The 576,716-nt window shown below is 36.0% G+C and overlaps 1 protein-coding gene and 1 non-coding gene across 2 annotated transcripts; one reads left to right on the forward strand and one right to left on the reverse strand.

Moving 5' to 3' along the window:
* Positions 1–26,132: 26,132 nt before the first annotated feature.
* On the reverse strand, positions 26,133–336,806 carry IQCM (IQ motif containing M). Its single transcript, XM_069493257.1, has 12 exons — positions 336,770–336,806; positions 330,210–330,292; positions 328,148–328,412; positions 283,577–283,667; positions 279,423–279,511; positions 242,069–242,175; positions 224,973–225,031; positions 196,992–197,190; positions 189,832–189,976; positions 184,660–184,794; positions 92,947–93,108; positions 26,133–26,236 (listed from the first exon to the last, which is right to left on the reverse strand). The coding sequence occupies exons 1-12, from the start codon at positions 336,804–336,806 to the stop codon at positions 26,133–26,135; spliced, it is 1,476 nt and encodes a 491-aa protein (XP_069349358.1).
* Positions 266,998–267,059, forward strand: LOC138399231 (U7 small nuclear RNA). The gene has a single exon (XR_011236122.1). It is a non-coding gene; the product is annotated as a U7 small nuclear RNA (small nuclear RNA).
* Positions 336,807–576,716: the final 239,910 nt, after the last annotated feature.

A 576,716-nucleotide genomic window follows, 5' to 3' on the forward strand; every position in this document is an offset into this window, starting at 1 on the left:
TTTTACACTACCTTAATAGCATTGGCCTTCATTTTAAGATCAATCAGGAATCATTTCAGGTTTTAAATGTGGGAACAATTTGTCAAACTTACCATTGGAAATATTACAGTGGCTTCACTGTGAAGAATGGACTGAGTGGACAGCAGAGAGACAAATTAGGATTTTGTAACAGTATTCCAGTTAAGAATAATGATGGTGTGCACTAGAACGGTGTGGGTAGAAGGGCAAAAAGATGGATTAAAAAGATATTTAGAATACACAATGGTAGTTCTGAGTAACTGGTAAATGTGGAATGAGAAAGTGAAGGAGACAACCCTCCTAACTCAGGCTAGAATAACCCTGAATTTCTGATTTAGGCAACTATGTGTATGGAGGTGCCAATCATATATTCAGAAAAGGCAGAAGGAAGAACCATTTTAGAAGGTGGAAAGATTTGGTGAGTTCAGTTTTGTATACGCTGAATCTCAAATTCTCGTGAGTTTTCTAAACAATAATATTTAACAGGCAAATAGTCTAGGGTACACGAAAAAAGAATTGATTTGAAGAATAAATTTGGGAGCTGATAGTCTAGCAAACCAGTAGAAAATGCTACCACAGAAGCCAAGAGAATTGAGTGCTTCACTCATAGTAATTATAAGAGACCTACAACTCTCTACCCAGAACAACTTTTATTTTTATGCCTGGCTATGAGTGTACACTGGGCCTCTACACACAGCAGCCCTAAAGTGTCAGAGACATAATGTCCACCAAAAAAAAAAAAAATCCATCACTGAATGACAGAAAACTAGTGGATAAGAGCTCCAGGTCACTTGTACCTTTTGGGGGGTAACTCTGAGGTGTGTTCTACACTTTCTCCTAGGGTTCCCCAGTGGAATTAAGCCCCAGTTGTCTGTGGTGATAACATGCTTGCAAAATTCACCCTTTATTCTTTCCTTCTCTGACTCACTTCATCACCTCCCTAGTTTTTTTTTCCTGGAATCACCTGCAAAATTTACTTACATTCAAATCCCTGTCTCAGGATCTGCTTCTGAAGGAACTCAGATTAAAATAGCTGGCGCAAGAATTTGTTGAGGAAGCAGTTTCTCAACACCGTACTCTGAAATTCAATCATTCATCAATCAGGTGGCAATTAAGGGCACCATTGCTGGTTGTAAGTGAGGCGGTTACAACTCCTGATGTGCTGTAGCACCTTAATTACCGAGGCTCTCATGTGTGGTGAATTTAGATGGATACAGCTAGAAGGGAATGCACTGGCTTCTGCAATACCTCCAGCCTTAAAGGATACAAAGTCTGCAGTTTATGTAAGGATTGCAAAGTAAGTTGACTGTTGTCCACCGACTTAGAATGAAACCCCAACCCCTACAAGTTTCCTATGCTAGAGCTGGGTCCTGATAGAGTTCTTGAAATCGGTACATTTGGGTGAATACACTTGAAAGGTAGAAACCTGCAGATTCCCCGAATTACTAGGCTGGCAGAATAGGATCCTCCCCTTTGCTAAAGAATGTCAGTATCCTTTTATTGGAGAGCAGGTAAATGTCTCACCTGATGCCTCAAAAGACTATGCCTGTGCTTCTGAAAATCTGCCTCTACCTCCTCTCAGTGTTTTTGAACCAATGACTATGGTTAAGGCTCAGCGTGGCCAGAAAGGAAAAATAAGAATCCCTGCTATTGGAGGAAAACAATGATCACCAAAACAGCTTTGGGATCTGGCCAGATGCATGGAAAGAACCAGGAGAACATGTTTGGGAATGGGGATGGTGGATGATGGCCCAAAGGGTACAGGAGCAAAGGTTGAATAAGGGGGAGTTAGCTAATATACGGGCACTTTCTCATGACTCTCGATTTAATGTCCAGGCAAGGTCACCTGGAGCCAGTCCTAAAAGACTGATGGGTCAATTCTTTCAAGCACAGACCAAATCATGGCAATTGAGGTGAAGATACCAGTACCGCCCTGCCAAAGTATTGAAGAAAAGGTCAAAAGGCTCAGTGGGGTGGGTGTTCTAGTGTTATCATCCAAGACAGAGATTATTGTTTCCTGCAGGAAGGCCCAAGGAATACTCCCTGTGATGGTTATATGTGTCAGCTTGACTTGGCTAATGGATGCCCAGATAGCTTAAAACATTATTTCTGGTGTGTCTGTGAGGGAATTTCATGAAAAATTAGCATGTGAATCAGTAGACTGAGTAAAGAAGATTTGCCATCAACAATGCAGGTGGGCATTATCCCATCCACCAAAGGTCTAAATAGAACAAAAATGTAGAGAAAGGGAAAATTCCCTCTCTCTGCTAGAGCTGGGACATCCATCTTCTCCTGCCCTCGGACATCTGTGCTCCTCATTCTCACACCTTTAGACTGGGACTTACAATCATCCGCTTTCTTGGGTCTTAAGTCCTCAGACTTGAACTGAATTATACCACCAATTTTTCTGGTTCTCCAGCTGGCAGATGGCAAATTATGGTACTTCTTGGCCTCCATAATTGCACAGGCCAATTCCTTAAATAAATAAATAAATATATATCTCCTATTGGTTCTATTTCTTTGGAGAACCCCAACTAATAAATTCCCTTTACTTAAATGATAAAGTAAGACTTAGTAAGGGGGGCATTGGTCACACTGAGAAATTCAATGATGTCTGTCCATTGAAGAAAGTGTATATGATATGGTTACATAACTGATCCCCATGATGTCAAAGGGGATGATGGAGTTCTGTAATAACAGAAGCCAAGAAATGCCATTTAATCATTGGAGCAAAGTGGACCATAGTTACCATAATGGGCAGAAAAAACAGAATGTTAAACAAGGGGCACTAATCAAAAGAAATCTGTAGTCATGACAAACAGACCACGGTGTTTTGAGAGGTGAGATAGGCCTTGGGAATTGCTTAACTTACATAGCCAAAAAAAAAAAAAAAAAAAAAAAAAAATCAAAGCCAGTAAGAAAAGGTTGCTATCAGCCAAAACAGAAAAGCATTAATTCTTTGCCAGTTATCAGCCATGAATGAGACCCAAAGATCACTGACTCAAGGGAAGGCTGGGTACCCTGAGGAAGAACCCTGCAATGTCAGAATAAATATATAGAGCATTTATTCTTCAGTCCTCCCCCAAAGAGACATACAGACATTTACCAGAGGAATTGTACCCAGATATTTTAAGGGTTGGTGGATAAAGGTAATGAGCTGACACTAATAACTAGAGGACTCAAAAGACCCACTTGGCTCCCTGTTAGATTCTAGTGATAAATGGAGTTAATGTACTTGATAAGTGGTTTAAGTATGGACAAACTAACAGTTTGCAGAACCCCTCACATTGGTTCCCTAATCTGAAAATTAAAAACCACAGTGGAAGGTAGGAAGAAAAAGAAAAACCCCTGAAATAACCCAGACCCAGCCAAAATCATAAAGCAGAAGCAAAAACACATCCTCGGTGGAATGTCAGAGATCAGTGCTTCCTAAAAATATTTCAAATAATGCAGAGGTAGTCGGTCCCCATCCTATTTCCATCAAATTCACCAGACTGGTGCCTTGAAAAACAAGATGAATCATGGCACATGATAGCCAAGTGCCGCAAACTTAACTAAATAGGAGCCCTAAATGTAGCTGCTGTGCAGGATGTGATTTATTTACTAGAACACATCAACACAGCCTCCAGAAATACCGTAGTACCCCCTCAGCCACAGGGGATGCCTCAAACCATGGATAATACCAAACCCTATATATACTATGTTTTTTCCTATATATATACATACCTATGATAAAGTTTGCTTTATAAATTAGGCACAGTAATAGACTATCAACAATAGCTAATAATAAAATAGAACAATTATAACAATGTACTATAATAAAAGTTATGTGAATGTGCTCTCCTTTGCATGTGCACACACTCTCTCTCAAAATATCTTAGGGTATATAATATTTTTGGACCATGGTTGACCACAGGTAACTGAAACCACGGAAAGTGAAATGGCAGACAAGGGGACTACTGTATTTCGCTGTTGACCTGCTAAATGCATTTTTCAATCTCCATCACGAAAGAGGTTCTGAAGCAGTCTGCATTCACCTGGGATGAACAGCAGTATACATTCTTCATTTTGCCTCAGGGCTAAGCTAATTCTGCTTTCTGCCACATAAAGAACAAGTTATTACACCTTGTATCACCTACAAATAAGAAAGAGGCATAGTACTTACCAGCTCACTTTGGATTTTGGAGTCAGCACATACAACATTCGGGAATGTAGCCCTGAAACATTTATCAAAGATTTAGAAGCCTGGTGATCTATATGGGTCCCAGAGAAAAAGAGGGTTCTGTGGCAGATATAGGCTACAATACAAAATTTCCTGTTATTTGGCCATAAGACATGGAAGATTCTGTTATTGGAGGGGGTATCCATGGTAGATAAAGATGCCATGTGGATTTGGTGCAAACTCTGATAGCAATATCACAATGCATTCCCCTAGATTTCTGGAGTACAGCCATGTTGTCTACTTCAAAAAGTGACCTTACCATGCTATCATGCCCAAGTGGAGTGTCCATGTAATCAGAGTTTCTCATCATGAGCTGTGTATCGCCAAACCCAACAGTTCACAAGGTGTATGGGCACAGCAGCAATTCATCAGACAATGGAAATGACATACTTTGAATGAAATTTGATCAAGTCAGAAAGCAAAAAGGAAACTACGTGAATAGATGGCCCATACCACCATGTCACCTAACTCTTTCTCTCTTAGCTCACAAATGTGGCTGTGTTGAGGATTCCCTATGATCAGCCAATTCAGGGGAAGGAACAAAACCTGGATTATTTCACAGATGAGTTGACTTGATACTTCTGTGAGATGTAAAATTGGATGGCAAATGCACTATTGAAGTAAAGCTCCACTTAGGGGTGGTGCTGAAAAACAGTGGTAAGAAACAATATTCCAGTGGGCAGAGACTGAACCAGTATACCTGGTCATATACTCTATGAATTATGGATATACTTGGACAGTAGAGAATGGCATGGCCATTTGCTTAGTCAGAGGGCCTGTAAGAAGAATGATTGGAATATTAGAGACAAGGAATTCTAAGGAAGAAGTCTGTGGCTGGACCTATGGGAATGCACACAGAATCTATAGTTCTTTGTGTTTCATAACCTCAAAGAGATTGTCTTAGTCCATTTTCTCCTGCTATAACAAAATACCACAGACTGGGTAGTTTATAAAGAAAAGTTTATTTGGCTCACAGTTCTAGAGGTTAAGAAGTCCAAGAGCATGGTGCCAGCATCTGGAAAGAACATAGCGGAAGGCATCCAATGGCGAGAATGCACACAAGAGGGAAGAAGGTGGAACTGAGCAGGAGAACAAGCAGGATGAACTTAATCTTTTTATTAGAAATCCACTCCAGCAACAACTAACCTACTCCCAAGATACTGGCATTAATCCATTCATCGAGGCAGAGCCTTCATGACATAATCACCTCTTATAGGCCCCACCTCCCAATAGTTTTCTTGGCAATTAAATTTCAACATGAGTTTTGGAGGGGACATTCAAACCATAGCAGAGACCAAGGAGTCACTTGGTAGAAGGTTGACTACATTGAATCACTTCCTTCCTGGAAGGGATTCAGAATTACTGGTGTCAATACCGTTTTGAGTATGAGTTTGTCTTTCTTGCCTTCATTGTCTTAGCCAGCACCACTATACAAAGGTTCACAAAGTGTCTTATTTTTCATCAAGGAATCCTTTGCAATGTTACCTTGGGCCAATTTTGTGATGAAAACAGTGTGATAGGGAGTACATGACAGTATGATCCTCTGTTCCTACCATTGTCATACATCCCAAAACAACGAAAAAAAATTAAAATAACCTCTTAAAGGTACAGCTAGGATGCCAGCTTAAACAAGATACCCTGCAAGGTTGGGAGCCTGTCCTTCAGGCTGTAACCTCTGTTTTGAAGCAGCTGTTATATGGCACCATGTCTTTGAAAGGTAGAACACGTGGTCTGAGAAACAAAGGATGGAGTAATTGTTATCCCATCATCATCACTCTCAGTGACCCTTTTGCAAAAATTAGGTCTGGTTCCCAGGAGGAGGATAGTATCCTTCCTCTACAGGAAACACATTAAGGGTTTTACTAAATCATTTGGGGCTTCTCATGCTAATAGAATAGCTAGTGAAGAAAGGAGTTATCACAATATCAGTAGTGTCGACTCTGATTAACATGAAGGAAAGAACTGCTACTGTATAATGTTCCCAGAGAAGTGCATATCTAGACATACCTAGAACCCAGGGGATCCGTTCACTCCTGCCCCTCTCGGTACTTCCATGTCTCCCTTTCCTGTGAACAGGGGATTGAAGCATCCATGACTGGACCCCTGGGGCTTTAACCAGGAGCTCTGACCCTTCGGTGCTAAAGGTCTGGGCTATGCCGCTGAGCAAATTACTTAGATTAGCATAAAAGCTGGCCAAGGGTAAAAGAATAAAATGAGTGGTAAAGGAGAAAATGATAAATACCAATTCAGTCTCAGGCCAACTGAAATAGGATAGAATGTAGCTTTTTCCACTAACACTCCTCTTAAAAGTCCTTTTATTAAAAATTGTGACAGCTATCACCTAGAAGAATAAGTAACAAATCTGAGTTGCCTTAATTTGACGCAAGTATGTTTGAGGGGTGCAAAAAGTTGACTGTAGCAGATGCAGTCAGTACCCATCTCTTATCCCACTGGCACACATGTATATGTACTAAGGCTGTTTACTGCAAAAACCTGACCTCTGCCTGAGGACTTTTACTGTGTCCAGCTGCGGGAGCATTTATTGCACACTCTGAGTATGGGGAACAATTATCCCAGAGTAGCAGCCTTCAATTAAGAGTGGATGGCCAGGGTGAATCCTCTTGGCAAGGGTAACTGTGGGATGTGTTGTACACTGTCACCAGATTTCCCCAGTAGTTTGGGGGACCATTTCTCCACATCATCCACTTGCTTGAACACATACCCTTTATTGGATTTCTTCCTTTCCCTGCCTCACTTCTTTATTCTCCTAGCAGTGTTTCTTGAAATTACTTCCAAAATAAATGACTTTCACTTAAATTCTTATTTTAGGGTTTGCTTTCACTCCATGGTGCTTTAGAATCAAGGAATTATTGCATGGCTTGCTCTTGTGGAGACAGTTCTGATTCAAAAGTTGTTCATGGGTAAATAAGATCTGAAAACCAGAAGGGTGCAGAGAGTACAGGCAAGCGTGAGCTTAGCAGACATGAACTGTAGAGAACTAGGGGAAGTCAATGGGACTATTCAGGTGGCATCCTGCATGATGCTTTTAAGACTAAATTACTGAGGAGTTAATAATATGAATGATCAAACGTGAAATAATTTTTCTAGCAAGAGTCATGGCACTAGAAAACACATGTGTGAATTCTAAGTTGGACTTTTCCTTGAACGCGATGGACCTTCCCAATGTCAATCACCCAGGGAAGAAAGTGATCTTAGGACAGCAGTGGAGAACTCAAAAGGAAATCCTTAGATTAGAGAGGAAAGACACCCCCTTTTTTCTCTAAATCTTAGGGATTCCAAGACATCAAGGAATGAACATGTTTAGAGCTCTTTTAGTGACCCCTGTTATATTTAGACTAGAAGCTGGTGGCGAGACATTCAGTAACGGAAATTGGGGATGATCTGGGCCTCTGGTCTCTGATCATAGCTATATCCCATATATACATATACATGTAATATCATTTTAAAATTATACATACTCTCTGTTACTATAAACCTTAGTAAATGGTTTCATATAGTATGGTCTCATTTAATTACAATGTGGGAATTAGGAAGTTTTATGAACCACCCCTGCAACAGAAGGATAGAGAAGAGGTAAGTGCCTACTTCAAACCCTCCATCAAGCTTGGAGTGCTGGTGGAATAAGCCACCCAGATGACCCCTGCAGGCAAGATGGCACAGGGCACTCTATTAAGTACACCCTGATTGTTCTGGAGCCTCCTAACTTGCCTCACTGCCTCCACCCTGGCATTCCTATACTCCATGCTCTACACAGCACCCGCAGTGATCTTCTTAAAAGTTAAGTTGGATCATGTTCCTCTTCTGCTCAATATCCTGTAATGGTACCCATGTCACATGGAGCAAAGGGTCACATTCTTACCATAGACCATCCATGAATCTGCCTCCATCCCCCAACATACACATCTCTCATGTCCTCTGATACTGTCTGTTCCCCTCTCTCATTCCACTCCAACCCTGCAGGACCCTTACTGTACCCACACATGCTAGTGTGCTTCTGCTCCAGGCCTTGGAACCAGTTGTTCCCTCTAACCAGTCTGTTCTCACCCCTAAAGTCCACAGAACTATCTTACCTTTTTCAAGTATCCTCCAATGTCACCTTTTAAATGGGGCCTACCTGGCCGCCAAGTTAGTACTGTCCTCCCATCATAATCAACCTTATGGCTATATTTTTACTATGGTCTGTAGCATATAATACTTTTGAACACTATAAAGCTTACTTTTCATTATTTTTTTAACTGTCTATCTCCTCCTACTGGGATGTAAGCTCCACAATACTAGGGAGCATTATCTTTTGCTCATTCATGTATTTCAAGTGCATAGAACTGTGGATGCCATTCAGTAAAGGGTTAATGGATATTTGGTAAATTGAAGTTGATTGGCTGCACTTTTAAATAAAAAATTATTCATTCTACTTACAGCATATTATGTTTTTAAATGCCTTAATTGCATTTATATTAATTATTATAATAAATCAATAGTCACAATATTAGATTTGGCAAAGCAGCTACAGAAAAATGAGAAATCAAGTGGACTATATAGATTTTATATTTTACATTGTTCTGATTTGATATTTTCAATGTATAGGTCTTCCTGAATGTAAGTTAGTCATGTTTGAAGATATGTTAATACTTTCAGATGACTGAGGTACTATTTAAAACACTGAACAGAAAAAGAGTAGTTTATAAAATAATCAACCACAAACTTCACCATGTTTATACCTTAAATACCTTAAAGTCATACAGAAACAATTTTATTGTTTTAACAATCATCATTTCTTATTGTGCTCTTATATAAAAACCTCATTCATAAGATTCAGTTTGTCACTTAAATTCAGGTATAAATAGATTTGACCAAATGCAAACAGAAACGTATATATGGCAATAATATCATTTCAGTTTAGTTGGATTTTCTTTAGGCCAATTATAAATGCATTTTTCTTTTTTTTTTTTTTTCACTCTGATGCTTTTGGTAATTAAATTCGTCCCACAGGAAAATAATATATTAGAAAATTGTTGTTAAGTAAAAATCATTGCTTAGGAAAGTCTACAAATAGCTTTGTGTCCCCCCAGCAAGAGTTAATTGTAAGATGAAATTTTCAAACATTTTCCTTTTTATAAATATAAAATTTGCTAATTGAAGCAGAGAATCTTTTGAGCCTTTGTTATCCCCAGTAGAGAGGCTGAAAATGCATGAGTTAATATACTGTGACTATGAAGCTTAAATACTATTAACAAGGGGGAAAATGAATATGATTCTAGGCCACCATTCATTTTTAGTAACTATATTTCCAGCTATTATTTTCCCTATTGAAAAGGTACATTAGGATCCGATGTGCTTGGCATGGTGTACAGAATGCTAATACTTTCTAATTATAGCCTATTTCCTGAAAATCAGGTAGATGCTGCAAATAAGTGTCCAACACGTCTGCACCTGGGGTGTAGCACTATAAATTCAGTATTGCTGAGAAGGCAAGTGGTCAGTGGCAGATATCACTCAACATGGCTATTTTATCTTAGTTTTGATTTTCTTTTCAATATATTCTCTGATTGAACCTTTTGAATTATTTTTCTCCCAAATTTCTTCAGATTCCGGTTTAAATACCATTTGCAAATTGAATGCATTAGAATCTTAGCTTCTCTCACCTGAAATATAAAAATCTCAATGGACATTCACAAGGAGCAAGAGCAAGGAAGTACTATCAGATCAGATGCAGCTGTGAACATGCAAATTATGAGTATGATGGTAGAAAGGAAACATGCATAGTAGAACAAGCAGAGGCTTTGGAGCCAGCCCAATTTCAATTCGAATCCTGCTTTGGGTGCTTTAAGCCACAATCGCCTCAGTTCTTATGATGGGATAATAATAAGCTAACCCATAGGATTTTTGTTATGGGTAATGAGATAGCATAACGCTTCCAGTGTAGTCTTTGCACTTGGTAAGTACTCAAGAATAGTAGCAATTGTGTGAATTATTCTAAGTTTACTCATATTTTTCTTTTAGATGATTAGATCACCCTAAAATTCATAATCTAATAGGTCAAAAACATTAAAATTATACAAAGTAAATTTATTATGGTATTGATAAAGGTCCTTGGTTAAATAAAACACTGAGGTTTCTGTTGAAATTTTTACTACACAAAAAATTTCAAGTAAGGTTTTGCAAAATATTGCAAGTACCACATGGCTACAGTAGAAAAATAATTCTGAAATCTTAGCCTCAAGGTAAAGTTGGACTGGCAGTGACAAAAGGAAGGCAGATTGTCTCACAAGAGGCTTCTCTCTCCAGGAGACATTCATTATCCCAGTGGTTTCCCCATGGTGCAACCGATGACCACTGAATTTACATGCTTAGATACAAGCTTGCTTAGTTAAATGTTTAAGATCCACAATTACTAAGGTGTAATTATGATAGGCAGTAGGGGTGTCTTTTTTTTTCTTGAAATGTCGTTTTTACACTGTTGCAGAGCAAGCAGAACTGACTCTAATGTTATATAATTTATGTAGCTGGTTTACTATACCTTTGAAAGTTTCCAAACAGTTCGGAAAGAACTCTGCAAAATCAGACATATGCCTCTACTTGGCCCCTGCATGTTATGTGTATGGCAGAAACATGATTTTATCTATCTCTCAGGGACAGAATCACATTAATCAGTTCATGTGTGAAATTGGAATGCCAATTTCTTAATTTACAATGAAAACAAAACATATAAAATTCTTGCATGTAAAACTGTATGTAAGCCAGATACATATTAGAAGTTTTCTTGGTAAGCAGAAATCTGACCACAAGTAGTTATATTAGTGGAAATATATCATAACATTCCAATGACTAACAATATGCTTGTTGATTACATTATCTCCCTCCACTTGTAGCCCCATGGCTCTGCTCTCTCTTCCTGACAAACACAGAAGAGTTCTCAATATTGCTGCCTCTGCCATCTCCCCATTCTTCCATTTCCTCTTCAACCCACTCCAACTAGGCCTCCATGCTGCCAAATTCAATGGTCAATTCTCAGGCCACACTCACTTGATCTTTCAGTGACATTTTACGTAATTGATGGCTTCCTGTTCCTTGAAACATTCCTTCACTTGTTTCCAGCCATAATGCTCCCGGGCAGGATACTCCCCTGGCATTCCAACTACTACACGTTGGTTCTCAACAATTTTTTAAACTTTTATTTTTGAAATAATTTTATACTTACAGAAAAGTTGCAGGAATAATACAAAAAATGTCTATACACTCTCTACCTAGATTCATCAAGTGCTAAGGTTTTGCTACACTTTATCATTTTTTTCTTCTCTCTCTCTCATTCATTATTTTTCCTGAACCATGTAGAGTAGATGAGAGACCTCAGGCCCCTTTACTCCTTTGCTTCTCTGGGTATTTCCTCAGAATCAGGACATTGTTCAACATAATCATAGTATTGTAACAACGATCTAATCAAAATCAGGAAATGTAACATTAATACAATACTATATCTGTTTTACATTCTTAATAGTACTTCACCAACTTTCTGAATAATATTCTTTATAGTAATTTTTTTTTTTCTGGTCAGAGATCCAATCCAGGATCATGACTGCACTTACCTGTCACACCTTCTTTAATCTGGAACTGTTCTCAGACTATGTGTTTCATGATGTTTACCTTTTAAAAAGTATAGGCCATTGTTATTTTCTGTAGAATGAGCTTTCTTCATGATTAGATTGGGTTTTGCATGTTTGGTAGGAATGCAGAAACGATACTGTGTCCTCATCAGTGAATCTTACCAGGAGGCACATAGCAGTGGCTTGTCCCATTATTGGTACTATTATCTCTGAACATTTGGTTAAACTAATGTCCTCCAAGTTTCTCCCCTTGAAGTTACTACTTTTTCTTTTGCAATTAATAAGGAATTAGTTAGCAGATATTTTGAAACTATGTATATGCCATACTTCTCATTAAATCTCCAACTTCTGGTTTTAGCATCCATCTGATGAGTCTTGCCTTCATCAACTTTTACCATCATGGTTGCAAAATGGTGATTTTGTAGCTCCAACTACATTTATTTCTGGGCTTTCTACTTGCTGTAAGGTAAAGCTTTCTCCTTACCCCCACTTACTCAATCACTTTGTATATTAGTATAGAGTCACAGATTCACATTTTACACAATCAGTTCATTCAACAGTTTTATTCAATCCAATGCTTTCACAATTTGTTTTGATGTTCTAATTGTTCAATCACTTGAGCCCTTTTTGGCTAGATCTTTTTTGTTGTTTGTTTGTTTTTTGTTAATTTCTTTACCTGTGACTATTGGAGTAATTCTGGGCAGGTTTAAATTTTAGCTACTTCTGGTTTTTTGGTTGTTGTTTGGTTGGTTTTTTTTGATAATAAGTTGATATGGGCAGTGGTTCTTAACTGGGGGTGATTTTACCCCCAGGGAATATTTGGCAATGTTTGGAGATATTTTTGGTTGTCACAAATGTGGAAGTACTACCATCTGTTAATAGTCCCATAAGTGTTTTAACAGAAGACAAAGATGATACTAAATATCCTACTGTGCATAGAACAATCCTCAACAAAGAATTATCTTACTGAAAATGTCACTTGTACTGACGCTGAGAAACCCTAATCTAGGATGACCATGATAACTCAAAAAGCCTGGATGTTAAGGACAAACATGATTTAAAGTTCATTCTCTCATTTATTAGACTTCCTGAATATAAATTATATATTCACAAAATGGGAATGACACTATGTACCTCACATAGAGTATTGTGAGGATTAAATGAGATAATATTATTTAAATAGCTTAGGCCACTTTCTGACATGACAAGCACTCCATACATATTTGCTATTGCTATTACTAGTATTGCTATCTTCTTTTTACCTCTATACCTTTTTACCTCTATCATGTATTTCTTTGAGAAATACATGATAGCCTTGTATTCTCTCAAAAAGAATTGCCTCCTCAGTCTAGGGAAAAACTGAATTTTGGTGGTTAATAGGAATATTCTTTCTTCTTTCATACCACAGCAAGTCTGCTTTGAAAATTGAGCATCTGTGATCACTTTACACTTTTTCTGATCTTTTCTGTGAACTAGCAGATTGATTTTTAAGCTTATCCTGTTGACATTTTCCATTCCTAGGAAGTAAGACATTTGTTTTGCTCTAAGCTTTGTCCCTGTGGATAACTCTACCCTGATGGCACCCATCTTTTAGGGATTTCAACAATCCCCTAAATAAACCCAAGTCCATCTGTTAAAGGACCAAAAAAGAGTCAAAAGTGTGATTAAAGGAAATTGAGACTTTGGGTCTCACCATTCCCTCTGGATTTTCTTTTTGTTTGGCTTTCATGAAACTCTAAATTTGCCACAGAACAAATACTGTTTCCTGCAGGCTGATGTGTGTATTCTCAGTGATATGAGGAACAGGGGTAAAAGGTGTCGGACGAAGGTGGTTATGACTACAGAATGTGGGAGGATGAGCTACAGTGAAGGAGAAAAGAATATTTCTGCCTAATGGATTTTTAAAACATTTTTTCACTATTATCCTTTAATGTGTGGGAAATCACATTTTCCATGTGGGAAGGTGATTTGGTGGAAAACAGATTTGGCTCAGATTTAGGCACTATTAAATTTCCCCTCTAGTTCAGATCTGGACTAACTTCATTGCCTGAGCCTCAATTAGTTCCTCCATCCATATCATAAGGACAATAATACGTTTTAGGGTGATTTTGAGCATTAAAACGACCTACCTGCAAGGACCTGGTCACGTAGCGAGTGCTCAATCTGTATTACTACTATTTTACTTTTTAAACACAGTCTGTAACTGTCTTTGGGAAGAGAAATACCTAATACACTCCAACACAGAGATGTTTTTACTTATTTTTTAAATTAAACTTTTAATTTTGAGATATCAATATAGTTATAAGAAATATATAATGAGATTCCATGTATCCTTCACCTAGTTTTACCCACAGGTAACATATTGCAAACCTATAGTATAATAGCACAACCATGATGATACTGACATTGATACAGTTAAGATGCAGAATATTTCTGTCACCACAAGGCTTTCTCATGTTGCCCTATTAAGTCACCCTCACATCCTTCCCACCTTCACCTTCTCCTTCACCTCTGGGATCCACTAATGTGTTCTTCATGTCTATCATTTCTTCAAGAATGCTACATAAATTGAATAGTACACTATGATTTATCCAGTTGTATGTAAGAATAGTTTGTTCCTTTTTATTTCTGAGTAGTGTCCCATGGCATGGATATGCCACAGTTTGTTTAATCATTCACTCTTTGGTTGTTTACAGTTTGGGGCTATTATGAATAAAGTTACTATAAACATTCCTGTACAGGTTTTTATGTGAATATATGTCTTCCTTTCTCTGGAATAAATGCCCCAGAGTGAAATTTCTGGCTAATACTGTAATTGAATGTTTCATTTTTTAAAAAAATGATTTCCTACAGTGGCTGTACCATTATACATTCTTACTAGTAATGTTTGACTGATCAAGTTTCTCCAAATCCTCACCAGCATTTGGTATTAACACTAATTTTTTTCAGCTTTAGTGAGATATAATTCACAAATAACATTTGTATATATTCAAAGTGAACATGATGCTTTGATATATGTATACATTGTGAAATAATTATCACAATCAAGCTAATTAACATATCTGTCACCTCATATGGTTATCCTTTTCGTGTGTATGCTAAATATACTTAAGAATACTTACAAATACTTAGCAAATTTCAAGTACATAGTACATTATTATTAACTATAGTCACCAGGGCGTACATTAGGTTTCCAGAACTTATTTATCTTATTTATTAAAAGTGTAAGTTTGCAACCTTTGACAAACATTTCCCCATTTTCTATCCCCCTGACCCCTGATAACCAGCCATCTACTCTCTGTTTCTATGAGTTTGACTTTTTTAAATTTCACATATTTGTGAGATTATGCAGTATTCATATTTCTATGTCTGGCTTCTTTCACTTAGCATAATGTCCTCCAGGTTTTATCCATGTTGTCATAAATTGCAGGATTTCCTTCTTTTTTATGGATGAATAATATTCTGCACCATAATTTCTTTATTTATCTATTGATGAACACTTAGATTGTTCCTGTATCTTGGCTACTGTGAATAATGCTGCAATGAACATGGGAGTGTGAGTATTTCTTCACGATAGTAACTTTATTTCCTTTAGATATATACATCTAGATACACATCTGGATCACATGGTAGTTCTATTTTCAACTTTTTGAGTAACCTACATACTGTTTTCTATAGAGGTTGTACCAATTTACATTCCCACCAATAGTGTACAAGGCTTCCCTTTTCTCTAAATACTGGCCAATATTTATTATCTTTTGACTTTTTGATAATAGTCATCTTAACAGGTGTAAGGCCAAATCCTATTACCAATATAGAGATTTTATTGAAAAGTTCTAACCACCTAAAATCTGATATCTCAAGTTCTGTTGTTTTTGTTTTTTTTTTAATTTGCTGGATTTTTTCCCTCAAAGTTCTATGACATAAAGCAAAACAAAATAACTTCTATTGTTACTTTTTAAACTAACTTTTTATATGCAAATATTTAAAAAAGAAAATGTGTCCAATCCAGAACATACCCTCTATGCTCTACTCTAGAAATAAATCTTAAGCATGCATTAAGCATACATTGTGTGTTGGAGCCCAGATAGCTCTGAGTTCATACTGTAAACTACCACTCCAAGTCAAAGCACATAGAAATAATAGAATTTTTGTGTATGTATACATGTATACATATATATGTATACACACATACGTGTGTGTGTGTGTGTGTGTGCATAATTAAGCCCTGGTTGCTCTTTAAAAAAAAAAAAGATAAAAGTCTCCATGTATCAGAAATTGAAGAGAAACTCAGAAAAAACAAGGCTGAAGCTACAGGCCTGCTGGGCTCTAGGCTCAGAAGTATGCAGAGGTCACTGGGTTGACTCTTGAGGTGTAACAGGGACTAGAGTAGGGCCATGGAGCCTGCACCTGGATTTCTGAACATGTGTGCCATCATCCTTGCTCCATATTGCAGCTAACCCACTTAGCCCTAACTTCAGTCTTTCTGAAACACTACTCTTTGTGTGCTAATGAAAAGTCTGTTGATTATCCTTCTTTTATGAAAAATTGTCTTTTATTCTGATTGTTTCCTTACATACTCAAACTCTCTCTCTCTCTCTCTCTCTCACACACACACACACACACACACGCACACACACACCCCTTTAGGAGGCATGCCCTTTCTGTCTGGGTTGGGGTGTTGTGCTATGTGAACTTGAACCCTGCTTCTTGACAACCCTCCAACCTACTGCCTGCACTAATAATCCAAAATTACAGTAAATTTACTATAAAGAACATAAAAGTGTTACATATCAAATCTAATGGGATGCTGATAAAGCACTGGTTAGGAAAAAATTTTAGACAAATGTAACGATATTAATAATTAGAGGCATTAAAATCAAATTAGTTACAGAAGTTATTAAAAGAAAAACAGATATTCAAAGCCAAACTAACGAAATGAAAAAGATAAGAGGAGACAATAATGAAATAGAAAAAATAGGTAATCACAAATTAATTTTAAAGAATGGTTTCTTTAAAAGATTAATAAAATAAACAATTCTCTATCAAGGCACTGATGTGAATGTTTTATATTACATTAATTTGTTCAATCCTCACAGCAACCCTATATAGCACATATTATTAAGAGATAGTATAGATGAACTTTAACATAGAGAGAAAAGGAGAACATGGCCATAAATAAGGTAGAGATTTAACTAATCAACCGCAAGTTCTGAAGACAACTTTTTGCCAATAAACTGAAAACTTACCAATATCAATTTCCAAAGTTAACTTAAGAAAAACAGAAATCAACAACCCAATACCTATTCTTAAAAATGGAACTGGCAGTTTAAAATCTCTCCCTCAGGAAAACCATTAGTAAGCTCAGGTAATTTTACAGGATTATTTTATTAATCATCAAATCCTACCTTATTAAATCATTTCACATAATAGAATTAGGGAGTGGGTTAACAAATTAATGTTGGGAAACTAATATTACTTTGAAAATAAGACTTAATATAGACCCAATATAGAGTTCAAGAAAATCCCAAATTATAGACAATCTCATGTAGTAACCAGTCCTAAATATAATTTTTATAAATCAAATCTATCAGTGTTAATAAGTACCTTGTAACCAAGGAGGATTTATCGCAGAAATTCAAGAATAGTTCAACCTCAGAAAATACTGCAATGCAATAAATACACTGATAAATAAAAAATTATCCACGAAAAAATATATGTAAACAGTAAAACAAACATTTCCACTGGTCATGAATAAGATAGCGTTGCCCACAATTACTCATCACTTATCATTGTCCATCTTTATATTGAAGCTCTTAGGCAAGGCAAGGTTATCAGAAAAATAAATAAATGCATAAGGATTGCTAAAGAACAAATGAAATATTAATTATGCATATAGAGCATATTGATTAATAAAGAGTACATATGATAATCTTCAAACAATTAGAACTCATAATAAAGTTCATCAAAATGGCTAATATGGGTGAAATATTTGATATTTTTATAAATGCTTTTGTAAATTTAACTTAAAAATTTAATATTGAAATAATTTTTTTGTTTTTGCAGTGGTAATATCAATATAAATTTTATGAAGAATGTGGTTATGGTAAAAACGATGTCCTTATAAAATTAAGAAATCTTTAGGGAAAAATATTCTTGGAACTGTTTGTAGTGCACACTCACTCAATTCATAATTGCACACAAACAAGCTACAGTGCTCTATCAACTGACAAAGAAGCTTGAGCTGTTAAATTTCAAACACATGTACACATAACCAGAGTTAGAATAACTATACTACAGAGCTGGCGATGAAGATGAGATTGAAAGTGAAGCAATGCTTCAGCGTAGCAGTATGCACCTTGTGCCTTCAATGTCCATAATCAATCTGATTTCAGAAATATCTTGCCTTTACAGAACTACTTTGTACATAAACTTTAGAGTCCTACAATGCATTGACTCTTTCATGCATACTCTAAATTCTGGGTTCATTTTCTTCAGAATTAATATGAAATCTTTAATAAAAATACTCAGCACATGGAGTTGTTAAAAAATGCCATCTTTTAAAGATTTTTATTAAACTGCAATTATTGGAAAACAAAACTTGGAAATAAGACAACACTGACATTTATCCATGTAAAAGCAAGAGAAGTGAGAAAATTAAACAACAGTAACTTAAACAGTTATAAGATGTAATTCTGAAATTCTATATTTCACTTTGGAGTGGGGTGACTGGTAGGAACATTACGTTATTAGAATTCTAATATCTAACTGGATAAATTATGTTCTGAAATGCAATGAAATTCAAAGTGCCTATGATTTTCCAGGCCCTAAAGTTGGTAAAACAGTCACAAAATTATAGATACATTTCACATACTTTTTCATGTAAAAATATTTGTTAAAGAATGGACTCTAACAGGAGGCTAAAAGTAAATATCTCTATAAATATTTGGGTTGAAATATTTATATGTCAATGCACACAAAAAATTTACAGTTAAGAATACCTTCCACTTAGCAGAATTTGCTTTGAGCTTACCAGGCACATATAAAAAAAGTGTTCCCTCAACTAACAATAATATAATCTACAGAGAAGATTCAGTTAAAAGTGTCACAATTTTAAATTTGTTAACCATAAAGTGCAACTTAGAAGAATACTGCAAGCAATCTTATGAAAAAAAAAATAAAAAGAATGAGACCATATTTAAGAAAAATACCAAAGACATTGTATTAAAGGGCTACAGCTAAGTATATTATTCATTAAAGTATGTGATTTAAAAATGTGAATTTATACTGTCAAGGCTCAGAACATAATACCCCAAAATATGGCACGTTGGCAATTAAGAAAGTTGTAGATTCTGACTTTCCCATGCCTTTCTGTGTGAAGCATGGTCATAAAGGAATTCTCTGACCTATCTCTCCTGAAAGTAAGTAAAAAGACCCTTATTCCAGAAGGGTCCTGCCCTATACCAAAGGGAAAGAATGCCACATAGAGAGGCCAAGAAGAATCTGAAAAAACAGGCAAATAGGCTGAGTTTCCCCCCAGTTTATTATCATTAGGTCACATCCCCTTTTGTCCAATCATGTTTCTCCAAACTATCCACTTCTTTCGATTTAGCATTAAAATATACAGTTTTACCTGGGTCTTTGGGTCTTCATTTCTGAAGGTTCTTGTGTCACATAAAACTTTGATTAAATAAATCTGTTATGACTTCCTCTTGTTAATTTGTCTTTTGTTATAGGGATGTCAGCCATGAACTTTGTGATAGGTGAGGAAAAAATATTACTTTTTTCCTCCTACAATACCAAGAATAATTATTCTGCTTATGTTATTTTTAATGTTCAATTAATCAACAAAAATATTTTTATATATTACATTAAGGCCTGTAGATATGTTATTTTTATTTAAAAAATAATTTTATTCTTAAAAACAGTTTTTGAATAGAATCATTTTATAGGTCCACCAATATAATAAAACTAGTTTCTTGGACAATAAATATATAATTTTAGTTATTTCAGTAGCATCTTTTTCTTACAATTATCACAATTTAGATGCTATACCTTTTTGATCAACCTTCTTATGACCTGCTATTGTCTATGTATTTTATGGCATTCTCTATAGGATCAAAAGCTGAAGACATCTTAATGAAATCCTTGCTAGTCTACTCTGCTTTATTAACCAGTCTGGTTTAAGTCCTCTTGATTCAAGAAGCATTTCTCAAAAACTTGTGCGAGGTTTAGGCATCTGTCATAATCTTTGCTCTTAGGAACTGTTTTTTTCATTTCCTGGTAAGTTAAAAGTTATACACATAAAACAACTGAGTGAGGCCAGTGCAAATCAGTGCAAAATAACATCATAAAGAACACAAATCAATGGGTACACACAAATTCATACTGTCAGAAGGGAAATGAAAACACTAAGGATAACTGAGTTTTCTGGGAATGGTTTAAAGGTAGTGCTAGAATTGATTGCCTAGAAGATGAGCTAAACTTTGAGCAGACAAAGAGAAAATAAATGGGAAGGAAGGGAGGATCCCATGAACAAAGTCAGCAATATGGCTTTTTTGGGTCGTCGGTAGTTTGGTCAATAAGGTGAAGGTGCCTTGCAAACAACATAGAATGCAAGCATAAAGATTTGAACTTCAGCTGAGGGTCTAGATAGTCATGACTGAGATATTACAGAACAGATTAGAGTAGGAGGGCCATACATAGCTAGATGGATTGAAGAACGGGAATATTTATAGCTGAGAAAATTCTGAGATGTAGTAAGAAGTCTAGATAGAAAGACCTGGACTAGCAGAATGAATGTGAGTGAAAAAAAAAGGAGACAAATGCAAGATGTATTCTGAAAGAAAGAGTTAGAAGGAATTTTTAAACTACCTTACATAAGAAACATGAGTTTTTAAAAAGTGTAATTCCTCTGTTTAACTGAAATCTTGCACCAACTAGCCCGGGAACCAAGATTAAACCACCATTTTCCCTATGTAAAACCTGGAATAATACACTGTATTGATACAATCCTCTAGTCACAAGAGGTTCATTTAAAATAAGTCATAAGAAACACACAAAATAAAATTTCTAGATAAAGATGTTTTCATGTTTCTATGAAATTAGCAATCAATCCCCATGACATGAGTGTTACCAGGATGCCCCTCAACAGGGTTGCACAGTATCTAAAACTCTCACCATTAATCACTCACAATGAGTTGACAGGCCTTGTTAAAATGCAAACAAGGTAATACATGAAGCCATTAGGATCCATTGACATCTTGAACCAACTTAATTGATCACATTAGCTAACCTACTTCAAGGTGCAAGGAAAAGGGAGAGGCAAGCAAGAACAACAGAAAGATTTTCTTACATGGGAAGGGAGATTATCAAAGAAGTCAGAAGGAGGCATTCAATTTATGGGTCGTATATAGCTTTGTTGTGATGTTGCCTAGTTTGGGCTTGCACTGTGTATCCTTCCTCCTTCTTATTTTCCCTTCAGGGGAGATATATAAAATAGGATAATGAAGATTGGATTGGGAATCAGAAGATCCAATGCCAATCCCAGCTAGGCACTAAATTCCTGTATGACCTCAGTTACCTTTTCTGCCTCAGCTTTTATTTTTGAAAATGAGGGCTTTAGACCGGATAAATAATGCCTACTCCAGCCACTCAATTCTATAAAATAGTTACTCACATTTTTATTTTCACAAGTTTTGTTGGTATTTTTCTTTTAGTAAAAGGGAAAAAGTTTTATTTAAAAAACTCACACCCTTATCAAGAAAATCACCTATTTAAGATTGAAGGGTTGATGATGTTTGAAAGACATGTTTTCAGACTCTTTTACAGGTTAGCCATGTATCTTGGTTTATGAGGAAAATCTATAGAACCTACATATGCATAGAGCAATATCGGTTTTCCTTATAATCATATTTCCCTCATTACAAAGTCTCAATATATGTGCCATTAGTCATATAACTATATGAGAGATTTTAGTTCCAGAGTAACTGTTATTATTTTTGAAATTGCATTAAATTTACAGATATTTTAGTCTTTAATATACATGTTGCCAAATGCAGAGATTAAATTGATAAATCTCTTCCTATTGCATCTTTTCATTTTTTGCAAATTATCAGCAATTGTCAAGCCTCAGACTTTCATAAAATTATCGTTTTGCTATCAAAACTAAAGTTACTTTTCTGATACCGTTGCTTTTTCTTATATAGAGAACTACTTACAGGAATACTATTTAGGATATCAAACATGCTTTCAGCAAAGATGAAACTACAGTTATATGCAGGGGAAAAGTGGAACTAGGATCATTTGAGACAATGTGGCATGCTAAGAGATCTGATATCTGGCATTTGTGCTTATGGAAACTCTTCATTTTGAAAAATGCATCTTAACTTTTAAATATCTTTATATTGGTAGAGTCTTTATTGCCTAGTATTATTTAATAAAGAGGAAGGGAAGGATGAAGTGAGAGAAGGAAGGCAGGAAGGAAGAAAGGAAGGAAAACATATGCATCAGGGTTCTATGTTGAAGAAGACAGGGTAAACACCAACTATGTTAATCTGAAAGATATTTATCAAAGCATATAGACAACTCCAAAAATGTTAGGATCGCAGAGCACAATTGTTTAAAACTTTCAGCAAATCTATTTAGATTTTGGTCTTTAAGTTTTATCTTTTTCTTTCCTCTCAGTTGTTTAAAAATACTAAAAGAGAGAGAGAGAGAGAAAGAGAATTTTTAATTCCTTAACCCACTGGAATAAAATGAAGAATTACTTCTGAGATGGTAAGGCAGTCTTGTTTTAGCACCATTGGATCAGCCATTCTTTCCTTGATTATTTATATAGAAAAAATTGGAGATACAATTCTATGTCCCTCACCGTTGTTCTGAAAGTATTAGTTTCTGATAACTTATCTCCCCAAACTGGATATGGATGTTCTTTTATATAAGAATGGTTCTTATCAACATATTACTGAAAATCGTTTACTTAACATAATTTTTACTTGAATAACAAAAATCAAAACCAAACAAAAATAAAACCCAGAGTTCTTTAATTTCCAGAAAGAAAAGTACATATCTGAGAATTAAAAAAGAGAAATGGGTTTCCTTTAAACTGATGCTAGATATTATCAGGATTCTTCAATTGTGCAAGGGAATTAGCACCAAAATCTTGAGGAAACTAGAAAAGACTGGATTATTTGGGTACTTTTATGATAAAATTTCAAGCCAAAATGATGGCAATCCAAATGAAGCCATTTGAAATATTTCTTGTTCCCTAAAATATTTCTATTCTTTGATGCAAAGTTAGACCACATTTCCTAGTCCCCTTAAATTTAGATGCAACCAGGTGACAATCTCTTCCCAATAAAATGTGTGTGGAAGTGATTTCTTTCAAGTTCAGATTGAAGTAGTTAAGAATTCATTATGCTTTCTCTATGTTATCTCTTTTTGTCTACTGCCTGGATACAAAGACTGCAGCAGAGGCCCTGTGAGAACAGCAAAGCTTCTAGGATGGATAAAGCCTGAATCTCTGAAAGACTACATGGAGCAGAGCTTCTGCTGACTCACACTGGACTGTAAAGTGAACAGAAAAGAAATTATTATCTTAAACCAATGGGATTTTTAAGATTGGTTTTTAAAACTGTTAAACTTACTCTGACTGATACACTTCTGTGAATATAGTGTGCTTTGGGAGAAAGTAATTAATATAAAACTGTGCTCTACCTATTAAAACTTCCATACACATTGGTGTGAAAGAACACCACAAACTCTAAAGCATTTTGCAAACATGTTATTATTATTAATAAAATACTAAAAAAAATTAATAGTTACACGGAATGCAGTATTTCTATTGTGTTTGTAATTTGGAATGGAAGTTGGGAAAAGAAATGGGTAGCCAAGGAAAAACCCCCTTAAATTTGAATTTTTCTGAGAAGTAGTCCAGGTTACAGGACTGGAGAAGTTTGGCTTTCAACAATTCTAATAGCTGCATTTATTAAGAAAAATAATAGATTTAGGAGAAAATGTAAAACATAAGACAGAGACAATTTAAAAGATGTAACAAACCTGAATCTTGACCTTGCATTGTTTCTGTTTTTTCCCTTAATGCACTTTTATTTAATTTGGCTTAGCTATTTTGAAGATTATATTACTCTACAGAGCAGTGTTTTAGAATTCAGCTGGGTCACAGGAACTTTCTCACCACTCCATTCTAATTTGCAGTTTTGCTATAATAAAAGCCCTAAATATATTGCTACTGTCTAGACGTTTTATCTGAAACAAGTGTCCTTTGTAGTCTCAGAGGACTTTTCTATTTTATTTCCAGTAAATCAAAGTCTGTGAAGAGCTTCAGTTCTTATTAAGACATACCCTTCACAGTCCAGTGATTGCCAACTGTGGCAAGCCATTGACAGTTCATTTACATATAAGTGATGACTTCCATCAGGTAGTTGGCTCAAAAACACAATGGACATTTAGAGCATATCCAATATTTCTTGTTCTTTGATGAGCACCAAGTGCCAATTTTTATATAGAAACTGACTATTGAAAAGTGAAGGCTTCTCTTCCCTGACCTTACACTGTCTTCTACAGCTCTAGAGTGAAATATTGTTGCTGAACTTAATGTAGGATCACACTTCTAAAAGACATCCAATAGCCCTACTTCAGTTTGCTAAAAATCAAGGATAGTCAAATGTAGGAAACAATCACATTTTATTAGAGGAAAAATGAACTCTTTCTGCATCTTGCCCCAAATTGTCATATTTATAACTTATTTTTCATATTTTTATAAAGTAATTTTGACATTGTTCATGTTATTTTTCTTTTGTAAATACATTTGCCATTTGAAATAGTGATTATACAACATTCATTAAGAAATCTTACATTTAAGTTTGTAAGTGACTTTCATTATAACTCCATGCTTTTGCTCCCAATTTTTTTTGGAATAGCAATGGTGGAAATCTAGCCAAAGTGTTATCCTAATAACGCTCTAAAAAAAGAGCAGGCTGATGATCTGTGACCATGCTGAGATTTAACTCGTGAGTTTTTTTCTTTTAAATTGTGCATTTTCTAGCTTTTTTCAATACACAAATAAAGAAAACAATACTTTTTCCTTTAAAGTGAAACTCTCTCAACTGCCAATAAGGAGGATATGTATAATTTAATTTCACAGATAAGCCAAACTCTACATTTTAGCTAGTAATCACTTTCTTTCTCTATCTAATATTTTGTTGCTAAAATTTTCTGATTAGGGAGCTCTATTATTTTTTTTTAGTCCATCTTGGTTCAGTCTGATGAGGCCCTGACGTAACATGATTTTTGTAGTTGGCTTTTCTAGAGATTCCATTTTAGTAACTTCCATAGGTATTATTCTTACAGTAAACTACATTGTATGAAAGTATCCTGAGAGTTGTTTGTTTTAAAACTGAAGAGTCTATGACAGAAGTAACCCAGGGTTAAGAACAGTGAAAACAATGGAACACTTGTCACGTAGTTCTCACCTCTATTTAGACCTAGCCTCTATGTCATTCTGTTCCTCCAACCACTGCACCTCACTTGTTTCTCTAATTTCATTCATAAATAAAAGGATAGACAGATGGATAAAATTAACTTCCAAATTCTTGAGAAACTGATTTTAGCAATTATGCTCTAAATCCTTTCAGTACTAAGGCAAGTAAATTCAGGAATACCATATATTGACTTGAGTTTTTCACTCTAGAGTGAGCAATGAATATGGAAAAATCATACTATCACCACACTAAAAGTTAATATAGATTAAAACAATTACTTCCAAAAAATTTAAGTGATGAAGGATATTATGGCAAACAAAGAAATTCTTTGACATTTATGATTTCAGCAAATCATCACACTATTATTTTTTTAAAGAATCAAAATCATGAATTCAACAATATTGTATACCAGAATCATGAGTTTTAGAAATAAGAATTATAAAGTTTCTTTATGGCATTTATTGGTAGTGGAAGAAAACAAATTTCAGTCCAATGAAAAGAATACTTGACATTACGTAGGTTCACTTCAGTATGATAAAACACATGTTTTTTTTTGAGGAGGAAGATCAAATGAATGGTGTTCATCTAAAGATATCTAGAAATTACAGACTAACCTGTCAAAGTCCTTCTTCATACACACAAAGATATTTTTCCTTTTTTCCTGCTGATACAGAATTAACCCATGACCAATGTTAACCTATTTCTTTGGGTAGATAGGATCAACTATTAAAGGTAACAAAAATTGTATTGAAAACATTGATCAATTTCTCATGATTTAATGTATTGTCTCATTTTCCTTTCTCTTATGGAACTGGCCACCAACTTGCCAACAACCCGGATGTTAGCTCTTTTGAGTAATGGATGTCCATTCACTATAAAACAAAACATAATTACATTAATAAATTTTCAGTTAATATAATAAAAATGTATCATGCTTTTGAAGTGCTAGAATATTACAGGAAATTAATTATGGCTGTGCTAGAACATGCAAAAGGTTTGACTTGGGCACATTTTCTGCAGATGTATTGTGTTACCTTATGTGAGGGCTGTCCAGAAAGTATCCAGTGATGTAATATAAAAAATTATGAAAATTGTGACTGGATACTTTCTAGACAGTCCTTGTATGTCATGCCAAGAGACTCAAAAACAGTTACTGTTCAATTAAAGAGTTGAGGGAAGGGATGACAGAAATTTGGTTCCACTAATGTACAGAACACAGTCAGCCCTTCATATCTGTGGGTTCCCCATCAGAGGATTTAATCAACCATGGATCAAAATTATTCAGAAAAGAAAATTCCACAAAGTTCCACAAAGTAAAACTTAGATTTTCTGTGTGCCAAGTACTACACTGAATCCATGTGACTGAAGGAATGTGTAGGCATTATATTAGGTACTATAAGAAATCTAGAGGTGATTTAAAGTATACGGAATGATATGTGCAAGTTATATGCAAATATTACACCATTTTATATAAGGGACTTAAGTATCCATGGATTTTAGTATCTGAGGGAAGTCCTGGAACCAACCCCCCATGGATACTGAGGGATGGATGACTATTCTTGAATTCAATTAAATGCAACATATCTTTGCTCAAAAGGACAATAATATTGAAACTTTTTACATTACAGTATGATTAGCTCTGATTTTGATATTTGAATCAACATAAGCTACTATTTGTATAAATTGGTTGTACTGGATCTATCTTTATGTATAAGATGACTTTCCACAAGAAATAAAAGCCATAGATTGGCCACCATTATACACAGCAATAATTTACAGATAGGGTGGTATATCTTTGCTGTTTAGGTCATATAGTTGTTATTAAACAAAAACATAACCAAGTGCCAAGAAAAAAAGTTAAAGTAATAAGAACAATCCACATTGCTAGAAGGAAATGAATGATTTGAGGCATCGTAAGAAACAGGGTATTGTTGCTGGGTTCATATATATCTGTATTATCATTAGACAAAGAGCAAGGCCAACAAAATTATATTAGGCCACATTAACAAAGGATTTGAATACATATTTCTTTAAAGAAAACATCAAAATGGAAAACAGGCATATGAAAATGTACTCAACATCATTAATAATCAGGAAAATGCAAATCAAAACCACTATGAAATATCACCTCGTATATATTAGGATAGCTATTATCAAAAAGTCTAGAGTAACAAATGCTAGCAAGGGTGGGGAGAAAAGGAAACCCCTGTATGCTGTTGGTGGGAATGTACACTGGTGCAGCCATAATGATAAACAGTTTGGAGGATCCTAAAGAAATTAAAAATAGAACTACCATGAGATGCATAATTCCTCTTTTGTGTATATACTGAAATGAAATGATATCACCATATCACGCACACCCATGTTTATTGCAGCATTATTCACAGTAGCTAAGACAGGCAAACAGCTTAAGTATCCATTGATGGAAGAATGGATTAAGAAGAGTGGTAAATATATACAATGGAATATTATTCAGCCTTTAAAAAGAGGGAAATCCTGCAATTTGTCACAACATGTATGAACCTGGAGGACATTATGGTAAGTGGAATAAGCCAGACACAGGAAGAAAAATATTGCACAATTTAACTTATATGTGGAATCTGGGGAAGAAAAGGAAAAGAGTCAAATATACTGACATAGAGAGTAAAACAGTGGTTACCAGGGATGGGGGAGGAGAGAAAATGGAGGAAGTAGCTCAGAGGTTACAAAGTAGCAGTTAGATAGAATGAATAGGTCTAGCGAGAGATCTAATATATGACATGAGGACTATAGATGATGAAATTGTACTGTATTTGGGATTCCTGCAGAAGATTTTAGCTACTCTTCAACACAAAAGCAAAATAAATGGGAACTATGTGTGATGATGGACATGTTAATTTGCTTCACTGTAGTAATCGTTTTGCTACCTGTATGTATTCCATAACATCATATTGTATACCTTAAATATATGCAAAATTAATTTTTAAAAATTAATAAATTAGGCCACACTAAGAGTATCTATAAAGTAATTAGTAGTTTTCATTGCTAGTTTGATCCTAGGGAAAGGCAACCACCAATTGGTATTTCAATCTACTACAGTTATATAAAATAAACATGAGATAAGCATGTTAGTTCTTGATGCAAGATTTTAGGATAAAATACTTTCCTATTGTAAATTTTTTCAATAATATAAAATGCCAAGCATATATTTCATCAGGCAGAAGATACTTGATATATAAGATTACTCAAAGTAGTTAAAATAGAAAGAAAAGTGAAAATAATTGTTTAAGTTCTTACATATGTGTCAGTGAATCCAGGTTTAGCACTCAATCTCAGTTTCCTTATTTTTGAAATAGGGATAATACCTATCTTGTTCAGTTGTTGAAGGGATCAAAAAATGTATGTCAAAAAATATATGTGTAATAATACTTTATTAACTCCTCAATTGTAATGAATGTACTAACACTAATGCAAGGTGTTCATAATAGAATAACCTATTAATGGGGGTGTGGTGCAGGTGTGGGAGTATATGAGAACACTGAACTTTCCATCCAATATTTCTGTAAACTAATATTTCTGCACAACCCAAATAATAATACTAAAGCTCATTAATTAAAAAAAGATATGTATCTGACAATTCAAAAGGATTCAAGATATAGTTGCTGGATTATTATCATCTACATTACGACATTATGAAATGGCCTTTTCAAAGAAATTTCACTAACAATTATATAATCTGTTACTTTGTAAACATTTTGATTAAAGGATCATTTCATTTTAGGATAGATAAAAATATAAGCACACATGATATCTTTAGCCTTTCAAAGTAAATATTCTTGACATTCATTTATGCTGTTATGGTAGAACAGATTCAGAGAACAATCCTTTCTGATTAAAATAAGTCAAATCCTGAATAAAATATTAAATGTATTTTAACTTCATTGCTAAGCTGGCAGGGAGGGAAGAAAATATAGAGGCCAAAAATAAAGTGAAATCAGTAACCTTAGTAGATATTTGAAATGCCAAAGCCAGTTTTTTGGGTCTGAAGCTTTCTGTTAAGCCCTGGATATCTGAACTTCAGCCTTGTGAGGAGAGTGGGGATAGGGATAAAACATAGAATCCGCCCAAAAGGGAGAGTCTAGCATGAGAACACAATGGGGGACTGGGGCCTGGGAGTGGGTGGAAATGAGAGAGAGAGAGAGAGAGAGAGAGAGAAAGAGAGAGAGAGAGAGAGAGAGAGAGATGGAGAGAGAGAGAGAAAGGGAGAGAGAAAGGGAGAAAGAGAGGAAGAGAGGGGACAGGGAAGGAAGGAAGGAAGGAAGGAAGGGAGGGAGGGAGGGAGGGAGGGAAGGAAAAGAGAGAGGGAAAAAAAGAAAAACCTAAAACTTCAAAGAGGGAGACAGCAAGAAAACTTTGCTGTTTCCATGTAGCTGAATAGAGAGATCATAACCCCAAAGCTAGCCCTTGGTTTGGTTGTTTCAGTTTACGTCATTTGTGTGATCCAAAAATGTCTCAAATAAATGTAAAGTTTGTTGGGCCCATAAAACAAATAAAGAACCTCTCTAGAGGAAAGAAATTTTAACCAAGGACTTTAAAATATATCATAAAAGCATATTTTATTAAACCCTAGTGTGTTACAATGTATTTTTAAGTTAAAAAATCGGGATTTTTAAAAGTTATACACATAGAAAAACATGTAAAATAGTAGGAGTGGGTATAACTATAATTTAGCTTTAGTTTTTTTGCTTATTCATATTTTCAACAGAAAATATTATTTATGTAAAAAAATAATCATAGAGATCTTCAAGTTTCTAGGTCTGAATATATGGTAGGAAATCATTTTTATTGCAGATAATTAAGAAATAATAAGAAATTAGATATTTTTGTTTATGTTTCAATCATTTAAAGAAATGGTTTTGCACTGTGAAAATATTCAAACAAAATAGATACTATGTTTAATATGCATTTTATAGGCTGGATTTTCAGAAATGGGATATTATTTTTTTATCAAATGTTCAAAGTATGCTTTTGCCCCCATGTTTTCTTTTAAACTATCTGGAAATTTTCATATTCGCAAGTCCATTTTCTTATTTTTCATGCAAATTCCCTGACCTACTCAAAGTTATATATTATTCTACAGTATTGGCTACTTCCTGTGAACACTTTAAAATGAATCCTATTTGTTTAGATTCATGCTAAGTGCTTTGGGGTGATGTAAAGGGCACTAGCTGAGACCTTTCTGGGTCTCCATTTCCTAATCAAGAAACAAATAAACAAAAAGAAAAAAAACTGTAATTATGTTATTCATGGTTATCTAGTTAATAAAAAGTGAAAGCCCTACTTAACACAGGTTCTGCCCACCAGAAGATTATCAACATAAAGCAAAATACAGTTCTATATGACAAAAAAAATAAGGATATATTTTTAGTACTCAGCTCTCTGTATTTGTGATTTAACCAACTGCAGATCTAAAATATTTGGAAAAAACGATAAAAAATAATATAACAATAAAAACACAAATAAACACAATATAGTATAACAGATATTTACATAGTGTTTACATTATATTAGGTATTATAAATAATCTAGAAATGATTTAAAGAGATGATACAAAAGGATGTGCTTAGGTTATATGCAAATACTACACCACCATTTTATATAAGGAACTTGAGAATCTCAGATTTTGATATCCACACGGGTCCTAGAACCAATCCCCTATGGATACCAAGGGACAATTGTGGTTACATTTGATGCTAATATATAGCAGAAGCCTAAGCTTGAACCTAAATTTTGCACACTTTAGGATTTCAGAAAGGGGGTATATGTCCAGAACATTGGAAGAACAAATCCTCTAGAGACCTCTTTGGAAAAAAAAGACTAACAAACCTTCTTGGGGCAAAATTCTAAATAATAAGACAAGAGTAAGCTGAGCATTTTAGTCTTGGTCCAATAAGACAGAGGCAGTAGGTAGCGTTGGGAGATTTTATGTACTCTGGGCTGCCTCTTGCTATTTTGCTCTGACTTTCCACTCTCCTATTTCTCGCCTTCCTACCCTCCAAATAGGGAGATTTGGGCTTGTAACTTTGTGAGGGAATGCCCCAATGAGAAAACGAAAATATCTGAAGAGCCACCTCCTATACATTGTCCTGGGATGCTAAGTGCCCAGGGCATCGGTGCTCTGTGATCGAGGTGACTGTGGTACATGGGTCAGGAGAGAGGCTTCTCCTTTTGGAGGCTGACCTAGGCCCATGTGGAATCACCACAGCATGGCCTGAACAGGTGCTGGTGGCAACAGCAGCAGCAAGACACCTTCACCAGGCTTCCTGAGCTTCAGAGAGACAGCAGCAGACATTGCTGCAAGGAGGCAGGGGCGGGGTGGGGTGGGGTGGTTCCCGGAATATGGAATTCTATGTTGCAGCCTAGAGTGATGTATTTATGAGCACATGTGAGATTATACAAGGATAATTCATAGAATTTACTGCAGTTATTGGGATCGTTTTTAAGGAGACCAAAGATTGTGACCATTTTTGTGACTATACATCTACCTACATATGCATATATATGTGGGTATGTAGTTTTGATATTGTTTTGAAATATTGAAAGTTTACTTCCCAATCCTCACTGCTCCTAGCCCCTGACTCTGCCATTCAGGCAATAGTATTGGCTTCCTAAAGGATGACTGAAAATAAATCACCTCATTTCTTACGCTTACCAATTTTGAAACATGGCAAAATTATTAATTAGCTAATAAATATTCTATTCCTGAGTTTTGAAATAATCAAGTCCCTTTTTTATAATCTTCAAAAATAGAAAACATATAGCTATATAATAAGCATAGCCATTTTAAATGAGTTGAATAATTTTGTGACATTCCATATATGCACTGTCTTCAAGCCAAAAAATCCAAGAACAAAGAAGGCAAGTGCATTTGAAAAAGGAGGTTTTAAAACACAAAGCAAAAACAATACTTAGAAAAATAAGGCTTCTGCTTGAAAGAGTATGGATCTCTTCAGAATGAATAGCAGTTTGGGGATCCAAAACACTAGAATCTGAAGATTTTTAGCACATGGCGCCATACAGTGAAGAAGATTGTGTGATGACATGAGAATTCTTTCTAACTTAAAGGAACTAAGAATTGGACCAGAAGACTGGTGGAGGAACAAAATAGGAGACATTGATGAGCTCTTGAGAAAGGGGCCAGGCACATATCCCTTATACCTTGCCCTGGAGGGGAAAGAAAAAAAGAAAACCTCAGTGATGGAAAGCACTTATAGTCTGTGGGAAAATCAGGGGTCCAGGGGTTTTGTTGAAGTGGGCTATAAACCTCTTAGTCTGGCCAACTAGTGCTACAGCAATAACCATGTGTAGTGTCTACATGATGGTTCTGCAACCTTACAGAACAAACTGCAGCCCAGTGTGGTGTGATAAGAGCTCCTGATATTGCCAACTTTCCCAGTGGGGCATGGGGATTCTGAGAAGGCTGGCTGACTGGAAGAGGCCTAAGGTCAGTACAAGGAGAGAACAGAGTATATTTATTCAACTATTGGGACCATAGCAGAAATTAAGAATGGATGCCAATGAATGGCTTCCAAGGTCCAGGTGGCATGATTCATGGCACAGAGAAGGCCAGCAAGGAGAGGAGATTGCATTGAGGACGTCTCTCAGTAGACAAAAGGAAATGAGAGAGCAGGCCTATTTTAAATGGGTGCTCAATCACATAGTAAGTAAGAATAGAGGATGAAATTGATGGCATATATAAATAATAAGAGCAGCATAAAAACACAAAAGTTAGAAATGTAGTTTATAGAAACTGAAATAAAAGAAATCAGTCTAATTACTAAGAAGAAAACATTTTCTATGTGCTATAATTGAGAGTGAAACCTCACATACTATACAATCTGGAAATACAAGTTTCCTCAAAAGTGATATCAACTCAGTAAAGGGCATAAGGGAAAAATGAGCTGACCTAAGTAACTTTGGAATTCAGTGTTTTGATTGCAAACTCGAGGCTAAAAAAAAATTGCAGGTGGATAGACACGGATGCATATATATAGAAATAATTGTAGATATGTTAACAAACACAGGCAGGTATTCATATATTTCCTAGATCTGCCCTCTGAGAAAGTCTGGAAGCAGTGATACCTCAGGGGCAACGAGCACAGTCAGCATCCAGATTTTGGTTTCTAAATGCCATTTTCTAGTCAAAGGAAGCACTATTCCTGGGAGAAATGGCTGGTTCTAGGGCTAGGACAGGGATGATGGAAGATGAGCCTGCAGAATTGTGTAATGCCAGAAAGTAAGGACATGCTCAAAAGACAAAACGATAGGGCATGTCAACAGGGACACAGGAGCCCACCTGAAAAAACTCCCAATCTCTAAAGCCAGAACAATTTGAGCAACAACCACAACAAAATAATGTAATACTAGATTATAATGCAAAGTATAAAAGAAATATACATGAGTAAATACTAATGTAAATAAATGATTGAATAAATGGGAAAGAAAAAAATCTTCGTTACATCTTAATTTATGTAGATGCTCGCACATCCTAAAGGAAGTTTACTTTGTATCCTCACCCTCCCCTTGAGTGTGGGCTGGACTGAGTTATGTGCCTTCAAAAACTAGATCGTGGAAAGGGAAAGTGTAACTTTATAATGGAGAAATCTGAAAAACACTACCTAGGCCAGGTGACCCTGGCTAATATCACCAGGAATAAGTCATGTTGATAGCATGTTCCTGCTGATATGATGTGATGAGAAGAGCGCTTCACCTCTGTGATATTCTTTCAAAAACCACATAACCATAATCTAACCATGAGAAAAACATCAGATACATCCAAATTGAGAGGCATTCTGCAAACTCTCTGAACAGTAATCCTCAAAACTGTCAAGGTCATGAATAAACAAGGAAACACTGAGAAACTGTCAAAGCCAAGAGGAGCCTAAGAAGACATCATGAGTAAACGCAATGTGGTGTTCAGGATAAGATACTGAAATAGAAAAGGGGCATTAGTAGGAAAACAAGTGAAATAAAGTTCAGAGTTTGGTTAATTATAATGTACTAATGCTGGTTCCTTGATTTTCACAACTGTATCACGGTTATATAAGATGGTAATAGAAGAACTGCTGAGGGAACTCTGTGCTGTCTTTGTAACTCTTCTGTAAATCTAAAATTATTCCAAAATGAAAAGTTATTTAAAAAGTGGTATCAATTTTTTTTACAAAATAGAAGGACTCACACAAGTGAACCAAACACTGAAGCAAAATACAGACATATAAAAGAAAATGTAGTTCTGATAAAAAAGGAGTGCAGACAGCATAGTAGCTAGGTGCTAAAAGCCTTTTAGACCTGCTTGTGCAAACCTGAGGTACACTTTTCAACAAATTTTAGAAACCGTAATGGCAAAATAATATGCTACTTAGGTTTTTGGAAAGGCAGAGACCTATTTCAATCCTCTTTTCCAGCTAAGTCGGTCTATTCCTCTATGATCCCACCTTCAAAACTTCCTCTAGGTACCTGTCTTCATTGAATGACTTCATCCTGCTCACTCCATTACTTGTTGCTTGCCCAGCCTTCAATAGTAGGATCAAGTTAATGTCTGCTTTGATGAATTCCCAGGCACTGGTAACTGCTTTGTCTTCTAAATTCTCTAACCTTTTTACTCTATGCCAATGTTCACCATTTTTAATGTTATACTTTTCATTGTCCTCTACAAGAGAGCGGAAAGTCCACTGGCTTAGAAAATACACAGTAGCAAAAGAAGTAAACCAAAAACAAACAGAAGAAACTACAAGAAGATTTAGGGGATGTACTTATGTCTGCAACTCATTCTGTAATGCATTTTTTTTTAAAAAAAAAATATGCTTTCATGGATAGATAGCAGGATGAACGTGTCCCCTGTGAAGTTCTTTCAAATTTACTATATGTTTAAAATTTTTCACATTAAAATGTTGGGAAAAAAGACACCAGGAGTTCAAAAACATTTGAAATAATTGTATATTTTGTCAACCACAAAACGGGATTTGAAAAACTAATAGTAACAATGAGAATAATAGCTGTCATTTAATGTACTGTATTTCTTGTTGAACTTTTACAACTCATTGGAAAGCACAGCACTATTTATACCACTCATTTTTTAAGGTCGTCTATGCTACATTAACTTGTTCTTTGCCTTTTTATATTTATGTCTTGTATCTTCAAAACACCAGCAATTTACTTCTTTATTTCACTACAGTAAGCTCTAAAAGAATGTCTTGCAGATAAGTGTTTAATAAATAATTTAATAATGTTTTTATTCATATTTTGCTTTTTTCCCATACAAGAAAAATTCATGGAAACCCATCCAAGCCAACTAGTATAGCTCTAATTCATTATTTTAAGCAGTACATAATATTACGTGATATGAATGGATCATAATATCTCTCTACTGATTAACATGTACTTTATTCCCCAGTTTTACCAACTAAAAATAATGTTAAAATAAGCATGCTTATTTACTTAGTAGTGCTCTTATTTCCATGTGATAGATTACCAAGATGGAGTGAGTATATATATTAATATTTTTAATAGATATTGCTAAGTTGTTTTCTAAAATTATGAAATTCATATTTCAACCAATAATGTGTGACAGTGCTTCTTTGCTCATGTCCCAGCCAGCAAGAGCGATTATTGTTTTATTTTGCCTTGGTTTGAGTTTGGTGAATCTCACTGTGTTTTCTCATTTACTAGTAACTTTGAGCATCTTTGCATGTATTTGACAGCCACTGGATTTTTGTTTTGTGAATGGTTTCTCTACATCTTTTGCCTAGTTTGCTATTAGATTTTCCCCTTGTTCTCAATTTTAAATAGTTCATTGTATTAAACCTCTGCCTTGGCTGGGTGCAGTGGTTCACACCTGTAATCCTAGCACTCTGGGAAGCTGAGGTGGGAGGATTGCTAGAGGTCAGGAGTTCAAGACCAGCCTGAGTAAGAGCGAGACCCTATCTCTACTAAAAATAGAAAGAAATTAGCCAGATAACTAAAAATATATAGAAAAAATTAGCCGGGCATGGTGGCACATGCCTGTAATCCCAGCTACTCAGGAGGCTGAGGCAGGAGGATCACTTGAGCCCAGGAGTTTGAGGTTCCTGTGAGCTAGGCTGACGCTACCACACTCTAGCCTGAACAACAGACCGAGACTCTGTCTCAAAAAAAAAAAACAAAAAAAAAACTCTGCCTTTTTTAATAGATTTGTTTATAATTTTTTTCATAGAAAAGTTTTGAAATTTGTATGAAACCAAAGTCTTTTATCTTCTCTTTTACATGCTTTGTTAAGAGTAGCTTTTCCTGCTCCTAAATTGAATATGTGGTTCTCTAGATTGACTTTCAGAATTTTTATTAATTAAATAATTAATTAATTTGGACTGGTTGTTGACTTTTATCAATTACTTCTTTTAGTATTATTGGTAACATCATGTGATTGTTCTCCTTAAAAGTGTTGATGTAATAAACTACGGGAATAGAATTCTTAATATGATATCATACTTATATTCCTGGCATAGAATATGCTTGGCCTTAGTATATCCTTTAATAAGTGGCTGGGCAATTTAACTTTTCTCCACATACTCAGTACTCATGATTACTAAGGCAAAGAATGCCCAACCATTTCTGCCTTGTTAGAAACCTTTGGATCCTTCAGGCTCAATTACAAGAAATCCACTCTTAGTGAGAGCTCTTCAGCCAGGTTTACATAAAAGTGGCTAGGACTGTTTCCACTACCTAGATCTCATTCTCTGCCCGGTGGCTAAGCAGTGAGGCTTCCAAGAAGAAGGTACAGGAGAGATGAAAACACAAGAGCAATTTCAGGGTTTTTAATTTTAAATTCTTCTTCATTATATTTCTTCTTTTGAAGCTTTAAAGAGGTGATTAGAAAATACAGGGTAATAAAAGCAGAAGACATTACAGTTTACATAAAAGGCACAAGTAAACTTCTCTGAGCTGATGTAGATCCTAATATTCCAGACAAATATATGAGATGAACATAAGAGGAGGCCCACCTAGAAAAGACATTTTTAAAATCTAAAAAAAAAAATGTGTACAAATGCATTTTACTCTAAATGTTCTATATAACATGGCATATTCCTTGACCTTCCTTTGTTTTGTATCTTTTCATAAAATGAAAATGGTATGGCATTATTATGATAATCCACCAGGAAATTCTCAGACACGTGCTTCATTATTCATTTTATTCTAACTACGTCAGGACAATAGCAGAGTGAAGATTCAAACTGTCGAATTGCCTCTGAGAAGAAACAATCATAAGAAAATTAAACAAGTGTTCCAATGTATGTGCATGATGGGATAGAGCAAAGAAGGTTCAAACCATTTGTGCTCATAATTTTTGAGTTCTAATTGAAATCCAATTGAACTTAATGGGATGTAGATAACAACACTTATCTAAACTTTGCAAAGCAATACCTCACCATGAAGTGATAAAAATTCTTGCGACAATTTTAGCACAGAGCTTAAAGCATGAACTTTGGAATCAGAAAGACCAGAATTCGAATACTGGCACTTCTACTTAACACTTCTGTGATCTTAGGAAAGGTGAGCTTGCATTTCTTCAACTATAAAATGAAAATAATAAAAGTACTCTAAGAGAATAGACATAAAGCATTTGATTTGGATTTGAATATATAGTAATTTCTCAATAAAATTTAATTATTATTCTCCTCTTCTTTTTGTCCTCCTCCACTCAGAGGAGCAATTGTAGTTTATCACCATCTGCCCTAGTATATACTAATCTTTATTTATTTATTGGGTTTACTGGGTTCTTGTTAAAAGAGTGTGCTTGCTATGGGAATGCCGCCTCCAGACAAGCAAACAGCCCTCTCTTCCAGTGGACCACCAGATTGTTTCCTCTAACCTTTCCCTGTGCAGACGCCATTCTGTATCTACCACTGACGTGCCTAGATTCTGCTGTGATATTTCTACTGGAATATATAATTCTTTCACACTGATTAGTTTTCAACACAACACTATCTCCTTCACCCACACAAACAGCCCAAGTTGGATTCTGAGGAATATAAATTGTTTTATTTTGTCAATTCTTAGATAAAACAGATAGATAACTCTATTTGGCATCTTCAAGAGGTCTACCAACACACAACTCAATCTTCCTGCCTTTCCGCCCCTCCCTTCTTATATGACCATGATTCTGGAAATATTATAAGACTCAGTCTGGAGGAATTTCTCAAATTTTCTTCTCTCAGACTTAGATGTTAGGCAATGACAACTTCTGAGTAAGCATATTTGTTAAGGTGAGTATATAATCCCTCACCATACGGTGTCCACATCTGTGGAAAGACTTGGAACAGGATATGTTTATAAGGTAAATATACTCACAGTTGTAAATTACCACTAGATGTCACCCTTTGTCACTGCTAAGCAAATGTGGGGTGGCTTCCTACTACCAAAGTGCTCTGCAGTCTAGGCACTTGTCCCAAGCCCAAGAAACACCAACAGTAACACTGACTCTGTTCATAACCCACTGCCAAACTGGAAACAAATAATAAACATTAATCTCCAAGGTAAGCCCAAGGCTGGCTCTGGGTGTCCTCTGATCAGGATAGGAGAACCCACTTATCTTCAGCAATGAGTACTTCACTTAATAGGTATCTGTATCCAAAGAACTGAAGCACAATTGTAGTGTTCCTCAGTCTTCAAAGGTATCCAGCTTTTCAAGCTCCATCACGAGAGGGCTCATGGAATCATTTGTTCCCTTTGATTGTGTTGGTGTCACTAGCAAGAACTCATACGAACCTCTGATTTTGTGATGAAAACCAAGATTAGTCAATACATCTTTATCATATAAAGCTCCTACACAAACATGATCCAATTCTTCCTCATTCTCCAAGATTCATTCTATCATTGCTGACAGATTATGAAAGTTAATTTTCAGGTCAAAAACCTAGCATTTTTCTCTTTCTCAAAGATTCACAGGAACTGAACAGATAAATCCATCAACAATTTCTCAGTAAGTCCATCCCAAAAACATTTTTGTGGAGCTGAGTTCATGAAAAACCCCAGTTCTAAGTCTTCTTAGACTAGATTCACACTTCTTAAAGCATTTCCCTGCTTCTAAGAATGGCCATCCCTGGGGCTTTAGTGGCATGCTCTAACCATAACCAAGTCCATTTTCTCCATTTGATACTTCTCATGAATTTCTTAAACTTTTAAAAATGTATTGTAATTAGTGTAAACTAATGAGTAAAAACACCACCAAAAAATTTGCTTAATTTCAAATTGTAAGTTCTAACACAGTTCTAAGGTAATGATAAAGGATTTTTACATATAAGAAAATGTCACATGTGTAGCCTCCTAAAAAGTCTCTTAAAATAATCTTTAGAAATCTTTTTAACAGTCAATGTTTTTACACATCCACTTGAAGCTCCCTTTAAAACCATACTCTATTTCTTTCTTTACTCACCAACGCTCCCTAATACCAAGCCCATAAATCCTTTTTTTCAGTATCTCCCACTTTAACTATTCGCGGCAGCGGTCAAAATTCTTTCTCTCTTTCGTCCAAACATCAAGATGTGTTCCCATTGTCGTGACCTTTCTCTGTTCTCTCCCTTCTCTCTCCATGCTATTAAAATGTGCACTCTCCTGAAATGCTGCTCTCACCTCACATCTCTACTTCTTTCAAGCAATGCTCTGGAAAGATATTTTTCTTCTTCTGTGATAGATTTTTTAAGTGAGAATCAGTCTACTCCCACCTCCTTGAATTCTGGAGATTGAAATTCTCCAATTTTCTAACTACTAATGTTGTAATGGTTACAATGGTTTCCTGTATAGATAAGGATATTCAGGATTAGAAAGGCTAAGTAATTATTAGAAATATTAATTATTAGAAAATAATTATTAGATTAAATTAAATATTATTTAATTTTAGAATAGATTAAATATTATCTAATAATTAAATATTAATTATTAGATAATAAATATTAATTATTAGAAATAATTAGAAAGTCCAAATAAGTGGTGGACTATGAATAAAACCCCATGTCAGCATCACCCTAGAGTTTGAATTAGAGAGGCAGCATTGCACAGTGTTTACGGAGACCAATCCTGGGCCATATTGCCTGGGTTTGAATCTTCACTCTACCGCTTACCATCTGTATGGCCTTGAAACAGACTTTCCATGCTTCAGTTTCTACATCTATAAAATGAGGATAATGACTACATTGCTACCTATAATTGTGGTGATGATCAAATGAGTTAATATTAATATATATGCAATACACACAGTATTACTATAAAATTATTTCTCATTAGCCACTATATTGCTTTTCAAATTCAAAAACATTTTTAAAACATGTAAATTTATTAGTGAAAATAACAGATGACTAGTCTCCAACTCAAGTTATAAATATGGAGACAACTTGGCTTATTTAACAAAGAAAAATTCACTGACCTATGTCAAATACTTCATTAGTTGAAGCCTTGATCAGTGTTTGAAATATGTAGCAGACACTTAATGACGATGATGATGACACCAATCATCACATGTTTGATACCATCAACACAATGATGATGATGATACCAATAACGGCTTAATATTTTTGAGACTGTGTACTAGGTGCTTATTTGACTCTTTCAACAACTCTGTGATAAGTACTTTAATCATCCCCATTCACAAATGAGGAGGAAACTAAAGCTAACAGGTAAAATAACATGCTCAAGATCAAGGCTATATTAAATGCCAAAGCTTGGGCTTTAATCCACTGGTGTCACCATAAAGCCTACAACTGACAATCAAGTCATGCTTGAATATTTCCTAAATTTTCAGGTAAATATGTTATGTTTCAATTATTTGTAAGCCTAGTTGTGTTTTGTTAGTTTATTTTTACATTGAATTTACATTTTGTTTTATAAACTAAAGTTGTACCATAAAAATACTTTTTTAATATATTTCCTAAATCTTGAAATAAAAGAAATTCTAGAAGATGTGCCTGCTAAACCTATGATCATGTAGGTATGTGCAAAATTGAATGTAGTCTTCCTAAGAACTTTGTAAGGTAGCCTCATATTAGAAGAGAAAAGGCCCCGTTTGAATATGGGGCTACCTTATAGCCCTGAAAGTTTAACAGCAAATTAAGGTCACACAGATAGTAAGTAACAGAATGGGGATTTGAATGCAGGTTTGGTTTTCTGATCACAATATAATTTCCACTAAACTGAACAGTCTTTCAAATTGAGGATTGTCTCTTAAATTTGCCAGTTATGAATTTAAATTTTTTTTTCTTAGAAACAACCTAACTTTAATAAAATCAATCTGTAATCATACTCTCAATTGTATCTCTTTTTCTTAATTTATTCTATTGTCATATTTCCCTGCTTTTGAGAGAGAAAATTAGTGGTGTTACATCCTAAAATTTTTGTTATTTGGCACCTACTATATTGGTAGTAAAGATTTTACATATAATATCCATCATATCATAACTGGATAGCACATGAATATTGTGTACTAGCCTAGATAGTTTCATGCCTGAGATAATTTATAATGCAATCTGTGTCTATAAGATATAATAAACAGAATAGGTAAGAGATGCTTCTCAGAAAAATTGCAAAAACAAAGACCTTGTGTTAAATCTTCTGAAAGAAAATTTGACTAGACTGATATTATTAAAGCAAACTCAGTAATAAAATGTAGAATGTTTTTAAAAATACCCTGGATCTTATTTTGTGTTCAACACTATTAAAATCACTTTATATGTATTGTTTTATTTACTTCTTAATCACAACCCTATATAACAAGTATCATTATAATCTCAATTTTAAACATGAGGAAACTAAGGCATAGAAATTTTAAGTAAATTTCCCACAGTCACAGGGTTAGTAACTTCCATGACTGGACTTCAAACCCAAGCAATGTAAGCGAGGTGCCTGACTCCCATATACAACAGTGACAACTGCAACAGCAACAATAACAACAATGAATCAGATGCTATATAAGCACTTTACGTGTATTTTCTCATTTAATCTTGATACCTACCCTATGAGATGTTACTATTGTAATTTTTATTGTAAGAATGAGAAAACTAAGATTCTCAGAGGTTAAATAACTTGTACAAAACCACATATTTAATGCATGGCAAGATCAGCATTTGAATCTAGCCAGTCAACAGACTGTACTTTTGCCTATTATCTGAATATGAGTTACCCACATAAAGATGTATTCAGATACATATTTATATTTTATTCAAATATTTTTACTCACGTTATGATCTTAGGTCCAAGAATTGGAATATAAAATAGTTATAAGAGCATTTATAAATATTTTCTATTCTTGAATATTGACTCTAGGGGATATTATGGATGAACTCCTTCCTTCTACCATCTTTCTAGATCTAGAATAATGAGAAATTGATAAAACTCTAATTTTGAGATGCCCTTGCAGGTAAGACTCTGGATATTAATTACCTTCTACTAATTAGCTACACTTACATAAGATTCAGAAGGCAGAAGTAAGGTGGAAACCCTCTCTCTGCCCCCCATCTATTTTTCAAAGTTCTTTCTGCAAATAGGCAAAGTCAAGAAAAAGTGCGTTTGTTCTGCTGCAGTGCTGAAAAAGCTATTATCTAGAACAAAAGCATTTGCAGCAGCAGCAGCAGCTGCAGCAATAACATCTTCTTCATTTCACATCCTGATTTTTGAATCTGCTACTGGGATCTAGAAATTCATAGCCCAATGTCAGCCACCAAGGTGGCAGCACCCTTGGTGGGTCAGCTCTTCATTGTCCTGGAGACCAAAACTGGAAACCACTCCTTCAACTCTCCAGCAATTTTTTAAAGGACTTAATTTACTGTATCCAATCCATTGCTTCTTAACATTTCTACTGTGTATTTCATTTCCTATGATGAGTCCTGACTGATACAGTATTCATTGTTTAAATTGTATTACTGCTATCTGATAGAAGTTCTTGCAGCTGATGCCTTTCAGAGACTATGGTGCCGCTGTACCTTACAGTTTTGTTTCTTCGTGCATTCTAGTCCATCTTGTTCACTCCATCCCCCACTTCCCCTGCCTGTTCACTACTCCAAAAACATTTTTGAAAAGCCCTTTGACAAACCTAACGTATCCTTTCGTTCCAGTTTAGGAATGTTAATATTATTTTGAAAGAAAAAGAAAATTCCAGAAATGGAATGTTCAGAATTTGATTAGTTCTAAGACATTTAAAACAATGATGTCCCTAATGAAAGGAAGTTTTTTGTTTGTTTGTTTTCCTCTTGTCTGGTGTATTTAAACTAGGAAATATGTCCTGATACCTAGCCCCCAACTCCTGCCAGCCTTCCACAGTCCACTCACATTTACCATTGGTGCTACATCCTTTGCTGCTGCTGTTGCTGCTTGACTCATGCCCTGAACATTTTGTTTCAAAAAAGGAATACAGGTACTGTTACCTGATACTTAACATTTGCCACAAAATATAAACCCCTTCGAGTCATGTATAAAAACCAGAGGTCAAGATCATGCCAAGTCCCTTGCCTCTGATGCACTTTCAAACATAGCCTAAGTATTGAGAATCCCTTACTTATTTATTTATTTGTATTCTTTATTAGCAAAATGTAGCCTAGAAGTAACCATTAAGGTTGTCCCAAATCCATTCAGTTAAATAGCTCGGTAACTTCATATCAAAGAATAAATATTAGTATGAGAGCACCTTGCTTAATTTGTACTCAGCTGCATACTAAAATAAATACCATACATATTTATACATGATGGTTGTTGGGAAGAATATCAGAAGGGTAAACAACATTTGGGAAAACCAACAGCCATTTGTTTCTTTGTACCTGACCAAAAATACGTTCAGCTGGTATTTGTGCTGCTACATAGATGGGCGCCTACAGGCCATCTGATATTTCTGCTTTCATCCTCTTTTCTGCAGGAGAAAGGGAGGAGGCAGAAGGATCAAGAACTATGTCTAAGTTCCCAAATGCCAAGACCAAACCAGAGAAGTCTAACAAAGAGGAAAGTCCTTTTCACCAGGAGCTGCGTTAGCTCTTATACTTTGTTTCTGGATGGCAATAGTGAAGGATTTTGTAAAAAATAAATAAATAGATAGATAAATATTAAGTAAACAATTCCCATTCTCAAATTATTTTAAACATTAGTTTGAAAGCTAGTCAAGTTAATGTACTTCTGTGGACAGAACAAGGACTTTTTGCACTTTGGGTTTCTTTCCAGGTCTTTTACAAAAATATAAATTATAATTCCCATTACTATTTTCTTGCTATTCCATGATGTTTTTTCCTGCATATTGTAATCTAATTCATTAATTCTTCCTCCCAGTTCATGTTTCTTCAAATTCAGATTGGAAGTATGGAATTTCCTTAGCAGACAGAATTCAATGCTGTAAGATTATTTTGATTTAAACTTAAATAATCATTTGATGACAAACAAATATCTATTACATTTTCACTGATAAGGCCAAGAGAGGAATTTTTGGGTGTTGTGTTTCCAATGATTTATTGAGAAAATTTTCAAACATATTAAAAACATGAAAGAATTACACAATTAAGACCACCTAGATTCTACAATTAATATTTTACTATATTTTCTTGATTATGTATCTCTTCATCTATTTATCTTATTTGGGGATTTCATAACCATTTTATAAGAGGAATCAGCTGAAAAACATTATAAATGGAATAATTTAATGGAAATATTTCCACCCCACCCTTAGTAACATTTTCATAAATTTTTGACTTTTTTTTCCTATGTAAAAACTACTATAAAAATTTGGAAAATGTATGAACTGAACCCTGAGATTATGACTCAGATCTCAATATGTTCTGCAGGTTTTCCCATGTTTTTCAATAAAGTAAGGTTTGTTGAGTAGTAGAGGAGAAAGGGTTATCATTGAGTATCAGACGAATATATAAAGCTTCTTACATGCCATCACTCTGCCCTCAATTTTTAAATAATGGGATTTTATAAAAAGACTGAATAAAAGACTCTAAAGCGATAAACTACAGAGAGATACAAGATGCTATTGCCAAAAAGCAGATAGCATTCAATTAGTTTTTTTAAGGAATTCTTATCACATCTCCTCCTAATATTAGCTTTCTCAATAAACAATAGCCTGCTGCAATATTGCCAGGGTTGCCCAGCTGAGATGACAATGTGCAGTGACAGATGATTGGGATTGTCCAAAACTGTTGATGTTATTCACAAATGGCACTCTCTGGCCCTTTAGTTTTTAAGATTATTCTATGACTCTAACATGAAACCAGATTAATATTTATGTAGTAAGAGAGATAAGAAATGCATTTTTCTGCAATAAAAAATAAACATTTTCTGGGTCCATTTCAGCAACTAACTTTAATTGAGTCTGATGTATACATAAAATTATGTGTACACAAATCTTTCTGCTTTTTAAAAAGGCTTTAAATCTCATATGTCTGTCTATTCATGACCTTAATTTAGGCTTTCAGATTGTATTGGTTTTAAATGAAGAAAAATAGGTAGTGGAAAAAAATCTCTGCAATTTAACATAATAATGCCACACTAAGTCAGTCTCTGCTTCTTAAACATGTGAAATATTTGGCCACATTAAGCTACTGGGTGAAATTGAAGTTTATAAGTATATTTTATAATCAGTTTTTTCCTACAGAATCCAGAAAATTTCTAGTTTTAAAACAAAACAAAAAATTATTAATTTAATTCATTTAACTTAGTACATTGGCCAATTTTATAGGATTGAATCAACTGACCTTCTGAAAAGAAATTAAATTTTATTTAGATGCTAGAACTAAAGTAATACATATTAAAATCTTCACATTAATGACATGATAATATTTCCAATTCAAGACATAAAGCAATTACTAGCTTATGACAAACAAAAATTTCTGAACATTACCTATGAGGTCCTAAAAAGCCTGGCCCCTTCCTATTTTCCCAGTCTCGTCTGGAATGATGTTCACAGGATTTCCAGTGGAGTCAACTCTCTAGTTTCCTCCCTTCTTAATGAGCTACTTCTCAATCTTCTAAAGATTCTGCCTCCTTCTCTCTGACCTGGAATCAAATTCTGAGCCTTGAATTATCCTCTATCTTTACCATTCATTCCCTTGCTGTACTCATCCAGTCCTGTGTCTTTAAATATCATGAATGTTTTAATGCCTATCAAGTTTATATTTCCAGTTTTAATGTCTTCCTAAGCTCCAGATTTGATGGGAAAAGGGATCCTAGAATCCACTGTGTATCAGGACAAAAAGGATACTATCGGAGATGTGCTACACTGGTAAGAGTAGATTTTATATATTTCCTCCCAATTTGCATTCAGTGACATCATGTTGGTAGCTTGAGACTGGTCATATTGGTAGTATTTAGCCCATGAAAATCAGCAAATGCTACAAATCCCCAACTGCCCCTCCAGAGTTAGCTTAGCAGCATACAACTCCTTATAATATCCAGATGAGGCCCAAGAAAATCAGGGCCAAGAAGATCATGAGTAACTAAAATGCTCTATTTTGTATGTGCATGTGAAAAGATTATTGTTTCAGCGATTTCTTAAAAATCAGCTTTTTAAATCCATCGCTTCAGTTTATTTAAAGTAGCTCTATACACACAAAGTTCCAAATCTAGATTAGCAGGTAGATTTGGTGGCTTTGGGATATTTAACGTATTTGTTCACCTGGAATTACAAGGTGATGGCAATACGTGAAGTCAGAGGAAAGAAATCTAATAATTCGGGAAAATTTTGCTCATAATTGTCTATATTAAGAATCCTATGATACTGATGCTTCTAATTTCTCTCCAATCCATATGCTTAGATCAGGGAGGAAATGCTTAACACAAGCTGGTCAATCAGATTCTGTTTCAGAAGAGGGTCAATCAGCTGTTAGCAGCCACGTTCGAAAGTCATCTTTTTACACTCTGACCTTGCTGTTGTCAAGAGCCATGTGTTATAGGGCAGAGGAAAACAGGTATCAGGAATGAGAATAATGTAAATCTTCAAGGAGAAAGAGTACCGAGAAATCCCCCTGTCTAGGAAAGAGAGGGCCAAGGGACATTCTGTAATCCGTAATCCTATGCAGCATGGCTGTGCTTCCTGCAATTGGGTTTCGTAAGCTTATACTCTGTTCTTAAATAAACATTCTTGCTCATAAGTTCTTCTCATTAATAATGCTATTTAAGATTTGGTTGAACAAGAATTATTCTCATTAATATCCAGACATGGTATCTAACTGACCTCTTGCAATCTCAGTTTAGGTGTGTAATAGTCATTTCAAAATTCACATGTCTAAAACTGAACTCCCTGAATTTCTCTCGAAGCTGCTTCATACACATTCCATCTTCTTTAGCTCAGTAAATCCATCCACCTTTTAATTGTTCAGGCTAAAACCATTAGATTTTTATTCCTTGTCTCTCACATAATTGTATCCAATCCCAAATCCAAACACTTCTCATCATCTCCATTGTCAACACCTTTTTCCAAGCCTTGATTGTCTCCTGCCTGGATTATTGTAATAGCTCATAATAGTCCCCGTTTCTGCCTTTTCCTCTCTCCTCAGTCTATTTTCTACACAGCAGCCAGAGTAAGTCATGTTACTCTTCTGATCAACACTCCATTAAGCCTCCCATTTTTCTCAGGGTAAAAGCCAAAAACCTTATAACGCCTCCCCCCGCTTTAGCTCTCCAACCTCACCTCCAACTATTCACCTCCTCATTTATTTCATTCCAACTACAAGAGCTCCCCAGCTGCTCCTGAAACACTTCAGACACTCTCCTCTCAGGTCCTTTGCTGTTCACTCTACTCAGAATTTCTCCTCAATTATCCACTTGTCTCAATTTCTGGCCTCCTTCAGGTCTTTGCTCAAAAGTCACCTTCTGAGTGCAGTTTTTCCTGACCATTGCACTTAAACTGAAGCACCACTTACCGCCAGAATTTCCGATCCCCTTTCTGCCACCTCGAATAGTATTTAGAATCATATACCATAGTATGCATTTTATTTATTTTGCCTATTTTTTTGTTTTGCTTTTATCTACTAGAATATAAACTCTTTGTTGGCAGGGATTTTTCACTTTTGAGGTAACAGCTGTATCCCATGTTTCTAGAATGGTGCCTGGCATATAGTATATGCTCAACAAAACCTTGAATAAATGAATAAGTGAATTTATATAATAAAAATACTTGTGGGGGTGCAGTTGGGAAAATGGCTGAATTACACAAACTATTTGTCTCCACTGACCTATTTCAGTGGAATATTGCCAACTCTTTACTCTGCTTTGTTCTATTTAGATTCTGCATCTGTGTAGATTTCTCTTCCAAAATTTGGGGATGTATAGTAATTTAGTCAGTGAAAGAGTTGTTTCCATGGATGCCTGGTAAACTGATTATAATGAAATTGGCACCGGGTCCTACTTTTAATATGACACCATGGCATATTATATTATAATTCTAATTTCCAACCTAAAGTTTTTCTAGCAGCAGAATAAGTACTTTCCCCAGTCATTTTTTTCCCCTACAGAACTTAGATAAAAAGCTTATGTTGTATTTGGCATCTGATCACTCATAGCAATCTTTTCAGATAAAAACACAGTGTCAGTGAGAAGAAAGAAAAAACCTTCTGCCGAACAGAAGGGAATAATCCCTTGCAAAATTATCTCTGGATGCTAATGAACCGACAATAAAGGCCCTATTATGTGATTGTTTTGAGTGATATTGTTCATATTAAGTTTCAGGGATGCCAAAGGCAGAATCGCCCCAAGGCTTGGATACATCAGTTAGAATAATGACACAGATTTAAGCTCATCAATTTTACTAATGATTAGTGCATCTAGTTTAGATCAGCAATGTAAAAACAAAAACTTGTGTTTTATTTTTAGTCTTATTTTGACATTATTGATCATATTCTTGAGCAGAAAAAAAAAAAGAATTATATTGAGGCACCAATACCATGAAACACACAAAAACCTGCCAATAAGACAACATGGGCATTAAAAGTATGCCGAGTTCCCTCACCTGTTTCAAGACTGAAATAGTAACACTAATTGTGTTTGTCTTGAATTTCTTGTGTCCCAATACCGTATGATTTCGAAGTCTGGTTAGATTGGTATTTGGTTCTATTTCCATATGTAGACACTTTAAATGATGATGTAGGTGATACAAACTGGGACAAAATGCATAGGCGATACATTTTGACTTGCTCATAAATCTAGGAAACTTAGAGAGTATCTATCTAGTCATTAAGTAATATTTGAAATCATATGTGAATAGTGAATATCTCAATGGCTCTCCAAGCACAATACAGATTCCAAGAAGCCCTAGAATTTTATACCAGCTGAATGTGACACTGTGATCAGATGGATAGCATTTTGGCATATTCAATAACCCACACTTAACACAATTCTGTTTTTTATGTGTACAATTAAAGTTATATCACAAACTGAGCAGCTGATTTCAGAAATTTTAAAATCTTCACCTATAAAATTGAGTATTAAATTTGCAAGGCTAGATCTTTTTGCTAAACTGTCTACTGAAAGGATTGGCTAAGCTCCTCTATGATTCATCTTCACATTACCCATATAACATTCTGGAGCATGTCCTTTATTAGAAATTCTTATAAAATTACAGTTTCCATGAACATGGAAATCATGTAGGACAGATGATGAAAAGTATGTATTCTAATGAAATTTGACACTTGAGAAGAACATTAGAGATCATCTTAGTTCAATTTTTTTTATTTTACAGATAAAAAAACTGAGATTCAGTAAAGCAAAATGATATGGATCCACATTAATAGTTATAATTGCATTATGTCTGACATGGATCAGAATATGCCACCACAAAACACGCTATCTTGGCATAAGAATTACTTTGAGCTGAAGGCAACCCAGAAGCAGCAGATGCAGGAAGACTTTTCTGCCCTCCCCCTTCCTACCTAGAAACAGGGCATAAATTTCCTTTCGTGAAGGTGTCCTCTCTCCTTAATCATGAAGGCTACTCTTATCACTTAAGACTATATTGACTTAAGTCTGTATAACAAAACTTACTAAACAAACCTTATTTTCCACTAGTTTCCCCATATATTTACTTTCCCACAATTTATTGTCCCCAAAAGCCCAACCCCCTTTTTCTTTGTCTAGTAACTTTTCCACAATTTATTGCCCTTTGTTAAAATGATTTATAAGCTCCTGGCTCTAACCACCTCTTTGGAGTTTTCACTTCTTTTTTGTGAATCTGTTCTCCCCTCTGTGCATGTAAAAATATTAACATTTCCTTTTTTCTGTTAATCTGTTTTTGTAAGTTTAATTCCCAAACCCCAGTTATAGAACCTAGGAAGGTGGAGGAAAAGTTTTTCCCCCTCCCAACATGACATACTTAAGTATTTGCCACTTGGATAAATAACATTAAGAATTTCCTCAGAATCAAATACTTCTAGTGTATGTTTGTAATCCAGCTCTTTGTGATTTAACTTCATCACTTGAAAAAAAAATTTATACGTTCTTAAAGTTTTTTACACTATCCACTTCACAGTACCATTCCTCTATCTACTACACGTATTGGGGTCAGGGGGAGAGATGAGGGGTTGGGTCACTATTGCCATTCATCATAAAAAGACTATTTTAGAAAGATACTTGAAGGAGCCTATGGTTTTAATGTTGTGGCACTAGCTATGTTCCAGGGCTTACTTGATAAATCTGCCTCCATATTCACACCTTTAACTGCCTACACTATTAAGGGGCTACAAAGCATCAGACACTTGCCAACAAGGAGTAAGTCATGATGCTGATCCTTAAAGGCCTTGCAATCAAGCACAAGGAGACAGCCGAAACACAAGTGAGTGCAATGAAGAGGCTACGGACACCATGGGCGCAACCTGTGCCAGAATAACAGGGAGACAAAGGCTGGAATAGACAATTGTAACACAGTATGAGTTGACAAAAATTAACAGAGAAGGTGACCCTTGAGTTCATGAAAAGGTGATTAAGAGAAAGGTGATAAATAAGATATGCCACTTTTCTGGGTGGCCGAGGCGGGTGGATCGTTTGAGCTCAAGAGTTCGAGACCAGCCTGAGCAAGAGCGAGACCCCATCTCTGCTGAAAATAGAAAGAAACTATATGGACAACTAAATATATATATATAAAATTAGCCTGGCATGGTGGTGCATGCCTGTAGTCCCAGGGACTTGGGAGGCTGAGGCAGAAGGATTGCTTGGGCCCAGGAGTTTGAGGTTGCTGTGAGCTAGGCAGACGCCATGGCACTCTAGCCCGGGCAACAAAGTGAGACTCTGTCTCAAAAAAAAAAAAAAAAAAAAAAATACCACTTTTATATAGATGAATCAATCACAAATTTATTTCCAAGACTCCTAGAAGTCAAGTCTTTACCCCCAATATACAGCTCCCTGTATCCAGCTGATTTACTTGACCAATCTATCAAGCTCCACATGTTCAATATACAACTTAAGATCTTTCTTTATGAACCTGGTCTTCCTCACTGCATATATTCCATCCCATGTCTCACATCAGAAATCTGATTTAAATTTGACTCCTTCTCTATTACTAAACCATTGTAACATTTTTGTCTGTTACTTTTACCTCTAAAATATCTTTCAAATAAATCTAAGTTTTCTAATTTTTCCCATGACTACCATAGTTCAGACTATGATCATCAACCACCTTTACTATTGCATTACTTCACCAATAAGAAGCATGTCTAGCACATACTAAATGCTCAATAAATATATTTGAATGAATAAATTATTGACTGAACTGAATTCCTTGCACCCTTTTTGCTTACTCTCTAATTCATTTTCCAGAGGGTAGTCAGAGTGATGTTTTCAGCTCTCTAATGTCATTATGCCATTCTCCTATTTAAAATCCTTCATTGGCTTCTCATCACTTTTAAAGAAAAAAAAATTAATAAGATTTAGGAGGTCCTGCATGAAGGGATTGCTTAATGCTCTATCTTGTACAAAACGAGATGAGAAATGTGAATCTGTGTGCACTTGTAATTTATTGCTACGGTATAGCATTTGCACTGTGATGTCACCTCCAGATTGAATAATGGGACACTCTGGGTGTGCTGTACTTCAGCGAATACAAGAGGGAAGAGAAGAATGGGGGGGAAGGTGGTGATCCCACAGGCACACATTTTTTTAAATAAAACTTTTAATTGTAAACATTTTCAAATACAAAATATAAAGAATATGTAACAAACTCTACATACTCATCACATAGATTGAACAATTATCAATATTTTGCTTTCTAAGTGTTTTAAATTGAAGTATTTTAGGGACAATCCTAAACCTCATGTCACTTAATTTCAGAAATTTTAGTATGCCTTTTTAAAATATGAACATTTTCTTACAAACTATAATTATCACACCTAACAAAAATAATAAGAATTCCTTTTGGTATCATTTGATACCAAAGCCATATTCAAAACTTTTCAGCTTTCTCAAAAAGTGTCTAATTTTTTTTTGTTTTTTCCCCTTTTTGAAATGAATGGCAACCTTCATACATAAAGTATACACATCAGTCTCTTTTATGATCCTTGATTTAGTTCATCATCTCCATTCATCGCCAAAGCTGTGGCCTTAGTTTACTTCACACAAAAACCCACATCAGCTCACACTTTCTTAAAATAGAGCTCTCCACTCCTGACATCCATGTCTTCTGGGTCCTGGTCATCCTTGCTCTCTGACCCTCTCAGTATCTCCTCCTGGAGGCTGTGGGGCTGCCTGGTGCTCCTCTGTCAGGTGATGTCCCCATGTGGGAACTGAGGAGACCCAGGTCCTCAGGAGAAGGTGAGGGTCACAAAAGAGAAGGAGCAGCAGCCTGTCTCTGTGGGGAGTTCTCAGTGTGTGTTGGGGGATGCGCAGTTCCTGACACCTATAGCTTGTAGTACTTAATCCTCTGCTCTTCTCTCTCATCTTTTACTTCTCCCTGGATTCCCACAATCCCAGCCAAGACACCCCCCACTGGCTCAGATACTCTCTCTTCTGGTTGCTGTGCTGGAGGCCTGAGCATTAACCAGGGTCCAGACAATATTTCGGAACCTCTGAATGCTCTTCGTTTTATCCTCACACTCTTCCTACTCCATGATTTCTCCTGGTATCTAACAGGTCACGTTGCCCACCAGAGCGCTCCCTCCCATTCTTCTCACAGTCCTACTTTTTTTTTTCTACCTCCAGTCAAAATAAAAATGTCTTTTTTACATATGGGTTACTAGAATCAGGATCTAAACAAGGTCCACACCTTGTGTTTGGTTATGTTTCCTTAATCTCTTAATCTGAAGCAGTCTTCCTCCACATCTTTTTAAAATTTCATCCCATTGACTTGAAGGAATTGGGTCAGTTGTAGTATAGAATGTCCTATATTATAGATTTTTCTGTTTGATCCCATTGTGGTCTCATTTAACTTGTTTCACCAGCAACACAAATTGTCCATAAATTGTCAGCTCAAAAGGTTTGAACAGATTCATGTTTAACATCTTCTTGTCTCTCTCCTCACCAAGAACTTTGTAAGTATGCTGTATATTCCATATATCACCACAAAGCAGGCACGTAATATCTGGTTGTCTACCTCTTAGTGCTGCTAAAATAGACGTGGGTTCAAGTAGTGTCTCAGTCCATCAGGCTACTGTAACAAAATACCTTAGACTGGGTACCTTATAAACAACAGAAATTTATTTCTCACAGTTCTGGAGGCTGGGAAGTCCAAGATCAAGGCACCAGCAGATTCGGTGTCTGGTGAGGGTCCACTCTTATTCATAGATGACACCTTCTAGCTGAGTCCTCACATGGTGGAAGAGGCCAACAAACTCCCTCAGCACTAAGCCCCCATTCATAAGGGCTCAATCCTCATGACCTAATACTTCCCAAAGGACCCCACCTCTTAATACTATCACTGTGAGGATTAGGATTTCAACATATGAATTTGGAGGGGACACAAACATTCAGACCATAGCATGTGATGACAAATGGTCTCCACTATAAAATTACCAATCAGACTTTTACCCAATAGCCTCATTCTTTGATGATCTTTGTCTGAACTAGTTTCTTGAGGGTTAAAGAAAAATGGTAATTTTTTTTTCTAATTCTATCAATTCTCACATATTTATTTGCTGGAATTTCTCTTTAAAAAAACCTTTCTCTTATCATCTAAGGCTCTTTGTTTACCCTAAAATATATTTCATGCAGAAAGCTGGATTACTTATAATTACTGTCTTTTAATTGATAATAGGAACCAGTCCTGGGTTGATTTCTTTTCTTCATAGCTTTATTGAGGTATTTCACATACCACAAATTTCACTCCTTTAAAGTGCACAGTTCAGTGGTTTATTCAGAGTTGTGCAATCCATCTTCACAGTAGAACTTTAGAACATTTTCAACACTCCCTCTCAAAAAAACCACCCATTAGCAGTCACTCTCTACTACCTTCTTTCCCCAGCCTTAGGCAACCACCAATTCAATTTCTTTCTCTATGGATTTGCCTATTCTAAACATTTCACATACATGGGATCATGTAATATGTCACTTTTTGTGACTAGCTTCTTTCACTTAGCATACCATTTTCAAGGTTAATCCATGATAAAGCATGTATCAGTATTTCATTCTTTTTATTGCTGAACAATATTTCCTTGTATGAATATACCATATTTTGTTTATCCATTCATCAGTTCAAGGACATTAAGTCATTTCCATTTAGGGACTATTATGAATAATAGTGCTATAAGATGCAAGTAGAATTGGTAAAAATTAGCAAAGAAATTGATTAAAAAACAAATGTTGAATGTATAAAACAATAAGCAGAGCAGATTTTAAAATGCTGAACAATAGTTTCCAAGTTAGGAGGCAGGATTTCAAATGAATTTCTCCATTGTCTCATTGTCATTATTGTTTTTGGTATGTCCAATGCCATTCTTGCTCAAATGTATTTAAATATAATGTCTTTTTATTTGTTTTATTTTCTTTTTGTAAGTTTTTTGGATAATTTAACACGATGATGTGTCTTGGTGGGTATCTTACTGCATTTATTTTTGTGCGTACATTGAGGGCCTATTGAATTTGCTTGTATCTTAAATGTTTGAAAATTTTTCCCTCATTTCTTTGATAATATTCTTCCCTTTATTTTTTTCTATCTTCATTTTTGAAACTGCATCATTTCAGAGTTGTACCTTATAGATTAATCTTCTAATTTTCTTATAATTTGGTTCCCATTTTCATTTGTTTTTGTATTTGTTGTGTACTTCATCCTTTTCTTTTGGAGAAATTTCTTTACCTTGCAAAAGTATTTTTTTAATGCTTACTATAACCAGTCTTTTGGTTCTCTGTTGTACTGAGCCTAACTGATTCACCTTCTTAGGTTTGCTCAGTCACACCTGCCTCTGGGCCCTTGACTACTTACTCTATGGGGAGTCCTGGCAGGTCACCTCCTATTCTCTTCACGTACAACCAGATGTCTTGATCTCCCTGGGGGAAAGGGTTAGTCTCCATGGCCTCCAGGATGTCTGCCCAATGTGTAAGTTCCTACAGGTAGATGCCTAGGTCCCATTCAACCAAATCCAATGCCACTACTTGAAAACTGACATCAAGCTCATAGAATCTTCCTTCTACAGTAGCAATTACATTGCATACTCTGAAGAGTTAATCTAAAAGATTTACTATAAATGGTTTTGTATATCTAAGCTCCTCATCTTGAGAGAGGATTAATTTGAATATTTTTAACTAGTTATTCATTAACTTTTGTCAGAAAAAGGGACTTAAATTCTTCTAGAGAATTTGCTTGATTAACCAATTACACTGCCTTGAGGTCATATTACAGACTCCAGACAAGCTTCTTTTGTTTTTTATTGGCCTGTAATTTTACTAACATGGAAAACATCTTAGAAGGAAACCCCAGCAAATAAAACCTAGGTACAGGAAAAGGAAGAACACATGTCCACAAACAGATAACTAAAGCAGCCCCACTGAAATCTCTAAGAATTTAAAAGAGGCCAATTCAAATGGGAAAGATGTCACAAAGTAAAACATATAAACATATCTATAGCTAACATTTGTTTTGATCACACGTTCCTCTCCGAAACACATGGCAACTAGGAAGAAAATCCTATTTTCATTGCCAGCAGTTAAAGGGCTAACCTGCCTTAGAATCCAAAGTATTAGGGTTGTTGTGTATGTTTTAAAACCGAGCAAGTGCCACTTTACACAAATGGTAGAGATTCACTTTTGCAGTTATGATAACTGTTTCTATTATAGAAATATCATTTGCTGAATATGGCTTTTAGGCAAAAAACCAGTATGTGAATTAATAGACTTTAGGTCTAATTAAGTGCTGCTCTTTTGAAAATGATTTACATATGGGTACACTGGATTTAATATTTTATTGAAGCACAGTTAATTTTGTATAACAAAGAATGAGAGATATAAAAGCATAAACAGAAAGGAATCCCAAGGTGTTATATATGCTTCTTTTTAACCACTGGAGAATTGTACAACCCACCTGTCATGCAGTTGTCTGTTCTTTGCCAAAGAATGAAAATGAATCTAATATTACTCTAAATAGCTCACTTCGATTAGCTACAACCATTTCTATCAGGAGACAAAAAAGTATTTGGGGAATAATAAAGTGTTATGCAAATGCTAGTTGTTATAATTAGTATTAAGACCTGTTCTCTATTCCCAGAAGGGGAAAATGACTAGATATTTTACATCTTATAAAAATCCTTATAACTCTGAAAACACTAGTACGCTATTTCTTTAACTTTCTCTCTACAAAAAAAAAAAAAACCCTCATATTTTACTTTTTCCTCATTAGTATTACTTATCGGTCTGATTTCATACTTCCTGTTGGACAACTGCCAAATTTATCATGCCTCAAATTTAAAACAAGTAGGCAATTAGCAAAAAATGAGGTGATTTTTGTTAAATTTTTATATTTTTGATATTTTTAACAGATAAAGGTCAGTATCTCATTCAAGTCAATCACTTCTCATATTTACATTTTAATTTTTTATAACTTTAAATTATGAAATTTTTAACATGTAGAAAATTGAAAGAATACTACAAGGAATACCTGCATCATCAGGTGGTCAATTTCATTCATCAATTATTAGCTTAATCAAATTGCTATATTTGTCTCCCAAATGTCTTACAATCTTTAAGTATTTATTTTAGTTTCTAGCTTATCTCTCCATTTTTTTTAAATACATGTATACATCTACTACACACATATATATGTAATAAAAGACATGTATGTATGTATATATATGTACTTATTTTACTGGCAGAAAACATCACAGAAGACATATATGTATATATGTAGTTTATTATGTGACAGGAAACACACATTATATAGTTCTGTTCAGGTAAAATTGTATCCTGATGATTTCCACATATCAGTATAGAGTTGTCATTTTCACTCTTATTTTCTTAAATTGTGGTAAGAACACTTAATATGAGGTTTACCCTCTTGACAAATTTTTAAGTGTATGATATGTTATTATTGACTATAAGTACAGTAGATCTCTAGAGCTTATTCATTGCTTGACTGAAACTTTTATGTCCATTGATTAGTAATTTTCCCCTCCCCCAGCCACCATACCACTTGTTGATTTTATTAATTTTACTTAAGTGGAGTCATACAGTATTTACCTTTCTGTGACTAGCTTATATCACTTAGCATGATATCCACCAGGTTTATTCATATTGTCATACATTGTAGAATTTCCTTCTTCTTAAAGGTGAATAATATTCTTTCTATGTATATACTATATTTTCTTTATCCATTCATCTGTTGACGGACATTTAGGTTGTTTCCACATCTTGGCTATTGTGAATAATGCTACAATAAACATAGGAATGCTAATATCTCTTAGAGATACTGATTTCAATTCTTTTGGATATATACCAGAAGTTAGATTGCTGAATCATATGGTAGTTCCATTTTTAATTTTTTAAAGAACTGCATGCTGTTTTCTATAGTTAGTATACCAATTTGCATTTCCACCAACAATGTACAAGGGTTCCAATTTCTCCACAACCTCCCTAACACCTGTCTTTTGTTTGTTTTGATAACAGCCATCCTGACAGGCATGAGGTAATATTTCATTGTGGCTTTGATTTCCATTTCCTTGATGATTAGTGACATTGAGCATTTTTTCATATACTTACTGGTAATTTTATGTATCCTTGGATAAATGACTATTCAATTCCTTAGCCCATTTTTAAATTGGGTTATTAGTTTTTCTTTTCTTTGCTTTTTTCACTGTTGCATTGTAGGCATTATTTATATACTTTGAAGATTAACCCCTTACTAGCTGTATGGTTTACAAATATTTTCTCTCATTCCATGGGATGCCTTTTCATTCTTTTAATTATTTCCTTAACTGTGCAGAACTTTTTAGCTTGATGTATTACCACTTGTTTATTTTTGTTTTTATTGCTTGTGCTTTTTGTGTCATACCCATGATAATATTGCCAAAATCAATATCACAAAGGTATCCCCCTACATTTTCTTTTAAGAGTTTATAATTTTAGTTGTTACATTTAAATGTAAGAAAAAGGTTCAATTTCATTCTTTTGCATGTGAATATCCATTTTTCTCAACACTTTTATTGAAAAGACTAGCCTTTCCCTATTATATATTTTTGGTGCTCTTGTCAAGATTAGTTGACTGTATTTGAATGTACTTATTTTTGGACTCTCTATTCTGTTCCATTTGTCCATATGTCTGTCTTTATACCAGTACCATACTGTTTTGATGCTTTGTAATACATTTTGAAACCAGAAAGTGTGATGCCTCTAGTTTTCTTTTTTCCTCAAGATTATTTAGTTATTCATGGTCTTTTGTGTCTTCATGCGAATTTACAATTGTTTTTTCTACTTGTGTGGAAAATGGCTTTGGCAGAAATTATTCCACAACATCGAGAAGGAAAGAATCCTCCCCAACACATTTTACAAAGCCAACATCACCCTAATACAAAAGCCAAGAAAGGACCCTACTACAGACCAATATCCCTTATGAATATAGATGCAAAAATTCTCAATAAAATCCTAGCAAATAGAATTCAGCTGCTCATGAAAAATATAATCCATCATGACCAAGTGGGCTTCATCCCAGAGATAGGGATGGTCCAACATATGCAAATCTATAAATGTAATTCACCACATAAATAGAAGTAAAAATAAAGACCATATGATTCTCTCAATAGATGCAGAAAAAGCATTTGACAAAATTCAGCACCCTTTGATAATAAGACTACTTAACAAAATAGGGATATATGGGACTTACTTCAAAATGATAAAAGCTATATATGACACACCCACAGCCAACATCATACTGAACAGGGAAAAACTGTAAGCATTCCCACTTAGAACTGGAAGCAGACAAGGTTGCCCTCTATCACCACTTCTATTAAACATAATGCTGGAAATCCTAGCCAGAGCAATCAGACAGAGAAGGAAATCAAGGGCATCCAAATGGGGCAGATGTGGTCAAACTATCCCTCTTTGCAGGTGATATGAAATGATCTTATATCAAGAAAACCCCAAAGATTCTGCCAAGAGACTACTGGAATTGATAAATAAGTTCAGCAAAGTCTCAGGTTACAAAATCAATGTACATAAATCAGTAGCATTCCTATACACCAACAACAGTCAAGCTGAGAATTAAATCAAAGACTCAATACTTTTCACAATAGTGTTTGCATGTTGGGGTTAACATATTAAAAATGCAACCTACTTTTGCAACCTACTTCTGCACCTACACAAATCAGTAGCATTCATGTATGCCAGAAGTCAAATCAAAGACTCAATTCCTTTAGCAATAGCAAAAAAGAAAATAAAATACCTAGGAATATATTTAATGAAGGAGGTGAAGGACCTCCATCAGGAGAACAAAGAGACACTGAAGAAGGAAATAGCACAGGATGCAAACAGATAGAAAATCATACCATACTCATGGATTGGCAGAATCAACATTGTTAAAATATCTACACTAACCAAAGTGATCTATAGATTCAGTTCAATCCCTATTAAAATACCAACATCATTTATTGCAGATCTAGAAAAATAATTCTACGCTTCATACAGAACCAGAGAAGACCCCATGTAGCAAAAGCAACCTTAAGCAAAAAGAACAAATTGGGAGGCATCAACTTATCAGACTTCAAGCTATACTACAAGGCTATAGTAACCAAAACAGCATTGTACTGGCACAAAAAGAGCCATAGACCAATGGGACAACACTGAGAATCGAGACATAAAACCATCCTTACATAGCCATCTGATTTTTGACAAAGCAGACAAAAACATACACTGGAGGAAAGAATCCCTATTCATCCAGAATGACAGGCTCTGAAGTCACACAGAACACCCTGGAACCAACTGGACTCCTGTGACTCACAGTCTGGGTTGGAGTTGAGATACATCTGTATGGGAATGCACAGAACGAAGCCTGAGGAGTTGAGGCCCCCAAGGGAGGACCGAATGTTCTGCAGTTGTAGAAGCAGTAGGTCCCCTGAGGTCTGGCTCAATGCAGTAGGATGGGAGGTCCCCTGGTTGGGCTGGGTGCCTGGTGTTCTGACCACAGGAAGCTTCCTTTTCACTGACAGCAGCAGACTCTGGACTTCATGTGTAGAAGAACTCTCCAGTTGCTCAGGAGTGTGCAGATGGCAGGCTGACCCAACCTGGAGGGTGGGTGGTATATGTATACCATGGAGTACTATTTAACCATAAAAAAACAATGGTGAACTAGCACCTCTTATATTATCATGGGTGGAGCTAGAGCCCATTCTTCAAAGTGAAGTATTACAAGAATGGAAAAACAAGCACCACATGTACTCACCATCAAATTGGTATTAACTGATCAATACTTAGGTGCTCACATGAAAGTAATACTTCTCAGGTGCCAGGCAGGTGGGAGGAGGGCACAGGGGATGGCTAAATTCATAACTAATGGGCGTGGAACACACTATCCGGGGGATGGGCACACTTGTAGCTCTGGCTTGGGCAATGCAAAAGCAATATATTAACCAAAATGTTTGTACTCCCATAATATTCTGAAATTTTTAAAAAAGGAGAAGAGAGGAGAGGAGAAGAGGGGAGAGGAGAAAAGAAAGAAAGAAAGGAAAGAAAGGAAAGAAAGAAAGAGGCCCTATTCAATAAATGGTGCTGGGAAAATTGGATAGCCACACGTAGAAGACTGAAACAGGATCTATACCTCTCGCCGCTCATAAAAATCAATACACAATGGATAACAGACTTAAACCTAAGGAATGAAACCATAAGAAATCTAGAAGAACATGTGGGAAAAACTCTTATAGACATTGGCCTAATGAAAGAATTTATGAAGAAGACTCCAAAAACAATCACAGCATCAACAAAAATAAATAAATGGGACCTGATCAAATTTAAAAGTTTCTGCACAGCCAAAGAAACTATCACAAGAGTGAGTAGATAACCTACAGAATGGGAGAAAATATTTGCATGCTATACATCCGACAAAGGGCTAATAACTAGAATCTATATAGAACTCAGGAAAATCAGCAAGAAAAAATCAAACAACCCCATCAAAGAGTAGGCAAAACAAACAAAAAAAAGTAGGCAAAACATATGAACAGAAACTTTTCAAAATTAGATAATGGCTAACAAACATATGAAAAAAATGCTCAACATATCTATTCATAAGGGAAATGCAAATCAAAACCACAATGCAATATCACTTAACTCCAGTGAGAATGGCTTTCATCAAAAAATCCCAAAACAACAAATGCTGGCGTGGATGCAGAGAGATAGGAATACTCATACACGGCTAGTGGGACTGCAAACTAGTGCAACCTCTATGGAAAGTAATGTGGAGATATCTCAAAGCACTAAAAGTAGAATTACCATTTGATCCAGCAATCCCACTACTGGGCATCTACCCTAAGGAAAAAAAGACATTATGCAATGAAGACATCTGCACTTGAATGTTTATAGCAGCACAATTCACAATTGCAAAGATGTAGAAACAACCCAAGTGCCCATCAATACATGAGTGGATTAATAAAATGTGGTATATGTATACCATGGAGTACCACTGAGCCACAAAAATCAATGGTGAACTACCATCTCTTGTACTATCCTGGATGGAGCTGAAGCCCATTCTTCAAAGTGAAGTCTCACAAAAAAGGAAAAACCAGCATCACATGTACTCACCATCAAATTGGTACTAATTTATCAACATTTACGTGCACATACAGAAGTGACATTCACTGGGTGTCAGGCAGGTGGGGGATGGAGGAGGAGATGGGTATATTCACACCTAATGGGTGTGGTATGCACTGTCTGGGGGATAGGCACGCTTGTAGCTATGACTTGGACGGTACAAAGGCAATATATGTAACCTAAATATTTGTACCCCCATAATATTCTGAAACAAAAAAAAAAACAAATAAACAAGAAAAAGAAATAGCATTGGGATTTTGATAGGGATTGTACTGAATCTGTAGATCAATTTGGGTAGCATGGACATGTTAACAATATTATGTCTTCCAATCACAGGGGTCTCTCCATTTTTTTGTGTGTGTCTTTAATTTCTTTCATGAACATTTTACAGTTTTCAGTATATAAATCTTTCATCTCCTTAGTTAAGTTTATTCCTAGGTATTTCATTCTTTTTTCTGCTATTGTTAATGGTATTGCTTTCCTAATTTACCTTTTAGATAGTTCATTGTTGCTTTCCTTTTGTGTGTGTGTGAGGGAGAGCATAATATTCCACTGTGTGGCTACACTATATTCTTGATAAACATTTGACTTATTTCCAATCTTTTGCTGTTATAAATAATGACACAGTAAATAAACTTGTGCACATGTAGTTTCATATTTATGAATCTGATAACATTCATAAATAGTCTTGGTGCTCTCTTTTCTGAGACATTTACATGGTGTATTCTTTCATCTCCTTCAGGTCTTTCTTCAGACATTATCATCTTGGTGAGGCCTTCTCATACCACCCTATTTAAAGTATGACTTCCTCCCCAGCACTTTTTACTTCTCAGTAGAATTAACATCCATGAGAGCTAAAAATAATACTTCAAATAATAGCTTCATAAATATGTATTTATTAAAAGAAGAGTGAGCAGAGGAAGAGAGACATGGAACATAGGAGGAATGAAGTGTGGGAGGGAACAAAAGATAAAGTAACAAGAAAACAAAGGAGTGAAGGAAGGAGACAAAAAGGAAGGGAGGGAGGGAGACAGAGAGAAAGAGGAAGGAACATTATACAGCTTTCCCTCAAATAGTAACAAAAATGTAAATATTAATATATAAAACACTTAAACCTAGATGAAAGACATTTGTAATTACATAAAGACACACCACCGTCTCTCTGCACTCATCCTATTCAAAAATTGGCAACTTCTAGTAATGATTAAGACCACAGGCTCTGGAGTCAGATTGTCTGGGCCTAAATCCTTCCATCTTCATCATAGACACTCTGACTGTAACTTTGGGCAGGTTGCTTAATCACTCTATGTCTAATTTTCCTCATTTGTAAGACAGAAATAATAATTTCTCTTACCCTATGTGGTTACTGTGAGTATGAATTAATAGATGCAAAGGGCTGAGCACAATGCTTAAAACATGGCAAGCTCTTAATGAATTTACAGAGAAAAACACCGTGTCCTTTTAAGGGAAAGGAACACACACACATACACATACATATACACGCATGTACAGGTAAACTTACTCCAAGTTTATTTACTACTTTAATGAAATATAATTATAGACTCTGGATTGGCTATCAAAAAGCTTCAGTAATACTTTTGTTGCTTATGATTTTTAACTTTAGAGGCTAAAACGTTCTACTAAACTCTCTGGCCTCCACTGCTTGTGATGCCACGTAACACTATTATGGCCAATGAAAGAATGAGAATGAGAGTAGGTGAGAGTCCTCAGGACTTTAGGAATAGGTTTGTTTTGAGTTTTTTGGGTTTTTTTTTTTCCTTCTTAGTACATCTTTCTGTCTAGATTGCATACCTGAGGTCTAATGGTACATGACTTATCTAAGGCAAGAAGCTTTAAGACAAAGCCTTACAAGGATGAATGAATGAAAAATAGGGACAACCTGAGTCTCTTATGGCACCATGGAGCTATTGTACTAACTCTAGATTATCTACATGCAGATTTCATGTTATACAAGACAAGTTTATAGTTTTTAAAAGCTGCCTTTCTGGGTTCCATTATTTCTAGCCAAATACATTCCTAACAAATACAGATAGAAATCAAAGTAAAAATCTTAACAGAATTTTAAAAACACTGCTTTGTTTTAAATTCCATTTTTCATAACTTGTAGTTGAGAATATCAAAGAATATTCAGAAAAAGAAATGATAGGTAGCCCTAATACTACCAGCCCCTAATACTACCAGCTCTCTGTGTATTAATATACATTATGAATCAAAAATAACTAAATTAATGTATCATTGAGTGACAAATAAATAATAGATCAATAGAGAATATTAAAGTCCCTAAATACTTAAAAGTATAACACATGATAAATTAGGCATGACCAAATTATAGAGAAAGAAAGAAGCAATCAATACTTTTTTAAAAAGTCATTAATTAGAAAAAATGAGATTTATTCACAAATCTTCTCACGTAAAGCTGTATAGACTAATTCTTATGATAGACTGTGTCTACAGAGAGAAATCAATATTCCCTGTTCTGTGCTATTGCTGCATACTTTGCTCTAGAACTTTTCACATATATTAGAAATGATGACTTGCTTGTCTTTTGTCACCGATTCCTAAAACAGTACATGTGTGCTCAATAAATGCACAATAAATAACTTAATGCATATCTACTCAGGTTTTTCTGGTTGCGCTAAATTTATATGAATAAGATAGGCCTACAACCAGTAACAGAGATATGATGATACAACCTTCCAAAAAACAGAATACAAGTAGAATGTTATAATATTCTAAAGGCAGATGCAAACAAAATATTCTGTGACGTTACAGTATTCATGTGGGGATCAACATACTATAAATCAAAATTAGAAACTGTCTAACAATGCTTTACTCAACAGATGGAACTATGTAGTTATAACATATTTCTTAGATACTAATTAGGACGTTTTCTCTATCTGGAATATCCTATGTCATATAATTGCTTTATATAAATTATGCCTTTATTTGTATGGTGCTTCATAATTTACAAAGCATTTTGACAAAAATGGTTTTATTTAATCCTTGGAACTTCTGAGTAGTAACTCCATTTCATAATTAAGGAAACCTAGGTTTTCCAGTGACATATGCCTAGTAAATGACCAGACCAGGATGCTAATCAAGGTCTTTCAACTCTATCTGATATTATTTGCATTTCAACATGGTACTTATATTTCATGACACAGAAAATGTACTAGTTTTACATTTTTCACTTATGAAATAATTTATCATGATCCTCAGATGCCATTCCTATTTGAAAACTCATCAAAAACATATCCAGTATAAGCATTTTTAAGTGAATGAAATAGTTTGATTACCTTAAATGTTTTATTTCTTGAGACTGAAATTAGTTGGTGCTCAATTCTCCTTAAGAGAGATATTTATAGATTAAAACTACCTTTCCAGACTGCTGGTTTCTTTCCAAACAAAATTTCTTATTACTTTTTTTTCCTCTGGCACAAGTTTCTGCATGTAACAGCAGGAATACAAATTATGTCCAAAGCACTTACGTAGTTGGCAGAAGTATTTTTCTCTTCTGCTATAAATTTATCAAACATTTTTCAAAACAGTAAATCCCTGAAAACAAGGGCTGAATTCCAAATAGGATCATCATAGTTACGCCATTTACAATGTTTTAGTTAAAAGAATCTTCAATTATCCATTGTAAAGATCCTAAGTTTGAGAGCAATAACAATTTGCTATGGGTCTGAACTGGCAGACTAATTTTCAGCCTCAGCAACTCCATTTTTTTTCTTGAAACTTTAGGCCAATTTTTCACTATGGGAAATGCATTGCTAATTAGTGATCAGTTCCTGCATGGGTCTTTTCACTCAACCTATGAATATGCCTGCCATTGCTGAGAGTAGCATCATCATCAAATCAGGAGCATAATGGGACAGATGGAGGAGAAAGGAAGAGCTTTGAGACGTCAGAAGACAAAATTGAGTGCGTAAGACATCATTTATAATGTCCTTATGTGTGCAAATTCAATTAGAGGTAAAATATTGATTAGGTAGTTGATGTCACAGATAATACATTATGGAAAAGCAATTAAACATTTTCAATTTTTCATTTTTTAAATATTCACAACACTAGAGCAGAATTAAGATGAGTTAGTTAGGAAGTAAATGGTGTTGATGAGTCAAGTATGGACAAACAGCCAAATGAGTATTTTTTAAATTATTAAGTATTCAGCAAGCATTTATTAAGTGGCTAATGTTTGCTAGGCACTCTGTCAAGTGAAATGGAAATAGACACCTACAGAGAGTAAGACATAATTCCTACCCTCAAAGAGCTCTCACCTCTTAAGAACAATAAATAGGTACCTGTCCTCTGAAACACCTAGCACTACTGTTCAAGTTCACTCAAGTATTTATCTGGAGTTATGGAGATATGACCAAGTATAGTGAAGCAACTCCAGCTGCCACATCTCTATAGACCCCATCAACACAGAAAACCTATCAGTATAGCAGTGTATGTACATGGCCACTATCAAACGATAGATTTATAAAGACCTCCACAGACTCTGAATATTTGACCTTTGACCTTTGCTTTCAAACTGTGCTGGAAAATATTAACCAGATGTAAAATCAGGGAAAGGTTTCTGGGCTCTTGACTATTTATTAAATAAAAGGATATCCTGAGAGTTCAAACATAAGCTTGAATAACTTTTACTAAAAACATTTAAATACACAGGAGGGAGGGATGTTATGAAAAGTTTCAATGAATGAATACAGAGGTAGAAGAGAATATGAGAAATGCACGTAGGGAAGGTGGTGTTTACTTCTTGGAGTACAAGATAAAGAAGTCTAGCAGCTGGTGAAAGCTTCAGGAAAAAAAATCAAATCAGATATGGAACAAAGAACAGCAGAATTAGTGACCAGAGACAGGAAAATGTTTGGAGTATAGAAAAGAAACAAAAGAATGTAGTCTCCAAGGGTGAGGAAAAAAAAAACTGTACAGAAAATATATATACAAATATAGGGCTTTTCATGGCAAAATTTTATGGAAAAATATGAATTAACCAGTTAATAGCAAAATGTTCTTCTGCAGAGGAAGGAGAGAAATATATTTAACAGGCAGATACAGACATCAATCTATATTTTAAATAGCAAGCAGAATTTGAATAATCTACCAAATTGAAATTATTTGCTAAAATTTCTCATTATGCAGAAGCAACCATTCAAGAAATACATAAAAGTGTTCCACTTTGAAACAGAAAAATATATTTTGGAATAAATGTGTGATGTTATTCATTTAGAAGTCTTCTATTTGGCAAATCTGCATGACCAGAGGAGGGGGGAAATAAAAGGTTATAAAAGAAAGCAAAAAAAAAGGAGACACCCTTCTAAGCAGCCAAAACAAATCTCCTAAAGTCAAACAAACAGTCCCCAGTACAATTCCTGACACATTTATTTATCATTGAATTAGTCAAAAAGGAACTTTCTACACTCTCATTCTATAGCCACTTTGCCTTTATTTTAAACACTTGTCTTGCTTTGCCATCTGTTTTCTTAGCCCACAAGATATTAGAGATGGAGATAAGTAACCTGATAAGAATAAGTAATAGCTGGCCTTTAAAGCCTAAAGAAAGGGATAAAAAATAAAATTTGAACAAACCTCAAGAAAACTCAAAATCAGTCACTAATGTTGGAATATGCCCCTGAAATAGATCTGGAGACAATAGTATGCAGGACAGAAATTATTACTTACGGTCACAAGCTTGTTTTATTCATCCATTCTTTCAATGAATATTTACTGATCATCTACCTCAGTGTTATTCAGCCCTTTTGTTATTTTTGCCTCCTAAGGAACATTTTTATACATTTTTTTCTAAGCATCCCTCATCCCTCCATTGTGATTACCACAAATTTGTAATATTACAGATATACTGTTTCACTTTTTATGTACTTTGGCCCTTTGGAGGGTCTCAATCCATTGTCATAGCTAAGATTTTTTCACCCTCTCAAGAACAAAGCCTTGCCTCCATGAAGGCAATATTATCCCTATTGAAAAGGCATGCTCTACCTTGAGCCAGGTGCCATCAGGCACTGAGATATTTGATGCTGAGCAAATTAAAGTCTCTGCCCCAAAGGAATTCATTGTCTAGGAAGGGAGATAATTAATATAGACTTGATATAGTGCAAATGCTAGGGTATAGTACTGAGCCCATAATACCGAAATCACCACCAGTCAGGGAGGTAAGAAAGGCTTCCTTGAGAAAGTGACACTCAAAGAGAGATCCAAAGGATGAGTAGGATTATCTAATAAAGAAGGGAAGGAAGAACATTCAAGGTAGAGAGAACATCAGTACAAAGGTTTTGTGGCAAGACCCTTAAGACCTGTATAGGTGGAACAATGAGAATATCAGAGAATTCAGGTAAGGAGGCAAAGAGGTTACAGGTCATAGCAAGGATTTTAGTCACTGTTCTAAGAGCAAGGTGAAAAAATAAATGACATTAAGCAGAAGCAGAATCTGAGACATGATCAGAGTCACAATAATCATACACATACAAACTGCATTATGTTCAAAGTATTCCATGAATGCCTAGAATTACGGCAACTGTAAATTTTTCAATGCTTTCCACTAAAATGACTATTTTAAAAAAATCAATTCTTTTGAAGTAGATTTCAGTTATTTAGAACATGAAATTGTAACAGTTAATTCTCAATTTAATTATTCCACATTATATTTGTAAGTTTAACACCATTTTACAGTTATGAATTATCAATTTACAATGAAGTCAGGAAAAGTAGATGTTTTTGTACTTAAAATTAAGCCAACTTATTGTGACATATGGAGTAATAAAGAGAATGAATAATGAATGTATGCAACAGATGATTATTATATCTAAAGTATGGCAAGTTGACTGGTTACAAAATACTTGATGGAGCATAAATGCTGATAAGAGGCATAAGATATGTCATCCTGAAACCCTACAAGAGCTTTCCTGAACTGATATACTATTCTATCTGAACTTAAAGGAAAACAGAACTGTAGTGTTTTCTTCTTTACCTTTAAATGACTTTTTTCCCTTTCACATTAAGAAATTCCCATTAGAAATCAGGCAATTTTAAGAAATGGCTTTAGAAGTCACTCAATCACCATTCTTTGGCAGAATAACAACAGGAGGTGAACCTTAAAGAACTCAGAAATTTATTTAAATTTAAGTTTCTATTAAGTTCTAAATATGTTTTTTATTATTATCCTTTGTATGTTCATGTTTATGCCTGTGTGTGTATATACAACATTAAATATTAGGTTATGAAAAGTAAAAAAAAAAAAATTGAGGCCTTTCCATTTTTTCCTTTTATGTTTTCAGATGATACCACAGTAGAAAAACACAACTATTCTTCTTTAACAGCAGACTGCCCCCCAATTGATACTCTCGGGCTAACCAGGAAGTACAGAATATGAAAGAAAAGGCAGGGAAGTCTAGAAGTTTATTTTTTATCCCATTTGGTAAAAACCTCACCTTGCTCAAACCTAGCTGTTCAACACTTTGTTTGTGTACACAACACAGCCTTTAACAAAATTAGTTCCTGCAGTTACTTTTATTTTCCAAACGAGGTAAAGTTGTATAAAGTGATCAACAAGTTTCCACAACCCTGCTGAGGATGGCAGAAATACTGTTCTATGTCACTCTGGAAAACAAGGACGGGCCAATTCCAGGGCCTTTGGAAACTATCCAGTGGGTGTGAAGCCAAATCAGACAATATTTCTTTATACCAAGAGTATTCACAAAAGGTCAGTCAAGATGGGGCCTTGGAAGACATTACAAATGACCCTAGGATGGGCCCAAGGAGGCATGTGTGAATGAAGAGTTGAAAGGCCTGGCAGGAGTCAGACTGTGGTCCATGCCAGTCACCCCGGGCCCAGGAATTCATGGCCCACACCAGAACGGTCTCCATTCTGACATTCTGGCACTCCCTATGGCTGCACACTGAGTCATAAGATGTGGCAAATTGTCCAGCAATTATCATTCTGGCATTTCACAAAGTAAAAATCATGGGGTTGCTTTCGTTCTATTTTGTGAAGGCCAACTGGCAAACAACAGAACAAAAGATGGCAGGAAAGTTTTTTTTCACGTTTCTTCACCAATTCTCTTTTTGAAGTCAATTAGAAATTTGTGGAGTGACATAGAGTGTAAGCATTTTTATAAATAAAAGAAAAAGCCTAGTGTGTGCAAGGGCTTGTGAACAACTCTGAATTCTGCTTAATGATCTGGGATGCTGACAATGTTCCTGTTCTTCTCTCTGGAGTTTCCTCCCCCTTTCTATGAAGATCCTCTGAAAGAAACACATATCTCAGTAGAGGAGTAGTAGCACAGAGAGGATAAGTAGTCAGTAGCGCTAGCCTGTTTTGTTGGCTTATACCTCCCCTGCTGGCTGGCCTTATTTAAGCCCCGGGCTGTGGACTGGTACAGGCCCATGGCCTGTTAGGAACTGGGCCGCACAGCAGGAGGTGAACAGTGGGCATGGGTGAGCTAGCGAAGCTTCATCTGTATGTACAGCTGCTCCCCATGGCTGGCCATCACTGCCTGAGCTCTGCCTCCCCCGACCCCACCACCATCTGTGGGAAAACCTGCCTTCCATAAAACTGGTCCCTGGTGCCAAAACCGTTGGGGACCATTGCTTAGCACACCCAGGTACTCCAAAAGCACCAGTTCTCAGAGCTAAAAGGTGCCAAACTGCTCCCATTTGTACCCTAGCACTCCCTGAAAACACGGTTTATAATACTATATATATTAATAGCAAACAATGTGGCCTGAAATTATTTAAAAAAGCTTTCCCCCTTGGAAGGAGGTTGTTCTAAAACTATATATATTTTAAAATATTTTCATACATAATATTTTTATATTATATATCAATACATGATATATATCATAATATAGGTAAGTAAAATTTATGTATGTAATATTTTAACTTTGTAATTTATAAACCACTGGTTTGTTGTGGAAAACTTGTATTTTTATACACTGGAATTCAAGACCAAGGATGTCAACAGTAGCACTGACATTGTCATGCTTTTTTTTTTTTTCCTACACAGGCAAATTGCTGGTATATCTTTGCCTTAAGAAGAGCTATTTTCAATGACATTTAGGCTAAAATCAGCAAAAAGTCAGACTTCTATCTTTATCTAATGATATCTGATACAGATGAAATTTTATGGCTTTAACTGACTATCTGAAGAAAACTATCTTCAGAACCTATTCCTAACCCCACAACAGAGTGGATTTTATTGATTTATGTCACCTCACTGTATTTTGATTTTTGTGTTAGAACTATGAATAATATCATGGTGAACAAATGAGCAAAATTCTCCTATATTGTTGTTTTAAATTCTGGAAAAAAAAAGAAATAAAGAAAATGAATAATCTTAGTGTGTTTCAAAAACTAAGAGTTGTCTTCTTGTTGCCATGGATATGGGCATCCTGTTTATAATAATGGTCTTTTCAAAGAAATTGAAGTTCATAAAAATCAACAATTATAAAGTAGTACTTCTGCAATATCCCATTAAATTTATGAAATTTATGTGTCCTCAATATTTCACTTTCAATAGAGACCTTAGTAGCAGTTTTTCCTACAATATGTTTTTCAAATGTCATTTTAAAATGATTAATATTTTAGTGCATTTTTAAACAAAATACAGATTTCTGTTCATTACAGTTCTGTTGGAGAAAACATAATTGTTTAACAGTTCAAAATATGTTTGTATTTTTACACATATTGTGGTCATGGAAAAAGGTTAAAAATCTGTCAATAAAAAAGCTAATTGTAGCTAAAATGTTTGAGTGCTCACTATGTGTCAAGCCTTCCTTTGGGAGACATATGTATTAACTAATTTGTATTTTGGGATGAAAATTTATTTGGCAGCTTTAACAGAGACTGAAATAAGTAAATCACATTTTGACTATATGGAAAAATAAAATTTATTGATCAAATATTCTACCTAGAGAAAGACAAAAAAAAAAAAAAAAGGAAAGGAATTCCTGAGACGTTTTTCACTAAAAGTTAATGTTTCTATTTTACCTTAATACTTATTTTATTGGGTTTTAAAAAAGTAGTTATGTTTACTAGGAAGAATAATAAGAATGCCTAACAGTTACTAGGTATTTTTAAATCATGTACTAAGCTGTGTTACTTAAATATCTTACATTTTCTAATCCACAAAATACCCTTTTCAAATTTTCATTTTACAGGTAAAAAAACTGGTGCTAAGGAAAGTAAGTAATATGTTCCAAGACATACAACTATGAGTGATAGAATTGGGATTGAGCCAGATTGTTCTTTTGTTCTACTCCAGAATTGAAGGTCTCAACAACTAAATCATGTGCTTTTTCATTATTACATAATTAAAGTATATAGCCTTCTTTTACAGATATCTTGATGTATATTTTACATATCTTCATGTATTTTTACATATCTATATCTTAAAACATAATATTTAGTGTGTGTATATATGTATCTTAAAACACATACAATTTAGTGCTCCATGTGTATACATATATATGTATATATATGTGTGTATATGTGTGTGTGTGAGTATGTGTGTATATGTGTGTGTGTGTATGTGTGTGTGTGTGTGTGTGTATATATATAATAAATTCTTCAACCCCCTCCACCTCAACAACCAGTCTTGGAGAACAGAAGAGGAACTTAATGGAAGTGGCCTCACGTGGATAAGATAGTCCAATAGTTATGTCTTTTGGCCCTATGTAAAAAAGAGAAAATGCAAGTCCAAGTCACTGTGGTCCTTGGAAATTCCTCAAAATTTGAAAATAAGGCTAGTGAGATTTTCTCCTATAGGGTATTTAAATTACAATAACTTTTTAATTTTTTGACCACTAACAAGCCAACCATGGATACCTATACCTCTCCTAAAGAGTATCTAATTCTTACATTTGTGTTCTAACATCTTTGAGTCAAAGTACACTGCCCAAATTTAAAGCCATGTATTTATTTGCCTCAGTGTTGGCTGCAAACAGTAATAGCATCTCTGTAATGTAATCTCACATTTCTAGTCACTTATTCAAAACTATATATTGAACACCTATGATGTGCCAGCAGTGTGCAGGTACTGTAAATGCAAAGATTAATAAGATATGGCTCCCATCTTCCATGCTGAATGTGGAATTTAGGAGGCAGATATATAGACCTAAATTATAATGTACCGTGCTAAGTGTTTTCAAAATGTCTGAACAAAGGAACTGAGAAGATATAGCGACTACAGAAATCTTAATGTTTCATACCATGGTGCATTTCAATTTAGTCAACATATGTGAAGGAGTTTCCAATCAAGAGGGAGAGCAGGGCTCTTCTGTAAGGGAGAACATGTGCTAAGGCATGTCCAGGGAAAGTTAAAAAGTTTAGAGTAGCAAGAAAGTAGGAAAGTGGCTGGTGATGGGGTAGGGAGAAAAGTATTGTGGTCAGACTATGACGGGGTTGAGTTTTGTTCTTGAAGCCAGTGGTCTCCAAAATCTTTTATCGTGCCCTTCTATTAGCATGAATCCCCCAGTATATGTATATTTATCTGTGTATAGGTGAACATATATGCACATTATAAAACACATTGGAAGTACAAATTTCAAAAGTACAAAATAAAAATGCAATAAAATAGAGGTGCTAAGATTTCCTTCTCCTACCTAATGGGTCAGTCTATGTCTATGTACCTCACTTTAGAATCTCCTTTAGGTAATGAAAATCCAGAACAGATCTGAAAACAAAGGAATGCTGCAATCAGCTTTGCTTGTCTAAAACAGACTAACTCAGGGAGAAGTGAGGAGAATGGATTGAAAGAGGAAACCTGGTAGCAAAGAGATCGAGCAGAGCCCAGAGCAATTATCCAGGAGATGGTGAGAGCCCAAGTTAAACCTGTGGCAAGGAACAGAGGTGATGGCTGATTAGATAGGGCAGGTGATGGAGTGTGAATGCCAGGACCACGCTGAGATTCTCTCTCCATCTGCCATGGCTACTCAGAACCACACATCCACAGTTCCTAAGGGTACTCTTTTTCTTCATGCTTTAGATCAAGACCTTATTAAGAAAAGATAAATGAAATAAAGAACAGTATATAAACAAAATTTAGAGTTCTATTTGGGTTGTGAATAGGTGAGTTCATTATATTAGTCTCCATATTTCTGTTTTTCAAATATTTAAAAATCAAAATATAGCTTACATGCTTATATTTTTAAATCAACTTCATTAACTAATGGAGAATTTTGATACTTATGATTACTAAACGTTAAATTCTCCTTACAGAAACTAAGCAGTTTTGTTAAATTCAGTGAAATGTTGACATGTGAGAATTTCTTACCTTAAAATGACTAAACATTTCATACATCTGCAGATAGGTGCAAAACTGCTATCAACTCCCCTCTTCTGTTACAAAATTAATGAGCGTTCAGTGAAGCCATAACAAAGAATTTTCCTCTAGGCATGTTATAAAAACATTTCTAGTTCTAGTATGAATGCGAAGTCTTGCTTGAGAACCAATGATTTAAAATATGCACATTTTTGATGATGACAAATGCCACACAAAAGAATTCTTTTGATTTTTCTCATATTTAAAACCCCTGTCCTATCTTATCTACTTCTCTCTCATAGTGAATGTTTTCCTAAGGGAGGAATAAGGAACAATTAATGATTAAATTCAGAGTATTCTCCTCATTTCATCCAACTACTTAAGGATATGGAGCTCCAATACATGTGAATATCACCAAACTACTCAGTTGATTCTACCGTACCTTCTTCATAAAAGATGATTTTGCCCAAAACTGACACCTCAAATTACCTCAGGAGTTAGGGATGAACTTGCTTTCACTATGTCAGTTTTTCTGTTATATAATAATGCTAGGGTCTGAACTTCAGTCTCTGAGTCATGCTACATTCCTTTTAGTCTGACTATAAGAGAAAGGCAGTTTTAGAAAGCTGAGATATTAGCCTATAAAGGTGCATAAAGCCATATATTCATGAAATAATCATTAATACACTCACAGTTTGTTCATTATGCTCATGATAAAAATTTAATACTTTCATTTCTCCCTTTTTAAAAACCCCCATGAGAATTATCTGTATTTTATACTTTTCAATTAAATAAGATTTGTCATTAATCTTTGTAAATAAAAATAATCCAAAATTTTAAAATATTAAAAAACTAAAGATTTTTCCTTCTAGCATCATAGTGCTATTTAAGAATTTTATTCTCCCATTTATAGAATGATTGGAAGTTTCAAATGTAAAATTTAATAAAATAGATTAAAAATATTAATGGACTCACAGGATAATAAGTCACATAGAAAAAAATTGCAAATATCAGGAAACTTTTTGTTTTGTAGATTCATGAAGGGAAATAATTTGCATAACATCTAATAAAAATATGTTTTATAATATTGACCCAATTATATGTATGTTTTCTTTTATAAGTCATAGATTTCCATAGTACTTGTATCTGGCTGAAAATAAACTCATGCTATATTACTTCTAAAAATGTCAATTATGCTGGAAAAAGAAATGGATACTTTGATTAAAATGCCAGCATGTCACATTTTCATCATATTAAAAAATGCACGCAGAGAAGGACAGCCTTGAACAGTTGAGGTTACCTAGAAAAATTACATTACAGTCATTGGTTTGTGAAGAAAGCTCAATCACCATTTCTTGCTCATCATTCTTTATAATTGATGACACCACTGTATTAAAGAGATCTACCATAAATTGTGGAATCTTGGGCAAGACATAATTCTTTAAACCTCAGTTTTCTACTGTGCAAAATGAAAGTCTATCTATTGTATCTATCCATTACTTGCCTCAGTATTATTGAAATGATCACAGTGATCAGTGTTTTATAATTCTTTGTGTAAATCACATAATTAATGCAAATATTCACAAGGAAGACAGCAGGCAACATCAGCTCCACCTTGCTGGAACATCAGATTGTTGTTACTCTGTTTTGTGGCTTCTGATTTTTCAGAACAGGCAGAGTACTTTTCCAAATTTTCCAACTTAACTGCAATGTTCATCCTACATCTCTTCATAAATGCAACCAAACCAAAACAAAAGAAGGGGGTCAGAAAAGGAAGTAATAACATTCCATTCTGGAATGTGTAAGATAGTAGTGGAAGTAGCAACAAACTCTGCGAAGATAGTTTTTCTATAAGCTCATCTATTCAAAGTCAGAGAGCCCAACAAGAGAAGTTGGTAAAAATCCCGTTTCAGTTTAGAAAAGCTGAACTGGGTAAAAGCTTGTGAGCAAAGTGAGTTTAGAATCCTCCTAATCAGATGATTGACTGAATATTACCCAGGCACAAGTGGTTAACAGTAGCCCAGATTGTCCTCCATTCAGGAATGAAGAAACAGAAAACACATTTTCTCTCTCTCTCTCTTCCAATATAGACATAAAAATAAATACTCGAGAAACAAAGAAATTCTGAAGGTTCAAAAGAATAATATATTCCCGACAAATTATCTATTTTTCTATTCAAAATAAATTTTTTTTGAAACTATGGTACATGGTCTGTATGAATTAGAAGCCCTGATTCATTTGTTTAAATAAAAGGCTATTGAGTATCTTCTACATGCCAGGCATTTTCATGTCATCGTATAAGGCAGTGTTTCTCAACCCTTGGTATACATTACAATCACCTGAGAGGTCTGAAAAAATAAAGGATGCCTGGGCTCCACCCCAGACCACATTAGTCAATGCTGTCCAGGTGATTCTACTGTGTATCCAGGGCTGAGACCTACGTGGCTAGCAGTGGAGGGTACAACTGTGAACATCTGGACAAGATCCCAGCTATCATGGAGCCATAGTTCTTGAGGTAAGAGTAGGTTCATGAACTGTGAAATAATATAATTTTAGGAGTGATGAGAGCCATGACGAAAGCACAGCAGCTTGTTCTTCTTGAGAGAGGAAATGGAGGGCCTGGGGTGGGACTCTTTTGGTGGTCGTTAGCAAGACTTCCTAGAAAAGGTGACACCTGAGCTGAGGCATAAATATCAAGAAAAAATAGGCTTGCAAAAATCTAGGAGCAGAGTTTCATAGAAGGAAGAAACAAGTAATGTATAGGTTTTAAGGTGATATCTTCATGGGGTTGAAATAAAGTATGGAGGCCCGTGAGCAGGGGGTGAATGGTGTGACAGAGATGAGAGAGAAAAGGAAGGCACAAAATCATAAAAGGCCTCTTAGGCCATGGTAAGTATCCTGAGTACACAGGAGATTTTAGGCAAAGAAATGGCATAATCTAGTTTATGGAGCTATAAACCATTCTGATTTTGTAGGAAAATAGAACGAGGTGGGCAAGAGGAAGATTATTAGGAGGGTTTAAGTGGTCTAAACTAGAGATAATGCACCTTGAGCAAGAATGGAAGTGGAGAGCAAGGTAGGTTTTGAGCACTGGAAAATGCTGATAGCTGCCAGAGCTAGGAAATGAAGTTCACGATGCTATTCTGTTTTTGTATATGTTGAAAATTTTCTGTAATAAAAAATTGTCTAAATACATAAGATAACTAGGAAATTGCTACAGGTATAGGTTTTGGGTGGAAAGATTTTGATGCAAGAATTTCATACATGTTCTAGTTTTATAAAAGGGAACAGAAAGACTTATGCAGGTATGTGGGGAGTTAAATAATTTTCAAATTATTTTAGACATACTTTAGCAAATAGATTAATCAAAACTAAATTCAGGAATGTATATAGATTTTTTTCTTATTCACTTTGGAGCCTGAACTCAAAGAATTCATTGGATTGCATGTTGTAAGAACATTTGCCACTGGCTGATTTGACTTTGTCCTACACCATTTCCCTTAGCAGTGTTCCTGCGTTTGCAGCCTTCCCTGTCTCAGGAAGTGTGTTTCTTGTACTACGCTCTTTAGCCCATGATTTAGATGGAATTTCTTGCCAGGATGATGATTACTAAGATCCTTTAAGACTTTTCCTAAAACTTGGTGGAGAGATTCCCTGGAGATATCTATCTGCATGCTTGTCTCCTGGCACATGGGTTTTGCTCTCCTTATGTCAGATCAGAACTGTGGTGCAGCTTCCATGCCAGGAGGACTTGGTGCTGTGTTGCCTGCTTGTTCTGGGGCATTTCGATTCCACTGGAACTAGTCCTAACTGAAGATATTTCTGGGTGTCATCTCACTCTGTTAGCTTAAGTCCACTGGAATTTAATTTAGCCATCTTCTAATGTGACTAAATTAGAAACAAAATTCATTATACACCACAGTGGCCACTTTTGATGGGTGCATCACAGATTGGTATACAAAACCTGCTAGACTCAAAGTCCGCAAAAGAACATTTAAAGTTGTATAACTGAGTCATTCAATTATACAGGAGAAAGACACACTTAACTGTCTCCTCTATAGTGATTTGCCCTTGTTCCAAGGTAGTGAGTACATGTTTAGATACCAAACACTGAGAAAGCATTCTCTATTTTCTTTTTATTTTTCTGAAGGCATGTTGAAGTTTGTAGAAATAGAAACTTGAAGATTGAGGGAGTTTATCAGTAGTAATTAGGGTTTGTGGGATGAGTAAGGGTCATGCAATCATTGGTTCTGTTACCCTCTAGGACTCTGAATAGCTAACTATTTATACAGTTGGATACTCTGCTGGGAGTATTATTAATTTTTTTCCCTTGAACATAAGCAGAGGAGCGTAGAGTAACAGACTCGCCATCTTCCTGAGGGAGAACTGTGATTGATGTTCTTCTGCATCTGTTAGACTCATGTCGAATGACCCAAATCACTCAATTATTTAATCAAGAAAGATTACTAAACTTTCTCATAGCTGAATAGTATCTGTCCATCATTCTCTTCCTTATCATATTCCATCCAGACATGTGAATACTCCTGGGTCAACTATGGTAAAAATCAGTACAAATAGATGTGTTTAACTTTATTAACTTATGCAGTTAGTGAAATGTCTAATAATTCATAATATAATTGAGGAAATATACACAAAAATGAACATATCATTTTTAGGAGGTAGATATTCCAAGTATTTTTAAAAATTTACTTTATATTTGCATTTTGCATTTTCTAAATTTCCCATAAGCATGTATTTTTACAGTAAAAAATTGATTTTAAAATCTGTATGTATATAATTTTTACACTCTCTGTGCTTACAATTATGTAAAAACAGAAAACAAAACATAAGAAATGGAACAAAAAAGTTAATGGTAGTTATCTCTTGGTAGCATATTTTATAGGTGATCTGAAGCACTCAGTAAATATAATTGAATAAGTTTTCTTCTTTATCCTTTTTAATTTTAAATAGCTTTTGGTAATGAGCAGACATTGCATTATTCTTAAGAAAAGAAAATTGATAAAATGTCAACATTGGTCACTGATATTGGCCCATAGGAACTAATTTCTCACCTTCCCCCCAAAAATGTTATTGATTACCACAACCTAGAAAACCAATAAAAATATTATATTTATTTACTATATACAAGGATACCATCCAAATATGTGTATAAATGTTGGCCTTGCTTTTGAAATTTGCTTGAATCTTTTATTCTGATCTACTTTTCTACAGGTCACGTTATTTTAAATTTTTGAAACCATAGACTAAGAAGTCAGAATGCCCTGGTTTCTTGTCACAACTCTACCACTTTCTAGCCATGCATTTTAGGTGTATTTCCTCTCTGTGATAGTTTCTATGAAAGTTGGCCCACTGGATTTCTATGAGGATTAAATGAGATTACTTAAAAAATTCAAGTAAATCATTTACCACAGTGCTTTGCATATAGAAATCACTCAATACATGCTAACTGTAATTATTTTTTTTCTTTTGAATAACATAGTGTCTGGAGCACAGTTCAATGTTCAGTAAACAGATGTTGATTTGCTTTGACTTTAAAGAATTGCAATTAATCTCAAACTTAAAACCAGAAACTGAAACCACACATACCAGGGTATTATTAAACAGTGAGTACATATTGAAGGACACACTTAAGTGTGTTCTACAATGTGAAAGAACTGTTTTACTCTAACATACATAGGCTGTACATTATATAGCAATTATTTTTAAAAGATAGAAATAATTCTCTTTACTTTTGCCTATACCTATGACAGTGTGTAGTGAGGCACCAGTACGTACTATAAAATTCTTTTTCCACCCATCTCTTCCATAGCTTTCATTCTGCCTTTAAATTTTACTCTTAAAATCTATAGTAGGTGCGCATTAGACAGGCTGTCAGATGAGGTTAATATACATAATTATGAATAGCATGAATATTCAATAGTGCTAAAACACTATATTCTTTGCATATTTTTTAGTTCAGGCATCCTAGGAGTCCACCTGTGTATTAGCTAGAAAGAAATCTACTCAATGTCCAATCGCTCTATGATTCCATTATGTCTCTACATTGCTGCAGGTTCCTGGTACATAGTACTATAATATACACTTCAGAAAATTGACTGAATGAATGAATATCTAAATTAATGAAGTTTTGAAACTTTCCTTCAAATAAGTTGAAATGGAATAGTTTATTTTTTGTACAGATATCTGTCAAACTTTCTCTGAATTAAAAAAAGCGGGCCATACCACCCCCCAAAAATGGACAGTATGTAACTGTGATGTGAATATGTAAAAACAGATATGTAGTAGTCATGCTCACTGAGCCCTTCCCATCCATAAATGAAACAAATATGGTTAAAATTGTTGGAGGACCTTTATTATTTTCAACATGCCACGAAGATAAATTATTTTTATAAAATTATAAGTGTTTTATACAAGCAGCTGTCAATGTATTTATTAAATAACTCCAGTATCCAGGTGTTTGCATACCAAATGAAACCTGGGAGCCTCTACATTTTTTTGTATTCATCACTATTTTCCCACAATATGTAAATAGTAAAACTAAAAAAATCATATTCATAGGTTGATTTTAAGTCTAAAATATCTATATTTATTTCTTGGTTTTTTACCCTTCAGGAAGAGGCACTGATAAAATATCTATGTTAATATAGAAATATCTATGCTCCAAATTTTAAGCCTTTAAGGAGGAAAGACAACTACGGTTTTAATCTAAGATTTACATACTTGTTTAATCTAATGGTAACTTTAAAGACATTTAAAATCGTGTATGCCCTCTAGGTAAGCTTATTTAATAGGTTAATTTATTCTAATATTATATAATCAAAACAGGATTCAGGCAAACTATATTTGAACTGAGATTAACATAATGACATACCTTTAATAGAAAGTCTTATCAGCTCTCTACAATTATCAAATGTTCTAATTTAACTGACAGTCAAACAATACAGAGGACAATTATAAAAATTCCAAATTATTGTGAAAACATTTTTACTTCATCATGCTTAAATCTTGGAGGGGAAAAGTCATCATTCTCCCCAGTGGATATTAAATGATTTTCAGCTTAAACAAAGTTTACATCTAATAAGGATCAGTTTTTGTTTTGTGTGAGGTTTCAAAATGAAGTGCTGTTTCCTACTATTTAATAAGTGTACTTGGAAAAGAACGGTGCTTAAAATAGGTATGCAAAGCAAGATGTGAGAGGCCAAAAATGCATGCTCAGAGCTTTCCAAAGAGGTTGGAAACCAACATGTCCAGAGGCAATAAGAGATTTTGCAGGGCTAGGATGCCCTGGCCCATGGTCTTTGACTCACTTCCACTCCCAAGACAGAGAAAGAGGGGGAACAGCAGTATTTCAGTTTTTGGTTCAGAAAATATTCAAAGGACAAAATAAGCTGCTGATTTTTAAGCTCGAGGAAAACAAAGAGAAAAAGAAAGACTAGTAGATAGACGGAGGGGGATGGGCATGTTGGTAGCTCTAATTCTGGCAGTGCAAAGGCAATTTATGTAATCAAAATGTTTGTATGCCCATAATACTCTGAAATTAAAAAAAAAAAAAAAGACAAGTAGGTAGACAAATGTGATATGTACTTTGTCCAGAGAAATTACATTTCACAAAAAGCCAGGATATTTTGAGGAGTGTGAGAGTATGTGTGTGTGTGGAGGGTGGAGTATGGGCCTAATGCAACCCTGAACTTGAATCATTGGCATAGTTATAATTAAGGACATGATCCTGAACAAGCCACTTAGCCTCTGAGTCCTCAGATCCTCAATTCAAATGATACTTCACTAATACCTCCTAACTGGCTCTCTGTAAAAATTAAAAGGGAGTTAAGCAAAATGACATGCAATATCCCTTCTAAGGCTTAAATATTCTATAGTTATAAATAGTTTTATAAAATACTGAAATAAATTATGCCAAAGTAATAAAAAGTGGTTATAGTAGTAGACAGTAAGATCTTGTTTATATTTTATTTTTTTGCAATTTTACAAATTTCTGCAATCTACCTTTACATTAAATTTATATATAAAAATATAAGTGTATAGGACACACATTGATCATTGTAGAGTGAAGCAGTGTTTACTCTTTAGTAAACAAGTTCACTATTTTTAATTATTATTTTAAAAGGGCTGTTTATGCCTACACTGAATGTTTTAGTTGAACAGACTCTGTTTTTAATTTTTGATTTTTATGGGTTTATAATAGTTATATATATTTATATGTGATGTTTTGATACAGACATACAATATGAATTAAGTAAATCAGGGTAATTGGAGTATGAATCACCTCAAGCATTTATCATTTCTTTGTGTTAAGAACATTCCAATTCCATTCTTTTACTTATTTTAAAGTATACCATAACTTATTATTGACTATCCACACTTTGTGATGCTATCAAATATTGTTCATTCTATCTAATTGTATTTTTGCACGCATTAACCATCCCCACTTTATCCTTTCCTCACTCCCCTTCCCATCCTCTGGTAACCATCATTCTACTCTCTGTCTTCACGAGATCAATTGTTTTAATATTTAGCTCCCAGATATAAGTGAGAACATATGCAATTTGTTTTTCTGATCTTGGCTTATTTCACTTAACATAATGTTCTCCAGTTCCATCCATGTTGTTGCAAATGGCAGGATTTCATTCTTTTTGAGGCTATATCATATTCCACTGTGTATACATACCACAATTTCTTTACCCATTTATTGTGGATGGATACTTATGTTGATTCCAAATATTGACTATTGTGAATAGCACTGCAATGAACACGGGAGAGCAGATATCTTCTTGATATATGATTTCCTTTTGTGGGGGTATATACCTAGCAGGGGATTGCTGGGTGATGGGGTAGTTCAATTTTTACTTTTTTTGAGGAACCTCCAAACTGTCTTTCATAGTGGTTGCACTGAATTACATTCCTACCAACAGTGTACAAGGGTTCCCCTTTCTCCACTGGTTATTAATCCCTTGTCAGACAGGTAATTTGCAAATATTTTCTCCCATTCTGTGAGTTGTCTTTACTTGGTTGATTGTTTCCTTTGCTGTCAGAAGCTTTTTAGGTTGATGTGATTTCATTTGTTCAATTTTGCTTTTGGGTATTACTCAAGAAATCATTGCCCAGACCAATGTCCTGAAGTGTTTCCCCAATGTTTTATTTTAGTAGTTTCATAGTTTCAGGTCTTATATTTAAGTTTTTAATCCATTTTGATTTTATTTTTGCATATGGCTAGAGATAAGGGTCTAGTTTCATTCTTTTGTATGTGGATATCCGGTTTTCCCAGCAGCATTTATTGAAGAGCCTGTCCTTTCAAGGGAACTCTCTTACTGTAAGCATAGAATAATGTTAAAGAAGCAGTGTTTGTTCTCCAAAGATGTCTGCAGCATTATTTAGACCATGGCTCGTGCCCTTCTTTCTTGCAAAGCCTTTTTTTTCCTCCCTCTCCAGATTGCTTAGCAGAGCAACAGAGCAGTCAATATGTGCTTTTTTTAATGTCCCTCATCACTTTATATCTTTTTTGTAGTTAATTAGGTATATGTATCATTTCCCCAGTCTAAACCAACACAGGAGAGGGAAAATGTTTTATTTACCTTTAAATTCTCCTGCTGTCTATCATAGAGTATTGAACATAAGACACTCGATAAATATTTGTGGACTGAATAATGCACTTATCTCACCTTGGATTTTTGCCTCCATAATGGTTAATTTATATTTTATTTATTAAATTAAAAATGTTAATGTTAAAGAACTGTGCCATACTGTATTATAGCCATATGATATTACAATAATCTTTGAAGGAACTCAGAAAGAGCAAAGTAATGTCAATATATAGTATTATGTAGTGATGGGAAAAAAGACTTTATCCTTAATTTGAAAAAACAGCTTGGTTGCTATAGTAATACTTCATATACACATTCATATAACATAAATACCTACACGTATTCATAAATACCTACTATGAGCTGAGAATTATAGTAAGGAATAAGGCTAATTAAATAAAACATGTTCTCAAAATCTTAGAGAACTTCAGAGATTTTCCAAGTAAATATTATATTTTCACATGGCTGAAATGTAGTTTTAAATATAAAACCATTTTAAGTGGTTTTGAAATATAAAATTATAAAATGGCTTCATTCGTTTCTCCTTTTTTTGAAATGCTTCCTTTTTCTTTGATATGACAATATTCTTTTCACTACAGTTTAAGCAAAATCAAAACAAGATAAAGGTAAATTTATCAACAAAGAACAATATAAAAATAGATAAAGCTTTTTGATTTTTAAATTGAAGAATATGGCATACATATGGAGGTTCAGAATAGTATTTTTCAAATCCCCAATCTTTTATAATAATTAATAAACAAGAAATGTACATCAAAATGTGTACAATGTATAGAAAAATTAGAAAATTCACCCACACTAAAACAGTAAAGTCCAGTGGACTTACACAATCCAGAGACTCAAACATGTGTATATTCTCAATTCATTTTATGTATAACATGCTGTTCTGTAGGCTTTTTTCATTAGAGTGTATTTTTCATATTTTCCTATAAGGAAATATTTAATAATACAATTTTAACTTCACATAGAATTCCATCTTATTTATGTTTCGTAATTTATTTAACTATTCCTCTATTGCTGGAAATTTACATTGTTTCAACATTTGTTTTAATTACAAAGCAGACCTCAATCTACCATACATATCAAGCAATTCAACTTTTTCTTGTAATGTTATGACTTTGCTTTTTGTGAGGACTTTCAGCATCATGGGTGGTACTCTGTATGGGTTCCATGGTGTTAGTCAAGGTTTATAGTATTGCACTAAACACAATGAAAAGTTTGCAAGAACCACGAGAAATCACTTTTTACTGGGATAAGCAATTTACTGGAGAGACCAACTGCTCACGTGGAGATGATTAGTGAAGCAGATACTTGGAACACTTGAGCTCACTGTAATACCAACAGGTGGTGGCTATGAAATTATTATACTAGTACAGTATTACCACAGTTAATTTTATGCAGTTTTGACTTAACACTGCATCTTTATGTTTGTTTACATTTCTCTTGACTGTGGATGGTGCCATGTAAAGTCAGTAAGTTTTTGTGTGTGTAAGTTTTGATAAATTTTAACTTGTTATAATAGATTAGTGCATATTTTATGGTGTTAAATGATAAAATATACTAGTTTTTACATATATTTTATGCATTCGTGACATACCTTTTTCTTACTTTTTTCAGTATTTCTAGGGTATGCAGTTTGTGAGTTTTTTCAAATTGTCACAAATCTCCAAAAAATTCTCCAATATATATATTTAAAAAATTTGTACATAAGTGGACTTATACAGTTAAAATCCATGTAGTTCAAATGTCAACTGTATATATGAAATTACTTGTGTAGGTAATTTGTATTATCTATGCATTTCATTTCAAGAAGGTAAAAAGTAAATTAAAAAATAGTTGTTACATAAAGTGCATATTCGGTCTAATAAAGTTGAGAACCACTACTCTAGGAGAAATTTCTCTTAAGCAAGAATATGCTTTCTCCAGTGTCTAAAGTAATAAGAGTAAATTGGCACTGAATTAGACTCTCACTCTTCCTTTTTTATATCCATTTTGACTGGGTAGAGGCACTTTTACACAAACTTCCAAGTTCTTTATTGTATTCTGAAAAGTTGAATATCTTACATAAAATACCATTTAACATATGAGGAGTTACTCTAATCTCTAATTTTATATATATACAAAACATTATTTTAACCTATATGTATTATAATCTCTCATTATATATATACACACACATATATTTATGACTATAAAATAGTCATAAATTATATTAAAAATATTTGAATAGAGTAAGGGCATATATTTCCAAAGAATTATTTTACTTTACTTGCCATTCTCTTAAAAAAGACTCCTATGCTAGGTTGTGCAGGACTATAAACAAACAAAAATAATTTCTTAAAATGAAGTTTCCACACTTGTAATTTTCCCATTCTCTTCCCTTTGTCTACAACATTTTCTTCTCTTCTCTACTCAGTAGCTCTAACCTATTGTGTAAAAACAAACTCATATATCATCTTCTTTATAGAATCCTCTCTTATATTGCCAGAGGTAGTCATTTTCTTTACCTAGGCTCACAATTACACTTAATTGCTTCTATTATGTCAATTAGCATGCAATATATAATTTTTTCTTTGCGTGTCTGTTTATTGAGAGTAACATTTCCCCACACTCCTAAGACCAGCCTAACAGTTCTACATCTGTGGTAACAAGTTAAAATTAGAACTTTCTTTTAAACCTATTTAAATAATCAATTATAATTCTATAGCCATGGTGACAAGTAACTCCCAGAACCAGTTTTAAACTTGTTTTATCAACCAGTGACAGCTAGCCTCAATAAACATAGTTCTGAAAGCCAACCAATGAGAGAACCTACTTTTTAAAGTTGACCAGTGAACAAAAGTCTCACTCTAATAACACATTTGGGAAAGCTAATCAACAATTCCGTCTTTCCTTAGTAAACACACTTAGAATCCTAGGTCATTTCACTACCCCTACTAAAAGCCACTAATCACTGACTTACATGCTTTATATGTTAATTTTCTCTGCTGTGTAACTAGAAGCATAAAACAACAAAAGTTTATCTCACACAGTGTCTGAGAGTTAGGAATCTTAGAGTGACTTCACTGGCTGGTCCAGGCTCAGGGTCTCTCATGAGTAGCAGTCAAGCTCTCTCTGAAGCTACAGTCATCCAAAGGATTGACCAGGCTGGAGCCTCCACTTCCACAGTGCATTACTCCCATATCCCTCAGTGCCTCACTGGCTGAAGCAGAGGGTCTCAGTTTATCATCACACGGACCTCTTGACAGGGCTGCTGGAGAGTTCTCATGACATGGCAGCTAGCTTTCCTCAGAGCAACTTATCCAAAGGAGAGCAAGGCAGAAGTCAGAAAATCTTTTCTGACCTAGCCTGAGAAGTGACATACCATCACTTCTATGAATTCTGTTGATAACACAATCCAACCCTGATACAATGTGAGGGGCAAATACACAAGAGCATGAATACCAGGGAGCACATCATTGGGGCCATCTTAGAGGTTGGCCACCATTCTTCCCCAAACCCTATATAAAATCAACAGTCTGATTTGCTCAGAGAGATTGTGCCTAACCAGCATAACTCTCCTTTACTTAAGTGGGCAGTAAATTCAGCTTTGTGTTTTCATTTCAGATATTGAGTGTTGGTGTCATCTTTTGCTATTTCTAGGTGTTCTTCCAGGATTTTTTTGAAGTTCCTCATTTGGTAGCATTCTATTTAACCTATGGACAGATACGGGTGCTCATTGAACCTACTTGAGCCAAAACTCTTGATAGTGCTTTGAATCTGGTAGAATGTGAACACTTCTAGGGCAGGGATTAAGTCTAAGTTTCCAATTTTTATTGCCAAGCACATAGTAGGCATTCAATTAATACTTGTTAAATAAATAGATGCAGAAGTTATAATGAAACATTAATCTTCTAATTTTCATTTTCAAAGTCAAGCAGTATTGAGTAGTAGACTGTTATAAGTGCCCAATGTGCAACTCGCATTTCCTTTATCTAATAGACTTGGTGCCATCTTAATGTCTTCTTCCTCAGATGCTTCCAACAGCTTTGTGAAGTTGGGTTTGGGGGGTGAGAGACATCTCTCTGATTTTACCCTTGAATTTCAAGGAAAAATGGAGCTCACATAGAACATACTTATTTCATTAAATGAGGAAGATCTAATTCATCACCCTAAAGAATTTTTAGTGACTTGAGCATAGTTGAAAAACTTTAACCAGATCTAATATGGCATTCATTTGTATCTGGCCCTTGAAGATTTCTGTAAGTATGCTGAATGTTAAAAATTTTAACCAACTTAGCCATGTAAAAATAAAACATTTTTCCTATCAGTAATTACAATTACTATGAAAACACATTCGTATCATTTGCCACTAATAACAACAACAACAAAAAAAATCAAAGGGATGTTAGAGAACATGGAATTGAAGGCTGATGGCAGTATATAGTTGAAAAAAAAAAAGGGATGATTGGCATATACCCAAACAACTTTTGCAAGTCCCGTTAGTATAAAATATATTTTTCAGTGACTACCTTGTTTATCTCAAGCAAGCAGATACTCTACAGGCAAAGCATGACATTGAACTAACCATAGTATATTTAAACTTATACAAAGTATAATAGACCATTTCCTGTACTTAAGCAGATATAAATGATATAAAATATATAGAGCTCCTTTCAAATCAGAATTTGGTTTTTCATTTTACAATAATTAATCCTACAGAATACCTCAAAGAATGGATTCAAAATTAAGCTTAGTTTTGACAAAAGTAATAAATGTCTCTATTCTAAATAAGTGAAGGAAAACCAGGACAAATCAGGATAGCAAATTTAAGAAAGCAAAATAAATTATACACATATCAAATAGTTACAAGAAAATATGACAAAATTAGATTAAAAATTATGGGTAGAAGGCCAAGTAAATGCTGGGATGTATATTTTTAAAAGTCTTTAAAAAGTATAAAAATATAAGCAGAACTAGTAGTTAAGATTATGTTCACAATAAATCAGACATGGATTAGATTATCACATCTTATTCTGAGCTCCATCACTTAAAAATATGAGAAAATTTGAAAAGTGTTCAGAGAGAAGTGCCAAAAGACATCAAGGATTAGAAGGCGGGATTTTAGAAAATACTTTAAATAGCCCACTTTAGAAAAAAGAGTCATAATAACCTATGCATAGCCTTTATTTTGTGGATAGTGAAAAAGTTTCAACTGCAATAAGGGGTATATAAGAAAAGAAAGTCTTATGTTGTAAAGCTGAAAATTCTGAGAGAAGTTGATCAAAAACAAGCCTTGACTGGCAAGGACAATTATGTCATTGCTGAGATATAGACATTGCAGAGAAAGATGAGATAGATTCTCATTTGTTTCATGTACATCAAATATTGCCTAAAGGCAGTGGAACAAACTGGCATTAAAAAGATACCTTGTACTTTTTTAATGGAAAGCAGTGATTAGGCAAAAAAAATCAGGTTCTAGTATTAATTACATAATTTAAATAACCATATGTTATAAGGGTAAGTAAAATGTATTATATGAAGTGGTGGAAATTATATATGAAAAGAAGTAGCAGAACTAGAGGTCTTTGTTCATTACTCAGATCTGAACTAATTAGAAACCTTATAGTAATACAATAATATGATTTCAGTTAAAACAGACCATTCATTTGAGAAAATAATCATTAATTTGTATTCCCTAACGATTTCCTTGAAAGATAATGGCCAACCTACCCCTTCAAGGTATCTCCGTTAGAATTCTAAGAATTATAGGGCTAAAATGTAACTTAATATAATCTACATTTTCTAGGCTGAAAATCAGCCAAGGTCACAAAAGCTTAATGAAGGAGAGGAAAAAGCTCCGCATATATGTGACAGACCAGAGGGCCGGGGGAGCAGACACCACATTAGGAAGGATAAGTGAAGACATGTTTAAAGACTAGCTTTCCGATATACCCTTTCCAAAAGTAAGTTTAATAAGACATATCCCTGGAAAAAATTTAAATACTTTTGTTTTACTTGGTCTAAGATTATAATAACCGAGAAGAAACTCTTTATATATATTAAGCAAATTAAAATTATGACTTATGCAGCAATCCAGTTACATTCAAGACACTGTGCTAGGAATTATGAGATATGAAAATATGGATATGCCAGGTATTTTTAGAGAACCTATAGTCCTAATGCTAGATAATTGGTTAGCAACCCATGCCGTTTATAGAACATTCATAACTCTATTTGCTCCTCAATTCTTGCTGATGATACATCTCTGGATCTACAGAGTGAATGAAATCAATAAACAGAAGCGCCTACATTGTGGAGTATTAATGTTGGAACACATAATAAATTCCCAAGCTATCTTCCCTAAAATGTTTATAGTTAAGGAGTTACTCAGTTTTAGAAAGCACTTCTGTAATAGACGTCTTTTACAAGGCAAATGCTACAACTCTCTTGTCAGTCAATTTAATAACAACTGGAATTCAAAAAGATGCAAGACTCTGGCCACTTAACCAAAGAAAAAGGAAAAAAAAAAAAAACAGCTTAAAATCTCAGAAGACAGAGTTCTCAAGTTACAGCATAATACCACCTGCATATTTCCTTTTTATTTGTTTTATTTCATCAAAATGTTTTCAAATGGGCTCTAAACAATAAATACAAATCTTTAGAATGATATGAGTCATGTTCTGGTAATTTCAGGTGGAAAACTGCAGAGAAAATAAACAGCAACCAGGGTCTTGAATTATCTTACAGAACTCAAAGCCTTCAACTTAAGATATTCTTTTTCATAATGTTCCTCCCTCTTCTTTCCCTATTCTTCTCCCTCTAGGGGGTCTATCCCAGAACTGAGCACTCAAATATCCCTTTATATATACCAACACAGTGAGATTACATTGAATTTATGACTCTCTTTAAATAAGTTTTAAAATGCAAGTCTTAAAATTTAAAGACAAAATATCTTCAAAAATATTGCCAAAATAAAAGTTGCACTATCTTGGTTCTTTAATATTTATGTTTACAACTTTCTTTATATAGCTTTATTGAAGTTTAAATGACAAACAATAAACAGCATATATTTAAAGTATATAATTTGGTGAATTCTGGCATGTATACATCCATGAAACCATCACCACAATGAAGATGACAAACATTTCCATCACCTTCAAGTTTTTAAAGCCAACACCTCTCACTCCCACTCCCAACTCTATCCCGAAGTAACCACAAATCAGCTTCTGTCAATATTGGTTAGTTTGCATTTTCTAGAATTTTACCTAAATGGTATCATATTGTATGTACTATTTTTGGTCTGGCTTCTTTCACTCAGCATAGTAATTATTTTGAGATTCATCCATGTTGTTATATGTATCAATAGTATCAAGGTTTTATTTAAAATATTGCTCAGTATTCTACATGGTTATATCACAATATATTTATCCATTCATCTGCAGATGGGCATTTAAGTTGTTTCTAGTTTGGGTCTTTTATAAAAAAAAGATACTATGAATATTCATGTACAAGTTTTTGAATGAACATATATTTTCTTTTCTCTTGGGTAAATTATATAGAAGTGTAATGGCTGGGTTGTATGGTAGGTGTATGTTTAACTTTTTAAGAAAGTGCCAAAATATTTTGCAAAGTGCTTTTATCATTCACATTTGCACTAACAGAATATCGGTGTTCCAGTTAGTATGACAGCAGAAGCATAAGTCACAAATGAATATGGTGGTAAACTGGATTTCATCAAAATTAAAAACTTCTGCTCTTCAAAACATGCTATTAAAAGAAAGAAAACACAAACCACAGACTGGGAGAAAATATTTGCCAAGTATATATATGTTAAGGGATTTATATCCAGAATATTTAATGGATTCTCAAAACTTAATAATAATAAACAATATAAAAATGTCCAAAAGATTTGGACACTTTTCCAAAGAAGATATGCAAATGATAAATACATGAAAAGATGCTTAATATCATTATTTACTAGAGAAATCCAGATTAAAACCACAGTGAGATATCAATACGCATGTATTAGATTGGCTAAAATCAGAAAGACTGATTATCCCAAGTGTCCATACAACTGTGGAACAAATGTAACTCTCCTATCCTCTCCTATCTCTGTCAGTGGGTAATATGAAATGGTATAACCACTTTGGAAAACAGTTTAGCCAAAAAAATACAAGCACATGTCTAAACACAGTATTTTACATGAATGTTCATAGCAGCTTGTAGTAATCCCAAAGTGAACAACCCAAATGTCCATCAACAGCTGAGTAGTAAGCACACTGTGTTTCCACTATTCTAGTGAAGAATCAAAGCATAAAATAGTCACTTTTTAAATTGCAGGCACAATACCTAGGAAGTAAAGGGAATATTCTATAGGGCCTATGCACCATCCAACATCATCTAAATGATAAATATGAATATATTTCATTATATATATTATAAAATATAAATGCTTTATTATAAAAAATAAAGTTCACTATCTTACCTATATATTTATATCCTTCTTCCCCATTTACTACAGGTCTCAGCCAAGTTGACTTAAGTTGTGTATTATTGCACACCTGGGCACCTTGAGGAGGATAGAGTGTAAATAACATTTCAATTGCATGGAACTTTTTGATTAGTTCAGAATATTTTTCTTGGCCATCTGTAAAAAAAAAAAAGGAAAAATATTTAAAATTTTAGACATTTTAGAATGTCTTAATGTTTAAGAGACAAAAATTAAAAACTATTTAACAATTTGAACACTGAATGTTATATTGAAAACATGGGTTTTTTTTAGTCAAAGCTACTCAACAAAATTATTATTGTTAATTCCTAACAAAAATTAAAGGGTACAAAATTTACTAATATTTTCAAACAGCTATCAGTTTAGAGCAGTACCATTAAAGCTGTGAGGAAAAAATTAAGATATCCAATGAACAGAATTTCATATTATACATCCCATAACTATATTTTTTTATTTTTAATTACCATTAAACAATGGAATCAGATTAATCTGACAAAAACATTGAGTAGGTGTAGAGTTCCACAAACTAGAACTACTGAAATAATTAATATTCCTAAGCTATGGTTTTTAAGAAAATATAAAAATGCATCTGCTATGACTGAATATTTTTATTTGACACTTATATAGCACATGTTATTTGCAAAGAATTGTTCCAAATGCTTTAAAATATTAATACATTTAATTTTCATAACACCTATAAGGTAGATCCTATTATTTCCTTTTACATGAAGAAACTGAGACTCAGAGAAATTAAATAAGTTGTCCAAATCTCACAGTCTATAAATTATGCAATAAGGATTCCTATATCTAAGGAACCTCTTATTTACAAATGACTCTTTGTCAACTGAACATGCCCTGCATTAACTGGTAGATGAGAAAACTGGAATTAAAAAATAATTTAAATTATAGAGTGAAAAATCTCTAATATGGCCTTTGGCCTCCACTTTGTAATTTCAGTTTTTGGTTTATAAGCCAGTGTACTAAAATTCAATGAAGCAGTCTCCTGAGCATTTAAAGTGGCTCTACATAGAAACATTTTAAAGAAAAGAAAGATACTGATGTAAATCTCCATTTATAACCCTGTTACATTTTTCCCTTCCTTTATTCTTATTTTCTTTTATTTTGTTTAATGTCATATTTTCTGGTAAAGTAAGTATAAGGCAGTATGACCTTATGATTAAGAAAGTAGATTTGTTGATGAGCAGTGTGCCAGGTATCAATCTATATTGCCTCATAGCTCTAAATCCATCCTTCATTGTCCTGCTTGTGAGACTAGAACATTTTTTTCCCTTGCCATATGGCACGATTTTAAGCATCAACTGCAGAGGGTAACGGAGAGAACTAGAGGGTAAAAGGGCTCTTCCTGGTTCTGGTGTTTCTCCTGGTAGGCTCCTGCAGTGCACAGTGGCCAGCTGGGCAGGGCACCTTCTGGCCAGTTTCTCTGGAACACCACAGGCTACCCCTCTCCTCCACCACTAGGAGCTTCCTGGAGAGTTCCATGGTGTAGCACTTCACATGAATGGGTTCCATATGAGTTCCACAGTGTGACATTGCCCTATGGACAGTTTCCCACAGAACTCCAGAAAGTGACTTCCCCATGAGCTCCACTAACGTGTCACCTCAGGGAACTCTACCATTCACTGGGCCACAGGTACACACTCTCTAAAGAGATCTGGATCCCACTGAGTGGGCTTCTTTAAAATCTGTTCTTTCCTTAGGTGCTCTGCTTCAGACCAAGGGATAGTGACTACTTCCTATATCTGCTCTTGTCAATTCTTAGAGTTATTTTTACCTCTTAGTAGACAATCATAGTTACTCCAATCCCTGTCATAGTTAATGCTTTAAATTAGACTTTTCCTGCTCAAATTACTATTTAGTTTCTGTCTCCTGAGTGGACCCTAACTGAAATAGACAGACCTGGGTTCTAATTCTTGAACCAGCATTAACAGGTTTTGAAATACAGTCGCATACCACATAAAGACATTTCAGTCAATGATGGACTGCATATACAATGGTGGTCCCATAAGATTATAATGGAGTTGAAAAGTTCTTATTGCCTAGACAATAGATGTCATTTAGTGACATCATAACCGTTGTAACATCATAGCTAACACATGAATTTCTCATGTGTTAGTGATGATGCTGGTGCAAACCTACTGTGCTGCCAGTCAGATAAAAATATAGCACACATAATTATGTATAATACATAATACTTGATAATGATTATAAATGACTATGTTACTGGTTTATGTATTGACTATATTTTTAATCAGTATTTTAGATGTATTTTTCCCACTTATTTTTTTTTAAAAAAGTTAACTGTGAAACAGTCTCAGGCAGGTCCTGCAGGGGGTATTCCAGCAGAAGGCATTGTTATCATAAGAGATGACAGCTCCATGCATGTTATTGTCCCGAAGATCTTCCAGTGGGACAAGATGTGGAGGTAGAAGACAGTGAAATTGATGATCCTGACCCTGTGTAGGCCTAGCATACTATATGTTTGTGTCTTAGTTTTTTAAAAAAAGGTTTAAAAAGTAAAAAAAAAAAAAAAAAAAATTAAATTTAAAATAGAAAAAAGCTGAGAGAATAAGGATGAAATAAAATTTTTGTACTATTGTACAATGAATTTATGTTTTAAGCTAAGTATTATTACAGGAGTCAAAAAGTTAAAATTTTGTTTAAAGTTTATAAAGTAAAAAAGTTGCAGTATACTAAGATTAATTTATTATTGAAGAAAGAAAAATATTTTTATCAGTTTAGTATAGCCTAAGTATACAGTATTTATAAAGTCTACAGTAGTGTACAGTAATGTCCTAGGCCTTCACTTTCACTCACTACTCACTCACTAACTCACAAAGAGCAACTTCCAGTCTTGCAAGCTCCACTCATGGTAAGTGCCCTATACTGGTATGCCATTTTTTTAAGTCTTTGATACTGTATTTTTACTGTACCTTTTCTATGTTTAGCTATGTTTAGATATACACATACTTGCCATTGTGTTCCAATTTCCTACACTCTTCAGTACAGTAACATGTTGTACAGGTTTGTAGCCCAGGAGCAATAGGTTACACCACAGAGCCTCAGTGTGTAGTAAGCTATGCCATCTGGGTTTGCGTAAGTGCACTCTATGATGTTCACACAACAATGAAATCACCTAACCATGCATTTTGATCCCTGTAACTATCCCTTTAGGTAAGCATCATGTGACTATATTAAACAAAACAATTTATCTCCAGGTGATAATACTGGCATCATAAGGTTATTGTTAGAATTAAATGACATAATATATATAAAAAATTCATAGCTCCATGTTTATAAGTACTGCATTATTAGTTTTCATGCAATATTATTTCAATGATAAAAACAATGAGAGACAGGAATTAATAAATATGTTATTGCATCATTTGATTATGAACATCTTAGAGAGGGAAATTTCTGCTTCTTTTTTAAAGTGAAAAGTTCAAAATTATTTCCTTTTAAAAAAACCAAAACCAAAAACTTCCTCACATGTTTAAAATATGTGAACAGATATTAAATATATCACTTACATAATTCTAAATCTCCCTTTCTCATCTGTCAGCAGAAGAAAGGAAGCTAAAACTACTGTAAAACAGTGATGAAGAGTAAATCCTGCTTAACTTCAAGAAATTGACCAGTGGAGATCCTCAGGCAGTAGATGACTTTTCTAGCTGTGAAGGAGGCTAAGGATGGAGTATAATATCACAAGGAATCATATAGCTAAACCAAATACAATCCTGAAGTTTTCCATGACACACAAAATAAGAAAACAAAATATATCAGAGCTTCTCTCTTTTAAACCATAAAGAAGGACCAGACACAGTGGCTCACGCCTGTAATCTAGCACTCTGGGAGGCTGAGGTGGGAGGATCACTGGAGGTCAGGAGTTTGAGACCAGCCTGAGCAAGAGCGAGACCCCCTCTCTACTAAAAATAGAAAGAAATTAGCTGGACAACTAAAAAATATATAGAAAAATTTAGCCAGACATGGTGGCACATGCCTGTAGTCCCAGCTACTCGGGAGGCTGAGGCAGTAGAATTGCTTGAGCCCAGGAGTTTGAGGTTGCTGTGAGCTAGGCTGAAGCCACAGTGCTCTAGCCCAGGCAACAGAGCGAGACTCTGTCTCAAAAAATAAAAAAATAAATAAATAAACCATAAAGAAGAAAAAAATGAAGAAGGAAAACCCAGAAATAATAGCATCTGTTAGTGTGAAAGCACCAAATCGCACTCAAGGCTTCTCTCCTCCCCAGTTCTTATAAATGTCGACTACTTTTAGCTTAGAAAAGATGTTTAGTAACATTATTTGACAGGATTATGCTTATTATAAATTTTAATAAAGCATTTTATTCTTCATAAAGGCAAATGTTTCAATTTCAGGCAAAATCAAATGCCTACACTAAAATCTAAGTAATGGTGAATATAGAACTGCCACTTTTTCTTACTGGCTTATCCTGATTGAAGACTAAGCAGAAACACAGGAAGTCAGTGGAGTGCTGAACTTGCAAGGACAACATGACACGGTGATAACTGTAACATTAGGCACGTTGAAAGTTTGTAGCACAGTCTTGTTAATTCCTCATTTGCCCCTGAGTAATTCAAACAGAGCCTTGGCACTCACACAAACAAGGCATCATGATTTTTTAATGGTTGCATGTTCCTTCATAATATCAAAGTTTATTACAAATAAGTATTTTTCACTTATAAAAGCATATAGCTTGTAAAACATGTTCTCTTTTTATTTTATTACATATGCCATCACAAGATAAAAGCAGGAATTTAATTTCTGTTGTTATTGATGATTTTTGCTATTTATGGAACACCTTCCTTATGATACATTACTAAGTCAATATTGCTATATTGGATTTAGATGTAGAAATACAATTCTCAGAACTGAAAAAGATAAGAGCTCTTCCTTATCTATTCCTCCCCAGGCCACATATGTAGTAAAAATCTGAAGATCTTGAATATATATGTCTAGGTCTAGTTCTGTGGCAAAAGCCCACACAGAATTTCCATAGCTCTCTATAGCTCCCACATCACCAGGTGATTGGTTACTTTATATCACTGCAAGGCAACAGCAGTGGTTGGTTAGCAGAGGCTCTAGAGCTGCACTGCTTGAGTGTGAATCTGGATCTGCCATTTACATCAAGTGACCTGAAGCAAGTTAGCTAAACACTAGCCAGCCCAGGATCATAGTAAAAATATCCACATTATAGGGTTGTTATGAGGACTAAATAGGTTAAGCTAAGCAAAGTCTTTAGAAGAACACTTAGTCTGTGGTCATTATTATTTAAATGTTAACTATTATTATGATGATGCCTTACATTCAACAGATGCTGGTACAGCCTCTACCTATCTTATATAATGACAGCAAAGTCCTGTCCCTCCTCCCCCTGCCCCATCTTGCTTGTGCTCTGGGTGGGTGGGTGGAAAAGTAGGCAGTGGTCTTGAAGCCTTGCCCTTTCTGGTCACGCCTATAGTACTTTGGATGTCCTAAGGGTCAGTGGTTCCTGTTTGATACTGACCAGCATCCTGGGGTTTCTGCCATTTTTGCAGGTTAATCACTCATGGGCTATTAAGCAGCATTGTGGTGATCTTCCTTGTTATTATTAGCAGTAACAAGGAGTAGTATATTTTGTGGAGGCTAAGACATTATAAATTTTGATGGGCCCACCATTTTACATACCACCAAGAAATATAAAGGACTAGAAATTTAATTATGATGTGCCCATTTGTAACATGTAGCCTAATTTCAGAAACATCAAAATGTGAAAATATACAACTAAGAGTTAAGAAAATACAACAAAATCAAGATGCCCAGTAGCCTAGTTGGCAATTGCACTTGACTAACAAATAGGCATCTCAAAGTCTATGTGCCAAAGCCTGTCCTGTGCCAGGGCTGCCTGTCTCAGTCAATAGCATCTATCTCCTGGTACCACCTAGAAAACTAGGAGCCCTCCTAGGACCCTCACTCCCTACTGCAACCATCCTAAACCAACTATTACCTATTTTTATTCAACCACTTTGGCCTCTGAAATAGTCTTCTTGGCCCTTTCAATCTTGTCTATAAACAGCAGCTAGAATAATATTTCAGAAATGCAAACCAACCATATATTTTCCTACTCAATGGTTTCCCAATGCACTTAAAATAAAGCTTTGGTCCTTTCCTTACTATTTCCTAAAAGGTTCTGAACATTCTGACCTCTGCCTCCTCCTCCATCTCTGTTCTAGCAGCCCTGGCTTTATTTTAGTTTCTAAATCCACCTTGCTTCCTCTTGTTTCAGAACCTTTGCATAAGATGGTCTGTCTATCTGGCATGTTCTCCTCCCAAACCCTTCCCTCCACTGCCTCATTAACTTCTTCACCGCCTTCACACCTTTCCCCAAAGTCTCCTCTGACTCCCAACAAACTAGATCAAGCCTCCACATTATATCATCTCAGAGTAATTGTTTTCTGTTTTTTTTCTCCATTGCACTTAATGAACTTTGTATTATTTACATTATTGATTATGATCTGTCTTCTTTACAAGAGTGTAAGCTCCAAGGAGTTCACAGTCCATGACTATTTGCTAACCATTGTATTGCCTACTACCTAGCCCTATGCCTGACACTTAGAAAGGGTCAATAAAAGGCTTTTTAATTAATAAATGAACATAATCAATGCTTAGTATACAGCAGGTGAGTGAAACAGGTTATACACATTAGCTAAAAATCAGAATATATTTAATTTGTTAACAATCCTATGAGTTCAATGTTACCATACATCATAGCTCCATATACTGAGGCAAAGGGAGGTTACAGAGCAGTTTCAAGCCCTCCCAGCTAGTAAGTGGTGAAGCCAGGATTTATTCCCAATTCTGCCTAACTTCAAAGCCTATTCTTTTAACCACAAGGCCACATTGTTTTAACAAAAAATGGTTTCTGGTATCATGGGACTGTTAGCAGCTTCACTGGTTACCAGTCAACTAGTAGTCTTTCCTTTTGCTATCTCCTTTCTAATCCTTTCAAATCTTTCTACAGCTGTCCCTGTAACATATAGTCTGCTGGTCAGCCCTCTGGTTTCTCTCACAAAGGCTCATATCTCTTTCTAGGAAGTTTTCTAATGTTGGTCCACAAGAATTAATTTTGTAAGGGCTACTAAAGAGTCCTCAGGTCAAACCCACTATTTATAGTCTAATTATAGCCCTCTTATTAATAGTTTGCTGAGGACGATGGGTAGTATTAATATAAAATCCCACAGTGTGACCTGCACAGCCACCTCTAGTTTTCCCCTGCCTCAGATAAGTGAGGCTCGTTATGCTTAATGTTCAGGGTAGACGGTGAGTTCCCAGAAAACTCAAAGATGTCCGTTCCCTTCCTCTCTCAAACAGGGTGCTGCATTATTGAGAGCTTATTGTCTCCCTCCTGCAGAGCCTGAATTTGAGTATTTAAGACAGTGGCCCCAGACATGTACTTCAAGAATCACAGTGATTAAAAAAATGAATAAATAAAAATTAGGAAATTGACATAAAGTTGTCAGTTTTACATACTGCTGAGTGAAAATGATAAAAAGAGACAATTTATTACCACAATTGTTCCTTTTTTCTACAGTATTGTAGAATGTTTTAACACTAAAAATGAATGAGCAAAAAAAATCTCAGATAAAAGAACAATAATTTGCATTGAACGATGGAGAACCTTGAACTTCTAGAATTTTGTGAAGTTTCAACTTCTTGCTAATTCGCCTACCCCTCCACACAAATTCCAGCACATATAATACTTAAAGAGGGCATGTGTGTAAATTATTAAGGTCAGGGCTAGTACTAAGCATATCAGGAAAACTTACGTAGCTAACAAAGCTTTATTATGGCCTTGGGTGATTAAGCCAGAATGACAGAGCCAGTCATTGAAGTCAAATATTAACAAGTATTTACAAGAATGGGTAGAGAAATAGCCTAATCCTTTATCTTTACCGAATACCAGCACCATCATGTAACTAAATTTTTCTCTAAGGTTAAACAAAAAAGTATATTTATATCCTTAATACTAAATCAAAGATCATAGGCCAAAAACAATGGCAATAAGCAATGAATATTTTCTTTCATTGTGAATCTTATACATTCATTAAAATGCTTATGTATCTCCCATAAGCTACTGGCCATTAACACGAGTTTTTCAACATGTAGTTACCATATGTGAGTTTGCATTGGTGAACAAATAATCTATAACCCACTGTAAATGACCAATTTCTAAATGTTGTACTTTTAATATCTTGTCACTGTTCAGTTAAAGCACTTTATGTTGCATTCATTTTCTTTGATTTGAAATAAGTGAATGTCATACTTTTTTGTCATGTCATTTTTATCTAAGCTTTTTTCTGTTCATTAGTAAATTTTAAAAGGAGGAATCCAATTTATCAATATGAAAAATTATGTATGTCTTGAACAAGAGAAAGTGAATCTAAAGCAGCCTCATTCTTAAATTAATGAAACTTTCTTCCATTTAATTTATTTTAAGCTGAAATATAAGGTCTTAAAGATCATTAATGGAGGAAAACATTAAGATTCAAAACTAAGGTGCAAAATGGTTAAGAAGGCAGTTAAATAATATGCCAGTGAATGATATAACCTGTAAAAATAAATGCAAGGACCACTGATCTCATATCACAAATACCAACATTACTTAAAGAAATGCAAAAATCTTCATTAACACTTGACTGAGAGTACATAACACAAAATAAGGATGTGAATTAATAAAAAAAGTTAAAAGTATAACAAATATTATCTTTAAATTCCTTCAGTTTGTGAAAATAGGCACTTATTGTAAATTTCACCAGAATGTTCAAAGGCTAAATGTATGAAAATGTTGCCCTTGATACATATATTCATAAATCCGATCAAAAACTCTATTTTAAAATAGAAAATTAGGGAATTGCAGCATTTGGTAGCTCCATAATTAAGGCACATTTATTTTAAAAGGTCCATTTCTTCAGTGGAATAAAAGTTCATAAAGAAATATCCCAACATTTTAACTTTATTTTTATGCTGTATTTCTTTTTTTTGCTTATAAGCAAATTAAATACATTTTCAAATGCTGGATATAGAAAGCTAAAAGATTTTACTCTTTTTCTGTGTTCATGGAATTTAGATAGAAAATACAGATCATATTACTAAACACAAATAAATCATGTAGCTGCCCAAACATTAAAATAATTTTGGTCAATAATTTCAATAGAATTATGAGGATTCCTTAGGAGGAATATTTTCTTTCTTCTAAAAGCGTGTGTGTGTGTGTGTGTGTGTGTGTGTGTGTACTGGAAGTAATACAACTCTTCTCTCATAAATGATTAAAGTACTATGATTAATTTTAAGAATTTCCCTTATTTTTCTCTGAAGGTACCATTCTCAAAATGGCCAGATTAAGTCCATTAACATGACTTTACTCCCAAAGACAAAAGACTAAAAACAAATGCTTCCCAGACTTTAGTTACATTTGTGAGAATAATACATTAATAATAACACAAAAAAATTCTCAAAACTTAAGAACACAGTGACAGCTTTTATTGAGCTCACCATACATAAATCATAAGATATTTCTTTTCACTTTGTTTGGAAGAGTGTTTTAATAAAAAATTTACTTCCTAGGTTAGAAGTATAAGAATTCCAATTAAGTGTAGCTACTCTTAATTGTTACATTTGGATTACCCTATCCCCTTGTTTTTCTTGCTACCAATTGCCTCCCTTCTGGTCATTTTTCTATATGTATACATATCCTGAAAAGGCAGAGTGAAATCCAATCAATCTCTAAGCTATTCATTACTAGTATCAGGTTTAAAGGTACTTTGGGGAGAGAGTTGAACTAAACTATACAGTTCAATATTTTAAGTATTATTTTCCTATATTATTTAAATTCCTTAGGAAAAACTGTAGTAATTTTCAGTTGACTAAAACAGGCATAGCTGTATACCTTTATTCAACATTGGTGTCAGTCTGGCACATATGCAAAACGTGCATATATAGTTAATAAAAAAATTTACCTTCCCTTTCATGTGTTTAGGACTCTTTCTAGATTCAACAGGCAAAAGTAATATACTATTTCATACAATAAAAATGAACCCCAAATAAATGGGTATCTTCCCTAATGGATTTTTTCAAGTAAATACCATTTCTTAAATTTTATATAGTAATTTTTTAAACAATAAATGCTATCTTTCAGAACTGAACCATTCTTTAACCTTTTAGACTTCATGTAACAGACTTAGATTTCTCAATAATAGTAAAGAGGTATATAATTTGAGGACTCTTTATTGATTCTAGTAAAGTTAAGATTACTCTACTTTCTGAAACAAGGCTGGGTACAGGCCAATTAATAAGTGGGAGAATTTACTTATTTAACCAAGTCCAATATCCTGGCTCTGATTTATTAATATTTACAGGTATCCATAGGTAATAATGTCCCTAGTTAAAGGTGACACAGTAAAAATTTCTCTCTTCCTCTCCCATTGTACCAAGAAAAATCATTTTCAATCAAAAATATAAATGCATCTTTATTGAAACATGAGAATTCCCACAACTTCCAATAACTTTGAAGAATATATAACAGAAACAATAGAATTCAGACCTAAATAAGACAGAATATCTAGAGCAGACACAAATTTGGTATGAGTGAAGCCCTGGGTATAATTTACCCTGATGCACAATTCCTCTCGATCTATGACCTGTGTCTCTGTACCTTTTCGTTCAAGCTGGCAGTGTTCTACTGGTATAAAATTCTCAAAATCGTGTGGTCCCATGTACACCATGAGAATTCACTTCATCAGACAAGAGGCTTCTACACAAATCTTTCCTGGATAATCCCAATGCTGTGCTTTGAATGTTTTTTCCCTCCAAAACTCATGTTGAAATTTGGTTGCCATTGTGGTGGTGTTGGGTGGTGGGACCTTTGAGAAGTGATTGAGTCATGAGGGTTGTACCCTTATGGGTAGGATTAATGCTGCCCTTTTGTCTCTTTGCCCTTCTGGCTTCCACCACGTGATTATGCAGCAAGAAGGCCCTCACCAGTTGCCAGCTCCTTGATCTTGGATTTCCCAGCCTTCAAAACATGAGAAAATAAATTTCTGTCCATTATAAATTATCTAGTCTCAGATATTCTGTTACAGCAGCACAAAGTAGACTAAGACACCCATCCCTATTTCTTGCTTCTGCTTTGATGACAAAGGAGACTTATGAGTCACACATTTATTCTCTTCAGAGAGACTTTACATGACTAAATTTTCTGATTTTTGATCTTTCCAAGGTATCAGCAAAAGGTCGTCCAGCCACACTCTCGGGTTTCCCTCTACAGCATGCTTTCCTGACAGCGAATCCCCATTTTGGCATCTTTCACAATCTGGGTGGATTGAGAATTTCCCAAATCATCTAGTCCTCAGTTTTTTTGTCATTGTTGTCGTTCAACAGTTCTCTCAAATGCAGTTCTTCTCTTGCATTTTACTACAAGGGGCAAAAAGAAAGCAGGCTGCACTTTCAACTCTTTGCTTGAAAATCTCCTCAGCTGAATGTCCAAGGTCATAGTTTACAAATTCTACTTCTATATAACTGTAGGACATAATTCCACTAATTAAGATTTCTGCCACTATATAACAAGAATTTCCTCTCCTCCAGTTTCTAATTGCATGTTTTTCACTTCCTTCTAAGCCCTCACTTGCAGTACCTTTAACTTCCATACTTCTACTATCAGTCTGTTTATGATTTAGATATTCTCTAAGGTGATTTAGGTCTTCCCTACCATGGTCCTCACTTCCTTCTGAGTTCTTATTATCAGAGTCATTAACATCCATAATTCTACTAATGATCTGTCCAAGACAATCTAGGCTTTAGGCTTTTCTACCAGGCTCCTTAATATTCTAGCTTCCAAGCATTGCCCATATTTTTAGATAATATATATCAGTCAGTGTTCAACTGATGTAGAGGCAGAATTAATAGGATTTTCCAAAACAACATTGAATAAAAAAAGAAAAGTACCTATAAAGTTCTGACAGAATTATGTAATCCACGAGTTTTATATGAGACTAAGTAGAAAGATACCAGAAAACATCACATGAATGTTCCTATCTCTCTTCATCCACACCAACATTTATTGTTTTGGGACTTTTTGATAAAGGCCATTCTCACTGGAGATAAGTGATATCTCATTGGGGTTTTGAATTGCATTTCCCTGATGATCAGAGATGTTGAGCATTTTTCATATATAGCACCTCTTGTATTTTCCTGGGTAGAGTTGGAACCCATTCTACTAAGTGAAGTATCCCAAGAATGGAAAAATAAGCACCACATGTACTCACCATCAAATTGGTTTCAATGATGAAAAACCAAGTGCACATAGAGGAATAACATTTACTGGGTGTCAGACAGATGGCGGGGGGATGGGTATACACATACATAATGAGTGCGATGTGCACTGTCTGCGGGATCTACATGCTTGAAGCTCTGACTGGGGGGGGGCAAGGGCAATGTGCGTAACCTAAACATTTGTACCCCCATAATAAGCTGAAATTAAAAAAAAGATGCCAGAAAACATTCGCAGAAAATATAGCATCCACAAGCTCTTCTTGAAATACAAAATATTGTATTTTGCTAAAATAGAGCCAATAAAATTGAATCAAAATAAAGAACTAAAAATGAAGCCACAGCAGGGAGGGAGGCAAGAAGGAACTGGTGAGCACTGAACCTGTTTAAATATATAGAACTACAATGTCAAACAACTGTAAGACCTGTAGAAAAAGTCTAAATGTTATAAACCTTGAAATATTTTTTAAAATCATAAGATATTTTAAAACACAGAGATGTTTGGGAGCAGAGGTAAAAGGAAATTTAAATGTGATAATTTTCTCATTTTATTAGTAGGATGTCAAAAGACCAAAAATAATACAGAATAATCCATAATAATGCTAAATCCCCAACATGTAACATAATATTTTACCCACACATATTGCTGCCTTTAACAATTCAGAGGTTTATCAATGAAAAGCGGAAAGGCTACACATGTATATATTTATATTGTCTTCCTCCATTATCCAGATGGATTAAAGACATTTGGGAAGAAATATTTGTTTCTTTAATTCTTATGGCATGCTTTTTCTATAAATATATAAATAGCACACTTTTTTCTATAATATATAAATTTATCATTTTAAGCTATTTTTAGATCTAAGAAAATACTTATCAATCAGGTTATCTAACAATCTGCATTTGGGAGAAAAATAAAGTTTGAGTGATATATTTCTAACTTTGAGACAAGGTAAACAGCAACATTCCACTGTTTCATGCATACTGTTTCTTGGAAATATAAGACAACTTGGGTTATTTCCCTTTGGGTTTTTTCTAAAAGAGCAAGATTAATTGCTTGAATAAAGATTGCTTTACATAATTTATAAATGTGTATGCAGTCCACTGTGCTGTATTTAATTTCTTTCACAGAATAACAAGCTTAAAGGATAAAGAAAATTAGAGACCTGCTATCTCTCTACTTTAATGGGGATTTAAAGAAGATTTTATGAAAAATTATATGAAAACTAAAGAAAAACAGATTAGCAGCCACTAAGATAAAATGGATTGGAAGAAATAATAAACAGATTTTTTTTTAGTGGTCCATGGCAAATTGACAGGAGATATTAGTTAAATTGATAACAAATATGAGCCTAACATACTGTATTATTTTGAGGAAATAGGGAAAAAGTTCATATAATATGGTCCAGAAAATGCATTGAGATAATCTTCAGAACCAAATAAAGAAGAAAGGAGAGATTAATTTGACTACAGCAAAACAACCACTGTTTATTAAGTGACCGCCTTTTCCTTCAATGCCCATTTCATTTTGGGTTAGAAATATCCTTTATAGAATCATATCTAAAATGATATGTAATACACTGTGATTTGATCCTAGTTATGATGTTCATTGTTTACCTTTAACCCTTAATCATAATCCAGAGACATTTTGCTGAAAACTAGCTCCTCCCTGTGAACAACATAACCAGTGCTCAGGCCTTCAGAGGCACTTTTCTGCACATCAATGCGGTCTTCTTTGTTCAAAATTAGAATTAACTAAATATAAGTGGCTGAAAAAAATAGTGGCTAAATGGTCAGCAAGGCTGTTAGGTAGGGTAAATCTGGATTCCTGCAAAGACTCATGTGTGCTGTATCTGTGTTTACCTTTGTATATTTATGTACATCTCTCAGTTTTAGACATCAATTATGTACATAGTTATTTCTAACATATATTATCTCAGTTTTAGATATCGATTATGTACATAGTTATTTCTAATATAAATTATGGTTTTAAGTTTGATAAGGTATACAACTTAAAAATTAATATTGAAGTCAATATAATAAACCAGCCACCTGGTAGTTAAATATATGATCCTAATAAAAGGAAATGATAAGATCAAATATACAGCCTCACGTTCTGATCAAAATGATAACTTTCAGAGACCTAATTCAATATTATAGTTCTGTTAAATGTTGCCAGTGCTTAGGGTAATTGTTATCATCATTGGGCAGTAACACAAAAGGTTTCATGAGTTCAGCATTTTTATCAGTACTGTCACACTATGCATCCCTTTCATAACAGGCTAACAGCTGTTTCTCTGACGATTTACCCTAAAATCTAGAATCTTGATTCAGATTCTTAACGGAAGGCTTATGTTTCAAGGAGCATCAACATGTTTTACTTAGTATTGCAATTGGAAATAAAAAGAGAATATCATTTTTTCCCTGAGAAATACAGCTGCCCATTCATTTATGTTGTCATATGATCTGCTACTGATCTGGTTAAAAAAAAAAGTTTTCCCCTGTAGTTACTCCCATAAGCTTTAAATCAGTATTACAAACTAAAGAATAGTCTCTATTTATTCCTCACTAGTGTTAGGAATGTAAGCATTTTTTACTCAAAAATGTTGACATTGTTTTATCTACCTTTCACAGAAATCACCAAGGACTAAGAACAAATACGTGAGAATTATTATATTCTTACATGTAATGTTTTGGATAAAATTATCATGTTACTGACTTAAAATACTAAAAATATAGTTTAAAACTTTTATTAATTATCCTGAAAATTTAGGAATGAGCTATTCACACTCTCTTATTTGGTGACTCTGATGAACCCTGATATATTTGTAAGAAAGCTGTCTTCAAAAAGGAATTCATTTGTGTGCAATGAAACAGAATGGATTCTTTGTGGCAAGCTAACTGGCCCATAAAATAATTGAATCCATGATTCTAGGTCTTTTCAATATGCTTCGTTCAAAAGAGCTAGCTGGCTCAAATATAAATAATACTTAAACTTTTAAACAATAATAGAAAACTATGTCAATTATATGTTTATTTCTAAAAAGAGATTTCATATGCAAAATGTAATTTTACTGAACTGGCACAGGCATGGGATAAAACTTGAGAAATTGTTAGCAAACTGAAATTTACAATTTTTTCATAGCATCAAGATCTTAATTTTAATTATGTCTGGAAGTGGTTGAAGGAAATAATGGGTCCTACATTTACTCATTTATTAACTATATAGTTGGATATATAATCCATGTTAAAATTCAAATTAAATACATTATGCATATTTAAAAATTATACATATAAATATATTTCAATGAAGCATTCATTTTAGTAGAACATTTCATAAAGCAATTTAGGACAAAGTATACTGTTTTAGATTCCTTCAAAATAAAGTCAAGATAATCAGAATCAGAATTATAAACCTTGAATACGGTTTATGTTTCACATTTATTAGAGTGAAATTCAAATGTTGCCATGAAATAAGTTCCCAAAACAAAATGTTAACTCATGATGTTGAAACAGCAAAAATCTTAATTCATGCATTTATTTGTTGTGTAATAATTATGTGATAGACACTGTGTTAGATAATAGGAATAAAGAGAGAGCAAAGTGCCCTTTTCTTTCATGGAGCTGATGGTCTATTGGGATATGAGGTAAACAGATGGTGAAGAAGTAAATGAACAAATATAGAAAAATTATTACTCATGTAACAAATGAAAAGGACATAGTGATGTGAGAAAAATAATATAGTGGATGGAAGGAGAAGAATGAACAACTTTAGCTAGCTTTATAAGAAACTGCACTCATAGAAATTGAAAGCACAATAGTATTTTTAGGGATACAAATATCAAATACCAATAAGGTAAAACTCACAATCTCTGGTATCCAAAAAAAATTGCCAGGCATGCAAAGGAAAAAAATTAATCAATCTAAACAGAACCACAAATGACACAGATGACTGAATTAGGAAACACTGACATTAAAATGGTTATTATAACCATATTCCATATGTTCAAGAACAGGAAAGATTAAACACATTAAGTAAAGATGTGAGTAAAATAATAAAGATTAAAATCAAACATCTACAAATGAAAAATACTGTATCTGAGAAGAAAAATACACTTGATGGGATCAATGGCAGATTATACACTGAATAGGAAAGATGAGTGAAATTGAAGACATAGCAATAGAAACTATGCAAAGTTAAACAAGGAAAGAATACTGTAAAGGTATAAACAGAGTATCAGTGAGCTATGGAAGCAATATCAAGCAGCCTGTGTGTTCCCTAAAGAAACGAGTGGAGTAGGGACATAACAGAATATTTGAAGAAATGATGATCCAACCCAAATTTAATAAAAATGAAAAACTCTCAAGTTCAACAAACCCTTATTATAAGAAACATGAATAAAACTACAGCAAGATATTTCATAATCAAACTGTATAAAACTGGTAATAAAGAAATAATCCTTAAAGCATCCACAGAAAAAAGATACATTACATACAGAGGAATAAAGATAAGGATGAGAAACAATGAGATTTAAACACTTCTCTTGAAATAATTGATAGAATAAATAGACAGAAAACCAGTGAGGATACAGAAGAATTGAATAACACCATCAACAACTTAAATAAATTGACATTGATAAAACATTTCAACCAACAACACTATAGCACATTCTTTTCAAATGCACATAGAACACTTTCCATAACATATTAAATTTTAAATTAAAAAGTCTCAATAAATTCAAAGGATTCAAGTCATATTCAATATATTCTAGGACTAAAATTGAATTAAGTGAAAAATAAAAAAAAGTTCTCTGGAAAATTTCCGAATCTTTAGAAAATATATAACATACTTCTAGATAACTCTTGGGTCAAAAGGGAAATTAGAGAAGTATTTTGAATTAAATGATAATGAAAACATAAAATACTCACATTTGTGGGCTGTCACTAAAGCAGTACTTTGAAATCTATAGTGCCAAATTCCTATACTAGAAAAGAAATATTTCTCAAATCAAAGCTCCAAGCTCTTGCCTTAAAACTCTAGAAAAAGAAGCAAATGAAACCCAAAAAATACAGAAAAAAGAAAAAATACAGATCAGGCAGAAAATAGTGAAATACAAAACAGAAAAGCAAGAGAGAAAATCAATGAAATAAGAGTTGATTCTTTAAGATCCATAAAATTGATAAAATTTTAGCCAAAAAAAGAGAAAAAAACTTCCAATATCAAGAATGAGAAAGGTGACATCACTACAGCACCTACAGATACTAAAATGACAGAAGAATATTACAAGCAACTTTATATCACCAATTTTGATAAAATTGAAAAAACTATTTGAAAGACACAAATTATCAAAGTTTACTCAAGAAGAAATAAGATTTTATCTATAAAAGAAATTGAATCTGTGATTAAACACTTTCTCTCTCTTTCTCTCTCTCTCTCTTTCTCTCTCTCTCTCTCTCACACACACACACAAATACCGTGCTCTGATAGCTTCAGTGATGAATTTTACCTAATATTTAACAGAAAAACTATATGGAATATCCTAAAGATATTTAAATAGGAAGAACTAATTGATCAACACTTATGTGCATATATGGAAGTAAAACTCAAGGGGAATCAAGTAGGTGGGAAGGGGGAGGACAGGATGGGTAAACTCACACCTAAGGGGTGCAATGCACAGTAACTGAGTGAAGGGCATACTTATAACTTTTACTCAAACTGTACAAAAGCAAATTATGTAACCAAAACATGTTTACCTCCATAATATTCTGAAATTAAAAAAAAAAATGCTTCCCAATTCATTACATGACTCAGAATTTTCCTAATATAAAGACAAGGCAAAAACATTATAAGAGACTTACAGAAAAATATCCCTCAAGAACAAAGATGAAAAAATTCTTAAAATTTTAGCAATTGGGATTCAGCAATATACAAAAAGGATAACGTATCATAAGTAAGTGAGGCTTATTCCAGAGATTCTGGTTTAGTTTAACAACTAGCCTTAAGACGTTAGAAAAAAGAGCAACTGATTGAAAAATTAGTCCATTAAATTCTCAACATTATATAATCATGTATCATCTCAATAGATGCAGAAAAAGCATTTAATAAAATCTGATAGCTTTTTCTGGTAAAAATTCTCAACAAAGTAGGAATAGAAGGAAACTTCCTTAACCTGATAAATGGCATCTACAAAAACCCAACAGCTAACATCATATTTAATGGTGAAAAAATTACATGTTTTCACTTTAGAATCAGTAACAGAGAATGTATACATTCTAACCACTTCTTTTCACCACAGTGGTGGTTTTAGCTAGTGCCATGAGGTCAGAAAGAGAAATTAAAGGCATCTATCTTAGAAAGGAAGCAATAAAACTGTATTTATTCACAGACTACATGTTTGTTGTGCATAAAATCCTATGGAATCTACAAAAGCTACTGGAACTAATAAGTGAGTTTAGCCAGATTGCAGATTACAAAATAAATAGCCAGATTGAAGATTACAAAATAAATATTTTAAAAATCAATTTTGTTTTTACATACATGCAACAAAAAATCAGAAATATTAAAAACTTTCATCATAGTATATTTAACACATAAGGATAAATCAGATAAAAATATACAAGACTTAAATAGTGAAAGCTATAAACATTACTGAGAGAAATTAAGGCAAATCTTTAAAAATGGAGATGTATACCATATTCATATATCAAGATATTCAATAATGTTAAGATGTCAGTTCTCCCCAAACTGATCTATAGATTCAATGCAATTCCAGTCACAACTCTAGCAGTCTTTTATTTTTGGTAGAAATTGATAAGATGATTTAAAATTCATATGAAAATGCAAAGTATTAGAATAGCCAAAACAATTTTGAAAAAGAATAACATTGAAAAATTTACACTACCTGATGTTAAAGTTTATTACAGAGCTACAGTAATTAATATAGTGTGGTATTCATGTAAAGTACACAAATAGATCAACAGAATAAAGAGTCCAGAAACAGACCCAGATATCTATGCTCGAATTGATACTTGACAAAGTTTTAAAGATGATTCAGCGTAGAAAAGACAGTCCTTCAACAAATGTCAAAACTTACTAAATTGTACACTTTTTTGAGGAATGATTGGCATATGAAAAGCTGGACATATGTAATGTATACATATTGACGAGTGAGGGCATAAATGTATACACCCATGAAATCCTATCATCAAGGCTATAAACATATCCATTGCCTCCCAAAACTTCCTCCTGTATTCTTTACCTTTTTGTCCATTTATTATTTATTTGTATATATTTCATGGGGTAAAAGTGGAATTTTGCTACATTGATATATTTCATTGTGGTGAAGTCAGGGCCTTCAGTGTATACATCACAGAAGCAACACACGTTGTATCCACCAAGCAACTCCCCATCAACCATGCTCCTCCCACCTGCAAGTTTCCATTGTCCATCATTCCACTCTGTGCTTGTGTGTCCATTTTTCACTCCCGCTTATAACTGAGAACATGCAGTATTTGTCTTTCTGTGTCTGAATTCTTTATTATTATTTTGTTTCATTTCAAAATGTATATTTAAAGATTTATAGTTTATTACTGTCAATTAGGCTTCAATAAATCTGCTAAACAAATGAAGTGGAATATTCCCTAGAAAAGTTTGACTTGAAGAAAGACATTAGAAACTACGTTCTAAAAGAGAAACGATGGGTAGAAAAGGTTTACACAAACAGATAATAGGATGTATTGAATTGGGAGTAAAAGACTGCTGTGGCTGGGTAATAGTGATTGCAGGAAGGGATTAATGATCACATTGGAAAAATAAGCAAGACCTAGATAACATCTAGCCTTGTAGACCATAGTTAATATTTGTTACAAATAAAATGGGAGGCCATACCAGGGTTTTATTCTGGATAGTGTTATGACTGAATTTAAATATTTAATGGACCACTCTGGTTCCTTTGGGCTGAAGAGCAATAATGGAAGGATGGAGATTGACAAACTGGCTTTTTTCATTAGTCCAAGCAGGAAACAATGTGCTTTGTAAACAGGAGGCAGAAAAAGGAAATCCAAAAATGACATTAAGAAAGGTATTTCATTTAAAATATCATAGAAAAGAAGAAGGTAATCAGAAATAAGGTTGATAAAAGAGTGCAAGACTTACACACTAAAAACTGTAAAAGAATTAATTTGGACCCCTACCTCATACCGTACACAAAAATTAATTTAAAATGGATGACAGATACATAATGAGTGAGATCTGCACTGTCTAGGGGATGGACACGCTTGAAGCTCTGATTCGGGGGCAGGTGGAAGGGCAATATATGTAACCTAAACTTTTGTACCCTCATAATATGCTGAAATTAAAAAAAGTCAAAAGAAATGGGTAAAATGAAAAAAATAATAAAGGTATTCATAATGAAAAAAAAATGGATGATAGACCTAAGTGTAAGAGCTTAAAGCTATAAAATACCTAGAAGAAAACACTAGAGTAAATTTTCAAAACCTTGGGTTAGGCAATGGTTTCTTAGATATAACACCAAAAGCACAGTGACAAAACATGAAAAATAGATACATTGCACTTCAATAAAATAAAAAACTTTGGCTTTAAAAGACACCATCAAGGAAATGAAAAGGAGAAAATGTTTGCAAATCTTATTTGTGATAATGGACTTGTATATGGAATATATAAAGAACTCTTATAATTCAACAAATAATCAAATTTTAAAATGGGCAAATGATTTGAATAGCCATTTTTCCAAAGAAGATCTACACATAGCCAGTAGCACATGAATAGATACTGAACAGTAATAGTCATCAGGGAAATGTAAACCAAAAGCACAATGAGATAACACTTCCCAGCTACTAGAATGGCAAGAATACAACAGGTGACAGAATACAACAGGTGACAAGAAAGATTATGGAAAAGTTAGAATCCTAATTCGTTGTTGATGAGATTGTAAAATGGTGCAACCACTTCGTAAAACAGTTTGGCAGAGTGGGGGATGGGGAGTGACGGCTAATGAGTATAAGGTTTCTTTTTGGGATGATGAAAATGTCCTAAAATTAGATTATGGTGATGGTTACACAACTTCATGAATATCCTATCATTGATACAATGATACAGACAGTCCCAATTTACAGTGGTTCAACATATGATATTTTTGACTTTATGATGGTGTGAAATTGATACACATCCAGTAGATTCCCCAGCTTATGATGGGTTATGCCCAGGCAGCCCAACTTAAGATGGGTTTGTCAGGATGTGGCTCCACTGTAAGCCAAACATCATCTGTACCTTTTAAGAACATGAACTTTATAATATGTAAGTTATTAATATATTTCAATAAAGCTTTTAATAAAAACTGGAATGGAGAAAAAGAAAAAATAATTTCAAGTACAATACAGATATTATAGGAAAAACCAGGATTTGATAATGGATTGTATGTGGGAGTTAAGAGGTAAAGAAGAATCAAATGTAACTCTTGGCAAGATTAACACATTAAGTGAAATTGTCAAGAGGTAAATTTAATATACTAGTCAAAAACTGAAGAAAGGTCTGGGATGTAATTATAAGTTTTTTCCCTCTTTCTCTCTCTATATATATTTATATATTTGTGTGTTTAAATATACATATAAAACAATTATCCATAAATTAGTCATCTAAATGAGATATATGTAGATTTCTTGGCCTGGAATCCTCTTTACCACTATCTTCGAGTTACAGTGCCAACTTGACTAGAGAACAGAGATCATACCTAGCCTGCTCTACTTTGTATCTTTAATGTCAAATTTAATCCTGGAATTTAATTCATATTTGTTAGTCGTCTTAATGAAAAAAATGACAATAGATTTATTAGAGGTGTAGGGGAGAAAAGCTTTTTTTTCTCACCTATCACTAGGTTCATAGCTGAGATCCCTATAACAAAGGACAGATTAACAAGAGACAAGCATACAAATACATTTAATGTAAGTTTTACATGACATGAGAGCCTTCAGAAATGAAGACCCAAAGAAAGAAGGAAATCTGGCCATTTTTATGCTTTAGTTTTATGTAGAGTAGACAGTCATGCAGAAATATGATTGGACCAAAGGGGTATGATCTAATGGTAATAAACTTGGGGAAGGGTACCTAGCAAAACCTATTCAGTTTCCTCTCTGTGTCTCAGTGTCTTCAGAGATAGGGACATTCCTTTCCTCAGGCTATAGGTATCCCTCATCCAAAATTCTTGGGACTAGAAGTGTTTCAAATTTCTGATTTGTTTGGGTCTTAGAATATTTCCATATATATAATGAGCTATCTTGGGAATGGGACCCAAGCCTAAACATGAAATTCATTTATTTTGCATATACATTTTATACACATAGGCTGAAGGTAATTTTAAACAACGTTTTTAATAATTTTGTGCCTGAAACAAAGTTTAGACTGTGTTTTGACTGCAACCCATCACGTAAGGTCAGATGTGGGATTCTCTGCTTATGGTGTCATGTTGGCACTCAAAAAGTTTCAGATTTTGGAGAATTTTGGATTTTCTATAGTAATCATTCTCCTTTTTGGTAATGAAGAAAGAAATCTGCAAGCATTTTAAGAGGAAGAATGAAACATCAGTTTATTTTGGCTTGTTACTTTACTCCCTTTTCCCTACGTATACAAGTCACGGTCAGTTTAGGAAACATAAATTAAGCTCTTCCCTATGCACACCACCATAAGCAATCCTAGAAAAGAAGGGAAGAGTCCAAGACGAACATATCATGAAGCAACATAAAATAGATTAGAGAGGTAGATTTTACACAAACAACTAACACAAAAGTCAAACTTTGTAAGTACCACAGGAGAATATTTATAAAATCTCACTGGAAAAACAAAAATGGAAGTGTTTGAAAAATGCTTAATTTTGTAGTTTAAAGTGCTTAGTAATTCAGGTACTGTGCTAATCACTTAAATGATCTTAACCTGAAAAATAATGTGTTTTTATTACATTAAAATTAGACCAAAAAAGAACGTAAAAGAAACTTCCCTGAGCAGTAAACAGTGTATTATGTTTAGCAAATAATTTTGAATACATGAACAAAATAAGTTCAGGAAAAAAGAGATGATGAAACTTTAGATTTATTTAAAAACATACATACATACATATATATACACACACACATATATATACACACACATACATATATATACACACGCACACATATATACACACACACACCTAGTAAGTAAACTTAGAGGCCAAGAATAATGAAAGTCAATAAGAAATGAATGAAAATATTGAGAACATTTAAGCTCTAAAGTATAAGATTATTCTCTAATCCTCTTAGTGTTTTCTTACTTTTCTTAAATGCCAATCTTTTAAAATTAAGTAACCCTGTGGTGTGGTAGGTTTTAATTTATTAATAACTAGTTTATGAGACAGAAAAACAACATAGGAGTTAATTTTCTTATGGAAAAGATTAGAAGAAAGACATTCAAATTATTTTATCTAATGTTTTCCTTACAGACAAATTAGTTTGGTGTCTTAAACATTTTGAAAACTAATTCAGAATTTAATATTTTAGTAGAAAAATCTTTTCTCCATTGGTATGAAATAAAAAAATGTAATAATTGATTTATAGGTTGTAAGCACAGAAATCCAACATATAAAAACTACTTAGATCCCATTATCCTCTGTAAAATACTAGGTTTCAGGATTATGCCTTACCACAGATTAAATAGTTTATCTTTTGGGTGCCCTAGGCAGCCATCCAGTCTAGTAAATGGCAAATGTAAGTCATAACAATAAAGCTAGATGGAGGGTTTCTGTTGTTATTTTTTTCAGCACCACTAGATTATAGTGCAGTGGGAGTGTGAATCCCTGCCTAATGCCATTGAAATGTTCCCATATGTTTCATACAGTGGCTTTGACTATGCTGAAACAAAAAGTTCTAAGTACCTCAAAAACATTATACTCCCTATTTTAAAGGACTATGGTCCTTTATATTCAAGATGAATATAAAAGATTTGTTGCTTCTCTTCTTTCAGTGAGATAAAACACACACACACACACACACACACACACACACACGGGATGAAAACAAGGACACTCTGCATTGAGGTTCTTATCACACAGCCTCCCCTGAAGGTCAGACGCATCATTCTCAGGCACTGACCCCTTTCTTGCCAGTGCTTGGCCCTTAGCGTGTATTCAATAAATGTTGGCTGCTGAATTAACTTAAAAGAGAACCATAAAGAAGTAATTGCAAAAACAAAATAAAAACACCTCTCCCCCAAATTGCTCAAAACTTTTTTACTGTGGTAGAATACACATAACATAAAACTTACCATTTTAACCATTTTTAATGCACAGTTTAGTAGTAAGTTTTTAATGTATAGTTTGGTACAACATTTATAATGTTGTACAAGCATCACCACTATCAATCTCCAGAACTCTTTTCATCTTGTAAAACTCAAATTTTATGCCCATTGAACATTCCCTCTTCCCCAGTCCCTGGCAACCACCATTCTATTTTTTGCCTCTATGACTCTGACTATTCTAAGTACCTCATACAGTATTTGTCTTTTTGTGACTGGCTTATTTCACTTAGCATAATGTCCTCAAGGTTCATCTGTGTTGTAGCATATGTCAGAATTAATTCTTCTTTGAGGATAAATAATACTCTGTTGTATGTATACACCACATTTTGCTTATCATTCATCCATCAGTGGATGCTTGGTTGCTTCTACATTTTAGCTAATGTGAATAATGCAGCTGTGAACATGGGCTGTACAAATATCTCTTCAAGACCATGCTTTCAATTCTTTTGAGTATGCACCCAGAAGTAAAATTGCTGGATCCTATGATGTATTTCTAATCTTATTATTTGAGAAAACCCATAGTGGCTATACCATTTATATTCTCACTAACAATGCACGAGGGTTCCATTTTCTCCACATCCTCACCAATACTTGCTATCTTCTGTGGTTTTTGGATAGTAGCCATTCTAATGGGTATGAGGTGGTGTCTCACTTTAGGTTTGATGTGAATTTCCCTAAAGATTTGTGATGTTAAACATCTTTCCATGTGTTTCTTAGCCATTTGTGCATCTGCATTACAGAAATGTCTATTCCAGTCCTTTGCCCATTTTTGAATTAGGTTGTCTGTTTTTGTGTAGTTGAGTTTTAGGAGTTCTCTGTATATTTAGGATATGAATTCCTTATAAGATATACGACTTTAAAATATTTTCTTCCATTCTGTGAGTTTACTTTTTACTCTCCCATTTTTTTAAAAAATTCACAATATAATCTTAACTTGGTTTCAAGGTTTTAGAAAGGAATAGGGTCATAAATAATTTATTTTTAGCTGTATAAAATGTCTACTCTAGAGTTACCAAATAAATGTTTGAATTACCCTGAGTAACATAATTATATTGCTTCAGGTTAAAAAGATCTCTAGAATTGAAGACGGAATTTTCTTTTTGGTACCAGATAGAGTATCATGTAAGAGGATCAATAGTAATATACTGAAAGAATGAAGAAAGGAAAAAAAATAAAAACAAAGGAAGGCAGGAAGGAAGAAGGCAAGAAGGGGAAGCAGAATCAAATGACTGAATGTATACGTTAAGCAGTGGACACAGAAAGCTGTAATACTTTTTATACCTCCCTTTGCCATGTAGACCAAAAAGTACTGAGAATCACTGGAAAATCTTTATTTCTAGTGGAATAAAGTGCCTGCTTTAGAAAAATAATCAGGTATTGATTTTCAAAAATCCCACTGGATCCCTCAACATACTAGTGTTACAGTGTTACACACTTGCAGTATTTTCTCTGTTAAAAAAAATCAATGTCAAAACATGTTATTAAGGTGGTATTTCTACTCCAAATAGGTAAAGGGTGACATGGAATGCTATTGCTCATGGTAAGGTAACAGCTAATGACCACATTTACCATACTATGACATCAATAATTATTTCTCCTTGATAGGAATTAAAAAAACACCCATTATGCTGATGAACATCTGTCTCTGTTTACATCAGCCTAGATTCGAAAATGTCAAGGAAAAGACACGTAAGTAAATATATTACCTTCGATTTTATAGTCAATGTTGAAACTGATTTTTAAAAAGGAAGAAAGATTCTAGTATGGCAAGTTTCTCATCAATGGCAACATGAAGCTCATAAAACCAAAGGGAAAATTTACATATATCCATCCTGAAGCTATACCTGGCAGTGTGAATCATTTTCAAGACAAGGAATTTCCATTAGAGAAGACTAGATTTTATCAAAACTTGGATTAGTCTCAATAGAAATGTCTTGCATCATCCTATGAGGCTGCTTATTACACTGTCAAGGAAAAGAAGTGATACATGACTGAAGATTGAAAAGACTTAGGAGAAACCGTATGCCCAGAATATAAATGGTCAAAACAGTTTGTGGCATGGATAGAAGAAGATAAATATGAGTTCCCTTAGAACTACTTGAAGAAATGCAAATATAAGCTAGAAGAAAGATATAGAAGCCCAAGAACTGGGCAGAAGCAAACTTCTATTCCTCAAGAGCCTTCTTTTGTAAGAAAGTATTAAAAAAATGTAAAACTAAAGATCCTACCCTATACAAATCAGGTGTATCTACAGGCTTTATTATCTATTAGGTATATATTATCACCTCTCTAAGCAAATTGTACCTAAAGGGTTTTATATGTAATATCTATTAAGCAATCTATGAATTATTGGAGATCTCGTTAATGTTAATCATCTCTATCTGTGCTTCCCAACTGTAGATCATGACTTACCACGTCTGGGGTGAAGCCTGAGATTCTACATTTCTAACATGAGCCCAAGTGACATCAGTGTTGCTGATATCAATGCACACTGAATGGAAAGGTTTTCATGGGCTGGTTGGTCAATGCAGGGGAAGGGTCTTTTTCAGGGATAGACCAAAAGCAGAATAACGACACTTCTTCAGAAAGAAATGACTGTGTCCAAATAATAATAAATAACAGTACAGAATGCAGGCCACTCCACTGCTTTAGTGTCCACATGCTTCCTTCACCATCTAAACACATAGGAGGACAAGGACGGAGCGTTAGAGGGACAGATGCAAATGAAAAACTACTTGTCCTTTTCTATCTCTACAATAGCACCTACCACCTACATTCAGTATGCTGAAGTCAATAATTTTCAATAAAGCAACAGGAGTGTTTCCTACTGTTTGAATTTCTGTCTTTCCCTCTTTATCTTGCATGTGTCTTTTTCTCCTTTTTCCACTTGGAGCCCATTAGTTATCATGGAAACAATGACTCTGGTGAGAAAGAGGAATAAAGACATACGTATTTTCAGCTGAGGCAAAGTGCCACAAATTGCATTCAATTCTCAGAGCGAGTTTACACCACAGTTGGAGAGCAGCAAAATTAAATCAGAAATTAGACTGCTGAATTATTCTGGATTCAACTCTAGAAGGCAGGCTGCTAGTCTCTGCAGGAGAACATATGAATCAGAGCTGCAGAGAATGATTAGGCAATGAACAACACACTGGGAGAAAATGGATTTGTAGGAGGAAGGAATAAATAAAAGTTCTCCATCCCTTTTCTACAAATTTCAAATATCCCCTTGGTGTGAGGTGTTGGAATTACTGTATTGAAAAAGCTGTTAGCAGAATTTAGAAAAACAGCATGCTTTCCATCCTTTAGGGAACAGCCTCTGGTTTGGAAAAATAAAAAAAAAAAAAAAGACACCCACATTACATAAGAATTTCATTTATACACATGGGGAATGTGAAGACTACTAAACTGGAGGTGACCAATGAAAATCTGAACCCGATTTGTTAAATCATGAAGACAAATGATGATCAGACAGAGCACTTTAAAATGAACTGCCATAAACAACAAGAGTACAGCTTACTGCTGCTATTAACCATAATTGGGTTTTGGAAGGAAACAGAAGCCGAATGCAATATAGGTAATTAAAAAACAAGCTTTTGTTAACACTAGCAATCAAGGGGTTGTGATTTTAGAGACTTTCAGTGTATTATAGTGCCCTGAAACTAGTCTATTTTTAAACAGGTAGTGTGTTTCTCTTGCCTGAAGTATAATCTTAGCTAACAGACAGGTCGTTTTCTATTCAAACTATTTACTATCCATTTAGGGCAAAGATGAACATTTTCAGAATACAGAATTACCATGGAAACCATATTCTTAATCCCTGAGGAATGGGGAATAATTGGTTATGAAATCGTGATGGCTAAGTTACAAGTCCCTAAATAGTGCATTATTGTAACTACTATCTCAACACTAAGCATATGGGTTTTTATTTTGTTTCCCTTTAAAATGAACTCATTGTTCTTCACAAGATGCCTATAACATTTTGATGAGGTAACTTAACGCAAATATGGTATTTTAAAATATGATAGCTAAGAATCAAAATTAAAATCATAATGAATATAAAAGAATGATTACAATTGTCATACCAGATGTTCGACATTTATAGAGAAATAACATAGAGTTAGCTTTAAAAAAACGTTCAGAAGTAAAACATGAAAATAATACCAGGAGACCCAACAATAGTAGGACCTTTTTAGAAAGTTTCTAATCATGCTACTTAGAAAGAAAACTTGAATCTCAAAGGGGTAGCTCTTCAGTAAGAAATCAGAGTAAACTGCATATTTCTTCCCAGGTTGGGCACAAAGGTAGAATTATAAAGCTTTGTGGTATTCATCTTTTTCCTCTTTTATTGCATATGTAATACTGCTATCAGCTAACTGGAATGAACTATTGATCTCAGACTGTTTATACCTACCATCTCACAGAAAGGCCACAACCCTACCTGAGGGTTGTGCTTTGCACCACATTCTTAATTAGCGGGAGCTTAATTGCTCTTAATAATAGCCTTATTCTGAGATTATAATCTAATGCTACTATCTGGGTTCTAGGCTAGGTCTTCTTAAATAAAATTCAATCTCCATCTTAAATTCACTCCAAATCCAAGACCTATCCTTCCTGTCCCCCAAACTAAATTCTTGACAGAGTATCTTATGTACTTCTAGCCCCATCTAGGATTAGAATCTATCTTGCTTTGATTGTGCCAGAGCTTGCTGGACTAGGCATCCAACCCCTAAAGCTTCTTTCTTGCCACATTTGTCTGATTTTGCTGTCTTGAACATCTGACTATTGTTTGCTGTTATTGTCCTCAGACACTATGCTTTGTTTACTTTTGGCAAACCGCTAAGCCTTTCTTACGCAGACTTAACTTGCCCAATTGTATCTCCAACTATTGTTTTTAATGGGACCTTTTGAGATTGCCTTGCCTGACCTAGCGATTTATATCATCTCTAGGTTCCAGAGCTCCATGATCAGTGTTACTCAATAGGACTTTCTGAAATTATGGAAATGTTCTGTATCTGTGCTGCTCAATTCGGTAGTCACTAGCAACATGGGGCTCTTAGGTACATGGAATGTGGTCAGTGTGACTAAGGAACTAAATTTTTAAAATTTTGATTAATTGGACAGCACATATCTAGATCCTCCCCTAACCTCTTGGTAGCTTACAAATGAAAATCCTGCTGTAAAGTTAAATAGGGATGGTTATGAAGTCTGGATGTAGAATGTGTACATAGAGATAACAAACAGAAGTAAACCATGCATATTCTTGTTTCTGCCTTCCACCCATTTTCTTTATATCTAGGATACTAATCAGCCTTTACAAGTGCCCAAACTATTGATAACAGAATTGATAACGTATTCAAGATGATATGTGAAGGAGAAAGGATGTTTAGATGCTAGTTTTGTATAAGATACTTTCTCATATGTTGTTGGATATACATAAGATAAATTTCAACGAAAAGCAGACTTGACGGGTACAGTTTATATAAATAATATGCAAGCTTTTAAATGGTCCTTAAGATCCATATAAGCCCCTGGGGCGTAGTCACTAAATAGTGTTTCTTGATATAATGGGATATTAGGAGTGGAGGGACAAAACCGGTCCCAGATGAATACAAAAAAGCAGATATGCCACATTTTAAGTATAGAAAGCTACAAGGCATGGAGACTATCTCCCCACAGGCTTGCTGGGAGATGCATACTGTGGAACCAGTTCTAACTGCCCTCAATGCTCACCCTACTACACAACCACCACAACTACTGGGTGCCTTTGAGGAGTGGTGACTGCAGGAAAATTATTCCTCCTCCTCACCTCCTTGTGGGACTCTCTCCTAAGTCAAATGAGAAAGATTTTGAAGAATTGGTTGTAAACAATGGGGGTTTCTACAAGAAGGAAAAATTGTCTTCTTGGTTCCTAGTTGACCATCTATTAGCCACTGTGTTTACTGACCTGCCTCTGTACTAATGGAGCAGAGGGAAGAAAAAAACAGTGAAGGAAGATGAAACATGTCATGGTACAGAGCTATAAGGTGGCAAAGGGAGGGCTTCCCTCATGTCACCAGATTCCATGAGATCGGGGCGGGGCGGGGGGGAGGGGGAGTAGACCTTAGTTACAACCAGAGAAGTACATATTGAAATAGTTGAAGTGTAGTTTTGCTCATTAAATTTTCAAAAAACAAACTGATTGATAACATTGAATAAACTGGAACTAAAACCCAGGCTGACTCAATACATCTTTTTCAGCATCACAAATGATTCTTCTGCGCATCAACAATGTTATGTGGCTGTGAACAATGCTAATATGCACACTTCTATATCAGCTAGGATGCATTTTTACCCTCATTTCTTTATTTGTCTAGCACCCTCCACTAGGCTGCAAGCCACTTGAGTAGAAGAAGTATGTTGTATATCTCATAGAGTCCAAGAGCCTTGCTTCATGCTTGGCTAATACCTGAGGTTTAATAATAATGTTCAATTAATGGAGCTTAGTTACATTAACAGAAGTATAATAATCTGATCAAGGGAGATGCCTGTTCTGTTCTTTTTTTGCATAGAGAAGGCCACATGTGAAACGATCTACTCAATTCTATGCGTTATACTTTTTATGGAATTTTTATCAAGAGAAATATGACAAAAAGAAGACTCCTGGGATTAGCATGGACTGTATGTTGGACAAAAGGTAGAGATACATACTTTCAAGAAGAGCGAAAATGCAAAGAGCCTTGCTAGCTGTCTATAACTGTTAGCCAGTGTGCCAGTGGAAAGATAGGAGAGATCTGTCCCTTTAACTCCAGAAAGTAGAATTAGGAGAAAAAAATGTAAATTTCAAAGAGAGAATTTTCACTGAATGTAATAACATATTGTCTTAGTCTATTCAGGCTGCTATAATAAATACCTCAGACTGGGTAACTTATAAACAAGAGAATTTATTACTCAGAATTCATTATTCTGGAGGTTGAAAAGTCCAAGATCAAGGCTCCAGCAGATTATGTGTCTGGTAAGGGCCTATTGCTCAAAGATAGTGACTTCTTAATGTGTCCTCACATGGCAGAAGGGACAAAAAGGCTCCCTTAAGCTTCTTTTATAGGGGTACTAATCCCATTCATGAGGGTAGGGTGGGGCCCTCATGACCTAATCACCTTCCAAAGGTCTCACCTCTTAATACCATCACCGTGGGGGGTTAGGTTTCAACGTGTGAATTTTGAGGGGACATATACATTCAGATCACAGCACATATTATTTAATAATTAGTGGAGTCTAAAAGTGAAAACATTCTGTAACAGGCAGTAATAGTGTGCTTTCACTGGATATGTGGCCAGCTACTTTTCAGGAATATTGCTAGGAGAATAGATGCCCACGAAAATCCCTGTCAAAGCTGAGATGCTATGATGTTAAATTTAGGATAATATCCCAAATTGAGTAAGTTAGAGTATTGAGTGGGTGGTGTTTGTCAGGACGAACAAGCTGCAATGTTGTTTTAGGGTCCTGTGACTAGCTCTAGTTCCTCAGGAGAAGCATTCTAATGCTCAGGTGGTTGGTGGGGCCCTGGAACATCTAGGAGTGTCCTTATTCTCCACCTCAGCAGGGGCGGGTGGGAGGCTGAAGCTGGGTGTGGCTGGCTTGGGTGGGCCTGCCCTTGTGAACAAGTTAGTTCTAAAGCCATTAGGTGAAACTGAGCATGGTAGACATCTGCACCAGGTAGGGAGAGCCTCAGTGCACTGGTCTGGCCTGGGGTGATGGAGTGCAATGAATGAGCAGAATAAGGAAGGGGTCCCCAAAAGGGGCAGCAAGTGCAGTGTGTTAGATCACAAGTGGAGTGAGGAAGGCAGCCACATGCAAGGAGCCCAAAACAGGGGCCCAAGAGATTGTACCAAAGCTTGGTATTAAACAGTGTGCTGCATGCCTAGACCTTCAGTGAAAACTGCCACAGACGAAACAAGATAATACCCAGAAAAATAAAGTATGAACAAATATGTAGATAATATATAAGGTACAAACAGCAACTCATCTGCAATTAAAAGCCATGTCAGATATTAAAAGATGATCTTTATATGATTACTCACATGTAAAAGTCTTCTGTTCAAACATCATAAGCATTGTTAATATGCCATCAGTAGATCTGCCTTTAATCATTGTGATTTAACAATTGTGTATTTTTATTTTTTTTTTTTTTTTTTTTTTTTCTTTTTTTTTTTTTTTTTATTTTACAGAATCAAAGAGTCTAACAGTATATCTTATTAGATACAGTATGTCCTCATAATGTATACATTATTTCTTGTACAATGATATGAAATAATATGGGAAATATTCATGATAAATTATTAAGTGAACAGTGCAAGTTAAAAACAATAGTTTCATATTTTTTTCCCCACCCCCCCTTTCCCGAGTCAGCACCTTCAAATGTTACCACTCCCCAAACGGTGCGCAATGCACTCATTGTGTAGGCATACCCCCATCCCCTCCCCCACCCCAATTGTGTATTTTTAAAAAGATATTTGGATAAACAAAATGTTTTAAAAATATTTTATCATGATTTGATTATTTTAATACATAAAACTCTTTATAAGAAATTGTGGGTATTGTTATGTCATTAAGTATTTTTATGCCTGAATTGGCATGTGAAAAATATCTACTATGAACAAAAGCATTCAAAAATAAATATATTTGTCTTACAAATATTTACCAATGATTCAGTACTATAAGGAATATTCTGATTTTAAAGCAGGCATAACAACAAGTTATACTAAGATATGCAAACTAATTTCAAGATGATAAAAATCTTCTCTCTAAAATCTTCTCTCTGAAAACACTGTTCATTTTCCAAAAATATATTTGGGATAGACTAAGAATTTGAAACAACCAAATATTGAAACTTCTTGGTTTTTTTCATATAAATTTCATTTCAAGTCAAGAAAATAAATACATTATGAAAAGTTAATGGTATTTTTTTCAGATATATCCTGGCCATGATAACAAACTTCGTGATGCTGTTTTTGAGACTGTAGACATAGACTACAGACTACAATAAAAAAGTATAAAGAAGATGACAACTTTCTCCTTAGAAACTAAAAAGAGACAGGTATGACCCAAAAGAGGTCTATTCTCAACTTTAATTTGGAGTGTGTTTTTCAATGAAGTAAATTCTAGGGAAAAAAACCAGCAGAGACAGAGTAGGTAGACTAAGATAATTTCTAAGAAGAGGAAAGGTAATAGCAGATACTTTATCTCAAAAGGTAATATCAGCTGATAATAAATGTGAAAACTTGAAAACGTGAGTAGCCTTTTGTACAGGCAGATCTTTTGATGACATGAACGGCCATATAAAAACAGATCAGTAATTAAAATATTTTCACTAAAACTATAGATCAACAAATTCTAGTGATTTATAATGAATGGCCCAAGATCCCATCTAGCTAAAAGACTTCTGTGATCAAGCCCTCTTCAAATACATTTGGAATGGAGATCTAATTGAATGTTCTATTTAGAGGCTGCGCTATTGAAATAGGCTTTTATCAACATCAAATAGGCATAGTAATAAAATTCAACAACCAAGGAAGCAATGGAATGGAATTAAACAAAGGAAAACATACACCCACAAAGGTGAACTTAGCGTTGGAGGGCTTCAACTGCATTTTTTTTTTAATTCTGAATTAAACACAAAATGTCCAGCATAGTCTTCCCAGCAAGTACATTATTTGTTTGAAGCCAGAACGCTATTTCAATGCATTCTGATTCCTTATTTTGTTACATAATAATATGCTTAAAAAGCAACACATTGTGAGCTTGGGAACTGTTAGGCATTTATTTACCATGGTGGGTTAATCTCATTCAGTGAGGTATAGAAACTCAATAATGAGTGCTACAGTATATAAGCTAATTGCTAGGATAAAACCAAATGAATAATTACTTAACTCCAGAATGAGGCCTGCGGGAATTTTTCTTTAATAAAGGTTTAATTCACCAGTGATAATGAATGCAATCTCACATACTACTGAATAACACCATTAGCATAATGGCTATGATACAAAAACTATAATTAGAACTAAACAGAAACGTTAATTACAACCACCAAGGTACTGAATGAAATACTCTTGTTTAAGAAATTGACCTGCTTTGCTGTCATGCTTTATGGGCCCAATGATGTCTCTATAATTAAATACATATATATAAATATATATATGCATATCTATAAACATACATTAGAATACAGTCTTTATCATTCTATTGAAATCCTCCCAAGTATAATAAATATATTAATGAGAAATTTTCTAGAATTTGAAATACAAGCTAAACATAAAAATGACTAAAACTTTTCTTTTTATTGTAGTTAAATACAAACATCAATATTTGTGTTTAAAAAAATCCAATATTAGAGAGAGTAGGTGTCTCCAATTTTGCATTTTATTGGTACTAGCTCTATGAACACTAGAAGCAGTTACTGAAAATGAACAGATTAATGAAGTGTGAAATATTACTATAAGTTGGAAAATAAGTTGCATGATCAATGAAAAAGTTAAAGTACTAAATTAATGGTTCTGAAAAGACTCAATTACGATTCTTAAAACTCTTTGAGTTTCAATTATGAGACACAGAAATATGTATACAATATTTAACTGTACACAAAATAGATTTATGTACACAGATACATGTGTTGATAAGCATTTTGAAAACAAGTGTCACACTCTTTTAAACATCAAAAACAATAACTATAACAACATCTATTATACAATATCAATGGAATATGCTTAAACATATTTTCAAAAAAATAAAGCCTTAAACCTCAAATATGGTTTATTGCCAACTCTAATGGTATTGAATTTTCATAATAAAAGAATATTTTTAAGGTAGAATTTCTTTACTAGAAAATAAAAAACATCCTATGATCCAAAACACTTAAGACTAGAAAAATGTTCTATAATAGAAGCATATTCATATTTTATCCCTGACTACTCTTTATCCTTTTACTCCATTATTCAGTTTTGACTGAAGAAATATATTTCCCACTATTTTTCTATCAATCTCCTCCCTCCATTGCAAAGCATTTATAGTTTAACACAATTTTTAAGGACTCATAACATCTCCTATAATGTACCTGGAAAGTGCCTCTCTTCTCACTATCAGCAATCCCATGAAAACTATATTCTTTAATGAAAAATTACCTCATCATAATGAATATTAGAGACACACTTATCCTTCATAGTACTTATTACAATCTTCTGTGATCTGAATGATTACTTAACCCAAGTGGACTGCTAACCATAGCATCCACACTGACTGTAGCCCATGAGGAAACAGAAGGGAAACAGACACTAGGAGGAAGAATTAGCTCAGATGTATCCTTTCCTATGCTGCTCTCATATCCTCTTATGGCTAATAAAGTGTATGAGTAGAACTGATTGTTTGTAAGTTTCTCTTTTGCCATCTATCATCCTGTGGAACTGTGCCCAAAACAATTCCTAAACCTAAATTACCAGCTTTGACTTTTGAACTCCAAACTCATCTTGGAGTGTTTAATAAATTATATAACTCCTTTGTTAATTGACCAATAAAAATTATACATATTTATTGTATAAAACATGTTGTTTTGAAATATGTATATACTGTAGAATGGCTAAATTTAGATAATTATCATATGTATTACCTCACATACTTATCTTTTTTTTTTGTGGTAAGAACACTTAAAATCTACTCTCTTAGCAATTTTCAAGAATATAATACATTTTTATTAACTACGGTCACCACATTGTTCAGTAGATCTCCTGAACTTATTCCTCTTATGTAAATAAAATTGTGTATCCTTTAACCAACATCTCCAACCCCACCCCCCCAGCCCCTGGCAACCATCATTCTACTATCTATTTCTACCAGTTCAACTTTTTCACATTTCACATTGAGGTAAGATCATGTGGTATTTGTTTTTCTCTGCCGAGCTTATTTCACTCGACATAATGTTCTCCAGGTCCATCCATGTTGTCAAAAATGACAAGATTTTCTTCTTCTTTTATAAGGAAGAACAGTATTCCATTATGTGTGTGGATATATTAATATATCACATTTTCTTTATCCATTCATCCAGTGATGGACACTTAAGATTGAGTCCATATCTTGGCTATTATGAACAGTGCTGCAGTGACCATGGAGTGCAGGTATCTCTTCCACACACTGATTTTATTTCCTTTGGCTATATACTCAGAAGTGGGATTGCTGGATCATATGGTAGTTCTATTTTTAATTTTTTGAGGAACCTTTACGGTGCTTTCAATAATGGCTGTACTAATTTACATTCCCACCAATAGTTTGCAAGCATTCCCTTTTGTCTACATCCTTTCCCACACTTACTATCTTTAGTTTTTTTATAGTAGCCATTCTATCATTGTGGTTTTAATTTGCATTTATCTGCTGATTAGTGATTTTGAGCATTTTTTCATATACCTGTTGGTCATTTGTATGTCTTATTTTGAAAAATATCTATTCAAATCCTTTGCCCACTTTTTAATCAGGTTAGTTGTTTTCTTACCGAATTGACTTTCTTATACATTTTGGATATTAACCTCTTATCAGATGTATAATTGGCAAATATTTTCTCCCATTCTGTAGGCTATCTCTTTACAGTGACTATAACTCTTAAATAGGTCTCTGACCAAAGAAAGTGTCACATATCAGGGAAGGTCATCATCTTTCACAATTGCGGATGGGTTACTGAATATAGAGTGGAAAGCGAGGAAAAGATTGTGATCTAGAAAATTAGGTGTGTCAAATCAACTCTGGCACCAACGGGATGAACAATCACCCTCATTTCTTAGACACATATCTAATTGCCTTTTGGGCATCTCCAACACAATCATCTACAAACCCCTGATTGGTATTAAGTCTTCCTCCTCTTACATTTTCTACCTCAGTCAATGGAAAAACTATCAACTCAACTATTGTAGAATACTGTAAGAGACATTTTGTGGTTGTAACATTAGTGATTGCCATAAGGCCCACTCAAACATCTTGCAAGGCCTATACTACCTGTCACTTAGCAGTATCATGCAATGTGGCCTGGGAATTTCCAACCCTGGCCCAGGATGACTAAGCCTATATGAAAATGGGACCTAAAAGCTCTGGGTGCCCTAGAGACAAGGCCACTTGAGCACAGATGCAACTTTCATGAACCTTAAAATAAAGCTTGCCCTACAAGAATAGCTTAAACTCCCTTTATAAAAGAAACACCTGGTAACTGACCCAGACTTAATACAGGCATAAAAAAGAGGGGAGAATTCCACAAACTCTGAGAATGGTCTCCAGACAGAAACTTTCCTGATGGGCAATCACCTGGTTCCTGACCATACCTGGCCCATGCCACTGGCCTGCTCCTGATGCCCACCTTGTAAGAGTGGTGCCAGAATAAACTGCCTCAGTATTACACGGTGTAGAAGACTCATCAGTGACATGAATCGGACCTACAGGGAAAATTCACCCCTGGGGAAGCTATTAATAGTGAACTAGGACCACTCAAGAGCCCCAAAAGCAACAACCACCCAAGCTGAAAATCCAGAAATTTTTCTCTACACCCTTATATTTAATTGTATAACAACCTTTAAATAATTTTAAAACTTCTGTTTTTCTTGCCATTCTCAATTCTCTTTTTTTTTTCTCATTGAAAAGGAGGGGAAATAAAGGAGAAAATGATTTTCCTACAACAAAACTTAAATGAGCTTTAATTTTCCTTGAATTGAAAGAACTATTTTTAGATCAATTAAAAGACAAAACTAGGATTTTTCAAATAATATTTTAATCTGGACAGCATAATTTTAAAGTTCTTGGAAAATGTGTCACCAACTGACTATCACAAATGTTAATTAAATACTATTAGTTCATCTAACCGGTATAGAAATGCCTGTTATCACATATTAACAACCCAAAATATATTTGTTGAAAATCCCTCTATGTGGTTTGAGAGCGATCTCATGCTTCTCACATTAAGCAGCCCTGAGACTTGCCTGTCTTTCTAAAGGAAGAGAAGGAGGAGGGATCCTAATGGCTCCCAGCAATCAGTCCTTTTACCCTTGGGTGACCTCTGCAGTTTGAGAATGCGTGCATAATCTGTGAAAGATTCACCTTGGTATGGACCTTGAACCATTCTGCAAACACACAGAAAAATAAATTAAGTTAATTCAAGTGCTGTTGCTGCTGCTAACATTGTCCTTCACTGAGGAGAAAGAAAAAAGAAGGTGGGTGCGAGTGACGGGGAGAACTATAGGGAAGGAATTTGGAAATGGGACAAAAATCTACATTCTGCCAAGAGTTTGCTGGCATATAAATTTCTGAAAAGCAGAATCATAATCAAACACAAACCATCTATTTTGTGGGATAAAAATTAGCAACCATGGTTGAAGCATGTGGCTCTATCCAGATACAAAGCTTTTCTTCGTTTTTGTTTTTTTAAAGTTTGTTTTTTGCACTTTCCAGTTCATAATATATAAAAACTCCTGTCCAAACAGAGCTTGATACTACACCCACAATAAGATTCAGCCTCCTCTGTATTTTTAATTAACTCAGGCCCAGCAGTCGTTTTTAACAGCTAACATTTTATGTGAGTTACAGTATGCACACTGCTGAGACATAAATGCAAAGTAATCACTTTAATAAGTAGATATAAACATTTACAACAATTGCAACAAGTCTCTGCAACAAATAGGGACTATAAAGAAAAATAACCAGCAGCAAGCCAGGAAATAAGTCTCAATACAACTGCATGAGTATGAATGTCATTCAAAGCTCTGATCTTTTGTTGCCTTTAGTAATTTCAATACCCCAAAGTCCCTAATGAGCCTTTACTTTCAATGCCAAAAAATGAGAACCCTGATTAGAAAACAAAAACAAAAACTAAGACTTCAATTTTCATGTTTGTGTCCAAGATACCAGCTGAGAACTTAGGGCACTAGGGTGACTACATTATTTCCATAACAGAAAGAAACTACAATGCCTCACTCCAGAACCAAACAGGGCAAGCCTTCAGCACTCCACCTGCAAACAACAAGCCTTAAGATGAGAAGAAGCTTGACAGGCGTGAAGAGTAGAGAGAATGCCAATGGAGCTGGAGCCCAGTGAGGCAGGGAAAGAAGATGAGATCGGAGAGGCAGACAGCAACCACCATGTGGTAGGTCAGCACAAGAGGAACAGATGTTATTCTAAGTGTAATGAAGTCATGGGAGAGTGTCAAGCAAGGTAGTATCATGATGTGACTTAAGTATCTTAAAGATTACTTTGGCTGCTGGTTAAAGAATGGATTGTTTGGGGCCAGAATGAAAACAAGGAAAGTACCCAGGGTCTATTGTAGTAGAAGGTATGGTCTTCAGGGGTGGGACTGAAGGTAATGGCAGAAAGGATGGACAGATGAAGGAAGGTATTAGAGGAGAAAGTAAGGAAAAGGTAGAGTTAAAGGAGAGTTCCAGGTTGAGACTTGGGCATATGAGAGAATAATGGTGCCATTCACAGAGACAGGGAAAAGGGAAGAATAAAAGTTTATATAGAATTCAACAATTTTTAGGTTTCTGATCTCTACCAGGCACTCTCTACTATATACTGTGGATATTGTCATTGCTTCTTAACAGCTTATAATCTACTGTGACACAGAGCCACAAATACAGAAGCAATCATTTGGGAAAAAATAGCTAACACATAAAATATATTAAGTGTAAGCTAAGGACCAGCCTAAGAATCTCACCTAACCTCACACAAGGCCATGTTACAAGTGAGAAAACTGGGGTCCAGAGAAGTACAGTGACAAGCCCAAGGCCACCAGCTGATAAATGTTAGAGCCAGGATTTTTTTAAACCCTGAGGCAGTCTGGCTCCAAAGTCTATGACCTTTACTATACCATAGAACTTTCAAAACACATGTACATGTGGGCACATGCACACAACACACTGAAAGTTTTATGGTAAAGGTGCAATAGAATAAACATTAATTTCAATTCTAAGCATCTGGGAATGTGGAAAAGTCACTCTGAGGAGGGCAGTGTAGAATGAACCTTGATGGCTGGGCAAGCCTTTTTACAAAAAGGGAGAACAGGATTAAATTGCCAGGCAAAATCATTAGTATAAGTAAAAAATGGGTAGAATAAAGGCCCCTTGGTTATAAAATCCAAGGGAAGCTTGAGAGATTACTTCTCCTCAGATATAATTTTGCCTAAGTCATGATTTGCCAAAAAAAACTGATACCAAAAATAAATATCTACTCTAAGTTGGTAAAGCAGTTTGTCTGATTTATTCCAATAATGATGAGAATTTGACAGCTCATTACTTACATGATCCCCGAGTATCGAGTGTTCCACCATTTCAGAGGAGGAGGATATATTTAGCTACATAAGATTAAACAAATAGAGCAGGTTCATGATATCCTGCAACTGGGCAGTTTCCATATATATTGTACAGGGAACTAGAAACATCTTTGAGAAATGGCCAACAAAGTCTTCTCTAAAAGAAAAGTCAGACTGGGGAGGGTGCAGACAAAGGGAAACAGTGGGGTGAGAGGGGAATCCTGGCAAATTCTAGCCCCAGCAATAACAATTATCTAGCCTAACCCAACATGGTTCTCACTTAGTATGAGTCAGGCATTATGAGTTATAAGAATCCTGCAAGGAGGGGTCTCTGTGGTAGGTAAAATAATGGTATCTCAAAGATATCCACATCTTAATCTCCAAGATCCGTGAATATGTCACCTTAGATGGCAAAAAGAGACTTTGCAGATGTGACTTAGTGAAGGATTTTGAGATTGGAAAATTATCCTGGATTTATAAGAGGTAGGCAGGAGAGTCAGAATCAGAGAAGGAGATGCAAAGATGAAATCGGAGATCAGAGAGGAAGAGATTTGAAGCTGGCTTCGAAGAAGGAGGAAGGGACCACAGGCCAAAAAAATGCAGGCAGCCCCTAGAAGCATGAAAAAGCAAGGAAACAGATTCTTCCCTAGAACCTCCAAAGGAAGGCAGCCCTGTTGATGCCTTGATTTTAGGACCTCTGACCCCCAGAACTTCAATATAATAAATGTGTGTCATTTTAAGTGACTTTGTAGTAATTTGTTATAATGGCAATAAGAAACTAATAAAATCTGTAAATTCTCTAACTTGTTTTATTATTTTTTTATTATTGCTATTTGTTCAATATTCATTCACTTTTTTTATTCATCAAATAGCTCTCTCATGCCTCAAGGCTTGCCAAGACTTCTTTTGGTGCTTAAAAAATCATGGCAAAGAAGACAAGGTACTTGCTCCTGAAGTGCTTTCTGTCTAGTAGAGGGAACAAAAACAAGTAAGTGTACTAACGTCTTTTAAGTGATGGGGTGCTATGACAGTGGAAGGGGTGGGCAGAGAGGGAGGGGTCAGTGCTGCTCAGGGAGGAGAAGGAAGTGCTCACAAGGGCTTCATGGAGTTCCTTCCTCTGTCTCACCTTTTTTTCTTTTTTGTGAGAGTAACTACAAAATTCTGAGTTGAAAATAACTATGAAATCATACCAGAGAGTTGCAAAAATAAGGGTCAAGAAAGTGTACCCCATTCCCCATTCAATCTTTCAGAGAATGGAATGCTAAGGGACAAAACTAAGCGTGATAGCAGCTACCACCGAACTTTCTGGGAAGAGGCAGAGAAACCTCAAGGAGGGCCTGAGACTGCGAAGGCCTCTCAGGCCAAATGATTAGAAATCCAGGGGCATGCAAATATTTTCTCCCATTCTGTAGGTTGTCTGTTAGCTCTAATGATAGTCTCCTTGGCTGTGCAGAAGCTTTTTAATTTGATCAGGTCCCATTTAATTATTTTTGTTGTTACTTTGGGGGTCTTCTTCATAAATTCTTTCCCTAGCCCAATGTCTATAAGAGTTTTTCCAACATTTTCTTCTAGAATTCTTATGGTTTCATGTCTTAGGTTTAAGTTTGTTATCCATCGTCAGTTGATTTCTTTGAGAGGTGAGAGGTGCAGATCCTGTTTCAGTCTTCTACATGTGGCTATCCAATTTTCCTAGCACCATTTATTTGCATGCTACCCATCCAATAAAGGGCTGATAACTAAAATCTATATAGAACTGAGAAAAATCCACAAGGAAAAAAAATCAAACAACCCCATTAAAAAGTGGACAAAGGACATGAACAAAAACTTTTCAAAAGAAGATAGACTAATGCCAACAAACATATGAAAAAATTGCTCAACATCTCTAATCATCAGGGAAATGCGAATCAAAACCACATTGAGATATCACTGAACTCCAGTGAGAATGGCTTTTATCAAAAAGTCCCAAAACAACAAATGCTGGCGTGGATGCAGAGAGATAGGAACACTCATACATTGTTGGTGGGAACTGCAAATGAATAAAACCTCTATGTAAAGTAATATGGAGATATCTCAAAGAAGTAAAAGTAGAACTACTATTTGATCCAGAAATCCCATTACTTGGTATTTACCCAAAGGAAAAAAAGACATTGTATAATAAAGACATCTGCACTTGAATATTTACAGCAGTACAATTCACAATTGCAAAGATGTGGAAACAACCCAAGTGCCTATCAATACATGAGTGTATTAATAAAATGTGGGGTGTATATATATGTATACACACACACATACACACACACACACAGCATGGAGTACTAATCAGCCATAAAAAACAATGGTGAACTAACACCTCTTGTATTATCCTGGATGGAGCTGGAGCCCATTCTACTAAGTATCACAAAAATAGAAAAACAAGTACCACATATATTCACCATTAAATTGGTACTAATTGATCAACACTTATGTGCACATATGGAAATAACATTCATCAGGTGTTGGGCAGGTGGGAGGAGGGTGGGTGGAGGGTAAATTCACACCTAATGAGTGTGATGCGCACTGTCTAGGGGATGGGCACTGTTGTAGCTCTGACTCGGGCAGTGAAAAGACAATTTATGTAACAGTGTTTGTACCCCCGTAATATTCTGAAATTAAAAAAGAAGCTAGAGGGCTTTCAGGCACAGCACACCCAGCAAAATTAATCATTTCTTCTCTAGAATGCTAGATACTAGAGGGAAATGTCATATGTTCTTTAAAGTTTATGAAAGTAAAAACAACATTGAAATTTTATTTCACTTTAAACAAAAAAAGCAACTACAAAAAAACCTATACATACATATTTCTACAAATTGCAACTTTGTATGTTCTGATTTGTAATTTTGCTTTTAATTTTTTCCTTTTCAGTTCACAAGTCTGTATGTTATGCTATTTCCACATGATAGTGAATGATTTTTGTTCTATCACCAAATTATCATTAATGACCCAAAGTTGAATACCATAGATGCAATAAAACACCACATTCTAAAGACAACCACACACACGTTCTTGGAAAAGTTCCTAGGAGAAGTTAGAACTGGCCCTGTCACCATTACCCTATTCGCCCTCTAGGTCCACCCTGTTCAGACAGAACACTAGCAACGTAAAGTAGTCTATCTGGAGCAGTGAGGGAGTCATCTAGGAGGAAAGCAACTTGTTTTTCTCCTCCTTTCCCCACAAAGGAAGGTAGAAGTATGCTTCTCCCACACAAAACCAAGTGATTACCTATAAAAACTGGATGAGGTTGCAACAAAGAGAAACCAACATTTTATCTCTGCCTATGCAGTAGACTTGCTCTGTGACTCCTGGACCAAAGGAGAAAGAATTGAGGGAAGTGGTAGGAGGAGAGGCAGGAGTCGATGGTGGGACCTGCCACCACTTCCACTATAGTGTGGCAAGGATTTCATGTTTCTGGCACATTATGTTTACTGTGGAAAGCAGCCAGGCTTGGGCTGCCTTGCAGATATTTCAACCAAGAAGACTGCCTTCTGGATACCAGGATCCCAGCAGCCCTGCTACAGCAGACTCTGAGCTGTACCATCAGCCAGGGCAGAAACTAAGAAGAAGCCATGCTGGACCTATCTCCACTACGAGGAAACTGCAGCAGGGAGGCCCTCCTAGGGTGCACAGAAGGACACACGCAGCTCATAGAGAGCAGTCAAGTAAAAAATATCTTCATGAATTTTCTCTAGTCCTCCCACCACTTCTCCCCACCCCAGCCCCATGCTCCGACTAGAAGGGGAAGCAGAAGAAGAAGAGGGCACAGCTGGGGATATGAAAAAAGCACAGACCATGCCCACTCCCCTTAGGATTCCAGCCAGGGCCCACCTGGCTGGGTCAGAAAGGGATGGGGTATGTGGAAGAAACAGAATTGAAGCTATGCACTGGAATGTACACATTGGATTTTTTTTAAAATAAGTGGGAGGACAAGAAAGCCACAGATCTGTCTAAGAAATTGTTAAGAGACTGAGAGGGGGCCTATTTGAAAGTGGTGAATGAAGAAATAAACAAAAATAGATGTTCTCCACCAAGTTCAAACTGTTAAATAACTAGTGTTTACCAGCATATTTGGGTATTTTGAGAACAATTTTACAAGTGAGATCTGGCTAGAAATAAGGTTTGAGACTATAGTTTAAGCCCTCTTAAAACAAGCAGAGAAAGCACATATTCAATCTTCCCAAAGTCCCTGAAACACTGACACAATTTCTGGCTCCTAGAAAGCAGAATGAAGGTGGGAGGATGTTATGCAGAGAATAGGAAATGTTAGGTGCAAATGCTTAAGTGAATATCATATATTACTCTAAGTTAAAAATATACACACATGCATATACCTGTTCCTTTTTCTACAAACAAAAATACAATCACCACAGTTTTATTTAGCTCTTTTAATATTCTCAAGAAAACAGTATTTTTTCACCAAAATGTTAGGGAAAAAATAATTTGCCTTAGGAAAGGAGGATGTAAACATAATAACTCTAATTTGGAAAGATACTGAACCTGTATTTATTGGCTAATCAAATATATTGTAAAACCAGAAAGACACAGCAATATTTAAAATCTAGTTGATTACCTTTTGGAGGCAGATGACTAACAGCTTACCTTAGCAAAGTAAACAATTGCTACCAGAGAATTTTTTTAAAAGAGACAGTTCTTATTTATTATCTAAGATAACAGCTATATACCCCACAGGCAAGAAATGAAAGTTCTTAAAGATATAATTTTAAAAAAAAAAATCAAACAAACTTTATGCTACAGTAATGTTATGCTAATTTAAGTGGTGGCTTGGAAATAAATTCAATATGTCTACTTTCCATAATCCACAGTAATGTGGAAAGGAAATGTAGATTAACCAAAATAGTGGACAGAAAGTCAGTTGTATTTGTTTTACTTTAGAATGTAATTTTTATGTCCAATATTTGCCAGGGAAATAAAAAAAAAAAAGCCTTAGAAATTGCCTCAAAACTATGCAAGTACTTCCATCTGACCCTTCTTGCTCAACAATTTCCTATAACTCACTCTGTCCTAAGAACACATGGTTCTCTTTCCCAGCTGACCCAAGGCAACAGCCTAAGCTTAGTCTACCTTTCAACCCTCTTTAGGGAAAAGTAGTTTAAATGAACAACCAATTAATAAGCTCCTAATTTGTCCAAATACAATTTGGCTAAGGAATTTTGTTTCAACAATCTTTCTTTTAGTATTTGAAAGGTAAAAAATTTGAGATAATAAGGAATGATTAAATGAGAAAAATCAAAACTTATCAATAAAAGCAGATATCCCTGCAGAGTGAGTGATTTACATTTTTCTCTTCAACAAGTTGGTATGATTATTTATAATTTAAGACAGCAAAGTGCCAAATGACTTGAGGGCTTAAGTTAGTATCTTTTAGATAACAAACTTTCTTTCTGTGTTCACCTAGGAAGGAGTAAAAACAATCTTCTCTGAGACATAGTGAATTGAAGTTCAATATAACTCAGAAGAAATTAAAAGAACATTTAAGTATATAAAGAAAAGTTCAAATATTTAGACCCAGATGACTGAATCAGAAATGGCTGAAGGCATTACTACCTTGAATTAACTTCTAGAAGCCATTCAAATTTGAAAAGATACCAAAAGACTGAGGTAGGCAAAAGGTGCCTTATTCTTTTTAAGTTTGGGTTCCATAAACCATAGAAATGTTGATATCAATCTAAAAAGAAAATTCTAGGACAGGTTTTTAAACAGATGGGTTGTATATATTTAGAGAGGAAAGGGTGGAAATCAGTCTAACCAGGGTCAGTAAGAAAATTCAAATCAAATCAATATTTGTTTCTTGTTTTGGATACTGTTTCTCTATTAGAAGAGTAGATGAATAGCCCAGACATACAAAGCCCAATTTCTTTAACATATTCAATAAAATCGCATGACATTATAGGCTACAATGTGGAAAGATGCAGAACAATGAAATGATAGCAACTCAGAATGCTATGCTATTCTATGCCACTGGGTTCTTTTCTTTGACAATTGTTTTCAGTGACCTGAAAGAAGACACAGAAGTCGTGATTCTCTACTTTTGGAAGACAAAAATCTGTGTAGATATATTTAGCATAAAATACTTAAAGATCTTTCACTTTCATACTTGAGTTTTTCCATATGCTATTACTTTTCTCTTCAATGACTCTCCCCTGTCCTCCCTGATTTGTCCAACAGAAAAGCTCCTGTGTTTCCAACAAATCTCGATTTGACTTGCAGTTATGTCCTCTTAGATGCCTCCCCTAAAGAACTGCAAAAATATTTTTCCTACACCTGAATGACTGAACTAATCACATTGCATGTCCTTGATGTTAAGTCATCTCGACTGTGACTATCTTGAAGAAAGTATTTTTTTAAAATTCGTCTTCATATCCCAAGTGTTTGAAACATAATAGATATTCAGTGTTTGGTGAATAAAAACACCTTTCATGGAATTCCTATCATAAATTGCAGAAGAAACTGCAGCCATCCAGATAATAGAAAAGAAAATTCTAGGTAATATTAAAAGGCCCATCCATTGTTCCAGGTTCCTACAGAAATGAGCCATACAATGAAAAAAAAAATCAGTAAAAATGAGGGGAACTCTGATTAACAACGAGAAATATCACCAACGTGACATTTTTTAGTAAATTATACCAAAAATAGTGCTGATCATATTGAACAAGAAATGAGAGATGACTCCCAAATTCCCCTGCTGAGAAACCTCAGAATCAACTAGAAGAAGAAAAAACCAGGCAGAAATCCAGGAACACTACCTAATTCTGGAGAATAAACACCAGAGTCCTGGTCAGCACATGACCAATATGCCATTTAGACATCTGTTGGCTGCTTGGAAGTCAATGGCCCTGGGAGACTGCACGTGGGCTGCAGTCATCAGCGGATGAACAGAGCAGCGGCAGTATCAGGAAGGTTGACCCTGGTTTGAGACGGAGTGCCAAAAGAAGACACAGCATCTGAAAGCTGGCTCCCAACATATGTTTCATTAATAAAGAAGAAAATTTTCTATAAGGAAGTTCCCCTGCTTGCACTCCTATAATTTTATGGCTCATTTCTGTAGGAATCTGGAACAATGGATGGGCCTTTTATGTCACCTGGACTTTTCTATTATCTAGATGGCTGTAGTTTCTTCTGCAATTTATGATAGGAATTTCTTCCTTCATCTTACCGTGCTAGATCACTGATTATGTAAATTTATATCTTCCAGTCAAAACTCTCAAGATACGATAAAGCAGTGGTCCCCAACCTTTTTGGCACCAGAGACTGGTTTCACAAAAGACAATTTTTCCATGGATGGGGTAGGAGGTATGGTTTCAGGATGACTCAAGCACATTACATTTATTGTGCAGTCAAACCTCTCGGCTAATGATAATCTGTATTTGCAGCCACTGCCCAGCACTGGCATCACCACCTTAGCTCCCCCTCCGATCATCAGGCATTAGATTCTCATAAGGAGCTGCAACCTAGATCCCTCACATACGCAATTTACATACAGTAGGGTTCGTGGTCCTATGAGAATCTAATGCTGCTGCTGATCTGACAGGAGGCAGAGCTTATGTGGTGATGTGAGCAATGGGGAGTGGTTGTAAATACAGATGAAGCTTCGCTCACTCACTTCCTGCTGTGTGGCCCAGTTCCTAATAGGCTACGGACCAGTACCAGCCCATGGCCCCACAGTTGGGGACCACAATGATAAAGGATTTTGATGGCAACAATTAGACAATGAGAACCTATCAAACCACTTATGGGCAATTATTAGCACTGCATAGACTTCTTTCACTCAATGAATATTTTTAAAAAATTAAATATGTGTACTTTTACCAAATAAAAGTAAAAATTGTCAATATATCAGTTTGTGCTCACAATAAAATAAAAGTAAAAACTGTCAATGTATCAGTTTGTGCTCACAATAAAATTTAAGGATAAAATGGATTCTGAAGCCAAAGATGACAAATAAAAATGGTAAAGTAACAGAGAAGAAAAAGAAAAAAGAACACAATAAAATAAGAGAAATGGAAGAAAGGCAATTGCTGAATTGAAATATGTATGCACCACAAACAATGAATAGTAAAATCAGCATTACAGAAAACTTACACTCATTATATGGAAGACAAATGGGAGAAAATTTCCAAGCAATCAGAGGAAGGCCAAATAAGAGAAAGGACAGAAAACTGGTGTCTAATAGACATCCATGTGTTGCTTGTAAAGAAGATACCAGAAAAAACACTTGATTAAAAGTAAAAATAATAATTAAATTAAAAATATCTTTTTCTGACATATAGAAATGTCTGAATCTGCATATCTAAAGGGCTTACTAAAAATGAAGAAAATTAACACAGAAAAAATACATGGCTACATGGCAGTGACATTTTTAAATTTTAAAGACAAATTAAGACTCCCCTCACTATCCAGGTTAAAAAAGTTTGAGGATGAGGGGAATCAAATTAAAAAGTAGTTACAGAATTTTTCTACCAAATATTAAATGATAAAAGGAAATTAAATGACACATATAGAGTTTTTGGAGAAAATAACTGTTACCCAAGATTTTGATGTGTGGCCAAATTGTAGGTCATACATCAATGTAAAACATGACAGTCACTGAACATTAAGACTCAGAATCGAAGATATTAGGTATTTTTTTCTATAAATATTATTTGAAAGTATATACCAGCCAACCAAGAAATGAACCACAGGAAAAAATAAATAACTGAAATGACCAATGAAATACCAAAAAATAAAAATTTTAAAAACCTCTATAAGGCCAGAAGTGTTGAAGAAATGCAAGATAGCATGTATATCACAGGGAATTGAGGTACATGCTCATAGCAAAATAGCTACACACAAAAAATCTAAATTAAAAGATAAACATCAAATTGGAAATAAAATGTATAGGGAACTTTGACAGAAAAAGAGCTATTATTCTTAATATATAAAAAAAATTTATAAATTATTAAGAAAAAGATAACCACATCAATTAAACAAATTAGCAAATGATCCAAATGGACCATAAACAAAAAAAGAATTTCAAATGGCATGTAAGTTTCAGAAAAGATTTACTCTTACTAGCAATTGAATAAGATCATTTAAAACAATACGGTAAAATCATTTTTCATCTATCAGATTAGTAATAATGAAGAAGCATGATATTATCCCAAAAGGCTAGAGTGAGAAGAAATGGATAATCTCATACATAACTGGTAGTAATGAATTAATTATTACAGTCTTTCAGGAGAGACATTGGCAACATTAATCAATCAAAAGCCTTAAAAATGATTTAAATAATTAAACAATTCTACATTAAAATTACTGAAAAAAATGTATATACAATACAATGTAAGAACAATATAGAAAAAGCATCCATTTATTCACTCAACACTTACTAATTACCTGTTATGTGCCAGGTACTATTCTAAATGAATACCATAGACTGAATGTTTATATGTTAAAAAAATTCCTAACCTACAATGTGATGGTATTAAAAGATGAAGCCCTTGATAAGTAATTAGGTCATGAGGGTAGAGCTTTCATGAAGGGGAATAGTCCCCTTTTTTATAGAAGAGACCCAGGGGGCACAGTGGTGTGAGCCTATAAGCCCAGCTACTTGGGAGGCTACTTGGGAGGATTGTTTGAGCCCAGTTCTAGGCCAGCTTGGGCAACATAGTGAGATTCCATCTCTAAACAAATAAAACAAAATAAACAATCAATGTGCTGAGCCAACATTAAAAAGAGAGACAGAGAGAGAGAAACACCCAGGAGAACTCCTTTACTCCTTCTGCCATGTGAGCACACAGCAAGAAAATGGCTGTCTAAGAACCAGGAAGCAGATCCTCACCAGACACTGAATCTGCTGGCACCGTGATCTTAAAATGCCTAGCCTCTAGAACTGAGAGAAATAAACTTCTCTTGTTTATAAGCTACCCTGTCTATGGTATTCTATTATAGGAGCCCAAATGGACTAAGATAGGGGCCTACAGGGATAAATGTGACAGCTCATACCTCTAATTTCATATTTACATTAGAATGGGAAAAAAGTGGACCAACAGGCATATCATTAACATTTCTGAATATATTACTTAAAAGGTACGTAGGAAAGAAAACAAATTCCTGAGATGTGGAACATCAATGGCTTACATATAATTTAAAAATAATCTTTGTTTGCTGTATCTACTGAGTAGTGTTTCTTAAAGATATTCCATGCTAAGAAAAGGAGACTTCTATAGTCACATTATATTGGCAGATACTCCTGGAGATTCTCAATATATGTTACTAAATTAAAGACTCTGAAAACTTCTGAAAGATAACTGTTTCATTTTCTTTAAGATTCCCAAAACTTGTATTTTGAAAAAAATGTAGCTTTATAGTTTTTACTTGATCATAAAAAATTGCTTTTGAAATACTTTCATGAGGAATAGTACAAAGAAGTAGAAATCATGTGAAATCTCACCATCCTAAGATTACCACCATAAACACTTTGCTATTGACCTTCCCTTCTTTCATGGCTCCATGTTTATATAACCCCATATTCAAAATATTTATTTAGAGATCATTCTGAAATACTGCTGTTCTGGCAGATGCATTTGTTTTCTTTTCTTTTTTTTTTTTTTCTTTTCTCTCACCCCTTTATCTTCCATCCTCCATCCAGAAAATCAATGCAAAGAATCTGGTTGTTACTTTTTTCCATATTTATATGATCATGTACAAATTTTATATACCAGGATATTAAATGGGATTGTCCCTGTGCTCTGAGAGTGGCCTAAAGCCCTAAGCAGAAAATGATTAGTAAATGCCAAAACATAGGAATAGAAAATAGAAAAGATTTATTTTTTAAAAAAATGGTCCTGAGGCCGGGCACGGTGGCTCACGCCTGTAATCCTAGCACTCTGGGAGGCCGAGGCGGGTGGATCGCTCGAGGTCAGGAGTTCAAGACCAGCCTGAGCAAGAGTGAGACCCCGTCTCTGCTAAAAATAGAAAGAAATTATATGGACAACTAAAATATATATATACAAAAAATTAGCCGGGCACGGTGGCGCATGCCTGTAGTCCCAGCTACTCGGGAGGCTGAGGCAGTAGGATCGCTTAAGCCCAGGAGTTTGAGGTTGCTGTGAGCTAGGCTGACGCCACAGCACTCACTGGAGCCCGGGCAACAGAGTGAGACTCTGTCTCAAAAAAAAAAAAAAAAAAAAAAAAAAAAGGTCCTGGATACATCTTCGTGTGACTTTCTAAGAGGGAAGCACAATTGGACATGTGAACCTTACTCACTCCCTAGATCTAACCTATATATAAAGATTTAAATATCAAGAAGTGTTGACCTAATAGTGAACCAGCATTTCCTCTTCCTAGTAGGGGAGGAAATGTTACCCTCTCATACATCAAGCCAAGTGCAGGAGAGTGGAGAGGGCAACAATGAAATCCTTGGGAAGGTTAAAGAATGCTTGTGTAAGGAGATTTTCTGGTTGTATGCTTGTTGACCTAAGGAAACTCATCAGCCCAACCAGTACTTAATATTGCAAAGGGATTGTTGGAAAATATGATATATCCCTATTAGCATTTGGAGGAATATAGGAAAAAAATAAAACTGCTAGAATTCCCTGATATCAGAATACAGACAGAAAACTGCAAGAGGAGTAAAGTACATCCCCAGAGATGCGAGGGGGTAAATTTTTTCATCAGTGAAGTGATATTGTAACTGTAAACAGGCTAAGGCTGCCTTGAAAGGAGTCCTTTCCAGGGTATCTGGAAGAAGGAGAGGGCCCAAGATATATATTTTTTGCAAAGGAGTTCAGAGAAAATAATAAAAGCCTAGACTAAAAGTAGAACACTAGAATTAGGAAAAGGTAGGATACAAAAAGCCAAAGTACCAGGGTGCTGGGGGTCATGGCATCACTGAAGAATCTACAAATACATTTTCAAGAAAGAGAAGGAGCTAGCAGCAGTTAGACATCTGATACAACAGACAGCAAAGAGGAACCAAGAAAGAATTCCAAATAACATCAGCCATTGTCTGGTTACCTCTCATCTCTCCTTCCTGCTCTAACACTGTAAGAATCAGAAGCAGCAAGGGAGTGAGAAGGAAGGCAAAAACAAGATAGAACAATGGTGAAAGAATAGATGATACTGCATCACTACCAGCCCTTGCCTTCATCTCCTCACTACCACTTTGCAGAAGTAGCAAGGACCTAGCCTGAATTAGGGGTGAGGGAGAAGATGTGAATTGGTTGAGAGATTGAAGTTTTAAATTAGACTGGATTATTATCTGAGAAAAATGCACGGAAAAGCCAAGAGATCTGAGATCAAAATATAATCTAAGGCCAAGTAAAGGAGAGCTGACAAAGTCTGGTCATCAGTGGAGAAAAGTCAATATTATTTCCTTATTGCATTCCCTTGAAACTATTATTTTTAATAAACAGGATCCATCCATCTAGCTATCTAGCTACCTAGATAACTATATATATTATTAAATTTATGAAATGCAATTATATTTTATATATCGCTTTACATCTTCCTCTTTTTATTTGGTAGTACACTTTGGAAAGCCTCCCAACCTTAGTTCTAATTCATTCATAATGATTGCTTTTGAGTCCTTGATATTAATGTACCCCAGTTTTTCATCATTCCAATATTAATAAATAACTTCATTTCAATATATTTTGTTGCTCAGAAAAATAAGCACTGCAATATCCATCCTTATTATATACTAACTTTTATTTTTATGAGATCAGAGGAGCAGGAAGCAGGAGTTTTATTTGCTAGGAAAATGTATGCATATTATAGTTTAATATATTGCCAAAATGATTTCCACAAAGATTATAACAAAATTTCCACCAGCAATATACGAGAATGCTATATTCTTGGAGTCCCTATTAGTATCAGATATTACCACTCCTTTTAATTTTTAACAACTTAATAGGTATAAAGAGATAATCTCATTATCTTAATTTGCATTTCCCTGACTACTGGTGAGATTGAGCATGTTTATTGGTCATTTGAATTTGTCCTTCTGGGAAATTCTTATAATACAAGGTCCCTATTTTTCTACTCAGTTATTTGTCTTTTTCTTCTCAATTTAAAGGATTGTTTGTATAGTATAGAATTTAAATATTTATATTCCAAGTATTACAAATATTTACAGATATATCATGTTGTAGACATACATTTTTTCACTCTCTAAACTTTTTTTCCTGCAATAATTTTAGATTTACAAAAAAGTTACAAAGATAGTGCAGAGAATTCCTGAATACCCCTCACCCAGTTTCAGTTTCCCCTGATACTACCATCTTCCATTATCATAGTACATTAGTCACATCTAAGAAACCAATATTGGTGTATTACAAATCCAGGATACCACACTGCATGTATTTATTTGTTATGTCTTCCTGGTATCCTCTGGTTTGTGATAGTTTCTCAGTCTTGTTTTTCATGACCTTGACAGTTCTGAGGAATACTGGTCAAGTATTTTATAAAATGGCTCTACATTTGAATTTATCTGATGTTTTTCTCCTGATTAAACTGGGGCTATGGGTTTTTAGAAATAGTACCATAGAGGTGCCCTTCTCATCACATTCTATCAGGTAGTACGTGATATCCATATGACATCATTGATAATGATCATCAGTGACAATCTTTGTCACTTGAGTACTATAGTGTTTTCCAGGTTTTGCCACTATAAAGTTACTATCTGTCCCTTTCTATACCCTATTCTTTGAAAGCAAGTCACTATAGCCATACTTTTTTATAATCAAATTTATAATTTTCATTTAAACTTTTGGGTTTCCTATGTAAAATATTTCTTCATAGCTTAAGAAATAAAGCCCTACCTCCTTCACAAAAGCCCTAAGTCATGTTAAGTCTATGAAGGATGTGACCCTTGCTACCTTCCTCAGTTTCATTCAGACATGCCTATCATATTCTTTCTTTCTGTCCCTCACCCTCTGATTTCACTGAGTTGAATCTCATTCTGTCTTCAGATATCAACTTATATACTGCTTTTTTCAAAAATGTATTTTATGAGATCTTCAGTTTGGCTGTGGTGACATATTTCTGTGCTCCTATGGCATGTTGTCTTCCTCTGTCATAGACCTTATGATTGTGTGTTATAATTCTCTGTGTCCTGCACTAGATTATACATTACAACGGAGCGGCAATAGTTTCTGTCCTCTTTCCTTTGTATCTCCAGGGGCTAGCATATTGCTTGATACATAATGTATACTCAGTAAATATATGATGAATAAATAAATACATACCTTTTCAAAATACCCTGGTCTTGACTATAGCAGCCCTCAAAAATATTTCTTTAGTGCTCTTAATTTCCATTTATTCATGTATGCATTTATTCATTCATTTATTCAATCAATATTTATTATATACCTTCTTTGTGCCACATACATGCTGAGCCCTAGGTGCTAGGTACCTAGTGGATAAGGCAGACACAGCCCCTGCTCTCATGACCTTATAGCCATGTACTGCACGAAATCATGAAACTTTTTAAAAGGTTAAAGTCATTCCAAAAAGTCACTCATGGGCACACATTGTGGCTGTCAACATAAACTGATCAACCCCTTACTCTCCAGCGGACCATGAGCTCTACTTAAAAGAGAATATAAATCAAGTGCTCTTATTCCAAAGATCAATTTCCCTTAGAAAGCCTCAATAAGTAGTTTTTGGTGTTACAGAGGGGCAGTGTGGGATTGGGCAGCAGAAATGTCAAAGAATGGAGGGGAAATGGTATAGAAATTGGAGATTTCAGCAGTGAGGTGATACCATGCCAAAACCTAGTCCTACAAATTTTATTTCAAATGCTAAGCTAAGAAATTTGGCAATAGTAATGGCAGTGGCATTCTAAAACCCTTTATTACAGATATTTATTTAGTTTAACTTTAGAGAATTCACATATATAAATTTTAATGGAGAGCTTTTGACCTTTTATATTAGGTTTAATTTATTTCTCTTTTAAATTGTTTGGGTATTTTCATTTGATTCTGTGTTGTCAGTTGAATTATTCTACTAAGTCAGAGGTAAAACTTACAATTATGAAATCCAAGCATGCTTGTGACTTATGACCCAACCATCTCATATTACTGCTGACTAGGTGAACCCCAGACCTCCTAAAATATTAATTGTGTAATTTCCGCTGAGGCCCTTGCTATTTCTCATAAATATGTGTTACCAAAAAAAAAAAAAAAAAAAGTCACTACAGTCATCAGTGTTCTCAATAACTTTTATCTCATAAAGCTGAACTGAAATGTTTTTAATAAAGGTGCCATCGGCTACCTATGGTATGATTGCTTGGATTGCTATGTGAATATAACCAAGAAGAATTTAATCTAAGTTTAAAATATCTTGTTTAGGTATCTATTTCCTAGCCCATAAAATAACTCCAGTTTGTCTGCTATATAAATAATGTAGCCATGTCCTAGATGCCATGCTGAGCTACAGAGCTAACGCAGACTAATTAACTATGTGTAGCCCAAACTGACTCTAGGTCACCAGTGGACCATAAAGTCTAAAGTCAGTAGAGAAAGGAAATCTAGTCTCTTTACTCCAAAGAGAATCGTTGTAAGATTTACAATTTCCCATTTTCTATTTTGGTTCTGAACAGCATGGAATAATTTAAAACTTGGACAACATATTCAGTGAGGGGAGGGCGTTAGATATTTCTTAGTAGTATAATAAGCCAATTCCTGAAGGTGAATGAGATTTCTGCAGTTAGTGCACTCATATTATTTATAGCACCCAAGTCATCCTTATGTTCTTCCTGTCAACATAGGTTTAAGAGCTATTTTTCATTCCTTTTAAAAAAAAATACAAATACACAAAACAAATATTCCCTCCCAAAGAGTAAGTGTGAAATGAAAGGAAAGGAAACGGCAGCCACATTTATCCATTTAGTTGTAATAAATAATGCAAGCTTTCCAAATGGAAGTACTGGAATAATTAAACTAATTTTCCAAAATTATTCTAGTGTATTCAATTATGGATTTTAATTATTTTAGAAAAGCAACTCACAGTGTTAATGAAAGAGACAGAAGTAAAAATCATGATGGAGTTAGGTTTCATGTTTCTGCATTCTATAAGCTTTATTAGACAATGTTAATCAAATATTTGATGAATACTAAGAGTCTTTGGGGACAGTAAAATGAATATTATCATCATGACTCTGAGAACTAGGTTGAAGTATAATCACAGTCAGTTAAGGTAAGTGGATTTCACTGCCAAAGGGAACATTGGTTGTTGAAAAGAGGCCTCTGGAGAACTGTTTGGTATTAAATAGAAATAATACTAAAATAAAAATTAAAGCATGCTGAGTTTATGTCATAAACTCCTAGAAACCAAAAATACTAGAATAATGTCACTCTTCAATCTTTAACTTAATAATGGATAAAAGGATACAGCAGGGTATAAAAAAAGGAATATCCCTCATTTCATTTTCTACATCATATTTGTTAGTTTTACGTGTTACCCAAATACATCTTATACTTTTTTTCCTGTGTGGTATTTTAAGAAAGAGAAAGAGAAGAGTTACAACAAAACAAAACAAAATTAAACCAATGTTTCTCATATTACCTGCATCATAACCATTTGGAAGTAATAGTTAAAAATACAGATTCCCAGTACTCAACCCAGATCAAATGAATGACTTATTAGAGGTAGAGCCTGGGATTTGTCCTTTAAGTGATCTGGCCAAGTGAGTCTTAATCCCACTCCAATTTAAGATCTGCTGAATGAGATTGTTAAGTGAAAGGATAAGATAAATAGTTGACTATTAGGATTCCTCCTTTTTCCTCTGGCATTATCATGAAAACTTTATAAACTATATGAATTCATTTTACCTTCTTAAGGAGTATCACATACTAAAATACTTCACTTGTATAAAGCTAAAAAAAAAATCTCCTAGAAACTTGTATCAGGCAGCTATTCCTGTGAAATAAACAACAATGAATATCAGGGACATAGGATGATAAGTATTTATTTAGCTCATATGTCTCTGTCATTATCAATGACAAACATTTAGTTAGTGCATGAGAATCAACCGGAGTCAGCAGACCCAGGCTGGGCTTTCTAGACAGCTATAATCTGCAGGTTGTTCTCAGTCTGCTCCATGTCTCTTACCCTCCTTGAACCAAAGGGCTAGTTGGGGTACATTGTTATAGTAATGACATAAGCATAAGAAGACTTGTTCAACCGCACAAACACATTTCAAATCCCTGCTGGTATCACATCCACTAATATCCCATTTGCTAAAGCAAGTTACACGTCCAAGCCCAAAGTCAAAGGGTGAGGAAGTACATTTCACCAACCATGAGACTAAAGCTAGTTACATGGACAAGTTCAATATCAACAGTGTAGGGAAGTATACTCCTACCATGAAGGTAGTAGGGAGGAAATGGCTATTTCACAAGTCTGAAAGTCATAATTTACTTTAACAAAGTAAGAGTATGTCTCTGCTACCCTAGTGCTAACTGGGTAGATGAGGGAGACCTGGGAAACAGTCTTCTCCTACTCAGCATCATCTGCCCAAAATGTCACTATTTGAGTTTACTCCTTTAAGTCTGTCTCTGTGATATGTAGGAATCCTCTAGTATGACTCAAGCTTCCCCCCACCCCCAGAAAGGGCAATATTAAGTCTAAACAAACCAACACATTTTTATATCTTTTTTCCAAATAAAAGAATATTTAGGTGCTGTCTCAGTAGCATATTTGTAAGTTATATGGTTCAGATATAAAGTAGCAGCCAGGAAAATAGGAAGAAAAGGAAGTTAGAGATACCATGAAAGAAGGATCAAGAAAACTTGACAACTGGTTGGATGGTATGAAAAAAGTGAAAAGAATTCACAATGGATTTTAGGTTCCAGTGGTTATCAAAATGGAAATGACCCACAGAATATCATAAATATGAAAAGAGAGTTCAGCTAAGGAGCCATACAGAGAGAAAGAGAGAGAGAGAGAGAAATGTGGCAATCTCAGACAGAAATGATAAGGGAAGTTGAGAAAGGAAGGTGACGAGGTTACCTAGGAAAGCATTGAGGAAAAGTATAGAGAGCAACAAAGGAGAGACACTTGAGGAGTTCCTGCATTTAGAGAAGAGCTAGAAGGAGACAACATTACGATTCCTTGTCAGGGATAAGTCAACTATACAATAAATAATAGATAACAAATCCCATCATTTGATCTAGAGAAGCTAGCAGAGGGATGACACTAAATCCCTATGGCATGGTTTCTTGTCAAATGGTGCAAGAAACCATTTACCACGCATTATTGGTCTTTTCCTAGATAGAAATCACCTTCCTGAATCCAGTAAAAATAAAGAAATAAATAAATAAGAGCTTGATGTTACCTACAATATAAAATATAATGCAAAGTTGTGATTAGTTTTATACTGCTGTTTGGTGACTGTACCATTTTGAAACACTAGAAAATCATTCTAATTCTTTTCTTGCAAAGAAAGTGATATTTGCTTTTATTTGAATCAGACCATATCCCTGAAACTTTCTTTCTTAAAAATGTGCCACTTAATATATGTGCTATGTTTTTAAAACACTGCCATATTTGATACCTATTAAAGAATATGTAGTAGATTTGGTTAAGACATGCCCACCAAATAGTAATGGTATGGTAATAATGGTTAACATTTAAAACACTAACCTATACAACAGGCCGTGCTCGAAGTGTTTTCTGTATATTAATTTGTTTATTCCACACAACAACCTTATGAGGTGGGTAAAATTTTTATCCTTTTTTGTAGGTAATAAAACAGGGCAAAGGAAGTTAGAATAATGCACTGAGGCTCTCATGAATGGCAGATGCAGAGCTCAAACCCACATCATCTGATTCCAAAGCTGAGCTGAGAACATTCCCCTCTTTACCTGGGCAGTTCACAGTTTTGCCTGTTGTCCCAGGGTAACTATTAGTGGCATGTCCTTTAATTCTCAAAATGTCCCATTTGGAATAATGAATTATATCATTAGCCTATTCAGAGCTCAAATTCTTATCAACACCACAATGCTGTCTTTCTGGCAGAAAGCTAGCAGTGCCAAGGGAGGAAAAAGGGAAAATGAAAAAACTGCTGCTAAGAGCAGTGAACAGATTAAAGTTAAAATGTACTATCTCAAAGGGCTAGATAATATATAAGGGATTCTTTTCCTTATTATAGAAATGTAATTTGAGTAGCTCCAGGTGTCACTAACCTGTCAGCAGAAATACAGTCTCATTAGCATTAATGCACAAATTCTAGTTGCTCTCAATCCCATCTGAATGATTCCAAGACATGCTTCCCTCAAAGTTTTTCCTTACTATATTAGAGTCTCCAGAATACATATCATGGACCTGTAGACAAAATGCATTCATGCTCTTTCACCTTGCCTCCTCGTTGGGAGTTTGATTTCCATTGGTTACTTAGCAGGGACACAGCTCCTATCCCAAATGCCCCATAAGAACAGCACTCTCTCAAGTGCCCCAGCCTCTCTTGCTGGGCACCTCTGCGCTGGTAGCTACTATTCAGGGTCCCAAGCTTCCCTGAGCTCTGTGCTAAAGTAGAGCTAAGGCAGAGTGGCTTGCTAACCCACTCTGGGCTGAGATTTCTCACCTGGGTCCATAAAAACCAGTTTTTACCAACACTTTCACCAAATTATTAATGAGCAGTTCTTTGCGTACATGATCATAGCCCTTCTTTACACAAGGCCTTAAATCAGTTTATTTAGTTGGAGAATAACAGGTGACAGATTTTCCTCTCAGAGACAGAAAGACAAATTAGTCTACTTTTGGTAATTGTTTAATTCAGTTTAAATATTTGAATCTTTCAAGTTCCCTCAGAAAGGGTCAGAGGTTTTAGGTTAAAATACATTTAAATGTCATTTAGTTGCAGTTTTGAAGTGAATTGACCCTTCAGACAATGATTTGACTAAGTTTTCTCCAAGGCATAAACTAAAGTATCTGTAACAACAACAAAAACATAAAGCCTTCACTGGACTAACTTGGTGTTACTGAGACAAACACTGAATTTAACAGTGCCTCAGTTTTCCAATTTGGGAAATGAGGATAACAATTCCTGAATAAATCAATCAGGCTACATTGGCCCTTTGGACCCATTAGTCTGGTCCTCCTCTCCCACTCCAGTCCAACTGATTGGAGCACTTGCTTTGTCTCCAGACTGAATGGGCCCAAAGAGTGTGAGTAAAGCTGGGCTTGTCCAGGGCACAGTAGACCCGAACTTCTCCAGGCTGTGAAAAACACTGGAGGCTGAGGTGGAGAGTCTTGGGACAAGTGTTAAAATACCACCCCTTATTCTGACAGAGCTTGGACCAGGAGTGATACAAAAACTTGGAAACAAAGGGCTGCCTAATCCAGAAAGTACATGCTAGTCTCCTTTTCACTGGGGGTTTTACAAGGAAGCCAATGGGTGAGCCCAGAGCTTCTGACACCTGAGGGTAAGAGAGCCTCTGCTGTTGAGATCACCAGAGAACAGACAGAGTTGTTCTAGTTCTTCCAGGTACCTTTCCTGTGACCATCAGCCAGTCCCTGCCAATTCACAGGGCAGGAAGCAGCTCCTCCTCTACTACTATCCAGATTGTCACAGCTTAAAGTAACCGTCAGCTGGTCTCGGCTTCCAAGATATAAAGAACCATAAGTACGCAAAGGAAAATAACTCTATACTCTAGGAACCTGAGAGCCAGGTAGGAGAAATATAACACTCAGAACAGATGGTTCCTAATAGAATAGAATAGATGATAGAGATAGAAAAGCACCTGAACAAAATAAGATAAAAAAAAAACTTAAGTACAATTAAAGACAAAAAAAGACTTTTTACAACAATAACAAAAATATTATTTTCTACTTTAATAATTTAGTGGATGAACTAAAAAGGGGGATAGTCACTGTTGGAGCCTGATTTAGTAGCCACGAAGACACAGAGGAGGAAATAATTCAAGTTATAGAGAGAATTAGAAAAAGAGTTAATATCTACAAAGATAAGCAACATATCAACACACCCCCAAATTATAACAAGAAAATAGAGGTTTTTATAAGAAGAAGGTAATTGAGGGAGTAAGGGTAAATTAATCAAGTGATAGAAATAATAATTGCTTGAATTAATCCAAACTCGAGTATACAAGTTGAAAGGGTTTACATCAGGACTGTAAGACAAGACACTAAATAGGTATATCCTAGTAAAATTCCTGAACTTTAAAGATAAAGGAAAAAAAAATCTTACATGACTCTATACTGAAAAATGCAATGTCTCAGTCAGCTCAGCTGCTATAACAAAAATACCATAGACTGGGTGGAATAAACAACAGACGTTTATTTCTTATGGTTCCAAAGGCTGGGAATCCAAAATCAAGTCAACAGCAAATCCAATATCTAGTGAGGAACTGCTTCCTGGTTTGTAGATGTTTGCCTTATAGCTGTATCATTACATGGCAGAGAGCAAAGAGAGAGAATGCAAGCTCTCTCCTGTTTCTTCTTATAAGGACACTAATCCCATCATGAGGGCTACACCTTCATGACACCTTACCTTCCAAGGGCCCCATCTCCATACATTATCACACTAAGGATTACAACATATGAATTTTGGAGAGACATAAACATTCAGTTTGTAGCATGCAATTAAAAAGGAAAAAGAATCAGACATTGGATTTGTCATCAATGATATACGAAGTTAAAAGACAGAATAAAATCCTCATACCACCAAGAGAAAGGAATATAATCCAATACATTTATACACAGTTGAGGATAGTTCACATATCAGAAAAAAATAAAAATATAAAAATAAATATATTTATGGAAATGCAAGAATTTTGAGACCACATTACCCATTTATTCCATCTGAGGATGATGATCAACAAAAAATGAATCAGAAGAAAATCCACAAGATAGAGGAAAAACAAAGGGAGAGTTAGAATAGACAGTGGTGAGCAATAACCACTCAGTGGTATATCTACATCAATATTTATAGATAGACTGATGGGTGGATAGTTGAACCAACTGATCAATTGATTGAACAGCTGGTTGACTGATTGATAATTTAAATCAAAATAGACAATGAGAAAGAGACTGGTATTATACATAAAGTAAGTACCAAATAAGAATTCTTGAAAAGGCATATTAATACTGCAAGGGAAGATCAAATGATCTCCAAGTAAAAATGCTTAACTATCTCTGAAAAACCAAAGAGTCAGAAAGAGGGCAGAATAAAAGCATTCTAGACTGAAAAGAGTTGTTGGAAATAGTAACTTGTTCATACATAATTGCACTCCCATATATGTTGAATTATGACTACATAGAAAAAGGTCATTAAAATTGATTGAATAGAACATTGCAGTGGAAGATGTCAGTTACCATGGATAAAAAGAAAAAAAAATAAGTCTTGATCGAGCCAACAAACAACAAGAACAAGGGAAAGGAGGAAATAAGTTATATAAAAAGCTTGACCCAATTGATTGATTTATTAAAAAAAAATTAAAAAGCAATAAAGAAATACCGAAAATAAAGTTTAGGGCACAAAAATAGTCAAGTAAAAAATAATAAAAGTCAGAGTGGCAATACTAATTTCAGAGATGGCGACGCTTAGGCTTAACCTCACTAAACAGAATAAATAGGGATAGAATAGAAAGGTAAAGGACAAAATTTATGAAGAAAATATAATAACCATGAATCTATGTACCAAACAATGCAGAAACTAAATATATAAGTTAAATACTCTTAGAATTATAGGAAAGATTAATAAAATATTGATAAAAAAATTCAATAATAAGAGATTTTACCCATTTTTGGAACCAGAGAGATTTGATAGACCAAAAAAAAAAAAAATAGCAAAGACATAATAAAATTGAATTTAAAAAAATAAACCAACTTGGATATAATTTTTTCCCTATGTTCAAAATTCTTAAAAAAAAAGTTGATATTTTACATATCTTCTGAACATAATCCAATTACCTTAGAAATTTAAAATATAAAGATGATGTAGGTATATATCCCTCCCTTCCCCACCCCCCCTTCCCGAGTCAGCACCTTCAAGTGTTACCACTCCCCAAACGGTGCACAATGCACTCATTGTGTAGGCATACCCCCATCCCCTCCCCCACCCCCCACCTCAGTCTGACATCCAATTGGTGTTGTTCCCAGATGTGTATTTAGGTGATGATCAGGGGAACCAATTTTCTGGTGAGTACATGTGATGCTTGTTTTTCCATTCTTGGGATACTTCACTTAATATAATGGGTTCCAATTCTCTCCAGGAGAACCATAGAGATGTCGTATCTTCATCATTCCTTATAGCTGAGTAATATTCCATGGTATACATATACCACAGCTTACTAATCCAATCATGTATTGATGGGCATTTGGGTTGCTTCCACATCTTTGCTATTGTGAATTGTGCTGCTATAAACATTCGGGTACATGTGTCCTTGTTAAAGAATGACTTTTTTTCCTTTGGGTATATGCCCAGTAATGGGATTGCTGGGTCAAATGGCAGGTCTACTTGAATCTGTTTAAGATACTTCCATAATGCTTTCCACAGGGGTTGCACTAGTTTGCAGTCCCACCAGCAATGTAGGAGTGTTCCTGTCTCTCCGCACCCACGCCAACATGTGTTGTTTTGGGTTTTTTTGATAAAGGCCATTCTCACTGGGGTTAAGTGATATCTCATTGTGGTTTTGATTTGCATTTCTCTGATGATTAGGGATGTTGAGCATTTTTTCATATGTTTGTTAGCCATTCTTATATCTTCTTTCGAGAAGTTTCTATTCATGTCATTTGCCCACTTTTTGATAGGGTTACTTGATTTTTTCTTGCTGATTTTCCTGAGTTCTAAATAGATTCTTGTTATCAGTCCTTTATCTGATGTGTAGTATGCAAAAATTTTTTCCCATTCTGTGCGCACGACCTGGGGGAACAGACACGTCTGGAGCTCTGGCTTGGGGGAAAGGCGGAACAGGAGCAACATATGTAACCTGAAATTCTGTATCCCCCATAACAAGATGAAATAAAATAAAAAAAATAAAAAAAAAAAAGATATATGTTTATATATTATCTCTCTCTCTATATATATATCCCCTTTTTTATAAGGCCTAAAAGATTCTTTATTACTTGCAAACAACCATGAAAGCAAAACAGTTTTACATGTTAAAAATAAAATTGCAAAAGCAATAAAATTCAAAATAGTGACATTAAAAAAAATATATATATAAAGATGAATTAAAATAACTACTTAGAAATTAAAAACACACATACACTCTCTAATAATTGGGAGCTAATTGATGGGCACACACAGTCAGAAAGAGATGTAAAGGCCATTGAAAATCAAGAAGCAGGGGAGGAGGAAGGAAGGGATAAAAACCTATGTATCAGGTACAATGAACACTATTCAGGAGATGGGCACTCTAAAAGCCCCAACTTAAACATTATAAAAGGTAACTATGTAACAAAATCATTTGTACCCCCTTAATATTTTGAAATAATAAATTAGCTTTGTAAAAAAAAATAAAATGAAATAAAATCAGATCCCACCTTGAAATACAAAATAGCTGAAGTAACTAATTTGCAATGTTCAGTGAAAAGTTTGCCAACCCTAATTAACTCCTCCAGTCTCACAAGATTTTTTCAGTTGTCCCAGAAACATGTCTATAAGAATTGTGAAGAGAAATTAAGCCCTATTAGTGTCACAGTTGGTAACAAAGAGGCGAGTATTAATAGAAAAATCAAACCTTTAGCAAGAGTCAATGTTTTAACCAAGGCTGAAATGAAGGTTGTGTGCCCGGAAAAGAAACAGACACACACACACACACACCCTAAAGTAACCCTTGGGTCAATCCAGAATTCTACTCCTAAGCTTATACCCTAAAGAAATGAGTGCATATGTCCACCAAAAGATATATACAAGAATGTTCATAACAACTTTATGTTTAATAATCCTGACCAGGAAATAAACCAAATGCCTATCAACAAGAGAATGAATAATTTATGATAGATTCATATGATGAGGATCAATCAATACTTTTTAAAAAAATGAAATACTGTTACACACAACATAGATGACTCCCACAGATGTTAAAAGTGAAGAAAGTCAGACACAAAAGAGTACATTCATGCTATATGATTCCACTTATATGAAGCTGTCAAATTAGTCTATGATGATACGAGTTAGTTTGGTCCTTATCTCTTGGGGTGGTGTACTAATTGAGAGGAGGCATAAGAAAATCTTTTGGAGGCAATGCAAATGTTCTATATGTTGATCTGGATGTTGGTGACACAGGTGTACGTATGTAAAATTCATATAGCTGTATACTGAAGATTTGTGCTCTTTAGAGTATGTAATTTATACTTCATTAAAGAAATATTTAACATAAAGAAACTGAAATTATACACTACTAGAGAGGAGTGATAAAGGAATACTTCACATAAGAACAATTTGGACAACTAAAGCTATAGTTAGATCAAATTTATAGCTTTGTGTTCCCTCATTAAGGGAAAAAACTACAAATCAAGGAACTTAACTTATCTTTAAATTTAAAATAATAAAATAAGCAAAAGATAAAATTAGTAATGATAAAAGCTGATATTAAGGCAAAAGAAAACAAAAAGTATAAATTCAAACTCTCCTGGTTTGAAATGACTAATAACATAGAAAATCCCTGTAAGCTTTCAAAGAAAAAGGGAAAGCAGATATTTAAGACAGTAAGAATGAGAAAAGAGACATACCATTTGTTGAGAAAATATTGAAATAAATTATATGACAACATTAAAAACAATTTGTAACATACATAAACCTAAAGGAAATCCATAATTTCCTAAAACTAATATAAATTACCACTATTAATCCAAAAATTGGAAATTTAAATAAACAATTACTGTAAAATCAATTGAAATAGTGATCAATGATCACTATTAATGCCACTTTAAAGACGCACCTGGACCAAATGTTCTTACCTAAGTTTTACCTAACCTTTAAAGAATAAGTCTTTCCTGAATCATAATAGAGCATGACAGAAAAATCTTTATTTTATAAAAGCAATATGACCTTAACTGTAAAACTTGATGAAGCTGCTCCAAAATATCACAAATTAGTCTTATTTATGAAAGTAGATAAAACATTCTAAATAAAATATTACCAAATAGAATCTAGCAGGATTCTCACTATTAAAAAGGTATGTTTATTCCAGGAAAGTCATTAAAATGCCAATAAATTTATTAATAAAATGTATTAAATCAAAACATTAAAACAAAAATCATGTGGTCAATAGTTAAACTGGCAATAGATTGAATCAAACAGTCATTCCTAATAAAAACTTTAATACAATAGATTCACAGATCAATAACAGAATAAAGGGCCCTTAAGTAGATCTAAGCACATATGAAAATTTAATATGCAGAAAAGTATTTTCACTTTGTGGTCAAAAGATAGTTAGTAAATGATGTTGATATAAGTATATATCCATCTGGAAGAAAATAAAGTTGTACCCCTCCTCATGCCACATTCACATGTAAATTCCAGATGTATTAAACATATATAAAATATAATTTTAGAGGAAAACATTAGTAGGCTCTATTTGTAACTTAGAGTTTGGAAAACTTTTTTAACCAAGATAAAATAAAGGTGTAAATATACACTGCTTTCATAGAAATATAAAGATTTTATATCACAAAAGATAACATAAATGACTAGTAAATGGTTGTAAAATATATGACAAGTTAAAGAATTAATATATACAATAGAGTAAAAGGCACATTAAAACAAATAAAAGACAAGATAGAAAAATAGACAAAAATTATAAACAGGCCAATTCATAGAAGACCAACATAAATATGAAGACCAACTAAATATCACAAATAGAGAAATATAAATTAAAGCAAGGGTAAATAATTTCATACATCAAATTGGCAATTACACCTTCCACTGGCCATCTAGAAAAAAAATGTTGTGCCCGAATTTTGCTGTGGAATTTGAATTGTTAGTCTTTCTTGATAATCATTCTGTAAATATCAATCAAAATTTAGAATATTTATATACTTTAATCCCACAATATTACTCTTTGAAAGCTGTCTTATAGAAATAGAAGCACCAATACAAAATGATGTTTTAGTAGCCCCAAACTATAAGCAAAACAAATTTTTATCAACTGGGGGATGACTGAATAAACAGGTGTATCCATATCATGAATATCATGAAGACCTTACAAAGGGTAGAGGACCCTGAAAATATATTCCTCAGTAAAAAAAGATTTATAGAAATGAATATAATATGATTCCAGACTGGCTAATAAGTAATGGCCATAAATATATACTTTCATCTGCATATGAAGAGAATATAAGAAAGAAGAGCATTGAAATTTTTTTTAATTTTACAAGGATATATTATTTATATCATCAAAAAAGCTTTTTTTCACTGTGACAAATTTCAAAGAGCTACACAAATATGAAAAAATGGCTCCTCCTCAAATAGTTTGTAGCCTGCTTGCACTACGTAAGTGAAAATTTAATTTAGACAAAATGAAACCTACTTCTCTATGTAATCATCATGAGAGACTAATCCATGTTTAATTTATAAATAATTAAATAATATTATAATGACAAAATGCTCTGAATAGAACTAAAACAAGCTGATTTTTTTGATGATTGAACACATTTGTAAACACTGGAACTAGGAAAGTTCATGAAAAATATTTTTATGGCAGTAAACATGTAAACTGTAAGTGCAAAGAATTAATATCCAGAAAAAAATCATCTTGTCATAATTTTTATTTTTGTTGTTTCCTGTATGTTTTGCCTATTGCTAAATGTTATATTCAATTTTAAGGAAATCATTTATTATAAAAATTTGCAAATAATTGATTCCATTATTTATTTTTACAACTGCTCAGAAAAAGTAATTACACATAAGTTAATTCACAGAACATTTATATAAATAGATCAGCACAGCAAGGGGAATTCTTGTAACATGCCAAAATACTTTCCTGTCTGATCTCAGCAAGAACCAAATTATAATAGCGATGCCTAACCAAGAAAGGAATCACCATATCAACTTACTATAAAAAGATCATGATTATCATTCCCATCAAACTAACTAAACTAAGCATGGGGCTGGCCACACTTAACAAAGCAGATTTAATAGTTAAGTCCTCTCCCCAAATAGAAAGGAGAAAGAATGTGAAGTGACTAACATTTAGGAACCTGTAGTTATGCTTTACATATAATATGTATTCCCCTAGTTATGGACTAAATGTTTGTGTCCCCCCATTCATGTTGACATTCTGACCCCCAATTTAATTTAGGAGGTGGGGCCTTTGGGAGGTAATTAGGTTTAAATGGGGTCATGAGAATGGAGCCTCCAGAATGGAATTAGTGTCCTTATAAGAAAAGGAAGAGATAAGAGCTTTTCCTCTCTGCCATGTGAGGAAGCAGCAAGAAGGCAGCCATCTGCAATTCAGGAAGGGAGCCCTCACCAGACACTTAATCTGTCAGCCCTTTGATCTTGGACTTCTGGGCTTCCAGAACTGTGAGAAATATACGTTTATTGTTTAAGCCATCCAGTTGATGGTATTTTGTAAAAACAGCCTAAGCTGAATAAGGCACCTGTCAATCTCAGTAGGTATTATTCTAGTTTATACAAGAGTTAATAAGGTTCAAAACAAAAACTTACCTAAGATTATATAAATAGTTAGTGGTAGAACAAGAATTAAAACATAGTTCTACCTTATTCAGGTCTCTTTGCTTCTTCTATGCCATGCTGTGTTAATATAAACATAGCCACACAACAATATGAACAAAAAATTAGTGATTTTCTAGGAGAATGTTTAAAAAATACCACTTTCCTCTTTCTGACATCATCAATCCACCCAGTATTTCTTCTTAGTCATCTTGCTCGTAGCAGTTACTTAACTATGTCGCTTGGATATCTGCATGAGAGGTTATCTTCATTTTGAAATGGAATATTCAGTTTTCTCAACTGAGGCACCATGTAGAAGTCAAAAGCCTTCCTTGCTCAACATTCTATCGATCATCATTTATCAATCCTTTGTGTTAAGGCATTAAAGGGTTCCACAAAATTACATATTTTCTATATGGCAAGGATAATATTATCTACCCATCACTGCCTTATCCGATATTACTAAATGATGTCAGTTATCTCAAACTCAGAAAAAAATGAGGTAAAAGGTAATTAACCAATTACCTCAGAAAGCCTTGAAGAAGTGGGTCAGGAGAGAATCAAATGCTTGAAGCAGAAGAGTAAATTAGGAAAGAAAAAGCCCAAGGAATTCAGGTAACAGAAAATAGAAATGAGGATTCTGGGTAGAGAAAATGAGCATAAGAGAACAAAAGTTGATAGGGGAGTCCCCAAGACAACTTTCTTACATCCCAGTTTTGTCTTAGGTAGTTTAGACCCTCAGCCTGCACTTCTGCCCATCAGATAACCTGACAGGCAGAGTATATTGCACCATGGAAGCTCTTGGAAGTGAGCGTGGCATTCTGCTTAGGACGAATCTTACAAGAGCATGAAGAGGAATGAATTTCTTGTGTTAGAAGTAAAAGTATTCATTTTTATTCTGCTGCACTAAAAGGGCCACCTTAAATAATATATTTTTTAATTATGGAAAAAGTAACAACAACTCAAAATTAAAGAGAAATTAAGCACAATCATAATATGTAATGAGCAAGATTTATTGTTAAAAGCAAATATTACTGGAGAAGGAAGAATACACTGTAAAAGAAAGGTTTCTTCATTCCAAATGTTCTGGTTTTGAGTTTTTATATTTATTTCACTTGCCTTGGTTGGTAAGTGACATATTCTTCTCATGAAACCATGAAGATCTCATTCCATCTCAGACTTTGATTGGCATTGACCAACAGTGTTTTCCTACAGGCCAGAAAACATGCTATAGGGATTTTGTTACATTCTGAATAAAGATTTACACTATTACCATAAGTCTACAGCTCTACAGGAACATCTCTGACATAGGCCAGTTTTTAGTTGTAAGGACTCTAAAAGGTTATGAAATGCTCCACTTGAGATGTTTCTGAATCTAACTATTCTCATCATCCCCTACTGTAAGCCCCCTTGTTCCAGCTTTCACCCTCTCTCATTGGGACCCCAGGGCAATAGCTTCCTAACCAATCTCCTTGCTTCGGCTTTTGTGCCCCATCCATTCACACACCAGCCATGGCAACTGTTTTGCAACATAAATCAAATAAAGTCTGTCTATCACATTTACAATAAAATCCAAAGTGTTTAATGCAGCCTCCAAGGTCTTCTATGATCTAGTCATTGATGACTGCTCTACTTTCATTTCCTTCCACTCTGCCTAGATAGCTCTGCTCCAGCTACACTGGCTTCCTTGCTGTGTCTTGATATCTACTCCTGCCTTAGAGAGTTGATCCTTCCCACAGTCATCTGCATGGTTCCCTCCCTCACTTCCTTGTGGTGCCTGTTAAAATACCACCTTATTCAAAAGGATTTTCCTGACCACTCCATATAAAAAAGTCCTCATCTTACTCTCCATCTTCTTACCTTGCTTCTTTAGTTTTCTTCATACCACTTATCACTGATTTTATATTTATATATTTATATAATATATGTTATATCTTTATATATGTTTATTATATATTAATAATATAAATAAAATATAATTAAATATCATAATATTTATATAAATAAATATATAATATAAATTTGTATATTATATAAACATATATATTTATATGTAAATATATTTTTTATATATATATCCTCTTACAGTACAATGTAAGCTCCAAGAGGGCAGGAAATTTGCTTTATTCATATTATGCCCATGGAACTTAGAATAGCATATAGGATGCTCAATAAATATTTGCTGAATGAGTGAATGGTATAGAAAACTGTATGTATCCATAGGAACAACCAAGAAAACAAGCTCTATCCAAGAGAGGATATAGAATAGACAAATGGACTGAGTAAATTATTGAAACAACAAAAGTAATTTTGAGGTATCTTAGTCCTGAGAGAGTATCATTGCAAAAAAAAAAAAAAAATTGGAAATTTAAATGAAATCCTAAATTCTAAATTAAATTCACCTAATTTCTCTTAACATTGTACTTTACCACTGATAGGTTCCTTCTGGGGCCTAATTTGGGTAAGAAAATCAGAGAGATTTATTTCCAGGTAAAAAGAGGCCGGGCGCGGTGGCTCACGCCTGTAATCCTAGCACTCTGGGAGGCCGAGGCGGGTGGATCGCTCAAGGTCAGGAGTTCGAGACCAGCCTGAGCGAGACCCCGTCTCTACTAAAAATAGAAAGACATTATATGGACAACTAAAAATCTATATAAAAAAATTAGCCGGGCATAGTGGCACATGCCTGTAGTCCCAGCTACTTGGGAGGCTGAGGCAGTAGGATCGCTTAAGCCGAGGAGTCTGAGGTTGCTGTGAGCTAAGCTGACGCCACGGCACTCACTCTAGCCTGGCAACAAAGTGAGACTCTGTCTCAACAACAACAACAACAACAAAAAAAAAAAAAAAAGAATGAGGAAAATGCTAACAACTTATTCAATGAAGATCTGGCAATTGTGTTGTCTACACGCACACTCAGACACATGCATACACATACACATTCATTTGTAATAAATCAGTTAACATCATAGTCTATTTTAAACTATAAAAGTCTTCAGGTAGAGAAATAGAAGAGGCACAGATTCCTAAAAATGTATGGGCTACTTTGCTTTATGTGCTATATATACTATTATCACATGTCTTTTCTGAGGAGTGATGGACTGACTAGAAACATTTGGAACTTATTTGCAAGGATATTTTAGAAACAGTCCTAAGAAAAACTTCCACACATCATGTGTCTATTCAATATAAATCGACAATACTGGAATTCAAGAGGAAAAGTACTCAGGAGCATTAATGATAGAGTAAGTTACAACTTTGTGTCAATACAATAAATTTACTACACGGTAAGATTTTATGAAGAACTATTTAGTTCTTTGTCCTTGTTATATATAGTAACATGAATAAAGTCACCTCTTAGGAAGTAACATTAGTTTCACCTCTTAGGGATCTGTGTGATATGCCCACTCTGAGTAAACTACTCTCTGACTCATTTTAAGTGGCAAGAAAAGATGGTAACAAAATAGACATTTGGGAAGAGATTTTTCTCTATTTTAGTAAACTCTGTTTTACCCTAAACAAAAATTCAAAAATATTATAATCTTCACTCAGTGTTTGCTTCCTTCTTTCCTTCCTACATTCTTTCCTGCCTTTCTCCCTCTCTCTCTTTCTCTCTACCCCTTCCTTCTTTCTCCCTCCTTTCTTCCCTTTAACAAATATTTATTAACCTTCTTTAAATGTGCTAATCCTGAGCATGCAAAAGGGCGTAAGATAATGACCAAGTGCTTACAGTAGACTAGAAATTTACTAGATGTACTGGTAAAATAAACCTATATTTTAATTTGTCATCAGAAACTGTTATAAATATGCAATAATTTCTTGGTTTTAAGCTGGCAGACACCAGCTTTAAAAATTCATAATATGCAGCACTAATAGAAGTAGGCTCCTCAGAGGAGACTGCATACCAGTCATCATTCTGTTTTATTTTAACAATAAGAATAATGCTCCTTTTAAATATTTAAACATTTTCTCTGATTAAACAGTCCATTTCTGCTGACTCATAACAGACCCTGGCCTGGTACTTTTTATTAACTTTCCCATGAACATATTGTTTATAGCAGGTGTCTGATTAACATAACTGGTTATTGAAGGCTCATTCTTAGCCACATAAGAGAGTAGCTTTGCCTGACAGCACGGCCAGCTGCTCTATCACCTCATTTATTTGAACCCTAATCTGATTTAATCCCCTCCCAACTTTCCCTTTTGCTGGGGGGAAAGGGCTAATACTTGATTGGCTATGCAAGTATGCCCCCAGCTTACAGATCATTGCAGAAAACCATTTGAATATGCCTGTATAGATAAGGCTTCAGGATGCGTGAAAGCTGTTTTCACCTTTAAAACCTTAAAACAACACATAAACTACAGAGATTCAAGAAGGCTGACCAGAGACACCAGTTTCCAGAGCTTCTCAGTAACAAAGAAAACTTTTAGATGAAAGAGAAAAAATACACAAACATAGATCAGGTGTAATTCTGAGAGAAAGGTCCAGAACCTACAAGAGACTCCATGGGAAGATATTGGGGAGCTGAACAAGAAGGAGGAGCAAAATATCAGCAGAGATAAACGCCCGAGAGGCTTGGAGTTCAGCGAAAAGGGTAGGTGGAGCGTGTTTCTCCATCCCTCACATCTCTGATAGTCAGCAGGTTCCTGAGGTGCTGGAGAGACATTCTACCCCCACAAACCCAAAAGCTGCTGCCACCTGTGAGCTGAGGGCTTCTTGTGAACAAAGCACCAGGTTCCCAGCCCCACTGAGGCACTTCCCATCACCACAGACCAGAGCTGAGATGGCAGGCGCCATACTGCTTCACTACCCACTGTGCACCTTTGTCCTCTCCAGGGGGCTTCAACTTCTCAGGTTTTGTTTTGCTCATTCCCACACAAACATTTCCCAACTCCGGCCCAGACTGCAGGAGGCACAGGGGTCCAGGGGGTCCTGAGGAATCTGTATGACTCCAGAGCCTGGACATTCTGGACAGGCTGACTTTGAGAGGGAGGGACACAGATGACCAGAGCATGGACTTCCCTCCAGGCACATTCTATTTCTCCCCTTCCCCTTCCCCACCCACGGCTTCTGAGGGAGACAATTGAGCCACCACACTGAGGCTTCCGCAGATAGTGGGGCTCAAACCTTTTGTCTTAAGGTCCTAAAGAGATTGAGGGGAGCTCAGACTATGAGCTGCCTACTCACTGGCCCTCCCTGGTCCTGCTTACATGGCAGCTCCATCACAGCAGGGCACACTCTGAAGCAAAGGGCCCTCAAACTTGCTTGAGCACCTCATAGGCAACTTGGGACCAGCACACTTCTCCCTGGCATGGTCAGGGATTGATCTTCAGGTACCCAAGGACAGGCCTGAAGACCAGATCCTGTACCCCCAGGTATCAATCGTGTTACTTGGGGGCACAGAAGGGAGACTTGTGACCTAGTCTCAGGAGGTGAGGGAGCCTGTGTGGGCAGAACTTAGAGGATAGTGAAGTGTGGGTCCCAGCTGCAGCAAACTCGTGGAGCACCGCTGCCCCCACAGGAAGGCCATGCTCTCAGCCCAGAGCTGAGAAGGAAGCTCCCTAGTCTACATCACAATCCGGGGGGAATTCAGCTAGTTTGAGCTCCTGCCTGCTGGCAGCTGTCAGAGGGAAAGCATGGAGCAGGGGATGGGAGAGAAGAGTGAAACCCACTCCTGATATCCAGACTGTGGATCTCAGATGGCCCCACCTCCACAATCAGACTTTCTGGTAGGGCGGGACTACTTGAGTCACTCACTGGCAACTTTGCCCAGAAGCTGGGCACAGACCTTTGACCTGTGCCGAAACAGCTACCTTGCCAGCTCTTGTGGAGCCTGAGGCAAAGCTCACCCGACCTAGCCCCACCCAGCCATACTCCCCCATCTGCCTCTGTTTTGGCAGAGAGTAAGGGCTCACCTGGGAGTTCCAAGCCCAAACCCACCATCTGTTGCATTCAAGTGCTTCTCTTGAGGGACTAGAGCCAGTCACAGGGCCCAAAACAACACTCGACTTGTGTCTTCTAGCAAGTACCACCTACCGACCGGGAGGTCAATTTGCATGCTCTCTACAGGATTTACTGACTCAATCATACCGGGTGTGGTTGATTTTTACTCACAAGTACCACCAGTGCAATCCCCATCAAAATACCAACATCATATTTCACAGACCTAGAAAAAATGATTCTATACTTCATTTGGAACCAGTGAAGAGCCCAAATAGCCAAGGCAATCTTAAGCAAAAGGAACAAATTGGGAGGCATCACATTACCAGACTTCACACTACTACAAGGCTATAGTAATCAAAACAGCATGGTATCAGCACAAAAATAAAGACATAGACCAATGTAACAGAACAGAGAACCCAGACATAAAACCATCCTTGTACAGCAAACTGACCTCTGACAAAGCAGGCAATAATATACACTGGGAAAAGAATCTGTATGCAATAAATGGTGCTAGAAAAATTGGATACCACATGAAGAATGAAACAGGGTCAATAAACCTCACCACTCACAAAAATTAATTCAAGATGGATAAAAGACTTAAATGTAAGGCATGAAACCATAAGAATTCCAGAAGAAAATGTTGGAAAGAAAATGTTGGAAAAACTCTTCTAGATATCAGCCTAGAGAAAGAATTTATGAAGACCCTAATGGCAATCACAGCAACAACAAAAATAAATAAATGGGACTTGATTAAATTAAAAAGCTTCTGCACAACCAAGGGAAATAACAGAGCAAACAGACAACCTACAGAATGGGAGAAAATATTCGCAACCTATGCAACTGATAAAGGGCTAATAACCAGAATCTATAAAGAACTCAAATAAATCAGCAAGAAAAATTCAAACAACCCCATTAAAAAGTGGGTGAAAGATATGAGCAGAAGCTTCCAAAAGATGATAGCCAAATGGCCAAGAAACATATGAAAAAATGCTCAATGTCACAAATCATCAGGGAAATGCAAGTTAAAACCACAGTCAGAATGGCTTATCCCAGTCAGACTGCCTTTTACTAAAAAGGCCAAAAACAATATATGCTAACATGGATGCAGAGACAAAGGAAAACTTATGCACTTTTGATGGGACTGAAAATTAGTATAACCTCTATGGAAAACAGTATGGAAATTCCTCAAAGAACTAAAAGTAGACCCACCATTTGATCCAGCAATTCCACTACTGGGTATTTACTCAAAGGAAAGTCATCATTTTATCAAAAAGATATCTTCACCTTAATGTTTATTTCATCACAGTTCACAACTGCAAAGATGTGGAATCAACCCCAAATGCCCATCAATTCATGAGTGGATTAACAAAATGTGGTATATGTGTACCGTAGAATACTACTCAACCATAGAGAAGGATGACTTAATCTCTTTTGCAACAATATGGATGGAACTGGGGACCATTATCCTAAGTGAAGTCTCTAAAGAATGGAAAAACAAACACGACATGTACTTGCTGTTAAATTGGAACTAAATGATGAACACAAATGTGCATAGAGGCAAGTAAAACTCAATGGAAATCAAGCAGCAGGGAGGGGGAAGGAGGGGATGGGAGAAAACCTACCTAATGGGTACAATGAGCACTATCTGGGTGACAGGCACACTTTTAACCATGACTCAAACATTACAAAAGCGATCCATGTAACTAAAAACATGTGTACTCTGTAATACTTTGAAATTTAACAAAAAGAAATAAAAATTATTCAGGAGGAAACAAATAAAAAACAACATACAAACCAAAGAAATACAAAAAGCAACATGTCCATTAGCCTAATATACAAAGGTGATCTGGCATGATGCCAGGGGCCAGTAGGAAACCTACACAATGACACATTTGCAAAAGATCTACAAGAGATGCCACATATTTGAAATCATATCCCTCAACACACCAAACAGAACACTAATGAATAAGAAAGTATCATCCAGGCAATACTATAGAATCTCCACAGGCTGAGGGGCCCAGGCTTTTCTGAAACGTAACTGTCTTTCTTTACCCCACAACAAGAAAAAAAGAGACTGAATCATTTACTTTTTATCATCTCTAAGACTATGGGCATATGCTACATTTTTATTTTTTCCTACTCCACTAATTTTATAGGAAAGTAGGAAACATTTTTCTTTCACGTGTCTTATCTTAGTACTGGCATGTGTCCATTCTGCTGTGGCTGGTGACACCAACTCTCCCCTCCTTTCTATACACAAGGTTCCATTCTACGAACTGGGTCACAGTGAACAAGAAAGATAAGGTCCCTGCCATATTGGAGATCAACAGGCTAGTGGAGATAGGCAATAAACAAATAAACAAACAACCAACCATGTAGTATAGTATCAGGTAGTGATAAGTGCAATGAAAGGAAATAATTATAAAGGAGACAGAGGGCAGAGGGCAGTGGGCAGACAATGAGCTATTTCAGAGAGGAAAGTCACTAAATGCTTTTATGAGCAATTGATACTGAAGCAGAGATGTGGGTCAAACTCTTACAACGTGAGCCATGTGGAAAGAAAATTCTATTAATAAATAGAAGCAGCAGCAAATGCAAAGAATTTAGTACATTAAAAAAACAGTCAAGTCATTAGCCTGACTGGAGTGGAATGAGCAAAGGAAGAAGGGTAAGGGGAGTCAGAAAGGTAGAAGATGTATCATTTGTTAGGAGTTTGAGTTTTATTCTGCATGTGATAGGAAGGCAATACAGATATTTAAAATTTTATTTTGAAGTATTTTAGACATATAAAAAAGAAATTTTTAGACATATAAAAAAAAATTTAGACATATAAAAAAAAATCATCTATGTATCCAGCACCCAACTTAAGAAGCATTACAAGGTAACTGAATATCTTTCATTTCCCAACAGCAACAAAAAACTAAGATACTTAGAAATAACAAAAGCAAAAGATTTATAAGATCTGTCTGAAGAAAAAATTAAGAAAACCTTATTAAAAATGTAAAAGAAAACTTATAGCCTATTGATAAGTTTTTTTTTGTTTTTTTTTTTTTGGTCTTTAGAATTCCCTGAGTGAGAGTGATGTTATAGGGATTATCCTTTAATCCATTCAAATTTATTTCTTACTTAAAAAATCTAGGTACTTTAACTTTCTTAGAATCAAATTATTCGGTACTCACTCTACAACTTACTTAAAACATGAATATGTTATGAAACTTTGTTAAGAGCTACTAGTTAAGTTGGTATTTAATCTTAAATGTAAATCTCAATGCTAGAAAATATGCACAATAAATTGAGTGGACATTCAATTTTGTGTCTTTTCTGATTCGTACTATGAATTAAACTCCACCAAAAAAAAAAAAAGAGAGAGAAAGAGAAGTTTCTGATATCTGCATCTGCCTTTATTACAGGCAGTTATTAACGCTGATTAATAACTATATTGCACATGCTATGCACATGTGCCTATATGTGTATATGTGTTTATCTCAAAAGATGACAAGTGCATATGAACATGTATATGAAAATCATGTCTATATCCAAACTGCTAAAAATCAGTTGGAAGAACATTTGGTTCTTCATCATACTAAAAACACTTGAGCATTGATAGATAAGGAATCGTTGGCAGGAATATTTCTAAAGAATAAAAACCCAATATTTTTATAGTAGGGACATGAGATATTTACATTAATGCCTGAAAAACTAAACCCCAAGAAGCAGGCCCCTATAAACATCTCCTTTTATAGGCCAGTATGACTTATTATAGACACAGCTACAACACAGTTATTCCCATGTTGATTTTAATGTAAAAACAGAGTTTTAAATTTTGGAAATCAAAATACTAAAATGAAACTCTTATGGATACATCACGGCCCTAGAGCTAAGAAAACAAGATTTCAGCTTAAACAATTGGCTTCTATGTTGCCAAACTGGCAGCTTCCAGCTAGAGGCTTGGTTTTACAAATCTGAATCATAAGCTTTCATTTGAATACCAGTAATAATTTATGTAGTGCATGATAGGCTTCACAGCATGGGAGCATCATGTTGCATCATTGAGCAAAGCATAATCTCTTTTAAAAGCCTGATTTAGAAATACTAGAAAATTCTTATTACTAGAGCTGACTTAAGAAGCAGACTGAGTGAAAACTGCAAAACTTATTATTACTGTAAAGGGTTGAAAACTACTTTAAGTCCTTTGGAAGTTTTCACTTTACTGTGAGAATTAACAGGAATCTAGACCATGAGAAATGCCAGGAAAAAAAAAAAAAAACCTTTAATGCTATATTTATGATGTTGAAATAATTACATCAAAATTTTACATTTCATAAGAATTTGTGATAAAATATTTTATATTAATGTTTCCTTCATTTATCAGAGACCTGCATAGCAAAGTTATTGTATAATATTAGAGATAATATAATTATAAATATAATGTATAATTATAAATATAATGTAAATATAACCAAGGAGGTTATATTCCTGATATTATAGTAATTTAATCATATGAAACAAAGACTTGCTAGTGGATCTTTGCATGTTAGGAGTACTGGGTGTGTAATCTTAATAAACGGTGATCTAACAAAAGGAGCCTAAAGCCTTGCTCTCTAATAGACTTATGAAAGTAATTATACCTTTATTGAAGTTACACCATTCTCAAACCCCTGCTGTTCCTGCTGTTTCTTAAAGATGGTTATTTTCTACTTAAAGAAAACAGACTTTAGAAGAATAACTGGTGTTAAGTAATATTACAAAATTTAGTCAGATTCTCTGTGCAGCTTATGGTACAAATATTTCAACCCAAATAACAAAAGACTCAAAGGTTTAAAAAAAAATACAGAATGGCTAATTAGGGTAACTCACTAATTGGAGTAACAACTCACATGACTGTAGGGTAGAACCTACAGTTGGTAGGGTAGGGTAGAACCGGAAAGAGGCGGATCATTCCCAGGGGCTTTAATAGGCTTTGCACAGCCATTGCTAGGGTGAAAGCAGGCATTAATAGAGTTAAATTATATAAGATGAGACTGTATGTCAAAAACCATCTTTAAAAAGTGCTCAGGGAGAGAGCAGGTAGAATTTTAGGAGCAGCTGCTTGGATTAGGTAGCTAAAGCAAGGTGATGATAGACAAATCTTCCAGGGTTGCTCTTTGCCTCTAAGGTTTGTGGTCTCTAGTTTATCCAGGGGTATTCAGCTCTAGGGAAAAGTGTTTAAATAGCTTCTACCTATACAATACTGATTTATGCCCAAAATCTAATTTGCATTGTATATTTGCAAACACCCATTCCTAATAGGAAGATGATAGGTGAATAAGAGACTCAAAACAGTAAGAATCCTGTAGGGAAAGGCAACCACAATCAACTGGATCTCAATTAATGACATGGCATCTTTTAGACAGCAGTTTCAGTAACATGGTACCCCCCTCTAATTACCCACCCAGCAGACACAGACTTCCCCCTATTTAGTGTTACCAGCTGCTTTGAAAATTCTAATTTGCTTTGCATATGATCTTTTATGTGTTAAACTTTTCTCTTTTCTTATCTAGTTAACCTGTCCTACAATGATTAACTTAAGTCTTAAACACTCTCTAAAACCTTCCTTGATCTCCAAACTGAACACATAATTAATATCTGTATCATTTTAGCACTTGTTACATGTGAGAATGTCTAAGCACTGGCAACATTGTATTCACCTATTTATATATGTGTATGTCCCTCCAGTTATTATTGGGACTCTAAGATCTTCTAATCATATTGTTTCACAGCACATATTAAATGCTCAAAAGATGTTTGTTGAATATATTTGCAAACAATAATTTCATCAAAAAAGATTCTGGGTTGCCTCAACCAAGGAAAGTATACATTAGTATGCTCTTATACATTTCCTTTCACTTTATCACTTATCCCTGAAATTCTCAACCAGAGAAGAGAATGTGCTTTTATCTCTCACATAGTTGAAAGCATTAGAGAATACCTACTAAATACCATAAAAATGGCATCCTGCTACACAGCGGCTGTAGACACCACTACCAAAACCTTTACACCCTTGTAACACATAGAAAGAGTCTATAGATTAATGGAACCCTAGCAATAGATCCAACAGACAGAAGAGAAAAACAGCAAACACTTCTCAAGTGATCTAGTGTTGCATAACACAAATACCTCAAATTCTGCTAAAGAACTTCATGACAAAATACTTCAGGAGACTCATTTCATTGATGAAGTGAAGATGACAATAAAAGGAATATTTTTACTGCTTAGATAGTAAGATAGGCACCAGATTTTTCTAATACTAACCACATGTCTAAATCATATTTATTGCCTCATTTCTGATCATCTGACTTTATACTTAGAATTCTACTCATTTACCTGCCTTCATACTTTTGAACATTCTGTTCTCTCAGGTAAACAAATGTAGATCTCCATGTCTCAGGGCTCTACTGAATTGACTTGTGACAAGGATATAAAGATAAGGACCAATATCAATATGCCTAAAATCAGGATTGTTTTCTCAGAGTCAGCCATTATATGAAGCTAAATTTATTTGAAGAGGTGGGAGAAAACCTACAGCCATTGACATTGACAATATACATAAAAAATGTAGTAAGCAATAAATGGAAAAAATCTGCAGTTCTGCTGGCCTTAGGTATAGTCTGAGTTGGGACTGAGTTGAGGCAACTCCAACCCACATGCAGAGCCATAGATAGAGGGTGGAAACCTGAAGAGTTCAAGGTGCTTGAGTAAATACTCTGCCCAGGCATTGGCTGACCACTAAATTATGCAGATTCAGAGATGACCCTTAGAGAAGCCACTCTAACTAATAAGACTTAAAACAATAACTAAGCAGAGAAATGAATAATGGAACACCAAAGGGGACACAGATCAGATCTGACACAGATCGGATTCCACATATTAAGTCCAGGCAAGTTACTAAATAAATAAATAAACCCTTCAGGCAGGAGGAAGAATCTACAATTGCAACAATATAGTATCTAAAATGTCTAGTATTCAATGATAACCAAAAAAATGAGACATGCAAAGAAATAGAAAAATGAGACCCATACTCAGGAAAATAGGCAGTGAATAAAGATGTACTCTGAGTGGACTGAGATGTTACATTTAGCAAAGACCTCAAAGATGCTATTATAAATATGTTCAAATAATTAACATACATTATATTTAAAGCATTAAAGTAAAATATAATAAAAATTACACAAGAACAGAATTATCAAGAGAAATAGAATAAAAAAGAGCTAAATGTATTCTAGAGTTGAAAAATACAATAATGAAATAAAAATTCACAAAATGGCCTCAGACACATATTTGAAATGGCAAAAGAAAGAAAAACTGAATCTGATGACAGATCAATAGATATTATCAAATTTGAAGAATAAAACAAAGATTTAAAAACTAAATAAACAGCATCACAGACTTCTGGGACAACTTTAAGGGTACTGATATAAGTGTGATGAGAGTTATAGAAGGAAAGGAGAGAGAAATAAAGGTACAGAAAAAATATTTGGCTGCAAAATCACAAAATTTGATGAGATACGTTAATCTATAGACCCAAAAATTTCAGTGAACCCTGAGTATGATAAACAAACACAAAGTGACTCATACCTAGACACAATATAGCCAAAGTGCTAAAAGACAAATGCAAAGACATAATCTTGAAAGCAGAAAGAGAAAAATCGCTCATTGTACACAGGGGAACAAAAATAAGATTAATGGCTGATTTTCCATCAGAATGAATGGTGGTCAGAAGGCAGTGGAAGGATATATTCAAAGTATGGACTAGAAAATAAAATTGTCAGCCAAGAATTTTATATCCAGTAAAGCTGTTCTTCAAAAATGAAGGTGATAAAGACATTTCAGAATTAAAGAGATTAAAAGAATTCACTACAGACCTGCTGAAAGAAAAAGACACCAGATGGTACCTCATATCCACAGAAATACTAAAGAGCAAAGGAAATGGTAAATATATTCAGATATATAAAAAAACTGTATAAAATATATTTTCACATTTTTTCTAACTCCTTTAAAAAAATGCATGATTACATAAAAATATAATTATAAAACTATATTGCTAGGCTTATAAATTTTATATGTAGTATATATGACAATAGCACAGAGGAGGAGGGTGACATGGAGCTGTATTGAAGTGAAATTACTATTTTATATTTAACTGGAATAATTTTGGTATTAATCTGAACAATATTGTGATAAACTAATATACATATTGCAATCCCTTGAGCAACCACTAAGAAAATAATTTTTAAAATAGAGTTTAAAAACTCATGATGTCATTATTATGGTGCACTAAAAATATCTGTACAAAATTCAAAAGAAGGCAGTAAAGGAGGAACGTGGAGACAAAGAAAAAATGAATCATACAGAAAACAAGTAACAACATGAGAGACATAAATCCAACCATATCAATCATTGTACCAAATGTGAATGAACTAAAAACTCTAATCAAATGATAGGGCTTATCAGACTGTGATTTTAAAAAAGCAAGATTAAGCTCTATGCTGTCCATAAGAAAAATGGTTTATATTCAAACATGAAACTAGGTTGAAAGAAAATGACTCACAGACTGAAATGTACAAACTAAATCACTAAAGCTCTAGGAAAAATCATAGAAGAGAACCTGTATTATCTTGTGGTAAAAATTTCTTAGATGTAACATTAAAACCATACCCCAGAAAAGAAAAAAATTAATCAATTAGACTTCATAAAAGTTAAAAATATACTTGTCAGATATGCCAATAAGAAAATGGAAAGATATTCCAGAGATTGGGAAAAAAATAATTATAAATTATATATCTGATAAAGAATTTATATCCAGAATAGAAATCTAATAATTCAATAAGAATATTAAAACTCTCAACTAAAATAAAATGCAGAAGTTTTGAATAGAGTTCTCTGTAGAAGACATACGAATGTCTAATACACACATGAAAAGATGCTCAACATCATCATTATCAGAAAAGTGCAAATTAAAACCACAATGAGAAGTGCATAGCAGCATTATTCATAATAACAAAAAGGTGGAAACAACCCAAGTGTCCATGAACTGAAGAACAAGTAAACAAAATGCGGCCTATCCATACAATGGAATACTATTCAGCAATAAGAAGGAATGAAGTAATGATACATGCTACAACAGGGATGGACCTCAAAAACATTGTTAAGTGAAAAAAGCCAGTCACAATAAATTACATATTATATTATTCTATTTATAACAGATTTCCAGAAATCACAAATATGTAGGGACAGAAAACAGGTCAGTGGTTGCCTGGGGCTAAGAGTAAAAGCAGAGATTGACTACCCTCCACCTTTATTTAGCAACAACCTCAGAAAAATACAATGAAAAGCCAAATTGTCTGAAATTAAATTTGTGGTAGATGGAGGTTGGAAATAAAAAGTCCTTATAGAAAAACAGTGAGTTCATGGACTGAGATTTGTACCAGCAACCTATATATGGTGTGATCACATTGCCATTACATTAATAAAGAAGATAAATTGGCAGATAAATTCTTCAAATGTAAATAGCGGCACTTATAAGATCCATAAAAGACCTGGCTATCTTTTCTAGCTGATCTCTGGTCAGTAGCCTCAGGCCATTCTCAAACATAAAATTGCCAGTATTTTTCATTTCACCTTTCATTTTTAATGTATATTTTCAAAATGTTTTATAATAAAAATGTGTTATGTTTCATTTTTAGAAGTTATTTAATGCTATTATAACATGTTACCTCTGATACTTCTGCATTCTTTTGCCATCAGAGTTTACTAGTTTCATGTCTTATACCCTAGAATCCTGTACTATCTTTTTTTTTTTTTTTTTTTAAGGAAATGAAACACTTCTTTATTGTTAGAAAACAAATAACCTGATTAAAAAATGGGCAAAGGACCTGAATAGACATTTTTCAAAAGAAAACACGCAAAAGGCCAAGAGGTATATGAAAAAATATCCAGCATCACTAATAATCAAGGAAATGCAAATTAAAACCACAATGAGCTATCACCTCACACCTGTTAAAATGGCCATTATCAAAAAAAATGAATGATAACAAGTTTGTAGAGGATGTGGAAAAAAGGGTAAATTTTTCAAAAGGGACTGTTAGCCAGAATGTAAGTTAGTACAATCATTGTAGAAAATAGTCAGGAGTTCCTTAGAAAATTAAAAATAGAACCATTATACCATATGATCCAGCAATTCAACTCTTGCATGTAAATCTAAGACAAATGAGATCAGTATGTCTAAGAGATATCTGCTTTTTAATGATCTTGCAGCATTGTTCACCTATTTTCTTAGCTTAATAAATAAATCTGTTGTATGTCTCTGACAAGTTACCAGTCCTCTTAAAAAATGCGTTTCATTTTATGGGAGTCAGTTAAACATTTAGAATCCTGTACTATCTTTTAAAAATTCTTTTAACCTCTTTTTGTGTAATTAAAACTTCATTGTTAGAGTGCTTGTTCATGCAAAAAAATTTTAGAAGAAAATCAGTATATGTTCCCTATTTAATAACAGAAAGCCACATCTTGATAAAGTAGCACAAAGTGCAGCATTGTCTGCATGTGGTGGACAAAGCTGTGCTCTGAGGAACAGCAGGCCCAGGATATATTACAGTTTGCCACCAACTAGGCAAGGAGCCTAAAATAATTCACATGATGTCTCACACCATAGTTTCTTCAGATGCATAGGATATTTTAGGTTAAATAACATATAAGTAGTGGCAAACTGTAATATATCCTGGGCCTGCTGTTCCTCAGAGCACAGCTTTGTCCACCACATGCAGACAATGCTGCACTTTGTGCTACTTTATCAAGATGTGGCTTTCTGTTATTAAATAGGGAACATATACTGATTTTCTTCTAAAATTTTTTTGCATGAACAAGCACTCTAACAATGAAGTTTTAATTACACAAAAAGAGGTTAAAAGAACTTTGATGTTTTTGATTTTAAGATTTTTGTCTAAGGCTCCACACTAAAAATGGACTCATTTTCACTGTTGAACTTTCTAATCACTTTAATTGCATAAAATGAACTAAAAGTTCTATTTACATGTTGGAAAAATACTGGAAAACCCTCAAAGTTCAAACTGCTAAAGATCAGCCACATTTGTGAATAGATACGACAGAACCACAATGCATTATTTTCCTTACTTTCAGATATGCAATTCTATTATTAGTATCATTTGTTGGGATTTAAATGAATATCAAGAAAAGGTTTTCATGTTAGCACAGTTTGCAGCTTTTAAGGTCTGCCTATACATGCAGCCCAAAGTTGCTTCATTCTCCCAAAGGAAGATTTTTAGGTAAAAATCATGTCCTCAGTCACAAATTTTTTTGTTACCATAGTGATAAGAATAAAGAATGAAAACAAAAAGAGAAGCTAAAAATACCTGAAGACATACAGTTTTAGGAATATGACCCACTTGGTGTCATACATTGAAAAAGTTAATCAATTGAATTAACTACATGTGCGTTAGGTGAAATATTCTACCGGATGAAAAAATGCGTAGGTTGCACATCTGGAGCTATTATACACAATCAAAGAAGTCAGTATGAATGAAGATGACTGACAATCTAAAATGCATAAAATCAGATTCTCTTAAAAATGGAATATATACCAGAATCAAATAGAAATCCATTAATTTAGCTCCTTTTCCTATAAATTTTATTTTCTTTTCATTAGTTTAGAAAATCTCCTCCATTTTAAATGAAAGCTTCCTATTCACCAGAAGATTTTTTTTTAACTGGATGGATGGATATAACTAGACATAGTTTTTAAATTATGTTGGAATGCCCCTTCCTATAAAGGAAAGCTTCCCAATCTTATATATTATATAGAAAATAATGTTTTTAAACTAAGTTTAGTTTTGAAAATTCTAGTTTTAACAGGAATTTTAACAGACTCAATCATTTACAGAAAACTTACTTTACTGCAAGGCATTAAGCTAGTCTGTGAAAAATGAATAAAAGGCAGCCCTTGCTATCAAAAATGTTTAAACCATCATCTAATTATGTTTCCATAACATTTATTTTTAAAATGTCTCCACACAGTAAAATGTAAAAAGCATTGACCTTGACATGAAGAGAACAAGGTTAAAGTTCCAGCTCTGTCAATGAGCTTAGAAGAGTCTCTTTCTAAGTCTCAGCTCTCTCATCTATAAAATGAGCATAAATCAACATATCACCTCCTTTGGTACACAAATCATTATGATGATCAAAAGAGGTGATATGGGTGGAAACCAAATCTCTATAAAAATGAGTCATTATATAATTAGGTTCAATATTTAAACATTTTAAAAATATTATGTAAAATTATTTATGAATAGTAACATTTATTGAACACTTATAATGTACCAAATATTTTACATGAATTACTTTAAGCCTCACTACAATCCAGTAACTTAGATATTATCTTCCCTTGATAGCTGATAAAAATAAGGCATAGAAAGAATAAATAACTTGTCCAAAGACAGACAGCTAGTGAAGTGGTAGAGTAGGGAATTAAATCCAGGCAAGCTAACTCCAGAGCCATGCTCTAAATCTAAGCCAGTACAATATACTCCAAAATAATCAGTAGAGAAAACTATCTTTATGAAATTGTTAATTTGAAAAAAATATATTTTAAATTACTAATACTATATATGTTCCTGAAATGATTTATTATATTTTGCTGCATTCAATTTTTTAAATTTCATTATTATTATAAAGAAAAATGAAAACAAATGTGCAACAGTAAATACATTATAGAATATCCATAAGATAGCTCATTACTCAGTCATAAATGAAGTTGTAAAAGATATTATAGCTTGGAAAAGTATTGTTAAGCAAAAAAAAAAAAAAACTAGATGTTCAAACAATAGATTTTTTATATGACTTTTTATACAAATAATGCCAAATCACAGAAAAAAACTAGAAAGATATATATGAAATGAAATATATATTTCATATATATTTGATATATGAAATGTTAATTACTATTTCTTAGAAATTTTATGTTTCTATAGTTTCCAAATTTTATATAACATTGAATATTTTTATCATTAGGAAAATTCACTTGAACAAATAACCTACTCATAACTCCTGAAGTGCAAAGTGTTCTAAATGTTTCTGCAATAAGGAACGAATATTTATCAAAGTCTAAAAAATTGTTTTAGGTACTCAGGATACAGCAGTCCATAGGTAAAGAATTGGGTAAATTTGCACCAAGAATGGAGGAAGAGAACTTCAAACATACAATGAAATTCTAACCTTTTCATTGTGACTTTACACACACCTTCCTACCAGTATGTGAGCACTTTCCCTATGTTAAAAAAAAAGATCCTGAAATGTTTTATTTTATTCATTTACTATTATTTTTTTTATTAAATTGTGGGCACATCATCTCTAAACATGGTAGAAAGCCGTAACATTACTGTATAGATATAGAAAGAAAAACTGACATTCAAAAACCAGTTGCATTTCACTACATTGACAAAAAATTATCTGATAAAGAAATTTACAAAACAAGTAAAATTAACAATAGCATCAAAGAAAACAAAATACTTAGGAATATATTTAACCAAGAAGGTAAAAGATCTGTACCCTGAAAACCCTAAGATATTGATGAAAGAAACCGAAGACATAGATAAATGGAAAGACATCGATAAATGGAAAGACATCGATAAATGGAAAGACATCATGTGTTCATGGATTAGAAGAATTAATATTGTTAAAATGTCTATACTACCCATAGTGACCTACAGATTCAATTGCAATCCCTATCAAAATTCCAATGGCATTTTAGGAAAATAAAGAAAGAAAGCTAAAATTCATATGGAACCACAAAAGACCATGAATAGCCAAATTAATCTTGAGAAAGAATGAAGCTGGAGGCATCACACTTACTGATTTCAAACTATATTACAAAGCTGTTAGTATTCAAAACAGTGTGGTACAAGCATTAAAAACAGACAAACAGATCAATGGAACAGAATAGTGAGCCAAGAAATAAACCCATACATGTATAGGCAACTGATCTTGACAAGGGTGCCAAGAGTACACAATTGGGAAAGGATAGTCTCTTTAACAAATGGTGTTGAGAAAACTTGATATCCACATGCAAAAGAATGAAATTAGACCCTTGTCTTATACAATATACAAAAATTAACTCAAAATGTATTAAAGACTTAAATGTAAAGTCTAGAACTGTTAAACTCCTATAATAAAACATAAAAGCTCCTTTACAATGGGTCTTGTAATGGTTTTTTGGATATGCCACCAAAATCACAGGCAAGAGAAGCAAAACAAAACAAAACAACAAATAGGACTACATCAAACTAAAAAGCTTCTACACGACAAAGGAAATAACAAACAAAATGAAAAGGCAACGTACAGAATGTGAGAATATATTTGCAAACTATATATCTGATATGGGGTTAATATCTAAAATAAATAAGAAATTCATACAACTTAATAGCTAGTAACAATAATAACACAATTTAAAATGGGCAATATCTTAATAGATATTTTCCAAAGAAGACATGCAAATGTCCAACAGGTATATGAAAAAATACTCAACATCACTAATCACCAATGCAAATCAAAACCACAATGAGATATCACCTCACATCTGTTATAACAGCTATTATCTAAAAGGCAACAGATAACAAGTGTTGGTCAGGATGTGGAGAAAAAGGAACTCTTGTATGCTGTTGGTGGGAATGTAGACTGGTACAGCCATTATATAAACAGTATGGAAGTTCCTCAGACAACTAAAAATAGAACTACCATAAGATCCAACAATCCTCCTCCTGGGTATATATCCAAAGGAAATGAAATCAGTTTGTCAAAGAGATATCTACACCCCAACATTCACCGCAGCTCTATTCACAACAGCCAAGATATGAAATCAACCTAAGTGTCTAACAATGGATGAATGGATAAAGAAATGTAATATCCAATGGAACACTCTTCAGCCTAAAAGGAAATTCTGCCATTTGTGCCAACGAAGATGAACCTGGAGGACATTACACTAATTAAAATAAGCCAGACACAGAAAGACAAACACTCACTTGTATGTGGAATCTTAAAAAGTTGATCTTATAGAAGCAGAGGGTAGAATAGTGGTTGTAAGGGGCTAGGTGGTGGGGAAATTGGGGAGATGTTGACAAAAGCATTCAAACTTTCAGTGGAAAGACAAATAAGTTCTGGGGATCTGCTACAGCATGGTAACTGTAGTTAATAATACTGTATTGTATACCTGAACTTTACTAAAAAAAAAAAAAGTAGATCTTAAGTGTCCTCAACACACACACACACACCCACACACACGATAACTGGATGGTGACGGATGTATTGATTATTACATTGTGGTAATCATTACACAATGTATGTGTATCTCAAATCAGCATATCGTATACCTTGAATATAAACTATTTTAATTTATCAATTATACTTCAATAAAGCTGGGGAGGAAAAAAGCTGAGAATCTTGAAGAATTAAAAAATCACTGGGATTTCCTACACCCTGGTGACAATCTCCAGCCCCTTATTCATCTTTAGTAAAGAGAGAAATATTGCTATATTTAAATTATTATTCTTATATAACACTATGCTTTCATTTATGTACTGTTCATAAAAGAAATGATTTTCTAACTGTAAATGTCTATTGTATTAAAATACCTTACAATGTTTATAATTTAAACTTGACATATTCTTCAGTATCAGATATAACTATCCAGGAGAAAGCTTTTTAGCATCACTATTTAAAATATGCTAGTGTAAAATACACTCAGCTAGTCATAACTTATTTTATTTTATATCAAAAATACATTTAAAAGCTATAAAAAGTTAAAACCATCTCTCTCCTCCAAAAAAAGAAAACCCTTTACTGTATTAACTTCTTTTAAACTACCTTTTAAATCTCTTTCTTCATATATATTAATATCAGATACAAAGATATTTGAGGAAAGGGACTTATAAAACAAGTTTAGTAAGAGAAAGAAGGGAGTAAGAGAAGAAAGCAGGGAGAGAGAAAAGAAAGAAGTGGAAAGGAAAAGAAGGAAAAAAAAAGAAAAGAAATGAGAAACTACTCACCTTGATGGACCAAGTCCCAGATATCATCAAGTTGTTTCTGGGTTGGGAAATGACCACATTCATTGAAGAACTTAAGGAGCTCACCTCTTTCTATTCCTTGCCAATCTTCTCTCTTAGCAAACATTGTTTCATAGACTAAAAGAACAAAAAGGTAAAGAAATATATATGTATATTTTCTTTACAAATAAATAATATACCAAGTACAAGCCATCTAAAGGGTTCATCTGCATTTGAAGAAACTTTAACTCCAGCTTTATTTTCATGCTACTAGACTAGCACTATGTCAACCTCCTGGCGAAGGTCAGAAGGAAATGGACGTGCTCCTCCCACAATCACCCCACATTCTGCAGTAGTGAAATCTGGACTTGATTCCCCAAGAAGAACACTGGTATCCTCTATCCTGGTTTCTTGACAATTGACCGCAGACCCAACGTACATCAACACTCAACCCACATCGTAAGACAGCTTTAATGTCAAGATTTCTGGCAGCCTGACTCCTGCTGATCCATTTCAGTGCTCATTATTTATCAGCTCCTCTACTTTTCCTCACCTCTTTTTGGATTCGATACACTTTATAACTATTTGAATTGGTGACTCCACTTTGGATTGAGTTGACCCCTAATTGGGGGCAATGTCTACTTTTTGCTTGCTAACTTAATATATTGCTACTTTTTAGTTTAAGGTACTTTGCCACTCTTGGCTCAGGACTGCAGCAGAAAACCACTCAGTTGGGCCACCTGACACCTATCTCCCATTCTTGACATTAGATAGGAGTTAAATAATGAGCAAGAGAATCGATGCATACAGTTTATAAGTGTAGTTTCCCATAAACAATTAAATTCTTCTTTTCAAAGAGTCTCAACTCTGAAGTGTGTCAGATTAACCCTATGAAGCTGATTGTTAGCATTTACAGGATGACAGGGACTGCCTAATTAAAGGTTTAGCTCTGAAATGTGGGTTCCCAATAACAAAGGGCACCAGAGTGGTTTCTAACGTAAGTTATATCATCCCAGCACTCAACCATATGGATTTCAATTTTCTATCCATTCATTCATTCAGTCAAGGGAGATATTCATGAGACAACAAGTTCAAGAAATGTTTAGTGATTCCCTAAATATAAGTAGTTTTCTCCAGCTCCTGAAACACAGCAGTAAAATAAATGTAAATTCATATTTAGTATACCTATGACTTTTTCTCTTTTTTCAAATAAGCAAACTAGAGCAGTTTCTTTTGGTGCCCTGTCCATATGTCCTTGTCCCTTACATTTCTGTGCATGCTGACTAGACTTTCAATTGCCAATATCTGCATTCCATTGCCTAAGGGCTCCCTCTGGCTGCAGGACTTCACTCTACCCACCTGTGCAGCAAGCCAGATGTACCGGGGAATTAAGACCTCCACTGGAGTGTCCCTCCACCACTGGAGTTGGCAGATAAAGACTCAGCACTTAAGATACGTTGGCTACAATGTTTTCTTGAGTTCATCATAGGGCTTAAGCTCCAGTTGTCCACATCATAATTTCCTTGATAATACTCTCTTTTTTGACTTCCATCCCTTCCCTGTCTCACTTCTCTATTCCACTAACAGTATTTCCTGGGATTAACTCCCAAATAAATTAGTTGTACTTGAATTCTTGTCTCAGGGTCTGATTTTAGAGAAAATACAACTATGAAAACAAGAATTTCACCTTTCACTTTTATGTTTAAGTAAATATATTTCTCCTTGAAAAAGTATATATGCCTTTATTAGTTTTTCCTTGAGTTAATCAATTTTAGATGTTTCTCATAAAATCAGATTGATGTATTTATTAACATTATGGTTTTGTGACTATATTAATAGATAGCAATTTCCTTAACCTGTATATTATGTCCTATAAGCAAACTTTCAGCAACATGCTAGCATAATTAATAATCTAGGCTGGTATAATCAGGGTAAATATAAAACAAATCATGAAAATTAATGAAATTTTCTGATCATTAAAAGATGTTTTAAAAGGTAGATATCTGCCAAATATCACTCAATCAGCAATCAAAACACAAAAAGGATGAAACATTTTTTTAAGGAACATGAAGACAAATAAGAACTTGCAAATTCTGTGGACTCTAGAGTTACTTTAACCCTCAATGTAAATGGATACTTTGGCTGGTAGTTCTTAATTTATTCATTTAGTTAATTCTACTCTACTGCTCAGATCCTATGTTGCACAGAGCACCATCTGTCCAAACTGGGCTCCTTTATTCTGTCTTTGCCTCATGTCAGCCTATTCTCAACAAAATTACCAGTGATGTGTTCAATGTATGTGGTATCATAGTCCTCTGTCTGCAATCCTCCAATGGCTTCCCAACTCTCTCGAGGTAAAATGTGATGGTCCATAAAATCTGACATGACCTATGCTCTCCACTACCCTTCCCATTTCATTTGGCTCTGCTCTCACTTGCAAACTCCATTCCAGTAATATTAATCTCCTGGCTTCCTCTAATACTAGCAGCCTGCAAATTAAGGACTTTGTGCCTGCTGCTCCTTCTCTAGAACATTATTCCCCTATAGATACAGCTGGCTAACTCCTCACTTTCTTTAAGACTTTTACTCAAAGAGCTTCCTAGATAGAAATTATCAGAGTCCAGGCTATAAAACAGAAATCACATTAGTTGTTTTTTTTTTAAACAGAGAGGTTATTTTAAGAAGCAAAAATATTGAAATCTGTAGTTATAAATCATGGGGGAGAAATCATGGAAAGAAAGTAAAGCCAAGAAAAATAAGCAAGAATCTATAAGGTTAAAAATGAATTTAGGGAGGAAAAAAATGGCGGAGTGGAGGCAACCTCCTGGATTCCTGCTCCCAGAGAGGAAGGCATAGATCTTGACCTGCTACACATGAGTGGATCGCTCCTCCACAAGAACAGAGTTGTGACTCTGCGGAGAATCAGCATGAGACACAAAAAGCAGGAAAAAGAAAAGGTGAACGGGAGATAAGATCATGAAATCTGGAGAGTGCGAGACAAACAATAGAGAGTACAGCGTGGGATGGTCAGACCCACAGGAGAGTGTCTTGCTTCCCCACTGGCCTCCACACCCACTCAGACAGGGATCTGCCTAAACTCGGTGCAAAATCACCACCGGAGACATGGGGCTCTATGGAGAGGAGACAATAGTGAGAAGCATCTTGAATTCCCCGAGCTCTGTGCCAGGACTGCACAGGGCAGGGAAGGGACTGGTCTGGGCTATCGCTGGAGGCAGTTGGAAAACAGGTAAATTGCCTCTACCACTCAGCTGGTCCAGATCCACAGAAGTGAACACTAAATAGGGGACTCTAACCTGGAAACCACCGCGAACTAATAGGCCCACTCAGGGTGGGTAAGAAAGAGCGAGAGCTCCTGCTGGTCAGGCATGAGACTGTGGGAGGGCAACATAAAAGAGACAATGGGGCATCCTGATGACTCAGCCCCCCATCCACCACCTGCCAACTCCTGAACAGTCACCCCCAGTGCTAGCATTCTGCAGGCAGGCAGCCGCCATTTCCAGGGTCGGCAACCCAGCCAACACGGTGTGATATGGTGTCAGGCGGCTCCCTTCCCCCAGCCTGGGGACTCTGGTGACAAGCTCAGCCCTTACACGACCTAAGGTCAACTAGCTAGACCCGTTTTGATGTGTGAACTCTGAGTGCTTCCCTAGTTGTGGGAGGCTCACGCCTGCGGGACTTAGAGGCCTTGGGGCGCTGGGTGGACTGTGGCACCACCCTTCGCCCTAGCCAGTATCTTTCTCACTGAAAGTGGTAGGCGCCACCTCTGGAGGTAGGGAGAGACAAGAAAAGCCATTCTCCCTCTGCAACTAGCGTGAATCCGTGGGGTCTTGGCGCAGATCAAAAGTTGACAGCCCAGTGACTTTGCTTGTCAGACGAGTTTAGGTCATCCGCATGTGCTTTCTCTTTCTCCCTTCCTCTTCTTCTTCCATCTCTCTGATACTTTGCTCTTTTCTGTTCTTTTCTCTGGAAACCAGGCTCCTGGACTGGATGATGTGATCTAGCTGAACCTTCTAACTTATATGGAATCAATCTCTCTCTCTCTCTCTGCCCCCCACCCTGATCCCCCCACGTCCCTCTCTGGCGTCTTCCTTCCTCTACCTCTGGCCACAGAAAAGGAACCATTCTAACTCAAAGAGTTCTGGTTATTGGTAAATATCTTTTGGCACAAAATTTTGTCATAACTAATAAGCTTAATGAAAACTATCCTTTTAACAAATATTTTTGAGCCTTTCTGATTAGTCATATGCTAGACAGTGGGTATTCATTGATAAACATAGCAGACACAGTCCCTGTCTTCATGGAACTTACAATCCTAAATGTAAAATTTTATGATTAGCTGAAACTACTGAAGATGTAGCATTTTTGCTTTATAAAGCAATAAGATGATTCCAATTAAATATAATTTACTTAGATCATTTATTTTTTGTTAGTCAAGAAACTGGCTCTAATAATCTATTCTAACCCTAAGCAATACTGAATTGATTAAATAGAAATTGGATCTCTGAAAGTTAAGAAATAAACTGGGATCCTTGTACTATGAATAGAATTCTAACACTAATAAGCAATATGTAGTTTAGTTTGCTGAGTGTCCATTAACTGTTCTTCTGGTACCAACATTTAATTTTCCTTTGGGGAGCTACCCCTCCTCCAATGGATACAGCCTCTGCAACTCTAAAGCAAGATTCTCTACCCACCTACTGCAAAGTATTGGACTTAAGACTTAAGCTAAATCAATCAGTTGCTTTCTCCCTGGAATTTGAATATAAAGCAAAGGAACAAAAAATTCTTCAAGTGATAAGGGCTTATCTATCCCCCAGAGACAAATACAGATTGTCCCTTATTTCCTGTTCCCTAGATCTCTGGAGCAGTTCTGGTGCACATTCTGTCTGAAATCTGATTCTTTAGCTATCTTTCTGATATTCTCCCTTTAAATTTCCTTTTTACTTTAGTTAGCTAAAATAAGTTTTCTGTTGCTTATAGAGGATCCTAATAAATTAATCCAAATATACAGTATGCAACTTTATAATGCAAATTGCTTACAGCAATATAAAAATATAGTCTACCTTTGGTTTCTATGGGCAATTATATATAAAATTTCAATGGTTAAATTAATTCCAAACCTAAATTCAAACCAGAAATGACTGTAACACTTACATTTTTTTCTGTCCATCCATTCCTCTAGCTCTGATAAATTTATAATTTGTCTTGTTCTCCAAAGACCAAGTCGATATCTAACACGGTGGATTATTCTACGATACATGTTCATGACTGCTCTCAAATTAGGTCCATGATGCAAAGCCTATAAAATAGTAATACAGACAGAAAAGTTCCTTATATGCTTCTGCTATTAATATTTAATTTGACTTCGCCCCTTTCATATAATCTATTTCCCCCAATTTCTGAGATTATGGCTGTATTTATTCTTTATTGCCTAGGTTGGTTAAATACATGCATTGTAGAGTAACATAATTTCCCTGAAGTTCAGAGAGCTTCATTATGATTTGCTTTGTCATCAGATATTCATACTTACCCTAGAATAGAGGTTCCAGTGATGGCTAATCTTACAGACACTTCCTAGGTTGGTGTTCAGATTTCTAAAATATGTAGCCCGTTTAGCCAGAGAAAAAATAAGTTTTCTTAAGGCATTATTCTGTACTGGATGATTCTTGACTAAACAGTCCACTCTGGGTGCTCAGAGCTTGTCTTTTCCTTCATTTGAAAATTGTACATTCATCTCTTTTACCTGTTTTTCACTGGGCTTTTTCAGCTTTCTTTGTTGATTTCTAAAATCTCTTTGAATATTAAAGAAATTAACACTTTCCAGCATACATGCAAAAATTTTTTATTATTTTACCTGTGAATACATTCTTCTCTATCTCTATATGCATTTTTTTACAGTTGACCACAACAGTTTTTTAATTAAAGTTTTAAAAATTCATGTATTTTCAGGGTTTTTCTCTTTTTTAAACAGCCAGTTCCATTTTACTTATCAATTCAATTATTTTTACATTTTACATTTTCTGGCTCATTAATTTCTGTATTTATCTTTATTAATTCTTTTTTTTAAAAAATAGGTTTATCTTCCTGTTCTTGATTTCTTGAATTAAAGACTTTCTTTCCTTTTTTTTTTTGTTTTAAGAATGTATTTACATTTATAAATTTTCCTCTGAGTCAGCTTTCCTTTTGTGTGCTTTGCATACCATTTTATAAGTGAAAAAACCAAAGCAGAACATATTTAAATAACTGTTCCAAGGCCCCATAGCTAGTAAGTTGCAGAATTGGTTTTGAAACCAGAATAGGGACACTCCATAGCCCACGCTTTTAACTATACTCTATATTCCTTTTAATTTAGTTGAATTTGGTGGTTTTTTTACCCATTTCGTAAACTTTCCTAGCATATTTATTTCCTAGCATATTTTTTATTGTTCTTCCTTCTGTCATGTTATTTTCTGTTTTGTGTGATTCTTTGAAGGCTGTTTTATCATTTTATTTTTCTTCATCTTTGCTTGATTTTGTGACTCTTCTCTGAAATTTTCAAATACTATGCTTAAACCTAATTTTGTAATTTATCAATATTATCAATGAAATGATATTTCTTGTTTGCCTTAATGAGAAATAAATTAGTACAATATTACTATCCTCCTATTCTTCTTTTTCCTTCCGTCCAATGGCAGATTCTGAATGCTTGCTAATATCTCTCGACAGTTAATAACATCTTGTAATGTGTATTTTTAATCTGCCTTTTGTTCGATAGGCTGTTGTCCTTTTTTAAGAAAATAATGAATTGGTTGTCCTTTTTGAGCATTCCCACCGTATGAATCTTACTGGGAGGCAGAATTCACTTCCCACAGCTTGAAGTCAAAAGTCAGATGCTGAAGACCCACACCTCTTCTGGTGCTAGGATACAGACATCTGAATTTCATCCACTATTTGCCCCAACCCCAGACTTTGAATGCAAACTAATAATGCTTTTAAAAATGAAACAGTGGGAGATCTCTTTGTGTGGTAGAGTAACTGGGTCAGCAGTATCCATTTTCAAAGGCAGCATTCGTGGAGACAGCAACACCCAGAATTCAGTATCAGCACCAGACTCTTTCTGTGTAGGATTTGACTGGAGTACCGGGAGGTACCCAGCCTTCATTATTCCTTCATGTATCTCAACTTAGTTCTCTACACCTCCACCCAATGTAGTACTCAATATCTTTCTGCTCAAGTCTGTCAGTAGATTTCTTTTGCAAGAGTGAGACCCTATCTCTACAAAAAATAGAAAAATTAGCCAGGCATGGTGGCACGCTCCTGTAGTCTCAGCTACTCGGGAGGCTGAGGCAGGAGGATCACATGAGCCCAGGAGTTTGAGGTTGCAGTGAGCTAAGACAATGCCACTGCACTCTAGCTGGGGTGACAGAGTGAGACTGTCCTTAAAAATAATAACAATAATTTATTCAAAAACACATTTTAGGCTCCTAATATGTGGCAAGAATGTTCTAGACCTAATGAATAGATTAATGGACAAAAAAGACAAAATTCCTGTTTTCGGGGAATTACATTCTAGTGGAAGGAACAATCATCCATTAAACAAATATATGTTAGGTGGCAGCAAGTGATATGAAGAACAGTGAAGTGTTTTACGTGGAATAGGGAGTGACCAGAGTGGGGTTTATTTTAATGGTACAGTGTGGGGCAGCCTTGTGATAATGTGGCAATGAACAGAGACCTGAATGCATTAAGGAGCCATGTGTCACCTGGGGAAACATCTTTCTCAGTGACATAATGAGAATCATTGCCAAATTGAGCTACTTTTATGGGTGAGGATGTTTTATATTCTTCCTCAGGTGTGTTAAAGTGAAAAAGAATGTAAGAACCACTGACGAATCCCAAATCTTTCTCTATGGCTCAATCTCTTTTCTGAGTTTTGGACCTACTTCCCAGACATCTCCACAATTACCCCAAAGTGCTTCAAACTCACAGTATTGAAAACTGGACTGTACCTCCTTTCCTTTTTTCCCCCTCTCCTGGCCTGCTCTTCCCTTTAAATTCTGAATTTCTCAACCACACACCAGGTTGCTCAAAACAAAACCCTAGGAATCATTCTTGACTCCGTCCTCTTCCTTATCTCCAAATCCAATCAAACTCAAAGTCCTATCAACTGGCCATTTCTCCAACCCTACCTCAAGCCAACACCACTATGCACTCAATTATGAAACAAGCATACTAGTTGTTCTCCCTCCATTGTGTCCCCCTCTCCCCTCCAATTCATTTGTCCAGAGTCAGTAATTTTTCTAAAATACAAATCTAATCATATCACTGATCTACTTTAAAGTCATCCGTTCTCATACACTTAAATTCCTCAGTGTGGCTTTTAAGAACATTCTTAATCTGATTCCTACTTTCAGTTTCCTCTACTTCCATTGTCTTCCCACCTATCATCAAGTCCCCTGAACATTCTATCTCACCTAAGGCTATTGATAATGTCCTTTCTGTGCCTGTCAGTCTCTCAGTCTACTTGACAAAATATAGCAATCCCTCATCCTCCAGATGTCAGTTTATTGTCACTGTCCAACTACCATACCAGTCATAGCCCTTGGAGTTAAGTGGCCTTTCTAAGTGCTGTAACAGTACCTATGACTTCTTAGTTGTCTGCATTTCTCACCTGACTCTATGCTCTATGTGATCATATACGAGGTAGGAAATTAGACGGAGTATATAGTAATTGTTATCAATTTTAGTAATATATATGTATGCAAACATATGTAGTTGAATAAATGAACATAATTCTCCAGGTACCTGGTAGCTAACACATTTATATAATAAAACTGTTCTATACAAGGTTACCTGTGCCATGGAGTCCATGAATAGGCTTCAGGATTTTGTTATTATTTCTGTTTTATTCTCTTAAGATACAGATACAAAATTCACATTTTATCAAGTTTTCAAAGAATTCTGTAACCCCCAAATATTAAAGACCATTGAGCTATGCATAGGATATTGCTATGGTAGCATTAAAACTCAGATTTTCCAGGATTATTCCAAATTTATTAATATTTCTGTAACAAATATTTACTTAAAGCCAATTTCAAACACTTTTTCTTATGGCAATCATAAGCCATTCAAATATCATGGAATTTCAGTATTTTTGGCCAATAGCAACTGAATGTATCAATTTAGGATTAAAATTTTTAAATTAAATTATAAACATTCAGACAAAAATATTGATATTAAGCAAAATTTTAGAATCATTACATCGAGGAAAATACAATGTTTTTGTATCTTCATGATTTTTATATCATTATTACTTATACCAAAACACACATAAACAAACAACACAGAGATTTTTAAAGGAAAAGCACATTCTGAATGGTAGAAATAATGTTGGTAATAAAATATAGCAATCTTTGAGGTCTCCTGATGTATGAATGATAATTCACTGCTATTTCATTATTTCTAAATAAACTCAAAGTAAGAGCATTTCACAGGAAATGGTGGAAATTGTACAGTCCCTTGAGAAATCTTAAAGTGACATTCCAGCAGACACTGTCCACAGCAACAAGTCTGAAGTGACAGTCAAGCTATATGGCTATAGAAGTCTCCCAGTGGAGAAATTGCCACAGTGCTGACAATTATCCAGTGATTTGCTGTGCAGCCTCTAGAGCAGAAAGTCTATCAAGAATTCCCCCAACAGCAACCCTTCACATAGGCACAGTCCTGGAAATTTATACTTATTGCATTATAGACCATTCCCACTAGCATTTCAACAGTAGGCAAAACAACTTTAACCATATCAACAAAGCAGCCATCCAACACACAAAGCACCATGCCAATGATGGAATAAAAAAGAAAATCAATGATCATAACAAATTTTATAACCAAATAAATGTCAACAATCTAGTTTATATTGCCTCTGATCCTTTAGAAGTACTTCCCATTCTTTTAATCTCAAATTTTATCTCCATATAGAAATACAGCATTTTCCTTAACAGTCTCTCCTTTCACCCTCATTTTAGGCCCATTCTTTCTCTCTGCATTTTCTAGATCCAATTTTTTGTTCCAGAGAATAAACGTGACTCTACAATTCCCTCTATAGCAAGAAATGCTATAATTCAATTATATAATGTACATCAAACATATGTAGACAGAGCTTAAAGTGCCATGATAAACTTTTACAATTATATTTTGTTGAATGAATTCATCCGTTCAAAAGATGTTTATTGAGTACCTACCATATGCTAAGCACTATCCTAGGCATTTGAATACAATAGAAAACAAGACAGATTCCTGTCCTCATACAGTTTACAATCTATTTAGCCAAAATAAAGAATGTAAACACATACAAAGAAGAAAATAAACAAGAAAAATAGCAGATAAGTACATATAAAATAATATAGAGTGTACATTATGTGTCAAGATAGTATGTGATACTGTGAATACAAAAATAAAGAGTATGTACTCTCAAATAGGTCACATAAACCATACTGTCCACAACAGACATGTAAACAGCAGATAACGATATAGAGAACTGGGTACAGTAATAACCGGAAGAATGGAGAGATCAGCTCTGTTTGATGCACCAGGAAGGATAGTCTAGGTAGCATATACTTTAGAAAGATCTTTAGAGTTTATCAGAAGATAAAGGAGAAAGAGTATTTCAGGCTGAGAAAAATAGCATAAAAACATAACAGAAAACAATCAAAGTTTGGGGTTTGTTAAAGTACAGGGAGTATGTGAGAGAGAATCATGTGATGAAGCTAGGCAAAGGGCAAGAGCCACAACAGGGAGGTCATGTGTACTATGCAAGAGAACTCATACTTTATTCTATACGCAATATAGGACCATCAAAATATTATAAGAAATGGAATACGGTAATCAGAGTAGCATTTTTATAATATGTCATATGGCAGACAGATCGGATGGGAGTAGGTCTGTAGGTAAGGAAATTAATTAGGAAACTATTGCAATTCTCAACGTAAGGGGAGATGCATAGAAGCTGGGGTAAGAAACTCGGAAGAATAGTTTAAGAAATGTTATGAAGGTGGTAACCAGTTGAATGTGGAAGTGAAGAAGTTGAAAAAAATCTAAGAGAACTCCAGGTTTATGGCTAGGACAATGGGTGGTGGAATATTTCATCAACTTAGGTAGGACAAGAAAAGAAGGGCTTTGTAGAGTAAGAAAATGAGTTCATTTAAGGCTAAATGGAATTTGATTTAACTGTGGACCTTTCAAGTGGGCAATTTATTACCTGAGTCTCAACCAAGAGAGATAGGTCTGGGATATGGCTTTAGATTAGATTACAGAGTAATCAGCCATGGCTAAAGTAGTTTGAGTAGGTGATGTGATATGTAGAATAAGCATGGTCACTGGAGTTAGACAGACATGGGTTTGAATTCTAGCTCTGTCACTTACCAGCTGTTTGAGCAAATCTCTTAATTTGCTTCAGTTTCTTCATCTATAAAATAGATATAGCAGCTACCTCACAGAATTACTGAAGGATTCAGTATATGGAATGTCTACTTTTTTCCAGAGTTTTACATGCATTATCATGTTTAATCATAACAAGTATATATGTATATTATACACATATTAATATACACACGTATGAATTTACACCCAGAGATAGCAGATGGATTACCTCTAATGATATCATTGCTTTCTCAGAGAAATGTGCTTGGGATGCCCACTGCAAGTCTATTCTAGAGGCCTCTTCCCAGTAGAGCAAGAAATTGGAGTAGGCACTCCTGATCTATTCTTTTTTTCATAGTTGGTTTCCCAAATTTCTTATTAGTAGTAACTTTAGCCCTCAAGGTGAGGACATTTGGGGTTCTCTCAAAGGTTTGCCAAGATCCATCCCCTCAGGTTCCTCTGCAGTTGCCCAGGAAAAATTGGTCTGCATGATTTATTTTAAAAATCAGAATTGCTGTTTATAAGTTGGCCAGGTAGATATTTATGTGTGTAGTTCTCTTTAAATTGAACATTTATGCTCTGCAAGAGTACCCAGGAATGTGGGAAGCGTAAGAAAGTTGCTGTAAGCAGAGAATAAACAGCAAAGAAGAAACTAACTTCAGTGCAAAGACAGTTTGGCTTAAGAGTAAGTGGTTCCACAACTGTTAAGGATAAGTGAAGTTTTTTGTTCAAAGTCTCCAACTTGGCACAATCTGTAATTGTCATCAGAGCAGATTATTCATAACATTTTCTTAATCAAAAGTACATAGAACTTTACTTAGAAAGATCATAGACATATTGACCAGGTGACTATTCAAAATTCCACTTAATTGAATCTACATAAGAAATTTTAAATATATTATATCGAATGCATATCTTACCTTGGTCATTATTCTTTGCAATCTTTTCCTTTCAAGAAACCCCCTGACATAGGCCTGCATGAGAGTGATCAATCTAATTATTTTTTTGGTAATCATGAATTTGGTTCTTTCTTGGAACACTTGGAAAATTTCTATGTGTGGTCCAATTCTTTTAACTTTATTGTCAAGTTTATCACCTTTATTTGTAATAGATTTGGCCCTAAAAATAAAACATAAAAATTTCTTATTTTAGATGATTAGAAAACACTTCTGCAAACAGTCTTAAATTCTTTCAATGATAAATATATTGAAATAGGAAATATATTGTAACTTATACATAGAATTCAATATATATCATCTGAATTTATCAATAAGCTTCTCTAAAGAAGATTGAATAAGCCAGAATCAATATTGCATGTACAAAATTAACCTTTTGTGGAGAGGAAATCCAAAAGAAAGTAAGTTTGTCAAAGTTTATCCACAACTATTCAAAAGAGAATGTTTTCATATCACAGGGCAGGTGAGTCTGAGTAATCTTCCTATTCCAGCAGCTAAAGACTACTTCAATACTATTTAATTATCTGGCACTGGTATTCTCCTTATCAAACATCATCAAAAGTAATTTCAACCCAAATGCTCTCAGTTGAGAAGCACTGTAGTGTTGTGGTAGGGTCGTGGACTGTAGAATCTGCAGAAGAGAAGGATCGTACTAGAAACCATGATCAGCCTGCAGTGCTGATATGGATGACCTTTGCAGTGATGAATAACACGTGAGAAAAATGCAGATTTTCTACCATGAACAGACTACCTGTAATCTTGATAACTCTGTGTCTTCTTTTTCCTTTTATCTAGTTATTGTATTTTTTATGTGGTGGTCAGATTTTTCAAAGTCTTCCAAAGTCCCAAATTTAGTTCCCTTGCAATTCTTAGCACATAAAAATGCCTCCTCCTCTTAATGGTTTTGTGTCTGCCTCTCTCTCACAGCTGGAGTTCCACTGAGATGCCCAAGTCAATTCACCCAACAGGGGCTGAGTCTTGCCCCAAAAGTGTACTGTGCATACACGTCTGAATCCCATGCCCAATTTTCTTGATTCTCAGGGTGAAATCTCTGACTCATACTGACCTTCTTTTTGCATTTTTTTTTCTCTTAGTCTATTTTGGTTTCTGCACTAAGTTGGTTCTTGAACAAACCATGTTTTGTTTTGTACGTGGCCATTATTTTCCTTCTTCTATTAGTAACTAAAATATAGTGAATCTGATTTTAATTTATTTGGCCCAGCTATCTGTTGGGTAGCAGATGAAATTCCTGTTCTGTCTTTTTGTATTTGTCTTTTCTGTAGTTTGTCTTGAAGCTTGTGTTATCTTTCTGATATGTCCTGTATCATATGTTGTTTGATCACCAACATAACATCATTTTTGAACATCAGTTTGAATATCATTCAAAAGATAATTTTGTGCCCAGTAGAATGGAGATCAGCCCCAGATTTAAACATTTCATAAGTAATGGAATATCCTTTTTGACTCCCTGAACTTCTTACTCCCAAGTGAACCAGTGAGATTTGCTGAGGTATAGAAAACTGTGCTCTGTTATTTACTTTTGACCTATATCTAAAGATTTACAGCTGAGGCTGCTAGTTCTCTTAGTGTCTGTATGTGTAAAGGAAACAAGTCCTTTCCCTCTTTGCAAAACAAAGGCAGTTAGCCTTGTACAATATTCTTATAACTGTAGCTCTTTTGTATCGCTGACTTGTTCTTTCTCTCATTCTCATTCTCTACCCCCCATCTTTCTCTTGAGAAAATTTTTATAGATTACTGAGACAAAAATATATCATTTTGTGCACTGGAGGGATGGATACATTATTAAACAAACAAAGCTACCAGTAAAGGTGAAGAACAGGAAACAAAATTTTGTGTTCGTTTGTTTAAATTAAGACTGATTTTGAATGGCATAGAGGAGAGGGAGTTCCACCTTCTAAAGGATTTTTGCTTGATTAATATAACAGTTTTTACAAATGGTCTTTGATGTATGAGACAAAGTAGGAATGCATATGAAATGATTAGTTTTGGCTTGCACAGAGCTTCAAGACCTATTGTGCAATCTAAGGGATTCTGAGTTTGTATCTTTTTCTCCTTTCTCTCAGAAGAAATAAGGGGATTGTTGCAGAAATACTCAGAAGAGCCAAGCCAAAAAGAGAGGGAAGGCTTTATCTTTTAACGATAAGGTGTGAATATAAAGGGACATGTGTGATGTTAAGGTGATGTGTAATGTGTATTATTGAAGCATCAATTCTAGGTCACTAGGGTCTGCTGGTCTCCTAAGTTGTCTCAAAGGGCACAGAGTTCTTAATCACCTCTGTAAAGTGTGTGTGTGTTTGTGTGTGTGTGTGTGCGTGAGACAGAGACAGACAAAAAAGGAGACAGAAACAAAGACAGAGAAACAGAGAGACAAAGATGAAAAGACAATTTAAATTAGTTATTTGGGTTAAAAGCTGTAGTTAATATGAGTGGTTGGAAGGATATTAAGCAAAAAAGTTATGAAGATATGCAAACATGTTTACAAATGATGGATGTGTTTTGTCTGTTTTGTTTTTTTTAACAATTGAAAAAGAAAAGAATTTTATCTTAGGCCCAAAATATATGGACTTTGATCAACATTACACCTCTAGATAACTGGAATGTTAAAGAAAAGAGAAATTTAAAGTTGTAGAACAATTTATAAAAGGCTTGATGGAAAGCAAATTGTATTTACAAATAATAGATTTGAAAAAAAAAGCTAAGAAATATACTAAATTTTAACAAAGGTGAATTTTGATGTGCTTAATCATAAAACAAAGAAATTCTTATGAATCCTTGACTATAAGATGTTACATAGGTGATGTACAAAAAAAGTAAAATTAGAATTTGATATCCTTTCTGTTATAATGACAAACTGACATTTGAGTCCATAGTCTGCTCTTAATTTGACAGATGAAAAACCATTCTGTGCCTTCAATATATTTTGCCTAAAGAACAAAAAGTTCCTTATATCACAAAATATTCCTTTTATCATGCTTCTGAATCTTTTTTTCTTGCGATTGACTTCTTACAACATTTGGTATTCCTACTATTGAATGTTACTTGTGCCTATGTTACTCCTTTTTTTACTTAAAAGACACCTATGACCTCTGCTTATATTTTTCTTCCTCTGACAATTTTCAATATTGTTTTTACCAAATTAAAGTCCCATACTTAAGAAAACACAAAAAACGCATAACGTCTTTTTAACCCATCTTTTGGGTATCCTAGATGGCTTCAGGAGCAAAGATTTTCTTCTTCACTGTATAAAAGGAGGGCTCCTAGAAATGACAAGGTACATTTGGCATGGTTGCTATACAGATGTTACATAAATGGTATTTTAAAAAGCCAAAGATGGCCCCTGTATATTGTCCCCTATGTTGTGTACTTCTTCACATTAGGTTAGGATCACTAGTTCAAAACCTTGCTCAAAATTCTTAGACATGGCCCAAATAAGTGTATTTTTAGCCATTTAGAGCCTGGCAGCTTTAAATACCCCATAAAACTGCATCCAACATCTAAAAGGCCTGAGGCCACTGCTGCCTTTCAGAGCTCACTGACCCAGAGACTCCCTACCCTGTTGCTGAGTGACATCACCTAGACATGTAAATGCTCTCCCAATTCCCCTCTCCCACAGGAGTTCCTTACACTCTTCCCCTTCCGGGTAGTGGTTCCATGTTATGGTCTCAGAAGGCCTTTGCTGTGAAGGACTTTTCCTCTCATGTAAAACTCTCCATGTGCAGCCCAAATAAGGCTTGTTGTGTGCTACTGCCACTTTGTGGTCATATCTTTTCCTTCATCAGCCCCAAGATCCTTGAACTCGCTACAATAGTCCGTATTTTTATCTAATTCAACACTATCCTGCAGGCCGTCCTATTTATCAAAGCCCAAAATATGAAAAGTGACTGAACAAAGAAAAGTTCTGCCTAAGTTAAATATATAACTAAAATATAATTAATATAAATGTATCAGATGCACACTGTGGTAAACTGATTGCATTAATGGCCAGGTAATGCCTTCTTTAATCTAGATCTTTGCAATGTGACTTTGCAGCCCTACTCCTCAAGAGGCAGAGTCTATTTACCCAACCTGTGACTCTGAGCTGGTCTTGTGAAGTTCTTTTGTCAACAGAATCCAATGAAAGTGATAATGTGCCAGTTCTGAACATGTGCCCCAAGAAACTTTACACAGTTCTCTCAGCACCCTACATCCACATGAGGACAAGGCAGCAAGCCTCCAAATGATGAGAGGACACAAGGAGAGGAGAGACAAGCTGTACCCACTCATGCGAGACCAGGTGAAATCAACTGAGTCTGGACCAGATCCTCATAATTGTCTCATGAGAAATAATAAATAGTTGTTGTTTTAAGCCACTAAGTTTTGTGATGTTATTGTGGCAATAGATACTGATGCACATACTTATGTTTATACCAAAAGACTAACATAATACCTGACAACTGATTTTTTTGAAAGACTTTATTTCAGAGGCAAATTATCTTTCAAGCAGTAAGTTATCTGTCATGAGAAACACTTTATGGTATAAAATTTTTAAAACCTTGACATTTGTCAATGTCCTCACTGTCATTAAGATGTTCTTCTTTCAAGGTGATCAATGACTAAAGTCTTATAGAATGAATATATATGTCCCCAATAGAGAACTCCATTTCTCTCCACTCTGAGATTGTTGGTTATTATAGCAAATTTATGCTAAATGTATATTATACCATTCAGTTATATTACCAGCAGGTAGTTTCTGCCATTCCCACCCATTTGCCCAAATCTCCTGCCACAAGTTATAGGTCATAAGTTTCATCTTCTGAAGGAAACATCAAAAGAATGATAACCTTATAAACAATGCATATTCTTAACAATTTATAGTAGAATAAAAAGCATATGGGGATAGGCTTTTCAGTTTAAATTGATATCATAACTATGAAGCTGTTAGACTAGGCAAAAGGACTGATTCAGGATTTGGGACTTTTTCATCCAGAAACAGACAACTTCATAGGATAGTCTGTTTAATCCAAGATCGGCAAAGTAAGAATTAATTATCTAGGATTGAATAAACTGATTAAGTTATGATTAATATTTATTTTCTAATAAAAATAAGAGAAAACTCCCTTTTTTGATTCTACATATAAATTTCAATTTATTTGCCTTTATCTGTATATAAACTAGAATAAAACATCTTTCAAGTGGTATATAGATCGTTTCAACTAGCCCCTCAGAACTTGAGGGAAAAAAATCCTATGAAAATTTTAACACAGAAAATTAGTTAATCAATCATCAAGAATAATAAGTTTATAGAAATTAAGAACATGTTTTATCTATAAAATATGGAAGAAGATTTAAACATATATAAAAATCTCTGCCACATAACATCATTTTAAAAGAATATAATACTAGGGGATTTATCAATCTTCTAGACAGAAGTTAGTGATGCCATAATATCATATGATTCTAATTTTTCTAACTATGTAATAGGAATATCTATGTTTTAATCAATACCTTATTCCACATATGTTAATGAAACTGACTCAAAACACCAAGTTAATGATACTGAACCAAAAATTCCTGAACATGAGCAAAGGACCTGAATAGAGATTTCTCAAAAGAAGACACACAAATGTCCAACAGGTACATAAAAAAATACTCAACATCATTAATCACCAGGGAAATGCAAATTAAAACCACAATGAGGTATCACTTCACACCTGTTAGAATGGCTGTTATCAGAAAGACAAAAGGTAACAAGTGTTGGTGAGGATATGGAAAAAAGAGAACCCTTACTACACTGTTGGTGGAACTGTAAATTAGTACAGGCATTATGGAAAATAGTGTGGAAGCTTCTCAAATAATTAAAAATAGCACTACCATATTATCCAGCAATTCCACTGCTGACTAGAGATCCAAAGGAAATGAAATCAGTATGTCAAACAGATATCTGCATTCCCATGTTTATTGCAGCATTACTCTTCAATAGGCAAGATACGCAATCAATCTAAGTATCTATTAACGAATGAACGGAAAAGAATGTGGTATATATACACAATGGAATACTACTCAGCCATAAAAAGAAGAAAATTCTATCATTTGTGACAACATGGATGAACCTGGAGGCCATGATGCTAAGTGAAATAAACCAGGCAGAGAAAGACAAATACTGCATGATCTCACTCATATGTGAAATCTAAAAAATTTGATGTCATATAAGTAGAGATATAAAATGGTGTCTATGAGGGGTTGGGGTGGTTGGGGGAAGATGTTGGGGAGATGTGTTTCAAAGGACACAAAATTTTATTTAGGTAGGAGGAATAAGTCCAAGAGATCTATTGTACAACATGGTGACTATAGTTACTATAACAATATATTGTATTTTCGAAAAATGTTAAGAGAGCAGATGTAAAGTGTTCTCACCACAAAAACAGTGACTATGTGAGGTAATGCATATGTTAAACTAACTAAATTAACTCATTCCACAATGCATATATACTTCAAAACATCACAGTGTTCACAATAAAGGCATACAATTTCACTGTCAATTTAAAAATAAAAATTAAAATAACATGTTATTAAAAGAATAAAGATGTTAAATCATATGTATTATGACTGTAACTTTTTTTTAAATTATATATATATAAAGAAGCCTAGAAAGGAACATGACAAAATGTTATCGATGGTTATATTATTAACTCAGTGTTTCTAAATCAAGTGTGGATTAGAATCATAACAATTATTTTCAAGGAATTCCTATTCAAGACCTGCCTTCATAGATTATGATTCAATGACTTCTCCAGTAAAACTGATGCAAATCCCTAATTAAACACTAGGTTATAAAAAAAAAATTAGGTGTAAAGAAAAAATGATAATTTGTTTTTTTAATTTTGCTCAGATTTTCTGAAATAGATTAGCATGTACTATGTAATGTAAAAGAATAGTATAATAATTAAATCTATTAGTAGCAGCAGCAGTAGTAGTAGCAACCTTTTATTAAGCATTTACTTGGGACACATTTTCTCCTTTAATCTTCAAAATAGTTTTGTTAGAGCTGGGTGTGGTGGTGCATGTCTGGTGCACATCTGTAGTCACAGCTACTTGGGAGGCTGAGGCAAGGGGATCCTTTAAGCACAGGAGTTTGAGACCAACCTGGGAAATATAATGAGACTCTGTCTCAATAACAACAACAAAAAATAAGTTTGTTGAATAAATGTTATATTCTGATTTTATAAATGAGGAAACTGATGCTGAAAGAAATTAGGTGACTTTCCAAGATCATGAAGTTTTAAGTAGCACAGCCAGAATTCAAAACCTTCCTGATCTTGCATGTGGTAAAATCAGAAGACGACAAAACTATGTCATGACAACAAAAAGGCTGGCACTGGCAATACCCAGTCCTCAGTGGTTAGGATGACTTAGCTGATTGCCTTTAGGTTTTGGTTCACTTGTTTGTTTCAACAGTAAAAATACAGCCATATCACCTATACAGACTCAATTACTGAAATGTTCAACTTTATGCAATGGACTTTATGCTCATTCTTTATACATTATAGAAGAGACGTGGGAAATACACTGTGACTGTCACATATATGAAGGCCAAGTGACCTCCTCTGAATTAGAAAATTGGTAGAAATTCGCCTTTGCTTACCCTCTTTGTGTAACTTTTAAATTTATCTTTCTTCACCATGTCTTAATAAAATTCTGATATGTTGAGAATTGTTATTGTTACATACAGTCTTAGCCACTACAGAGCCTCCATAAACTCTTTTAGAAAATCTTTATGAAGATAAAAATGAGTCATCAAAAACTAGATACAAAACCAGTTTTCACCATAGAAGAGACAACCCTGTTTGTCCTCAAGCCACCTCCTGCTAAAATCCCTCTAAGAATGAAAGACAAGAGTGGAATAGCTGCCTTTGACTTTTTCACTTAAAGTTTGACAAATCTATGATCAAAGTATCAAATCAAATAGTTTTCAGAGAAAGAAGAAATAATTAAGCAAGATTACATGTGAGAAAAGATACAATAAGTTAATTAGTAAGTTAACCATGTCCGACCACTAGACCTTGAGCTTGGCAAACATTGAAACAGGGAATTTCCTTTCAAACACTAATGCTTATACGATAATATATATTAAACATTAAATCAGTTTTAGAGTTTGGTTCAGATATTGCTACTAATTAGTTTTGGCTGATATTGAAGTATTTTGTATGCTCCATTTATAAAAGCACTGTTTGCCCATCTGTTCATAGGTTGAAAGTGATTAAGGATACTTATTTTGGCTGCTGTAAAAGCCAACTACTTTTTAAGCTGCAAATATGTGACAAAACCAGTTCAGGTTGCCAAGTTCAGAAATACATTAAAAGAGATCTGTGATACCTCCCTCCCCCAATTCCTCTTCCAACCTGCGTTATTGAAAAGTAAATATCACTGCTTTCCTGATTAGACTAGCATGCCTGCTTTGTCCAAATGCTTTGCAATTTAGTTATAATTTATACAATTTACTCTGATTTGGATCTTCTGCTACCAAGCTGTGTCGAGGGCTTTCGTTTCCTGTACGTGCAGCCTTGAAGTAGAAACATGTGATGCCCTCGTGCTTTGAATGTGGGATTTGAAAGTAACTTGGGTAATGAGTGAAACAAGCATGTGGCCTACTTTATTCCCCTAAATGAGGTCTGTTCAGTTTGAAAACAACGCATTACATTCAGCATGAGTGATATAGATTTTTAAGAAAAGGGATATAATACATGTTCATGAAATTCTACTTCTGTCTCAATATTATTTTACTACTTCATTTCCAAATCTTCCCAAGGGTTTAGTATTTCATGCTAGTGAAACCTGTTCACTTCAAAAATCAGAGCAGGGTTCCTGGGACTTTCTAAAATAAGACACACTCCTCCTGAAGTGGAAGATAATGCCGCTTTAATTCAGGCAAAATTTGAAAATAGTTGAAATATCTAAATGAGATGTGTTTTCTCCAGCGTTTTCTTTTTTTTTTTTTTTTTTTTTTTGAGACAGAGTCTCACTCTGTTGCCCAGGCTAGAGTGAGTGCCGTGGCGTCAGCCTAGCTCACAGCAACCTCAAACTCCTGAACTCAAGCGATCCTCCTGTCTCAGCCTCCCGAGTAGCTGGGACTACAGGCATGCGCCACCATGCCCGGCTAATTTTTTCCATATATATTTTTAGCTGTCTATATAATTTCTTTCTATTTTTAGTAGAGATGGGGTCTCGCTCTTGCTCAGGCTGGTCTCGAACTCCTGAGCTCAAACGATCCGCCCACCTCGGCCTCCCAGAGTGCTAGGATTACAGGCGTGAGCCACCGCGCCCGGCCTCTCCAGCGTTTTCTAATCTTTTTGTACCCTTTATCATTCCTCACAGTGCTCCTACTCTACTCCCCCCCCCCCAAGTTCCCTCCCATTTGGGGCTGCTTCTAGGTCTACAGCAATCTGTGTAACTAGATCATATTAAAGAACAGAGGTTGCTATCCTACTTAAAGTCTCTAAGAGTATTTGAATTTCTGGATAGGTTAATTTTTTACCACCCACATAGATCCCTAGTTAGAACATTTCAGGCAGTAAAATGTTTATGGCAATCAATATGGAAGAAGAAAATCAGGTATAGGGTATAGGAGGCAGAAGACATTCCCAGACAATTATGTCGCATCTAAGGAAAGATGGGGTTTATTGTAACTATTGCTGCTGCTGCTCCTTGATTTTAATTTTCCAACAGATTTTTCTCAAAAAAAAATAGAGATCTTTAAATTCCAAATTCAGTTTAAGAAACACAATTATTTCTTCCCTCAGCATAGATCAACATTCTGGAGAAACACTACTTATTATGAATTAAATTGAAATTATCATTTCATATAACAGAAAAGCAAAACCAGAAAGGAAATACTGTTTTTGTTCAAATTTAATTGATTTTGATTTTGTAGTCAAGGTAATCTATGATACACTTTCAGGGAATTCTCTTTAACCTAAACATTTGAAACTCCTTTTTATTGTACTTACATGTTTTACCTGCAGGGCACTGAAAACAATTACCCTTGAAGGCAGCTGAATGACCAGGGAATTTGTGCCAAAGTTGTAATGGGAGCTGATTTTTCAGTGGCACAGTGACCAGAGTTGTCCGTTTTTCACAAGCTTCCAGAATAGGGAACATAATGAATTTTTCTAATCTTCCTCCCAATACAGTTATTTATTCCTCCTGGGGTAACCCTCTGCTCCCAACCCCAACTGTAGTCAGTCATGGAGGAGACATGACCCCATCTACTCCCATCCATCTCTCTCACCTCTGCTCAGAAAGGATGGAATCAATGAAGATTTGATACCTGTTCACAGATTCCTTGTCCTTAGAATATGGACTGTAGATTATAGGGCTTCAGAAAAGAAATAAATTCCCACAATTAAGGTGATTCTAAAAACAATACATTTGACACTATATTCAATAATTTATTTCCAACCACATGTGTGTATGTGTACATATACATTTTTATATATATATATATATATTTATATTTATATATGGGACTGTCATTTCCAACAGATCAGGGAGACCCTCAAGCAGGAACACAGAGAGTGAGCGTGAGGCAACTACAGACCAAAACCTAGTAGAGAAGCAGGAAATGGGGACAGTCTTAGAGCAAGCTGGATTAGAAAGAGATGGGATTTTTTTGGCCCCTTTTCCCAGTGCTTCTGCTTCCCTAATGACTGTCTTACTGAGTTCTTCCATAAAAAGGTAATTGCAATTCTGATTTTCCCTGCTTGAGACTTTATTCACCCTCATTTTACTATGGAGCAGGATTACTGTACTTTACAGATGAGGACTTATATGTGTTCTTTCTCTTATTATTCTGCTTGCTCCTCCTCAGACACTTTTTTTCTGATTCCATGTAGGAATCACACCTACACAGGGCCTTCCTCTTGAACCAGGCCCAGCCATCCTCTTTCCCAGTTACTGATTTCATGTGGTCAGTTGTTTCCTTACTCTCTGCTGTATCCTTCAGCCAACACTAGTGGAATCATGTCTATCGCATGCATATGAGTGAGGAACTACACTACAGACTTCTCTAGGCACCAGCCATCTCTATTCCAGCGGAAAAAGCAGAAGGCCCCGATTCAGCCCATAGTGAAGCCAATATGCTGTAACTCAGTTTTACCAGAGAGCCCAGCCATCAGTACCTGGTTACTTGATGTCCTCTTTGTTCCATGGTGTTTTGTTTTTTTTTTCCCATCCAATCAGATTGGGAAACTGAATGGTGCTGACCTTCTGATCTCTGGTGACTCTCAGCAATGTTGGACTCTGGACAAGCTCAGAGCTCTGAGCTACCAAAAGTCCACAGCCTGACCCTGCTCCTGCTTGAGGGTATAGCTCTCTCGAGCAGAACCCTTACACAAGACGATGAGTAGTAGAAGGAAGACACGAAACACCACAATTGATAATTACAAGGAAGTTTAAAATTCTTGGCAATAGATAAGCAAAGGACCAGTAGTTCCCAGAGATGCAGAGAAAAGTAGATATTTTAAAGGCCACGGAAATAAAATAAGCCAGGAAATCTGAGAAAATGGAGAATCAGGACACAAGCCAAAACAAATACCATAAAATGATCTCAGAGAAAAGAAGTATAATCAAGGTAATTATTTTCCCTAAACTTAGCTACATTACTCTTTTCTTATACCACTGAGAAGCAATCCTAAGGAAAACAAGCCTAGAAGATTGAAGGTACATCTAGGTACATATAGGAGCTAGGATATGGTAGCATTTCCAGGACATGCAGTTATCTAGTAGCTATTTTTCAAGACTTACTCCTATCACAAGAATATGGCACTGGGATATCACCAAGGTACTTTACTATAGCTCTCTCTATTAACTAGATAACCATAGCAGAAAGGAACTAAATCATCCTAGGAATTGACAGAAACCAGGGAAGTAAATACTGAACATAGTCAAATATATCTTCTAGCTTGCTACTCAAAGTGTGATCAGCAGATCAGCACTGCCTGAGAGTTTACTAGAAATGCAATATTTCAAGTTGTATTAATTTGACTATGCTCAAGAAGAATGACCACCATACCAAAAAGGAAAAAGAAAATACTGATAGGAAAGAACTGAAGCTCAAGCCAAGGAGGCTCTCATAAAGAAAACCAAAGCTTCTTTTAATTAAATTTTCTGGGCTCAAGTGAATAATTTTCCATATTCATCTACTGATCTGCTGTCTTTGAGAAACTGGAGAATGAATGTGATGTGAGAATTCTGGAGAATGTCAAATGTTCTCACTTTCAAAAAAGAAAAGAATATAAAAATTGCAAAGTATAGGCCAGTAAGTTTTTCAGAGTCTATCAGTTATCATTTGGATGGTGGGTAAAGACTTAAAGAAGGAAGTGGTAGTGCCAAAAGCTGGAATGTGCATAAAATCAATGTCATGCCATCCTAAATTCATTTCCTTTAATTTAACTTCATTATTATTTTGTTTTGTTCTTACTAGATTGATGGACTAGGAAATAATTTTTTATATGTTTGAATTTCAGGAAGGCAATTTCAAGGTTCTCATAAAATCTTTCTAAACAAGGAGGGAAACTATAGGCTGACTGAGTAGTCTTAGGTGATTGGGGGAACAGTGTCATTACTAACTGAGATACAGAATACAAGAAAGAAGGCTTGGAGAGGGGGATTCATAATTATTTTAATTTTGTGAAATAGTTATGGGATATTCCAGTGAAGATACCCAGGAAGCAGTTTCTACTTTCTAGCTTGAAGTAAGAAATATACATGGATGGAAAGGAAAGAAAATTCACTATAAAGCAGAGAAAAGATCTAAAAATTTGAGCCATTAATTGAAAAATACTTATTTCTTTATTTATTATACTTTTAAAGTGTAAGGTGCTCTTCTAGTATTGAGGATACACTGGTGAATAAAACACAAAAATTCCCCTGTCCTCATTGAGCTCCTACTCCAGCAGAATAGACAAACAGTAATCATAGTAGGCAAGTTAATTATAGAGTATGTTAGAAAGTGGTGTGTGCTGTGGTAAACAATGAAGTAGGGGATGCGGGTTGAGGAGTTCTGGCAGGGACTGAATATGCAATTTTAAATAGTATGTCATGGTGGGTGGAGGGGTTACTGAAAAGATAACCTGTGCTAATAATCATCTGAGAAAAATGTGACAAGCAGCTAAATCGAAATATAATAGCATTACCTGTAAAGCTGTGCAATTAGTTTATATACACATATATAAATAAATGTGATTGCACAATGACTCTTCTCTGGCCTATGAAGATGTTACATACCTTGCCTTCATCATTGTAGTTACTAGTTACTACATTATTTTATAATTATCTCTGGGTCTATCTCCCTTCTATATCCTGAACCCTGAGAGCAACTCCTTTTCTTTGTATAATAGATAAGGGAGGAAGAAAGGGGTGGAGGAAGAAAAGGAAGGAAGACAAAAAGCAGAACAGAATAGGAACACTTAGAATATCTGGAAAAGTCTCAGGGTATGTCTTTTTTTTTTTTCCAGAATTCAAATCAGTATGAGTTATTGTCCTTGAGTTTTTGACCCCAAAGCTGACATAATGACGGGCTTTAAGAGTTGATCTGTAGGGCCTAGGGTTGGGTCTTACTCTACATTGTGTTACTAAAATTACATTTGAAATACTACATTCTTTCCCAAGCAACATAACTTTAATGAGGCCATTTTTTAGTATAGTGGGCATTTGCTCCTTTCCTCTGTCTAGCACCTTCTTTTTTTTTTTTTTTTTTTTTTTTTTTTTCTATGTTTGGTTTGTGTTATTTTCTTTTTTTTTTTTTTTTTATTTTTTTATTTATTTTTTTTTTTTACAGAATCAAAGAGTCTAACAGTATATCTTGTTAGATACAGTATGTCCTCATAATGTATACATTATTTCTTGTACAATGATATGAAATAATATGGGAAATATTCATGATAAATTATTAAGTGAACAGTGCAAGTTAAAAACAATAGTTTCATATTTTTTTCCCCCACCCCCCCTTTCCCGAGTCAGCACCTTCAAGTGTTAGCACTCCCCAAACGGTGCGCAATGCACTCATTGTGTAGGCATACCCCCATCCCCTCCCCCACCCCCCACCTCAGTCTGATGTCCAATTGGTGTCGTTCCCAGGTTTGTATTTAGGTGATGATCAAGGAAACCAATTTTCTGGTGAGTACATGTGATGCTTGTTTTTCCATTCTTGGGATACTTCACTTAATATAATGGGTTCCAACTCTCTCCAGGAGAACCATAGAGATGTTGTATCTTCATCATTCCTTATAGCTGAGTAGTATTCCATGGTATACATATACCACAGTTTACTAATCCAATCATGTATTGATGGGCATTTGGGTTGTTTCCACATCTTTGCTATTGTGAATTGTGCTGCTATAAACATTTGGGTACACGTGCCTTTGTTACAGAATGACCTTTTTTCCTTTGGGTATATGCCCAGTAATGGGATTGCTGGGTCAAATGGCAGGTCTACTTGAATCTGTTTAAGATACCTCCATAATGCTTTCCACAGAGGTTGCACTAGTTTGCAGTCCCACCAGCAGTGTATTAGTGTTCCTGTCTCTCCACACCCACGCCAACATGTGTTGTTTTGGGTTTTTTTGATAAAGGCCATTCTCACTGGGGTTAAGTGATATCTCATTGTGGTTTTGATTTGCATTTCCCTGATGATTAGAGATGTTGAACACTTTTTCATATGTTTGTTAGCCATTTTTATATCTTCTTTTGAAAAATTTCTATTCATGTCCTTTGCCCACTTTTTGATAGGGTTGCTTGATTTTTTCTTGCTGATTTTCCTGAGTTCTAAATAGATTCTTGTTATCAGTCCTTTATCTGATGTGTAGTATGCAAAAATTTTTTCCCATTCTGTAGGTGGTCTGTTTATTCTCTGGACTGTTTCTTTGGCTGTGCAGAAGCTTTTTAATTTAATCATGTCCCATTCATTTATTTTTGTTGCTGCTGTGATTGCCTTGGGGGTCTTCTTCATAAATTCTTTGCCTAGGCCAATGTCTGTAAGAGTCTTTCCTACATTTTCTTCTAGAATTCTGATTGTATCACGCCTAAGGTTTAAGTCTGTTATCCACCGTGATTTGATTTTTGTGAGAGGTGAAAGCTGTGGGTCCTGTTTCAGTCTTCTACAAGTGGCTAACCAATTCTCCCAGCACCATTTGTTGAATAGGGATTCTTGTCCCCAGAGTATATTCTTTCCCGCTTTGTCGAAAATTAGGTGACTATATGAGGATGGTTCTATATTTGGATTTTCTGTTGTGTTCCACTGGTCTGTGTCCCTGCACTTGTGCCAATACCAGGCTGTTTTAAGAACCACGGCCTTGTAGTATAGTTTGAGGTCTGGCAAATTAATACCTCCCATTTTGTTTTTGTTGCTTAAAATTGCTTTTGCTATACGGGGTCTTCTTTGGTTCCATACAAAGTGTATAATTATTTTCTCTATGTCTGTAAAGAATGATGTTGGTAATTTAATAGGGATTGCATTGAATCTGTAGATCACTTTGGGTAGTATAGACATTTTAACAATGTTGATTCTTCCGATCCACGAGCATGGTATATTTTTCCATCTATTTGCAAGTTCTGCTATTTCTTTTCTCAGTGTTTCATAGTTTTCCTTATAGAGGTCCTTTACCTCTTTAGTTAGATATATACCTAGATATTTTATTTTCTTTGTTGCTATTTTGAAGGGTATTGAGTCTTTAATTTGGTTTTCCGATTGACTGTTATTGGCATATATAAATGCCTCTGATTTGTGTATATTAATTTTGTAGCCTGAGACTTTGCTGTATTCGTTAATCAATTCCAGGAGTCTCTTGGTTGAATCCTGGGGGTTTTCCAGATATAACATCATATCATCAGCAAAAAGTGAGAGTTTGATCTCTTCCTTCCCTATTTGGACTCCCTTGATTCTGCTCTCTTGCCTGATAGCTCTCGCAAGGACTTCCAATACTATGTTGAAAAGTAATGGAGACAATGGGCAGCCCTGTCTGGTTCCAGTTCTAAGTGGGAGTGCTTTCAGTTTTTCCCCATTCAGTATGATGTTGGCTGTGGGTTTGTCATATATGGCTTGTATCATTTTTAGGTAGGTTCCATCAATGCCTATTTTGTTAAGCGTTTTTATCATAAAAGGGTGTTGAATTTTGTCAAATGCTTTTTCTGCATCTAATGAGAGTATCATATGGTTTTTGTTTTTGCTTCTATTTATGTGGTGAATTACATTTATAGATTTACGTATGTTGAACCACCCCTGCATCTCGGGGATGAAGCCCACTTGGTCGTGGTGGATTATTTTTTTGATAAGTACTTGGATTCGATTTGCTAGTATTTTATTGAAAATTTTTGCATCTATATTCATGAGGGAAATTGGTCTGTAGTTCTCTATTTTTGTTGTGTCCTTTCCAGGTTTTGGTATTAATGTTATATTGGCTTGGTAGAACGTGTTAGGGAGAACTCCATCCTTCTCAATATTGGAGAATAGTTTATGTAGGATGGGCACCAGTTCTTCTTTGTATGTATGGTAAAATTCAGGTGTGAACCCATCTGGACCAGGGCTTTTCTTTTTGGGAAGGTTTTTTATTGCTGTTTCGATTTCAGTTCTTGATATTGGTCTGTTCAGGTACTCTATTTCTTCCTGGTTGAGCCTGGGAAGACTATGTGTTTCTAAAAATCTGTCCATTTCCTCCACATTCTCCAGTTTGTGTGCATAAAGATTTTTGTAGAATTCATAGGTGATATCTTGTATCTCTGTAGCATCGGTTGTGATTTCTCCTTTCATGTTCCTAATGGAGGTTATTAGAGATTTTACTTTTGTGCTCTTGGTTAGTCTAGCCAGAGGTGTGTCTATTTTGTTTATCTTTTCAAAGAACCAACTTTTTGTTTTATTAATTTCCCTTATAGTTTCTTTGTTGTCCTTTTCATTTAGTTCTGATTTGATCTTAGTAATTTCTCGCCTTCTGCTGGGTTTGGGATCGTTCTGTTCTTCTTTCTCCAGCTCTTTGAGTCTATTTGTTAGGTTGTCTATTTGCATGTTTTCTGTCTTTTTGATATAGGCATTTATGGATATGAATTTTCCTCTCAGGACTGCTTTAGCTGCATCCCATAGATTTTGATAAGTTGTATCTCCATTGTCATTTAATTCAAAGAAATTTTTGATTTCCATCTTGATTTCTTCTTTTATAGAATAATTATTCAGGAGAAGGTTATTTAGCTTCCATGACTTTGAGTAAGGGTGAGGGTTTCTGTTTGTGATCATTGTTACTTTTATTCCGCTGTGATCTGAGAAGATGCATGGTATAATTTCTATTTTTTTGAATTTTTGAAGACATGATTTATGTCCTAGGACATGGTCAATCTTAGAGAATGTCCCGTGAGCTGATGAGAAGAATGTATATTCTGTGGACTTTGGGTAGAATGTCCTATAGATGTCAGCCATGCCCATTTGTTCTAGCATTCTATTGAGGTCCATTATGTCTTTGTTTATTTTCTGTTTAGAGGATCTGTCCTGTACTGTCAGTGGGGTGTTAAAGTCTCCAGCTATTACAGTATTGTTATCTATCATTTGGTTGAGATCTAGTAGGGTTTGCTTTATGAATCTAGGTGCACCTAGGTTGGGTGCATATATATTGAGTATAGTCATGGCTTCTTGATGAATTGTGCCTTTAATCAGTATGTAGTAGCCATCTTTGTCTTTTATTATTTTTGTTGGTTTGAAGGCTAAGTTATTGGAAATTAAGATTGCCACACCAGCTTTCTTTTGGTTACCATTTGCTTGAAATATCGATTTCCATCCTTTTATTTTCAGTCTAAATGCATCTTTGCAGGTTAGGTGAGTTTCTTGAAGACAGCAGATACTTGGATTGTATTTTTTTATCCATTGGGCCAGTCTATGTCTCTTGAGCGGGGAGTTCAAGCCATTCACATTTATTGAGAAAACTGATAAGTGAGACAGTTTTTTGTTCAGCTTGTTGGGTAGAACTTCATTGTGATGTTTTCTCTCCTGGGCCAGTGTGGTATCTGGAATTTGATCTTTAGCTCTTGAGTAGTTTTACATTCGTGGATCTTTCTTGTGCTGATCCGTGTATAATTCTCTTTTGAGTACCTCTTGGAGGGCTGGTCTTGTCTTGGTGAATTCCCTCAACCTTTGTTTATCTGAGAATGTCTTGATTTCTCCTTCGTATAGAAAACTTAGCTTAGCTGGGTACAAGATTCTAGGCTGGGCATTATTCTGTTTCAGAAGCGTGAAAATGGGGCCCCAACCTCTTCTTGCTTGTAAGGTTTCAGCTGAGAAATCTGGCGTAATTCTGATGGGTTTTCCTTTGTAAGTTACTTGTTTCTTTCTCCTTACAGCTCGGAGAAGTGACTCTTTAGTGGATATTTTGGTCAGCCTGATGACTACGTGGCGTGGTGTTTTCCTATTTGCTATGAATCTCCCAGGGGTCCTTTGAGCTTCTTGAATCTGTATGTCTAGAGTATTGGCAAGGCCTGGAAAATTTTCCTCGATTATGTCTTCAAATAGCTTGTCCAACCCTTGCTTGTTATCTTCTTCACCCTCAGGAATGCCAATAACTCTCAAGTTAGGTTTCTTCACATAATCCCACATTTCTTGAAGACTCAGATCATTTCTCTTACTTTTTCGATCTATCTCTGTGACTGACTTATTTAGTTGGAAGGAGTTATCTTCAATTTCTGAGATTCTTTCCTCTGTTTGATCTACCCTGCTCTTGAGACTTTCCACAGTGTTTTGTAGCTCTCTGAGTGAATTCTTCACTTCTAGGAGTTCAGTTTGGTTTTTCTTCAATATTTCAATTTCTTTAGTGAATTTTTCCTCCAAATCCTGTATTTTTTTTGTGTTTTCCTTGTGTTGTTTATCCATTGATTCTTGTATATTATTCAGCTTGTTTATAATCCATAATTGGAATTCTTCCTGTGACATGTTGGTGTTTTGAGTCTGGTTTGTGTCAAATGGTTGGGAGCTGGTATTTCTCTTTGGGGATGAGCTTTCCATTTGATTCTTTTTGCTCTCCGTGTTTTTTCGCTGGGCCCTTCCCATCTAGATTTGTCGTTGGATCTTTACTTATAGGTTTAGTCTGGTTAACAGGACTCTTTGTGCTCTATTCTTAGGCTGTGAAACAGTCTAGGTATGTTGCTTCTTTTGGCAAGAGGGAGAGTTGCTGTAGCTCCCACGGGCAAAAGTCTGTCTTGGCCCAATGTCCCCAGGGATCAGGTTCCACACTCTCGCTTCTGGAGAAGTATTCAGTGTTTACACTTGGGCAGGGATCCTATATAAGGTCCGTGGACCAGGGGAGAGGGCCGTCCAGGGAGCCTCTTGGTACCCTATTGCTCCGCAGTGACTTGGCTGTGGGCTCTATAGTGGCAATTGCGTGCCCGCAGATCTCCGGCCCTGGGGGTGACTACTCAGGATCCGGTATGTACCAGAGCCAGGGACCTGGCCCGTTCCGAAGCTCACCGTGGGTCCACAGTTTGAAGGCGAGAAGAGAGGAGAAAGAGAAGAGAAAAGAAAAAAAAAAAAAAAAAAAGAGAAAAAAGAAAAGGAAAGAAAGCAAAGAAAGAGGAGAAAACGAAAGAGAAAAGAAAAAAAGAAGAAAAAGAAAGAAAGAAAAAGAAAAAAAAAAAAAAAAGAAAAACGCAAAAAGCCAAACCAAAAAACACCAAAAACGCCAACAAAAATGAACAAAAACAAACTACATAGCACTTCACCACACCGCAAGGCAGAAAGATACACAAATCTGAAGTATATAATTCAGCGACTCAATGTTTTTTTTTGTTTGTTTGTTTGTTTTACGCCTTAGCACAGCTCCGCCCCTTCACTTCCGCTCGGCTGGGTCCGGAGCGGCCATTAGATGTTTTTGTTTTTACGCCTTAGCGCAGCTCCGCCCCTTCACGCCCGCCCGGCTGGGTCCCGGGAGGTTTCGCAGTGGATTTCAAGATGACGTCTGCGCGCCCGCACAGCTCCGAGGGTGGTGGGGATCCAACCTCCGCGCTCAAAAAGGCGCGGCAGCCAGAGGCCCAGAGGGCAAAGGTGCCCGCCCAGGCTGTCCGCCACCGGAAAAAAAAAGAAAAAGAAAAGAAAAGGAAAGAAAAAAAAAGAAAAAAAAAGAAAAAAAACCCCAAAAAACAAAAACAAACACAAACACAAACAAACAAAACCCAGAAGAAATTTACCAAGAATAAAATATACAGTTCGGCGAGCCTATTCTTCTTGTTCGTGTTGTTTTTTTTTTTTTTTTGCCTTAGCGCAGCTCTGCCCCTTCACCCCGAGCACGGCCCGGCATATCCCACACTCCTGGCGTTGGTTCAGAGACCAGCGGAGGGCGCCGGGCAGAGAGAGCCGCTCGGCACTTTATGGCTCCCGAGCGGTTTCGCCCTGGCTTTCAAGATGGCGCCTGCAGAGCTCCGGGGCTGGAGGAGACTGGCTCCTCGGCAGGCAGAGACCACCACTGTCCGGGGGCTGGCGAGCAAGGACGCGCACCAGGGGGTCACCGGCTGGAGAACCGCCGAAAAAGGCAGCACGGGCAGAAAGAGCCGCTGGGCACTTTTTGGCTCCCGAGCGGTTTTGCCTTCGCTTTCAAGATGGCGCCTGCCGAGCTCCGGGGCTGGAGGGGACCGGCTCCCCGGCAGGCAGAGACCGCCACTGCCCAGGGGCTGGCCAGCAAGGACACGCACCGGGGGTGACCGGCTGGAGAACTGCCGAAAAAGGCAGCACGGGGTACAACGCTATTTGCTGTCCGGGAGTCTTTTGTGTTTTTCTGCCCTGGGGCAGATCCGTCCCTCCTCGCCAAGCGCTGTCTCAGCTGAGATCCCCCAGGTTCTAAGGTAATTTCTCAAAAAAGCCTCCTGTCTGCAATGCGCCACGTATCCCTCAGTGATTCTGCGCTGGCCTGGGTCAGGGCTCTATTCAATTGGGAGCGGCGGTCAATGAGGAGGACAAGCCGCTTTCCCGAGAGGCTGCACCCACCCCGGCTGGGGGCGGGTGTATCCGACCCGCGCTCCGCTGGCTAGTGTCTGTCCCGCGTTCCTGATATTCGTTCACCTCAGACCTCACTCGCTCTGTTTGTCCCACGCTGATTCTCCGTGGATTCACACCGCTGTTCCTGTGTGGGAGCGGTCTTCTAGCGTTGTGGCAGGTCCGGATCGATGCCTTCCTTCCCGGGAGCGCAGATTCAGGCCGTCACCACCACTCCGCCATCTTTTTTCTCCTCTGTCTAGCACCTTCTTTTCCTTTGGAGAACTGTACTTTTCCCACTCCAGTCATATGACTATTTCATGATTTGTCTGGGGCTGGTCACGTCTTCCAAGCCAGGAAGTCAACTTGAATATTTCTGTTTTTTTGTTTTTGTTTTTGTGTGTGTGTATGCCTGTGTGTGTGTGGGTTTGTGTGTGGCTTTGTGTTTTGGGGAGGTTTTATTTTGGAGGGAAAGTATTCTTTTCTATTTTTTGTGGAAATACAATACCACCTTTTCAGTAAGAGCAGGAAGTGAATTAAAGATAACTGGAAACCAGCCCTTTTCCTTGCCACATAGAGAAAAACTCCATTGAATGAAGTAATAAAGCCAAGCAGATTAAAAATGAAAGAAAAGAAAGCACATCCTGAAGACATTACTCGAGTACTGAATCAGCTGAGCCTAAGATGCTAAGTCGACACAAAGAACAGATGACCACCATATTCTACACCCTTGTAATTTCCACTATGTGAGTGAATCAAGTCTTATTTTTGCTTAAGAGTCCAAACTACCATCCCAATGAAGATGTTGTAGACTATTATATACATAATTAGTTGAAACAGACTGAGAAGAAAGAATAATGGTGGCTTCAAGAAGACGAGAGGATAACAGTTTAAGGGAGACATGTATTGAGCCTAATATAGACAACTATGTGAAAATCAGAGAAGTCCTTTGAATTAAATGGGATGCCACTTAAATGGATGTATTATGAATCCCTGGAGTTTCTGAGTCTATATGGGTACCATGTTATAGAGGAGACTCACCCTTTAGATAAAAAGTTTCAGTAGAAGATCTCAAAGTTTCCTTAAACTGTCAGAATCTATAATTCTCTAGAGACAGAACACATAGGTGGAAGTGTCACTGGAGAAATGTTATTCACTATAAATTTATTTTCAAGTAATGCTTAGGCTGAGTACTGACCCAGAAAAAACTGTTGACAAAAGATATCTAGTGATAAGCAAGCTAACTTTCCATTAATAAGTAACAAAATTTCAGAAGAGACCAAAGGAAAGTTATTATGTGGCAAATTTTAAAACTGTTTTGAGGTAAAATAAGATGACTTGATCCCTTTCAAGAAAAAAAATGGTGATTAAAAAATACAATATAGTACTTTTAGAGATTAAAAAGGGCACATTCAAGTACCTACCTAAATATCTAGACTCTAAAATGTGAATCTTATACCCAGATATGCCAGTAGATGTGCTATATTCCATTATATCAAAAAAGAAAAAATTTAGAATTGATCATTTAATTTTACCTTTCAGTAAGATATTAGTGTCACACCTTATTATCCTTTTAGTTCTAGTATGCTATAAAATAGAAGAAAGTAACTATTCCTCAACTACATATTTACATAAACTATATTAATGCTTGGAATTCTGAAGATTAAAAAAATAAATAAGGAGAATTTAAGGATTCCAAAAGGTACACTCTACTTCATAAATGGACATTTAAATTTTAACACTTTTATCACCCAGAATTGAAGCAAATTACATACTAAAAAAGATGAAAGGCTAATGACCGGCCTCTGAACTTATCACAACTACACATTTAATATTATGAATCAACAATGGAATGTTTTTCCTCTATGAATTAAAGTCCCATCGATTGTTCTATTCTATACTGGGAAATCAGTCAGGCATTTTAAAAAAAACAATTATGTGCTTTAGAAATTCAACAAAGGGAAAATGAATCACTGACATCATATTAATCTGCAAAGGATTAACAACTCTCTGGAAAAAGACATCAAAAGAATAAGCATTTTATTCATGAAATGCAATAAGTTATCTGAAGGAAAATGGAGACTTTTGCAACACGGTTAGAGGTAATAAACATATTCAAGTGAACCTCAAGGAAGATTATTTATATATAGAAAGTAAATTTTTCTCATAGAAAATAAAAGAACAACGTCATCACAATAGTACAATGGATTATATAATCCACTGAGCTCTTGTTTCACAATTTTTGTTCAGATATTGAGTATGAACTCTTATGTGTATTAATGTACAATTTCCCTTTATCTAATAATATTTAAACTGCTTTTGATACTTGATATTAAAGATACCACATAAAAACAAGAGAAAATGATTAAGCATAAAGAATTTAATAAAGAGATTAAAAAGACAATGCTAAGAAAAGATAAGATCCTACTTCATTGCAAAATATTAAATCTTTACCTTTATCAAGGTAAAAAAATAAATGTATAAACTATAATTCATGCACATATTACATTTTTTAAAAAATAAAAATTAAGAATGACCTCTACTTGACTCTAATTCTGTCTGGTTTAGAAATTTTACATTAGGTATTTTACTTTAAAAAAAACTAAGAAAAATGTTCCTTTGGCAATTCTGATTAAACTAAGATTGGGTGGCTTTTTCTGCCATGTTTAACATAAACTTTCTTTCCCTTAAAAACAGTTTCAGGTTTTCTCAACCATATTGTAATCTTATGGATTTCTAACAATTTTTTGAAACTTATGACATTCTAACAATTTTTAAATGTATTATCTAAGTCAAAATATTGAGGAAGTAGAAACCTTTATTCAGATATTAAACAATTTTGTTTTATAAAAACTGTTATATATGAAACTTACTGTCTATAAATGTTGGGCATAGGTCTGCATGAACTTGAAGGAGCTCAGGAAGTTTCACCCCAAAATATGACTCCTTGGTATAAAGAATATTTTTAATTAAAGGGCCTTCGATATAAAAAGTCATTGGTTCCTAAGGGGTGCGATGCACACCATCTGGGGGATGGACACGCTTGAAGCTCTGACTCGGGTGTGGCAAAGGCAACATATGTAACCTAAACATTTGTACCCCCATAAAATGCTGAAATTAAAAAAAAAAAAGGCATTGGAAGGGGCTTTCCCTCTTTCCCCTCACCTCCCTGTTATCTCAATATATTGCAGGAAAGAAAGATCAAGAATGCAGCCAGACCTGCCCAAATCATTTTAAATGTAATACTTGTCTCTCAGGTTAATTTATAAGTCAATGTAAATTCCCCCAAATCCCTCCTTTCTCCCAAGTATCTATTCAACTACCCTAGCAATCATTTATTGCTCCTAAACAGAATTACCTATATTTCCCACCTTCCCCTCCCCTCTAAAAGGCAGGTATAAAAATATCTGGATCCCACTGGGATACTGAATACATCACTCTGTGATTCTCCCCGTGTGCATGGTAAATAAACCTCTTCCTCTCATCAATCTGCCTTAATTGTGAGTTGCTCTTTCAGCAAACTTTCAGGGGAAAGGGGAAGTTTCTCCTCATCCCCACAAAATAAGTATTTACCTTGTACAATCATAAAATGAAGGCAAAAAGTTCATCTTTTTCTCATAAAAGTACATAAATATATATTTAAGAATCCAAAAATATAATCAAGTATCTGTAATCCACTGGATGGACTTTATAACCTAGTCAATTCACCTTAAATGTCTGAGATTTTAGTATTATAGCTCTTTGTTTAATAATGCTGCTAATGGAAAATCTTATGTATACTCGTACATATATTTGCACAAACAAATATACCTAAGCACTACAGCACCACCTTTTCTTCCCTTCCTGAATACTGAAGTCATTTCAGTTTAAAAAACAGGAATATCAACAACAACAAAAAATTGAATGTGAAAATTTGCCTTTTAGGTTTGTGATCATTGAAGATCAGTATAGAAATAATCAAGACTGTGACTTATTCACCACTCTATCCATATAAGGCAACAAGTTCCATTTCCTACCAAGAATAGGAGTGGGTGCTCACTTTAGCAATAATTCCAAACCAAGTGCAGCAGCAACATTTTTAGTTTGCTTAACTTCCCCACTCCCACCTTTTAACAGCCAAGTAACCATCTCCTTTAAAAAAATACTGCTGAGTAGGTGCATAAACCAGTGCTATTTGCCAACTGTGGAGGGTTCCCGCAAAGCTTGTGGGTATGTGTAAATTAATTCCATCATCATTTTTTCTATAACTAAGCAGAGAGGGGGGAAAACAGACTCCCCTGTATTTACTGTAGCCTGGCAATAGTAATATATGTGTGACATATTTTTACCCTTGAAATGCAAAAGTATTTTAGAAATTGGCCAGTACTTTATTGAAGTTGACTGATGACTGATGGAAGGTTATAATATACTCTGCCTCACGCAAGCTCTAAGGAAACCTCTAGCTGAAAAGTATATGGGAAATTCCTCTCTAACAAGAAAAATCTCTTAGGCAAAGCTATAAATCCAACATGTGGATTCTAAAGTTTCATGGAATTTTTATGGCAGAAATGGTGCAGGATTTTGAATAAAGAAGAGAATCTTAATATTGATTCACTTGAATATTCTGAATGAAGTGTGTCTGTGTATTCTTTATATATATACATATATAAACACATATATACATAAATATACAGTTTTATATTCACTACTTTGCTTTATTCTTACATTCTCTTCCCCTCTTTCTCTCCATGATTCTATTCTAGTAACACTTTTTAAATCACTAGAGCCACTCTTAGGTTTGCTAATTTACTTAAGTAAAGTTTCAGTTTACCTCTCTTAAGTAATCATCAGAAAGGCTGTTAAAATTTAAGATATGATACTATACTGTGAGTTGAGGGTTGGGTTCCAATCACAGTTCCGTTTTTTATTTTTGTGATCATGAAGAAGTCATTAATCTTTTTGAATCTCAATTTTCTTAATTGGAAAATATGATTAAATCAAGGGATCTCTAAAATTCCCTTCCATTCCTCTAAAATGTTTAAGATATTGCTGTAAAACTTTGCATGGCCCTGTATACCTGTAACATATAGTAGGCTGTACAGGAAAATGTTTAGTTTGGTTTATCTGGCTGGCTCCAGGAAAGTAACACACAATAAACACACATCTTTGAGGCTGTCTAATTTTTTATCATTGAAACAGCTGGACTAATTTTAATTTAATAACACCTATAAGGAAAAAAGACTTCCCAAACTAAGCAGGTAAACAATATGTGCAGTAAAAAGACTTAAACAAGAAGACAAGCTGCTATTAACACCATCAAATGCCTTTAGAAATAATTTTCATGTGGAAGTTACAATTTTTTGTCTTTAAAGCAAATCTCTTTGGGGGAAGTTTTTTGATAACAAATTCAATTTCTTTAATAAACATGAATTATTCAGATTTTCTATTTCTTCTTGTATCAATTTTGGTATGCTATCTTTTTTCAAAAAATTTGACTACTTCCTTATAGTTGAATGTAATTGGCATGAAGTTATTCACATATTCTTTTATTATTTTAATGTCTATAGTATATATAGTGATCCTCTTTTTTATTACTGATATTGATAATTTGTGTTTTATCTCTTATGTATATCAGTCTTGCTAAGAGCTTATACACTTTATTAATCTTTTCAAGAGCTAACTTTTGGCTTTGTTAATTTGCTTTATTGTTTCTCTATTTTCTATTTGTTTCTGTTCCTATATTTATAACGCATGTTACATGCACACTTAAAATGATGTGTGTTCTACAGTTGTTAGATGTAGTCTTCTATAATTCAATTAGGTCAAATTAATTGATGGTTTGTTCAAATGTTCTATATCTAGAATTTTCATTTGATTCTTTTTTTTTATACCTTCTATTTCTACACCAGGGACCCCCTGTCATTATGAACATTTTTTAAGTTCTTGAACATTTATACTAGCTACTTTAAAGCCCTCGCCTGCTAAGTCCATCATACAAGTATATCTTTTCCTTTTGATGCAACCAGCTGAAACAACTAAAAGCTATGCAAGTTGTTGCTTAGGCTGGACTTCTCAGAGTCTTTTCTACACATGTAAAGTTCAGGGGTCAGCCAAGAATTTGAAAGAAATTTATATGCAGACTTGGGTGTCCTCCCTCTGTGGCTTTCTCCTTTGTAAGACTCCCTAATCAGTTTCCAGTCATTCTGGTAGCCCCAAACTGTCTGTAATCTGATACCTCACACTAAAAATACTGAGGTTGTACTCCCTAAGGCCTAGCTACCTCACACTGCATGACCTGAGAAAAGCTAGGTAAGTGGGAATCCCACTGCAGTTCCTTTCTTTCAAGGATCAAATAAATTCCCTCCAGTTTCTGTTTGCACGCCATCACTCTCCAGTACCTTCAAATATTTGTTTTATATTTTTCCAGTTTATAATCACTTATAATTAATAAATGAATGCATTCCCAGTAAATAAGAAAACAAAAGTGTGAAACCTGCCCTTTACAGAAACTTCGTTAACTTTTCACAATCCCTTCTTTCCTTCTCACTCTCCAATCTAACCCACAAAATCAGTGGCCTTTCAAAAATATCAACAAATTTCGTACACAAAGTAGCAAAGCAATTTAAGAATCCCTAGTACAGTCATTGAAAGGCATGCTTTACCATAGTGAATTGTGGTACATAGTTTCTAATAAAAAATAGCTGAAACATACAGTACTTACGCTGCTTTCTCCTAGATACTACCAAGTACAGTTCAGCTGGGTCTACTAATTTATTACTAAAATACTGGGGGAGAGGAGAGGGCTATTCTTGCTTGAGTCAAATTAAATGGCAACATTGAAAAAGATATATTAAAACCTTGAGCTTTCAACAACCTATACTTCTTTAAACCTAGATATTAAAGTCAGCAATTACCCTGATAGCATCAAAAACAAGTGTGTTCATTTATACTTTTCTTCTGTCATATAAAAGATATACCTGGGTTTTGGCTCTGGTTTTGGCTTGATAGGTTGTTGCTCTGTTTTAATTAAGGTTTTCTAGAATGAGAAAAAGAAGAGTTGACATAAGTAGGAAAACAACTTTATCACCTCTAAAATTAATTCCACTGATGTTTTTATATTATCACAGGCAGAAAGAACCACTCCATTATAATATGTCGATCTAAACATTCATATAAATTTGTAAGTATACTCAGAGGAATGTAACTGCTAAACCTTCTTCAGTATCTTTTAGCACCCAGGAATACAATTCCTACTAATTATTTCAGTGAGCAAATATCCTTACAAATCAATCATGGATGAGAATTTTATTTATTTGTCCTTTAACAAAAAAGGATTTAAGATGGCTTGCTTACAAAAAATATAATACCTATGAAAAAGGAAAAATCAGGTTAAGCAAAAAATAAGGGTATACATTAAATGACTTCTCTTCATCCTCTCTTTTTGCCCCACATCCTTCCTAGCCTCTGATAACTATCATTCAACTCCATATTTCCCTGAGAGCAAATTTTTTAGCTCCCATATATGAGTGAGAATGTGTGAAATTTGTTTTTCTGTACCTGACTTATTTTACTTAACATGATAATCTCCAGTTCCATCATGTTGGGGTGAATTGTTAACAATAATATATTGTATATTTCAAAATAGCTAGAAGAGAAGATATGAAATGTTCTCAACACAAAGAAATAAATGTTTGAGGTAATGGAAAAAAAATAGGGGTATAAATATAATGCCAAATATTATCCGATATTTCTTGATATATCACACAGATTTGTCTCTCAAATTCCTAGCTATCAAAGTGTTATAGACTGAACTGTGTTTCTGCAAATCCGTATGTCAAAACCCTAACCCCATAGGTGACTATATTTATATATACGGCCTTTAATGAAGTAATTAAGAAGTCATCAGGGCAAGGCCCTAATCCAATAGGTCTGATAACCTTACGAGAAGAAGAGACACCTAAGAAAAGGCTATGTGGGGACACATTAAGAAGATGGCCATCCTCAAGGCAAGGAGAAAGGCCTCCGGTGAAACCAATCCTGCTGGCACCTTGATCTTGGACTTCCAGCCCCCAGAATTATGAGAAAGTAAATTTCTGTTGTTTAAGCCACCCAGTCTGTGTGGCAGCCCTAGCCAACTAAGATATAAAGTAACAAAGAAAACAGAGTAGTGCTAACATTCACAATGTTTTGCTTCTGTAAGAGAAACAAAATTATTTTCAGTAAAAACTTTCTTTCATATGTCCTTCAAAAGAATGTTGGCATAATATACCAAGCTTTGATAGCATCACTTCCAATAATTACAAAATAGTGTTTAATATGGATTTTTCTCATATAATCCTTTGATATTTGTCAACGATAAAAGGAACAACTCAGGAAGATAATTCTATGAGAACTCAGAATAACTACACCGTTCCCTTTCTCTCTGGTCAGTCAGTGTGATCCAAAGTTAAAATTATACCTAGATGCATTAATAAATTGGATATTCACCTTCTAATCTTTCATGATTTTTTTTTGTACAAAATAGTTTTTGAAAAAACTGGGGATGAGGAATTTGAAGTAAGCTTGATAAATGAGTAAAAGGTTCGGGGATTTTAGGTTATTGTTGGCGGTGTCTCCCTCAGACTCTATAAGAAGCCAGTAACAGAAAGCTTATTGGCTATTCATATATGGTATGTTCATGACACCACAAAGAAAATGCTTATTTTAGTTTTGAATTTTAAGTTTCAAATGTGTATTTGATAACTGAAGCCAAAAATGTCTTTTTATATAAACTCCCAGGAGATATAAAGGGTCAATGTAAAGTTGAAAGGTGGAAGAAAATTGTGTTTGTACTGTAAAAATACTCAGTATTAAGATATAGAGTGATTGTTTTAAATATTTTAAACAAATCACAAATCTCTCCTACAGACTTAAGCTTCATTCTGTCTTATACTTCTCTCTCAGATGCAATTTGTATATGTTAATTTTATTTCATGACATTCATTTCTTAAGATCTAAAATTAAACTTTCCTTTACAGTTATGTTAGAATAACCCTGAAAATTGTTTTGCATCATCTCTCAACATTTGATACTTTTAGAATTCCCTGATCATGTTTTCTTTTTCAATGTAAACAATCACCCTCAAGAATACTGTATTTTTTTTTTCAATTTATATGCAACAGGTAGGTAATAATAAAGCACGAAGCAGGACCTATACTTTAAATGTTGCCTTTAAGATGTCCATGACAGATATTCATGGCTACAAAAATATCAATGGCTCAAGAATTATTTTTTAATCTTATATTCCATACTTTTGTACAAAACAATGTGCTTGGCTTGGGACACACTGTTCTTTTGTGCTACTACTATTTACACTTGCCAGCTTCATTTTTTTTTTTCAAATGCTTCTTTCTTGGCCAGACTAACTGAATTGGCACATTCTCCATAATGAAGGGTGTCAAATACGAAGGCTGCTAAGTAAAACAATCTCAGACAAACATTAGTGAGGATTTTCCTTCTTCAGATGTTCTCTGTGATTTTTACCATTTACTCTCTTGCAACTTCACTGCCTTTACAACCTTCCTTTATGTTTCCTATCAGACATAATTAGAAACTGGTTTTTCTGGTGTCCTTTAGCAAAGTCAGTATCAGTCTTTATTTTCAGGGGTCTGTTTTTTACCTTAGTTTTCTACATATTTATATAATAAAGTCTCAAGTCCATTCTGCCTTGATGCATCAAATCCATTGTCTCTCATAATGTTTCCTCTTTCTATAGTTGCTACCTGCTTCTTTCAACTTCTTTAAACTCCTAGTCTTTCCATGGCAATATATTTGAAGTGATACATCCCAAATAATTCGACAAAGATGTAAGTTATTTGTTAATCTCACCAGGCAAATTTACAAATATTTGTAACAACCTAAATAGATTTATCCTAAACCACTTTTCAGACTTTTGTCCCCCACATATTTTCTCAAATCCCACAATTTAACTGGTACCAAGTTTACTTTTGATAATTTATACAATATTATTGCATTTCGGGCTTCTTTATGGAAAAGCAGATGTCTAATCCATCAATTCCCCTCCTCTTTTCAAATCTCATCTGGATTTTTTTTCCTTCAGACAATTCCCTCATGGTCTAATGATTAAGTTCTTGCACTTATTAACCAAAGATCATTATCTAGCCTTTCACTGTACATCTTATTGCCGGACATATTTCATTTTATGACTATTAGTGTGAAATTCTGGAATATGTTTGCTACATAAAAGATTACCTATAATTGGCATATTATACCTAAACACTTATTCCCAAATATGGTTAAAGAGTATTTTCTAAGTAGCAAGGAATTTCATAGTTTTAAACAGCGTTGTGACCTACCAAAAGTATATATAAACACATCATTCAAGGTAAATGAAAAGTTTGTTTAAAATTAGGTAACTGTGGATAGAAAAATCACTACTAGCACATGCATATAAAATTACAAATTACACATTAAAACACGTGAAATAAACTGAAGATCTTTTCCTGCCAGGCTGGACTATTAACACCAGTGTTTGCCCTGCAGAAGGCAGTCATGTCACTGGCACCTTCTATGAGCTGCATTTCTAATACTGCTACTGCTTCCAGTATGAGAGATGGTTTAAACAGAAAAAATGTCAATCACTTGCATACAAGCATAACCAGAAGTCAGAAAATACATATTTCTGAGATTTTTCACAAGCCAATCTCTTTGCATTTTTGAATTTGAGAACTTCCAAGAATGCACACAAACCACAGGAGGGTTTTAAAGCTATATAACCATCCGAGGAAGCTGTGATAGACTTGAGAAAATCATAGGTTCCCAAAATCTTTTCACAGAGCCGTATCAGTCGCCACTTTGGAAGATGATCTCAAGTGCAGTATTTCCTTTACATTTCTTTACAGAGATGAGGGTATCTCAAAGATAATACAAGTTACTCCATAATGGCTATAGCCTCAAAAGCCATCCAACTTTCAGATTATGAAAGGCTAGAGAAAATGACCCAGCAAAACACAGGTTATTCATTTACCAATCAATACAGAAAATTTCTTTAACCTCCATGAAAAATCAAAACTACAGAAATTTACCCTTGTATGAGCACATTTAAACTTAGTTTAATAGGCATTGCAAAGAGGAGAGAGATGGATAGAGAATTTTGCATCCCAACATAAGTCATTGTGAGGGTTAAAACCTATTTGTAAAAGATATAAGGGGACTGCTGTTTCCAGGAATACGTTCACAGTAACAAATCACAACAAAACATGAAAATAAATTCTAAAAAACATAAAAATAAATAAAAGATATTTTTTTAATGCATGGTTGAGCTGATGGGAAAGTAACAGAATTCCATTCTGGCCAAAAACAATAGAAATGTTGAATTTACTATTTGATAAATTCCGGAGCCTGTCTTTGCCTTCGGGATTGTATGGCAATTCCTGATGGCCTAGAGCCTGGGTTTTAAGGAGCTGCATGCCCTGCAGTTGAGAGACAAACACTGGAACCCAGAGCACAAAGGAAAGTCAGATCTGAGAACACCCCTCATAAAACTTGGGTGAAGGGAAATAGCCTTAGAGCATAAACCAGGATTTAAAAATTGCCCGAGAGAGAGAGCGAGCCAGGGAGAAGGAGACTATCAGATGCCCACTCTAGCCTTGGCTCTGGGTGAAGAAAAAAAAATTACTCTCTAGGAATTTATAATGATAATATATCAGTTAATGGATTTGGGGCCTCAATTCACATTACCTGCAATACCCTGCAGCCCACTCCTCCAACAAAAAGTCCAAAATTTAGAATAAAGTGGTTCTAAGTTAGTAGTGCCCTAAAGCACCTGGTAAAGGCAAATATCAATTACTTTTAGAAGAAAATGTTTAAACCCAGGCTTCAAAGAATTCTCAAAATAAAATATCACGAAAAATGAGCTTAAAATCAGAAAAGTCATTAAACATGAGAAAATAAGCAATTAAGGAAACAGAAGAAACAAATTACATATTCAGAACCACAAAGACTGCATATACTATAATTATCATGCACAGAATATAAAATAAGAATAAACTGCCATTTCTATGTGTTTAGAGAAATATATCGAAGAAACCAAAACATTACCAAAACTGACCAAGCAGATTTGGAAAATAACAAGTCGAAATTCTAAAAATTTTAAATATAATAATTGAAATTGGAAACTCAATGAATAGAAAAATAAAAGAATAGAAATAGATTTAAAAAAGAGAGAACTAATAATCTAGAAAGTAAACTAGGAAAAACAAAACAAAAAAAAAGACCTAGGATGAAGCAATGAGAAAGAGATGGCAAATACAAAAAACAGGAAAAAGGACAAGGACAATAATAACTGAATGAAAGGTTCACATATGTCTACTTAGAGATTTATAAAGTTTTAATTAGAGTTTTATGAAGGAATAACGGAAGAGAGACAGTATTTGAAAAGATAATGGAAGAATTTTGTATTTTCTTTTTTGTTTTCAGAATTGCTGAAAGACACTGATTTTCACATTTAAGAAGCCCAACAAAAACTGAGCAGAATAAATAAAAGCAAAACCACACTTAAACATCTCATTAAAAAAAAAACAGAACCACAAACAAAAGAAGTCCTTAGAAGCAGAGAGCATAGACAGATTACTTACAAAGGAGAGAAAACTGGACAAACATCTGATTTTTCTCAGCAACAGTGGTAGCCAAAAAACAGAGGAATAATAACTTCAAAATACTTCTGAGAAGGTGTGGTTGAGAAGGAAGAAAAAATAAATATGTTATCAGTTGACGTTTTCTGCCAACTGACCCTTAGTACAGGTACTTCTAAAGGATGTAGTTCGAGAAGGAAAATCATTCCATAGGTCTGTGAGGCTAGAAGGAGTGGTCAAGTAAAATCTAGGTAAACTTAGTGACAAGATGAAACAAAAAAATTGTGTCTAATTTGTGAGATTAAAAAAAAGAGAGCACTAACTCTAGAAATTAAGGCAATCTACCATTTCTGTATGTTGGAAAGAAAGTAAAAGTACTTTAAATTAAAAGTGTATATTAAAATCTATAGATTAAACATTTATGAAAAGTAAAAACAAAGATATAAATGCCAAACTAGTGGAAAGAAAAAATGGAACAAGAAGGGAAAATATGTCAATTACAAAAAAACTTATAAGGGGCAAATAGAAAGTAGTAAATGGAAAGAATAGAGAGCACAAAATAAAGTGAATAAATGCATCTAAATACATTTTAAAAGCACAACTGTGTAATTTTCACAAAGAAGAAAGGGGGGCCCAGAAATATGAAATATTTCTCAGCCCTATGGGTCATTAGGAAAATGTAAATTAAAATCACAAAGAAATATAATTTTATACCTGCCAAATTGGCAAATATTAAAACTTTGACAATATTAATTGTTGCCAAATATATGAAGCAATGGAGACTCTCATCAACTGCTGCTAAGAGTGGAAAACTGTTTGCTATTTGCTGGTAAGGTTGAACCTATGCCCACTTGTTGGCACAGCCATTCCATGGCTAGGAATGACAGAAGTCAGTGGTAGAGTAAGTACAGGAGCTGCTTATGGCTAAAGGCAATCAATTATTCTGGCAATCAATAATCAATTAATTGAGCTCCCACTCCCCAGGCCCTGCCAACCTGCTCCCAGGACTAAAGATGTAAATATTCTGGCACATATATAACCCATTCTTGATGCAACAGGAAGCAGGTTTGTATCATGTTGGGAACACTTGAACAGAGAAACTCTTACACCTATGCTTCAAGAGACAGGTAAAGGAAAGATTATAGCAGAATTCATAATAGAATATAACTATTTTAAAAAGCCAAATATCTCTCAGCAATGGAATTAAATTGTAGTTTACTCATTCAATGGAATGCTATATATTGACGTAAATATGTGAACCACAGGATCACACACCCACATTAATGAAGACTGATGAATCTTGAAAATACATTTGTTGAGCAAACAAGAGAGTGAAGACATTATAATGCCATTTACATAAAGTTAAAAACAAGCAAAACTAAACAAAATACTAATTAGGGATATGTGTACATGTGCTAAAATTATAAGGAAAAGCAAAAGAACCATTAACATAAAATTAAGGAGATGGGTTTCCTCAGGATAGAAAAGGAAGGAAAAGACACACGATGTTTTATTTAAGTTTTGTGGGTCCTTATTTTAGTATTATTCTTTCATATACATATATATACATATATATACACTCTTTTATATGATTAATATATAAAACAATAGAAATTTTAAAATAATATGGTGAAAATATTCCTTGAGCTTAAGATGAGCACCTTACCCTTTGATAAAGAAAATATCTGGGAATGTATGGGTTTCCCAGATATATTACAACTTCCTAGACGTTTATGTGGCTCCCATGGTTTCTGTGTGCTTTGAAAACTCTTAAGATTGAAGAATGCCAAGTGGCGAAACAGCTGCTTCCAGGTGTGGGCTATTTTATTCTAAAATTTTAAACTGCATGATACATGTGACTAATTTTTTTATTAGCTGGAAGGAATTAAAACTTTATACATAAAAGGTCAGATTGCATGTACTCACCAGAAAATTGGTTTCCCTGATCATCACCTAAATACAAATCTGGAAACGACACCAATTGGATATCAGACTGAGGTGGGGGGTGGGGGAGGGGATGGGGGTATGCCTACACAATGAGTGCATTGCGCACCGTTTGGGGAGTGGTAACACTTGAAGGTGCTGACTCGGGAAGGGGGGGTGGGGAAGGGAGGGATATATACCTCATGATGGGTGCAATGCGCACGACCTGGGGAACAGACACGCCTGGAGTTCTGACTTGGGGGGAAAGGCGGTACAGGAGCAACATATGTAACCTGCAATTCTGTATCCCCCATAACAAGATAAAATAAAAAAAAAAAAAAAAAAAAGGTCAGATTGAAGAAATGAGTTTCCATTTTACAATTTGGGGGCATTTTAATGTGCTTGCATTCATACTGATGTTGAAGTTGATGCTTAAATGTATACAAGGTGATCTGGTTTTGAATATGTTTCCCATTTTCGATTTAAGGTAGCCTCCTGGGAAGTTAATTTATTACTAAACAATTCAGTTATAAACTGGATAGTATTTTTAAAATTTGAATTCAATTCTTTTTATTTGTGTATTTGGGATTAATTTGAATGTGAAGCCATTCTAAATGAGTTTAGCTATTATTGCGAGATTTATACACTACATGGTAGGTCTAGAGCTGTATCACAGAATTAAGTAATTGTTATGACAATTACTGTGTGCTTTGTGTACATTGTCTTTCATGACCTTCACCAAGACTCTGCAAAGTAGATATTTAATTTCCACTTTTCCTGGGGAAATAGAGAAGTTTGGTATCTTTATCTTGATTACACAAGTAGGAGATGCCTAGGATTCAAACTCAATATATTACTCAATGCAGAAGGTAAAATTGGACATATAGGCAGTAATTTTCAACCCATGAAAATAGAAAACAGTGAGAAAAGAGTAATGGAGTGCATATTAGATTTTCAATTGATTGGCACTCAGCAATTTTATTTGTTTTCCACTTTTACCTCATTTAGAAGAGATCCATTGATTTTCTAGGGTGTCCCTGGGACTTCAACGTAATGGGATTTAGAGCTGCCAATCAAATTGGCAAAACTGTGGAAATGGGGACAAATGTTGCCCCCAGCCTCCTAACTATAACTTGAGTATCAGTCTTTGTTTGGGGGACTTTAATGGGGAATTACCTAAAACAGTGCTTCTCAAACTTTAATGTACCTATAAATCACTACAGATCTTCTGATTCAATAGATTTGAGGTGGGGCCTAAGATTCTACATTTCTTACAAACCCCCAGGTGATACCAATGCTATTGACCCATGGACCACACAAGGAATAGGAAGGGCCAAAGGGTATTCCCCCACACCTAAAGACAGATTAAAATTTATCTCTAATTTAAACTAATCCAGCATGTAGGTAATTTCAAACAAAAACACAATCAAATGAAATAATTGTGTTCAGTATTGTAGTTTAGGGAATAATGGCAATGAAAAAAAAGTCTGTACTTGTTCAGAACAGACATAATTTTATTTTTGAATATTCTTGACCCACAGTTGGTTGAATCCATGGATGCAGAACCCACCAATAAGGAGGCTTGACTGTACTAGGATGATACGGTTTCCATACTACCACAACAACCCACACCCCCAAGCCCTCCCACCTCTACAAACGTGCTTCCACCAAATTGTTCTTTGGCCTTATGATTAAAATAAGTATATTTAGTATACTCCTACATTTTATGCAAGTATATTTCTCACTATATTACAGTCAGCCCTCTATATCCACAGGTTCTGCATCAGCACTTCAACAAACCGTGGATCAAAAATATTCAAAAAATAAAAAATAACAAAAACACAACTTAAAAAATATAACAATTATTTACCATTTATATTTTATTAGGTATTATAAGTAATCCAGAGATGATGTAAAGTACACAGGAAAATGTGTGTAGGTTGTATGCAAATGCTATATGCCATTTTGCATAAGGGATTGGAGCACCCAGAGATTCTGGTGTCTGCCAAATAATCAACTCAGGCCCCTGAAAACCATTTGGGGTCCTGGAATCAAGCCCCTGATCCACCAAAAGACAATGTAATATTCATTACATTTATTTCAAAGTACCCCCTTCATAATTATCTACATGGTACATTTCTCTGGTTTGCTTTTATTTTATGGAACCACTCCAAATCAAGTGACTAAGCATTATATCCTCTTTTATTAGCTGCTAAAATGTTCACAGCTAAATTTGTGACCTACTTTATTATAAACACCTAAGATAACAAGTTCTGAATCTGTATACTTACCTAAATCTTAACTTCATCTTTTCTATTCTCGTTTCCATAATCTCTGATGTCTTTATTTATATATTTCATGTTGTATATATTTTTATAAGCTATCATAAATTCCTCATGAAAGGATTTTAATGATTCCTTTAACTGTTTATTAACTTAATTTAAAAAGTTAATAACAGCTATAATATTTTAAGTCCTTACTACAACCCAGTCACACTATGCTAAGCCCTTTCCACATGTAATTATCTATTAAATACTTCTAGTTATTTAATAGAGGTTATTAGTTTGTTTTTTCTTTGTGTACTCTTGTTTTGGGATAGAAGCAGCACTGAAAATCTATGTCAAAAATCCAAAACCTATACTTCTTTCCAGGGCAATTTAACAATGAATAACAAAAGACAAAGCAAAAAAGAGAAGGGTATCCCAACAACTCCACTACAAGGAATTTATCCTAAGGAAATTAAGACTATTCACAAAAACACAACTACATATATAAAATACTACATTATATTAAAGCATTGTCAATTTCCAAATAACCAAAAATGAATTATATCCATAAATGGAATATTGCTGTTATTGATTTAGTGGTAAATCAAATATATTAATCAATATGAAAAGATGTTCAGAAAGTATTTTTGAAAGAAAAAAATAAGGATATTAAGTATTGTTATAACTATGGTTAATTTTATTCTTATTTTTGGCTCATCCGAGTTTTCCTCAAAATATGTGTATTGAAAGCATAAATTATAAAATTATTTTAACACATGATAAAAGGCAGATGTTAAAAGGCTTTATGGAATGTTCATAAATATGTGATAAAAGGTATAGGAAGAACAAAGGAAAAAGAATACAAGATCTGATATAATTTCAGGTTAAAAGTTATCCTACATATTTGGTTCAAGAACAAAACTGGAATCAGATTTTAGGAATCAGTCACTGAAGACTCAAGTGTTTTTGAAACAACCTTTCATCAATGATACAACCTACATTGTTTGATAATCTCTTAACGCAACAACTATGTATAGCCTCCTGATTACCATCATTCAGTTCTCACCATTTGTGACCTATTCCTCCTTACCAGGATCTCCTAAGAGACAAAGTTTTGGGTTTGTGCCCCTGAGAGGAATTTGGTCCTTCCAGCCGGCCAATGTAACATGTAGGTGCATTGTAGTCCAAAAGACAGTATGTATATGTGCATGCGTGTGTGTCCTTATTGCCTTATCTTCCCCATTCTCTTTCATCAACTACTATTACCACTATTATTGCCATTAATACTACTGCTACAAGTCTATAATTCCTTATCTGAGACTGAAATCTAACAAACTCTGAAAATCAACAAATTTTTCATAACACATATTAGGGCAAAACCTGTCTCACTTGACTTTCGATGGCAAAACCTGACTTGAATCAACCAATACAAGGCCTAGATAGTGGTCTCTATCTCTCACTTAATGAGAATATGCACATGCTTTACTGCAAATATTAACACATTCGATTACAAGTTTGACTGCAGATTCACTTTATCTTCTCACCTTTCCAAACTTCAAAATATTTTGAATTCTTGAGTATGTGTGCTCCCAAGGGTTTCACGTAAAGGGTTATACATCTGTACAACTAATATAAGTTGCATCTACTACTACTGATGTTGACTATACAACAAAATTTTGCCCTTGAGTAGCTCTATATTTGTTATTCCAAATCATTCTGACATCTCATTAGCCTAAAGGTGCATAACTAAAGAGAAAGTCTTTCACCTAATCCATCTCTTGTTTAATAAATGTGACTTTTAAAAGATTTTTTTCCAATCATTTAAAGAAGAAAATTACTATAAATCTAAATCAACACAATTATTAACAGTCACAACAATATCCAAAGTCTGTGGCCATAACCCCGGCTACCAGCACTTTCTATGTCTAATTATTAATATTAATACTATTGAAGTTTTCATTCATATTCAACATCCATGTCTGGTGCATTTTGTTTGATGAAAACAAGCTAATTAGTGCTAAAACTACCCTAGTTCATAAATTTATTCCTAAGAACATTAAAAGGAAGTCAAGTGAGACATGTTCAGTAACAGATGTTTGCCTTTTTTGGCTGCCTTTTTACAGTTTGTTCTCTTTCATTACTTTTTAAGAAATTTAGTTAATGTTCCCTTTACTAGAGAACAAGCATACCTCGCTTCCCAGGAGGTGGTAGGGGTGGGGAGGAGGGATTCCCCCAGGGTAGGCACAGTCTGTTCATTCTCTTAACCTAACTAATATCTACTCAAATGCTCTCTACATTCAACTTTTCATTCTTTCATCCAGGTTTTCACTTGTGTAATTTCACAATCACACTCTAGCTTATCTCAAAAAAGGATGCATATGTTGACTGGCAACTGTAGAACTAGAATTATTGTAAACAGTATTACTAATGACTATGGGCCTCGTGTACCTCAAATATCTTTCCCACACGAAGATATCTCAGAACAAAGAGTCAATTATGGTTGAGAGAATTAGATTGAATCTTTTGGTTTCTACAGTAAAGAAAGATTGTGAAGTGTCTTCCAAATGTAAAGATCCAAAAATACAAACTTAAAATTACTGTATTTCTTTACCTAACCCTCCACATTTGAAAATCATTTTGTGTGCTCAGAACTGTGATGTGGTTTAGGCGGTGGTAGACCGGTATATCTAAGTAACATCACAATCCAGATCTTGCATTTGCCAAGAGTGCTTTCTTTAAAATTTTGTAAGAATAGTTGGACATATATCTTGACCTACTTACTGCTAAAGGAATTTTGGATGGAGTACCTCCATTATTTTTACCAATAAGTATCTCCTAAATTAGAATAATAGTAGGAATTTTTATCTAGAAGGAAAGATTTAATAAAAGGAATGATGGATAAAAAAATATACCTCAGACTCAGTTACTACTGCTGCAAGGCAACAAGGCCATTAAAATGTGGGCTTTTAACTGTAACTATGCAAATTTTAATCTAGTCAACCCATTCTATGGTCAAAATTAACCTGATGTAAAGAACTTAAGGTATATTTGAAATTCCTTTTTTTTCATTTCTAAAAAATATATTTCTACAAAACTATTTTTTTTTTTTGTCGTTTATGAGATGAAGCTACAAGTATGTTAAAAAAAAAAAAAAATGACCAGCAACTCTTTTTTTTTTCCTCCCCTCTCATGTAGGATATCCGCTCGGGGGAATTAAAGGTAGGGGTGAGGGTGGGAAGACACATGCCCACCATGTGGGCCACAATTTTCTTTGAACAAGAAAAAAAGTGAAAGCAGGAACTCAAACAATACTTGCACACCCACATTCATAGCAGTATTATTTAAAATGTCCAAAAGATGAAAGCACTAAGTGTCCACTGATGAGTGGATGGATAAACAAAATGTAGTATATACATGCAATGGAATATTGTTCAGCCTTAAAAAGGAAGGAAATTCTGACATATGATATGATGTGTAAGAACCTTGAAGACATTAGTGAAACAAGCCAGTCACAAAAGAACAAATACTTTATGATCCTGCTTGTATGAGGTACCTAGAGTAGTAAAATTCATAGAGACAGAAAGTATAATAGAATGGTGGTTGCCAGGGTATCAAAGGCAGGGCGAATAGAGATTTAGTGTTTAATCGGTATGGAATTTCAGTTTAGGAAGATAAAAAAGTTCTAGAGTTTTAAGAACCACAGCCTTGTAGTATAGTTTGAAGTCTGGCAAATTAATACCTTCCATTTTGTTTTTGTTGCTTAAGATTGCTTTTGCTAAACGGGGTCTTCTCTGGTTCCATACAAAGCGTAAAATTATTTTTTCTATATCTGTGAAAAATGATGTTGGTAATTTAATAGGGATTGCATTGAATCTGTAGATAACTTTGGGCAGTATAGACATTTTAACAATGTTGATTCTACCGATCCACGGGCATAGTATCATTTTCCACCTATTTACATGTTCTGCGATTTCCTTCCTCAGTGTTTCATAGTTTTCCCTATAGAGGTCCTTTACCTCCTTAGTTAAATATATTCCTAGGCATTTTATTTTCTTTGTTGCTATTTTGAAGGGTACTGAGTTCTTAATTTGGTTCTCCGTTTGACTGTTATTGGCATATATGAATGCCTCTGATTTGTGTGTATTGATTTTGTATCCTGAGACTTTACTACATGTTGGCGTAGATGTGGAGAGACAGGTACACTCATACACTGTTGGTGGGACTGTAAACTAGTGCAACCCCTGTGGAAAGCAATGTGGAGATACCTTAAACAGATTCAAGTAGACCATTCGATCCAGCAATCCCATTATTGGGAATCTACACAGAAGAACAAAAGTCATTCTATAAAAAAGACATCTGCACCTGAATGTTTATAGCAGCACAATTCACAATCGCAAAGATGTGGAAACAACCCAAATGCCCATCAATTCATGAATGGATTAGCAAAATGTGGTATATGTATACCATGGAATATTACTCAGCTATTAGAAATAATGGTGATATGGCATCTCTTTGGTTCTCCTGGAGAGAGTTGGAACCCATTCTATTAAGTGAAGTATCCCAAGAATGGAAAAATAAGCACCACATGTACTCACCAGCAAACTGGTTTCCCTGAGTGCACATTTGGGAATAACACAAATTGGATATCGGACAGAGGTAGGGGCTGGGTGGAAGGGATGGGTGTATATCTACTTGATGAGTGCGATGCACACTGCCTGGGGAATGGACACGCTTGAAGTTCTGACTGGGGGGGAGATGGGGTGGGGGGAGGGGATGGGTGCACACCTACATGATGAGTGCAATGTGCACTGTCTAGGGAATGGACACAATTAAAGCTCAGACTCAGTGGGATGGGGCGGCATGGGCAATATATATAGCCTGAACTTTTGTACCCCCATAATGAGCTGAAAAACAAAAAAATTAAATAAGAAAAAAAAAAAAAGTTCTAGAGTTGGATAGTGGTGATGGTTACATAGCTATGTGAATGTGATTAATGCCACCAAAATGTATACTTAAAAATAATTAAAATGGCATATTTTATGTTATATATATTTTTATAAAATGAAAATTTATAAAAAAATTTTTCAACAACTTTTATTATTTAAAATATAAGACTACTTAAAAATTGGTGTTTGATCCCTTCTAGGGGTGTCAGTAGTTTAAAGGATAAACAGAAGGGAAATCCTTACTAAATGAAACCATTTAGACTTCCAGTAGTGAAAACTGAAAATACAGTGAGCAGCAAGAAACAAATTTTTGAGTGTTTGAATCTCACTCCCTCTTGTTCATTCACACACATCCCTGCCTATGTAGTTGGTATGCAAGGAAAAGATGTAAGCCTTTATTACCTCTAACTGGACTGATGCAAAAGGCCTCTTATTATTGCCCACCTGGTCTCCACTCCAGTACACTCCAAATGCTTTCGACAGGTGCACCATCTCAAAGACCATCTATTATGTCAAAGTCATGGTCCACAGCCTTTTGTACTCCTAATTACCCATTCAGCAATGAACAAACACTCTCAGTCTTGCATTTCGAGCTCTCCACAATCAAGTATACCCTTCCCAGATGTATTCCCCAAAGAAGGAATGTACTTCTTCACACAACTAGGAGCAGTCTATAAATTGCCAGTGTAAAATAGGGCAGGGCTGGGAGGCTTAAAAGCTGTAGTTCATTTTTTCACCTTTCCTGGAAGGTAATGAAAATAGCTTCTGTGCATACTACTTTTGTTAAGGACACGTATGCATTAGAAATATATATCCTGTTAGCTGGTGGCAACAGTATAGACATATACTGTAATTAATAAATATGCTCTAATAAAAGTGGATTACAAAGACTATTAGCATTTCAGGAAAAATAGTAGTCATATAATATCCTTGTCTAAATTTATATAATTTTCCTTAACAACATTCATATAATTTCCCTGTCTAAAACACAGTTGCAATAATTTAGTTTTAGTAAATTTGACTCACAAGCAATTTAGCAACATAAGATAAATATGACATAATTTAAAAGTTTTGGTTTATAGATAAAGTATAAAAACTAAACATCTGTATTTTAAATGACAAAAACTATTCAATAGATAGAAAAAACAATTTTTTTAAAATATATCTCCATTGTCTAATGGTATTATAGATTGAATTGTTTCCCCTCCAAATTCATATGTAGGTTCTAACCCACAATGTGACTTTATCTGGACTTCTCAGAGCTTTTAAGGAGGTAATTAAGGTTAAATGAAGTCATGGGGCTGGGGCCCTAATCCATTATGACCAATGTCCTTATAAGAAGAGAGAAAAAGATACCAGGGAGGCATTAGTACAGAGGAAAGACAACGTAAAGACACAATGAGAAGGTAGCTGTCTGCAAGCCAAGGAGAGGGCTTTAAGGAGAAACTGGCACTGCCGGCACCTTGATCTTAAACTTCTAGCTCCTGAACTGTGAGAAAATAATTTTTGTTGTTTAATCCACCCAGTCTATGGTATTTTGTAATGGCAGCAAGTGGCAAGTCAAGAAAATAATAATCAGTGACATGAAAAGGGAGAGAAAGATAAAGGATGAGATAGACATATTCACACACAGAACAGAACATGTGGGAGATGTAAAAAACCCAGACACATATACAGACACTGTGAGACACCATGTTATAAACTAGCATTTTGTGGTCTTTTAAGAAATTGTTGGTAAAGATGTCTCAATCATGTGTTCCTTCTACTATTTACACAGGGACGTTTTAGGAGTTGCTCTGACGAATAGATGAACTTAAAGTCCTGATTCTACTCTCAGGTCACAGGTCTCCATGCTCTGGTTTAGAGAATCCTCATTCAGAAACCATCACTGAGTGGTTAGGAAATGGCCTTTGGATTTTTAATCCTTCAATTATCATGCTTTTAACAGATGTCTTCATTTTCCATTGGCCTCTATTATATCTCCTTGCTAGTCTGTGCTCTGTTACAAATATAGTTGCTGTACTATCACATTTGGGGCAAACTATGTGATGATCACTTTTGCTAGTGTTCTTCAAATAAAAAATCATACACATATTTGGGGGTTAAGGGGATCAGCAAGATTTACATAAGACATAACAATAGAACAAAAGCATCACTTCAAAAAAAAAACGAATTTCAATGGAGAACCATCTTTGGAATGAAATAGGTTCACAGTAAAATCTCACGTGTTTTTATCAAAATTAACCCAATAATTCGCTGGAAAAAATGGTAATTTAACTCTATGTCCTGTTTTACAAATACTTACAGAATATTCCCGAAATATTGATGATGATTCAGATAAACTACAGGAATCATGTGCCAAACGGGAAGACCCTGTCAACACAGCTCCTCTCCAGTCGTATATGGCTTTGTCTGTGAGAAATATAAATGTAGGTTAAAACAATATTTATCTAGGAAAAGTACACACTGATCATATTGCTTAATGTTACATAGAGGAAAGCAAATCATCTTTATGGGCTCACTATTCTGTATTAAAATCACATCTTGTCATCTAATCAGAGAGAGATGAAGAAGTGATAGCACTGCATAGAGAGAGACCTCGATTAATTGGCTCCTTCATACTGTAAAGCTCTCGTGTGTTTCCTGCATACAGTGTGCCCATCAGAAAACTAATAGGTTCATTCTCTTCTAGAACATCAACTTCTTTCTTCAAAGGAGGCTTAAAGCAAAATTATACTTGTGAATAGCACTTATAAAAATAAAAGGAAAACTTCTCGCTCATATATAAGAACTTAAAAGGAAAATTCAGAATTATTATGGAGGCACAAGTTTTGAAATTACAAAGTAAATGAAATTATTAAAAGCATTTAAGTTAAATAGGTTGAAAGAGCAAAAGGTTAGCCAGCATATACCCACATATTTCTTCTGTCTTGTAGCAGCTGTTAAATGAGATTTCTGCAGTAACCTTTTTTTCTTTTGCTTAATAACAAGGAGGAGATTTAAGATTTGTCCCTTTATTTCTCAGAGATATTAATCATTTAAAAAAAGGAAAAATTCAGTTCAATCCTGCCACCCAAATGAATCAAACTGTTTTCATATTTCCAATTTTTCTTCTAAAATTTACTCATATACATATGTTCTTTCCTGAAACTTTAGATTTAATAGAGTCATGCATGGACTAATTAATTTTACATGAATTTAGAGAGAACTCAGAAGTAATCAATTCTCTCATTTCATTGCTTCAATTTATTTATAGGAATATAAGTTGAGTGTCCTATAGGGAGGCAACAAAGTAACATGAAATAATAAAAAAGTAATGTTATCTCAGAGACATCCTAATCAATACTTACACATTCTATCTCATTTTAATTTTATAAGTATTTCTTCTTCCCTTTTAGTCAAAAGAGTCTCTGCCCTCTTTCAAAAAGGCAAAACCTCTAGAAAAGGCAAAATATTCATACACTTCAATCACAGCTCAATGTGAGTAAATGAAATTCTTTAATGGAAGCAAATGCCAATAATGGGTAGCTTGTAGAAAACCTGAGAATATTAGTAAATGAGAGGAAGATAGCAAAGGAAAGGTCATACACTTTATGCTTTAACTGGGGACCTTTATGAGCCCAGCAGTATATAAAAGGATAACACAAAAGTTTAATAGAGATGTGAAAACCCTTACATTTCTTATGAAACTTTCTTGACCAATTCAAAGCATATTCCAACTCACCAGCACTATTCCTGACCTACCCACCTCCCTTAATGTACATGACATTAAATGTTGCACTACTACAATAAGTGTTCTCACATATTTTAGATATCATGCTTCTCTTTCCAATCTCCTTCTTAAATGTATAAACTCTTCCAGAGCAAGGGTAATATCTTACTTGGAACTGCTCTGTTTCTGGCTCATTAGCAATGTAAGTAAGGTAGCCATGTAAACACTGGTGAAAAAGAATTGGTCTTGAGAGGTTAAATATCACAGGCAAAGAGGGGATCTTCTTGATCACTGAAGAGCCCAACCCAATATGAAACTGAAAGCTATACAACTTATTTTTCCCAGAGAATGTAGAGCATTTTCAAATATTTTATCTTGTTTATCCACAAAACAGACTCATGCAGTTGAAAGAGCCATGCATTATTTTCTTCAGTATGTAGGTATCATACTAGAAAATGTAGCTATAATTTTTCCACTTCAGGAAGCAGTAAAGCCTCCACTAAAATCCTCAAGGTAATCATTCACACACTGATGTATGCTAATGACTCCTCCTTAGAAGCTAGGTACAGACGGTGACATGCTACAAATTCCAGTTTATTTCACAAAGTCAGTCGAAAGTTATAAGCTAATAGTTTGAAGGAGACCAAAGTCATACATCAGACTAAATCTTCACAAACCTGTCTCAGAGTCAACAATCTTCACAGAAACACCACATGGAAATAAAGATTCTCAATTCCAGATGTGTCTGTATGTATGTGTGTACACATGTGTGCAACAGCAGGCTATATATTGATAGGTGGAACAAAAAGAAAGCTTGTCAGTAATCCCAGTTATTGGTCAGCAGGACAGAATGAAATATTCTAAGATTAAATAAATCTGAGGAAAATGCACCATCAAAATGTGGAAAGAAACCAAAATGGGCACATCAGTTTAACAAGGAGTTATTAGTTAAATAGCAGCTATCTCTGAACATAAAAAATTTGTTAAATAACTACCCATACTGATATCTTCCTGACTTTGCACTTCCTCAGTATTTATTTTAGACTCTCTTTCAAAAAACTATTATACCACAAGTTCATGTTAGTTTGCTCCCTTGTGCATATCTCATTCCATATCTAGATGTAAGTCTTTCACTTACTTTGTATTCTCCATGAAACTGAATATAATGCTGTGTGCCAAGCCTGTGTTTGTGTGGTGTGTGTGTGTGTGTGTGTGTGTGTGTGCGCGCGCGCGCAAGCATACTCCTGGATCCAGGACCGGATTTGGCAGTGATTGAAAGGCCAACCAGCAAGACTATAAGAATAAAAGGCTCCACATAATCCAAACGAAATAAATACATGAAGAAACAGAAAAGCCTTAAAAATAAGTTTTAAAATCCTTTTTTCCAAGATCAAATATTTTTTACCAGACCATCTCCCCTCATTTTCTAGCATCATCTCAATGTTTATAATGGTAATAGTTTTTAAATATCATTCAGTTGGAGGTAGCTTTTTATTTTTCATTTTTATTCAAATTCATGTAGTTAACAATAAATCAATTATTTACACAGGTGTGAGATATTTCTAAACGTAATAAGCATAGTTATTTTAGAAGCGTTAATTAGACAAATGACTCACAGAAAACTGATAAGATAGTACATCACAAGTGACATTTTCAAGCAATGAGGACAGAAAAGGGAAAGAGGAAAGAAGGAAAGAAAAGTTCTTAGGTAGTTAAAACATTCACCACTTCTAGAATTCCTGTAGTGACAAACATTTTCTCCATATTGTAAATCGATAGATTTGTTCAATTCATGTGGATATTAGCAAAAGACCCAAAGACCAGAGGAGTTCCAACTTTTCAAATATACAGTTTCAGTCCACTTAGAAACCAAATGCTCTTATCAAAGTCTATGCACCCAGCTATTCAGGAGGCTGAGGCAGGAGGATGACTTTAGCCCAGGAGTTCGAGGTTGCAGTGAGCCATAATCACACCATTACAGTCCATCCTGGGCCACAGAATGAGACCCTGTCTCTAAAAGAAATTAAATAAAATTAAAAATAAAGAAATAGTCTATGTAACTGCCTCCAATAGAGCCAAAGGAAGTCCAAATGAAAATGCAATGTATCTTTATTAGGGTATGATAAAATCAAAGACACCACTGGGTTTAGTGGTCCCGTGTCCCTAGAGCCTCTTTTATGCTAAGCTCGTTCTGTTTCCCTTTTATCAATTCCCTGGTATCAATTAATTCTTTGAGTTAATTACACATGCAGTTTTAATCTGTAGGTAATTACAAACAATTAATAGTTAGGAGACAGAATTAGCAGTTCTTAGTTTGATTATCTATATAATTAAAAGGGGTGGTAAACTAGAGTTGACAAATAGCATCTTAATCATTTGAATAATCAATGCCCAGAAGCTTTCTTGGGTGGCTGAATTCCATCTGTGACATTAGTTTAAATTTTAGAATAAATGACTGAAATATCCATTTAAATCAATCCATAAGTGTTAAATTATCATACAAAAAAGAACAAGGTATATATTCTAAAATTATGTAAGCCATCTTCTTTTGTTTGTTTATAAGGAGCTGTTTCCAAAAGAATTCAATACAAATAAAGATTTGTAGGGGAGAAAAAGTATAATCTTTTTCTTTACCCATTTCAAAGTTCATGGAGCTGACACCATTATAACAAAGACTGATTAACAAAAGAAAAAAGCATAATGAATTTACTTATCAAAGTTTTATATGACAAGGGAAGACCCAAAGACTAGGGAAGAACCGTATTTTGATGCTTAGGTTTGGTGAAGTATAGATGGTCATGTAGAAGTATGATTGGACAAAAGCAGATATGATCTAAAGATAATAAACTGTGGGAAACTCAGCAAGGCCTGTTTCTTCAGATTCTTCTTGATCTCTGGGTATGGGGCAGGACACCTGTCACATGAAGATCTTCAGGGGGGATAGGCGGAGGTCAGGGGGTGACCTTCCTAGGTTTTATGGCTTGCTTTCCATGACCTGCTTCTAGGGAAAAAGGTGGGTAGGAAAGGTCAGAGAGACCTTCCTGCTTCTACAGCCCTACCAGTCATTTTCAGCTCAAAATAGTCAGCATGCAAAGGCCCCATACTTTGGGGGTATCATGTTCTGAGCCCCAACAGATTCAATAGACTGATTTATATATATCTGGTGGATACTAATTAATATTCATGGTTCTTGTTTCTATGTTATAAAACATCTAAGAAATATAAATAACTTTTTTGTACTATATTCTTTTTTTTTTTTTTTTTTTTTTGAGACAGGGTCTCACTCTGTTGCCCAGGCTAAAGTGAGTGCCGTGGCGTCGGCCTAGCTCACAGCAACCTCAAACTCCTGAGCTCAAGGGATCCTCCTGTCTCAGCCTCCCGAGTAGCTGGGACTACAGGCATGCACCACCATGCCCGGCTAATTTTTTCTATATATATTTTTAGCTGTCCATATAATTTCTTTCTATTTTTAGTAGAGATGGGGTCTCGCTCTTGCTCAGGCTGGTCTCGAACTCCTCAGCTCAAACGATCCACCCACCTCGGCCTCCCAGAATGCTAGGATTACAGGCGTGAGCCACCATGCCCAGCCTTTTTATACTATATTCTATTTCACATTTTTATTTAAGTGTGTGATGAGAAAGCAAATAAGACATCACTTTAATCCTTTTTTGGCTAACTGATAGGACCAGTGGTTTGTAGATAGAGAGCAAATACTAAGAAGCAGGGTAAGCTTAAGGTGAGTTAGAAAAATATATGGTAACTTCATTCCAATCAGGAAGGAATGTAATACAGAACAATGGCATCACTATTGTATGATATCAATCTGAATTGCCAAGAATTTGAACACATTTGGCACATACTTCCAAGCAAATAGTGAATAAAAAATGTTCAAAAAGAATCATGATTTCTGGGCCGGGCGCGGTGGCTCACGCCTGTAATCCTAGCACTCTGGGAGGCCGAGACGGGTGGATCGCTGGAGGTCAGGAGTTCGAGACCAGCCTGAGCAAGAGCGAGACCCCGTCTCTACTAAAAATAGAAAGAAATTATATGGACAACTAAAATATATATATACAAAAAATTAGCCGGGCATGGTGGCACATGCCTGTAGTCCCAGCTACTCGGGAGGCTGAGGCAGTAGGATCGCTTAAGCCCAGGAGTTTGAGGTTGCTGTGAGCTAGGCTGACGCCACGGCACTCACTCTAGCCAGGGCAACAGAGTGAGACTCTGTCTCAAAAAAAAAAAAAAAAAAAAAAAAAGAAGAAGAATCATGATTTCTGGTTCAATATGGCTTATTACCTTTGGCTGTGAGGCAGCCCCTTTATAGTGCCACTAAAATAATATAATGATAAAGGAAAAGATGAAAATCTCAAGGTCACAAAAAAATTAAGTCTAACAATTCATTGATTTGCAGATGAGATGAAAATTTTCTTTAATTAGGATGATGAAAGTGAATTGAGGAAAGCAATCAGTGACTTTTTCCTACTAATATAACCCCTCCCAATCTGAAAGATGGTAGGAAGAGGCTGCTTTTAAAGAAATGCTTCCCTCTTTCTACCTGCATCTATCACAATCACCTGGACACTACAACTCCAAGACAATATTTAGGAAAGGAAGTAATCCTGGCTGTAGCAGCAGGATTTGATACAATTCTATTATAAAGAAAGAGCTCTGTGCAAAGGCTGGGGCTGGCAGGTCTTGACAATAATGCATAATAGGGATTGAAATTTTTCATGTGCTGCATAGCTAAAAATAATAAAGAATGAAGGAATAAAATAGGAAAGGCCCCAACTCAGCGGAGCTAAACCATTCCAAATGGAGGTCTTCAGGTCACTGGGAATTAAGCAGAGAACCAGGCATTGGTTCACCTGCTCATAAACTATAGAACTAGAAAAGTCAATCAACATACTCAAGTAAACATGGAGCAGGGCTGAGCAAAAGCCACAGGTTCTCTCTATTTGTAATCCCCCACTGCATAGAGATGTTTCTCCTTATTCAGGGCAGAGTAAACAAACTAGGGCCTACATTAATCACAGTAATGCTGACAACCATTTATTGAAGGCTCAGACTGCTAAACACTTCGCACACATTACCTGATCTAATCTGCATGATAACCCTATGAGGTGGATGCTGATGTTGCCCCCGTTTAACAGAGGAGAAAACATATTAAGTTCAGACAGCGGATAAGAGGTTGTGTGAACCCAGGTTTAGCTGAATTTGAAGCCTACCTGACTATGGCACAAGGGAGAAGGTCTCTGTGGTAGACTGAACAATGGCCCAAAAGATACACACATCCTAATCCCTGGAGCCTGTCAATGTAGCTTATATGGCAAAGAGACTTTGCAGATGTAATTAAATTAAGAGTCCTAAAATGGGAGGATTTTCCAGGATTATTCTGGTGGGCCCTACATGTAATCACAAGTGTCCTTACAAGAGAGGCAGAGGGAGACATGAATAACGAAGTGGAGAAGGAGTTGTGATAACGAAAGCAATAGGCCAGAGTGACGTGAGGAAAAGGTCATGAGGCAGGGAATGCAGGTGGCCTCCAGAAGCCAGAAAAGGCAAGGAAACACAGTCTTCCCTACAGTCTCAAGATGGAAACTGTCTGGCAAACACCTTAACTTAGTCCAGTGAAACTGACTTCAGACTTCTGGCCTCTAAAAATATACGAGAAAATATTTGGGTCATTTTAAGCTACCAAGTTTGTGGTAATTTGTTACAATGGCCATAGGAAACTAATACAGTCTGCAATTCTGAAAATCTAATAAAAGAGTTGAAGTCTAAAAACAGTCTGCTAGACCTAGGGAAAATTTTTAGAAAGGTGTTTGGCATTCTCACTATAACAAGCCAACTCCCTAAAATAGAAGCTAAAGCAATAGAGAGAAAATAAACTAAGACTTACATATAATAATAATTGGAAGTTAACTAAAAATGGAAAGTAGAATTTTTTAAAAGGCAAGGAGTACAAAGAAAGCAATACAATGTCAGACTTAAAATGTACTTAAGAGTTGGTAGGGGTGTAAGTGACAGTGCAGAATATCAAATGGCTGGGTTTGGCAAGTGCTCCTAGAATGCATAAGAAAAGCAGCCACAGATATGAGAAAATTATGAGAGAGATTATAGATTAAGGATGACAAATAATGAGTGCCCATCAAAGGAACCACACACATTACTGAAGATGAAACCAGAATAATCAGAAATGAAGAAAACACACTATGTAATAGTTTTTCTAAGTTGAACAAAAATGATCTGAATCTTCTATTGGGATTCATTGAATTTTGGGGAAAGCTAATTAAAAGAGACTGTATACCAGTACATTCTGCAAAATTAGAGGAATAAAAAAATATTTAAATTATAAGAATAAAGAAAAATTCATACAAAATATCTGCAAAGGTATAAAACTCAGGTTGTTCTCTAATTTCTTCTGTGAAACAGCAAAAGAACCAATAAATAGACCACCAACAGAATTTTCAGGTAAAAGAAAAGTTGTGAAACAAATTTTATAATCGTCTCGAATGTGTAAAAGCCAGGAAAAAAAAATCATGCTCAAATATACCAATGCTATGAAAATCTGCTCAGAAAATGTTTTATGTAAATAAACAAACATACAAATACTTAACTGAAGACCAAAACATGAATCGCAACTAAAGATAAAACAATTTAGAAACCATAGTATAAGAGAAACAGCAGTTCTTCCGCTAACCAGTATATTCAATTCTTGTAGGGTCATGTGTAGTCACATGGATTCTACAGGGTGGTCTTAAAGCTTGGTCCTACCTATTTTTACCTCACAGTTTCTTTTCTGCATATTCTATTTTCCCAGGAACCAAATCATTTTTTTTCCTAAGGTATAAACCTGTATTCACCACAGTTCAAATGAGCTTTCAAATGGAATCTATTTCTATGATTATCAAAACAACAAAACCAGTTTGTTCTGTCATGTATTTACAATGACTAGACATTTTATTTGGTTTGGGACATGTACCCAGAGACCCAATAAACAAGAGAAGAATAACAAAGAACAATATAATGGCTATTTTCATTTTCATAGAACTTAATGATTTTTCTCCCTTTTAACAACTCACACTGAATCACCTGAATCATGACACTGTCCTTCACAAAGCTCTTCTCTGTATCATGGGAACAACCTCTGAGTGCTCCTATCTATGAAGCTATGTGGTTTAACAAAGCAAAAAAATATACCTGGAAAATAGATCATAGTAAAATACACCAAAATTTAACAGTGATTATCTCTGGGTAGTAGAATACTACAGGATTGCCATTTTTTTGTGTGTGATAGTGTTCTGTATTTTCTAAATTTTCTGCAATTAATCGTAACCAATTGCAATTTTAGAGAAAATACATTTAAAATAGTGTGTTTTTACCTATATATTTTTAGGTAAAAATAGGGAAAAGTTACATTAAAATTATGAGCAAAAGCAAGGTCTGCACAAAGCAGTACAAAACTTTAGGAATGTTTGCCTCTAGGGAAGCATTAGATAAGACTAAATTTTATGCCTATTTTTCTAAAAAGGACATTTTGTACTTGTAGAGGAAAAAACACACTTTGTTTAAATTCCTTTAACAAATATACGCACAAAAATAAATGGTTCCCTTAACTATGCTCTCAATGACACTTTTTAGGGGAGGAGAGGGAGGGGTGGACCACAACATGTTTAGAGTCAGAACTCATTCTCTTCCCAGGAAGGGAAAGAGACAGCTGCTATGTCATAGCAGCTTTGGAAAACACTGGTCTCAGGCTTACAAAGTGAAGACTCTTGATTAAGTAAAGCAGGATTCCCAGGCACCAAGTCTATCAAAGATTTATTCCTGCAACACAGGGCAGCTATCTGAATTTGTAACCTGAACCATCTCTTGGATGGCAGCTCACTTGTCATCTTTGTTGGGAAGCACTTGACAAATGCAGCTCATGCTGGCAGTGGGCTGCAAACTCCAGGAGGACAAAGACTGTGTCCAGTGCACTACTTTATCCCCTACATAACCACAATATCTGGAACAGAATACGTACTAATTTTTTGAACAAATGTGAATGTTAACTAGATGATACATATTTTACAGATGACAATGAAGTCATAGGTTTCTAGGCAAAACTGTCAGAGGTCCTGGGGAAAAGTGGACATTTGGGAGTGTTCTTACTGGTCTCCCTGAAAAGGAAGCAATAATTAAGTACTCTTTTGTCTCATATGATTCTAAATTTTTTAAAAAGATTACTTCTTCCAGGTTTATCAAATTATATATTGATATTTGAACCATATGCACCTTACCTATTTTAGTCAAGGTTTTTTTGATGCCCAAACTCATACATTCCTGATGAAAATGAAAATTTAAACAGACTTGTAAAAAAGTAATTGTCAGTAATGAAAGTCTTTTAAAATGTTCATGTTTTTACATAATAATAATTTTAGGAGTCTTTCATAAGGAAATAATCTGAAATGTGATCAAAGATTAACAAAAGTGATAATAGCATTATTTACAATAGTTATGCAGAAAAGAGTTAACATAGCAAGTCTGAGACTGCTATTCTTAGAAAGATCTGCTTGCAAGGTTGACTTTTGGCTGGCATCTGGGAACTTGGCAGGTAAAAAGTCCCCTACACTGATGTAAAACTTTCCCTAAATGATAAGGGTATCCCACTGTACTCAGACTGTTTGTGCGAGCAATACGGTTTATGCTGAATACCTGCTTTCCTTCTAGAAATCTGGAACGTTGGTACATACTAGACAGAGTGGCTAGGCCCCAATAAAAATCTGTGTGCTGAGTTTCTAACAAGCATCCCAGGTATGTAACACTTCACACATGTTGTCATGACTCATTGCTGAGGGATTAGGTACATTGTGTGTGACTCCACTGGGAGAGGACTATTGGAAGATTGCTTCTGGTTTCCTCTGGACTTTATCCCTTGTGCCTTTTCCCTTTGCTAATTTTACTTTGTCCTTTCACTGTAATAAATCTTAGCTGTGACTATAACTACATGCTCAGTACTATGAGTACTTCTAGTGAATCACCAAACCTGGGGGTAGTCTTTGAGACTGACACAAAAATAAATTTAGAAATAATATAAATGTCCAGTAATTGGAGATCTGTTAAGTAAATTTTACTACATTGTGTACTGGATTATTTTTAAACAACAAAAGTTATGCTTATGAAATATGTTAATATCTATATTATCAAAATATCTTATACTTTTAATTTTGGACAAAAAAAAATCTGCAAATAAGAGAGCTAAACAAAAATGTGCCAAAATGTTAGAAGACATAGCTTCTGACTTGATGTTAAAAGTGATAGCTTCTGACTTGATCAAATTTTTTTCTGTATTCTATTCTCCTCTTTGTTCTAATTAGGCCGATTGTGGAGTTCATGAAGCCTTAAACACATGACTCACATACAGCTACTTGTTAAGGAAAGTTATCCGAATTGTTTTTTCCCCATACAAGTTGCCATAGGACCTAAACCCCATGGTTTATTTCTGAAACCAGACTTGCCACCTGAGCTTTGGAGGACTAGATTAGGAAGCAGCCCATTAGCCTTAGACAAACACATACGAATTAGAAATTGGTACATTGGGACATGTTTGGCTCAAACTCTGCTCAGTTTGGTTTCTACACCACGGAGAAATAATCTAATACATTCCTAGGTATTTTATTTTCTTTTTTGCTATTTTGAAGGGTACTAAGTCCTTAATTTGGTTCTCCATTTGACTGTTATTGGCATATATGAATGCCTCTGATTTGTGTGTACTGACTTTGTATCCTGAGACTTTACTGAATTCATTGATCAATTCCAGGAGTCTCTTGGTTGAATCCTTGGGGTTTTCTAGATATAACATCATATCATCAGCAAAGAGTGAGAGTTTGATCGCTTCTTTCCCTATTTGGACTCCCTTGATTCTGCTCTCTTGCCTGATAGCTCTCCCAAGGACTTCCAATACTATGTTGAAAAGTAATGGGGACAGTGGGCAGCCTTGTCTGGTTCCAGTTCGAAGTGGGAATACTTTCAATTTTTCCCCATTCAGCATGATGTTGGCTGTGGGTTTGTCATATATGGCTTGTATCATTTTTAGATAGGCCCCGTTTATGCCTATTTTGTTAAGTGTTTAAAGGACCTCTATAGGGAGAACTATGAAACACTGAGGAAGGAAATTGCAGAACATGTAAATAGGTGGAAAATCATACCATGCTCGTGGATCGGAAGAATCAACATTGTTAAAATGTCTATACTGCCCAAAGTTATCTACAGATTCAATGCAATCCCTATTAAATTACCAACATCATTTTTCACAGATATAAAAAAAATAATTTTACACTTTGTATGGAATCAGAGAAAATCCCGTTTAGCAAAAGCAATTTTAAGCAACAAAAACAAAATGAGAGGTATTAATTTGCCAGACTTCAAACTATACTACAAGGCTGTGATTATTAAAACTGCTTGGTATTGGCACAAGTGCAGGGACACAGACCAATGGAACAGAACAGAAAATCCAAATATAAAACCATCCTCATTTAGCCATCTAATCTTAGACAAAGCAGACAAAAACATATTATGGGGAAAAGATTCCTTATTCAATAAATGGTGCTCAGAAAACTGGATAGCCACATGTAGAAGACTAAAACAGGACCCACAGCTTTCACCTCTCACAAAAATCAAATCACAGTGGACAACAGACTTAACCCTTAGGTATGAAACTATTAGAATTCTAGAAGAAAATGTAGGAAAGACTCTTACAGACATTGGCCTAGGCAAAGAATTTATGAAGAAGTCCCCTAAGGCAATCACAGCAACAACAAAAATAAATAAATGGGACCTGATTAAATTAAAAAGCTTCTGCACAGCCAAAGAAACAGTCACGAGAGTAAACAGACAACCTACATAATGGGAAAAAATTTTTGCATACTACACATCAGATAAAGGACTGATAACGAGAATCTATTTAGAACTCAGGAAAATCAGTAAGAAAAAATCAAACAACCCTATCAAAAAGTGGGCAAGGGACATGAATAGAAACTTTTAAAAAGAAGATATAAGAACGGCTAACAAACATATGAAAAAATGCTCAACATCTCTAATCATCAGGGAAATACAAATCAAAACCACAATGAGATATCACTTAACTCCAATGAGAATGGCCTTTATCAAAAAGTCCCAAAACAACACATGTTGGCGTGGATGCGGAGAGACAGGAACACTCATACACTGCTGGTGGGACTGTAAACTAGTACAGTCCCTGTGGAAAGCAATATGGAGATACCTTAAACAGATTCAAGTAGACCTAGCATTCGATCCAGCAATCCCATTATTGGGAATCTACACAGAAGAACAAAAGTCATTCTATAAAAAAGACATCTGCACCTGAATGTTTATAGCAGCACAATTCACAATCGCAAAGATGTGGAAATAACCCAAATGCCCATTAATTCATGAATGGATTAGTAAAATGTGGTATATGTATACCATGGAGTATTACTCAGCTATAAGAAATAACGGTGATATGGCATCTCTTTGGTTCTCCTGGAGAGAGTTGGAACCCATTCTATTAAGTGAAGTATCCCAAGAACGGAAAAATAAGCACCACATGTACTCACCAGCAAATTGGTTTCCCTGATCATCACCTAAGTGCACATTTGGGAATAACACCAATTGGATATCGGACGGAGGTGGGGGCTGGGGAGAGGGGATGGGTGTATACCTACTTGATGAGTGCGATGCGCATTGTCTGGGAAATGGACATGCTTGAAGTTCTGACTCAGGGGGATGGGAGGTGGGGGGCGGGGATGGGTGTATACCTACATAATGAGTGCGATGTGCACTGGGGAATGGACACACTTGAAGCTCAGACTCAGGGGGATGGGGCGGCATGGGCAATATATATAACCTGAACTTTTGTACCCCCATAATAAGCTGAAATTTTAAAAAAAGTCAAAAAAAAAAAAAAGAAAGAAAGAATCTAATACAATTTTAACAGTTTACATGTTAAGTGAACTAACAGAAGTATACTCTGTTAGCTGAGAGGTTAAGCAACATCTCTAGTCCTCTCTGAAGCTGGTTGATAATCCCAGTGTTGGGAAATCTGAAACCTAGAATGACTATAGGGGTGAGTGGATAACTTTCCATAACTTTCACATATATGCTCCATTACTAAAGGCTTTATAAAAATCCTGACCCGAAAATTTTGCTTTCCAGAATTTCTATAATGAAGATGTTCATTTTGCAATGTGAAAGAATGAATAAACTTTAGAAAACATAACCTACAGAATATTTAGTGACAAATCTTTGGTATTTTATTGACCAGTTATCCGTGAATTAGTATTACTGTGCAAATTCTGAAATAAGCTGGCCTTTTTAGAAAACAAAAATAAGCATCTAATCCCCTAAGAAAGATTATTAATTTTGTTATTTCCATCTGTCTTTGATGACTGGCTTGTCAAAAGACTGAAGTTCATTAATGTAACATTATCTTTACTAAAAGCTCATTAATGCAATACATTCAAAAAAGGAAAAGATTCTAGTGACAAAAAGCAAAAGGATAATTAGAGAACAGAATCTTATCCCTGCTTATGTCTGTATGCTCTCCAAATATTTCACTCTATTCCTTCCTACACTCCTAGTGGCAAAGAGAACTAGCTTGTCATCTTACAAGGTGTATGGACTTTATGTGATTCGTAGGAATTTAATTAAATTAGTATTGTGGAGAATTAAATTAAAAATTTGTGTTAGTGCTAACAGGCTCACAAAGTCCAAGTATAAAGCTAAAGCAAGTATCACACGTAAATATAACAAACAAGATTGGTAAAATAAGCTAAGGCAAGAACTTTTCATCAATATGATCAACATTTACAAGTATTTGGTTTAAAGATTAGCCAGTTTCGGCCGGGCGCGGTGGCTCACGCCTGTAATCCTAGCACTCTGGGAGGCCGAGGTGGGCGGATCGTTTGAGCTCAGGAGTTCGAGACCAGCCTGAGCAAGAGCGAGACCCCATCTCTACTAAAAATAGAAAGAAATTATATAGACAGCTAAAAATATATATAGAAAAAAAATTAGCCGGGCATGGTGGTGCATGCCTGTAGTCCCAGCTACTCGGGAGGCTGAGACAGGAGGATTGCTTGAGCCCAGGAGTTTGAGGTTGCTGTGAGCTAGGCTGACGCCACGGCACTCACTCTAGCCTGGGCAACAGAGTGAGACTCTGTCTCAAAAAAAAAAAAAAAAAAAAAGATTAGCCAGTTTCTACCTGTCCTTTTCAATTCTTTCATCAGAAAGAAAGTAAAGATGAAATGTAAATTAGTATTTCTACTTGTTTATACATACAAATAAAAAGCTAACTCCTAAGAAGATGATGAAAATTCTGGACATTAATGCTTTAGATGTTATCTATGAAGCTCAGATAGCCATGTGGATTCTGTTTCCATTATTATTAATTGAAAATTGACTACATTAATAAAATATCTCACAGATGCTCTGTCTTCTCCCTCCCACACACCAACAGCTCAAATTCAACAAAATTTGGTTCTTTTGAGAAACATAATATGTATTATTTTAGTACAAATTTTAAGAATAATTGAGGACAAAATTAAGTTTATTTCTCAATCTACTGTACTGGTTTTACTAACTACTATGTCCACATATGAACCTTTGCTCCAGTTAAACTGCTCTACTTAACTTAAAAGAACACTGAGACCCATCTCCACACATCTTCCTATGCCATACTCCCCGTACCCATAACATATCCTAACTGAGCTCCACCTTCCCAACGTGCAGCCAACTTTAAAGGCCAAGCTATAACACCATCATCTTTTTCTCTCCACTCATAAAAGCATATTCAAAAGAATGTGACTGCATGATTACAAAAATAACCTTGAATCTACTCTAGTTATCAAAAAGTTAAATAATTCTCAAAGTTTTTTCTTTTTACTATTAAGAGAAATAGGTTGCAATCATCTCACTGATCATGATACACCAACATGAATGGTTGGAGAGGCTGAAAACTACTAGTCACCACCACTGGGACAGAACACAGCTCATTGCCTCGTATCGTGGTTTACCTTTTCTTGTATTCTAACTCAGCTACAAGACTGTAAGTTCTTGATAAGGCATGGCTGATGTCTAAAATTTATTTGTATTCCTATATACGTAGCACGGCATTTTCTATGGTCAGTTTTCAAAAAATTAACAAAAAAACTTTAATCAATACTTCTTTGCCTTCAAAATTCAGATGATATCATTGCTTCCATTATATATACTTATATCAAATGTTTCCATCCTTTTAAAAAATGGAAGCAAAAAAGATGTAACGACTCTGTACCTGAATGAAGACTCTATCAAAATACAATGAAACAAGACACTGGAACAATTACTATATATTAGCTGATATTAATAAGTTATTAATTTAAGATCAGATATTTGGTTGTGCTTTAATAACAAATTCTTTATCTTTTACAATACAGCTGGAGAATATTTGCAAATGGATATCAAAGAATCTGCTTCAAATAATCGAAGCTGAGAAAGGAATTGGGCGGGTGCACAGATGAAAAAGTACTGACCATGAGTTCACAATTCTTGAAGCTGGTTGATGGGCATATATGGGTTTATTATCCTAGTCTCTTTACTTTTGTATATATTTAGATTTTTCATAATAAAATGGTTTTATACTTTATTCCAAAATGCATAAACTTTTCCAATGCCAAGAAAAGTTTGAATTAAACATCTCATCATAAGAAAAAGAGATCAGACCCAGAGGAAAACATAAATAATAATACTTTTCTATCCAAAAAGTGCTGTTTATAATAAGGAGGAATGGAACTGAATAATATTAGTAAGGCACAAAGAGGCACATCTCAGCAAATCCCCCAAGCAACTCCAAGTACTCACAAGATGACTCTGTTGAAATTATTATAAAATCCTAGGTCAGAACTATCCTCAGGTAGAGCAGAGCATCAGAAATTTATTTATGTACTTGCTTGTTATCTATCTCCTCAACAGAATGTAAGTGCTATAAGGTCAATGACCACATCTTGTTTACCAATGCCTTTCCAGTAATGAGCAGTGTATCTAGCCACATAGTAGGTACTCAATAAATATTTGTCAGTTATTTCTATATATAAAATACATCCTCTCCTGCCTACTGGCAAGAGGCCATAAAATGCTATGGATTTTAAGCTACTAGAATAAAAATTCATTTCAAAGTTTCAAATTTTAATTATATATGTTCCTTTTGAAAACAGATTATCAGTAATGTGCATTTATTGTGCATATTAAAAATACAAATAATTTCTGCATACACCTTCTCATTTTAGCCTTATATCCACTGAGAGGTAGATAAAAACAATCCTAGAAAAGAAAAAACTGAAGTTCAGGATATATTGATAACCTGCTGAGATTCCAACTCTTTTTTAACTCAGAGTTCTTTATTCTATAAATTGTAGAACTAGCTGTATATTCTTTCAAAAATAGGGCATGACAATTGATCATTTCTAGTATTATTAATTCTAATAATAGAGGAAATAGATCCTGAGAAGTTAAACCCAGAGTAAAGGATGAGAAACAGAAAATCAAACCCATTATATTGGCTTTTAGGTACAGTATTAAGGAATATCATCTCAAAATCTTAAAAAATATGTAGAGTTATACTTTTACTTTACATATAGAAAGCCACAAAAGAATATCTTTCCCACTGTAACAATGAGAACAATCCAAATAGTCTATAAAACAATGATTTCTTTTTTAGCCAATCAGAGACCTGTGGTCATAACACAACTTGATAAACTGCAATATAAGGTTGACAAGCTCCTTCAAGGAGAGACAGAACACAAAACTATTAGTTTAGTGCAAAAGTAATCATGGTTTTTAGCATTGTTGAAATTTGCCATTTGATACTGGAATACATTCTTAAATGTGGCCATGTTATACATCATTTTAATGTGTATTTCTTGCTTTATGTTTTTTTGCTAATGACTTATTACTTGCTGTTTATTTTATATTTATTTTGGACTATGGAAATGATGTTAGACTAAAAGAAAATTTGAGTGATATTCTTATTCGAGTTCAAAATGGGCCGTAAAGACAACTTGCAACATCAACAACACATTTGGCCCAGAACTACTGATGAATCTACAATGCAGTGGTGGTTCAAGAAGTTTTGCAAAGAAGACAAGAGCCTTGAAGATGAGGAGCACAGTGGCCGGCCATCAGAAGTTCAGGACATCCAACTGAGAGGAATCATCGAAGCTGGTAGGAGGGTCAGGACAAGAAGCTCAGCAGTCCCCTGGGAGATTCATCATGAAGAGGCAATCACCAGGCGACACACAGACTGCCCAAAGTAAACAGGAAAGAGGCACTCCTATGAGCCATAAGGTGAAAGCAGCAAGTAACTTACAAAGGAAAATCCATCAGACTAACTACAGACTTCTCAGCTGAGACTTTATAAGCCAGAAGGGATTGGAGCCCCATTCTCAGTCTTCTCAAACAGGAAAACGCCAAGCCTAGAATTTTGTATCCTACAAAACTAAGTTTCTTATACAAGAGAGAAACAAAGTCTTTCTCAGAAAAGCTAATACTGAGGAAATTTGTAAAGACCACACCTGCCCCACAGGAAATACTCAGAACTACATTATACATGGATCAGTACAATAGACATACACCACTTAAAACCACCCAAAATCTAAAAGTCAGAGCCCAGATACTACAATTGATCAACAGATAAAACAGAGAAATAAAGTTCTACTCGACAGGATGAACAGAAATCCATCTCACTCATCAATTCTTTCAATAATGTGAATGGCTTAAACTCCACACTCAAGAGACATACGCTGGCTGAATAGATTTAAAAAAAAAATGCAGATAAGCTTACAAAGTGTTATATAACATAGTTGTATATATAAAATTGTTGTATATATAACATGTTATATAACATAGTTATAACCTACTGCAGTCATGAATTATTAATTCCAATATTTAAAACTTATGCCAGAGAAACTACCTTGGGTATAAAAATGGATTACAAATCTATTTGGGAAATTGCCTTTTTTAAAAGGCAAATTAAGGAATAAGGTCTTGCTTTTTTGTATTCTAAAAATTATTTCAATGTCACTATAAATAAATTAACCAACATTAATATTTTTTCTGTCTGTAGACAAAGTTAAATTCTCAGTATGTATACTCAAGAAGTAGTATTCCAGACAGTGAATAATAAAAAAATCTTTAGAAAATGCTTGCACAGAGATTTGCTTTATAGGAATGTTGGTACAAGTAATTAGTATGACTTTTAATAAATGGCACTTTGAAGAACTGCTAAGCCCCAGTAAACCTTCAAGTCAAACCACCTTGTCTTTTATTTTTTTTTTTTAAGCAATAGAACTGTAGTATATTTTGCCAGCATAGTTTCACTACTTCATGTTTAAAAGATTCATATGTATGAAAAGCTTGAAAGAAATACCACTTACATATATCCACTGTATTTCCCAGTGGACATAGCTTAGCACAAACTGATAAAAATGAGGGGTCATAAAATAGGAAATCTATATTCATACCCATTGGTGTGTAATTGAATAGATTCTTTGAATAGTTGCTATAAATTAATTCCAACTTAAAAGCAATGAAATATTTCACCTCTTGCAAAGTAGTCAGAAATGACAAAAGTATTTTCCCCCTTCAGCGAAGAAGGGATATTCTGTGATCTCAACAGTTATTACCTTCATATATCTAAACTATAAACTCATCTCATGGACTGCACAGGAAAATTTGGAGCTCCTTCAAAGCTCAGCCATCCAAAAACAGAGATTCTCATTGGTTTCAAGCACATTTTAGAACACTACAATATTGTTCCAGGATATTAAATTCGAAGGATGACGGACTTTGGTTTCCCTATGAGTTAGAACACAATAATGAATAGTTCTCCTCAGGTTTAGGATAGATTCAAAAATACATTTAGAGATACAAACAAATCTACTGGCTCATAAAGTTTGTATCTCCCTTTGACATATATATTACAGATAGAAAACACACCAGTTATTTAACATTAGGAATAATACAGGGTATCCCAAAAGTCTCCATACAAAGGAAAAATCTTGTAAAATTCTGTAATGAATATTTTGTAAATAAAGGTTCATTTAGCTAAAATTTCCCATTTTCCTGATGTATGGCTACTTCTAGGACACCCTGTAAATGTGGTGGTTACTTAGAATTCACGCAAAACATAGTGCCTGCCCATAGAGGGGTTTATGTTCTAAGACATTTATATTCAATAAGAATCAGAAGCCTACAGATCAGGACTTTTTTTTTTTTTTTACTTTTTTTTTAATAAAAATGATATTTACCACAGCCACACTCAATTAAGCAAGCAATACTCACTAGACATAGGAATAATGCAACATGGTTTTCTTCAAGCCAAAGTTAATTGTCACATCTAGCATTTCCATTTTATACATGGATGTATTGTCTACAACCTCAGCAGGTATTTATTTCATATTTACTAGGTGCAGCTAAACATTGAATGCCTACTACGTGTCAGGCATGTGCTAAGTGTTGAGAATACAAGATGAACACGACAAAGTACCAGGCTTTGAGAAGTACATAGTCTAATGGGAAGGGTAAATAAAGGAAACTCACTATCACTTTGTGCTAAGTGTTAGATTTAAGCTGTAGAAGTTTACTCACAGAGAAAGCAAGTATACCAGGGGAAATCCAGGGATAGCTTTGTAGGCAACGAGACGTTTAAGCTGGATGTACAAGTGGGTGGAAGTGATTCTGTCCCTTAGAGGACAGCAATAATAAAACGAGGAGATGGGCTCTGAGGGACAGTTCTCAGGACACTCAAATCCTCTTTTGCAATTCCTATGACTTAAGAACAAAGCACTGCTTATCCAGACCAGACAGGAGGGTGTAAATGAGAGAGAGCCCAGCCAAAATCCAGAAGTTGCCCATAATATCCAGAGAGGCTGGTCATGCAGGTAAAGTCTGGGCAGTGGGGAGCTTCTCAAGAAACCTAGAGAATTGTTAAATACTGTGGCCTTTTCCTCCATTCTATAAACAGAAACTGCAAATAAACCTCTGCAGTGGGTTAGCCTTTGGATTCTTGCTTTAACCTCTAGGTTTGAAGACTCTTGCCTTTTTGCCATTAATATATTTCCTATCACAATTTTACAATAACCAATGAGATATTCATCCATTATCCTTCCCATTCAATGGCCTCTCCCATGGTAATGTGGTCTCAGTGGATATACAGTGACCAACCATCCAGTTTGCCCAAAACTGCCTTGGTTTTAGCATTGAAAATCATGTGCCCAACTAAACAATTCAGTCCAGGGCAAAGTGGGCCAGTTGGCCACCCAAAAATTTCCTACTTTCAAAGCCTCTAAAAGAATAAGTGTTTAACATTACTTTCCTAGTAAATTTGTTCTTTTTAAAATCTACTATTATAAAATATAACATAGAGAAAAAGACATAAAATTATATGTATGCAGTTTTTAATAGTGGGTCACTTAGCATCAGAAACAATATACATGCTACCACCGCAGAATCCTTCCTCCCCAATCCAAGCACTTTCACTCCCCCAAAACTAACCAGTTTCCTGACTTTTCTTGCAAATATTTTTGTCTTTTTTAGAATATGAATTCGTCAATGGTATTAAACTATAAAGCTCGAACTTTTTATTTGAACTTGATCTACCAAAATACTTCTCTGTTTTGCTTTTATTGCTCAACTCTGTTTATATCTAAAACTGATTGACGTTGTTGCATGTAGATGTATATTGCCCACTTTCTTGCTATATATTCTTCCTTTGTTTCACAAACCTTGCCTATCTGTTAAAAAAAAAAAAAAAAAAAACCTATGAGTGAGTTAAAAAAATCAGTTAATCCATTGTCTACCAAAAGATAGTAGTCCCTATGTTATGGGTTGAATTGTATCACCCAAAAAGATATGTTAATGTTCTTAAGTCCCAATACCTCAGAATATGACCATATTTGGAAATTGGGTCATAGCAGATATAATTAGTTAAATTAAGATGAGGTCATATCAGAATAGGGTGGGCCCCTAATCCAATAAGACTAAGTCCTTATAACAAGAGGAGAGACACAGAGACACACAGCAAGATAATTTTGTAAAAACCAGAGATGCAGATTGGAAATATGCTCCCATGAGCCAAGTAACACCTGGGGCCACCAGAAGCTAAAAAAGACAAAAAAGGATCTTCCCCTAGAGGCCTGGAAGGGAGCATGGCCCTGCCAACACCTTGGTTTCAGACATCTAGCCTCCAAAACTGTGAGGCAATAAATTTCTATTGTTTTAAACCATCTAGTTTGTGGTAATTCGTTACCGCAGCCCTAGAAAACTAATACACTCTATTAAAATTTTAATTTATATCTTATAAGTAACTTTGGAGGAAGTTATAAGACTATCATTTAACATATAAGTACAGATAGGTCATATTATGTTTTGTGTTAAATATTCATGTATGAACTATAATTCTTTCAAGGAGGCTTGCTTCTTGGCATTTGCTTTAGTTCCTCAAAATATTATCACCCCTGCTGATTTGTAAATTATGGAGAAAAAATACAGTCTTTGCCCCTTTTTCTTCTTGGAAATAATTTAAAACCAATAATAAAAAGGAAAATCAGAAATGCAAATTTCTCACATGAAATCAGAAGACATCCATAACCCTGAAGAAATGCAAATTTCTTACATAAAATCAGAAGACATCCATAACCCAGAAGCACAGTACATGAGAAAAAAATTCCTAATATAAATGAAAATTAAATTGGGAGTGGAAGAAGAGGAAGTTAAAGATGCCTACAGTTGCAGAGCAAAGAACAGCTCTCTAAAATAAGTAACCACGTCCTGTGGAGCAAATCCATTTGGGAAAAATGGAGATTAGGTGCTTATTCTGACAGCAGAAGTACTCTGGACTACATTTTCACAAGGTCTTAAGAAGTTGAGGAGGTCATATTAAATGAGCAATCTCACAGATGATTTCTATTTTTAGGACTCAATGTCCAGTTGAAACAGGATTAAGGAGAGATACTCAACAAAGAGAGTTGTCCTTCAGTGTGTAAATCACATGGCTATGAGAAATAAAGGCTATAAGACCTCATGCAAATATACTAACTTATGTCATTAAAGGTGTTTCCCATTAACCTGAAACACTGCCCTGCCTACTCTTATACACAAACTTCCAACAAATGGCTGGTCCAGGAAGAACTCACCACATTCAAAGTGAGCAATAATAATTTTAAAAAGTAACATATAATGTATACAAAAATACTGCAGAAACAAATAAAATGGGAAAAGTATAAAAATATATGACAGATGAATGTCATGAGAAAACTGTTATTAAGAAAAATAGGTGAAAAATGTTGCCACAAACAATATAAACATTTTGACTAAACATACTGCCTAAGAAGATTTTTTGGAAGAAAGAAAGGTGTCACCTCAATTAAAGGAAAAAACAAACAAAAGGATATAAAAGCTGAGGAAAGATATGGTGAGACAAAAAGGTAACTACTTGAGCCAACAGAGTTCAAGAAAGAAGTAAAGGGAAAAAATAAAATCATTTGCTGAAATGAAGACGGAAGATGGGACATTAAAAAGAGAATTGATGGATGTGGACAACATGAAACACAATAAAGGAAGAGTGTAAAAGGATTATAAGAAAAATGATAGACATAGTAAACAGGAAAAAGAAAAGAAACAAAATAATAGAAAACATATTAAAGACATAGTTTAATAAACAATTACTGAAATAAAATAAGATTAGAATCTTCAAATTGAAGGACATACATTATGTCAGAGAAAAATAATTGCCACAGTATGATGCTCACCAAAACTTATCTCAAAAATATTACTAGAATTCAGAAAGAAGGAATCCTCTGAATAGCAAGGCAAAAAGAACAATCAGCCTATAAAAAGCAAAGCCACTAGGCTAGAAGGCAGTGAGAAAAGTATACAAAATACTCAAGAAAAATAGGTGTGACATAAGATTTTTACCCTAGCCTATGTGATACAATCAATAAATAACATAACTAACCAAAAATTTTTAGAGAGAAAAAAAGTTGGTAAATGGTGAAAGTAGCCAATTGCAACATCTTTTATAGCTCAAGGGCAAAAGTGTCATTTGAGATTAGTAAATCACATAAACCAGGAAGCAGGTGGTCAAGAACCTGTCTCTGGGAGGCAGAGAGGATGGCAGCAGGTGGGGCCAATTAGAGGCCAAGGCTCCAAGCCTGCAGTGCATGTTTCATTATCACATCAGACTCACAAAACACAGATTTAAAGATTAAGTATTGAGAATTTCAAGAACGTGACCACAGAGCATTAAACCTTTTCTGAGGGCTGGGTCCTGTGTGATTGCAGGGTCCATGCCCGTGAAGCTAGCTCCTCTGTCTCTGTGTCTGTCTGTCTGTCTGTCTCTCTCTCTCTATATATATATATGTATGTAAACAAATAAAATTTCCCGCACATTTCTGCAAGCTTGTTATACCGTGTGTGTATGTGTGAATGTGAGTGTAGGAAAGAAAAGAACAGATCATGCCCCTATTTTCTTCTGCAATTCCCTCAGCCATGGGTCAGGCCCAAGCAGAAGGGAAGTAAGAAGATTTGAAAGTGACTGTGAAATTAAAGTTTTAAATTAGATATCAGACTGACACTTATTTACCTAAACGTTCACATATGTAAATGCAGACCTGCACATTTAAAGGCTGTTTTTACAAATTAACTATTTATAATTAAGATCACAGGCAATTAAACCACAGCATGCTAAGTAATTTAACACAATTGTCCTTGGCTATAATCTTGATGCCAAGAACCTCCTACTCTCTGATTCTAGTTTCATCCTTTCTATTTAATTGTAACTGAATAAAAAGGTACTATGTTTGGTGGAGAAATTTATAAAACCTAATAAAAGTGGATACAAATATATTAAGTCATCTATTAATAACATATAACAATTCAGATTACAAAAAGGAAAGGGATGAAAGGAAACCAAGTAGTAGGTGCTTCATGTATGTTACATTCATTTCATTCTTACACAATAATTCTGAAATACACATACAAATAACTCAATTCCTACACAGAACAAAGGTTAAGGAGGATATGTATGCTAATCAAGGTCATCAGCTAGTAAGTACATATGCAGCTCTATCTAACTACAAAATTCTTCTATTACCTTTCTTTGCCTTCCTTTTTTTCCTTCCTTTCTTAAATACTTACTATATTTGCTATGCATCAAGCATTACGGGAGATAATATAAATATAGAAATGAGTGAACAAAGACCTTGAGAGCAGAGTCCAAGGCTGTGCTGTCAACAAGGTAACTACAAGCCAGGTATGTCGATGAGCACTTGAAATATGGCCAGTATGAACTGAAATAAGCTGTAAGTTAAATTATACACCAGATTTTAAAGACTTAATAAAAAAAAAAGTACAGAAAATGTTACTAATAATTTTTCATATTGAGTACATGTAGAAATGAATTATGGATATATTAGGCTAAATAAAATGTATGCTTGAAATTTATTTCACCTAAGTGTTACAGCTCCTTTAAAATTTGTCTAGCAGGTTTTCTGGTCCTCACCAGAAGACCCAAAAAAAAGAAAAACAAGAAAGAAAAAAATTTATTTCACTTGTTTCTCTCTACTTTTTTAATATGGCTACTAGAAAACTTTAAGTATGTCTCACATCTTATTTCTATTTTACATCACTGGCCTAAAGATGCCCTCCCAATTTTGCTTTAGGATACATAGATGAATTACTTTCCTGTAATTTTTAAATGTCATATCCTCGAGATTATTTCAGATAAGAAACACGTGTTACCACTTTGTGGTATCATCAATATTTATTGACTAAATATTCAATCTCTCTTGAAATTTCAGAAATGAACATAACTAAAATTTGCTAAACTCTGTTGGTTTTTCCATTTTCTGACAAAGTACACAATGAGCAGAGAAATATCTCAATTCAACACACAGATATTCTTGTAATTGATTGAAACTGCATCTCTCACATCCCACATGTCTTTCTTAGATACTTGCTGAACACATTTAATATCATAGCATGCTTTTCTCTCAGTATGAAAAATTTTGATTAGTTAGAATTTGCCACATTAAAAATATTTTTCACATTTTCCTAAAGAAGATGGGGTAAGATGTGTTTTCAGGTAATAAAACACTTGCGTTTTTATGAATTATCTATTAATGTGAGCAGTGAGGAATCATACAAGAAAGGTATCTTTCCTATTGTTACATACTGAAAGAGCAATATAAACTAATTTACAATGCAACATAAAAGCTAACACTCCAAAGTTGTATAAGAGGCAATAACGATATTGATAAACTTGTAAGGTTGATTGAAATGGTAATTCTAATAAACACATACAGTAGTGAAAAACACCAAATTTATACTGAGAGGGCATGGACCAAAACTGTCAAATAATCATGCTCATTTACTACACTTTAGTTCGTAACATTGGATGTATCACAAAATTCACATTTTATAAGTCCCTCCCACATTTTTTTACTTTGTTTTGCCTTGAGATATTCCAAATTTATAATCAAAGAACAAAATGATCATAAATACATGTGTTCCATGAAAGGGTCACATATGCAAAGCAGCCGCAAAATGCCAAAGGAGAGGAAAAGCCAAAGAACAAGTCAGAAAAATCCCATTTGTTGGTAAAGGGTGGTTTATTGGGGAAATTACAGACAGAGGTGTGATCTTGGACAGCCACAAGACAGGCAAATCTTCATACTGTTACTCCCCATACCCAGGGTTTGTATACCATTAGGGAAAAGGGGTGCATACTCTTTAGAGACAACTAAAGGAAACCCTCTAGAACAGGCAAGAATGATGTGTGCACCACAGCTGATAATTTCTGCGATGACATCAAGATTGCTTTGATCTAAAATCAGGATTTACAGTGAGTACGTGTTCTTACACTAAGGACAGTAAATGATCAGGAGGCATCACGAGACTGGTGTTAATGAGAAGTCAACATGACAGACTAGCATACAAGATGGAGTCACTTTTGCCTCCACAATATAAGACAATATGAACATATATAAAAAACAATACAATAAAATGGAACAACTAAAGAAATGAGAGTCAGAAAGCTGATACTTGTTATGAGGCTTGAACTCGTCACAGACTTTTTGATATTTAGTTTCCTCATTTGAAAAGGGGAAAAGTAAGCCTGCCCATGCCTGAAGATCCTGTGAGAATCAAAAGAGAATACAGATAAAAGAAATGTGTAACCGGTAAGGTGTGACACAAATTAGGCCATTATTATATTAAAAATTAATTCATTCCATTATTTTATTATGAACATCTAGCCTTTAATTAATGTTTAAACAGCCACTGTAGCAAAAAGTAATAAAAACTATTTTAAATATATTAAATTTCAGCTTTTTAAAATCATTCTTAGAATCATCTTGGTATAAGTTAATAAAAAACTTACACCAATAAATGAAAATATTTATGAGAAGGCACTTTATGATTACAGTAGAATTTTGGGAGACAGGTGCCCATAGAATTAAAAGGTCAAGCAGTGACAGTCTAAATTTAAACAGGCAAGCATAATCTACCTCCCACTCCACTTGCTGTGATATACTGGATTCCTGCATAAAACTAAATCGATTTAGAATAAACATTATTTAATAAATATCTTATTATTTTTAAAAATCTATTTTCTACTAAATGAACTGAGAATTCTTTCCTTTCTTTCTTCCTTCCTCCCTTCTTTCAGCTGCCTTCACACAGTGTTAGCATACAGGAACAAAGAACATGACTTTTGCTCTGATACTGAACAACCGCTGGTGTGGCAGGCAGGTGGACAAGCTACAGAGTTTGCTGCACTGGCGTAGGAGGAGGATTCTCGACAAGTAATGGGAAAAAAATCAAATGAACATTTTAGGCCAATTAATGAAATGAAACCATTATATTAAACTTAACTAGAAAAAATGTTCAAATTTATATAGGCACTAGGTTTTAAAAAGAAGTAAAGGGAACAAAATCAGAAGAAAATCAACCAAGTTGTTAATCACAGGTGTGCAAAGGTGGTGGCATTAATGGAAAAGTTTTTTCATCTCTCCAAATGTCCTTTAATCCCGCAGTCCCCAACCCCTGGGTCAATGTCAGGTACTGGTCCATGGCCTGTTAGGAAACTGGCCACACATCACTGCCTGAGCTTTGCACCACCTTCCCCACACTCACACCGTAGGCACCACCCCACACCCCCGGGTCCGTGGAAAAATTGTCTTCCATGAAACCAGTTCCTGGGGCCAAAAAGGCTACAGAACGCAGCTAATAGGCTACTATTTTTGATAATGGAAGAAAGGAAACCTAAAAACTTGCTGTTGATCTTAATACAATATGAATCTAATGAAAAGAGTTTTGTCTGTTTTAAGCTATCTTCAAAGGATAGCTGGTTACAGGACCCAAAAGCAACACTGCAGCTTGCTCCTCCCAGCAAGTGTCACCTACTGACAGGGAGGTCAATTTGCACACCCTTTTACTGTATCCACTGACTCATCATATAGGATGTGGTTGAATCTCACCCACAAGCACCACCTACTTGCTCAGAGACTAAACTGGGCATGTCATAATGTAAACAAAAATCCAAAGGTAAGAAGCAACAGCTGCTTCAAATGTGAAGGAATCAGTGAAAGAACACTGGAAGAATGAAGAATCAAACTGAAAGGACACCACCAAAGGGAAACACCAACTCTCCAGCAATGGATATCAACCAAATTCAGAACACTGAAATGACAGAAGAATTTCGAACATGGAGTGTAAGAAAACTCAATGATACACAAGATAAAATGGATACCTAACATAAATAAACAAACAAACAAACAAAAATCCAGGACTTAGAAGAAAAATTCACTAAAGAAATTGAAATAGTAAAGAAAAATCAAACAGAACTTCTGTAAATAAAGAATTTATTCAAAAAATTACAAAACAAGTGGAAAGCCTCAAGAATAGGGCAGATCAAACAGAAGACAGAATCTCAGGGATTGAAGATAATACTTTTCAATTAAACAAGTCAGTTGCAGAGATAGTGCAGAGAAATAACAGAAAAGAGCAAAGCCTACAAGAAATGTGGGACTATGTGAAGAGGCCTAACATGAGAATCATAGGTGTACCTGAGGGTGAAGAAGAAAATACACAAAGTTTGGATAAACTATTTGAGGATATAATGGAGAAATATTTCCCTGGTCTTGCTAGAACTCCAGATATCCAGGTACAAGAAGCACAAAGGATTCCTGGGAAATTCATTGCAAACAGGAAGACACCATGACACACAGTCATTAGACTGGACAAAATAAACATGAAAGAGGCCCACCTCAGAGCTGCAAGGCAAAAAAGCAGCAGGTAAGCTACAAAGGAAAACCAATCAGACTAACTTCAGATTTCTCAACTGAAACTTTACAAGCCAGAAGACACTGGGGCCCCCTTTTCAGTCTTCTTAAACAGAATAATGCCCACCCTAGAATTTTGTATCCTGTGAAACTAAGTTTCCTATGTGAAGGAGAAGTAAAGGCTTTCTCAGACAAGCAAAGATTGAGGGAATTCAGCAAGACAAGTCCCATCCTCCCAGAAGTACTCAGAACTTCATTACATATGGATCAGCAAAACAGACACTCACCAGTGTAAAATCATCCAAAAGCTAAAGGTCAAAGGCCAGAGACCACAATGGCTCAAGAGAGAAAAACAAAGCAACAAAGTTCAACTCAACAAGATGAACAGAAATCTGCCCCACCTATCAATTCTTTCAATAAATGTGAATGACTTGAATTGCCCACTAAAGAGACATAGGCTGGCCGAATAGATAAATATATACAAGTCAAGGATCTGCTGTCTTCAAGAAAGACATCTAACCCACAAGGATGCATTCGAACTAAAGGTGAAGGAATGGAAAACAATATTTCATGCAAATGGAAGCCAAAAGAAAGCTGGTGTAGCAGTTCTGATTTCAGATAACTTAGTCTTCAAATCAACAAAAGTAATGAAAGACAAATACAGTCATTATATAATGGTGAAGGGTACAATTCAATAAGAAGACATAATAATTCCAAATATCTATGCACCTAACTCAGGTGTACCCAGATTCATAAATCAAATCCTACTTGATCTAAATAAAATGATAAACAGCAAAACTGTAACAGCCAGGGACTTCAACACCCCTCTGACAGAACAGGGCAGATCCTCCAGACAGAAAAACAATGGTCTTAAACAGAACTCTAGAACAAATGGGCCTGACTGGCATTTATAGAACATTCTACCAAAAAAACCACTGAATATATGTTTTTCTCAGCTCATGGGAAATTCTCTAAGACTGACCATATCCTAGGCCACAAAACATGTCTCAACAATTTAAAAAATAGAAATTGTACCATGCATCTTCTCAGACCAAAGTGGAATAAAATTAGAAATCAACTCCAACAGAAACGCTCATCTCTACACATAGCTATCTAATCTTTGACAAAGCAGATAAAAACATACACTGGGGAAAAGAATTATTCAATAAATGGTGCTAGGAAAACTATATAGCCACATGTAGAAGACTGAAACAGGATCCACACCTTTCACTTCTCACAAAAATCAACTCATGGTGGATAACAGACTTAAACCTAAGGCAAGAAACTATAAGATTTCTAGAAGAAAATGTTGGAAAAACTCTTACAGACGTTAGCCTAAGCAAAGAATTTATGAAGAAGACCTCAAAGGCAATCACAGTAACAACAAAAATAAATAAATAGGACCTGATCAAATTAAAAAGCTTCTGCACAGCCAAGGAAACTATCAAGAGAGCAAACAGACAAAGTACAGAATGGGAGAAAATATTCACATGTTATACATCTGTTAAAGGGCTGATAACTAGAATCTATACAGAAACAGGAAAATCAGCAAGAAAAAAATCAAACAACCTTTCAAAAGGTGGGCAAAGGACATGAACAGAAACTTTTCAAAAGAAGATAGACTGATGGCTAATAAACGTGAAAAAATGCTCAATATCTCTAATCATCAGGGGAATGCAAATCAAAACCACAATGAGATATCACTTATCTTCAGTGAGAATGGCCTTTATCAAAAAGTCCCAAAACAATAAACGTTGGCATGGATGCAGAGAGATAGGAACATTCATACACTGCCTGTGGGACTGCAAACTAGTACAACCTCTATGGAAAGTAATACAGAGATACCTCAAAGAGCTGCAAGTAGAACTACCATTTGATCTAGCAATCCCATTACTAGGCATCTACCAAAAAAACAAAAGACATTCTATAAAAAAGACATCTGCACTAGAATGTTTATAAAAGCACAATTCACAACTGCAAAGTTGTGGAAACAACCCAAGTACCCATCAATATATGAGTGGATTAATAAAATGTGGTGTATGTGTAGCATGGAGTTCTACTCAGCCACAAAAAACAATGGTGATGCAGCACCTCTTATATTATCCTGGATAGAGCTGGATCCCATTATACTAAGCAAAGTATCACAAGATTGGAAAAACAAGCACCACATACACTCACCATCAAACTGGTATTAACTGATCAATACTGAAGTGCCCATATAGTATAACATTTATCGGGTGCTGGGCAGATGGGAGAGGGGAGGAGGGGATGGGTACATACACACCTAATGGGTGTGGTGCACACCGTCTGGAGGCTGGACATGCTTGAAGCTCTTACTCGGGTGGGGCAAAGGCAATATACATAACCTAGACTTTTGTACACCTGTAATGTGCTAAAATTTAAAAAAAAAGTAAAATAGGCAATATGTCCTGATATCTTCAGTGCTAGAGGTCAAAACAAAGCAGGAGAGGTAGAGAGGGCTGGGAGATGGGGCTGCCCCTGTGATAGAGTGGTCAGGGATGATCTTGTTGAGGAGGCCTTTGGGCAAAGCCTGGAAATAGTGAAGGAGTGATGCCTGTGATATTCAAGGAAACGAACCTTCTGGGCAAACAGAACAACATGTGCACAGTTCCTGAATTGGACATATTAGATTTGAAATGCCTATTAAAAATCCAGGTGGAAATGCTGATTAAGCAGTTGAACATGAGCTGGAGTTCTGGAAAATAACCAGGCTAGAGATAAACGTGTGGAATTATCAGCATATAAATGGCACTTAAAGCCACAGACTGGAGAAAATTACCAAGGAAATGAGTGTAGCTAGAGAAGGAATTTAAAACTTGATCCCTGGGCCTAATATAAACACTGGGATCCCCAAAACTCCCAGTAGGGGTTAAAAAAATGTTGGAGTATTAGAGGATGGTCTGGTCAGACAGTGGTACTCTTCAAAGTGAGATTTTGGGGGTATTACAAAGTTCTCTAGACTGTAACTATTAGAGAATACATGTACTATGATGTAGGGCAAAATCACTGGTCAGACAGTGGTACTCTTCAAAGTGAGATTTTGGGGGTATTACAAAGTTCTCTAGACTGTAATATTAGAGAATACATGTACTATGATGTAGGGCAAAATCACTGGAGGAAAAGAACTCAAGGAATAGAGAAGCCAATGGCTTAGAAAGCTTATTTGTTTGGATACCTAAATCACCAAGGATTGTGAAAAGATTAGTATTAGAGAAAGTGACAAGGATCCAGGAGGGAAATTTAAGATATGAGAGAATGGATACAAATCAATAGATTACTATAATAAGGAGAGTTAACGGAGGATATAGTTTCATAACATGAGATTTAAAGCTGTGAGTATGAGGGAAGAGGAGAGAAGAATGGTCTGGAAACAGCAATGAGGAGCATGGAAGACACCTCCCCACCTCTAATCCCACAGGTGTGAGGCATGGGAGAAAAAAACAGTAGCATTTAAGAGGGCAGCAGGGGAAGAAATGTCCTCAGGGCACAGATTTCAGTTAGATACCAAGAAAGTGAAGGGAACACTCAGACAAGGTTAAGAATTTATGGGTTTTGCTGATTACTGTATATGAGTTCACGGAGCACAGTGGACAAGTTTCAGGAGTGAAAGAGGTGAGGGGTACAGTCAGAAAAGAAGACATACAGAATTATAAAAAGTGGGGGGTTTAGTGATCACAGGTGACCTGGAAGCCCTAGGTGTCTTGTGGAGACTGATGTAGACAGCTTAAAGGACATAGTTAATGAGATTCACCTTGCAATTCTCAAGGCTATGAACTTGGGAAGTATAGGAATCTTGCCAGGAGCAGAGGCAGGGGGTCCCTCTCCTCTCCTGCCTATGACTATGTAGAGAAGTCTTAATATCTCGGCAGAAGCCATTGAGAAAGAGGAAATATTCTAAGCCTTCGTCCCATTCCTTGAGGGCAGTTTCACTCTTTCCTTGAGGATTACAGATGATGGAACTAAGCCCAGAGAGTTGAAGGGATTAAGCATCAGGCAACACGGAGAGGTGGTTGTTATGTAGAGCAGTGTGGGCTTTTTCTTTTGAAAATGTGATGAGGCACAGTAATCACTATAGCTCTGTGAGCCACAGTGAAGCCATCTTGTATGCAGGCTAGTGTAGCCATCTTGTGTACGGACTCACTGTTGTGTGAAGAAAAAAAAGAATACATGAATAACAGAAAAAAAAATTTATACAGTGATTAACTTGTAAGTGATTGTTTAAAATCATTACGTGTGTATAGTTACATTGTACTACGCTTGGCAGTTCCTTGGAAAAATGTTCCTTGAATGTTCCTCAAAGAAATGTTCCTTGATTTAACGGTTGCTATTTGCTTCTGTAAGTTTGCTTGCTTATGAATTATTGTAATCAACATGTTCTGAGCTGTATGTGTATTGTTAGTATTGTTAGTGGTAAAGGTATATAACCCCTGCCCACTTTAAGATCGGGGCCATTCTCTGTCTCTGGACTTTCCCAGAACAGGGGGTGGTCACTGGCCAACTAATAAAGACTCCTAATTTGGCTCAATTCGGTCTTTAGATGGTCATTTCTCTCATCTTAGGCTATAACAGAAAAAGTCTGTTAAAGTGTTTTTCTAAAGAAAAGCGATTCTACCATGGTTCTATTCCCTTAGAGTCATACAGATCAGGAGAAAGCTTTGAAATTACCAGTAAAAAGGGTCTTGAGGAATATCAATTTAAGAATAACCTACCAAATATATTGAAATAAAAGGGCCAACAGTCAGATTCAAGGTCTCTAGTAGGATGACAACTGTGACAATGGCAAAAACAGTTGACTCCATGAAGGGCCACAGTTGCTGTGTTTACGCAATAACCATAAACCTCATTTCCTGAGTTCATGCTGTGATTGTGTAAGTTTGTCAGTGTTGTGATGAGGTGTGCCTTGTGAGTCTATCCTTCAGTATAGGGTCAAAGCTAGGTCATCAAACACCAGGGTTTTTAGTCTATTATGCTTTGCAATTTAGTTGTATCTATGAAATTGTGACTAATAATCACAGCTCAATTTTATTAAGCACTGGGATGTATGTTATGCACTTGACAAGCATTATCTAAATATTTCAAGGTTGGAACTGCTGTTATCCCTCATTTATCCAATGAAGAAACTGAGTCACAGAGCAATTAAGTAACTTGGATAAGGTTTCCATCTAGAGCTGGCAGAGCCAGAATTCTAACCTCATTAGATTAACTGCAGTGCCTTCACTCTTAATCACCATGCCATAATGCTTTAAACAGCAAGGCTTCACGCAGAGATAGACAGACAGACAGATACTTTTTAATCACATGGATAGAAATTATGACTTGTCTTAATTCTTATGTTCTAATTTCCTTCCCTTTTTCTTTTAACAAGAATAATTATTTAGTCTAAAAAAAGAATTGGGTAATTCTAATTTGAGTCCAGGAAATTACCAGGTACCCCAGACAAAACTGCAAGATCTACATTCTCTTACTATTTAAGTTACACTCTCTTATCAAATAGATCTCAGTGACTGTGTCAGATGCTATGGAAACTATAACTTACTAAATAGAGTTATAATAATGATCTGGAGACAAAGCTTTGTTGTGTAGATTTTTTAGACTATAGCCTTAAAATTAACTAAACAATTAACAAGCATTAAAAAAGTATTCATTATTTTTCATCCAAGACACTAATAGAGAATACACTTTCAAAAAGAAAATCAACATTTTATACATTTTACTAATAGATTACACAAAATAAGTTGTTGGTCACAAGTCTTCAGACATTTCTGGTCTTATTTAAAAAATGTTGCAATTATAAAAGAGTGGTTGGCTGAAAATAAAACAAAAACTTCACATAAAACAAAGCAGTGATGAAATCCCTATTCTTATTTCATTAAAGATATATTTCATTTTAAAGGAAGAAAGAATAGCTACGCCATAGCATTCGAAAATAATTTTTATTGCAATTTTTTATACTTTCAGCATATTCAACCTTCCAACTCCCCATGAAGTTATATGAGTATTAAGAGACCTATAATATAAAACTAAATAATCTACTCAACAATTTATTTTTAAAATGTATAAACTGCATAATATTTTACTTATTTTGATGGTATCTCTGCAGTCTACATATCATCAGTATTTAAAAAAAAAAACTGTAAAAAGAATAGTGCACAGTATTTTACTTCACCAAATTCTTTTTTCTTTCAGTAGTAGTTTTAGCCTACTATATAGAGATAGATACACAGATACATACTGAGTGGTTTCTCCTTTTAATTTACATTACCTTTTTAATGTTTTTATTTCCAAATATTATGGAGGTACAAGTCTCTATGATGACAGAGGATGGAGGTCTTTGTAATCCTTTCTCTTTTCTCAGCCCTGGGTCTTCTTAACAGTGTGAATTGTATTGGCATACCCAGTTTAATCTCTGAAATAGTTGGTGGTGCTTGTAAGAATCAACCACACCCTATATGACTGAGTCAGTAAATGCTGCAGAAAGCATGCAAATTCACCTCCCTGTCAGTCGGTGGCACTTGCCAGAAGATACAAGTTGCCGTGCTGTTTTGGGACCCTGTGTCTGGCTCTAGTCCCTCAGGAGAAGTACTCGAATGCCCCAGGTGGTGGGTGGGTCCTTGGAACTCCCAGGTGAGCCCTTTTTCTCTGCCACAAGAGGCGGATGGGAGAGTGTGGCTGAGCAGGGATGGGCAGGGTGAGCTTTCCCTCAGACTCCACAAAAGCTGTCAAGGTAGCTGTTTCAGCAGGGGCCAAAGGTCTGCTCCCAGCTTCTGGGCAAAGCTACCAGGGAGCAGCTGAAGTGGTCGATCTCTGCTGATACCTTGCTCCTTCCTGTTCTGCTCCATAACTTCTTCCCATGTAGTCTCCTGAAGGTTCTAGCACCCTTCTCTCAGATCTATACCTGATCTCTGTCTGAATGTTCATTTTTTCTTTCATCTAAAACTTCTCCTTCTTACTGGGATACCCTGGCAGCTGGTGTCTCTGGTCAGCCATCTTGCCCCTGACCTCTTAATTTACATTCATTCATTTAGTATACATTTATTAATGCCTACTACATCCCACGCTCTGTGATAAGTATAGAGAGACTTTTAGCTTTCATGAAGTTATGGTTCCATTAGTAAATATTTCAGATATTGCAGCAGAACATTTTTGCATGGGTAGAACCTTCAGAAAACCTAACATCACAAGGGTGACTGCCGATTCTGTCAGCCTTCCACTTATACTTTCACAATAATCTGTAGCTACTAACTGGGATTCTCTCAACAGATATTTTAGAAAAGTTTTCTATTTTTTGTTTAGCACTAAATAAACAATGGTCAAGCCCCTCTATGAATAGGAAAAAAGAAGACCTAAATAAACTTCAACACTCAAACTAAAACCATGAGAGTTGCTGCACCATTCAATGAGTTAAGAAATTCCTCTGCAAGATGAAGACATGAATGATTTATCTGAGGTGGATGGTATTTGAAGACACAGGCTTTCATCAACCCTTAGATGATCCTGAATAAACTCTAAATGTCACAGAATTAGGTAGAACTTTAACTTATGGTAAAGAGTTATAAAACATAGTTTTCAGAGAGATAAGATTTTAAGATTATTTTCTATTAAAACTATTACCCCCACTAGACCCTAGCTTTGTGTGCATATTTGCCAGCATTTACTTCCACACATACATATTCAATTCTAGACTCATCTGAGACCTGCACATTATTCTATCACTCTGGAGTCTCAAATTATTTGATCAAGCCTTAAAAGAATTTAAGCTATTGACCAATATAACAATCAAAATTTTAAAACACACTTATTGCATATCCTTAAGATTCTGACATTATGTTCACAAATTTAGGTTTGGTGAATATTGGTTGGCATAATAAAAATGTGTTTTATAGAATTTAAGTTTGGAAGTGAGCCTCCCCTTGATTCTTGACTTCCTTCTGTAATAATCCAAACAAATAAAAGCTGGTAAAATTGTAGTGGGATAAAAGGACATTTCATGCAAAAGTGTCTTGAAAACCCAAAGAGGAGTTTATTCTGCAAACTTTTGAAAATTTCTTCCAAAATCAATTGAAGTCCAATCTACAAGAAGAGTTTTTCCTTAATGATAGCCATAAGCTCAAGAACATGAGTAACAAGTTAAAAAGAGGGAAAACTCCAAAATTGTTTCCTTGAATCAATAGCCCCCTACTTCTTTGAGTAGTTCAAGTTCGAGAGAGTTTCTCAATCACACGTAAGGGACTTTAAAGAATCATATATCTTTTCTTTTGAAGAATTTTATGTATTTATTAATACAGCAAAAACTCAATCATAGATAAAACTTAAAAATTACAAGAATTTATAATTTACTATAACCTTTGATATTCACACACATTTTTAACAATCTAATCCCTCAAATTCAAATAAAGGAGGCTAAGATTAGTTATTAGTTGTTTCCAAAATCTCTTTATCTTTTGACACAGTATTTGAAATGAAATATAAAGAAAGTAACTGGTCAATACTAGCTCTCTAGTTTTGCATTTTAAATGAATACAAAATAATGACCATCATCATTCTGCTACCAACATTTATGTAGTGAAACTCACCAAATTCTTTGTGAAATCCCACAGAAGGGGTCACGGGTCGAATGGGCCAGCCAAGCTGGACAGGTGTGGTATGTAATGACTCCAACATTCTGTTTCCAAAACATAAATTTAGATCCTTAAATGATTTAATAGTCCCTGTTTTGTAATACAAATCTTCAAGACTAATGTTATAGGATTAAAGACTAATCACAGAGAGAAAATCACTTGCCTCTACCTGTTGTACCCTCAAGTACCTACAGAGTTAATATTTATTACTGAATGAGGACAAAATAATACCAAATTTTGCTGGTTCTGAGGATGGATAACAAATAGGGACATTTGCTTTCCAACTGAGTCCCATCTAACAAAAATAGGAAAAATGCACACATTATATTTATCTATTTCTTTGCAGTTTTACAAGAGATTTTAAAGAACACATTTTCCTAACATGATTTAGAGCCACATCAGCTTAAGTCAGGTACCACATAAAAACTTTAGAAAATGTGAATAAGTAAAAGGAAAGAAAATAAAAATCACCCCTTGTCTCACCATCCTGATATTTTAGCAATAATTGCAAACCCTTTAATGCTTCCTATAGGCCAGGAACTATTGTAATCCTCTTACATGTCTTACCTGATTGAATCCTCACACCAAGCCTGTAGGTATTTACTGTTATAGCCATTTTATAAATGAGAAAACTGAGACATTTAGGGATTAAGTAGTATATAGATCAGATTATCCCAGCTAGAAATGGGTGGAGCCAGCTTTGAATTCAGGTAGTGTGACTTCAGGAACCATATTACCATTTTATACTGACTCCAATTGTCATGATTAACATATGTAATATATTCCATACCTTTACTATGTTTAAGTGTACATAAATGCATATGAACTTTTTAACTAATTTTTTTACTTAATATATCATGGAAGATCTTTCTTTGTAAATGTACAAAAATGCACATTGTTATTTTGGCCCCTTTACATGGAATTCTATTGTTGTATTTAACAAACTGATGGTTTATATACCAGTCCTCTTTTGCTGGATATTTTAGTTACTTCCACTTCTTTGTTATTTATAAACCATGATGAAAATCTTTCAACATATTTGTGCACCTATCCAATTATTTTCTTTTGTTACTATAAATGCCTAGAGATGAAATTGCCAGTTCAAAAGTTATATAAATGTTATAGAAATTTTAAGATTTTAAAACATTTTGCACAACTCAAAAACCAGGGTCTGTGAGGGAGGAGACTGTGGCTGTCCTGTTCAGAGCTTTACATTTGGCATACAGTAGAAATTCAATAACTAGTAAATAAATAACTATATGATCTATTATTTTAACTGTCCTTTGTGTGGTCATATCCAAGGAGCTGGCCAAAGGACTGAGGTTATCTCTAAAATTATGTCAAGGGAAAATACAAGAGGCTTGTGTATGCAGGCAGTTTTATAAAATTCCTTTTGAAATTCTAGTATTTATTTATATAACACCAAGAATGGGGCCAAGATTCATTGATCAGACATAGTTTGCTTTGCTTTCTAACATCTGGTACATGGATAAGTATTTTTTAATCTCCAAATCAGAGCTAATTGCATTTTTCAATGATTGCTTACTAACGAAAGATTCTAATAGAAGTAGACAATTTATCCACTTAAGCAATACTCTACAAACATTAAGGTAAAATGACAATTGTTTCAACACAATGGGAAATGCCATGAGGGATTCTATCATTATTTTGTAATGTCCTCATTCTGTTATTAATTTGATCAGAATAACCTCAACACAAATTGTCATCTGACACAGAAGAAACTCTCACTGATCACAAAACTAGGGGGGGAAAGTACTTGCTCACTTTTCTGAATTATATTATAGAATGCATTTACAGAAATGCATTTGTCATACTTCCAAATGCACCAATACTAAATAATAAATAAAATTTTTGATGGAAAATTAACATTTAGAATGCACTCACATTTATCATTATTGTCATAAAAAGAATATTTTAATGTATAATTTTGAATTTAGAATTCAAAGGTACATTGAAGAATTTCACTTTCTTAAATTTGAAAATGTAGAAGTATTCAGTTTTGTTTTCTCTCCACAGGTCAAAAATAGACAAGTTTGAAAAAAAGAAAAAAATCATACATTTTTAAGACTGTATCATATTTCCTCATGTTTGGTCCAAGAAAATTTCTTTTGCTGGGTCAATATTTTTATGGTCTACCTAAAAATATTGTATCATCTTAACAATTAGTTTTTCAAGGCACCATAAGGTGAATTGTAAGTAGTTTATATAGAATTTCTGATACAGGGGTCTATTTAACTTAAGAAACCTTTCCAGAGTCTCATGAAGAACTGGATAATTCATACTAATTGGTCCTAGTGCCTGTCCTCACGTTGTAAACAATCCCCTATTTCCTAACTGGATTCTATTATCTTTTCTGTTGCTTCTACTCTCACTGCTAAGTTTCCTTATCTTCATTATGTGGTGAACTAGATTTCAATAAAAATTTCAGTCTAATGACATTTTATTTGTCTAGTTAAAGCACAGGTTTTTGAAAACCCTGAGTCACCATGTCCCAAAACTCGTATTTGTCTTTCCCTCTGCGTTCCCATCACACTTCTAACATTAATGAAATGAAGCTAACTGCTAAGATAGGAAACAAGCTACCACCATAAGCTAGCTATAAATAAAGACAAGGCAGCCCAGGTGTATTGAAGTTCAGACTTTATATGCTCCAGACTGTCACTGGAAGTACATGCACTTGCTCTTAATTTCAAAGGGTGTTGATCTTCCTCATTAAGCAGGACATGTTTTCATTAAAAAATGGGAAGTTAGGGTGTCAAGAGACCTTTATCTTCCACCAGTTGCATAAGAAACAATTATTTGGGAAATATTCTACTCTCTTGGGAAATACGTTACAGTGAAAGATATCATACCTGATCAGATTTTTAATGAGTGCATCACTTGTCCCTAAGTCATTACTACTCTTCCTTGGATTACCATCCTCGTCTAAATATACTGAAGATAGTTTTCATAGTACAGTTAACTTTTCTAGTTATTAAAAGCTTGCTGGAAATTCTAAACTGTTTGGCTAGATTACTATATTAATGACTCTTTTAAGAGCTACCACTCTGCTAGAACAACCTGAACCTTGGGTTAAAATGGGTAAAGGCAGAAAGGAAAATTTTAAAAACTAGTAAATTCCCAATATGATCATTTCTTTTCCTTTGTAACTAATATCTTCCCTTATTATAAATAAAATCAAATCTTAAGGATTAAAGCTGTACATATATACTACTCTTTCAAATTTGAGTATTGTGAACACTTAAGCCAGAAAGTGGTTACTCTGAGCATGGATATTCTAGTGTTAAGCACAGTTTGAAGCATGAATTTTGGAAGATCGACAACCTTTTTTATAGCCATGACAGCATTTTCTCAAATTTCTATTATTTATAGTTGTGCCAATTACCCCAGATTTCTGACCATGTTATAATATTAATGAATTAAAATAAAACAAGCCATTAATACATTTTAAGAGAGTAGTATTTACATTCTACAATATGTCCTGAAGGACTGTTAGAGGTTCTATCTATAGCTTGAGGGCCAACAACTGTGTACACAATTTTAAAGTTATCTTGATGATGGTGATGCTATTTTGTGCAATAATTCAGAAAAGGAACTGACCCACCTCCAGACACTTTTGGAAAGCAGAAGCAATGCTCAAAATTCCTGCATTCAAACTATGTTCTGTAGAATCAGCCTCACCCTCTGTTAGAAAAAGACTAACCTTTAATCATTAAATTTTAAAAGCAAATTATAAGTTACTCTGCTCCCTAATTGCTGCAGACGAGTTACTAAAATTCTAAACTTATGTAATATTTTCATAAAATATGGCATTTTTCTCAAGAAAGCCACAAATTGGATTTGAGCTTATGCACTGTAAAACCCAGATGGTTTGCTTAACTACTCAGACATCCTCCAGTTCAAAAGTTAATTGAATTGAAAACTAAAATTTTGATAACTGATATGTTTTAAGGGACTCAAGCAGAAGGATAAATTAGCTTCATGTATGGGGCATTAATAGACTTGAAAAACCACAACAATTGGTCAGAGAATACTGGCAAAGTAGAAGAAAATGTACATTTACTACAGGTTAGCTAATTACATATTACCTGAACTTCCCAGAGTGCTGTTGCTTTTCTTTCTCCATTTTCTTACTCACTGGTTCAATATTAGTCATTATTTTACCCAATTTAACTTTTTCTGGAATTTAAAAAATAAAAAAAGCTTTAATTGTATACTACTATTGGTTTTCAAGTTCTAAAGGCATTTTCAAATTAAATTGCAAATCATAGATTTTTTTAATAACAAGAGGTATAATATTCTTTTTAAAATACTGCTAACACAGAGATACTTTAAAAAACACATTTGAATGGTTTCTTCACCCCACACAACTCAGCTGTTTTGCAATTACTAAAATTTAGGACTGAAGAGTATAGTGTAAATGAACTCATATATCAGAAAGGAGATAGCTCCCACAGAAGTGGCTGCAACAGCATAGCACATACCAATGAACACAAACATCCTCATTTATATATATCAGCATTATTATTATCATTACAAAGCTTAGTTTTTATAGAAGAGAGTGCTATTTTAAAATAATTTGACAAATCGTTAGTTAATATAAATAGGAACACTTGAGTGCTCCAGAAATCCCATCATTTGATAGAAAGACTAAAGTCCAGAAAAGGCAAAGGTCTCACTTTTAAAAAAATCTAGTTCTTAGAGTCTAAAGAGAAATTTACATGAATATTTTAAATATATCCATTACTTTCTATTGTGTACAGATAATGGGGCTAATAGTTTATAGTTTGAAATATTATAACAAAAAATATCGTCAGGTATCTATTGAGTACCTTCTAGCTGCTAGCTCAGGTTCATTAAAAGATACAGCAAACACATGAGACAAAACCCTCTATTTTAGAAAAATTACAAAGTAGTTGGGGTCTCAATACCAACAAAAATAGAAGGGCATACTAGATTGCATTATTTAATGTAGATTTAATATATATAACAAAGAATATAAACTTTTTGTAGAAATGGAAAACAGAATGTTAATATTTATTGACCAGTCAGCCTTCTGTATCCACGGGTTCTACATCCACAGGTTCAACCAACCACAGACTAAAAATATTTCAAAGAATAAAAATAAAAAACAATACAATAAAAATTAACACCAATTTTAAAGATACTATAAAAACTATTTACCTAGCATTACATAGCATTAGGTATTATAAGTAATCTAGAGAGATGATTTAACGTATACAGGAGGATGTGCATAGGTTATATGCAAATGCTATATCATTTTATACAAGGGACTTGAATATCTCTAGATTTTGGCATAGATGAGGGTTCCTGGAACCAATCCCCCAAGGACACCAAGCAAAGACTGTATTTATAATAAATATACCAGGAGTATTGGTTAGCATTCCCTGTGAATTATTTCACATAACCCTCAGTAAAGTACTGCGAGTATTCCCTTTCACATATAAAGAGAAGCAGCTTTCCCAAGATCCTGTAACTTGGAAGGTACAGAGCCAGGACTCGTCCCTCTTTATCACTCTGCTCTACCACCCCTGGGAACTCATGGGGTCTCGGTGCCTCATCAGTGAAAAAGGGTAAATTTCTGCCTTACTTCAGAGGGTGACGATAAAGCTCAAAAGACACACTTTATATAAAGATACATGGTAAGCTCAGTGATATATTAAAGTGAAGAAGTAGAGTTCAAGGGAAAGAATTTTTGAGTCTTAAAAATAGAAACATTTAAAAATATTTGCATTGTGCCAAGTGTGCTAATTGCTATATACGGATTACCATATTTTATTCTCACAGCCATCTCGTAAGTTAGGTATTATATTATTACCCCCATTTTATAGATGAGGAAACAGAAGCAGAGAAGTTGTGATTAACTTCCCCAAGGTTATTTAACTAACAGTAGGTAAAGCCAATATTCAAACCCAGGAACCTGCATTCTTAATCATTGTGATGCTCAATATGCATACGTGTTTATTTATTTGTAGAATACCTACTTGTGAAAACTGCTACGCTAACTCCTAGAGAAGAAGGACATAGAATATAATGATTTTTGTTTGTTTGTTTGTTTGATATTTTTATTAATTCCTGAGTGTGGACAGATTAATGACTAAACAGAGCCAAGCCTGTGAATGGATTTTATAATATACAATCTTTGTGCTTAAAACTAGGTTCTCCTCCAATTAAATCTGACATTAGAACAATGACCCAGTCTTACTTACATAAACCAGTCTTTTTTTTTTTTAGAACACCCTGATGAAGCTCTTTACTTTTTTAAATTTTTTTTTATTTCAGCATATGATGGGAGTACAAATGTTTAGATCACGTATATTGCCCTTGCCCCACCTGAGTCAGAGCTTCAAGCGTGTCCATCCCCCAGATGGTGCACATTGCACCCATTAGGTGTGTACATACCCATCCGCTCCTCCCCCTCCCATCTGCCCAACACCCGATGAATGTTATTACTATATGTGCACTTAAGTGTTGATCAGTTAATACAAATTTGATAGTGAGTACATGTGGTGCCTGTTTTTCCATTCTTGTCATAGTTTACTTAGTAGAATGTGTTCCAGCTCTATCCACGATAATACAAGAGGTGCTAGATCACCATTGCTTTTTGTGGCTGAATAGAACTCCATGGTATACATATACCACATTTTATTAATCCACTCGTGTATTGATGGACACTTCAGTTGTTTCCACATCTTCGCAATTGTGAATTGTGCTACTATAAACATTCGAGTGCAGATGTCTTTTTTATAGAATGTCTTTTGTTCTTTTGGGCAGATGCCCAGCAATGGCATTGCTAGATCAAATGGTAGTTCTACTTGTATCTCTTTGAGGTATCTCCATATTGCTTTCCACAGAGGTTGCACTAGTTGGTGAAGATCTTTTTTTTTTTTATTTTATTTTTATTTCATCTTATTGTTATGGGGGATACAGAATTGCAGGTTACATACGTTGTCCATGTACCGCATTTCCCCCCAAGTCAGAGCTCCAGGCGTGTCTGATCCCCAGATAGTGTGCGTTGCACCCATCATGTAGGTATATATCCTTCCCTTCCCCACCCCCCCTTCCCGAGTCAGCACCTTCAAGCATTACCATTCCCCAAACAGTGCGCAATGCACTCATTGTGTAGGCATACACCCATCCCCTATAATGATTGATAAAGTATGACTGCCACCCTGAAGAGACAGCATAACTAACAGTGAAAATTCCCGCACAAAAACGAAGGGAAAGGATGGGGGGAAAAGCCATGGGAAGCGCCATCTAGAGATCCAGAGAGTGTATTTTATAGCAATGGTGAAGGAAGTGAGGTTGCAGTGAAAGAAAGACAATCATGGAAACTAAAGAAAGCATTAGGATTTAGTTAAGAATTTTTGTTTTGTTGTTTTATTTTTCAAGGTAGGAGATTTTCAAGTTGGAGGGGGAAGAAGCTAACATAGGTCAAGAGATCACAGATGTTTACCTCTGAGCACACTTGGAATTGAAGACATGAGCAGGAACACTGTATCTGGGAAGGATGTGATGAAGTTCACAAGTGAGGGTATTATTTAATGATAATATTAATTTGAAAATAATGTTACGAAAATAAATTTTCACTAATGACCTCACATTTATAAAAATACACATATGTGAATGGTTTATTTTCAAATGCACAGAAAAAATATGAAAGAGTGCATACTACAGCAGAGAATGTGAGTAGCACCCAATTATCCATGTGCACCCCTATATTTCCAGACCCCTTTATAATTAGGTTGAGGACATGTGATTAGATTCTGGTCAATGGGATGTGGGCAGATGAGCTGTGAGCCACTGCCAGACCTGGGCCATAAACTATTCCTTCGGCCCACTCTTTCCCTGCCACGGTGCCCTGGGAAACATATGCACCAAATAGCAGAGCTACAAGGTGGACTGTCTGTCATACTGTAATGTGAGGGTAAAATAAGTCTTTATGAAATGTGAAGCCACTGAGAATCTGGTGCCCAACTTATCTTGTCTAATATTTACACCAAATTAAAACTATCAACATTGTCAGAGAGAAGAGGGGATGCAGTAGTATGGACACTTTCCATTTCAATTTCATATTAATATATGTCTGTATTTTTAAAAACTTTATAATGAACTTGTGTTACTATAATAATTAATAAAACAAAAAAAGCCTATTTTTGAAAAAAAAAAAACCTGTTAAAAAGTTTGGGTGTAATTCATTTAAGTGCTAAACTAAAAGCCCTGTACAGCACCATTGAACTAAATCATGTTAGGACTGCATGCAAAATACAAAATAAATGCAGATATGCTCCTAAGAGAGTAGTATATAGAGTAGTATATAGTGTGAGACAAAGTCACAAATGTAAGAAGCCATGTTTGCTCATTTCTGTTTGCCAAGAAAATTTCACAAAGCCCCTGGCTCTGTGAGGACATGAAGCTCTCTGGAAAGATGCTTTGAAGACAAAATAGAATAGAACACATGACTCCCACATCTCTTGCCTAAGTCACTATACTCCTTAGAAGATAAATGACTTCATCCCTTGCCTTTTCCTACCCATAACGTCTGATGGCATTAGTGATTATGCCTCTGTAATCTATAATCAGATATACTCTTACACCCAAACTTTGATGTGATTCTGCTTTAACATCTGAGCAAGTGTGACCTGATTTTGCATTTACTAAACCTCCACATCCTGTATATAAACTGTGAGTTAAAACACTGCCCTGAACAGTCTGATAAATCTCTCTATAGTGCTGTTCCCACGCTGTAGCCCTCAGGCTGTAGTCCTCCGTAAGACTTCTGAATAAAACTAACTCTAAGTCTTTAAAAGATTGATTTTTTTTTCTTTAGTCAATACTAGAAAGGCAATTAAAACATATGAAAATCCAGCATTGCTTCTAATTAGTTCAGATGAATCTTAGATGGCAAACCAGACTTACTGTGTGACTCTGGGCAAATTATAACATCTCTAAGCTTATAACTATTTCCCTTATGTAAAATACAGTCTTTAAACCAATTTCACCAAACTCTAGAATTTCAGTTCTGAAACATGAATTATAAATCACCTCTGGTTATAATAATTAGTCAAAGAGAGACAGGGAGACTGAGAAAAGAAAATGCAGGTAAAGTGATGAATACTTAAGAGGTTTTATAATGAAATTAACCATAAGGAACATAAGGCATTAAAACTGCCAACCAAAGGACTACTTTCCTTAACACTAGTTACCAGGCTCTACTGAGAGTTCAGTTGGAATCAATCATCCATTCAATTTCCTTCACTTTTGACTATTTTGCCTATCTTCCTTCAGGGGCTCATTTTGCTTTGACCACCTCCAGCTGTTGTGTGAACCCCACAGCTCTTTTTTCCCTTGGCTACCTTTTAACCCTTTACTTACATAATATGGTCCACTACCTTGGCTAAATTTATTACCTATACGTGCATGGATCACAAATCTATATATCTTGCTCAGACTCCTCTTGAGGTCCAAATTTGAATAACCAAGTATATTCTACCTCAATCAGCATGTCTCTTTCATATTAACGACACTACTGTCCCATCCATAAACCTGGAAGTCATCTCCACTATTCACTCTCCCTCAACCCCCTCAGTCAGTCATTAAGTCCTTTCCATCTTTTCCCACTCATACTGCCTCAATTCAGATCCTTATCATCTCGTCTGGTACATTAGTAGCTTCCTCACTTGGATTCCTGCTTCCATCCATGATACCCTCTAATCCATCTTCCATACTTTCCATAAATGATTTTTCATTTCCAAATTACAGAATTTTAAATTATCGTTGTGTTGTTTTCCAATTTAATTTCACAGTAATCAGAGAACATGTTTTGTATAATTCCAATTCTTTGAAATTTATTTACTCCTACTTTATAGATCAGTATGTAGTCAATTTTCTTAATATTCCATATTTGTCTAAAAATAACGTATATTCTCTAATTGTTAGAAACACTGTTCTACATGTACCTAATAAATCAAAGCTGTCAATTTAGTTGTTCAAATCAAATACTTTATATCCTTACTGATATATGTGTATGCACAGGTATACATAATTTTTTTGCTGAATCATCTGAAAGTAGGTTGCAAACAATATATTTCACCCTTAAATAGTAATACTTCATCATGCAGTTCCTGAGAATGAGTACATCTCCTACTTATAATACTCAACCAAGAAATTAAGTGATGCAGTTATATTGAAGGAAACCAAAATATTTCACCCCCAAATATACTTCTTTGACATATTTCAAGATGGCTATTCAGAAGCACTGGAAATGCAATAGCTGAAAAGCTGTCTTTTGTGGGAAAGATTTGCATCTAAAAAGAAAATCTGCATTGATGCAAGAAGGCTTTTTCTGAGGCCCTCCCTCTCTCATAAACTGTCTTACCACTGCAACCTGACTTACCATCATAACCTGGTTTTGGCCATGCTCTGAGCCCCTATCCTTTCCATAACCTCAAGATAGTATAAAAGCATCAACCATCTGGTCTTTCGTTGAGATCACTGTAAGACTTCCATGCATATTAATAAATTTGTATGCCTTTGCTCCTCTTAATCGGCCTTTGTCAGTTGATTTTCAGTGAATCTTCAAAAGGTAAAGGGGAAGTTTTCCCTTGTCTCCTACAATATTATCTCACATACTATCTATATAAAATTCTCCTAATTGTCCTAAAACCATCATTTCTAGCTGTTTATTTTTTCTTAATCCATGATCTAATCAAGGATCACCTATGTCTCTTGGTCAACTTTAGCCTAGAACTAAAGTTGACCTGCTGTCCATATGGCACCCAACAGCATATGATTACTGAGTGCTTAATATGACTATTCTAAATTAAGATGTGCTGTAAGTTTAAAATACATTCTGGATTTCTAACATTTACTACAAAGATATAAGATATCTAATTAATAATGTTGTAGTAATTACATGTTTAAATATTCTCATAAATTAAATAAAATATATCATTGAAATTAATTTCACCTGTTTCTCTTTACCTTTTTTAATGCAGCCACTAGAAAATGTTAAATTACATTTGTGCTTGCATTGTCTTTCAACTGGACAGCACTGAGCTAGAACATTTCTCCCACCCTTTTTCATCTTTTTTGACATAGATATTCTTGAAGGCTATCTGAATTCTTCTTACTGTCTCTTTATAATTAGATTGAAATTGAGTATCTTTGGCAGAAATACTACATAAGTGATATATAATTCCCATTAGATCATATCAAAAGATGTTACTAAATTGATCATTTGATTACGGTGGTAACTGAAAAGGCTTTCCATTCTAAAGGTACATTTTTCCTTTTTGTGATTAATAAATTATCTCTGGCTGAATACTTTGAGTCCATGTGAATATCCTGTTCCCCAACTGTCTTTCATAAAAAAGGTTTCAGCATCCACCAATAACTCTTGCCTAACTCAATCATTATCCCGGTAGTTGCAAAATTTTATTTTTATAGTTCTATAAGTCCTTCAAAATTCACAGGCTGGCATTTATCTCTTCATACAAAGCAGAGATTTTCTCTTTTATCTTTCCCCTCTTTTTGAACATTATTATGGACACATTCATTCCTTTTTTACTCAGTGTGTTATAACCTACTTTCATTATTACCCTTTTTGATGTTCACAAAGCCAAAGTTGACTGATCAGAACCAAGTCAATTCCTATACCATTTTGCAATACTTCGATTAGTCTTTGAGCATCCCTTACTTTCTGCCACAATAAGAGTTCCAGTCTCACTTTGTACTTTCCCTGTTCCAGACCTGGAATCAGGTCTCCAGGGAGCAGTGGTCATTATCTCTTCCAAAATTACCTTTCTCCCCCTTCTCTAGTGTTTCCTAATTAGAAATATCTGGTTAGATTTATGTTCAAATTTCTCAATATATTTTCCCAGGCTCTTAAACTTTCATGTTTTCTATCTTTTTGTGCTTCATTTGTAAATTTCTTAAGCTATACTTTCCAGTTTAGCAAGTCTATTTTCAGCAATCTTATTTAAATTATTATATATTGATACTTGTAGAAGTTCCTTTGATTCTTTTTCAAAGCTTCCCGAACATTTTTAAAGTCTTTAGTTCATTCATATGTTTATACTTTTATTTTTTAAGCATATTAAGCTTATTTATTTCTAGTCTATATCAGATAATTCTAATATCTATGGTCTTTTTGAATCTACTTCCGTGGGGGTTCAGGAGGGCTGGATCTCACTCATAGTGACTTATTTCCACATACATGATTTTTTTTTTTAGTTATACATTCATATTTCATAGAGTGGGAATTATTTGCAACCCATATTCCATAGACTTATTTATGTTGAATGTGTTAGCGGAAAAGAAGCCAAACTCTGTAAAATAATTTTAAAGACACTTATTCTGAGGCAAATTTGAGGACCATGACCCGGAGCCACAACCAAGAAGACTTGAGCAAGTGGACTCCCTATGGTTGGGTTACAGTTTGGTTTTATACATTTCAGTAAGACAGGAGTTACAGGTAAAGTCATAAATCAATACATGGAAGGCATACATTGGTTTTGGCCCAAAAAGGTGGGCCATCTTGAAGGGGGCGGGGCTGACAGGTGATAGGTGGGTTTAAAGATTCTTTGACTTGTAATTGGCTAAAGACATGAAGCTTTTATCCAAAGGCCTGGAATGTTAAGATAAGTAAGCCTGTAAATCAGAGACAAGTCACCTGACATGTATTTGTTGTGTAATTTGAGGACCTGCAGGTTTGTTTTACATACCCTTAGGCCGGTTAATGAGTTGCAAAGTGTATCTCTAAGAAGGGAGGAGGGCATGATGAGACATGTCTGACCTCCCTCCTCATGGCAGGCAATTTAGTTTTAGGATATCCCCTTGGCCAAGAGGGGGTCCCTTCAGTGGGGGGTGTAGGGGAGGCCTTCAGATTTTATTTTCGTTAACAAATGCAACCTGGGATTAAGATTTATTCCTCAAGAAATAATTTGTGTTTACTTCCTCCAAGCAGTTGAGAGTATTTTCAACTCATGATAACTTTAATTTCTCACTTTAAGGATTTTTGAGATAACCAGTAATACAAATTCTGATTCAATCCCAGGTGAGCTTGTTTATGGTCGTAAGATGAAACCTTTTTTCCCCCCTCTCTGAGCTAAGGCTAAGATAGTGAAGTTTCTTTGCCATTTCCTTCTACAAGTAAGGCTTTTCTCTTTTTATTTATTTTTTTTTTCCTGGTTTAATCTCTCACTGATAGCACCGCCTTTTGGGGGGAATCTCTGACTGACTTGCCATATTGCACATGCCAGAGATATATTCTCTGTGCCTTGCTCATGACAATGAAACTAAAAGCTCAAGGCCACCAAAGATATGCAAATCCTCCCAGGAACAGAACCTGAGCTCTGCCCTACAATAACTCTTTGGATTTGTTCGTGTCTTTTTTCCATTTTGGAGTCTCAGGTACTCTACAAACTGTTGAATGAAGGAATGCCTAAAATACTTTTCCCCATTTTGCTAGTCATTCACATTTCAAGCATCAGCTCAATGGAGGCTATATAATTTATTTTAACATTGAAACAATTTGCAGCAGTCATTGTTAATTTGGCTCCCTCCCCTTTATAAGTCTATAAGCTCTTTGATGCTGTGGCATGGGACTTACTCCTCTTGAATCCTCAGGACCTTATATAATATCCAGTACATTCATCAAACATTTGTTATAAGAATCAATAAATAAAATATTTAATACCGCTTATTCAGTTACACAGATTTTTCAGTATCAGTATTTTATGTTTGCCAGTGACATGGATTAATTTCTTTCAATTACTTTCTCAGATACCGTAGGTACTACATACATACTTCCTTCAAGTGATTCCCATTTTTCCCCTGATCTTCATAAAGAATTCCTATGTCTACCCACCTTTACAAAAAAAACAGGAGCTCTAATTCAGATTGTAAAAACAATGTATCTTAAATAGTGAATCTTGACCACATGGGAACCAGTTTTCTAGAATTTAGAGCTTTAATGATTCAGAAACTGAATATCACAAAAGGGTATTCACAGGTGTCTCCTGGCAGAGATTGGGCAGAAACTTTCTGGAGAACATTACAGAGGGGATTTTATGTTATGAAATTAATTGTGCTAGAAGAGCTTCAAGGTCTCTTCTTCATAGAAACCTAATAATACTATGAAAGTGCTTCAGCTCAGTTAAATTGTTTTCATTCAAAAAATCTGATTTTATATTTTACATATTAAGATTATATAATGGTTTTCTCACCTTTATCTCTTTTTAAGACCCACTATTTAAATTGTATTCAATTTCATATGAAGTAACTGTAATGAAATTTACAACTTAAAAATGTTTCAAATTTATAGACAGATTCATTAGTCAAGAATGACAGATTGCAATTTACTGACATTTCACATTCTACTGTGTGGGCTGAGTAGATGTCATATGATTTTCTACTGTTGGAGTTTCCAGGACATGTGTGTTATACAGAATGCCAATTCCTCACTAGATTGTGAACTCTTTGATGGTTCCTTGAGGACAGGAATTGTATTTTTATGTATCCATCCATTTATTCAATCATTTATTCAACAAATATTTATTGAATGCCTACAATATGACCGGCAGTCTGCTAGGCATGCAAGAAATAACCTGGGGATTATGAGAACTACATTCTGGGGAAGTAATTCAACTATAAATAGTTGAGTAATTACAATTGCAGTGCTATGAAACTTTATTTTCATTATCTCATGAATTTAAAACAAAGAATGAAATATATCTTTAACTTTTATAATTGAGAATTCATTGGTGAACAATTTAATGAAAAGATAGAAGTGGAAGCAAGATTTCATTGGGTTGAAGGAACAAAGTATTTGAAGATAATAAATGTAGACTCCCCTTTCAAGATGTATGTGGTTTGAAGGAAAGGAGAGAGATGAAACGATCTCCACAGGGACATAAATCTGAGAAAGGAAGTTATGGTGTCAATATATTTTTAGGATGGGAGAAACTTTAGTATGCTTATAGGCTATAGGAAAGAAGAGTGTGGAGCTGTAAAAGAAAGCAAATAATACATAACAGATGAGTTAGGTTTCTGGCAGAGAAGGGAAAGAATGGGATAGAATTGAGCCACAATCTGAAAAGGCATCTTCTAAAACCATAGATAAGATTTTAGGTGGCTATCAATAAGTCTCCAGTGAGTTCACCATGAAGACCTTTATTTTCTCTATGAAGTAGGAGGTAAGGTCATTTACTGAGGGAAGGGGCCAGAGGCTTCATAACGGTCTCCAGGAGAGTGGCAAAGGTTTGGGCTAAATAGTAAGTGGGGTGAATAAAAGAATTGACAAAGGTCAAACAAAAGGTTTTTAACTTGGATCACCACTTAATGCAGTCATCATCATAGCTAACACTTGAGAGCAAAACAAAACAAAAACTGTCTCTTGCTATTGTTCAATTTCTCTGTACTTTATAGCAAAATGTTTAAACTGGTAGTCTACATATATTGTTTGCACTTCCTCAGCCCATTTGTTCTTCAGCACACTCCCAATGCAGCTTGCATAGCCCATACTCTGTGGAAGCTGCTCTCATCAAAGATACGATGACATCCATGGGAGCACACTCAATGGACAAGTCTTTGTCAGCTTTTTACTGGGCCTTCAGCAGTCCTCAATGATAATGCTGACTCTCTCTTTTATAAAGGGGTTCTGAACACTTTCTCCTGGTTTCCTGTTATGACACTGGCTTCTAATTTTCAATCTCCTTTGCTAACTCTCCCTCTTCTTTCAGACCTCTAATGAATGGAATATCTTATGCCTCTATTTTTTTTTTTTTTTTTTTTTGGAGACAGAGTCTCGCTCTGTTGCCCAGGCTAGAGTACTGTGGCGTCAGCCTAGCTCACAGCAACCTCAAACTCCTGGGCTTAAGCAATCCTTCTGCTTCAGCCTACTGAGTAGTTGGGATTATTTCTGTCTTAAGCCTTTTTGCTTATGTCAACTTCATTTGTTCCTTAGGAGATTTCATCCAATTCAATCCATGGCTTTAAATGATGTTCATACATCAATGACTCCAAAACTTTATTCTCCAGCGCACACCTGTCCACAAAATTTCATACTTATGTATGCATTATTAAGTATCCCAAACATAATACAGTTAATGGAACTCTTGATTTCCTCTCCCAAAAACTGTTCTTTCTTGTCAGTAAATGACATAATCACTTGTTCAAACCAGAAATTCATTATCTACCATGAAACTATATCTCAAATTTGTTAATTTCTCTCCAATTTCACTACTACCAAAACAATTGCCACAATAATGCTGTATAACAAACTAAATCAAAACTCAGTAGTTTACAAGTCTAGATTTTTCTTGCTCATAGTTCTTTGAGTTAGCCAGAGCAGTTCTGCTCCAGGCTGAGTCAGCTGACTTAGACAGGCCAGGCTAGAGGGTACAGCTACCTGGGGCATGGTCTTTCCATGACAGATCAAGAAGTATAAGAGACAAGATAAACCACTAAGTACATTTAAAGTCATTTGCATCATGCTTTCTCACCTTCTAATGGCCAAAACATGGCCAATCTCAAAATCAGTGCGGCAAGAAAAGATACTCCAACCCAAGGTGGAGTAGGAAAGAAGTGAATATGTGTTGCACAATAATTCAATCTAATCCACCATTATCTCTTGCCTAAAATAAAAAGTAACTTTCTAATTAGTCTACTGTATTCCCTTTATCTTCTGTTTACTGCATCATACACATAGAAGCCAGCCTATCTTTTAAAATTGGAAATCTGATCATAACATTCTTCTAGTCAATGACTTTCTACCACTCTTAAAATAAAAATCAATTCCCTGCCATTACCTATAGGACCATACATCATCTGATTCACACCCGTCTCTCTCACCTGGTTTCACATCATTATCCCATTCTCTCTGCCATTACACTGCAGCCACAATGTCTTCCTTCAGGGCCTTAATAAGCCAATGCCTGTTCCTCCTCAGTGGTTTTTCCCTGCCTGGATTGCTTTTTTCCCAGCACTTCATACTACTGTCAGTGATGTGCTGTAAATGGCTTATACCAGCTTTCAAAAATTAATTGTTAAGTTTTCAGGAATTTTGCAATCCAGATGTTACATGCTTGGTAGCCTAAAATCAGCCAGGATGGAAATATTTATACCATGAAAGTCAGCAAATGCTATAAATCAGGCTTTTCTTTTTTTTTTTTTTTCCCCAGAACAAATTTATCAGCATACCACCAGTCCTTATTGTTTTTCAGATCGCAGATCAAATATAAGTTCCTGAGAGAGGCATTCATGACATTTTTTTGCATCTAAAGTATGTCCCCACAGTTAATCTATCACATCACTCTGTTTCTTTCATTGTATCATGTTTTGTCATTATCTGTTTGTTCCTTAATTGCCTTTTGCCTATGTACTCCCAGCAGGATGCAAGCTCCATTTACTCACAACTATATCATCAATGTCAAGAAGAGTGCCTAGCATATAATAGATACTCAATAAATACAGCATGAATGAATTTTCCCCTCTTATGTTACCATCTATTTAAGAATGGGTCAGACTCAGGAAAATCAGCAAGAAAAAAATCAAACAACCCTATCAAAAAGTGGGCAAATGACATGAATAGAAATTTCTCAAAAGAAGATATAAGAATGGCTAACAAACATATGAAAAAATGCTCAACATCCCTAATCATCAGAGAAATGCAAATCAAAACCACAATGAGATATCACTTAACCCCAGTGAGAATGGCCTTTATCAAAAAATCCCAAAATAACACATGTTGACGTGGATGCGGAGAGACAGGAACACTCATACACTGCTGGTGGGACTGCAAACTAGTGCAACCCCTGTGGAAAGCATTATGGAGGTATCTTAAACAGATTCAAGTAGACCTGCCATTCGATCCAGCAATCCCATTATTGGGCATATACCCAAAGGAAAAAAGGTCATTCTGTAACAAAGACACATGTACCCGAATGTTTATAGCAGCACAATTCACAATAGCAAAGATGTGGAAACAACCCAAATGCCCATCAATACATGATTGGATTAGTAAGCTGAGGTATACCATATACCATATACAATATACCATGGAATATTACTCAGCTATAAGAAATAATGAAGATACAACATCTCTATGGTTCTCCTGGAGAGAGCTGGAACCCATTATATTAAGTGAAGTATCCCAAGAATGGAAAAACAAGCATCACATGTACTCACCAGAAAATTGGTTTCCCTGATCATCACCTAAATACACATCTGGGAACGACACCAATTGGATATCAGACTGAGGTGGGGGGTGGGGGAGGGGATGGGTGTATGCCTACACAATGAGTGTATTGAGCACCGTTTGGGGAATGGTAACGCTTGAAGGTGCTGACTCGGGAAGGGGGGGGGTGGGGAAGGGAGGGATATATACCTACATGATGGGTGCAACGCGCACTATCTGGGGAACAGACACGCCTGGAGCTCTGACTTGGGGGGAAAGGCGGTACATGGGCAACATATGTAACCTGCAATTCTGTATCCCCCATAACAATAAGATGAAATAAAAAAAAAAAAAAAGAATGGGGACATTCTTATTCTAACTTACATATAGCATAATAAATCAGCAGCCTCCAAAATATTAATTGAATAAGTGAAATAATTTTTTAATGTGTTTACTAGGCACACAAATGTAACGAATTTGAGATTCTATGCCAGGAAGGGGAATAAAGACATTTGTGCTAGACAGGTTGTTTGAATACTTTAGATTTCACTTTATGGATTTTTTTCCTACTCTACCTTCATGTAAATAATTTTTATTCGCAATATAATAAGATCATTTAACTATAAATTATTAACTACTTCCTTTGTCTATCTGCTAAAGACCATGGGAGTTATAAGACAAAAGAAAACATCATACCTACTTTCCAAAAGGTTATATTTCATAATCCCACAATCAAGGTAATCATTTATTTATTGAACAAATATTCTAATGCCTATTCTAGCAGATATTAGGCATTCAATAAATGTTTGCTGAATGCGATGAATGAAACTCAGCCAAGAACCAAGAGGACAGCTGAATTAAATGCGTGAGAATATAAAGTTCTCTATGACAACAACAGAAGAGTTGAAAATTATTCCATGTTCTATCAGTGCAATTTAACTCTACCATGAAACTTCAATCTGTAAAACAATAATGCAAAATGTACTACAAAACAAATAGATAACCACATATTTTCGGAAATTTAAAAACAATGTAATGGTAATGAAAAGTAAGGTGAAGACTGCACAATTCTAATAAACTTTAAGACAATTTAATCAAGAATAACCAGTTCAATGTCTACCAGGTGAAAATCATTACATTAAGTTATATGATATTTCAGGAATCTAAATTTTATCCTTCAGGTGGGCATACTGCATTGATTATGACAGATAATGCAGGAAAGTGGTTATAAGGGCAGACAGACTTAAGTAAGTATAAACCTGAACTTTACAACATGTCACCAGTATGACCGTTGGCAAGTTATATCATGTCTCCGAGTTCAGCTTCCTCATCTGTAAACAAGTACATGATGATAACAGGTTGCCATGAGGATGAGGTGACTGATCCATGCAAAGTACTTAGCAGAAGGCCTAGTAAGTGCTCAGTAAGTGCTCAATAAAATTAGCAATGGTAATGGTTATGAAGATGAGAATTATTATAACACGGTATTGATAACAGTTTCTATAAGAAATGAGGCAGATATATAACATGAAGTACAAGGTTGTAAGTGTCATAAAACACTACCAAAATATTATCTCAAATATGTAAATTTTTAGTAATTTATAACATATGGAAAATAAAATTCAAAGTCATATTATGCTAAATAAATATTCCCATGCCTAAAACTTCTCTATCAATCATTCATTTTCTCTCATATCCAGTCATAAAATACAACAGTGCTTATAAACCCTTTGGCAAATTAGGTAATACACACTATTCCCCCAAAAGGAAAATAATATTAATTATCCCTTAGTGAAATAGCTGACTCTTTACCAAGTAAATATCATACTCAGAAGTTTAACAAAATAGCCCAGAAGAAATGTGTTTAGATTGGTCTTCCCTTGGCTACTCTTTACAAAAACAACAAAGATATGGCCACAGTTCAATGATTTTCTCAAATCTGAGCCTTTGCTCAAGTTTACTGGGCTCTGGTTCACCTAATGGAAAAATACTGGTGTATATCCCTAGTCAGCCAATCCCAATCTTTCCCCTAAAGAAAATTAAAACAGGTGTCTGGTTGATAATTCTCCATATATCTGTATGGAGAATTTTCATATATGGGTAGTCAGAGCTGTCTGAACAAGAAATTCTGGCACCTGGGTTAAAAGATGCTTGAATGGCAAACAAGTCATGGAAGTTAAAGATAGAAACCTTGAGGAAGATTTAGAGACACCTTCATGAAGCCATTTATTTACATTTCAAAGAGTAATAGACTTAGGGACCTTTGCTTTACCTCCTGTCTCCAGATTGGATCTGCTTACATTTCCACAGCACTTGCTCTCCCTCCCTCCTTCTCTCTCTCTCTCTATGCAGTGGAGGAGGGGCAAATGTGCCAAATGCCCTGAATAAGTTCCAAGACTCATAATTTCAGAGTTCCTCTTCTGTGGTACTAACTCTACTACACATGTGAGTAACATCTGCCCTCATTGCATTGCCCCTAGGAGAACTGAAGCATGGGGAAACTCAGGCAAAATAATTAAGTCTGTCTTTGATCTAGAAACCCTGTACTTCCTGTCAGGATAGTACATACACATGTACATATATACATAAAGACATAAAACTTAAGTAGGGCTGACATATTCCTTTCCTTCACAGATGACCCTGTAAAACAAAAAAATCATAAGCCCGCCCCGCCGCCCCACCCCCACAACCACTGAACAGATAGCCCTCTTGGCCAAGGGGGCCCCAGAGAAACTTTTAAAACTGAGTTCTCTGCCATGACAGGGTGGGAGGCCAGACACACCTTGTTATACCTCCTCCTTTTTGTGGTTTAGTCACAACTGACCAGCATTAATTTTAAAATAGAGATCATAAGATTGACAGATACACTCTTTGTGGTAATAAGATATCAAATTATAAACAAGACTTAAGGCCAAGCCAAGCAAGGGTTACATCATGGACCCCTACACTTAAGGAATAAAATATGTTCTAACTTCCACAAGGTTTTTCTTTTTCTCTAGCAGCTAAAACATAAAATAAAATACTGACCTTGAGATAAGCAATATTAAAACAATTGCAGCTATCCACTGCCAGACACTGGCCCCCCTATTCCACAAGCCATAACTACAGCTTTGGGCAAGAGATGGAATTTTTTAATAACTTTCTCCTGATTAGAAGACCACTGATCACGGACTGGTTCTGGCCGGTTTACAGAGGCTGCACACTTGAGTGCCTTTGTGTCTCTGCTTCACCTTTTGACATATAGGGCCCAATTGCTTAATAATACATTTAATGTTAAGTTTCCACTCCAAGGTGAACATGGGTCTTATGCATGTTTATTCAATATGCATGCTTTAGGACCACCTTTATGAATATTCTTAGTTTCTCCTGTAACCTGCCAAATATGTATATTTGGCCAACTCATTCAGCATAAATCCCTGTTCCACCCTCATCTCCCTTGAAATGCTTGTTTCTGGCTTTTGCCAGATGCTACACTTCCCAGCCTGCCAGAATGGCCACCTCACAGGCTGTTACCGCTTATAAGAAATAAAGCTCTCCTTTCCAAATTTATAAATTGTATGATTTTTAAGTTAATAACCACATAGAGGTGAGTTACGAACTGACTTCCAGATGTTTAAAGCCTTCTTTAGTCCAGCAATTAATCCGGTCCCTTATAATTGCTCTCCAAACTTAAACATCTTTGAGTTCTTACTGTCTTTTCTGGGCAACTCCTGATGTCTCAAATTCCTTCCTTTTGTAGAAGCTTCTCAAGTCACCACCTCCATCCCTGTCCCCCGCCTCTCTCACCACTGTGGAAGGAAGACCGCCCACTGTACCTTCACGGCTTCAGGTGAACACCTCAGCACTGTAACTTTCAGCTTATAGCTGGGTACCTACTGATCCCTCTAGTACTAACTTCCCTGTTGCAAATTTCTCTCAGGACAAGGGTTTTTGAAAAGAACTCACTAAAAGCACTCATTCTTCCAGGAATTGCACCAAACTCTAGAGTGTAATATACTTAAGGCAAGGATCGCGGGCATTTGTGTCAATAGACCGTATGTGTTGCTCAACCACTGGCCTTGGGAAAGCCACTTAGCCTCTCTAAGCTTCTATTTCCTCATTCTGAAAATTCATGGGTGATACTTTTGAGCATTATAAATTCGATTGTGACATATTAAATAAGCTATAAACTAAACACATATAAAGCACTGAGTATATAAGCACTCAGGAAATAGAGAACTGTTACTATTGACATTAATATTTTTATAGTTTCTTTTGCTTTTCACTGAGACAAAACATAAAATCATCAGCACTTGTTTAACCTGGCAGGGCTCCTATATCCACTAAGGACGGCACCAGGGACACTCCAGAGAAATTCATCTTTCCTTCCCATAGCGTCTGAACTCCGGAATATAGAAGACTAAATTATAACTCCAATCCCTCTTAACATGCTTCCTAAAAATGAAGCATTTAAATATACAAACGGAGTCTCAGAAGTAGATACATGCATAGGGACTCTAACACAGGTCCTCAACAGATTTTGAGAACTCAAAGAATTCATCCCAGTTGAAATACTGTCTGAGGAAACCTGGGAAGGGAATAAACATTAGCAGTGGGGTGACAGATAAAAATAAAAATCAATGTAATGACCAAAATTGATTTTATTCATGTATTGGGAGGAAATATAAGCACTCACGGAGAAGCCTAAAATACCACAGTCCTTTCTTATAACCATATAAATAACCTTGGCGTAGCAAGAACATTCATTTATAATTTTATTCCTCACAGCAGACATCCATGGGGTGAGAAGGGTGTAATTACTAGGGCAGGACTGCTAAACATAGAAAGTGGTAACTTTAAGGCATTAGGGAGTACTTGCAAATGAAGGTTGTTTTTATTTATTTAATTTTTTTAGCATTAATCATGTTGCTTCTTGCGATGGTGTTGTCATTTCTCTTGCATGCACACATTGAATTACTGAGCGGTGCTATGCAATGTGTCTCACACGCTCTGGCACTTCCATTTCATACTTCACAGTTTTAGTGTCACTTTGAGGTTTGAAATGGTTCACAGTTATTTGCTATATGTGGGTGCCAAAAAAAAAAAAAAGTCAGCCTATATCACTGAAAAAGATACTGCAAGAATAGAAAATGTTTAAAGTCAGATGGGAATTTTTGTCCCATTAACATTCAGAACTTTATCAAGAATCAATTCACTTTTTATCAAAATCTAATTTATGTTTTACAGACGCATGGGTGCCTACAATTATTTTTCTCACCACATATAGTTCTTATAAAGTTAAATATAAATTTTTATTGATGTAGACAGGATTCTATACTTAGGAGGAAATTGAAAACACCGTACATCTTTTCTAACCTCACGATTTGCCAATATGTTCTGACATAACACACCCAAAAGCCTCAATCCAGCCACCTGATCTAACCCAGTATAAATAGAGTGAATTTCTATGTATGTATCTCAATGCATGTTTCAGTTTAATGTGTTAAAGTTAATCTATTTAAACACAGATAGAATGACTTATATCTGCTACAAATATGAATATCATTAAGACTGATAATACACTGAGTAATATATATTCACCAACACAAACAGTGACAGGAATTTTATCATCAATTTTTGTAAAGCAATAGCACACCTGATAGCTTCCTACATTCCCCTATGTACTCTTACTGATTACTCCCTCACTCTATACACTCAGACACACACCCACAGCACATTGGCATTTGAATACCTAAATACTACATGTATTTTTTATTAACATATTCTGCCTCGCAGTCAACCAAAAAATTAGGTAAATAAGTAACAAGAAACATATTAAGACTCATAAAAGGAAGCTTTTCACACAGGAGAATTGTCTTGAATAAGCACCCGGCATAAATCAAGCACTTAGTAAAGATTCTTCCTTTTCCTCTCCTTATCGTTCCAACGTCATAAGATATCTCCTCAAGTTCAAATGTCTGGTTTTTTCAATACAAATAGACACTGAGAGCCATTGGTAAGCATGAACAGAAAGCAAAAAGAGAAATAAGCAAATACAGATGGAAACTCAAATAGCGATATTTTGAGGCATGCTCTAAGATTTTAATATCTGAAATTATTTTCCCCAAACAGTTAAGAAGAATTTTTCTCTCTTAAGAAGAGGGAATTTATGCTTAAAAGCTTGGCTATCTCAAAGATTACAATTAATTACTAGAAAGTAAGGGAGCAACTTTTGCATCTGAGGGATCTTGCTCTTAACAGAGCAACAAATAATGACTAACTATGCTAGCATGTTGACAGCACTGATAAAGGTTCAAATGACCTACTTGAGTTTCAAATATTCCAACGGGAATTCAGAGTAATTTTGCAAGTGTATGTTTGGAAAGAGGGCCAAACTGCCACAAAATGGACATAAGAAAAGCTGACCAAGACAGAACAGTAACATGGCCTGCTTTGCGTTCTCAAAGTAATCTAAATCCTAACTTGACAAGGCCACACCAAAAATGCAAAACTTTCTCTATCATATTTTACATTTGCAACTTTCTCTTTAAATGCACGCACAACTAAATGCTTAGCAGCAATAGAGAAATCATACAACTTCTTTATTGTAAGGACAAAAGTACACTACTAGAAAGAAATAATGTTATACTATTAAAAACAGTTTGATTTAACTTGGCTACCTATACTGGGCATTCTTACTCTGGATTTACAGTAGCTTCAAAGTACTGAAATTGTATCAGACAGGCTCATGAAATTAACAAAAATTTCTTAAAATAAATTAATTCTAATTTATGTTGAAGTTAAAATTAGTACTTCCAGTGGCATGTTTAGGAGTAGATTGGTTGGAGGGGAGATAGAAAGAATGGATCACAGAATACACACAAAACTTCATAACTTCCAAAAAAAGGTTGAGAAGTATTAGAATAGACAGTAGGCCAAAGCCACAAACTGTGGTCTTACAGAGACTAAAAGGGCCTTCACTCAACTATGTTTCATTTACTTTTTAATTTATTTAGCTCTGAACATATTGATATTTATGTATCATTCTGCCAGATGCTGTGGGGTTAACAAAAGCTGTAAAAAATATAAAATATATGATCTGAGCCATCAATAAAATTAGAGAATAGCATCTTATAGAAAAATTTATTTTAATAATATTTAGAAAGCAATAATTCAGAATATTCTTGTGAATTTCAAGAGAAAATGATGACTATAAAAGAAAAAATTGGACTAATGGTCAACTGTTGAGTAGCTGAGAGAATTCCAAAAAAAAAAAGTTAGAATATGAGAGAGAGAATTCATAAGGGTCACACATTCTCTAGAACCCTTTCCCTATTTCACAACTCCACAATCACTATTCCCTTTACTAAGAATACCTTTTTCTTATATAAGCACAGGAGAGGTACATTTCAAATACATGGTCTTTGTAAAAAATGTAAAAAGTTGGAGTAGGACTCTCCAATTTTCTAATCTTTTTTGCACACTACTATCACTACAAAAAATTTTGAGCAGAATGTCCCAATATATGTAAAGTTATTTATATTATTATTTATCTTATAAATTATATTCATATTATACTTTATTAACACATCATGTACATTATAAAACAAGCATAAAATATGTTATAATCAGAAAATATAGAAAAACATAAATAGGAGCTTTTTCCTACACAATCAGGTATCATCTTGCTCAGTCCTTGGAATATGCACTCCCAATTATGATACCAATGGATTAGAATAGGAGTTGGCAAACCATGATCAGGGCTGGATATAGCCCAGCACCTACTTTTGTAAATAAAGTTTTGTTGGTACTTAGCCATACCCACTTGTTTACCTATTACCTATGGCTGCTTCCTCACAATAGAGGCAAAGGTAAATAACTGAGACCATGTGTCCCACAAAGCCAAAAATATTTACCATCTGACCCTTTACCGAAAAAGCTTGCTGACCCCCCATGGACTCAATTTTAAGATACTTAAGAAGGAAGAGTTCCATAGACGGAGCAACAAGACTAAGCATATGAGATGAAGAGAAAGAAAATGGCAGAATAGCAAATCTGCTAGGAATATCAACCAAGTTGCAAAACATGTGATAGTTAATTTTATGTGTCAACTTGACTGGACTGAGGGTGTTTCTAGAAGACACTAATATTTGACTCAGTAGCCTGAACAAAGAAGATCCACCCTCACAAATGTAGGTAGCCATCATCCAATCCATTGAGGGCTCAAATAGAGCAAAAAGGCAGAGGAAAGGCAAATTCTGTCTCTTCTAGAGGTGGAACATTCATCTTCTTCTTCCTCAGACATTGGAGCTCCTGGTTCTTGAGCTTTTGGACTCTGACTCCAGAACTTACAACAGCACACCCCGTCCCCCCAGCTCTCTGCATTCTCAGGCCTTTGATCTCAGACGGGGAGTTATACCATTGGTTTCCCTGGTTCTAAGGCCTTTAGACTTGAACTTAGACCACTAGCTTTTCCTAGTTCTCCAGCTTGCAGACAGTATATGGTGGGACTTACTGGCCTTCATTATCAGGCAAGCCAATTCCCATAATAAATCTAATAAATAATAATAAATCTAATAAATAAATAATAAAACTCGTGTGTGTGTGTGTGTGTGTGTGTGTGTATCCTATTGGTTCTGTTTTTCTGGAGAACCCTGACTAATATAATAGGCATAGGAGAGGAATTTCCTACCAGTATAAAACTGTTAGAGTAAGGCTGACTATAACATATAGAGTATAAAAAGCAGAACTTGAATACCAGTGAAAAGAAAACATAAATCAAAAGGCATAGAAGACCATAGTTGTGGTGTTATTTTTTAAACTGATGTTTCTTGTAACATCTCTATCAGAGAGTAAATATCTCTCTCCATTTCAGCATGACTTCAGTTGTCATATCTTTTAAATCCATTTCAGCATTTGCCATAAACTTCAAAACAAGGGCCAAGGAGATATTTAAGATATCAATGGACAAAAATTATGATTTAACATGAAGAATGCATAGCACAGATTCTAATTCAATATCTCTCTAACACACATACACATGCATATGCATGATTCTAGGATTGGCATCCTTCAACAAAAATCATAATATTCCCTTGGCCATGACAGAGAATTTTTTTTTAAATATGCAGTTAAAGGTAATTGTTGGTATATGGAGAGTTAAGGCCTTCACTTACCAACAATCTCCGTTTTTTCTTACGTTTTATTACACTTAAAGTCAATGCCAAAGATTCTAGCATTTAGTTATTCCCCCATATTAGTTTGACTTCTCCAACTAGAGAGAACAGAAACAAACAAAAATGTCTTATATATCTTTGTGTGCCCAATGTCAGTTAGCATAGGCACTTGGTAATATACAGCACTTAATAAATAATTATTGATTGGTTCCTAAGAAGTTATGTATAAAACATGTTGCTACATCTCAAAACTTATTTTCCCATTGCTTTCATTACAAAATAGAAAATTATTTTTTAAAAAGTTTCAAGATTAAGTAGAAATAAAAGAGGACTTAAGAGTATGTACAATCTGATTTGAGTCACAGTTGGTGTGACAAGCTACCTTTGTGGGCTTGGGCATGTCACTGAATCTCCTTTATTTCCTTTTCAGCATAATGAAGGGTTAGAGCAGCTGACAACTAATATCCCATTTAGCTCTAAAAGCCTATGTGACAAAATCACATTTAAGGATATAGAAAATATTCTAAAACTACATTATTCAAGTTAGTCATTGCAAAATGGTAGCAGGAGGGCCAAATCCAGAGGCAGACATGAATTTGGGGACATAGAGTATTCAAGACATGTTAAATCAGAGTGTGTCTAGACATCTGTGCTTTCTCTAGTTTGCCATAGACTCTTTCCTCCCATTGATCACACCAGCTCTTTCACACATTTATGTTATCTGCTGATCTTAGAAGAGCATTTGAGTTCGGAACCCATAATTTAAAAGAATTATAATTCTGTTATTTTGATAGCTAGATTATTATCCTCTTCATGAAAAACAAAAGTATATTGTTACTAAACAGAACTTCAGAATGCATAATGTGAAGGTACTAAGCATCGTTGATTCTTTTTCTTTCAGAATGCAATGTAGTACAAGAACACTGGGTTCTGGTCTTTCCTAATAAGACCTGTGACCTTGAGTAGTAATTCACTGAGGCTCTCTGAACTTCTGCTTTTTTATTACTAAAATGGTGGTGGGATGGTTAGATTAAATTATGCCTAATGTACATTTTATCTCTTCTACTCTGTAATTCTAAGATAACAGGCAATTTTATTGTTTTGACCCTATTTCCTAGAACTTTGTGAAAGCTACAGACCTTTAGAAATAAACAGATTTTTCAAAGCTAAAGGAGAAAAAGATGTAGGAACACAATAGACTGATAGAATCAAAATGCAGCAATAGATGAGAAAAAGAAGTGCTCATTTCCTGAAATGCATACAGCAGTAAATAAAATAATGGAAAGGCCTTCACTAAAACATGGAGACAACATGGCCTGAAAATTCTTTAGCAGTAACATAAAGCTATCTAATGGTAATAATATTAGGCTATGATCAAAGGACACTATGTTGTAGTGCCTGCTGTGTCATTTAGTTGTGATTTTAGCTTCTCATTTAACCACACTGAACCTCAACTTCCTCATTTGTTAAGAACAGAACAATGCTTTGAAACTGTAAATGTATATGCATAGAGTTTATGCATGTTACAATAGGCACACATTGTTTATATAAGATAATTTTCGTGAGTTCCTTAGTGTTGGAAGAGGCTATCCAACCATGGACACTGAGCATCCCTGACAATCATACTGGATATGCCAAAATTCAAGGCTCTGGCCACTCTTTGCTCTTTATCCAGGCCTTTTGTCAGAGTTGTGTCTGCAGCAAGCAACTTTGAGGAATGAAGTAACATCTCCCTGGGGTAAAGAGTAAGCTTTCACTAAAAGCAATAGATTCCCCAAGCTCATGTCTCTCAGCTGTAATATGAATCTACTATGTACACGGCATCTACCTGAGTCCCTCCACGTGGCTTCCAATGTTCAGCCTGAAAGCTGTGCTGTAAGTAATAAAGTCTTTGTCTCTGACACGTCCTGATTCTGTGTCTTCTGCCTGTATTCATGAAACTGACTGTGTTAACTTTTTAGCTTGAAAATAAGGGGAAATCCCAGAGCCTTCACAGACCCTATGCAAGACGCTTAGTAAATGTATGATTGTTAGGTGAATGCAAATTAGGGTATCTCACATGCACTTCATTACCTTTTCTTGGTAGAATAATCACAGTCCTATATTTTAGTCTAGAACCAAGAAGAGAATTTGTGTGATGTTTGTGATCTTCCTTCTTCCTGGTTCTCACAAACTGTCAACTGTTAGGTAATTTACTACACTACCAGCAACATCCCACCCTGCCAAGCACTCAACATTACTGATGACAAATGCCAAGACCTCACTACCTTTCTACTTTATTCTCACACAGAATTTTTCCCACATTCAAAGCTAGAATCTTACACCCTCACTACCAAGAATTTTTAATCCTGAGCTAATCTCAGATCTGCCACACTAATTGTAAAGCAAATCATTGTGATGCTCTCTAGCACTAAAATCTAAAATATATTCTCTTCGTAGAAACCTTACAAGTTATGCTTCTATGCCTTAATTGCACTTGAAATTGTTATAGAAAACAGAGCTGAAAAGACTGTAAAATTGCTTAGGATCATAGACAGGAACTTGGAGATTTAAGTGCCACCTCTACTATATTTTGTCAGAATGTAAATATAATTGCAGGTGCTTAGGAAAAAAAAAAGTACACCAATAAAATTCTTACATGCTGAACACCAGGAAAGCAATAACATTTCTATTATAAACCATTTTATGTGATAATTGTCTTTTGAGAAATAGGGATAGGAATATTATCACTAACAGAAAGGCTTTAAAGAAATGCAAATTCCTGATTAGGATCATTTTCCAGTGAGGTAAACGGCTATTTGTACACGATTATTTCTTTGTCTGTTTTCTCACCAGCTCTTAGCTTTCCTTACATTTCATACCATCATTTGTTTTAGGTAATATATCTCAAACTCCTTGACACACATTCTCACCTTGTATTAGGAGTCATATTTTTCCCACGCCTAAAACTAAGTCTACATGAAAGAACAAAGGATCCTCTCCAAACCATGATATGTTGTTTGTTCTCAAATGGATTTGGCATCCTTTTAATCGTTTATGTACATAAACTTGCCAATGGTATTAACAACCAGACAGCACAGGAATCTGACTCATTTGTAGCCAATCACAAAGTTCTAGGCTATAAAGTTGACCAGTTTTGTGATTCATTGCAGAATCAGAAATCAAGGTGAAATAGAGGATGGAACCTCGTCCCACCGCTAATTAAGATGTTTCTGCCGAAAATCCTATTTCCCGGTATATTTGATGCCAAAACCATTTGTCACAGTTGTTCCCTAGTAGTTTATTAAGTAGTTAAGGTTTTATTAACTCTTTAAAGCCACAAGACACACTAAGCTCTAAAACCACATAATAATACTTGGGCACCAATCTAGCTTGAACACAGTCACATAAAACTAGAACATTACTTTTCAGATAAATGCTAGGTAAACGTATCAGACTAAGCACTAGATTTTCTTCCAAGTGTAATGTTTAAATAGGATCTGTTGACTAACGGGAAGTCAAGGAAGACAGTATATGCAATACACTTATATTTCCAAGAAAATTCTATTTATATAAAAGCACTTTGTAGCTGTTTACGTGATATAGAATTATCTGCCTTTCTGTATGAGCATATATACTCCCATGAGTCTTTCAACAAGTCATCAATTATATGTCAAGTATTTGATAGTTTACATTGTTTTTTCACATACAAATCTCATTTGGTCCTTTCAGCAATACCGTCAGTGGTTATTTTTACCATTCACAATTTAACAAAATAGGAAACTGAGGATCCAATACATTAAATAATTTGGCCAGGATATTGCAGCAAGAGAACCAGACCTCAATGTTTGATCTTTGGTCCCTAAATCCCAAAGTCTTTCCAAGCAGGTGCAGAGAATTTATTAAGTGTGGCACATTTAATTCGACTCCCATTATTATCCATAAGCAAACCATCATTCTGTACTATGTACATGGCATGGATGCATAAATGCAAGGTCTTCTTGTTACTCATTCTCTACAGCCACAGAAGCCACTCCTTTAAGCAGTGCAAATATTTTCTCCTGGAAGGAATGTTTATTTCAGGGCTACAAACACAAGAACGAGTCTACAAAGATGTGAAATTCACTCCATGTTCAAGAAAATAAACCACATAATTAAGGCATAATTACATTTAGAAAGAGTTTTTGGCCAACCACAAAAGAGTACAATCTCTTATAACTATGAAAATCAACACTTTGAAAGTAACATTCCTTTTTTAAAGGGAAGAATGATCCAAATCCAATGATCTGGACCATTAAAATTTTTGTAGGAAATAAATGACTAGGAAAGTCATACACTCATTTGATTTTATTGTTGATGCCATAAAACTCTTTCTAAATGTAATTACGCCTATAAGTAAATAAAAATCAGTTGCAAAAGGCAGATCTGAGGAAATTGGGGTTCCAGGTATTGTTTGTTTCTTAAACAAGGCAAAAAGCACTGTGTAAAATTAAAATCAGGCTTCACTTAAAAGCCTGGTAAAGAAATGCCTTGGGCAGTATAAACCCAAGGCCTACTATTAGGTCCCAGAATTCTAAACATATAGTGTCTTTCCTAAGTTCTAACTACTCACAGAACAATTTTATATAAGAAACTGTTTAGGAAACCAAAACAACCTTTATCGTCATTTTGGGTAATACATCATTTTTGGTCCAGCAAAGCAATCATGCCCTCACCTTTTTTACAGAAACAGTCAATCCATTCCCTTATCTTTGCTGCTTCTCTCATTCAAGGAAACCATCTGTGCTCCCATTAATAAATGTGGTATCGTTAGAAAGAACTCTCCAGGTAGATATAGAAACAGTCACCATTTTCAAAATAAAAAAGAAAACAAAGTGATTGTCAAAGCTCATCCCAAAGCTAATATTCTAACCTTTAAAATATCTGTATAACACTAGTTCTCTATTTTTACTAGCAAAAACCTATTTGTTTCCTGGGATTTCTTGAGCTCTCTAATCCATAGCACAATATCCCCCTCAGATGTCATTTCTTTTTCTGGTGCAGTTTCTGAAATGCATCAGGTCTTTGTGGCTTTGATCAGACAGGAAAGTGGAGGCAGCCATAGTAGAATATTTCACTACTGACCCATACAAGCAATCAGTGCTGAATTACCTAGCTGTCACTACCCTGACATTCTTTGTCTTCATCCACAGGATGCCTCTGTGAGGACCTTCTACAAACGACACTGCCACTTGGGGACACGTTAGGAAGAAGCAGGAAAGTATTCAATTGCTATAGACATAACTGACAATGGGGAAGTTTTCATTATTATTTAAGAATGATGTTGGGCACTTTAAATGCCATCTTTCTTCTGAAAGCTCATAGTTCTCTATGAAAATAAAATAGCCTTCCAAAGCAGCCAGGATTAGATTAGTTTTATGAGGCAAACTGAGATGCTGAGAAGTAAAGCAACTTCCTCAAGGTTATACAATATTTTAGGAAAAGACAAAATACCATTTCCATACTCCCAAAGCACTTGGGTGACTCTCATTCCTCCAAGCACCCCAATTTACTCCTAATCCCATCAAGAAAGAGGACGTAGCACTCTGCATGAGTTGAAAGAATGCAAGCTTTAAATTCAGAAAGACTGAATTTAGATTCAAATCCTGGTTCTGACATTTGCTACTGAAAACAGCTTGGGAACATGTGTCTCCAAGCCTGAGTTTTCTTATCTGTAAAATGCAACTAATAATATATGTATCTTGCAAGATTTGGATAATAGTGCCTGATAAGTAGTAGATGCTCAGCATATGCTAATTATTTTTTTTAGCTGTTTTGTTCTATTCTCCATTAATTGGCTTTCAATAAAACAGTGGAAGCATTTTTAGGTTTTTAAAACCAAAACCAGTTTGTAGAAATATCAATATATTTACAAACTTTCATGGAGAAATATAAAAGCAAGGGTCATTTATTTACAGAGCTACAACCAGATATTCCAGTCTATTTTTGAATGCTGCTTAAAGGCCTCACTTAATGGTTGAATATAGTTGGAAGCCACAAACTTTGGTAGAAACTACATCAACTCAATCACATCGGAAGTACTTATTAGCACCTATTAAACATGTAATGATAACACATTACACGTCTTCATGAATGTCTCTACAGTGACTACATGAAATGCTTTTCTGATCCATCTTCACTAAGTATAGTCAGGATATTCATTGGACTTCTGGAATAGTTTAAAAACATAAAGTGTCTATAAAATAATGTTTTGATTCATTAAGTACAATGGGATCAAAACCAGAAGGATTTGGCAGTGGGCTTGTTCCCCTGGTTCTTAGGCTGCTTCAGAGCAGTGCCAGCTCAGAGAAGGGATGATCAATGTCTCACATTCCACACTTCAGGCACTAATATATCCTTGGCTCCAGGTTTCCCAGTGTTCAGAGGGAATGCCAGAATGCACGTGCTGTGATAGAATCATTTTGAAGGCATTCATGCAGGCCAGAGAAATGAATAACTACCTCGGGCACTGAATAGCTCAGGCAACAGCTGTTTTACACTGGACAGTGATTAGGATCAATCTCTTTATTCTGTTCAGTAATTATCATACTGTCAATGTTCACTATACACAAACACACACACACACACACACACACACACACACACGGTCTTCTTAAGGTGTAATTTAGGGATTACGCCCTGTAAAAGAAGTACCCCTCAATGATACATGGATACGGATCAGTTTGAAAAACCACCTCCCTTGCTTAAACCCGGCTAGCAATTTACACTTACACTGACATTCCCTTCATTCCATTATTCAATGAGCATTTACAGAATATCTCAGGTTCTCAATGAGCCTATCCTGCTATTTAGCCACTGGGGATACAAATACAAACACCATAGATAAGGTCCCTGCCCTCTAAAAGGCTTACTTTCTCAGTACCCAGGCAAACTAATTTGACTGAAGGTGTTCTTGAATCTACAAATACGAGAAGTATCTAACACCTCTCCAAAATGGTAGTAAAAACATGGTCTCACTCGTTTTGAAATATTGTTGATGTCTCATAAAGCTACTTCCCAGGAGTGCTCTACCCCTGGAGTAGAGTGCTATGAAGGTTATTTTATTTTTCAAATATTTTGCCTGAAAAATAACTTATCCTAGTATAGTCTGGTATAAATTAACTGCCTGGGTCAGGGCACAAACAAGTGGCCTCCTCAGGAGGCAAGGGTGAGAAGTTAATACAGATCCTTGCTAGCCAAGGCTTGCTAATAGTAATGGAAAGTAGCAAAATAACCAATATTAACTAGTTGGTGATAATATTATCTTTTACTAAAACAAAAGATAAAAATATAGAGTTTAAAAGGTATGTTCTTATAAATGCAAGAATATTTTTGCTCAATACAAGATCCTGCTTTTTCCTACCGGATCCCCTTCCTCACAAAAGGATGACTTGTTTGGGGGTTGTCTGTCCCACCTCACCGTCTCCCTCAAAACCACTCTTGTCTATAGACTCTGCTGAAAGGTTGTGCCTAAATGGCTATATTGGTACCTTATCTCCACCACTCCTGCCCTGACTGTGACTTTGGGATCACTGGCCCAACCTAGGCCTATCATATCCCTCTCTAAGAAATAGAAGCACTTCTCTGTTTGAATGTTTGTGCCTCCCCCCAAATTTATATGTTGAAATATAACCTCTAAGGTGGTATCATTAAGAAGAGGGGCTTTTGGGAGGAGATTAGCACATCAGGCCTAATAGAGCTTGTTCACCCCTTCTGCCAGGTGAGAACACAGAGAAGACACCATCTGCGAGGAACAGGCCCTCACCAAACACTGAATCTGCTGGTGTCCTGATCTTGGACTTCCCAGACCTCAGAACTGTGAGAAATAAATTTCTGTTGTTTATAAATTACCCATTCTAAGGTATTTTGCTATAGCAAACTGAATGGACTAAGAAAATGAGCAGTTAGATGTGTGGAGTGAAGCTTAAAGGTCATGCTGACTTAAGACCCAAGGTAACTATGCTGGTTTGTATGTAAGATGAGAAGGAGAGACTGACCTGTGAAAAAAAAGTAGAGGAAAGCAGTCACACCAAGAGAAGATGAGATGAGAGACCATGCAGACCTCAAAAGACTGCGAGGGCAGCCTCAGTTCCTGGTAGATTTTCAGATCTTATGAGACTCAGTTGTATTTTATTAATATGTTCTATTCTTTACATTTAGCACGGATGTAACTTAAAATAAGTTCCCTTTACTTGAGCTGGTCTGAATGGGTCTCTGTCCTGTGCATCCCACAAACATATAAGGACAAATGCAGGTACTAATTCCAAAATTTACTAAGGGTGATCTACCCTCATCACCTCCCCTCCATCCTGATAGCCAACTTTTTTCCTGTTATTCACTTAGAAACATTTATTGAATCTCTGTCAGACTGAAGTACAGGCTATAAAAACCTCAAGAAATCATTCACATCCATGTTTGTACCTTAGCCCCCTTCACTACCAATCCTGCTACTTGATGAGCTCAATTTGAAGCATCATATTCTCTAATCACCACCTCTCCTTTTTTTAGGTTATTCTCCATCACCAGCACTTCTTGACCCCCACCACGACTTGAAATTCCTTAATACTACCACACATTTACTCTTTCTTGCTACCTTCACACCTTAGCCAGCTGAAATTCCAAAGTCAATTCCTATGATCATTTACTCTCATAGACTGTTAACTCCATTGCCCTCCTCTCATTTTGTCATCTTCATTTGAGAAAACACAAAACCCTAGTTGAATCTAAGTCTCTCCACCTACCTTATAGGTTTTATACCCTGCATGACTGATGTGATGGGAGAAACAACATGATTGGTCTCATCTAACTTTCATTAACATTAACTCAAGTGGACCTTAATCATACTCCATTCCTCAGTCCATTCACTCTCCCCTCTCTATTCCATATTTTCTCTCCTCACACCTAAGACTTCCCCTTGTCCTTACTTTCCACTGATATCCTTGCTTCCTCTTTCACTGAGAAACCAGAAGCAATCACAAGAGACCTTCCAAAGCTCCCCACCTGACAGCATCTGTCCCCATACACACTGTGTGCCCTCTTATTACTACAGATGAAAATAATCTACAATCCTAAGGCCACCCCTCTACTAGTATGAAAGTTTTCATCCAGTCTCACCTTCTTACAGATATTGCTCCAACAATTCTCCCCTTTTCTTCCTTCATTAGTAAATTTTCCCTCTCCTCTTGTTTCTATGAATATAAAAATATGCTGTCATTTCTCCCATCTTACATAAGAAAAAAAAAGTGCTCTCTCTTGATCTCACCTCCCCCAATAGGCACCCAATTTCTGTGTTCCCCTTTATAACTCCTTAAAACAGTTCTCTACATTTGTCTAACTTCTCTCCCCTCATTCTCTTTTCAACTGACCACTCTAAATTAGCAGGTGTTGAGGTTACCACTGACCTCCAAATTACTAAGTTCGATGTTAATTTGAAGACCTCATCTTACTTGATTTATAAGCAGAATTTGACACAGCAGATGACTACTCACTGTTCCTTGAAACACTCTTCACTCAGTTACCAGCACATCTCAGTCTCCTGATTTTTTTTTTCTTTCTAGCTTGCTGCTCCTTCTCAGCCTCTATGCTAGTTTCTCCTTCTTTCCCTGACATTTAAATACTCCAAGTCTTCCTTCTCGGATTTCTCTAACTTACTCCTATGACTATATCAGATAGCCTCATGGCATTTAATATCATGTTTAAACTGAGGTATCCCAGAATTATATCTGAGCCCGGTCCTCTCCCATGAACTTCAAACCCAGATATCCAAATTTCTATTCAATACCTCTACCTAGATGTCTAACAAACATGTCATATTTTATATAGTAGTGTCCCCTTATTTGAGGGGGATACTTTCCAGGACCCCCAGTGGATGCCTGATAGTACCAAACCCTATATGTACTATATTTTTTCCTATACATATATACCCATGATAAAGTTTCATTTATAAATTAAGCACAATAAGAGATTAACAACAATAACAAAATAGAACAATTATAACAATATGCCAACATCACTACTCTTGTACTTTGGGACCATTATTAAGAAAAATAAGGGTACTTGAACACAGCATAGCAATACTGCAACAATCTGATAACTAGACAGCTACTGAGTAACTAAACAGGTAGGGAGCATCTACAGCATAGCTACACTGGACAACGGGATGATTAACATCCTGGAGGGACAAAGCGGGATGGGGCAAGGTGTCATCACACTATTCAGAAAGGCAAGCAATTTAAAACCGATGTATTGCTTATTTCTGGAATTTTCTATTTAGTATTTTTGGGACCACAGTTGACCTCGGAGAGCAAAACCACAGGTAAGGGGGGACTATTGCTGAACTACTGATCATAGCCATCAAACCTGTTCTTCCCACAGATTTCCCCATCTTGGTAAATGGCAACTTCATCCATAGTAGCTCAGGGCAAAAGCTTGGAGTCATCTTCCTCTGACATCCAGTAACCAATTCATCAGCAAATCCTGTGAGTTATTATTCCTGGGGAGGAGAAGGGCTAGAAATGGAGTTAATAACTGATCTTGCCTATGTGATGAAGCATCCATAAAAATCCCTAAACTATGGGGTTTGGAGAGTTTCTCAGTTGGCAAACACGTAACAGGCCAGGAGGATGACGCACTCCAACTTCAGAGAGACAGCAGCTCCTGTACTCAGGACCCTTCCATACCTCATTCTAACTATCTCTTCAGCTTGCTGTTCATCTGTATCCTTTATTAAAAAACTGGTAAACATAAATAAAGTGTTTCCCTGAGTGCCGTGAGGTGGCCTAGCAAAGTAATCAGAGTGAGTTGCAGGCAGTGGGAACTCCAATTTATAGCCATTCAGTCAGAAATTCTGGAGGCTCACACTTGGGACTAGCATTTGAAGTAGGGAGCAGTCTTGAGGACTAAACTCTCAATTTGTGGGATCTGATGCTACCTCCAGGTAGAGAGTGTAAAAATTGAATTGAATTAGAGGACAACTAGCTGGTGTCTGTTGGAGAGAAGACCAGCTTGCTTAGCAGGGAGAAATCCCCACACATTTTGGTGACAAGAAATCACAGAAGTACTCTATGGTAAGTAGAAAACAGAAGAAACACACTTTGTTTTTTCGTTTATATCTCAGAGCCCCATTTCAAAATTAGTAAAAAGATAAATCTATTAATTTAGTTTCTGCTTATTTCTTTTATATAAACATGTATCAATCTCAGCACAGTATTATTCCAGAAAGACAACTAAGATCTTAATAAGAATTTCAGCCTCAAATATTCAAAGTTAACTTTGCTTGATTTACTAATTAGCATGTAATTAGATTTGTGACTGGAAAAGGTTAAAGTAATACAAATGTTAATGAATGGGGTTGACCAACTTCCACACAGTAGGGCAAAAATAATTATGGGTCCCTTGCCTATGTATAAATCACTGAGAGAGGGGAAGTTTTCTGTGGTGTAGACTTTTTTTTAATGTGCCTAACATTGCCAGGAGGAAATTTATGTGCCATTCAGTAAAAAATTTAATTACCTTAATAACCAGCTTATGACTGTTCCTTTCTCAAACTTTCCAAAAGGTATGTAAACCTCAGACTATAGGTAAATCCCCAGTGCCTGCAAGTAGTTAATAACATGGTAGCCTCTGACAACAGAAATTTATATCACTGGGGAGCACATTTATTTTTTTATACACTTTCTCTTAGTTCACAAATACAGGAGAGAAGAAGGTATGGCCAGACAGAGGTAGAGAGATAGAAAGGTTCATGGATTTGGTTAGAGAGAGTAAAAGGCCTTCCTGCCTATAACTAGAAGGGTGAGTTTAATTCTGGAAGAGGATTGACAAGCCATGGAACTTAGTCATACAGTCATACTCTCTCAATAGCTTTCTCTGTAATAAAATGAATATTTTCATCTCTATTTGCTCAGTTCCTGTGTCTTTCTTCTCAATTCAATTGGTTCCAAACTCAGAAGGGGAAAAGTGGTGTTATTTATTATAACCCTGATTCTTAGCCCTTCCCCAAACCCTTGCAATATCTATATTTTTTAAGTGAGAGAGAAGAAAAGTAATTTCTGCCAAACTGAAAGTTCTATGAGTGCAGGGACCATGGTACACAATATCTAGTTGAAGCAGGAGCATAATACAGATGCTTAATAAATATATGAAGAAATGGAACTTGAAACAATTAGTATATATATATTTTTTAATTTCAGCTTATTATGGGTGTACAAAAGTTCAGGTTATATATATTTCCCATGCCCCCCCATTCCCCCAAGTCTGAGCTTCAAGCGTGTCCATTCCCTAGACAGTGCACATCACACTCATCACGCAGGTATACACCCATCCCCTCCCCCCAACCCCCACCTCTATCCTATACCCTATTGGTGTTATTCCCAAATGTGCACTTAGGTGATGATCAGGGAAACCAATTTGCTGGTGAGTACATGTGGTGCTTATTTTTCCATTCTTGGGATACTTCATTTAATAGAATGGGTTCCAACTCTCTCCAGGAGAACCAAAGAGATGCCATATCACCGTTATTCCTTATAGCTGAGTAATACTCCATGGCATACATATACCACATTAACAATTAGTATGTTGATCACACTTTTGTAATTCTTCTGACCAGGAATAGTATTTTAGGAAAATGATGTCTAGAATTAAATTTAGTTTTCTATGTCCATTATAAGAAATTACCAGAAACTTGGTAGCTTAAGACAACGAAAACTTTTCTTATAGTTCTGGAGGCCAGTAGCCAAAATCAAGATGCTGGAAGGGCTGTTCTCCTTCAGTGGCTCTAAAGGCAAATCCATTTCTTACCTCTTCCAGCCCTGGTGGCTGCCAGCAATCCTTAGCTTATAGTTATATCACATCAATCCTGCCTCCATGGTCAGTTTTTGCTCTCTTCTTCTACGTGTCTGTAATCTCCCTCTCTCTCTCTCTTTTATAAGGACACTTGTGATGGTATTTAGAGAACACCTGGATAATCCAGCATAATCTTTCCATCCCAAGATCCTTAACTTAATCACATCTACAAAGACCCTTTTTTCCAAATAAAGAAACATTTACAGGTTCTATGAATTATGATCTTTGGGTGGCTATTATTTGGTCTACTACACACAACTTAAGTGAAATTTTTCCAAGAATGGATAAAAGAAAGGTGTTTCCATCAGACCTCCAGTGACAACCACCAGAAAGCCAAATTAGCTCAAACAGAAGAAGCTACCAAGTGAAAAGGCTGGTATTTGAACCTAGTTAAACTCCCATGTTCTGAATCACTAAATTGTACTCCCTTCTCAAAGGGGGAATTCACTGATTCACATAAACTGAAAAGCTCAGGTAAAGTTTATCTTCAGCAATACTTGATTAAGAGATTTAACAATGTCATCAAGATTTGATTTCTCTCCATTATTCAGCTCCTTCTTCCTTGTTGACTTTATTCCAGAATTTCACACTGTGTCTTCTGGGACCTCCAACTTCATATCATCCTTGCTGGTTTGAGCCCAGTCACTCAACCCATGATTGTGGCCAAGAGAATACGCTAATCTCATTGGCTTTGCCTATCACCTGCCTGAAGCTAAGGGCTGAGTTAACAGTCCTACACAAACTGCACGGACTCAAAGCTCAAAGTGGAAGAATGTTTGTCCAAATAAAATTGGAATGCTGTTACCAGAGCTGAGTTTAAAGAATAATGAGAAGTCAAGAACAACAAATATTCACTCAGGAAGGTTTTCACTACAAATAGGAAACCATTTCTAGAAAGCTACTTCTTCAGAAGAGTTGGTATTATTTGCTCCTACATAAAAACTCATAAAATGAGCCTGGCCTACTATAAAACATTTGACTAACCCCTTCACTCTTCTCTGCCTATGTTCCTTGGCAAGCACAAAACACAGAACATAAGCACTTAGAAAACCTCTGCAAGTCACCACACTATCCTAAGATTTCTCTTATCCCCTAGGTTGCCCCCTGAGCCAATAATATCAAGAGTTAGTAGAAGGGAAGGTAGAGGGCAAAAAGTATGCCTTTCAATTGTCTCTAAATACTTTTAATGTTTTAATATCGTTCATATTTAAGATATTATTAATTTCCTAAAAGTTTGGAAATTAGAAGCAATGCGTCTCTTGTATAACTCTGAGTCTCCATCCTGCATCTTTCTATTTCAGAGCTTATTAGGTCAGTGGAAAAACAGAAAAGCATAAAGAAGAAAGGACCATGTCCAAGACATTTGTCATTCAGATACATAATTCTATTCATTTGCTAATTTTAATAATTATGTTTAGGTTCTTTCTGAAAGAGTGTGGGCAAGCAAAAGAAAATTCTTGACAAGAATTGACAAAAAAATATAGCAATCTACATAAGGAAGAAACTAAGAAGGGCAGAAGTAGTTGCAAAATTCTCTGTGTGATGGTCTCTCAAGAGATTATTCCAAACTTATTCCCTCATTTAGAAATTCCACAATAAGAGTCTGTTTTTATGCATAAAGAATAGTATATTTCAAGTTCCAAAGCTTCAAAAATCAAATTATTTTTTGATACCAAAATCAATAAAAAAAATCTTATTTCCACTTTTCTTATGAATTATGGATGCCAGTCTTAAATTCTTCCAAGTAATTTTGTGTGCATTAGTAAAAAAGTAGTAACATGTTTGTTACTATCATATGTACAGTCGGCCCTCTGTATCTGCAGGTGCCACATCCATAGATTCAACTAACGATGGATTGAAAGTATTAAAAAATAATACTAAAAAATAGCAATACAACAATAAAAAATTAGAATACAGCATAACAACTATTTATACATCATTTACATTGTATTAGGTATTATAAATAATCTGGAGATGATTTAAAGTATATGTAAGGATGTGTATAAGTTATATGCAAACACTACATCATTTTATATAAGGGACTTGGAGCATCTGCAGATTTGGATATCCGCAGGGGTTCTGGAAACAAAACCCCGCAGATACCAAGGAATGACTGTATACTTGAAATCATTAAAATATAAAATAGAAGGTTTTATAAACATTGTTGATCACAAAACCGTTTGATAAATTGTCATCACTGTAGGCAAAGGAATAAACACAGTACAAAGTCATTTTTCCTCATAGGTTTCTCCAGGGCTGTCTAGCTACATAGTCATTTTAAAGCATTATTATAATTCATTCCTTCCTTCATTTTATAAATAAAGGAAAAGATTTTTGATTGGGAGACCAAAGAACACGTAAACTCACACACACATGCACACACCCCATACACTCATACATGTACTTTCAGACATTCATGCACACACACATCCAGTCACAAACACACACAAACCCTCTCACACACAAAACTCACACACATATACACATTTTAACCCCTTCCAGACTGGTGATGGGACAATCCACTGAAACTGTAAATATATGTGCTTGACATGAATATCATAGAATCTTGTTGAGTTTAATTAAAACCTATTTTCAAATTTAAATAATTCAAAATTAGACCTTAATATTTTTTCCTAAGGGAATACATACTATATATTATATGGTACTATATAAATAATACTATATATTATAGGAATATTATATGTTACATGGTAACTATAAAGATGTAATATATGTTACAAAAACTGATTTTACATGAGACTTCTAATTTCTAATATTCAGTAATCTAATAATTTAAATTTTAATACTTCTAACAATCAAGATTCATAAACTGTTGGCAGAATGACAATAGAAACTGGTTAAGCAGTATTGTAGAATATCTATACACTCAAAGAGAAAATCATTTCATATTTTTCCTGATTTTGCTCTATCAAGAAAAATACGGGCATGTATTATAGGCAAGCACAAGAAAGATATTTACTAAAGATATCTGATACTATAATTGTTACAGTGTATTTTTAAAGTTGATATCCTTGGATCAAATTCAAGGAATGTTTGGCCTGTTCTCACATAAGATATTCAGTTTATGGAAGATAATGCAACTGAATTTGTCAGGACTGTCTGAGCAGAGACTACATACACTACACACATAGGACATACTTTTCTTTCTAATCTCACAAACTTTAATCAAGTTCTGGAATTAATGCCACTGATATCTTAGATCATGCTTCCATTCACCCTGAAGTGAATATTGGGAATATGTTTAAAAAATAGATCCAAGCTACAGACTTAATATATGCTTTTTGAGATAAGAACTCTGAGAAATGAATTGCAATTTTTAATTCAAATATAAACTCTAAGATCAGCATTTCACAGCTGTCTGGTAAGGCACATGCAAAGCTGCCTAGTAAAATGGCTCTGACCTCAACAGAGCCTGTAATGGGATTTTCAGGAGGACAAGCGTCCTCCTTATGCACTTGATAAAATCTTCACTGCCCTCTCACATCCCCCAACTCCAACATCCTCAGCCTCATGATTATACACTGCTGAAGCTGTCCCCCCAACGAGCCTATCATTAGAAAAGATTGCCCATATTCTCTAAGCCACCTTCAGAACCATCCTCATTCTCTTCTTACTGCTTACCTCAATTGCCATAGACCCGTAATCTTTCATCCTTCTTTGAATTACCTCCCAAACTCTTCACTGTCCCCTAAGAAACCCAAGACCTTCCCTCTACTAAACTGATATTCTCACTCTGTTCTGTACATGTTCCCCCCATCTTCTTGTTCTAACAATCTCTTTTCCTAACGAGATAGCTGTTTCAGCAGCTCTCTCAAGGGTTTAGCTATTCTTTTCTCCCACCTGTCACATACTTTAGGGCTTTAGGTAAAGTCAATTTCTTCCCTGATCCTCATTACACTTCCCAACCATTTCTCACCTATCTGAAAAAAGAAAATGGGCTTTTATTTTTTCACAGCAAAAAATCTTTTCACTTTCACATTCTCCCAGATGATTAATTTGTCCTTCTTTTTGCTCCTCAAAACTCCAATACTTCCAGTTTGAATTCATCCTAAAGTGAAGACCTCACATCCAACTTCATTGAAAAAAATGGAAGCAATCCCATCACCTACTCTACAAAGCCACCTGCATTTGTGCCCATGCCCCTGCCTTCTTCCTGGGACAAAGGAGGAGCTGTCCTTGCTCCTCTCTAAGGCATTGCTCCTTCTTGATTGAAATATGAGTAACATATTTCACACTCCTCTGATTTCCACCCTAGCTGTTCATTTTTACTTCCTTTGCTAGGTACTCCTCTTCTTGCCCTCCAAATGTTAGAAATCCCCAGGGCTCAGTTCTTGGGTATTTTTCCCCAATAACATTAATTCCCTAGATGACCAAAGCTAAGTCTCTGTAAATAAAACCTATACCCATGATGTCCAGTACGGTGGCCACTCACCTAATGTATTAATAGCTACTGAGCACTTGAAATGTGGCTAGTCCAATTTGAGGGGTGTTGTAAGTAAAATAAATGTCAGATTTTAAGAATTAATATGAAAAAATGTAAAATATCTCAATAATTTTTATACTGACTATTGAAATAACACTTTGGATATATTAGGTCAAATAAATATATTATTGAAATTAATTTTACCTGTTTATACTTTTTTAATGTGGCCACTGGAAAATTTTCAATTATGACATTTGTGGCTCATATTGTATTTCTCTTGGACAATACTGACCTAGCTATACATTAATGGCTCCAACCTTTCCCATGAGTCCACACTTACATAATCAACTACCTATTTGACATTTCAATTTGTATTTCTAATAGGCTCCTCAAACTTATTGTGTCCAAATCCCAACTCTTGGCTTCTGCCCATTCAAAATTGCATCTCTCCCTGTCCCCCATCTCAGAAGGTAGCAATTCTCATTTTACAGTTCATCAGGATTAAAGCTTAAGAGTCATCTTTGACTCTCTTTTTCTCATACCCCACACCAATCTTTCAGCAAGTACTAACAATTCTGTCATCAAAATATTTTTATGGGAGTATTTTAAAAAGTCATCTTAGGGATGAAGGAGGGGGAAATAAAACAAGCAAGAAGGAAGAGCTAATGTAAAAATCCTTTTTGAGTTGACTGCCACTGTAAGACACTGGTTACTTAACTGTCAGGGACCTTCTCACAAGCTTTACAGAATGTTACTAAGACCTTTCTGCTCAAGGAAAGAAAGGAGGAAACATTTAAACATGTGCTACATCTGGCTTCATGTTACTATTTACTGCAAACCACTAAGCCAATGCCACAGCTCTTCTCTGTGTCTTATGGTCTGCCTTATTGTTGACTAAGTCTAGATAACTTTACCTCTCTAATATCTGTAAAATCTCTCTCCTCAGTTCTATCCCAGTGCTACTGCCTTAATTTAAGTCACCCTTGCTCATGTGAATTACTGTCTTCTTACTGGTCTCTATGCCTCCAAAATTAATAACACCCCAGCTCTGCAGCCAGTAAACATCCTAAACTACAAATGTGACCACTTCAACTTTTCTTTAAAATATTTGGATGGTTCCCCTCACTTTTAGGTTAACATTCAAGATTCTTCAGTCTAGTCTATTATCTCTAATCACTCCCCAAACCCCATGTTCCAGTCAGGTAAAATCATTTTAGTTCCTTGAAAAATACCATAATCATTTTTTCAGATATCCATTTTCAGGTAGAGACTAGGCCCTCTGACTAGACAGGATTTTCCCTCATTCTTGAATTAACGTTTATTCATCCTTCAAAATTTACCAAAGACTTTATATTTCCTGGGAATCTGTCATCCCTGACTCCTAAATCTGAATTAAATATCCTCCTACTGATTTTAAAGCAGTAGAGTTTGTTTCTATTACAGTATAAGTCATACTATATTGTAGCTGTTTACTTGACCTCCTTCATGCCACTGTATACAAATAACATATATCAAATTTGAACTTCTTGAGGCACATCTTATGTCTCTCTGTACCTCACATATAAAATCAAGAGTGTTGGGTGAACAAATGTATGAATCTCACCACCTCAGCATGGTTGTAACCCCCTACATCTATCTTCAACCTTTGCCTACTTCTCTCTTAAGGGCCGGATCTCACTTTCCAACTTCCTAATGGCTAACTTCACATGCATGTCCACTTAACAGGTCTAAAGTGAATTCATTACTTTCCCCACTTGCCCCAAATCTGCTTCTCTCCTGATATGGTTTGAATGTTTGTATCTCTCCCAAATTCATGTTGGAATCTAAGATCCAATGTGATAGTATTAAGAGGCAGGAACTTGGGGGAAGTGATTAAGTCATGAGGGCTCTACCCTTGTAAATGGGATTAATGCCCTTATAAAAGAGGCTTCAGAAAGCTGCCTGGTCCTTTTTCCCTTCCATCCCTTCCACCATGTGAAGATACAGCTTCCGTCCCCTCCAGGGGACACAACATTCAAGGCACCATCTTGGAAGCATACACTGGACCCTCACCAAACACTGAACCTGCGGGTACTCTGATGTGAACTTCCCAGCCTTCATAATTGTAATACATTTATTCTGTTTATAAATTACCTAGGTATTTTATTGCAGCAGCAAGAACAGATTAAAACACCCTCTAAATCTCTGTGTTAATTTAATGATGTTTGACTAGTTTTCCAGGCTAGAAAACTCAACATCTTGATTTCCATTACACAATCAGTTGATTTTTCAAAAATGTTAATTCATCCTAAAGTAATCTTCTAATTATGAATTTACCAAAATGTATTAAAAGGAACACTAGTTTCAAAGACATTAATTGCCATAATGTGAAAAAAATTGGGGCTCTTTGGTCAAACGAATCGGGGATAGCAAGGTTAAAAACGGCAAACAGATTTTTTTCTGCAGTATTTCCCAGAGCTTTAAATATGTTTATGATCAATATGGAATCTCCACGAAAGAAATATAAATTTTTTTCAAACTTATCTGACCAAAGCACCCTTTGTCAAGATGACTGAATTACTCAGGGCTAGTGTTCTGAAGAGCATGCTTTAAGAAATGCTGATGTAACACCCTCCTCCACACTTTATGCTTCCCTACTATCCTAGTTTAAGACCTTCCATCTCTTCCCTGGACAGCCTCCTGGCTTATCTCTCTGACACCATTATCTCTGCAGCCTCTCCTGCCAGTTTTATTTTTTTGACAGAACGATGTGGTCATACCTTACCTCTTCCCTATCAACAGCTTTAAAATCACCACTGGTGGGGGTGGGGAGCAAGGGCAATATATGTAACCTAAACTTTTGTACCCCCATAATATGCCGAAATAAAAAAAATAAAAACTAAATAAATAAATAAAATAAAATCACCACTGGCTTTTCACCATACATAGGTTCAAATCCCATGCCCATGATTACATTCTCTTCAAATCTAGACCCATCCATCCTCCCAATTTCATCTCCTACCCTATCTCTCCTTTCCATAAATATATCAGGTTCTTTCATTCTGCAAAGCTTTAATACATTTTGTTCCCACTGCTCAAAATGGCCTCTCCTGTTTCTACCCTACATCTAAACAAACTTCTCCTTAACACCCATTTCTAACAAGATCTCTTCTGAAATATTTTCATTCTAACACTTTGGTTGGTTACTCCTCCATGTTTCCATAATGTTTTGCACTTACCTCTGTTACAGCAATTGTCACATTGTATGATAAGAAATTACCCTGTGTTTATCCCTACCATTACTCTCTGAGCCTTTTAATTTTTTTCTCCAGCTCTTAACACAGTGTCTGGCACAGAGCAGGTACTTTTTGTTGAATAGAAACAATACGAATGAGTAAATGAATAAATAAACATCTTTAGAAATAACATGAGAGGAAAAAATTAAGATGAGTCTGTGAAAGCTATACTAGAAATGTATTTTCAGAAGTCATTTATTCAAGCCATTAGTCTCAAGAAAACAGTATCATTTTGCTTAAATAGATCTCTAATTTCCACCTTACCAAGTTCCTGATAGAGAATAAATCTTTACTACAACTTGTTTGAAGGGAAAACTTTATAGCTCCCAAAAATTTTTTTAGGGTTTTAGGGAAACACACTCACAAATAGGTTGCCTACCCTACCTACCCTGCTCAACAACAGAATTCAGGACTATAAACCCATCACTCCTTTAGTAACTGTGAAGTAAACTGTCTCTGAGGATTTGTACTCCAAAGAATATCACTGCTGGAAGACACAACTAACCAATTTTATTCCTCTAAATTTCTCTTTCCCCTTAGAATGCTCTCTTCTCAGTTTCTGGTGGGCCCCAGAGATTAGTGACTCTATTAATCATGCTTCCTTACCTTTCATTGTTAAAATTTAAAGTTCAGGGTACTGTCAGAGCAAGAAAATTCCATTATAAGCACATAAGAGGCAAACAGTTTTGCCTATTGGTTGCTGGATTTCTTCTCCCAAAACTTACCTTTTATAATTTGCTCTACATGGTCATATTTTTCTTTTATACTAAAAAGGTGTGGCTCCTTGAAAGAAGTTCTTCGTGAGGGCTCCACAAAATGGCCACCTTTAGAAAGCTCCTTGGGAAAACAAATATTTTTGAGTGCTGCCCGATGTTGTTGGACTGCATCAAGTGTTTCCTTTTTTTTAATCTCCAAAGGTATGTACTGGACAGATTTTGGTTTTTGGTGTTTATTTTTAAAAACATTTATGGAAGGACCTGGAATTTTATTCTATGAAGAAAACAAAAATAAATTTTAAGAAAATTTAAGTTTAGTATTCATTATCTAAGTTATGTAATAAATTTTATTAATAAAATTATATCTCCACTGAATATACCTTACAAAGTACTTTACTGTATACATTTACTCTAAAGCACATGATAGTAGTCATAGAAATCAGATGTTATTCTATATAGTTTTCCAAAAGCCCTTCACAAGCATGAGGATTATATTCTACTTCCAAAGAAGTGTAAATTTTAAAATAGTAACTTTCTCCTCAAATGTGATATTTTTAAATACAGGTTTAAAGTCCATTTTAAAATATGAGTTTTCAAATAGACACAAGAGAATTTAATTATTTTCAACCATTTTGAAGAACCTTCTAATGTCCACAAAATGCTAACAACTCCAAACCTCTTTCTTTATTGAAATAACTGAATATACATGAAGGTAGACTCTCAAGAAAGCATATTGATGATAGGATATATATTTTATATCCTTTCAATCACATAATTGATTCTTAATTTTGACCACCTTGAACAACAGAAAAATAATACAGCTCCAGGTCTTTGACAAGTAATTATTCAAACAATTATAATTGTCCTATAGATACAACTATAGCTCTCCACTCTGCTCCCCCCCCAAAAAGGTCTAAAACAATTCAAGTTGTTGCCAATTCAAACTGTTGCCAACTCAAGATGTCTATAAGGAGGGTTTAGTATGCTAGTATTATGCTTTGCCATGCAAGCTAAGATGGAATATTAGGCTATTATGATAAGATAACACTGTAAAAACAGGTCAAGTTTATAAGGCATATCTATCTAACTCTGAAGACTGTGAAGCTTTCTTCCCATATGCTTACTAGTGAAATCAATATAATTAATTGAAAATCACTTTAAATTTGTTAAAGAAAAAGATTAAACAATGTTAACAATGTCAATTATAAGATTAAAACTACCTATGGCCAGTCTTGGCATAGAGGACCATTCAAAGAAAAAAAACATAAGTAAAATTAGAATCCTCATCTCCCCCATACAGGAAGCACTGAAAAATATCTAAAATATTTATTTAAAATTTTGTAGAAACATTTTTTAAGTATTCAAAAGGGGAATAGGATCATGTGGCACACAGTAAACCAGCCTAAGGTCCCCTCCTCTCACCTGTCTTCCCAAAGGCCCATTTGTCACTTCAGTTGCCCCTTCCCAAAATGTCCTTCCCACCCTGGAGATGCTCTCCTCCAAAAGGTCATCCTGTGCTGACCCTCCTCTGTCTCTGTGCCATCCCTTTCCCTTTCACTTCTTCTCATCTCTGAAATCTATGCCATTCAGCAAATATTTATTGGGCCAGGCATAGTTCTTGTTGCTGGAGATGCAACATTCAAAAAACTCTCTGCCCTCAAGGAGCTATCAGACTGGCAAACAGACAGTTCTAATGTAAAAGTGATCTGGAAGAAGAGACAGGTAAGTGTGTCATGCTAAGGGCATAGAAGAGACACATCTCACAGTCTGTTTTCTACTTTAGCTTTGTCTGAATAGTATTTAAAGGGATATTTGTTATAATTAATCAAAAGAAAACATTAAAAATATTATTAAATGTAAAAATTAAACATATATAATATGCATAACTAAAAAGTCTGATTTTTAAATGCCATCTGAAATCAATTTTTATAACATAATGAGGATTTCATTGTCTCTTCTATTCAGAATCTATCACATACCAGGGTAGGAAATCTTTGGAATAATAATTGCAGTATACGAAAATAGTTATTACTTGTCTGAAAAACATGTTAGATAAATGCAAAGTATTAACCTCATTTGTTTTCTTATAATGTTGTGCAATGAGAGTTTTTGCTTCTTGAAAAAAATTTTGCTTGGTGATCTCTACTGTAGGACCTAAAATAGAAACAGAGAAACATTTTAATTTTTTTTAAGTAGTTAATGTACTTTCTCAACATACCTACAGATGGGTAACATTATAATGATAACTCCTATCTCATTTCTAATTTTCTAAGTTTCTTTATTTCTTTTAATCAGGGCTATATACAGAATTCTAAGGCACGTAGACTACACCATTCTCATTTAGTCTTGCCTAAGATTTCCCCCTTATATATTACGTTTATTATTAGCTGATCCTGAGTGCATAACTGTTTCTTGGCTTCCTCTTCTTAACCTGGACTTGGAAAAATTTAAATATATTACATATTCAAATTAGTGTTTCAGTCTGGCCAGTGGGTTCCCTGTTTCTATAACTCTATCTCCTTTAGTACTCTTAGGATCAAGGCTTTTTCTCCCTTCTCTTCACCCAAAGTTTAAACAATCAAAAACTCCATGCAAATCAAAACCATAATGAGATACCACCACATCCACCAGAATGGCTAAAACTAAAAAGACTGATAACATCAAATGTTGGTGAAACTATGGAGCTACAGAATGCTCAAGTATTACTGATGGATAATAAATTTGAAAAAAGTATGGTAATTTCTTTTTTTCCTATGTTTTTATTTTTTTTAATTTTTATTTTTAATTATTGTGAGTACATAATAGTTGTATTTTTATAGGGTACACGTGATGTTTTGAAGTACGAAAATTCCTTATAAAATTAAATATATATCTATTTTCCAACCCAGCAATTCCACTCCTAGGTATTTATCAAAGAGAATTAAAACATACGTTTATAAAAAACTTGTACAAGAATGTATAGTAGCTTTACTAATAATAATTCTAAATTGGAAACAGCCCAGATATGTATCAACAACAGAATGGACAAACTGTGGTTTACTCATACAATGAAATACTACTTAGCAAGAAAAAAGAACCAAACTACTGACATGCACGATACCGTGAATAAATCTCAAAAACATTATGCCAAGTTAAAGCAGCTTTACACAAAAAGCTGCCTTACACGATCCACATATCATGGACTGACTGAGAAGAAACATGAAAGAAATTTCTGGGGTGACAGTAATGTTTTATATCTTAATAGGAATTTGGATTACACAGGCATATATAATTATTATAACTCAATGAATGTACAGCTAAGATTTCTACATTTTATTATATATGTATTTTATATCAAAAAAGAAAGACTATAAACAAATATTGAATTCTAACTAATGATATGCATGTTGGTTGAAGGACAGATATGTGACAAATCAAGCACAGTAAAATATTAATGGTAAGAACTGGGTGATAGGTGTACACGTGTTGATTTAAAATTCTTTCAAGTTTGTTTTATGTTTGAAAATTTCGTAATAAAGTATTGAGGGCAAAACTCTCTCTTCATTCCTGCACAAAGTATCTCCTTGCTTTTTACCAGGTAAACTCACAGGGGAAGCCCAAGTCATATAAATTTCCCAATTCAAAGCCATAAGAGCCATGTCCTCACATGGAAAAGACAAGAGTTCCTAAATTAAAACTGTTTCATCAAATTTCAAGTAAACTCTAATTCTGCTTTTGAGGCAGCCTCTAGCCAGAGCACTTACTTCCTGGAGGAAAGGCAGCGAGCTTTTCCCAGGTGTGACTCCACAACTTGCCCTTTTTTTCCTCTTCTCATGACAATTCTTTCTCCTTTAATTACCTTACTCTGACTAGTCAAATCTCCCTTACAATTGCTTTAGTTACAATTACTTATCATTACAATACTGTCATGTGTCATGCATATGACAAGCAACACATTATAGTAATTAAAATATGATATAGTTAAGTCACTGGTTTTGTTGAAAATGTAGCTTTGTAAAACCCATCACATCTTCATTTCAGATTAAACCATAGAGATGATCCAGTCTTCATTTACAGGTGAAGCTCTGAGACGCAGAGGGCCTGAGTGCCTTCTGAGGTCACACAGCTGTGCTGCAGGCCCACACAGGCACTGCTCTCCTGAGTTGCTTGCTGCTTTTTCTACACATCTGCTGGTTTTCTTCATGCCATGTACTCCCTATGAGCACTGGAGACTCCTCTGAGGTTTGGCTGGTTACCCTGGTGAAATACTCACATTTCACTAACACTTGCATTTTGAGCCAGCACTTTCACACCCTTGTTGTCATTTAATGTGCTGGTGCAGCTGTTCTCATCTTTCTCTTTGTAACTAAAAATTAGCCTTTGACAGAGAAGTTAAATTCCCAAAGTGGCATTTTCTTCCTAGCTGGGCTTTTTGTTGATCAGGAAGCTGGATTTCCCCTGCCCACAACTGCCACCTGTCACCTGTGAACAGTGGAGAAGTTAATGTGCATTCTGTCAACCCTAATGACCTTCTTGGGACCAGCAAGCAGATTCTGAATCATGGAGGTACTGCCATGGCACACCCATACAGTCAGACCATGAGATTCTTGAACGGAACGTGGCCTGGGATTGTTCATCAAGGAGCAGATAAAGGCCGCCATGGCCAAAATGCAACAATTTCACACAGATCCTAAAATGGCTCCAATGAAGACATGGGGACACACTTCAAGTTGGCCGTTCTGAGCCATTGTTGTCCCTCAAGGTGCTGAGACAACTATTCTGATGTTCTCCCATAACTAAAAATTAGCCTTTGAACAAAAGAGTTTAATTCTCAAGGTAGCACAAAATAACTCATACCTCAATGCTTTAGAAAAGGGGATCTAGAGTCATTTCTTTATTTTTATAATTTCCAAGGATATGTATCTATTCAACAAATGAGTCTAAAAATTACAAGAAATTAAACAACTCTGATATTAAGGATCTATCCAGTTAATATCCTTTGAGGCTTCTGTTTCTTTGTTGATAACAGGGTATGACTATAAGCATGGAGCTTTTACACATTCAAGTGCACACCATAACTTGAATTATTAAGAGAAAGTTGCCAGGGTCTGCCCATTCTTTATGAAGAAACCTATTCTTAAGGTTTTTCTTATTTGTAAATACATATCCATGCACATAGAATGATTTTTAAGAGGCTGTCACTCCTGAGTCACACCATTTTGTGCTTGAATTGAGATTTGTTCACAAATCTTATTGTCTTAAGCCTCTGTTTTCCTACTTGTATAACAATAATACATGTCACAGAGAGTTGTTGTGAGGATTAACTTATACAATGTTACAAAGCACTTAGCAAAGCTCCTGGCACACAGTAAGCGTTCAATAAATGTGAGCAATTATTATTGTTGGCATTATTGTATTACTATCATTGGGATAAACTTTTCCCCAACAGTATTTATATCATTAATTTCATTAATCAATCCTCATTTCTTCAAAAGTACAAAGATAAATAACTTTCTAATTTAGTTTGAATGAATTGTCTAATTCTAGTTCTCTTTATCCAAAATTAATTAATATGTTCACAGATAATAAAATCTTTTCATACTTGGGATTCTTCAAGTTACTAAAGCCAAAAGAAGCAATAGTAAATCATTATGAGCAGCAGTAACAAATTTTTTACAATAAAGTTCATGAAAAGGTTGAAATGGTCATATAAAACTTATCTAATATATGGGTATAAATATCAGTATTTCCATAGGGAAAGTAAATGTGAGTACCTCTAATCCCAAAGGTTTTCACTAGTCTAAAATATTTTCTTACATTTATCTTTTAAAAAAAAAACCTCATTCTTCATATATTATCAGTTTAATGCTACTGATGATGGTTCATAAAACCAGATATCTCTTACTGCTTTAGAGGTTTTGGTTAGTTTCTCTAGCAATCCTCTGAAGAAACAAAAATAAAATCTAGTTAAGAAACTATGACAGGGGATGAGCCATCTCTTGATTATAATCATTGAGCAAGTCTTTTCTGTATCCAAAATGACCCAGGGGCTTACAAACATGTGTTTTTCATAACTATAACAAAAATAAGTGGCTGTACTCAGAGGGTTTCCACCCTTCCCATTACAAGGCTACATTTTTCAAAGAGGATTCACAAAAATTTACTGAGAAGATTCTCCTGAGCAAAGATGTATGGCCACACGGCTAAGGCCCTCCTTACAAATATCATCAGAGTGAACACATGATCAGTGTTAGAAAAGCCCCACTATGGGCACAATGGTAGTCAGTTCAGCACACATTAAGTACCTACTAAGTGCTAGATGCTGTTTTGGTACCAAATGTGCTGAAATAAATAAGACACTAGCCGTCCCTATCTTTCTGGTGCTTAAGAGTCCAGTGCCAGAAAAAAATTGTAAATACATGCCATGACAGTCAGCAAGGTGCACACTGTGATAGAAGCCAACATAAACTACCCATACCCCCTTGCCACCAGCTCACTAATGTATGAATTTCCCTTTAAAGAGATAAAGTTTTGCATTGTATTATTCAAGCTAAGATTTACAGCAGAAATATCCCAAGAGAAATAACACAGTGAATCAAATCCAGGTTAAGGCAGTGGTTTTAAATTTGTGCTTCATTAATTACACGTGTCTTGGGGGCTCTTCCTTCTTTCAATCAGAGCAGCTCAAACCTTATCTGTTTTACATATTTGAGCTCTTCTTAAGGTTTATCTTGCAGTAAATTATTTCTTTCCTAACAATAACAAACACACACCCAACAAGTAAGAAACAAACAAAGGTTTGAATATCAGTGCATCTGTGGAAAGAACCTACTTTTAAATAGGAGGTTAAAAGAGTTAGAGTGCTAAGAAGTGGGGAGAAGAGGCAGAGAAGAGAAGATAAGGTAGAACTCAGGTCATCAACTCTAGGGTAAAGAGTTGTGGAAGTTGGAAAGTGAATAGAAACTCTTTGAACAAAAATTGCAGATAAAATAGTTTGTATTCAATTCCATCACATGTAAGTGAAGAAAACATAAATTATTACTAATTTCTTCTCAAAAAAAAGAGTTAAAGAACCAAGTAAAACCCAAATTTCAAGTGGCATCTGGTTATTATCTCCTAAAACACAACATTCAACAATTTTTTCTCAAAACACATTCTGCATGAAAACCCAACTCTTCAGTTCCAAATTAAAGGCATTCTGTTGAATTGTCTCTTGTTGACACACTTTTCTTCACTTCCCCTCACTTTCCCTCTCTCTTAATTCCCTGGTCCTTTTTAGCAATGTATCTTTTCTTTGCAACAATAAATGATTAATACATAAGATTTTACAGTGTACCCCACCTCCAAAATCCTTCTTTGTTAATACTTCTCAGACTGAGGTTAAGTTGCTAAGGAGATTTAGGGAAATTCCAAGCTCATAGCATCAAGACTTCAAATATAATTTAAGTAATTATGGATATGACCTAAAGGCAAAACTAAACTAGAGAACATTCCTACTCCACTTCCTGGATCTTCCTCCCATTCTGCCCTTTCCATCTTTAAAAATATACTGTGTTATCCAAATAGAAATAGAGTTGAAGTGATTGTCACCAAGCTCTATTGGTAGCCCTGGGCAGCCAGCTGGCCTGTCACCATATATTGTTGGGGGTCGCAAGAGCCAAGGGGAACAGCAATAAACCACAGCTCTACGTGCAGCACTATGTTTCCCAATCATGTGACCTAAGCCTAAATTTAGGATTGTTCAAATTGTTGCCAAGTCTAGATTAACTCTAAAAGAAATAGAATGTGTAGTTAATAATAATGTACTGTATTATTGTATGCTTGAAATTCTCTAAAGAGTAGCTCTTAAGTATTCTCAGCACACCAAAAAAAAAAAAAAGGTAACTATGTGAGGTAATGGGTATAATTTCACATTGTGTATGTATATCAAAGCATCATGTACATTGTATACTTTAAATATAAACAATAAAGCTGGGAAAAAAATATATTGTGAACTACATAATTTGTATGTAATTTAAAATTTTCTAGTAGACATACTAAAAAGTGAAAAATGAAATTAATTTTAATATATAATTGTTCTAGAACATTTTATTTAAATAAAATATATCCAAATATTACTGCAACATTAATCAATATTAAAAATCAATGAAATATTTAATAAATTCTTTTTTTGTTCTGTCTTCAAATTCTGCATGTATTTTTTTGCACTTACACTTCAATTCAGATGTTAAATCTCTTATCTGAAATACGTGATCTGTATGTAAATTACATAAAATGTCCACTTGAAAAAGTAGATTCTTATGTCTAACCTGTTCCAAACATGCTTAAAAGTTTTCCAATAACTAAATTATCAGTTTTTTAAATAAAAATTAAAATTTATTACAATTAAATATTCAGTTTCTTAGTTTCACTAGCCACGTTTCAAGCACTGAATAGCCACATGTGATTAGTGGTTACCATATTGGACAGCACACTAAGTTAAAAAGATCTCTCAAAAATTGACTATATTTAAATAAAGGGAATCGGATAAATCCTTACAAGGTGTGCCAATAAGTGTAGTGCTTTGAGGATTATTAACTGATAGAAAAGATTCGTTAAAACAGTTGGAGTATTATGCATTGTACATCAAGTCAGGTAAGCACAGATACTCACATTTTGTTTCCTCAGGCATAGCCTCTGCAGAATCCATTATGCGCAGTCAGGATGATCTTCTTTTTTGAAGGGTGAACTCAAGTCCTTAAACACAGTTACATTAAGCAATTCAGTGATGATGAATATTTATTTTTAACTATTTCTTTCACTCATAAATAATAGGATGAACCATTAACACTTTTTATATGTCACTCCTCTGATTCCAAAACCTTCAATGCCTTCTCCTCCAAAAGACAATAACAATACGTGGCATTGGGTAGGGCTCTGTAGTTTATCAAGTGCCTGTATACACATTCCTTACTGGTTTCAAACAACCTGAGAGGAACTATTGCTCCACATTTTACAGATGTGGAAACTGGAGCTCAGAGAGGTGAAATGACTTGCCAAGGTAAGCAGCTATTTAGTGACATTTGTAGAACTCAACTCCAGATGTTGGACTCAAGACCCTGTGCAGTACCATTTGATTTTTTACTACTTTCTACTACTTATTTCTTACTTCTTTCAACTAACATCCAATACCTGGCACATAGCTTCCACACTCCTGCCTTTGATTTAAGTTTATGCTAGTCTTCTACTCAGAATGCCCTCACTTCTTACCTGTACTTATTTATATCCTACCCTCCCCTAAATCCTAGGTTCAAATGCCACCTCCTTCATGGCCCACCCAGCCTTTAGTGATCTGTTCTTCCCTTAAATACAGTAGTTATGTTTTCCATGCCCCTCCCTTGAAACATATGCTGTCTGTATAAGGAGCTAAAAAGACATAGTGATAGACCTCTCTCTCTCTCTCTCTCTCTCTACATATATATGTATATATATGTATATATGTTCCCTTTTGATACTATGTTAACAATTAGACTCCAAATGCCTTGGAAATAAAAATATACTTTATACCAGTAGTCCTCAAGTTTTAAAACATGTATCAAAGTCTAGAGTGGGGCCTAGACATCCACATATTTTAGTTTCCCAAAAGACTTAAATGTTCAGTTGGAGGAGTGAAACCCTGTCTTGTATCTTGGCCTTCAGGCCTTCAGAGCTTCATTCCCAGCTCTGCGCATCGTGTTGTGGAGGTACTCAGTGAAATGCTGATTAATGGGTTCAGTGAGCTGAGATCTTCCTCCTACATTTGACATTATCATCACTTCCAAAGCTTTATCCAGAATACATCAAATATTGCCTCTATAGCCAGGGAGTCAGCTACACCAGTGCACACTGGAAACAGGAATATTAACTGCTTTGTGGAGCGCCACAGAGCCACAAAGCCTCTTGTTCTAAAACTCTGCGTATAATTGTTCAGTTGGCTGACTCAATCAACAAACTAGGAGTGAAGTATTCAAGACCTGTTAAATAATTTGGGAATGATTTGAGTAAATCTGCAGGCCAGCTTTGCCCTATGAAAGTCATGACCCTATGGCCTCATGCTCTTAGATAAAAGACTACAACACTTTTCTTTAACTTCTACCCAGAGGGGGAACAAACTATTGTGGTTACAATTTTAAAATAACAAATCTAGAACATCCAAAAATGATTAATTCTCAAATTGTCAGCATTATACCATGGGCAAGAGCACAGAACATGTGCCTTGTCTTCCTAGTTCTGCAAATGAGCCAAGATAAATTAAAATACTATACCTCCCTCAGCAATTAAAAATCAGAACTCATCTCTGGTCTGGTTTAATTACTGTCTTCTTTATATTTAAATATAAGAAGAAAATAAAAGCGTTTTGTGTTCAGTCATTTTCTTATTTTAATCTCCATAGAAATGGACTCTTCTCTGGGGCTGTTGGCTCCTCCACCTTAATTCAGTGTGCCAGGAGTGTCAGCCTGCATTAAATTGGCTGGCAAGCAAGACATCCCACTGTCCTTTTAATGCAGAAAACTAGCCAAGCATCCTAAGAGGTGCTGGCATGGTAATGCCCCCGCAAACCTGAGGTGATGAGGGATGACGCTGAGATAGGAGCTGGGGGTGGAGGAAAGCCATGAAGGATGGAATTACTTAGAGACGGGCACACTGACACAAAATATCAGCAAATAGAGTCCCTCTCCACTTTTAAGTCCCCAGCAGACAGTTATAAGACGCTGAGTCCCTCCTGATGCACTCATCAATTAATAAATGCAGAGCCTGATTTATACAAAGGGCTTGCCTTCTATTTTAGAAGAAAAGTCAAAAATAATGGTCAAATTTTAAATAAAGATGCAAGCAAATGTATGCCAGATGTCAAAAGAGAGTATGAGCTTTGTCAAATAAGTGGTATACACCCATGAGCAACATGAGTTCAGATGAAGATGACATCACTGAGGGCTGAGAAAGTGATATAGAAGAGGGTTCAAGAAGAACTGAGCTACACCTGAAAGGGAGCACACAGTGTGAATCATGGGTTTCAGCACAGGCATCAACCAATCAGAACTGGATGCTGACCAGAACACCCCTATGGTACTACATATCAGTCCTGAGTGGGCTAGATTGGCTAATTTAAGAGGAACAGAGAAGGCAGGCAGGTGAGAGAAACAGCACAAGCAAAGGCATGGAGGCGAGAATGCACAGGTGTGGGGGACATGCAATAGTGTGTCTGTCTGATCTGAGCAAAGGGTTAGATTTTATACTGCTGAAATGGTCAATGAACTGTTGAAAGTTTCTGAACAGGGCACTGACATAACCAGTGGTCCGGAATGCAACTTCCATAAAGGCAAGGATTTGGTTTTCCTCCCTGCTATATTCCTCCCTGCTTGAACAGGCCCTGCCACATAGAAGGGGCTGAAAGAACATTTGTAGAATGAGCAATTATGGCAACAGCACGCTGGACAGGGATGCCCTACCTTCTCTTGTAGTCTCCTTTGGCACATCTGTGGAAAGTCCTTTCACCCTTTCTCTTCTAGTAGATGCAACTTAAGGCTCTCCTAAATTGGATTACAGGAATGCTAAGGATTTCTAATTTCATTTCTACGTGGATAAAAAGCCAACAGAAGTGCAAACTATTTCCCTACCTTATTTCCTTAGCTTGACCTTTCTGAAGTAGATGACTGATAAGACTTTATCGCATACCAGTCAGGGGATCAGTAGAAAAAAGGAAAGAAAAAAAAACTTTACAACAGTACCCTTTATAATTAAGTATCCTGTGGCAAAGAACTGCCCTATGGCATTCAGCAGGATGCAGGAAAACAGGCAATGCACCAGGGATCTGGACAGGCAGCTTCAGCAGTTGACATAAGGGTAAATGAGAGCAAATCTTCATTTTCTACCCCAAACTTTCTCCGTTGTCCCTGCACCCCAACCTTCCTAACCTTCAATAACACTTTCACCCTTCCCCATTTCTCTTAGAAATCATACCTATATCTACCTATCTGCTTAAGCCATAAATCTTTGATTTCTCCTATATTTTTGCCTACCACATTCAATACATCAAGTCTTCTAGATTTTAACTTAAAAATACATCTGTTTCTACCACCTTCCCTCTTCTCTCACCTTCATTCCAGGACTGCTCCACGGAAACAACCGCCTAAATGCTCTCAATTTCTTCTCCTTCCCTATTCCAATTCATTCTCCACACAGCATGAATCATCTTCTGAACTGTGTGTTAGATTGTGTCACGTCCCTTCCATCGCATCTGAATGCACAGAGAATAAAACCTAGCCTCTCATGCAACTGAGTAAATACAGATGAAAAGCATAGGACTGGCATTCCACCACTCCACCCAGAACTGAGTCAAGGGGCTTGGTTTGACTTCAGTTCTACTTAGTTTTCTCATTTACAAAATAAAATTATTTGGCAAGAAGACCTCTAAGGCCCCGTCAGTTTCTAAAACTCTATCATTCCACTGTTTTTGTATGCTATGCTAAAAAATTAGTTGCCCCCAAAAATCCAAGAAATTAATTTTGTGGTCAGGAGTTCCTGTTTCTCTCCTGTCCCTGCCTCTCTCCTGTTCCTCTCTACTTTCTTCTGTTCTCTGTAATGCTGGAGCAAGATATCAAGAAAAGTAGTCTAGATCAGGCCTCTTCTGGTCATGTCCCTATTTGCAACCCTCATCACGTGGCTCTCACGCCCAGGCCACTGGGACCCCACTCCCAGGTTTTGTCCTAGTCAGCGTTTCCATTCTCTGAAAAGTATAAGCCTCCCTTCACTTTTTCTCTTCCAAGTCAACAAAGACCTTTAGGTCATTTTCTGGATCTGCTACCTGACTGACTTCTCTCTTGCCAAGTCTCCTGGTCCCTCTGACTTCACTAGACCATCAGATCTGCCAGCATCAAACAATAGGAATAAGAAAAGAGAAAGGAGAACAGGTACAAAAAACAAACAGGAAAAGTCTCAACAAGGGCCAACATAACAAGGCCAATATTAGGCATCTAAAATGTGTAAACGTACACAGTCGTCCCTCAGTATCTGTGGGGGACTGGTTCCAGGAATCCCTGTGAATACCAAAATCCACAGATGCTCAAGTTCTTGTTATAAAATGCTGTAGTATTTGCATATAACCTATACTCCCATATACTTTAAATCATCTCTAGATTACTTTTAATATCTGAGGCAATGTAAAGCCTATGTAAATAGTTGTTATACTGTATTGTTTAGGGAATAATGATAAGAAAAAAGTCAGTACTCACTCAGTACAGACACAATGATCCATTTTTTTAAATATTTTTGATCCATGTTTGATTGAATCCATAGATGAGGAACCCACAGATACAGAGGGCTGACTGTACTAGATGATAGTAGAATAAGAGAATTATAACTGCGTAATTAAAATTATGAACCAAATTAGTCAGAGGGCCATAAAATGAGTTGGAAAGAAGATACTTTATGAATTTATGATTAATATCAGGTAAGCTGGGATCCCAGGAGCCACGTGCAATGTGGAATAACATTCCTTTCCTGATGTAGAAACCGCCCCCTAATTCTCTAATTAACTTGGGTTAATATATTACCCAGAGCCAAGAAGTGGGAAGGAAAAGAATACAAATGAATCAGTAGGATACCCCTCCAGCTAACACAAAGCTCAGAGTCTAGGAGCACTGTGGTGAAAGCAAACTTGGATTTCAGTCCTGATTCTGCCATTGCCAAAGTGATCTGGGCCAAACCACTTAACCTCTCTGAATCCTACCTCCTTGTCTAGAAGTAAAAGATTTAAAATAGACACAAAATATTAAAAATGGCAGCTTTAGCCTCTTTTTAAAAGAACCCTTCCTCAGAAGTCAATGAGGATAACAGATGAAAGCCTGGATGTTCTGACTGAAGAGGGTCTCAGAGCCTCTCCCTGAACTGGCCCGTCAGCGGGAGCACCTACCTTCAACCCCAACACTCCACGCTCAGAGAAGCACAGTCAATGATCTCACAGGTGCCTCTGGATGTAAGATTTGACTATTTCATAAAAGAGATGTTATCTTCTATTCCCTTGTGGGCATGCATGGACACTGACATTAATTAAGAGATCTCAAATATTCCCAGTTTTACATAAAATATTCAAATCTTTCAATCACAAAAGAAAGTGGTTAATTTCATTTCAGTTCTCAACTCATTAAAAAGGAGATGCTAAACTGAGAACATTTTCCCATTATACTTTAAAATTTTTTCAATTGCTCTTTTTAGCTATAAAATATACTCATTTTTTCACCTTTTGCCTCTTGAAATGGGTAAAAACAAGTGTTCTGAGCCATATTCAATAAGCTATGGAGTTTATCTGTGATCTTATTTTAGGTTTTGATACAGAGATGAATAAAATAGGATTTGGCAATACATGAACATGTACATTGAAGGTCACTGAAAATCTACAATTACCAACAGATGATAGGCTGGGGTTGGTGAGATAAAAATGTCATTCCACAGTGGCTAAGTAGAGTAACTTGGGGAAAGAAAGGAAACAATCAATGTCAGATAGAGCCATTTCTGAGTAAAGAGGTCAATACTAGAGGTAACTGAAATATTGCATTTTAGTCCATTTGTCATCCAAAATTATAAACACATATATAACATACACAATATATAAAACTTTTACAAATCAATAAAAAAAGATAGACAACGTAATACAAAATAGGCAACCAAATGGGAAACAAGCATATGAAAAGATGCTCATTCATCTTTGAATAATGCTCATTCAAAACTCATTCATCATCTAGGAAATACAAAGCAAAATCACAACTATCACACACCTAATCAAATGGCTTTTAAAAAATACCAAATGTTGATGAAGATATAGAGCTACTGAAATATTCATACACTGCCTGTTGGAGTACAAATTGGTAAGCTTTGGGAAACCATTTGGCATTATCTGAAAAAACTAAATCTATACCTAACTAAGCCAAAAGAATGGCTTCTAATGTGGTCTGAAAGACACAGATAAGAATGATCATAACGGCACTATTTTGTAACAGCTAAAAACCAGAAGCAACCCAAATGTCCACTGACGGAATAAATAATTTGTATTTTATTTATACCATGCAATTTTATTTATACCTCACAGCAGTGAGAATGAACTGCTATACACAGAGACATACTGATTCTGACACATATAATTTGGAAAGAAGTCAGCATAAAGAGAACATATGCTTTCATTAACGTAAAGTTCAAAAATAGACAAGACACGGGATAATGGTGACCTTTGGGGAAAGAGTACAATGTCTGAGATTGGGGTACCAGCAGGGCCTCTGGGGTACTGGTAATGTTCAACTCCTTAATTGTATGTGCTTATACAGACATGTTCACTTTGTGAATATTCATCGAGCTGCACGCTTGGGAATTGTGAATTTTTCCAATTATATGTTATATATCAACTAAACTTTACTGAACAATAATGTACACTGTATTAATTTTTCAAAATAACCTATTAAAACGCTGAAAATACTACCCTAGTCACTACAGATAGTTTCACTTCTCTTCTTATCCTCCCTCAAAAGAAATATGAAGCATAGCGCTTTGCTAAAAGCCACCAATATCTGTACTGGATTGTAAACCCCACCAGGGCAGGAACTAGTTTGTAAAATTTCTTTTATGTCTCCCATAAGACTGAGCACATGGCTAGCCAAGTAAAAAATACTCCATAAAAAGCTGCTGATTTGAATTCCTGCAAGGAAGTCCTGAACTATTATAATCTTCTCAGTTTTCTCAGAGTTCCTAATATTTATTTAGTAATCTTACTATTGCTGCAATGCCTGTGTAACTTGTCATGAATTTTTGCAATATGACTAAAGGCCTTTGCTTGTTTAATTTTATTCATCCACTTATCTTGATAGGAAGGCCATAATTATCCAAATGAGAAAAGGAGCTAAGTACTTTGGTCCAAAGTGAGTGGTAAAGAAATACATAGAGACACACACACTCACACACACACACACACTCTCTCTCTCTCCAAAAACTGGTTTCAGAAAAGTCCACATTATTCCACACTTTTCTCACCTCAAATTCCCATTTCAGTCTTCGAATTCAACCTTCAGATTCTGACAGGAAGATGAAGGGTATGGGTAATAGGAACAGTGAGGCTTTTCTTGAATAAAATGTTAAAATATTAGAAGCTATGTCTTATAAATTTTATTTCAGAGGAATTTCAGTTAAAAACATACTCATTAGTACACATGTGTCCAGGAACAAAAAGATAATAGTGCTTTATTTCCTAAGCAGACTATTATATCATAAATGTTTTCAAAATATCTTATCAAGATTCCCACATCAATACATGCAGTTATGCCTTCAATGATAATTGTGGCATGTTGTGACTGTTTTTCTTGTGATTTTCACAGATTAAAACAGTGCTGTTGTAAACGTACATTCTCTCAGCTATTAATCACACACCCCTTAAAGAGAAATCATTAACATTTTATAAATAACAATAAACAGATAAAACTTGATTTATAAAGCAGTTCCCGCTGAGATTTTTGAGACACTGTAAACAGTTAAAGACAATGATGAAAACACCATAAAGTTAATTACAACAAATTAAAGGCCAAAAATGTTAAAGCGTTTCAATAGAATTATGCTGTGCTGAGAAATACTAATGTTAAAGAGCTAGACATAGAAATTTGAACAAATCATGAAATATTGTAAATCCCAGCTTCCATTTTCAGGTTTCTTTTTTCCCTATGACCTTGTAAAATCTAGCTAATATTTATAGGCTCTGAAATGGTTTTAGAGAGTTTATATTTAAGAGATAGTTTTAAGTAACATTATCTGAAAATTGGAAAGAACCTTAGCAGTCATCTTGTTAGCCCCTCCTTTTACAGGTGAGGAAAGAGCAACATAGAGAGTTAAGCGATTTCAACTTAACATGAGTCTATGAATGAACTGGAACTAGAATTCTGGTCTCCTGACTTCCGATACAGTACAATTCCTTCTGATGAAATTCCTTTCAGAAAACAGTGTTTTCCCTCCATCAATTATTTCTTTACCTTCTACCTACTCTGTGATTCAATCCTTTTTTTCTGCTTTGTTCTGACGGAGACAATATAACATTCTAGTGACAAGCAAAGACTTTAGGCACAGATGGGTCACGGTTCAAGCCCAGGCTTTGTCACTTCCTAGTCATTAACCTTAGGCCTTAAGTGACTGATTTGTTCAAGTTTGTCCAGGACCTTCCTGGCTTTAAAACTGAAGGTCCTGTATCCTGGGAGCTGCCTCAGTCCCAAACAAATTAGGACAGCAACTTACTTAACTCTCTTGGCCTAACCCCTTCTATAGGTAAAATGCAAGACCAAATGAATAAATGTATGAAAACATTTACTACAGAGCCTAGGCCTGGCCCCACCCAGTGATTACTCATTTCCATATTTGTCACTTCTTGGATTGTTTTTCTATATTGAACATGCAAATTTGAAAGTCCTTTAAAACAGAGATGATATGTAAAGCCAAGAGAGAGAATGAGTTCTCTCAGAAAAAGGACAAGCACAGGACTCAAGGAGAATGGGAACAGCACGGAAAGAACAGAGAACACAAGGAAGGAAGGAGAGTACCTCAAGGTCATACTGGTCAATATAATCAAACAAGAAATGAAGGAAATTCCAGGGCCATGACATGCATGGAAGGACATAGTGATAAATTCTACTCTATGGATTTTGTAAAGGATTAAAACAAAAGAAAGAGGAAGTGAGGATAAAAGATAAACAGGGATAATATTTTGCATACTACATGGGATAACTTTAGAAACATGTTCCCAAAAGAGCTAAAAATGTCCACAACTACCACATTATTGAGACATACAGTGCCATGTCTAGCATTTACTACTTTCTAGGAAAAAAATCCCCGAGAGGAATAACACATTGAATAACAAATATCAAAGCACCTGTTTTTTTCTCAGCAATATCTATTTAAAAGCTTTTCCCTAAGGAATGACACAGGCATAAATAAGGTAGAGATGTACTTTTAGTCATCTTCAAGGACCAGAAATAGAAAACAAATGCAGAGTGATGATGAGACTGAAGCTATGGATGCTGTCCCAGCTCCCAGCAGCAGGCAGGGGTAACCTGCAGTTCAGCTCCAGCAGAATAACCAGAACCCAGAATAGTCTCCACATGAGGGAGGGGATCAGGGCCAGGCTCCCCTAAAAACCGTAGCCGAGAAGAGGTAGAAAATACAACTTCTAACTACTGCTTGAGGCAAGGGCTTCTCATAAGCTCCATGTTTGAAGAGGCAGAGGATACAGACATCTCTCACCACTAAGATCTAGCCACATTAACCACTGGCTCAGAAATAGGATTTGGAATATCATCAATATCATAGGGGCAGGAGACCCAAGAAATCAATGTAAAACCTAGTTCTGAACTGAGAAACCCAGTAGCAACTACAATACTGTCAATCAGAGTGATGAGTATAAAAGTCAATATTAATAAAATATAAAACTTCCTATTCTACATAAGCCTGAAAATTATTATAAAATAATTTTAAAATTATAAAACATATGTCCAAAACTAACACTAGGAGACAGAGACAATAATAACAATTGGAATAGTAATTCACTCCATAGGAAACGAAAATAATAAAAGAATATGAAAAAAATTAAAGTAAGTAGATTAAGCCTCCACCAAGAGATGGAGAAAATATTTCTAAAAGAGAATATAAAAACATGAAACAAAGGAGACAGATGTAAAATAGGGATATGAAATAGAATATATAAGAATCCTTAAAATAAAAATACATTCTTTAAAAACAATGTATAAACCCAATATACAGAATAAAATCTAGATTAGACACAGTATAAAAGAATCGGTGAATTAGAAAATAACATTGAGGAATTTCCCAAAAGCCAACAAAAAGAAATACAAAAAAAGATGAAATAATAATTAAAAGAGATAAAGGATAGATTGACAGATTCCAACACATACCAAGGAAGTTCCAGGAAAAAAAAGGAAATGGAGGAAAAGCAATATTTGAAGTATCAGTATTAAAAAATTACATGAATCTTAAGATTGACAGTATACTCCAGATGCCAAACAAGAAGAATAAAAACAAATACATCCAAATACTTCCTAGTGAGCATTAGAAATGAAGATAAAAAGAGTTATCTAAGTTCACTGTTTCACGTTTCTGTCTTCCCATTCTCTTTTGAACCCACTCTCCTCAGGCTTTTTCTCTTGCTACCCTATCTATCTAAACTGCTTCTAGTAGACACTGTGGTGCTCTATTCAGAGCCTCTGAAGAACTTATTACCCAGTTTCTGGAAATGTTACTGAAACACTGCCCTCAGCTATAAACCTTCTTCAGAATTGCACTGACTAAGGAGTCACCTTGCTCAAAATCATGCCCCATTCCAGGGCAGTCCACTTCCAGTGACTTGACAACGAGGGGTTTATGCAGATCCAGATAACTTGTCCCAACTCAGGACAATAGGTCAATTCAACATCAGAACCCCCCACGGGACTGGCTGAAGTCTTCACTAGACTGCATCACAGCTCAATTTCTACCTCAGACAATTCTTGCTTCCTTCCTTTCCTTCCACAAATAGTGATTCCAGGAGCACTCATAACAAACAAACCTCTTGCTCATCTCCACCTCAGAGTCTGCTTCCTGCTAAATGCAACCTGTCATCCCTTTTATCAAGGTCATTGATAACCTTCACACTGTTAAATACAATTGTCAATTATTAGTCTTCATCTTAGTTGACCTATTAGCATTTTACACATGTTATCACTGCCCCCTCTTTGAAATATTTTCTGTACTTGGCTCCCAGGAACCAACAGTGTCCTAGATTGTCTTACCTTCTCTTATCTCCTCAGTCTCCTCTGCTAGTTCCTTCTCAACTCTTTTGATCTCAGTATATTAGAATGTCTCAAGGCTCAGACCTTGAATCTCTTTTCTTTTCTACCACATATATTTACTTTGTGATTTCATCCAGCCTCATGGCTTTAAATACCATCCATCTCTGTGGTGATAAGAGGCAAACACATTTTCAGCCTGGTCCTCTTCCCTTGGCTATTCACATTTTTATGCAGATGTCACAAAGCCATCTCAAATTTTACATATTAAAACTGAGCTCTGATATTTTTCCAATAACTTTCCATTTCTATTTATCCAGTTACTGAGGCCAAACAATCATCCTCTATTCTCTTTTTTGCACATCCCAAATCCTATTCATTAGCAAATCCTGTCAGCTCTACCTTCAAAATACATTCAGAATCTGATAGCTTCACACCACATTTACTATTAACACTCTTGTTCAAACCACCATTCTCTCTCACCTGGATTATCAGAATAGCCTCCTAAATCACCTGTCTAATTCTACTCCCTACCCCATCCACAGTCTATTCTCGACACAGCAACCAGAGTTATCCCAATAAAACATAAGTCAGATATTGACCTCCATTCAAAACCTGCTGATGGTTTTGAGCATCAACACTCAGAATAAAAATGGAAGTCTTACAATGTCGCATAGGGCCTACATTATCTGTTACCTTGCTGATCTTATTTTCCCTCCCACCCTTTGCTCCCTCTCCCAGAGCCACAAGCTTTCCCTGCTGCTCTGGTCAGGCCAGGCTTGCCCCACCTCAAGATATTTGCATTTGCTATTTTCTATGCCTGCAAGTGTTTATCTTTCAGATCTCCACAAGGTACAAACCCCTCACTTCTCCAGGTGTATACTCAAAAATACTCTCTCAGTGAGGCCTTCGCCAGCCACCCATGTATAAATGCAACCCTCCCTGTTTTATTTTCTTCCTTAACACTAACACCATTTAATATACTGTGTGTTTCACTTATTATTATCTGTCTCTCCATGGCAGAGACTGCCATGTGTTTTCTCTTCCTCCTAGGCTCTCTTCTCTTCCAAATATGTTTTCTCTTCCTCCTGGGCCCACAGCTGGACTACTTTCCCCAGGCACCCTTGATATTAAACGTAGGCAAGTGACTGAGTTCTTGCCACAAGAATGTGGGTCAAAATGATAAGTGTCACTTACAGACCCGATCCATAAAAACCTCCCATGCAATCCTCCATGCTCTTTCCCCCCTCTGGCTGCTGGAATGAAGGTGACCCTAGGATAGCATTGACAATTAACACCAAATGTTAAAGATGGCAGAGCCACCAAGTAGAAGTCTGTCTCATTTAATAATCGCTTGGAGGAGAACTATCTAACTGGGACAGTTTGATGAATAAAAAATAAAATATCAAGGCATCAAGCCAGTGATAATTAGGGGTTTAATTTATTACAGCAGCTAACTTTATTTTAACTTATTTACTCACTCCCTAGACTGCAAGGTTTATGAGTGCTGGGACTTTTCACTGCTTTGTTCACTGAGGTATCCCTAGTGCCTAGAACACTAACTGGAAATCAATAAATATTTGAAGAATAGTGAATAAATGAATAAGAAACTTAAATTTTCACATAGAGAAAAGACACACTATCTAGAGAGGATGACAACTTTGATAAAAGAACTCCAGACAGTAGTGATAGTTGACAGAACGCAAATAACATCTTAAAACATCTGAGAGAGAAAAATAACAATAAATACAAAATTCTAAATCAGTCTATCATGCAAAAGTGAGAACAAAATAAAAAGCTTTAGAAATACTAAGTCTAAGAAATCTTACACACAGCACCATATAGATCCCAAAAGAGCTGCTAATGGATAAATTTCACAAAAAGAAGAGAGCCCAAAAAGAAGGAATGGAACAAGAAAGAAATAGCAAGTGCAGAAACTGATGAAGTATGTTTATAAATTTAAATAGCTATCACCTACAAAAACTTAAAAGAGCAATTAATGTGGTTTTTTAATGTGGAACTAAAATTTTAAATTCAATAACCAGGAAGGGGGAGGGAAGGCATAGAAGGAAATAGTTAATGGATTAAGGGTCCAGGGTCCTTGTCTTGCTTAAGATAAAGAGAATAAATACACTGAGTAACATTTAAATAAAAATCTAGAAACAAATATTTCCACTAAAAAGTTAAGAGTAACTTTTAATAGAACGGAAATATAAAGTATAGCTCCCACACTATTGGAGAAATTATATAGTAATTTTTGAAAACTTTATCAAGCCAAAAGAAGGCAAGAGATTAGAAAAAAGCAAAGAAAAAAAGTGGAAAATAAACAGAAACCTAAAATAAATATAAATTCTCAATAAATACAATGAATATTAACAGATTATTCTCACTTATTAATAGAGATTATCAAATAAGATAATACAATACAAATAACATTCAGCTCAAGTGTTGGATATAAAAGACATGCTTAAAACCAAAGGACATATAAAGGTTGAAAATTCATGAAAAAATATACACAAAGAAATAACAAAAAATTGTTGTAGCAATAGTAGTATCAGACAAAACAGACATTAGATGAAAAATTACTACTACTAATAAAGAAGTACACTAAATCATAATTAAGGGAAAAGCACGTCAAGAAGATAGGACAATCATGAATTTGTATGTACTTATCAAAATAGTTCTAAACTTTTAAGTGATAAAATTACAAAGAAAAATCAACAAAAAAAATCAACAATTAAAGTGGGAGATTTTAACACACCACTATTAGAAACATAAGAACACATTAATTAATAAGGATTTAGATCTAACATTAGATATGTTCTTGATTTAATGTATATTTTTAGAATCCCGCGCAGAAAATACACATTCTTTTTAAGCATATGTGGATACTTACAAAAAGTGTCCCTATACTAAGTCACATGAAATGTCACAATGAATGCTAAATATTTAAATAATAAAATTGGTAAAAATCAACAATAAAGATAGATTAAAAATGCACTCGTGAATAATTCATTAAAACATAGATCACTATCCAACACAATACTGAAGAAGAACAAAGTTGGAGGACTAACACTAATCCACTACAAGACTTACTATAAAGCTACCATAATCAAGACAGTGTGGTATTGGTGAAAGAACAAATAGATCAATGGAATGAGATAGATAGCCCAGAAATAGACCCACATAAACATAGCCAATCTTTGACAAAGGTGTAAAAGCAATATAGTGGAAGAAAGATAATCATTTCAACAAATGGTGCTTGAATACCTGGATATCTAGACACCGCCCTTACACCTTCATAAAAATTAACTCAAAATGGACAGGAAAAAATCTAGATCACTTTGGTTTGGTGATGGCTTTTTTAGATACAAAAACAAAGGTATGATCCCATGAAAAAATAATTAATAAGCCATACTTCATTAAAATTAAAAAACTTCTGCTCTATGAAAGACACTGTCAAGAGAATAAGAAGGGAAGCCACAGACTGGGAGAAAATATTTGCAAAAGACATACATGATAAAGAACTGTTATTTAAATTATACAAAGAACTCTTAAAGCTCAATAAGAAAACAAACAACCTGATTAAAAAATAGGTTAAAGATCTTAACAGACATTTCATCAAAGATGTACAGATGAAATCTGAGCATATGAAAAGATGTTCCACATCATGTATGTCACCAGGGAAATGAAAATTAAAACAAAAATGAGATACCATTGCATACCTATTATTAACAGAATGACCAAAATCCAGAACACTGACAATATCAAATGCTGACAAGGATGTGCAGCAACAGAAACTCTCAATCATTGCTGGTGGGAATACAAAATGATACAGCCATTTTGGAAGACAGTTTGGCAGTTTCTTATAAAACTAACCATACTACTATACTTTATCATATGATCCAACAATCATGCTCCTTAGTATTTACCCAAAGAGTTGAAAAATTATGTACACACAAAACCTTGCACATGGATGTTTATAATAGCTTTATTCATAAGTGCTAAAACAGAATCAGCCAAGATATCCTTCAGTAGAATGAAATATTATTTAGCATTAAAGAAAATGAGCTATCAAGCCATGAAAAGACATAGAAGAAACTTAAATGCATACTACTAAGTGAAAGAAGCCAACCTGAGAAAGCTACATACTGTGTGATTCCACCTCTATGACATTCTTGAAAAAGCAAAACTGTGGAGACAGTAAAAAGATCACCAGTTGGGTGATCCCAGGCTGGGATAAGCAGAGAAGGAGAGATGAACAGGCAAAGCACAGGATTTTTAGGGAAGTGAAAAATATACTGTATGACGGTGGATACATGTCATTATACATTTGTTCAAACCCATGGAATGTATAACACCAAGAGTGAACCCTATTTCATGTAAACTATAGCTGTTAGGATATAGGATATGTCAATATAGGTACATCAATTGTACCAAATATATCACTCTGGTGGGAAGGGAGTAAGGGAAGAAAGGAAAGAACATTATCATTGACGATGAGGGAGACCATACATGTGTGGGGGCAAGACATACGTGGAAATCTCTATGTCTTCCTTTCAATTTTGCTGTAAATCTAAAACTACTTTAAAAAATAAAGTATTTTTGAAAAAAGAGGAGATCACAATGGAAATTATGAAATATTTAGATTTAGGAGTAAATGAAAATGTAACAAACTATACCTGTGGGAGGCAAAGTAGTATCAAGAAGCAAATTATTGGGGGGAAAGGCGGTACATGGGCAACGTATGTAACCTGCAATTCTGTATCCCCCATAACAATAAGATGAAATAATAAAAAAGGGTAAAAAAAAAAAGAAGTAAATTAATTGCCTTAATTAATTGCCTTTATTTATTTAAAAAAAACAAATATTTAGAATAAGTAAACATTCAACTTTAACAGATATAAAGCAAAAAGTATATTAAGTTCAAAGAGAGAAACTGATGAGACCAAAAATTAATAGAACAGAAAACAACTGCAAACAGCAGAGATTGTCAACAAAATTAAAAGCAGGTCCTTCATAAATACTAACAAAATATACAAGCCTCTATGTTCTAGGTACCAGAAAGGGGAGAGGGAAGAGAAGGAGGGAGGGTGGGAGGAAAGGAAGAAAAGAACAAATAAGCAATATTAGGAACAAAAAGCAAGGCTGAAGATGATGGGGAAAGAAGCCTAGATTTGTTAGGGCACTGGATGAACCAAACAGACCCAGGTAAGGAAGAACAGTGAGGAAGGCCCAAATATCCAAGAGCAGTATGAAGGCAATGGGTCTTACATAGAAGAAGAAATAACAGACAATAAGGGAAAAAGGCCACTGAGAAGAGCATGAAATACACTAACAGTAGCGGCAAATGAAGAGCAGCTTGAGTTAACCATATGCTAGCTCTTCAAGTATTTTCTTTCTAAGTAAAAAGCCGACATCATATAAAATAAAATCAATTTAGAATAAAATGACTTAAGACTATTTATACAAGATTAAAATAATATAGCAGAAGGCTGAGAGTGAACTTAATTGTTCTTTTATACATCTGAATAGCTCATTAACAGAAATCAAGGTAGTCATTAAGAAGGCACAGCCAATCTTCCTCCAGAGAAGAATCCCTAATCCAACAACCCACTAAAGGTCTGGTTCCTGATTCCATGTACTAGAAAACACCTTTTAGGTATGAAACACTGATTATTTTATTTAATTTTTATTAACTAAAAGTATATAAAAACTGCTAATGAACTCAGTGTTATATTTATATACTTTATACACATATATTTACTTATATTCAATGTATTTCAGAGATATAGCAAAACAAAGTAAGTAAAATCATGAAGTCAGTCAAAAACATAAAAAACAAGTTTGCCCCAGATATTCTTCCAGAAATATTATTCCCCTTGTAGTTATCCTTTCTCTGCACAGGCTCCCAGACTATGCCCATAATAGGGGAAATATATCAAGGCATTGATCATTTACTTTTAGAGACTACGTATAAGAAAATAAAAGGTGTTAGAGGACAGAGAATTTTGTAAAACAATCTTTCCTGGTATCCCTAAAATCACAAAATATAGGAGAACCACTACTACTCTGTCAATACTTTGGGCCAATAATGCCCGTGATACATAGGTTGGGATGTGAAATTGAATAAGAGTGTTTACAGCCAAATAAATGATATATAATCCACCTCTTCCTTCACATATAACCTTACTACTGAACATCATAACAAAGCATAACAATCTCTCTTAACCATGGATCTACTTATGCATGTTTTCATCAAGGTCCGAATGTTTATAAAATAATCTAATAATAAAGAACCCCAAACCACAAGTTCAACTCTAAGTCCCCTGCTCTCACTGATGCCTCATAAACTTGGACAGAGGTGAATTCATTTCCTATTCCCAACACCACTGCCACCCTGTGCTTTCCTCCTTCCTTAGTTTTGCTCATGCTGCTTTCTCCATCCCGTATTTCCCAAGGAGCTACCAATTCTGATTTTCCTTAGAGGAATATACCAAATGCCTCCTCTCTCACAAAGTTTTCTCCTTTTCCTTCACATCAAAGTCTTACTTCTCTCCTAATAATCCCATAATACTTATGTTCTCTCTCCTTTATGGTACTTGTCCTTTTAATCTTATAATATAGTTATTTGTGTGCATATGTTTTCTTCCCTACTACACTGCAAGAGTTGTAAAGATAATATTCCTGTCTGAATTATCATAATATCTTTCCCAGTTCCTAAGAAAATGCTCTAAATACAAGTGTTCAAAACTATTTATAAAATAATTGATGTAACGACAAATTAGAGATTTTATTAGTAGTACAAAAACATCCAGTTATCCAGAAATATAGTTGTCAAAACTAGGTTTAGCTGCTAACTTCTTGTATGATATAACCTCTGTTCTGGGGCCTTAATTTCTCAAATATACAGCATTAATTCATAATAACAAAAACTTCTTAACTGTTAAGTTTAGCCTAAAGCTGCCTCCTTGCAATTCAACCTAAATGTTCCTCCATACATAGTGAACTGTAACTTAACTGGATATGTAAACATACTATAACCTACTCTTGTACCAACTGCCAAGTTTCAGCCAATCACAGGCACCCAACTGTTCAAATCCTGTTCAAATAAGGCAAATGCTGAGCTGTACCAATCCAGCTATTTCTGTACCTCACTTGCGTTTTCTGTATATCACTTTCCTTTTTCTGTCCACGAATCCTCTCCAACCACATGGCAGCACCAGACTCTGAACTTACTCTGGTTTGGGGGGGGGGGGGGGCTGCCCGATTTATGAATCCTTCTCTGCTCAAGTAAACTCTGTTAAATTTAATTTGTCTAAAGTTTTTCTTTTAACATAACTTATAAAATGTATGAAAAAATAATTATATGCCATACAAATTGAAAATTAAAATCTTTATTAATTAAAGTAGATGTTATCATAAGTACCCCCAAAAGAATTAGCCTGATAACTTATAGTAAGGAACCAAGGAACTGATCTCCATTGACAAGGTTTAATTATCAATTGGGACACTGTGTACAGGTAAGGAGATGACACTTTAAGAAAGTGAGAGCTCACAGCTTTTAAAAATTTAATAATTAAAAGTGCAAGTTTCCCAAAACAATCTTCACAATTAAAGGGCAAAAGATCTGGGCATGCTCAGTGATGGAAAAAGGGGGAAAATGCTGACTGAGGAGGCAGGATAATAGCTGTCACATTTGGGGATGACAGACCTCAAAAAAATCATTAATCAGTATAGCCAAATAAGAAGTAATAAAGGGAAGATACAGTAAGATAATTTTAAGTAAAATATTAAGAAAACCTGCATGGTGAATTTTTAAAATTATGTTTAAGAGCTTAAAAAATGTGAAAGGGGGCCGGGCGCGGTGGCTCACGCCTGTAATCCTAGCACTCTGGGAGGCCGAGGCGGGTGGATTGCTCAAGGTCAGGAGTTCGAGACCAGCCTGAACAAGAGCGAGACCCCGTCTCTACTAAAAATAGAAAGAAATTATATGGACAACTAAAAATATATATAGAAAAATTAGCCGGGCATAGTGGCGCATGCCTGTAGTCCCAGCTACTCGGGAGGCTGAGGCAGGAGGATCGCTTGAGCCCAGGAGTTTGAGGTTGCTGTGAGCTAAGCTGACGCCAGGGCACTCACTCTAGCCTGGGCAACAAAGTGAGACTCTATCTCAAAAAAAAAAAAAAAAAAATGTGAAAGGGAAGTTCTTTATTGGTAGGGAAATTTGAGAAATATGTGAGTTTAAAAGTAATGAACAGAGTAAGATCAGATTAGTAGAGTAGCCCCTTCCTTACAAAGAGGGAAGCACTGAGGACAAAGGTGGCAGTATTACTGTATTAAAATGGCATCTTGACGTCGTAGGCTTTGCTCATCTGGCCCTTTCTGTAAGATAATCATTTCCGGGAAGGAAATTACATTTAATTTCCATGTTATTTAATAAGTTTTAGGTAGAATTTCACATGAGGGATTCAAAAAAATAATTCCTAGCTCAGATTAATTTATAAAAAGCCTATTCAGTTGTAATTCAGGGATAAGGTTCTCCATAGACCTCTACAACCTTTAACAAACAAATCCCAAAATACTTTTCTATTTAAATCACCTTTTCTAATTACTCTTATTAGGGGTTCCCAGAGATATTAATGCCTTGCCATGCAGCAATTTTCAGTAGCAGCTTTAGTAAAATTGTTAAATTTAAATACATATTTACATGAAGTACACACATCCATACACACACACACACACACACACACACGGCCTATGAATTAAATAACAATGGCTACAGAGTACATTCATTGGTCAGATTAAAATCTAATTAAATTTAATCTAATATTGGGATAAATTCATCCTAAAAAATATTATGGTTTTTTATTTATACATAATTCATCATCATTGTCATCATCAGAAAGCAGTAACAGACAGCACATTATGCTGGCTGGTGTACAGTGTAGCATGATTTATATGACATCAGAAAGAACAAACAAAAAGCCTAGACTGCATCCCAAACTATTCGCTGGAAAGACAGACAAGCAGATGCTGTAACAAGCTCCATGAAAAAATTTCAATAACTCCTATGTTTTTTTATAATGCTCTCACCTAACTACTTGACCTTTTGAATTGCTTCCCTGAAATGGTGGATTTTCTGCAAGACAAAAGAACAGAAATTCCGAAGCACCCCCCACTCCCCACATACACACACACACACACACCAAGACATCCTAACACTGATTCATCATCCCCCACTACTTGCTCCCAATGCAGGGTAGCCCCTGATTAGTTACATCACATCCTGCCTCAAGGCACTGGCCCCTCCTTTAAAAGCTCATGCTCTCCATTAGTTGGGAAGATGACTTTGAGGCAGCTTCTCCCATTCTTCTGACAAGACATCTGTCATTATAAAATTCCTTTCCTCCTTGGCAATCAACGTTGTCTCAATAATTGGATCTTTGTATGAAGAGTAACTGGACCTAGACTGAAACCCCTTTGTGGTTTCGACAACAATGCTAAATCCAGATGGGGAGAAGTAAACATTCGCAATCATGTCCGAGTGCAATATTTTTGCAGTTTCTGTTAAATTGAGGATGTATACAAAAATACATGCAAAAAGTGGGATTTCTGAGAGGTTCCTAAAGGAGAAAAAGAGTCTTGGAGAAGCACAAAGAGCCCAAGTGCTCTTCCCCTAAACTGGAACATCAGAGAGAATCTCATAAAAGATTTTAAATTAATAGTAACAAGTGTGTGAAGCCCCCAGGGTGTGACTATGATGCTAAAATTTTTAAACCATTGTTTTATTGAAGATCTACGTTTAGTAATAATAGCTCTGCATTTAGTACAAATAATCTCAATTTCTTAAAGACATTGGATTTGGAGAGGACTAGTAACTTGTTCAAGGCCAAAGAACTACAGGTGGCAGAGCCAAGATTCAACCCAGACTCCCCTCAATCCCCCAAAGCCCCTCATCCCTACCACTCTATGAATTAAAAACTCAAGCTCTTAACCTTTGTGTATGCTGCCTCTCACTATGAAATGAGTGAAAAGAAACTCCCACAAAAATACTCAATGCCCAATCTGGAGGAATCTCTGTAATAAGGAAAAGAAAGTGAATGCAGAAAGTACTGATGGTCTTATTGTCAGAGCTGAGCAAAGTGCCCTATTTTTCAGGGAAAGGATGAATTTTCCTGAAAAAAAAAAAAAGGCCCAAATTTACCTTGTGACCAAAGTCCTGGAATAAAAGTATTTGGATCACAAGGCAAATCTGAATTTAAATGAGGATGCTGTTATACTCTGCTGGGGGTCAGAAACTGATACCTCAAAGACTCGTGCTTTGTCATGAAACCTTAGAAATTGCCTCAGAATCAAGGTCCCTCTAATATTTTCTTGCCCCCCACCCCAAGCACAGGGAGGGACTCTCTTTGGGATCTCCTCACCTGACCAAGGAAGCGTCCTTCCAAAAGAAATGCAATTGTCTTAAACCTTCACCATAACGATCCCATGAAATAACCAGGAAAGACCAACCACTTGGGAAGACAAGAAAAGAGACTGGGAGTCCTCACCAGCTCAGACAGACTTTCCAACTATCGTTCTGAGAGCAGCTCCAAGAGATTACGTGACGGGCTTTACCTGCATGATAAAATAATCTTTTCTCCTGTGAAGTCCCCCGCCCCACCCTACTTCCCATAATGTCTGCCTCCCACCTGCCTCCCAGGTCTATACATATCTCTCTAATGAAGAGAGTATTTAAGCATCACCATCTGGCCCTTCTTGGAGTTCCTATTTGTATGACTCCCATGCACATGTGTGCAAGTTAATACATTTTGTATGCCTTTTCTCCTGTTAATCTGCCAGATGATTTTCAGCAAACCTTCCCTTTGCCCCTACAATCCCCTAGTGTGGAGACAGGCACTACAGACACCATAGCTGGATAAAAGCTTGACATCCTATATGCAGTTTCCTAACAAAAATGACAAGTCTCAAGCCATATATCTCTGGTCAGCTATGATTTGGATTATTTACCTAAAATTTTATACTTAAGTTTTCACTATTATAACCATAGCTCAAACCAATAGCAGCACTGCTTTAACATTTGTTTCAAACTGAATGTTACAGAAATCAGGAAAGAACAGTAAGAGGGCCAGAGAGTGATATCTGGGTTTGAGTCTTCCACCAACCTAGAAAATGAAGAGGAGTGCAGTTGACAGCTGCTAGCCATAGGAAAAAAAAATGTTTTCTTCTACAAAACCACTTCAAAATCACTTTAAACATTAAAAAGTACCAAAAGTCTATTTCTCCATGAAATATCCTTGTAAAATTTAGGCTGTGACTAATACACTTATGCATCTTAAGTGCTGGCTAATGCTATGATCAGGAAAACCGAGAAAGTAAGTCTCTGTGGAACAGTCTTCACCCAGAGGAGGTACTCACCAGCTAAAGATAGCACTGTAATGAAGGAGATAGATATTGATCAAGATAAGATATGTGTGAGAATATGAGAGATAAATCAAAGATGAAGCAATTTTGAAGACAAAAAGAAAAAAGATGAGGAGTTTTATGCTTATTGCTATTATTGTATTTCTATGATTTGCTAAAAAATGATTTACTATTTTGCAGATCATTACCTTGTAACTGTCAGAATTACTATGAAGAAATCTTAATATAACAAAGGTGGTTGATGAAAATAGAAAATTCAGGTGGATTCCCATAGTTAAAGCATTTGGTTGTCAGATTTGCAAGTTAAGAGATTCATTGCATATAATTTTATGATGTTTCAATTCAGTGTCACTACTGCTGCTCTTTCCACATTAATAGAAAAATGCTGTAAAAGAAAGGGACTAATGTTGAACCTAATAGTAGTAATCATCTTTTTTCTTAAGGCTAACTGAAATATTTTTACCTAATGATATCATTAAGAAAAAACAAATATTAAGTTTCAAAATAATGTATAAAAGATCATATTTTGTAAAAAGTACAAATAAAAGTACAATGCAATTTCATAATCTTTTTTCTTTTCTAATTTTTCTAAAAACAACATGCATTACTCATATAATTTTTTAAAGAAAGAATAGAAAGAGGTAAAATCTAATGAAATGATTTTCATCAACCAAAATCATCAATCACAGAAATGACAATTTATCCATTTCTTAAGGTAACTATCATGAAGATTTTCTTCATGGAGACAGATGATGCTCAGACACTACTATCAAAGGGTATTAAACTGGGTGCCATCTTGCCTCAGAAATCTTGATACACATATATTTTTATGGTTTTGTTGAAATTTTTACTCTGTAACTCTGACTTTTCAATGATACATGAAAGCCTGCTGCCTGTATTCATTTCAACATACCTCCATAATATATATTTTTTCTTTCATTATATTTAATTATACTGTAGTTTGGTTCATTCCTATTGTCAATATTCAGCTTCCATCATTTCAAAATTACACTAGATGAGTCAATTTTAAGAGATGACAGTAAATAGCAAATCCCATCCATGAATGGTGCTCACAGCAATATTGGAGGGTAATATTTACTGAACTTGACCCTAGTTTCTAGGATCATCTTTTTACAGGTCTATGATCTTCTCTTCACTGATTATGTTAGTGAAAGTGAAAATTTCCACATTGTAACTGCATGTTTTAGCTCAGAATATTAAATGGTCTGCTGAGCTGTGTTATCACCATTGCTGATCATTAGTCATCTTATCACTGAGATGACAAGTTAAACTGGTTTTTTAAAAACTGTAATCCCTATGTGTAAATATTTTTTTGAAAAATATGAAATGAATGAATAGGAATGTAGGAGGGACTATAGATGCATTTTATGTTGTCATGTTGTCTCTTTAGAAAGAGAGAACATAAAAATGGACTTTTATAAATGTATATGTACTAAGAATATCTGTTTTATTGTTTATGGTATTTATTATTTTTAACTTACATATCTGGCCTAGTTTTAGTTATGTAGGCCTAGAAAAAATCCATCTGATATTAGTGTAACAATCAGTCCCATGTTTCAAGGAAGTAACTCACAGCCCTGATGTAAGTAATTTTATCACCTAAGTGGCTAGAAAGATAACTCAACTGGAGATGAGGCTCTGTTCACACATCTTGCATTTTGCTACAAATTAAACTTTTATTTCATAAAAAAATATGAAGGGATGGGTAGATTAAACTGTTAGTAATCATGTCTTCAGCAGAGTCATAATTTTACAATCACTGTGAAGCCTCCTGCAATTTGGAGGTTGGATTAACTGCAGTACCAGCAGACAGTATGACCTTGCCCATATCACAATCTCTGCCGATAATAAAACCAGGGTTAGAATTTGAAATGTTTACTTACTAGATAAATCATTTATAATGAATCATCTGATTTTCTATCCTGTCTTTGAATTGTTAATAAGTACAATAAATTACACAGATAATCAACAGTCAACAAGAAAAAAAGTTTAAGTAGAGATATTATATCATATATCATTGTATCTATTTAAAAATGTTGGAGCAAGTACATTTAAAAGTTAAGAAAAAATCCTATTTAGGATCAATTTTCTGAACAGCCTACATACCCCTCAGGAACTTGCATGTTTGCTGCCAAGAGTTCCAACAAGCAGAATCCAGCCTGTGACATTTCTGTATATAATGGGATTATCCCACTATTTTCCCCACCTCTAATCAGGATAAGGTTACTCAACAACAGGAGCACTTAAACAGAGAACACAGATCATTAAGGACAATACTCATGAGACTTGGCAATTGAATCACATAGTTACTGAAGGTTTAAGATATGTGAATCCTCTGTAGCATTACTTGGCACTAAGAGTAATGAACAAAACAGCTGACAAACTTGAGTCCCTTTCAAGCACTTTATGTAACTTGTTCAACAGGACAATTGAATTCCTTGCAACATCTGAGACTAAATTTAGAAAAAAATATTTATGGATAATTTAAGCTATCTGAGGTATTACACTTAGATCAAGTACTTCAGAAGAAATATTAAAAACTACAGATCATAGAGTGAAATATCCAAATAATCCCCCATTATATAGGATACACTGCTTTTTGCATTTAACAATTCATAGATGTAAAATACATTTATTATCATAAATATTACTACATTAGAATTTTCCTAAACTACAGGTTCTTTAAATATCCATGCTTGCTACGTTTTCATCCTTGGTCCTCTTGTCCTGCACAGTATTTTTAGGGAAATTCATCTTAACCCACGAATTCAAGTATCTACTGAGTTTCAGAAACATGTATTTGACTGCCTGCTGGGCATAACCCCAAGATAGCCCATCAGGAATTGCAAATTCAACTTGATCATATAAAAATCCATGACCTTGTATATCCAGAATGAGCCCTTCTCCGTATATTCATAAATAAGACTACCAACTGCTCTGCCCCAGCATTTTAATGAGACACATATGGGGGAGAGAAGATATAGTCCTAGTCCCTTAAAAGTGCAAAGTGACATCAGAGACCTACCCACATAAAATCTAGAGCCCCAAAATATGTGGTGCTCTACAGCTAAAAGAAGTTAAAAGTAAAAAGATGGAAAAGATAGACTATCGCACACTAATTTAAAAAAAAACACAGAGTGGCTATATCAATATTAGATAAAGTATATTTCAGAGCAAAGAATATTAAAAAAGGATAAAAGTATCACTTCAAAGTGATAAAGGGGTCAATTCTATAAAAGGATATAGCAATCCTAAAGGTTTATGTACCCAATAATAAAGCTTCAAACTAACACAAAGTAAAAAACTGATAGAACTGCAAAAAGAAGTAGACAAATTTACAACTAGCGTTGGAAAATTCAATATCCCTCTGTCAATAATTGATAGAAAAAAATAAAAAATCAATAAGGATACAAGACACTTAACACTATCAAGCAACTTGATCTAATCAGTAGTCATAGGATAAAAAGAATAGCAAATTAAACTAAAGTAAGCAACATAAAGAAATAATGCAGAAATCAACAAAAGAAAAAAAAGAACAGCAATTTAAAAAATCAATAAATACAAAAGGTAGTTCCTTGAGAAAATCAATAAAATTGATAAACCGCTAGACAGATTGATGAGGAAAAACAGGGTGAAGACACAAATTACCAATATAATGAAATAAGTGGCATCACAGATTCCACAGAAAGTAAAATAATAACAAGGGTATTTTATCAACAACTTTATCTCAAAAAATTCAACAACTTAGATAAAATGGTATTCTTAAAAGATACAAACTACCAAAACTCACTCCAGAAGAAATAGATAACCTATCTATTTCAAAAATTGACTGCGTAGTTAAAACTTTTTCACAAATAAAACTCTAAGCCAATATAGTTTCCCTGGAGAATCCTACCAAATATTTAAGGAAGATATATTATCATTTCTACACAGGCTATTCCAGAAAACTAGAAAGGGCAAAAATACTTCCCAACTCTTTCTGTGAGAAAAGCATTAAGTTATTATACCTCACAGATACATTATAAGAAAAAAATAAAACAAAACCTACAGGCATACTCCTTATGAACATAGATGCAAAAGTCCTTCACAAAATATTAGTAAATAAAATTCAATAATATATAAGGATAAAAGTAGAATTTATCCCATAAGGCAAATTGATTTAACAATCAAATATCAATAAATGTAATTTGCCATATTAACAAACTAAAAGAGAAAATCCATAAAATCACCTCAGTAGACTCGGGGGAAAAGATTTGACAAAATCCAACATTCATTCTTCATTAAAAAAAAAAAAAACTCTCGGCAAGCTATGAATAGAAGAGAATTTCCCTGACCTGATAAAGAGCACCCATGAAAAATCTACAGTTATCATCACACTTAACGGCATAAGACTGAACAATTTTCCCCCTAAGATCAAGAAGAAGACAAGGATGTCTGCTCTCATCCCCTCTCTATAGCATTGTACTAGAGGTTCTAACCCTGCAATAGGCAAAGAGAATGTTAGATGGAAGGAATAAGATGCAGTGTTTGGTAGCACAATAGGGCAACTAGAGTTAATAATTTATTATATATTTCAAAATAACTAAAACAGTGGAATTGGAATGCTATTAACACAAAGAAATGTTAAATGCCTGAGGTGACGGATACCCCAATTACCCTGATTTAATGAATTCACATTGTATGCCTGTATCAAAACATCACAGGTACCCTATAAAGATACACAACTATTAACATTATGTACCCATAATTAAAAATTAAATTTTTTTAAAATTAGAACAAGAATATTTACCAGTAGTTATATATTTCCTATAAAAAACTCAATTTTTTTGGTCAGATGACCCAAGGAAACTGCTGTTAAACAAACTGAATATTACCATGTGCCAACAACCCTCATGACAACCACTTTGAAATCTGCTATTTTTCAAATGTCCTACTTAACTTTTGCGTTAGAATTATCATTTAAATATCTGCCCCTGTCAAATACAATCCCTTATCACAGGATGCAAGTAAAATAAAGGCAAAAGAATAAAAGCTAAAGACAAAGACTGCCTTAAAATAGTTGTGCCATACTTAAATGTCATACTATCTCTTAAAATTTCTTCTCATTACAAGATAATTTATTCACTTACATTGTGAAAGTTATCTCTTCAAAATACTCCATGATAGAGGGGAATTCTTTTCTCAATTTATTTGGGTGAAAAGATTTATAGACTAATAAAGTTCTTTAAGTAACATCTTTATAAATATTTACTTCTTGGTTGGTTACTTGGTTCTCTCTTCCTCTTTACATTAATTTCTTTGAAATGTATTATGTTCAGATCTATTTTGTTATTTTATAATGAAATTACATTGTAGATCCTAAGTTTATGTGTGTGTGTTTGTGTATGAGATTTCTAACATTCAATGTAGCCTCCCATTCACCCAGAAACAGTTTCTGAGGAATGAGAAAGCATAAATTCTTGAGATTGATAATCAATTATTATGACAATATACTTTTATTATCTTTACTGAAAACCGATGATCTGAAGAGATTTATTTTTTACTCCTACCAGAGGGTAGCATTAGAAGAATTTTAATTTGGAAGGGAAATAATCATATTTTCCTTTAGTAGAATGACTTTATGTCCCAATTGAATCAGTTTAGTATTTATTTGCACCAATTGTCCCAGTTCTGCCCAGCTTAAGCAATATGTTCAGATAAAAGTGTCCTGACTTGAATGATAAACTACATGGTCACCCTACCTCTTTTAGAGAGATTGCTCTGAGCCTTAGGAGACATTCACATCTTCTGATTCATTAATCCTTCAAGAAATCTATACAAAGAAAATAATCACTGAGGCAGAGATGTACATTTGTAAACAAAGATATCCATTATGAAATTATTTATAATCACAAAAATATAAAAAACTTAAAATTCCAACAACAGAATTATTAAATAAGCAATGGTTCATTAATAAATGGAATATCATACAGAGCTTAATCATCAAGGTTTTTAAACATTCAATGACTGAGAAATGCCCCAAATGAAATTTTCACAGGAAAAATAAAGTACAAAATGTGTTTATATTATATTTTCTACTCTGTTATATATATTTCATATATTACATATGAAATATATGTATATAATAACACACACATACAGACACACTTCATTCAGAAAAACAGAAGTATATAAAATGATCAATGGTTACCTCTGGATAATGATTATGGCTAATATTTTTCCTTCAAACTTTGCAGTGTTTTTCAAATTTTCCTTAATAATGTGTCACTTTTATAAACAGAAAAAAATAAACATTACCACAAGAACATAAGAAAGAATCAGAATGATACAAGATATACCGCTTGGAGTTTCAGCAATGGAGAGACCAATTTGAATAAGTAAATTAAACATACAGCAAGAAGCATTTTTAAAAATAGTATGGTAACACTGGTTAGCAACATAGGTCATTTTCTGTGCTGCCATCCTTTTCAGGTGTTAGTAATTCAAAAAGAAAAAGTGCCTAAAATTGAGGTGGAATATAGTCTTACTAAAATTTCTAACAGCCGGATGTCACTTTGAGTCTAACATTGTAGACACTTTAAAAACAATAAAAAATTTTTTAATGGAAAATGTCTAAAAGATAGCAACTAAGATGAAAACAAAACCTGAAAGCGTGTTATAGGGAGAACTCTTAAAGATCCTAAGAATGCTTATCCTAGGGAAGGGAAAATTTAAGTGGACATAGATCCTGCATCATATAGTAATGAAATGGTAAGAGCTAACTAAGGATGAAATGGAATCACTCATTAGGCAATGAGTTCCCCCTTTCTAACCACTTAGGAATTGCTATCCACATACACAAAATGCCACTTGTGCAAAAAAACCCACACATGACAACCACTTGGGAATCTGCTATTGTTTTTAAACATATTCTTCTTAATCTTGTTTTAGAGAAAGGAGCTAGGCATCAGATGGGTACTTAAATTAATATACTATAATGATCCCTCAAAATCTGGCATGATTAACATTATTAAGATTTAATCCACATTTCTCACTTTTCTTTTTATATCAAACTGTAAGCTAAAGCTGATGTTCCTCATTGAATAGCCAGTTAGTGATTCTTCTCAGCCACTTCACTGTTTATTAGCACTTCCACTAGAGGTGGAAGAGATAGAGAGTTCATTCAAATGAGCTGACTCCTGTGCATGTTAAAAGTTAAAACGATGACTTCATGTAAGAGTTTAATACCACTGGACAAAGTGGTAAATTGGTATTATGTATGTGCTCCCTTAACACTTGACCCCTATTATCTATTTCCCTTAGCATTTGCTGTTTTTTTTTTTTTGTTTGTTTGTTTGTTTGTTTTGTAACTAAACCTGTTAGAGTAGGAAACTAGGAGATAGGGCTGAGACCAGATACAAGGGCTTGAAGACTGGATGCAGGTGTTAAAATAAACAACTCTTAAGCAGAAGCTAACTAGACAGGCTGACAACCACAGGAAAGAACCAGTTTCAACTGACTTGTCAGCTATCTCTGCCACCTTACATGAATTTTGGTTAATTACAATATCATTTACATTGTGGTTTTAGAATTTCTCCACTCTTAAAATTGCCGTAGCAGTTCCAAAATGACCATATAAAGTATGAAAATGGGAGAGAACCCAATTCTAAGAATTACTACCCAAATTCTTAGTAAAAGCCAGCCCCTTGACCTTGAATATTTCTCCCCTCAATTAGTAAGACTACAAAAGATAGAAAACCACTTCCTCTCAGTGCAGCTGCTCTTTTTGAGCCTTCCTGCTCTCCTCCCTGAAAGTATACTTTTGCTTTCAATAAAGCTTTGCTTGCTTAGCTTACAAGATGTGTCCTGAAATTCTTTTCCAGAACAAACACCAAAACTTGGAAAAACCTCCATTCAGAGGCCAGTAATAAATCTACAATTAAGGATTTAGAATATAGCTGTCACCTTAGTGGCCCTGAAATGCCAAATCTGTAACAATATTAATATGGTAATACTGACCTCATCTAGCCTAACTCATAGTTCTGATTTTATCCATCTTATACAAATGGCTGATCCTTTGTCCTTCTCTACCATGATTTCCAAGGCAAATGTCATTTACTCTAAGAGGATTGCCTGTTAATATTCTAGGCTTCATTATTCTAGATTTCTGGGTAAGTTCCTCATCCAGAGAGTTTATTTACAGAAAACAAACTACACTGACCAGGTAAAAACTGCTGTTTCTATTATTGTAGTAAACAACACATAACGTAAAATTTACCATTTTAACCCAAAGTGTACAGTACAATAGTGTTAAGTATATTTCCATTGTTGTGAAACAGATCTCTAGAACTCCTCATCTTGCAGAAATGAAACTCTGTACACATTAAACAACAGCTCCTCTTTTCCCCCTTGCTGTATCCCCTTGTAACCACATTCTGAAAATATTAAATGGAAAATTCCAGAAACAAACAATTCATAAGTTTTAAATTGCATGCTGTTCTGAGTTGCATGATGAAATTTTGTGCCACCTTGCACCGTCTCACCTAGCACATGAATGCTCCCTTTGTCTAGCATATCCACACTGATGTATTTGCTAAATGTCCTTAGTCATTTAGTAGCCAATTTGGTTATCAGATTGACTTGATTGTCAAGGTATCACTGTACTTACACTCAAGTAATCCTTATTTTACTTAATAATGGCTCCAAAGTGCAAGAGTGGGAATGATAGCATATTGTTATAGTTATTCTATTTTATTAGTAGTTATTGTTGTTAATCTCTTACTGTGCCAAAATTTATAAATTAAACTTTATCATTTGTATGTACGTACAGGAAAAAACATAATATATATAGGGTTTGGGACTATCTCCAATTTCAGGCATTCACTGGGGGTCTTGGAACATATCCCCCACAGATAAAGAGGGACTACTGTACTACCAAAACATGAAGAGTTGACAAAATTCTAAGAATTTTCAATACTTGTCTGATGCATTGGAAAAGAGGAAGACTAAGGGGATGAGCCTTTTTTCCAAAGCAGCCTAGGAAAAATTCATGAAAAAACTCTTCAGAGTAGAACATCTACCACCCACAGCAGGAATTTGAGACCTTGGCAAATGCATAAAAATCTGCTAGGGGAGACACACTGAATTGGAGAAACAATATTAAGTCTCAAGGTAGCCATACACAGGAAAATGATACATTCTGACTATATAAATGAACATTTTTTTAAATCTCAGGAAAGAGAGAAGAGCCCAGGTCTCAAAGAAGACAATAAATAGCTCTGGCACTTATTTCCCCAGGCAATAATAAGAACAATACTTAGCCTTCAACTGTAGCCCAGAGGGACAAATAGTTTATAGATTTAGTGAGAAATTAGTTAAGAAGAATTTACCCATTCTGCCAATGTTATGCATAGGCAAAATAATAAAGTAAACATACACACTACTACTATAACTACTACTACTTATACACACATGCAAAATAGAAAAACAAGCATTGGATAAAGAACCTAGTTATGAGGGAAAAATAAACAACTGCAAGACAAAAAAAAAGAGATTTTCCCCAAAATACTGTTCACTACTGAACACATAATAAAACAAGAACTCAAAAATAAGATGATAAAAGAATACAATAAGATGCAAAAGAAAGTGGAAGATTTAAGAACTTAAAAAAAATACCACCACCACCAACCACTGTGAACCTAACATCATTAGTAGCTAATAAATTAGAAAAAGATAGGAATAGAATAGATTTGGCTAGAAATCAAATTAGCATTATAGAAGGAAGATAGATTTTTATCATAATCACATGGAACATTTTCCTCACTTGGCTTCTAGGATTCTACTCTCTCTTGGTTCTCTCCCACCCTCACTGGATATTCCTTCTTAGTCTCCTTTGCTGTTTCCTTCTCATCTCCCTACCTGTAACTAAACATTAGAGTATTTCAGGTGTCAGTCTTTACATGGTTTTGATTCTCTTTCTATACTTACTTCTTTGGTGATTCCATCTAGTCTCATGATTTTAAATATTACCTTGGTCTGATTCACCTTAAAAGTACATCTATAGAACAGAACTCTCCCCTGTAATCCACATTCATATATCTATTTTCTCAACATCTCCACTAAGCTAACAGGAATTTCCTAACTTAGCAAATCTGAAACTGAACTTCTTTTTCCTACTATTCCACAACAAAAACTATCCTTAATGCAGTCTTCTTTATCTCAGTAAATGGCAATTCATTTCTTCAATTTTCTCAGACCAAAAATTTGCACATAATTCTTCAGTCTTCCATTTTGCTCATATATCACATGTAATTCTTTTAGTAATTATTGCTCCCAAAAATATATCTAGAATCTGACTTTTTATTACCTTCTTCATTACCATCCTATTCTAAACCACACCATCATCCATTGCCTGTATATTACATTAGCCTTCTAGCTGGACCACCTGCACCCATCTTGATCTCCCTACAGAATATTCTTCATAGAACAGCAAGAATAACCATTTTATAATGAAATTCTGACCAAGTCACTGTCTGCACAAGACCCTCTGTGGTGGACAGACCCTAAGTTGATCCTTGCCTCTTGCTATTCATGTCATTATGTAATCCCCTCCCTTTGAGTACATGTCGGAGCTATGACTGGCTTATAAACAACAGAAAATGGCAAGAGTGATGTAATGCCATTTTCATGATTACATTATATAAGACTATCTTGGCAAATTAGAGAGAGGGATTCTCCTGTGGGCTTGATGAAGTGAGCAGCCATGTAAAGAAGCCCAGATGCCAAAGAGCAACAATAGCCCCTAGGACCTGAGGCAGCCTGCAGCCAACAGTCACCAAAAAGTTGGGCCTCTCAGTCATACGACCATAGGAAATGAATTCTTCCAACAACTTGAATGAGCATGGAAGTAGATTCATCTGCATTTGAGCCTCCAGTTGAGAATGCAGCCTGGCCAGAACATCAAATGAAGCCTTAGAAGACCTCAAAGCACAAAACACTTACAACTCATGCCCAGAATCCTGACCTATAGAAACTATGAGATACTAATAATAAATGTGTGTGTTGTTTTAAGTCATTTAATTTGTGATAATTTACACAGCTATTACACAGCAATAGTAAACTCATATCCTCAAATGGTTTTCTGTCTTACTCAGAGTAAAATCCCAATCATTTCCACAATTTGGCCCATAGCCAACTCTGAACTCATCTTCTTCCATTTTCTACATTTCTTTGCTCTAGCTACAGTGGCCTCTTGCTGTTCCTCAAATATGACAAACGTACCACTGGCTCAGGGCTTTCAAACATTCTGCCTGAATGCTGTTTCCCCAGATATCCTCTTAGCTCACAACCCTCAACCTTCTTCAGATCCCTATTCAAAGATTATTGTTGGAGACACCTCCCTTGAAAAAAAAAAAAATACTAATGCCTACCCCCATCCAGTATGCATTGCTAACATATGACTACTTTATTTTCACATTAGCACTCATTTATCTCCATATGTATTTATTCATTTGTTTGCTTATTCTATTTCTTCCCATATTTGAATATAGACTGCAAGGGGACCCAGATTATTTTGTTCCATTTTGTAAACCTGTATATGTGAAACAGTTGTTGAATAAACAAATGAATAAATGGGTAGATATGTTAATGAATGAATTATCAAAGTGAATGCACTAAGACACTGAAGAAATTAGACAACAGATATGAAGAGTAAACAAAAATGATTTAATATATAGATAAGTTTTAACTAACAAATGGAATACAAAAAGCATTCAGGGCTATAAAAGATGATGACTTCCCAATTCCTTATGATCCAGGCAGGAAAAAAATAATAACAACTACTTTTCTACTTGTGGGAATTGGGTTGAGTCCATACTTCTTCACGGCAACTGCCAGAAGACAATGGAGCTTAGCATTTTATACTCATCAAACTTTTCCTTTGAGACTCAGGAAACCAACTTTATTAAGCACATGAAACTATAAGAAATATGACTTCTCATACAGCTTCATGAAAAGTAAAATCCTACCAATCAAGAGATGGATAAAATAAGGAACTCAAATGAAAAAGCAATTAATGAATAAGTGTTGGTATGCATTAAATAAATTTAAACAAATCAATTTATTTAAACAACTACAGTAATTGGTTAGAAAATATAATTTGAATGTTTCAAATTTTGACAAAGAAAAAATAAATATAACCAACAAAACTGAAAGACTGGTAGAAAGGTGATTAGAAAAAGTTATAATTATTTCCTCATAATTCACATGAGGGAGAAATTTTACATTATTTAAATTGAAGCAAGAACTTTTTAAAAATGACACAAAAACAATTTATAATTCATAATAATTTTTCTAACCTTCGAGCTTTTTGGAATTTCTTTACAATTTTTTTTCTACATAAGATCAGAGAGTAAATATTTCAGGCTTTGCAGGCCACATACAATCTCTGTTGCTTATTATTCTTTGTTTCTTTTACTACCCTTTAAAAACGTAAAAACCAATCTTAGCCTCGAAGCTGTACAAAAACAGGCCATGGGCTGGATTTGGCCTCCTTGCTGCAGTTTGTTGACAAACTTACAGTGAAGTATCATTGAGCCAAAATTCTGTTGTTGCTTCAGTTTTACTCTACAATCTTTTGATTCTGTTAAATTTAAGTAAAACTAATTGTGGCATTTTACATTTCCAAATTATATAAAAATGTGTAAGACTTCCACTTCTGGCCAAGATGAAATACCAAGGAGTGATTTTTCCCTCCATCTGGAACAACTAACTAAATGAATCAAATATAAAGAGCATTTCAAGACATTGGAAATCATATAATGAAGGGTCACTGATCCCTGAAACGTAAAACACAAACCAGGTTAGCCTTACAATTTTCTCCAGCTTGCTCCCTTGATGGAATTTCTGGGGCACAAAGGAAGCCAGGTAGAGCCAGGCAAGCTCCCTAAGTTGAGGGAGACCTGGCAATCTGAGGAGATCAGGAAGCGGAGCTCTGAAGTAGGAAAATTTTACAGTGAAGGAGGTCCAGAGATATGAAAATGTACTCTCTCTTCAGCTAAATACTGATCAGCACATGCACGTAAGGAAACTACCCAAGACCAACGACAGAACCACCCCAAAGGACAAAAGGAAACAATATACAAGGATCACACCAGTGTGGGAACAGTTTCTGTTTCCACCAGGTAGATGGAAAACTTCATAATTCATGAGGCATCAGAATGGTTTTGCCTCAAAAGTGGGGCAAAATTACTCCAATTAAACACTGCTCTGGCCCTACCTAACAAAATTTAAATGCGAGACTTGAAAGGATCAAATTGTTTACAGGTAACTTAATTGCATTCCAGGAAAGAATTCAAGAATATTCACAGAGGCCGGGCGCAGTGGCTCATGCCTGTAATCCGAGCACTCTGAGAGGCCAAGACGGGAGGATCGCTCCAGGTTAGGAGTTCGAGACCAGCCTGAGCAAGAGCGAGACCCCGTCTCTACTAAAAAATAGAAAGAAATTAACTGGACAACTAAAAATATATAGAAAAAGTTAGCCAGGCATGGTGGTGCATGCCTGTAGTCCCAGCTACTCGGAAGGGTGAGGCAGGAGGATCGCTTGAGCCCAGGAGTTTGAGGTTGCTGTGAGCTAGGCTGACACCATAACACTCTAGTCCGGGCAACAGAGTGAGACTCTGTCTCAAAAAAAAAAAAAAAGGAATATTCATAGAAAGATAAAAACATCCAGCACTCAACAGATACAAGTCACAATGTTTGGTATCAAATCAAACATTATCAAGCATGCAAAGAACCAAGACAATATAAACAATAACAAGGAAAAAAAACTTAATTAATCAAAACCAACCTAGAAATTACATAGATGATAAAATCTGTAGACAAGAACACATTAAAATAGCTATTAAAATTATATTCTGTATGTTCAAATAGGTAAAGGAAAGATTCGGCTTGTTCAGCAAAAACCTAAAAGACCCAATCTGCCTTCTATATATGAAAACTAGAATGTTTGAGATGAAAAATACACTACATGGGATTAATGTAGATTAAACATTGTAAGAGGAAAGATTAGTAAACCTGAAAGCACATCAGTAGATATTCAAAATGAAACAAAAAGAAAGAACCCCATTAAGAAGTGGGCAAAAGACATGAACAGAAGCATTTCAAAAGAAGATAGACAAATGGCCAATAAACATATGAAAAAATGCTTAACATCACTAATCATCAGAGAAATGCAAATTAAAACCACAATGAGATATCACCTTAACCCAGTTAGAATGGCTTTTATTAAAAAACCCCAAAACAACAGATGCTGGTGTGGATGCAGAGAGAAAGGAACTTTTGTACACTCTTGGTGGGACTGCTAATTAGTACAACCACTGTGGAAAACAGTATGGAGATTCCTCAAAGAATTAAAAGCAGACCTATCAATAAATCCAGCAATCCCACTACTGGGTATGTACCCACAGGAAAAGAAGTCTTTTTATCAAAAAGACATCTATACTCGAATGTTTATTGCAGCACAATTCACAACTGCAAAGATGTGGTATCAACCCAAGTGCCCATCAATTCATGAGTGGATTAAGAAAATGTGGTATACATATACCATGGAGTACTACTCAGCCATAAAAAAGGATGAATTAGTGCCTTTTGCAACAATTTGGATGGAGCTGGAGACCATTCTCCTAAGTATCGCAAGAATGAAAAAATAAACACCACACGTACTGGCTATTAAATTGGAACCAACCAATGAGCACACACATGCACAGAGACAAGTAAAACTTAGTGGAAATCAAGCAGAGGGGAGGGTGGAGGAGGAAAGGGGCAAAAACCTACCTAATGGGTACAAGGAACCCTATTTGAGTGATGGGCACACCCATACCTGTGAGTCAAGTGTCATACAAGTGATCCATGTAACCAAAATATTTGTACCCCCTTAATATTTTGAAATAATAATAATAATGATGATGATAATAGAAGCTATTTCTTAGTAGGGATTTGAGGCCATTTTTAGCTTTCTTATTAGGACCTTAATATGGAATTGGTATGTATCATTTTCATAAAATATCCTATTAGAATAATAAAATTATTATTTTATAAAATAATAAAGATTGAAGAACCGAGTTAGTTTAAATCATAAAGGTCAATGAACAAGAGTGTTTCAAGAAGGAATATGTGATAATCAGGGATAAATTCAGCAGAAAGTTGAGTAAGCAAGAGAGCTGAGAAAAGCCTATTTAATTTAGTAACTGGGAGATCAGTACAGCTTCTACAAGGTAGGGGTAGAGAAGCCAAATTACAGGGTGTTAAGCAGTGAGTGGTGAGGCAGTGAGGAAAGTGGCTTAAACCATGTATTTGAGAAACTGGGCTCTGAAAGCATGGTATCTATATGCCAAGGTAGCTATGGGAGGAATTGGAAAATTATTACAACTTGACTCCTAAATCAAAAATAACTGGTATATAGTATGATACCTAAGAAAAGCCTTATAATCAATTCATGTAATTTTAGAAAATATCAATGGAGAGAATAACATGAGGCCAACATCCACAAAATGAAAGAATGGGTCTCTCTCTTTAAGTAGAGGATTGGAGATGATATGAGAAATAACACAATTATATTTCAAAAGGAAAATCAAATGAGATTACACTTGTCCTGAAAAGAAGTGAAGCATTTTTTTCCTACAAAATAAAACTGCTACAAAGGAGAAGAAAAAAATCATCTTAAAAGCAGTCAATTAAATGTAGAGAACAATGTGATCAAATTAGCCTTACTATCATTAAGATTTTGTATTCTTTACAAGAGGGATTTGCATACATTACCCAAATAATTTAAATCTGCTTTCCAAAATCTATCTATAGAATTTCAAATTGTTCTTTAAATATGTTACTGTAGATGCAATGGAAATCACATTTCTCACCACATCCTAAGAATAATTATCCTCTGGCTTCACTTTTTGAACAAGGAAATCAGAAGGCTGATTTCAGTATATGTGAAAAATTCTCAGGTGTATCATATTAAAATTCATATCCTATAGACATTTTTAAATCTCTTAAATTGCTAGGCTATATTTAGACTTACAATAAAAAAGTACTAAATGACTACTAAATTTATATTAATTACCCAATGAAAATGCCCACTGTCATAACTTATCTATTTGAATAAATCATAATTTACCAACTGTATTTTTCCCAAGAAAATTTTTCAAAGTAACTACATATTGCAGCTGGTTAGAAAAAAGGCAGATGATTTCAATGGCTCTGAATTTTTTATCTACTTAGTTTTTCTGCTGGAAACAAAATGAAGAAAGCCCATGAATTTTTGGGTCTTCTCTTTATATTACAAATTGTTCACCAACAAACAACCTATCTAATTCCTGGACTCCTATCAGCTCCAACCTGGTATGTGTCCTCAGTGTATGTAGCTGAGTTCATGTACTTAGTACATTTAGTTTTAAAATAGAAATGAGGCATTGTGTCAGTTTCCATGTTTCCTCTGCATCAGAGAGCTGGCTGTGGTGATCAGCATCTTAGTCTGTCATGATATATGGCTTTCAGATAATTTACACTTTTCAGGCAAGTATCTGCTCAAACCATTTATCAATCATGTACCATAGAAAAGGGCAAGAATTCAGATCAAGAGATACCTACTTTAATTACATAAGAATGTTGGAGAGTGCCCTTTTTCCTAAAAAGCAGAAAATGCTACTGTAAAATGAGTCATTAATTTAAATATATATCTAGATACATATATCATCAAACCAACAAGGTCCTTGTACCAATTATTCATATTTCATTATGTTATCTTAGACTAACTGTACTTAAAGAGTGACATTTTAATCATTCAAAAGATATATAATTTGGCCTTTGATGACATTTAATTTTTATTTTGCTTGTTACTGTTTAATATTCACCATTTACTAATTTTGTATTGCCTGCCTTCCATAGACAGAGAAAACTATTCATTGAGATCTCTCTCTACAGCAAGTTTCAGAGAGTAAAGTAAAACTTGAGCTCAACAAAAAGGGAATGAATATGCTCATGTAATCTAAAAGTCTGAAGTAAAACTCAGGCATGTATGGATCTAACGGCTTGAGGATTTCATCAGGAATCAGTTTCTCTCCATCGCTTCCTCTTATTTTCTTTGTGTTAGCTCCATCCCCAGAAAGACTCCCATTTGTGATGAAAAGATGGCTTCTACCAGTTCCAGGCTTGCACTGTCAGAACTCAATGTACTCTGATAGCCTTAATCTTTACAACGGTCTACAGATTAATTATCATTGACTCTGAGGGCCTTGGGCCATATGTCCACCCTCGAACCAATCACTTTGGTCAAAGAGATGCAATGTTCTCCCTGGTCAGGATTGGGATATACCCACCCCTGGAGATACATCAAAACCATATGAACTAAAAATTAAAGCCATGTAGTTCTCTAAAAAATACCATAAACATCTTACTAAAAGAAGAGGAACCGTATGTATGTTGACCAGGTAAAATCAACAAATGTCAATTACAATGATAAAAGAAGCCCCCTGCCAGTAGGGCATAAGTTTTCAATTTTTTTTTTCAGTTATACAAAAATCTATCTAGCCAAGTCTCTTTTTATGACCAAAGGCACACACTGTTACGAAGTCAGGTGGTATACTGAAAGATCTATTATTCTACAGAACTTAAGTTCAAATTCCAGGTAACTTCTTCATGGCCATTAGATAAGTTATCTACTCTTTCCTCATTATCTTCAACTATCAAATGTAAATAATACTGCCTACTTCACATGGTTTTTATAGGGATAAGTTAAATAATGAAAAAATACTTTGTAAGTTATGAAGCATTCAACAAACATTAATATTAGATGCAAGATGTCTCACTAGAGTCAGAAATAATATCTAATACCAGAAACTTGGATTTTCACTATACAAGGCTAACAGCCTCATCTGTATACAAATTAAAATGCAGCCTTTACAAAAACACTGTAAAACTAATATCCTTTCATTTTGGGTTGTCTGGATCTATGTGTTAAAATACACATAGTTTTCTTCAGAAACTACCATGTTTCCATCTGATAAAACCTGTCACAGGAAAGATGCCAGGTTCCTAACTAAAACATTCTACTTTACATACCATTAACTGAAGAAGGTGAAAAAAATAGAAAATTTTGTTTAGACTCATACCTATTTACTGCACCCAATGTGTAGAGCTCATAGCAAAGATAAAAGTAATAAAGGCCAAAAGCAAAATATAACAATGATAAAACAAAAAAACTTTTGCTGATTCAGTCAGAAAATCAGTTTAGAGAGATTACCTACTACAAGGACTCCTTCCTTCATTCTTCTATTCCTTAAACCTGGGATCTCTTATCACCCAACTATGAGTTCAGTACTGCATGACGACTTCTGATCCTGAAGAATTTAAAGACCCCAGATTAGCAATTCTGTATTTAATCTGTCTTGCTGTTGGCCCCTGTTGACTGTTCCCTGAGCCCAGGAACCGGAATCTTGCTGCATTCCTCAAAATAAAAACCCCACTTTTATTCTAGTTACAAGGCTTCCTTGTTCCTGAGTTCTTTTTTCTGCATAACCCCAATCTTTGAATCCCCTTCACTTCATTCACTCTTTCAATAAAGATTTATTGTGCATCTGTTAGTTTCCAGACATTGTGTCAAGTACCATGGATATGGACATCATTACTGCCCTCATGTTGCAACTATTGGCTATTTCCAGACTCCTTTGGTCCCATGCTTTACCCCACCCCGTGGGACAAGAGAGGCTTAGGAGGATCCCTCCTGACATATATCCTCTGAAATCCTGCCTTCACAAGTGGTCTAGGGAACATATATAACAGTGAGGGGCAACAGCTATATTTGTGCCCTCTATGTGCCATAATAGAAGTTGTCTAGAAATTACTAAATAATTGTGTGTTCATACATTTTTTTGTTTAATATCCCAGGGCAAAATCAAGAACTAAAATTATCAGACCATTAGTCTAAGGTAGACCTTAGGGATCTATGGCTGCCTCTATTCCCCTCAGTATGTTTCTGATACTCACCTATCACTCCCTCTGGTAACTTACTCCTCCTTTCCACCTTCTAGCCTTGGGCCTCAACCCCACCATCAAGGATGCCTTTTTAACATTCAGATTATGGCCCTCACTTGCCTGTTCAGTTCTGCCACCAAGAAGTGATTTGTGCTCCTTACTAGAAGGGAATTTGAGATATTAGAAAGATGAAATCTATCTATTGTCTACCAAATTAGGAGAGCATAGACTAATTACACTGAATTGATACTGAATATCAAGCTACAGCTTACAATGATGGCTGACATCCACACTTTACAGTTCTACAAAGGATATTCTCACATATTATCTCAGCTGAAAATCTGAGAATTTCACAAAAATGTTGGCAAGTTGCAAGCAAAGAGGGACAAAAACCCAACCAAGGCTTTTTATAAGTACACTCAAGAAAAGTTGATAATGGAAATGTCTACCATATCTTTGGAGGTCACTAAAGAGCTTAATTACATGGTATTCTGATAAATGCTCACCCTTACTAATCACAAATCCAATCATGCCATAACCTAATTTAAACCCTTCATGTCCTTCCATTGTTTTGGTATAAAGAGAAAAAAAAACTTGAAAAGGCCCACTAGGACTGAATGATTCAGGTATTACACATTATTCTCAACTTTATCTTCCACATCTCCCCATGACTCCCAAAATTACAACTCTCTCTGATTTCACTTTTCACCTCTACTACATTTTTTAATTCTCTAAAGCATTCTCTAAATCATCATACTTTCTCCTCCCACAGGATCTTTCAACTTGCTTTTTCCTCTAGAATGCTCCTTCCTCACTGCCTACAGTTAATTTCTACTCTCTCATCCCATCTCAGCTCAGGCTTCTTCAGTTAACATTACTCATGCCCATAAGCTGAGTTGTCTTCCTTCAGAGCATTTATCACAATTGTAGTTGTACTTCCGGTATTATGGATAGTTGAAAACTATCAATCTTCTCCAATGAGGCTATAAATTTAATGAGAGGAGGAACTGTCTCTGTTTTCACTCACCACTAAATCTATGGAACCAACATACCATTTACATATAATAACTCCCATGAATCCACTGGCTTTTCAGAGGTTGGCATATGTTAGTAGTTAACAACAGCAAGGTCTTTAGAGTCAGAAGACCTATTTTCTACTCTTCTCTCCACATTTTATGTGCTACCCATATAACTTTGGCCAGGATTGGCTGGGAGCCTGGAGAGACTCCCCAGTGCAAGGAAAATGTAAGTGAGAGACCCTAGAAGTCCACATTCCCACCACAGACTCCTAGCCATGGGAGAGTCTCCTAACCCTTACAGGACCTGAGACTAACATAGGAAGCTGCCTGGAGACTAATGGCATTGCTCCAGAAAGGGGAGCTCACACTGAGTGCCACAAGCCACCAAGCCCTAAGCAGCTATAGCATGGTGCAATTTTGAGAGCCCAGCCCCCACCAGACTGCATCCTTCCCTGAGGCCCACATCTCCACATCCCTGGAGCCCCACTGAAATTCCTCACCCACAACCACCACAACTGTTGGCTGCTGCTGACCAGCGCAGAGGCAGAAGCCACTGACAGTGACCCTGCCCTTCGCAGCAGAGGGGCAACCATGGGGAAGGGCTAGCCTGCCCACAGCCACCACTGCTGCTAGCTGTTGGCTGCTGCTGCTGCTGCTGCTACTACTACTGGGACCAAAGGGAGAGCCACTAGTAGCAGCCTTGCCCCTCCAAGCAGAAAAGTGGCCATGACCAAAGGCTACGCTGGCCCCGGCCACTGCCAAAGAAATCAATAACAACAAGAATTTTCAGACTGTACAAATACACAGAAATTCAAAAACATACTCCTGAATGACCACTTGGTCAAAGCAGAAATTAAGGAGGAAATCAAAAAATTTCTCAAAACAAGTGAAAAGCGAAACACAATATACCAAAAGAGAAAAAAAAAAACTTACGGGATACAGCAAAAGCAATGCTAAGAAGGATGTTTATAGCAATAAATAAATACATCAAAAAAGTAAAATATTTCAAATAAACAATCTAATCATGCATTTCAAGGAACTAGAAAAGCAAGAACAAACCAAACCCAAAATTATTAGAAGGAAAGAAATAAAGATCAGAGCAGAACTCAATGATATAAGGCTAAACCAAAAAAAAAATGGAAAGCATCAACAAAATGAAAATTTGGTTTTTTGAAAAAAGAAACAAAATTGATAAACTTCTTGCTATATTAACCAAAAGAAAAAGAGAGAAGACGACTCAAATAAACAATATCAGAAATTTAAAAGGAGACATTACAACTGACACCACCAAAATACAAAAGACGGTCAGAAACTATTACGTAAAAATTATACCCTAAGAAATAGGAAAACCTAGAAGAAATGGATAAATTCCTGAACACATACAACCTATTAAGATTGAATCAGGAAGAAACATAGACCAGGCCAATAATAAATAATAAGATTAAATCAATAATAAAAAGTCTCTCAACAAAGCAAAGTCCAGGACCAGATGGCTTCACTGCCAAATTCTACCAATTTTCAAAGAACTAACACCAATTCTCCAAAAAAAATGAAGAGGGGGGAATTCTCCCTAAACTTACTTCATGAGGCTAACATTACCCTGATACCAAAGCCAAACAAGGAAGGAATAAAAAAATAAGACTATAGGCCAATATCCTTAATGAACATAGACATAAAAAATCCTCCAAAAGTATTAGCAAACTGAATCCAATAGCACATCAAAAAGATAATATGCCACGATATAGTGTAATTCATCCCAGGAATGCAAGGATGGTTCGACATAGGCAAATCAACAAACATGACACATCATATCAGTGGAATGAAAAAACAAAATCTACATGATCATCTCAATAGATGCAGAAAATTGATTTGATAAAATTCAACATCCCTTCATGATAAAAAAAAAAACCTCCCAACAAAGTACCATAGAAGAAATATATATGTCAACATAATAATGGCCATATATGACAAACCCACAGCTAACACCACACTGAATAGGGAAAAGCTAAAGGCCTTTCCTCGAAGAACTAGAACAAGACAAGGATGCCCACTTTCACGATTCCTTTCAAATTATGCAAGTCCTAGCCAGAAAAATTCAGCAAGAAAAAGAAATAAAAGGCATCTAAATTGGAAAAGAAGTCATCAAATTGTCCCTCTTGGCAGATGATACAATCTTATATCTAGAGAAACTGAAAGACTTCACCAAAAAACTCTTATATCTGATGAATAAATTATGTAAAGTTGTATGATACAAAATTAGCATACCAAAATCAGTAGTATTTCTATACACCAATAATAAACTAGCTGAAAAAGAAACTAAGAAGGCAATCCCATTTACAATAGCTACAAAAAAATAATAAAAATGCCTAGGAATAAATTTAACCAAGGAAAGACTTCTAAAAGGAAAACTACAAACCACTGATGAAAGAAATTGAAAAGGACACAAACAAATGGGAAGATATCTCATGCTCATCAACTAGAAGAATTAATACTGTTAAAATGCCCATACTGCCCAAAGCAATCTATAGATTCAATACAACCCCTGTCAAAATACCAACAACATTTTTCACATAAATAGAAAAACAATCCTAAAATGCTTATGAAACCAAAAAGGAGTCCAAATAGCCAAAGAAATCCTGATCAAAAAGAATAAAGCTGGAGACATCACATTAACTGACTTCAAAATATATTACAAGGCTATAATAACCAAAGCAGCATGGTATTAGTAGAAAAACAGACACATAAACCAATGAAACAGAATAGAGAACCCAGAAGTAAAGCCACATATTTACAGCCAACTCATTTTCAACAAAGGCACCAAGAACATATTAATACGTTGCAGAAAGAACACCTTTTTCAATAAATGGTGCTGGAAAAAGTGAATAGTCACAAGCAGAAGAAAAAAACTGGACTGCTATCTCTCACTGTATACAAAAATCAACTCAAGATAGATTAAAGACTTAAATATAAAACCCAAAACTACAAAACTACTACAAGAAAACATAGGGAAAATGCTTGAGGACATTTATCTAGGCAAAGCTTTTATGGCTAAGACCTCAAAATCACAGATGACAAAAACAAAAATAGACAAATGGAACTATATTAAACTAAAAAGCTTCTGCACAGCAAAAGAAACAATAAACAGCGTGATGAGACAGCCTGTTGAATGGAAGAAAATATTTGCAAACTATCTAACAAAGGACTAATATCCATAATATATAAAAATCTCAAACAACAGAAAAAAAAAAGATCCCATTAAAAAGTGAGCAAAGGACATAAATAGACATTCCTGAAAAGAAGACATACAAATGGCCAACAGGCATATGAAAAGAATGTTCAACATCACTAATAAACAAATCAAAACCACAATGAGATATTATCTTACCCCAGTTAGAATGGTATTATTAAAAAGACAAAAAATAACAGAGACTGGCGAGGATGCAGAGCAAAGGGAACTCTTATACACTGTTGGTTGGAATGTAAATTAGTACAGCCACTATGAAAAACAGAATGGAGATTTTTCAAAAAACTAAAAACAGAACTACCACATGATCCAACAATTCCACTACTGGGTATTTATCCAAAGGAAAAGAAATGAGTATATCAAAGGGATACCTACATTTGGATGTTTATTGCAGTGTTATTCACAATAGCAAAAGTATGAAATCAACTTGAGCATCCATCAATGGACGAATGGATGAAGAAAATGTGGTACATGTACACAGTGGGATACTATTGAGCCATAAAAAGAATGAAATCATGTCATTTTCAGCAACATGAATGGAACTGGAGGTCATTATGTTAAGTGAAAGAAGCCAGGCACACAAAGACAAATATTGCAAGTTCTCATTCATATATGGGAGCTAAAAAAGTTGATCTCACGGAGGTAGAGAGTAGAATGATATAGATAGCATAGGCTGGGAAGGGTGTGTGGCAGGGGATGAAGAGAAGTAGATTAATAAATGCAAACCTACCCACTAGTTAGATATAAGGTTAGATAGAAAGTATAATGTCTAATGTTTGATAGCTGAATAGGATAACTATAGTTAATAATGTATTGTTAATTCTAACTAGAGAGGACTTTAAGTGTTCCCAATACATAGAAATGATAAATATTCAAGGTGATGGATACCCCAAACATCCTGATTTGATCATTACACATTCTATACATGTAACAAAATATCATATGTACCCCACAAACATGTGAAATACATGTATCAATTAAAAATATGTCAAAGGTTACAATGAAACAGCACAGTTCAGGAATGTATACTAAATTCTACCCTGAAATAACCCAAGTGTCAGGCCACATACCAAGGAAAAACATACACCCATGTGTACACCACTTCCCTCTGATATCAATTTAATAGACTCTAGCTCTTATTTATGGAAATAAAGTCTGGTGACTTAAGATAAGTAACACAGTCAATCAATTTTAATGGTCTTTATCTTTTAAATTTATCATTTCAATCTTAACATGAAGACAAATATTGTTACTTTACATATCTTAATACTCTCTTATACTTGTATGTTATATCACTGACTTCATTTTAGAAAGAGCAATGGTTATTCTAGATAATCAAACTTCTTTAATTCAAAAGCAAAGCAATATAAAGTGCAAATAAGTTTATTCAGGAATGAAAACTTCCAATAAAAGTGTTAATGACATTTATGTTTCACATTTTATTACACATAAATCATTTTTGCAGATAACATATGTTTATTGGCTAAATTCTATTAGTGTCTTTTTTGTTGTTTTCTCCATCTTTCTTTCACCGACTATTCTTTTTTATCTAGCAATTTTTAAAATTATAATAGTTGTACATATTTATGAAGTACATGTAATATTTTGGTACAAACATACAATGTGTAATGACCAAATCAGGGTAATTGGGGTATCCAACACCTCAAGCAATTATCATTTCTTTGTGTTAAAGCATTCCAATTCCACTCTTTTAGTTATTTTGAAATACATAATAAATTATTAACTCTAGCTGCTCTATTGTGCTACCAAACACTAGATCTTATTCCTTCCATCTTACAGTACTTTTGTACCCATTAGTCATCTCTTTATCCCAGCCCCCCTTCCCCATACCCTTCCCAGCCTCTGGAAGTTATCATTCTACATTTACCTAGAAATTTTTTAATGTGTATTCTGCAGCTATGCTACTGAATGGCTGAGACTTCTAAAAGGCTCGTTGCACATCAGAGACATAACCACATTTCATATGATGTCCTTATTTTAACACGACAGGGATGTTTAGATGAAGAGCCTGTAATAGAATAAGCAGCAAAACTCCAAAATCCCATACAATCACTTGCAAACAGTCATTATTGCAAAGACAGTACACATTTAAACTATCACACTGGAATTCTAAATCTTAAACTCAACACAAAGATTAAATACCAGTACAAAAATAAATACGGGTTGAGAACTAAAATTGTTTTTTCTTCAACACATGAACAGAGTGTGTATACAGTTGACATCAAGCCTAGGCTAAAGAGACTAAACTGATACAAACAGGGTGCCAAGCAAAACTCAACTTTCTGCCAAAAGTTCTCCCCAAGAGGTGAATAACATTTTCCATAACTCTATGGAAACTGCAGAATTGGTTTCCTAATGAAATACCCTTAGCTACTTTTTTATGTATGATTTAACATTTCTGTTCTCTACTGAATAGTACAGGTTACATTAGTTACATCAGAGGGGAGACTATATTTATATGCAATGAAAAGATTAACACTACTTTAATTCACTTGAGAAAATTTTACTATATGTAAAAATGAAATGTGCATTTTAACTACTTTTGATAGTATAAGACCATTTATACAGTTACAGTGTAATTCTGAAAAATTAAAATTAAATATAAAATTTTCAGGCAGGAGCAGTTTGTCTTACGTGATGCAAACTGCGAAGTATTATAATTTAAAGAGTCATACTGTTATTTTCATAAAGTTACATGTTTAGGCCAATTTGTCACAGGAAAGTTAGACAGCCATGGGGAATAAAGTAGATTTTTAAAAATATTTTCTGCCCAATTATTCCTAAAATATATCAGAGGTGATTTTCAAATGATAAAAAAATTTAACATGTGAATAATCTCTACTTTTGTCTTTGACCCATTTTCATTTATCTTCTTTGGTACTCGATGTGTTTATAAACAGAAGCCAAAACTGGCTGTTGTGCTTATTGTTTTCATTTTACTAAACCATTTCCAGAGATTAGAAAAGTAAACAATTAAATGAAGTCATGGACAATATAAGCAATGCCGCAAAATTATAGTGAATCAGGTAGTAATGTGCCTGACTAGTCTCCAGAGTGTTCAGGAGAAAAAAGGGCTTTCAGGAGTTTTCAACCATGATGAAAAAACAGGCTCTACGCTGGGGCCCATGCACTTCAGAACTGGAACAATGTTCACATGCAGTAAACTATCCTGAAAAGATACATAAATTGTCTATACCCTTGACTGGGCACCTGTGACTTTGGAAAATTAAATTTCACATTCATTATTTATGAGGTCAGCACAAATCCCTTGACGGAATTCCAGCCTAATTAAGAAGTGTTAAGAGAGGTTTTCGTCCCCTTGCTAGTTCCCATGAACACTCTACTGGTTTAAAAAGTACATAGCTACCTTCTGCCTGATGAAAACTAATGAATCCACAGCATTTATACCCAAGACTTTCCAGAGAAACTCAGATTTGCTTTTCTGTTGTAGTCTTGAGTTTAAGTGTTCACAGTCAGAGCCACCTCAAAATTCCTTCAATGTCAAAGGAAACAGGAAGCAAAAAATGAGATATTCTCTATTTTTACTCTTTACCTTTAGGCACCTCTGAGTTTCCCACCATTTCTCAGTTCTTTTGCTTTACTCCTCCTAGTGCCTATCTCCTCTCATTGCACCAGCTTCTAACCCACTCCTTCTAGCCTTTCCTGCTTCGTAACTATAAAATCCGACAAAACCAAAGATTGCTTTAAGTGAAATCCATTTCAAGCATATATTATTTTAAATATGGATGTTAGTTTGTTTTCAGTTTTTCTACTTTTGCCAGAATACAAATTTACCATAACGTTCACACGTTCTGTTGTAATACTTTCAGTTATGGTTTGTTAGTGGGTTTTAAAAATTAGTCACTCAACAAGTATTTACTGGGTCTGCCCAGCATTCAGTCCATGATATAATCTATAAGGGATATAGAAAAAAACCCTAAAAGATACTTGGTTTTTTTTTTTGTTGTCGTTGTTGTTGTTTTGAGACAGAATCTCACTCTCTTGCCTGGGCTAGGGTGCCGTGGCGTCAGCCTAGCTCACAGCAACCTCAAATTCCTGGGCTCAAGCAATCCTCTTGCCTCAGCCTCCCGGGTAGCTGGGACTACAGGCATGCACTACCATGCCTGCCTAATTTTTTCTATTTTTAGTTGTTTGGCTAATTTCTTTCTATTTTTAGTAGAGACAGGGTCTCGCTCTTGCTCAGGCTGGTCTCAAACTCCTGAGCTCAAGCAATCCTCCAGCCTCAGCCTCCCAGACTGCTAGGATTACAGGCATGAGCCACTGCACTCGGCCCCTAAAAGATACTTAAACCTGATTCTAATGCTTCTAAAATTCTTTAAAAACAAAAAAAAGCAAAAGCATAAAAATTTAAATAACAAGATAACATAAAAAATGCATGTTACTGCTGAGGTGGGATGGCAGACAAACGCTTACCTTCCTCCCTCCCAAATCACACTGAAATAAATCTAAAAAATGTAGAAAGAGAATATAATAACCAAAAAAGGAAAGAGGTAGGGACGCAGAGTGGCCAGGAAACTACGAATGTTCTACAATGTTTAATGGGTTTAGAGAAGACAGGATGCAGGTGGGATTATTGTAGTGATGGAGAAGACAGAGCCTGTGGAGTGGCAGATGAGGGCTGCACAGAAGGTGGGTCTGTTTTGAGGAGAGAACTCCGAAAGCTTTAACAACACAGGCTGGAGATGGGCAGGAGTAGGTTGTAGGGCAATATTGAAAATATTTCATTAAAGGACTGACTACTGAACAGCTGGGTAAATCCCTCCCACATTTTCACTTTCAGACAACTGGCAGAAATGCCATATGACACAGGCTGGAAACCACTCATCACTAAAGAATTTGAAGGATTTCTCTGGGAAGTGCTATACTCCAAAGAAAACCACCAGCTTGTCTGCCTATTACACAGCACACATATTAAATTCAAACCTATTTACCAGTCAGCATGTCCACCCAAGTACACCTCGTTTACATTCAAATCTTTAATTTAGAGGAAACAGATGCATACAATGGCTAAGGAAAGCTATGCCAGACAGCTATGTTACTCAACCTTCCGCATTAACAAGTAAGAGTGAACAATCATGGATTACCAGACATTTGAGGAAAATCAACAGCACCAGAGAAATTCCAAGAAATATTGCATCCATATAATAAAAACAGGCTTCTGTGTTGGGGGGGGGAGTAATTATAGAACTAGAACTAAGGGAAATTTAAAATATAATTACTAAAATTAAAATTCAATGAAAGAGCTATAAGATAAAGCCAAGAAACCCATAGAATAAAAAGAGATAGTAAATTTAAAATTTAAAATACGTATAAATATAGACACAGATATTTTAGCTTTTGTTCTTTAGTAAACCATGTCCAGAATATAACTTGTTAGACTACAAGAACTACAAAGAGACAGGAAACTCATAACAAAGAGAATATACATTCAATACAAGCAGATAACAGATGACCTAGTTACTGGAATGAGGAGATGAGAATTTTAAGACATCTACTATAATTACATTAAAGAACTTACAGAAAAAAATACAATGGTGGAAAAGATGAGATATTCAGGTGATAAACGGAAACTAAAAAAGAACTAACAAGAAATTCTAGAACTAAAAAATATCTAAATTTTTAAACAATTGTTTGGATGGACTTAACTTCAGATTGCACACTGCAGAAGAGCAGTGAACTTGGAGAGGTCATTAAAAGTGATTAAAAAAAAAAGATTAATAACATCCCAGGTAAGAAATGAACAAATATACCTAGTAAAGAATAAACATATTAATAAAAAGATCAAACTATCTATAGTAAATAATTACTATAAAAGAGATGTATAGTTTATGTGGTTTGGTAAGTTAAATTAGGCCAAATTATAGAGGACTCTGAAAGGAGAGCTGATGAGTTTGGATGTGATCATGTAACAGCCCCAAATTATATTCTGTGTAAAACTAATCCCCTAGGATGAGCCTTATATAAAGAGTTCTGTGGTCAAATGTGAGAAAGAAAAAAAACTTTTTATCTGAGGAATGCAAGCGTCTGTGAATTATCAGCCACAGAGAGGAGTTTAAAATGTGACAGCAGTCACATCTCACTCCCCATTAAGCTAAGTAATTACCTCTTGAAGCCACTTGCTATGTGGGCTCTGGACTGACACCAAGTAGCCATAAAATGCCATACACTGGACACCATAACTCATACCCTATAGTTCAATAATGTATAGTCAATTACTAAACAATGTTATCTCTGTAAACCAATGAGAATTCCTGTGAAACAACATTATATCAACCCACTCATTGTTTCCTTTGCCTTTATTTTTTTGTCATTTTTTTTTAAAATTCAGGATATTACAGGGGTACAAATGTTTTGGTTATATGGATTGCTTTTGTACTGCATGAGTCAAATTGTAAGTGTGCCCATCACCTAGATAGTGTACGTTGTACCTGTTAGGTATGATTTCACTGATCCCCTCCACCCACTCCCACCTGCATGATTTCCAATGAGTCTTACTTCCATCTGATCAGTTAGTTCCAATTCGAGTACATATGGTTGGTTTTCCATTATTGGCATACTTCACTTAGGAGGGTGGTCTCCAGTTCCATCCAGATTGTTGCAAAAGGTATTAAGACATTTTTTATTGATGAGTAGTACACTCCATGTAGTACACTCCATAGTGTACACATACCCAATATTATTGATCCACTCATGTATTGATGGGCCTTTGGGTTGACTCCACATCTTTGCAATTGTGAATTGCGCTGCAATAAATATGCTACTGCGAGTGTCTTTTTGATAAAATGACTTAGTCCTTTGGGTAAATATCCAGTAATGGAACTGCTGTATCAAATGGTAGTTTTACTTTTAGTTCTTTAAGGAATCTCCATACTATTTTCCATAGAGGATGCACTAGTTTGCAGTCCCACTAACAGTGTGTAAATGTTCCTTTCTCTCTGCATCCACACGAGCATCTACTGCTTTGGGACTTTTTGATAAAAGCCATTCTCACTGGGGTTAGGTGATATCTCATTGTGGTTTTGATTTTCATTTCTCTGATGATTAGTGATGTTGAGCATTTTTTCATATGTTTCTTGGCCATTAGTGTACCTTCTTTTGAAAAGCTTCTCTTCATAATTTTTCCCCACTTTTTAATGGGGTTGTTTTATTTTTTCTTCCTGATTTGCTTGACTTATTTTTAGATTGGGGTTACAAGCCCTTTATCGGATATATAGCATGGAGATATTTTCTCCCATTCTGTAGTATGTCTATTTGCTTTGTTGATTGTATCCTTGGCTGTGCAGAAGCTTGTTAATTTAATCAAGTCCCATTTATTCATTTTTGTTGTTGCTGTGATTGCCCTTGGAGTCTTCTTAATAAATTCTTTGCCTAGGCCAATATCTAAAGGAGTTTTTCCAGTATGTTCTTTTAAAAATTCTTATGGTTTCACATCTTAGATTTAAGTCTGTTATCCATGTTGAATTAATTTTTGTGAGTGATGAGAAATATGAATCCTATTTCAATATTGTACATGTGGCTATCCAGGTCTAATACATGCAACAGTTAAGTGATGTGTGGGAGCCATTACTTACAGAAAGGAGCTATTCTGATCATAAAACAGCTCCATTTAATATTCTGATAATTACATAACTGACTTTGACATTTTCCAGCAGGACATACTCCAGAAATCTTTTAATTCTATAGTTGTTTACCATAAGCAACCCAGACAGAGCAGATAAATTCTGAAAGCATTCCATAGATAAGGACTCTCAGTTATCTCTTTCCCCTAATAAATACCTAGTGTCTGATATGCATGTTTGTTCTCTCTGTCTGCCCCCCTAGATTTCCTTTCTCAGTCACAGATCAGCTTCTAACCTTTTCCTCCCTGTAGGTATTAGAATTTTAAAGTCTCCATACCAATATAATAAAACCAATACATAAATATTTCAAAAACATCATTTTAATTATTTTGAACATCACTTTTCATTCTCAAAACTATCTGGATTCGGATTGGGTGATAAATCACATGATCAACCTAGCTATTACATAAGAAGTTGTGGCTTCTGACCATCCAGATTTTATTTTGCCAAGTTTGTATGAATGATATCATTTATTTTCTCCTAAGTAACATATCTGCAATTAAGATAAACACTCAAAGTTGTAGGTAGTGCCTGGACCCTGGTATTGCTGTCAGTCTCCCATTGATGTGATTAACCAAGAATATAAATTACTTTGCTTTTCTACTTATACATGCTGTTCTATAAGAAGAGCTAGCCTAACAATTTCTAAAATAAGTAGATTATATTTCAAAGGCTTTACAATTTAAAGTAAGCTTTTTAAAAAATTCTGCTTGAGCTGAAATATTTTTCAAGTCTACCAAGAATACAACTGCATTGCATTATCCCTGCCATGTAGCAAAAACACACAAAAATACATCTCAATTTACAGTTTCAGAATTGTTTTGCTGAATAATTCTGAGCTCTCCTCCTTGCTTTTGACAATAATTAATCTCATAATCCCAATTATTTATTCATTGTTTAATGGCTAAAACAGCACTAAATATGTTTATGGCATCATTTTAATATAGTATATCTATATTCCTTTTCCCAAAATATTAAAATATATATTAAAACATAACACAAATTCAAAAAAACTACAAAACCATTTCACCATCGTACCCAACAACATTAACTAAAAGGTTTTTATGACAGAGAAGGGACTGGCCCACAATATTTCAAAGGTGAAAGTTTACCTTTGGCATTTCCCCATTTCTCTTTCTTCATTCCTGTCCCAGCTCCTGTGTCTCCTTTTCCCCAGTACCACGTATCCAGTGCCCTCATTCTGTCTATGCCAATAGTGACCCCACTTCAGTGTTCTCTGCTCAGGCTTACCTTACACTGAAAAACCACAGACACTGTATTACTTCTCTCTTCTCTTTTCCTGACCCCCATCAAAATGTCCATAACTAGAGGAAAGCAATGTAATTAAACTAAGCCATATTGGACTGTGAATAATTGATTAATAGACTACTTAACCCTCCCTGGGATATTTTTCTTTTAAAAGAGGACACTGTAATCTAAGTGAATCTGTAAGAGGCAGAATTTCAAATAGTTCAAAACAGTAAAGAGAAATATATAGGCTTCATTCGGGGAGATGTGTTTTGATAGAAGGGCCTTCTGAGGGTCCCTTAAATTATTCCTGTTGGTGGCCACATACTCAGCTTCCTTTCCTAACTAGAAGAATAAGGCATTAACTGAAATGCCCTTTTCCAGTTTTATAAGTGAGCAGCAAAGTACTCTCAAAGGAAGGCATTTGACTTTGAAACAGACTTCAGAAGTCAAAGTATGGTTTATTACTCCTCTGGGTGAACTGAGAAATACAAATGCTTCTTTTAACTCACAGCCAAATTCTCAAGAGCCATCCTTAAACACCAAATATCACTACGACAAAGGGCAAATCTTTTGTCACGTGGAAGTGACCCTACAGATACCCTTTTTAGATTAGTTACATGTTTTGTTTTTTTTTTAATTTTAATTGGAGGATGGGAATGAGCACCAAAAAATATGATATAACCCCATATTACAAAAATGCAAATGAAAATATAATGGGAAAAGAGCCTCTCTATAAGCTTCATACTAAAGTTCATCGTTTCATCTCATCCATCCTACCTTCAAGATCATACATGTGCATGTGCACACGCACACACACACACCTCAAATGAAAGCAAAAATCCCAATTCCTCAAACTGTATTTACAAAGTATCCTCTTAAATTTTAGCTATATATTATCTAAACGTTTGGAATAATATTCATAATTAAAATGCTGACATATCATTATTGTTTATAAAATAAGTTAGAAGTAATTACAACTACCTTTTTGCTTTGATTGACAGTGTATTTTTTTTTCTGCTTTATCCCAGGCATAAAATGCAAAGAGAAGGAACTGTTTACTCTTTGCCTACAGTTTGACTGACATAAACTGAAGCTGATCTACTCTAATTGTATGTTTTGCTCCCCGAGCACACACACATATACACACCCAGGAGACAATGTGGGTCTCTCTGGTCATGATAAAAGCCTCTAGCATTTTACTCTGTTTTAATAGTTGTAAAAATCAACAATTTAACCCTGGTTTATCAGTGAACTACATTAACATCTCAGAGTTCTAAGCATCTTTTTACAGAAATGTCCAACTATACTTGGCCTATGGTAAACGTTTTCACTGCATTAAAATATATACTTAGCCCTTGGTGAACTTTTTCATTGCATTAAAGTATTACATTTTATCTTAATTTTCAAAATTCATTGGGGGGGGCTGGTAAAGAGTTACTATACAAGAAAGTCATCTTAGTCATGGTATCTATACCCTAAACAAAAAAAATTTCCATTTTGTTTTCTTTTAGCTCAAAAAATAAATCCCTCTTCTCAGCTAAGTAAACTTCTACACTAGACCCTGGTGCACTATTAGCTTAAGATCTATCATCTGAAATAGGCTGACAGTTTCCCATTCAAAGGTACCTACTGAATACAGTGTTTCAGGGTAATATAGCACATTGAACAAATGTACCCAATTTGGATTTTTTTTAAAAAAAGAAATGAATCCACAAGAATGGGAAGAATAAGAGAGGCGACAGTAGCATCTAAATTTGGAAAGCTGAAAAGCAGGTAAAGAAGTGGTAATTGAATTACTAGACCCAGGAAAGCTCAATCTTAAGTAGACAGTGAAAAAAGCCAAGAACTAACTAGTTACACAACAGATTCCCCAAAATGCTCAGCAACTGGAAGTATCAATTTTTCTAGAACTAGGAATTAAAGGTCAGTAGGTAGATAGATAACCTAAAATAAGGAGGGAGAGTTGGATAAAAGCTATTTGAGAAGTGGTTAGATACCTAGATGTTTTCCCCTACCTCACTTTATTTAAATTACTAGAACCCTGTTTAAGTCCAAGCATATTTATATTGAGCTAGAACAAACTGATTCATCTCCCAATAAGTAATATCTTTAAAGAATTCGTTCATTGCTTAGTCTTCAATAATATCCTTCTCTTATGGAGATTAGCAGGTGCCAAAATTATTATTCCAAAGTCTTTAATACAGACTGCCTCTTGGATTTTCTCACAACCTGATAAAGTACAAAACCTGCTCTGACTCATTTAGAATCCCAAAGCTTCATTACAAACCTCCTAAGAATTGGAATCTGCAATTCATTAGGAACATGCTGAGATCCAAGGCTTCATGAAGGAATTGCCTGAATGGTAGGAAGCAGTTGAAATGAATCTTCTGAATTCCTTTACATTTCTAAAAATAAACAGGAGACTCTCTTGATAAGCTTAAGATACAGAAAATCAAAAGGAACCTAGATCCTGGGTTCTTTAATACTTATCAGAATAAAACCTTTTGCATACTATCAAAACTTCTCAAATAGAGAGAATTATGTTTTAAAATTGCAAGACATTTCAAGAGGAAATACTGAAGCGTAAATTTTCCATCAGATACTGGTCAAGTAATTTCACTCCAAATGATAATTTATGTTGATAGTTAGTTCCATATTAAAAATCATGTTGGAAGCCTAAAACTTCCTCTCCTTGAAAACATATAATTAGTCATGCTATATTGGAAACAGCTCTAGAAAATGATCTCTCACCACCAGAATTGTTTTCACAGTCTGTTCTGAAAGAACAACCCAGTCTTTATCAAGCTAATTATCTTAATTAAGTCTATAGGGTAATTAATTCAAGATGGACAAGGTGGTATCTTTACACTTAATTATTACAAAAGAATAGACCAATAATATTTTTAGTATGTTTTCAGAACTCCATGACAGCTTTTTTCCTAACAAATGACAAATATCAACCAGGTATCCAGAATAGTTTAGTTCAAAATCACTATTTACCTCTGTTTCATCTCACTTAGGAACAGTTAAGAATGATTTCCCTGAATAATTTCTTTGATCTATCTCTTGGGTCTGTCATTACCATTTGACTCAATGGGCAGAGACTATCAAGAGTAAAAATGTATAATGCTGACAAAGATCCTGTATATTACCACTTTGGTAATATAAATTATATACAGTTAAAATCTAGGCTTTTTCTCATACCACCTTCAATCATCCAAGTCAGTCTTTAAAGAGATTAAATATGTCTGTGTTCAAGAGCACACTAAAAATCTATATTTAAACAATATGATTTAGTAACGGAGATGATTGAAAAAGGAAAACAACAAGAAGTACCCTACTCTCTGAAAATAGCATGATTTTGTTTTCTCTTTGTAAGAGGCCTCTCAAAGAAATATTGGTCTTTGTTGACAACAGTTACAATAGCTCAGCATTAACACTAAATGTACTTAATTTGCAAAATTATTCAACTTTTAAAAGAAAATTTTAAGTAGCCCAAATAGGTAAACGAACTCAAAGTTACATAGGCATATAGTTTATAACTGAGGGTACATGAGGAGGCAATGCTACTTAAAATCAGACTTTGGCCAAGAGGCCTTAATTGTTTTATATAGACAATGTGATATGTTAGTAATCTCCAACTTACAATTTTTCATCCTGAGATCATTTGCTTTCCTCGCTATAAAGCACAGAACCTCGAGAGCTAATTGACAATATTCTCATGTCTTGTAAAAGAGAAACATTGTCAACTATACATCTTAACATCTCCAAGCTAAAGACTTTAGAAACAATTTCATCAAATCCTAAGAAAATTTATTTCTTTGGGCAAATTCCAGGAAGGAAAAAAATGTGCCTTGCAGAAAGTTTAGAAAGCTTTTGATAAGAAACAGACAACTAATACTACTTACTTACCTTTTGCCTTCTGGAAACAAATTCACTGCCCTCAAATCATAATATTCTCAGTTTTTTGATAGTATCTAAGCCCTGTATTCTTCATTTTTTTTCTTTAATTATCCAACTTTACATTGTTTTAAATTTCTATGACCAATTCCAAATAAGTAATGACTAATCCAAATACTTTTCTAAGTCCTCCTACCCTCGTGAGTACTTCTTATTATGCCTGGCTTCATCGGGTACCAAAAGAATTCTGGAATCAGAACATTTCTTTGTGATGTATTAGATGATAATTGGCTGTTACTATCACATTGCCTATATCAATGTGAGTTCTTCTATTCTAGACAGAGTACAAGCATAGGCTAAGCTCGTTTGTGAAGAAAATCAAACTTGACCACAGGAAATAGTAAAATACCTCATGGAGAAAACACTCTACTTTTAACATGTAAGATTTAAAAGAATCAATAAAATTTGACTAAAGGATGAGCATTCCCTATTTTTCACCATTTCTTAAAATATATAACATCATATAACAATAGAAAACCACAGTTGTCCATGGATGATTAAAACTGCAGTACTTATAAACACCGAGTCTCAAAAGACTTGATCATTCTCAATTTTGTATTCGAATGCAACATCAAATGCAAAACTATGAAGTGTTACACAGTACCAGATCTAGAAAACTGAAATAAAATTGCAGCCATCTCTAACTGGTTTAAATTTATGAGTTAGCTTAGTGTAACTGGGCTGGGTCGCAAACGGAATAAATACACACACACACTGTGATGTCTTCAAAATGGACACTTTGGTATTAGTTACTCTCCTCTCTTTCCTGCCTCATCATTGTAAGGCAGTGGGCTTCAATCAGGGATGATTTAACCCCCGGGGGCATTTGCCAATACCTGGAGACATTTTTGGTTGTCACAACTAAAATGTTGTGAGCAATGCTACTGGTAGGTAGAGGTCAGAAATGATGCCAAACACCCTACAATGTACAGGGACAGGCCCTGACAACAGGGAACTATCTGGCCCAAAATGACAATACTGTGGAGGTTGAGAAATTCTGCTACAAGGACTAACACACAAAAGCTCCTACTAATGAACTGTGCCTCAGGTTGTAATAAGGTAGTAGAAAGAAGAACTCAGGCAGACACATAACTGTTTTGATGGTCCATTTAGCCTTGGAATTTATTCTACATTTTGGCACTCAAAACTCATATTCATTAAGCTCTCATTCTAATCACATCCTTTCACTCAAGAATCATTATACCACTCCAGACCAATGCTGGAAAATATTTCTGTATAATTAAAACTATGTATAAATTTTAATAAAAGACTTCAAGATCATATGTGTATTTTGAACAAAAGCTCAAAGAGAAGCTAAATAGAATAAATTTTATCAATCACTGGTTCTTCAATGTCTTCTATTTAAATCATTTAACTTTTACTCCCCAAATGAAGCTGATTGTTCACTAGTAATTTTCATGTTTTTGTTCTGACAGTTCTTTGAAACCTCAACTCTCATCATGATCAGGAAGTCTCAAAAATGCAAATCAGGTATCCTCACTATATTAAAAACCATATACTGCCACAATAGAAATATCAGAAAACAAAGTTCTCTCATCAGATACTTCCTGTGAAATATGAAACAGCTAAACCAACTTTAAGCTATGCCTCAAATTTATATGCTTCCAAGCTATTCAAATATAAAATAAGCACTAACAAATGGGCAACCTTGTCCATCACAAGGCCAATAAATCAAAATCACCAAGGTAAGTTAACTGCATTTTCAGTGGGTACAGATTTATCATCGAGGGACTGATAATCATGCAACCACTAGAAAAAGTAATGTGTTTTCCATGACCTTGGCCATAATTCACCAACAACACCGACTTGTAACTTTTCACTATTTTATCACTCTAGGCACACTTTTAAAATAGATTTCAGGATTTGGGGACTTCTGAATGACTATGTGTATGTTCATCTGATTTTTTTTTTGATACTAGAATTTAGTATAAAAACTATAAGCATCTGATACCTAAAGAATCGAGCAGTGGATAAGAAAACTGAAGAAAAACAAGACTTAAATGTCTTAAATTTTCTGAAAATGCAAATCTGGCTGGAAACCTGAGTTAGTCTAAATGCATAAGCCTCCAAGTTTTCACCTTTTCAGCAATTACCATATCTCTCAAAGCTGGCAATTTCTTTTAGCTGAATTCCCTACACAAACTTGTAATAAAGCAAGCAGGAATGTCATCAAGGTTGAAATAAAGTCAAAGAAGCTTACAAGCATTCCATTCTGTAAGTAGTTTTATTTTGATCTCCACAAATGGAGAAAGGCCTGACTACCACAAATGTCTCCAAGAAGGGGAAAGTGGTTAAGAGATGCTGATATCTTCCCAGGCTTTTCAGAAATTAATAGAAAGTATAGCAAAACCCTTAAAGAACACAAAATAGAGGAAATAAATTGTTGCAACAATGGACAAGAAGCCAAGATTATATTTACCAAACTTACACATTGGCTCCCAAGTTTAGAATGAGAATAAAAATAATAAGATATTTTTTAAATATTTAAGTAGAGATTTTTTTTTTTTTTTTTCAGTCTTAGGACAAAATGTTGAAAAGTTGACTGTTTCAAGAATTGTGGAAAACTGAAAGCCCGAATTGGAATGCTGACTGGGATCCTTCTTGGATGTATAACTTTAGGCTGGCTATGTAATCACTCAGAGCCTTTGGTTTTTGTTCTTGTTAGTTTGTTTGTTTTAGTTTTGGTTTTTAGCTGTAGAGATTATAAACTCTATCATCCAGAAGGATTATATGGGCTAATGTATGTATAAAGTTATGCAAGAAAGTTTATGGCATTGATTATGAACTCTCTGATGAAGCAGGTTATGGGGGGGTCTATGTCAGAAGACAAAGGGCAGAAACAGAGAATGGGAAGGAGCCCCACACACCTTGCTGACCATGGGTTCTGAAGACAGTCTACTGAGTGACCACTGTGGAGCTTTTCTGACTGCTAGGTGGGAAATGAGACCATTGGAAAACTAAAAATTCTAAAAATAATAGCAGCCAATATGCTAGACCCAATAATACAATTGAGGTGGTTCTATCATTATCTATTAGTATTCTCATTCTACAGATGCAGAAACAAAAGGTCAAAGAAATTAAAGAGTTTTCCCAGGTTATAGGCAGCAAATGGAAGGCATAGAGCCTGTAGGTGTACTAGAACCAAACACAAGCTCAAGAGTAGACAATAATGGTCATAGAGTAGCTTCTGCCCATAATGGGTCCCAGATACCCAGTTAGCAATGAAACACTATAATCATTCTAAGAGACTAAGTTATCAAATCTTCCTTTATTCTATTGCAAACATACATATTAATGGAGGAGAATAAAAAAATACGGAAACATTTACAGATAGTGGGGAGCTAAGTAGAAGATAAAAGGATAATTTCAAATAAATGGGAAAGAATGAATTATAAAATAAATATAATTTGGACAATAACCCTCCATTTGGGAAAGAAGAAATCCTACCTCATACCATGACACACACAAAAAATAAACTCCAGAGGAAATGTGATTTTATGTATAAAAATCCAATAGCATATTTTAAAAATTAGAGTATTTTTGTCTTGAGATCTCTTTCTAGCATGACCAAAAACCCAAAAATCATACAAGAAAATATTAAAAGCTTTAACATGTAAAATTATAACTTTTGTTCAAAAAACTACATCATAAACAAAGTTAAAAGAAGTAAAAATTGAGACAAATATTTGCTGTACATATGACAAAGGGTTGATATCTTTATTCAATATAGAATACTTACAAATCAATTTAAAAATATGAATACCAGTTTTTTAAAAAAATCAAAAGATATACAGAGATAATTCATTATAAAATGCAAATGGCCAGTAACTGAAAGAAATGATGTTTGATCTCACTGATGATCAAAAGAGAACAATTAATACAGTACTCTGGTATTTTTCACCTGTTAAAAATTAATATGATTGTTAATGCCCAGTGCTAGGAGATGGGGTTGGGACTCACTTCACTGCTGATGAAAGCATAAATTGATAAAATTTCTCTGAAAGGAAATCTTGCAATCTGGATCAAATTAGAAATATAAATGCATTCAAATATAGCAATTCTCCTGCTAGGAATGTTTCTAAGGAACAAATCTAACAAGCATTCAGTGAATTGCATACAAAAGATATTCATGGAAAAACAATGACATCTTTCAAACAAAATATATGTCCCTCAATTTTTTGGTAAAATTATGGTGTTTCCACATGATGAAATGCCATCATTTGTTTAGGAAAAAAGTAGATCGATATTTAGAAAGCTGTTCATGACATATTGCTGCTTAATTAAAGCAGGCTAGGAAATATTATTTATAGCATAATATAATTTATGTAATAAAATTCATTTTTTTAAGTCTGGAAAGGTACAACAAAAAATTAAAAGAAAATAGCTTGGAAGAATATAAACCAAGGTTAAAATGGTTGTCTATGAATAGTTGGATTGTGAATATTGTTTTCTTCCTTTGGTTTCAATATTCCCTGATTTTTCTTTAATAAAGATGTTTTGCCCTTGTAATAATTAAGCAACTTACAAAGAATTTAGATTAAAATATCCATCTTTTTAGTAGACCTATAAATATTAATTATAGAAAACCAAATTGTTTTTATAGAAGAATACTGATGGTTTTTTTGCATTTACACTAAAATACACCAATCCTCCTAGTATTATTTTTTCATATTCAGGATAATTGACTAATTGCTTCTAAAATCTAAAATCAAAGGATACAGCTAATATAAAATATTTAATATTTTACCCAGCCCTTATAATTTTAGCCTTTCCAAAGTAAAATTGTAAGTCTCTTCCCAGGTCAATTTGTTTTTAAAATTTAACATGGGTGACTCAATGTTGGTATCCAACAAATGCTGTTGATTGGCTGACTCATTTTCTAGCAATGTAGAAAAATGTCATGGTGTCTGTTGACACACTAAAATATGATGACAGATTAATTATTTACAGGGTGAATCATAACTACAGAAAAAATCAACAATAGAAAATAAAGGATTCTGAAATTGATCACATCAAGAATTTTGTGTAAATGTGGAAGACAACAGGTTCTCCTATTCATACATGATAGTTGGATACTTGTGCAATTAATTTTTAAAGTCTCCAATCATGTTCTGGAAGCACTCAATCTCAAAACAAGGTTGTTATTTTAGTCTTCACACTCACTGAGTCTTTCTCCAGAGAAGCTGCCAAACCCAGCACCAGCTGGCCTCTTGGGAACAAGACTAAGCTAATAACAAATATTTCTTTTTTAACTGTTAATAGATGTTTTAAAAGATAAGAATTGAACTAACCCAAACCTGTTAAGTTGGAATAAGGGATTACCTCCAAGAGAGTTAGAATTGTATAGGCAAAATTTAAAACATTTCCATTTTCTTCCCCATAACTGCTCATCTTTTTCAAGTGCTCTGGTTTTTCTTAAATATTAACTGTAAATATGTAAATACGTATTTCTTAAACATGTCTCCCCTCTTTTCCCTGGCTCTTTCCTTTGTTGTCAAAAGGGTCCTTGGACGCATCAGTGAAACCTGAATAAAAATAGATACAGTAGCACAGTTTGTGTTACACAAGCCCCATTTCCTTACCTACCTACCTTCCCAGACTCCATCCAAAATATCAACGAAATTTACAGAGATTCAAGTTAATAGAGAGAAAAAGTAAAAGAACATGATTGCTAGATTGCTCCTAAGAATATAAATTGGTCCAATTGCACTGTAGGACAATATATAACAATATTTTTTTAAAATCTTTATGCCTTTTTACCCAGTAATTCTACAGAACTATTTATATTCAACTAAGTTCAGCACAGCATAATTTGAGTCACAATAAATTCATACACTTGACAGGTCTTTTCCAACTTTAATCAGGTGGGACTCGAATCCAGAATACAGTCAATAGTCCAGAAACAACATTAGAGCCACAGTAGACATGAGCAATCCTTTTGGCCAATGATCTCCAGTGATTCCCAACTAGGCTCCCAGAGAGTTATTTGGAAATGTTGGTGAGTGTTTCACCCATCTAGAGGGTGGGCTAGGGATGCTACATGCCTGTAATGCCTGGATTATTTCCACATAACAAAGAATTGCTCGACCCAAAGCATCAGTAGTAGAAACTGGTGCTCTGCCCAGATCCCCTCTTCAAGGCCAAAGCACCCACTCCCAGTTTCTGGGACTATAGATTGTTTATAGATCATAGCTATGTCCTTCATCAGGTATTGCCACAGAGATCTGCCTTGCCCTTGCTCCTCTCCCAGGAGGTACCCATAGGTCATGTCTGGCACAGGAAACAAAAGCCTGACTCCCTTGCTTCAACTGGAGTCAATTCTCTAGGGCCTTCCTATTCCTAAGCTCCCTGTAGGACTGACTGAGAAGCCTCAGTTGCTATCCTAGCAGGTCAGCTTCTGCCTCTGCCCAATCCTGCCTTCCCAACCTCATTACAAGAGTATCTCCTGTGAACACATACCAGTATAACTTCTGCACTTAATGCTCCCTCTCAGAGTCTATTTCTATGAAACCCAACTTACGATAATCCCCCTGAGATACACTGCTTTAGTCTATCCCCTCATATTCCAGATGAGTCAAGGCAGGACCAGAGAAGGTAAAGATTGTATCCAAAGTACAGAGATAGTGTGTTAAGCATTCATTGCACATACTACACATTAAAAACTGTGAGAAGTTTGAGAAACTGGGAGAAAACTGAAAGAAAAAGGAAAATTATGTTATAATACTTATTGTGGGAAATGCTAAGTACCCAAGGAGGAGAAACCAAAAAGAGAATGTCAAAAAAGCATTAAGACTTGACTATATGGAGAGATGTTAAATAATGAGAGAGCCTGAGAATCAATATTCTTAGTTTACACAATAACAGATATCAAAAAAACACTGCCAAAATATTTCACTTTGGGAAAGACTGTTTACTGGATTCGTTAACTACTATCAATCTGCCTAAATTATTCATATTTAGTGTTCATCATGGTGATGGGGCCAAAAAATAATAATTAGAAATTTTCTTCTTGAACGTAAACATCTGGCATGATATAGAGACTAACCATTGAGGTGAGAGTATGAACAGTAAATCAAATCCCCTTCACTACAACTGCTATTCTGCTTTCTTCAGAAAAGGTAGATAGTTCTAAACACCCACTGTCCACCAAAGAAGTTCTAAACACCCACTGTCCACCAAAGAAGTCTTCCTTATCCCCAGTGTTCTCTTTCTAGCCATTAGCCAATCCTGGAAGACACATCTCTTCCATGCCAATTCCTCCACTCTTAACAGTTTTTAAATATAGTATTATGATATTTTTACCCTGCAACTTTTATAGTTACAATATCTTTGGTCTATACCAAATGGAGAAATTTCTCCTATTATTTTCAAGAAGAGTGTAAAAAGAACCGAAATGTTGCTGAAAATTCCAATTGTGGCCTAACAAGCACCCCTTACTCTCCAAAAAATAAAAAGAAAAAATACAGGCTTTGAAAAACTTTTTAATATAACCTCATATTTGGAATGCAAAACTAAGTTGAAAAATTAGGACTTTTATTTTTGCATAAAAGGAAAATTGCCTTTATCACACTGGCTTTAATTTTCTCAGAATCAAAATTAGTATTTTAAAAAACAAGACATAAAGCACACTGAAGAGAATTATTACCAAAGCCAATATTACCAAGATAATTTTCCTCCAAAGCCTCATTTGAAAAGAATTTGATATTTTAATGTGAAAATTCGCAGAAATCCTTTGAGTTTAAGCATCTCAAAATATTGTGCCAAACACTTAACATTTATTTTTAAATGTTTTGAATAGAACTTTTATTCTATACATGTCAAAAACATTCCTGAAAATAATATTTTTTTCTAACTTACAATTAGAAATCTCCTGCTTTTCAAAGTCTGAGAGGTAACATGCATAAAATACAAGGTTCCTGTTTATTAATTCATGATATGAAGAGAATCTTGTTCAACAGTTTCAGGGAAAAGTAGTAAATAGAATTTACTGTTAATAATTGTCTCATTCTATTGGTCATCTTCATGAATACATCAAGTACAATAGGGAGGAATCAAACTTTAGGACTTACTCTTTCATAGCTGAACAATGACAGGAGTTATCATTGCCAGACCCCACTCTATTATGTAAACTCTACAGTTTTACATCAAAGAGCACCATGGTATCATTTTAGTTATCCTTTAGATTTACTGGCCACACTCCCTTCATATTGCATAGAACAATCATATGCTTAATTAAATCTGGAAAAAGTAATAAGCATTCTACATTTTGGGGTAGCAATATGGACCTCCTCCTGTGTTAAACATGTCCCAGTTTATGGTTAAGTTGACAATTCAAAGGCTAAACTAGAAAAGTCAGGACAGCTTGACTTTGTTGGTTTCCCAACTGTACAGCTTGCAATCTTTCCATTTTGTCGAGGTAGCAGGGCACCATAACAGGAACAGATTGTTACACCAGCAGAACAAAAATTGAACCAGCAGCAGCTTTCTCCAAAACTGAGACTGTTTTCCAAATGTGCATGCTCTAGTTAGGGCTAAGGTTATTTATTCAAATGCTGACAGAAGTTAATGTGGTCATTAACTTTCTAAGTTGAATTTAGAAACGATTTCTTTTCTCTTCTGCCTAGAAGATCTGATCACACTCCTAGATCTTTTTCCTGGCTGTTAGGTTCTGAACCAAATACTCTCCTGTGTAAAACTGTGAAATTGTGATGGATTCCCCTATGTAGCTTGGCATCATTCCACATTCGCAAACTTAGAAAATAACATTGCCTCAGTATCTTAATAATTATGATTTAGTTCTTCTCTCTTAGGTTACTTTTAAGACCAGTTCTATGACCAAGGTAACAAAAGACTAGAAACCCCTGGATCATGGAAGTAGCATTCTGCTAGATATAGTCTATTAAATCTGTTCAATTTATACCCCTGGCTTTCTATTGTCCTTGTGATAAAATCAAAACTACTTAATTTGGCTAGGAAGTCCTACATCATCTGCCTCCACTTACTCTCCTAAGGCCTTCTTTCCCCTCTGAACTCTAGCCTTAGCCTCAGTAAACTTCTTCACTTTCTGGAAGGCACCAGGCTCTTTCTCGCCTTGGAGTCTGCACACATCTTTCTCTCTGCCTGAACACTCTTGCTGGAAGGACTTCCGCCCCTTTTTCCTGCTTACCTCTCTCTTTCTCATCTTAATTCTCTCTCTCTCTCTCTGATTCTTATATACACACACACATATACACACATATATATTTATATGTGGAATTTGTTAATGTCTGATAGAATTAGTGTTGCCATCAAAAGACTTATCTGTCTTAAAACATCTCTCTTACTAGGGCATTCCTGTGAAAATGCAAATATAATATTAAGAGGATTAATGTAAAATTATTTGCATGTAATAAACTTGATGAAGGTAATAATATAGTTTGCTTTGTGAATGCCAGGCAGGCAACAGAGCCCCAGGGTGAGAAATGTGCAAGCAGAGTAGTAAGAATAGATGTAGAGCTGGATGGGGTGCCCCCTTACGACTGTGATCATCTCTGCATTAGTGCTACCAAACAGGGTACCAGCAACTGATGCTTGTCTGTCAACTCTTCGTTACAGGATAGTTAGAAGATAGCAGCTTGCATTAGGAATCAACACACTGCTTCCTTCATTGAGAAAACCTTGCTTCAAAATAAATAAATAAATAAATAGCTGAATTAAACAGTGTGTTTAGTGACTTTTGGTAGCACTGTTCTATAGCACAATCTGAAGGCCCTAGAAAAAGAACTAAATGATAGAAAGGACCATAAAAGCAAAAAGAAGTTCACTAAATAAAAATTTTATAACTGTCATTTCTATTTAAGGTCAGGCCTTAAATTATACCGAAATTCCATTCTTTGTTTTCTCTTACCTCTAGCATACTAACATAGCTATGCTACTAATTGGTTAATAAAAGAAAGTCTCTTAATTCAGGAAACATGGGTAGGACATTAACATCACTTTACAATGAAGAGGTTGTAATAAATCAGTGGTTCTCAAATGAAGGTGATTTGCCCCCAGAAAGCATTTGGTAGTATCTGGAGAAATTTTTTTGGTCACAGCTAGGACTGGATATGTGTGTGTCACTGGTATATAGTGGGTAGAGACAAGGGAGACTGCTAAATATCCTACAATGCACAGAACTGTCTCATGCATCCCCCAACAAAGAATGATTTAGTTCAAAAATATCAATGAAAATTTCTTTCATCTTTAACATTCTCTGACTCTTAATTTTGATGTTCACACGAACTGCATTCATTTTAGTGATCTAATGACACGTGGGCAAAAATGGCTTCTTCAATGTCAATTTCTGCAGTGAAATATATGTAGGCTATAAAGAAAATAAGGTAATATAATATTGGTATAAATTCAAAGTTGAAATCGTTATAATGCTCAGCAAACTTCCATAATGTTGGTGATATATCCTAATTGAAAAAAAATTAACATTGGAAAAAATGCCATAAACTTCTCCCTAAAATGACTTCTTTTTCTCTCTCTCAGCTATTTGTTTAATCTGGCTGTATAAGAAGCTGAAAAACATTCAAGAAACATAAGATTCAGTGAGCACTTCTGTCCTGTTCTATGACAGAGCCTTAAGCATGGTTCTATATTCTGGGCTTTAGTTATTTGTTTGTTTTTACTGAAAAACAAGATACTACTTAAAAGCTACAACCAAGAGTGATCCGCACCAAAATAAGGTGGTTTATTGCATCTCCTGAGGGCATGTGTTAAACTTTTATGCAGTTTAAAAAAATATATATTTCCATGAAATCAGTTTTACAGTGACATTCTATATGAATACTCTACAAATTTTTAAGTCCAAACAGAATGGCCATTTCTTTTAGATATGTTTTATATTGTATGGCTAAGTTTCTTTTTTTATTAAGTTAAAACACTAATTCAAAAGCAAATATATCTTATTGTATATAAAAATTATTTCCTGATAATTTATAATGCTTGCTTGCATATTGATATCATTGTGCCTGTAAGATTTGCCAAGAGTTAGATTTGGGGCCACTACACTTTGGTGAAAGAAAAGACCAAAGATTCTCACAAAGGATGTCAGTTATGTCACTGGAATTACATCCTCCTATTTGATCTGTTCCAGCTTTCTCAGCTGGCACGTGCATACTTGAAAAGAATAAAAAGAAAACCTCATACTCCCAGGATTGTCTTTTGTCTTCCATCCTCTTGTTCAGAGAGAAATGATCACGTCTCTGCATCTTCCACTATAGTCTTGTTGTGTGGTTCCAAAAGCACTTATCTCCTGAATTCTTGGATATTGCTCTTAAGTGATCTTCAAAGTCATTAGGCCATTTATGTTCATAGCCATAAACAGATATAGCATTTTAAGTCATGGATCTTACATAAATATTAATGACCACATGCTAAGCATCAGATACAAGATGGACAATCAAGATTTTTATTTAAATTTAAAGATGCAGGAAACTGCAGACTCAAAAAAAAGTGCAGACTAAAAAAGCAACATGAATAACTGCAATGGTAGTAAATAAGTTGTCAAGTGTATCACAATGAGTAACAAATTCAAAATAAAATAAAAATAATAATGGCATAGTTAAAAGGCAAGTACTTTGTCTTGACCAATTAGTAGAACATAGCATTAATAACAAAGTCCCTGAAGTCCCAGTTCTGCTTATAGGATGCAGGGATACCTCAAAAACATTGTGGGTTCTGTTCCAAGCCACTATAATAAAGCAAATATTACAATAAAGTCAGTCACATGAACTTTTTGGTTTCCCAGTGCATATAAGTTATGTTTATACTATACTGTAGTCTATTAAGTATTATGTCTGAAAAAATGTACATACTTTAATTTTAAAATACTTTATTGCTAAAAATGATAAGAAATATTTAAGCCTTCAATAAGTTGTAATCTTTTTTGCTGATGGAGGGTCTTGCCTCGATGTTGATGGCTGCTGACTGATCCGGGTTGTGGTTACTGAAGGCTAGGGTGGCTGCAGCAATTTCTTAAAATAAAATAACAATGAAGTTTGCCACATACATTGGCTCTTCTTTTCAGAAAAGATTTCTCTGTAGCTTGGAGATGCTCTTTGATAGCAATTTATACACAACAACTTTCCAAATTAGAGTCAATCCTCTGAAAACCTGCCACTGCTTTATTGCTTAATTTTTTGTGATATTCTAAATCCTTTGTTGTAATTTCAACAATGTTCACAGCATCTTCACCAGGAATAGATCCTCTCAAGAAACCACTTTCTTGGCTCATTCAGAAGAAGCAACTCCTCATCTGTTCAAGTTCTACCCTGAAATTGCAGCAATTCAGTCACCATTTTCAGACTCCATTTCTAATTCTGGTTCTCCTGCTATTTCTACCACATCTGCAATGATTTCTTCCATGGAAGTCCTGAACCCCTCAAAGTCATCCATGAGCATCAAAATCAACTCTTCCAAATTCCTGTTACTGTTGATATTTTGATCTCCTCTCATGAATCATGAATGTTCTTAATGGCATCTAAAATGGTTAATCCTTTCCAGAAGCTTTCCAATTTGCTTTACCCAGATCCATCAGAGAAATCACTATCTATGGCAGCTTACAGCCTTATGAAATGTATTTGTTAAATTATAATATTTGAAAGTCAAAATGACTCCTTAATCTATGGGATACAGAATGGATGTTGTGTTAGCAGGTATGAAAACAATATGAATTTCCTTGTACCTCTCCATCAGAGCTCTTGAGTGACCAGGTGCATTGTCAATAAGCAGTAATATTTTGAAAGAAATCTTTTTTTCTGAGCAGTTGGTCTCAACAGTAGGCTTAAAATATTAATATTCAGTAAACCTGCAGTTCCCAACCCCTGGGCTGCAGACCAGTAGCAGTCTGTGGCCTGTTAAGAACTGCGCCACACAGAAAGAGGTGAGCAGCAAGTGAGAGGGCAAAACTTCATCTGTAGTTACAGCTGCTCCCCATCGCCTGCCATGTCCATCAATTGTCTTAGCTAGACCTTCTGGATAACTTGCTGCAGCTTCTCTATCAGCACTTGCTGTTTCATCTTGTACTTTTCTGTTATGGAGATGGCTTTCTTTCCTTAAACCTGGTGAGCCAACCTCTGCTAGCTTCTAACTTTTCTTCTGCAGCTTCCTCACCTCTCTCAGCCTTCAGAGAACTGAAGCATTAGGACCCTGCCCTGGATTAGATTTTTATTTTAAGGGAATATTATGGCTGGTTTGATCTTCTGTCCAGACCACTCAAACTTTCCCTATATCAGCAATAAGGCTATTTCACTTTCTCATCATTCATGCATCCACTGGAGTAGCACTTTTAATTTCTTTCAAGAACTCTTCCTGGCCGGGTGCGGTGGCTCATGCCTGTAATCCTAGCACTCTGGGAGGCCAAGGCGGGTGGATCGCTCAAGGTCAGGAGTTCGAGACCAGCCTGAGCAAGTGCGAGACCCTGTCTCTACTAAAAATAGAAAGAAATTATATGGACAACTAAAAATATATATAGAAAAATTAGCCAGGCATAGTGGCGCATGCCTGTAGTCCCAGCTACTCGGGAGGCTGAGGCAGTAGGATCGCTTAAGCCGAGGAGTCTGAGGTTGCTGTGAGCTAAGCTGACACCACGGCACTCACTCTAGCCTGGGCAACAAAGTGAGACTCTGTCTCAAAAAAAAAAAAAAAAAAGAACTCTTTCTTTGTATTTGCAACTTTGCTAACTATGTGGTGCAAGAGACCTAGCTTTTGGCCTCTCTCGCCTTCCAATGTGCCTTTCTCACTGAGCTTAATCATTTATAGCTTTGGATTTAAAGCAACAGACTTGTGACTCTTCCTTTCACTTGAACACTTAGAGGCCAACATAGGGTTGTTAACTGGCCTAATTTCAATATTGTTGTGTGCCAGGGAATAGGGAGGCCCAAGGAGAGGGATAGACGGGTGAATGACCAGTACAGCAGTCAAAGCACACACATTTATCGATTAAGTTCACGGTCTTATATGGGTGCAGTTCATGGTGCTCCAAAACAATTACAATAGTAACATCAAAGATCACTAATCACAGATCACCATAACAGAAATAATAATAATGAAAAAGTTTAAAATGTGAGAATTACCAAAATGTAACACAGAGACACAAAGTGAGCATGTGCTCTTCAAAAAATGGCACCAACAGACTTGCTCAACACAGGGCTGTCACAAACCTTCAATTTATTAAAAAACGCAGTATCAGCAAAGTGCAATAAAGAGACGTGCAATAAAATAAGTTATGCTTGTGTGTGGGTTAACTTAATCCCTGCATGTTTTGACTTCCTCACCTGTAAAATAGGATTTTCAAAATACTCATCTCATTAAGTCAGTGTTTCAAATGCTTCCACATGTATAATGTTTGCACAGTGCCGAATACAGAACACGCATTTGATATACGTTGACTATTATCCAGAAAAATGATCTAGAAGTTACCCTAGAGTCTAGACGAGAAGTTGGCAAACTATGGCCAGGCTCGCAAGCCAAATCCAGCAGGCCACCTGTTTTTGTAAATAGTTTTCTTGGAACACAGCCACATCTCATTCATTTATGTATTGTCTATGGCTGCTTTCACCTCACAGCAGCAAAATTGAGCCCTTGTGACAGAGACCATATGGCCTGCAAAACCTAAAATATTTGCTACCTAGACCTTCACTGTTTCTAAAGATCTGTTGCCCTGAGAAAAAGAGACAATAAACATGCTGATAATCGTCAAGAAACAGAGCACAAATTTCTACTACCTACACATGCCCAAAGCTTTCTGGAGTTCTTGCCCTAAAGAATTTTGATTCCAAAAGGAGTTGGGGGCGGGGGAGGAACTGGTGAGGGAGAAAGAATGACCACATCCTACAAGGATGGCGGGGCGGGGGGAAGTTTTTCTTCTTCACATTAGGTTCTTACATTCTTACTGTCATGGCATTAGTCTCTTCTAGGGATTTTAAATAAGACCATTTTCAAAGTGTTCTTGAGAGACTATACAGAGTCGTGGTCAAGAGGACAAACACTGAGATTAGGTCTCTTCAGTTCAAATCCTGGCTCTGCCATTAACTAGCTGTGTGATCTTGGCAAATTGATTCACTCATTCCTCTGAACCTCAGTTTCCCAACATACAAAATGGGTCCAAATAATAGCATCTATCTCATGGAATAGTAAGGATTAAGAAAATTACTAAAAGTATCTCCTACTTAATACCAGTAATCTATTAATATTCCTGAAAACTGAAGTGTTGTGTGCACAAATGCTCACCAGCCTGCATTATTTTAAATTAGAAGCAGTGCAGTGCTGCTTACCTGTAGTCCCAGCTACTAAGGAGGCTGGGGGGGAGGATCACCTGAGCCCAGGAGTTGGAGGCTCCAATAAGCTATAATTGCACCACTGTACTCCAGGTTCAGCCATAAAGCAAGACTCCATCTCTATTAAAAACAAAAGTAAATAAATTAGAAAAATCCCCAATCAGCTTCCTCAATAGAAACTAAAGCAGTAACATTGTGCCTATTTATCAAATAACAAAGTATCATTTTGGGATTAAAAGATTCAAAACATCTCTTTCAGATCACTAAATATCATTAGTGTGTTTATTTAAAAACTGTGTATGAAGTAACATGTTTTCCACTTAATTGCTTTACTATCTTAGTGTCTTCACTATTTTCTTCAACACTTTCTCACTGCAGTTTTAGGCAAAACGAGGTCTAAATACAAAGGTGGTGTGGAAAATCAGCCAGAATGACAGAAAGTGCACACACCTGAGTACTATGCAGTGCCTTCCCCCCACCCCGGCCGCCAGGCTGCATCCCCCTACCAGCGCAAACCGCATTCCAGATGCCCAACATTGTGGCTTTTTGAAATGTCTACACATGATTGTAAGTTTCTGTCACTATGAAATAACTCTAGCATATCCTTTTGTTTAAAATGTTGTACTGAGTTTGGGAAACGTAAATAAACCTTTTATACATTTTCCCCATATAAATGTTGTCTGAGAGGTATGTGCGCTCTGCTAAGTTTGAGCATTAAAGCGAAAAAGTCCCCAAATCACCCCCCAACCTTCGCTCAAACCCCTCCTTCGGCCCCAAGGGCAGCTCACCTGCAGCAGACACCCAACCCCGGCTTTGGCTCTTGCAGCCTTCGTCCTCCGCGTCCCGCTGAAGCCCTGGCCCATCACGTGACGCTTCCCTCGCCTCGCGCTTTCCAGCCCATCACGTGACGCCTCCCTCGCCTCGCGCTTTCCAGCCCATCACGTGATTCCTCCCTCGCCCCCGAGCTTTTTGCTTTTGCGCAGTGGTCTCCTTGGCTGCCTGTGGTCAGTTCGTGTCCCAGAGCTCACCCTCCACCCACCACCTTTGGCAAAACCCTGCAGGCACTGGCCAGTGCCCTTGGGGTATAAATGAGTGCTTCTTAAAGTCAGAGGTCTTCCCGTACCTTTGAGGAATATCTCAGCTACGGACAAAAACAACGGCCATCGCAGCGCCTCAGTGACCTTGTGAGTTCATTCCAGCGACTCCGTGTTGTCACAGCACAACTTTGAGAAACATGAGTTTATGTAATGAAACATAATAACATGAAATTTTGAACAAATTTATCCAAAAAGAGAGTATGTGTGCATGAGTGTGTGCAGTTACATTTATGTTAACATCTTTTTGGTACCATGTCGATTATGTGAGCAATTCTTACACCCTCACAGTAAGCTTATGCTTTCAGAGTAAAATGTCTATCACTCTGCTATAAAATAGCCTGATCACTAAACACTGGTTCTCCATACCATTTGTAGATTTAAGATCTTTTTTTCTTTTCCAGGAATGCATATTTTTCTAGGTCCCAGATTTCAATATCTAGTTCTATCCTTAAGGAGAATAATATCAAAAAGAACATGTTATTAATTACTAGATACAGGATTACTCCTTACATATCAAGGAAAGATATGTGGGATCGTTTTGACATTTGTGCCAATCAATCTGAATTATAAAATTAAAACAAGGTTATAATGTCAAAGCTGATTTTAGAAGTCTGCTAAAGATTATTTTGTAGAGAACCATGAAAGTGGAATAAGTATACATTTCCTAATTCTGAATTATATATATCCCTTATTCATGTGCAATTAAGTGAATTCAGAAGTCCAATGTATAAAAAGAAAAGATCATATTTATTTTAAACTACAACTCAAAGCATATCATACAATAGCTTTGTATGCTGTCATCATTCACATACCCAAAAATAATATATTAATCCTTTATAGTAACACCAAGTATATTTAAATTAAACATATATACTTTATGGCTAGATAATTTGTAGCAAATACAAAGCTAAGTCATAAGTAATTCAAAGAAGATCTAAGTTTTTTGTCACTGGGTTGATCCAAACAATCACAACTGCATTTTGATGAGTAAGACTTTATACAACTACGCTAAGAAGCTTACATTTCTACTCATATCTTCAAATTATCTTTTGAAGCATTTGTTGATGGTTGATGTAGCAAACAGGTTTTATAGTTGCAATTTCACTTGAACACCATTGTTTTTCTATTTAGTCTACAGTATTACTCTACCTCACTGGTACTAAATATTTGACAAGTAAATACGGGCATACCTCAGAGATATTGCTAGTTTGGTCTCAGATTACCAGTAAAACAAGTATCACAATAAAGTGAGTAACACAGATTTTTTGATTTCTCAGTGCATATAAAAGTTATGTTTACACTAGACTGTAGTCTATGAAGTGTGCAATAGCATTATATCTATAAAAAAAAAAGCATATACCTTAATTTCAAAGTACTTTATTGCTAAAAAATGATGAAGATCACTTCAGCCTTCAGAGAGTTGTCATCTTTTTGCTGGTGGAGGGTCTTGCCTTGTTCATGGCTGCTGACTGATCTGGGTGGTGGTTGCTGAAGGCTGGGGTGGCTGTGGCAATTTCTTAAAATAAGACAACAAAGAAGTTTGCCACATTGATTGACTCTTCCTTTCACAAAAAATTTCTCTGTAGCATGAGATGCTGTTTAATAGCAATTTACACACCATACAACTCCTTTCAAAATTGGAATCCTTTCCTTCAAAACCTGCCATTGCAACCCAATGGAGGGAAAAATGACAAAAGTTGCGAAGAAATATTTCATTTAAAAAGAAATAAAATCTGTCCCTAGGACTTCTGGGGGGGAGAGAAATATAAATATCATTTATATACATTTTTTTAAATGCCTAAACTCAATCAAAATTTAAAAAATAAAATATTAACAGACTATTTCTTATTTCTTAGCTTGACACTATTTGGTGATACCACTGTTTCAGCCAGCAGAAAGGGAAATAGACACTCCTATATATTGGTGTGAGTATGTAAACTGAAACAATTTCTCTGGAGGACAAACTGACATCTATCAAAATTTTAAATGAACATTCACAGACCAATTCTATTTCTAGGAATCTATCTTAACAGATACACCTACATTTGCAAAGATATGAACATGAATATTCACTGCAAAAGTGATTATAGCAAAAAAAGAAAAGAAGATTTGAAAGCAGTCTAAATGTCTACCCATCCAGAAACATACATATACAAGCTTATGTAAAAGTGATAGCATCTATACTACTGTTCTGCATGTTGCTTTTTTCTTAAAAATATATCTTGGAGATTGTTCTCTTTCAGTATATATAGATATATTTCATTCATTTTAACAGTTACATAAACCATCTTTTATATTTCTGATACCTTTCTTTCTGTCTGTATTTCTTGATGTGTTCCATAGTGCTAAATCCAAACTCTCTCCTTCATTACAAAAAAGAAATCCCTCATTCATCCTTCACTCCTCTTCACCTGAAGCCCCATCTCTCTCTTCCCAAATATGGATAAACGTGAGTTTACACACTTCCTCAACCACAACACATTCTTCAACTTTCTCTTTTGTCCCTACTCCCATCATTCTAGCAAAACAGCTCTAATTAAGACCATCAGTTTTGTTCGTATCACTGAATACAAATGACATTTTTTTTCCTGCAACCAGTATTCTGACTTGGACTTGGCTGCCACTCAGTGAGCTCTGCTTGGTTTCTTTGATGGAAAGTTCTGTTTCTCCTTCTACTTTGCTAGCCATTTATTTTCTGCCTTCTGCCTGCCCGTTAAGTCTTAGAGTTCCTCAGTCTCAGTCCTAGGCCTTCTCCTCTCCTCACTCAACTCTTCCTAGGCTAAAATACACCAGCATGTCAGTTATCACCCATAACCTAATGACCCCCCATGTGTTTCCAGCCCAAGCCTCTCCTTTGAGTTCCAGACTCACATATCCAATTGCCTATTTGACCAGCATCTCTACTTGACCATCTTCTTTTGGAAGTATTAAAATGCATCTCAAATTCAGCATATCCAAGATTAGCTTATAACATTCCCCACAAAAAAAAATCTAAGTTTAATTTCCAGTGTTTCCTATGTCACCAAATGTTAGCATAATTCATCCAGTAGCAAAATCCATGTGGTCTCAGAATCATCTTTGATACTTTCCTTGAATCCATCATAAAATCATGCCTATTTAATCTCTGAAGATCTCAGATATATCCACCGTGGCCACCAAATGCCATGATGCCATGATCTCTCACAAGGACAACTATTATAGCCTCCTAAATGCTCTGTCCCTATCCACTCTCACCACCCTCCCCAATCCAGGCTCATACAGCAGCCAGCAATCTGTTTAACATGAACACCAATCATGCCACGTTCCTGCTAGGAACATCAGTAGTATTCATGGAATAAAGACAAAGTACTTTCCCATGGTTTATGTGCCCCTGGCCCCTTGCTGCCTAGTGACAGCTCATACACTTCCTGTGCTCTAGCCACGCTTCTCTTATTTAAATCCCTCATTTGCCATGTTCCCTCCCACAAAGGTCTTTGCACAAACTGTCCCTCTGTTGAGAATACCCTTCCCTCCTTTCCTTGTCTAACCAGTGCCTGTTTATCATGTATCATACGTATGCTTTCTTCATATCTTTATGTGCTCAAGGATCTCTTTTCTGCCATTCCTCACTGGACCAAAATCTTTCTGTTAGAACACTTATAGCACTATTTATCTCTGCTAGCTAGCTAGCATATGTCACAGTTGCAATTGTACATTGATTTATATAATTGTTTTATTAACATCTATCTCCTCCTTTAGATTATTAGCTGAAGGCCATGTATAATGTCATTCTTTACTGCAGCCCTAGCACTAAGAATGTTACCTGGTCCAGGGCAAATGTTGAATAAATATCTGTTTGATGAAAGCCAAAAGTCAGCTCACAATAAAGCAGCATTGGCTACAGCTCAGTTCTATCAAATCTGAGAAACAATGAGATTCACAAAGACATTGAAATCTTTTGGATATAAGGAGCAAAGTCTATGGAAGGGTCAGAGATTTCACAAATATTTTGAGAATGAGTGACTAGAACAAGAGTGGGGCCGGTGATTGATAAATGGGTATTTAGGAATATCAAGTTAAAATAGGAAAGTAAGTTTTGTTTTATCAATAGTTTGTGATTGGAGGTGTGGTGACACTCACCACAGTTGACATTTTCAGGGATAAACACTCCTGACTGCTTCATTGAAACAGCTCAAGCTTCAAGCCACAAGTTCTAACTGCTCTGATTGCAATGTTCATACCTCTCAATCCTAAACTGCAGTCCCAGCTAGCACATCTATTTCATATAACTAGTTCAGCATACCTGCATTTCCTCTCTGCCTCAACCTCCTTCTTACAAGCTTCCAGGTGCTTTTCATGTTTGACTTCTGCTCTGTTCTTTGGATCTAAGGGGCCCACCCAGAATGCTTCACCTCCACCACTCACTATCACTCAATTCTGCCAACCCATAGGCCCAGCACAGACTCGCATTCAATCTTAATTAAGAGTACACAGGACAGGCAAATGGAGTGCCTAGCAACCTGGTAAGGATTTGTCATTCACCGGAAGAAAGATTTATTTGATAAGGTCTATTTGGAAATGGTTGAGTTTGCCTGAAGTACAGAACAAAAGAAGAGGTCAGAGGACTGAACCTTGGGAAATACCTGCTTTCAAGGATCAAGTAGAAGACAAACAGCTGTTGCCCATAGAATCATTCTCCACCTAGCAGACCAGTCAGTCTCTAGAGAACAATTGAATTCATCAAACATTTTGACCACCTGGTACGTGACTGATGAGGACCATTTGTATTAAAGATGGTGAGACTCAGTCACAGTCATTCAAGGTAAGGTGTTTTAAGTTGAGCTCCCTGGGAAACAGACTCTGAGGTGGAGATTTGCACAGGGATGGCTCATTGGGGAGTGCTAGCAAGAACACCTGTAAAAGAGTAAGGGAAGCATTAAACGGTGATCCACATGCAGATAATCTCATGGGGAGCTCTGGAGCTGAGAGGACCCTTCAGCAAAGTCCTGAATTGAGGCCTTTATACACCCACGTTGAGTGGTCATTTGAAGTGGGCTGTGGTTGGGATGAGGTGTAACCTTAGAGGAGCAGTTTCATCAGCTGAAGGCAATTCCCAGAGGGAGACTCAGCTGTGAGCCACCAGCAATCAACACCCTCAGAAGCTATGAGAATAAGTCCTTCAGTCCTTAAGGGCTGGGGCTGAGTTGTGCATCACAGCATCCACTACAGAGAAATATTCAATGGCATTTAGGGGTTGGAGGGGGAGAATAGCTGAATAAAGTGAAGTTTGACTTTCTTAACAGCTTTATTGAGACATAATTCATGTACCATACAATTCAGCCTTTTAAAGTGTACTATTCAATGGTTATAATATATTAACAGAGTTGTGCACCCTTCACCACGATCAATTCAAAAACATTTTTATTGCCTCAAAAAAAGAAACATACTCCTTAGCTGTCACTCTCCCCATCCCCTCATTCCCCTCAGCCCTAGGCAAACACACTTTCTGTCCCTATACACTTGCCTATTCCAGACATTTCATATAAATGGAATCATACAATATGTGATTCTTTGTGGCTGACTTCTTTCATTTAGCATAACATTTTTCAAGGCTATGTTGTAACATGAATCAATACTTCACTTTTTTTTATTGCCAAAGAATATTCCATATACAGATATACCACATATTATTTATCCATTCATCAGGTGGTGGACATTTGTGTTGTTTCCACTTTTTGGATAGCATGAACAATGCTGCTGTGAACATTCATGCACAAGTGTTTTGTATGGACATTTCTCATGATTATATATCTAGGATTAGAATTTCCGGATCATAAACATAAACTCTATGCTTAAACATTTTGGAAACTGCCAAAGTTTTCCAAAGCAGCTGCGCTATTTTACATTCTCACTAGTAATATATGACAGTTCCTATTTCTCCACGTTTTTGTCAACGCTTGTTATTGTCTCTTTTCACTAAACCCAGTTTAGTGGGTGAGTGGATATGATGTAGTATTTCATTGTGTGTGTGTGATTTTTTTTTTTTTAAGAGATTGGATCTCACTCTGTTGCGTAGGCTGGAGTACAGTGGCTCATAGCTCACTGCAGCCTTGAACTATTGTGCTCAAGCAGTCCTCCTGCCTTAGCCACCTGAGTAGCTAGGACTAACAAGAGTGCACCACCATACGGGGCTAATTTTTAAAAACTTCTTTTAGAGACCGGGTCTCACTATGTTGCCCAGGCTAGTTTCAAATTCCAGGCCTGAAGCAATCCTCTCACCTTGACCTCCCAAAGCACTGGGATTACCGCCCAGGCATGAACCACCACACCTGGCCTCATTGTGGCTTTGATTTGCATTTCCCTGACGCCTAATGATATTGAGCGTCTTTTCATGTACTTATTGGCCATTTTTATCTCTTCTTTGGAGAAATGTTTTATCAGATCCTTGCCTATTTTTAAAATTATATTGTCTTTTTATTATTAAATTGTAAGTTTTTTAATACATTCTATTAGTAGATACCCGTTATCAGAATACCTGATTTGCAAAAATTTTCTCTCATTTTGTGGGTTATTATTTCACTTTGTTTATGATGTCCTTCAAAGCACAAATGTTTTTAATTTTAATGATGTTCAGGTGATCTTATTTTTTGTTTTGTGGTTGTTTGTGTAAGAAACCATTGCCTAACACAAGGTCACAAATATTTCAATAGGCCCTTTTTAAACAGAAAATAATTTGGTAGAGAGAGAAAGTAGAGGTAGTGTCTAAGATGCAGTTCTCGATGGAGGAAATCCCGAATTCTACTTAGGAAGCTTTTCCTCAAAACTGTGTATTTAAATCCATTTACATACACATTTTATTTTCTGCCCACAGGGGCTCATTATTGAGTACTACAGATGTATATACTCATCAAACAATTTAAAAATGGATCCATGATTAAAGTGTTCAACTATTAGAAGGGTCAGATGGAAGAGAAACTAATTTGGGGCTGGTAATTGATAAAGGTTTCTTAAAACTGGAACTCAAGCTGGATTTTGTTGGGTATGTAGGATCTAGAGTATAGAAAGAAAAAGGAAGCCCTTTCCCAATTAGGTGACTAGCAAGAAAAAAAAATGGAGAAGAGAATGGGCATATTAAAGAACAGTGACATCAGCCAGGTTGTAACAGCAACATTAAACCAGGAGGTAGGAGAAGAAAGATGTTACAAAGCCCGAAAAAGAGTTTGCAATACAGACTCCAAGAGCAAAACAAATTTAAGGCTCAGGCAAACCTCAGGACTGGAACTAACCCAGAGGACAGAGCATAATAACAAGAGTCTCTCTCCCATCCTTTCTATGCAAATATAATAATTTCTTTTAAATATAGAATTAATGTTCTTTTTCTGTCAGTTTCATTGAGTCTAATTTTTTTTTTTTTTTTTTTTTTTTGAGACAGAGTCTCACTCTGTTGCCCGGGCTAGAGTGCCATGGTGTCAGCCTAGCTCACAGCAACCTCAAACTCCTGGGCTTAAAGCAATCCTTCTGCCTCAGCCTCCTGAGTAGCTGGGACTACAGACATGTGCCACCGTGCCCGGCTAATTTTTTTTCTATATATATTTTTAGCTGTCCAGATCATTTCTTTCTATTTTTAGTAGAGACGAGGTCTCACTCTTGCTCAGGCTGGTCTCGAACTCCTGACCTCGAGCAATCCTCCTGCCTCAGCCTCCCAGAGTGCTAGGATTACAGGTGTGAGCCACCGCACCCGGCCTATTGAGTCTAATTCATATGCAATTAAATTTATCATTTTTAACTGAACAACTTAATAACGTTTTGTCAATTGTACACACCCATGTTACCACCTCAACAATCATGATATAGAATATTCCCAACACCTTCCAAGATTGCATGTGCCTCATTGTAGTCAGTACCCTGCTCACGCCTTTTGGCCCTCACTAACCACTAATTTTACTATTGGTTTGCCTTTTCTGGAATTTCATATGCATGGGATTATACAGTATATAGTATTCTTTGTCTAATTTCTTTCACTTAGCAAAATGTTTTTGCATGTATCAGTAGTTTATTCATTTTAATGCTGTATAGTATTTCATTGCCTGAAATATCACTGAGTTTTGCACTTATCAATTGGCATTATTGTGAATAGAGCACCTATGAGTATTTGACTATGAGTCTTTGAGTGGATATATGCTTTCATTTTCCTTGAGTAATGCAATGCTCTTTCTAAAAATACAATCCTATGCATGTCTACACTTGTAAAAGATTTTGTGCAAGTACTCTGCAATAATATGGGTGCATCTGCTCTCATCAATGTGTAATATGCAATTTTGCAATAACAAGTAAATGTGTTAAGATGGAGCACAGTAATAGGATTGCATTAAAAATCATTTTAGAACTGATTATGCTTTTTGGCTGTTTCTTCTCTGACTCTTCTGTTTATGTTAAAGAAAGGGAATATAGTGCTAGTGATTCAGCCTCAAAATATTCACAATAATTTTTTAAAACATCTTTATTGGTTATAACTGCCACATAGAAACTCCATGTATTTAAAGTATAAAATTTGATAAATTTTGACATATGCATATACTCATGAAACAGCAATGAACATACCCATCACTCCCAAAATTGTGTTTATGTGCCTGTATCCTTCTCCTCATTTACCTCCTCCCCGCAATGCCCAGGCAACAACTGATTTGCTTTTGGTCACTAGAGATTAATTTGCATTTTCTGGAGTTTTATGTAAATGGAATTATACATAGGTGCTTTTTTCTCACGATTCTTTCATGCCGCATAATTACTTTGAAATTCATCCATGTTGTAGCACATATATTTCATTTTTTTCATTGCTGAAAAATATTCCATCATAGGCGTTTTACCACATCCTTCACCTGTTAATAAACTTTTGGTTGTTTCCAGTTTGGGGCTGTCATAAATTAAGCTTCTATGACTATCCGTGCACAAATCTTTGAGTGGACATATGCTTTCATTTAATAAATACCTAGGAGTGGAGTAACTGGGTCGTGTAGTACTTTTATGTTCAACCTTTTATGAAAGTGCCAAAATTTCCAAAATGGTTTAACCATTTTCTAGTCCCACCAGCAATGAATGAGAGTTCTAGTTATTTCATATCCCCACCAACACTTAGTGTGGTAAGGTTTGTATAAATTGTAGCCATTCTAATCGGTGTATAATGTGAGCTTAATTTGTATTTTCCTAACTATAAATTATATTGATCATATTTTTATATGTTGACATGACATTTGTATATCTTCTTTAGTGAGTATGTGTTTAAATCTTTTGCCTATTTTTTCTTGCATTGATGTCTTATTAATGCATTGTAAGGGCCACGTGCAGTGGCTCACATCTCTAATCCTAGCACTTTGGGAGGCCAAGGCAGGAGGATCACTTGAGGCCAGGAGTTCAAGACTAGCCTGAGCAACACAGTGAGGTCTTATATTTACAAAAAATAAAATTAGCCAGCTATAGTTCCAGCTAATTGGGAGACTGAGGCAGGAGGATTACTTGAACCCAGGATTTTGAGGTTGCAGTGAGCTATGATGATATCACGGCACTCTAGCCTGGGTGACACAGCGAGACCCTATCTCAAAAAAAAAAAGGGGGGAGTTGTAAAAATACATATTCTAAAAATGAGGTCTTTGTCAGATATATTTTCTATGAATATTTTCTCATTTGGGGCTCTTTTTTCAATTTTTTATTTTTAATTATTATGGATACATAATAGTTGCACATATTTATGGGGTACATGTGATATTTTCATACAAGCATACAATGTATAATAAGCAAATCAGGGTAATTGGGGTACCCATTACCTCAAGCATTTATAATTTCTTTCTGTTAGGAACATTTCAATTCTACTCTTTGTTATTTTAAGATATGGAATAAATTATTGTTAATTATAATCACCCTAATGTGCTATCAAACAGTAGATCTTATTCTTTCTATCCAACTGTATTTTTGTACTCATTGACCACTTCCTCTTTATCCCCCCTCCCCACTATGCTTCCCAGCCTCTGGTAACCATCATGCTACTCTCTATCTCCATGAGTTCAATTTTTTTTTAAATTAACTCCCACATATTAGTGAAAATGTGCAATATTTGCCTTTTATGTACCAGGCTTATTTCACTTAATATAACGACCTCCAGTTCCATCCATGTTGTTACAAATGATAGGATTTAATTCTATTTTATGGCCAAAGAATACTCCATTGTGTATATATCCCGCATTTCCTTTACTCATTCATCTGTCAGTGGACACTTAGGTTGATTCCATATCTTGGCTATTGTGAATAGGATTGCAACAAACTTGGGAGTGCAGATATCACTGCAGATATCTCTTTGATATACTGATTTCCTTTCTTTTGGATATATACCCAGCAGTGGGACTTCTGGGTCATATGGTATTTCTATTTTTAGTTTTTTGAAGAACCTCCATACTGTTTTCCATAGTGGTTGCACTAATTTACATTCCCACCAACAGTGTACAAGGGTTCACCTTTCTCTACATCCTTGGCAGCATCCATTATTGTCCATCTTTTGGATAAAAGCCATTTTAACTAGAGTGAGGTAATATCTCATTGTAGTTTTAATTTGTGTTTCTCTGATGATTAGTAATGTTGAGCATTTTTTCATGTACCTGTTGGCCATTTGTATGTCTACTTTTTAGAAATATCTCCAGAGCTTTTGCCCATTTTTAATTGGATTATTGAGGTTTTTTGTTCCTATTGAATTGTTTGGAGCTCTTTATATATTATGGTTATTAATCCCTTGTCATATGGGTAGTTTGAAACTATTTTCTCCATTCTGTGAGTTGTCTCCACTTTGTTGATTGTTTCCTTTACTATGAAAAAGCTTTTTAGCTTGATGTGATCTCATTTGTCCATTTTAGCTTTGGTTACCTGTGCTTTTGAGGTCTCACTAAAGAAATCTTTGCCCAGATCAATGTCCTGAAGTGTTTCTCCAATCTTTTCTTCTAGTAGTTTCATAGTTTCAGGTCTTACATTTAAGTCTTTAGTCCATTTTGATTTTATTTTTGTATATGGTGAGAGATAAAGGTATATGGTGATTTCATTCTTCTGCATATGGATATCCAGTTTTCCCAGCACCATTTATTGAAGAGACTGTTGTTTCCCTAATGTATGTTCTTGGCACCTTTTTGAAAATGAGTTAACTGTAAATGCATGGATTTATTTCTGAGTTCTCTTTTCTGTTCCATAGTCTGTGAGTCTGTTTTTTATCCCAGTACCATGATGCTGTTTTGCTTACTATAGTTTTATAGTATAATTTGAAGTCAGTTAATGTGATGTCTCCAGCTTTATTCTTTTTGGTTCTGTTAATATAGTCAATTACATTGATTGATTTTTTTTTTTAATGTTAAACCAAACTTGCATTCCTGAGTTAAAATCCAATTTGTCATGAAGTATTATCCTTTTATATCATTAGATTCAAGTGTTGGGATTACAGGTGTGAGCCACTGTACACAGCCCTAGATTCAATCTATTCTGTTATTTTTTATTTTTTTGTCTTTGCTGATGGTGGTTTTTTTAGGGGGGTTAGTCTTTTCTTTTCTCTGTGTTTAATTCTATTGCTATGTCTTCAAATTCATTAATCTTTTTTTCTACAGATTCTAATCTGTTTTTGATCCCATATAGTATATTTTTTATCTCAGATATTTTATATTTCATGTCATTAAATTCAGTTTGAGTCTTTTATATATCTTTCATACCTCTACCTTGCCAGTTCAATCATTATGTAGCTTCTTGAATACACACAATAGAGTTATAGTAACTATTTTAATGTCCTTCTCTGCTAATTGTATAATCCAGGCATTTCTGAGTCAGTTTTGATTAATTGATTTTTCTCCTTATTAAGGTGGTAGTTTCCTGCATTATTATATGTCTAGAAATTTTTTATTAGATGACAGTCATTGTGGATTTTACTTTCTCAGGTGCTGTATATTTTTGTATTCCTTTAAATAAGTATGAACATTGTTCTAAAATGCAGTAGAGTCAGTTGCTAAGAAATGGATCCTTTGAGGTTTGTTCTATTAGGCTAAACAAGAACAGTTGGTTCTTTCCCTGGCCTTGACTAGTTTTCTCACATACATATTCTGAGAGTACTCAATTGAATACTTAGGGAGAAACTCCTGCATATTTCTGAGGCCATTATTCTGTGCTGCTATATGTATTTAAGTACTCTGTTTTATGGACTCAAGCCTCATTGGCCTTCTCTGACTCTCAGCTGCATCTCTTCAAGTCAAGGAATATGCTGGACTCCTTTTGTATTTCCCTTCTCAGCACTGCAGCCTGGAAATTTTTTCCAGACAGTAAACTGATTAATTGTAGGCTCACCAAGTTTATTTCCTGTCTCTTAGGGATCACTGCATTACTTGATGTCTAATATTTGAAAACCATTGTTTCATATGTTTTGTCTAGTTACTCCTTCTTGGCCACAAGTTAAAGTCTCTGTTATTTCTCTTTCAAGTTTCTAGTTCTCCTCAGTTGAAGAATATTTAGAGATTGAAAGGCAAGTCCTTAAGGGGAAAAAATAGTTACTGTTTTATTCTTTGTAAATTCTTATCTGCGTACCATTATTTTCTCAGTATTATGCAATCAGAACACAGAAATTAATTAGTGGCTGATAAACTGTAACTTTTATCTATAATGTCCAATTTTAAATTTTCTGTTTGTCCAGTAGCCTCATCATTCTCGCTGAATTCTAAGTAAACATCATAAAATTTGAACTTGCAAAAGAAATGTACTTTAATAAAATTTAATTTTTATATATTGGTGTTCTGGGAAAATTTTAAGTGAAAAGATGGTTCTGATGCTAAAAAAAAAAAAAAAAAGTTTGAAAACACTATTTAGGCAGAAATAATCTTAGCTTTGTGCTAATACCTGAAAAGATTTCCAAAGATACAAAGGAACAAAGCCCAGGTCAGCGTTCAAGAGTGACCATACGGGTGAGAAATCCTAAATGCCAACACCAAAAGGGAAAATTACTATAGGTCATTATCTTTCAGGTACAAATAGCCTTATCTCTAGAACTGTAATTTGGGTTGGAGCTTCCTTGATAGTATCAGTTCTGACTATCCCATACCTTCATATATTTAGTTATATAAAATGCAGAGCATTCTTTGCCCATGTTTAGAAAATGTCTAAATATTCCCAATTTTCTACAGGACTTCATTCACATGGTCTCTAATCCCAACCTTGCTGCCATTTTTTTCAAGAAAAGCCTAGACCACTAAGGACTCAATCTTTGGCAGAATTAACATTTGCCCCATACTCTGCATGGCCTCTGTATCCACCAACAATGAAATTAACAGCATGAAATTATATCCAGAGGTTGATTTACAGTGTCAATAAATTTGCAAACTCCGGGGAACTCCTGGCTACAAAAATCATTATCTAATTAAATTAAAGAGTAAAAGCACAAAAGCCTTCCTAATTCAGGTCCCAATAAACCCAGTAATGAAGAGAGCAATGGCAGTCCATTAAATATCTCACCAGAAAAAAAAAATTCTTAGGTCCTTGGTTGCTCTGATTAACTAGCCCTAAAGCCTTTAATGCATTGTTGTGGGCTTATTATATGTGCTTCTTTACTATGAATAATTAAATTGCCATGTGAAAGATTTATTTAAAAATAGTTTCATTGCCTATCACAATAGAAGGCCATTTTCTCAGATATAGAAATTCTGAAAGCCATGTTTTAAAAATGTTAATTTAAAAAACTAAAATCTAAATCTTTATTTCTATCAATTTATATGCATTATCATATCTGAGCATGAAGTATGTTTACAAAGAAGCTTTGTCCATGACTTAATATAAGATCTTACAAAGATTCAATATATTATTTTGATAAGAATTATAAACATAACTTTCATAAGAAAATCCACAAAAGTCTAAGCATATGTTCACAATAGAGAAACAAAATGTAAAATAAACTAATTAATATAAAGGATGGATTTAAAATTATAATTAACTTAAAACAACACCCAGAATGAATCAATTTCTTAAGGAATTTTTATTTTAAAGATTTGCTACTATATTCAGGTAAAGCAAAGCAATGCAAAGCTAAGGAGACTACAGTACTGCAATGATTATAATACAGATTTTTATTAGCACACACTAACACAAGTTAAGAAAATTTAAAAATGTATACCAGGATGATTAACAGTTTACTTGTTGAAGGTTGCCAAACACATTTCTATGGTGTTTAATTCTCAAAAATTTCTAGAGACATCAGTAGAAAAACTGTTTGAAAATTAAGCACAATACATGCCTAAGAATCATTTATAATCTATCATTTATGGCCCATAAAAATAAAAAAGAAAGAGTGAGAGAATAAAATGAATTTTCCAGATGTGCTAAAAGAGCCTGGCAAAATAATTCCTCATAGGTATTATTACCAACAGTTACCTGGAACATCTATATTTTCAGGAGAAATTTTTTGAAAAGCATGCATGAATAGAACTACATTTCTGGAGTCAAATAGCTTCTAGCAAGCAATTTTGTATAACAGGTTTAACATCTCTATGGTTTTTTTTTTTTGTGTGTGTAATTTGAAAAGCACATAGGCCAGTTCCAAGCAGAATGGAGGATTTTCTTAAAGTGCTTTAAGAAGGATTTGCCTGGCAATAATTTTTAGTATCTTGGAAAGAAGAAATTACTGATTCCAGCCATCTTCCCCAGGATCATCAATCATAATCATAACACATTCACAAGAAGTACTTAAACCAGTGCCCGGGACGAAAAAGCTGCTCAATAAATATAATTCCTCCCACCCCTACTCCTTCTCTATCACATGCTGTGCAGTGTTTGTCCTCTAGTGCCTCGGGAGCCCCACCACAGATGGGGTGAGATAAGGGGGAGGTCAAGCGGGCTAAGCTTCTGTGTGAGCAGCTCTATTTTTATATCTGCCCTACATATTGGCACCCAGCTAAGAGTTTGACTAAAGGGTTGTAATTGCAGTGGAGGGAAAAAAGAAGATTGTTCTTTAGAAGTGAAATTCTGTCCTCAGCTTTCTCTTTCCAGGGTGTTCTCAAGTCCTCCTATAGCTTCAGCTACCCCCTAAACAATGATGTCCAGATCTTTATTGCAAGCCTTTGATTTCTATTTCCCCCAGCATCCAATCAGTCATAAAGTTCTAAGAATCCTAAATATCTCTTATTCCACTCCATTCTCAACACTTTCACTCCTTTAGTTCAGGCCCAGATATCTTTTGGGTGAACTAGTGCAATAGTCTCCTCCTCCAGCTTACCAGTCCCCTTTCATCCTCCAAACTAGAGCCAGAGTAATATTTCTAAATTACAAACAAGATTGGGTCATTCCCTGTGTAAATATATCCATGCCTCCCCTTCACCTACCACAGGATGAGAGAATATAAGTGCTATTATCCACATATCTGCCTATCTTTTCTTTCTCATCTCCCCTTATATCCAGCTTTTTGATATCTAGCAATCTTTGAATTTTATCATGATTTCTTACAAATGCAGGCTGTCCCTTGTGACTGGAATGATCCTTCCTCTTGTTTGCCTGGAACTATTTGGTTTCAACTTTCATCTGAGGGGTCATATTCTTGGTAGGACCCTTTCTGACACCACCAATCAGTATTGGTTGTTAGCTCTCTACAATTCCAAAAACTCTTTAAGCAGACCTTGACTATATCATTTATCATATTAACATAATGTTTTTTACATGTTAGTCCCACTTACTAGTCTAGAGCCCAGAGGGGGTTTGTGTGTCTCCAGGACTTACACTTCTCCCTGACCAACAGAGATCATGGGCTTTTAAGAAGGGGCCACATGCACAGGGGCAGGTCATGGGGGATGGTGATTCCTGGCAATGGGAATTTTGCTCTGGGTCCTTCAGAGTCTCAATACTTTTGTCTTGTAAAAATTCCACCATTTCTGGGAAACAACTCAAAAAGTTCAAGTAGTTAAGGGAGGAGATTATAAAAAACACATAGGAGTTATTGAAATTTGTTCATAGAGTTGGTTACAACTGCTCTTCCACCTTAAAAGATAATATTTTCCTTCATACTTCCAATTTAACATTTTAAAATCTTTTTCAAAAAATAGATTCTATATGAAGTTATTTGACAACACAAAATATTTAGAATAGGGCATCCATCAAATTACCTATATTAAGTCCAATGTCAGAGTAAACTTTAATCACAAAAATGGCCAGACAACTGACAGCATATCTGATATTTGGTGTTTATGAATTTATCTCGTGAAAAAATTCAAATGCTCTCAAATTCATCAGAAGTCAAAATGAAATTAGAACAAAGGGTAACAATCCCAAACACATGTGGTTTACTGACCATTTCATAAATAGCGGCTACAGGGGGTGCTTGAAACCTGCCCTTCAGTTCATAATAGTAGCCTGCCAAGGACTTCTAAAGCAAGCAGGAAGGAATGGGGGAGTAAACTTCTGATCTGAGGAGGAGATCCTGTATATTTGGAAAATTCCATTTAAATAACCCAGTTGTAACAAATCCCCTTCCCAGATTCCCATTCTGAGATTGAAAAGCAGTAATTAGAATGGGTGGGCTGAGAAAGCCAACTAAACACAGATTGACAGATAGGCCTACCAGAAGAGGCATCCCCTGAACTGCATTATTCCAACAATAATGTCTTTATTTACATAGCAGAGTGGGTATATTGTGTTCAGCAAAGCTTTTCAATAAGTAGAAACATGCTGCTAAAAGAATAGCCCACCACCACAAAGAACTACTAATTTAAAGATACAAAAACGAGTGCAACAATTATTTCTGTAATCTCCACAGAAAACAGTGAAATAGCTTTCTCCATGAGCCTTGCAAATCACAACCATAGAAACTTAACATGTGCAGTCCCATATGGGTTGACTGCTTCTCAGAATGAGGCCAGGAACTAGGGAATTCAAGCTCTTACATCAGAAACAGAGAAAATTCAAGCATGGAATAGTTTTGTATCAAAGTTAAATTTCAAAAATTCTAAATACAAGTCCCAGACAATAATCATATATATCCTAGTGTTGTGATATACTGTTCATAAGGGTGTTCTTATAATTTTCTGGCCTGTTCTATACCCCCACAATGATCAAAGAGACACACTGATTAAGAATGGTCAGTGTAAGCGTGTGTGTGTGTGTGTGTGTGTGTGTGTGTGTTTTATTTGGGCTTTTTTTTTCTGATTCTGAACTGAAGAGAATTCTAGAAAGGAAAATGTTCTTGCTATGAACAGCCACTGAATAAGATTGACACTGGCTATGGAAAAGCTCTACTTCCAATGGTTTGCTACCAATTTGGAACACACACCCTGAACAAATCAAAAAGTGCTAATGTATTACCTGAAGCCAAAACTGTAGGAGTAGGTCCCTTGTAATTAAGTTTGTGCCCTTGGTGGGTCTTTGTTTTCTCATATGTCAAGTGAACAGATTGAACTAGATAGAGTGAAAGCCTGACTCTTCCACTTAATTTCCATAATCTTGATCAAATTACTTAACTTCACTATGCCTCAGTTACCTCATCTGTACAATGGGGGACAATAATAGTGTGTACCTCATGAAATGAATTAATACATGCAAAGCAGCTAAAATAATACCTGTCTGGCTGTAACTGCTCAATCAATGTTCTCCATGGTGATCAGGACTTCTAAAGTACCTCCCAGCTCCCAGAACCTGTCATTGTATGAAAACTGTATGCCATATGTTCTATATTGGCTTTACTTAAGAATTACTTACTTAAGAATTAAATATTAGAACCAAAAAAGAAATAAGTCTGATGAAATAATGCTTTCAAAATCTTCTAATTTAATCTTATTAGAAAGACTAAATAAATTAGAGTGTTTATAAGGTATTTTTAGCCAATACCCTCGCATCATAATTATGTCCTTAAAATGAAACTAAATGCTGTTTTCATCAGAAAAAAAAAGTAGTCTGAGCCATATTTGGCATTTGCTTCTCTTCCTTATCATTCTACCCTCTGTGGTTTCTATATCTTTTCTGAGGCACAACTATCTCCTTTCTGAGTGTTCCATAACTGTAGAACTACAGAGCAATTCAAAAGAGCATAAAATGTGTAGGTCTTGTAAATGATTATTAAAGAAGAAAGCTTCATTAATAATGTCTATAAAGGAATAAAGATGAAGAATCTAATGGCTAAGCCCCTTTTTAAAGTCCCCAACAATTTTAGTAAAAAGAAAAACATTTTAAATTAATTCACACATTCTTTCATTGAATATATATCTATTGAAATGTTAAGCACTGTTCTAGAAACCACAGATACATAAGGAAATATACAGTCCCTTCCCTCAAGGAGCTTGTAGTTTAGTGGGAAGACAATCACATAAACCAAAAATTATAATACAGTGTGATAAGAGAAGCTTCATAAGTATGTTTAAAGAACAATGGAAGAAAGAGGACCAATGTCTTCCTGGAAGTGTCAGGCAAAAAAATTTCATAATGGGAAAAAAAAATGGAAAAGAGATTTTTTTCAGCCTGGGAAGGATGAGAGAGCATTCCAGGCAAAAGAAATGGCATCTGCCCAAACATGGAGGCATGAAAGAGCATTGCCTGCTTGGCATGCTGCCAAGAGATTGGTACTGCTAAAGGGTGAGATATGCATAGAGAGTCAAAGCTAGGAGAGAAAACCAGAGTGCTTAATAGGAAACAGATCAATCATGCCTGGCTATGAAATTTAGATTTTTATCCTAGAGAGCTATGACAAGAAGACCAACACTAACTAATTTCACATTTGGAAAGGACACTCTCTAGTCACCAAGCCTCGATCAGAGGTGAGGCAGAGTCAGAACTGTAGGCTGGAGACGGTAAGAGCATAAAATAAAGCAGTAGTCGTAGTAAATGGACATAAGGGTACCCTTATTACATACATAGGGGAATGAAAGTGCAGGATTTGGTAATTGATTGGACATGGGCATGAAACAAAACAGGAAACAAGAATAATGTCCAAGCTTTTATCTTGAGTAAAACAGGTAAAAGCCCAGGGCAGGTGAGAAGGTCTGTGAGATTTGTATGTGTAGAGACCAGAAGGCTATAGCAACGGGCATGGTGAGTTTGCCCAGCCAGAGTTAGAGATGAGAGGAGGAGAGATCAAGAGGAAGAAGCCTGGCACTTAAGAGGCACAGGGGCAGCCAAATTCCTGAGGCTCAAGTCACGGAGACCACAGAGAGGAGGAGAGAGTGGTCACCAGTATCTAATGTTGCTGCCAGGACATGAAAAAGCACCAGGAACAAAAAAATGTCGACTGGGTTTGATAACTAAGGAGCCATTTGTAAGTTTGAGGGGAGTGGGGCAAGGTAGAACCTGGGGTGGAGGATAAAACAGGAAGTTGAGCAAGTGAGAGTAAGCAGACCCAGCTCTCTCTGGACTGACACATACATAGCTTATTTTATGCACATTGCAAACACACAATCACACCTCAGCCCACTTGTTAAAACCAAGCTGGTCCAAGCAGACAGTGTGGTAAGCTGCTCTTTACGTGGTGTGATAGTCAGGATACCACCAAGCTCCCTTCTTCCTGCAAAGACCTTTCCACCAATCGACTAATGGCTGGAAATCTGACAGAAGACAAAGCCTTTCTATCATAAAATAATTAGAAATAAAACTAAAATGTAAAGCCCCTTAGAAGAGGTAAAAGATAGGCAAGTTCAGTGCAGACTGAAGATTGTCCTCACCTGACCCTTTTCTGAGCTGAGGCTTAGGCAGGGTGAATTGCCAGGAAGAATCTGAGAATGGAGAGGACAGAAAGGAGTATCTGAAAGTACTGAAAACAAGTTTCACCTGGTCCAAAATTTTGTTTAGTGTTCCTCATGTCTTCCATGATTTTAGAGGTCACATTGTCAAAAGTAGAAGGAGGCAGATCCCTAACCACTGGGAGAAGAATTATTTCCCCTGCTTGCAGAAGGAGAGAATCAGCCTCATTAATAATTTCACATTGTCTAAACTCCAGATAGCTTTAAATAAAAAGTCTGCCCTATTCTCCAACCCACATATTCATTTTCAGCTTCTACCTAATAATCTTGACACATTTCATTTGGTTTAAAGTTTTTCTGATCTCTCTTTAGCATTAGTTAATTTTTTAATTGCCAAGAAAGGTTTTTAAATCTATTAGGGGTATGATGATATGGAACTATTAAGCTCGAACATATATACTGACTTTCAGATATTTTTGAAACCTGTCATAAAGTCTTAACTTTTTTAGATACTCTACTACTTTCAGGAGCCTTCTAAAAAACCACTCATCACAGCCATTTAGAAAGAAATATGACATTAAAAGGAGGTAAATTTTCCAAGTATTATACTGTGATTTAGTTGTGCTCCCCCATTAAGTCTAAATCTGTCTTCCAACCAGTAGGAAGTAGTCATGATTTATTTGAGCCTAATGGTAAAGGTCTAAAACAAAAACTTGAAAATAGACTGCATAGCTAACATGTCACTCATCAAAGAGATTAGGCAGTAATTCTACCAAAGGCTGTGGGTCTATCTGTGACTCAAGGAGATGAGCAATCAGAGGGACTAAAGATGTCTAAGTCTCTTATGCACAGAGAAATACACTCTCAGAATGTCTCAAGGAACTGGGGAAGACTTGCGGAAAAATCCAGTTGGAAGTGAGGGTCCCACAGCCTGTGCCTGATGCAAGCCATGAACTGTCATCATAGACCAGCCCTGCATTCAAAAAAGAAAATGTTTGTAGTTGGGTAGGAAAAACAAAAAGGATGGTTTTTTAATTCTTTAAAGTAAGGTGCCGCAGAGTTGTTTTATAATACAGTTTGCTAGTAAATATATTTAGACCATCTGAAGATGAAATGAATGTACCCCAAGTTATAACAGTTAACATTAATTAAAGCCCAAGAAGACACAAGCTGTAAGGAGGGGTTTCACTTGGACTACATATGCCAGATCATCTCACAACCCTTTGCAAGGTTAAAAGCTTTTTAGGTACTTGAATCCAGCAATGACTTTTACCATAGAACCTTCTTTTCTGTTGCTGTGCACCTATTTTATCACCAAACTTCTCAAATGCAAATGCTATTCACACTATCTACTTTTTCTCAGTACAAGGATATCCCTCAATTCATCGTCTCAACACTCTCCTAGAAGCACTGTAGGTCGCCTTCCCATTATTAACTCCAACACTCTATTTCCAGTCTTCAACCTCAGCTGCCCTTTGCAGCATTCATTACTGGGGATCGTATCTTCCAGAGTCCCATTGGCTTCTGCTTCTCCTCTTTCCTCTCTGGTCATTTTCTCCCAGGCTCCCTTAATTGATCACTACTTCTACTTCTATTGGCTCTCATGTTCACATATTGGGCCCTTCTCTGCAGTCACACCACCTCCTCTCCTTTCGTGACCTCAGCTACCAACTACAGTGGATGAGCTTTCAATCTTCCTCTCCAGTCCCAATCTCTCCTGAGGTCCAGACACTCGTGTCCACCTTTATGTTTTATCACCTCTTGTCATACACCATGACCAAAAGTTATTTTAGCTCTCTCTGACCCCATCCCACTTCAAAACCTGTTCCTTCTTTTTTTCTGATCCCAGTGAAAGATGTTACTTCAAATGTAAAGACTTGGGAATACACAGGCTGTCTGGAAAGTATCCAGCCATATAATATGAAATATATACTTTCCAGACAGCCTTCACATTCCATGCTTCCTCTCTTTCTCTCACTCCTGACAGCCCAGTGAGCCATCAAAATTCATGAGTTCTATCACAGACTTTCTCTCCTCTAGCCCTTGCCCCTGCCTTAGACTAGGCACTCCTTATCTTTCAAATGCATGGATCAAACAACCTCTTCCTGGTCTTTTGGCCAGCAATTTCTCCCTCTCATGGCAAACATTCACTCACATGATCCCAAAAGCAAGTGTCTATCCTCCTACTCCACAATAAAAAGATTTCCATTACTCTACCTCAAGTGCCTTCAGATGAAGTTCAAGCTCCTTAAAAAGGAATACAAGACCTTCAGAGTCTGACCCTAACCTAATTCTCCAGTCTTACCTCCTGAAGCTCTTCTCACAAGGTATCTACATCTAAGTCACACAGCACTTCTCGTTTATTCCCTCTGAAATCTCAAATTAATTCCCTCACTGAATGACTGAAACTTCCGTTTGTCCAACTTGTTCACTGCTTTAAGCACAATGTATCTTTTTTTTTTTTTCTATCTCACTGAAACCTCTGATCCATCCATAACACCCTCTCCCCATTTATTTCCAACCTGTTAGCTTCCTTTTGAGCTAATGGCCTGTACCTAGACCCCTCCAGGTGTGTCCTCAACATTTCCTCTTCTCTCTTGCCCTTCTGTTCTTCCAACTCATCCTATAAAACCCAACTCTGAATATATGAATTCTTCACTCCTATTCTCTGGGGGTAATCACCTTTATCAGTTTTGCTCTCAGAAATAAGTCTACCAAATAAGTGTTCTAAAAATAGCTTATAATAACAGTAGATGTCATTGTGCTCCAAGAGAAATTAATCAAATGGATGATAGACTATTCTGTGATGCTGCTGCAAGAGTTAGAGCTTTTTTGGTAGGGAACTTTGCACAGATAATTCCCCTGTCCAAGAAAATCTTTGTCTTGGTCAATGAAAATTTGAGCCCAGAATCAGGATTGTAGGAACACTGGAGCACAGTGTTATGGCCTCTTGCCAGCCAGCCTACATTCAATTCTCATCATATCCTATCCTATTTGCCAGCCTTTTCAGATGGGTTCTTGACTAATTGATTGATTGAACCTGAGAGTGATTAAATAACAGCAGAAAGTTACATTCACTTCTTTGGTTCTCTGGTATGAACCTGGAAAGCATTATTCCTTGAACAAAACAGCAAATTAACATACAGAGAAAGAGGACTGGCTTACTTCTCTCATTTGAAACCTATTTTGCTTTTGTGAAGATCCATTATCAACTTCATCCAAAACACAGTAGGACAACCTGGGTTCTAGGTGGAGATCCTCAACATTGTTGATGGCAAACTCTTAGAGCAAAAGGCCGCAGAGACCCCCTCCTATCCAGAGAAGGGGCCTACATTGGAGCCTTCTGTGAGACGGACCAAAAGTCAGAGAGAGTTAGCACAATTGTGATTTTGTTCAGATAAGAACAGAAAAAGACAAAGAGTAAGCACAGGGAATAATAAGTAGATCACGCACCTGATGCTGAATACTTCAGGTATAAAACGTGAGAAGCACCAGATTAGAGCCAGAAGGAAAGTGATTGCAAGCCAAGACACTCCAACCCACATCTTGGTAGCTGGGATTCAAGAATTGTAATCTAGCAGTGGGAAAATCTCACCACTCTGGTAGGTAGGCAGCCAAAAGGATCAAGTGTGACCTTAGAAACTTTGTGAAGAACTTTTACTTCACTGTATCAGGCAATCTCTGCTTGGCAACTATCCCCACAGGTAAACCCAGCGGTGCCCAGCCATCTGTGTTTGCATGGATTACCGTAAGGACCCATTTCTTTGCCTCCTCAGCAGATGTCAAGGGTATTTTTTCCAGCAAATAGCATAGGAATCCTGAATCACCATCATCAAAGAATCTTGGTTTTCTTTTCTCCTGCCAACATCTGTGTTAGCCTATTGGCCAATTAAAAAAAAATAAAAGCAGTCCTATTTTCACACATGGTCATTGAGTACCATTTTGAAAGGCATGGTTGCAGTCTGCCTTTAGTGGAGTCTTGACAAAGATTCGTTGCTTGGCCAAACTTTAGTTAGGCTCCTGAACCTTCTCCTAAGCCCACCTGTGCACTTCCTTATGAACTCTAGTTGTGGCAAAGAACCCTGCTAAGTCACTTTAGCAAGAACCCCCCTACCCTTGATATCTGATCTCCTTTGATATCTGATGAGGTTTCCCATCCTCTACCATCCCCCCCAACTCCTGTGGTGTCTGGTCACCCAGGCCTGCCTGCAGCAAGAATCCTGTTAGGTCGGGTTAGCCAGAACCCCCTCTTAACCCTGATGTTTCCTCTTAGTAATTTCCCATCCACTGGCCCGGCACTGTGCTCCTTGACTATAAATTGCCACTTGCCCATGCTGTATTCAGAGTTGAGCCCAACCTCTCTCCCCACTGCAAGAATTCATTTCAGTGGTGCTTCTATCCGTCATCAACGTCCAAAATAAAGTCTTCCTTACTGTGTTTGAACACGTATCATTAATTTTTTTTTTAACAGTATCCAAACTAAGACACAGCTTTCTGAAGAGAGAGGAAAAGGAAGAGAAGGGTAACAGAGGGACCACCAGCATGTCAGAGCAGGAGAAAAGAAGGAAGTCATTTATTTGACTCATTTTCCTAGCAGCATTAATTTATGATTCTTGGAAACTTTTGGCAGGAAAGTGGGAGGAAAGGTTTCAAGGATTCATAGAATCATTTTTTAAAACAAGCATGGAGAGGGGGATGTGCAGTGCATCTAGTCCGGTTCTACCATTTCATCTATTTGGAAAACGAAGAAAAGGAAAGGGGAAAGAGTATAATATTAACTGTGGTCCCAGTACTTTTCAATTGCTTGAAATTTGTCATTTCAATTCTTCTTTTAAAAAAGTATGAGGTAAGGATAGCTCCCATTTGCAAAGGTGGAAACTAATAATCATCATGTTTAAGTACTTTTTCTAAGGGCACACAGCTGAGTAAATGAAAGAGCCAAGATTTAGTCCAGATTTTCCGGATCTACAGCCCCTTTACACTATGCTAGCTTGCCTCCCAAAGGGTAAACGATTGTCCTAACCAGTTAAGGGAGAGCACCTGGGCCTCCTGACTCCTATCCTCAGAGCCTTCCCACTGTAAATAACACTGCAATGGAAATTGTTTCTAACTGTGGACAGAAGACAGTGCAAATTAAATTACCCCCTTCCTTCAGCAGTGAAGGGCTGTTGTTTTTGCTGCCAACACGGCTCCACCCCATCTTCCCTCCGGCCCCTGCTTCACCCCTGCCAGAATTCACCATTGCACTGGGCCAGTCGCTGATCCTACTTCACAAGTTACCTTCTCGTTTCCTTTCCTCACAAAGTACCTGTCCTTTCTCCGATTCCCTTAGGACCCAGCTCTTATCTGAGGAACTGATTGGTTAATTTAGGGAATATATTGATTAATAAAGGCCTAGGCCGGGCGAGGTGGCTCACGCCTGTAATCCTAGCACTCTGGGAGGCCGAGGCGGGTGGATCGCTGGAGGTCAGGAGTTCGAGACTAGCCTGAGCAAGAGCGAGACCCCGTCTCTACTAAAAATAGAAAGAAATTATATGGACAACTAAAAATATATATAGAAAAAATTAGCCAGGCATGGTGGTGCATGCCTGTAGTCCCAGCTACTCGGGAGGCTGAGGCAGAAGGATTGCTTGAGCCCAGGAGTTTGAGGTTGCTGTGAGCTAGGCTGGCACCATGGCACTCACTCTAGCCTGGGCAACAGAGCAAGACTCTGTCTCAAAAAAAAAAAAAAAAAAAAAAAAAAAATGTAGCACAAAAAAAAAAAAAAAAAAAAAAGGCCTAATGCTTTAGTGTGTTATGCCCATGCAGATATCATTTACATGTTAATAATAGCTGGCTCCACAGTTGTAACTAAAAGGATTCAAGCGTAGGGGATTTCAGGCCTCTATCTAGTAAAAGAAGGGAATTTTGGAGCCCTCATGAGTGTGATTAGTTCCCTTATAAAAGAGGCTCAAGGGAGCTCCCTCACCCCTTCTACCAGGTGAGGACTCTGCAAAAAGGCACTGGCTATGAACCAAGAAGTGTGTCCTCACCAGACACTGAATCTGTCAGCACCTGGATCTTGGACTTCCCAGCCTACAGAACTATGAGAAATAAGTTTTATAAGCTACTCCACTTATTGTATTTTGTAATAGTAGCCAGATGGTATTATGTTATAAGACACTGGTATACCTAATCTAGAAGCCTTAGGGACTTTGGGGGAGGACTGTACCCAATACAAGTAAAATATATGACCATGTTTTTTTTTTTTTTCATTCTAAATGAAATCGTGGCCGGGCGCGGTGGCTCACGCCTGTAATCCTAGCACTCTGGGAGGCCGAGGCGGGTGGATCGCTCGAGGTCAGGAGTTCAAGACCAGCCTGAACAAGAGTGAGACCCCGTCTCTACTAAAAATAGAAAGAAATTATATGGACAACTAAAATATATATATACAAAAAATTAGCCGGGCATGGTGGCGCATGCCTGTAGTCCTACCTAGCTACTCGGGAGGCTGAGGCAGTAGGATCGCTTAAGCCCAGGAGTTTGAGGTTGCTGTGAGCTAGACTGACGCCACGGCACTCACTCTAGCCCGGGCAACAGAGTGAGACTGTGTCTCAAAAAAAAATAAATAAATAAATAAATAAATGAAATCGTGACTTAATAATTGCCCTTACAATCAGTTGGTTTATTAAATGGTATTCTTCTAGTATGTTCTGCTAAACAAAAAATAGAACATAAATGTAATATCATATAGTAACCCCACTATAAGCACTTAATTCTTGTTAGATATCTCTAAGACAGAGAATAAATATCAAATTATTGAATTCAGTTATTATGTATTAAAGATAAGCTCTCTAAAACTCATTAAAATATATATGCTTGAATCCTCCTTTATTTCAAAAAGTTGGAAATCAAAAAATGAAAACTTTGCCTCACTAAAAATATCCATGCCAAATTGCAAATATGTACAAGGGAGTTGTCACTTAATAGCCAGGCAATCTCTTTCAAAATACCTGAAACCAATATAACAATAATTATTATTCACTTGAAAGCTAGAGCTTAGCATGACTTCTATATTTGTGTGAGTTTTAGGTGGTCATATTTGATTCTGTCTCATTTTACTGTAAAGTAATGTCATATATAATGATGTTATCGACCTCAGAAAAATATACAACCGTTGTAACAGGATATCTTAATCCTGCTAAATTAGTGGTTTGACTCTAATTTGCTACAGCACTAATTTTATCAAGGTACAAACACCATATATAGCAATCCACTTGCATTTACTGGTATTAAACTCTAGGCCTTTTCTTCAACAACACTGCCACCTTCTGATTAGTATGGACTTTTATTTCTATGCTTTCAAGAATTGTGAGATTCACTTTGAATTCATATATACTTAAGAGACCATAAAGAATGTCTAATCAAGCCCTCACACTCTATAGACAATGAAACTTAGGCCTATAGGGATTAAGTCACTTGCCCAATGTCCTACATTCATTTTGCCCAGATTAGAATTCACAAATTATTGATTCTCACATATTTATTATTAAATCATACATAGTAGAGAAGTTACATCAAGAGTTTAATATGGTTTTCTCCAAACATGGAATTTTAGACTATTTTTATTTGTACTTTTTGCCTATTTACATTACATAAATTTTGTACCATGAGCAAACATACTTTCAATTTTAAAAGACTTGTATTTGTTCAGTGTGTGGCTTTAAACAGAAAAATTATTCTAGACCAGAAAAGCTGAAGATACCTAAAATTTTTTCTTTTGTTATCCTATATTTTTTCTGAGTTATGAAAACTTCTGTCAAATCAGGCATAATACCAATGCCAATGGGAAAGTTTTAGAAAAATAGGGAACAAGAAATATATCATACATATTTAGGAATAAACAACAAGAATTGTGTTGGTGAAGTTTTATGTTTACCAAAATCTATAGATACATTTAAAAGTAAACAACTTTAAGCTTAATAAACTTGAATTTAGCAGGGTTTTTTTTTTAAGTTCTGTACCGACTTAAATGTCTCATTTATTTAGATTGGGTGTAAACAGGATTAAATTTCTAGTATAAACCACACTTAGTCGTGAGGTACTATCCTAATATATTACATATTTGGTAATATTTTTTTAAGGATTTTTATGTATCATGAGGGATATTGATTCGCAGTTTTCTTTTCTTGTAATGCCTGGGTTGGTATTAGAATAATGTTGGCCTCATAAAATGAGTTGGCTTCCTCTTCTGTTTTCTGGAAGAGGTTATTGTAAAGTTAGGGCTATCTCTTTCTTATACATTTTGTGAAATTCACCAGTAAAACTATCTGAAGTTTCTTTGAGGCAAGATTTCTATTTATGAATTAAAGTTCTTTAATAAATATAGATCTATTCTGATTTTTTTATTTCTTTTTTAGTTCACTTTGGTAATTGGTATGTTTCCAGGATTTGTCCATTTCATGTAAGTTGTCAATTTATTCACATAAAGTTGTTCATAAATATCTTCTATTATCTTAAAGTCTGTAGGATCTGTAGTGATATCCCCTCTTTCAATCTATAATATAATAGATATTGGTGATTTGTCTCTCTTTCTTGATTAGTGTAATCAGAGGTTTACCAACTTTTTTGATATTTTCAGAGAACCAGCTTTTGGTTTTATTGATTTTATCTAATGTTTGTGTGATTTTTATTTCATTAGTTTCTGCTCTTTATTATTCTCTTTCTTCTACTTACTTTGGGTTCTTTTTCCAGCTTCCAATGGTAGAAGCCAAGATCACTGAATTCAAATCACTGTTCTTTTCTAATATAAGCATTTAAAAATATAAATGGATTTCTATGCCCTGCTTTAACTGCATTTCACAAATTTTGACTTATTGTATTTTCATTAACATCCAGTTCTATTTTCTAATTTCCCTTGTGATTTCCTCTTTGGCTCTGGTTTTTTTGAGTGTGTTGTTTAATTTCCAAATAGTTCAGCATTCTCAAAATTGTTTTATTGATAACTTATTTAATTCAGTTGTGGTCATAGAACAAATTCTGCATAATTTCAATCCTTTAAAAGTAATTGAGAATTGTTTTATAGTCCAGCATATGCTCTTAGAGAATGTTCCATGTGCACTTGACAAGAATGCATATTCTGCCATTGTTTAGATGGGTGTTCTATTGATGACATATAGATCAAGTTAGTTTAAATAGTTTTTAATATCTGCCAACCCAATATTCAAGGTATACATTTACTTTTTAATTTAAATTTTATTTCAATAATCTTTAGATCATTGGACTCACCCTGGAATGTTACCAAATCAGAGTTGAATATCCTTGCCTAAGTCAATAAATCAGCTTAAAAGGTTGACACCACATGATTTCCTAAGGTCTCATATTGTTCTGAAATTTTATGATTAAGCATAAAAATTGAAAATGTAGATTAGAACCCTTTATTGAATGGTCACTAAAAATTTGTTCTAAGGTATAAAATTAGTAAAAATAAAAGGTAAAATAAGAATTGTCGATACTTTTACAAAGTAAAATAAAATTTAACTTGTACAGTAGTCTATGCATTTAGCCTATGGGTTTAATTCTAATTAACCTGCATTCCATGAAAAAAATTAAAGATTCCTTGCCCCAAAGCTGGTGGGTTATAATGATGCTTTGCTTCCATCTTCCTAAAGCTAGTTGGTCTTTAACTTCTTTATTTATGCTGTAGTTTCTTGCATAGTATATGCCATAAAATCTAGACTGTAAATAAGGATTAGAAATTAGTGAGCTGCTCTGAGATAATATAGAGGCTGAGCTGGGCATCCCACTGAAAGAATACCTTCATTCCTCAGTTATGAGATGACATACTTCATTAAACCACCCACCCCATTCTGGTAATCAGCCTTCATGGCAGGAGACCCTAGAAATATCTGCAAATACTCATTTTCCTTTCCTTGTATTCAAAGCCAAGACCTTTGAGAGTTCTTTAGCATCCAGAAGTCTAGGTTGCTTTTCTAGCCTTCCTCCTTCACCAGTCCATACTGACTGCACCTTCTGGAATACTGAAACTACCATTAAATATCTAAAGATATCATTGAGAAATTCAGTTGACCCTTGAACAATATGAGTTTGAAATGTGCAGGTCCACTTATATGTGGCTTTTTTTCAACCCAATGCAGATTGAAAACAGTATTCAGGGTATGTGAAACCCACTTACACCAAGGGCCAATTTTTGGTATACACAGGTGCCACAGGACCCACTGCAGGACTTGCATATGGGCAGGTTTTGGTATATTTGGTGGTCCTGGAACCAATCCCCCATGTATACTGAGGGACCAGCATACTGAGGAGGGGAAGAGATCAGAGAGGAGCCAAAGTTAAGCAACATCATGTTGTCAAAAGATACGGACTTTGAACATGAAGAAAAGAATATGCCTGGGTTTGAATTCTAGGCTTTCCATTTAGGAATTTCATGACATTGGGCAGTATTTAGGCCAACTTCTTTACCTATAAAATGAGCATTACAAATGTTTCATAGACACATATAGCACACTGCATTGTAGAAAGAAGGTGATTAATAGTGATTCCCTTCTAACCACCCTCCAGCCCACCTGTCCAATCCCCCAACTGGATATTATTTGTTGGTGTATTGAGGACATTTCTGTTAGTTATATGATACATCTTACAGATTGTGGAAGTAAATATCAGGAAGAGTAACCGTATTTCCCAAACAGACTAGAGCAATGCATTGTGACCACCCCATAGAACATGAAGTCGCTCATTTTTTTGTTAGAGTATCTGAATTCTATTAATACAATGCACGGTCCTAAACCCTTTATTCTCCATTGCTCTTTCAGCAGCCAATCAGATTGCTTACTGTGCAATTTAGTCTTACAGTATTATCACAGGTGTCAGTAGTCAGTAAATATTCGTTAAGGTTAAACAAGGCAAGTATGCTCACAGTAGTAAGACTTGAAAAGCATCTACTCCTAGAACTTTAATCACACTGTAATTAAATAATTTGCACACTGATGAGTCATTACTGAATTGAAATATTAGACTTGTCAGACATCCTTCCTGTGTGATCACCTCTACTTGTATAACTTTGCTTCTGCAGGAAAGTTCATCATTGCTTACCAGATGAAACATTTTGCTGAGAAGCTTTTACCTCCTAACAAAGGATGAGGAACACATTCTGACAATTGATTATAAATCAAAAGACTCTGATTGGCTTTTACCAGCAACTTAAAGGGAAAAAAAATACACAGTATAAGATCCATGAGGTAACATGCAGCAGCTTGTTATTATTATTCTATTACTGTTATCATTATAGTTCTTATTACAGTCTATTATTGTTATTATTATTTTATTACTCAATTATTTTACATCCCAAGAGAGTAGGAGGGACAATGTCCCTAAAACTCCAAGATCTCTCAGTGCAGAAATGATTGCTTATTATTGGGAATTGGTGTGTCCTGATTAATAGAAATAGGTTGGGGTAATTAAGACTTCCATATAATAACATAGAAAAATTACCAACTTTCAAACTATTAGAATACATTAAAATACACTTAACACCAAAACTCTACAGAGCATAATTTGTTTTCCAGATGTTAAGGAGCTTCAGAATATTATGCTTTAGGACATTATTATGAATAGTAGCAATCATTAGATTTTATGTACATACTGAAGGAATTAGACATTCTATAGTAATTCAATTTGTTAATCATGCTGCCTGCCATCCCAGCAGCTCCTGTAAGATAGCATATCTTACAGGACAGCCTATGTGAGATAGCGCATGCCCACAGCTTCTGCATAGCTTCAAAGTTAGGGCAGCATCTGCTGATTGGACCAAGGTGATCATTTGACCCATAAGAAGCCAATCCACAGTCTAGCCATCAATCTGCAATATGCTTGGACATGAAAAAAAATCAATCTCTATCTTAGGGAATTTAAACTTGTAAAAAAAAATTATAGCTATTATAGAAAGCCAGTGAAGGTTCATGGAAAAATATGGGATGGAGGAAACTATGAGAGCTGATTTATGAGTAAACCAAAATTATGAGTAAGCAGAAAGCATAGGTAGAGAAAAGATATATAAAGAAGGAGGGTGATGAATGCAGTCAGTAGAGTGAGGAGAATGAAACACATATGAAAAGTAACTGAATCACATTAATGGTAGAGTCCTTGACTCAAAATCAATAGACTCCTGCTATCCAAATCCCTAGATCTGCCTTGAATTCTAAGGTGACATCTAGTTCTGGTTCCCTTTCGATTCTCATGTCTTGTGTCCTCCCCACACCCCAAATTGCTTGAGATAGATTGATTGAGTTTCAAATCTTTCCAATGAAATCAGTATAGTGAAAATAAAAATATTAAACTGTCTATTGCTTCCATGGCATTCTTAATTGTCCTGAATATGCTTCTGATGATAATTTATTTCTTATTAATCTTTTCCTTATAAAAGATTAGTACATAAATAATAATAAAGTTTATTTTAATTACCAGTTTTTTAGATTTCATTTTAAGTAGCATGTAGGCTCTCTGTGATGCGACTCTCAAGTGAAAGGCAGACTGAATCCAGAAATACAGAATTCTGATTGAGAATCAAGGCTAAACTCTCCATTAGAACAAACCCAGCTCCACAAAGGGAGGAATACTGGGTACTACTGCTCTAATCATTTTAAAAATTCAAGTGTCATTAGTCTTAGATTCACAGGAAAAAAGCAAATAAAATGTGCATCAAGTTTGTACTGATGCAAATTATACTTAACATAATCTCGTTGTTTGCTAAGTACACAAGTCCTTAAATACATAAAATAAAAACAGAGAAATCTAATGAAATTGCATCAGGCATAATATTCAGATCACCAAGTGTGAGAAATAAATAAGATAAACTGAATACACAGAAATGCCAGGAGAGATGAGGAGGAACAGAAAGAAAGATGAATGGAGAGAGGACACTCTAGAGGTTAAATTTGTGATCCAAAATCTACAAACATACTTTAGATTCCATAAGGAAAACTGGGCCCAGGCTGGGGAGGCATGTAGTCAGGCGAGGAAATAGGCAGGCTGACGAATGTGGAAGACTGATGCTCCATTCATCCTTCACCCATTCAGATTTTCTTATGAATAAGGCAGCAAAAATTTGTATTCTTTAGCTCAGTGGTATAACTGATTTAGCTATGAAATGAAATTAAGAGGGCATTTGTGGTCAATGTTGAAAATAGAAATGTGTTGCTCAGGGACCCCCAATTACATTTTTGTTAAATTATGTTAATGCAGTTACATGTTTGTTTATGATATGCCTGAGAACTCTTGACCCATATTTTGTACTCTCTTCTAATTTTCACTACAATAAAATTCCTACGTGGCTTTGGTTTTTTCCAGAATTTTATCCTGTTTCCCCAAGATACGTGATGTTTTGTGCTCTGTATAAATAACAATTAAAATCAGCTCAGGGTTACGTGTAGCCAGTACCTGACTACCTCGATTCTGACTCTACTCTTCCCCTTGCTCACCACTTCCTCCTTCACATTGGAGTCCAAGGTCATTCCATAGGGAGATGTCACTGACAAATCTTGCTCACCTTGCCTCCGTAACTATCATCACTACCAGAGCTCGGAAGGTAGTGCTCACGTAAGCAACCTTATCAATGGAGGCATGATGACACAGTGCTGACATTGGAACAGAATAGGTTTCAAAGGAATATAATCACCACTCTATAGTTATGGCAGGGAAACGCATTCCAAAACCTGGTCAATGAGCTAAAAATTTAACTTTTGGAGGGTGCAAGTTGGAGGCTGCATGGTTATGTGCATATGTGTGTAATACCTGAGAAAGACTTCAAGAGTTTCCCTGGGAATATATGAAGAGCTTTTAAAAAATACAAGGGGGGAAATGTTAACTTTTTTTTAGCTTTTCTTCACTCAGGAGAAATATTGCATTAACACATTTGTTTTGAGGAGTCAAAAATTTTACCACAGGTAGAGAGATGTTGTTTTTACACTTTGCCTAAAGGTGAATTCAAAAAGAAAAGTGCCAAGTGTTCTTGTCATTTTAAACATTAAAAGTTTTTGTAATCTATTATAAAGTTTAAATGACAGGGTAAATAAATTTTTTAATGGCAATAGAGAAGAAAACTGAATTCACTTTTTGGGAGCCTATTAAAGAAAGTGATTTTTAGCACACTCTGCATTCTCCTTGCTTCAAAGAGAAATAATAATTCAGAGACCAGCCCTTTTTCTATTCCTCCGAGAGGCATAAAGAACAATGACTGAAATGACTTTGAGAGCAGAAAAAGAACTGACAGCCAGCAGGGAGAGTGGATACTGCTGTGAAGAAAGGACTAAGAAGGAAAAAAATATATCCTGGGTAAAGGAAGGGAAAGCGTAGTGGAAAACGGAGAAACAAACACAGAAGAATGGATGGGGTCAAGGAAAATCAGAAATACTATAAAAATTTTGCATTCGAAACATAAAATATAATGGACACAATATTGGCCAGATATAGACTCTGAGAAAAAACTTACATTACTTCTAGTGCCAATAAAATATGTTTGTCCTAGGAAATTCTATTTTATTAGTACACTCGTGATTTCCAAAGCTAGCATCATGACTAAATAGACTGTCACATTTACTATATTTATCACTTATCTTTGGTTACTAAAAACTCTAAATTGCATTTAAATAAGGAAGAAAATAATTAAATGAGAAACAAAGTCTGTATCTCTTTAAGGGAACATACTTCCTTTTTCCATTGCTTTACAAGAATTCTTCCATGAAGTAATCATCAAATCTGAGTTTCCTTTTTAAACTTCTTTCTTTAATATTTGAGCCAATGCCCAACTAAAAATTTGGAGGTTAAATGGCTGTCCTCATCTGAAATATTTGTCTCTTTTTTTCATGAAGTAACAAACTGAAAACAGCCAATATCAAGCCCAAGTTTCATAAAATACAATCTTAACAAGTCCCAAATTGTATGTACTAACAGAAGTCCTAAAACTCAGCCTAATAATGCAATTAATTAATCTTCTACTAAATGTAACATAAGCATATCTCCATTAGAATGACTTCTTTCCTTCCTCAGAACCTTGCAATGCAGGTACCCATTCACAGCATTAAATGTCATCATATTATACAAATCCAGAGAGGCGCCATTCACTTTGGGGCCCATATAAATGGTGCCCCTGGAGTTGTGAAGTATACAGGTTATAGGACAGTGCATGAAAGCCCTAGCAGTATTTATATTTGCCATAGTCAGTTTTCCTACAGCCTCATGTCATGTACCTCAGTATCAAAGAGTAACAGCCATAAAATTTGTTACTACTTATTTTCAAAACTGAATCTCAGCCTTTGTCATTAATTTCCCAGTGAGATGTTGGAAAAAGAACACCAGCTTTCCTTCAGACATATTTAGTTTAAATCTCAAATCTGCCACTCACTACCCATGAGATTTTGTACAAATTATCCATGCCCTAGGCATCCACTTCCTCATGTCAAAGAGGATTAGCCATCTCTCATATGATTGTCATAGGTATTAAATGTTAAAAATACAGGCAAACTTTCTGACACAAAATATGTACTCAATCAATATTAGCTGTTGTTATTATAGGACTAATATATTCAATCTTACACATTTGAATTTTAAGAAACTCCAAAGGTTAAGGGGCTCAGGATTTACATAGGAGTTCAGAATTAAAAATTATGCCCCTGATTAGATAATTGTCTTAAACAATATACATGGTATTCTATATTTTAATATATGAATAAATGACAGTTGTGTTATAGAGAGATTTTAATATTTTCATACACATATACACATATAATTCTCTATAACATATATGAATTTAAATGAAGGGACATTAGTCATGGAAAATACAACCCTAGGCTCAGATATCTTTATAAAGGAGAGGAAAGTTCCACCAAACATTCAGAGAACAGATAATTCTAATCTTATACATAACAGTTTACTAATTTAAAGAGGGTTGGTGCTGGTACCTAACTCATTTTGTATCAAGAAATAACCTTCACACAAAAACCAGGATATTTTAAAAAGGAAAATTATAGGTTAATCTCTTTTATGATCATAAATACAAAACCCTAAACAAAATATTATCAATCCAAATCCAGTAATATGTTTAACAAAACATAACCATCTTTTACTTATAATAGTAATGTAAGGATGATTAAATGTGATAAAAATCTATTTATATAATTGACTATATTAATAGATTACAAGAGAAAAAATTATATGATCACCTCAACAAGTAGAGTGGAAAAAAGCTCTTGGTAACATTTATCTTACCCAGATTTTTTTTTAACATTAGCAAAATAGCACTAGAAAACAAGCTTCACTAACCTAAAAAGGATACACACCTAAAACTCAGAGTGAATTTTCTACTTACTGATAGAAAATCTGGAAAGTCTGAAGCATTCTCTTTAAAGTCAGACATAAAACAAGTATATTTCTATCACTGGTTTTATTCAGCCTTATCTTGGAAGCCCCAGCCAATCCAGTAATATAAAATAAAGCAAAGATTTAAAAATAGAAGTATGCATAAGTGTCATTATTTTATATATAACATGATTTTCAGCCTAGAAAACTCTAAGAAAATCTGTAGACAAATTATAAGAGAGTTTAGCAGAACTGCAAGGTGAAAAAAAGAAATCTGCGGTATTCTCATATATCAGTAACAGTTATAAAATGTAATTTTTTAAAAGACTCCACTTACAACAAAAACAAAAGCTATGAAATACATACAAACAAAATTTTAAAAGCTGGGTAGCATCTATGTGAAAAAAAGAAAAACTTACAAAGCATAAAATAAACATGGAAAAGGATGGCCAAAATAAAAGAAGAAATATATGATGTTCCTGGGTAGAATGAGTCAAATGTAAAGATTTTCATTTTGCTCAAATTTATACATAAATCCATGTAATTCCAATAAAAACCCCAATAGATTTTAATGGAATTTGAAAAGCTGATCCTAAAATTTATTTAGAGGAGTAATGGAACAATAAAAGCTGAGACAGTTTTGGAAACAAAGAACAAGCTGGGTGACTTGGCAGAGTAGTCAGAAGTCAACACTTATTACAAAACTCCAGTGATGAAGACAATGGAACCTTGACAAATGAGACCAATGGACATGAACAAAATGTTCAGAAAAAAAGAAAAAGCTATTCAATAAATGGCTGTGGTAAAGACAATTGGTTAAACATGTGAATACTTATTTTAAAACGTATTATTTAATAAATTTTGCCACCATACACAAAGGTTTTTGTGGCTTAAAAGAACAAAAAAATGAAATACAAATATTTAAAGCATTTATAAGAAGGGGAGACTATCCTCATGTCTGCAGGATGAAAAATATTTCTGAAACAAGGCATCAAAAGTGCAAACAATAAAGAAAATACTTGTACTACATTTTAAAAATAAAACTTTAGTATTACAAAAGACACATAAATAAGAAAAGACATGCTACAGGACAGGAGAAGGTCTAACAAATTTAACCACCAATAGATGGTATCTAGAATTTACCAAGAGCTCTGAAAAATAAGCAAACAAAAGCTCAATATAAAAATAGACCAAAGATATAAAGAGAAAAGTCAAAGAGAAAGAAAGTTAAATAGCTAATGAACAAATAGAAAGATGTTTATTCTAACCAGTAATCTCAGAAAATGCAAATTAAGACCATGATGTGATACCATTTCACAGCCATGAAGTTAGCAATAAATTTAAAGTCTGATGGTTACCAAGTGTTGGCAAGAATGTGAAGCACTGAACTCTCATAAATGGCTGATGGCATTATAAATTGGTGCAACACTTGAGAAAAATTTGGCAATACCTAATAAAATTGAAGATAAGCATACTTTTTGTTTCAGCAATTCCACTCCTAGTCATATACTCTAGAGAAACTCTTACAAGGATAACAAAAGAGACCTCTACACAACGATCTTTGCACTGCTATTTGTCACAGCAAAATATTGAAAATAGCCTATAAGGCTATCAACAGAAGAATGGATTAAAAATTATGTGTTTAAAATGGGATTTTATCTTGTCATATGATTGTTTATGCTTTTCTATATATTTGAAATATTTCCCTTTTTTAAAATAAGCAGGGAGGGGGCAAATAGAGTAGGTACTTTTGAAAAATGAAATCCTTCTGAATATTTCAAATCTATGAGCTATGCTTGAAAAATGATCAAAGAATTCATTACACGATAAATTCACAAACACCTCAAGACATCAGAATGAATGATCTGCAAGGAACAGGTCCCATCAGACTAACCCAATTTTGTAACATGACAGAATAATAGACCTGGCAGATCAAGAGGAAGAGATAAATGCAAGGTCCCAACTTTAGCAAGAATTCTTATCCTGTGCCATATGGTGTTGTCATCAAAGAGAGAAAAAGGAAAAGAGAAAGAAATGTTAAGAAAAAAAAAAAAAAGAAAGAAAGAAAGAAAAAAGGCAGGTATAGCATAGTCTGTAGACCTAGATTGCAGCAATAGAATAAAACTACACAGCACAATGGAACACGGATAACTCTTCTTCCTTAAGCTCCATTATCAACCTCTGAAAGCAAAATTAGAGGCAATACTAGGTTCACATGTCTCTTGGCTTGGCGATGAAATGAAGGCCTTAAACATGCAGTTGATGTCTATCTAAGAGGGGGTGCGAAGAGTTCTGTAATCTGAAGCTGTATTTATTAAATTAAGGAAATGGTCAAAACCAATCTAATGTTTTAAGAGACGATGACCAAAAAAATAGTACACATAAGGAAGGGAAATTAATACTTTAAAAAGAAATGATGAAAAATAATTGCAGTGCTAACTAGGAAGCACAGTTCATAGTCCTTCACGTGAAAAACAAGGAAAGTGGTGATTTTCTATCAAGCAATCAATTTGATAAGAGACACATAAGATAGTGATTCTCTGATCTGTATCTCTGTGCTGTCAAACCTGCCCTAGCCACCAATCTTGTGAGCAACCTGCCCGACAGTCCCAGCACGTGGGATCAGTTGAGAGTAAAAACGAATTTAGAGGTCAGATGGGACATCAACTTGAATTGTACACATCATTGTGTCACAGATCTGAAAACCTGTCACAATAGCAGGATGCAGAAATAGGAACGATGTACTGCCCAGGAGCCCAGTTATTCTCCACTTCTAATTCGACCACTTAAACAAATGTGGTGATGTGAAGATGGGTGGGGAGATCCTTCAAAATCAGCAAGTTCTTATAAAATGATGCCTATGGGAAAAATGATTTTAGAATCCAGATTATGAGGGAATTTTGGTAAGTGATTTCACATTACACAAAAGGCCTTACCCAGAATTTTGTGGCCAGCTGTTCTCCATCATAGAGAAAGGAAGATAATGGTTTACTGTGCAACGTGAGGTACTTTAATAATTTTCCTGACAGTGAGCAGCTCATAAAGCCTAGAAAGGATTTCTATGAAAACTTGTAGAATCACCTTTGAAGGAGGTATTTTTTAAATAAAATGTATTCCATTCTGCTATGGATAATTCTCTCAAAATTTCTCTCGGCTCTCAAATAAGAATATTCCCAGAAATACCACCCCCCTCATGAAAAAATTACTAAATATTTTTGAAAAAATATGTTAAGAGAAAAAAATGTCATTATATATTAAGTACTTGGCAAAGTAAACTTCGCATTGGGCAATGAGAATGTTTTACCTTAAATTATATACCCACATTCTAAAAGAAAGAGCAACATTAATGCTCTTAAAACAACTAATGCTTCACAGGAAAAATATATAATTTCAGAAACCATCTCCCCACAGGTCATATTTCTTTGTTACTTCCTTGTGTTTTCTTAACTACTTTGTTAATATTTGCATTAAAACAGGACCTCACTTTCATGAAAGCACACATATTCAATCAATATTTATAATATTACACAGTTGTTGAAATTACACTGAACAAAAAACACATATGTAGTTCTGAGGAGCTTACATGCTGAATGCGTGAGCACTCCCAGAATAAATATTATGTGTGTATTTGACACGGTAATTGCTGGTGTCTATTCTCCATGAATCTGCCTTTTTATCTGAGGAGTGGGATTATTTCTTCCACTTCTGGGGTGGAGTGGCAAACAGATGAGGGGGTATACAAGTGTGCATGGGGTGTGATGGTTCCTCTCTCGGTGTGGCTCTTACCTTGCTTTCTTAAAGGAATGAGGGCAGGTCACTGATGCACCTACAACTTGAATTGCTAGGGAGGGGAGTTTTTTCCAGCTGAGACTCAACAGCTATCTTTAGCCAGGAAGTGCCACTTACAAGTGCTATCATTTAGGCCTTCAGCATCAGTGACTGTAACTTCAGGCATAACTCTGGTAGCTGAACAAGCTATTGATGCAAATGTGCACACAAAACCATTTTTAAAGACTCCTTGAAGTTCAACATGATCATAATCATGATCACATTAAATTTAGAGGTATTTCATCAATTTCAGACCCAACCAAATATCACACCAAAAGTTAAAGTTCTAAGGCATCAAAACAATGGAACCCTTGGAATTTTTGAAAATGACAATTCTAGAGATCAATACATGTGTTTATGACACTTTAAAATGTACCCCAAATTAAATGTCTTTATAAAAGGTGCATTATCACATCATTATTTATATGTAAGTATAGACGTCGGCACTGCAAGTACAGCCACTTGGTTTCAAGTGGCACCTACCTCAAACAGACCACCCCACTTTTTATTTATTCTGGCTCCTGTTTCTTTGTAGGAAGTGCGCAGAGATGCATGTCGACACACACTTATACAGGTACTCACACATTCACCTACAAAACACCCAGCATGTTCACTTTGGGTGGACACTGTATACGTGTAGCATATTTATAAATGATTTACTGAGTAATAAAATCACCTTTACCCTTTCTGAACATAAAAAACATGAAACAAAGAAAAAAGGAATAAAACACACACAGGGACTTGGCAAAAAGGTAAAAATAACAAGGACATTTTTGAAGAGAAAATTATAAAAGTAGAATTCAAAGGGAAAAAAATTTTCCAACACCAGAGGAAAGTCACATTTCCTCCTTCCGTTTCCAACACTTAGTTAAGTTGTTAGGCAAACATGAAGAACTGTACCTCAGCCTATAGCAGCTGCACATGCAGTGAAACCTGTGTAGACTACCAGGTAGAAAGTCTAGTCTAAGAAAAATAGACACTTTTAATGAAACTTTACTGCTTTCATGTATCCATAATAATCCAAGAAGGCCAACAAATGGTTAATATGGAGAACCTGGACTTAATGAATAGATAAACAGAGTTTCCTAATGGTTCAGACAATGTATGCTTTCTATAGAACCTCTTTTATAACACTTTTCTGGAGAAAGTCAGTCTTCTGTTTAACACTAGGTTGCTTTGGTCAAATCCAATGAAGAATACAGTTCCAATGCAAGAATTGGCTTTTGTTGAATACTATACACACAGCCATGATATTTGTATTCTACGCATATCCACACTGTCCTGTTTTTCCTTTTTTTTTATTTTCCTTTTTTCTTATTTTGATAAAATATATATAACATAAAATTTTAAAGTGGACATTTCAGTGGCATTAATTACATACACAACGTTGCCCAACCATCACCATATCTATTTCCAAAACTTTTCATCAACCCAATAAGAAACTCTGTACCCATTAAGCAACAATTCTCCATTCCCCCTTCCCTCCAGCCCCTGGTAACCTTTAATTTCCTTCTGTCTCTATGAGTTTGCTACTCTTGGTATTACATATAAGTGGAATCATTCAATATGTGTGCTTTTGTATCTGGCTTATTTCATTTCAATTAGCATGTTTTCAAGGATCATCCATGTTGCAGCATGTATTGGAACTTCATTCCTTTTCATAGCTGACTAATATGCTGTTGTAAGTACATATCACATTTTGTTTATCCATTCATTTGTTGATGGACACTTGGATTGTTTCCACCTTTTGGCTATTGTAAAAAATGTTGCAATCAACATTGGCAGACAGGTATCTGTTCAAGTCTCTGTTTTCAATTCCTTTGGGTTTATACTTGAGTGAAATTTCTGGGGCATATGGTAATTCTAGGTTTAACTTTTTTGAGGAACCATCAAATGGTTTTCCACAGCAGCTGCACCATTTTACATTCCCACTGGCAGTTTTTTCTTCCTTTTTAAGCAACTTTATTTTAAGCCTCAGAATAGCCAAGAAAAGAAGGGTAGAATAAAGAATTGGCCTGTATCTCGATGAGCCAGCCTGTGTAATCTTTAATCCTGTCACACTATACTCCTGACTTTTATAAATGGCCTGTAAAATTGTTCCCATTTTAACACTTGGTTTCATTTTTATTTTTTTTTATTACACAATCACATGTAATTAAGTACATATTTCTCCTTTGAGTTCACTATCCCATATTACTTCCATTCTCCATGACAGGGCTGTGGGAAAGTACTATTTTGGCTGAATGGAAAGAAACGTGTCCAAGGCCTATTATTAGTTACCCTATATGTGTGCTGGGAATTGTTCTCTGCTCCCCTAAATACCTAGATCCTTCCACTTCACCAGACTGTGGTTACACTTTCCAATCTTTTTCCTCCTTTAATGAGTTTTCCCATGTCCTTTCCCAGAGCAATTGCAGGCTGCTCTTCCTGCTTCTGGCAGATTGATTGTCTCATTTAGTGATGTGGTTTTGCTTTGCCTATAGAAAAAATTTCTTCTACATTAATCTTTTGTCTTAAAATTTCAGGAATAACTTCGCTAAGTATACAATGTAATGGTTGCTAGGAACATGAACTGCACGTGATTGCAGCAAAAGGGACCACAGACGACATTTCTTGAAAACTGCAGTCTATATATCTTTTGAGCCCTGTGGACTGATGTATTACAAGACAACCAAGTCCTTAACGAACAAGAAGCCCACTAGAGGGCGCATTCTCAGTGTGCAACCAAAAGTTGACCCTCCTCTCTCACATTGCCAACCTACTTAGGAGGCAGATAGGAATCATACATTGAGTGTCTAGCAGAGCCAGGATTAGGGAGAGGCAAGTGAGGTAGTCTCTTTGAGTGCAAAATTTAAAAGGTGTCAAATATTTTGGTAACCAATATAAATAATATTTAAGGCAATATTTTAAAAAAAATAAAAATTAATACAAAACTATCCCTGATGAACAACATATCAAAATTTTGCATAAATATGGGATTAGTATTACCGATTTTTCCTCTTTTCTCTGGCTCCAATATGGCTCAGCACAGCATTAGTGGCTAGAAAGATTTTCATTATGACAAAAGAAAAGTAGAATCGCTGTAACATTTCTGTGGTTCTATTATTCTACTTCCTCAAATTTCTCTCCCATGGAAACAACTCACACAGAGCCCTGGGCAAAACTGTGAACAAAGTAAAGTTTATTCTCAGTGGCTTCTCTCTCTTTTTCCCTCACCCCTACCCTCAAGTACCCCGTGTTCTCATGCTACCTCCTGACTTCTTAGGGCTTTCACCTGGGCACCTTAGCTAGACCTGCTGTCTCCAAAAAGAGGCTAAACTCTACACCTCTCTTAGCACCTCTTTGTAGCCCCAAAGCAAAACTAATCATCCCCAAGGGGAAAAACGTTTGATATCAAAAGGCCTAAGATCACTGAGACAGAGAAAAATTAGTCTTAAATAGAGTCATACAATTTTAGAATAAGATTACAAAAAGCCCCCAAACCAATTCTTTTTCTTTTGCTAACAAAGTTGACAAGTCCAAAGAGATTAAAAATGATTTGTGCAACAAGTTACACTGGAGGCATAATCAAGACTAGAACCCAGTTCTGCTCACTTCTACCCCATTGTACAAAATTGACAGAGTTGACCTTTAATCCACGTTTTTGACATTTGCAGACAAATATGTTAAAAATTCAAAAATCATTAAGACATGAAACCATTCAATTTCTCTTCAAATATTTATTTAGGGATTATTTTATGTCTGGGGTACTATGCCAAAAAGTTAACATCTTGATGTTGGAGGTGAAATTTCAAATAATCATTGAATAACAAAAAGAAAAAGAGTTTATGAAGAAAAGAAAATGGGCAAACACAAATGGGGAGATTGAGCAAAATAGTCAGTGGTTTGCTACAATTTTAAAAAGAGCAGCCTTTAAATGGGTTACCAAATTTGACATTAGAAAACTTCTTCAGATATTTCAGTAATAATGTCTTCAAGGTTTCGGCTGGGAACGCAGATGAATGTTCTGACAAGCATTTCCCTTGTACCAAACGGGTGACTTGGCTTCAGGCTCCTTTACCTTTTCACCAGTTTCTCATTACAGACTCTCCTCGACTTATGATGCATTGGGCCCCAGCAAACCCATCATATGTCGAAAATATCATAAGTCAAAAATGCATTTAATACCCCAGTAAACCCATTGTAAAGTTGAAAAGCCATAAATTAAACCATCCAAAACCCAGGACCTCCTGTACCCTATTATATGAAATATAAAATAAGTTTACATAAATCACAGTCAAATAAAAAACTACCAATTGCTTAGAAAATGTATGTTATTGCAATTCAGTACAACAAGCAATTTGGGAGGCAGGAAAAACTGAGTAAACCCAATCCTATGTGGTGAAAAATATATCGAATGCAGTTCATGGATTGGAGGACAGGGAGTAGGAATGATTCTTATTTCTCTCAGGTTCTTTTCTGAAAATTGGTACTCTGAATCCAGGGACTTTGACTTTTTTCTTTTGCTGTAATATTGGGGATTTTTTTTCTCTTTATTTAAGTGGTTGCTTATTTTCTATAAGCTGTCAAAAACCTATAGATTCTACTTTTTTTGACAATCAGCAATTTCTAATTCATTTTCTAAAAATCTTTAAAACATCTAAAAATAAAGAACACTTTTTATATTATTGCTCCAAATAATACTTCCAAATTTAATATGACAATCATGTTGGAGTTGTCTCAAGTGATATATAACAAACTAACCCAATGACAAGATCTGTGGAGAAATCTAAACGAATAAGTAATGCATACATTGAAATTCACTCCCCACCCCCAGAAATTGCCAAGACATTCTTTTCCTACCCAACTGTTTTGTCACAGTTTCAAAATTCCCAGAAATTCTACATTTCTATTCAGAATTTAGCCAGTGTATTACAAAGTGACCATCTTGTCGTTGGACACTGTTTTACAATTTTTCCTAGCTGCTGTCGTGGCTCTAGCCTAGAAGTTTCCCTGTCAGTAATTTTACCTGTGCTTCCCTAAGGGCAAGTCTAACATAATTAACGTTTATCCATGTCCAGTTTCCACATTCTTACTAGGAAGATGACAATACGACGCAGATGCCACATTACAGGACCATTTGTTGCTAATTCTGCACTGCAAGGAACAGGCACAGAGTGTCACAAACCAGCTTCACAACGTCACATTAAGCCTGGAGGTATAGTCTGTCATTTCACTTAACTTTCACATATTTGATTTGAGACTTGGTGGGAAGGCATTCCTAACCAATAGTATTGACAAACACTAGGCAAGTGGGGAGGTGGAACTGGACGTACTATAGCCACATGCAGAGCAGTGCTTTAACAACAACAAAGTGCCTGAGACGTTAAGGCAAAATTGCTTCACATTTTATTGCTCATTTAAAGCAAAAATGTTAAAGGATGTCTCAATGATTTTTCCTTCACAATCAATGTTATTTAAACTGTACTCTCATAAACAGAAATTGTAAGGTCAGGTCAAGCATACTTTAACTGGACTAAAGTGCTGGATAAAACTGAAATAAAAATAAGTTTTTATACTGTGGCTGACATGCTGATTAATTCTTAATCAAATAAAATGTTCCTGAAAGTTTTTTTTTCAGAGACTTAGTTCATAAATTAAATATTGGAATATGTAAGGGGTCTCTTCTGAGAACGTTTTTTGTAGGCTTATATAAAATGAAGATAAGTATAGCAACTAAAATATGAAAATGCTTGAACATAAAGAATTTTAGTTTTTCAATCTTTACATGAAGTATATTGTGAATGTATATTAATCCTCACTCTGACCAAAGCTGAAGAAAGGTTGCATGAGGTGACAGTAACATACAATGGACTGAATGTTTTCTCCTCCCAAAATTCATACGCTGAAATTCTAATCACAATGTGATGGTATTTGGAGGTGAAACTTGTGGGAGATCATTGGGTCATGAGAATGGAACCCTCATGAATGGGATAAGTGCCCTTAGAAGAGAACTGTTAATAGACAGCTCCCATTGCACCATGTGAGGATACGTGGAGAAATTGGCTGTCTGCAGTCCAGAAGAGGCACCAGAACCTTGCCATGTGGTGCCCTGATCTCAGACTTTCGGCCTCCAGAATGGGAAAAAATAAATGTCTGTTGTTTTTAAGACACCCAGTTTATGGTACTTTGTTACAGCAACCCAAACTAAGACATAACAACAACCTAGGAATTAGTGATTATCATCCTTGAGTTTATGAAACCAAGAATAAATATCAGGATATTTATTCTAGATTTTTTAAATGTATTAATTGTATTCTCCTATTTACTTCCAAAAAACAATTTATGGTGAATTAGACAAGACTTTTCAAAGTCAATTTCACTAAATTAAATAAAAACAATAGAAGGTGTGATGCTATCATGTATTTAGGTCAAATTGACCATACTGTTGGGAAACTGCCCATGAGAACCTACTTCCTTGGCCACATTTGACCCAGTAGCCACCCACTGCAGGCTGGCATGCAACTTATACGTGTATAAAGATCTGGGGAAAAACTTCTAGCCATTAGAGATGTTTTATCCTAGATAGAGACTGACTCACCCTATCAGATCTCTCTCAGGAATCTGAATACAAGACATACATTAAGTGTTAGTAACAATTGATAGTGAGGGCAAAACCCAAGAGACAAAACATTAAACCCAAACTACAAGGCAATAAAAAATGTCATAAGTTAGCAATTCAAGTAATTGCATTTAATATCAAATAAAATAATTTTACTCAATTAGGTGCATTTTTCATCCCACACAATAGCATAATCTTGTCATCTTCCTCCCAGTATATTTTGGGAAATGGAGTTATTCTCTCACCTGCATCCGATTCGATCCTCCTCACTGCCACCTGGCTTCTACCCATTACTCTCAGCTCACTGGAGATTTTCCACTGTCCTAGACTGGAACTCCTTAACCCAAGGCCATTAGGGGTAATATATACTTACTGAGGATAAGACTGGGGACAATTGAGGATAATTAAAGTCAGGAACAACTTTAAACTGAATGTTTAACACCAATTTCTCTAGCAATTTGTTGACCATGCTTTGCCACAGGTAATTTTGTTGGCTATTTTTTAAGCTCTGTCTTTTCTCCAGGACCTATTTCTCTCTAGGCTTCTATGCACATGGGTGCAAGGCAGGTAAAGTAAGTGAAGGAAATAAGGCAAGTATAAGAAAAGCTTTTGCTTTCACAAATAGACTTTTCTTTAAACACGTGGCTTTGTCAGTCTTTCATTTCCCAAATTTTTTATCTTGTTCTTGAAAGTGTTTTCAAAGTATTATTTATGTGTATGTATGTGTATGTGCATGAAATAATAACTGATTTTGGCTTCATTTCCCATTTCTGGTAAGCACTAGAACAAACTAGGGAGTGATCTTCCCCCTTCTAGGGAAGCAACTGGTCTCCAGCTCCAGCCTCTGTTGCCTGGTCCCAGCCCAGAGCCACCAGATCTTCTAACTGTTCAAGAGAAGCCAGACATTCAATATGTATAAATTTTCCTCATTTTAAAAGTTCTAGCTATTATTAATATTTTAGTTGTTTAAATTACTATGTGAGTCAATAAAATTCACATGCAGTACTAAATCTAGCCACAAGAAGACCCTGTCTTCTAGTTCACATTCTCCTCCACCATTTGAAGTGCCAATAGACAACTCTAAAATTTCTATCTGAAATATTGAAGTAACACAATTTAAACCAGCTTGAGAAAAAGGATTGTATTGAATATTATGGACCACAAGCTAAGGAATGTGGCTGGGTCTTGAAAATGTTGGGTCCAAGGACTCAAATCCCATCAGAACTTCCTGGTTGTAGTGGCTACTGTTCTCTGTCCAGCTGCTTCATTTCTCTCTCTCTTCCTTCCTCTCCCTCCTTCCTCCATCTCTCTCTCTCTCTCTCTCTCTCTCTCTGATTTGACTTTATTCATGTCTTTTGACTGCCTGGCCATAGCATCAACAACTCCCAAGCTTTTCATTTTATAAAATTAGGCTCCTAAAGAGAGCTAACCACCTCTTTTTTGATGTCCAAAAATCCCAGGAAGAACTCTGATTGTCTTATCTTGCGTCAGGTGACAAACCTTGAACAAATCAAATGTAGCCAAAGTGTGGTCATGTTCAGACAAGTGGATATGTAATGACAGAGAAGAGGAAGAAATAGCAGAAAATACTGCACAGGAAAAAAAAAAAAAAACAGAAAAAGAGGTGTCGCTAGGCAAACACACACCTACACTCACAAACCTTTAGGTAATAGCACAAAGTTGTCCATAATTAAATGCTCAGCTCTGTCAAACAAGCAACTTAAACTATAGGACTTAAAAAGGATTTATTGTAGCTTAGAGGAAAATTTTCTGAAGGATGAATGATGACAGCTGCCCTCTGAAGTGTACATAAGATTTTGTTTGATTGAACAGAGCCAAAGATCCAAAATGCAAAACAATCACAAAGGGGGACATTCAATTCAATTCAACAAAACTTTGTCAGGGATCTTTGCTGTACAAAGGATTGTACAAGAAACTAAGCACTGAAGTTGATCATGAAGAATTAGGGAATAACAACCATTCTAACTGAACTGTCCTTGGTTGAACAATGTGCTCAGAGAATGTTAATAGATTTTTGTCCATACTGAGGGAAGTCTCTAGATGCATCCTACAGAACATTACATTCTACCCTGACTCTTAAACATTTTATCAGCTTAAATAAAGACATTTAAAGCATACTCACAAAATCTGATGATAATACAAATTTGAGAAAGTTTAAAAATTAAGAATTTCTTCAAAACTTTAAAATAATCAGTCAAAATGAGCATAAAAAATTTAACAGGAATCAATATGAAGTACTTACTTCCCTAAGGATCAAAAAGAAAAACTGACCGAAGTTCAGAATGGGGTAGATGCGGCACATCAGCAACCACGTGGAGCCAAAAAACAATCTAGGATCTTTTCTTAATTGCAGGGTGGCTCCGAACCAGCCTTCTACAGTATCAGCTGCATGCTTAAGAATTAACACAGCTGCTGTGAATGGAACAAGAGTGTCAGTTGTACCAGTGCTGGAGACTATTACATCTAGATGACTCTATTCAACTCTGAATTCTACATTTAAGGGACATATTGACAAACACTTCCAATGAAGGGGGACCGGAAAGTGGAAGGTTCTAGAAATCACATCATGAAGAATAACTGAAGGGGTCTAGAGAAGGTAAGAGCCAAGCAAGAAAAGACTTTCATAAGAACAAGAACTTAGACTAACTCTGGGGATCTCTAGGGGTGGAACTAGTACCAATTTAAGGAAATTACCAAGAAGCAGTGTTGGATTCATTTTGAGAAGGATGTTTATAACAATTACTGCTGCCCCACAAAAAATGGGCTGCCTTTCAAATAAGGAACTAGGCAAATATCTGCCAAAGATGTGTGGATTCTATTCCTGCAGTGGGAAGGAGGTTGGACTCAATGACCTAATGATCTTTTCTAACATTCTATGTTCCATTAGCCTATTTTCCTTATAGTTACATATGTTTACACATAGAGATGGTTCCTTTAGCCATGCTGAATAACAAAGCCAGCCCATGTCCTTTGTCTTCAACATATTCAGGGTTTAAAAACTAACATTGACTTGACAAGTTTATTTTGTTCTAAAAACCTCAAATTCAATTTCTCCAGAAACTAGATGTAATAATATCAATTCATGGACTTACTTAGGTAGCAGTGAATTTGAGGGAGCCAAAAGTAAACAATTTTTGCCTGAAGATCGAAACTTAAATTGTACCAATGTCTACAACTCATTTCAGGATAAAATGAGTACAGCTATGTTTTCTTGGATGGAGCCTCTATCTGCTGCTTATCAGAGAGACTCTCCCAGCAGAAACTGGATTTGTATACCAGCTATGTTGCTAACTAGTTGTTTTAATTTGGGCAAGTCATTAGCCTGTCTGAAGCCCAATTTTTCATCTCTAAAGTGAAACTATTAATGCAGTAAAACCTCCCACATACCTTTTGAGGTACAAGGATCAAGTTTGATAATATATGAAAGTATTTACAAACTGTAAATATTAGCTATTATATGCTGAGGAAAAATAGCATATATTCAATTACAAATTTCTGCAGCTGGGATTTCTTGCATTGAAACATTTTTAATGTTCCATAAAATCCCTCCTTCCACCTGCAAAGTTGTCTGGTTTTACTACACCACGTTATATTTTAAAGATAAAACCATTCCCTAATTATGGCTGTTTCCTACCTTATAAAATTAACTACTATGCTTTAGCGCTGAGTTTAGCAGCTGGCTCAAACTTAATGCATTTTACTCAGACCACACACTGTGGCATAATATTCTTCCATTTTATTCCAGTGTTTCACATTAATTTTACAGTTCTTAATTGTCCTTTACAGTATTTCTGTCTTTAAAAAAAATTATTTTGGAGGTCAAATGAACCATATCTTAGAACCAGGAGCCACCAAATAATCAGAACCTTCATTTTTCCTAATGAGTCTCTCAACAATACTATAAAAGATAAAACTGTTCAACACCAAAGCTGAGATTTTAATTTAAATTATTTATAAAGCAGAAGGGAAGGATTAGGTATTGCTGAAACAAAAAGATTTTACACTTGCAGTATTTTAAGTGATTTTACATGCACAGTATGTTTTTAAAAGTTTACTGATCCCACATTTAGTAATAAACTCCATGGGATGTCTGGCAGAAATTCCCTGCCACAACAGTTTACACCGACCATCTGTGTCTGCAAGAAGCTTCCAGATATTCTGCCACCTGATTCACTGTCCCAACTCTTCTCACTTCTATTCACAGGCTTCTTTTAATTTTCATCGTATACTATATCTACCCTGAGAGGAAGAAAATATTACCAAAACAGTACAGTGTTACATATTTCTGAAACCAAAATAAGATTGAAGAACTTTTAACAACCAATTCAATTTATAATGGATTGATGCATCGCTTGCTCTCCAGAATGAGGATATATCAGCAACAGAGAACAGTTATAGAAGGAAGGGTCTTTGGAGATTGGTTAGTTCACCACCTTCGTTTGACAGATGAGGAAACGGAGGCCCAGGAAGTCAAAGGCCTGCATGAAGCCCCACAAACTGATGTCAGTGAGCAGGGAGGAGAATGTGGGGTGCAGCTGGCTCCCTCACTTGAGCATTTCTCAACATACCATTCAAATTCAAAAGTCCTATGTCACTAGTGACGATTCCAGATCCAAAGAGCAGCCTCTCAACTACCAATCTGGCTTTGGAGTGTAGACCTACCTAAAAAGGAAAAAATTTCCAAATAGGTAAAGGCTGGCTGCCCTCAAAGGCCTCTTTTCACTGACCCTCATAGCCCAACCTTCCCTCACTCAGTGTCCCCAAGCTCTTGACAGAGCAGTGGAAAGAACGTGGGCTTTGGAATCAAGACGCCAGGGGCTCAAGACTCAGCTCTGCTACTCAGCTCTCTTCCCTTGGTCATGTTAACCCTTTTATACCTCCATTTGCTTTCTAAAATGGGCTTAATATACCCACTTCTTAGGGTTTTGTGAGATTTTAACAAGACATATTTTTTTGGAAGACTTATATGTAGGTAGTCAGATTCCTAACAATGGCTTAACAGAACCACAGGATTGATATGGGCATTAAGGAAGTATCTGATTCAACTCTACAAAGAGAGTTCTAAAAATTCTGCCAGGTTTCTCAATGCTTGATGCAGAGACAGTTTTGCAATTTCACATTGTCTTCTCACCATTTAATGCTCTCTATTCCAGCATCGATTTACCTAAAAGAATAAGGGCCTATTATGTGTCAAACATTAATTTGGAAAAATAACGGCCCATGGCAATACTGCTTTTATAAATAACAATCTTGATGTAGGAAGAGCAGAATAAACGTGTTTACTACCTGGATATTGGCCAGGCTACTCCTGGGAATCCCCCATGATTTGCCGGTTGTTCAAGTCTATCCTAGGACCATGCATACAAGAAGGTGAGTCTATAACTTATCTATGCAATTTAAACTAAAGTCTAAAAATCCTTCACTGTAAAACAGCTAAGTAGCATGAGGGAAGGGGAAATGGTAACTGCCAAAGAAAGTAACTTTAACCTTGACCTGTATTCAAAACAAATCCCATCCACCGCCACCCATTTTAAGACTCTAATATTCCATCTTAAGGTAGGTGAGTACTCACAGGTTTAAGAGAAGCCGAGTGAAAAGAGAAAGTTAGGTTTAGAAATATAGTAGCTCCCCCCTTATACCCAGTGTTGCTTTCCATGGTTTCACTTGGATGCAGCCAATCAGGGTCTGAAAAGATTACATGGAAAATTCCAAAAATAAACAATTTTAAAATTGGATGGTGTTCTGAGTATCGTGATGAAGTTTCACACTGTTTCCTTCCATCCTTCCTGGGACGTGAATCATCCCTTTGTCCAGCATCTCCACCCTGCACATGCCACCCACTCGGTAGTCACGTAGTAGCTGTCTTGGTAATCAGATCAGCTGTTGTGGTGTCACAGTTCTTGTGTTCAGGTAACCCTTATTTTACTTAATAATGGACCCAACGCACAAGAATAGTGATCTGGAATATTGTTATCATTGTTCCATTTTATGATTAGCCATTGTTTATCTCTTACTATACCTAATTTATAAAGTAAACTTTATTATAGGTATTTATGTACAAGAAAAATCATAGTATGCATGGGATTCAGCCCCATGCATGGTATCAGGCTTCCAGTGGGGGTCTAGGAACATATTCCCCCCAGAAAAGGAGGGACTACTGTAACCAGTTAGTATCTACTGCACATAGGAGGCATATTAAACATAGTGAGACACACTTTGTCATCCTGAACTTTATAGGTCCACGGATTTAATGATTAAGACTTAGCCACACTGAAAATTGCGGCAATGGTTGTAACAATTCCAAATTCAATTAGTGCAAACATAGTAAAGAGAATTGAGGAAAGAGCTAACTAGCTAATGAATCATTTTAGAAAGTGTCAAAAGCAGCTAACAAGAAAATAGTAATATTAATTAATACCAACTGGCTTCTTAAAAAATATCTAGCAGCCCCTCTCAGGGTATGTGATGACTGGGTCACAGTCCACAGATTCCTGTGGGATTTGGAGTTGGTCCTGCATCTCTCAACATTCTGGACTGTGAAGAGCCCTCAGATGGAGCGATGATCTCACTGAGCATAAATCGTGCCAGGCCTTGGGTAACTCCCCCATCTTGTACTCTCTGGAAAGATACCACCTCCCAAAAACCTGTGGATTATAACACATTAATGTCTCAGGAGGCGGGAGGTGGAGGGGGGTTGTAGGTTTTCTGTGTTAAAATGTTAACATGATTATATGAATTTAAATGTTTAAAGGAAGACAATCAGGACTTTGGGGGGCAAGTAGATGATTATCATTTTTTCTTAATAGCTTCTTAACTAATTGCAAAAGTAATGCCCATAATTTACTTAGAACTTGGAGGTGATAGGAAAGCCCAAAGAGAAGAAATTAAATTCAATAATCCCCTCCATTCTGAAACAACCAGAGTGATAATTTATTGTGAATTTTACAATGTATAAATTGAACCAGGACTATGATGACAAGATTAGTGGCAAAGCAGAAACTCTGGCTGAGCCTGATGTACAATGATACTCAGGGCGGAGAAGAAAAGGGTTTGTGTGTGTGTGTGTGTGTGTGTGTGTGTGTTAAGGTTTTCTTAAAGACAGAGATAAACTTTAAAGGTTATTTTGTGAAAACTAGGTAGAACATTGTAAGGGATTTTCACACCCTGACTGTCACACTAGACCAGCTGACAGGGACAGAAGCTGAGACATTCACTTTGGTATCCTTCATCTGTCAACAGACACTTAGGTTGTTTTCAACTCTTGGCTATTGTGAATAATGCTGCAATGAACATGGGAGTGCAGATAGCTCTTGAAGGTACTGATTTCATTTCCATTAGATATATACCCAGAAGAGGGATGGCTGGATCATATGGTAGTTCTATTTTTAATTTTTTGAAGAACCTCCATATTGTTTTGCATAATGATTGTACCAATGTATATTACCACCAATAGTGTACAGGGTTTCCTTTTCTCCACATCCTCTTCAACACTTGCTATCTTTCATCTTTTTGATAATTAGCTATCCTAACAGGTGTGAGGGATATCTTAACTATGGTTTTGAATTACATTTCCCTGATGATTATGAAAGCCAGAGACTAGATGCAGATATATATATATACACACACACGCATATTTCATTATTATTCTTACTACTATTTCATGGTAAGCCAAGAATTTAATCCCCAACAAACAAGTCTCAAATATAAATACACTGAAAACATTTTTGGATTTTCAAAAACTCAAGGAACACATTTTCCCAAGTCCTGAAAGATGCTGTTAGAGTAGGCCGGGCGTGGTGGCTCACGCCTGTAATCCTAGCACTCTGGGAGGCCGAGGTGGGAGGATCACTTGACATCAGGAGTTTGAGACCAGCCTGAGCAAGAGCAAGACCCTGTCTCTACTAAAAAAATAGAAAGAAATTATCTGGACAACTAAAAATATATATGGAAAAAATTAGCATGGCATGGTGGCGCATGCCTGTAATCTCAGCTACTAGGGAGGCTGAGACAGAAGGATTGCTTAAGCCTAGGAGTTTGAGGTTGCTGTGAGCTAGGCTGATGCCAGGGCAAAAGAGCGAGACTCTGTCTCAAAAAAAAAACAAAAAAAACATGCTGTTAGAGTACAAACTGCAACCAAATGGGAGATGAATAAGAACCTCCAATAAACCAATAAAACTGACAATGAGCGTTGACTTTAGCCATAGTACTAAAATTAAGTCTGGGAATTTGAAAGTGGTGCTGGTATAATTATGCTGACAGTCAGAAGTCAAAAGAGATCATTTAAAGTGGAATGGTCAAGTAACAGATGTACTATACACTTAAAGGTAAATACTTAGAAAAAGAATATAAACAACTAAAACCACATATTTGGATAAAGATAGAAGAAGTGGAAGTATACTCATTTTGTCTTTGCTTGTAGTATGGAGTCAAGAGATATTTCCTTAAAAAATAGATGATTAAAAGTATTTAATAAAGTTTTCATTAAAAAAGTAACCAGCTGAACAAAATGCAAACTTTCTAAATTATCAAAAAAAATATGCAGAGAGCAAAGCAAAGGCAGGTAATTTGTGAGTTTTTTAAGCTATAGAAACAGAGTAAAACATAAAATAATGAACAGAACTAACAAATATAACAGATGAGGAAACTTACTTTTTAAAAAAAAGAGAGAAAGAGAAGAAAAAGTCTGGACTCAATAATATGCTAAGATATTAAAGAAACAACTTTAAAAAGTGATTCAAAACAGTTGAAAAAAATAATGGGCAAAAATATGACAGCATATGTAAACATAAAGAAAGAAGCAGTGATGGTCTTAATAGTCAGACCCAGTTGAATTCAAGGCTAAAAATATTTAACCAAAACGAAGATATTTTATCATAATAAAGGATGCAATCTACAATTAATCTGTAAAAGTAATGAATATCTATGCATCTAATCAACTTTCATTAAATACAAATACAAGGCACCACAAGAAGAAATATACAGAAATATATTAATGGTAGTAGTTTTGTTTGTTTGTTTGAGACAGGGTCTCTTTCTGTTGCCCTGGCTAGAGTGTAGTAGCTTCATCATAGCTCACTACAACCTCAAACTCCTAGGCTCAAAGGGATCTTCCTGCCTCAGCCTCCCAAGTAGCTGGGACTACAGGTGCGTGCCACATGCCTGGATAATTTTTCTATTTTTTATACAGATGGGATCTTGTTATGTTACTCAGGCTTGTCTTGAACTCCTAGCTTCAAGTGATCCTCCCTCCTGGGCCTCCCAAAGTACTAGGATTACAGGTGTGAGCCACCACATCCAGGCTAAGGTAATAGTTTTTAATTCATATTTCCCAGATTATGAAAGTTCAAGTAAACAAAAATAAGAATTTAGGAAAAAAAACGTGCCTGATAAAATATGTAGATATATTTACTATTTAAAAACAAATAGAGGCCGGGCGCGGTGGCTCACGCCTGTAATCCTAGCACTCTGGGAGGCCGAGGTGGGCGGATCGTTTGAGCTCAGGAGTTCGAGACCAGCCTGAGCAAGAGCGAGACCCCATCTCTACTAAAAATAGAAAGAAATCATATGGACAGCTAAAAATATATATATCAAAAAAATTAGCCGGGCATGGTGGTGCATGCCTGTAGTCCCAACTACTCGGGAGGCTGAGACAGGAGGATCCCTTGAGCTCAGGAGTTTGAGGTTGCTGTGAGCTAGGCTGACGCCACGGCACTCACTCTAGTCTGGGCAACAAAGTGAGACTCTGTCTCAAAAAAAAAAAAAAAAAAATAGAAAACCACTTCTATACTCTGGAAAGAGATGATAAACTCTTTACAAATATTCATGGAACAATCATATTTAAAAAAAAAAAAAAAGACCCTATAAAAGGTCAGAAAAAAAGTGACTAAATGCCAGAGGATAAAATAAGTAGACATAGTATTCTCTGACCATATGAAATAAGACTAGAGACTAAAAACACAACAGTGTGGTCTTGACATATAAAGAGAAGCATAGAAAATGAAATAGAATACAATACTCAAAAATAAACCCAATACATACAAAAATTAACAAAGTGGTACCTCAGAAGTGTGGATGAAAATAAATTACTTTATAAATACTGTTGGAACAACTGGACAGCCATCTAGAAAATAAATAAAATTGGATCTTATGACATAGACTATCAATTATCCCTCAATATCCATTCTCCCCTTCTTCCTCTGTCACAGAATCCCTCATTGTTAGCTGGGTACCTGGCTTCATCTCCCTGCCTCCCTTACAGTTCACTGTGGCCAAGAGATTTAAGTACCAGCCAAAAGCATGCATAGAGAATTAATACACAGCCTCCAAGAAGTATCCTTAAAGGGAAAGGATATGCCTTTTTAAATCTCTTCCTCCTTCCTGATGGCTAGAATCCACACGTTTCGGCTGGAGATCCAATAGTCATCTTGGACCATAAAGTAACCTTGGAAATGGAAGTTTCTCAGAGTGAAACAATGAGATGGAAAGAGCAAGAATTCCTCATTGTGGAATATTATACAAGTTCTGGAGAGAGGTAAAATCCTCAGTTTTATTCAATACATCGTAACTTTATGTTTAATTATTATTCTTAGCTGAATGTAGTTCTAACCAATAGTTTCCTCTGTCCCAGTATCATATCTTACACCAAAATAAATTCCAAAAGTCTCAAAAATTTAAATGTTAAAAACAAAATAAAAACTATAAAATTATGAAAAGAAAACATGAGAGAATTCTTTTTATAATTTTGAAGTAAGAAGGCCTTTCTAAATACAACACAAGACCTAGACAACATAAAATGAAAGGTTGATAAATTCAGCTACACAAAAACTCTGCATGAAAACAAAAACACTGTAACAAGATTAAAAGAAAACAACAAGCTGAGTAAAATATTTGTGCCATATTTTGCATTAGACTAAAGCTAAATGCCACTAGCTTTATTGGGTTATTGTGTGTCAACAAGACCAAACAATAGCCCAAGAGAAAAGCTGGCAATGATTATGAGTAGTTTATAGAAAAGGAAATGTGAAAAAAGACTTCTGACCTCCAGAACTATCACATAATAAATTTGTGTTGTTTTAAGCCACTTTAAAAAAAAGAAAATGTGAATAACATGAAAATGTGTTCAGTCTTACTTATTTACTCATAATAAGAGAAATACAAATTAGAGCTACTAAGAGTGAGCATTTTCTACCTATTAGACTGACAAAAATCAAAAACTTTGATAATATATTCTTTGGGCAAAGTTGTGAGAAAACAGGTACTTATGTATTACTAAATGTAAATTGGTACAACTTACATTGAAAGCAATTTGACCATATATATCAAAAGTACAAGTACATACAACCTTTGACCCAGAAATTCCACTTTCAGAAATTTATCCTACAATATCTATGAATATTTGCCAAATGATGCACGCACAAAGATATACATCACTACATATCCTTATTTGGAAAGATTGGAAAGGACCTAACTGTCCATCAATAGGAACTAGTTAAATAAAATACAGTATATTTATACAATGGAATCCCATACAACTGTTAAAAGGAGCTTTCTACTGTACTGATATGGATTGAAAAGAGGTACGTTGTTGAGTGAAGGAGTCCAGAAGAATATGTGTATCATAATTCCTTTTGTGTTTGCAAAAGCAGAGAAAAAATATATATATGCATATATATATGTATGTATATCTGTTTGCTTATGTAATGAACATCTTTTGAAGCCCATATAAGAAACTCATAACGTAGGTTGCCTATAGGCAGCAGAAGCTGGCCAGGACACAGGAAGTAAGAGAAACTTACTCTTAGGATTCACAACTCTGTGCTGTTCTGATTTTCATGAGTCTAAGCTCTCACAGACTTTTTACCTGGCACATTTACTGTACTGTTAGCTCTGGAGAACAGACAGTAAAGTTTGCAAATTTCTTGGGCAAATTTTCATGTTATAGCACTTGCTCTCTTTTCACACACACACACAGAGACACACACACACACAAGCTCACACTCTTCTCAATTTTACTGTTGTCAGGCTGCTCACTTCTTCTCATACCAGCTGCTCCTCCCACCTGCTCCCCCAAAGCTTAACGTAAAGCCTCCATCTGATGCACAGAAAGGATACCGACCAAGATAAGAGTAAATTTCTGAGGAAGATTCTATTCTCAATTGAGGCAGAGGGTGTTGAAAGAGCTCAGAAACTAGGTAGCAGGCAGATAATATGATATCAGTTCAGACACAAAAATAGAAACACTTTGACATCAATCAGAAAGTAAAGGAAATTCTGATCTTTGGGAAGGATTTTTCCTTTTGGATAAAGTTCAAAATCCCCAGTCTGAGAATGAAGGGCATTTAGTGATGAAGACTTTAGTCTCCTCTAAGAAAGCCGTAGAATCCCTGATAAGAATTCTTCCCTTAATTTTAGTGTCTTGGTTTCCAACTAGTGGTAAGGTTCAATAAAGTCTTCTTAGGTATATTTCTCATCACATGAATTGATTCAAATAATTTCGGTACTCTGAGTTACATGGAGAGTAACCTGAATGTAGATGTTTTTCCTAGAGAAACTTTCAAAAGTTGCTCATAATGAAGTAGATTTGTTAACCCTTCCAATTAGAGTGCAGAATCAAAAAACTAACCCCTGTATTTTTTTAAAAATTTGTTTAATTAAGACGAGCTACTAATACAAAATTACACTAACATCTAGTTTTTTGTTGTTTCTTTTATGGAAGTTTAGCTCACTTTTATTCAATTAAATTATTTTTTATTTTAATTGGAACTATTTACTATGGGAATTTAACCCAGTCAAGTCTGTGACAATGACAAGAGCCACTGCTAAGAAAAAAAGCTGCAGGAGTTGGGAGAAATTAGGTCAAACAACAAAAAACAAAGACAAAATCTGTGAAGGTGAATCAGGTTGACACAAAAGAAAGAAATCTTCTACAGAGCAGATGCCTAGGGCTCAGCCAAATGAAGATAATAATTTGAAAAGAATTATGTTAAGAGACAAAATGAATATAAACAGAGAGGTTTTGATTCAAGCACAGCACTGTCAAGTGGAGGAAAAGGGAGCTACAATAGCACTGTCAAGTGGAGGGAAAAGGAGCTACAATCGTACATCCAAACCTGACTCCTGGGAGTTCCATTCATACATTCTCTTTACAAAACACTATACTGAGTACTGAGGTGAACAGAACAAACACAGTCTTTAACTGCATGGAACTTATGTTACAGCAGGGGCCGGGGGTGGCAGATCAAATAAATAAATAAGTAATCTGATTAGGAAATAAGCAAATACAATATTTAAGATTATGAGAGTGCCATGATGGAAACATGTAGAATGCTGAGAGTGGAACAAGGAGAAAGGACTGATTTTGGAAAGAATGATCAAGGAAGACTGAGAAGGTGCCAGCCAAAGAAAAGCAGAGAAAGAGAACAACTCAACCTAGCCAAAGTACTGAAAGAAAATCCATGTGTCTGCAAACTGTGTTCCTCGTGTAGCTACCAACTCTCCATTAGGGCTTCTCCCACAGCTCACAACCATCTTGAAATCACAGCTTTCTGGAGTGTCTAAATGATTCCTCCTCTTTCATTTCTCTTGGAGAAATACTGTCTAAATCATAGTCTCTAGCTGGTGACAAATAGAAAGGAAATTTTCCTCAAAAGTTGTTTTTTGTTGTTTTGTTTTGTTTTAGTATAATAATATACTTCAAATACAAAAAAACACCAGGAAGTTGTTTAATCGAAGAGTATATATGTGTATCTACAAAAGCCCACCCACCTAACTCCGAATCACTGGCCCTTGTTCACAAGGTTACCATGGCATCCATCTTTTCACTGCGCCCAGCTCACTTCCACCCCTAGCTGTGTTGGCCCCACTAGGTCTCAGCGGGGAAGAGCCTCTTCAGAGAGCCACAGCTAGAAAGAGTCAGTAGGCACTGTAGGTCTGATGAGAGAACAAAATATACAAGATTAAATTAATCATGCAGTCTGAAATCAATTCTCCCCTTGTATTTGTAAAAAGGTTTGAATCTTGGTCCACCAGCCAGGAATACAAAAAGTGTCAGATTTCTTTATTTCCTTTCCATGAACCTAAATAAAATTCATTCTCCATCCCACCAGCTGGTGGGAAATTCGATTTTAATCATTATGGGGTTTTGTTTCTTCCTACTCAGTGCAAACTCCAACTCAAGGTCATGCAAAGGTCTCCCAGTCTCATTCAAGGAGGTCAAAAATTACATTCTCTGAAGGCTCCAGAACCAGACTGCCTAGATTTGTATCCTGGTTCTGCCATTTACTAGCATGAGACACTGGGTAACTTATTTGACCTCTCTGATGATTAATAACAGTAACTACCTCATAGAGTTTTCAGACAGTTAGATGAGTTAATATATACAAGATTCTTAGAGTAATATCTGGCATTGAATTGTGCAGAAAATATCTTTCACCACCACCACCATCATCATTATCATCATCATCATTTTCACACCATGTGAAAGTATCTGGCAATTTTCTCCAGGGGCTGGTCCACTCTGTTTATCAGTTTCCCAACCCAAAGGATTTCATCATATCCCAAGACCCTGCTGCATCTGGCTGGAAGCTCCTAAGCCTCTGAGATGCTGCCCCCATTCCAGGACACCACCTTGGGATGAGCCAGCTATTCTCCTGGAATCTCTTAGCAAGCATCTCCCCATCTTCCTGCTGAGGACCTTTGAAAGCCTCTCCTCCCTCTCGGAACACCCAGCAAAATGTCTTCAGTAAGTTTAGCCCTAGCAACAAATCTCAACTTCAGAAACTAGTAGAAATTTCAAGCAACTTTTGCTGCTTGAAAAAAGACTGGCTACCTGCTTGGGGAGGAGTCTGGGGAAGGCAATACCACAGAGAGAACAAACACAAATCTTAATTTTCCTGCCACCCTGAATCTGTCATACTTGCTTAGACCGATGCACAATCCAAAAGCCTGCAAACAGTGTGCGTCCCACAGCAGCTTCACAGGTGAAAACGTACATGCTTTCAGTAATAGCTAATTGGTTGGGCCCGATTCAGGTGGTGCTCCAGGATGGAAGCGTTAAAGGACCGTGAAATATCGAGTACAGGAGCCCTACGAGGTCTCATTCTTAAGAGTTTGGAAAGCCCCAAATGATTGGGCAGTGTGATTTGCAACCTCCGCTTGAATTTGGGGGCCACCAGAGTTTGGAGATTCACCCACCTCCAAAACAAATCCTGAAACAACTGCGGTATGGATGATAATGAGACTTGCAAACCGGGAGAGGACAGGACAGAGACACTGGGGACGGAGCGCTTGAAAGATTCAGAAGAGCCGTGACAGCAATGCGCTGAGGTTGGGGAATCAGTTAAAGGAGAGGAGAAATAAGTACTGAGATGCAGGCAGGAAGCCAGAGAGGACAGGACAGGCATGCAGGAAGCCTTTGGGGAGCGGAACCACGGAGCGAGGCTGCGCCTGCCGGGAGCACAATGAGGCGCAGCACGGAGCGGGAAGGAGGAGACACCAACACCAAACAACGCGGAGACGCTAGATCCGTCCGCCTCAGAAGCTTGACACTTCCGCTTCTGGTATTACGTTATCTTTTGTTGACCCTCAACACTAGAAATTCTCTATTTTTTTTTTTTCCATATGATTATGTCTAGCTTTGTTTCTAATAGCGCTGTCAGTGTTGCTTTCCAGACTCACACTTCCCCTACCTGTTTTGGGAAGATGACGAAGAGGGAAGAGAAAACTTAAACGAAGTAATAGGCTCACTGCCCCTTTCCACAGATTTTGGTCACTTGGGTATTATTGCTCTCAGTACTTCTCTGAGCCTGGGCAGAGTTCCAGTTGGAGAGGGACCTGTGGTCGGAAGAGAGGGGTCGCCTCTCCTTTCCCCCATTCTCGGCTCCTCGCTGCTCCCCATCCCAGGCGCCTCTGCCACTAATGACCCATGAAGGCTTCAGGGTTTGGTGGCGCAGAGGGAGAAGTCCACTTCTCTGAGAGCCTCTGCATTAGTTGAGACAGAAGGGACTGGTCTTTTTTCTAAATGGAGTTTGTAAGATGTGACTTTGTACCGCCAGGGTGTCCTTGAGGAAGTTCTCACGGCACCTTGGCTCAAGAGTTCGTCAACCCTGTCCTACACCCCTACCAGGCACTCCATCACCTTTTTGGATGGAAAGCAACCTCTTGCTCCACTAAGGTAGCTTTCCAGTAAAGCCAGCCAATGCCTTTCTTTTAACTGACCGTCAAAGTTTCCAAAATAAGCATCACAGGAAATTTTCTTGTCCTTCCATACCCAGGTGGAGCAGGATGCTCAGTGCCGTCTGCCCATTGCCCCCTCACCATGTGCGGGCACAGCTCACCACAGCACACAGCTGCGTATGGAGCAGAGGAGGCTAGCTCTGTGTCCTGTCCTACGCAAAGGCAGGTAAAGACTCACAGATGGGAGCCCCACACGGGCCAGGAGATACTGATTATTGGATGAGGGAGGACCAAGTCCTGTGTATTTCTTATAGCAGCAGTTGAGACTCACTTTGAACCCTGAAAAGTAGTTCCAGCTTTAGGACACATTGAAAGTGAACTCGTTTTCCTATTTATATTTGCTCTTTCTTACCTTGGGGAGGTTACGTAACCTCTCTTTTTTTTTTTTTTTTTTTTTTTGTTGAGACAGAGTCTCACTTTGTTGCCCAGGCTAGAGTGAGTGCCGCGGCGTCAGCCTAGCTCACAGCAACCTCAGACTCCTCGGCTTAAGCGATCCTACTGCCTCAGCCTCCCGAGTAGCTGGGACTACAGGCATGCGCCACTATGCCCGGCTAATTTTTTCTATATAGATTTTTAGTTGTCCATATAATGTCTTTCTATTTTTAGTAGAGACGGGTCTCGCTCAGGCTGGTCTCGAACTCCTGACCTTGAGCAATCCACCCGCCTCGGCCTCCCAGAGTGCTAGGATTACAGGCGTGAGCCACCGCGCCCGGCCACGTAACCTCTCTTAAGGCTCAGTTTCCTCATTTATAAAATTTAGCATAATCATAGGACCTATCTCACAGGGCTGGTGTGAGGATTTAATGATATTATGTGTACATATCTTGCAACAAAATGCCTAGCACAGAGTAAGCACTCAAAAAATACCTGTTCTGTCCCTTCACTTTTCTTTTTCTATAATAGAAATATTACCATTTTCCATTCTTTCTAACTTAAAAGTCTCATTATAAAAATTATTCCTTTGAGTTTAGGCAAAGGTATAGTTTTGAGAAAACAATAATTAAATGTTCTTTAATTACTGGGGAAGGAAAGAGGGTTTTAACCTTTTCTCAAGAACATATTAGCCTGTGTTTGGTTTTATTAAACAAATGATGTGTCTACTATTTATCTTATTAGCCAATTTCGAGGCACTAGCAAGAATGGCCCAGGGAGAATGGAGCTTCAGATCTGTACATTTATATATTTTGATGAAGATAAGGAAAAATCGTGAAATGCCCAGAGCTTAGCAGTTGCACAGGGAGAACGGGCCTGACATAGAAATAAGGGGAGGTCCAGGGGCCTCTAACCAAGGGACAAGTGTCAGGTGACAACGGGGAGAAAATGAAGACATGGTTTTCAGAATTCAGATTCTGCCTAGAATTAGCCCTGCGTGAGAAAATAAAATAACACAGATTTTTAATTGTGTTGGCAAATGGATATTTAAATCCACTTTGCTCAAACTTGTCAATAAAAACTTGCAAGCAATACTTCTTGTCTTCTGAAAATTAACTATATTCTCTTTCAATGATAGGATTTCTCTAAGACTAAGGAATTCAATTCAACCAGCATCTATCATGCCCCTATTATGTGTCTTCACCCTACAAGTCTCTAAAGTGACAGGGAATCAATCTTGTCTCTACTAGAAGCCAGCTCTGAAAAGCCTACTCTAAAAGACAAAACAAAGGTTTAGTAGTAACATGCTATTTACACAACTCTACCAATATTTACACAGAAGTTATTGTTTCTGTTCCACTTACAGTTGGATTGAGACTGTCATGTGGATGACAGGGAAAATAAGTTCTAGTGATTAGCACAGAATATTTTAAATACACATTCTTTGTTCTCTTACACTGCTCAAGACCAGGAGCATTCTCTGGGTAACTGATATCTTTAACAGAAGATGCTGAAGCCTATAATGCTCTTCAAAAGAAAACTCAACGCTGGGCTAACGCATGCCCAGCAGACTGAAGGGCTGTGGAAGATACTGAAATTTAGGATACACAGAGAACTGGAGACAAGCATGCATGCATTGCATGAAAGACTTAAGAAATTGTAACTGGCCGGGCGCGGTGGCTCACGCCTGTAATCCTAGCACTCTGGGAGGCCGAGGTGGGTGGATCGTTTGAGCTCAGGAGTTTGAGACCAGCCTGAGCAAGAGCGAGACCCCATCTCTACTAAAAATAGAAAGAAATTATATGGACAGCTAAAAATATATATAGAAAAAATTAGCCGGGCATAGTGGTGCATGCCTGTAGTCCCAGCTACTCGGGAGGCTGAGACAGGAGGATCGCTTGAGCCCAGGAGTTTGAGGTTTCTGTGAGCTAGGCTGACGCCACGGCACTCACTCTAGCCTGGGCAACAGAGTGAGACTCTGTCTCAAAAAAAAAAAAGAAAAAAGAAATTGTAACTGGTGATCTGTGTGATAACAAGTGCAGAAGGAAACCTGGGGTCTTGTTGGTGATGATGGCCTTCCCAATGTGGGGAGCAGCATACATGCCCATAGATAGAAATGAGCATAGATTTTTGGAGACACATGTCTTTTAAAAAAAAAAAAAGTGCCTAGAAACTAATTCACTCCCCCAGTCCACCTCAAACTTTGACATTTTGATCTCTGTTATTATACTTTGTTGCTCCTCAACTCTAGTATTGTTCAATTCTTTTTTTATATGGTTGAATCTAGCCTATATAAAGTTAATGATGTATAAGTGTTTGTCTCTTATTTTTGGTGTATATTTCTCCCAGTGTAGTAGCTTGCAGATAGCAGGCACTTGGTAAATATGGTTGGATTGATGGTGGGTGCCCGATCACTGGAAGATGAATTATCAACTGCTTACACTTGCTTAGCCCTTTGTTATTTTCACTCCATCTGCTTTACTTCTCACCTATTGATCTAAAAGCCATACTACTAGACTTTAAATCATAGGTTTTCAGCCTTGGTCGAATTGGAATCTCCTGAAATCCTGGCCCCTGTTTCCTACCCCCAGAGATTTTGATCATTGGCCTTCATAATCATGTGAGAGCCAATTTTTATAATAAATCTCTTTCCAGATATATAGATATCTAGATTTTATGTATATGCCTATCTCCTATTGGTTCTGCTTCTCTGGAGAACTTTAACTAATACACCTAGATTATTGATTTGAGATCTTTCCTATTCTCTAATGTAAGCACTGAGCCCTCTCATCTCTGCTTTAGCTGTATCCCACAAATTTTGATATGTTGTGCTTTAATTTTTATTCAATTTTATATATTTTTAAATTTCCTTTTAGATTTCCTCTTTGACTCATGGATTATTTAGAAGTATGTTGTTTAGGCCGGGCGCGGTGGCTCACGCCTGTAATCCTAGCACTCTGGGAGGCCGAGGCGGGTGGATCGCTCAAGGTCAGGAGTTCGAGACCAGCTTGAGCAAGAGCGAGACCCCGTCTCTACTAAAAATAGAAAGAAATTATATGGACAACTAAAAATATATATAGAAAAATTAGCCGGGCATAGTGGCGCATGCCTGTAGTCCCAGCTACTCGGGAGGCTGAGGCAGTAGGATCGCTTAAGCCCAGGAGTTTGAGGTTGCTGTGAGCTAAGCTGACGCCACGGCACTCACTCTAGCCTGGGCAACAAAGTGAGACTCTGTCTCAAAAAAAAAAAAGAAGTATGTTGTTTAATTTCTATGTGCTTGGAGATTTTTCTGTTGTCTTTTATTCAGTAATTTCTAGCTTCATTTCATTTGATCAGAAAGCATACTCTGTGTGATTTCAGTTCTTTAAATTGCTTAATGTTTGTTTTATGACCCAGGATATGGTCTATCTTGGTGAATGTTCCATGATGCTTGAAAAGAATGTGCATTCTGTTTCCGTTGGTTGGAATGTTTTATAAATGTCAATTAGATCCTATCGTTTGATAGTGTTGTTCAGTTGTGTATCCTTGCTAATATCCTGTCTAGTAGTTCTGTCAGTTGCTAGGAGTGGGGTATTGATATTCCCAACAAAATGCAATTAGAGTTTTAACAAGCCCCTCAGGTGATTCTAACATGCACTCAAGTGTGAGAACCACCAGCTTAGAGCAGAGTAACTCAACTAAGTTGAGTTGGATAAAACTTTTTTGTAGACTTTAAATTAGAAGTTTTTTTCTGTGAACTTGATACTGTTTCTGGTGAGTACAGAAAATTATTCCAAGTTAGGAAGGTAGGAATATAAGGAAAGCTCTCACCTTAATTGTTTCCCCATATGTAACCAAAATCCATTATTGTTTTAATTATTTGCCCCACAACTGCCTCCCATGGAGACAGGTTTACCTCAAGCAGCACTGTACATGCAAAAGTACCCAGAAAGGTTTGGAGTTTTAACTAAACCCAAGTTTTAAATTTAAAGCCAAATATTAAACTCAAATGGAGACCCACTTAAAGTCTTAACCCATCATTTCTAAGACTGGTTACTTTATTTACATATGCATTCAATCAATGAATATTTATTGGTCTCCTCTCATGATCCAAGAACTGTACCAGGTGCTAGAATAGAGCAGAAAACAAGATGTGGAATTCACTCTATATGCAAATAATTATTATAATTATAAGTGTATTATAGTAAGTACTATCAAAACGATGAACAGGATGCTAAAATAGCATATCACAGTAAGCCTAGCCTGGTCCAAGAGGATCAGGGAAAGTTTTCCTGATTAATTGAAAGGTAATCTGAGACCTAAAGGATAAGTCAGACGGCCTAAAGATCAGGAAGAAAATGAGATTAAAAACCAAGCAAACTGCATTTGCCAAGAGCTAAAAAAAAAATATCTTGACCTTATACTGGGAATGGATGTAAACATGCTCTAGCAAGAAAGTCCAGGGTGACAGTAGGAAGTAAACGAAGTGCCTGTCTACCTGGAGTAGTCTATATGGAGATCATGGCTTCAGCCAGCTCAAGTGCATCTCACCAAGCCAATGGGACAGAGCACCTGTAAAATCATAATAGGCTCCATTTGCCAAACTCAACTATGTTCTGGGAACAGTACCAGGAACCTCTGAATGTTCACTTCTGTAATTTCCTGAGTCTGCATCAACACAGTTTGGTTTTAACTGGAATGAAGCCCATGGAGGAGCCATATTTAAAAGGTAAATGGGAAAATAATCAAATTCTGCATTTGGAAACCTTTATCCTTTAACCCCTGGGCATTGGGGGAGGGTAAGAAAGTAACCCAGAGATAAGAAAGAAAATTAACATTTTTCAAGTGCTTACTGTATGCAAGGCACTAGACTGAAAGTTTTGCGTATGTTATCTGTGTTTATCTCTTCTAATCATCACAACACCCCAGGAAATGGGCATTATTTTTCTCATTTTAAAACATGGAAAGCAAGACTTTGGAAAAGTAAAGTAACTTTCTCAAGGTGAAAGCTAGTACATGGCCAAGTCAAGAGTTGAACCCAGGGTCTGTGTGAAAACGAGCTGGGCAGATTTCTGCTTGGGGCTGCTTTCCTGGGAGCTGTGTTCCATCCCAAGGACTTGAGTCTCCTTTTCTCTTTCATCTTCATTGTTTTTTTTCCTTCTGTCCTCCTAGTCAGACCCTGAGTTTACTCTAACCCTTTAGCTGGTATCTGCCCCTCTCGGACTCTCTCTCGTACATCTGCCAAAACTCCTCCTGGAATTCTCAATAACCACAGCAGTATTTTCTCCCCCAGAGACTGAACATCTACTGTATAAGTGTAATGTTGGGAATTCATAATGCCAGCCATATCACTCTAAGAAAGTTCAATACCACTATTTTACCTACTTCCTTTATCACAGTAATATAGACAGAATCTTAAGACTCAACCGTCTAAAGGAAACATTTTTAGCTCTGCTACTGATATATTACTCTGTTTCAAGATCTTATTACTATGGTATTGACATGATTTTATTTGGATTCTAATATGACTTTGGGGAAATATGAGATCTGTAAAACATATTTATGCAGCCGCAATAAAAGAATTGAGATGGCTATGAAGGGAACAAAAGAGAACAAAACACCAAAAGATGCAGGGAGTTGTCCTGGATACTCTATTTCTGTTACCTGTTATAGAACTTATACAGGCACCATTTCCTAAAGTATATAGATAAAAATTGAAAGACAAAATATAATTTCAGTTGAGAATAAGATTGTATGTAGTGTTTTTTCTGTTCTAGACAAAAGACATATAAACTCCTGAAAATATTTTCCAAGTTCTAGTGTATACATTTATAGTGACTTTGATTTTAATCAATTATAAAAAAAAAACAAAACACAACCACAATTTACCTAGGCTGCAAGGGGGGCTATCAAGTAGAATGAGTATGAAAACATGGGAATACAACTTTCAAGATAAGTTTGATGGAAGTAACATTTTGAAAATCTATGAAGCTCTTGTATTTTTTTTTTTTTTTGCTCATCTCTTGAAAAAAGCACCAAATAAGCATTAGTTTAAAATGGCGTAATTATGAAGGTTATTTTAAACAAAATTTCTTTATTTTTTTTGTTCTCCAGGTGAATAAATATTATACAAACATAAATACTAGGTTAGCAGCACTGCCCAGGCAAGCAGAAAGTCCTGGAGGGTTCAAGCACGAGGAATAGAAAACCAGGCCCACTTGCCCTCATAGCTACCTGGCAATACTGGCAGAGTCCAGTATTGTTGAGAAGTAGGTGAAGTATTTGGTTTCCTATGCGGCATTTAGTTTTGAACTTTCTACATTATATTTAGATCACAGATTTGCATCCTTAGAGGAAAAAAGCTGCCAACACGACTGTTAGCCTGTCTCCTAGCTGCCTAAATTCAGATGTTCCTACAGAGCTGATAGACTATAATCTCAGTCTCTGGATTAGGAAAACCACTTGGGAAAGGTTGGTAACTGCTCTTAGAAAAGCTCAAATATATGACCTTTCTCTGGGACCACCAACTTTTGGCAGGTATTCAAGTGAACCCAGACTAATAAATTGACTCAGTTACTACCCTTGCCTTCTGAAATGTGCATGTTTATGTATACGTGTGCACATGTGTGCAGACGCATTGATTTCAAGGTTGGGGAGAAATCTTGTCACCTTGATCAAATAGCAGACATGCTAGGAAGCCCGGTCCAGGCCATATTTATAAACCATGTCTATACCCACTTTCCCACACCAGCACGTTTCAGATGTATTTATCTTATAAGGAATCACCTTGATAACAACCACACACACATTCAATCAACACAAGAACAAATACATACAGCCAATGTGACTCAGCAAATTATGTCTCAGAAGCCCAGAAGTTTCTCAGCCCAATCCATCAGCATCGGCACCTAATCACACCTGCCAGGATCTGAAGTCAGGCCGGCCCAATCTACTGATACCACCACAGCTAAAACCCACCCACATATGCTACCAATGGGCCAGGAAACTGGCCTACCCAAACCATTGCAGCTACTAGCAACACCAACGTGGACCGCTTGTGTTCCACTGCATTGCCTCACCCCACTACTGCCATCACTCACATCACACCAGCTGCCCAGGGGCCTGAAAACCCACCCACGTGCCTGGCCCAGCACTGCCACTACCAACATCTGAGCAAGCCACCTGAAGTGGAAGCCCAAGAATCAGAGTTCAAGGATTTACTAATACTGCTGCCAGTGTAAGCAGCTCTGGGGCCTAGGAACAAGCACACTCAGCCCACTACTGCTACCACTGGGGCCCAAAGATGGGCTCACCTGGCATCCTAGTCCCCAGAAAAACTTCACCATGGCTTCAACTAATAACCATATCCTAAGCCACAGAAGAAAGCACAAATATCACCAACCCTGCATACTGCCAAAGAAACCAGAGAACACAGTACCACAGACACCAAAAATCAAAGCCAAAGTGTCCTACTAGTTCTTGAGCCAAATTCAGCAATGTCCTATCTTTATCCAGTGGAAGACTGCAGAGTCAGCGCACCAGATGTCTCCAGCTTGCCAGAGTTTCAGAAAGTGGTTCCCTCATACTCTTACAAGATGAATCTGCTGAGAGTGAGCTCAAAGTGACAATAGAAAGTAGAAAATATTTGTATATATACTCTATTCATTTGTTTTTCCCCATTTTAGCACTGAAAATTCCACATCCTGGGATACCCCTTAGTCCCCAGAGAACCAGAACGGAGGTCACCCTACCTGAGCCTGAACTTCGTAGCACTGTAAACCCAAACCGGACTCTGATCTCGAAAAGGCATTTCTGCTTCTTTCATTTGCTTCCTCCTTCATTCCCTCTTTTGATGTCCCAATCAAAAGAGAATTTAATTGTAAAGAAGAAAATATCAGCATGAAGGAATCATTCTTATTTTTTCCTGTTCCTCATTTTATAAACTCCAGCCCCTGCTATTTTCAAGTACCTGTTACTGAACATGAGTTTTAAAACAAAGTCTGACTGCAAAATAAAATATATATGGGCAATTCTTACATCACAAGATTGAGAATGTAAGTAATTTTTTTTCTGTGAATTTAAGAACAAGAACAGAAGGCATCAGGAAGATTGTATTTACAAGGTGACAAGGTAATTAATGGTATTCGGTCCTGAAAATAGGGTTGCATGGGTTGCATTTACCTCTCATTTACACCAGATGGCAGACACGAGCGCTACTTCTTTTGCTTCTGCCTTACTAAGATTCTGAATTGAGTTAGATTTTTCTCGGTTCAAAGTCATAAATCAGAAATGTCCTTAGAGTGACCTATGGATGTAAATTACCAGAATTTATCATCTGCTGTTACATATGTGGGCTCTTTCCTGATGTCCTGCCTCAGAGAGTCATTTATTAAGTGTGTTCAAAAGGAACTTTTCCCTTTGAGGCCCCACAATGTGGTCACTGCAGTGGAAAACCTGTTTCCCATGCTTAATGACACACCACTCTCTGGGCAAGGAACAAAGATGAAGAACACTGGGAGAGATATTAGGAGCAAAAGGAAGGAGCTGGGTAATATATTCCATGTCTTAACATCTGTAACAATCTCTAAAATGAATGTATAAATTGAATGACACAAAAACACAGCATCTTAAGAAGTTCCACCCTCTTTTGACTTTCTAAGTCATCAACATTGAGAAATATTGATCTTTATCTGTCCTTGGAACAAATTTCTAAGGTTGTTTCTTTCCATTTGTCCTATTGTACGATGGAATTGTAGTGGGCTGCAATTTAGTCACACTACACTGAAATAGGCAAAGAAAATATAGCATCTTTATTTTTCCATTATCTAGATAATCTTGCTTACCAACTTCTCATGCTCCTCTGGATAAAGAAAAACTTTAAACTTGCTGAGAAATAAGACCCAGTCACTTTTCATTAAACAACCTGCTCCAGGTGTGCAATAGTTCTCGGGTAACAGCTCCGTCTTTCAGAATTTCCTCCCCTGCCGCTTCTCCTCCCCAAGGTGGCATCTTGAGCTGGGGAAAGAAAACTTGGCCCTTCCTGGAGACCTTAGGGTGTTACCCAGGTCCTTGCTGGCCTCGCAGGTGAGGGTGTAGCTTATGCACATAGTGGGACTCACCCTGCTGACATTCACAGATGACATCCATTCTCTCTTCATTCCCTGAGGGCCCTGTGGTCCTTACTACTGGTTTAGCAACACTAGCCCCCAATTTTTTCTCAGCTGAATATTCCCCCCTGAGATCAGGCTTTGAATCCTAGTCCAAATGGTCTACCCTGTGGCCTTTGGTTTCAAGATCACCTTACCTCCATTGTAGCTATGGCCTTGGTAAGTTTTCTAGCCTTCCTCACTCTCTGCAGGACAAGCAAGGCCCTTGCCTTCCACCCCACATTAGAGATAAAGGAGTCTCCAAGGAGGAGTTGAACTCAGGTTCATCCACTGCTTAACCAAATTATACCCTGAATTTTACCAAGGTGTGGCTGCCCTGCTGTTGGGGTGCCAAATGGGAAAGGAGACAAAAACCTCTCTACATTCTGGCATTTGGCTTCAATCTCTGTAGCATGCCTATGTGCACACACATGCACACACACATATACACACACCACCATCCTGGGATTTTAGCAGGGAAGCCACAACACATTTTGGATCTGCTGGCTTCTCTGCCTCCCGACCTCCTTATCTCTCCTTGTTATCCAGCCACCATGTATAAAGGGACAGGCTTTATACTTCCTCTTCCTCCCTACCTTGGACTTCTTGGTATCATTTCCAATTCTTCTGGGGTCACTAAGCCTCATTGCTCAGCCCTTAGGGCTTATCATGACTTTAGGACTACTTTCTTCTACTAGACCTCACTCTTGATATGCAAAAGTTGGACTATGGAAGTTAGAAATTCTCATCTGCCTGTCCAAGTTTCTACCAAGAGCTTCCACCCACCCCGCCTAAAACAGTGAAGGCTCTTACTCCTTTCCTCTGTATAGTATCACCTTTTTCTTCCCTGGGACAATAAGCCTCATAGTTTAGCCTAATGCAGTTAAAGGTTCAAAGAGAATAAGATTTAAGAGAGATATGAATACAAATCATTTTCAAATATTGAAAATATTATCACTATTATAGGAGCTAAGAACTCCATATGTAAAGTATTTAAAATAGGACTTGGCACATAAGCACAGCTGTTATTATCAATGTTTTTGCAAAATGTAAAGAAAAGGCAGGCCTGGACACCAGAGGTAAGGCAACAAAGAGTACATTGCCACGTTGGGACTGATTATTATGAAAACCTGTTATGAAATAAAATACCTTTTGAATTTCCATTTGTAAAAATGCTGAGGATATAAAGTGAGAGAAAGTTAAAAGTGAAATCAGAATATAATTTGCATTGGGTTTGTGAGAGAAGATAAAGTTCCTGATCCAACATCTGAAACCTGTAACCTGTTTTTCATAATTTGATTTTGACTTGTTTTAGCTTTTCCCAAATCAACATAAAATCAGTTGTCTCATCACCCCAGCAAATAAGCAACAACATGGTATATAAAGGATGTTAAAGTAGCCACAAGTGGCAACTACAACTGCAGAAGAAAATTATTGACAGAAAACCATCGACTCCTCCTGGTAGAGAAAATTTTGGTGGAAAGAACAAAGAGAAGCTACGCTATTCATGACAGTTAATAGAAAGTTGCCTCCATTATAAGTTTTATGATCAAAACATTCCAGTTGAGACGTGCATGTTGTTTCTGTTTTCTGTCAATGTGACAGTTGCTAACCTTGTTCCATTAAGCAGACAGGCCTGTGTGTGAATCTGCTGGGTGAGGCGGTATTAACCTCTTTGACATTGGTTTTACTAACCCAGTGGCTGTTGTTTCTTCAGTTAATGTGGATTTGGTGTTAATATTTCCAGCCTTTCAAAGGACATGATTATAGGTGCCACCTAACCTTCAGGAACAATTATACTCTTTGCTACAAAGTACCAGTGTCCTAAAAAAAATCAATAAGTCAGTCTAAATGTATAAGATTAAAGTAAAAACTCAGAACCAGGAAGAATTTGCTTAAAAAAAAAAAAGATTAAAGTAAAAAAAAAAAAAATCAATGTATCAGGAGGAAAAGGTATAGTCTCCAGCCATCTACATAGTTCAAAAGTTATATCATTTTAAAATGACATAACCATTTTGGGGCCTACTTTTTCAAGGTTTGGATTTCATAAACACCCTCGTGGTTTAATTGTTATGACATCTTCAGTCAGCGCTTAACAAACCTGAATGGCTCACAGAGCTTCTTGGAGCCGCAACGTGGACAACAGAACAGAGAACAATAGCAGTGGCTGGTAATTCATTATCTGAGGACTGTTCCAGAAGCCCATCCAGATCTCCTTTGAAGGCAAAATACGGGAGATGCCATTCCCTGCAGCCTTTGACTCTTCCCAGGGAAGGATTCTGGCTAGTCTGAACGCATCCTCCAGCAATGCGAGGTTCTCCCGCAGTGCCTCAGCAGCCTTGGGAAGACCCAGAGGGGTGGAGGTTTGTGAGTGAGAAGAGAGGGCTTTTCTGTCTTAAACACTGTTCCAAAGCCACTGTCTTAACTCTTAATGTCTAATCGGGATAGGACAGAAGAACAAACACCTATTATTCTCACAGTTTTGCCCACCCTCCAAGCTAACATAAATAAGGAACACATGTTTTGAACGATTGTTGAGGTATAAAAACAACTACAATAGGTTGTATGTAAAATATCATAATAGTGTTTATTTTGAAAATAAAAATAACTGGAATACAATAGCTATGCCCAAGGTGCTTAGTGCTATTCTCAGTCCTGGCCACATGTTTGATTGACTGGGTAACATAAAAAAAAAAAAAAAGAAATCACGGATCTAACTGAAAGAGTTCCAATTTAATTAATGTGGAACAGAGTTGAGGAATCAGTACTTTTTGTTTCCCAGGTAATTCTAATGTGCAATACAGATTGATAACCACAGTATTACAAATATGCAGAGAGAGATTACATGCACCCAGGGAAGAGGGGCAGAGCGATACCTCTTACAAGATCCCAAAACTGACAGACACCGTAAACGGCCTCCAATCCACCTGAAGGCCACTGAAGTGGCAGCTGTTACGACTAAAAGTTAATGGAGCAGTTTTCATCCCTGTGTCTCTGTTACAGTACCGTTTGCTTTGGTACAGTATTTTCAAAACTCATAATCATAAGAATCACCAGGGAGACTTGTTCAAACTAGAGATTCCTGGCTCTTCCCTTCCAAGTTCTATCCAGAAGGTCGATACTGCAGCCTAGGAATCTGCATAGTCAATAAGCATCCCAGGTGGTGCTTATGACTTGGAAAGCTTGAGAAACCCAACTCTAGAATCTAAACTGGTAAAATGGCCTCTCAGTTTCAATCCATCACACATTATTTCTAGAACAATCTTCTCATTTCCTATATCCATTATGCCACTCTCCCCCGGGGGGGGGGGGTAGGGGGGGAGGTCTAGCGTAGCCTGGCAACATGTCCTTAGACTGTTTAATTAATTAGGGTATTCTTGTTTGAATGCCCTTTCCCTCTGAAAGTACAAGAACTGGGCCTGGCCATAGAAGGGGTCATTATGGTCTTCGGACTACAGAATACGGAAATAAGGAAAATCCAAAAACAATACAAAATAATAATAAAGGATGACGCTATATTTAGAAGTTAAGCAGACAATGAAACTAACACATCAATCTGAAGCATGCTATAGCCTGCAAGGCCTACGTGTGTACCCATGGGGAAGAGGCGATGGCAACAATCACAGAAATCATGATAGCTGACCTTTTTGCACTCTTATTGCTAAGTGTTTTACCTGTATTATTTCATTTAGTCTACATATGTGGTATATACTACTGTTGTCCCCGTCTACATAGGAAAACACATGAATATTTAGCTTAAGTAATTTGCCCAGTAACACACAACTGTTATATAGTATTGAGGCAGGAAACAAGCCCAGGTCAGGCAGGCTTTGAACCACTGCAGTCTTACAGAGAACAGAACAAATAAGTAGGTTCAGGAAAGAGGCTCAATTCCCTCACCTCATTCCCTGCTTTCAGGTGAGGAAGAGGTGAGTTATAAAAACTCCTAGGCTTAGACTAGAGTCTGGTATTTCAGGGAGGCTCCCCAGGTATCATCTCATGCTTCTTCCTTAAACTGCTTGTTGGGAATTTTTGTTTAATATTGTTGAATGTGTTTTTTAAAATTGGTGAACAAAAATATGTGTTGATTGAATGCAATTTACTTAAAAGTGACTTCATTCTCAGCTGTGAGATGTTTGTTAGAATCTTCATTAGCTGACAACTAAAGACAAGAATTTTGGTACCTAACCTAGGTTTTATTAATATATTCTGTTTCACATTAATTTTTCATCATGTTTCTGAGAAATGGGGCCATTCTCTTGGATGTCTTTCTTGTAGTAAGACGTTCAAAGAAAATGGCAATGAAGACAAAACAAAATAAAAAAAAACTGGCGTCTCTACTTTTCTGAAGAATGTGGAAGAAAATCCTTTAAGAAATAGATTATAATACATGGCATAGTAGAAAACAGATAAACTTGGAGCTGAACAAGCCAAGGTTTGCCTCATGTGAGCTGTGTGAACTGGATTAATTACTTTCTCTCTCTGAGCAATGATGCTTAATCTTAAAGGAAGGATAATAATACCTGAAACAGGGGTTGACAAGCTATGACCATGAGACAAATCCAGCCTCCCAGATCCTCCCTCAAGATAAGAATATTTTTACATTTTCTAAGAGTTGCAAAAAGAAAAAAAGAGGAAAGATAAAAAGAACATTCAACAGAGTTCCTATGTGGCCTGCAAAACCTAAAGTATTTACTGTCAGGCCCTTTGTAGAAAAAAATTTGCCAATGCCTGACCTAAAAGCAAGATCTGCCCAGGTTATTATGAAAAACAAAGCCAAGATGAGCTGTAGAATCTACATTTTAAAGTAGGCTTTCTCACTAGATCCCAAGCAGACTCCTAGCACTTGAAATTCAAATTTGTGCTTCAGCAAAATTTCAAATGACCACAGTGCTCCTAACAAATGAGAGAAATGTCAAAGCAAAGACTCATTCTGTGAAAGGCAAAGATCTGCCACCTGGATTATTGCTAAGTATGGTGTAGCAGGGAGGTTTTAAAATAGGGAAAGGGATAGGATTTGGAATCCATCATCCTCCAAAATGTCGCATAGAAGCATAAACAAGTAAAACATGTAAACTCTGGTGTTGTTCTGGAGGAGAGGGATTAAGAACGGGGTGGGTGAACCCTCACTTGACCTCTCCTCCCTGGGGTGGGGGTGGGGCAGCCTCCCCCTACCCCCCAGAGCTCCTTCCTTGGTGGCCACAGAAACTATTCGTGTGTGTGTGTGTGTGTGTGTGTGTGTGTGTGTGTATTTCAAAATTTGAACAAAATGAAATTCACTTAGAATAACATGATTTAAAAATATGATAGAAATGCAGTATAAGGAGGTAACTACATTATAAAAGTCTGAAATTTCCCTCATCACTATGGTTAGAGAAAGTTAAGTGTCACAGCCAGAATGTGGAAAGCATTGCATTCTACCCCCACCCCCAGCCCACTCACTGTTTCTGCTTAAGGGATACATACCAGTCACAAGGAATTTGGGCTTCCATCCAAAAAGTGGAGAAGAAAACAAAAACAACTCTACTGTAAAACAGAAAGGAAAATGAATCTGACAGATTTATTCCTTTCTGCATTTCCTGTTGCTGATTCCCAAGGCTGGCTTTCAAAAGCAAGACTTTGTCCCATGAGAATAACTTCTGCAACACCACTGCCTTCTCTGAGAAAGATATGCCTCTCTCTTTTCATTTCTTGATTTTTTTTTTTTTAAATTCTGGAACCCAGAACAAGCTCCAGGTGTCCTTTGTGTCCAATATAACGTGTAATATTCTTTTTCCTTTGTTTTTATAAGACTTTAAAAAAGATAAAGGAGGGGATAGTTTTCAAAGTCCCAAGGACAGAGAAAGAGAACCCAGGCGTGGTCCCGGAGGGAGGAAGAAAGCCATGTGAAATTTGCAGAACAAACAGCAATAATGGCAAACTAACACTTTCAAAAAAACTAGAACCATTCTCATTCATGTGTCTGCTTAAAAATGTATGTTTTGTAAGTACACGTAAGTGATACCCCAAAGACAGATTCAGGAGATTGGAGATAGGCATGCCCGTAAGTGCAGACTTGAGCAAGGGATAAAACGATTCCGCAGGGGCACCATGGTGAACTAATGTATATTGCATGTCAAAATGTCTGCCAATTGGGTATATTCTTATAAAGAATTAATGTTTCACTCACATTCAATACAGTTGACTTGCTCCAGCTGAAATGGACCTAGATAGCAATTTATTATCTGAATAGCTTTAGCACAGTATTCTCCACCCTGCAGCTGAAGTTATTGAGTCTAACATGTGGTATTCATTAGTAGAAATCCTGGAGTGTAATTGTCTAGATTTTAGGCATAAAGCTTTGCAATAAAATTTTGCATTTAAAAAAAAAAGATTTATTTGCAGTCCCCTGAGTTCTGCCACCAACATAGTAGAAACAACACCAATTTTCTTTTCCTTTGGCCTCAAACACACATTTCACTGGCTTTTAAAAGAGAAATTACATTAGGAAAAAAATCAGAGTTCCTTTTGCAAACAAATTTTAAATAATATTTAAGATACCCTTTCTGGAAAATAATTTAGGGAAAAGAACTGCATCCTCTTGAAAGCATAAGAATAGTGATGTTTGTGGGCAGAGTGTTTGATTCCCTCCAACTTTCTTGTTCCTCCCCTTCCCCAATTCTTCACCCCACCCTCTTATCTGAGAATTATAATTACACCTGGGGAAACCATTAATAATTTTCAAAATAACTTATGTTTTGTTAGTTAGAAAATAATATTTTATTCCCTTTCCATATAACTTAAATTTTATAATCTACTTTCATTCATGTGTTTATTTTCACAATGATGAAATTATAATGTCAAGGGCCTAAGAAAAATCTAGAAACATGTGACGGTAAGGTGTAGGAAATAGTTTTGTTGCTTGTTTTTTCCTCCCAAGAGCCTTTTTCTCCAAAATGGAAAAATTTTAGGTTCTCAATTTTTTTTAAGAGATGGTGTCCCACATTGTCGCCCAGGCTAGAGTGCACAGTGGCATCATCATAGCTCACTGTAACCTCAAACTCCTGGGCTCAAATGATCCTTCCACCTCAGCCTCCAGAGTAGCTAGTTCTACAGGCTCATGCCACCACCCCTGGCTAATTTTTCTTATTTTTTATACAGACAGGTTCTGGCTGCTGCCCAGGCTGGTCTCAAACTCCTGACCTCAAGCAATCCTCCCGCCTCAGCCTCCCAAAGTGCTGGGATTACAAGTGTGAGCCAGTGTGCCTGGCCATTTCTCAATATTTTTATGATAAATAAGATATTTAAGATTAGGTCGTCAGATATTGAATACCTTACTTAAAACTTTACTACCACCAACTCCACAACAATCTAAGGACTATGCAAACAAAAGTTATGTAAAATAACCTAGAGTTTCAAATCATAGTATGTTTGTGTACACTAAAAAGAATACATTGCTTGTATTTTTTCCTTTTGTAAAATTTATAATTTTTAAATTTCTATCAAAGTAATATACATATAATACTTTTAAAAATCCAATTGTACATGCAGAAAATGAAGTTGGACCCTCACCTTACACATTATACAAAAATTAACTCAAAATTTAGCTAAGACCTAAATGTGAAATCTAAAATTGTAAAACTCTTAGAAGAAAATATAGGGGAAAATCTTTATGATATTGAATTTGGCAATGATGTATTTGATATGACACCAAAAGCACAGAGAATGAAAAACATAAATAAGTTGGACAACATCAATATGAAAAACTTTTGTGCATTAAAGGATGTAATCAACAGAGTAAAAACCCAACCTACAGAATGGGAGAAAATATTTACAAATCATATATCTAATGAGTTAATATCTGGAGTGTATAAGGAATTCCTACAACTCAACAACAATAGAAACTCAAATTTAAAATGGTCAAAGAACTTGAACAGACATTTCTTCAAAGAAGATATACAAATAACCAACAAGCATATGAAAAGATGCTCAACATCACTAATCATTAGGAAAATGCAAATAAAAACCATGAGATATCACCTCATGTCCATTAGGATGGCTACGATTAAAAAACAGAAAATATCAAGCGTTAGCAAGAATGTGGAGAAACTGGAACCCTTATGCGCTGTTGTTGAGAATGTAAAACAGTGCAGCACTTTGGAAAACAGTGTGGAAATTCCTCAAAAAATTAAAAATAGAATTACCATATGATACAGCCATTCTACTTCTGGGCATATATCCAAAAAAGCTGAAAGCAAAGACTCAAGGAAATATTTATACACTCATGTCATAGCATTATTCACAATAGCCAAGAGGTGGAAGCAACCCAAATGTCCATAAACAGATGAATGCATAAACAAAATGTAGTATATACACACACAATGAAATATTGTTCAGCCTTTAAAAAAGAACAAAATTGTGACATATGCTATAACATGGATGCATCTTGAAATGTTATACTAAAATGAAATAAGCCAGCTACGAAGACACTGTATGATTTCACTTATGTGAGGTATCTAGAAGAATCAAATTCATAAAAACAGAAATTACAATGGTGATTGTCAGGGGCTGGGGAAGGGGGAAATGGAGAGTTATTTAATGGATCTAGACTTTCAGCTTTGTGAGATGAGTATGTTCTAGAGATTGATTTCACAACAATGTGAATATACTTAACACTACTGAATTAACTATACAGCTAAAATGGTCAAGATGGTATCTTAGTCAGCTTGTGCTCCTATAGCAAAATAGCTGAAACTGGGTAATTTATAAGAACAAAAATTTATTCCTTACAGTTCTGGAACCTGGGAAGTTCAAAATCAAGGCACCAACATGTTTGGTGTCCTCATCCATGGAGGCTCCATCCCCATGACTTAATCACCTCCTAAAGGCTCCACCTCTTACTACTGTTACATTAGTGGTTAAATTTCAATATGAATTTTAGAGAGGACACAAACATTTAAACCACAGCAGATGGTAAATTTCATGTTATGTTGGCCGGGTGCGATGGCTCACGCCTATAACCCTAGCACTCTGGGAGACCGAGGTGGGAGGATTGCTTGAGCTCAGGAGTTTGAAACCAGCCTGAGCAAGAGTGAGACCCCCATCTCTACTAAAAATAGAAAAATTAGCCAGGCCTTGTGGCTCACACCTGTAGTCCTAGCTACTTGGAAGGCTAAGGATCACTTGAGCCCAGGAGTAGCTACGATAACGCCACTGCAATCTACCCAGGGCAACAGAGGGAGACTCTGTCTCAAAAAAAATCTATGTGGGCCGGGCGCGGTGGCTCACGCCTGTAATCCTAGCTCTCTGGGAGGCCGAGGTGGGCGGATCGTTTGAGCTCAGGAGTTCGAGACCAGCCTGAGCAAGAGCGAGACCCCATCTCTACTAAAAATAGAAAGAAATTATATGGACAGCTAAAAATATATATAGAAAAAATTAGCCGGGCATGGTGGTGCATGCCTGTAGTCCCAGCTACTCAGGAGGCTGAGACAGGAGGATCACTTGAGCCCAGGAGTTTGAGGTTGCTGTGAGCTAGGCTGACGCCACGGCACTCACTCTATCCGGGCAACAGAGTGAGACTCTGTCTCAAAAAAAAAAAAAAAAAAAAAAAAAAAATCTATGTGTATTTCACCATAATTAAAAATTTTTTTTAATTTAAAAATAAATTTTTTAAAAAGTCAAATAGTGACTGCTAATGGGTACAAAGATTTCTTTGTGGGGCAATGAAAATGTTCTAAAATCAGATTGAGGTGATATTTGTACAACTCTGTGACTATACTAAAAGCTATTGAATTGGACAATTTAAATGGGTGCATTATATGGTATATGAATTGTATTTCAGTAAAGGTATTTATAAAAGACAAGTAGCATTATAAGACTTTTAACAAAAAAATAGCAACATTGTGTTGCCTCAGGGTGCCCAGATATTAATGTTTGATCAGGCAATATTCTGGGTGCGTCTGTGAGGGTGTTTCTGGATGAGATTAAGGTTTGAATTGGCAGCCTGAATAAAGCAGATTGCCCTCCCTAATATGGGTGGGCCTCTCCCAATCAATTGAAGACCTGAACAAAACAAAAAGGCTGAGTAAGAGAGAACTCCTCCTGCTTAACTGCTTGAACTGGGACATTGGTCTCTTCCCACCTTCAGACTCAGACTGACTTGGACTTTTCTTGGGTTTCCAGCCTGCCAGTTCTAGAACTAGAACTTACACCGTTGGCTCTCTTGGTTCTCAGGCCTTTTGACTCAGAGTAGAACTACATCATTGACCCTCCTGGGTCTCCAGCTAGCTGATTACAGATCTTGGAACTTCTCAGCCTCTATAATTGTATGAGACAATACCTTTTAATAAATCTCTTTATACACACGCACACACACACACACATACCCTATTGGTTCTGTTTCTATGGAGAACCCTGACTTACATACCTCCATATCTGTAAATAACATGTTCAAACTGTTTCTTGATATTAATTTCCTTCTATGGGAGATAAGAATCTAGCTCTCTTCCTTAATTAGGTTACATTACATTGCAAAGTTGATGGGATGTCACTCCCATGACTATGTTACATTATATAAGACTCTGTCTTAGCAGACTGGAATGAGAGATTATCCTTGCTGGTTTGATAAATGAGCAGCCATACTGAGGAAGCCCATTTGGCAAGCGACAGCAAGGGGTCTCTAGATACCGCAGACAGCCTCTAGGACCTGAAGGCGACTTCCAGCTGACAGCCAGAAAAAAGGTGAGGCCCCCAGTCACACAATCACAAGGAAATGAATTCTGCCAGCAACTTAAATGTGCTTCGAATCAGATCTTTTCCAAGTCAAGTCTCTGCTGGGACCACAGCCCCATCTGGAACCTGGATTACAGCTGTGGGTGACTTTAAAGCAGAGATCCTTGCTAAGCTATGCCTGAACTCCTATCACACATAAACTAAGATAAAAATGTATGTTGTTTAGGACACGAGACTTATGGTAATTTGTTATGCAGTAATAGAAAAAAATACAATAGTTTCCTCAAACTTCATTTCCAATTTTTCCATTAAAAGTTTAACATTTTTATTATATATTTAATTTATAGCTATTTTTGTATACTTTTTAAAATGTCAATGGTATCCAGTTCTAGTTATAGAGGAAGGGTTATATAATATACATATTATATAATATATATAAAATAAATAATCTGAGGGCCGCTTTATAAGAGGTAACAAAAATGGCCACAATACTTCTCTTCTCCCTGCCTTTGCAGTATGATTTGGTAACTCTTTCTATGAAGATATAGAGTTATTTCCCCAACCCTTGAATCTGAGCTCGTCTTGTGACTTGCTTTGCCCACTAGAATGTGGGAAAAAATGATGGTGTACCAGTCAGACCTTAAGCATCAAGACATTTTTCAAACTTTTTACTCATTCTCTTGGGACTCTGCCTCTGCTTAATGAATAAGCCTGTTAGAGGACAAGAGACCACACAGACTAGAGCTGAGTCAGCCTAAATGCTTCCACCAAAGCCCCAGAGATGTGGGAAAGCCCAGCCACAATCGGCAAAGTCACTTGCCCAATGGGCAGATGACCACAGATGCATAAGCAAGGCTATCCTACAGCCAGCCCACCAATGACTGGCGTATCTGTGAGCTAAATAAATGCTTGTTGTTTTAAGATACTACATTTTGGGGCGTTTTGTTATACAGCAATAGCCAGATAATACACCATTCTTTATACATTTTTTTTTAACCAATCTTTTTGTTTCAGCCCCACCTTCAAATATCTGTTGCCTCCACTTTCTGGGAATCTGTAGTGTTAGTCACTTTTCTTCTTGTTGATTTCTCCCTTTGCATGCCATCGGGTTTCAGCTTCCTGTGCTCTACTAAGCCAGCTATAGAGTTCCGTCTTCTAAATTTCATTGCCAATTTTCATTTGGTGGCACCTCCTCTGCCATTCTTCTTGATGTTCTTTATTCCTTTACTGTCATGTTAGTGGGATTTCAGAAAAAAGTAGACATAAGCATATGTACTTGAATGTATCATTATAACCACATGTTCAATACAATCCTCGGCCGGGCGCGGTGGCTCACGCCTGTAATCCTAGCACTCTGGGAGGCCGAGGCGGGTGGATCGTTCAAGGTCAGGAGTTCGAGACCAGCCTGAGCAAGAGCGAGACCCCGTCTCTACTAAAAAAAATAGAAAGAAATTATATGGACAACTAACATATATATAGAAAAAATTAGCCGGGCATGGTGGCGCATGCCTGTAGTCCCAGCTACCCGGGAGGCTGAGGCGGTAGGATCGCTTAAGCCCAGGAGTTTGAGGTTGCTGTGAGCTAGGCTGACGCCACGGCACTCACTCTAGCCCGGGCAACAAAGCAAGACTCTGTCTCAAAAAAAAAAAAAAAAAAAATACAATCCTCAATTACAAAAGCAAAATGTATTTCTGCCTCCAAATGTAATGCCATATGTATAAAAAGAAGCAAGATGCACTCACTCTCCTTTGCTTCATGCTTTTTTCTTCATGATTTACTTTTGACCCAGATGTCAACAGCAACTCCAACTGCTGCAAGCATGATCTGTCCCCCTTACCTTGCTATATTTTTCGTCACTTATCAGGATTTCTTACTGGGGTTCCACAGAATCCTACAATTCTAGAACACATTCCTAGGGATTCTGCAAGAGATATAAATGAAAAATGTAAACATTGATTTTTGAATTTTGCATGCCCTGCAAATCCATACTAATGGATGATGACCAAGAAGCCCTGTTAGAAGTTTTTTTTTAAAGTCTTTCAGCCCCATATGGCAGCATAGAGTAGGATCATTTCATTTGATTAAGTTCTTCTGTAGTCTTTGATGTGAATTACGGGTGGCCATTGATAATTGTCGAGCACAATTGCACAGAGCAAAGGTTTTTCCAAATTACATCTCCCAACCACCCTTGCACACACCAAGTGACCTAAGGAAGAAAATGAACTCCACTAGTACAACAAAAAATCAGGGAGAAATTTTTATTCTGAAGAAGGAATTTTTAGGCACCATGACTCAGTTTCTCCCTTGTTAATTTGTGGTTGTTGTAAATGTTGCATTGATTACATAGATTAGAGGTGAAATGGATTGGATGTTTTCATAGTCTTGGCTCCTTTCTTATTTATTTGTTTGTTGGCTTATTATGACCTTCTGTTTTCTATTCTTTTAAAACTTTGTTTTGTAAACATGACTGATGATTCAATGGGGTGACGTTTGAAGATGAGTGAGAGATGGAAGAGAGGGATTCTACCTAGACACAGGGTCAGTTCTCATAAGGTTAACAATGAAGAATTGTAAACTTCTGAGTCATTCACTTTCCTGTTGTAACAAGTGACACAAAAAGAAAGAAGAGAGAGAGAAAAAGAGAGAGACCGGGTAAGGTGTCTCATGCCTGTAATCCCAGAACTTTGGAAAGCCAAGGCAGGATTGCTCAAGACCTGGAGTTCAAGACCAGTTTGGGCAACATAGCGAGACCCTGTCTCTACAAAAAATAAGAAAAATTAGCCAGGCATTGTGGTGTGTGCTATAGTCCCAGCTACCCAGGAGGCTGAGGTGGGAGAATCTCTTGAGCCCAAGAGTTTGAGGCTGCAGTGAGCCATGATCACACCACTGCACTCCAGCCTGAGTGACAGAGTGAGATTCAAAAAAAGAAAGAGAGGCATGGAGGGAGGGAAAGAAAGAGAAAGAAAGAAAGCAAAACAAATATCAAGAACAAGAACAGAAATCTCATTTCAGTTGAAAATGAAATTTGTATGTTTATCTCAATATCAAATTGATTATTTATACAGGAAAAAATGAGCATAAGTATTAACACAAGTATCATATTAAAGGGGTACATATCATTCTTTACTTTTGCTTTCAAAAATAATACTTTGTACATATATATATGGCCTATAAAAGAAACCAATATGTGCATAATAATTTTGTAACTATAGTTAAGTCCTACCATATCAAACAGTAACAAATTGTTTTTTTTAAATCTTGACCAAAACTGTCTTAGACTATATTTTTATTGATATTGTTTTGGGTTGTGGTATTAGTAGCTTTACTATTCAACACCATCAATAAATTTTCATGTTGAAAACATTAATTAAAATTAATTTATAACTTTTATTTAAATTAAGTCTACAGAGCCTACCTTTAGGAAATTAAATCCCATTTTGGCTTAAGACAGTTATTTAACAGAAATTTATTATATTTGTCTCATGAGCTTTAAAAATTTATGAAAGGGAAAGAAAAATTAATTTTAAGTAGAGTAAGCTTAACTGCATTTTTCAAGAAAGTTTGGCTGAAAAGTCACTTTTTTTTTCCCATAGGGAGAAACTACCCTCGCACACACCGTATCAGTATTTTGTCCCATAAAAATTTGTGGTAAAACTTTTAGGCTGTGGCAGGCTGATTAATGGCCCCAAAGTTGTTCACATCCTGATCCCTGGAATCTGCTAGTATGTTACCTTATATAGCCAAAGAGATTTAATAGAATTTTTATATTTAAGGTCTTAAAATGGAGAAATTATCCTAGATTATCCAGATAATCACATGCATCTTTATCAGAAGGAGGCAGGAGAGTCATGGATGGGGGTGGGGGGAGAGAAAGAGAAGAGAGAGAGAGAAAGATTGAGATTTGAAGATGTTAACTTGCTGGCTTTGGAGGGTGAGGAAGGAGCCATGAACCAAGGAAACCAGGCATCCTCTAGAAGCTGGTAAAGGCAAGGAAATGGATTCTCCCCGAGAGCCTCCAGGATTTCAGCTTTGCTTGACCCAGTTTGTTCTTCTTATCTCCAGAATAGTGTGATAATGAATTTGTGGAGGGTTTTATTGTTTGTATTTTGAGACAGAGTCTTGCTCTGTTGCCCTGGGTAGAGTGCAGTGGTGTCATTATTGCTCACTGCAACCTCAAATTCCTGGGCTCAAGTGATCCTTTTGCCTCAGCCTCCCAAGTGGCTCAGACTACAGGCACGAGCCACTGCACCCGGCTAATTTTTCTATTTTTGGTGGAGACAGGGTCTTGCTCTTATCCAGACTGGAATTTGTGTTGTTTTAAGTTAAGTTTGTGGTAATTTGTTACAGCAGCAATAGGAAACCAATATGTAGGCCAAATTGGTTAAGGTTAACACACACATAATCAAATAGGTAATATTTTTTAAATAGAAAAGAAAAACTAGGTTTCATCCACCTACAAATACTGATTTGCTTTGCAGGGTTTACATTCTTTTGCAGGGGGGACAGACAAAAAGAGCAGGTCAATAGGTTGGCCAAAATAAGTGGATCCCCAGGAAAACAGCATTCTCTGTTCAAAAGACAGAGAAGACAATCATTCTTGGATTATCATAGCTACAAATTACTGACCCTGCTAAAGCACCATGAGCTGCAGATACAAAGAATTTTTATGCAAAAGTTCCCTGAGACCTGAAAATTATTTTAATATTTCAAATTATTTTATCCAGATAAAAAGATTCAGAATAGCTATACTACATACCTCCATGTTCCAGACTGAGATAGAGCGTCTGCTCACTGCCGTATCTACAGTGCCTTACACACTGTCTGGCAGTCTTGACACAGTCAACCCACAGAACGTGTTGAATAAATGAATGAATGAATGATGACTGTTTTCTGAACCAAAAATCAGAAACCCACTCTGAAAAATGTCTGAAATGAAGCCTGATAGTGGCAGTGTCTCCATGAACATGAGGGTGACCCTAGAGACCAACAACAGGGAGGCCTACTCCTCACTCCTACAGAAGGTTGTGGGTTTTATTTTATGTTAACACTAACTCCCTGTTAGCACCTTGGTGCTGCCTCTTTAGGCACTTCCATATTTGTTCATCTGTGTCATTCACAGTTTTGAAGCCAGTGATATCTTTGTCTTCACTTACCTGCTCTATCACAGTGCGGTCTTAGAGCTAGTATGACTCATTGTCTGTGAAAGTCCTGCTTCCCTCCACTCTGTCATGCCAGCTTCTGTAGTTCTGCCTTTCTACCTGAAACGAGTACTCTGGTTCTCCCTAGGAGAGAGCAGTTTTCATTCTGAAGCTGTATCCTCAATGCTCTGTGCCAGGGGTTGGCAACTACAGTCCATAGGCCAAATCCAGCCTACTATCTCTTTTTGTAAACAAAGTTTTGTTGGAAGACAGCCATGCTAATTTGCTTACATTTTGTCTATAGATGCTTTCAAGCTCCAACTTCAGAGTTGAGCAGTTGCAAAAGAGATCTTATGGCCTGCAAAATATAAAATATTTTCTATGTGAAATGTTAAAGAAGAAATTTTCTGGCTTTTGCTCCATGGCTATCAGAAGAGGATTTTGACCCCTATTCCTTTGGAAGAGACTCTTCCTGTTTGGAGTCAAAGTTGAAAATTGTTTCTTCATGTTTGCAGCACAAAGACACCTGCTGTGTTACTTACCATTATCCAACCTCATTAGTGCCTTGGGATAGATATTATTGTTTATTCCCATGATGCACAATAGCATATAAATTACACACACAAAAAAGTGCTATGTAGAAACAAGATATTGCCTTACCAGAGAAAAGGAGCATTGCTGGTTGTCTGATTACCCATGAATATGTATAAAGAAACATCAGTTTTATTTTTATGATTGGTGAATGATTTTGTTGATTTATAGAACTTCTGATCCAGTATTTTCAGAACTTGGGCTCAAAATGTTCTCTCCACAATATCTGTTCTTGATAACTTCAATGAGAATTCTACATGCAAAGCTGCTTTCCTGTAGCAAGTACCTATGCATATTTTTCACAATTATTGGGACATTTTTGTAATAATTTTTAAACCTATACAAAATGACATCGAATCAGTAAGACAAAAGCCCTAAATCTTCTGTCTTCTCTAAAAAAACTCCCTGTATTTCAACTGATGAAAATAAAAATTTTGTTCACTCAAGTCAGGATTATTTACAGATGGCCCAAAATATGTATTTTTGAGTGGGAATTTATAGACCTCATTATTTTAGCATTTTTTAAATTGTGTAATAAGTTCTGCAGCATGAAGAACTGTTTGAACAGCAAATCCAGATTCTCAGAAGGCAAGTAATGTGAGCATATTTCTCTCTCTGGCAGAAGGTGGCACTAGAGTTATGCTTACAAAACCACTGTTAACTGTCTAAGTCAGTGTTTAATCAGCCAGCCTTCAAACAGCGTGCTAAAATGGGAATCATGATATATACAGTTTGTAGACTCTGAATCAAGCCTATAGCAATCAAACTCCTCAGAATCCTCCTCCAAAACCTTTAAACAACTGTCGCAAAGTATTCATTCTACAAATATTTACTGAATCCCTGCTATGCATAAAGCACCCTCTATATATATTAATGATACTCAGTAAATAATAAGATATTGAAATGTATCTCCTACTGGGAGAGACCAATATTAAACAAGCCATAGGCAATTACCTATTTATTTTTTTTTAACAAAACACCAGCCACAGGAGAAATCAATTACCTAATTATTGACAATTGTCCTGATAATTAAAGCAGAGGCACAGGTGCTATTACAGGGTATTAAAAGACAACTTGACCCAGTTTTGGTGGCACAGTAAGAGGTCTCTTTAAATCTTTCTTCCTGAAAGTGTTTATTTTTCATTCCTAATGTCATTCTTTCTAGACCCCATTTCTATTTCTACTCTTAAATACCACTCAATAACTAATTACATTATTAAAATGCTGTCCCATATTCCATTAGCTCATCTAACACTATGTAATTTCCCTTGGTTTTGCAATGCTAGTTTCTTGTGAGTATGCAATAGAGCAGTAGTTCTCACCTGCAGCAGGACCACCCTAGTGGGCAATTTGGAAATTTGTAGAGGTGTTTTTGTGGATTTCACAATGATTTGGAGGGTGTTCCTGGCATTAATGGGTGAGGGCCAGGAATCCTAGGCATCCTGCCAGGTGTGGGGCACCATCCTGCACTGGGAAAATTGACACCCCCTCCCTCCCGCCTTTCCAAGATCCGGCTGGTCATTCACCTAGCAAACAGCCTGCTTATAATTATCTCATGTTTTACATGTAAACACAAATGCTTTTTCATGTTTTTTAGGTAAACTAAATTTTACAGAAATTCAACAATAGCGTAAACAGAAGGATGAACTATACTTAATCGTGTTTGAAACTTTACCAAAAATTAACCGCTTTAGAAACTTTCCTTCCCCTGGTATTTGAGTCACTGATATGACACACTGGTACCATTCTGCTTTTCCAGCACACACATTTATAAAGATTCTACAGTTAGGTGTAAGAATCTGACCACTTCATGGTGTCTTCTAGTGTAATCAAGTCAAAGCATTTACATACTGAAATATTATACATTGTTACTTTATAAAAACTTACTTTCCTTGCATTTCTCCCTTATGTTAAAGCCAGGGAATGTTATTTTTTAAAGTTATGTGTGTGGGAAGGTTATATTACCTGTGAATTTCATTTCAGAATAGTACAGAAGAGAATACATGATTATTTTTTAAAAAGGGCATTGAGGGGAATCTGCAGCAGCACCTAATAGTTAGGATAAATATAATACCTGCATCTAGGATCACCATAAATATAATACCTGCTCCCACCTACTGTCTGTGTGACCTTGGGCATGTTCTTCAACTCTTATCGTTTTAGTGTCTTCATCTATATAATGGGACACCAGTAGGACCTATCTCATGAAAGTGTTAGGTAGATAGCGAGGGATTCCGGGGCTCCTAGGGACTAACGTTGGTGCCACTGCCATTCACCCATGCAATGGACTTTCAGAGAGGCTCATGGGATATCTGCATGCGCAGTAAGACTCAGGTCATGCAGCTCCCAACTGTCCAATCAAAGTGGTTCCATGGTGACCTCTGAACCACAAGGGAGGTCCCTATCCGGGCACTATAAAACAAGATGCAGACCATAACCAGCCTCTCTTTACCCTTCCTTTGGCTTTCCCTTTGCTGCGACAATGGGTCCAGTCATCATCTGTGGCATACGTATCGTGCTTTGTAAACCTATGTCTTGCTCTTGCTCTATAACCCTATCTTGCTCTCCATCAATAAACTTCACCTCATGCTTGCCTTACTTAGGTGTGTCTGGCCATTCTTTCGCCATGAGCGCACTAAGAACCGACATTCCAGACTAAAACCTGACAAAAGTACTGTTGTTTCTGTGAGGATTAACTGAGATAATGTTCAGAAAATGTGCAGCACAATACCAATTCATTAAATGTTATTTTATTATTTTTCCAGTTAAAGTGGCAATTGCTAATGGTTTAGAGATTATTTCCCTAGTTAGCTGAAGCATACTTATAGTGTCTGTCTTTCCAATGTTCAGTTCTCATACTATGATTGAGAGTATGTATGGTACGTGCATTCTAAAAAAGTTTTTTTGTTTTTTTTTGGTTTTTTTTTTTGAGACAGAGTCTCGCTCTGTTGCCCTGGCTAGAGTGAGTGCCGTGGCGTCAGCCTAGCTCACAGCAACCTCAAACTTCTGGGCTTAAGCAATCCTCCTGCCTCAGCCTCCCGAGTAGCTGGGACTACAGGCATGTGCCACCATGCCCGGCTAATTTTTTCTATATATTTTAGCTGTCCATATAATTTCTTTCTATTTTTTTTTAGTAGAGATGGGGTCTCGCTCTTGCTCAGGCTGGTCTCGAACTCCTGAGCTCAAACGATCCGCCCACCTCGGCCTCCCAGAGTGCTAGGATTACAGGCGTGAGCCACCGCGCCCGGCCTAAAAAAGTTTTTAATTGTTATTGTTTTAGTGTTTTATCCTTCAGGATTAAAGCCATCTGATTTACATGCTCTAAATACAGCTATCCCCTGCTCCATCATCTTAACTTACATTTTGCTGCATCACCATCTAATCAGGGAGAATAAGAAAACGCATTCAGTGACCTGACCTGATAAATAGGAGTCAGGACCTTGTATTGGATGGGGAAATATTCTAGGCCCCACTTCCTGTATAACCCCCAGATGACATTTATCAGAACCAGGTAGGTTATTATCCTAATAAAAATCATCTCCTAAATCAGGGTGAGAAAAAGATTAATATCCCTGAATAAACTATCAGGCTTTTTAATGATTCTGAATAATTCATCTGCTCAACAAATATTTTATTTGGCTCTTAATTTGAACAAAGAGATGTGCTGGGAACTGGAGTGAATAATGAACTGCAGAATTGTAAGTGAGAATTCACTGATTCATTCTTTCAACAAATATGCATTGTCATGATGGGCTTCGGGCCAGGTGCTAGGGATACAAAGATGAGTAAGATACGGTCAGTGCCTCAACAATCTGAATCCATATGAAATAAATCAACAGAATTTGAAATGTAAACAGTCTTATTTTATCTCAGGGAAAGTTTGTAAGATGGCATATAAACTAATTATTGAGTACCCATCATGACCAACGGAGTACTATAGTATACTACATTGTCACATATGCTAACATTTATTTTCATTTAATCCTTATACCCACCCTACAAGGCAGGTATTCTATTCAATTTTTTGTTGATGAGAAAATTGACTTAGAAAGAATATCTAACGTTTCCAGACCAGTAATAACAATAACTAGCTTTTATTGACACAAATACTATGCATTAAATTTCACGTAATCTTTATAAAAATCCTAGATGGTAGGTACTCTTATTGGTCATATTCTATAATGTGGAGACAGAGAGTGAGGGTGGCTAAGTAAATGTTTCAATTTCACACAACTAGCCAACCAGCACAGAGCCCAGCCATCTTCTACTGGAGCTGGAACTGCCAACCACTGCATATCAGTTCTCTCTGGCCCTTGCAGGTTGAGTCAAGCCAGTATGAGAACTCCAGCCTAACTTCAGACTTCATACTCTTCCTTCTAGACTCTGTTTTCTCTAGCTCTGGTTCATGTCTAGTGACCATGGATGAGCTGTAGATTTTTTGAACCCTTACTGAAATAAGATTGAAAAAGAATGGCATGGATAGAACAGTCTGAGGCAGACCAATACTCCTATACCCAGAAAGGTAGATAAAATACAAAATTCACATTTCTAAAAGCATTTAAGAGTTGCAGAAGTAAAGGGAATTCAAGGACTAAAATTCCAGAGAGGGGAGAGCCTCTCAGAGGTGAGCTGAGGGTCTGAGCCTCTTTTTCCAGGCTTTTACCAATTATGGGTGGGGCTGAAGACTGAGATGTGGGGTTTGGCTATGCTAAAGAAAATGGCAAACTGTTGGAAGTTTCTCCAGGGTTGCAATGACAAAACTGGAAACTTTGAGAACCACAAAAACATGGCCAGTTTGCCATCCAAGACTTCACTAATTCTGAAGTTGCATGAGTCAAGAACTTAAAAATCTAAGTCTGTCTCTGATAAGCAGAGCTGACTTTCCCAAACTTGCTAAGCTCTGAATTAAAGCCCCAGAGGGCCAAGCTTTAGGAAAAGGGACAGAGATAGACTGAGTCTTACCAAAATGTAACCTAGCTACCACATACCTAAATGTGGAGAAGTAAAATAAATAGGATCGCCTAACAATTTTAAGCTAAGAGTTGTAACCTATATTTATATAAATTTAGACTCTCCAGTATGAATTATCTATAAAAAGTAGTATTTTTTTCTCTTTGTTTAAACTAATACCTCAAGCTATAGAGCCTGAAAATAAAACATAAGCAATCAAAGATAAGCAAAAAACTTTCATAACAGCTTATCGTATTTTATAGCATTCTTTTAAATGCCAACACTTAATGCTCGGCAGTTAGTGCTTTCGGCAGAACTAGGTATTTGCTCATTTTGAGACTTCTGGAAGTGTCATTCGTGACATCATTTAATGATTCACTGAAAATACTTATTCAGAGCCTGAGTTTCTTTCATCAGACAACACGTTGGGGTCTTACTCCTTCATTTGTTCTTAGAAAATGTGTCAGTGCCTTAACAATATAATTTAAATGAAAACTTAAATGTTGTAGCTAACAGGGACTCTTAACTGATTCTAAAGTTGTATTGAAGTCAGGGGTGTTTCTTCCTAATTTGGAGTCAGCTGAGTTCAGACTCCAGACGCAGGGAAAATGCAGAACAGAACTATCAGTCTTCTTTGTTCAAAACAGATGACTCTGTAAGTATTTGCCTAGTTAAAAATAACAGCATTCCTTCCCCCAAGTCATCAGCTGGACAGTCTAGCCTGCTCATATTTTTTTAACCCAGTCAGGGGAAAAAGGGTCAAAAGGCTATGTACTCTGAATTAAATTTTTTTCACAATAGGTTACACAAAAAAATTTGTCGGCCTTTGATATTTTTCTTTAATGATTTTCCTTACTTCTCCTTGTGGAAAATGTAACAAATTTACATTTAATTGCTACTGAACTGCATCTGTTTCAACAAATTTTTCATGTTGTTAACAGAAAAGCTAATTAGTTTCCACTAATTTGTTATTCAATTTTCTTATGAAAGTTTCTACGGATTTTGGTAACAATAATCTTACTTGAATAATTTCACCTCGTGATGGCTATTTGTAATACTGTTTATCAAGTAAACAGCTGGTACTCTGTGTTGCTTCATTTACATAATTCCCATCCTAAAATGGACATATCCTTTTATTAATATTTGATTCAGATAGAAACACATTCTCTCTCACCTTTTTTTTTACTTTCTCATGCCTACTCCTTATTCCATCTAAAAAATTTCATTTAAGAGTAAATAGGCTGGGCGCGGTGGCTCACGCCTGTAATCCTAGCACTCTGGGAGGCCGAGGTGGGCGGATCGTTTGAGCTCAGGAGTTCGAGACCAGCCTGAGCAAGAGCGAGACCCCATCTCTACTAAAAATAGAAAGACATTATATGGACAGCTAAAAAATATATATAGAAAAAATTAGCCGGGCATGGTGGCACATGCCTGTAGTCCCAGCTACTCGGGAGGCTGAGACAGGAGGATCGCCTGAGCTCAGGAGTTTGAGGTTGCTGTGAGCTAGGCTGACGCCACGGCACTCACTCTAGCCTGGGCAACAGAGTGAGACTCTGTCTCAGAAAAAAAAAAAAAAAAAAAAAAAAGAGTAAATAAATATATTTAGCATTTTAGGATAATATATGAGGGGAATATCCCAAACTCTCTACCTCCTTCCCATTAATCTGTGCTCTCCCCAACCAGCACCAAGAAAAGAGAGAAACCAAAAAAGTTATGTGAAGTTGTAAAATAAATGTCAAAGCTCTTTCTTTTAAAATTCAGGTATAATTTATTGCTATTATAAAAAAAGTTACAGTGAAAGAGTAGTTGATAGCATGATTTTGGCTATTAAAACATTCTAAGTATGGAAGAGATATTTATATTCTAGCTGAGAAGTTTTCAAAGTCATCAAGAAGCCTGCATGTGGTGTTTTTTTAAAAAATAATTCATTAGATATTATGATTTAATCAGATGGTAAGCTCACCCAACAGTACTTTTCAGATCTTTCTAGAAAGAAAATATATTGCTATACAATCCATGGCCTTATGGAGTTCTTATTACTTCCCATGTTAGTGCCCAGAAGCTGTGACACAAAAAACAGCACTGGATGATATATGACAATATGGTTTCTGATCCCACAGATAAAGATCACGCGATTGGTACTGCATGTAAATAATCAGCACTGTTGATTGTGATCTTGACAATTTTGCACAGTTTGGCTCCTGGCTACCTGAGATCATCTTTCTCCCCCGGGTGCTTCACAATAGCCACAAAGGGCAATGGAAGGCTATAAACTTGGTCAAAGACATATGGAGCCACAGGGTGCTTTGAGGGTCAGTGAAGGGCAAGTATGCTTTGTGCACCATTTGTACCCCCTCCTCTGTGATCACTGGTGGTGAACTGGGGCACACTTCCTCTAATGATTCCCCAAAGAAGGGTTTTTTCCATCAAGTTCATGCCCTTGACCTTCAGATCAGGCAATGAAATTAGAATGTTCAATAGCAACAAGGCTAGGAACATTTCTGCTGCTCTAAACAGCCACAACACAGCATCCATTGTATGATTTCTGAGCTAATATTGCTAATATGGAATTGTTAAATTAACTTATTCACTCAATAAATTTTTAATTAGGACATAGAGGTGAAATGACCCTCCATCCAAGCAAGAACACAAGTCAGGCTTTTCAACTTTCAGTAGAATATTGAGGTTGCCTGCTGCATTCTGATATCCAAACCATGTGAGTCTTCTTTCAAACAATAATGCCAGTTATTTGCACACTAGGATTTTTGCCAGAATTTAATTTGAACAGACTGCTCCACAGAGTCTGTCAAAAGACAGCAGTGAGAGGCGATATTTGAGCAAGATAGTTTATTATTCATCTCTTTAGGTATTCCAAACTGTCTTCTTTATCAAAATAGATCTCCAGAAAGCTATTTACTTGGACTTCATAGACTTAGACCACTGAAGAACTATCTTTACTGAATTTACATTTTATTGTTATGCACTCGGTAATTATTAAAGGCCAGTTAAAGAAATACTGACCTGATAAACATTCCTGCAACATTGTATTGTGGAAAGAGGAATTGAAGTTATTAGAAGTTAAAAGGAGTTAGGAGACATTGATTTCAGACTCAGTGATACCCTCATGCTGGCTGGGTTATATCTCTAAAATTCAGTGCTCTCATATAAATAAGGGAACAAAATACCTATATTTAGTAATAAGTACAGTAAGTGAGACAACATAGAGGTCTGACACAAAATAGAAGCTTAAGTGAGTTGAATCTATTATTACATTTTATATGAAATCTGTTGCTACTATGTTGTTCGCAGTCCTTCAAATAAGAAAGTAACACCAAGAAAATATTTGTTCTTTTTAAAAATCATTATACTTCTTTTTAAAAGATAAAGTATCCAACTTGTGTCTTTTTAGACTTGGCTGACAGAAAGGGTATATGTAAATGTGATGCTTTAAAAATATTTATCTAGGTGTTTTCTGTTGTTCCATGTGGTCTTTTTAATTTCTATTTCTTATGTAATCACCCTATCGTGGCTTTCAAGGTTCAGGGAATATTCAGCTAGCTTTTTGCTAGATTTTAATCAGCTCCCTTTGTCTTTCCCCACAGTGGCTCTTCCATACCTTCATCACTGTCCCCAAGCCAACACTATGTTCCATACTATTCTGAAAAAATGATCATAAATCTGCATTGGATTCTTAGAGCTGCTATAACAAGGTAGTATCAACTGGGTGGCTTAAAGCAATAGAAATGTATTCTCTTACAGTTCTGGAGGTTAGAAATCTGAGATCAAGGTGCCAGCAGAGCCATGCCTGGAGTCTCTGGCTAGAATCCTTTCTTGCCTCTTCCAAACTTCTGGTAGTGGCTGTCAATCCTTGGCATTCCCTGGCTTGCAGCTGCATCACTCCAATCTCTGCCTATGTCATCACCTGGTATCTTCCTCTTATTATAAGGAGGAAATCCAATACTAGTTGTATTGGACTAGGCCCCACCTTAACAACCTTATATCTAAACTTGGTTACATCTACAAAGACCCTATTTCCAAATAAGGTCACACTCATAGTTACTGCAGGTTTGGACTTTAACAAATCTTTTGGGGGAACACAATTCAACCCATAACAGCTTTCCACTCCTAAGAGAAAACTGAGCCGAAGCATTAATTGCTTCCAAATGTCTTCATAATACAGCCACAATTATCCTTTGTGACCCTAATTCTTAGGCACTTTCCTGCAGTATCAGAAGTCAGTTCTCTCCTCCTTTCTATGGCGGGACCTTCCACCTGACCTCTGGATTTCCTCCCATCCCAGCTTCTCCAATTATCTCCTCTCTCAATCTCTATCTCAGAATCACACTTCTCCTTCTTTTGAATTCCTTTACTTTGCAAATATATTCGAGCCTTTCCCATCTATTAAAAAAAAAACCCTTTATTTTGAATCTATTTTCTATTTAGAATCTACATTTGCTATTATTAAGCTGTCCTCCTTCCCTTTGGGACCCAAATTTATGAAATACATATGAAACCAAAACTTATGGAACTCACCATCCCTGCATTCCTTCCACGTGGTCATTCCACAAGGAATCATTGAGTAAAAAGGCACTGCCTGACCCTAGCACTGAGGCCACAGACATGAGTCCGACAGACATAGCTCTTGATTTCAAGAAGAGGAAACAGATGCTAAACAATACCGTAGACCTTCACTTCTCTGCAGAGGAGCAGCTCCAGGGCTATGAGAGTGCCTGATAAGGAGACTAGACTAACTGAGAAATTGGAGATTTCCTGAAAAAGTAGCATAAACTAATATAGAAAGAATGGAGAGGAATTAACTACATGAAGAGGGAAGGGGACAGAGATTCCATGCTAAGGGATTCATTGGTGGGAAGACCCTGACATAGAAAGAAATGTGTTTTCAAGAAAGTGGAGGAGGGCTTCTGTGACTTACTGTAGAGACTCAGGGGGAAATAGTACAAAATGGTGTTGGTGGGACACACAGAAGGGTTTATGGGGCATGTTGAGGATTTGTACTTTACTTTCAGGACAATAGGAAAATGGCTTTAAACAGGAATGTGACCTGAACATACTGCTTTTAAAAGGATTGCTCTGGCTGTAGGTACAGGATAAATTGAGAGAGAACAGTTAAAGGTGTCCAGCAGAGAGACTCCACAACCACATCATAGGGATGGCAGTGGAAATAGAGTCCTGGGCATGTTGAACAAATATGAAGGAGATAGAATCTGTGTGACTTAGTGGCTGATTGGTTCCCTGGGGTGAGGGATAAGGACATGTCCAGCCTGACCCCAGGTTTATGGCTTGACAGCTGGATAAATGACAGTGTCATCCCTGAGAGAGGAAACACTGACTTCAGTGGTGGGGTGCCACAATCAGGAAAATGATGAGTTCAAATTAGAATACGTTGAGTTAGGGTACTCAGGAGATCAATTGGAAATGCTAAGTAGACAATCCTCAACTTTAGTAAAACTCATTGATACTGCCAGTAACCGACCAATTGCTGAATGTCATAAATCCATTTCAGTATTCCACTCATTTGAACTCTGAGCTTTGACAATGTTAGTCATTCCTTTCTCGAAGCAAGAGCTTTTCTTTTTCATCTTTGACTTCACCTTAAAGCACTGTCCTCCTCTGGCTCTCTTGCTTCTCTGGCTTGCCTTCCTCTGCCTAACCTTAAAAGATGTGAGTTTCAAATAGGACCTTAAATGAATAAATCTCAAATCTCCAGCCGCAACAGCCCTCAAGACATACAGATGAGATCCCGCTACCGAAATTTTCCACTGGTTGCTCAGATTCAATAAGCCCCACCCAAATAAATGTCTACCTCACCCTCCTATCCCATCAAATCGTTTCTTCTCCCAAATACCCTTCCTCATTTTATGGCATTGAAAGAGGGATGAGGAGGATGAGGAGTCATCAGGCTCTCCCTCATCACCCCAATTCAATCCATTTCTAAGTCCTTATAATTCCACCCAGGAGGCCCCTCTCTCCACCTCTCCCCACCAGATGCCGTATCTCTCACATGGACTATGGCAATCCTTGACTAACGTAAGGGCTGGCAAACTTTGTCTATAAAGGGCCAGATAGCAAACTTTTGAGGCTTTGAGAGCTATACCCTTCCTGTGACAACTATTCGGCTCCACCTACGTGGTCCAAAAGCAGCAATGGACAACAAATGGGCAAGGGGTGAGGCAGTAAGGCAAGAAGTGCACACTGGAGTTTGAATTCATATAATTTTTACATGTCATGAGATATTTTTCTTTTTTTCACCCCCTACTTAAAAATGTAAAAGCCAACCAAAACAGGCAGTAAGCAAGGTTTGGCCCAGAGGTCACATGTAGCTTACTAACCCCCTGGTCTAACTGCTCTCTCTGCCTCCATGTGGCAGCCAGACAGCAAATCTGAATGTTTGTAATTCACTTTCCTAAAAGCCTCTGACGACTCCTTTGCGAATGTACTTATTAGGCTGAAGCACAAGTCTCTTCCACCAGGTGGCCCCAAACTTATTTTCTAAACTCATTTCTTATTATTCTCCCTGAACACAATGTTCCCAAGCTCCAACCATGCTAAACTTCTGGCTGTTCCCTGAGCCTCTGGAGCTCTCATGCTCTATGTGTTTAGTCTGCTCCAAGCGAGTTTACATTACACCCTAGCTAATTTGATAATTTGGTCAGACTCAACTCAGGTGCTTTTTTCTTTTCTTTCATTTCTTTCTTTCTTTTTATTTTTATTTTTTAGAGACAGGGTCTTGCTCTGTCACCTACTGCAGCCTCAAACTCTTGGACTCAAGCAATCCTCCTGCCTCAGCTTCCCAATGCCTTCACATGCCATCATACTCAACTAATTTGTTGTCATTTTTTTAGAGATGGGGTGGAGGGGTGGGTCTCACTATATTGCCTGGGCTGGTCTTGAACACCTGGCCTCAAGCAATCTTCCCATATCACTGGGATTATAGGCATGAGCCACTGGTCCCAGCTCTCAGGTGCTGTTTGGTAGCTAATGATAGCCCCAGGAAACATTTAAAGCAGGTGAGAGTTATCTACTCCCCTACAACACAAGCTGGCTACTTGGTTATAATTAAGGTCTCATACCAAATTCTTCCCCAACAGACATTAATTAGCAAGCAGACATAAAACAGTGAAACAACATATGTAACCTGAACTTAAATGAAGTTTGAGCTTTTTGTCCACAATACTTCACCAGAGGCAAATGAGCCATTTTGGTGGCAGGATTTAGCTAACCCTATACTCAAATTCTGGCAACCAAGAATCAGAGAATAAGCTGGTAGACCCAGAACTGATTGGGGATCATATCTGGGGTGCTATTCTTAAAAGATAGAGACCTTGCTAAATTTCTATGGCCATTCATGCAAGATAGGAGTGTCTCCAAAATATATTTGCCAATCCACATATCTTGAGCACCACTAATGTGACCACAGAAAGCCCATTTCTAATATCCTCTATGCTAATTAACTAGCCACTCATTTCATTAATGAAAGTCCATATTACTAGAATTTATTATATATATAGAGAGAGAGAGAGAGAGAGAGAGAGTAATGATAATCAGGGATAAAAATAACCCTACCTGTAGGGCATAGCCTTGTGACTAAATGGCAGCGTACATGCCCCTTAGGTGTGCATAATCCAAATTAGGTCAAGTGATGACCCCTAGTTTTAACTAATAAACATTATACTCTCCACATACATGTGACATTTCCTCCACCTGAGATTTCTTTTCTTTCTTCTTTGTTTAGAGAAAGCCTATTCATCTTTTAAGACCCAGTTAAAAAGTTGCCTATTATTTTAAGAAATTCCCACCAACTTACAGGCATTACTTATGATGGTATTAGTTTAATCATTTCACAGATAAGGAAGCTGAGGCTCAGGAAGTTTAAGTGGTTAGCCTGGCTTTGGTGATAGAACCAGAATTTAAACCCAGGGTGGTCATATTGCATCCTAGCAGTAAACTTGTGGACACATGCTGAACAAAATAAAAAAACCTGATCAGTTCAATTTAAGACCTACCTTAGGAATCTGTGCTGTCCTTTGTATGACTATTTTCTTAAAGATGATTGAACTGGTATAAAATATAATGAATTACCGTAAACAAAAGTGTTTGACATGCCTGGCTCAAAGCTATATAATTTTATTGCATAGGTTTGAGATGATGCTAGCAGTATTTTATGTCTTTTTAATTAGGTATATACCCAAAACCCAATAAAGTCCTTCCCCTACAATAATCAAGATGTCATGGTCTCTTACCACCTAAAATAAATGCATTGATGACTTATGCCAAGTAGCCTGGCACATAATGGGTGTTTAATAAATACTTATCGAATAAATAAGCAACATTGGCTTACCATTCATTTCAAAATTTGACTTGATTCCAAGCTACCAGATGTAGGTTCTAGCCAATGCTCTCATGGAAACAATTTCTTCACATATATCTTATCATATTGCTAAAGTAATGTGAAGATCCCCTTTTAGAATTCACTGAGTCAACAGTTATTGAACCCTCATAGACACTAAGTAACAATGTAATTTTCCCACATAGGGCACCTTTTAGAAGCAGATAACTCATACATATGGTTGTTTAGATTCCTTAGGCTCTTCAGATACCACAGCCACACCCAGTGTAAGACAAAGATGGTCTGAAAAACTTACAATCATCTATTTAGTCATCTGGACAAAGTGAGTCAGGGCAGTTGTAAAATGTCAGAATTCCCAGCCAGTCTAGCAAAGCACAATCCAAGGTCCCCTATGGCAAAAGGATCAGGGCATCAACATTTAAAGTAAGTCTCCCAGCTCACAAACAAGCCCAAGGGACATGTGCACTCAGCAAAAGACTCCAGAGCTCTTTACACAGTGACCTAATTTAGGATGTGGGATTAACCTAATAAAAGGATCACCTTTTGGCATGTGACCAATACAAAATAAAAGGCATGAATATGGAAGTGATTGTAGAATTCTTGACCCTGCTGATAACAGCAAGGACTTCTTTGTTGACCTTGTTATATTCTATGGATGACTCTGGTTTTGATTAGGAAGCAATTGAGAACTCAATGTCTCTTATATTTTGACTTAGCACTGCTCTATCTCTCGGGTGAGCAGCAGTAATAAGAAACAGGTTCTGGTTCATGCTCATCATAATGTACTAACACTGACTCAGAAACCAATAATAACTTAAGATTTTGGACACTGCCCTTCTACTGGAAGCCCAACACCACAGTGGGTCTTTGTAGAGTATGTAACAAAATGACACTTTTTGAAGGGGAAAAAAAAAAATGTTAGAAACCAAATAATACCCCAAACTTAGAAGCTTTTATTTTTTTGTGAAAAGATATCATGGGTTCTATCTTGAGTAGGGTGATGACCAGCATCAATTTTACAATTACCTAAAAGGCACGTTTTCTTTCATCACTTTATTGAAATGAAAACTTTCTATGAGTTCACCTTCTGCTGATAACTGATGTTCTTATCACAAACAATATTAGACACAATTCTTGGAATTTTAGAAACTACAATCTGATTTTTTTTAAAAAAACAGAATATTCCAGGTACTATGGACATTTCTGGAATTTGACTCAAAAAGATCCTCGATGAGCAATTTGTTAGCTTCAGTGGCAATGTTGAAGGGCAACTGTTGATAAGCTATAAATGTTAAGTTTTGTAACGGCCTCCACCTCAGGGGGAAAAAAGTCAGAATTTCATTGAGAGTAGCCTCTAAGTAGAGTTACTACTTAAGTGCCTTATTCAATTATAGTCTCAGCTTATGTGACTTTGGTACTAACATGGTTGATATAGCACCCCCTCTGCAGCTGGATCCTGAAACTGGATTGAAAACATATGCCCACATGTTGAGGATCTTATACATGGGTATTTAACTTTTCTTTCTTTTTTCCTTTCTTTTTTTTTTTTTCTTTTGGAGATAGAAAAAAGTTAAGTCACTCTCTTGCCTGGGCTAGAGTGCTGTGGCATCGGCCTCGCTCACAGCAACCTCAAACTCCTGGGCTCAAGCGATCCTCCTGCCTCAGCCTCCTGAGTAGCTGGGAGTACAGGCACGTGCCACCATGCCTGGCTAATTTTTCTATATTTAGTAGAGATGGGGTCTCACTCTTGCTCAGGCTGGTTTTGAACTACTGAGCTCAACTTAACTTTTCTGTACCTCAGTTTTCTTATCTATAAAAACAGGGACAGTAATAGCACTACAGCCTAGAGCTATTGTAAGAAGTAAATTAAGTGATCCCTGAAAAATGCTTGGAAGAGTTCCTGGCACATAGTAAATGTGCCTTTTTTTTTTTTTTTCTGACTTTCCAGTGAAGTCCTTCTAGTTCTTGAGAGAAATTGCTTTTAAGCTTCTCATTCTTGGGAAATCTGCTGACAACTTCATGTCATTTAAGATATTCTCAAAACTGAAATGCACAAAAAGACAAGGCAGTTTTACAAAATAAAAGTGATAGATACCCTTATCACTTTGATGATTCCATTTGTGACATTTAAATCTTTGAAGAATGACTGATGGTGTTATAAGAGCTGTGGCTTTAATTATCTCACAAGGTGATTTCTATAGTTCTACATATTTTAAGTGAAGCAGGAGTAGTGATCATTAGCCTTGAAATTTGCACAGAGTGCCAATGGCACAAGATATTTCTGTCCTTCATTCTCTATTTGGTTTATTTAAGGAAAAAAAAAAGCAAGTTTCTAGGCTATCAACCAGAGAAGACAAGCTGATCAATATCCAAACCTGTAATATGTTCCCAAGACAGTCCTGAATATATTTTTCACATAAGTAATGCATGTTCAATATGAAAATTTAAAAAAATAAATTTTTGCACATCAAAAAGAAAATAAAATTGTCTTAATTCAACAACACAGAGATGTTCACTGTTAATATTTTGGTGTTTATAATACCAGCCTTCATACCCTCATGTGTATGTACATACATGCACATGCATGCATGCACACATAAATAAAATTTATATTATACATGGCATACTATTTGATAATATGCTATTTTCACGTAATATATCATCAATCTTTTCTCACACAAAGTGGATGTCATAAACAGACAAATCTTCAGGGAAAGCAATAGATGGAGAACTTGGCAAACAGGCCACAGGCTAGGGCAATCCTCTCAAGGGACTAGAAGAAATGGTCAGAGGAATGCAGGATCTTGTGCAGGATGAGCAGAGATACAGGCCAGGATTGCAAGATAGCAACAGAATCAGACATTGGGAAAAAGACAAGGACCCAACAACTGAAAATAGAATACAAAGTAGAGACTTGGCAAATCAGAACAAATAACAAACTCACAAACAAAAAAGCATACAGTTATTAATTAGATGTGACAGTATTATCCTAATGTTTGGAGTAGCAGATGCTGTTGTGATGGTGAGCAACAAGGTCAGAGTGACACAAATGAGGCTTTGGAATCAGATTCCACACTTCAGCGTTGGATCAGCTTTGTGGAGGAAGCAGTCATGGTAACAGCAGCAGCATCTTCTTGACCTCTAGGTTAAAGTTAAGGTGATGAGAACTTAAAACCAAAACTTCAGTGGAAGCCCCCAACTTCCACTCTTCCAGCCTTTCTGAAGAATACGTAAGGTTATTAAATTTCTTTCTGGGAGACTTTTGGTTTCCATTCTGACATGTAAAGAGCTTGGAAGTTGTCACTCCTATCCTCACAACAAGAAAAAGGCGGCACAAACTTAAAATCAAAAACTTTTCATAGATCTGTCAGAGAATTGAGGTCACAGGGCAAACTGCTTCCCCTAAAATTGGAAAGACAAACAGGTGGAATCAGAAAGTCACAGTTTACCAGGCACAGAAGCACACAGCTGAAGCCAATGTTGGTAGGAAGCATTAAAATTCCTGGAAGCTCAGCGTAGACTAGCTTGAGAGTTAAAAACTTCAAGGGTATGTAGTCTGAGAGGGGCTCCCACACTTTTATAAGTTTTACCTCTTTGGCCGGGCGCGGTGGCTCACGCCTGTAATCCTAGCACTCTGGGAGGCCGAGGCGGGTGGATCGCTCGAGGTCAGGAGTTCGAGACCAGCCTGAGCAAGAGCGAGACCCCGTCTCTACTAAAAATAGAAAGACATTATATGGACAACTAAAAATCTATACAGAAAAAATTAGCCGGGCATAGTGGCGCATGCCTGTAGTCCCAGCTACTCGGGAGGCTGAGGCAGTAGGATCGCTTAAGCCCAGGAGTTTGAGGTTGCTGTGAGCTAAGCTGATGCCACGGCACTCACTCTAGCCTGGACAACAAAGTGAGACTCTGTCTCAACAAAAAAAAAAAAAAAAAAAAAAAGTTTTACCTCTTGGCGCCTCACCAGGTTCTCATTATGAAGATCAGAGAATCATCCCTTTGTGCATCTTACAGGAGGAAGGAAAAAGTAACCATTTTGAAACATGCCTAATGACTTACGATTTTTTTACTTTATGATGGTGTGAAACTGTTGCAATTTCAACACAATGTGCAGTATTCAATAAATTACATGAACTATTCAATACTTCATTAATGTGTTAGATGTTTTTGCCCAAATGTAGGCTAATGTAAGTGTTCTGAACACCTTTAAGGTAGGCTAGGCTAAGCTATGCTGTTTGGTAAGTTAAGGTATATTAATGCTTTAATGCATTTTCAACTTAACAATATTTTCAACTTACAGTGGATTTATTGGGTTGTAACCCCATCAAAAGTGAAGGAGCAGCCAGGAGCAGTGGCTCACGCCTGTAATCCTAGCACTCTGGGAGGCCGAGGTGGGGAAATTGCTAGAGGTCAGGAGTTCGAGACCAGCCTGAGCAAGAGCAAGATCCCCGTCTCTACTAACAATAGAAAGAAATGATCTGGACAGCTAAAAATATATATATAAAAAAAAAAATTAGCCAAGCATGGTGGCACATGCCTGTAGTCCCAGCTACTCGGGGAGGCTGAGGCAGAAGGATTGCTTGAACCCAGGAGTTTGAGGTTGCTGTGAGCTAGGCTGACACCACGGCACTCTAGCCTGGGCAACAAAGCGAGACTCTGTCTCACAAAAAAAAAAAAAGTGAAGGAGCATCTGTATTTTACAAGAGCCTAATGGAGTTTACCAAAGCTTAACTGACCTGGGGGAAGGGAAATATCTAGCTCCAGCCTCCTGTACCCTTCATGTCTTATTCAAGGCAAGGGAGCAGAAACTGAGAAGCTTGTGAGACATCACAGCCCAGGGACACAGCTCCCTAAAAAGCAGACCTAATCATAGTACTATAGAATGTTTTCCCTCCCCCTACACCTCACCAATATCATACGGCTCCTATAGGAAAACAGAGGATTGTAGCTGAAAGAACTGCAAGCCTCAGATCCTGTTTAAGGATTTTCTAGGAAAATGTAAATACAACAAGAGAAACAAAACCAAGAACACTAAATGAAATATTAGCCTCTAACACCTATATCCAAGCAAACAGTAAACCCAGCCTAACTGCTACAAAAATTAACATAAAACTTCATACTAAAGGCTTATTTACCTCAGTTCCTTTTACCTTATATATCATGTCTAACTTTCAAAAAAATTACAAGACATGCTAAAAGGCAAAATATACAGTCTACAGAGACAAAACAAGCATGAGAACCAGACTCAGATAGGGGAGAGATTTTGGAATTATCAGACCAGGAATTTAAAAGAACTATGGTTAATATGCTAAAGGCATTTAATGGAAAAAGCAAATAACGTGCAAGAACAGATGGGTAGAGAGATGGAAACTCTGTGAAAGAACTTAAAGGAAACACTAGAAATCAAAAACACTGTAACAGAAATGAAGAATACCTTTGATGGGCTCATTAATAGACCAGACACAGCTAAGATAAAAATCAGCAAGCTTGGAGAACTATCTATAGAAACTTCTAAAACGGAATCCAAAGAGGAAAAAGAATGAAAAAGACAAAACAGAATATCCAAGAACTGTGGCACAATTACAAAGGTTAACGTACACATAATGGGAATGCCAGAAGGAAAATAAAGAGAGAAAGGAACAAAAGAAATATTTGAAGCAATAATGGCTGAGAGTTTTCCAAAACTAAAAGACACCAGACCACAGATTCAGAAACCTCAGAAAATGTCAAGCAGGAGAAATACCCAAAAATCTACACCCAGATATTTCATATCCAAACTGCAGGATAGCATATATCTTTCTGCTTAAAACAACCAAACTACTTTCTGTTTCCTGTACTGAACACCAATGTGACATTGCTACTTAACTTCTTAATCTCAGTCTCTTATATAAAGAGTATATTAAGGGTAGTAATATATGACCCAGACAGATGTGAAAATTAAATTAGATGCTGCATGTAAAGTGTTTAGCACACTGCTTTACACACACACACACACACACACTCAAGCATTGTTTAATAACAGGGATGTGTTCTGAGAAATGTGTCATTCAGGGATTTCATCATTGTGCAAACATCCTAGGATGCACTTACACAAACCTAGATGGCACAGCCTACTACACACCTAGGCTATGTGGTATAGCCATTTGCTCCTAGGCTGCAAACCTGTACCACATGTGACTGTACTGAGTACTGTTGGCAATTGGAACACAACAGTGTTTGTGTATCTAAACATAGAAAATGGACAGTAAAAGTATAGTATAAAAAATAAAAAATGATACGCCTATCCAGGGTACTTACCATGAATGAGCTTATGAGAATGGAAATTGCTCTGGGTGAGTCAGTGAGTGTTAAGTGAATGTGAAGGCCTAGGGATTACTGTACACTACTGTGGACTTTATAAACACTGTACACTTAGACTACACTAAATTAATAAAGATGTTTTTCTTTCTTCAATAATAAATTCACCTTAGCTTACTATAATTTTTTTACTTTATAAACATTAATTTTTTTAACTTTTGGACTCTTTTAGTAACACCTAGTTTAAAACACAAACACATTGACAGCTAGCTGTACAAAAGTATTTTTCTTTCTTTACATCTTTATTTTATAAGCTTTTCATCTATTTTTAAAAATTTTTTGTTTTTTTTTCTTATCTTTTAAATTTTTTGTTAAAAACTAAGACACAAACATACACATTAGCTGAGGCCTGCACAGGGTCAGGATTTTCAGTGTCACTGTCTTCCACCTCCACATCCTGTCCCACTGGAAGGTCTTCAGGGGCAATAACAGGCATGGAGCTGTCATCTCCTATGATAACAATGTCTTCTTCTAGAATACCTCCCGCAGGACCTGCCTGAGGCTGTTTTACAGTTAACTTCTTTTGTAAGTAGAAGGGGTACACTCTAAAATAATGATAAAAAGTATAGGCTAGTAAGTACATAAACTAGTAACATAGTCATTTATTATCATTATCAAGTACTGCACTCTGTACATAATTTAGTGTGCTACACTTTTAAATGACTGGCAGTGCAGCAGGTTTGTTCACAAGAGCATCACCACAAATGTGAGTAATGCAATAGGAATTTTTTAGCTCCATTCTAATCTTTTAGGACCACCGTCGTATACACAATCCATCATTGACCCAAATGTCATTATGCAGCACGTGACTGTATACATGTTTGCTCAATATATGTTAGGTATAATCTTCATTATTACAGATGATGAGGCACCAGTCCAAGAATTCTTTCATTTTTCTGGTGGCAAATTACTAGTCTTGGTGTGAGCCAAACTTCGTGAGGTGCTACATGGCCCCATGTGTGAGGGTGAACAGGTATCGGGGCAGGAAGCCAAACGGAGCATTTTATTAACCTCCTTGCTTCTCAGGGACATGCTTTTCCAATTAACTCTCCAAGGCACTTGTTACTTCTTTGCCAACTTCCTGCACCATATGGCCCAATCCTGTATCACGTGGCTTCTGTTCTTCCTAAATTATAATGTCAAAAATTCCTTTAATTCTATTCCTACGGCCTTTCTGAAATGGTCTTTATAGTCTTGGACTTTTTGCTGTGTTCTTATTACAGTTTTCAACATTTTTTGCTATTCTTATATTTTCAATTCATAGGAGCTATACAGTTATGGTTATATTTTCCCACATGTATAGTGTAGTATTTAAAACATAGATAATTTTGTCAATCCAAAAGACAGTCTCATGCCTGTGATTAGGACATTTAGGGCTGGTATTGTACACTGTTAGTGCACAGCTATACCCTAAATAATTCTTGGAGCCCCACATGGCTCCTTTCTTCTGGAAGTTGCATATAAAGATCTACCAATTGCCAAGGGAAATTAAAAAGGATTCCATTCTTTATATGTGCTCATGGAGAGCATTTAGAGGGGTTGAGAGCAACATTTCCCACATCTTGTCTTCTCTTCTCTCCAATTTTCTCACGTGCTACAGCTCTTCCTAAGCTGCTCATTCATCACACCCTCCAGTGAGTGTCTTCCCAGCTACCAAGTTTCAGTTCTCCCTCCTTCTTTCTTCTCTCTCCTTCTTTCTTCCCTCTCCTATCTTAATTTATTATGGTGGTTGAATTAACCTCACTGTCTAAGTCCTTTCCATTTGCCTTCCGCCTAGCCTGGCACGTTCTCCACCCTCCTCCCCTGCTCTCCGTCCTGATTCTACATTACAAAATATCCCAGGACCCAGTCAGAAAACAACAGAATTGTTCTTGGATTGCAAGAAAGAACTTAAACAGACAGAAATAAAAGAACATTCAGATATAAATAAATCTTGATCCCCCCATAGACAAGTGTGGGTGTTCCTCCTGGTACTGCAGGCTGAGGAGCCTGCCTAGTCGTCTCCCACCTTTGACGCTGAGATGCCTCTGCCCTGGGTCGCTGCCAGCTTTGGGCAGGCAAGTAGAGTGCCAAGGTGGAAGGTCACCCCCACCTCTTCTGGCCCTTAAAGCCCAGGGACCATCCAGCTCTAGTTCCTCTGGGCTCTGCCCTGACCCTTTCTGGTGTTAGAAAAATAAAAACACCTTCCAAAAAGGAAAAATGAAGCTCCAAACTACCACTGCAGTGTCCCTAAAAATGGAGAAACTATTTATGACCCCTTCTTGCCCCTCTGGAAATATTATGTAATTTCCCTAGGGAAAGAAGAGGAACAGGAGGGCTTTGATGTCATTCTTCCTCCTGCCCTTCTATCTCTCCATCTAGGGTCTGTCTTTGATGAACCAGCCATGGCCTCACTTCCCTGCAGAGACTGGGTGTCCATTTGACCTCACGGCCTCTTCTCTTGACTAAGGGTGGGGAGGAGAAGGGCCAGTCCTGGGTCCTCTAGGAAAGCTTATAGTGAGGAGGCTGCTCCTAATTGTGTACGTAGAACATGGGATATTTGATACCTTTAGTCCTCAGTTCTTGATCTTAATAACAATTTGGGGACAACAGGAAAATTATGCTGGAGATCTTCACACATAATCAATTATTCAAATTGGAGAAGAGCTAATGCCAGTGTACGATAAAAAATAAGGGCAAATTTTTCAAATTCTACCTCCACCTCATGTCAACATTCTCTAACCCAGTGTATAATTCTAATCCAGTGTTTTTGTAGCTGGGCCCCTTCAGATTTTATTACCCAGTTATGTTTAATGACTACAATAATGTAAAATTGGACTAGGCCCTTGGTTGTTTACACACGTTAACCACTTGCTTCCTGCCCAATACCATTTGTTCTCACAGAACTCACTAAATCTTTTTTTTTTTTTTTTTTGGTCAGGCCGTAGGAGACAACTCCAGGGTCACAAGAAAATTTTATGAGTTTGTTTTGCAGAAGGAATGAATGCCCCTGAAAAAGCTGTGACTAGCTGCTGACACCCAGAAGTCTGGTTACTCAAAGTGTTATCTGAGACTAAAAACAACACAGACTTACCCCTACCTTACCCCCAACCCCGCATAAAAGCTCACTGCCTCATCTCTGTGAGAAGGAAGATCTGAGAGACTTTCTCTTGTCTTCTTGCTTTGGCCAACTAGAATCAACCTTTCTCTATCTCCAAGCACCGGCATCAAAGCATTTGGCTTTAGCTGCACACTGGGTGCAAAAGCCTGAATTTGGGGTTCTACAACATTTTCAAAACAGGCTTGAGACCCATGAGTGGAGTGTAAAAAAAAAATCAATTTAATCAATCAATCAAGTGGGTCTTGGCCAGCATCATTTTAAATGAGTAGAATAGAATAAATCAGCACGTTTTGTGAAATTCTGGTTTGGAAAGCCTCTGCTCTAACTAGTAGGGCAAAGAAAGGAAGTGGTAAACTATGGCTACATGGCAGGAAATCTGTCATACTGAGAATTACAGAGGAATCCTAAGGGGAAAAGGTATGTTTTTCCTCTCACCTAAGAGTATTAGCTCCAAAGAACCACATAGAACATATGCAAAGAAAGTCATGTTTTGCATTTGAAATTTTCTTGAAGATAGAATATATTATTTCTTCAAATGGATTTATATCCCAGCCAAGTTTGTAAACTTCCTGGAATTTTTATTAGAAATCTCAACTATAGCAGTTCCAAGTTATCTCTGCTTCTACTAATAAGTACTCCCAATTCCCAACTAATTCTGTGACATAAACTGCTCAATTAGAATCTGAAACAGAAAGAGGTTTATTTTTTCAAGGTTAAAAAACCATAATTATGATAGGCCATTTTGGAAATTTTTTCCATGATGTAGAATTATGCCCAGTTTAGCAAATATTAACATATATTGAGAGCTATTATGAAAGATAAATATTTAGTCTTTGTCCCTAGCTCCTGACACATACACCCTAAAACCTTTAAAAACTCCAGAGTGATAAGTGTCTTGTGTATGCTAATGAGATGAATGGTGGCTTGGGGACCCTAGATGGCTTCAAGAAAGGTGCAGATAGCCAAAAAGACCAATGCGTGATTTGAAGGTTGGAACTCCCAGCCTCACTCACTGATTGCAGGGGGTTGGGAGGGGAGGGGTGGCTGGAGATTGAGGCAATCACCAGTGGTGGATGAGGTAAACAATCATGCCTACATAATGAAATTTCCATAAAACCCCCTAAACAATGAGATTCAGAAAGCTTCTAAATTAAGGGACACTCCCATGTGCTGGGAGGATGACATACCCCAACTCCAAGGGGACAGAAATTCTTGTACCTGGAAGCCTTCCAGACGTTGTCCCATGTACCTCTTCATCTAACTGTTCATTTGTATGCTTTAGAATAAACTGTTGAGAGTAATCAATGTGTTCCTCTGACGTTTATGAGCCGTTCTAGCAAATTACTGGACTTGAAAGGGAAATCGCAAGGGAACCTCAGCTTTGTAGCCACATCAGACAGAAGTGTTGGTAACCTGGGGAGAGACGTTGGGCTCAATTCCAAATCGAGCATGGGCAAATGGGAATTTATAGCCAAGGAGCAGGGAGGTGGTCAGTGAATGGAAATTACTAAGAGGACATCAGGGGTAAGGAGATTCTGGCTAAGCCTATCTGGCAGGATTCTTGCTGAACGCAGGCCAGGGTGATCAGTCGTCACCTGGGGAATAGTGGAGAATGAGGAATTTTATCAGATATCAAAGGTGATCCGACAGCGAGGGTGGGGATTCTGGCTAAACTGACTTAGCAGGATCCTTGCTTAACAATGGGCTCTTGAGGACATGCCCAAGGACAGAGCCTAGTTGAAAAAGAGCTCAGAGAAGCCTGACTAGAGTTTGGTCAAAGGTTAGGGTCACTTACTCAGTGCTACATTTAGAATTCTATTTAACCAAAATATGCTGTGTTTTGTACCTGGTGATATACCTGGTTAATTCATTTTTGTTCACTTCAAATTACCTAGGGGTGGGATTCTAGTAGGAAAACACATAGAGATTGGGCTGTATCTAGCACTGCTTATTTTCATAAAGTTTGGCCATTCACAGAAGCCTAGCTAGGTTGTACCTTCAGAGAATCAATGTGAGATACTTAAACTGCCACCTTTTGGCTTAACGGGAAAATTAGCCTAAATGACCAAAACAAAATAAGATAAAATTCTACCATTAAATACCCCTGGATAGAGACTCAACTAAAAGTGAAAAAGATGAAGAAAAACTTAACTCCCTGCTTTGCAGACAATAGGCATCAATTAAATACTTGCTGAATTATATGAATTTGATTATATTTCCAGATCAGGCTGTCTGAGTTTAGTTCTGGCCCCACTGGTTACTAGTATTATTCTTGGGCACTACTTTCTTAACTTCTCTAAGTCTTAATTTCGCATTTGTAAGATCTTGTTGTGAAGATAACTGTGATAACCCACATAAAGTTCTTAGCACATGCCTAAGACACTTCAAGTGCTTTATTAAAGTTATCCTTTGTTATAATAATAATTATTATTAGTCCATTTCCTGTAAGTTCTGACTAGTTAGATACTATCCAATTTCTTAAAGCAATGCAGTTTTTAAAGTATGTCTATAGAGGCAATGGATAAGTTAATCAGCTTGATTTAATCATTCCACATTTTATATATCTCAAAAAAAATCTCATTGCATCATAATGTATACAATTATAATTTGTCAATTAAAATAATATTAATTTAAAATATAAAAATAAAAACCACAGAACAATTTTTTAAATATTTTTCACCACAGATAGGTGAAATGGACCTCGAACAATCTTTTCTTGTAAATATTCTTACCTGATTTTAGATCAAGATAGCATTAACCTGATGAAATGAGCTGGGGAGATTTCATATCTCTTTTCTACTTTTTTGGAGACCATGTATAAGATGCTAATCAATTGTTCCTTAAAAGTTTAATACAACTCACTTGTAAACCCATGATGATGGGTGATGGTTTAATACAACTCACTTGTAAACCCGTGATGATTTTAGGGAAGGAAGGTCTTTGACTATCATTCTACCATTTGAGTTTCTTAAACATTTACTTCTTATATCAGTTTTGGGATTTTATATGTTTCTAAGAGTTTATTCATTTAATCAATAATGTGTATTTCTCTATTTTTATTAATCTAAAAATATCCATTATCTATAATTATTTTCCATTTTTAATTTTGTGTTTTGTTATTGGCACCTTCTCCCTATTTCTCTCTACCCTACTAATCTTTTCCAATAAATTGATTTTGGCTTTTAAAAAAATAAAGTATCTCTATGGAATAGGGGAGGAGGAAATGGCCTACGTTTTAAAAGTAATTTTGAATATTGGTTTTGTCATTTCTTTTGCTCATGCTCAGCGTTTAGAATGACCTAATTTTAGAAGGAAATGAACTTAACATTTATTTTCTCTTTTTTTCCATTATCCACAACTTTATAACATTTATTTTCATCACAATTAGAATGATTTGTTCTGCCCTTTCTGTAGGCAGAAATTTAAATCCAAATCAGATTCTGAAGTGGAAAATAACATTCACAAGTACTGTCATGGCTCATGCCAGGTGTTCTGTTAGTTTTTATTAATTTCAGCATTTATATCATAATATTGGCTGATACCACAAAGCCTCAAGTATGTCAAGACTCTTGCCCTTCACTCCTGGTCCCACTGTCTCTCTCTTTTTGGTTCCAGGACCCACAACCTGTTATGTCTAGGTTTACCAATTTGTCTTTCTGCATTCAGAACTTATTCTCTCTGAGACAGAAAGTGGTCAGGTTGTCATTTGGTCAGTATCAGACTTACTTTCCTCACCTGTAAAGTGGAGACACTAAATAGTGACTTCTTAGTCGAGAGCCTAGCATATAAGAGCTCAATCATTATTATTATCTATCATGCCTTCTGTTGTCATTCTTTTTAACAAGCTCCAGTCTTATCCCTGGTGTTTATGCTTTTTATCAAAGACCATAATTATACCCTGACTTTTTATTTTTCCTTGTAGATTTTCCAAAATCACTGAACTGAACAGCTGTCCAGGAGCCTGTGCATACAGATTGGTCCAAATTATTCCTTAAAGGGGACTGTGTCTTTTTTTCTTTTTTCTCCACCACAAAAACTAGCAAAAATATTAGCAAAGCCCTTAAAATAATTTCCTTTTATTTAAACCTCATTAAATTTTTCAGAAGTTGCTTTTGCCTTTTTTGTGTGAATTTTTAAAAATCATGACAATAATATAGACTCTTTCTCTATTGGAAATAAAAAAGAGAATATGAAAATCAGAGTCAGCTAAAGATGAAATGCAAAACTGTTTGGCCCTAGCTTAAGGACATTTGTAAGAGGAAAGAGAATCAAAACAAAACTTAAAACAGAGGGTTTTTAAGATAATGATTTCCTTTGTGCTGAATGATTCTGAAAACACTGTAATTGTTATTTGGAAGTGATTCAGGACTGTACAATTTGTTTTGGGAGTGTATAGCAAACAAAAATCAACAATTGATGTTTCCAAGTTTAAATAAAATACATTTGAATCCATAATAATATTTATCCAAAATCTATGGCATTGAGAAAATATATGCTTTAACAATACAGCTGTTCATTTACAGTGTGTGATGGGTGACAAAAAATTTTTAAAGATTTTGTGTCCTGTCAACACCACTTAGAACCACAGATCTGAGTAATAAATTTTTAAGGGAGAGCCTACTATAAAATGGCCACAAACATGTGAAACCCCTATCAGGGAGTTCAGTAGAACTGTTCAGGAGAAGCAGGAGAAGTACCACAGGAAAGTTCAGCCCTTCACGCTTCACACCACAGCTTCCTACTAGCGGCTCCTAGGCAGCTCTGCCTCTGCAGGGAAGGCTGGCAGGTCTACAAAGTCAAACAAACCAATCATTTCCTTGCCCGTAGTCACTCTGAAGACATAAGGCATCAGTTTGTACCCTGGTTCAGTTATCTAATAGAACTGTGACTTTAGGCAAGGTACCTTTCAGGACATTTCACATCTTCATTCATTCATTCATTTAATAAATGTTTTTGAGCACGTACAACGTGCCAGGAACTGTGTTTTGCATTGAGGATATAATCAATGTTGTGGAAAAACAAATATGGTCTTTGAGGTTGACACCATAGGTTGGCGAACCAATGACCTTTGTCAACCCCTTTCACTGCTACTATTCCACAGTCCAACATGATTTAACTTCCTTGAGTCATTTTTTCTTATCTGTAGAATGGCTGGTTGGGCTATATTTACACTATGATCTCATCCAGCTCTGTGATGACATCTGCCTGAATTCTGAGTGTTGTTAACATCTTACCTTGTGCAAGAACTAAATATAACTGAGCTAGGGAGAGAATATAATACATTAAAGCATCCTAAGGCCTACCAAAACCATGAGATGAGTATGCCATTTTCTACATGGCATGTCAGCGGGAGAACCACAAGTTGTCTCAACCCCAAACATCTCCCCTACAAAAGCTTCTTTCAATGGAAAGGGCACAGAGTCTGGGAAATCACATCATGTTCTTCCCAACCACCAACAATTTTATACCAGTAAACCTAGGTTAAAACAAACATCAAGGGCAGAAAGAGCTCACAAATGAGTGAGGATGTCATTTATCCTGAGAAAGGAAGAAGGGCACATTCGTGTAATTTGCCTTGGTAATGGATTGTACTGACAGCATGTTTGCAGTAAAGAAAATTTGCTACTGAATGTGTAGATTTTGTTCTTTGACTGTGGTTATTCTGTCAAATTCTCTAAGTGCTAGCTCATATCCATTTCCCCCTGGAAGAATATTGGAACTCCTGCTGTCACACAGGAAAGAAGAGAGACCTTGAAGAGGACTTAGGGACCATGGGAACAGGTCTTAAGGAGGCAGAAAGGAAGATTCAAGCCTGCTCTCTTGTCTTGCTTTTCTTGGCCTACACTTTGATGAATCAAGGTAGCTAATAAATGTCCTCCCAGGTAGAAGAGAATAAAGAAAGTCTTTGAAATAGGATTTGGGGAAGTGGGTAATGCAGGGAGAATTAGAGGTAGGAAAAAAAGGATCCAAAAGTTGACCACATTCTCTGGATTCATATTGCACTAGTTTTAGATCCCTTTTATTATTCCCCAATATTGGGTAACATTTTGCTTAACTGTTTAGCCTTATCTCACCTGGACTACAGGTGTGAAGGGAAGTCTCATGTATCAGAGTTTTATAAGAGGAAAAAAATAAGATATGCATAGATAGATAGATAGATAGATGATAGATAGATCATAAGAGATTTATTATAGGGATTTGACTATAGGTAATTGTGGGATCTTGTTAAACCATCCACGTGGAGCTGTCTGCTTTGCATCTGGTGCTGAAGCTGAAGTAAGCAGGACAGGAAGTTGGGTAGAGAAGATGGATGTGAAGTGAGAGAGAACAAAGACAAACTAGAACCCACAGAGACTGACCAGACTGTATTGGTTTCTCACTGCCTCTAAGCCCTCAATGTCGATGATGCGATGTCCTACAGGAGAAGCTGGTGCCCGTCCTCACATGGTTAACTATGCACGTGGTGCAAAGTCAGAGAAACTGAATGAGGATCCAGCAGGAACTAAAGGAGCTGCAGGCTTGGCTATGTGCCCAGCCAACAAAATGAGCCAGAAAAAAAATGATAATGTACATGAGCAGCAAAAGCACCTGGTGCCTCTGGATTGACCTTCCAGACATAAAAAGAGTATGACTACTTCTCCACCTTTCAAATCTCATGCAAGTGGTCTTTTATGGCCCCCTAACTCAGAAGTATGCAACGAAGGGACTTCTGGGAAATGCAATTTCAGCTTAGCTAGGCTCACACAATACAAATATACCACAATTCATTTTTCCCTACTTGCACCAGGTTATTAAGTGAGGGAGCAGTGCTCTAAGACCATCATGGTGCCAGCAGTAATCATTAGGTGATTTCAAGAGGGTAGCACAAGAGCTGGGGCAGCAAGGTCTAGCTGTTCCTCCCCTCCAGGAAATTCCACTTAGAGGGCAAATTCATTTACTTATAACATGGAAGGAAGTATTTCCTTACATATATGCACAACCGTGAATATTCTTCAGTATGAGCTAGCAGAACCATCTCCTTAACTTTTCTTCTCCATCCCCCACCTCCCTGCTTCATTACGCAGATGGCTGCCCAAGACCGTCTTCCCAATTCACTGTATCTGAAGAGTAGCTCTGACTCCACCAATCTAACAATGTACACATTTAACATTCCTACCAATGGAGTTAAGCCACTTTCAAAAAGATTTCCAGTGCTTAATAATAAAAGATATGTTTGCAATAACAAGAATGCTAAAATTAAAAATTAAATCACTTCTGTGTCTTGTTAGGGTATAAAAAGTCTCAAACAACTATTCCTCTCACCCTAACAGCAAGAATAAGCTGGGTAAGCTAAAAAACATAAATAAATTATTGTTTTTAGAAACCTGAGCTGAGGAATGAACATAAATGAATTAAAGAAATTTACATGAACTAAATTCCAAAAAGGAACAACTCTTTTTTTTTTTTTGAGACAGAGTCTCGCTCTGTTGCCCGGGCTAGAGTGAGTGCCGTGGCATCAGCCTAGCTCACAGCAACCTCAAACTCCTGGGCTTAAGCAATCCTACTGCCTCAGCCTCCCGAGTAGTTGGGACTACAGGCATGAGCCACCATGCCCGGCTAATTTTTTCTATATATATTTTTAGTTGGCCAGATAATTTCTTTCTATTTTTAGTAGAGACGGGATCTCGCTCTTGCTGAGGCTGGTCTCGAACTCCTGAGCTCCAGTGATCCACCCGCCTCAGCCTCCCAGAGTGCTAGGCGTGAGCCACCGCGCCCAGCCCAGGGACAACTCTTTTAAGAGAAGGAAGACCCATGACTGTTTTTATCCCTGGTAGAACAACAACAGGAGAAGTCCCACAGGAGGAGTAAACCTGCCACTAACAAGGGTGTGGAAAAACTAACCCAACTTTTAACAAATTTTGGGTGGTTATATGTGGGCTGACAGTGCAGACAAGAAGCCTGAGATACCCTAGTTATCCAGTAACTTTAAACTCACTTGCCTTGGGTGCAACATAGAAGGCTGGGGCAGAACAAGAGAGCTGGGAGAGATACTTGTGAGGTATACTGAGTATTATACAAGAGGAAGGGAACAACCAGTGGACATGGAGGGCAAGGTCAGAGAGCTCAGAGTGACACTGAGCCTCCCCTGAGTACATGGCAGTGGCCCACCAAAGGCAGGCAGAAGAGCAGAGTAAAATCTCCCTGCAGTGCATAAAATACCCTTGGCTGAGCACAAGCCAGCAGGTCTGCCAAAGAATAAGGGCAGAACAACAAAGTAAAAAGAGATTTCTTGAGTCATAGAAAGTCAAAACAGGGATACAGGATTAAGAGAACTTCCCCAGAGACTGAAAAAGCTGGTGGCTGGGCTGTATAGCAGGAAAAGATCACTAGATTCTCACTGATTCTCATATCTCAAGCCATGCTAATAGGAAAATACTAATCCTTCCCTCAAAACATTTGAAGCCAGAAGTAAATTGAATCTAATGAAAGCTACTATAAACCCAGAAATAAATCAGTTACAGATTAAGTAAACTTTCTGCTCTACCCACTCTCTAAACCTAGCAGCTCAACAGAGGAAAGCCAGAAGTAAGGGTCCTTCAGAGAAAAGGACATACTCTTTGCTAGAGATAAATATTATTTACTTCTACCTCTACTATTATTTTTATAATTATGTTGGTCATAGAGGAAAAAAAATACAAGCTATGTGAAGAAGCAGGAAAATGTGACTTAAACTCAAGATTAAAAAAAAACAAAAAACAATAGAAGCTGACCCAGAGATAACATGACTTTGGAATTAGCACAAAAGACTTTAAAGCAGAATATGTTAAGAATATGTGGAAAAAGTTAAAAATATGCATGAACACATATAACATTTCAGCCAAGAAGTGAAAATTACAAAATATGTAAAACAAAAGGAAGACTGTAAAACTGAAAATTACAATGTCAGAAATGAAGAATTTATTCCATGGGGTTAATAGCAGACTAGACAATACACAAAAAAGAAATATTGAAGATGAGTCAATAAAAATCATTCAAACTGAAAAAAAGAAAAAAAAAGAATAAGCAAAAATACAAACAGAGGATCTAAAGCCTGTATGACAATATTAAATGGTCTAACATATATGAAATTAGAATTTCAGAAGAGAAGAGAACAAATAGAGTAGAAAAAATACTCAAAGAGAAAATGTCTGATAAGTTTCCAAAGTTAATGAGAGACATCAAACCACAGATCCAAGAAGTTCAGCAAATTCTAAGAAGAATGAATACAAAGAAAATAAAATCTAGACTCATCACAGTCAAACTGCTGAACACTGTAGATGAAGGGGAAAAAATATCATATAAGCAACCAGAAAAACCACATTCAGAAGAATAATATTAAGAATGAATCTGGGCCGGGCGCGGTGGCTCACGCCTGTAATCCTAGCACTTTGGGAGGCCGAGGTGGGCGGATCGTTTGAGCTCAGGAGTTCGAGACCAGCCTGAGCAAGAGCGAGACCCCATCTCTACTAAAAATAGAAAGAAATTATATGGACAGCTAAAAATATATATATAGAAAAAATTAGCCGGGCATGGTGGTGCATGCCTGTAGTCCCAGCTACTCGGGAGGCTGAGACAGGAGGATCGCTTGAGCTCAGGAGTTTGAGGTTGCTGTGAGCTAGGCTGACGCCACGGCACTCACTCTAGCCTGGGCAACAGAGTGAGACTCTGTCTCAAAAAAAAAAAAAAAAAAAGAATGAATCTGACATCTCATCAGAAACAGCAAAGGCTAGAAGATAATACAATCACATTTTTCAACGTAGTATTCTATACTCAGTAAAAATATTTTTCATATTAAAGACAAAGCTATTTTTGGACAGACAAAAACTGAGATAATTCATCTCCCCAGACTTGTACTATAAGAAATACTGAAAGAAGTTCTTTGGACTAAAAGGAAACGATGCCAGATGAAAGCCCAGAGTTGTGGGAAGGAGTAAAGAGTACTAGAAAAGGATAAATTTGTGAGAAAACATAAAATATCATTTTGAAAGATCTTTATATAAAATTTTAAATTTCTTAAAAAGATGATTAATTATTTAAAACAAAAATACTAGCAATGTGTTGTGGGGTTTATGAGGAAAAAATATGGCAACAAAAGCATAGAGTCCAGGAAGGGGGCAAGTGGAATCGAACTGTTGTAAGTTTCCTAAATTTTTTATAAAATAATGTATTATTATTTGAATGAACACTTTGATAAGATTAGAATGCCTATTTTAATCTCTGCAAAGACATGGTCATAGGACAGACAAATAGCTTAACAGAATAGAGTAGTAGAGAGTGCAAAAATAGACCTATATATGTATACATTCAATTAATTTTCAACAAAGGTACCAGTGCAATTTAGTGGGGAAAGGAATATCTTCACAACAAACTGGGATAATCAAATATCCACATGGAAAAACCTGAACCTAGTATCCATACTTTATTCCATATTAAAAAATTACTGTAAAGTGGATTATAGACCTAGATATGAAAATTAGAACCATAACATTTCTAGAAAAAAAAATTGGAAAATAATTTCATGGCCTATACTAAGATTTCTTAGGACATCAAAAGCACTAGCCGTAAAAGGAAAAAATAATTTGGCCGTCAACAAAATTAAAAATTTCTGCTCATCAAAGGACACTATGAAGCAAATAAATAGGCCTGATACTATCTGGGAGAAGATATTCGCAATATACATATGTGACCAAAGTCTTATGTCCAAAATTGTGAGGAACACCTACAAACCAATAAGCAAATGACAGCCAGTTAAAAAATAACAAAATATTTAAATAGATACTTTAAAAGATATACGAATGGTCAATAAGTACTAAACATCATGGTCATTAGGGAAATATAAATTAAAAACACGATAACATACAATTTCATATTCACTAAATGGCTGGTATCAGAATGACTGGCAATAAATGAATATTAACAAAGATGTGGAACAACTGTTACAAGCATTTTGAGAAACTGACAGTTTATTGTAAAACTATACATTCTCTTACCTATATCCAAGTAGATCCACTCCTAGGTATTTACCCAAAGGAAATTAAAACTATGTCCACAAAGGAAAGACCTTTACTAGAAAGTTTATAGCAGCTTTATTCTTAGTAGTCAAAAGCCTGGAACAATTCGAAAGTCCATTAACAGGAGAATGAGATACTTACTATTTATCAGTAAAAAGGAACTAACTACTGAGATATCAACAATATCAGTGCACCTCACAAAAATAATATTGTGCGAATGAAGCCAGACACGAGTATATATTACATGACTTCCATTATATGTAGTCCAACAGCCATGGTAACTACTATAGCTATGTTAATAGAAATCAAAAGTGGTTGCTCAAAGCAGAGAGGATCCACTGGAAATGACATCTTTGTACTTGCAGCACCAGTCACAGAACACGATGATCTTATGGGGTGATGGAAATATTCTGGATCTCAATTTGGGTGGTGTTTACATAGGTGTATATAATTTTCAAAACTCATAAAGCTATGCATTTAATATCTGTGCATTTTATTGTGTATAAATTATCTCAACAAAAATATCTGAAATTTAAAAATACATATCAAAACTACACAGGGTAATTGAGATAATTTTACCACTAGCCAATTCTAACCAACCTGTACAATATTCAGCAATCAGTTCTGAGCTTCTTGGCAACAAAAGTTAAGGGCATGTTCATATTTTACCTAAAAGAAAAGGTCTTTGCCATATAAAGTCTTGCTAACACATGAATAAGCGTAATATCTCAGGTTAGCTACCTACCTCCTTGAAGCTAGCTCAGGGTCACCATCTTTATCACCGATAGCTTCGTCTCTTGCAATAGCCTCCTAGGTGGGCATTCTGCCTCTACACTTATCCCCCTTCAATTTATTTCTTAACTTACAATCAAGAAGATTTATAAAAAAATGTAAATATGACAATGGCTCCTCCTTGACCATGAATAAAATACAGACTTCATAGTATGGTATATAAGATACTACATAACCTTGCCCCTATGTGCCTCCCTATCAAGGAGGAAGGAGCCTCCTACCACTCCTTGCTTTTTACCTTAAAGTCTGGTAAAATCCAGTTGTTAAAATATCCTTGCACACACTGTGTTATTTAAAATCCCCATGACTTGTTCCTTTTCTTCCCTTTGTCCAGAATGCCTTCTCTGCCTGTCTTACCCTGAATAACTTATTCATCCTTTTCAGACTGAGCTCAGGTGTCATCTTTTCCAGATACATTTCTTGAATCATCTCATTCCCACAGCACCCAGTGTAGACCTCTAGCTTGGCACTTGGCATATTTTTATTTCATTAACACATATTTAATTGAGCATCTGCTATGCACCAAGTACTGTTTTAGTTCTTAGAATGCATCAATTAGCCAAAACAAGCCTATGTCTTCACCTTCATGTAATTAAATTTGTTAGTTTGTCTCATCCAGCTAAACTGCAAACTCCATGAAGTTAAGTCATGGATTTCATCTTTGTACCTGTAACACCAAGCACTACGTCTGGCACATAATAGCTGCTCAGCATAAATTTTTTTTTTTTTCTGGAAAAGAGAGCTTTATTTCTCATAGAGTTGTAGCCTGCAGGGTAGCCATTTTGACAGGCTGGGAAGCAATAGCCTCGGGCAGAAGCTGAGAGGGTGTACTTTCTGGGAAAGGCAATGGGAGCAGGAATTTATGCTGAGCAGGTTGGTTGAACATACATATTTCACTACAGGAGTCATGAATATTTATGAAGGGAGAAACATACAAGTGCACATTGAGTTTCCTGCTACTTCATGGGATCCATGTTCAGAAAATGGCAGAATCAGAATGATGTGAGGGTGGAGTTTTTGGCCCTCTGACATCAAAAGAACATGAAAACTCCCACTGAGCATTCTTTGTAGATTGCTCAGAACCACTCCACATTCAGTGGTCTCCTATCAGGAAAGAATGCTGGTCAGCTGTGCTGGAACTGCAAAAAGGGAGGAGCAGCATTAGGTGGTTGATTGAAATCAGGGGTGGAGCCAGTCTTTCCAAAGGCTGGTTCTGTTTAGCCCTAGGGAAGAAAGCCTAATGGTGGTTAACAAGGGAAGCATGTGTTACTTCCTATCCTGTCATGGCTGAGAACTCAGTTTTAAAGTTTCTCTGGAGTTCCCTTGACCAAGAGGGGATCCATTCAGTCATTTGCGGGGCTTAGGATTTTATTATTATTTCCCAATTCCCCCTTTTGGCTGAGATATTCCAGAGGCAACACTGAAGGCTAAGCTTTTATTTTATGCTATCTTTGCTGGGAGGTGTGATTACCGGCCCTGGATCCATCCAGGCCTTCAGTGGGATCCCTATGGCCAAGGGACTTAGAGCCAAAAGGCTTACAGCCAATTAAACATTCTAGGCCAGATGGGAATGGAGGTGGACAGGCACTCATTAACCCTTTAAAACCTTTAAAGCAACATAGCCAAAAAAAAAAAAAAAAATCAAGGTTATAAAATCAACTTATCTGTAAGAAATGAGCTACTGTAATCTTGGTTTTAGTTGCAGAGTTGTAGCAATTAGCTATATGAAACTTAATCATCTTGTTAAAACCACTTGAGCTAAGAAATTTAGAGACTAGTTGTATCACAATGCTTTTTGCGGTATCTTTAGTAATTTGTCCTAAGGTGGCCTATAAATTTCTTATTATATCTCTACTTGCATAAACCCCACAACTGGGAACAATTATACCCAGGAGGCATATATCACCTGGTATCTTGATACCCTCTGAGTAATTTTTTTAAGTCTATGGGAAGCAGGAATTTTTCCATTATTGGGATGGCTGAAAAAGGGGCCACATAATGGCCCAGAAGGCAAAATTCTCCATTACGCCAGCTATTTAGGCAAATGTGTGCCAGTCCTTGATTTGGAGGGCCTGAACTAATTCCATCCTTCAAAACCAGCCCTTACAATCTCATATGCCCACCTCTTCAGCAATAGACCCTGGGCCAAGGGAGGGTGTCTGTATAGTTTTAGCGGCAGGGCACTAGCAATGAAAAACAGATCAGGCCTGGTAGGATTTCAAATGAGGGAGATTCACAGACTTTGTTGAATCTCACTAGAACACTAGTGAGATTAACCAGAAATAGAAGGGAAAGGACTCAAATATGTTCAATGAGAAATGAAAAAAGAGACATTATAACTGATACCATGGAATTACAAAATATCATCAGTGAATACTACAAAAACCTCTACACACAAAAAAAACTAGAAAATGTAGAGGAAATGGATAAATTTCTGGAAACACACAACCTCCCAAACTTGAATCAGGAAAGAATATAAATCCTGAACAGCCCCATAATGAGCAGTGAGACTAAAGCAATAATAAAAAATCTCCCAACAAAAAGCAGCCCCAGACCAGATGGATTCACAGCTGAATTCTACCAGGCTTACAAAGAAGAACTGGTACTTATCCTACAGAAATTATTCCATAACATCAAGAAGGAGAAAATCTTCCCTAATTCATTCTATGAAGCCAGTATCACTTTGATACCAAAGCCTGGAAATGATACAACAAAAAAAGAAAACTAGAGACCAACATCCCTTATGAACATAGATACAAAAATCCTCAGAAAAATACTAGCAAACTGAATTCAACAACACGTCAACAGGATAATTCACCATGATCAAGGGGATTTCATTCCAGGGATGCAAGGATAGTTCAACATAAACAAATGAATAAACATAATCCAACACATAAACAGAAGCAAAAACAAAGACCATATGATCATCTCAATAGATGCAGAAAATGCATTTGATAAAATCCAGCACCCTTTCATGGTAAAAAAAACCCTCAACAAACTAGGAATTAAAGGAAAATAACTTAAAATTATAAAAGTCATATGATAAACCCACAGCCAACATCATATTGAATGTAGAAAAGTTGAAAGCATTTTCCCCAAGAACTGGAACAAGACAAGAGTGCCCACTGTCACCCACTTCTATTCAACAGAGTATTGGGAGTCCTAGCCAGAGCAATCAAGGAAGAGAAAGAAATAAAGGGCATCCAAATCAGGAAAGAGTAGGTCAAACAATCCCTATTCACTGACAGTATGATCTTGTATCTAGAAAACTCTAAAGACTCCACCAAAAGACTCCTAGAATTGTTAAATAAATTCAGTAAAATCTCAGGTTACAAAATCAGTGTACACAACTGAGTAGCATTTCTATATACTAATAGCAGGCAAGCTGAGAGTCAAATCAAGGACTTAATACCATTCACAATAGCTACAAAGAAAATAAAATACCTAGGAATATACTTAAGCAAGGAGGTGAACAATCTCTACAAGGAGAACTATAAAACAATGATGAAAGAAATCGCAGTTGACACCAAGAAATGGAAAAACAGTTCTTGCTCATGGATTGGCAGAATCAACATCGTTAAAATGTCCAGATTGCCCAATTATTTATAGATTAAACATAATTCCCATCAAAATACCAATGTCTTTTCACAGATTTAGAAAAAATAATCTTAAACTTCATTTGGAACCAAAAAACACACTAAATAGCCAAAGCAATCTTAAGCAAAAGGAAAAAATCTAGAGGCATCACATTACCTGACCTCAAATTATACTACAAGGCTATAGTAACCAAAACAGTACGGTACTGGTATAAAAGTAGAAACATAGGACATTGGAACAGAAGACAGAACCCAGAAATAAAATCATCTACCTACAGCCAACTGATCTTTGACAAAGCTGACAACATATACTGGGTAAAGGAACCCCTCTTCAATAAATGGTGCTGAGAAAATTGGATAGCCACATGTGAAGAATGAAATAGGACACCTTTCTCTCACCATACACAAAAATTCATTCAAGATTGATATAAAACTTAAATGTAAGACATGAAACCATAAAAATTTTAGAAGCAAATGTAGGAAAAACTCTTCTAGATATCAGCCTAGGCATAGATAGAACTTATGACTAAGACCCAAAATTTCAGACGCACTTGCTGAGTCAGAGGGGTAAAGGGATAGTTAAGAGGGTTCTAGGTGTATGAGAGGTGAAAGGAGGGGGTCACAAGGGCTGTAGGAGAAGGAGGAATAAGAGGGGAGGAGGAGTAAGAGAGGAAGAAGGAGGAGAGAAGGTAGGGGTGGAATAAAGAAGAGTCAGCTCTAATTTTTTCACACATGCCATTTTTCTTCAGGTTTTTCTAGTTTATGGAATCTCTTATTTTAATTTAAAATTATTCTATTTAAGAGATGCTATAAGAGACTCAACTGCTTTTAGAAGACTTGAAATACTAATTATAGAATGGTCTTCATTGCTTTTGGGAAGTTCAATAACACCTTTTTTCCAACAGATAAACTAGTCTAAATAGATAAGACCCTCATTGTGGCTAGCAAAGCTTTGAATCATCCCAGGTCAGCTTTATCTAGGATCTCAAATATTTACAAGAATTTTTCTATGGTTCTTAAACATGTAAGCTGTTGGAGTCCCTAATGGCAGCTGATCAGAGACTGTCACCCTAGAACTAAGCTTCTCTATAACTGCCCTTACCTTATGAAGGTGTCACGTCAAGCGCCCTTAGCATGAACGTCCTCACAAAACTGTATGGACCAGCTAAGTCCAACTGGAAACTTAAAGATCAGCTGAGTCTCACTGGACTGGAAAGGTCCCTTCTTGGGTTTGGATAGAGGGAACCAGGAAAGGGACTGGGAAGAAACTGAGAAGAAATGAAGGGAAGGGGTAGAGAGAAATAAAGTCTCCAGGATCTTCATCCTTAAAGTGGGAGATCTTACATTTGGGGGATCTTACCCTAATTCCTCCCAGCAAGGTCAGGAAGACAACTGAGCTGTCAATGGGCTGGTGCAGACATCAGTGTGTTGACTTTGATCATGCTGGGAGAAACCGAGAGTCTCTGTGGATGCCATCCTCATCACCAATCATGCCAGCTGAAGAATGACACGGTTCATAAATTTGGAAAGGAAAGCTTTGTTTCTCATAGAGGTTTGCAGCTGCAGGATGGCCATTCTGACAGGCTGGGAAGCAATAGCCTCAGACAGAAGCCGAGAGCATGTACTTCCTCAGCATAAATGGTTATGAATTAAAATGAACCAAATGATAGGATAGGACATATGATGTATACACATGATTAGTAGGAACTGAGATAAGAAAGACTAATTCAGAACTGCCTGTGAACACAAGCCGCAGAAGAAGACTCTCGGCAGTAGGAAACAGCAGAGCAGCTCTGGAAACCATGGGGAGATGAAGTGCAGAAACCAGACTTCACTTGCTGTGTGATTTTGCCTAGAGCTGCCCTACATGAAACAGCCAGAAATAATTTCAAGACTGCATAAGTGCTGAGTTTTCAGGGGTGGCAGATCCCTGCTGACACCCCACCCGAGGATGTTTGATTGCTCCCCTGTATTCCAAACCAGATGTCTTTGGATGGCAATCTACTTTCTCTCACCTTGGGGTGGCCAGAGGGGAAGTGGATTAGAGGTAGGTGGGCAATAAGGTGAGGGTTTTAAAAATTATATTCCATGACTAATTTGCCTGAGATTATGTATGAGGTGTGATTATAAAGTAATGAGAACCATTTTCATGTGTGACTTGTCTTATGTTTTAATCACACCTCATATATGGAATGTGTGTCATTTTATACAATGTTTAAAAATTGCCACAAGCTAGGGTATTTGGCAGGAAATGTTAAAATTGTTCTTGAGTGCTCTTTTTGCAGGGTAACTATGCTCTGGTTTCTCTTCAGAGCATATATGTAATCATAAGACTATAAAGAGTCTTTTCTTACAAGAATATATAATTCCAGGCCTGTTCACCTAAGAAATGAAGAGAGGAATATTTATAAAGTTGTGGTTATCTAAACACTCCGCAGACTTTTGGCAGTTCTTATAAACTACTTGGCAATAATGATAAATTAAACTTTTGATAAATATATAATGGATATACATTTGGAATTAAGGAGAAAAGTGAATAGAAATTATGAAAATGAGAATAATGAAGGATTTCTATACTGAATAATCACCAAAATTCTTTCAAGCATTTACCATTATTATCCAAAAATCATCTAAGTGAATCAGGAGTGAGGATTGGACAGACATTAAAACATTAAGCAGAAGCTCATATGGACTTTTTTAAAAAAAGAGTTCTTGTTCTTTCTAAAAGAATCCTTATTGCAGAGTAAACAAGAGAATAACCACATTTTAAGAGCCTAAGAGTTGAAGCTAAAAATGTAAAATGCAAAAGAAATAACAAAAACAAAAACAGTCAATTATGAGGTTTACAATAATTGGATTCTGTCTATGGGCACAGAAACTAAATTTCTTTACTATCAATATTAGACCCTGAGGAACAAATATGGCCAGCCCAGCATGAAAAGTATAAATGCCAACAGAGCTACAGTTGCACCCAGCAGACTACAAAAAGGGGAATTCAGAGAGACATGTTATCTGGAGTGTATAATTTTCACAATGACATAGAGTAGTAGTCTTCAAACTTTATGGTTCGCAGAAATCACTTGGAGTGCTTATTAGAGGTATATATTTCTCATTAAGGGTGGAACAAGAATGTGCATTTGATTCTAATGCAAGTGGCCTTCTAACCATGTTTTTAAAGTAGCACATGGAAAGGAGGAATTCTTAGATAATTGTGATTTATCATTACAATTTTACTACTGAACCTAACAGTGATAAGACTGAGATAAAGAAATATTCAGCAAAATTTTTATTTAGGAAATAAATCCCTTTCAAAATGTTTTCTTTAGAGTTTAATTATTTGAGGGGGTCTATATCCTTTAGGGTATTTAAAAAATGCAGTGAGAACTTAATTTTGTCTAGACTATGATTAATGACTTGAAAGTCATGAAGAAATAGGGGAAATAACATAGTATAAAATTTAAGGTTAAATTTTCAAAGCTAGAGGTTATAATAAATAATCAAGATGGATAGATCAGTGTTACCAGAGGGTGATGATTTGACATGGAAACCAGGTTGGTGGCATTCATATTTGTACTGATCTAATTTGAGTATGCAAATATAGACTCCTTGCCGAGAAGCCATTTTGCAAATTTTGCCCAGAATTGCAAATGTGAGCTCAGAATGTAATACTCCCACAGCCTCCAAGGGGTCCATGGCTGAGCCAGTTCCATCTGCCGGGGGATTTTACCACTTGTGTAAAAGTAGCAGCTGCCACTTCTCTGGTTTATGTTGATGTGAAACTCCCGAGCAAAATAAAAGATTGGCATCTGGCCTTAATCCTACTTTGATAAAAACTTTCTCATGCTATGTTTGTAATGATTCCAAGGAGGATTTTTAAAATAATTAATGAGAAAAATGCATTTCTCAAAATTCCCATTTGAGTTCTCATACATGTTTTATTACAAATACATCTGTAACAGAGAAACAGGATCTTATTACTAATATAAAATGGGATTGATAAATAAGGTACTGTATAAGCAAAGATAGAAGAAAAACTAACTTTGACTCCAGTTTAAGTGTGACATTTCCACATAATAGTAGCTGTGCATGCAAGCTGTTAAGATCATTGAAAATATATTTATGAAAATGACATGAAGAAAATGGCTTCCTTTCCAATGCCATTTCTAATGTGGCAAAGAGAGGACCACAGGTAAAAAAAAGATGCACAATTGCTATGATACAAGAATATATGGATTGAAGGCCGGGCGCGGTGGCTCACGCCTGTAATCCTAGCACTCTGGGAGGCCGAGGTGGGCGGATCGTTTGAGCTCAGGAGTTCGAGACCAGCCTGAGCAAGAGCGAGACCCCATCTCTACTAAAAATAGAAAGAAATGATATGGACAGCTAAAAATATATATATTAAAAAAAATTAGCCGGGCATGGTGGTGCAAGCCTGTAGTCCCAGCTACTCGGGAGGCTGAGGCAGTAGGATCGCTTGAGCCCAGGAGTTTGAGGTTGCTGTGAGCTAGGCTGACGCCACGGCACTCACTCTAGCCTGGGCAACAGAGTGAGACTCTGTCTCAAAAAAAAAAAAAAAAAAGAATATATGGATTGAAAAGGGAGAGTAGACAATGTTACCTGGAGTTGACTAAAAATTGTTCCTCAAAGAGATAGACTGAGTCTTAAAAATATAGACAGACAAGATGGAAAAGAGCATTCAATGCAAAGGGGGTGTCATGGTTATTTGAGGGAATAACAGTAGTTTGAAAGGTTACAAGATCAACGTGACAAATGTCAAAACTAGCGAGGTATACAGGAACCGGGGCATGGCCGTTCGAGAGCTGGGTCTGATTGGGAATTAAATGAGAATCATTGTGGGCAAGGCTCTCGCACCAGGACTTTCTAATAGCTCTGTAGGTGATGACTATGTGTTGCCAAGATTGATAACTACTGCTCTAGTGCATCCTGTTCAATTTAATATGCATATTATATATCAATAGTCAACATTTTGATGTGGGGGCTTATGTATATAGTACTATAACTCAAACAACATTTTTTGTTTTTTTTGTTTTTTATTTTTTTCAGCCTATTATGGGGGTACAAATGTTTAGGTTATGTATATTGCCTTTGCCCCACCTGAGTCAGAACTTTAAGCATGTCCATCCCCCAGACAGTGCGCACTGCCCCCATTAGGTGCATATAAACCCATCCCCTTCGCGTCCCTCCCATCTGCCCGAACCCAATGAATGTTATTACTATATGTGCACTTAAATGTCAATCAGTTAATACCAATTTGATGATGAGTACATGTGGTGCTTGTTTTTCCATCCTTGTGATACTTCACTTAGTAAAATGGGCTCCAGCTCTATCAAGGATAATATAAGAGGTGCTAGATCACCATTGTTTTTTGTGGCTGAGTAGAACTGCATGGTATACATATAGCACATTTTATTAATCCACTCATGTACTGATGGGCACTTGAGTTGTTTCCACAGCTTTGCAATTGTGAATTGTGCTGCTATAAACATTTGAGTGCAGATGTCTTTTTTATAGAATGTCTTTTTTTCCTTTGGGTATATGCCCAGTAATGGGATTGCTGGATCAAATGGTAGATCTACTTGCAGCTCTTTGAAGTATCTCCATATTACTTTCCACAGAGGTTGTAATATTTTGCAGTCCCACCAGCAGTGTATGAGTGTTCCTATCTCTCCATATCCACTCCAACATTTATTATTTTGGAACTTTTTGATAAAAGCCATTCTCACTGGAGATAAGACATATCTCAGTGTGGTTTTGATTTGCATTTCCCTGATGATTAGAGAGGTTGAGCATTTTTTCATATGTTTGTTGGCCTTTAGTCTATCTTCTTTTGAAAATGTTCTGTTCATGTCCTTTCTCCACTTTTTGATAGGGTTGTTTGATTTTTTCTTGCTGATTTTCCTGAGTTTTATATAGATTCTAGTTGTCAGACCTTTATAGGATGTGTAACGTGCGAATATTTTCTCTCATTCTGTAGGTTGTCTGTTTGCTCTCGTTTTAATTTGATCAGGTCCCATTTATTTATTTTTGTTGTTGCTGTGATTGCCTTTGAGGTCTTCTTCATAAATTCTTTGCCTAGGCCAATGTCTATAAAAGTTTTTCCAACATTTTCTTCTAGAATTCTTATAGTTTCGTGCCTTAGATTTAAGTCTGTTGTCCACTGTGAGTTGATTTTTGTGAGAGGTGAAAAGTACAGATCCTGTTTCAGTCTTCTACATGTGACTATCCAATTTTCCCAGCACCATTTATTGAATAAGGATTCTTTTCTCTGGTCAAACATTTCTTATCATTACTGCTACACTCAAGCAAACTATTATTGTTATTGTAATGAGGATAGCCTGTATAGAAGACATGGATGTGAGAAAAGAGAGGGAGGTACGGTAGAGGACTACTCCAGTAGTCCTGGTTATAAACCTGACGCCAGGCAGTATCATGGGGGATGAATGTGGGGGGATGGATATAAGATAATGGTAGGTGATGATTATGTGTTGCCAAGATTGATAACTACTGCTCTAGTGCATCCTCTTCAATTTAATATGCATATTATATATCAATAGTCAACATTTTGATGTGAGGGCTTATGTATATAATACTATAACTCAAACAACATGTTTTTGGTTTTGTTTTTTTAATTTTTTTTTTATTTCAGCATATTGCAGGGGTACAAATGTTTAGGTTACATATATTGCCTTTGCCCCACCCAAGTCAGAGTTTTAAGGCATAAGTGACAAGACTTGATCATAGATGCAAGGAGAAGGAGAAAGAGAAATCAAGGATAGCTCAGAGGTTGTTTGAATGAATCTACTGATAAACTAAGCATAAATTTTTCCACCTAAAAATATTCAGATCTTACCCATTTGTGATGGTTAATTTTATTGTCAAATTAACTGAGGCCAAGCGGTGCCCAGATTAAACATTATTTCTGGGTATGTCTGTGAGGGTATGTATTAGTCCATGTGGGCTGCTGTAACAAAATACCATGGACTGGGTAATGTATAAACATCAGAAATTTATGTCTCACAGTTCTGGAGGTCCAAGATCAAGATGCCAGCAAATTAGGCATCTGGTAAATTCACACTTTCTTGTAGATGGTGCCTTCTTGCTGTGTCCTCACATGATAGAAGGAGTGAATGAGCTCTCTAGGACCTCTTTTGTAAGGGCACTAATCTTTTCATGAGGGCTCTGCCCTTATGGTCTAATCCCAAAAGGCCCCATCTCTTAATACCATCACCTTAAGGGTTAGATCTCAACATATGAATTGGGGGGAGGAGGCAGACACAAACAGGGTGTTTCCAGATTAGATTATTATTTGAATCCATATACTCAGTATAAATAGATTGCCTTCCCCATGTAGGGTCAGGGGAGAATTATCCAATTGCTTGAGGTTCTTAATACAGAACAAAAAGTGGAAGAAGGAGAAATTTGCCCTTTTTGCTTCCTGCCATCTCTTTGAGCTGGGATATCAATCTTCTGCTTCCTTTGGACTGGAATTTACACCAATGGCTTTCCTGTGTTTCCAGCTTACAGAGGCTAGTTCATGGGATTTCTCGGCCTCCGTAATCATGTGAGCCAATTCCTCATAATAAATCTCTTCATATATATATATATATATATATATATATCCTATTGGTTCTGTTTCTCTGAAAAACATTGACTAATACCCCATCCTATCAAAACCAGCAGAAACTCCCTTTCATCCATGTATTTCCTGCTATTCTCAATAGATAGTGCTCTCTTTTTCTTCTGACTATCCAGAGAACTTTGCCTGTATTTCTCTGTAGTACTTGATATTTCTAACTATTTACTGAAGTAATACATACATGAATCTGTATAATAGGTGTTCCATTAAAATCTCTTTCACATCTAAGACCTTAAAATTCTGTTCAGTAAATAAATGAAAATTTATACCTATTATGCCTCCTGAAGTTTCTACTCTGAGACATAGGTTCAAAGCCAGTGTTCTTAATCTTTTTTGTGTGTCATGGGCCTTGTGGGCAATATGGTAAAGCTCAAAGATCCCTTTCAGAATGATGTTTTTAAGTGTATAAAATAAAATATATGGAATTACAAGAGAAACCATTTATACTGAAATATAGTTACCAAAATAGCTTTGAAAAACAAATGTGTAGGTGTGGTGTGCATTGTATGGAGGACGGACACCCTTGAAGCTCTGACTCAGGTGGGGCAAAGGCAATACACATAACCTAAACATTTGTACCCCTGTAATATGCTGACATAAAAAAATAAAATGTGTAACATAATACTATGTGATTTTTTTATTAATGCATTAAATAAGAAAATACATTTAAAATATAGACAAATTTAAAATAAATTTATTTTTTAAAAGATTTATCAGTGGTAAAGATATTGTTGCTTAGATTGAATAAAATATTAATCCATTTGCAAAATTTTATCTTTGCACATCAAGATTTTCAACACCTGTAACAAATAACAAAATAATTGAAATCTATAGGCATGCCATGTTGGATAAAAACTGATTTTGATTTTTTTGTTATTTGTTACACGTGTTGAAAATCTTGATGTGCAAAGATAAAATTTTGCAAATGGATTAAAGCTTTCATAGCTACTTTAAAAGGCAGGGACAGCTTTTGTCAAGAAACATCTGAATTCTCCATGATTTATTTAGTTAAACTCCAATTTTTGTCCAGTTTTTCTACCTAAGACTAATAAATTCCTCTTTAGGAAGATCATCATCTTAATACACTTTATGTCAAAAAGAAAAAGAAATGATGGTTCACGGTTCAACTTTGGTGCCATTGAGATAAAATAACTTGTAAAGCTTTCTGGAATGTTTCCATATGTTTGCAAATTTCTCTTTTAAAGAAATTGACAGAGAATTTTGTATCTCATCTTCATGGGGTAAAGTATTCTGCTCCAGTGTTGACAGTTAACAAGGAAGGTCTACATTAGCAGTTTAGGCAAGAAAGTTTGTACATTTCCAAGAGACTCCATTATGGTGACATTAAGACCCATGTACTGGGGGGGGGGGGGGAAGACCCATGTACTGTGTTTAAAAGGCCCTCATTGCGTCACAGATGGCAGTTAAGAATTCTTATTTAAACTATCTAGTTTTGGAAAATTTTAAGAAACAATAAAAATGACTTATCTCTTCCTCATATGGATCAACAAATAATTGCAGATAGGAAATAATGTAACATAGCGTAAATGTCTAGGACACCACTGTAAGAATACAGCATTTCATGTTTGGTGAAAGTAGAGTTGGTTAATAGCTGACCAGAAACATTGTACAATATCTATAGTCATAAAGATTATGATTTCAAGTCATCTTCCTAATTTAGACATAATAATGAGTGACATTTTTGCAATATCTGCACCAGCTGTAATGTAATATGAAAATATCTGTGTCTTTTTTTGGTAACAAAGTCACAGCCTTACTAATACTGTTGTAGTTTGCTACCTACATTCATAACTGAAGGATAGTTAGAGCTAGGTATCATAAAGGCACAGTTTTTTTCTATCCAAGTTCACGAAGTCTCCAGATTCCACAGAAGCCATATTCTAAAGATAAAACTGAGACTACAAGTTTACTTCTGAAATTCCAAAGAAAAAATATCAAAGGCAATGCCCCAAGGTTATTGTATACATACAATTTCATTATCCAAACCACCTTTGGGAGTGAAAGGAGCGGAACAACATTCTCCAAATGGGATCATCCTGGGCAAACTAAGATATTTGACAGGCTATCCAAGGTAGAAAGATTAAAATGGAAAAAATATACTACGAAATTCAAGGGTGGCTTTATTTTGACAGAGATTCAATTTTCCCCTTTTACAAAGAATCACAGAATGGATTAATGACTCGAATTCAAATTAGTGGTTAGAACTTTTTGTTATATTTTAGCAGATGTAATAAGCCCTAGCCAGCAATGAAGCAATTTTCTCATATGTGAAAATGATCTAATTTGGGGCACAATGTAAAATTTGCATTTGTCCAATATCCACTTTCTATTACAAATTTATCTTGGTTTGGGAAAATTATCTTGACGTGCAAGTCTAAATTATTAAAGTATTTAAAAAATGATTTTTTTTTACTCACTGTATCATCCCCTGCTGTAATCCATGATCCTATGGTGAATGCTTTATGAGTTCCTTATACAAAAAAAGTAGGATAGGCATCAAAATGGGTGGCCATTTGCCTATAACTTGGTATTCAAGGGCTTGAGTTACCAAGGTAGTTAGAGGTTTTCTGAGGTTGACATTTTTCTATAGAAAATGTCACCAGACTTTAGAGTCCCAGTCCTCCTGGAGACACAGGTGCAGGAAAGAGAGAAGCCTCTGTAGCATCTGCAATTCTTCCCAAGAGGCAGAGGAATCTTAGAACGCCTAGTAAGGTCACCGGCTGTCCTTCATGGGATGAAAAATTGAGTGAAGGAGAGATACTAGGGAGAAAAAGAGGAAAGCAGTACTTTTTGGAGGTCTACTATGTACCAGATGTTTAGCACATTACCTCATTTAATAATAAACCTGTAAACGTACTGTTATTGCTACTGTACAGTTGAGGAAATTTAGGATCAGAAGAATTAATTAACTTGCTGAAGGTCACAAAGCCAGGAAGTAGCAGAGTCAAGTTTTGAACCCTGATCTTTCATTCCAGTGCACTCTCGGCTCCACACTGACACCTCAACCCATTTTGAGACATCAAGAAGGAAAGCATGTTTACCGTGACCCCCTCTTTCCCTGGGAATATTGCATACACCTCCTTCTGAATCCAAGATCTAAAGATGGTAATGGAGAGAAGTAAGAAGGCTTGAGTACCTGGGAGAAAATACTCAAATCCTTTGGGAATATAAACTAGGGATATTAAGGTTAAGTAGCCCCGGTTACAAATGTTATTGGGTTATAAGAGCAGAAAGTCAAGGTTTTTCCATAGCCCAGTGCTATTCTCACTATGATACAACACACTCATCAGGTTTTCAACCAAGCCAGTTATGATTTGCACTCATCATACCACAAATATAGATTCATGGCAACATATGTAGAAAAATATGTTGAAATATTGTTTCATCAATTCTTTCCCATGACCATATTCTATCCCACATTTTTTAGGCCTGAGTTATGTAACTAGAGCTGTTTCTGATTAGCAAAATTAGCTCCCCTCCCTTTTGGATTAATGTGTAATACAAAAGCCTTAACTTGAAGATAAGACTGATTGCCCTTTTTGAGTAAAGAGCTTTCAACAGAAATCATAGTTAATTGGAAAAGTTTCCCTTGAGATATAAGCCAACCAAAGGGGGGGAGGAAAACAGGCACTACGATGAAAAATTATTAGAAATTTAATATTTTATCCAAAAAGACGCCATAAATTTAATAGCAATGGTAATTATACAGTTTATATTTATCTATTGTATTTTTCTGTCAAGATACTCCACAAATGTAAATAAGATTATAATATTTTTTTAAATAACTGCAGATGGAGACTTCATTCTTTCCTTGATTAATCAATTTTTTTTAGTATCAACAGTTTTCTACATATGAATAATGTGCTAGATACAAAATGTGCTAGACGTGAACAAGACAGACACAATGCCCTCCCTTATGGGGCTCACAAACTAATAAGAAATACAAAAATGTTTTAAAAGTACCCAGTCTTTAATCCTCAATTCTCTATCAGTAGAAGTCTATGTAGACATAGCCAGAGTGTATAAAAAACAAACAACAGATTTTAAATTAAAAGGCCAGAGTTCTCGCCTCTTATCTCCATTAACATCTCATTTAGAACACTTTGTTAGAAATGATGGTGTAGAACAGGAAGGAGAGCAGAAGTAACTCCATGACAGACTGGACCTCCTGAAATAGGCCTAAGTTTCGGTTTCCCCGGGTCCTCCCCTTCCCTGGAATGCCGCTGATAACAACTAAAATGTCCCGGGACTTGGAACCAACCAATCAGGAGCCAACACGATCAGCCACTTTTGAAGGAGCAAATGAACTAAGGGAGGGATGGGGATGGTGTGCCCAGTGCATGTAACCTACTGAAAAGTATAAAAGCTTAGTTTTTACCCGAGGGCGGGGTCCTGGTTCGTGGAGAGGCCACTGCGTTGGTGCTCTGGGACTTGGACCCTAGCTCGAGCTAGCCAATAAACTCCTTTGCCTTTTGCAGCCTCGGTGACTCTGCCTCTCTGTTCCTGGGGCTGAGGGGAACTGGTTCTAACAATAGGAACCAACTCATACCAGTTTAGGCAAAAAAGGCAAATTCATTAACATATATGGTAGATGTGATATTTCTTAAGATGTAAATATTACCAGTTTCTCTTAAAACTTTTCCTATTCCCTCTACACTGCTTTCCCAAGTTTCCAGATTTTTGTGATGGACAATGAAGGTAATGACAAGAAAGAATAAGAAAAGTGAGAACAATGAGACATAAATCCATGCATGTTAGCATGTAAGAGAGAATTTTTTAATTTGTCATGTGAGTGCTTCCAAATAGGAAGGGGGAATTACGAATCAGATGAAAGCGGATTTTTTAAAAAGGTTCCTATGAGCTGTGAACTGATACTTAAGAAACCCAGGATAAGATTAGAATTTTGTTTTAATTACCTTTTATATGCTCTTTATGTTTCTTGCAAACACTGGATGAAGTGGGAGCCCTGCTTCCATTAGCATTATGTTCAATAAGTTCTTTATTCACTTTCAAGCACTACATTTCAATAAAAATTTGAAGCATCTTCTTTATTCTATCCAACTTGTGCTCCAGGCTCTATCACAGATGCAAGCCCATCTCAGGGACCCAAGAGCAGAAGTCCTGAACTCAGGACTCCACAAGAGCTCTCTTCCCTCTCTGGCTTCTTTCTCTTTCTCTCTCTCTCTCTCTCTCTCTCTCTGGCCCCGACCCCCAAGCCCACAGCCCCTCCTTCCTTCTCTTCCTCCTCCTGCTACTTGCTAATTATAATAGGAAAAAGACAAACACCACAGAGCCCTGTGAGGCAGACAGCTGGGTTTTGGCCATACTTCCAAATTCTCATGCAAGGACCCCTCATTGACCCAATTTGAGTCAGATATTCACTGCTACTCCATCATTTATGGGAAAGGAGCTCATCCCTTTGAATCTTTCAATCATCTAAACCAACATGTTGCTTTTGTTCCTTCTGTTTTTATTTGCCTTGCTGTAAAATGAAGATAACAGTGATTAACCAGCCTTAGCATAGGATTATTGTGATTTTTTAAATGAGTAAATATAGATAAAAGTGACTTGGAAACAGTAAAGTTCTCTTTAAGTACATTATTTATATTACAGCACTTGAAAGCAATGTATTTGTTATTTATAATAATAATAAGTAATATGATTTTGATGCCAACGCTGTGCCTCCTTTCAAACAACCCTTTTGATTTATTGCCAACATGAGTGCTTTGGTGCTCAGGTGACTGAATCAGGACTTACAGGGTTATGTTTTCTTTCTCAGAACAGTGCTTGTTATTTTTTTAGGAGCCACATCTCCCTTTGAGTCAATGATGAAAACTAGGGAACCTCTTCCCTCAAAAACACTCATGCATTCGTACACACAACATTTTGCATGTGATTTCATGAGCTCCATAGACCCCATGAAGCTCCCACAGGTGACAAGCAAAGAATCTCTTCCCTACCTCGAGACACAAAGGACTCCAAGTGGCCTAGAAACCTCCAACTCTTCTCTCCATTAAGAGAAGAAAGGGAAAGTCATGCTCAATAGAGTTCATTTTTGCAAATGAGTAAGAGCGGAAAATGAGAGGCATGAGTAAAGAAGAAAAAAGAAATACATCCTCTTAGAAGGTTACAAATTTCATTTTTATTTCTCCAAAGACCATTTCCTTTTCAATTTATGAAACATCAAGCATTCTCCCTTGTGTCATTATGGAACAGGAATTAATGTACTTCTGTCTTGTTTATTTCCTTTAGGAAAATGTTTTTTTAAAAATTCATGATGATAACACTCTCCAATATGATGATTCATTCATTATCAGTTTCTCCTGTAAGAAAACAAAAATCTGAACATAAAGGTTATATAGTATTTATAATCAAAGATATATATGCAAAATGAGATGTCAAGATGTCCCTTCAATTTGCATTTAAATATGACTAATTTTTAGTCCATTTAGATAGTATCTAATTAAACTAAAAATCTGATTATTTATTCTATTAATTGACCCATTAATAAAGTAAATGGATAAATTTGATTGACATAAACATATAACCTATACAATTTGGGCAAAATCCACCTTTTATAAGTAGATTTTCAGCTTGAATTATGTGGAAATTGTCCATGTAATTTGAAAATTTACCAACAAGGAGCTGCAAATATTTCAATAGGTAAGAACAAACTGCCAAATCATATTTGTTGTTGATCATTATATTCTATCTAATATACTAAATCATGTGGACATTTACCTAAATCATGTAGAAATCTAGCCAGCATCTAGTCTCCCAATATAATGTATAAATTGGGATCATAAGTAAAGTGAATTAACTTGCATGAGGCTTTGGAGTTTCTTGAGTGACCTATGGCAGTCATTTGCTAATTTATACCTGTTTGCCCTCATTAAAATCCTAGTTATGGCCGGGCGTGGTGGCTCACGCCTGTAATCCTAGCACTCTGGGAGGCCAAGGCGGGAGGATCATTTGAGCTCAGGAGTTTGAGATCAGCCTGAGCAAGAGCGAGACCCTGTCTCTATGAAAAAAATAGAAAGAAATTAGCTGGACAACTAAAAATATATATAGAAAAAATTAGCTGGGCATGGTGGTGCATGCCTGTAGTCCCAGCTACTCGGGAGGCTGGGGCAGAAGGATTGCTTAAACCGAGGAGTTTGAGGTTGCTGTGAGCTAGGCTGACACCACGGCACTCTAGCCCGGGCAACAGAGTGAGAATCTGTCTCAAAAAAAAAAAAAAAAAAAAAAATCCTAGTTATGGCTTTACCTAGTTGCATGAACTTTAGCAAATTACTTGGCTTCTCTGGGCCTCAATTTTCTTATCTGTAAAGTGGGGATGACTTTGACAGATCATTGTGAAGACTAGACAAGAAAATATGTGTACCGCATACAATACCAAGCACATAGTAAGTACTCAATAAGTGGTAAATTGTTGATGCTAAAAAGTTTACAAAGGGGCTAGGTGCGGTGGCTCATGCCTATAATCCTAGCACTCCAAGGCGGGAGGATTGCTAGAGGTCAGGAGTTCAAGACCAGCCTGAGCAAGAGCAAGACCCCATCTCTACTAAAAATAGAAAGAAATAATTTGGATAGCTAAAAAATATATAGAGAGAAAAAATTAGCTGGGCATGGTAGCGCATGCCTGTAGTCCCAGCTACTCGGGAGGCTGAGTCAGAAGGATCGCTTGAGCCCAGGAGTTTGAGGTTGCTGTGAGCTAGGCTGACACCATGGCACTCTAGCCCGAGCAACAGAGTGAGACTCTCTCTCCACAAAAAAAAAAAAAAAAAAAAAAAAATAGTTTACAAAGGATAATAGATGAATTTGCCAATTGTTGTCCTGTGCTGTGGATATTAATTACCCTGCACTCAAAAGACATATGCACAGGATATTCCAGTTTTATAAAAGTAAAAAATTAATATTAAAATTTTAAAGTAGGTAAGTATGATGCTGAAAAAAAGGCATTGGAAATTTACACTTTCCTAGCTTATTTTAGCAATAGCTTTTATGACCCAGAATCTGATTTTACTACCCAAATATATCTTCTTCAATTTTTTTCTGTATATTTTAGCAATTTATTACAGTTTCAAGTACTTTATCTTTTTGTACATAATCCAAACATACTTAAAAATCCATATTGAAATTAACCACGGTCTGGGTCACTTACCTGTTTTTTAAATGAACACTAAAAGTTATATTTGAGAAAATAACCATAATGGATACTTGCTGGCATTTTACATTATTGTTATTGTCCACTTGGCAGGTGAGCCTGCAGATAGGTCTGTGTGGAGGCACTTCTCACTCTAGAAGGCTAGGCCAGACTCCCTTGCAGCTAGGGGATGAGTACATGAAGAAGATTCAGTCAATTGGATACCCCATTGCAGATTTTGAATCAGGCATTTGTGACACAAAGAAGGGGGTGGTGGAGAATGTGTCTGTCAGCAGCATGCAGCCTCCAGGGGTGGCTCAGGCAGAAGAGCCATCCAGAGTTCATCTGACAATAGTTGTGTCCCTGCCAGACTGATTTTGTGGCATAATTTTGTCTGTAGTCCTGTGTGCTGCCTATTGTTCCAGCCTGACTTTCCAGCCATCACAAATCCATTAGGCACTGATTGCCTTTAATCAATTTCTTTTCTGCTGAAATCAGCCAGAGTCAGTTGCTATTTCTCACACATGAGAACCCTGACAGTTATACTAAATTTAAATTTAGACACAAAAACTTGAATGGCATTTTATAACAGGTGTGTTGAAGAACTATGGAATTTTTTCCAAAGAAAAGATCACAGTATTGAATTCCTACTCAGTGACTCATTCAACTTAAAAACAAACTGACATATTGACCCCACACCTATCTCTAACCCACTGCCCGTTTCTCTGCTTTGATTCTACATTAATGAGGAATAGATGTGGTTAACATAATGGGGGGGGGAAATAATGATTTAAACGTGCAAGTATTTCTTCTCTCACATTAAAGAAGTCCAAAGGTAAGCAACCCATGGAGTCATCAGAAACCAGGCTCCCTTCTGTCATTTTTTTCTACTGCATTGCATTTGGATGTTGTGCTCTAAAGTTACCTCATGGCCCAAGATGGCTGCTCTCGCAGTGCCAGTCATCACATCCGACATTCCAAGCAGCAAGAAAAAGAAAGGTGAGAAGGACAAAAATAGTGCTCCTCCCAGCCAAATTGCTTTCTTTTAAGAAAGCCCGCCCCTGGAAACACTATGCCAACCACCTCATTATGTGGCCACAAAGGAAGCTGGAAAATGAGGTCTTTATTCCAGACAGCAAAGTCTAGGTAAATAAAATGTGAGGCTCTGCTTCTAAAGTAAAAGGGAAAGTGGATGTTAGGAAGGCAACTAGTGTCTCTGCCACACCTCCACACATAGCAAAACTGTCAAAAAAGAGAGTAGTTTATATTCATGCTCCTCACACTTACTTCACTCAGTATTCTGCCACCTCCACTCCCCTGAAACTATTCTCATCAAAGTCACCAACTTCCAAATTGCCACAGCTAATGAAATGTTTCCATCTTCATATTTCTTGACTTCTGAACAGCATGTGGCACCTTTTACCAACCTTTCCTTCTGGAGACACTTTCTCCTTTGGGCCCCCACCACCCACATCCTCCTGGTTTCTCTGCAACCGCACCGGCTATTCCTTCTCAGTCTTCTTTGCTGCTTCCTTCTCATCTGCCCTCTTCTTTGACTACACACTCCCTCCAAGTGAATATATACAGGCCACAGCTTTAATGTCATCTGTATTCTAATGACTCCTAAAATTACATCAGCATCCCTGACCGCTCATATAACTTCTATATCTGTGTTTATAAATGTCTACTCACCACCTACACTTTGTATCTCAAATGTAAGCTGTCCAAAATGACACTTTGGATTTCTACATAAAATAATAATAATAAATAACTGCTATTCAGATTTCCCTAACTCTGTAAATGAATAACCATCCACACAGGGTTGCTCAAGCCCATATACCAGTAGTCTTGGCTCTGTTCTCCTTTCATCCCACACACTTGATTCACAAGTAGGGTGCTGTTAGTTCCACATCTCAAACATATTCCATATCTGCTTACCTTTCCCCACTTCTGCTGCTGCTGCTGCTACCGGAGTAAAAAGTTCCAAACCAACATCATTTCTCACCTGGACTGCAGAAAGAACCACTTACAATTGATGGAATGTTTATGTTCTCCCAAAATTCTTTTGTTGAAATCATACCCCCAAGGGGAGGGAAAAATACAAATTCCCCACAACTGGCTTTTAATGTTTAACAGAACTCATGCAAGTTTCTTTTGAATTTAGAGATATAGGTCAAAACAAAAAAGCTGAAAGAAATACAAAGTACAAAGTGTATTGTTAAATAGCTCCTTTTGCATAGATGGTCATACGTCTGAAGAAAACTTTGAACTGTTTTAAGCTGCCTTAGTTACCTTAGTACCCTTTAGTTAATTGTAATAGTAAAGTCCCCACCTAATGGGAAATACTGTGCATGCTTAAGCTGTACTGTATGTAAATATACAGTGATGCAGAGAGCTAGCTCTGCAACGCTTGCCAGAAAGAAATTTAAGGCTCCACAAACAAACAGGCAGGCGAATCTTACTCTCCAAAGAACTCGTGCCGTGGCCGAGGAGTGATTGCCCAGAGGATTCCTGTTTTGACTGGGAATGAGAGCCCTGTGTAAGTAACCTCTAACAAACTCATCTAACTCTCCAGGCTGGGCTGGTCTGGGTCATTTGTTTGGTCTCTCAGCATCATCTCAGTTTGGCAGGTGGTTTTCCTATACCGTCCTGGGATTTTCCTGAAACATAAGGTGATGGTATTAGGAGGTGGGCCCTTTGGGGGTGATTAGGTTATAGGGGCAGAGCCCTCATGAATGAGATTAGTGCCCTTATCCAAGAGGCTTCAGAGAGTGAGAGCATTCACCCCCTCTACCATGTGAGAGCACAACAAGAAGTTGCCATCTATGATTCAGGAAAAAGGCCCTTACCAGACACCAAGCCTGCTGGCACCTTGATCTTGGATTTCCCAGCTTCCAGAACTGTGAGAAATGAGTTTGTGTTGTTTACAAGCCACTTAGTCTATGGTATTTTGTTATAGCAGCCCAAACAAACCAAGATACCATCTGATTTACCTGCTTCCACACTCCCCCAACCCACTTCTTAAAATATAAAGCAGCAGAAAACCCTTCAATGGCTTCCAGTGTTACTGAGAAATCAAATGGCCTGTACAGCCCTTTATAATGTGGACTCTGCCTACCTCCCTGTCCTCAGCTCAGACCTCCAGCTCTGGCTACATCTTAGCTCCTCTGGGCTTCTTTCTCTTCCTTCAACACATCAGCTCCCTTGCATTTGCTGTTCTATCTGTGGCCCTGTTCCTTCCAGAACATCACCTGGTTGGCCCATTTTTGCCATTTCTTTCTGTAAGATGTCACAGCCTCAGAGAGTCTTCCCTTACCACCTCCCCACCTCATCTGACATGGTGCTCTACTCACTCTCCTTGCTCTTTTACTCTATAGGCCATGTTGTTGTTGTTAACAGCCCTTACCCTACTTGAAAGGCTTAGGTGTTTGCACATTTGCTTGTTTACAGTTTTTCTACATGTTAGGATATAAGCTCCATTACAGCATAGAGCTTATCTGTCTTGTTTTCACTATATCCTCAGCTATGTCTGGGGCAAATATTTGTTAGCTGAATTCGTGCATATTTTCATGAAGAATTGGGCAAGAGCACTGCATGAAAGAGCAGGAGGAGTAGGAGAGAGAATTGACATGCAGAGTCTTCACATCCAGTCATACCAAAGTGATTTTACCCAAGCCTCTCCACAGGGTCTGAGTAAAGGGGAAACCAAGTCATGTCCAGTGGGACCCATAAGATAGTTACAGGCATCAGGAAAGGCTGAAAATGTAAAAATGTGCAGTTAGGTCAAAAACCATGCAAGTGTAGAAGAGGATAATGTATTTTGAAGGAAGGATTGTGGCAAGTCATTAAAAATCAAGCCATAGAGGAGAAAGAGGCAGTAAAAAAAGTCAAGCCATGTACAGCCCAAGGGTACAGAAGTCCCCCATTATGTGATTTCAGGGCTGTAGGACAGGAATGGTGCTAACATCCTATAGAAATGAGGGAGGAGTTAGAACCCAGGAAGAAACAATCCAGGGCAGAGAAAACATTTGTACCTTGGGCAGATGGTACCATTTTCCCAGTATATTAGTAGGTCATGTGACAATGGATGTCGCAAAACGGATGCGTGATCCCTATTGCTGTCAGCATGTGAGAGGCCTTCTCCTATGCCAACCCTGGAATCAACCTTACCTAGCTGGCTCCCTTCCTTCCTTTTTCTCCCCTTCTTCCTTCTTTCTTTCTCTCTCTCTCCTTTTCCCTCTTTCTCTCGCTCTCCTTCTCCTTCTCCCTCTCTCTCCTAAAATCCATGAGTTTATTCTGATATCTCCAACATGCAGTCCAACATTGCAGGGTTCATTCTAATTTCTCCCTTTCCATATTTACAAGTCCCTTTTCTTACAATTAAAACCTCGGCTCCCATTACCTCAATATGTTTTACTATTTGCTCAGGCCTAGAAGACATGGAAAATTATTTTAGAATTGCAAAACCATACCACTGAGAAAACAATCATCTATATCTTTTTAAATGAAGAAATTGCGGTTCAGAATGACTTAAATTATTTGCTTTAGAGACTTGTAAACAGCAGAACCAAGATTCTACTTCTCTTCTGACTCCTCCTTCTGTATCCGTCTCACTATTTCTGTTTTTTTCAAGGCATGAAACAAAATAATGACTGTAAATATTTTATCACTTCTTATAATTAATCAATCCCACACTCTGGAACAGTACTCAAGGTGTCAGAAACCTTAGGGAATATAGTAGCTGTTGCCAGTTTTGGCTAGACTTTTTTCGGTAAATTCCATACTTTTCATGAGACAAACATTAAAATACAGAAGAGATTTTAAAAATATCTTATGACTTTTGCTGCAAAATCTTTGAAAAATTAGCAAAAGAGTTAAGTAAATTAATTCTAATTAGATAGGTTCTGATTATTGTGGGTTTATTATGATGTCTGTGAGTCTTTTCTTCACTCTCCACCCACTCAGACTCCAGAGAAGCCAGCGAGGCAGTGAGGGTAAAAATTATCATGCTTCCCCAGATGGGGAGGGTGTCGCTTTGCTAAGAGAATCATAGGGTTTAAGATTCCAAGATTTAAGATTTTGCATGAAAAATCCTAAATAATTTTAGGGTGCAATTGCACTGTGTTGCCAATTGGCATACCCTAGTCATCCCTGTGTGGCTTCTGGAAGTGACATCCATGAGCCCAGGTATCACTAGGCAGGTTTAGGCCTAAGAGTATAAATAGATGACAAATAGAAACACAGTTGTTTTCTGTTTGAGCAAGATTAACTAGGTATGAAGCAATGCGAGCAGAGCATGTACGGTAATTACAGATGTATTAACAGAACATGGGTATTATACGCCTCAAAATCTATTATTGCTTGGTCTTTAAAGCAACCATAATGGCACCATGATGGTGAAACTGTAATTAGAAGATACGTCCCACCAACACACTTTTGCAAAACAAAGAGAAAAATCTTATTCTTCTCTCTAGAGAAAAAAGTAAGAGGATTTTACCTATAATTTTAAAAAATTAAGGGTGAAGAATAGGAAAAGCAACTCTATGTCTCACTTCATGTGCTCCTGACGTGTGTTTCTCCTGACTGTGCCTTACTGGGACTGCCTGACACCACCAGGAAAAAGATGCAACAGGTGTGAAATAAACAGAAGTCAAAGGCAGCTCAGTAATGAGCTGCCACGTATTACTACTTCTAAAGAAAGCCATTCTCCTTGAGGCCTTATTTTTAAAAAGAATTTTTACACGGACTCTCAGTGAATAAAGCTTTTGCCCAAAGAACCTATAGGAAAAGTGGAATCCTCTGGTCTGCTGTGGGCAGTGGGATTTGATGCAGTTGGTGCAATATCATATCCCAGTTCAGTCTGCCTCCCCACCCTATTCTCCAAGGACATCAGGATGTGGCTTGGGGCCCAGAGTCTCAGGCTCTCACTGGCTCCATCCCAGCCAGGGAAAAAGCATGCATGGTGAGCTCTACCCCAGTTTTCCAGGGCATCTAAAAGATGGTGGGTACTTACATCTCATCCTCTTAGCCAGGCCTGCCAGGTGTCCAGCTCTCTGAAGCTAGCCTAGCTTTTGCTGTCCTAAATTGGTTTAAAAGTAGCTCCTGTCAAAGGGTGGAAATAACCCAAATATCCATCAGCAGATGAATGGATAAATAAAATGTGGCATATACATATAATGGAATAGTATTTAGTCTTAAGAGCTCCTGGCCTCAAGCAATCCTCCAGCCTTAGCTTCCCAAAGTGCTAGGATTATAGGTGTGCACCATCACGCCCAGCCATTTTTCTTTTATTCTTTAAAAAAATTATTCTTAAATGATGCAGTGATGATTGGGTGTTCACTTGTTTCAAAAATGAACTGTAAAATTATTGACTTTCCTATTTCCTTTTTTATTAATCTAAGGAAATTTTAGAAAACTCAGCAAGTAAAATAAATTTTAAAAAATTAGAAAGAAGCTAGATTTTTATCTTTTTGTTGGACAATGAATTTCCCTTTCAAACTTTTGTGGTTGCTGTTGCTAAATGTTTCCTCCAAGGAGAAGTCTTCCTATTTTGTTTATTTTTAGAAACTGAAGGCTGCATACAGAGAAAGCTCTTCAAAACTGGAATCATAAAAAGGGAACTCTAAGCAATGCCTCTTTTTTAGCCCAGAATAGCAGCAACTTTGAGTAGGTTATAAAAATATAGCTCTGTAATGGATCAACCTCTGATCCTCTTTGCTCTGACCAATCCATTAAACAGCATTTTTCAAGACTACATTTAACTCTCTTTCTCTGCAGCAAACAGACAAGCAGAGTCATTTATCCTTAACAAAAAGTTATCCGCATCTTTGTACCCTTTTTCTTACTTCAATTGGCATTAATTAGGATCAGCATTAAGTTATATAAATCATTATCCTAGAATATTATTTAATAAAACGAAAAGGAATTTCAAGAGTCTTATCTTTGTACCCTTTTGTTTTTAGGTGAAGAAACTGAGCTATAATGAGGTCGAGTTTTATTCTGTATATTCAGACTCTACTCCTTACTTTGGTGACATTCTTGCACATGTATTTGTTCATCCAGTGAATATCTAGCATGTATGGCACACAAGGCACTGTGAGAGATCTTGTATGTAAACGTGGGAGTGTTTTCAAGCCACACGCAAGTCCAGCCACACAGGACTATAATCCACTTCACAAAATGACGTGCATTTTCGTGACAGCTCATTCCTTATTTGGGATTTCCTCCACCAGACTCAACCCCTCTGCCTCTTCATGTCAAAATCCTATCCATTCTTCACAGCCCAACTCAATTGTGAGTTACTCAGTCAAGATTTTCTGAAACCCTGCAATCACAATTAATTACTACCTTTTCTGAATTTCCATAGGATTTCTTTCAGTTCTCTATTACAGCATGTATCAAATTGTCTTCTGGGGGGATAGATGTTATGTAATAGGATATGTAGTCATTTTTTCTTCTGGTTTCAGCAACATGGTAGACTAAGCAAAACACAGAAACTATAAACCCTTAGGAACACTGTATAAAATGATAACCAAAAATAAAGTTAATTTTTTGCTGATCTTTCCATAAAGAAAGGAAGTCGTCAAGTGCCAGAAACACAGAGATGATTGAAAACCAGACTGTTAAATATGAGAATTAAGGCTGCAACAACGTTGAAAGGTAGAATGAAGCAGTGGTGTTGATTTGGTAATGACCAGGGTTTTAATGTCCACCAGAAACAGAAGTCCTCTTATATCCACCTGAGGAGGAGAGCAGGAACTGAGGTGCCTGTATAAATCCAGGCTCCTAGAAAGCTTTAATCCCAGCCAGAGTACTAAAAATCTCAGCTATCAAGATTAAGAAGATGGCAATTAACTCCGATTGAGGAAAAATAAGTATTCTGTGAGAAATAAAAATCCCAAGCCTGTTACCTTCAGTGATGTATTGTCTCAATTTACTCTACCTGTTCCTACAGGAAACCTCAAGCCTAAAAATTACTGTGGCCCTGAACCAGAGGTGCTTCTGGGCCACCTAGATGATGTTATACTAAACTTCACCACTCGCGCAGCTTGGGATGACCAGACAAAAATAAGTCTCATTAAAGGGAGCTCTTAAGAAAAATTCACAAACAATGCATCAGAAAGGTCACGGATATAATAAACAGGAGGTCTTCCCATCTCAAAACTTGATATATAGAAAAAAATAATCTAAAAGACCATAATCTATGCGTTTTCAATTTTAAAAATACAAACGGCATTGAAAAAAATAAATGGCAACCCACTATGAAAAAAGACAAAAAAATTTAAAAGAACTAATTAGAACTTCTAGAAATGACTAGTCATTTAAATTTACCTCTGGATAACTGGGTTAAGCAGCAGACTAGACTCAGCTGAAGAAGGAATTAGTAAACATGAAGATAGATTTGAAAAAATATTCCTGAATGTAGGAGAGAGATAAATAAATAGAACATATGAAAAGGCATAGAGAATAGATTGAAAAGTCCAATTTACACCTAATAGGGATTTCAGAATAAGAGAATAGACATAATATGGGAAATAAAATATTTGGAGAGAATGGCTGATTGGTAAAATAAATTGATAAAAGATATATTTTCCTTTTTTACTAAATAATTGGCTGCTTTGGAGGCACAAACAAATTATTCCTATTTGTATTCTTGGAACATTGTAAGATCTCATTAAATGTTGATTTAATTAGTATAGTTTAAGTATACAAGTACCAATAAAGGACAAATATTAATAATAAGCAAGATGTGACAAGTGTCATTAGAGAAGTAGAAAGAAAGTGCTCATTACTCAAGAATTTATAGTGAGAGATACTTCCAGCTTGGATTATTAGAGAAGAATTCACAGAAGAGGTAATTATTAATAGTACAATTTGACAAATACAGAGAAGCTCTAGACATCCCAAACAGGATAATCTAAAAAAGGTACAGAATAGGAAAATGCAGAAGACATTTAAGGAAAAGCAAGTAGTCCATTTTGATTTACATGTATATGCAAGGATTAATTGTAGAACATTAAGAAAATTAGAACCAGATTATATAGCCCTTGAATGTCAAACTAAATATTTTTTACTGTAAGATAAAGAAAAACATCTCAAGCAACTCACTGCTAGAGGTTTTTTAACAAAGGGGTGACAAGATCAGAACTGTCATTTAGGAAGATTGAGCCAACCTACAATTACATACAAAATGAACTAGAGAGGAAAGACCTAGGAGTGAGGAAAATCAATTGATTTGTGCATCACAAAGAATTCCTGATGGTGACAGAAAATGCAACTCAACCTGGCTTGAGCAAATAAGAGTTTTATTAGATTGTAATCAAAATGTCCAGGACAGATCGAGTCAGAAATGTCTTTATCCAGTGTTGTATAATAAATAATTTGGCTGGCCTTTATCTGTGGCTCTTGGGATGTAACTTCTAAATCCTTGGAATTTTCTGAGTAATAAGAGTGCTTTTGTTATTTACAGTGGGCCCTGATAGTTTAAGTGGTGACTCATGTTGGGCCCCTTGATAGTTCATGCTAAGGAGATAACTCATGATGGGGATTGGCGGGATTGGCCATGCCAGAAAGATCATCATGTGATTAGAAGGTTGGGAATTTGAGCCATATGATATCAGCCTAACATCCAGGGAAGGGAGTTGGGGTGAAGGTTGAATTCAATCATATAGCTAATGATTCAGTCAATCATGCTTATATAATGAAACCCAATAAAAACTCGGGACAATGAAGCTCAATGTGCATCCCTGTTAATAATATGCTGTGCATATGCTACACATCAATGTGCTGGGAGGGTGATCTATCCTGATTCCACAGGAAGAGGACATAAAAGCCAGAGACCTCACCTATGATCTCTTCTTTTGGCTGGTCCTCATTTGTATCCTTTTTGTTATAATAAAACTATAATCACAGGTATAGTGCTATCCTGAGTTCTGTTGGGTTGTTCCAGTAAATTATCAAACCTGAAGGGGTAGTGTGAACTCCTGAATTCGTATCCAGGTGGTCAGAAGTGTGGGTGGCCTGGGAACTCCTGAGCTTGCTGCTATTGTCTGAAGCAAAGGCAGTCTCATGGAGAATTGTGCCCTTAACCTGTGAAGTCTGGCCTAACTCTGGGAAGTTAGCATCAGAAGTCATAGCATCCAGCAATGCAAGACGCAAAGATGTGATCTTGCTTTGCATGCTCGAGGAGCAGCCTGGAGGTCTGGCTGGCAGCAGTGAGTGACGGTAAGAGTGATGGTAAGAATGATAACACTGTGAGGTCTGACAGGTCACCAAGGCCAGATCTTGGAGAAAGTGGTTCTCAGCTCTGACTGCATTTCATAATAGAATCACTGGGGAGTTTTTAAAAGAACCCAAAATCCAGGCCACACCCCAGGTCAATAAAATCAGAATCTCTTAGAGTGGGCACAGGCATCTGTCATTTTACCAATTCTTCAGGTGATGTAGGTCATAATATAGGCACCAGTTGGCCACAGTGTGAAGATACTAGATTTTGTTCTGAGTGTAAGAAGCAGCTGATGAAGCATGTTAAGCAGAGGAATGATATAATCTGTCTTAAAGTTTTAAAAGATCCACTCTGGCTGCTGTGTGAAGAAGATCCTAGAGTGTAGACTAGAGCCAGGAGATAGGTGAGAGATGAAGGTGGCTTGGAATAGGACACCTTTGTAAATAGGTATAGAGACGTCCTGCTTGAGACCGGCCCTTTGAGATTTTAGTACCCCAGCATTTTTAATGACTGAAATAATGTAAAATTGGACTAGGCTCCTGCTTGTTTAAACATGTTAACCAGTTGCTTCCTGCCCAATACCCTTTGTTCTCATAATAATCATTAACTGCTGGAGTACTGTTTTTTTGTCAGGCAGTAGGAGACAACTCCCAGGTCACAAGAAAAGTGTATGAGTTTATTTTGCAGAAGGAATGAATGCCTTTGAAGAAATTAGCTGCTGATGCTCAGAAGTCTATCAGATAGTCTAAGATGCTATCTGAGATTGAAGAGACACAGACTTCGCCCTCAGTCCCCTGGTGAGACAGTATAGGGACAGGACCTGGGCCTCACTTCTGACCATGGGAGGCAACAAGGGGCAGCAACACCCAGCCTAATTAACCGTAGAAAGGGGAAAAAAACAGATGATCTCCCAGCTGCTAGAATTCAGCCCATACCCATGTGGGGAGGGAGCCAACTTGTCTGTCTCTTGAGTAAGGTCTTCCAGGGCCACTGAAGCAAGATGCTGACACCAGCTTAAAAGGAACCTGGCTGCAAAGAAATCAGACCTGCTGGATGTGATGGCTCACACCTGTAATCCTAGCACTCTGGGAGGTCGAGGCGGGAGGATCGCTTGAGCTCAGGAGTTCGGTACCACCCTGAGCAAGAGTGAGACCCCCTCTCTACCAAAAATAGAAAAAATTAGCCTGGGGTGGTGGCGTGCACCTGTAGTCCCAGCTATTCCGGAGGCTGAGGCAAGAGGATCACTTGAGCCCAGGAGTTTGAGGTTGCTGTGAGCTAGGCTGATGCCATGGCACTCTAGCCTGGGCAACAGAACAAGACTATGTCTCAAAAAAAAAAAAAAAAAAGAAAGAAAGAAATCAGACATCCGAATCTAAGCACATCAAGCCAGAAAAGACCCTCATACTGACCTTACTCTGACTTTCCCCCCACTATAATCTCATTTTAATGCTGAAAATCATGCTCCGGGGTGGAGATTTAACATGCTAATGATACATGCAATGCATGAAGAAGCATGACCACCAATTGCGCAGCCTCCAACAGAACCCTGCCTCTACATGTGATGATCCAAGACTGACACCTACCTCTCTTTACAATTCCATAAAAGTTCCCCAGCCCTTTGTTCTGAGAGCCAGTCTGGTTGTCCCCTTAACCAACTTTTTGTTCAGACAAGAAGTCCCAGTAAAAGCCTTTGTCTGTATAAATCTTTCTGGTCTTGTGCCAATTTCTATTGACTCAGGGAAAAAGAACCTGAAGTCCAGTATCACTGGGACCCCCTCCCTTACCCACCACATAAAACCTCCCTACTTCACGTCTGTGACAAAACAGATCTGAGAGACCTGCTCTTCTGTCTTCTCGCTTTGGCCAAATCGAATAAACCTTTCTCTATCTCCAAGCACCCATGTCACAGTGTTTGGCTTTATCCACACTTCAGGCAAACAAGCCTGAATTTGCGGTTCTGCAACATAGTGGCAGAAGTAAGAGAGAAATGGTTATATCTGGGGTATGTTTTGAAGGGAGACAATTTGTGGATGAATTGGATGCAGGATATGAGAGAAAGAAGTCATAAATGAATACATGATTTTTTCATCTAAGCAACAAAGTTAAAAAAAAAAAATCACTCTTCCAGGAGAATGTGGTCAGCTGGCCCAGACTGAGTCACATGTCCTCCTCCAGAGCAAAGGGTGAAGTCAGTCTTGCCCAAAACACATGTAGTGAGAGTGGCAGAGGACATTTCAGCGGAGTGAAAATGAGGGCATGCTGCCCGAGGCAGGGAGGGAACACCAGCTCATATGAGGTATGTCGGTTATATTCTAGAGGACAGCTGGGAGTAAAACAAACTTTAAGAAGAAAATTTAGCTCTTCCTCTTCCTCTTTCCAAACAATTGAGTCCTAAAGCCATTAGATGTGGCCAAGCAAGGTAGAGAAAAGAACTTTTATCTGAGGAATGCCTTTTAAGTTATCAGGCCCAGAGAGACATTAAAATGAGACAGCACCCACATCCTACTCCTCCCTTTGAGCTACTATTCATCTCTTAAAACAGCTATTGCCACAAGTAACTATAAATTAACCTAATAATGCCACAAGGACACCCTATAGCTTAACAATGTCTAGCCAGTCACAATCAATGTTATTTCTGTAACCTGAGAGAATTCCTGACAACTTTGTATCAGCCTAGTTCCTGTCCCCACTTTTTTTTTGCCTTTAAAAACCTGTTTGGTTTTTAAAGGCAAAAAAAAAAAAAAAAATAGGCCTAATGGAGCTCATATCCAAGGTTACTTGGATCTGTGCCTTTCGGATAGCTGTCTTTACTTTGGCTCAAGTAAACTCTTTAAATTATATTGTGTGCCTCAGCCTCTTCCTTTTAGGTTGACTGTAGGGATCTACTGCAGTGGGGGCAGGGGCCAGCCATGGTGGACTAGAGTAAGGTATCAGCCCCTGGGCTGGGCAAGGAAGGCATTCAGGTAAGGAGGAAGCAGCGGCAGCCTGGCGCGGTATGTTGGAGTTACTTGGGCTGAGAAGGGCAACACCTGGGCTGGCCTGTGAGGGGGTCTCACACCTAAGCAGGGTGAGGAGCAACACGTAGGAGGGCTGCCCAGTATGGAGCAGCCAAGTCCAAGGGAGATAAGAACATCCATGCCAGGAGGAGGCCCCACACAGGGTGATGAGTTCTGAGTGGAGTGAGGAGGACGTCTGTGTGAGGGAGGGGGCTGGGTGTGAAATGATGGCTTTCAAGATGTATGGGTGTGTGAACACACACACAGATACTCCTGAGCTCTGTCTACTGCGAGGCCCAGGAACAGCTATAACCCAATAGCAATGAGTATGCCTGTTACCCAAATCTTGGCTCCTAAATATCATTCTCCATTAAAAGGAGGAGAAATAATAGATTTCAGGGCTAGGGCAGAAAAAATACAATGTGAATCCAGAACATATAACCAAAAATAAGGAAGTGCTCAAAAATCATGGGGACAAAAAAGCATGTAGAAGTCAGCTTGACCACACTGGCCAAATTGGGGATAATTTGAGCATTAAAATAAATAATGATAGTAGTTATATAAAATAGGATACTATGAGTCCAAACTGATAAAATAAATGAATAAATTGAAAGTTTGAAGAATAAAATATTTACATAAGTTTCAAAGTACCTTCCTACAAAATAGGTATTAATTACAAAGGGAAAAAGAGTAACTTTACAGTGAAGCAGTCTGGTAGGTAGCACTTAAATCAAGTTATCAAAGGGAACATCAGTGATGAGATAAATTGAAATGGAGCCCCACCTGATGTGATATGATAGAAAAGCAGAGCACACCATCACTTCTGTGACATTCCTGCTAAAGATGCATAACTTAAATCTAAATCTGAGGACAAATCAAACCCCAAAACCGAGGGATTCTGCAAAATAACTGTCCTGTAATCTTCAAAAGTGTCAAGGTCATGAAAGCCTGGGGAAGACTGAGGAAATGTTCTAGGCTAAAGAAGACTAAAGAGACATAACAACTAAGCACAAAGTGTGGTTCTGGACTGGATTCTTCTGCTGAAAAGGACACTGTTAGGACATGAGGCAAAATTTGAATGGGTTCTGAAGCTGGTAGTAGTTTATCAATATTCATTTCCTGACTTTGATAGTTGTATCCTGGTGTAGGAGAATGTTCTTATTTGTAGAAAATATACAATAAATTATTTAGGGATGATGAGACATCCTGTTGTTGGCAACTTATTCTCACATGATTCAGCAAAAAAATGTGCTGAACTTGCTTCTTTTCTTTCAGTGTGAGATTGTTAAAAATACATATATCAGCAGCAACCTTAATAGTAATTCCTTAAGCCTTTCTTCAACTATTACAATAGATTTATCTGATATGGAATGTGGATAAATTTCTTTATGTATCATCTCTGAAATCTTGACTTGGAGCACAGACTGAAAGAGATCGGGGATTGATCACAGTTTCTTGTTGAAGGACTTCCAACAACTTTATTTCACCCCTAACAAAACCTACATTGGGGTAAAACATTGCATCAGGGAAAGTCTTTGACTATATCAGTAATAAAGAAAAGGTGACTGATTTTATCCACCCATTCAAACAATAGGCCCAACATCAAAAGCTTAGACAGTGTTTGAATTAGGATTAATTAAAATATAAAGCAGTTATGTGTAGAGACATACCATTGCCACCATATTGCATTTCTCTGCTAGCTTTCCCTTATCATTCTAAGTTACTTTGAGAATTTCCCACTGAATTATGTGACCAAGCTGGTAAATTACATGAAATGAGGCAGGCAATTTCAGAACCAGCCCAAGAAAAGTAATAGGGCTATTAATAGTGGTTTGTGGTATTTCCATACTGCTACAAAACCTATCATTTACATATTCTGGCTATGCCAGGGCTATTAAAGGAATCTGAGAAGACTGAAGTGATTAAGATAGTCCTTTTTAACAAGTAAGAATTTAAAGGAGAATTTTCTGTAATTACTTCAACATACTCCTTCTTCTACATATTTTTAATTATATAAGGTGGTGATATAATAACCTAAATAAAGGCCAGAACTTTGACATTCTTCGTCTAAGTGGTAAAGAAGATAGGTCACCTTGAAACAGATCTTTGTTCCCAGTTAGTAGATGTATAGCAAGTTGGCACCATGACTTTATTTTTTTATTTGTTTTGGCATGGATCAGGGGAAACCCTTCCTTCTTCTCTATACCTTCTGAAACTTGCTGGGCCTAGAGTTCCAGCCCTTGTGTTGGTCATCAGAGGGTGTCAGACAGTGCAGGGCACTGACACAGCAATGGCACCTGAGACAGAGGCCCCTGGAGGGCTGATTTGTTTTGCAGGATTCTCTTCGTAAGGATACTGGACTAAGCTTTTGAATGAAATAAGACCCCAGAGTTCATGGGCTTATCACCAGAGGGAGAAATCCTAGAGAGAAAAAATACAGTAATAATGGTACATAATAATTAATTATAATTAATTTTAATATTGAAAAAAATGTAACTTTATCTTGTTACCAAACTATTAAAGATGAACATATCAGTTACATTAAGATAAACACAATCAGGTAATCACATGCATGTATCCTTTACATTAAATGTTTAATCTCAGTTATCTATGGTGTTTGTGTCAAAACTTGCATATGAACAGTAAATCATGATTAATATTAGTTATTTCAGATAGGATGACGGGACTCTGGGAAGTACCAATGAAAAAGTTTTTTCTTTTTTTAACCTAAATACATAGCCAAATCAGTACAGATTTGCTACCGGGTACTGACTAAAGTCTGAATAGTATCATTAGTCCCATAAATAAGATATATATATTATTTTAACATTTGGATATTTCAAATGTATGTATGGGGTGGAGAACATTTGTCCTAAAATAACTGGCTAATTTGCATTATAAATGTACTGCAAATATAAAAATCATTAAGTTTAAACTATAAATTCCTGAAAAGACAGACCTCTTTGTGATTAATGACTTTTGAAAGCTTGAAATGAACGTTTTCTAGAGTTAGCATACCCTGGAGGCAATTTCTATCTCTGCTGCTTAATCTTTCCTTCTTATTTCCTTGTCTATAGTCTGTTTCTTAAACTAGGTCATAACTATTTATTAATCATTATAAAATATTTATTATCCTTTAAGTACTCCTAACCATCATTATTGTAGTCTAGCATATAGAATGACATGAACATACTTTGTCACATTCAGTATTTATATGAACATTGAAAGTGTGAGGAGGAAATCACTAAAACCAAAATGAATTTTAAGATAAATAATTTCTTTGAATTTTAAATGAAGCAAAAAGCCTAGCTTTAAGAATAAATTTTATATTGGATTTGGGGAATTTGATTCTACAGAAAATAATGAGAGTACCATAGTACTTTTCCATCTTTTACTTTTGGTATCATTAAAATAATTGTGGAAAATCACTGGGCTCTGCCTGGAGTCCCTCATCCAGAAAGCAGATTTACTACTAGCTGCCCAGATTTTCTTCTCAGGAAGATTTAGGAGGAAAAAATTCAAATTCCTAAGAAAAAAGTTGCTATATGATTTTCATTTTAACAGTTGTGGCTGAACTAGCCAATGACAAAATAATAACATAATTCTGAATATATGGAATTTATATGCCATGTGGGAATCTTTGTCCTAGACACTTTGTAGAAGTTAAATGTACCATAGAAAGAATCACAATTTTCTCATGGGGAAAAAGTATTTGTGTGCTATATATCTTTAAAACATACATATTTCAATTTTTCTTCAATTCACTTATACTTCCACAAAAAAATTAAACTTAGAGTTTTTTTTGTTTGTTTGTTTTTGAGACAGAGTCTCGCTCTGTAACCCGGGCTAGAGTGCCTTGGCGTCAGCCTAGCTCACAGCAACCTCACACTCCTGGGCTCAAGCAATCCTCCTGCCTCGGCCTCTCAAGTAGCTGGGACTACAGGCATGTGCCACCATGCCCAGCTAATTTTTTCTATATAAATATTTAGTTGGCCAGATAATTTCTTTCTATTTTTAGTAGAGACGGGGTCTCGCTCTTGCTCAGGCTGATAAACTTAGAGTTTTTGAAAGAACTAAATTTTAATTTTCTGAACCTGAAAAATAGTTTTAATTATTCCCTCATGTATTTGTGAAGAAGCCATTTATATATATGTAAAATGCTATAAAAATCAGGGGTGAAAAAGACAGCAAAGTTCCCAAGGTGAAACAACTCATGAGAAAACAGTTTGAGCCTTCTTTCCAGTCTGGGTACAGATAATGGGGTAGGATGGAGAATCTCTTTCTGAACTACCTTACTTTATACATTTACACATTAAAGATTAACAGAAAGCACTAGAACTTATAATCATTAAAGATTACAGAATAAAAATCATGCTTAGTTTCAAAAATTCAAGTCTTTAGTTACCAGGTGCTTTCAGTGAGAATAGTTGTTTCATCATTTTTACATCTGCGAGAAATGCTTGGCACACAGTGAACAGGAGTGAAAACATGAGACAGCAGAAAGTCTCAGCATAGCGCAGGCTAAAAGGTTTGCAGGCATCCTTTGTACAATAAATAATGGAGTAGCTGGAAAACTGCCTTTCAAAGCAGAAGTTTCTGGCCAAAAGTGGAGACTTGCCAGGGCATTTCTGAAATAAAGTAGCATGAGCAAAACCAGGAAATATTCAAGGCAAGTTTCTTATGTGAAGACCCTTACCGAAATATTTAATGAAGTCTCATTTAAACAAATTATGCCAAAGAATCATTTGCATTGTATTTGTTAGTCAAGGTGGAATGGGGGGCAGCTGTGGAGGTTAACAGAGGTAGAAGGAGTTAACACTTAGTTAAAGGCATCTCTAACATTATAGTGCTAACCTGTGCAATCCAAAGAGAAGTGTAGAGAACAAACAGAACAATCACTTTTCCTTCTTGCCTGGTTGAGTTATTCCTGCCCCAGATGGTTTTTAGAAGACCCCTCCTCTTGCATATTGCCAACAAAAATTTCAGATCCAGTAAATGTTCCATGATTTAAAATTATCGGCCAGCCATGGTGGCTCACGCCTGTAATCCTAGCACTCTGGGAGGCCAAGGTGAGAGGATCACTTGAGGTCAGGAGTTTGAGACCAGCCTGAGCAAGAGCGAGACCCCAACTAAAAATAGAAAAAATTAGCTGGGCATGATGGTGCACACCTGTAGTCCCAGTTACTTATGAGGCTGAGGCAGGAGGATCTCTTGAGTCCAGGAGTTTGAGGTTGCTGTGAGCTAGGCTGACCCCACAGCACTCTAACCAGATGACAGAGTGAGACTCTGTCTCAAAAAGATAAAATAAAATAAATAAATAAATAAAAGAATAAAATGATTATATATCAAGAACAGAAAGGGATCATTTCTAATCACACAAAAAAGGGAGAAAGGAGAAGAGTTTTTATATTGAAATTCTTTTTTTTTTTTGAGACAGAGACAGTCTCCTTCTGTCTCCCCAGCTAGAGTGTACAGTGCAGTGGCCATAGCTTCACAGCAACCTCAAACTCCTGGGCTCAAGCAATTATCCTGCCTCAGCCTCCTGAGTAACTGGGACTACAGGTTCAGGCCACTACGCCCGGCTAATTTTTCTATTTTTTGTAGAGATAGGGTCTCCCTTTTGCTAAGGTTGATTTCTAACTCCTGGTGGTTTGAAATTCTTGAATTGTTTGTAGAAAAGAAAAGCCATTTTTAAAGTACTCTGCACAAAATTTTCATGCAAATAAGTGTTAACTTAAGGGAGGTTGGGGAAGGGTATAGAGAATTCACAACCAAGAGCTAGCTAAGGTCAAGGCAAGCTTCCAAATAATTAGGAGGCATCTGTGGCCAGCTCCTCCTAATGAAGCCCCTTTAAATTAGGACTTGACAGAGTTGGTGGACCTTGCAATCACTACCAAGAATTAGACCATCTCTGGGAGGACGAATAATTAGCAATCAGATGTGTTTCTTGGTTAGAAAAAAAAGGGTATCTCAACAAAGGAAATGCCAGTTAAAATATCTTACACTGAAAATTCTGCAATTGCATAAAAGGGGAGAATCTTTTTTGGTTCTATACATTTTCTTTTTTTTTTTATTTATTTATTTATTTTTTTTTTTTATTTTTTTTTTAATTTAATTTTACAGAATCAAAGAGTCTAACAGTATATCTTGTTAGATACAGTATGTCCTCATAATGTATACATTATTTCTTGTACAATGATATGAAATAATATGGGAAATATTCATGATAAATTATTAAGTGAACAGTGCAAGTTAAAAACCATAGTTTCATATTTTTTTCCCCACCCCCCCTTTCCCGAGTCAGCACCTTCAAGTGTTACCACTCCCCAAACGGTGCGCAATGCACTCATTGTGTAGGCATACCCCCATCCCCTCCCCCACCCCCCACCTCAGTCTGATGTCCAATTGGTGTCGTGGTTCTATACATTTTCAATCATGAAGTAACCCAAATTAATTATTAGTTGCCTACCTAGAGCCCTCATATTTTGTTTGCATTAGAATTGGAATGCTGAAACTAGTTTTTTTCCCACCTCAATAAATCTTCAAATTTTGACCAACTGGGTTTTGATATATTTCATATTCATCAATAAATATCTTATGAAAAGTGATTGCATCTTAATTCTTATATGAGGGTAACAAATAAGATTCTTCAAACAAATGCAAAGAATAGGATCAGAAATATTCCTTTTTTTGTTTCGTTTTTGGAGACAGGGTCTCTCTGTTGCCCAGGTGGAGTGAAGTGGTATCATCATTGCTCACAGCAACCTCAAACTCCTGCGCTCAAGCAATTCTCTTGCCTCAGTTTCCTGAGTAGCTGGGACTACAGGCATGCACCACCACACCCAGCTAATTTTTCCATTTTTCATAGAAATAGGGTCTCACTATGTTGCTCAGGCTGGTTTTGGACTCTTGGCCTCAAGTGATCCTCCCACCTTTGCCTTCCAAAGTGCTAGCAGGTGTGGCTTACAGGTGTGAGCCACCATACCTGGCTTCAAAAATATTCTTTTTAACTAAGTAACAATTTTGTCAATACTTTCCCTTCTTCCCCAACCCCGTTGAAAAGCAGTAACCTTTGTTTAACTTAGGGATATGATGTTAGGGAATAATGTTAAAATACAATATTATATGATTGTATCTACTTCTTAAGAAGGCCCAAATCTTTTACATAGAATCTTTGAGTGAGAAAATATGTATATGTCAGTCTCCTAAATATTGAAAGATTGAAGCCTGTGGTACCAGCCTGCAAGATGACTCCAGTGATCCCTCCCTCCTGGTAGTCACACCCTTGTGTAGTGTCCTCCCACATTGAACAGGGCTGACTTGTGTAACCTACAGGATATTGTGGGAATGACAATAAATGATTTCCAAGGGTATATCATACAAAACATTGTAGTTTCTGCCTTGTTCTCTCTTAGATGCTTGCTTTGGAGGAAGCCAGCTGACAGGTCATGACGACACTCAAGCAACCCTATGGAAAGTTGCTCATGGCTAGGAAATGAGGCCTCCAAGAATATCCATGTGAGTGAGCCATCTTGGAAGTGGATTCACCTGCCCTAGTCCAGCCTTCAGATCAAGGTAACCTCAGTCAACAGCTTGACTGCAATCACGTGAGACCTTGAGGAAAACTGTTCCTAGATTCCTCATCTGCAATTCGGGATAATTTGTTACTACAGCAATAGATGACAAAATCTCCCTCCCACCCTTAAGAAATACTAATGGCAATTCAAATGAACACGCACATCTTACGCAACTTATAAAGTTGACAGGCTCTGGAGTTACCATTACTTAGATGAAGTCTTATCAAGAAATTTGCCATTTAGTCTCTTGTTTCTCAAAGAGTTGTAACAAGACCAGCATTGGCATTACCTGGGTGCCTATTATTAATAGAAATGCAGAATCTCTTAGCTGGGTGTGGTGGCATGTGCCTGCAGTCCCAGCTACACAGGAGGTTGAGGCAAAAGGATCACTTGAGCCTAGGAGTCTGAAGTTGTAGTGAGCTATGATAACACCACTGCACTCTAGCCTGGACAACAGAATGAGACCCCATCTGAAAAAAAAAATGCAGAATCTCATTCTCCACCTGAGATCTAGTGAATTGGAATCTGCATTTTAACGATATTCACCCATGACACGTGAGTATATTAAAGTTTGAAAAGAAGTACTGATCTATTTGACTCCTAATGTTACAGCCTGTGGTTGGAAATCTTGGCTGTACGTTAGAAGTATTTTTTAAAAAATACTATTGGAGAAGCCCATCCCCAGAAATTCTAATTTAATTCGTTTAGGTTAAGGCCCTTCATGGCAGCGGACGTAGTCATAGTGCAGGATTTTCCTCTGGAGAAACTACACTGAAGCCTCAGAACAGCTCTGACTTCCCAGCATGCCCCAATCCTGGGTCTAGAAGTCAGGTACGCCCAGGTGTGTCCCCAAAACTGCCCTCGGGGAACTACTGTGTAAGGAGCAGAAAACCTCTGTGGCATTGGGGTGGGGAGAGCGGGAGAGCGGAGACAGCCGGGTAGGGAGGGACTGGGAGGTAGCACCAACTTCACAGATGCTAAAGATGGCTGCATGTGTTTCCGCCTTCTTTTATTCATGCTCTTCCAGGACTCACGCAGTTCATTCCAAGAAAAGCAATTATGCCTTTCTACCTTAAAGGTCAGTTTGGAATTGCCGTCCAGGGCCATTCGGAGAACCAGGTGCTGAGTAGCCTTAACATTTCATTTGTCGGATTAGGCCCAAACATTTCTGAACTTCATCTTTCTTGGATGACAAAATGGAAATAACTAACATTTCTCACAAGCCTTTGTAAAACATGTTTTTATTGTTGACCAGACACTGCAAAATTAAAGTTTCCAGTATGACGAGTGCTT

The sequence above is a fragment of the Eulemur rufifrons genome, chromosome 18 (genome assembly GCF_041146395.1).
Source record: "Eulemur rufifrons isolate Redbay chromosome 18, OSU_ERuf_1, whole genome shotgun sequence".
Classification (NCBI taxonomy): Eukaryota; Metazoa; Chordata; class Mammalia; order Primates; family Lemuridae; genus Eulemur; species Eulemur rufifrons.

Bases quoted from the DNA above. Each gene is read 5' to 3' on its own strand.
- IQCM (XM_069493257.1), bottom strand. From the start codon at position 336,806: ATGGATTCTGCAGAGGCTATGCCTGAGGAAACAAAAT. The intron at 225,032-242,068 runs GTAAGTATTTGT...TTCTCATTCTAG, and splicing joins CAATATTTCGGGAATATTCT to AAAACCTTAATTAAAACAGA. The intron at 184,795-189,831 runs GTAAGTGTTACA...TTGTTCTTTTAG, and splicing joins ATGGATGGACAGAAAAAAAT to TCTATGAAACAATGTTTGCT.